The sequence below is a fragment of the Synchiropus splendidus genome, chromosome 7 (genome assembly GCF_027744825.2).
Source record: "Synchiropus splendidus isolate RoL2022-P1 chromosome 7, RoL_Sspl_1.0, whole genome shotgun sequence".
In the NCBI taxonomy this organism is placed as follows: domain Eukaryota; kingdom Metazoa; phylum Chordata; class Actinopteri; order Syngnathiformes; family Callionymidae; genus Synchiropus; species Synchiropus splendidus.
This window is the reverse complement of record NC_071340.1, coordinates 16,744,755-17,269,196: the sequence shown is the minus strand read 5'-3', so window position 1 is coordinate 17,269,196 and position 524,442 is coordinate 16,744,755. Positions and strand designations below refer to the sequence as shown.

General features: G+C 45.4%; 39 protein-coding genes and 1 non-coding gene across 58 annotated transcripts; 19 read left to right on the top strand and 21 right to left on the bottom strand.

The window, feature by feature from the left end:
• Positions 1–7,468: 7,468 nt before the first annotated feature.
• Positions 7,469–56,868, top strand: kremen1 (kringle containing transmembrane protein 1). Of its 2 annotated transcripts, none has more exons than XM_053871657.1 (9): positions 7,469–7,906; positions 30,311–30,473; positions 38,189–38,280; positions 49,582–49,706; positions 50,753–50,906; positions 51,091–51,423; positions 52,703–52,906; positions 52,988–53,072; positions 54,814–56,868. In XM_053871657.1, the coding sequence occupies exons 1-9, from the start codon at positions 7,828–7,830 to the stop codon at positions 54,971–54,973; spliced, it is 1,395 nt and encodes a 464-aa protein (XP_053727632.1). In that variant the 5' UTR covers positions 7,469–7,827; the 3' UTR covers positions 54,974–56,868. The 2 variants fall into 2 exon arrangements, with proteins under 2 accessions (XP_053727632.1, XP_053727633.1); XM_053871658.1 differs by having other exon boundaries at positions 7,472–7,906; positions 52,703–52,873.
• A 2,540-nt stretch (positions 56,869–59,408) lies between these two features.
• coq5 (coenzyme Q5, methyltransferase) lies at positions 59,409–62,396 on the top strand. Its single transcript, XM_053869600.1, has 7 exons — positions 59,409–59,579; positions 59,978–60,127; positions 60,686–60,904; positions 60,969–61,075; positions 61,145–61,233; positions 61,295–61,406; positions 61,467–62,396. Exons 1-7 carry the CDS (start codon positions 59,414–59,416, stop codon positions 61,566–61,568), a joined length of 945 nt encoding a protein of 314 aa, XP_053725575.1. The 5' UTR covers positions 59,409–59,413; the 3' UTR covers positions 61,569–62,396.
• A 90-nt stretch (positions 62,397–62,486) lies between these two features.
• znrf3 (zinc and ring finger 3) lies at positions 62,487–116,882 on the bottom strand. 2 transcript variants are annotated; one of them, XM_053869599.1, is made up of 8 exons: positions 116,179–116,882; positions 83,998–84,120; positions 71,792–71,866; positions 69,603–69,734; positions 69,300–69,407; positions 67,619–67,786; positions 66,662–66,764; positions 62,487–66,592 (listed from the first exon to the last, which is right to left on the bottom strand). In XM_053869599.1, exons 1-8 carry the CDS (start codon positions 116,413–116,415, stop codon positions 64,929–64,931), a joined length of 2,610 nt encoding a protein of 869 aa, XP_053725574.1. In that variant the 5' UTR covers positions 116,416–116,882; the 3' UTR covers positions 62,487–64,928. The 2 variants fall into 2 exon arrangements, with proteins under 2 accessions (XP_053725574.1, XP_053725573.1); XM_053869598.1 differs by having other exon boundaries at positions 69,300–69,410; positions 116,179–116,880.
• A 12,543-nt stretch (positions 116,883–129,425) lies between these two features.
• xbp1 (X-box binding protein 1) lies at positions 129,426–132,583 on the top strand. Its single transcript, XM_053871780.1, is given in 6 exon segments — positions 129,426–129,756; positions 130,004–130,100; positions 130,817–130,933; positions 131,042–131,122; positions 131,125–131,208; positions 131,768–132,583. Coding segments are annotated over 6 exon segments (1,152 nt in total). The 5' UTR covers positions 129,426–129,532; the 3' UTR covers positions 132,317–132,583.
• Positions 132,584–186,309: 53,726 nt separating this feature from the next.
• ckap2l (cytoskeleton associated protein 2-like) lies at positions 186,310–197,447 on the bottom strand. Its single transcript, XM_053870966.1, has 9 exons — positions 197,300–197,447; positions 196,091–196,157; positions 195,970–196,018; positions 191,732–192,798; positions 190,377–190,572; positions 188,925–189,083; positions 187,129–187,189; positions 186,859–187,015; positions 186,310–186,741 (listed from the first exon to the last, which is right to left on the bottom strand). The coding sequence occupies exons 1-9, from the start codon at positions 197,331–197,333 to the stop codon at positions 186,426–186,428; spliced, it is 2,106 nt and encodes a 701-aa protein (XP_053726941.1). The 5' UTR covers positions 197,334–197,447; the 3' UTR covers positions 186,310–186,425.
• Positions 197,448–198,476: 1,029 nt separating this feature from the next.
• On the top strand, positions 198,477–208,841 carry top3b (DNA topoisomerase III beta). 2 transcript variants are annotated; one of them, XM_053871405.1, is made up of 18 exons: positions 198,477–198,644; positions 200,320–200,451; positions 200,773–200,879; positions 200,963–201,037; positions 201,251–201,444; positions 201,611–201,767; positions 201,834–201,947; positions 203,323–203,413; positions 203,541–203,695; positions 204,161–204,266; positions 204,337–204,483; positions 205,509–205,682; positions 205,807–205,935; positions 206,500–206,649; positions 207,140–207,240; positions 207,360–207,561; positions 208,190–208,377; positions 208,484–208,841. In XM_053871405.1, the coding sequence occupies exons 1-18, from the start codon at positions 198,575–198,577 to the stop codon at positions 208,754–208,756; spliced, it is 2,565 nt and encodes an 854-aa protein (XP_053727380.1). In that variant the 5' UTR covers positions 198,477–198,574; the 3' UTR covers positions 208,757–208,841. The 2 variants fall into 2 exon arrangements, with proteins under 2 accessions (XP_053727380.1, XP_053727381.1); XM_053871406.1 differs by lacking the exon at positions 200,320–200,451.
• Positions 208,842–209,138: 297 nt separating this feature from the next.
• On the bottom strand, positions 209,139–212,667 carry sdf2l1 (stromal cell-derived factor 2-like 1). The gene is made up of 3 exons (XM_053871407.1): positions 212,409–212,667; positions 211,968–212,164; positions 209,139–210,452 (listed from the first exon to the last, which is right to left on the bottom strand). Exons 1-3 carry the CDS (start codon positions 212,587–212,589, stop codon positions 210,174–210,176), a joined length of 657 nt encoding a protein of 218 aa, XP_053727382.1. The 5' UTR covers positions 212,590–212,667; the 3' UTR covers positions 209,139–210,173.
• A 1,068-nt stretch (positions 212,668–213,735) lies between these two features.
• On the top strand, positions 213,736–226,107 carry LOC128762396 (MARVEL domain-containing protein 2-like). The gene is made up of 16 exons (XM_053870626.1): positions 213,736–213,845; positions 214,932–216,131; positions 217,248–217,283; positions 217,353–217,525; positions 217,672–217,843; positions 217,979–218,029; positions 218,532–218,640; positions 219,555–219,583; positions 220,496–220,581; positions 221,279–221,990; positions 223,510–223,671; positions 224,394–224,509; positions 224,583–224,687; positions 224,753–224,924; positions 225,611–225,652; positions 225,720–226,107. Exons 2-16 carry the CDS (start codon positions 214,944–214,946, stop codon positions 225,816–225,818), a joined length of 3,252 nt encoding a protein of 1,083 aa, XP_053726601.1. The 5' UTR covers positions 213,736–213,845; positions 214,932–214,943; the 3' UTR covers positions 225,819–226,107.
• Positions 226,108–226,433: 326 nt separating this feature from the next.
• On the bottom strand, positions 226,434–228,517 carry LOC128763025 (uncharacterized). 2 transcript variants are annotated; one of them, XM_053871738.1, is made up of 2 exons: positions 228,238–228,517; positions 226,434–227,905 (listed from the first exon to the last, which is right to left on the bottom strand). In XM_053871738.1, the coding sequence occupies exon 2, from the start codon at positions 227,793–227,795 to the stop codon at positions 226,521–226,523; it is 1,275 nt and encodes a 424-aa protein (XP_053727713.1). In that variant the 5' UTR covers positions 227,796–227,905; positions 228,238–228,517; the 3' UTR covers positions 226,434–226,520. The 2 variants fall into 2 exon arrangements, with proteins under 2 accessions (XP_053727713.1, XP_053727714.1); XM_053871739.1 differs by having other exon boundaries at positions 228,345–228,517.
• Positions 228,518–228,655: 138 nt separating this feature from the next.
• gtf2h2 (general transcription factor IIH, polypeptide 2) lies at positions 228,656–234,237 on the bottom strand. The gene is made up of 15 exons (XM_053871740.1): positions 234,017–234,237; positions 233,883–233,947; positions 233,713–233,790; positions 232,870–232,906; positions 232,401–232,487; positions 232,114–232,164; positions 231,656–231,710; positions 231,352–231,457; positions 231,195–231,285; positions 230,596–230,791; positions 230,399–230,462; positions 229,800–229,903; positions 229,639–229,735; positions 229,522–229,561; positions 228,656–229,048 (listed from the first exon to the last, which is right to left on the bottom strand). Exons 2-15 carry the CDS (start codon positions 233,936–233,938, stop codon positions 228,938–228,940), a joined length of 1,173 nt encoding a protein of 390 aa, XP_053727715.1. The 5' UTR covers positions 233,939–233,947; positions 234,017–234,237; the 3' UTR covers positions 228,656–228,937.
• A 583-nt stretch (positions 234,238–234,820) lies between these two features.
• dhfr (dihydrofolate reductase) lies at positions 234,821–237,112 on the top strand. The gene is made up of 6 exons (XM_053871360.1): positions 234,821–235,001; positions 235,082–235,131; positions 235,546–235,651; positions 235,720–235,843; positions 236,250–236,362; positions 237,028–237,112. The coding sequence occupies exons 1-6, from the start codon at positions 234,910–234,912 to the stop codon at positions 237,110–237,112; spliced, it is 570 nt and encodes a 189-aa protein (XP_053727335.1). The 5' UTR covers positions 234,821–234,909.
• A 479-nt stretch (positions 237,113–237,591) lies between these two features.
• Positions 237,592–249,294, top strand: LOC128762915 (syntaxin-binding protein 1-like). Of its 2 annotated transcripts, XM_053871488.1 has the most exons (20): positions 237,592–237,697; positions 238,022–238,104; positions 240,263–240,312; positions 240,372–240,453; positions 240,624–240,700; positions 241,527–241,605; positions 242,085–242,188; positions 243,036–243,184; positions 243,473–243,557; positions 244,168–244,298; positions 244,948–245,055; positions 245,171–245,231; positions 245,515–245,580; positions 245,654–245,734; positions 245,814–245,952; positions 246,019–246,128; positions 247,361–247,462; positions 247,613–247,698; positions 248,547–248,701; positions 248,818–249,294. In XM_053871488.1, exons 2-20 carry the CDS (start codon positions 238,068–238,070, stop codon positions 248,916–248,918), a joined length of 1,803 nt encoding a protein of 600 aa, XP_053727463.1. In that variant the 5' UTR covers positions 237,592–237,697; positions 238,022–238,067; the 3' UTR covers positions 248,919–249,294. The 2 variants fall into 2 exon arrangements, 1 of the variants encoding a protein (XP_053727463.1); XR_008415593.1 differs by lacking the exons at positions 237,592–237,697; positions 248,818–249,294 and having other exon boundaries at positions 237,907–238,104; positions 247,361–247,506; positions 248,547–248,598.
• A 599-nt stretch (positions 249,295–249,893) lies between these two features.
• LOC128762864 (granzyme A-like) lies at positions 249,894–251,372 on the bottom strand. The gene is made up of 5 exons (XM_053871415.1): positions 251,323–251,372; positions 251,111–251,261; positions 250,894–251,029; positions 250,273–250,548; positions 249,894–250,214 (listed from the first exon to the last, which is right to left on the bottom strand). The coding sequence occupies exons 1-5, from the start codon at positions 251,369–251,371 to the stop codon at positions 250,050–250,052; spliced, it is 777 nt and encodes a 258-aa protein (XP_053727390.1). The 5' UTR covers position 251,372; the 3' UTR covers positions 249,894–250,049.
• Positions 251,373–254,800: 3,428 nt separating this feature from the next.
• On the top strand, positions 254,801–256,360 carry LOC128762395 (granzyme K-like). The gene is made up of 5 exons (XM_053870625.1): positions 254,801–254,875; positions 254,931–255,072; positions 255,177–255,318; positions 255,775–256,041; positions 256,211–256,360. Exons 1-5 carry the CDS (start codon positions 254,818–254,820, stop codon positions 256,358–256,360), a joined length of 759 nt encoding a protein of 252 aa, XP_053726600.1. The 5' UTR covers positions 254,801–254,817.
• A 5,512-nt stretch (positions 256,361–261,872) lies between these two features.
• LOC128762899 (granzyme K-like) lies at positions 261,873–263,315 on the top strand. Its single transcript, XM_053871463.1, has 5 exons — positions 261,873–261,947; positions 262,003–262,144; positions 262,249–262,390; positions 262,789–263,055; positions 263,147–263,315. The coding sequence occupies exons 1-5, from the start codon at positions 261,890–261,892 to the stop codon at positions 263,294–263,296; spliced, it is 759 nt and encodes a 252-aa protein (XP_053727438.1). The 5' UTR covers positions 261,873–261,889; the 3' UTR covers positions 263,297–263,315.
• A 1,056-nt stretch (positions 263,316–264,371) lies between these two features.
• On the top strand, positions 264,372–265,991 carry LOC128762786 (granzyme K-like). Its single transcript, XM_053871297.1, has 5 exons — positions 264,372–264,473; positions 264,529–264,670; positions 265,188–265,332; positions 265,495–265,767; positions 265,832–265,991. The coding sequence occupies exons 1-5, from the start codon at positions 264,416–264,418 to the stop codon at positions 265,979–265,981; spliced, it is 768 nt and encodes a 255-aa protein (XP_053727272.1). The 5' UTR covers positions 264,372–264,415; the 3' UTR covers positions 265,982–265,991.
• A 5,960-nt stretch (positions 265,992–271,951) lies between these two features.
• LOC128762793 (granzyme A-like) lies at positions 271,952–274,020 on the top strand. Its single transcript, XM_053871306.1, has 5 exons — positions 271,952–272,029; positions 272,098–272,239; positions 272,825–272,969; positions 273,482–273,760; positions 273,821–274,020. Exons 1-5 carry the CDS (start codon positions 271,972–271,974, stop codon positions 273,959–273,961), a joined length of 765 nt encoding a protein of 254 aa, XP_053727281.1. The 5' UTR covers positions 271,952–271,971; the 3' UTR covers positions 273,962–274,020.
• A 1,694-nt stretch (positions 274,021–275,714) lies between these two features.
• On the top strand, positions 275,715–278,080 carry LOC128762719 (granzyme A-like). The gene is made up of 5 exons (XM_053871164.1): positions 275,715–275,792; positions 275,861–276,002; positions 276,617–276,755; positions 277,266–277,544; positions 277,605–278,080. The coding sequence occupies exons 1-5, from the start codon at positions 275,735–275,737 to the stop codon at positions 277,743–277,745; spliced, it is 759 nt and encodes a 252-aa protein (XP_053727139.1). The 5' UTR covers positions 275,715–275,734; the 3' UTR covers positions 277,746–278,080.
• Positions 278,081–278,439: 359 nt separating this feature from the next.
• On the bottom strand, positions 278,440–279,795 carry LOC128762393 (mast cell protease 4-like). The gene is made up of 5 exons (XM_053870620.1): positions 279,675–279,795; positions 279,457–279,613; positions 279,206–279,350; positions 278,666–278,941; positions 278,440–278,574 (listed from the first exon to the last, which is right to left on the bottom strand). The coding sequence occupies exons 1-5, from the start codon at positions 279,793–279,795 to the stop codon at positions 278,440–278,442; spliced, it is 834 nt and encodes a 277-aa protein (XP_053726595.1).
• Positions 279,796–282,476: 2,681 nt separating this feature from the next.
• On the bottom strand, positions 282,477–284,002 carry LOC128762889 (mast cell protease 4-like). The gene is made up of 5 exons (XM_053871449.1): positions 283,897–284,002; positions 283,679–283,835; positions 283,396–283,543; positions 282,703–282,975; positions 282,477–282,611 (listed from the first exon to the last, which is right to left on the bottom strand). The coding sequence occupies exons 1-5, from the start codon at positions 283,946–283,948 to the stop codon at positions 282,477–282,479; spliced, it is 765 nt and encodes a 254-aa protein (XP_053727424.1). The 5' UTR covers positions 283,949–284,002.
• Positions 284,003–286,872: 2,870 nt separating this feature from the next.
• Positions 286,873–288,485, bottom strand: LOC128762891 (granzyme H-like). Its single transcript, XM_053871451.1, has 6 exons — positions 288,459–288,485; positions 288,196–288,379; positions 287,996–288,134; positions 287,751–287,907; positions 287,166–287,435; positions 286,873–287,085 (listed from the first exon to the last, which is right to left on the bottom strand). The coding sequence occupies exons 2-6, from the start codon at positions 288,314–288,316 to the stop codon at positions 286,951–286,953; spliced, it is 822 nt and encodes a 273-aa protein (XP_053727426.1). The 5' UTR covers positions 288,317–288,379; positions 288,459–288,485; the 3' UTR covers positions 286,873–286,950.
• A 3,660-nt stretch (positions 288,486–292,145) lies between these two features.
• Positions 292,146–296,224, bottom strand: LOC128762392 (transmembrane protease serine 9-like). The gene is made up of 10 exons (XM_053870619.1): positions 296,033–296,224; positions 295,815–295,971; positions 295,546–295,690; positions 294,967–295,251; positions 294,803–294,878; positions 294,155–294,226; positions 293,948–294,089; positions 293,153–293,297; positions 292,690–292,965; positions 292,146–292,623 (listed from the first exon to the last, which is right to left on the bottom strand). The coding sequence occupies exons 1-10, from the start codon at positions 296,082–296,084 to the stop codon at positions 292,474–292,476; spliced, it is 1,500 nt and encodes a 499-aa protein (XP_053726594.1). The 5' UTR covers positions 296,085–296,224; the 3' UTR covers positions 292,146–292,473.
• Positions 296,225–296,279: 55 nt separating this feature from the next.
• Positions 296,280–298,198, bottom strand: LOC128762280 (mast cell protease 2-like). Its single transcript, XM_053870413.1, has 6 exons — positions 298,135–298,198; positions 297,917–298,073; positions 297,623–297,770; positions 297,125–297,394; positions 296,484–297,033; positions 296,280–296,403 (listed from the first exon to the last, which is right to left on the bottom strand). The coding sequence occupies exons 1-5, from the start codon at positions 298,184–298,186 to the stop codon at positions 296,899–296,901; spliced, it is 762 nt and encodes a 253-aa protein (XP_053726388.1). The 5' UTR covers positions 298,187–298,198; the 3' UTR covers positions 296,280–296,403; positions 296,484–296,898.
• Positions 298,199–299,713: 1,515 nt separating this feature from the next.
• On the bottom strand, positions 299,714–300,884 carry LOC128762391 (mast cell protease 4-like). The gene is made up of 4 exons (XM_053870618.1): positions 300,737–300,884; positions 300,528–300,675; positions 300,299–300,431; positions 299,714–300,007 (listed from the first exon to the last, which is right to left on the bottom strand). Exons 1-4 carry the CDS (start codon positions 300,882–300,884, stop codon positions 299,714–299,716), a joined length of 723 nt encoding a protein of 240 aa, XP_053726593.1.
• An 830-nt stretch (positions 300,885–301,714) lies between these two features.
• On the bottom strand, positions 301,715–303,358 carry LOC128762388 (granzyme K-like). The gene is made up of 6 exons (XM_053870612.1): positions 303,290–303,358; positions 303,072–303,228; positions 302,847–302,850; positions 302,722–302,799; positions 302,018–302,293; positions 301,715–301,926 (listed from the first exon to the last, which is right to left on the bottom strand). Exons 1-6 carry the CDS (start codon positions 303,339–303,341, stop codon positions 301,792–301,794), a joined length of 702 nt encoding a protein of 233 aa, XP_053726587.1. The 5' UTR covers positions 303,342–303,358; the 3' UTR covers positions 301,715–301,791.
• A 1,631-nt stretch (positions 303,359–304,989) lies between these two features.
• Positions 304,990–307,177, bottom strand: LOC128762802 (granzyme G-like). Its single transcript, XM_053871315.1, has 5 exons — positions 306,449–307,177; positions 306,231–306,387; positions 305,994–306,120; positions 305,275–305,550; positions 304,990–305,183 (listed from the first exon to the last, which is right to left on the bottom strand). Exons 1-5 carry the CDS (start codon positions 306,567–306,569, stop codon positions 305,052–305,054), a joined length of 813 nt encoding a protein of 270 aa, XP_053727290.1. The 5' UTR covers positions 306,570–307,177; the 3' UTR covers positions 304,990–305,051.
• Positions 307,178–307,351: 174 nt separating this feature from the next.
• On the bottom strand, positions 307,352–325,978 carry LOC128762976 (whirlin-like). 2 transcript variants are annotated; one of them, XM_053871626.1, is made up of 11 exons: positions 325,180–325,978; positions 320,643–320,819; positions 320,378–320,503; positions 318,639–318,892; positions 317,395–317,431; positions 316,949–317,134; positions 316,594–316,782; positions 315,195–315,735; positions 314,806–314,975; positions 314,039–314,161; positions 307,352–313,390 (listed from the first exon to the last, which is right to left on the bottom strand). In XM_053871626.1, exons 1-11 carry the CDS (start codon positions 325,813–325,815, stop codon positions 313,214–313,216), a joined length of 2,616 nt encoding a protein of 871 aa, XP_053727601.1. In that variant the 5' UTR covers positions 325,816–325,978; the 3' UTR covers positions 307,352–313,213. The 2 variants fall into 2 exon arrangements, 1 of the variants encoding a protein (XP_053727601.1); XR_008415599.1 differs by lacking the exon at positions 307,352–313,390 and having other exon boundaries at positions 315,178–315,735.
• Positions 309,507–311,071, top strand: LOC128762978 (mast cell protease 4-like). The gene is made up of 5 exons (XM_053871627.1): positions 309,507–309,720; positions 309,782–309,938; positions 310,047–310,191; positions 310,486–310,770; positions 310,862–311,071. The coding sequence occupies exons 1-5, from the start codon at positions 309,549–309,551 to the stop codon at positions 310,994–310,996; spliced, it is 894 nt and encodes a 297-aa protein (XP_053727602.1). The 5' UTR covers positions 309,507–309,548; the 3' UTR covers positions 310,997–311,071.
• Positions 325,979–328,875: 2,897 nt separating the features above from the next.
• Positions 328,876–341,549, bottom strand: noxa1 (NADPH oxidase activator 1). Of its 4 annotated transcripts, none has more exons than XM_053871531.1 (16): positions 339,851–341,549; positions 338,178–338,352; positions 337,780–337,862; positions 337,122–337,230; positions 336,018–336,146; positions 335,050–335,157; positions 334,841–334,900; positions 334,736–334,773; positions 334,013–334,151; positions 333,403–333,471; positions 331,968–332,058; positions 330,780–330,856; positions 329,961–330,109; positions 329,560–329,668; positions 329,360–329,483; positions 328,876–329,300 (listed from the first exon to the last, which is right to left on the bottom strand). In XM_053871531.1, exons 2-16 carry the CDS (start codon positions 338,349–338,351, stop codon positions 329,200–329,202), a joined length of 1,560 nt encoding a protein of 519 aa, XP_053727506.1. In that variant the 5' UTR covers position 338,352; positions 339,851–341,549; the 3' UTR covers positions 328,876–329,199. The 4 variants fall into 4 exon arrangements, with proteins under 4 accessions (XP_053727506.1, XP_053727508.1, XP_053727507.1 ...); XM_053871533.1 differs by having other exon boundaries at positions 331,968–332,055; positions 339,851–341,548; XM_053871532.1 differs by lacking the exon at positions 339,851–341,549 and adding an exon at positions 339,350–339,681.
• On the top strand, positions 341,430–347,361 carry dpp7 (dipeptidyl-peptidase 7). Its single transcript, XM_053871535.1, has 13 exons — positions 341,430–341,588; positions 341,987–342,107; positions 342,187–342,326; positions 342,859–343,022; positions 343,196–343,331; positions 343,556–343,637; positions 344,840–345,006; positions 345,336–345,396; positions 345,572–345,690; positions 346,287–346,443; positions 346,511–346,575; positions 346,630–346,700; positions 346,779–347,361. The coding sequence occupies exons 1-13, from the start codon at positions 341,442–341,444 to the stop codon at positions 346,885–346,887; spliced, it is 1,539 nt and encodes a 512-aa protein (XP_053727510.1). The 5' UTR covers positions 341,430–341,441; the 3' UTR covers positions 346,888–347,361.
• A 641-nt stretch (positions 347,362–348,002) lies between these two features.
• LOC128762155 (3-hydroxy-3-methylglutaryl-coenzyme A reductase-like) lies at positions 348,003–355,401 on the top strand. Its single transcript, XM_053870130.1, has 20 exons — positions 348,003–348,342; positions 349,214–349,390; positions 349,462–349,573; positions 349,636–349,723; positions 349,795–349,879; positions 349,947–350,052; positions 350,384–350,490; positions 350,564–350,683; positions 350,755–350,915; positions 351,080–351,285; positions 352,101–352,258; positions 352,327–352,521; positions 352,585–352,743; positions 352,912–353,069; positions 353,233–353,338; positions 353,441–353,611; positions 354,113–354,253; positions 354,323–354,481; positions 354,573–354,727; positions 354,871–355,401. Exons 2-20 carry the CDS (start codon positions 349,226–349,228, stop codon positions 354,923–354,925), a joined length of 2,607 nt encoding a protein of 868 aa, XP_053726105.1. The 5' UTR covers positions 348,003–348,342; positions 349,214–349,225; the 3' UTR covers positions 354,926–355,401.
• A 1,057-nt stretch (positions 355,402–356,458) lies between these two features.
• Positions 356,459–360,418, top strand: fxn (frataxin). The gene is made up of 5 exons (XM_053870131.1): positions 356,459–356,658; positions 356,860–356,939; positions 357,079–357,199; positions 357,702–357,799; positions 358,305–360,418. Exons 1-5 carry the CDS (start codon positions 356,545–356,547, stop codon positions 358,441–358,443), a joined length of 552 nt encoding a protein of 183 aa, XP_053726106.1. The 5' UTR covers positions 356,459–356,544; the 3' UTR covers positions 358,444–360,418.
• A 932-nt stretch (positions 360,419–361,350) lies between these two features.
• On the top strand, positions 361,351–403,058 carry LOC128762024 (tight junction protein ZO-2-like). Of its 7 annotated transcripts, XR_008415516.1 has the most exons (25): positions 361,351–361,514; positions 370,245–370,347; positions 383,739–383,792; positions 384,054–384,178; positions 384,429–384,531; positions 385,856–386,366; positions 387,266–387,369; positions 387,434–387,587; positions 391,280–391,382; positions 391,468–391,586; positions 391,671–391,734; positions 392,047–392,197; positions 392,265–392,373; positions 393,268–393,487; positions 393,690–393,874; positions 393,969–394,064; positions 394,143–394,222; positions 394,312–394,522; positions 394,597–394,697; positions 396,293–396,511; positions 396,581–396,688; positions 397,251–397,706; positions 398,883–398,968; positions 400,104–400,501; positions 400,731–403,058. XR_008415516.1 is itself a non-coding variant. In XM_053869768.1 (24 exons), exons 1-24 carry the CDS (start codon positions 361,372–361,374, stop codon positions 400,240–400,242), a joined length of 3,744 nt encoding a protein of 1,247 aa, XP_053725743.1. In that variant the 5' UTR covers positions 361,351–361,371; the 3' UTR covers positions 400,243–403,056. The 7 variants fall into 7 exon arrangements, 6 of the variants coding, with proteins under 6 accessions (XP_053725743.1, XP_053725744.1, XP_053725749.1 ...); XM_053869768.1 differs by having other exon boundaries at positions 400,104–403,056; XM_053869769.1 differs by lacking the exon at positions 400,731–403,058 and having other exon boundaries at positions 398,883–398,993; positions 400,104–400,249.
• A 568-nt stretch (positions 403,059–403,626) lies between these two features.
• fam189a2 (family with sequence similarity 189 member A2) lies at positions 403,627–409,372 on the top strand. Its single transcript, XM_053869775.1, has 11 exons — positions 403,627–404,199; positions 405,157–405,213; positions 405,669–405,779; positions 406,044–406,163; positions 406,778–406,885; positions 406,966–407,099; positions 407,161–407,302; positions 407,552–407,609; positions 407,878–407,994; positions 408,563–408,882; positions 408,949–409,372. Exons 1-11 carry the CDS (start codon positions 403,939–403,941, stop codon positions 409,225–409,227), a joined length of 1,707 nt encoding a protein of 568 aa, XP_053725750.1. The 5' UTR covers positions 403,627–403,938; the 3' UTR covers positions 409,228–409,372.
• A 1,348-nt stretch (positions 409,373–410,720) lies between these two features.
• Positions 410,721–422,712, bottom strand: apba1a (amyloid beta (A4) precursor protein-binding, family A, member 1a). 2 transcript variants are annotated; one of them, XM_053871596.1, is made up of 13 exons: positions 422,584–422,712; positions 419,262–420,740; positions 416,613–416,711; positions 416,501–416,540; positions 416,275–416,420; positions 415,817–415,849; positions 415,376–415,462; positions 415,116–415,301; positions 414,842–415,021; positions 414,183–414,395; positions 413,869–413,988; positions 413,344–413,484; positions 410,721–413,270 (listed from the first exon to the last, which is right to left on the bottom strand). In XM_053871596.1, exons 2-13 carry the CDS (start codon positions 420,666–420,668, stop codon positions 413,199–413,201), a joined length of 2,724 nt encoding a protein of 907 aa, XP_053727571.1. In that variant the 5' UTR covers positions 420,669–420,740; positions 422,584–422,712; the 3' UTR covers positions 410,721–413,198. The 2 variants fall into 2 exon arrangements, with proteins under 2 accessions (XP_053727571.1, XP_053727572.1); XM_053871597.1 differs by lacking the exon at positions 422,584–422,712 and adding an exon at positions 422,201–422,350.
• Positions 422,713–425,921: 3,209 nt separating this feature from the next.
• ptar1 (protein prenyltransferase alpha subunit repeat containing 1) lies at positions 425,922–432,504 on the bottom strand. The gene is made up of 7 exons (XM_053870931.1): positions 432,399–432,504; positions 431,379–431,548; positions 431,243–431,309; positions 429,662–429,766; positions 429,331–429,571; positions 428,143–428,423; positions 425,922–427,050 (listed from the first exon to the last, which is right to left on the bottom strand). Exons 1-7 carry the CDS (start codon positions 432,482–432,484, stop codon positions 426,684–426,686), a joined length of 1,317 nt encoding a protein of 438 aa, XP_053726906.1. The 5' UTR covers positions 432,485–432,504; the 3' UTR covers positions 425,922–426,683.
• A 3,565-nt stretch (positions 432,505–436,069) lies between these two features.
• mamdc2a (MAM domain containing 2a) lies at positions 436,070–449,632 on the top strand. 2 transcript variants are annotated; one of them, XM_053871142.1, is made up of 14 exons: positions 436,070–436,209; positions 436,305–436,421; positions 442,321–442,571; positions 442,904–442,988; positions 443,056–443,190; positions 444,134–444,390; positions 445,567–445,660; positions 445,971–446,117; positions 446,281–446,546; positions 447,068–447,164; positions 447,319–447,465; positions 448,247–448,500; positions 448,562–448,646; positions 449,350–449,632. In XM_053871142.1, exons 1-14 carry the CDS (start codon positions 436,182–436,184, stop codon positions 449,409–449,411), a joined length of 2,025 nt encoding a protein of 674 aa, XP_053727117.1. In that variant the 5' UTR covers positions 436,070–436,181; the 3' UTR covers positions 449,412–449,632. The 2 variants fall into 2 exon arrangements, with proteins under 2 accessions (XP_053727117.1, XP_053727118.1); XM_053871143.1 differs by lacking the exons at positions 448,562–448,646; positions 449,350–449,632 and having other exon boundaries at positions 447,319–447,461; positions 448,247–448,403.
• trnaf-gaa (transfer RNA phenylalanine (anticodon GAA)) lies at positions 443,781–443,853 on the bottom strand. Its single transcript has one exon. It is a non-coding gene; the product is annotated as a tRNA-Phe (tRNA).
• Positions 449,633–454,244: 4,612 nt separating the features above from the next.
• On the bottom strand, positions 454,245–491,891 carry arid3c (AT rich interactive domain 3C (BRIGHT-like)). 2 transcript variants are annotated; one of them, XM_053871629.1, is made up of 8 exons: positions 491,739–491,891; positions 490,963–491,580; positions 471,528–471,600; positions 462,239–462,422; positions 461,129–461,379; positions 460,807–461,061; positions 457,435–457,524; positions 454,245–455,591 (listed from the first exon to the last, which is right to left on the bottom strand). In XM_053871629.1, exons 1-8 carry the CDS (start codon positions 491,775–491,777, stop codon positions 455,404–455,406), a joined length of 1,698 nt encoding a protein of 565 aa, XP_053727604.1. In that variant the 5' UTR covers positions 491,778–491,891; the 3' UTR covers positions 454,245–455,403. The 2 variants fall into 2 exon arrangements, with proteins under 2 accessions (XP_053727604.1, XP_053727603.1); XM_053871628.1 differs by having other exon boundaries at positions 490,963–491,849.
• Positions 491,892–498,375: 6,484 nt separating this feature from the next.
• rhobtb4 (Rho related BTB domain containing 4) lies at positions 498,376–521,989 on the bottom strand. The gene is made up of 11 exons (XM_053869853.1): positions 519,142–521,989; positions 512,391–512,592; positions 512,164–512,267; positions 508,966–509,151; positions 508,066–508,885; positions 507,775–507,994; positions 506,085–506,203; positions 503,945–504,095; positions 503,767–503,855; positions 503,587–503,692; positions 498,376–503,515 (listed from the first exon to the last, which is right to left on the bottom strand). The coding sequence occupies exons 1-11, from the start codon at positions 519,168–519,170 to the stop codon at positions 503,337–503,339; spliced, it is 2,205 nt and encodes a 734-aa protein (XP_053725828.1). The 5' UTR covers positions 519,171–521,989; the 3' UTR covers positions 498,376–503,336.
• Positions 521,990–524,442: the final 2,453 nt, after the last annotated feature.

Below are 524,442 nucleotides of genomic sequence, written 5' to 3'. Positions count from 1 at the left end.
TGTGGTAATGTTGAAGATGTGGGTCCATGTCACCTGAGTGTTCCGAGCGATGTAGTCAGTGGTAGTGAGCAGCTAGGGGGCGCTACAGAGAAGGTGCCGCTCCTCAGTGGGAGATGTTCTCCTCTCCACTTTCCAGATCAGATCAATAGGTGTTTGTCATGGAAACCGTGACAACAGTCATGGAGGTTTGTGGACGGGAGAGTCGCCAGGGTGAGTCAGAGTTGAGTCTAAATTCATCACAGACTGGGAGACTCTGAGTGTGTGTCGCTGACTGAAGACAAACAAATCCAAAGTGCGAGTGTTGGCGGGGCAGCGGAGCCCAGAATCTTCCAACCCAATTTTGGGGGCGATGAGTTCCGATCCCAGCGTAACGATGCCCTGCAGGTTCTCCTCCCAGTCTGCAGCGTCCACACAGAAACCATAAATAACAAGGCGCAGCAGGGAGCTTTCTCAAGAAATGGCTTTCTTATCGGCCTTTTCTTTGCTCTTTGAAGAACTGGAGTTTGACTCTGATGTGACTCCAGAGTCAGAGATGGCGGCCGCGATCATGGCGGCGCAAATGAGTGCTGAATAAATACACAGACGAGGAGCCACACAACAACGGATTAGTCGACCTGAATTATTCACTGACTTCTTTCCAACTGCGGCGTTGTTGAGTCGCGGCTCAGCAACTTTCTCACACACACTGACTTTGGTGATCTCTGTCCTCGGGCAGCACGATAAGACAAGCAAAGAGGGGAAACGCCAACCATGCGCGGAGGAGTGCGGCGCGTTTGAACTCCTTTTTCTTCTCCAGAGTAGCTTTAGCGAGACGCGGCCACTTACGCAGCTCATTACGAGTAATAGTCGTCCGCATCGCCGCCATTTATCTCCGATGGCGAGAACAAAGTTGTGGATGATCTCTGGGATTGTGGTGGAAATTCCCAAGACCTGCAGGAACAGTTTGGGGTTCAAGCGTCGCGGCTAACAGACAGGTGCTAGCTACGGTGACTCAGCTTCACGCAGCAGCGCTTAAGCTAGGTGAGATCACAAGGCTGTTTGATCAGATTAGCATCCGAGACTGGAGCTTCTCTTCAGGTGGAGTCTTTGAACCCCTGATGTTGGTTTTATCAGAAGTGGGGGAGCAGTAATCTCTCCTGGAGAGTTGTTGGAGTTGCCGTGAGGATTTCTGCCGTTTACGTGTTGTTTTCAAGGTCCTGTTTTTGTTGTCACTTTTGCTTCCTGGAATATTTGGTCCGTATGTGTTGGAATGTATTTTTTTATATCGCATTATCATGTGAATGTGAGAGAGAGCTGAGCCAAAAGGCAACACTCCCCATTTACCCATCAGTCTTGGTCCTCACCTACAGTCATGAGCTTGGGGTCAGAATGAACAGGATCTCGGATCCAAGTGTCTCAAAGCGGTTACCTTCGACGGGCGGCAGGCATCTCCCTTAGAGAGAGGCTCAGGGGTTCTGTCACTCGGGAGAGACTCGGCGTAGAGCACTGCGTCTACGCATTTTACGTTTTGGGTTGCTAGCCTGACTCAACACGCTCAACTGGTCCCCAAACACGATACTCGCAAACACATCAGCAACCCAAGTGACCAAACAACAAACCCAACTCAACAGTGCTGCTTGGCTCCACTTGTGTGTAACTCAGATTTATGACTCATCTGATGTTCGGCTGTGTTTTTAGAGCCGACGTCAACATGAGCAACATCGACTCCCTAAGTGCTGACTGAAAGGCTGCCAGTGCTCCTCTCCACCGCCCGCCACAGACCGCATGGCGAGGAGCCCAGCGCTTCTTCTCGACGACTCCGTGAGCTGATCAGAAGACAGATTTGTTCATGACTGGCTCTGAGATTCGCTACACATGTGACTCGAGGAGCAACTCGGCTGCCTGTTGCCATGTTTTTGCGTCGCCTCTGACTCCGATTTTCCTGCCGCTCAGCTGCGGCCAAAGATGTGTCATGGCTTCTCAACGGAACGGTTGGGATTGTGTTTCCCTCAGTTTCATAATCGGGCTCGTATGCGGTCGGAGCCGGAGGAGCAGGAAGCGGAGACTCCCAAACACAGACTCAGATTTCCCAGCTGACTTCCTCGCATGCACTCGCTCGTGAGCGCGAAGAGCACTACTGCTTTCAAATGAACAGAGCGTTCCATTTGTGCTCGGGGCTCATTTACCTGGAACACACCTGCTGGAAAGTCGCTGCCTTGGCGGAACCAAGGTCTCGTCCCTGTGTTTAACATGTCTCTTGCCACTCGTGACTGTGCAGCAGTGGCTCTGAAAACACACCTTCACACTAGCTTGGATTTGGTTTGGGGTTTTATTTATCAGCTGTTTTGCGATTGTGTGTGTATATGTTACACTGTTGTTTTGGTACAGAGTAGTTTGGTTTGTGTTTGATTTGTGTCGTCATAGTGACTACTTTGAATGCTCTGTTGGTGCTGCGTTTTCCGTGTGTAGTCTATATTAATGTTATTTGTTGGTTGTGTGGTTGAGTGTGCTTTTTTAGGGTTGTGTAGTGAACACTGTTTCTCGCAGTTTTTGCTGAGGTTTTCATGCAGAGTTTCTGTTGTGACTGAGTTGCTGTCAGGCTTTTTCTTGTAACTGTACTGTCATGTGAATGTGCACTCTGTCAAGGCTGTGTGTTCATGTTTCGTTTGTTTTTGTGTCGTGTGTTGTGCAATGGATGCATTGTGTGGTGTATCTTTTTATTGCTGAGTTACAAACTTGTGTTTGCTTTAATTTAATTTTTTTGTAGTTGAGTTTTGGCTTGTACTGTTACATGATTTGTGTGCGTGAATGCGCTCCATTTTAATCGATCGCTTCATGTTTTACATTTTCACATGCTTGTGTAGTTTCTTCCGTTGATAAGATCAGCGTCACACCGGTCACCATGGCGACCATCCAAACATCACCCTCAGTGTGGCGGCTGCAGGTCATCGTCTTGTTTGACTCCAAACATCAATGTGCAGCTCCTGAACTCGGCGGTTTGCGTCAACACAGCTCTGCGTGTTGGTGTCGAGTTTCTCTTTGACCAGAATGCATTTCCATCTGGTCTGCGTGGGACTGCATTTACACGAGGCTGCCGTCCAGAGATGAAGTCTGAGAGCATGAAAGCAAGTCGTCCGCCAGTTGTTCAGGTCGGAGCTGAAGCTCTGTGGTTTGCGTGGAGCTTCAGAAGCTTGAGATGTTTCTCCAGCAACCTTGACAACATGCACAGATGTTTCACGATCCACGACAAAGATCTTCGGGTGTTGTCTCACTCCATTTTTTTCCCTTTTTTTATGACATTCAGTGTGGCGGATGATGTCATTGGTCGACTTGGAAACCGATTTGTGTCAGTAAAATGACATAAGTAGCTTCAGCTGAAGGTCAAAGTCCTCCATGCTGTCATGGGTATCAGAGGCAGCAGATGATGGAGATCATATGGTGGATGAATGAGAGTCGTGGAAAGCCTGAGCTTCCTTCCATCCGCAGATACTTCTGGACCGTCAGATCACTCATAAGATGCAAGGAAGCAGACCTTTACATGAAGTCGTTGACTTTTATTTGTTTTGTTTTTCGCTTCAGAGTCCAAATGTAGGAGCTCTGATGTTGATGGATCAGCTCCAGAACCACCAGGCTGGAGTCTACTGCGGTTTCACATTTCTGTTTTGCAACCACAAGAGGCTGGAGAAAGTCTTCATCTTCATCTGGAGGACTGTTGGACCTTCATGCTGTGAAGCTGCGGCACTAATGAGGAGCTCAACTTTTACTACACTTGGAGCACACCATCAAAAAACATCCTCCAGATCGGAACTCCTGCTTTCAATTGCAGACGAACATGAACAAAACACACTCCTGCCCAGATGGTCCGATACAGCAGCAGATCTTACCCTTATGTGTCTCAACTTGTTTAGCTGCTCACTATGTTGAGGCTAACACTTGTGTTTTCATCATCCCAGTACGTTTCACCTCACAACCACTAGATGGTGACAAAGAGCCAGTGTTTCTACCTTCAACCTTGTTCGTGCCACTTAAGTGGCATCTCCTCGTGACCTGCCTCAGCAAAACACTCATTCATGACAGTCAAATTTTGAGGGCTACTGGAGTATTGTTCTCTAATGCAGGCTTTAGACAAGAAATCTCAAGGTCAATTGACCGGGGGACCACCATAGGCATAGTCTTGGTGAGACAAGGCCCTCCAACACTGAAGTGGATTTTAAAACCTGTTGTCACTGCAGTAGGGCGGAATGGAACGCATCCAAACAGGCTGCACCATGACAGTTCACATGCAGCGACAATGATGAACAGATCAGGAACTTTACTTCAGATGTTCAGTGTTTTCTAACAAACCCATGTTGGACAACAAGGGACTGCCATGGGGCCTCACTCCTGCTATAGTTGGACACCAAATGGCGGGCCCCGGATCTGCATCTGTGAGTTAGAGACGCCAGCTTTAGAGGTTGAGGATGCGTTTGCATCATCGCGATAGGTCGCGCGGAGTCCTGGTTTATGAGCATAAACCTGTACGCTTGTTACTTTTTGCATCGTAGGAAGGGATGGGAACTGAGCTGTTACAGAAGAGAGCACCCCATGTCTGTGGGGGTGCGAAGGTGAGGGCTTCAGTGGCTGGAGGTAAAGATGGCAGGAGGAGACTAGCATGTCCTGAAAAGCTGTGTGTGGACATTGTAACCATCTCAGTTATTATGTTTTGGTGATCACATGGTATAATGCGGTGCATCAGCAGTTCAGCAAACCTTTTCAGTTGTAGTTGAAACACAAACACGGTGATGAACTTGCCAGGCCAGAAACATCTGCTCCCACGCCGGTAATGCAGAACACAGCCAGGCACTGCTGGATTTGAGACTTCTGAGACTCGGAGTCAAAAAATACACAGAGGGAAACACACTTATCTTGATACATCAAAACAACCTGCAAACATCCGACGCTATCTCCTCGTCGACGCCTGGCAAAGCTGGCGTTTACACTCATGCTGTGACTCACCACTCGGAGGATCTGGAGAACCGCTAATGAAATATCTGGTTACTAAAGCAGATTCACCAAGTCATCCGCTGTACGACAGGACATAAGTCAGCTCACTTTCTCACCTAATGAGAGGCTGTGTGCAGAAGGGCGGCGCCCACCGCTGGATGGATGAGGAGTCGGACTTTCATGTTGACTTTGAACTGGCTCAAGGGTCGGGCAGGTGTGCCGCTGGTTTCAGGTACAGAGGAGGTGAGCAAGGCCCCCTGAGGGGGTCGTAGGTCACTCTGAGTCACTTTTTTTTCCTCAGTAGATTGCATGCTCCTTTTATTTCCCTCCCTGTTTTACTGTTTTCTTAGGTTTAGATTTCGTCTTTGCAGCTTCATGAAGTTCTATCTTGAGCTGAATCGTCATTTCTTCACTCACTGTTTCCGTCTGCTGATATTCAAGTGGCTTCTGATCTTGTCTTGTTCACGTCAGTGACGAATGCTGAGAAAACGAGTTGGACCCGATGAGTTTAGATTTCTGGGCTTGTCGTTCCAATTTCATTTTGGTATTTTCGGCGAGGCGGATCGACAGATGATCTGCCAGGAACGCCATGTAACCGGAGGAATGTTTGTCCCTGCAGAGCCGAGCCAGTGTTTCCAGCTGGGTAGGAAACAAGTCGACTGGCTGGCACATGAGGCAGAGCCGCTGCCAGCCATTGTTGGACAGGTCAGGGATGCCGGTGACCTCCAGTGGAGGATGAATCTGGAGGCGAGCAGGAAGGCCGCCCGCGTCCCTGTTTGAATTGCAGATGAATGTTTGAAGGTTTGTCGTCCTCCTGAGAGGAAGTGCAGAGGAAGACAACACACTTCAGCTCACACTCACAGCAGTCCTGCTCTCTCACAACGCCACTCCTCCTGTCTTTCTCACTTGTTTTACAACCTTTGTCAACTTTTAATCTCAAAATATCTTGTATTTTTGACATTCCAGAGAAGAAATCAGCTTTTTTACGTGGAGATTTCCTCATTATTTTTATGTTAATATGACCCTAAAGGTGTGGCTGTTTTTGTCCAACACACACTGCACCATGTTTGTGTCTCGGTTCCTGAAGCGGCCCAGAACTTGACAGTGATCTGCATCAGAGCGCCAACAGCAGGTGAACGCTTCCTCAACTCTCCTTCCCTCAGAGGCTCCTTGCGCTGACCACTTCTGTGAGCGACCAGAAACCAGCAGTTTAAGAAAAGCAAAGGTTCTGGTGGTTTGCCGACCGCAGTGGAATCTCACTCACTTTTACGGTCGCTGCGCCGCAAACGTACATTTGTGAAGGAGGGCACACGTCATGCCCGATGACTTTCCCAGTGCTCCCCGGCTCAACCCGGCGGTTTTGGACAAACCAATCCTGGTCTCATTTTCTTCAAGGGTGATGAGATCATAGTGGCTCTATTTTTAGAGCCCTGGTTCCTGTTGAAGCCCGCGCACTGCCGCAGGAGGCCGCTAGGGGGCGCTGTTTTGCTCTTCAATTTTAGCTGAGAACCGGGGCTTCTCCACACTGCAGTCGAACCAGGACGATAAATATTTGTTTGAAAAGCAGTTACGGTTTAAAGTTTGGTACACATTTTAAATGAAATCAACATTTTCTAGTAGATGATTCCACAGAATTACAAATATATTAAATGCATATGTAGAAAAATGTTTGGTTCCAATCTATTGGATCTTTAAAACTTATAATTTTTCTTTAAAGCTGCACATTTTAGCCACCAAAGCATTAGCAATGAGTCAAAACTCGTCTCTTCAGTTCACTCGTCTCTACTGCTCTGATAATCGTCTAAAAATGAGATAAACAACCAAACATGTTCGAGTGCTAGTTGACATGTCAACTGGCACAAGTTGTTTATCTCATTTTAGACTCATCTTATTGGGTCTTAAAAACTGTCTTTTGAATACCTTTTATGACATTCATTTCAGTTAACCCCATACAGCTTTGGTCATTTTGCTGCATTAGTACAGAGCTAGCTTAAGCAGTGTCGCTAGCTCTAGTTAGCCAAGACGACAAAACATCTGACAGCGCTAAAATACAATAGAGTTTGTCAAACTACGACTTTTACTATGAGCCGCAGATGCAATTTTCCCTTCCTATACCCTTTAATAATAAGTGCTAAATAACTGGCTGTTGCCAGTAACACGTCTCATGTTTTGACAGTGCTGTTTTGACTTTTATTCTATTCTGCCATTCTTCTGAGGTCAGCAAGACTTCAGTCACTCACTCAACATTATCAAGCTAATGAACTTCACTGACTCCCACTGTCCTGTTTAATGTCGTTGGAAATATATATTTGTCATAATTCAGCTTTTCAATTCATGTCCACGTCGATATTTCCCCTCCCTGTTTGAACAGTGAGTTTAAAATACTAGCACTGGCTACTGGAAAAAAAAAATATTTGGCGTGAGGGACTAAACTTCCAGCAGAAAGGTTGTTGTGTTTTGAAAGTGTTTCTCAACTGTACTGGTTTCCGTCCGTGTTGGACTGGATATGGAGTGAGAGTTGGCAGGGGAAAGGTGTTGTGAGGCAGGACGCCTCTTCTTATCTGAGCGCGTCTCGCTCGGTGATTCGGTGTCGCTGGTCCGGACTCCTCCAGCCCACCGCCAGCCTCCACCTCTTTTCTCCTCGGAGCTGCAGGTTGAAGCTGCTGCCGCTGCTCGCTTCCTGTCACATGGTTGGAAATCGGATCCCTGCCTGCTACTATCTGGTCCCATCGCTGTGTTGTTCAGAGTCCGTGCGAGCGGAGTGGCGGAGAGACGCGCCGCAGAAGTTCAGGGACTTTACCACAGCCAGACCCGGACCGACGCCTCCTCACCTGAGACTCCTCCACCGCCGCCGCCGCCGCCACCATGGACGCCCGGTCGCTCACCTCCGCGCTTCTCCTCGCTGGGTTTTTATCTTCCGCAGCCTTGAATCACTTCGACACCGGTGAGTGAACTTCCGAACCGCCCCGCTTCTCCCGCTCCTCACAACACGGCCGAGAACTTCACCTCTCTCCCTGCCAGTTATTACACATTAACCCATCACAAACGACGCGACCTTCACCTCCCAAACTCGCTCAGATGAATCCAAACAAAGTTTGTTTTCATCCTCTCGCCGTAACGACTGAACGAGTGATCCCAATGCTTTTGTTTTTGTCGTGTCATAAACAGAAGGCAGAGCGTGATTTGCCGCTCAGGTGCGGTGTTTCTACTCTGCATTTCTTCATGAAAACTTGCGGGAGAATAGCAGTCAAATCAAGCTGATGTTCATATCAGATGAAATGTCCTTTATGAAAGCGAACGCTGACGGTTACAGTCCAGGCGCAGTGAGCGGAGGACTGAAAGTTGAACCAAGCGTTGTCCACACGCTGCGTCTGCTCCCCATCACCCCCGGCAGCCCTCGTGTCCGCGGGTCTAATAACGATGACCGCACCAGCCAGGCGGCTCCTTGCTGTCATTTGCGCTGCGTTTCATGTCGCTGCAGCAAATCCCCTGCTTTCCTTTTTAATTTCTTGTCTCTTAATTATAGCCTTGCGTTTCAAATTAGAGGCTCCACCATCTGGGCTGCTGCGTAACTACTCCCATGTGTACCTATGCATTAACCAAGCATCTCAAGCCACGGTATTCCCCCTCGTAACACCGGAGGGAAGCACGTTTGGCCGCAGTCAGCTGGGCCAGATGTTACCTGCAGGGAGGCGGTGGTCCACGCTCTGAGGTGGCTCTGCTGCTGGCGTGATGGCGCTCACCTGCTCCAGCTCTGGAGTCTACTGGCAGCGTCAGGTGCAGCCAAGATAAACACTCTTATCAGAGATGTTATCCAGAAACGATTAGAGTCTGCGCACATGAAAGCACACACACTTGTGTGGTCCAGTCTTGGTGTGTGTTGTAGCACTCTAAGACAGTGAGAAAAGTGTGTTCATAAGTCACATATCCAGACCAGGGCGATGCCCCCCCCCCCCCCCCCCCCCCCCCTCCCTGTGTCGAGTGTGTTGTGCTTCTGTGAGCATGTGTGTGTTGTTAGTGTGCTTGAAAGACATCTATATAAACTGTATACTGTGTGTGAGTGAGCTGTATTACGTCTATGTTTGACTACAGTTGTTTGTGTTACTACTTATATGCGTGTTCCCGTGACATCACGTGTGCGTGTGTATGGAAATATACAACATATGTGAATGCTGGTATGTATTGTGTGTGTGTGTTGTGCTCCTTGTGTTGCTATACTTGCAGGGACTAATTCTCGGAAACACCCCTCCTTGTATGTCCTTTATGGGGAGCTTTTGGCAGTATTTTAAATTTCAATTTGTGGGTTCAAACTTCAAAATAACTGGGTCATTATAACTGGCTTTCAGTTTGGTTCAGAGTCCTGGTTAAGGTTAACCATGTGTTTTGGTAGGTTAGGTTTAGGTGAGAGGCTGCGGAAAGTGTGAAAGTCAACATGTCCCAATAAGACATAAAAACATGACTTTGTGTGTGTGTGTGTATGTGTGTGTGTGTGTAAGCAACCAAGTGTTGTGTTTCAGATGGAGTGTCAGCTGAATCGTGTTGTTGCTAAAGTTGTGTGTGTTCACGCAGTGTTGTGTGTTCAATGGGGAAAATATAGGCCAATGTGTTGAGTAGCTGATGTTGTGTAACAGTGGTCAAACAAGTCAGCTTTTGTCACCCTATTGTCTGTATTATAGTCAGGTGCGTGTTAATGTGTTAATGCTATACGTTAATAGCCTTATGTCACTCATGTTCAGCCTGTTGCTCTCGTTTGTTGTGGGGCCCCCGAGGTCAACCGTCCCTCTGCCGTACAGATGCGCATCATCTGCCTAAAGGCCCACTTATGCTCAATGATCCGGATACATTCGGAAACTTCTGTCTGTGGTCGCCATTCTTTTCCTCCGTATTTCTGCACGTTTCCACAAAGCTTATGGATACGGACCAAAACGGAGCAATACCACCAGGAACCATGGGGGCAGTGTTGCTGTTACTACCCGATACAAAGCTCAAATGAGACACAAAGGAGACGTAACAATTCTCTGTCCACCAGTCACAATATATTTAACTGCCTCCGACACCGCTGCCTCTGTTTCCTGTTTTGTGCAAGAGCTACATGATCAATACTTCTTCCACAGTCACCATGTTGGTTTTGGAGTGTGTTGTTGCCATTAACTTTTGACTCTGGGCTGCTCCCCCCGGTGGATATATTGGTAAACAGCAACATAAAGAACACACTGAAGCATGTGGTGGTAACATCATATGGAACGGAGGGTACAGCTTCGTACGTAAAGGAAGCAGAAATGGGCCTCTGATCGTGTTGATTTGTCAGATTCAGGTTTGATCTACAATCATGTGATAGTGTGTTGTTATCGTCAGCAGCAGGCCATTTAAGTCCAAAAAACAATTAGAGATGCAGAAAAGCGTGGAGTGCAAACAAAGCCGGTGTGTGACCTGCAGCATGCTAACAACTCCAGACTATTTACCCAGGAGATATGTGTGTGTGACTGCTCAGACGGTGACACACCTGAACTCTGGTGTCAGACGCTGTTTTGTCTGCCGCTTGCTGCTCACTTGGCAGGAGAGACGTTCGCTCAATAGACGCTGGAGTCTGTCAGAGCTGTCAGGAGCGAGCGTGATCCAGTTATCTCAGTAAGCCGGTAATGATGCCGCTGGTGGCGGCAGCAACAAGCCGGAGCCGGTCGACCAGGAAAGGGTTCCTTCTTTCTGGCGTCTGATGGCTCTTCTTGTTGTGTTTATGGAAATGATGCGGCGGGACTTCAAGGTCGCAGCAGATGGGAGAGTTTTCCGTATCCAAGAACTGCAGGCGGATCTGATTAAATATCTCAGGGTCGGGTTCACCAGTGTCACTCGTCTGTGGTGAAGAAAGAGCTGAGCCAGGAGACACAGGTCCCCACTGTGGTCACCACTTTTCTCTGGCTGCACGTTCTCACCGAACATGACTGATGCTGGAGTGGCGCAAATACATGGACATGCACCAATGTAGCCGTCGGAAGTGGCATCTTTCATGACGTCGTGTTTCGAGACGCACAGGATGCTCAAGTTAACCGATGCTACTGTATGTTGACCTATGTGGAGAGTAGGGAGAGGCACAATTTGTCATTGTCATCATGAGCAATTGATCCTGGAGTTCGCAGGATTCCATTTGTCCTGCGACAATAAGTGTCCCCCTCTGCCGGGACAGAGGACGAAAGCGTCCCGCCTAGTTTCCATCGGCAGTCGGTGACAATAAAATGGCTAGTTTTTATTCATGAGAAGTGAATCTCTCTCCAACCTACAGGGGTCCACATTCTCATTCATGATGTGGGGTGATCATTGTGTAGCGAAAACCCTTATAAGTTGATGTTATCCTGTTATTAGCTCTGACTGCTAACATGCTATCGCTATGAGTAAGCAATCACAAGTGAAGCAAGTGAACACTAGGGTGGGTGTGGCGCTTTGAGAGAGTGGTTCAGTACGTGACTCTGTTTGTGTAAGTGGAGCAGGCGCTGGTGTCTTATCACATTGTCCCTGTACTCGGGATGTATTCTGGGAGGAGGCCCAGGGGCATGGCCAGGTCATGCTGGAGAGATGACGCCACTGTTGAATCAGGAACACCTTGGATTTCCCTCAGGAGAGAGGACGTTTGCTGCTGCCCCTCGACATGACCTCAGACATGCAGTGGAAAATAGCCTGCACTCTGAGACTGAATAAACATCATCAGATGTCTGTTAAATGGGCCGGTGGCGCAACAAAAGTTCACAACCCGACAGGTTCCGTGGTCCGGCAAACGATTCATCGCTGTGCTTTAGTGCCAGCAGGTTGTTTTCCCCACGTTCTGTGCATAAAACGACGGAAAGGAGAACAGCGTCCATGAAGGCGTGAAACTTTTCTGCTGCTGCTTTATTCCAAACAAGCATCTGCTCTTGAACAACCCCGTGCTGAGCGCTGACACTTCCGTCACTCACAATCTGGTGCTGAAATAACAATAACCAGTCTCACAGGTCTGGGGCTCATCCTCACCTGTCACATGCTAACAACGCTGGATTACTCAGCGCACACGTTATTCCCTCCGAGTCATTTCACGCATGTCTGCGCAGCGGCTGCGAGGAAACTCGAGCCCACGAGGAGCTTCCCCGGCCTGGTGGAGCCTTTGATATGAACCGGATGCGTCTTCATCCGTCTGTGATTCTGACAGCTCTGTCTCTTTGCATTACCTGACGGAAGCGGGTCTAATGTTTTCGCAGCTTCGGGAGCTGCCGGCGCTTGACTGAACCCAAGTCAGCGTGGCGAAAGGAATCGATGGTGACCGCGCTTGTTCGAGAGCCTGCGGTTACGAGAGCTGCCTGACAAGGTTTCCAACGGCCGCTCCAGATTCACGTTTGATTTCAATTCTGTCAAAGACACACGCCCTCTCAACACATGCAGACGGTTATCTCCATGTTGACTCTTTCGTCAGCTGAGTCATCCACTGGAGACTCCGATAAGAGCTGCCTCTTTTAAGGTAGAGCAAGTGTGTGTGCTTATAGAAGTCTGTACCATGTGAGGACTCATCTTCTTTGAGTCCCTGTTAAAGGGGCCTGGCTGCCGACACTTCCCCTCAAGTCCGTCCTTGTTTTCGCACTCTGGAGAGCTGACCGACGCTTCACAGACCGACGGTATCTGCTTCACGATCTGGCCTCTCCGGGTGTCATCTGGCACATCCTCCCTCCTCCCTGTGTGATCTCCGGCCAGCGGCTCTGGGTTTGGCCCCCGCTCACTCAGATTCATCATCCTCCAGCCGCAGACGGAACTGGGCAGCGCCGCGAGGCGACTTGGCCGCAGTTTGTTTTTAAAACATGCGATGACCTCACAAACATTTCCTCGTGCAGAAGTTTGGATTGTAGTTTTTGGTCACGGAGCTTCTGTTTTCACTGGCCATGACGACGCGTGATTGATACACCAAGTTTTATTTTCAGGACTTGGGTGTTGTGTCGGGTCTCGGAGCAAGGGAGAGTTGGTCTGAATGAGAAGAGCAGGGCGACTGGGACCCAACATGGACGTGCGCAGGAGAGCTCTCGCACACGATGAGCTCACGCCTGCTGACTAGCATCAGTCACAGCTCAGAAACCAGGGACAGATGTGTCCACAATGTTTTGGCCTCACCCAATATGATTTTATTGAGGCGTCTAATACCGTTAAATCTGTTTATTTAGATGCCGGATTTATTTTATTTTGTTTTATTTTATTTAAAAAAGTAATAATTTAGTTAAAATGTTTAATAATGAATGAATGATTGTTTACATTTAGTTTGTAATTTTTTTTTATATCATGAAACAATTTGTATTTGACTCGTGTTTTGTTAAGTTTGTAAGTTTTTGTTAAGTTAAATATATGTTAAAACAGGCTTCATTATTAAATAATTACAGCAGAGAAAGTGAAATTTGTATCTGACTCAGAAGAATATTATTTTGAGACTCTGTGGTTCATATATTTAGTTTTCTGGGGCATAGAAGCAAATAAATGGAATAAAATAATTTCACTTAATTGCATCATAAAGAGAAACTGACTCTAGTAGTGAGATTACAAAGATACGAGTTTTATACCTTTCAAAATCGAAACTTGAACTGAATAAGTTGCATAAAAATACAATGAAACTGTGTGAAGTTGAAGCTCCCAAAACCAACGTTCCTCGTCTGATAGTGTAACTCCACCATAAATGTATTAATAGTTTTGTCTGTTTGCCCATAAAACTGGTTCCATCTGGAGACTCCTGAAAGCCTGGATTTTAAGAGCCACATCAAGTGTCACTGAAGTAGCCCCTCCTCCCACGGCCGCCCGCCTTTCCCCCTCCGAAGAATCCCCCCACTCTCATTCTCTCTCCCTCCGGCTGCTTGATCCACTCAGAACTTGTAAATGAAGTCTGTGCGGCGGAGTTAACAAGGAGCCAGCTCACAACACAGAAGGTTCGTTGTGAGTGTGTGAAGTATCAGGGGCGATTCTCCATCCAGGGACCCATCTGGGGTTGCTGGTAAATCCTCCCTGCTTGGTGTGGGATGAGACAGAGAGGGATGATGGTGCGCTGCTTCTGGTCCTCAGATGTGGGCGCTGTGGTGACTCCACACTCTTCCGGTTCAGTGTGGGAGATGGAAACTCCTTCTGTGCGGCGGATTCCGATAAGTTGCTGTGGTGTGTGTACGCCAGTGTGTATGTGTGTGGACTTTACGATGGCCCGTACCTATGATTAAAGACGTGGTTGTTGCTCTGCTTCACTGAAGTCTTTTTCCACTGCGGCCTCCAAGAATACAGATTAGTGATATCATTTAACGTGTGTTTTCCACCAACACGTACCTGATGTTTGCAAGTATCTTTGAAGCATTAAATGTTTCAGAGTGGTACTTTCTCACTATTTCAAATGTTAGCGACAGACTCTGGTTTTATCAGGGGCTAGTAAGGAATACGGTGCTTCATCATTGGGGATTGTCTACTAGATTTAAGGGAGGAAACTGGAGTATCCAGGTGGACAGAAACAGACAATGTAGTCAGCTATAATTGGCTACTAGATGGGTTGCTGCTGGGTTCATCAGTTGTCAGTCTCTTTTCCAGCGGACCAGGTCAGGTCCCTTTTCCCTCTAGGCCCCTTTGTGTTTCCACCAAGTTCCGCACTTTGTTGAGGGGGTAGGAATGTGGGCGGAGACCTGGGCGGTGACAACAGCCAGCACATTAAAACAAAGTCAGCAACATCAGGGTTCATGCCATCACTTCCAAGTCTTCAGCGCAACGCCGCTTCTCTTGTTGTGGCCTTTGATCCTCCGATATATTTGCTTAATACAACTCTTCTCAGCAGAACGCGGTTATTCCATCTCCATCATCTGGCAGCGACACCCTGGAATACTCGGTTGTCATGAACCATCCTCCATGACTTGGCATCGCTCATTGTTATTTTTGTGTTTTTGCTAGCACTCAGCAACCAGCAATGGCTGCCGAGACTGTGGCTCTTAACACAATCCGCAAATACTTCGTACTTAGTTTGCATCTCGGCACTCAAACATGTTGGTGTGTTCGTCAGGTCAGACTAGTTGACAGATCATACAGGTAGCAGGTGACCAGTCGACCATCAAAATAGTCTTGATTGTAGCCAAGTGATTCTTGTGTTGCACAAAAAGTCGTAAGACAGTGGCCCGTTGCGTCAGTCGTAAGCAAGTCGGTCACATGACATTGAAGAGAAAAACAAATTGTTGTTTGGACTAATCGAGACTGCGATTTCCGTCTCGCATCATGCCAACCAAGCCAACAACTATTCATTAAGTTTCATGACTTGACTTTTCCCAGCTGAAGTTTGTCTCGTTCAAGGTCACCTTGAAGGGCGGGCATCCGTCACAGTGCAGAATAATCAACTAGGCTTGTTTATTCTGTCTCTACCTCCATCCGTCATTTGAATGATGAGCACGGAAATAAATGGCCTCATCTCCTGAAACCTCGAGTGTCCTCACATTCCTTTGGGTCCGGAGGTTCAGAGCGTTTGTCTTGATTGGTTTTAAACCCAGTCAATCTCTCTCTGCTTTTGTTTTGGCCGAGCACAATCAGGTGTGAACCCACATGCTGCCCTCGTAAATCCTTCCCCCACGGCGCTAACGTGAAACAACAATCGACTTTTGCAGGAATTATGGGGCGAACCGCAACAGACGTACAAACAACCTCGGGTGGCTGAGACGGTTGTGGTTGGTAGAATTGAGTTGGGGATGAATAAAGTCTGTGTCTTGTTGTGGGAGATGAATTTCACTTTAGCAAGGTCAGTACTGAGCTACAGGTTCTAGTTCCTGAAGATGATTGTTGGATGTGTATGACATGTCTTCAGCATCCCACTGTAGGGGGTGAGAGCGACCGCCAGAGGACGGGGCTTTGGTCACTTGTCTAGCTTGAGAAAATCCTTCCATCATCTTCCACAGGACTCATTTCTCCAGCCTTTCAAAACCATCCCTCCCTCTGAACTTCTCAGACTCCACTCATGCTACAGAACTATCAGGTGCTCCACAACTAACGCTGAACTTCTAAACTAAAAACTTCTTAACTCCTTCCAAACCAGGCCTTCCAGTTGATCTGTGTCCTCGCTGCCGCTAAACCATAAAACATGTTTGTTTTTTTTACTTTAATGACCGGTTCCGCTATCCGTTCATGGTCCATCCGTCAACACTCGTGTCGCTATTTTAATTAGATGCTAATTGTAATTGAAATAACCATCTAGAAGCTGCCAGTTATGTGGAACCGCAGAGGACTGCTTTGGCACGTGAGCTGCTCTTCAGGACTTTCCCTCAGGTTCTCAGGAGGTTGTCGCTGATGAAGGACAAGAATGTTCTGCCCTGGAAAATGCAGTTTTCTGTGTCGAACCACAGCCCATTTACTTCCTGTTGACCTTTGGGTGTTTCCCCACACAGGTCAAGATGCGGCCGACATCCTCTGTCTTTAATGCCTAGAAATTGGGCGGCCCACAAAACCGCCAACCGCCGAGACGGAGAAACAGACCCGGTTATTATAAACACAATCGTGCTTATTATGGTGCTGCTGCGATTCCCGTCCTGTCGCGTTCAAAGGCTTGGATTCGTTTGATCAAAGTGTGTCGCACTGGATCTCTGTGTCTCTCTTTTGACTCGCAGCTCTGCTCGCTTCTTTCTTCCCAAGCAGCCCTGTGCAAATGGCGACCTGTCCGCGCAGTTGCTGACGACCCAGCATGCAAAGCAGCCGGTCACTGGTGGTGGAGGTGATGAGGCGGAACAAGTGTAAAGCAAGAGATCAGTGGGAGAGAGAGAGAGATGTCCCTGATCTGCGTGTCACTCGCTGGCCTCATCCTCTCCAGAGACAACATGGAATTAAGCTGTCAAGCTGCTCTCCTGCTGTACACAACTGTCAGGCGGGGAGAGAGATAAACAATGTTTTAGGGGGCAGCTCATGTGGCCTGAGTTTTGGTTTGTGAGGTTTTGTAGCTCAAAGGTCAGTCAAAAGGTTCCCCTTTCCTCTCCAAAATGAGCTCTGACAGTTTGGTTTTCTTCTTCGATTGATTCATCACCTTCTGTTTTTGAGACACACAACTATTCTAGCTGGTGGAAGCAGAAGTGCATGGTTTTGTGTAGAGCTTGTTGAAGACAACAGGAAACCAGAACTGAAGTCATGGTCTCTGACTTCACCCTCCCCCTGTGGCATGTCTCGCTGTCACCCTTCCATTTATGGGTCCACTTCGTGCTTGTACATAAATCTAACAGCGTGTGTTTACGTCACATTCCAAACATTGTCTGGATTGGAAACCAGCTAATGCTCAGTCAAACTGGTCCACCAGTTGAAAAACTTGACATCATGGAGGTTTGGTTAAATACTGAGTCCAGAGCAGGAGGATTGGTCGAAGACTTCCAGGACTGACGGTCGTATGTATGAGCGATCGTGCGCAAGTGGACATGGAAGTTACTTCTCCAGATTTGGTGGCAAAATGCAGGCATTTGTATCACTTTGTTGCTCCGTTCCTTGTCCTTCCTTTGTCTTTTGTACTCTGGATGACTGAACAGAAATGTCTTTACCTGAAGACACCAAACTTTTCTGGACCTCTTGGCTTGTTCTTATCAATGACTTGGAACTGTTGCGATCACTCTGTTTAAAATCTCTATGGCGTGCAGGCTTGAGTCACCCGGCTGCCGTGACATTTCCAAGCGAAAGCGTTCTCATCTCCGTCGAATGACATTCTCCGTCCCGCCGTCTCGTTCCCCTCAGCACTTTGAGCCCATCAACCGGAACATGGTGAAGGCCAAACAGGGTGAAACCAGCGCGTCGGCGAACAGTAATGAAAGGGCTCAGCGTCTCATGTTTCCCTATGAATCCCATTAACTCCCGCTCAAACAGTTGTTTTCATTATCAAAACTCAATTTAATTCCCATCAATTTCAACTTTTCTGCAGCTCGGGGAGGGAAGCAGAGCTGGCGGCTTCTCTTCAGCAGAGGTCGCAGAATAGAGGTGCTGATAAAGTGTTACAGGCCGGAGGCGTGCTGATAAACTGCATCTGCTGGTTTGTTGCTTCGCCTTTTAACGTAAAATAATCGTAATTACCGCTGTGTTTGTAACACACATCTTATCTGTGGCTCAAAGGCCACAGATTTTAACTTGTTCCGGGACTAGTTTGTGGAAGCTTGAATCTGGATCTTGCCAAGTTAAAATTGATTGATTGATGCTCTGGTGTTAAAGAATAAAAAAAAAAATGGTGTAAAATTCAATGCAATAGCATCCAAATAAATTGCCCTAAATTAATGTAGGTAATGACAACAGCATTTCATGTCGTTTGCGTTCCTGTTACCTGTTGCAGTGTTGTTGTTTACTACTCAGAAACCTGCTGTAAAATGTGTTCACGAACTGACGAACCAAGCGTGACCAAAGTAACAGAGGTTTCCTGGTTCATGTCTTTTGCCGAGTCCTAACAAGGACGTGGGAGGATATTGAATTGCAATGCAACATGACCTGTCCAGCAAATCTGATTTCATTTTACGCTGCCGTTGTGACTGGTCCTCTGAGGTCAGCTGGACTGCGGTGGAAGTAATGGCAGCCACTTAGAATAAATGGAGAGTCATTTCTTCGCGGAGCCCGGAGATCTGGTTTATGTCCTGCTCTTGTGGCCTGAGTCGTAAATGTGGGCCACATTCAGAGGGGGACTCATCTGCAGAACACGGCTCAAAAGGCAGGGCAAACATTGAGAGGAGTGACGACTAAGTGGATCTCAATTCAACCGAACAAAGCGAGTGGAGAGGTGCAGATAAAGCACTTACGGTGGGTTATAATGTCCATTAACCTCAGAGGATAGGTACCGAACTTTACAGGCCACATCTCTGTCACAAACAACCATTGTTCCGCAAGCCGTGGAGCCACTGATATCCCCTTCCCAAGTGAGGCCTTTCTGAACAGACATTCGCTGAAAAGGCTTGAAATTCAAGTCGACAAGACGAGAGGCCCCGATTCACTTGTCTGTCCGGCATTGAAGGTGAATACGGTTCCCCCAAGGTGAACATGAAACGGGCTCCATCCGCCTCCGTGGCACCAGAGCTCAGCCGACGTACTCGTCCGGCCGGTCACACTCGGACGGTACCATGAAACAGAATCCGCTGACCCTCACTGGATCCGTCTTAATGGATCCCAGTCTCAGTGAGGCCGCTGGGATGCCCCTCTGTCTTTATACCAGAGACATCTGGTTCCCAGGACGTGCTGCTCTCCCACAGCCACACCAACCCCAGTGAAAACGGATCGCTTTCACAGTCAAGATCAGGAACTGGAGACAAGGCCAGTTAATAGTGGTCTGAGTGTTCATCTCTGCGGTCGCGCTGTTGCAGCCTATTGTGCAGTCGCGTCCTGAGATGTGCGCTTCATTTCACTCGGTGATTCGATACAGTGGGTGTCTGGAATTTGTTTGTCCCGCCGTGAAACAAGTGACTTCGAGAGGAGGGTTTAAATGGGACAAGAGTTGAAGATGAATTTACACGTTGGTGATAGCGATCGGGGATCAAAGCGAGAGATGAAAACAGCTACACCCGTCTGTTGCCTCCAGCTATGGAGAGACTGTCAGATTTACATGTGAGTCCTGGCTGCAGAAAATCCCAGCAAGGCACAGGCTGATGCTTCAAAGTTTAGAACGCCTGGTAAAACAAACAGATCGTGGCGCTTTCTTCCCCTCGTGTTTGTGACTTGCTCGACACGAGCCTGCTGGCGACATATTGGAATCAGATGGTCGCTCCCCGCACATGTTGTTGTTGTTAATCCAGCTCCACAGGCACGCAGATGTGAGACTTCAACATGTGTCCACCGTTGACCTCCACTTCCCAAACTGTCTCTTGTGAAACTGTCTCTTGTGAAACTGCCCCGGGGGAGGTGAGCAAATCCCACACTCGGACCGCTGCAGTTATGCGTAATCGTGCCGCCTGCCCTGAAGCCGCATTCGCCCATTTGATCAAATACAGTTTCCAGGAAGCTAGTTGTTGCGCTTGTTCCCGAAAACGACCCTCGGTGTGAGGCATTGTTGAGGGGATTCCCTTCAAATGAGCTCCCCTGGTTTTCTGGGGGCGAAAGGTGGCGGACCTGGTGTGAAGGAAGTGGGAGGTGTCAGGGGGTGCTGTGCATGTCTGGGGTGCAATACCTGTGAGGCTCGCACCTGTGATGCGGAGGCCCAGTTTGAGACCTGAACTGAAGCCTGCGTGCAAATCATTGTTGGACCTTGGGATTGATTTGCATCAGACACTGCCCACGCACGTGCCTCTATAGCAGGGGTGGGCAACTGAATTTCCTGTGGGGCCACATTTTTCCTGTGAGGGGCCAAAAGAAAGGATGGATGAAGAAAGACAACCCTGATGGGAGAGGTCAGAAATATTTATTTATGTTGTAGAGAGTGGGAAAAAAATCTGTGTCATTTTAAAACATATTGTATATTTATATATTTTATAAAAAATAGATTTCCCCCATAAACTTGAGCACCAACACCAGTGGCAACATCTACTTCCCGATCTGTCAAAATAGCATTTTAACCTGATCACTTGCTTCCATGGGAGTGGCTTCTATCAAACAGAACAGTGCCATGATGTATTTCGGGAAGTTTTGAGGGGTTAAGAACGGCATCTTTAATTGCTCCATCCCCTCGACTCCAGACCTTTATTTATCCCAGTTTTGCACAGACCCTGTAATCACGCAGCGCGGTGCAGCAGTGTGTGTGTGTGTGCGGTGGTGTGTAGGTGTGTGTTGGGGTCTGTAATGGTGGAGGACAAAGCCCTGCTGCAACAGCACTGTCAGAGCTTCAAACCAAAACCACATATAATTTACATTCCTGAGATAGCAGCGAACCTGAGCACAAACAGGACGATGGAAAACAGGTGTGTTGCTCGCCCTCCTCCTCTCACCTGCGCACGGGTTCATACACATGGACCTGGCGAGAGACAGTACAGCGGACACTGGCAAAAACTTGACTCCTGCTCAGGTCGATGGAAGTTGTAAAAACTGGGAGCTAAGATCGTCGCGGCTCAGTTTTTCATCAGATTTCTTGGTGAAAACTATTGCACTGCAGTTCTGTTCTTGCTATTAAATCAAAGAACAAAGCTCAGGCATCACCTCCAGTAGGACTGGAAAATAGAGCACAGGCGGTGAGGCTCTGCGGAGCCTAGAGGACAGTTCACCTCTTGGTTGAAGGGTGGTGGTTCGCAAGTTCGCCATTTGTCGTCGTGTCAGTGCTAACGGAAAAGCCGTGGTTCGGTGGTAGAAGGCGCTAATGACGCATGGGAAGCATCCTTGTTGCATCATCAGCAAAGGCCGTGGAACGTTCACAGTCGGTGGGCGATATTTAGAGCAGCGTGACGTGTGGGTGAGAATGGCATCGCTATAATGACACTGGAAACAAAGGAGCCAGTGTCTGCGTCGTGGTGTGTGCGGGTCTGTGCCGCCACATCGAATCCATCTTAAAACATGGATGAAAATTGCTTCCTTTCATTCCGCCTTAAGTGCATCAGGACATGAGGGATGAAAGAAGGAATGATGTGGGCAGGAGCTCGGATGAGTGCGGACTAGTTCGTCCGAATGTGCCAGTTGACTCCGTCCATTTACAGGGAAAACAACGCCAGACGCCCCCATGTGAGTCCATTAGCCTCAGCTGAGCGTCATGTCTTGTTATCAAAGGCGGCATGTGATCCGACAACTATTTGGGGATTTTGATGTGTTTCAACTGAGACAACACAGCTTTATTTATCATCAAAGTTCAGCTGCTCGGGTGCACCCCACGTCTGACGTTCGAGCGTCCGATCCCAGTGAGGACTGAGAGCGGCCCGTCAGCCCGAGACAAACAGGGGCGAGGACCTTGTTATGCTACTAGCTAGCAGCTGCGCGGCAGAGCGGCGAGGAATGCCTGAGATTCCCAATTTTGTTTTTTACTGTCACTTTTATCTGCCTCATCTTCGGCGGCTCTATCTTTAACTCACCAAACGCGGCGTAAAACACTTCATTGGTGTCAAGCGGGAGAGGATTAAACTTTTACAGCCTGCAGTGTTGTAAACGCTCATCCTGGTCTTGCCTTTCATTTTGCCGTTGTCTTCACTTGTTCGGCTCTTTTTCCCATCCGTCTCTCGCTCATTATCTTCTGTGGTCATTGACTGACTCTAATTTGCTCCCTGGTTTAATTTAGCATCGATCTCCAGCTCACATGTCAGAGAGCTCAGCACAACATTGCACTCCTTAAATCCAGTCATCTCTTTGTTCCACAAGTTCATTCCTTGCAGTGGGGTATTTTGAGTGGCATCCAAATCTCACCTCAGAATATACTAAGGTGGTGCTTTCATGTCAGGCCTTTTAACTGGTGTTTCCTGAATGTAGCCATTAGCATGGTGCTATCTGAGTGAAGGTGTGTAAACACAACACCCAGCGCTGCTATTTGGGAGGCAGGATTTTAAGTTGCCACTTAGCGCCACGTCTGCTTCACTGTTCACTGTCATGTTGTGGCCGATTATCAGCGCGTACATGCAAGTGTGGGCGTTGGCCTTGTGTCAAGCGAAGCCCCTTCAGACAGTGTGAGCTCGGTGACACTGTAATGTCGACGCTTGTCCTTAAACATTACGCAACATTCATTAAAGCAGGTGTGGGCAATTAAGTTTCCTGAGGGGCCACAATAAACTATGTGACTGTTGTGCCGACAGAAGAAATAGTCTAAAATTGAACTTGAATTTTGTCAAAGTATTTTAACTGTGTTGAAACAGTTCTGTGCACAGGACTCCATGGCTTTATGCGCTATATATATGTGTAATATCATGGTACAATGCTTCATTTTATTATTAAAAGATTCTCATAAGAACTGGCAGCTTTTTATTGTTGAATATATTGGTAACAGATCTGTGGGTAAATCATATAAATTACAATATTATATGTTTTTTTCCTGATGTATCTTTTATTTATTCATTTTGAGGGACAACAAATCATAATAAAATGAGTGTTACATTTAAAATTATCATGTTTTGCTGAAGAATCCAATATAATCCAGTGATCTCACAGCTGTGGGGGAAGAAGAGCTGAATAAAAGACAATCAGATTGAACCAGTACAGTATGTGTGGTCTGACCTCATGAGGGCCACAAAGATGCAGGAAAGGGGCCACATTTACACACGTCTGCTGTGGATGAAGTGCAGCTGCTTCACAGCAAGATCGAGGGCTGAAAACCTGCTTGAGGGTGCAGCCCTGTGTCCTTTCTCTGTTGTGGCTGTGCATTTGTGGATTTCCTCTAGGTACTCTGGTTTCTTCCCACTGTGGTGTTGAGGATGGGACCACCAAACATGTCGAGACCAAAGTGAATACAGAACAAACTTCCAGTTTGCCTTCAGAGTAATGATCTGTGCTCAAGCATATTAAAATGAAGTGGATACATTGTAGCAAGCAGATGACACATGACACACCATGGAGGCGGACAAGATGGTTTTCTATGCGTTTTAAAAGAAAAATCCAGAAAGAAGTAATTATGATGTTCCAAACAACGGTTGCTCGCGGAATTAAAGTCAGGCATGTGAAGAGCTGAGGACGGAGAGAGATTCAGTTTGGTCTCGGTCTGGATGTAGTCGAAGTGGCCTCGACTGCCACACAGTCCTGACAGATACACATTCATTGATGGCTCATGTCTGAGTGGCCCATGGGGCCCCGCCTCCCCCACAGGACTTGAAGGCGAATTTATGACAAGCCTCTGTATGGTTTTGAACTGTGGGAGGAAACCAGAGTGGCGTAACAAACCCACACACGCGCTGGGTAATAGCTCTATATTCCGTGTTTGTGGTGCCGCTTCATCTTTTTTGGCAGCTAGACGACAGTCACTGCGAAATTCCCCTCATCAGAATGGAAGTTTCTTTCTTCTGAAATGAATTTTCTTATCGCTGCATCAGCTGCTTCATTCATGAATTTATGACTGTTTTGTTCAGCTCATTAAAAACCTTCACAAGAGAGAGGTGGAAGACTGGATTGTCTGAGATTTCTCTGCGCTCAGACGCTCGTGGGTCGTGGCAGCGCTCTGTTGACATCCCTCCTCACTCTGACACTGCTGGACCCAGCGACGCAGAAATCTGGATTTGTGACTGGAATAAAAGGGGCCGCGTGTAATCGTTCCAATACTGCAATTTTGGCTGCGACTCCTGCGGAGTTCCGTGAATTACAAGTCGAAGCGAGATGTGGTGGTGGGAGTTTCAGACCGGAGTGAGGCCTCTGGTTTATGCTCTGGTTATTGAGGCTTCAACTTACGGTATGAAATGAGAAGCAGGAGAGCAAAACCCCACAGAGGCGCTCGCAGAGTGAGGTCGTCGGGAGGCAGCTGCTTACTTGCACTCTCACTGACTCTTTAAAAATACTCGCTGGCGAAGGCAGGTCGGAGGGAAACCAGCAGAGGTGTGGTCAATCACTAACTTTTTTACCAGCATCCACTATAATTAATAGGATGCTCTTCTAAATCTGCGAAGCCTTGTTAATGGAGGCGGAGGCCTGCCAAGTGTCTGAAGTCTGATGTGGGCTTGATGTGGCTGAGGTGAGGACCGGGGCCAGCTGCGGCCTTCAACAACAACAGAGGAGCAGGGCTCACATCTGGCTCAGCGCTGGATGCATTTTTACAGCTTTAACAAGTCAAGATTGTGTTTTTAAGCAGCAACGCCCCCAGCGTGGGCCCACGCCTTCGGCGTTTCAACTCGTGCCAAATCCATTTCACATGAAGCTCGTGAAGCTGTTTTGTGCGGCAGGTGCGGGAGGCGTTTCAGAACCGGTCTGCTTTTACAAGGTGACTTAGACTGATGTTTTTCTGATCTCTTGAAGGCATTTTTGTCCCCATGCTAAAAACAGGCGAGCTTGGTGGCCGCAGAGCAGGAAGGTTGCTGGTTTGATAACCAGCTTTGTGCTAACTGATGTCTCTATGTTGTCCGTGAACGGTCTGGCAAGGCTTCCCGGGAGTTCCCCTCCTCTCACCCCATTAATGGAACACGTTCATGAGATTCCAGGTCTGCTTTAGATTAAGATGATGTAGCATTCCTGCATGAACAGCAATCACAGGATTATATAATCCATCACCATCGTCATTTGTTGCTTTATGTGCCAGGTGGCTCCCTATCCAGGACCACATAAGTGGCGCCCCCAGGAGGCAACATGCCTCTATTGCCTGGATGATCACAAGAGGATTTGGTGAGCCGACGAAAACAGGAAGAGTAAAGGAGGAGATGTTGAAAAGCTAGTTCAGCCTCTGTCCGTGCTCTGCATTATTTCTGCAAGTTTCCACAAGGCTTACGGACACGGATATGGAATAGTACTACCGGAAACCTTGGGGGGCAGTGTTGCTATTACTACACAAAGAAGACATAACTATGACGGAAATTCTCTGTCCTCCAGTCGCAATATATTTAACAGCTTCATCGACCACCGCCACCTACAACGCTGCCTCTGATTTCCGTGGTCTTTGGAGTTTGTTGTCGTCATAAACTTTCTACTCTGGGCAGCTCCACCTGGTGGATATTTTGGTGAACCGCAACATATAGAATGCATGGAAGTGTTTGATCATTAGCACCGACTTGGTTTGAAACAGACAAGTACATTTTTGTAACTAAGGGGGCCATGAATTCCCAGTCCAAGGATTCAACCTCCCAAGACCTCTGTTCTCAATGGGCACACGACCATTGGTGCAACTGCAACCATCTACAGACCTGGAATGAAAACGCTGATCCCTACTGAAAGGTCATTGGTGATCAGTGCACCCACCAGATCTCTAAGTGGAACCTTGCCATCCAGTAGTTGGTCTCTTCATGGCGACTAATGACTTGTCCCGTCAGGAAACAATTTCCTCTAATTTAATAAGACGGACTATTACTAGTACAGTTAGCCTCTTTTCTTGTCCGAGGAACGTATAATAAAGACTGAAAGAAGCTCTTCATGTCTGCGAGGAAGCGGTCGCCTGTAATTATCCGCATGTTTCATCCTTTGTCGCAAACACAACAAATAAAAGTGTGACCTGGCAACCTCTCATAGAAACTGTTTGTTTGCTTTCTGCTGGTGACCGAAGCCCTAACTGGCCATTCGTTCCTCCTTCTCTTCCCTCCCCCCGACCCTCTTTTCTCTCAGAGCATCAAGTGCATTTGAAGTCTCAATGTGGAAGTGATTAGCTGAAACCCCAACAAATATAATAACAGGGCGATTAGCTCCCTGATCTCTCTCTTGTCAGCGGTGGAGTAGCTTTGGTTTCAGGGCGAGTCTTCTTCTCTTTTCTATTTGTAGATCGACATACATTTTATGGTTCCCTCCGCCCAGCCTCCCTCTTGCCGCGGCGCTGGTTCTGTTTCGCATCACGGCCAGTGATGAAACCACAAGAAAGAGCCTGCCCCGGTGGCGAGAGCGACCGTTGCCTGGTGACGAGAGGCGGGATATGACTTGTCAAGGGGTTGTGCAGATGGAAATGTGCCAGAGTTGGGTTTGGTCCAACTCAGTTGGGTTGTTTTCTCTGTTCTACTGCAGCATGTTTGTCCTAACATCAGGAATCAGTGCCATTAACTCATGACGCCTTCAATGTGCGCCTTGCTAGCTACTGCTTGTTAGCATGCTGTTGTGCACCCACAATGTTTGAAATGGTCGACTTTAAAAGGCGTCTTTAAAAAACATTCTGTTCTTGCTCACCAACATATTGCTTCTTGTTCCTGTCCCCTTCTTTCCTCTGAAGCTGATCCTTTTTTGAGATATTCAAATGTTGGTTTTATATATTGGGGACTGTTTATTGTCACGCACATAACCTGGTGCAAGCGTTGCTCACATCCCACATAAATATCCACATCACTCCAGCCTCAAATTGGCCTCTCATTCCTGCTTGAGAGACGTTGGGTTGTCCACAAGCTCCTAAATGCTCCATTCATCTTTACGATGGAACCACTTATCTCCGCGTCTGTGTGGGTCTAGTGCTTCCCATTCCTGCAAACCTCGCCATGAAACCACACACAGCAGCCCACCGCCTCCCAGCCTGTGGCAAAACGCTAACATATTTACCATCTCAGGTCTGGAACACTCGCTTGGCGCACAGCGGCGGGGTGGTTGCCAACAAGCAAGTTTCTGTTGGAAGAGCACAGCCGTCATTTTGATACAGAGCATCAGGCGGTGCTGCACACGGCCAAGCTTTCGGAAAGACATCTGAAGGGCACGGCTTCATTGAGGATGCAGTGGGCCGCCTGTCCCTGGCCTGATGTTATCCTCCCTGGCTGGAGCGGTCCTCATTACTTTCAGGAAGCGGCGGCTAATAGGGCCCCTGCCAAATTCTCCCCACTGCTGTCTCCGTTCAGACAGGGACATGTCAGTCCACAAGAGGCTTAAAAAAGTCTTTTGTTGCTTTAATGAAATAGTAACTTCAGCCTGAAGAAAACATCAATATTCTCTCTGAACCTTGGTCTGCATGAAGGGTGGACCAGTGTTAGTGATCCAGTGGTAAAAAGAGAGCGAGTCATTTGAGTGTGACAGTCACTCACAGTCGGTTCATCCGGAAAATGTGGCAGGTCCTGTCCAGGGTGGAGATGATGCCCCTCACTGAGTCATATTTAGCAACGAGGGGGACAGATGGACCACTTGGTTCAGCATCTTCAGTGTCACGGTGAAGAAAGAGCTTAGCCAGAGGACATGGTTCTTCACTGACCGGTGGATTTCTACTCACCTGTGGTCGCCGTCTTTGTAGTGACCCAGAGAACGAGATCACAGATGCAAGTCTTCTGTGCACTGGGTCAAATCAGGATGCCTCCTGGACACTTCCTGAGTCTGTGCATCTATGGTGGCAAATCCAGGATGCACTGGACTTGACATGAGTAAATTGTAAAGATGAATAGAACTAGAAGGAAGCTCTGGAAGAGCCTCCACATGTCTTACATATCACTGCTTTCCAGCGGTATGACTCATGCAGCACAGCACCCTCGTCGTTCCTCCATTACGCTGCAGCTTCTCTCTGGCCTCTGGTGGATTCACCAGCCACTGGTTGGCTCTCTCACATGCCAAGGCTGCAGCAATTATCTAAACCAGAGGGGGAGATGTTTGTCGACAATAGTGTGGGGTCATCATGGCGAGAACCCTTCAGCAGCTGTTGAGCTCCTGTCAGCCAGGCAGCAGAGCTGAAAGGACCTAAATTAAAAGCAAGTTTGTCTGACCGCCACTTCTTTGTTGTTTTCTTGAGCTGTGTGGCATATCTGATGGTCCAGAAAGCAACACTGAGGAAACACTAGTCAGTAGATTTTAAAAGGCTGAGGGTGTATTTAGGAGGTGTATTTTGGTCCTGGAACACTCATTCAGAGTCATCAGTAAAGAGGACACACCAAGTCCATGCCTGCTCAGGGAGGTGCATCTCCAAGTCACATGATAGAGCAACAGTGTCTTCTGCCACGGGTTCAAGGTGTTTCTGTTGTTGCTGAAGTGATGCTGGATCTGCCTCAGAACTCGCTGGAACAGTCTCAAATGTTCCTCCAGTGTCGGAGAGGGGTCGACATTAAAAGCCCATGGACTGAAGAGCAGAAGCGCTAAAAGAAGCAGGAGGTTTGGCTGCCTCACCGAGGGGTGTAACGACTGTCATACTGCGAGGCATGAGTTCATTCCCGTCACAGATAGTTGGAGTTGAATAGCCAGGTGTTTGGTGACCGCGAACAACACCAGGTTAGAGAGGTTAGCGGAGATCCATATTCCGAGCTCTTGACGGGACTTAGAGGGTGCGTGTAGTCCGACACTACCTGTGCTGATGTGTGTGTCTGCTGAGAGAAGAGCCCTCATCTGTTTTCTGTCTGTTTGTCTGTATGTTTCTGTAAATGCTGGGAAGAACAGAGATCTGTGCCAAACACAAAGCCTGGAGGTCAAACCAGCCCTGACAAGTCATTTCATGTGGCCCACAACAGCTTCCAACGTAAGACGCAGATGGGTAGCCTAGGTCCCGCCCATCTACTTCCGCCTCATGGGACCTAAATATGAAGTTATTTTCTGATCTGGCTTGATACATGCAATAGATCTAACTTAAGATACATTTTAATGGGCACTGCTTTTCCAAAGTTACTTGTGTCATATGTAGTTGCTCACTGGTCACTGGCTCTCACTCACTAGTCGGTTGTGTGAGAGCCTGCAGGCGGGACAAGCTCGACAGGGTCACCGTAAGTGTTTCACCATGTCAGCTAATGCTATCTTCTACCTTTCGGATCTGCCTCAGCGCCAGAGCGGTCGGATTCTGCTGTGAAATCATACATGCAACGTTTAATTTGTAGTCCAAATAATTGCGCGTTTTCAGGCAAATAAGTCATAAATGACACAAAAAACATAGTGGGAGCTCCCGTCATTATTTTTCATTTAAATCGAGGTGCAGCACATGAGGGTGACTGGACTTCTTGATGAGCTTGATACAATTAAACCGAGAACTAAAGTAATTACTGAAGTTCAATAGCAAAGTTCTAGACAAGAAAGTTCCGATCGAAACAGAAAAAAACAGTGATCAACACAAACAAAATCAAAAGTGTCTCTTAAAGTATCTATCTATCTATCTATCTATCTACCTATCTACCTGTCTGTCTATCTATCTATATCTATTTGTTACTTTTTTGTTTGTTTTACAGCCTTTTAATCCTCATAATTTCATTTACATAACAGCGTGTTGAACATTGTGTAAAGAGCACAGTGACAGTAAAACTGTCTCCACACAAAGGTGTCTTAGAAATCAAAACAGTAGTCTCATAAAAGTTGACACGAGTGGTCGAGGTAAGGAACAGGATCAGACTTGTCGTGGCTTCAGTAATGAAGGCCCAGCCTGAGTCACACCATCACCCTCAAACACAACTCTCTCTTTCGTGTTGTAGGACGTGGAGAGGACTCTCAGAGGACGTTCATGACGGGACGTTCCAAAAGTGAAACCGGTCGAACGGCTCAATCAAGCGCGATTATAAACACCTGCGTTGTTACGATGATACACAAATACTTTTCTTTGTGAGACGATCAGAGGTGGAATTCCGTCACAGCCCGAACCCTGACTCGGCCCCGGGGCTCAGCGCGAAGAGCCTGTCACGCTCTCCTCAGCTTGTGTTTGTTATCACGCCTCTGTGTTGGCGTCCAGCCGCCATCGTCTGCCTGCGACCGGGCCATATGGCCGCCCAGTGTTTTGACTGCACATCTACCTCTGTGAGGAATGATTCGAACAAGACGGTGATGAGTCACCCTGGCTTCCATTAGAAAGTCATTATTCCTAATCACTCTTAATGCTCTAATGGCATGCAACAGATTCAGCAGGTCACACATGTTCCGGTCTTCACACGTCAGTGTCCAAGTGTTTGATATCTAACGTCGTCGCTCTAATCTGCTGTGTGGGCTGCAGACTTCAACCCTCTCTGTTTGCTTTCAGAGTGTTACACCGCCAACGGAGAGGACTACAGAGGCTTCCAGAACCAGACCAGTCTACACGGCGGGAAGCCCTGTCTCTTCTGGAACGAGACTTTCCAGCACCCGTACAACACGGTCAAGTACCCCAACGGAGAGGGCGGACTCGGGAGTCACAACTTCTGCAGGTCAGTGTGTCCCGCAAGGGACTTTCTCATGCAATCCAAGGATAAACAGTGAAGGTGAGGGCCACGGAGGTTTGGTGCCACTCCATGGTCTTAAGGGGATAAGGGTGATGGGTGACATGAGCCAGAGTGAATGAGAAGCTTTGTAGGAGTCAGAGATGAAGCGCCTGAGGTTGTCAATGGGAGAAAGGAGATCTCCAATGACTCTATCACAGGGACATGTGGAGAAGTTTGGAGACAAAGTTTGGGAGGACAGATGGTTATGGAGAGGAGAGACAGAGTTGGACCAAGGATGTTGGAGAATTAGAAGAGGAGGTTCACCCCTGAGGTTCATGATGATGATGATGAGGGGCATGAAGGTATGATACAGACAGGTGAAGGTGATGGAGGGTCACTTGATGGCACAAAGAGGTTTTGCATTATTGGTGATCTTCCTTAGTTAGATTGAGAACTGTTACAAAATGTGGGATTCATTTGCCATTAATCGCGAGTTAACTCAACTTTAGTGCGATTAAATGAGATTACATTTTTAACCCATTGACAGCTGTAGTTTCATGACTTAAATGATGATCTTTATTTCAAAGTGAAGTGAAAGTGAAAGATCTGAGAAATGTTGCTTCAAAAAGGCTCAGATGACACTAGTTTTCTGAATTCGACATATATGTTGAGGGCACCTCCCTGACGTTCTCTCTGTAACTTCAGTGACGCTTCACGTCTGATCAGAAGACTCATCAAGTCTTCCCTAGAGGTCGGCCAGGGGACTGTAGTCATTGAAGGAATACATCATGAGCGCATCAAGTGTGTCGGAGAAATATCTGAGCCATCAGTTCCTTGGTTGTTTTCCCTCGCTGTAAGAGGGCGAGGGAGCGAAGTCCTAACAGCACCCACATTTCAATTTTACTGCCGGTCATAAACCGTGCTGTTGAAAACAGGGGAAATTTGGGAAGAGGGGAAATGTCACATCATTTCCCTGTGGAGTGAAAAAAAAAGAACACAAAGCTCCAGGAGAGGACAAGAGCTCTCGTGTCTTCTCAATATCAGATTACTTATCATGTTTGGCTCCAGACTCGGAGTGAAAGCTCTTAATTCTGTCGCCTGGTTCTGACATTTTTAGCACGTGTCCTCCTGTCTCACGTCCCGGCTGACATTTTGTGAGTGCTTGATCACATCCATGTTGAAGAGTTGGCTGAGTACCACCGGCGCCGTAACGCTTCCCGGTCGCCGCCTCATTAACATGCAGGTCTGCGCTCGTAGGAGGGTTCAGGATGCTCTCCTGGATGAGATAATGGAGCTGCCAGACTGTGAAGTGTTGGCCGAGATGATTGCTATTGAATCAACTTGATGTGAATCGCAGACTGGAAGGCTGTTGCCAAGTCAGGCTTGTACTTCCCTGACACGTCGTTGCAGATCCTCTGACAGCCAGTCAGGGGACATGGTGTGCCAGGAGGATTTATGGTATTCCGTGTCTGCAGCTGCTACTTTTTTACTCTCAAAAAACACTTAAAAACAGAAGGTTCACTTTCACTTTCTACAGCAGCTTTCCCTCTCTGTGCACATTCCTTTTTCACTCATTTATATTTGGTCGTCCGACACTGTCTCTGCTCCTCTTCTTGTTAGCTGCTGCCAATGAAAACCTCAAACTCTTCTGTTAAAACGAAACAAAAAGCATCTCCTACAGAGGCAACAGAAGAGCAACAGAAAGTACGAAAGAAAAAGCTCATCCCTGAAGAATCTGTTTCTGCTTTTCTGATGTTTATATTTCGCGGGGACAACGGATCATTTCAACATTTATTACAACAGAACCATGGCGAGTGTTAAGCAGAGAAAATAAACAGTCAAGAGCTGTGAAATGTGACTCCAGCTGGATGTTGTTTCTGTCCCAAATCTGCCGTAATTCCTCTCCAAACGTGTCGGGAATCAAATAACAGGAACAAATCTGTCAAACGCAACAGGCAGTCGGGGAATAACGGATGAATTGGGTTGAAATGAAATGATGAAAGGCGACGCATGGAGCTGTCAGGTGTGGTGGGAAGTGGGTTTCTGCTTTCGTTGTTCGTGGAAAAACAGGGATTCGGTCGTCGCTATTTCATTTGTAAATACACAAATAAACACATAATGCAGACTTTGTTGCGACAGACCGACAACACAGGTGCATCCGCGATCGACTGACGTGAAAACAGTGCAAATGAACGACCTATTTCTCCCCATCCTCTCTCCTCTCTGGCTCCTCTCACCAGTGATTTGTTGTCTTAAAATGAACAAACAAATTGACCTCATGAAAGTGGAGAAGCAAATGCTGGCAGGGGAAATCGCCGTTCGTCCTCAGAAGAGATTCTCTGTCAGTCTAAGTGGAATGCATCTTTGGAATGCAAGTTTTGCTGAGATGTGTCAGCCAGGGCCCTCGCTGCAGAGACGGGAGTGTGAGGCGATTTTGGGGGGAAGATGTGAGCCATGTGACGTCACTGCGGTGACAGACTGGTAATGAAGCAGCGGAGCAAATATCAGGGACTTTTGAGTTTCTGATTACTTCCTGCTGGACTTTCACAACTACACAGGGAAGTTTGTGGGCTGATATCGATGATGTGTGGTAACACAGCTGTTTACGGGAGTTTACTTAGACATAGCAATGACTGATGCAACCGCATCCTTGGCGTAAATCCTGAGGAGAAAAGAAGAGAAGTGAGAGAGCAAGACAGACACCAAGTCGAAGAGGAGGTCTGCTGTTGACTGTCGGACGAGTGTGTCATGGAAATGTGTTCCCGGGAGTTCAGATGAGTTGGATCTTGTCAGCATGACTCCAACACATTCTCACTCCCCGGGTGACTTTTGCAGCCTATGATAATGTGTTTCATGAGACTGTCAGTGGTAGCAGGCTCCACATGCTGATGCCATGGGTAACTAGTCATTTAAAGACAGATGGAGGTTATGGTTAGAGTTGGCCTAACCACACTTTCTTACGTCCTATCTTACCCAACACCTTGAAATATGGTACATCCCAAAAGTCACTGGAAGCTAGTCGTGGTTTGACTCTTTGGGAGTGAGGATGGGTCATGGCGTTAAAGCCTTAGCGACTGTGGTACTGAGCAGCTAAAGCTTGGCATAGTTAGTTCTCTGGGACATGTGAATGGGTCTGTAATGTACGGCCATCGGTTGGCGTGTTTATAGTGGATTCAAAGGACATGTGGCAGTAATGCATTGCCAGATACAGCCTTTGTGTCTGGGCATTATCTGTGGCGTATAAGATTCCTGACTGACTTGAATTATTCAGAAGATCAGTGGCTCCACACAGCAGGTAGATGAATTATGCCAGCATTGTTTTGGTGCCGCTGAGGCCTCGTGTTGGACCAAGAAATACATTGTTTTGGGTTCAAGTTTTGTCAAGCACTGTCTGCTGGCGCAACTCTGAGCGATTACCAAAGCTCTGTAGTGCCCCGGGAATGGGCGCGTCTTCTCAATACATTCATTCATTCTCTCCCAGCAGCCAGTCGTTTGCATGTGAAATCATCCAAGTCAGTTAAGGAGTCTGCTTTTGGGAAGCAAATTGCTCTGATCTCCAGTTGACCTCGAACACTGGGACAGACGAACGCCAGTTTCCTCCACATCCGACAAGCTCTTCCAAGAAACTCTCTCTGAAGATGCGCTCCGCTTCATATTTTCATGTCGTGTTTTAGCATCAACGTGGTGGGTGCCAGTCAGCGTGAGGAGGACTGTAAATCATCTGCTCTGATGGATGTGGAAACTACGTTATTGAAGAGTCTTGAGCGGCAGCCAAGTCGGGAACAGCTGCGTCTCTCTGTTCAGACCTACGGAGCAGAACCAAAGAGCCTGCGAGGCAAAACCCACTGTGGCTATAATTGGCTCTGATATGAGTGTGTGTGTGTGTGTGTGTGTGTGTGTGTGTGTGTGTGTGTGTGTGTGTGTTTGCTCGCTGAGCAAAATGAGTCAATCAACGTAATTGTGCCAGTTAAGTGTCCAAACTTTGTGATCTACCTCTGGGTAAACCTCTGTGCCTGACGCACACGGATGCAACCTCCCTGCACACACACACACATATCCGTGTACACAGGAACAGGAGTTATCTGGAACTCTCTATCTGCTGCCTGGTTAAACGGCTCGATTTTAATTCATGGAGGTTCTATCTGCTGTGTGGCAACTCCACACTTGGACACACACACACACACACAAACCCCAGGGCAGGAAAGATAATGTTTCTCAGGCCCATTCAGCCGAACTCGGTGAATGATGTTCCCATGCTCTTGCTTTCAAAGTCTTTAAGTGCAGGTGTGCGGGATATTTGGGGTGAATAAAACCCAAAATGGCTCTCCATCATCGAGGTGTTTGAAACGCGGCATAGCCGCCCAGATCGGTGTGAAATGTGCTTCGGGATGGACCCACATCGACTGAATGAAGACCTGTTCCCCGATGCCTTCTTTTGAATGGCTTGATCCTCAGCTTACTGCGTATTCTCTCTCAGTAAACACGAATATGGAGGCAACAGTTTCACCCCAGACACTGTGGAGACAGGTCATGTTTTTACCGGTTACGTCCTCCAGCAACCGTACCTGTCCACATCATTCTCCGTCCTCTATTATAGAGCCTGTTAGGCTGTTGGCTGCCATCTGACTTCGTACCACAACATTCTATCCACTCCACTTTGAATGTTGAAATATTGTTCATATTTTACTTCAATTAATATTAACTCTTCACGACAATGTTTATTGATTAACTGTTTGGTGCAAACACAGACTATAAAGTGGAAACACCGAGGATGTGTACAAAACCAAAGAAGATGAGGACAGACGTAGATGTAGAAAAGACTTGACGTGAGAGACAATGACTTGACAAGACTTTACTTAATGAGACAAGACAATGATTTGGTTATGACTAGACAAGACGGGTCTTGACTAGATGGTTACCTTGATTGATGTGGAGACTTGACTTAGAGGGGCACGGCATGAGGATTACTTGACTAGACGATTCTGGACTTGACCTGACTCTTACTTAACTTGACGTAGAGACTTGACAAGAAGATGGACTTGACCATTCCGGACTCCACCTGACTGTTACTTAACTTGACATGGGTAATTGACTGGGCAAGATGCGACAATGACTTGACTGGATGAAATAGACCTCGACTTGACTTGACTTGGAGACTTGTCTTAACCTGACTGGAAGACGGCGGCTTGACGGAACGTGACACACGGATGTGACGGCAGAATAGAATAATGACTGATCACACCAAAATAAAACAGGAAATGAACAGAATGTTCAAACTAGCAGACGAACAAAACATAACTGACATGTCACAGCATGTCACAGCTTTGTGTTTGTCATCCTCAGCCATCATCCTCTTTTATCTATATCTTTAAAAATACTCAGTTTGAAACCGGTTTAAAACATTCCGCTCCAAGGCTGGAACGCCATCAACAGCTGTCCAAACAGGCTGCCCCCATCTGTTGGGTGGGTGGTCTCCACGTGACGCAAGTCCTTGATTGTTTTAATGTGTCTTCTGTAGGGATTTCTGAAAAACTGCACTCAATCATATAATGGTGGTTAAATTGGGCCCGGTGGGCACGGATTTCCAAACAGGTGCTGACAGATGTGTCATGGGAAGAGCAGTGAAAAGGAGAGCGGGTAAATAATCCAATGTTTACATCAGCAAGTGACCTGTTTCTGCTTCCTAACAGGTGACGGGGTGGAGCTCTGGACAGGTCTGTGGTGGGACGTATAGTTTCCTGTGACAGTGGGAACATGGCTGCCGATGGTGGCACATGGTCTCAAGGCAGTTGAAGCCAAAGTCTTTTCAGAAACATGTTTGTCAGCACTGCCATCTGAGCGGGAAGAGAAAGGCAGGAAACGCATGATAGTGTTTTGGAACGCCAGAAGAATAGAAGTGGAAACGCCCATCACAACTTTGCTCACAAAAGGTGAAATGGGATAGTGGAGCGCTGCGGGGCTTTTTCAAGATGCGACAATGGGGCGTGTCAGAGGAGACGGCACTCGCGGCCAGGCCCGGATAAAAATAGCATTTGAGCGACAATTGAAGCCTGTTTTGAAATCACACCACTTTTGAGTTTTCAAACTTTGATGAAAGCAGTTTCATTATTTCTCCCGAGATGTTGAGCCTGCACTTTGCTTTCAGCTGGTTCTGTCTTCCTGCTTTTGTAAGTGACACTGAAAGGCAGAAGCACCGAGGGGTCCGTTGGTGTTATTATGGAGGGTTCAAGTGCCTTGATGTGCTTCAAAAGAGGCTGCAGATTCACACAAAGGCGCAGCCCATCACCCGTCCCCCTTTTTCAGCGCTGTGTCTGGGCCAGAACAAAGACGCCGACCCCCTCTGACCTGTAAACCGTGGTGTGGCCCGGTTTGACATGTATGATGAAGCACCCCCCTCCTGTCCATGTGAAGGGTTTGATTGACACATCCTTGATATTTTACCTCTGAAACAATATTGTGAATTCAGCGCTCAGCAGGAGGGTTGCAGTCGATCCCCCCTCTGCTTCTCTTGGGTCCAGTCTTTTGTTGGTCTCTCTCTCTCATTGCATCAGAAACATTTTCATTTCACCTTAAAGCTCTTCCTAATTCAGCCATAAAACCATGTGTGTTTCTGCTGTTCTCCTCCACCATTTCATTCCAGTCACTATACTACTGTACATGTTATGTGTTAGGTGATATAGGTGATGGCACTGAACATGGTGTTCAAGTGAAGCGGTTGGCAATGTTGGATGCTCGTATGAATGGTGGGAGATTAGATTGATTCAGTCGGGTGGATGGATGGATGAGTGCGCTTGTTGGATGACAATTCTTTTGTGGTTGAAACATTGGATGCAATGGATGGATGGATTTGACGCAGGGTTCTCCCAAGTGCTTTCAAGCATATTGGTCCTAAAATGGGATCTCAGCTGTGTATTGGGAATTTTCCACTGTTTTGTCAGCGTGCAGTGACTGCGGTACCTCGCCACCAGTTGATGGAGGATGACTTTTCCAGGATGACAATTCCAATTCTGTCATTCCATAATACTCAAAATGACGCCAAACTCTTGCCATAAGCAAAGACTGAGCTGGTAGGATCTTTGTTTCAGTATTTTCTGTGTGTCTAGAACGGGCTGCGCGGTTGACGTCAAGACGTCACGCACAGTTACAAAATGGCGGCCAGCGTTATATACTTTTTTTTTTTTTCTAAAAATCGGTTTTGGTACATTTAAAATCTTTTCTGAATCGTAGTGAATGAGAATCGCGACTCTGTTCCTATGTGACTCTGGTTTTTCTCACACGCCTGGCCAATGCTGTGAGATGTGATGTTATGATCCAGTGCAGTGGTTCTCAAACCCTCTCACTCCCCTTTTCTACCAGGCTGATTTGGAAGTCACAGTTTGAGGAATGCTGATCTGAATTATGGGTGTCTGTATGTGGCTACTGCAAACACACTGTAAGTTGAGGATACGGCAGATGGATGCAGAGAATGGCTACGGTAGATTGAATACTGTACATCTGATGCATAGTTGGACGTTCTGTGACACAAGGACTGATATGATGGAAGGATTTATGGATCAGTGAAGAGTCTCCGTTGAGAAATGGAGAAATGCTGCTGTTGATTTGACAATGTGAAGGAGTGGAATGGATTGTGTAGCTGAAAGAAGGAAGGGGTGCGGGAATCGGTTCCGATTGGTTCAAGAGCCAAACCTTCCTAACCTTCCTGTCCTTTTGGTTCTCCACAGAAACCCAGATGGGGACGTTCAGCCGTGGTGCTACATTGCCGACCACGAGGACAGCATCTACTGGCGATACTGCGAAATACCCACGTGTCAGAGTGAGTACTGCTGTTTGACCGTGTCACGACACGTCGCCCCCTCATGACTCCGGGGGCAAGTGCTGGATGCTGCTTTGTCAAATCCGAAGGTTTGAATCAACTCTGTTATCATGTCAAAGATGCCTGTAATTGCCGCCGTCACCGCCTCCTGCCCAGACTTGTCCTCACTTTATTGGGACTCGTCGACCGGATTGTGTTCATTAATTTTGCCTTGTTTTGACAGGCGGTTTTTGAGTGATTATATGCTTCTGTAATGTTCTAAAGTGGTGATGTTGTCAGAGATATTTCTCTGGCATCCGTTCACGTCCTCACATTTACAGAGATATGGATCTTTTTGAGTCACAAACATGATAAGGTGGAGTTGGTGTCAGACGTATCCACTTTCCTTATTTTGCGGTTATCAAGTTCATCAGCGAGATCCAGGGCTCATGCTGCGAGTGGGTTTGTTTGTTTGTCGATCAAGCTATTGGCAGCAAAACTGAACAGACAAACCTGATCCCGGGGTGAAGTCAGGGTCATGACTGGAGTTTCATCTTGGCTGCCACAAGGCCTTACCGTCAAAGTGTTTCAGAGTTGACTACCAAGTTGTGATGTAACGCTGAACACAGACTCAGACAACTTCCTGTTTAAGTCCTGTAACAGCAGGAGGTTGTCTGGTGCATCGTGGCTACTGCATCTAGAGGGACCTTGAGGTAACTCCTGAAACTTTTTCTGTTGTGTTTCTATGTTCTGAAGGTTTACTCTGACTACCTAAAAGCTCACGCGTGATATTTTGCTTGACTTGTGTTAGGGTTAGTTCCACTCAGAACTGTCATTCACCCGATGCATAGACAGCCTTGGATTAAAGGTGAAGGGTGTCAGACATCCACCCCAGTCCTGCTCTTGCACCCAACCGTCCTGAGCTTGTACTAGTCTGATAGCAGTAGAGTGTTAAGGTCAGACATGAGCGCTCGCTTCGTTCAACCTCTTGACCCTGTCGACATGCTCGACCTGAACTTCGGGTCGCTCAAGGCGGCAAGCTCAAAACCCATGTTGTGTCCGTCCTCATGTCTCTTCTTTCGCGTCTGCTTTAGGGTTTTGTCTGACCTACTTCCAACAGAGGTCCACTTAGCCCGGCCTGACTGCTCGCTGTCGCAAACCCTTTGTTCTGGTAGGAAAATGAAAATCCCACATGATCATACCAACTCTTATCTCTAGTTGGATGAGGTCGAGCTTTTGTTGCTGCCCCAACCTTGTTCCTGTCTGGCTTCCCGTAGCCTGTGACTCGTGGCGTCTTCTCATTGTCCGAGCGTCATTTTGAATCAGGTGTCACCTGTTGTATAAGTTTTCCGTCCGGAGAACGTACCCGATGAGAGGTCTCTCCCTGCAGGGGCACCAGCTCAGACACAAACCCTCTGCCTGTTTTCAGTTTGCCACCTTTGAACACATGTTCTGCCAAGTGTTGGGGCGCATCTTCTTAGCGAGCGGCAAAACAGTGTGGCGAGCCAGAGAGACGGCAACAATGCTCTTTGTTTTGGTTTTGTCTGGCTGGTGTTTGGTCTGCACCTTTTGTTTGTGTTTGGATTCTTGCTGGTGTTTTGTTTGGCAGGGTGGGACGGGTGGTTTACCCAACTGAGATGGATGATGATGTATTCTCCGTCCGACGTCGCTGTCATCCAGGCTGTTAAGCCGAAAACCTCGGACGGCCACTTGACCTCAGGAAGACGCTCCGTGACTGTTTCAGTGGCCAAGAGTCTGACTTGTGCTTCTGTGCATGTGTGAAAGTTTTGTATTGTTTTGACTCGTCCTAGCGTATTAGTACAGGCCACGTGCATGAGCTGGATTATACAGTGGAGAACATGTTCAAGAGCAGCAGCTGTGTCCATGCTGTTAGCCAGATAGCGTCACTGCTCTGCACGTCTGAACTCAAAATCTCAGTTGTGAAACTCACTATGACTGTGGGTTCTACACGTTTGGAGACAAAGTAACTCACCTGTTCATGCCTGATGATGGTGTGTTGGTTTGGAAACTAGTAGCGTGGTTCCAAATGTTGCCTCAAAAACCCACATTTTCCATGACACAAAGCAGTTGCTTGAGTATCAGTTTCAGCTTGACACTCTGGTGCGAGCTTCTGTTGTGTTCCCTGCAGCGATGGTTGCCATGTTTGCAGCTCACTCTGCAAACACCTGCGCTCCAGTCACATGACCACAGCAGCTTGTCCGTGTTTACAGCAGGTGGCGCTAAGTGGAATGAGGCTATTCGCACTGGTGGATCGGATTGGTCCTTGAAAAACAAACCCAATAGCCGATCCAGTCATTTCGTCCTGGATCAGATCCGATACTGACCCAGCGGACCAGATCGGATCGGTCCATCTCTTTGCTCCGTTCTCTTTTCCGATTTATCTCATCACCACAACGTTCACTTCTGAACTACGTTGACTGTAATCATCTCGTCACCGGGTCGTTTACAGAGCCATTAGGCTTTAATGATTGGGAACTGCTGTTGGTGCCTGTTGCCGTCATCAGTTTCCAGGAAGGCTGAGATCACCACTGATGAATTTCCGAGTGGTCCAGCGTCAAGCCCGAACCTGCCACGCCGAGCCGCCTGACACAGAAACACGGAATCTAATGAGCTGTGAGGAATTTGCCAGCGGAGCGAAAGCATTACGTCCGTTCTGCACTTTCTGTTTGGAGGACGTTTTTTATAGGGTCATGTGGGAAGGCTGTCGTTGACAGGTGTAGGTAATGGTCCTGATGTTGCCCTGGCCACACAGTCCCTGTTCTGTGGGTCAGAGCTGGTGACGGCAAGTGTGAGTCAAAACCCATAGGTCAGTGGAGAGCTTTGCCTTTTGGCTCAGCTCTTCACCTCTGAGCTGTCCATCTCCATCCTCCCTCGCGTGTGAACAAGCCCCCAAATTACTCCCACTGTGACTCTTCCTGGCGGGTTGCACCCTGAACTGGCCACCAGCCTGCAGTGTACTCAGTCAACCTCCGGATGTTTTCGGACTGTGGGAGTAAACCAGAGCCTCGCTGGGCCACTCTCACTTTAAAAGTGGCTCCCTGGCTCTGCTGTGTTCAACTTCTCTGGTGCCACCAGTGTGAGTCTCCAGGACAGACACGTCCTGGCGAAATGATGTGGCTGCTACACTGGACTAGTAGCGCATCTCTGTGCTGGCTGGACGGCTCATGCCTCCTGCGTCTCTCTGTCAGTCAGACTGACGCTGTAACTGACTGAACACTAAGAGTGTTTGCCAAGACAAAGACTCTTTGATCATTGAGTCTGCGACCAAGAAAAACTTGTTGTACCACTGCAGGGTAATGTGGTGCAGGAGTGAGGTTCTGGGCCACTTCAGTCCTACACGAACGCTCAAGAGTTATCTAATACTTTGACACTCTGATTTCCTCTCAAAGGTGATTCAAAACGATCCGCAGGCATGTGGATGTGTTTTGTCTCAGCGTCTTCTGGTGAGCCCAGGGTTTCCCCCAGCTGTTGCCCCCCGTAGCTGCGACGTCTCCCACCAACACGACCTTGAATAGGGTGTAGATCTCACACAGCAGAGGTCGGCCTCCTTCATCTCACCTGGGACAGGACCAACCACCTGCCGGTGGTCGCTGCTCGCTCACCTCAGGATGCTTTGGCAGCGCTCCGAGAGAGTTTTGGTCTTGACAGTGCAGAAGAGTAATGATGCTTCGGAATGTCAGAAGACATAAAGGAAGACAATGGCTTTCATTCTAATGTGCGTAATTACCGCCATGCGTTAATGAGACTCATCATCCCATCAAACCGCCTTCTGTCATGACGGCTTGTTAAATCAAGCCGAACTGCTGCGCTCCTCTCTTAGCTGGTCCGGCGGCCGCACCCCGACGCGGCGGGCCCAGGCTTTGTTGTGGGGAGGAAGCGATGCCGAGGTGAGGCTGCTGGCTGCTGCACCTGTGGATGCGCCTCAGCAACTTCACTGTAGATGAACTTTCATTCGAACTGACTCAGCAGGTAAACCTCTGAAGAATGACCAGATTATCTCCCCGGAGTATCAAGTCCACGGCGGGTTTGTGAGTCGACATGCTAAACAGCGCGTCGCGTCAGTGACCCGTTCGCAGGCAAATTTACCAGCTCCGGTGCCAGACTTCCGCTGACTCGGCAAATATCTGCCAACCACCTGGAAGCTGTGTAATGAAGGAAGCGGTTCTGCTGCAGGTGTCAACAGAGATTAGAGGTGTGTTTGGACAAGACCGGGGAATACTTTCGGCTGAGGTCAAAGTGGGAGCAGCTCAGCCTGCAACGTTCTGGGCTGTCAATCATCGCCGTGGCTATTCAGATCGCGCAAGATCATTATCAGAGTAAGAGCCTGGGAAATGATGCTCGCGCCAGTTATGACTTTATAATAAGTGTTATTAAAGAAAGATTGATAAGAAAGTTCAACTGTTTCATCATGAATATTGATGACATTTGAAGAGAACTGCTGAAGAAATTCATTAAAGAAAGGCTGGGTGTGCTGTGGGTGGCTCCACGGGAGGATTTCAGAAGACTTGGCAACCTCATCTAACATGAAAAATGTTCAGTATGACACACTGCCTGAAGTCATGGAGGAGGAATTTAGATTTGTCTCTTTCTTTTTGATATTATTTCTGCTGCTGTGGTTGTTTTTCTGTTAACTTGTCGTCGTTTTTTTTTTTTTTTTCTAAATGTATCTATTTACAGGTAATATAAAATTAAAAAAGCATCATAGAAAAGAATGTTGAATCTCACAGGTTAAAAATAAATTGAAAATTTAAAAAATGTCAGTCGCAAAAGTGGTCTATCATAAAAGTTTATTCATTAACCAAATGTATTCCTTTGCAACTAGTTGAGGGTAAAGGAGAAGGCAAAGTAAAAGGAGCATCGCAAAAAGTTCACTGGTTTTCACTGTCCAGACGACCAACAGGCTGTTTAACAAAGAATATTTATTATAATAACACTAATAATAAAACATTTGAATTCTGATATGAGGGCCATGTAGGACAGCAAAAAAGAACAAACACCCTGTAACCACAGAAAAGTGTCTCCATGTGGAAATATAAATAAATAAAACACATTGAAACATTGAACATGGCCTGTAGACGGGACAATGTTTTGCATACTAAGATAAGTGACGATGGAAAGAGAGCCAGAAGATAAGAGTGAAATGTTGCTCCATCTGTCACCGTCCTGAAGCAACATATCGATCTTGAGCATCTGACAGTCGTGATGTGTCGTGGATTTCTGGTCTGGAGTGTCTCAAACTTTCATGTTGAGCTGCGAGATCATTCCAGCGGAAGCACTGAACCGAACCCGGGAGTCTCTGGGTGTTGAAGGTCACTTCACTTCACTGGATCAGAACCAAGTGAGCTGTAAACTGACATTTGGTGGCAGTGAGGAGGCTCCGAGCCGCGGGTCGGCCCTCGGGCGACTCAGCACGCTCTTTGTTGTCTGACCTCTGACCCCGGAGCTGACTCCACCCCCTCCCTCTGCCTGCGGGCTTATACCTGCTCAGAAGCCCTCCAACTGACGGCAGAGCTGAAGAAACAGAGCGAGGACATCAGGTAGATTAAACCTGCTCCCTGGACTCCTGCTCTGCCGGTGCTTCCTCAGAGCAGGGCATTAAAGGAATTAGAGTATCGATCAGGCGGGAGGGCGAGGGTCTAATAATGAGAGGGAGAACAGGCGACATGCATTTGTTTGTCTGTCATCCTCGTCTCTGGTTCAAATCTGTTATTTTTGTCACACGTTCACTCACAGTACGGCATTCATGTGTTCACATGAGGGCGCTTTTATTCATGTATTTATTTATTGTTACTGCTATTTCCCCTTATTGAAGTTTTCTCCATCATATTTATATTCAATTCAGCAAATTGAATTTATTTATTTTGTTTGATTCTTCTATTTATTTTTTATTTTTGCCTTGTTGTTTTTTCTTAGCTTAATATTTCAGTTAATTTAATATATGATTTAAAAAAAAATAAAAAAATATACATTTGGTTACATATATATTTTTGATGTATGTGTGTATGTGTATTTAACACTTTCATGTTTCCCATCCTAGTTCTACGACTAGAAATCATATTTATTTAGAGCCACAGCATTACCTCAGTAATATTAATAATTATGACATACTTTTCCAAATGCTCAAGTTTGGATGCAGGATTTTGTGGTAAAGTTATTTCTCTTCTGTGTGACTTGGATTGTGTGGTCACAAGGTTGCAGTAGGTGAACTGCAGGAATGGCGTGTAAATGTAGCTACAGCATGTTTGAGACTGAAAACTGCGGACGCGTCGGAGAGAAGCCGCCTCGGCAGTGGAAGGAGAAGCAGCTCATTGTTCTGAGCCTCTTTGAAAGCAAACAGAGATTTATGGCGGCGGCGCTCCTCCGCCACCAGAGCGGCTGCTAATCTTTTCATCTGGTACCTGATCCCTCGGGACTCGTCAGCGCGCCGGCCATTAGCCTTGTCAGGTGGAGTCAAGTCAATGATGTGGCGTCCATTTTTCATGCGCCTGCATTGTTCTGCTGCCGCTGGAAGAGGCTACTAATTATTTATCTGAAGCCAGGCTCGTCTCTCTTCCCTCTAATTAGAAGGTTAGTGGCCCTCTCAGCGCCGCGGGCCGCTCCATTGATCTTCCCCTGCTCCTCTAACGCACGCGCTCTGACTCACTCTTGTCCATCAGCTTCTCTGCCTCATGCTGTTCTTGCTAGTCGGTGAGGAGAAAACAGCAAGTGCTCACCGTGTCCAACGGTCGGGACTCTAAGATCCTCTCTGACTCCAGAGTCTCTGCACCATCATGGCAGTTTCTTGTCAAGCGTCTCTTTCATCCACCCTGCCTGCGCTCTCTTCTTCGCCTGCCTGGATCTTCATCTATTACTTACGAAGGCTGATCCCACACCTTCTAAATTAGGTACATTGTTGCACTCATTCATTCATCTTGGGAGTCAGTCCCAGCTACTCTGGGTGAGAGGCAGGGGACACCATGACACACTGGGCGCAGAGACAGACAACCCTTCACACCCTCAGACCAACAGGCACTTCAGAGTCCTCGATCAACTTCTGAATGTTTTTGGACTGTGGGATGAAACCAGAGTGCCCGGATTAAACCTATTTGTGGTATTAATACTGACAAGCTGCCACTGTAGATTGTGGCCCCTTTTGAAATTTTATTTCCCAGTCACATACGCACCATGTTTACAGTTTTCCATTCATTTCCCTTAAACTCGCATCACACTTCACTTGAATAGAACGTTTAAATCTGAACGAATAATGAAAGGTCTGAAAGCCCACAGGCAGAGGCCTGTACTGTAGGACTTCCTGTCTGTTTACCCTGGAGCACGACATGACAGCAGCACTGCTGTATCACCTTCAACATATGCAAATGAAACTGCTAGAAACTGCCTTGCCAAGCTTGGTCAACAGACTTTAATGGCTCATGCTGCTGTTGAAGGATTCCCCCTGGAGTGTTGGGGACTCAGTTGAACCTCCAGGTGCTATTCCGATGACAAGTTTGAGTTGGATCCATGGAACGTGGATCCTCATGTAGCCTCCCTGTTAGGGCTCCCTCCGGTGGTCACACACGCACAGTGCGACTGTGGGACTCGCAGCAACATTCCCGACCTGCTCCATAGTCTCAGAGTCTCACCATTCCTAAGATTCTCCTCCAGCTCCGCGGCGGCTTGGCTCCGCTGCATGTTTGCGAGATGTAAACCCCACTAACAAACGGCAAGCTTGACTCGCACATGTTCTCACTGAAGCTGTTGTCTTCCTCCCACTGCGAGTCCCTGCGTCCCACACAGGCTCTTCTCTCTTCTGCCCAATAATAACTCCCTCATTGTCTGACCATCAAGTGCTCCATTTACAGCCGGTCTAATTTACGATCGCCATAGAAAAGCCGAGCGTTCACGCCAGTGAACTCTCTCAGCGGCGAGTCGATGGCGGCCGGCTCTCCTCAGGGGACCGCGATTCTCAGGCCCAACAGAGACCGCACTAGTCAACAGCCGGATAAAATGCAGCAGCTGTATTTGTTTATGTATTGAATATACAGAAGTACAAAGGGGGTAATAAATGAGGCCGAGGCACAATGAAGGGGGGTGCGAGGGGGGGGTGGGACATTCTCATAAACAAGAGCTATGAGAAGTTTTGTTGCTGCGTTTGTGAACTCCGCCAACTGGTTTGTTCGTCAGTCCTGGAGCTTTTCCAAGTGAGGGTCAAGTGGAGAGTCATTCTGGGGGGACTCAGTCGTGGAACCTAGATGGGACATCTTTCATGGTAAAGCCACTGATCCTTGCTTCTTCAACTGGTCACGACAGTTGCAACAATGGTGAACATCTTCTCATCCTTTCACCGGCTTTGTATGATGATGAAGTTCCTGCCCTGGTGTCCCCTGCGTGTGCTCTGGAGCAGATGTTGAAGGCCGGTCCCAGAGGAGCTCCCAACATCTGGGCGAGGAGAGCATGGGTGACGTCACGCTGCCAGGAGCGAGGCAACCTCCAGCCTGAGAGCCAGTTTGTTTTCATGTTATTGATGATGTGGCTCTGACACCAAAAGTCTCAGCTTTTAGGCGTCAAGCTCTGGTGAACTTTCATCTCCAACCTAGATCCCTTTGTAGTCCTTTGTAGTCCCTAGTGTTCGATGCCGGTGAATCCAGGGAAGGCGCACCCTGCTTCTGCCTGGGTTCATTGATGAGTTCCTGACTCCCCTTTCCCCAGCCAAACCGAGGTGCTCCCCAGCCGAAGTGAAGGTGGTTTCCTTGTCCATCATCCTGGAGAAACTTCAGCTCTTCACTGAGTGTCCAGGGTTGTTTTCAGCCGCCTCCCTGTGGTTGTCAAGCGTGTAGCTCCCTGTAAACTCTCTCCTGCATCTCGGCTGATCCGCCTCTTCCTGGCGCTGCCGTCCATCTTCGGTGGCAGCCGTGATTCGACCCGGCTTCTCCTCCCGCCTCTGGGATCTCGGCGCACAAAGGCAGATGCACCGACGGTCGTGAGCAATCTTCGTGTCAAAGCAGAGGAAGAAGAACCTTTCATCTGCGGCAACGGCCCGCAGAAGCAGTTTCAAAGGCTCCATTGAAGTGGGACCTGCATACCTTGCTCGGAGGCAGGTTGCCGGTTCTCCACCTGGTGCTTAACTGACTTCATAGTCAGTGTAGGTGACGCATGAAAGCGAAACGCCAGTGACATCATCGTCGTCATCATCATAATGGGGACGATTATCTCCACTTCTTTGTGAAACTTCTTCTGGGTTTCAAAGACGTTTATGATCCATGAGCGTTTGTATGAATCTGTTTTGAAAGATAACTGGGTCCTGGCCACACGAGTCACTGCAGGTGCATCAGAGGTTGGCATTTGAACAAGGCGAATTACTGCAGCTTCACTGAAGACAAATTCTTCTTGGACCATTTAGAAAAAAAATAAACTTTCTTGTATTAATTAAATATTTTTTCTGGAATTAACTAAAGTAAGTTGTTATTCATTTGTGCTCTTTTACACTAAAATAGTAAATGAAGTTATAAAAAACCTTTATAGCAATATATCAAATATTAATGATTTGTTTATTTATTTTTATTTGTAATACAAATTCAGACAAAGCTATGTAATATTATTCAGCAATTTTAATAGATTTAATTTATTATATGTGTATTTTGAATATTTCAAACAGTGCATTTGAAAAGTATTTTATTTATTGACTTGTTTTATGTATTTCATTTATAAACTATAAATACACTTTTTGGTGTATGATGGTGTTGTATTCTCTTTATTTATTTTTTGTTTCTTATAAATGATTACCGGTAAGTGCTTTTGTATGGATTACTATGTTTTATATATTAAAACATATTATAGTAAATATCTATATATTATAGTAACATTTTAATCAAATTTCTTTTTATTTTCAACTTTTCAAAATATATTTTCTCCTTCTTGAAATTCTCTTTCAATTATAAGGTCAGATTTTTAAACAGACTCATCAATAATTGAGTTCATACATGTTTTTTCTTCCACTTTATCAAATTTAGCTACAGCGGTCCAACATTCGTGTGTGGAATGAAATCCCTCGGGGTGAATCACTGATCCAAGTCTCTTCCTTCTTCACATTGCTTTGCTTTTGTTCTCGTGGTTTGGAATTTGTTGGTGAAACATCAGTCTCTGAAGACTCAACAGGGAAGTCGGTGGTCTGTCGGGGTTACTTGAGGTCATCTTCTTCAGCCTTCCTTCCACCGCTCCTGACACGTGACGCCAGCTTTGTGGGGAAACTGCCTGCTTAGAACCAAAGTTACATATTGAACTGCTAAACATTCACTTCACTCTGAGAGTGAGGAGGCTGCAGGACAGAACCAGGATGCGCTGCTCCCCCTCCTGGCTGGAAGGTGACTGACTATCAGGAGTTGGAATCTCGATTCTTCCTCGCTCCACTGATGTCAGTTTAGATCTCTTCCCTGTTGTAAATTCGGCACAGCTCTCAGGAATCTGCAGAAGACTCGTGAGTGTCCTGATGAATTACTGTGAACCCTCTTCCACCCCATCTAGGATTTGGTTCTGTAACCCAGTTTGACTCTCCCGTTCCGGACCGTAATGACGTTCCCAAATGAAAAGCTGCTCCTTGTTAGCGAACATAACCTTGTGCCGAAACTATTTCACTTTTATTCCGACTAATTCCGTGAACTGGATGGCCCAGAACCGACACGTCAAGTTGGGTTCTCCCGGCGATCCGCGGGATGATAAGTCGGAAAGCTGACAGCTTGTTTCAATTACGACTCCGAGCGGTTTTCCCGAGCTCATTCCCGACGTCTTCGGTGTTCACTGTTTGTTCTCACATCCTCGGTAATACACTGCAGGTTTGCCTTCTGTGATGTGAGTGCTGTCCTACTTGTTTCTTCAAATGTGTCCTGAGGATATTTGAAATTGTTGTTTACGTCTGCGGGGACCAACTCTGGAGAGAGGGAAGTTCACTCCGAGAAGTTTTCGAGCTGTGAAACTAATAATCTGCATTTGAGCAGCGAGCCGTGAAGCTGTGGATGATTGAAGGCTGGGAGATTGGTTTTGGGGTCTCAGAGTTTGGGGTTGCTAATTTTGATGACGCATTCCAGGATGGACGTATATGCAAGAGATGTGTTTTCAGGGAGGAGGAGTGCACTGGAGTGATGAGGTGTGCATCTGAGATGCACTACAGAAGAGTCAGGTCGCTTCAGATTCTCTTTTTGAGACTCGCTTGTGGGTCAACCGATGTGTTTGGGTGTCAGGTGAGGGACGGAGTTTGCTCGGTTCAGAGTGAAAAGTGCAAGTGAATTGTGAGTGTCTCCACCTGTAACCTGTCCGCTCCTCCCCCGACAGTGCCAGGAAACCTGGGCTGCTTCAGGGACAGCGGCGACCCCCCCACCCTGTCGGGCAGCAGCGAGACCTCCAACAAGCTCACCATCCAGAACTGCATCAGCTTCTGCCGCCGGCAGAGATACAAGGTGAGAGCCCTACGCGTCACGCCACCCTGAATCCTTGCGAGCTCCGGCGCCGCCGTCCGGAACAGTTTGCTTTGTTTTGTGTTTCTCCAGCATGGAGGCTCAAGCTTGGCGCCGCAGATGAGAAATTATGGCGGCACTCAGGGCTGACAGCTGCGGGCGCAGCGTCATTAGCCCAGCGGGCACCTTCTCATCTCTGAGTCTGGCAGGTCTCTGTCCCGGCTGTAAACAGAAGCAGGCGTCCGGATCACGACTCCGAACATCTGCTTCTGACAGCTCCTCTGCTCGTTCTTAACTCAGCTTGACACGAGTCCCTCCACTGCAGCACTCAGGTCTCTTTGTTGTGTGATGCGCCCCATCATCTCCTTCACGTGTCTCCCACATGGCCTGGTCCAACTGTCCCCAGACAAGCTGACCTGCTCAACCACACCAGCCAAAGGTTTCAGCAGAAGCCTCAGACTCTCCCACGATGGCCTCATACTGTAATAATAATAATAATTGACATTGTTGGCCATTTGTTATTATCCAACTGGCCCTGAGTTTTGCTCAACAAGTATTAATGCATAAACTGTTTCATCAGTTAAAATAGAATCCATAAACTCCAGTCAGTGTGGACTCCTGCCGTGCTCCTCACACCGTCCCTCCTGTCAGCCCTGATTCATGACGGCTCCCGGACCTTGGTCTGACCGTGCTCAGCGCTCCGGGCCGTTGCATCATCAGCGCCATTAAACTCCGCAGCATGAGTTCCGGCTCCATGAGGTCGCAGTGGGAAATGATGCGGCACCTTTGGGTGACTTCGGCAACTGAGACCAGGACAATGGTGTCCTTCTGATGGGGGGACAAAAGCCCCTTTGAGGGACGCTGGAGACGGTGGGGTCGTCACGCCTGCTGGTTTTTTGACGCCCCACATTCCTGCTCGCCAGCGAGCGGGCGAGATGACTCAGCGTTTTGATTCTGGACCTCCATCGTCTGAGATGATTCATCACATGCATGTTATTAATCTCTGCAAATCACAAGCTCACTGTTGGGGTCATGTGTTTTCTCTGCAGCTGGCCGGCATGGAGTCGGGCTACGCTTGTTTCTGTGGCAATGAGGTGGACGTCCACGACCAGGGCGAGTCACCCAGCATGGAGTGCAACCACGTGTGCTTCGGTGATCACACGCAGCCCTGCGGAGGAGACGGGTGGATCATCATCTTCGACAGTGAGCTGCTTCATCTGCTTAGGATGGATGTAGGGATGGATGGATGGATGGATAGATGGATGGGTGGGTGAATGGGTAGATGGATGGATGGATAAATGGACAGACCGATAAATGGATGGGTGGATTTCTAGATAGAGTCGGTAGCTTTCAACTCTGAGCCCTTTGGGTCCTGTCTCTCCTCCAGCTCGAGTCGGAGCCTGCGGTGGAAACTACACGTCCCCGTCCGACGTCATCTACTCGCCAGACTACCCGGACAGATACTCGGCGGGGCGCGTGTGCTACTGGACCGTGCAGGTGCCAGGCGCTCGCGCCATCCTCTTCAACTTCACCTTCTTCGACATCTCCGACCAGACGGACATGGTGGAGCTCCTGGACGGTTACACCAACCTTGTGGTGGCACGCTTCGACTGGCGAAACCCGCCGCGCGACCTGGTCAACATCACGGGCGACTTTGTCATCCTCTACTTCTACTCGGACCGGACCAACCAGGCGCAGGGATTCGCCCTGCTGTACCAAGGTAGGAGGCTCAGTGAGGTGTCGTGAACAGGAAGTGGATCTCGGTGGCGGCATGAGTGACCCACCTGCATCACTGCACAAACTTTGATGAGTGTTTGCAGCAGAGGCCTGCAGGACTCAAACGTCTCCCTCCAGTCTGAATGCAAAACGACATTTGTTTACACTGGGATGGGTGGTGTTGGCGCTGCGTGTCGGGTCAGAAGCGCCCGGTGCTGTTTTGCATGATCAGGTGTTCAGCCCGCCGCCTCTCGCCAGCCGCGCTCGCTCACACGCCTCTTTTCTCCTCTCATTTGCCAGTCAATGTCTCACAGCTCCGGGCGAAGCCGCACATTTGAATAATGTTTTGTTTTGCCACGGAAGTCTTATCGAGCTGCAGCAGGCGGCCGCGCTCCGCCGCTCCCCGGATGAATTGCTCTGCGGATTTTCCAGCCACCTACACACTCAACGCTGCGGCGACTGGTGAAGTTGTGCTGCACCTGATGACCCCACGCGTTTGGCTCGCCGCTGCAAAATCTCATTTAGCGTCCCACTTGTTGAACCAATTATCTACCGTTTGATTCATGGCTCTGCAGTCGTTGGAAAAACGTTAGGTCGGAGAACTAAGATGACAAAGGACGAACTTTCACTCTTCAAGTCATTGTTTAGATTGAAACTGAAAAAGAAACTAAAAATAATCCTTTAAAATGTCTTTTAAAAAATCGCTTGCTCAGAGTTTAATGCAGAATGTGAGTACGTCAGTGTTTTGCTACTGAAAGTTAGGGTTCACAAGTCGACTAGTGGTCAGGTGGCTGAGGCTCCAGAACCATCGCGACCCAGCACATCACAGGACATACACCTTCCACACTACGTTTTGAGCAGTCAAAATTCTAATATTAAGTTTGAAATCAATATTTAACAGTGCTGGTGTTTGAATTACAGTACTATCTACAGCAGAGCGTGTATGCCATGTCACGGTAAAGGAGACTTTTTTTTTTATCAGCGTCTCATTTTAAATCGTTTGTTTCTTGCATTTATGTTGAGGCTAAACTCGATGTTTGTTTTTAATTTTTGGTTTTATTCCGTTTCTATTCTATTTGTTGCCTCAATTTGCTTCATCACATCTTCACATTTTGGAGCGCATTTATTTGGTTCTGCATTTAGTTTTAAGGTCAACTTTTAAACAACAAAGCGAACTGTTCGAGTCTACTGGTGTCAATAAAGTGTTGCAGTGACTCTGTGACTGTGACTGTGTTAGCCCTAGCGGTCAGAGTTTCAGTTCCGACTGCTTCTTGTCTTCGCAGCTCTGAGGAGTCAGGACTCTGGAGAGTCCAGCGAGGACGTCACCAGCACAGTCAGCCCGGCGCTGCCCGGGGCCGTCACAGAGAGGTCCAACAGCACCTCGAAAGGCCACACCTCCCAGATCCTCTACGTCATCACGTCCAGCCCCGGTAAACCGGAGCACAACATGCCAGGTCAGTGGGCTGGACCCGGCGGCCACAGCACTAGTATGTTCTCACATCCATGTTGTTTCCTGCCTGCTAATGCTGTGATTCCCTCATGACTTCTGACTCCCCTGCTCTCCACAGTGTGGACCATCTACGCTCTCGCCGCTCTGCTGGTCCTTACGGTCGTCGCCATGGTCGCCAAGCTGCTGCTGCACGTCACCATCAAGTAAGTTCCTGCTGACCGTCTCTCTAAGGTGTGGAGAGATGAACCGGATCAGAGTGGACTTCAGGTGGTCCAGCCTTCTGACTCTCAGTGGGGGTGAGGTTCTCTGGGCTCCTGACTTTGTCAAGCTGAAGGTGTGACCTTCTGTCTGCCTTTGGTCTCGGCGAGGGGAGTTGTTTTCTTGGAGGACATCAATTTGTTCTTCTCCCTCGACTAAAATATTCGGTGTGAAGCTGTAACTGGGTAATAAAAGTAGTCAGAGATTCAGCATTTTGAAATATATGATCGATATCAAACATTTTTGGGGAAACAAGATGTGTGAGGTTTAAACTGTCACAACTCGCTTCTGGAACAATGCGTAAATATGCAGCATGAAATAATCATATCTCAGTCAAATAAATCTATTTTCATCTAAAAAAGTATAAATCTAGTTCTGAGTGAATCAAAGCCAAACACGGAAAGAAAGAAGCAAGAACCAGAAACAAGCCTTTGTGACATCACTTGATGTAGATATATTGGTTACCTGGATGTAACTCCAGTTCTTTGAGTCCTCTTACAGACTTCACTATTGGTTTATCGCTTATAGGCCATCGCCTTTTCCCTGAAAGATCTTTTATATGCACTCCGCCCAACTGATGGAAGAACTAGCCTGCTGTATAAGCCTTCTGCCGCTTTTATTGTCCAATTTTGAAACTCTGCAATGGAGAGAAGGCCCAGAATGCAGGTACAAAAACTCTTCAGCTTGAGGATCAGAGGAGGAATGGCAGAGTGTTGCATGACAGCTGGATGTTTTAATGATGCCAGTGAGCATCGAAGCCCATTCTTCTAACAAAAAGACGAAGAGCATCATAGGAAATAGGTGAAGCATGTTTAAAGTAGGAGGGACGAGTGGCAACCGTCTAAGTTTGGCTTCTTAGCAGGATTATTTTGCCTTGAAAGTTTGTCTCAAACTTGTTTTGGAAGCCCAGGGTTTTCCAACGTAAACAAACTGAAAGCGTTGATAGCAACCTATCAAAACAGCAGAGAAGTTATCAAAAACATGGGTGAGGAGGTGTCGGTAGAAGACCCAGTCAGTCCCACTGTTGACCTGTTTCGTACTGCTGAAGAGAGTTTTACATTCCATTTACATTAGCATTCAGTGTTGCCGTCCATCTCTGATCTGTTCAGACACTTCATCCTCTCACAATATTCCGAGTCGTTGCTTGTTTGGAATCAAAACAAGTCCTTGGTCTACATTGACCTGCTCCTCTTCTTCAAAAACCGTGGACAAATCCCTCAGTATTGGCTGATATTGCCGCTACTTCCAAAGCTTACTGGTCCCTCCAGTGACACCGCAAGATGGCGCTGGTGTTTGACCCACTTACAGTATGAAAACCTTGGAGAATCACAGTGGATTTTATGGTAGGAGATGGAAACCAAATTCTATTCTTTTGTATAAACAGAATGAAAACCCAGTACGTTTTCTTTCTAATGATGGATTGGTTGATGCTGGTGACTCTTGAAATAAGGCCTCCAGCAACTTCCTGTTGAACAACCCAGACATTCTTAAACATAAAACTCAGCACAAACAGGCTAATCGGTGCACAGCAACATCTAAAACATGAAAATGCTCTGGCAGGCAGAGGTTAGCGCCAGATAGCATTAGCCTCCTGCTAACGCTCAGGCTTGTGGTTTGTCAGCAGTCAAAGTAGAATTTTGAGGGCTGTTTATCACCTCATGCTAAATCCTCCTCCTGTCCCCGCAGACCCCCCAACATCCCGACGGTGAGCGGCTCCGACAGCTGCAGCCAGAGCACGGCGTCCTCCGAGCCCTGGATCATCCTGTACCGGCCCTCCACCATCTCCCTCTTCAAGAAGAAACTAAAGAACCACCACGGCGACCTCAGCCCTCTGGTGGGCAACTAGCGCAATGACAACTACTTCTTCTACTACTACGACTACTGCTGCTGCTGCTGCTGCTGCTGAGCTCCGTGGACCCAGACTTGTGTGTGGCCGAGCTGACCAATCCAAGAAGACTGTGGAACTGATACAAGGTGCTAGCTAGCATGTGCGCATGACCAGCGGTGCGGGCGGGTGAGGCTCCGCCCCCCAGCCTGGGCAGTCAGAGGACACCTTGTGATGGAGACACTTGGCCTCCATCACAGACTCAAGGGAGGAGGAACTCTTTGCTGCCTCGTGTGGACGATAATCATCCAAAGAGTTTTTTCTTTTGTCTTCGAGAAAAACGGACCACAACAGGGACACTTTCGGGAGGCATCATCGCCAGGATGAGCTCGCTCGCCCACTCAGCTGTGGAGAGGAGCTCAATGTACATGTTGATAGGGGACTGTGGCGGGAAGGGGCGGGGTCAGTTGTGTTCAAGTGCCTTACGGATCCACTTTGTCCCAAATGCTCAGATGGCGTCCACAGGCGCCGTGGTTTCACTGTCCATCACTCACTGTCAAGTGACTCAGAAAAACAGACAGCGTCAGGGAGGTGGGTTGAGTCAGAGAGGAGACTCTCGAGTCAGTCTCCCGAGCAGAGATTAGATCTGACAGGAATGACTCCAAAACTTTCTGATAAAGGAAGACTAAACCATCAAATCTGCAAAAAGTTATCGTCACCTGACACTGTAAAAGTAGAGGAGGTGGAGTTTTGCTTGAGATGAATGTACATAATACAGCGTCACTGAAACCTGCTTCAGCAGTGAAACCGCGGTCATGTGGACGCGTCCCACCTGATCCTCTCACGGGCGACGCCGCCGTGACTCGCAGGCACTCGGTCTGTAAAAATAACCATGTGATCGCTCCAAGACAGGTTGTCACGTCCCGCTCGTCTTACTGAACATATTGTTCACATCGATCGTTGAGTGTGTGTCATCAAAACACAACCAACTTCCACTTGTCAAGTGACAGCCACATCACAAATGGAACGCACTTACAGAGGCCCCTACGTGGAGCACTTGAGGCACCAGAGCTGCACCACATCGACACGTGTCCTTCCACTTGGAGCCAGAAACCTCTTTATCCAGCACTTCCACTATGAAAGCACTTGAGCTACCTGAGCACTCGAAACCTTCAACTGGTGCAACTGTCAGCTACCAGCAGGGACCTGAAACTGAATCCACTCGGGATTCAAACCCACAACCCGTTCTCCGTGTGATTTCAGACAGCAGGAAACAAAGATCCAGAGTCAAAGGAAGTGAGGTCACTCCCACAGGAAGCAGCGCTACAGACTGATGTTTGGAATCACATGGTTTCAAACGCAGTCTGGTTCAAGACGTGTCTTCAATCGACCTCACTATTGCTGACTGTTTTGACTGTCACATGGAAACCAGAAAATCCCTTTGAGTTACTTTAATTCTTAATCGACTGGAATCCGATTTAAGAAATACATCTCACTCTTTTATTCGAGGTGAACTGGAGTGCTGTGAAATTTTCTTCTTCAACTGAAGAAACAACAGAGTGACTCAGTAATATCAGCCCTCGACATGGTTGAATGGACCAGTGAGGACACCAGCCACTGCAGCCAGTTTGCTGCTGAGCGGCTGGCGAACACACCTGTGGATGGATGTGCTGTGCAGCTCTGGTCGTACCTCAGAGGAACTGAGCAAACATGGCCGACGAGTCAGGAGCGCAGGGGTCCCAAGTCACGTCTGTGGTCAGCGCCAACGTCTGGAGAGCCGACCTGTCTTGATGGAACTGTACATAGCTCGTGATTTCTTTTTATTTATACAGTAAATTATTCTTCTTTTGTACGTCAGTGGGACATAATCTATCTTTTGTATCCGTGAAGTGGCCTGGTCCTTTTATTTAATGTGTCCTGGTTGTAAAATAAACACTGTATGCATGTTTCTTACGTCACGACTCTTGGATTTTCTTCATGCAACATGTCGCCCCCTCACTGGAGAACAAGACCCTGAGACACCGATGGAGTCCAGGGAACCAGTGACGTGAGCATGAATCCACCTGACATGAGTTGCTCAGGCTCCATGTCCTGAGGGGTCCCGTCGCAGCGGAGACAGAGACTTCCCTCTCTCCAGACACCGATAGTGCTTCCGTGCTAAATAATGTGGCCAATATTCTCTACAGCACTACAGTCCTGGGTCGGTCCCGGGCTCTCCTCCAGAAGACAGCACAGCAGAGAGGTGATGGAAAAAGTTGCTGAGTCATCTTCCAAAACAGCAGAGTCAACATCTGCATCCTCTTATTTCCCAGCAAGTTCCAGACTTCTCAACCTTGTGGTGCAGTAAAACATCTGATAGTATTCAATAGTTTTAATCTTGATATTCATGCTTATTTGTCTTTTTAAACAGTTGTATTTTTTCTTTTTATCTGTACTTGTTTTACTTTTATTTTTTCTTTTATTTTCCGTTTCTTTTGTATTTGAGATTGTTTTCTTGCAATTTCTTTAAATTTTTAAAAGCCAAAAAAACACCCTCAAACCTTCCAATTTCATGTACATTATATTTATATTTCAATTCGAATTTATAATTAAAAATGTATTTCTATGTTTATAATTTTATGTAGATTTAATTTGCATTTTTCTAAATAAAAAGTAATACTGCACTATATATTTTAGAACTATTTATCCAAGGTCGTTTTTTTAATTCATCCATTTTTTTCTGCTCACTTTACAGTAAAATATTTAATTGTTTATAAAATATTTGTTTTTGTGTTTCCATTTATTGTCCACTTTTTTATTTTCAATTTTCAATTGTTGGTTTTGTTTTTCATTTGATTTTTCTGTCCTTCTTACAATTTCTTTCCATTTTAAGAAACCTCAAACCTTTATATAATTTCATCATTATAAATACCATTATCAATATATTTTCCCTTCAAATTCACAATTTAAAATGTTTTTTTATTTTGATTATTTATTTTTTATTTAATTTCTAAAAAAATGTATGTATATAAAATGTATCTCTGAAATACAAGTGAATCATTAGAAAATGTAAAAAAAAAAAAAAAGTTTTTTAAGTGAATTTCTTTAAATGTGTACATAATTATTGAAGCTTCAGTTGTGATCGAGGTGATCGAAACAGTATCAGAGTCATCGTCCGAAACATCCCAGTCAACATCTGCATCCGCTTATTTCCCAACCAGGCCTGAGCCCATCAGTTACGGGAATCACTTCCAGACTCGGTCGCGCAGGCGCACTCACGGCTAAAGACCGCGCTTTCTCGCCCGAGACAAACACGTCTTCCCCGCGAAAAAGCAACATTTATTCACCTGTTTCAAAACACGGAGTCGGTCAGCGGTGGTGACCACGTGACGCACCTTTAAACATTTAGAACACACCGAGTCACTTAAACTGACTGAGACACTCGGTGTGACTCGGAGTATTTTTACAATCGTACCTTTTAAATATACGGGTGGAAAATGAGGGCGGTTTACTATATTTTGATTATTTAGAGAATTCAGTTTGAATGGTGCCGTGGCGCCCCCTGCTGGTTATCTTGCTCCTGCGCCTCAACAGGGAGTCAAACTCGGGCTCCTCATATTTTAGATTAGATTACATTAAACAACCTTTACCCCCCACTCTGCGCCTCCGCGGCCTGTGGTTGACCTCAGCCTCATCCCTCAGCAGCAGGAGACTGAGAGTCTGCGGGCGTCTCCTGCGGGTCCCCTCCCTCAGGTGCCACCTTCCCACAGGCCTGTGAAAGCAGATCCATCTGAACCAGGCTGAGCAGAGAAGACAATGGCCACCGGGCTCCAGTTACCGTCGGAACCCAGCCGGACAAAAGGCCCCACAGCCAGGGAGCCGGAGCAGGTTTCTCATGGCTGGAACCATGAGCCATGAGAAAGAGTCGCTTTATACGCTCCGCGCAGCGACTGGTTGCTGCTGAGACCCGGCGCTGGCGCGGCCATGGGGGGTGTGTGGGGACAAGCAGGAGCCTGTTGCAGCATCAGAACCTGAGCCGGGCTCTTGAAACACTGGCTGAAGTGTCCTTGTTGTTTGTGGGCTTGTTTGTTTCTTACTTACTTCTATTAATGTATTATCATGATTATCATGATTATGACAGCAATGAGGCGGGTTCTGATTCTGCCTGAGTCCACACATCCCGCTGAGGAGACTCCTGCCAGACAGTACAGATCAGATCAATAATAAAGTATTGAATATAGAAGGTTACAGCGTTAGCTCGTTGTTATTACTTTGTTATTACTGTGAATATTGCAGTGAAAGCTATTTAAACAAATGAGTATGTTATGAAGCAGATTAATTCATCACTTCATCCAGTGGATGTGTAATAAGTTAATAGTTTTATAGATAAAGTGTAGCATAGAAAAACAACTTCCAAACAAACTCTGTGGCGTCCCGTGTGTATGACGTCACGGTGACGCCTAATAGAGTGGCCCAGCCAACATGGCCGCCCCCGTCAGGCTCCTGCTCCGGAGGGCAGCGCGTCTTTCTCTCTGTGACTTTAAAGCGAGTGTAAAAACCAGCCGTCGGTGTTTCAGCGATGCGCCTGAAGACAGAACAACACATTTCGGCTTCCAAACGGTTCCGGAGGCGGAGAAGGCGAAGAAAGGCGAGTGACGGTTCCCACAGAGGCGCAGTATTGTGAAAGTCTGTCACGACTCAAGATCATAATCCTGAATGAAGTCCTGCGCTACCTAGAGCAACAGGTCGCGTTGCTATTGACACACATGTAAATGATGAATTACGGAGATAGAAAACTATTCTCACGGCACTTTTACTCCACAAGACATGGGTTTTGGTGCAAAAAAAATCCCTCCCATAATAGATATTTTAAAACATTCCCAGCTGACGTATACATTCTTGTCATTTGCTGAGTTTATTTTTCAGAATATATAAAGAGATCTTTGTGTTTTGTTCCTTTTATTCACGTGGATTATCAGCAGCTGCTCACTGATCAGTGTCAGAACTGAAGTGGATGTCAATGCTCTGCTCTGCTCTGGTCTCCAGTCTACGAGGTGTTTGAGAACGTGGCACAGAAGTACGACGTGATGAACGACGCCATGAGTCTGGGCATCCATCGCCTGTGGAAGGACGCCCTGCTGCATGTGATGCACCCCCAACCTGGAGCCCGGCTCCTGGACGTGGCCGGAGGAACGGGTCAGAACCAGCACTCGCCTTGTTTGAGTTTTCAAACACGCACTTAAGTTCAGCTGATGCTGTGGAGGGAGATTGTACCACATCTACGATTAACACAGAATATATGTTCATTTTATTTAACTTTTCAACCATGTGGTGGAGGAAAATATTTTTATTATTAGTAGTGAACATTTTTTTTAAATATATGTTTTATATAATTGCCCATTTTTCATTTTAGATTTTTACAATATTTGTATTTTTGTACTTTCATTTTTTTTCAAATGACATTCTTTCATTTGTTTTCCATTTCCCTTCCATTTAAAAAATACTCAGTTTAATGCATTTAATATACATTTTTTTATTAAATTTGCAATTTAAAATATAAATTTTTTTCTGAATAAAAAAATATTTTTTACATTTTTTTTTCAAGATGAAATTTATTACATTTTTTATGTTCATTTCTTCTTGTCATTTTTGAAGACTTTAAATCTATATTTCTTCTCTTAAATATATTTTTAGAGTATTCATTCAACCTAATGTCGCGTTGCTGCATCATCTCAGAGTGATTCTTGCGTGCAGGCGACATCTCCTTCCGCTTCCTGGACTACGTGGAGTCGCAGCTGGAGCGCCAGCGGCGGCGAGCAGCTCGCTCTGCGCAGACTCCGTCCTGGCAGGACATTTCCTCGCACTACTCTGCGGAGGATGCGGAGCCCGAGTCCCGGGCCGTGGTCTGTGACATCAACAAGGAGATGCTGAAAGTGGGGAAGCAGAGGGCGGAACAACTCGGCCTCGCGTCAGGTCTGGACTCGCCGGCGCCGGCAGGTCTGAGCGACGGCTCAAGTGTGGCCTCTCTCTCTCTCAGGTCTGTCGTGGGTCGTGGGCGACGCAGAGGAGCTTCCGTTTGACGACGAGCAGTTTGACATTTACACCGTGGCGTTTGGGATCCGCAACGTCACACACATCGAGCAGGTGAGCAGGCGGATGACATCATCGCCCTGCTGCCCCACTGATCGCAGCTGCTGCTGTTCCCTATTCCAGGCCCTGCAGGAGGCGCTGCGGGTCCTGAAGCCCGGTGGCAGGTTCATGTGTCTGGAGTTCAGTAAGGTCACCAACCCCCTGCTGGCCAGGTGAGGAGGTGCAGTTGTTGTGGTCATATGTGTGTGAGATTGTGGTCCCCGGTCCCCGCAGCCTGTACGACGCCTACAGCTTTCAGGTGATCCCGGTCCTGGGCGAGGTCATCGCGGGCGACTGGAAGTCCTACAAGTACCTGGTGGAGAGCATCCGCAAGTTCCCTGACCAGGTGAGTGCGGACGCAGCACCTGAATCTGGACGGCTGACGTGACCTCTGACCCCTCCTCAGGTGGAGTTCAAGCAGATGATCGAGGACGCTGGATTCTGCTGCGTCACATTCCACAACTTCACCGGAGGAGTGGTCTCGCTGCACTCGGGCTTCAAGCTCTGAGTGACACCTGTCGACTGACTCCACTCGACTTGGAAATTCTCTGATCGCCAATAAACCATGTGCACACGCAGCGTCTTCTTGGCTTTGTTAGGTGACCTGCTGCTGCAGACTGCACCTGCTCCACCATCAGACTGGACTCGCCGTCACTCTGGTCTCACACCACGTGCCTCATGCAGCCACATCAAGTTAGAGCGGATGTCAATGGATTTATTCCAGTAGATGGCGCCAGCTCAGTGCAGCTGCACTGGAAGCATCACGTCCAACTTGCTGTGGAATTCCCAGTGTTTGAGTTTTTGTTTTGGATCTAACTTTATTAAATCTCTTCTTTTTTTGTCCGCGTTTGTTCTGGAATTATTTGTGAATTGTTTTGTTACTTTTTACCTTTTGTCTGGTTTTAAACTCCATATTTATTTCCCCTTTTTTCTGACTCCAGACGGCTCCTAGGTGGCGGGGCTACGTGTTTGAACCCGAGACACCAGAAGCAGCCAACTACTACTACTGACTATTTTTTATTGACCTTATGACGCCATCATTTTAGGTCGGCACAGCTGCTTTTATTCTTGTTTCATTTTTGACTCTAAATATAAATGTTTATTTTATTCAAATTCTTTTTTTCATCCCTTGAACTCTATCCTTTTTAAACGTTTAATATATTTTATTTACTTCAGTATTTTTACGTATTTTTTAATCTGGTTACATTTTGAACTGTTATATTTCTTTTCTCGATTTTTACAGCTGGACATTTTATTTCTGTCAAATCACAACAAACTTTGATATGTATATCTGATTTTTTTTTAATCAAAAATGTATTTTGACTCCATTTTAAATTCAATAAAATAACTTGCAAAGATGAGAAACGCTCCAGTTAATATATGTAAAATTGCTTACATATGTAAAAGTCTGTTGCAAATGTGAAGCATTTGGATCATAAATACGCCTCAATATAGGACACTTCTGCAGCAGGAGGAGGTCATGTGACTCCTCAAGGTTTTGTTCACGAGTGAGGATGGGAGTGAGTCCGGATGAGGAATAATGAGGCTAATACACATGAGACTCTTCACTGTAACAACAGTCTGAGGCGGCGTCACCGCAACAAACAAAAGAGCCGAAGACCAGCGACTTGAATAAAACTGTATATTTTACACATCTTTGTACACTTTATTACAAAACGGTGAAGTACTAAATTTTAAAATGGATTTTTGGTCAGAGAAGATTTAATCGTGTGCAATTAACCATGTATGTACAACGTTAGTGATTCCTCCAGTCAGACATAAGACATGGCTTACAAAGATAAATATATTAGTCAATAAATATCCAGAGAACATTTCCATTCATGACGCCTGTACAGGAGCAGAAATATACACACTCGTCTCCAGCCTCTGTAAAACATAATTACTCTGAAAAATATTCATTTGTTTGTACATAGTTGAAATCTTAAGTGCTAGAAACAATTACAAAAATTAAATAGTGACTCAAGTACCCCAAAATGTTACTTGCAGTATTCAAAGTTGCTGACTGGATCATAAATAGTTGTGTCGGTTGTGAATATTTCATAGAAACAGTATGGAACAGTCTGCAGGACAAACGAAGGCGAGCGTCATCATCATGCACGGCACAATATGAAAACTGCATTGTTACATCGAAGAAAAGTCACAGTACATCGTGGAACCCGCCGGCGCGCGCTCGGGCCATCCCAGACTCGCGGACGAAATAAAGGGTTAACCCTTTGACCGCACTGTCTTTAATAGAGGAGCAACGAAATCCAGTTCGGTTAACTATTAACAGTGTCGCGATAAGAATCTTTTATTTGACGAAAACTGAATTCAAAATGTGAATTTAACAACGGAAATAATGAAACAAAGTGGCTTGGAAAGAGCAACAAATCGCTGCGCCTCACTCTTTAAAGTAGAATTAGTGAGTAAAAGTTCTTCTTCAATAAACACGTTTTTCCTCTTTGTGTTTATCGGAAGGACTAAGGTGGAAATGCCTCCACTATCATCAAAAGTCTGGCAGTACAGTTCCAGCAAGGTGAGGCATCTTTTTTCAGCTGTCCTGCTATTCCAGGCTTTAAAGTACTGGAAATAGGTTTACGACAAAATTATGTTGTTATACAGGAAACAAATAAAGTAGCTCACCGATGTGTGTTAGCTTCTATTTAATAGGATCTAAATTCAGCCTTTTATGTAAGGAAAAAAAAATCTAAAAACTGAGACTAAAACGCTGCACCGCACAGCCTGGACTGAAGGAGCACCACAGTTGCAGCCCTGGCTTTTAACTGGTTAATTTATTAATTTAAAATTATTTTTCATATAAACGATCGACTGGAAGAACAGCATAGACATCTATTTAAATATGGATCATTTTGAAAATAAATCTCTTGGTCTTTGATGGCCCGGCGCTGCCTCACTTCTGAACCTTTCCTTTGGCGAGAATCGTAAGAACCGGGGAGGCGTGGCGCCTCACGGAGGGAAAGAAAACACAGACTCGACACGACGTTGAAGAGTCAGGAACTGAGCGATGTCGGTCCAAAAAACTCTTAATTTGAGAAACAAAAAAAGAAAGACTGTTGCCAGTCATCCTCAAGAGCTAATCGTTGTGGCGACAGTTGCTACCTGCCTATTACAAATTTTTATAGCCCACCACAGTCAGTGGCAGCTAAAGTATTTGCGCTGCAAAAGGCAACTCATTAAAAGCCGCTGTTTATAGTGAGCGGAATCAGCTAGCATGCTAAAGGTGTCCAATTCCGTTTCAACGTCGTGTAGAGTGCGGGAGGTGTACGTGACCGAGACACGATGAGGGGTTCCGAACGACAGACAGAGAATCAGAGCGCTCCGTCTCTGAGGAAATCCACTGACCCTGAGACACGAGTCACTTTGGTCGGGGCGGGACCAACAGCCGTGTCTTGACGTATTGCTACAATTAGCTTAGCGACGTTAAGGCCTCTGTGTTGCTCTGGCACATTTCGTACGAGGAGGCCACAATTGTATCCAAAATAGAGACCAGTGTGAGTTTTCACATTTCCGCGTCTGATCGTAGATAAAATCTTTCTCTCCGATAGAAAAAAAAAAAAAACTAAACGCACAATCTTTTGGTTTCCAAAGACGCGAGTCGGCGACGGGATCAAACAGGCGACGGCGTTCCTGCGCGCACGTTTGCGAGTCGTGTTTGTGGCCTCACAGAAGAATGCGCCGGATTTGGTTTGAGCACCTTGGATGGTGGGAATGAACTTCGAGAAATGAAAAAGACATTTCAGTAGAAATCCACAGACGTTCTGGTAAAACATTCGGCACACGGAGAGAAGATGGAACAAGGCAACGTTTGAATGATTGATTGGACTGATCCGGTACCAGATGCATAAGTTCAGCGGAGCTCCGCCTCTTTTGTGGAGGGGCTGGCGGGGAGCTGTGGGCGGAACAAAGCCCGGGTCTCCTCGTCCTGCCCTCCTGACTGTCCTGAGGTGAAGCAACCGTCTCTGGGCTCCGACGTCTCGGTCTCCACAGTCACACAGTCGGGCAGTAAACTGCTGTGCGTCTCCGTTTCACAGTCAGTGTCCTCGGGAATTATGGGTATCCTCTGGTTGAGGTCACAGCAGCTCTGTCCCGAGCAGACGTCCGAGTCTGCGTACTGCACATTCACGGCATAGTCCTCAGCGTACAGTCCCGGCCCGGCCCGGTGGACCTTCATCTCTTTGTAGAAACAGCAAGGGAGGCCATCATAGGCCACCTGCTCCGATGAAGGACACATGTGCTCCGAGGTGAAGTAGTTCTTAGAGCTCTGAAAGTCCGCGGTCCGATGGCAGCGCCCCGACGGCGCCTCGCAGTCCGACCCTTTGCTCTCCATCTTTGGGGGAAGAACCTCGAAGCAGCAGCTACAGGCGGCAGCACTGAGGTCCCCCGAGTCCTCCTGCGAGCCCTTCATCTTGTCCGCGCTGGCGCCCTCCGAGACGGCGCCTGAGGTAGTGCTGGTGTGGCCGTTCTCCCGGGTTTCCAGTGACGAGCGACTGCTGTAGTTGGGCTCCAAACTACAACTGGAGAGGTGGTCCCCCGAACTGTAGCCTGCAGCTCCTGAAGGAAGCTGGAGGCAGTCATGTCCCGAGGGGGCAGAAGAGGAGGAGTCCTCGGCGGGCGCCGTCGCACACCCCGCACTCCCTGCTTCCCCCGCAGAGCCCCGACATGGACTTCGACTCCGGTACACATATGGGTCGTAGTCGCTGCTGAGCGAGCTCCGGAAGGTGGAGCAGCTGCCGTACACCCCCTGGTTACTGACCTCGGTGCAGTCCAACATGGAGTCACTGGAGGAGCAGTGGCACTGACCCGAACTGCTGCTGCTGCTGTCGCTCCCTGGACAGTCAGCCAGGTAGCCGCTGCAGACAGAGCGGTGGCCGTGGTAGCAGCTCAGGCCCGAAGAGCTGCCGCCGTCCCCCATTCTGGATGAGGTGGAAGGTGCCATGTGCACCACTGTGGGGTACAAGAGTCCCTGCTGGTAGGCTCTACTGTGGTGGCCCTTATGAGCCCCTGCCGCACCACCCAGATGTCCCGCTACCGTGGGTCCAGCACCACCTTCAGGCTGCTGAGGGAAAGTCAAACCCTGGAAATAGTAGTGCTGGTACATGGTCTCGTACTGGGAGAAGCAGGCTGCTCTGGAAAAGTTGCGCCCGTGAAACTTGGGCCGCTTGAAGGCAGGGTGATGCTGTGCCTGGTAGGCGGGGGGGCCACGGTGTTCCAGCCCACAGTGGTGGGGGTTCATCGAGTGGTCCAGGTGCAGGGCAGGGTGGTAGCTCCGGAGGAAGGCGGACGTCGATTGCGGCGGGTACAGCCCCTGAGGATCCGGGTGCTGGTCCACAGTGAGGACGGTGATGGGGTTGCCGTGGGGGTCCATGCTGGTCCTGGTCGGGTACGCAGTCACCTGTCCGGCGCGGTGAACTCGCCCGGGATAGTGGACTGGCAGCACCACCCTCTGCTGGCGACCGTGGAGCGGGTTTCCTGGATCCATGCAGGCCGGCCCCGGGTTCCCCTTCTTCTGTTCTGTTGACGGAAACCCGGATTAGAACCTGTGACTTTGGGACGGAGCCCCACCTCCAGCGGAGGACTCACCTATGATGTTGTGTCGACAGTGCGGGCAGGTGTGGTGCTGCAGCAGCCACGGGTCCACGCACTTCTTGTGGAACCTGTGAGCACACGGGATGACGCGCAGCTCCTGCAATACAACATCCAGGTTACACAGGTGGACACACTCCACACCTGGACAGTCTCAGACAAGAGTTTGTCCAGAGGGTCAGTTTTGTTTTGTCATCGTTAGTTTAAACGCGGTTGCTTCAGTGCACCTGTCGTGTACAAGTCAGCAGCGCTTGTGTCAGAGTGGCCAGCAGAGGGCAGCAGAGTAACACACTCTGAAGCCTGTGTGGCAACGTCTCCCCCCACAGAAGCAGACGGGAGGTGCAGTTCTTGCTCCTCTGAAGACTTCAGCGGTGGAAACGTGACTCATCTTTTGTTGCTCCACAAACGCTTTGATGCCATTCACTTCTTTTATACAGCCACTTCCTGTGTGCCGCGCCGGCGCCACGCTTTGTTGTGTTGCTGCGTACCGCAGCGCCACAAACAAACCGGTCCCCACGAGGACGAGCAACACTTCCAGTGGAGCAGCATTATTCCCACCAAGGGATTAAAGACGAAAACAGGAAGAGTAATCCAAGTGGAGCACAGCAGACACGTCACCTCCAGGTGTTCTCAAACATCAGGAAGCAACGTTGGCCCAGGACTGCGGTCCGGAGCATGGGAAGTCCCACGCCATTGTCCAGCTGACTGTGGTGGGCAAGCCCAAACAAAGCGGTCAACAGCGGGCCCAGAACCACGACTGCCTGCCCTGAAGTACTTTAGTGACCACTGCAGAAGCAGGAGTCAGCTGGTCATAATGTTCTGGTGCGGAGGCATACACCCAAGTTAATGTCGAACAACAGTGAGACCAGCTAGTCCACTCTGATGTTCCTGCACCAGAGTGTAAACTGGACTTGTTGTTGCCTTCAGACCACAGGTGGCGGCGTCACGACTCACCTCCCCGTCGATGTACTTCTCCAGGCAGATGGCGCAGTCGGACGTGGAGCTGCTGCTCAGAGAGTCCGACGTCCCGCAGCTGCTCTCCCGCAGACCTTTCCCTTTGGCCTTGAACTTCTGGGTCTCCATCTTCTCCAGCGCCTGTATGGCCATCCTGTTCATGGAGCTCTGCAGGAGGACCACAGGTTAGTTTTGACCACTGAGCTGCTCCGCCCTGAAGCTCTAATGGATGACAAAGCTCCTCCCTGAAAACAGAATCTTCTCCTGTTCATAAGAATATTTCAACTTTGATTTTTACACCTTTCTACTTCAGGCTTTCACAAGAATGTTTGTTTTTAATGAATCCATTTTACCACTAATTTATTTTTATAATATTTAAATTTTAATTTTATGTATTTTAATACCATTGTTTTAAATGATCTTAGTGTCATTTTGTTTCCACCCCACCATCAGCTTCATTTAGGAACAGAGTTCTGCCCCAGATGGCATGTTTTGCCCACTAGCTGGCGCTGCGTCGACTGCTGCTCTCACACACCTGACAAGCCTGGACACTCCTGACTGGATTACCGCCAACTTCATGACATCACCAAGCATTTGGCTGCGGCGCTAACCTCTCATCGGCGCTACTTAGACGTAAATCCGGCAACATTCACTGGCGGGAGTCGAAGCACACGAATCCATCAGCAGCGACTGTTGGACTCGCGAGTCAGTTCACGCCACGAGAGCTGTTGCACGTGACGTCACAACGGAGTAAGTGCAGGTGGTCATAATGGTATATCTTTCATTGTAATTGCTGCACCCAAGCCTTTTGGTGCCATTAGCATGTTGTGATTCACATGTTGTGAAACTAATGGCGCTAAAGCACAACACTTTGACTTTCTCTTTATCGCTACGATCAAAGGACGTCACAGAAATGTAGCATATTTATGAGAAATGTAGTTCTCACCTCACTTTAGCCACATATTGTATTCGGGCTAATCAAAATTATTTTAGTTATCCTTAGTTTCGCTCAACTAACTGGAATGACTGAATAATTGCGATGTCTAGAAGCAGCCCATTAGCATGTGAGCTATGTTAGTGATTTTGATAAAACATAAAATACCAACAGCTCATTGATGTTAGCATCTTAGCTAGGACATCTAAATCTTGATCTATCTATCTTGATCGTGATGTTAAATCAGATCTACACCATAACAATTCCTGGAGCTTAGCTCATGGCACCAATTAGCAACATTAGCACCTCAGCTCTTTTCGTCGCAGTGTAAGCAGTAGCGTAATTCTGCTACTTTTATCAAAGCTGGTCACAGTACATTCACACCAAGTTCCCCTCTAACAACGAAATCAGCACCTCCGCTAAGTTAATATATATACATTTTTAGTGCTCAGCCAATTTGATTCTAAAGTTTAGATTAAGCTAGCTCTTTTAAAATAGAGCTTGCGCCATGTGGCTATAGTCATACATTTAATTCATTAGCATTAGAGCTAGAATAGCCATAGCCAATAGCCATCAACATGTAGGTAATCCACGTTAGCATTAGCATCATCACTCATGCGGCAGTGTATCTTCGGTAGCCGTTAGCTCCATCATCACTTGTGCTTAGCTCGGCAGCTATTATCTGGAGCTCCGGTTCATGAGAGGACTGATGACAGATTTAGGCGGGTTGCGTGGCGACACACTGACCTGACTCCGCCGCTGCTTGAGTTTGATCTTGATGAGCAGGATGAGGCAAACCAGCGACACGACCACGAAGAAGGCCAGGAAGATTCCCATGTCGAAGTATTCGGTGGGCTGCTGCAGGAGAAGAGACCCTTCAAAATCCTGCTGAGTCAGCCAGTTTCAGGATGAGTCATCGACCACTGTGCGAGAGACCTAAATACCGTTCTCGCTCACGGGCCGTGAGACCAGTGACGGCGCTTGAGTCGACCCAACAAGTGTATTTTCTGGCCGTCATGAGTCACACGCGGGCAGGTCGGGGGGTCTTACCCGGGGCGGTCTGTGCTGGATCCGAGCTCGAGCCACTTTCTGCTTGTTGACAATGTTCATCAGCTTGACGGCGTCGTTCCCCTTCACGTAGACAACCGGACGCTTCAGTGGGTCCTCGCCCACCTGGTTCAGCTGCAGGTGACACAACACAGCAGCGTGAGACTCGATGTTGTGTTGAGTAATTTGGTGTTGAATTGAGTGACTGAGATTAGACTAGGCTATGCTATGCTATGCTATGCTATGCTATGCTATGCTATGCTAGTTCTCCTGCACTGTTCCCACAAAGGGCGAAATTTGGGTTGTTACGGCAGAGCAACAACACAACAGTGAAGAAACAGAAAAACTAACATCATGACAAAATGTAATATTCTTAAAACAACTACAGCACTGGACTGGCGTCACTGGCGTCAATGAGCAGAGTCTCCGGACGCTAGGACATGACTGTCCATGCTGCATAGAGCATATCCACACAAAAACAAGATAAAAAAAACAACAGCAGAAACAAAAACACTGAAACGGAAAAAGCTCAGAAAGAGCTGCTGCACTGGCTGCAACTCGCTCAGGTGCCTTTGTTCTCAGTCAGACTTGATCAAGTGTTATTTGTTTGGCAACTAGGAGGTGTGTTTATGATGGTGTGTGATCCAATGCTGCATTCATCAATGGTCTGCTACTCGGCTCAGAGACTTGATCTTGTGCACAGTTGATGCTGTGTTTAGTTACTGAAAATTGCGTTCAGCAACTTGATGTTGAGTGCTGAGCAGTTTGATGTTGTGTTCAGCGTGGTGAGGGTGCGAGTGTGCCGTCAGCCACTGAGAGCGACCTGCCGACTGCAGCTGTGGTCAGAGCGCTGACGGCAGCAGGAGGAAGTCCTGGGCTCGGGTCTCCTCCCCGTCTGCTGGTGGAATCTGTAATTTGGAGGAGCCCGAGGGAAAATACCGAGGAGCTTCATATTTCTATTTCTTCTGCTTTCAAAGCAGCGACGCCCAAACTTGTGATCTCCTCGATGACTGCGAGCGCAAGTTGACCCGAAGTTCAGCACTTCACTCTCCGGCCCCCGAAATCAGAGGAGAAAGTCAAAGAGGGTTCTCCTGCAGCTCCTCCTCGAGGGCCCGGCCGGCACCGATCGGGCTTGAAAAGCCTCGCAGGGGAATCGCAGCCGCCCGGCCCGGCTTTCATGTGGTCGCTACGCAATTCCTTTTATCTCTCGGCTCGCAGCTTTACGAGCCGGCGGCGGAGAAGAAGATGAAGAAGGGGAGAAAAAAAAACCTGCAAGTCCAGGCTGGTGCGGCGAGGAAGAAAACCACAGCAGAATTCCTGCGACAAAGACACTCAGAAAAGAAACTGAACTCCCAAAAGCAACACCAGTGTGTGTGTGTGTGTGTGTGTGTGTGTGTGTGTGTGTGTGTGTGTGTGTATATATGTGTGTGTCGTCATGGAAACCTGACTGTGAATATCACAGTGATGTTTTCACACATCACAGCTTCACACTTTACGTGTCTGTTTTCAGAATTTCTGTGTGACTCAACTGTCGACCAGAACTACTTCAGTCCCCAAACACAGGCTTGTACTCAGCCCATGAGCAGCTTGAGGGTCAAAATCCCAGTGTGCGGGTGGAGGGTCCCCCTTTTTAGTCCTAATGTAAATGATAAACATTTGCTGTGTGCTAACATGTGCTAATGCTAACCTCTTTCAATGAAATATATCAATCCAATTAGCACTTGAGCCTTAACTCTCTCAAGCTACATTAGCAGGTTTCCGCGCAAGCATTGTTATATCAGAATCATGCTAAAACTAGAAGCCATATCTGAAGCTAATTTTGCTGTGCTAGCATTTCCTTCAGCTGCATTTGTTGGTCTCAGAAAAGGGAAATCCACAGCTCCGCCCCTTAGGTGACGTCGGATTTCAGAAGGCCGAAAATTCTCACCACTTCAAGCCCTTAATCCAGATTGGTGCTGTGAGTGTAAACAATGAGTAGAGCTCCTGTAATATGGCGCATATATACCTTTTCCTTCCTCAGAATCGGTCGAATACATAGTATTGTTCGACACTATATCAATGTTCACGCTGTATCCAAACTACAATGCAGACCGTGTCAACAGAGGCTATCACTAGCTAACTGGTAACTAGGTAACATTAAAGACATCAAGCATGTGACCCACTTTCTATTTGCGAAACACATCACACCTCACCTGGTCGATAGCGTCGGGGTTCTCGGACACGTCGAAGATCACAGCTGTCGCCCCTCTCTGCACCGCTCTCTTCGCCTGTGGGGAAACAACAAGGGGACGGGTGTCAGTAGGCAAAGTGACCAGGCTCAGATGTGAACCAGCAACGTCCATAAACATGTCTACCATCTCCAGCCCAAATGTTGTAATAAAGACTGAACACGCACATGCTGTGGTTGATATCACGGCTGCAACATCATCGAGTGAGATTTCTGTGTCTTTCATGTGGGACTCTTTTGAAGCCACTGAGATAAAGACATCTGAACCAGAGTCTGCTGCTGAATCCAAGTGGAGGAGAACAGCAGGAAGGAGTCTCGCACTCCTGCGCTCCATGACGAAGTTCGAGTCCTGCTGTGATGAAACTAGCGCCTGGCGTCAGAGGTAGGATGGCGTGGTAACCTCCGGGTTTGTTGGCCATTTTGATTTCAACCTTGCACACCACAGTTCCAACTCCTGGTCCGAAGTGTAGTTAGCCATCCTAGCTTGAGGGTCGCCAGACTCCAACATGGCCTATGACCTCTTGAGCAGCCCCTGACCACTGCACACTGGTGTGACTGGATGGACTGGGAAGGCACGTGATGATCAGGTGCGACTCATGAGAGCTAGTAAACAACGTTGTGGCTGACTCCTCCAAAAAGACACCTGAGGAAACTGTCTGTCTCTGACTTCCTCTCTCAAAGTTTGGACCTGTTCAGGAGTTCAAAGGCAAATCTCTGCCGTCGCCTCTCACCCACTTCTCCCTCACTCGGCGGCGCCCCCCTCCTCTCCCCTCCCACTTTAATTCAGCACAAGTATGCCGCTTTGATGTTGCAGTTAATAATTAATAGCTCTCAGGGAGACGCTCACAGATCTGGAGGACCCGAGTCGGCGCAGTGACTTGTCTGACGACGACAAAAATGCAGCCGCGGGCGAGCCGGCGTGACACGTGACACATCAAATACCTGCGAACAAAAACTCCGACACCGCAGAGGGAAAGAGAGAAGCCAGCGTGTTTGGACTTCTGAGTCTGAAACTGAAACTTTTTTTTTTAACAAATTCAGCCATTTTTTTCCAGGAAGTTTTAAGTTTTCTTGGGAGCTATATTGTTATTTAAAAGAAATTTTTATGGATGTTTTTCTTAGTGAAAATTGTGTTCTTTTTTTTTTTTTACTGCTAACTGTGTACTTTTTCCTCTTCTAATTTTTAAGTGTTTTAAAAAACTTTTACCCCAAAACATATTTTGTTATTTATATAAAACATGTGACTGCTTCATCACTGTATACTGTCTCGGGTCAACAGCCATTTTCCCCAAGGTTTCACACCAATTTAAAAACCTTTTCATCCAGGGGTAACTAACAGTTGAGTTTTATAATCTCATAATGGATCTTGTGATCACTGTCATCTTAGTGTGTCAGTCGAACCTCGTGTGTCATCTGAAGCTCCTCCTCTGTTGTGTTTTTGACACACTGATGAGTGAAGGTGTCAGCAGGTGAAAGGTGAAGGTCTGTGGTCTCCTGCAAGCTGTGGACTGGACAAACCTCCCACAACTGGATCAGGACTCGCCTCAGATTTTGCATTCTCATTCAGCCTCTCTGAGTGCAGCGTTTTGACGTCACATGTTCCAGGATAAAGAGCGTCTTCACGCTAAACAAACGTCCCGCGGGCTCCAGAATTAGGGCTCAGGTTTTCCCTCCAGCGAACAAACAGACCGCAGATGAGAGTGTGGAGTCTAGACGCCGAGGGAGAGCAACACAGTGTTTAGTTTCGCTAAGAAGACCTGCCAGCTCACTAGATGACAGGAGAGAGTTCCCCCGCTCATCTTCTCCTCTCATCCCCTCACTCAAGCGCACACTTGCACAAACACACCTGGAACATCTGGCCGACACACAATCGCATCACTCCTCACTTTCTTCTCTCTGAACTTTCTCCACTTCACCTCCGTCACTGCTCCTCCTCATCCTCCACTCTCTCTCTGCTCTAACCAAACCATCGGAACACTTGGCTATTGTACTTGGAGCTCCACTCTGCCCCCTGGCTGCAGAGCAGGTCTGAGCAAGGTGAGGGACAAAGTCGAAAAAAAAATACTACAGAATTAAAAGTGAAATAAAAGTGAAAAAAGTAGAAAAGAAAGAAGTAGAAAGTAGAAAGAAAAGTTTAACTACAAAAAAAAGTCTCAAAAAATTAAGACATTTTCAAGAATCACATTTACGTATTTGGAAAATGAAAATGTGGTGCCTGAAAAAAAAAACTTTAAAAAGTTGTTTCCCAAAAATGATGTTTTTGTTCAATGTTCTTTAATTTGTTGGACAAATGTTTTATCTGAAGGAAAACAGTGAATCGTGAGAGTGAAGGAGATCATGGGTTAGACCCCCTCCCCTTCTCTACCTCAAGGTAAGATGACACCTGCATGTGTGTGTGCAGAACATGGCCGCCCTCGCACAGCAGTCGAGGAGGAGCTGGGCGCCGAGTTATCTGCTGTCTTCCGGGCATCATCTCTTCCTCTGAATAACCGAGTCAGCACAGAGATGAATGACTCATGGGTTAGCGCCGGTTTAATGTCAGCACCTCAAAATGATGACCCTCTCTGCAAAGGGAGTTCAGGAGACTTGAACCTTCAACCTTCAGACCAAACAGGGAGTCTCTCTGTAGGAACTTGAGTCACAAGTCTCACTTGTCCCACTGCAGTTACGAGTGAGAGCCACTTCCTTCAGATCAGTGAGTCAACATTTAGCATGGAGGATCGTGGAATGTGGCAGCATCGCCACCAAAGGACAACAGACTCGATGTTAGATTCGACTCACGGGTTAACAAGCAGATGAGAGTTGACTTGTTAACTCCAGAGAGGAGAAACTTGCTCGCTATACTCTTCCTCACCTCGTCTGTGTCTTCCAATCATCATCCACCTCCGTCTCATCGCACAATCTGGGGTGTCTATTCACCAGAGGTTGCATAACCGCCGTTATCTGTATGTGTGTGTGTGTGTGTGTGTGCCAGTGGAACTTGGCAAACAGCCCAAGCCTCGGAACAAAGAGTCCGACAAAAAGACAGATCGGACCTCTTTCATCCTCCGAAAGAAAACTTCCAGTTTGGTGCTACTTCAGTCGAACCCTTCTCATCCTTGTTAAAGTGACTTGAAACCAAGACGTGTGCGACGAGCGACAGTTAAAACCGTTAGCGTAAATTTCAGCCGTTGATTTTATTTGTTCATAAAAGAAACTTCCAGCCTCTGATGACAACGTCGACTCCACAACGCTAACTTGAGTAGCTTCACGTTTGAAACATGGATCTGAAATGAAACTCAATTGCACAAACACAACACCACATTCGCATGTTAGCGCTGACTGTTGCTAACTTATAGGTGCTTAAACTACCCATTCTTCCCGAGGCTGGGTGTTCTCTCCAGAAAGCCTGTCGCGGGTCCGCCCCAGGGCCTCCCCGAGTTGAACACCTCACTAGTTAAGGAAACATCCTGACTACCTGGAATTCTGTAAAAATACAAGAAATTTTTTCAGACAATCATAAGTAAGAAAAGCTTTTCTGGTTTTGGTTTCAGCATCAATCTCTCCCAAGCCACAAAACATAAACACACGACGTACATGTTCACTGCAACAACAAGAAGAATCGCCTTGAAAAGACTACTTTGTCGTCATGTGGTGAGCATGGAGAGTTTCCGCGCCAATGTTGCGGTTTCTTTGAACAAACAGAGCTCTTCAGGACACACAGTGCTGCCATGTTTGGATTTGTCCAGAGCAAAATCACAGGCTATTAGTTCCACCCTCTGAAGCAATAGTGAGAAATGAGCGACGGGTGAGACTCGATGGTGCCTTCGAAGCAGAAACGTACGCGTGAAACGTGCCTGCTGGTCACCGCAGTCAGAGGACACACAGACGTCCACAGCCGATCAGTCCTGGGTGCTGCCCAGTCCAGACGACGGACAACCGCTAATTAAATTTCCTCCACTCTTCTTCTCTTGTCCCTCCTCTGTTGTTTTCTTACCGGTTTTCAGATCTGGCGCTTTTGTGATTCACAGGAAAGTAAACAAACGCTCCTCAGTAGGACTGTAAGTGCCTCTTCAGCACAGAGATGCTTGAGATGAAAGAGACGCGACTTCTTGTTTGGATAGCAGCAGTTAAAAATAGACAAGCTGGCGCTCATCCCAATAAGGACCAGGAACTGGACCACACCATCGTAGCCACTTGCTCAGACTCCTCACCAGGTTTAACTTCCATGACATGTCAAAGACTTCTGCACAAGCTCTTATTCTGAAACTCAGGAGAAAAAAGTACAAGAAGACGGAGTTGGATTCTGATGGAGGCACCAATCCCACTTGATTTTCCATTTGAAAGCCAGGTTTGGCTTTGATCGTGTATCCCAGTATTTGACCTGTACGCTAGAAGGACCCACCGGAAATACCCAAGGATGACGGAAGCATGATGTAGAATGAGAGGCATAAGGGTATCGCTACGGTGACCAGGTCAGTGCGGGGGGTTTAAGGGCAGGCAACTAGAAAGCTACCATGGTCAACCGGAGTCTCTGCCAGAGGTCTCCTCAACAAGAATCTTTTCTCCCTCGATTTGCTTCAGTGCCTCTGAGCCAGAACACCCACCCACAACCGCTGCTCCTCCTCCACTGGCCTCACCCTTATCTCCCTGGCCGAGCATAAAAGAAAGTTCAGACCACAAGAGCAGGATGCCATTTCACCCCTGCTAATCCCTCGGCAGAGGAATCATCTGCAGTGATGGAGAGGCCTCAGATTAGCTGAGGGGCAGGGGTGGGGGCTTCAGTTTCCAGCTTCCGTGCCAGACCATGGAGCCGGGCCTTAAAGGCAACATGGCTCTGTAAGCGCAGCAGGATGCTAGGATTCTCACGAGCGCATTCCGCGGCGGGACGGCTCAGACAGAGACGGAGCAGGGAAAAACAGGGGCTCTGGTTGATGTGGGTGGACGTCTGCCTCACTCTTTTTCCACAGATCATCTTTTGATCCGGTGCCCGCCCCATCGTTGTGGGTGTTGGCCTTTAGCTCTGTCTGACTTTCTAATCAGTTTCAAAACAACAATCAAAGGCCCAAGTAAAAAAACTACTTATTAAAGTGATGCTACTTTCTTCTTCCATCCCCTCCTCCATTCTTCTCCTCTCTCCATCACTCTGTCCTCTTAAGTCCCTGGGGCTCCTTTCTTCTCTCTTTAAATAGAGGCCTGAGCTGTGAAGTCTAATAATGGTCATTTGGCCTCCCATTGATGGCCGGGTAATTCGGCCCAGGGACGGCTCACTTTGAGCCACATGACACAAGGAGCTTCCCAGTGACCATGGAAACCGGCGCAGTGGGATCCCGGGTGCCTCCGAGCGGCGTGAAACACGGTGAAGCAGTGATTTAGGAGCGGGACGTTCTCTTTTACATGGAAGGAAGGGAAGCGGGGAGGGTGCCGCGCTGCACACAGGGTGGGAGGGGACACTCTTATCACAGTACACAACCCCCCTCTCTCTTCCCCGACACCCCACTAGCAGAAGCATCCAAGAAAATACCAGCAAGTTGAGCAGTACACAAAGATGTGAGGAGAGGTGGACCTCTGAGTGCAGCAGGCTCCTTTTATTTCCTCCCCCCGCTGCCTCTCTTCTTCATCCTCTTTCTCTCCATCTCTGGGGGCCACGGTGTTTGAAAAGGATGTTTTGAGAGTGTTGGCAGGTGAGCGCAGGCCTCAGAAGAGTAGGAGCTACCTCTCATTCATGCCTGCTATTCTTTGGCCTCCTGGATGGGAAGTCGGCACAGACAGCCAGAAATGGAACCTGAACAGTTGCTGAAATGGTTCACAGCGATATGGAGGCCATAAAGGATTCACAGTGAGACATGGCCTGTGATGTAGATGGTGGCTGAAACAAACAAAGGTATTGAATCCCATTTTTAGGGTGCGCTTCTGTCCACTCCTGTGCAGCCAGGATGGAGGTGAGACAGCTTCCGGTGAATGCCTTCAACAGCTGGTCAATTTCAACAAAGTTGCTTCAAGCGAGGGGCAATCACCCAACATCTTTAATATCTGATAGGGCAGTGTTTTTCAATCTTTTTTAAGCCACGACACACTTTGTTCATTGAAAGAGAAACACCACCAAAAGAACCTTGGCCAAAGCGCAATTGAGCTTAGTCTCAAGTCCAGTGGAAAATCCATTTTAATTTTGTGGAAATATTTAGCTACAGACAGGCGGCTATTTTGGCATATTATTTGCAGAAACAAATAGCAATAGCAATGTATTTTTTAAATGTCTCCAGGAAGAGGAGGGCAATATGGCAAAAATATATCAGAATTTATTCATGTATTTACTTTAGATAACTGTTTCAATTTTATTACCTTGTGACTTTATGACTTGTCTTTTGCATGGTTGTATTGTATTTTGGAGCATTTGTAGTCAAATCCTGACCATTATTTGTGTCAACTTGCATCATAATAATGGTGCATTTATTTTGTTATGTGTTTAGTCTTTCACCTATGAACACCAACAAAGTTTTGAAGAGAGACGTCACATTAGCCGTGAAGGTGTGTGGTCAAGGTGGAGATGCATCAGGTTTAAAAACAACTGGGAGCTGTGCATTTGACCGGCTTCTTCACTGTGAGTGTGTGGGAAGTGGAGCACCGCGCACCAGAGCAGCGCTGCTTTGACAGACGAATTAGTGCATCAGCATAGATCTATAGTGTATAGAAAGAATGTGATCGAATCCATGTAATCTCCACACATGGGTAGATCGTCTACACGTCTTGATTGTTCATGATGTCATGTCGCCCACCTCTATCCCACGGCACACCTGACACGCTCTCATGGCACACCGGTTGAAAAACGCTGTTCTAGTGCACCAGTTGTACTAGCCTCCCCAAGTGTCAAGCACCCACATAATGAAGGGGATATCGGGTCAGTCCTTTGGAAGTGATCCATGTGCTCTTCAACCTCGGATAAAAGATCTTGCATGGGAGGGAACCAAGTGACAGAGAACCAAGTGACGGGAGGAACCAAGTCACAGAGCTTCACAGGGCGCCTCCCGAGCCTCTCACTGCTACAGTGCTGTTACAGATAAAAAATGGTGCGTGGCAATATTCATCTCATCTTTTGATGAACATAAACTGGAAACTCAAGTTCTCCGCCCTGCCACACTGATGTAGCTGGCTGCGTTCTGAAGGGCCTCAAATTGACTTTCAATTTTCTGCGATCGATGAACAGAGCCAGACCGACAAAGCTGGCATGAGTGGGGGCGCAATACCGTGCGTCAATATATCGCCCCGCTTCCACAGCGAGATGACTAACGATTTCTCTGGCAAACTTTGAGCGTGTGTGTGTGTGCGTGACAGAAGGTGGCGCCCTGAATCAATCACCATTTGTTTCTTGACTACGATTCATCAAAACAGCGCAGAGACAAGTGCTACACTTGAGCAATCTTCTGTCAGCCGTCTGTGCAAGGCAGAATTTTGAGGGATAAAAAGATGGAGGGGAGAGACGCGATGAGTCATCCCTCCGTCTGTATCTGACTGATCTGCCAGTTCTTATCCAGGGAGCGCCTACTCCAAGATCTCCCTGATCAGACCTAATCTGTCAGCGAACATCAGAGCGCTAGGTGAAAACAAGGTCGGGGTAATCTTTACAGCATGACACTCTCCTGCCACTGCCGTGGCCTTCAGACAACCTCCAGTACCCACTTCAGTGTGCGAGACAGCAAAGTAGGCCACAGTCTTGTAGCCAGTCACCCGCAATATCACACTCATCTGCCTGTTTCCATCTCATCCTCCAAGACGCAGGCAAGTCTCGTCTTCTACTCAACATCCTCAACAGCCTTTGTGATTCTGCACATACTCCACTGACACACATGCCAGCTTCTGTGGCCGCAAGAGCCAAGGAGGCCGACGTGGTTCCGTCCCAAATGGCACTCGCGAGGAGCAGCTGTTTCTGCAGATCGACTGTCTTGTAGTGCCAACTTGAAGACGAACGCATTGTTTGGCTGCAGCTGTGGTTTGAGAATTTTGTGTGGAGCAGAGCACTTCCCACACAGGATACGCATTTTATGATTGTGTGCCTCTGGCATGCACTTTAAAGCAGGAGAGCTTTCTGGGAGAACGCGTCATAAAGATCGTGGAATTGATCCGGTCGCTTTGTTGTGGTGAGTTTTGGTCATGCTGCGATGACATGTTGTCTTTGGCCGGTGTCTGAGGTGGAACTGATCAGGGTTCACAGACGAGCCGGTCAAGGGCAGCGCGACAACAAGCGCATACCAGCGAGTTGTACATGCTACACCGGCCAAGAGCTTGCTTCACACACACTGCTGGGGTGTGTGGGAGGACGGGTTGCATGGTTCTGCTCCCAAAAAAAGTTCAAAGATTCACATTGCCGCCACCCACACACCGAACCAGACACTTTTGCTTTCGTCATCTTCTCGAGAAACCAGGCCCCCACCTCTCCTCATTCCTCCACCCTCTAATTCCTGCTTCTCTCTCTATCAAATCTCTACAAGCGCTGCCCTCTTCCCTTCCATCCCCGGCTTCCAAACTTGGGAGCTGATGTCATGCTTTAAGCCCAAGATGAAAGCAGCACCGGCGGTATGCTCCGGCCAAGTGTGTCCATCGGAGCGCTACTTGAAAGAGATATTTGACTGGCACGCGGACAAGGTCCTCATCCCGGCGTGGGCCACAAATGAAAGTCGGCACGGCAGCATGATTTCATGTTCCAGAGCGCTTTCCAATAATTGCAGTGCATGTGTGAGCGAAAAGGAACTGGAGACGAGTCAGAAAGGAGAGCTGCTTGCTGAGAAGCAACACAGCCAGGAGGAAGCGACAACCAGGAATATGTCACCGAGTGAAATAAATAGTTTCATGTGGGTCAAGTGCAAGCATGATTTACATTTATCAACACCTTGACGAAAGAAAGAGACGATTTGTCTCATGAAATGAAATGAAATCATGACGGCGTGAAACTTAATCCATAAAGGACCGCCACATTGACCATGAAAATGTTCGACAGAGTGTTTCTCCAAGTCATACCTGGGCTCAAAAGAATCCTACTGTCGGTCAAACTTTGGTCGCCTTCCGTGGGTCCAGATGCACTTGAAAATAAAGGTCCCCCCATCACTCTTTGTGGGAGACTCCAGGTGGAGGAGAGAACAAGCATTGCTATGTGTTGACCGGCTCAGTGGTGCAGTTGGGGGCATTGTTTTCCCACACTTTATATTTAGAAGAGGTTTAGAGTAAACACTGTTTTCCTCCACCAATCTGTTTGGTGCTTTCACTTGGATCCGGTAATTGAATGGAATCTAAATTGACCAGACAAGACCCCAACACGGTTGGTGGCAAAGTGGCAGCAAAGTGGAGTGGGCTCCCGGGTTCAGGCAGGGGTCAGTCGGATTGGGTGAAGGCTGCCGAGCGTACGGCCAGACCAGGCGGGGTGAGCTGGGACAGCGGGCCTAAGCACGGTGGGCTCGGACGGAGTGAGCAAAGTGACAGGGGGTGGGCACGGCTCCGACTGAGCGGGCATGAGAGCGCTGCCAGCCGAGAGTGTCCAGCTGTGTAGCGACCCCGAGAGACACTCGGTTCAGATGCACCAACAACAACAACAACAGAGAGTCAGACTCAAACATGACTCCAAACATTCGCTCAAGTGCCAGACCGGCGCTACATCTTGGCATACGACAGCCGTGCCACGCCATTTCTGAGCTACTGAAAACACATTCATGAGTCTCTCCTTCTCTTCTTCTCTAAAGTTTAAAGTTCTTCACCCAGTTTCCGCCAACAAAAACAGCAGACTACACGCTCATTCTGCAACAGCTGCTGGGCTAGTTGTTAATACTGACACAGAATCTTCACTCTTTCATTAGAACCACCAACAAACGGTTGTTACCAACAACACGGACGTGCTGCGACTAGGGTTACAAAATTCCAGGAACTTTCAAAAATGGAAACTTTCCACGGGAATTTAAGGGAATAACATTTTCAAAACTGAAGGTTGGCTCTTCATGGGGAACAAGCTTTTAGCAGGAGGGGCGTCTGGGGTCGCCATAAATTGGCAAAGTCAAGCAGGACGCCCTAAAGTTTTGATCATTTGTGCATGTATAGTGCCCTAAACGTACTGGCCTCCATGAAAGGGTGTCTTCCCTGAATTAGGTTGAAATTTGTAGATTCATGGACCTGTACTTTTGCCATTATCAGCGCTATATTTGTTGGGAATGCACTGTTGAATTAGTGGGCTTGAGAGATGGGAAATATTGAACCAAACATTCCTGTTTTTGTTCATCCGTGAAACAAGTAGGAGTTCTGTTCTATTAACAGATAAACCTGCTGAAATATCTGCGGAAGACGTCCTGTATGGATGTTTGCTTTTCATTTTTTACGCGTTTTCATTCCCAGCGAGTTCCCCTAAAATCTCCATAGAAAGTATCCACTATAGAATAATCCCAAAATTCCAAAGTTCATCTTTTCGGGGAAAATTACAGGAAATCTTCCACCCCTATGCAGCCTTAGCTGCGACACAACAGTTGAGTCGCATAGTCTACAGTGACACCTGTCAAAAACTGTCAAAAAAAAAATTGTGGTTCAATGTGACCAATAAAAACTAGGGATGCGCCACTGAAAATGGGCCGAATTTTGGGCTTTCGTAAAGTCTTAACGCATGTCGTTCGATGGCCCAAATAAAACCGTGGGTATAGCACGATTACCTGGAGGTGTTTCTGCGGATAGCGGTATGCAGGATATGTAAATTACTATAGTCAGTGCATCTGTAAAGTCTTCTTCAGACCCACACCAAGAAATCCAAGAGCACTCTTTTTACAGTCTGTCACCACACGTTTCACTGAGGTCTACTCAGGTGCTTGCACGTCATCCCGACTGTGCTTGATCTGCCTTATAAAGATGATGTTTGGATGTAGAAATAAAGCTGCGGCACATTTTTCATGAAGGTACTGTTGTCTTTCTGCTTTAGTAATCCTATAAATAAACATAAAAACAACTAAAATGTACTGTGTTTTCATGTGAGAAAATGTTTAATTTATAATCTTCGGCCAGTTGGTTTGAAGCCTGTACATCATTCATGAGTGGGTTGACGTTGGACAACAAAACCGTGAGTTTTGCATTTCATACATATCCCACATTGTTGAAATATCAGTGCTGCATGAATATTTTCACACTTTTGTTATGATTTATTATTTGGATCGCCAGCTAGGCCCGTCACCGGGCACGACTTTGAATCTCAGCAACCTGAGCGGCAGCAGCCGCCAGGAAGCGGCACCATTAGCGAGTCTTTGCAGCACAAGAGCTTCTTAAATTATGAATAGCTGCTCTCCTTCTGTCACGCACGCTCAGGATAAATGAGACCATCTCCGGACCCCCTCCTCATGGTCCTCGGGGGAATGTTGGTACATTCCAATAAGAGTAACACTTAATTAAAGCATGATAAAATACCACTTGGAGTCTGCAGAAGGGTCGGTAGGGGAAGGGGAGGGGGGAGGCGCTGACACATCACAAGGGAGAGATACAAGAGTCGAGCGTAAATCGCCACAGACCGCTGAAGGTTCTTAAAAAGACTTTGAATTCAATTTATATGGAGCCAAGGAGCCTGATTAATTAAAGACGCAGTTGGAATGCTTTTATGGCTAATGTGAAACATCCTGTGGCGACATCCTTTTGTCTCCAGTCGGGTTCTGAGCGGCCGAACGGAGCCGTGGCTGGCTCCTGCAGGACGGCGGTGAAACACTTGAGAAACACAGTTTTGCCTTCCTGTTCTCGTCCAGTCTTCTAACCGGTCAAGCGCACGACCTTGAGGCGGGGTGAGTCCACGGAGACACAACATATAGCACTCAATGTCTAGAACATCAGGGTGAACCGGACAATAGTGTAGGCCTTAAGATCTCCCTGCGCTACTGTGTCCTGCATGCACTCCGGTTTCCTCCCACACTACCCCAACACACCGAGGCCAAAGAATGACTGATGAGGTGTGACAGGTTGTCCTGACAACTGAGGCCCCACCTCTCACCCAGGTAGCTGGGACAGACTCCAGCTTGTGACCCCATCAAGGAAAACAAACTCAGCGTCTGCGATTCATCCATCCTGTCTTCCAGTCAGCATGACGTTCCTAAACCATCTGCAGGAGGATAGTTTGGTTTCTAATCGAAGGTAAGCCAACCTGGATCCACTCCTGTTTCTAGCTAGCACAACAACACATCTTGCGTTTACCTTTCCCAGCACGGTCAGGCAACTGGGGTCCAGTTCGGGCTGCTCCAGCTTCACGACTCCAACCCAGCCGTATTCGTACAGGTCCTCCTCGTCGTTGTTGTTACATAATCCCAGAGGATGCATCTGGAAAAACAAGGAGAGACAATAGGTTACGCTCAGCGGGAGTAGGCTGCATTTAATTGCTATTTTTGTGTCTGACGGCGGGAGTCTTGGTTCCAGCTGGAGTTAATGCAACTGTGACATCCAAGTTCATGAGTGGGTGCTGGTTGTTCGAGGGCCTTCTCTTCATATAGCACTGAATATTCCCAACCATGTTCCAGAAAAGTATCCTGAAATGGGGACCATAACTAAGTGAGCTGGAACTGGGTGACCACCATGTATCGGGTCCTTGCAAACATTGATTGTTCAGTGGTAACCAGTAGCTCCCTCAAGACAACATACCGTAGCACTTCTATGACAGCGACCGGCTCCTGTGTTAGCATTGGCCAAACTGACCCGCAGGCCACTTATCCTATTAACCCAGAGAGCACAGCTGCCCAATCACCTAGCACTGTGGCGCCGATCTTTCTTACACAGTGGCTTCGGGGCACAACGCTGATGACCCAAGATACCCTTCTCCCCCGGGTAGCCCCCGACCTTTGAACCCCACCTCATCACGTTGAGAGCAGGTTACTTGCAAGCGTAGCCGACTTATTCATTCCCACAAGGGCGTGCGGGTCAAGCCCCTGACCTCAGGTTTTCTTCCTCTCAGCTAACCCAGGAGAAGAGCCAAAATGCAAATCAGGTGACCATTGAGGAGTGAAAAGAAAGGAACGTGTGCCATTCTAGATACATCCTCCACCTTGACAACACATCTTCCCTCACTTGAAGGACGGAGAGAAGCGCTGTGGTGGACATTTTCTCCCCTCGGCGGTCCACCCACACAAAGCGAGAAGTGCATCCTGGTATTCACTCACACTCTTCGGTCACTCACGACTCCACAGCACATGCATAAATGTTCGGAAGGTTCCGCCGCGGGCTGGCTGGAGCAGGAAGCTATACATTACATTACTATTTGGTATGATAATTTCAGAGCTTGTGCGAACCCTGTAGGTCTTTGAAGCCCTAACTTCAGGCAGAGTTTCAGTTAATTCTGCCCCATCTGCAGATCTACATTCAAGCCCAAACAAATCTACACTCAAACACTCCACTGCTTCTGACCCACAACTCGGGTGCAGAATTCCTATGGTAATGTCAAGCTACTCACACCAGTGCTAGAGTTATAGAAGCAATTGGAGCTCAAAGACCCCAGCGACATCAAAAGTGACGACCAGGTATTGAAGGTCTTACGATTATACCCTCTTTCTCAACGAGATGGCGGTGAGGAGGCTAGCCTGCGCCCCTTGTTCCCAAACACTGGGCCATTGTGTGGCGGCTCCTGCTCTCCAAAATGGGCCAGTGTTGTTGTTGTGAACCTTGTTGTTATTTTAGTGGCTGGCCATCGCACCATTATCTCCACCGCAGGGATTTTTCCCCTCACAAGCTGACGTTGGTGTTGATAGGTTGAGGGATGGGGAAGAAGGTGGTTTGGACAGTGATCTAGTGAAGTGGGTTACAGCTACCGGTCGCATACACAAAAGAGGAACAAGCAGATATGCGAACTTGCTCAGCACACACACACACACACACACACAAAGCCACAAAACGATCCTCTCTTGTGTCCCGGCTTTTATCTTTCCCTTCCAGGCCCCAGATCACACAAGCATAGACCAACTGGAAATACCCCGTTGCTCCAATTAGCTCGCAGGAGTTTTGGGCGATATAGAATTAAAATACCACCAGGGGGCGACGTCGGTTCCAGAGATACCTCCTCAGGAAGGCAGTCTTTCCCAAGAATATCACTCATATCCCGAACATATTAAGGACAACATTTAAAATCAGAATGGAGCTGCCCCACCTAGAGGCCGGCTCGAGGAGTCCCACCTGCGAAACATTGCTTCAGTTGACGGTGACAGCCGCAGGGCTGCTAATGATCAAAATAGGACCCTTCCTCCAAAAAAGTGTCCCCGCTCCCCCCAGAGGCTCTCAAAGGCCATCAAAATGCAAGTCACACCACTCTTCTGTCCATCTGTGACACAATTTGCTGAGCCTTTGATCACACAGCAAGCACTTCTCAGCTCCCCCCGCCCCCCACCTTCTCAAGCCGCACCCCCTTTTCCTCTCCGCCTCTGAATTATTGGAGGCTCTTGTCACCCCCCTCAACAAAAGAAATCCTCCACACACGTTCAAATCACTCCCGTCCTGCTGCATCACCCACTTTTCTAAAAAAAAAAAAATGAAACCTTTGATGAGGAATCACCCAAATGAAAGCCTCTCTGCAGCGTTCTTTACTCCTCTGCAGTTCCAAAAGTCCACAGCTTAGCAGGATTGCACCCAACAGTCCAGAACCTTCTGAAGCTGCTGACACATTTCGTAAATAAACTTGCCGCGCAAGCAAAAATAAGCTGTTTAACGTTCTTTACAACATTTACACGAGAGGCTTTGAAGGGACTAGGGGACAGTCTCGTAATCGCTTTCCCAATTTAAGCTTCGCCAGCAGCTCAAAGCAGAACTTTGCTCCTCAGCAACCTCAAGGTACAGATGTGAGGGCCGAGGACTTGTGGCCCTTGGATGTCAGGTTCTCGTTTTCAAAGTAAAAGTGGTACACTGAGCGTTGTACGACCCAACTACCATTTGTGTCCATGTGATGAGCCATAGTGGGCCAAAATTCAATGCGTCCAATATACAGTTGATGGTTGGCCCACGGAGCATCCCACATCCCACTCATTCACTCCCCACGGTGACCTTGAATTGGAAGCACAACTGCGCAGTAAAAATTATTATTATTTTGGCTAATCGGAGGAGTCAGCTAGAGTTTGTCGCCATGGTTCTACAGTTAAGAATGTAGCCAGTTTTGTCTAGGGTTAGATTCCGAATTTATTGACGCATGGAAAAGCCTTTGTCTGAATCGGGTGCAGGAGTGAGATGGAAGACCTAAAAAGTCTGTTTAAAATATAACTCATTTTTTGTGACCAGGACGGAAGAGTCCCACAAATGCTCTGCAGGTTGCAGATAGAACGCTCTCATTTGACATACAGTGACCTGACATCAACCTGCCCTGATCCCGTCCAAAGGCTGACTTGATCTTGTGCCCCTGTGTGTGTTGCAACATTTTGGTCAGGATGAGGACGAGTTCCTGTCACAACAATCAAAGAAGCTTTGTTGTCTGAAGCGCGCGGCGGCCAAAGACAATTTTTACAAGATGGTCTTTGTGGAGCCGGTTAAATGATTAACTGGACACATCGCTGGTTCCCGAGGTTTCTTTTTATGAATGTTGGACCAAGATCTGATTTAACACACACACACACACACACACACACACACACACACAGAAGTGGGAGACAACCCCGGGCGGGCGGCCAGTCCTCACACCCACCTGCCTCCCCTGCACATGCTAACTGGCTGTTTGTGTGTAGCCGCCTGAGACGCTTCATAAGTGACCGAGGGATGGCACCGCGAGCTGCTCGCTGTGAACTCATTCACCCCGGGGAAGACGCATCAGCACCCGCCACCCCAGGCCCTCATTCAGCTGACCCCACCGACCTTGCACAACACCCCCCCACGTCACCTCATTTCCCCTCAGACAGCAGCTCCCATCAGGTCTTCTCTAAGACACGGGCGGAAAGAAACATATAATGCGCTGCTTTGCTCACCAAACTACAGCCTCGATAGATACGAAAAACAACCTCAAAATAGAGGAAGCACAATAGAGAACATTTGAACGGCTCACCCTCCTTTTGAACGTGTAAATGCCCGTTCGGCCATGCTAGCCACGGCGATGCTAAGCAGAGCATTTGTAGTGTCGACATTAATGTTTTAAGATTTTCTGAAAGTTGATTTCCTGATATCCATTCATCCATAGTTCACTTCGTCCATAAAATTTGCAAAACATTTTCTCATTTAATCTCAAATAAATGTATGCCATTCCCAACAAAATCACGTTTTACAATGCTATTTTTAAATACAGTACGTGTCCGTTAGCACATGGAATCTTCTTTTCTATTCAGTGAGTTTACTTTTTCCCCTAAACAATCGCTTTGGTTCAACCCATTTTTGGTTGTCAAATCTTATCCTTTCCCTCCGAGTAACTTCTCTTTGTCCTGTGCATTTTTATTCTGATAAATGATATTCATTCAGCTGTCTTTTTTTATATTTTTTTTTACACTTTTTGTGACAGTAATTTCAAACCATTGTTTTTTGCGGCAGTACTTTTATGTTTTATTAAAATTGATCTTTATTGTTTCAAAACTGTATTCTTATGCCACTATTTAGAGGAAACCCACACAGACATTTCTCTGAAACTATAGGGTGTCTGGACTCTCTTAGAGAGAAGCTCAGTCATTCAGGAGAGACTCAGGGTAGATACGCTGCTCCTCTTAGGGAGGACAGCTGAGGTGGCTTCCATCAGGGTGACTCGTGGACTTGTGAGGTGTTCAGCAGGGAGGAGGCTCCGGGGCAGACCCAGAACACCCTGGAAGGATGATGCCTCAAAGTTGACCTGGAACACTGTAGTGTTCCACCAGAAGAGCTCGAAGAAGGTTCTAAAGATGGGGAAGTGGGCCTCTTTTCACAAGCTGCTGCCCCTGCGACGTAACTCCAGATGACAGAGCAAAACAAGTCTCCCCACTGGAGTCTGAATGAGCAACTGCCGTGACAACGTGTATGCAGATAATTGACTACCGGCCACCTCAGAGCTCACAAGGTTGAGCAGGAAGTGAAACCCGTCTTTCTGATCAGCACAATTAGAGAGCTCCGTAAATTACGCAGATTCCAAATCCACCCGGCAATCATCATTAGACGCCGTCAGCCATCCAAACAGAGCAGTTACACAAGATCTGGGCAGAAACCTCTTCACTCTCCCGACACGGCGACTGCACCACACTCTTCAGGAGAATCACAGCCAGGGATTACAAGTCACAGACGGGATACAGGCTGCAGCCCGGATTAAATAATCCCATTAGTGGGAGGAAGTCGCCTCGTGAAGATGAGCCCAATATTTACACAGCAGACGCCGCTAAAGCCACGCTCAAGGCATCTAAGAGGAGGGCGAACACCAGAAAGAAGAGACACACTTTGAGGCAGGTCGTTCTGGGACGGACTGGACCTGGCATCCTGATGTGGAGGACCTACCAGCCTAGGAAAAGCTGGACTGAACTCCACATGGCTGACGTGGATCTGCAGCAAGTGGTTTCACAGCTGCACAGTCCAGGACGCTACAAAGAAGGTCCTGAAGCAGCACCACCTCTGAGTCTCAGACACATGGCCTGGTCAGAAACAGGGGCATGTTCTCCACACGAAAGCATTGGTCTCATCTGCTCCCCTATATCATTGTTTGCCAATGTTTCTGTCAGAAACAGGTGGAGCAAGACTTGATACAAGGAGAAAGAACAGCACTGAAACGTGTATTTGAGCAGCAGTCACCTGAAATACTGATATATTGAGTTGAGTTCTTTTCAGGCTGTTATTTCAAGAAAAACTCTAGGAATGTGCATTTTGCTAAAACCACATATTTCAGGTGGCGAGTCGCGAGGTGATTGAAGGCGGCGAGTCAAAGTTCAATGTTTCCAAAAGCTCTGCCGCCATCTGTTCGTGCGGAATGTCACCGCGTCTCACTTTCAAGTGCTCCATTGAATCACCTCACCATTCCTGACCACAGACAGAACCAGGTGAGGACGGCGGCAGCGCGACGCTGCGGCCAGCGCTGACAGAGGCGTCGGACGAGATGATGAGCACAACAACCTAACAAGCAGGAGCGGACCTTTGGACGCATAACTGACCCCCCGACACAACCACTGAAGACACAAGGAATCGCTGAACACAACACGCTCTAAACTCAATAGGACGTGCACTGAACACAAAAGGAGGAGTCACGACAACACAGTGTGTTATTCAGGAAGCACAAAGGTGGACCCAAAGTACCAGAAAACAAAACGACACAGAAGAACATCACTGGCCACGATCGAAGACAACAACAACAAAGAAACAACACAAATCACTGATCAAGCAAGTAAGGAACAATAAGGGACAGGGACAGAAAACTGGAAACATACAATGGCACAACAACAAACGATGCACAAGAAGATCAAACACAACTGGACACACAAACAATCACAGAGCACTCAACTACTTGGTCACTAACACACAAAAATAATTACTGAGGACAATCATGAACACACAAACTAATCACAATCTCAACGCACCAACAAACTGCAGAACACTAGTATACATTCCTGAGTGCTCAGACGCACACATACTTGTATTTCTAGCCTTATGAGGACCTCTTACTGACATAACCCTGTCCCCAGCCTCTCACCCACATGGCAAACCCTAACCAGGATTCTGCCCAAAATGCCCTCACGAAGCAAAATATCCTTGTCTTGTCAAAGATTAGTCCACACAAGAATGTGAATACATACAGACACACACACTTGTTCCGCAGTGGATGAACACCTGAAGAAGGTTTTGTTCAGCTGGTCAGACAGACTAGACACGTGCAGACGTGGGCACTAAGCTGTTGCGGTCACACTTGAGTCTGACCTTCTGGACTCATGCAGCGTTTCACCACCACATCCAGATGGAACAGAAGGAAGCTGGTTCAGATAAGACGAGAGAGTTGCACAATTCAAGATCAATCCAGGTGATTTACTGATTTCATGTGACTTCAAACGGCGTTACTTTTGCTTATCTCTCTTATCTCCACACTTTCACTCATAATGTTGCTCAAGAAGGGGAGGGGTTTCGTCTTCCCGCCGTCTATGTCGCACACCATTGTGCACAAACACACTGCGCTCTCCATCAATCTCTCCTCTCCGGGTCGCGCAGGGCCGTCCGTTCCCAGCACTGGAAATAACTTCAAAGGTGGCTGTTAGCCTTGAGGAGCGAACGGGCCGGGGGTCCGGTTACAGCCGAGCAGCTGGGAGGGCCCTGCAGGTGGAGCCGGCGCTCCTCCTCCTGTAACACTATCGCTGTAAAGAGATCTCTTCTCTGCTTCTCCCAAATAATGAAGACTTCCTCTCCTTTGTGTCCTCGACTGGGACGAGGAGAACAATTAGCCTAGCTAGCATGGCGTGCCGCGGTCAAAACAACGGTCGACAAAGGCGGGAAGAATACTTTAGGTACCACCATGTTGGGGAGCTAAAACAAGCCCCTAAAATGTCTATGGGTTGGTTGGATCTGGTGGTAACTCCCCACATATCCCTGTTGAGGGGGGAAGAGCTGCTCTCCAGCGCCAGCACCTCAATGGGGCAAAGCTACTTCTGCACAAGTGCTAACTTTGGAGACTTTTTCCAAGTATAAACAACAAAAATGTGCACAAATTACATAGAAATCAACGTATTTTATTATTCTAGTTTTTTATTGTACCTCCACTCCATTGTCCCTGGACACACAAAATCTGTGTCACAGTATGTAAAATTCCTCAATATTTTGCGTTACAATAGATTTTGTTTTAACCAGCTAAATCTGCAATTGTGTGAACACGGAAGGCATAGGGCCCTATATGACTTTGAAGCGCTTGTTTCACATAGATGTGTGATTCGCTCTTGAAAGTCAAGCTTGAGTCAAAGACCAGATGCAGATCTGAGCATCATAGCTGAGGACTAATCATAGAGTTGAATGTGTCCAGCAGAGGGCAACCAGGTTTAGAAGACAACTTGAGGACTCTGACTCAACATGAAGCAGCGGTCTCCAGCGCTGGCTACAGGAAGTAAGTGGGTCTAAAGAACTAAATACATACTAGATTGGAATCCTACAGGTCAGAGTGAGTTCAACTTAACCACCGACCATGATAGAAAGATAAACAGATTTACATTAAAAATGCTTTGGAGCAACGATTTTGAAAATACCAGTATATCAGTTTGGGTTCTGAAGCCAGAGGAAAAAAACCAGACAGCTGGACAGAGTAAACATAAATGTACTGTGAGTTTCAGAGCTTGCACTCTCCACTGCGATGCTCCTTTAAAGTCAGATGTCTCCATACGGCCTTGTGCTGCTCTGTCCCACTGGTGTAGGTTGCTGCACTGCCGCCATATTCTCGACAAGTCCCCCTGCAGTCACGTGACTGGATCTCTACGAGCGCCCAGACATGAGTCCCTCAGACTGTCAACCAGGTTTAACTACATGAAAGATCATTAATTCTGTTTACTACCAGGTGCAGTAACGCTTACTTTTCAGAATGAAATGATCCAGAATTGCTACATTAATTCAAACCATCAGTTCACTCCCATTAAAATACCTGCCAGCTTCAGAAGGGGGAGCTATTTCAGGCATTTTAGGGTTTCCATTACCCTCTAATCCCCGATGGCGTGCAGTATTTTTATTCCTCCACGCATGTGTGAAAGGGAGCCTCGACATTGCTAAGAATTGTTTTTGTCATGTCAAGGTCAAGCTAGCTTTCCGACGCGAGCCCGATCCCACCTCTCCACCCCGCCGGTCATTATCCGCCGCTTAACCCTTCCTGAAAATCGCCTCCACGCCGTCTTCATAGCAACCAGCCAAGCAAACAAGTGTCATGGTTTCAGTGCGAGGCAGAGGACACCTAATATCATGTAAATGTCCTGATATGTAGCACAAGGCTGCGGGGTTGACAGCTTTAACACCGAGCGGGACGTCAACCTTGTGACTCTATTAAGGCTCTGCAAACAGTCTGAGGCGTGTGTGCATGTGCGCTCCGCGGTGTCACTTTCAGCTCTTCACTCTTTAAAAACCAACAAAGGATGCGCCGACAAAGTTCAGAGGTCACCATCGGGCTGGGTGCCACCATTTTGAAATGGAGACAGGGGACGGGGGGGGCGCGCAACTGCACCACCAAGCTCATGGTGTATTCCTCAAAACAGCTGCTGCTCTCAGCTCTCCACGCTAAAGTAGGCTAACACGTGTATCAATAATTAGCACGGCAGTGGGACTGTGAATTGATTAGCACGCTAACAAAGCAACAAGAAAATAGGGTGAAGCACCTCAACTACTCCAACATTCCGTAAACCATATTTGACCGCAATTTGTCTTTTTTAAATGTGCCACAAAAATCAGGCATTTTTGGCTGCAACAATCAAAAAAAAAGAAAACGTCTTCTTCTCTTGGAGGGAGAAAGTAGGAAAACCGGTAAGCTAATGGCAGGTAGGGACGTGAAACCACAGAGCTTCTGGGTTTATAAAACACAAAGACACTTTCTTCCTAGAAGTCAAACCTGCCTAGAGCCTGAGCGTTAGGTCACACGAAGCAACACCAGGTCGCGTAATCGTGCCATTGCGAGAAGGTATATTACACTGTCTATCTTAAATCCATCTAATAGACACTTGGAGGGGTGAATCATGTCCCTACAAGACGAGTTCAACCTCTCAGCTTTCTGTGACTGACGTGGTGCTCGGCAGCTCAGGTCCGCGCCCTCGCAGCAATTTATACAATTATCAAACAAAGCGGTCGTTACCATTAAGTCAAATCAACTTCAATTTAGCCAAATATGAAGTGCATTTAGCCCGGGTGGAGCCTCACAAGTTGCAATCCACCCCAGCGGCTTTCATCCCCAGCAGACGAAAACAGTGGCTGTCACTGTTTCAAGAGTGATGATTAATTCTGCTGCTATTAAAGAGGGAGGACACGCACATCTGCTGAATGTGTGTGGAAGGAAGCTAAAAGTAGACCGAGGGAGGATTGCAGTCATCAACACCTCAGCTCTGACTGGCCTTTGAAGTGCGGCGGCGTCTTTGAAGGATCCGGCCGTGGTGGAATGCAGCTCGCCCTCCCTCCCTTCCAAAAGCCCCTACAGTTGTGGAATGTGGCGCAAGCTGCTGCTGCTGCCCCGGAATGGGATTAGAGCGTCGGTCCAACACCGCCCCACCCCTCCCCCTCCTCCTCCTCCTCTCTCTTTCCTTTCAACCTGTTGTCTATGCTGGACAACATGGCGGTAACCTTGTCCCGCTGATTTATTCCAGAGCAGGAACCAAAAGACCATAGATATGGGTAGTTTTGCCATTATAAGACATCAAAAACTTTGTGACCTTGATGTGTTGGAATGCAGCAGAACGATGTGGTTCATTTCAGCAGTGGGTGACACATGACTTTCTCTGGTTTCTTCTCCAAATGTGCGCAGGCTTCCTTGCAGGAATTACAGTCTACTGTCAAACTGTCCAGGCATCCTTGGTCTGTTTTCGTTGCTGGTCTCATTGCATTCTAAACATGGACATGCGGTGGGTCTATACTCGGGAGTTAGAGGTGGGGGGGAACTCCGGACAGGTAATACGATATATATCACTCACACTACAGACATTACAGTTACCAGTCCACAAAGAAAAAGAGACAACCTACAGGTGCTGCAGCATGAAATACATGGTCAGAGAATTCCCTATGGAGTATGTAGTTAAGGAGAAGGAATGGGGGGGGTAAGGTGGGGACACGGCCAATATTAGCACGGGTTTCATGTTCCGAACGCCTCAGACTTGTTTTCTTTAGGAAACACTTACAGCAGCTCCGACTTCACCAAAGGAAGTGCTCACCTACATCACTTCCTGGACCGAGGGATCGGGGTCAATGCTGCACTCTTAGGAGGCGTTTAGCCACATATGGAAATGGTTTAGGCTCAATTATTTCTGTTTGACGTCCTGACCTCCAAAGAAAATTAGGAAGAATAACGGCGCTCTGATTGACTTGTGATACAGGCAAAACCTTGCCATGCCTTCTAGCGTTCATCCCATCCCCATCCTGGCTCTTGTGTCTGGAGACTGCCTGGTCACATTTCATGGCAGCCTGGAGGAAGAAACAAGAGGATGAAAATTGCCGTTGTGCTGTCACAGTAGCTAATGATATTCGCGGTAAAGGGGGAGGAAACAAAGCACAGCCAGGAATAAATCCAGAGAGTTGGATTGAAAGTTTTAAACTAAGCTCAACTTGAGATAAAATGTTGGGGAACCAAGGCCAAGGTTCTCAGGGACAGTTAAAAAGGGACCATTCCAGTACAGAGGAATCATTCTTGTGAGGCAGACTGATCGATCAGAGCAGCAGGGAGACGGGGATAATTAGCGCAATGTGAGAGGGTCTTCCACTCTTCCAGTTCCTACACTGTTACTGGGATGGACAGACCTGTCACCCGGTGGCAAGATCACAGCAACTCTGACATGGTTTGTCACTCCTTCCATTGATCAGACATTGCTAACGTTGGAACTAGAGGCTTTTCAATAGAACAAGAGGAAAGAATTGTCAGGGCGTGGAGGGGAGGCATGCTTATCTACATGCCTCAGGGTGGGAGTATCGATTGAATTGGTAGGAGATAGGGTCAGCCAAGTTCAGCTATTCAGTTCTACTCAGGACTACTGAAATTCACATGGAGGCAAAAAACAGAAGGAGACCAAAGAAGTAGAGGAGGGGAAAAATCCTATCTGAGAGATTAGCTGGCAGCACCCAGCCGAGCCGATCTGGGTTCACTGGCTCACCCTGTCCTATCTTACCGACTAGGCTCTTCTTGTTCATACGCAAGGCATGCCTTTGATACCCAACAAGATGGAATCTGGAGGCCGTTCAGGTGCTCTGCAGGAATTTCTTCACCCTCTCCCCTCTGCCTGCTTCCTTGTCCCTTCAAACATTTATCAATACCGTTTTACTGAGCTTCAAGGCAGTTTATTTGGACTAGTGAAACTGAAGTCATTATATTCAGGTGACGGCAGCATCAAAGTGTTACGGCTGGACGCGGGGGGCAAAAACGGGGGGTTGAGCGTTGACTCCCCTTGAAGATTTTCTTAAACCCATTACATCAGCTTTTTTCTGCTTCATGTGCTCCACGTCCAGAGCCTTTGTGAAGGTCCAAAATGACCTAAACTGACATTCATACTGGTGGTCGACGGTGTCAAAATAACAGTGAATTCCGTCGGCTTTCCTCGTGAGCCTCTTTCAAACAAGCTGTCCCGTCTCCAGGCCAGACTTTTAAATCGACTGCTTTCACACAAAACATTAGAACAACTACAGAAACCATCGTAGATTCCTGACACAACTGCTCCCCAACTGAGTGAACTTAATTCTGGTCTTTAAGATTCAGGAGCCGTGGTGTCAGTAGTATGATATCCACTGTTTCCCAGAGCCCTTCCCTCATGTACTCATCAAAAGGTCCCACAATGGAAGTAGAAACTTAAAAGCAGAAGAGGCCCACCACTTGCCGCTGCCGGGCAAACTGATCAGCATCACACACACTGTCAAAAGCTAGTGGGAATGTCAAAAGATCGCTCTCCGCACCCCCTTAATGTGATCAAGCAATGGTTTGTTCCCCCGAGGAGGTCAAAGAAGGAAAGGGAGAGAAAGTGAATGGAAGCTTTGGTGCACCGTAGGAAGCCCGCCACCAGCAGCAATACCCGGCACAAAACACCACGCTGTCTTCTCAAGCATTGCTCCAGTCCCACGGCAAGGGGGAAAAGCAGAGTGGGCAGAGAGGCGAAGAGTGGCTGGGCAAACAGTCAGGGGTAAGGGCTCAAAGGGCTCTGGTTACCACGGTGAAGAGGACCTGCTGCTCCAACAATGTTCGCATGAAGCGTCCAGCAATGGGGCAGGCCTCGCCATCGTGCCTGAAGGTCAGTGGCCTGGACAAAAGGGGAAGCATGGGCACAACTTGGCAAGGAACTGGGGCCAGTGTATAGACGAGTGAGTGTGTGGGGTTTGTTGGGGAGAGGTGGGGAGGGGCTTTAAAAATATGTTGGCATAGATTAACGTAGTATCAGAGGAGTGTGTAGCAGTGAAGAGCCTTGTCACCCCCTCAGTACCAAAGATTCCTCTCCATTGGTGTCATTCCAGGTTCTCACTCAAGCTTCACATATCTTCAGATCTTCACACATGAGTTCATCAGCCCTATAAGTCCTTCATGGAAACTGAACACATGGCGGTCCCACCCACACAAACATATTCAGACAACACAAAGGAAACTTGAACCCCGGACTAACATGATGGAGACCCGCCTCAAGAGTGGAACCTCCGAGTTGGCCTGGGGACAGCAGTGGGCATCTCTCACTGCAGAGTGGGCAAAGCTGGGTGAGCAAAGGGCATGCAGCTGAAACAGTCCAAGATGTTCCAGGTCAAAGGACACCAACGCATTAAAAAAAAGGCGTCTACATACACCAACAACATTTACTTCTGAGTTGAAATCAGGTCTTTCAAACTGGAGAACTACTTTTCTTTCATCAATTTTGGTCTTCTGAAAGCGATTCACAGGTTTCCCCATCAAAGACTTGGAGGAACTCCAACTGCAAGTCATCTTGCACAAGACTCCACAAGAGCACCTAATCGATGTGCGACACCACTCCGCCCACTTTCAAATTCAAAAGATAATATACAAGCCACTTCGGCAATTTAAGTTACCATAACGTTTCTGCCACACCTCCTCCTGGCCGCTTAAAGACAGTGTGTGCTCACACGCACATACACACACACTGTCCCTCAACACACACTAATAAAAGGGGGAGGGGGGCAGGGCTGGGGTGGCGATCGCACAAACACTGTTCTTGGAACTCTGCCGAGTGAGGCTATTGTGCAGGCGAGCGGTAAAGAGACAGAGAGAAAAGGATAGAAGGGGTGGGGGTGCAGTTGAGGCTCCATCAGTGGGAGGAGATAAAAGGCAGCAAGGTGCCGGGCCAAGTTGAGGCCGGGACGAGGTGGGAGAAAATGGACTGAAGGATGTTTGGTTGAGATGCGGACGAGCAGGTGTGAGCAGCTGACATTTCCTGTTTGGACTTCAGATCGTGGGTGCGAATGGGGTGCTGTCTTTCACCTGATTTAGAAAGTGATGCCTCTACTCCATCTCCTCCACCAGAGCTCATGTTGGAAACACTGGACAGGAGCACTGCAGCGCAGACCAGAGGTGGACTTTGCGATAGGGCAAGTGGACATGCTAGCGCAAGCTGTGCCGCGTTGTTTACGCTGAAGAAAACTAGACACAAGTCCAAGTCATCTTGGAAGAGCTTTAAGGAGAAAGTAGATGACAGTTTTGGGAGGCTTTGGAGGCACAACAGAGTCCTCTGTTCCAACACGTGTGCTTCTACAGTGGCCGGCAGAAGCTGTGTATTTTAGGCAGCGTTGTCAAGGTAGATAGTTAAAGAGGAGCCTGACCACGGACAACGAAAGACAATCTTTGCGCCAGTGCTTGGCCCTCATTGTCATTCTGATGGAGCCATGTCCTCACTGACCATCTCCTCGAACCGCCCCCTCCTCTTCTTCATCTCCAACAGTGCTGGTCCAACGCTGTCTCTCCTCTCCATGAGTTCAACCCCTAACTTTGTCTCCAAACTAGAGAGTCCCTCTGCAAAAAGTATTTGTCACTACAATGATTGGACTAACAGGTTGTGAAAGTTTCATGTGCTAAAAAATCCACATCAAAGTTCTTAGAAGAGGGAATTCGGCCCGCATTTCTAAATAGGTCGCTCTTGATCAAGATTTTAAGTCGATGTTTGATCTTTCCCGAGTTCAAGTCAGACTTTCAGATTATATTTTCATCTTCTACATAAAAGCTTTGGCTTGGATTAGCTTTCAGAATTCCAGCGTGGTGTCCCTGTCGCCCGCTTTCGCAAAGAAAAAACACTTTTCATGCTGGGATCGTTTTACTAGTCACCTAAGGGCCAGCGGGGTCTGCCGAAGTTCTGGGTGTGGATCAATGTCACTCAATCCCTCTCATCCCCAAATCTGAAGCTACACCGCAGCCGCGGGACACAAGCTGTGGGCTTAACACATTCCACAGAGGGAGGGGGGGGTCACTCCGGATTATCCAGCGGTAGTCTTTCAGACTTATTTCTTCTTTTTTTTTTCTAACACTGACTGCAACAAAACAAGAGAGATGATGATGAGAGAGTCACGGTTAGCACAGCTGCATCACCTACAAGTTATTTGTCTTTGTACATCACAACAGCAACACAAGACTGAACTGAAGTGTAGACCAGACAGCAGATCAAAGACTATTTGTCAAATATTATAAAGCTTTGATTTATTGTACTAGTTAGCTGACATACATCAAGACCAATCCAGAGACTCAGAGTGGACTATTGTCATTATTAAGAGCTTCTTGTATCAAAAATACGATTGTGAGAGTTATATTCTCCATGAGTGTCACACGCCGGTGTCGGGTGTCAAACGTCACACAGCTGAAGGGCACGGTGCGCCGTTACGGTCTCATCATATTTGAGGATGCAAGTCCAATGCAGCAAGTGTGCTTAGCACTCCAGCCAGTTGCACCAGCGCGACCAAGAAAAAAAATTGTCAGTTGTCACTGCCGACTAGTTGAATTTGCAGCTAGAGCGAGGGACCATGAGAGTCACAACTTAACTACTTCTTGTCTCATAACTGGAGTTAAAGAGACTCACACATAAGCGTCCAGCATCACAGCACAAGACTTCTTCAAAATCAGCAAAAGGAGACTTGTGGTGGATCAGCTAATTTCACAAGTCCATGCCCAATATTTGTAATTATCAACAGAAGAAGAGTAAAGGTTGTTGCAGGAGCTAATAAAGTTGTGTAACTCTCAAATAAATGTGATATTTGTTCCTTGGAGTCGGCTCTGTAGTTCTAGTCTTCAAAGCAAGTCACAGAGACTTTCATCTGTTTATCTATTTTACGTTAGAGCAGCTTTTGCAGAATAAGTTTTGCAGAAGTTCCAGTCTGCCTCTACACTATTCCGCGCAGGCTTTTTACGAATGCTGAAGCGAGAGGGAAAAGTAAACTTTTATTGGTATTGAAGTAATCCCTTTACCATACAGCGCCCTATAAAGGGGGATTTGTTCTTTTGATTGCCCCTGCGAGTGTTTATGAAGTCACTGTGGGATCAGTCGGAGCCCAAGGGCAAGGCCGAGCTTGAGAATTCTTCTGAACATTTGTGTAGCAGCACAAACACAGTATTGTCCCTTCTGTTCTCGCTGACTTTACTGGAGAGGGAAAGGAAAAGCAGAGTTGTTGGAGGGCTGGGAATAGGTAGACCCCTCTGGGACGGCCGCCCTTGAAGAGTTAAACATCAAACCCGCTTTACACACAAGCACTTCCTGTCAGGACATGAAAAGGTGATGGTCTACAAAATTATCAGGTTGACTTCTGTGTTGTTGGAGCAGGAACAGTGTCACTCACTTCCACAACAGAAAACCCAGAACCTCTGAGTGCGGATATTTGGAAGGGTGTTATCAGGCCAAGAGTTCATGACTCTGGTGTTCCAACCCTCCAGGGATTGGTGATATTTGATTTGTTTTTATTAGAGACGAGGAACCACTTAGCTGGCTGTAACCCTCGGGACGTTTGGCACCACATCTGAGAAGATTGCGGGTCAGTGGAGGGGACAGCCACAGTAAATATTGCTTCTGGAGAAATAAGCGGGCAAGCTTCACTAACCTATTGATGTTCAAGGATGTCTCAATGATGAGGGTTTTATACAAGCCACTTTGGTGAGGGGAAAGGCTCGGTGCCGACTCATTTCCTGAGTCAAATGTTGAAGAACCGATTAGAAACCTTTGCCACGCTGATCACCTTCTAAATGTGAAGCGTTGGCTCGACTATTTCTGCATATGAATTTCCTCAGCAAGAAAGGGTCAGGACCTTGGTATCCTTAAGGAAAGAATGCATGACTTGAAATGAAAGACAAGAGGAGGATGCTCACCTCCCATCAGCCTCCCAGCTGGGAGGACAACATTCACATCAAAGAAGTTCTTTGAATGTTTCGGGAAGGGCGGCAGACATCAACGTGTAGGGCATGTGAACAGGGCTGCAAAAGTCGCACCTCTCTGTACATCGCGTGTGGCAGTTCCATCTTCTTGTGAGGACCTTTTTTGGTTATTAATAATTCAAGAGACATGAAAAGACCACAGCTAGCCTCAGCCATCCATGTCCCTGGGGAGGCCTGTTGTGATGTTAGAAGTCAGCCACACTCCAGTGAGCAAAGCGTTTACCTCCTGCTTCCTCTGACCAGCAGAGTGGGCAGAAGGCTGCTGGACGAAACACCATGTTGAGTGCTCACACCGGTATGCCATGCACTTCAGCCCAAATGTGCGCTTCAGGAGATAGCCTAACCGGGAGAAACTCCAGCTTCTTTAAATGCAAAACAACCAGGGCTGGCTCAGCACTTACTTCACTGTGACAGACCGAATACATACATACTGTCCGCTTCATCCTACACTTCCTTTTCTGACAGGGAATCTCAGTCTGTAATCTCAATGTGGCCTTCACTCAGAAGCTTCCACGTATCAGGTATCAAATTGAGGGAGCTAGAAAGCTTGAGACCAGCAACCTGAGTCAGACATGTAGCCATTAGCAACTCCATTCTCCAGTGGTACAGTGGAGTTCACAAGTCTTTTTCTCGACACACTGGTTAGTAAGTGTTTGTGGGTTAGAGGACGTGTTGTGAGCAGGACCAGACGTGGTTTTATCTCCCACCGCAGTGTTCCCTCTTCACTTGGGAGAGATGAAAACTGATTTTATTGAACACGAGATAAACACGGAGAACGTGACACGCACCAATAACAAGTGCCGCTCATGGCCTCAGAACAGAGCGCCTATTGTAGGTAGAACCAGGATAGCCAGCATCTACCGACAGCCTCACGGCCCCCACCAGAGGTCTGAAGTCTCCCCACCTCGTCTGCCAGCCAGCCGGGGCCCGGCCTGAAGAAACCTGTCATCACCACCACAGAGGCTTCTATTCATGCCCATAAAGACAAAGTCAAAAGTGTACAGCAGCGATCTGAGGCATCCCAAGCATCCAGATATTCACCAGCGATATCATTTTGGGCTTTTTCTTTTTTGCAAGTTTTGCTTTTGGCCGCCAGCCTCTCCCTTCATCAGCTACACGTCCAGTCAGCAGCGGAGCTCACAAGCTCGACGGCTCGTTTGATCATTAGCGAAGTGAATTGGACGGGAATAAAGATTCAAGTTTCCAAAACATGTGGGGGACTGTTGATGCGTGCACGAGAAGCGATGCTTGTCCTGGAGCGGGAACAGCTGCTTCTGCGGATTAACTCACCGAGCAGCAGGGGGGCGCTACATTTTAAAACAAGCCTTTTCAGCTTTCTGAGAAAACTTGGCCATTGAAGCTGCGACAGAACTTAACAGATTAAAACAGAATTTCTCTCTGGTGAGGTCTGCGACACAAAGCGTTGCAGCCTCTGTCTCTGCTCTTGAGCAAGTGCGGCTGATAGAAGAGTCAGAGGTAGGAGCACGCTGGGTTGAGGAGTGAAGGGGACAGAGCAGAGGATATTGAAAGGAGAGAGGGTTAAAAGAAACTTCCATCGCAACCATAGACGAACGTTTCTGAACAAAAGCAGTCCCAAAAATCATCCTCCTCCTCAGTGCAGAAACAGCAGTGCAGCAGAGAAACCAGTTGGTGTGAGTGGGTGAATTACCAGTGTCAGTGTGAACACGCAACATGGTGTTTTATGAAGGTTCTCTACTATTTGTTATATTTTTTCAGAAAAATGTTTATTTGAAAACATAAAGCATAAGAAAAACTGAACGATCATCCAATGTTCAAAATAAAACAACTGCAGAGGGACGAAGCCTCAAGAAAGACACCTGAGCCGATCCTCTACTGTTCCCAGCTCAGAGCACTGGAAAACAAGAGTGAATGTAAATAAATCGGAGTTGTTGACACCAGCCAAGAGTGGAGGGGACAGGTGCCACAATGACTCCGGCGACCTCCACGGGATGTATGCATCCCATAGCGGTGTCCCCTTTCAAGTTGAAGGGGACAGACCAGTTGGTCCAAACAGGGGGTGCCAGTAAAACACACACTTTTTTGTGTGGCTGGGGAACACTTTTTGGAGAAAACCATGACAGATGTTTTCTTTACTGCTGTGACAGAGCACTGCGTTCTGGACAGAATGCTTCAATGTAACATAATATATTGGGCTTAAAACAGTCCAGCATCCCGCCTTTGACCAAGCACATTTGGCTCAGAGTCAACGCAAAGTGTCCTGCTAATCCAACAGTTGTCTCGCAACACTGAATGTCACCTCTGAGTCCGGCACTTGTGTTAGGAATCCAGAGGCTCTTTGCATACCGGCCAGCCGGATATCCTCTAGTTAAAGAGGACCCACTAAGCCGGGGGCCATGTGTTGGTGGACTGCAGAGGGGTGCGTTTGAGGACGGTGGTGGGGATGTAAATGCAAAGCTTAGAGAGTCTTTGGAGTGACATCAACATCACTTTCCAGTCTGCGCTGAAAAAGCATGTGACAGCTGACTGCTAAGGTTCTGGGGGAGCACAATCGACTTCCCTGCGGATCTGCTGGGCCGCAAGGTTTTTCCCCCCTCCGCCGATGTGTACATCTGTGAATGGCTTTTGTGTTGCTGCCGGGGCAGAACAAAGTGAGTTCAGGTTACTGCAGTCCTCCCGTTATTGGCCCACATTGTCTCTAATTATTCCAGCAAACATTGACACAGCATGTGTGGTCTCGCATTTATAGCTCCTCCCCTTCTGCCTCACAGCTTTACAGAGCGAACAGGCAGGAAAACAGAATTTAGAGACGGGAGGGCGGGGGAATCAATGTTAGGGACTTCATCATACTCTAGCTACACAAAGAAGCACATAAGAAGGTGTGAACGTGAATGGGTTTAAAGCTTACAGCATAGAAGTGCACACTTTCAGGGCTCTAAAATTTAAATTTTAAGACGGCCCCTCTCCCGGATGCCTGTCCAGTGAGAAGCTGACGATAAGTTAGACACTTGGCCTCCTAACTTCCGCTACTGTGCCCATAAACTGGATGGACTGAGGGAATTGATAATTTTATAGAACAGAGTGAACACCTGTCCAGGGTGTCCCAGTGCCTTGGTGGCGCGTTCAGTTTCTGCCAACTCAAATAGACTCGCTGTTATTTTAAAGAGCGTCTTAAGCTATTTCAGAGTTTTCAAGCAGACTGAAGCGTCCGGCGGGACACTGCAATCCAAGTCTCAATCATGTTTACTTCGGAATGCTTGCGGGATCCATGTCGCCTCTCGGGTGACACTTTGTCACATGCCTGTGGGATGCACTCGGAACAGCAAAGGGCTGCATCGGCCCGTCTTTTTCTGTTGTTCCAAAAAATCTCCCACCAGACCTCTCGTCCTCTCAAAACAGCATTCTGGGAATCCAGACTCTCTGACAGGTCTCGGGACAAGTGCTCATTAGAGAGTGTTTGAGGTGAACAAAGGGCAGCCGCTTCTCTGATTTTAAAAGTCATCTTGTGCCGTGGCAAAACGGGCGATGCATCGTCTGTTTTCACCTTTTGACAGAGTCTGACGGCTAGCTAGCTAGCATGGAGTGTCGCTGCGGACTGAGCTGGCCATGTGTCATTATGTTGCCCTTTCTGAAGCACCGTGAGCAAGTGGCAGTGTGGAGCACTATGAATGTCAGATTTGTTAACTCCATCTTCCAGATCGGGGCTCGAACGTCACAACGCCAACCGCGCTTTTGGTGCAAATAACGAATGAACAGTGATTGCAACACACTCACCTCACAATGGCGCGACAAAAACAAGCATCCCAAACAAGCTAGCAGCTAATCAAACTCACTTTCACTTAGAAGGTCGCGCTGGGGAAAAAAGATTTATTCCTGGATTAAATTACAGACTCCTAAAGAGCTGAGCAAAACCTCAGCTGGACAGTCCTCCGTGTCCTACAGGAGCCATGCTTGGCATTTTTGTTCAGAGGCTGCTTGAGGTCATAAAAGAGACCAGTCTCGATGAGGACAAAACAGTGCTACGGTGGCTCAATGGTGACACGTTTTTAAGCTCAAGAAAACTCACATTACACATTTGTTTTTGTAGAAATTGGGGCCAAAGTCTGGTCAGGTACCTCCAGAGACAAGGGGACAGAGCTAGCTACGGAGTTGCCATACCCAGTGTAGCTCCACTTTAGCGACTTATTTACTATCAATTTGTTTCTACATCAAGCTGGTATAAATACTCAATAACATTAGTGTCAGGAGCATGTTGACGATAGTATTGCAGACGATAAGCATCGCCCATCTCAATGTGAACCAACAACAACAAGTCAGAATACGCTCAAGAATTAGTCCTTGGCGATGCACTCAATCGAGAAGTCATGAAGATGTCAACAAAGCAGCCTTGAAAAACAACTTGACACCAGGGGTGTAAAGGAGTATAACGCCACCATAACCGTGAAGGGGACGATGGAACACAATTGGAGAGCAGTGGTAGATGGGCCAATGGCTTGGAGGGTGTCGCTGATGAGGGAAGACTCAAGGGAGAGCTACAGTTCTAGCTTTGCTCTGCGATAGCAAGAGCATCACCCTGCTTTACAAAAACAATACTGACAGCTGGTTCCGCCTCCTCGTCACCGTGTACAGAATAATGTTTACACATGCTCAGCCGTAAGACGATCTTGTGATCATCATCTTATCCATGCAAACAAGCAGCTCCCTTATAGAAAACAAAAGCCTTTGTGCGGCACCTCTGACTTTCCGATCCGTCGACATGGGACCTGAAAGGTGGTGAACTCTCAGTAGATCAAAGGGCTGCCATTTACTGCTTATTTATAATCAAAAGACACATGCGACAATAAAAACAAGGGCGAGGAGATGACTTCAATCAGAGGCACGCCAGCAATCTTTGGCAAAGCAACAGCGGTGAGTTGTTACAAGCTCCCGACAGCCGGGATGTGTTTTCCGCACCTCGCCTGTCACGGTCGCTGTCAATGAGTGATCAGGCTGGTGTTATTTATAAAGAAAAGACGTGCTGTCGTTCGTGCAGGAACGCCCATCACAGGGGAAACACACAGGCAACCACACTGCACGCTACGATCAGGCAAACTAACCAGCTGCGATGAGTTCGGCGTTACGATGAAAAGAGGCCAACATTGACTGTTTTGATATTTCGTGTGAAACTTTATAAGCGTGTGGTGGGTGAAGGTTGGCTTGGGTTCTACTTCGACAGGTGTCTTGCGTTTTCAGTGTGTATCGCAAAATTCAAAAGTGACTCCAGTGTGTGACTCCAAGTATGCGCTGCAGAAATAAACTTCCAAACCGCTCAGCCACCAGGACGCCACCTCATGTTCCCTCACGGCGTGTTCCTGCCGCCTGTGCGAGGAAGCACCTCCACCTTTATTTGTACGAGGCAGGAATGAGCTGCGAGGCCCACAATTACATCATCGCTCAGTTTTGCAAAGCCACATATCAGGATCGGCATTACTCAGAGAAGCCTTTGAAGAGTTTGGCCCGGCCCCTCGTCTTCTTCCCCCTCCCGCCCGCCCCCACCCTCCGGCATGGCCTTTGATGATAGCGCGTGGAGCAGCGCCGAGCGTCATGGCCTCCCAGGCCTCCCCGCCTCGCCTGATCCTATCTGCTCAGGCGGCACATTCATGTGGTTTACACCCGCAGCACGACTCCCGGCAGCTATTTGCCCGAGGCCCCTCCCTTGTTCAGGGTCCAAAGGGGCCGGAGATGGCCCGAGCTGCCAATGGGGGTCGAGGGGAAGGACGGGAGGAATTGTGGAGGCTTCATCAAAGCCTGAAGTGCTGTGACAGAGCTTTTATTGCCACTGAGACGAGCCAACACGCTATATTTGTGTGTTCCTGGAGAGGAAAGTTACACCTCCACGCCACGCTCAAGTCCCACACGGTGAAGTCTTTGTGGTAGTTATATCTTTACTGTTGTCAGGACCATTAGATTTATTAGAGTTGATACACTTGCAGCTCTGTCTGTTTCAACAACAAAGACCCATTTTTAAAAGAAAAAAATATTTAAAAAATTTGAAGGTAAATATAAGGGATGAAATATACTGTATAAAAGGCATCAAACTCGCATCCAAAATCACAGGGGCAGCAGCTGCATTAAGGAGGCCCAGACTTCCTCCTGCAGCTCTTCAGAGGGAATACTGACGTGTTCCCAGGTCTGATCCAGGGGCTCCACCAGTGGATGTCCTCACTAGTCCAGGAGACACCCAGGCAACAGCTTATCTCATGCTTCCCTCACTCGTGAACTACACCCTGAGACACTTGATCCTGCTGACCTGGATTTTGACAGTTGGGTGGACAGTTTGGATCGTCCACGGAAAGGGACGACTGATCTGGCTACAAAGAGACATCGCCCGTTTGTAGACCGTGAGCGACTTTCCTCAAGCTAAAAGAAATCCAATCACAGCATTTAGATTCAAATAAGTGTTTGCTTAACACAAACCTATTACGACTGAAGCCAGCAGCATCTTCAGATTTACATCTCTGTCATCTAGGCCAGCGAGATGAGGGAGGTTCCAGCTGCAGCTCCACCAGCGCAGTGATAAACCGGCTTGTTCTGAGCCGACCGAGCAGGCCCGATCCATCATGACGCCGACCCCATTGTGTTAGAACCTGACTTTTGCTGACTACAGGAGCGAGCGCCGAGACGGTGGAAGACGAATGGGACTCGGACTCACAGAGGAGTCACATCTGGACCAGCTGTGACAACCTCCAACACCATCGAGAGGAAATGCATCAAAAATAGGGTGGAAGTAAAATGGAGTTGATGGTCAAAGCAGAAGCTTCACTTCCTTTGATCTACTCCACCGCCCGACTCGGTGACAGTGCCTAATTTCAATGTGAGAAAGCTCCAATAACTGTGTGGTTATATCTGCAGTTTTGAGAAGTACGTCCATCACAGAATATAGGAACAGTGTTCTGGGAAATGCCTAACAGAAATTTGGAGAATTTTCCAGATTCAAACGTTGGAGACCTGGTTATGCTAAATAAAGCACTAAAATCTTTGAGAAAAGAAGGTCAAAATTCAGCACCATCGACCAGAGCCGGGCAGACGACCTTTTAGTCGTCAAGATGGAAGCAAGTGTCTTTGTCACGGATTTAAATTTCTATATCCGTTGAATGAAAACCAGTCGAGTTCTGCACTTTATGCAATAACGTGGCTGCATGCATTGAAATGGACCTTTGCTGTTGTGAAGAAATGTCCTGATTCAGTTCAGTTTTAATGTAGCCACACAAGCGTATGTGTTACACAACACGAAGAGGAAATTCTTCAAACTACTGTTCGGAGAATTGCATAGCTACCGACCGATTCATTAGGGCCTTCTATGTGACATTGTGGAGAGAGAAAGAGCAAATCTGGACTCTCTCATTCCGCCGCTCAAAATCCTGACCTACAAATAACGGCCCAGTGGCCTAAATAAAAATAGACAATGAAGAAGTTTTGCTAACGACAAGCATGGACGTTGCTCAACATGCCAAGCCTCCATGAAGTGAACCGAGGGACCTGACGGGAGGATGTTGTAGTAAACAACCGTTTGTTTACGGTTATGTAAGAAAACACAAATGGAGGACTTTAGACTCGGCAGTCTCGGCCTCGTGGCTGGATCTGTGATAACAAACCTGTAGTAGGAGGGCACGAGTGCATTGTGAGGAAGGAGACGGCCGATGGAGTGAAATGAACTCCGAGCACATCTACCTTCAGAGTCTACTGGCCCAAAAAGCACAACAAAAGAGGAGGCCGGCGTTGTGGTGTTCCACGGTTAGTCAGCACATTCCTGCACCACAACAAAGCGCGCCTCTGCTTGGATAAGCCACTGTGAGCATTGTCATTTCATAACCCTCGACCTCCCGGCCCTTGTGCCACAGACCTCTCTGGGTCAGGGGATGGAAATGTGGGCTGAGAAGACGGACGTTTGATCGAAGAACAGAGTGACACGCCAGAGCAGCCCACGCTAACCATGACTCAGTATGTACGGAACTGGAAACAAGTGGCCTTGAGCCACGCTCCAGAGTCAACACACGGCCCTGTCACTGTCCGCGGGACAATCTCACTTCTTGAAATACAGCGCCAGCCCTGGCAATTTGATTGACAGGTCATCATGCCGGTTTGGAGGGGTCACTTGAGATGCCATCACAAGGTGAGCTCACCTCAACGTTTACATTAGAGACATTGGCATTCTCAGACGACAAGAGTCAAGCCTGGAGTCGTGCAACGTCCAATCAGAGAGAACAAGTGGCAGCTGCAGCGCAAGATGACCTCAAACCATCTCATGAAGACTGAATCCCAGGTGTGCCAAGTGGCTAATGCTGAGTACACACCACAGCTGTCGATGCCTAGATACGCATCTTTCTTGAACAGTAGTCGGACACAAGGAGGGTGAAAGAAAGTCATGAAGCTAAGCTCTTCCCCTCCTCAGTAGGACATTGTTCCCCACGCTGAATAACACCACATTATAAATTCAATAAACACAGGTGTACTTGCAGCACTGGACTTGAATGTTACGTATGACAGGGCGCTGCACTCTCCAGCTCCGCGGAATGTGACAGCCGGCACCGGCATGTCGTGGGTAGTCAGGTGGACTTCAGTGTACTTTAAACATATTTTTAATACAAGAAAGTCTCAAAGATGACTTCAGTAGACACTGAGACTCAGAGTCACAGTTGGTTCTCTTTAATCGAGCGGTGCAAATAAGCTTCTGGACGCGGCTCTCCAATGTGGATCACATCCACGCATGCCGGGTCTCCTAGAGCACTGCCGCCTCGGCAAAATACACACTCCTTCCTTGACTACATTCTCCCTAAATATCATCATGTCACAACAACAAATGTTAATTGACATTTTGACACATCTCGTCGTATCACACAGCCACCACTTAACCCCAAAGTAAAACTGGCAGAACACAGAACAGTCAGGCTACAAACATAACAGGGTTCTACAAGAGACAAACAAATGATTCTGATTTTGAAACAGGGTTAGCAGAGACAAGGGTCAGAGGTTGGGCCCAGACGACTCCACCATCTCATCTGGAGTAATACAGAGGTCAGGTCATCCCACCAGTGTTTCCCCGGGTCCGTCCCAGGGCCTCCTCCCAGTCGAACCCCTTACAGAGACCTCCTGACCTGAGCCACCCCAAATATCTATTGAAGATGTGGAGGACCAGACATTAAATCATTAAATCTGTCAACAATTTATCCGCTTAATAATTTCTACAAGTTTCACTTTGCTAATTCTTAACCATTTTTGTATTATTAAAGAAACAGTCCTCCCATTTCCAAAGCATTTCTTAGTCATAATCGTGATGCTAAGTGCAAATCAAGACTTTTCAGTTGACTAGATTTCATGTGTTTCTCGCCCAGTTTTGTTCTGCCGCCTCTCGGGAAAGGGACAACTCTGAAAAGGTTTTTACAAAATAGTAGTGTTTCATCATCAAGGTGTCGAGCAACAGGAAAACAGGAGGAGAGCGGCAGGCGCAGTGAGAACCAGCATTAATCAAAGCAGGAGCGCAACTTCAAACGTCGGCATCGCTACGGGGGCCACCAGTACCGACACGCAGCGGCTCCAGGTGGAGAGAGCGAGGAGGTGAGTGGGGAGGAGCAGATCAGAGGGAGCGAAAGTGCCAGGAGGAGCCGCGCACTGTCAAATACGTTTGGACACGTAGATGAAAGCGGACGTTTGGGGGCCACAACTTTTGGGAGAAGCTGACTGACAAAAAAACGGAAACCGGCGGCTAGCTACAGCTCACGCTCCTAGCATGGTAGCATCATCGCGCTCATGGCTACGTGCACCAATCACACCAAACTTTTCTTGGGGCTCTAGCATCCACTTGAACCACTGGGGGCTCAGTTCTACCCACCGGAATCCTTCACTTAAATCCGTTCCTCCGCATTGTCAGCTGCATGACGACTTTTGGCAGCAACAAAAAGGAGCAGAGCGGCGATGGTGCGTCTGCTGGAGGGGAGGGCTCGCGAGCAAGACAGCGAGAGAAAAACAGTTTAGTCTGTTCTATTTTGAAAACGGGAGAAAAGAAGCCTCAAATTACTTTGGCTGGGACATGAAAGGCAAACAGGGTGGCGGTTCCAGAGACGATAGCACTTAAAATACATCGCCGACCGCCAGCCAATAAATGAGGAGCAGCACTTTTAACCTTTTAAACCAACGTTTGTGTGCTGCTACTGTTGCTTCTCCCTGTGCTGGGAGTGTCCCCGCTGCCAGGCACCTCCCGTCTGGGACCAGCCTGTTATGGCCTCTTGGGGTTTCCAGGCTGCGGTGAGAAACAGCGCTGGATGCCTTAAACCACTAAAGCTCTCATTATAGTCTAAAAGCAGTGCGACACAACTTCTGCCAGCTCCAAGGTAGGCGCTCCAGTATTTCAGCTCATCACTGTCTGAGCTCTGGACAAACACAGCAACGGTCACCCTCCCTTGTCTCAGGAGGGACCGTCTTCACCCTCTTCTTCTTCATATGGAGAGACTCTTTGTGTCAGGAAGTGGGCTGAAGCCACATTATTCCCTCTGGTCCTGACCCATGGCACTATGAGTTCCATCTGGTTCTCTCGCTGCCGTGGCGCTCACATGTGGACGGCACGCGCCCACGGGAAATGCGACGCAGATGTGGACGCGAGTGGCCGCCTCACGATGAGAGGTGCAACACCACCAGGAGAGCAGCAGATGACACCGGCTAACAGTTGCATCAGGAACATCTGGAAGCCATTTGGACTGTCAACTGTGAGAACGTGGAGAACCCAAGCTAGCAGGGAGGCCGACTGCTCATTGTGAACAGACACATATGTCTGGTTGATGCATGACTTAAGTTCCACGAGCAGTCATTGAGTTGTGATGTTTGTAGATCAGTTTAAGACCCATGGTTTACAAGTCGAACAACATGTCTGGCAAACAAACTCCTGGTTGCTAAATATTAGAAAGTACCATGGAATCCTTCGTTTGAAGTTCCATTCATCCATTAAACAGTTTTACAATGTCAGGTGTCGTATGTGACATCATCAGCTGGCGGCAGCCTAGAAACATTCCATAAGTGGATACATTTGGTGCCGATATTGGAGTACTGACGAGCAACGGCCCCAGAGCACCTTCATCATGGCCGTGGTTTAGGCATTTGGTGATCCTCGAAAATCCCACGTTGTTGCAAAGTTTAAATCTACAGGCCCCAATACAGGTCAAAGGTCACAAACGTCCTTATCTGCCATGATTCTGTTCCAGAACCATAAATGATCACAACTTTCACCGCTTTTATTTTTATAATCTGCCGCAAAGCCAGGCATTTTTGGCCACAACAACCAAAAAAAAGTCCACAAAATACTGAAATGGAATGAATACTGAAATTGGGTATATAATCACTCACAGGATATATATACATCGACAGTTGACCACCGCTTTAGTCCAGTTCAGGGATGCGGGGAGTGCTGGTCATTGGGCGAGAGACAGGGATACACCCTGGACAGGTCGCTGGTCCATCGCAGGGCACACACACACGTACCTAGGGGCAATTTTAGAGTGTCCAATTGGTGAGGACTGCAGAGTACCAAGAGAAAACCACACACGTAGGCATGGGGAAAATATGCAAACTCCACCCAGAAAGATCCAGAGCTGGATTCGAACCCTGAACCATCTCTCTGAGAGGCAGCAGTGCAAACCATTGCCCCACTGTGCCACTCTAACAGGATATATTTCCATGTAAAACCTCTTCGATTAAGTAGCTAAACTAACAGCTATGCTAAACTTATAGCTACCAGCAAAAAGTACCATTGCTAATAGGGTTCCACTGATAAACCAGCATGGTACATGTTCGTCGAAGACACTTGTACCCAAAGTGACGTCGGAGGCTTATGCTCACAACCTCCTCCCGATCATCTTCGCTGCTACCCAGTGGGCTAACCAGCCAGGTACTTTGCTCCTAGCTGAACTTGTCATACAAGTGTAGGTCGAGTGTGTGCAACGGTGAGAGCAATTTCTGAGACTGAGTCGACTCCTCAAGCTCACCGCACTCGCCCACGGTGACCTGAAAATGACGACATTCAAACCCCCGCCGCAAGCGTTCGTGCCGCCTGTTGCCTAAACCACAATTTCTGTTAATCCGGGGCAGGAGTGGAGCAGGAGGCATCTGGCAGCGAGGACGGCAACAAGCCACTGATCAGCAGCCGTGAAAAGCCGCTTCTGTAAATACTCTGCTCCAAGTCTCCTCAGGTAACAAGGGTTGCTGCACCAGGAGACACTCGGCTGCTTCAATTAAAATTCCAGCAATCAAGAAAGAGACTTTTAAGCTCCAGGGAGCAGAGCACTCATCAACCCCCCCCTCGCTCTCTCAAAAGAAAGAGGGCAAATGAAGTTAATTTATTATCTTTAGCCCGAGGCGTGTACCTGGTGTTCTTCAGAGGAGCAGGTGCTAGCTTTGGGGAATCAGTAAAAAGGGAGTTAGGGACATGAGGAAGCAGTGATTAGGGTCTTGTCTTTGCTCAGGAACGCCGCCAAACCGCTTGCCGGGATGTAAACCCTCTACCTGCTGAGGTCTGACCACCGCTGTGCACACAAGGTAACTCTAACCAGACACAAACAAGCGCGAACACCTCGGCTAAGTCTCTCACCAAGGTCAGCACGGGCGACCCGAAACCCAAATATTTTCACACAGCTCGGGTCCAGAGGAGTAACACTAGATCCGCCAGGACACCGCGCTGCGTTCCCGCCATGTTATTTTACAAGTGAGGAATTCAATAGCGCTTTCAAATTATACTCTTCAGGTTGTTGTTGCTTGTCAGTTTCCGCGTGCATAAATCCTGCTATAAAAGCGAGGAGACGTCGTCGAAGCTGCCGCTCATTACAGCGCGACAAAGTATAAGCTGCCTCCAAGTGGTCAGAGGCTATGTTAGCAAAGAAAGCAAACCTAAATAGATGTGGTTTTCGATGTAAAGCTGAGGTCCGGCGGCTCGGTGTGGTTAGTTGAGTGGCGCCGAGAGGCCGCACTTGTGTGTAAACAGGGCTGTTTTTGTGAGCATCCCTTTCTTTGATTCCCCCCCTCCACATGTCAGCAGCGCTTCAAACGTCTGCACTCTGAGGAACCTTTTCAGAGGCTTGCAGCAGTGTTCATATTGGCAGCAGTTGTGCAAACATCAGCACGCAAAACCAGTAAATTACTGTCGCTGTTTGTGGCGCAACATTTGGCAGGTGACAAGAAGCGCCGCTGCACACGCGTGTCGGCCCAATCCGACAGACTTGGATGATGACTGACGCAGCGAGAACTGCCGTCGTCTCGCCACTTGTGGGAACAGAACTCGTGGTCTTGCAGCAGATGAATTGACTTCCAGTCAAGCATCCACGCTAGCATTACTCTGCAAAGCAAGTTTTCCACGCCTGACTTTCTATTGCTAAGCTGCGTGAGCGTAGCTTTTTCACCAAACAACAGTGCAAACACATTTAAAGTCAGTAATATACATTTGACTTTCAGCATTTTAACAGACTGTGGATGGACAAACTAAAATGTTTTCTACAAGATGGCAGTGTATTTTCACACAGTAAACACCAGGGGACCACATGGATCACACTCTGGACATGGTGACTTTGAGTTCAGAAACTCACTAGTAGAAACTAGACCGAGTTGCTTCTCAAAGGTTTATCGAAAAGCATCGCTCACTAAACTAAATTAAGAGGGAACAACTACAGAATACCATCCACAAAACAGAGAGCCGGTGGAAGTTCTGAATAATCATATTCATAGAGGTGAATTTCATGAGTGAGATACATGAAGTGTAAACAACTCTGTATCAACTTCAGTCAGCAGCATGGCAGATGGATGAGATGCTGAATTAGCTCAGTTACACAATCATCACATGCTTATGGACTTCAACTTATATTTGAAGTCACATCAACTCCTGACACACTTCACCTCTGACCATGTTCCGGGACCAGTGCGGCACATACCGTGCACCCCTGCATGTCAGCTCCAGTATTACACTGCGAGGGAGATGGCGATGTTGCGATCGCAACTCTGGACGCAATTCCAACCGTGTTCTATGAGGCGCAGCAATGTTGTCCAATCACAGCGACTTTCCCAATAATTCCACCAATCACTTCAGTCTGCTTTCGCCCACTGCTCTACGCGGCATGTGCGCCATCATATTCCCTCCCTCCGTGTTGAGATGAAGTCATGTGTGACGCCAAACAGTGTACGGGGGGAACGTAAACAAACACGGCTGACGGCGAGATCTCTCTCCATGCTATTTCTGACACTCTACATCCCCACCCCGTCCAAACGTCCGTCAGACTCCACCCTTGTGAGGAGCTGCGTAACAACACAACAAGCGTCACTACACGCCCGGGAACCACTCACGGAACATCATCATAAAAAAGACGAACTTATTTTATTATCAATTTTCATTTAGCATGTTCAGCAAGTTAAAAAGGTAAACAAATCAGACGGTAGCCCCGCCTCAAGAGAATGTGTAGCCGAGGGAATAATGTACTTCCACTATCTTGGTATGTGTTTCTAGAGCATTAGAGCACCACTACAGTCCTACTACAGACTACAGGCATGTCTACTACATTGTGTGTGTTCGACCGCGTCACGTGTGGACATCCACAACTCGGTGTGGATGCAGCCTGAAGGTTGCTGCTTGGTTTGCATAGTTGGGGGGACGGCCTTCACAGCATTTTTTTTAAGTCTGCCGCATAACCAAGCCGCAACTATTCAAATAACAAAGGTTTGCGAGAACCTGGAGGGACCGACTAGTGTCATCAATCCTGCAGAAAGTCACTGGAAAGTGATCAATCACTCTTTCCAGGTCACTCTGGCTCGGTGAAAACGGCAGAAGACATGAAAGCTTTGGCACATGACCACACTGTCTCTGCCTCGAGGCTTTATTGGATTGAAGCAGATGAAGCAATCAGAGGAAAACTTCTAATAAACACTTGGCACCGAGGGACGGAGACGCATCGCGCTGCTCCAACCCCTCCTGCAGGGGGCGTTTCCAAAGGTTGCCAGTGGCGGGGAGGGCGGCGCCCTGGCTAGCTGGGACAGGCTAGGATGGAGGAAACGGGAACTGCGCTGTTTGGGATGCAAACTTTGGTGAGTCTACAGTGACTCATGTTTAATTCAATGCGTGAAGACGCGGGTTTGCGTCCAGAAAGTTATGCTAACTTTCCACACAGTTTGTGTTTGCTAATGAAAGCTGTTAGCCGGAGATGCTAATTTGAGATTCGGGAATTAACCTGCAGAAGATTCCCAAAAGCTCGGAGCCATCTTGTGACCACCGGACCATCCTCTCTCTCTCTCTCTCTCACACACACACACACACACACACTCGCACAGCACTTGTGACAAGAGCCAGCGGAGGAACTTTCCAGCAGGCGAGCTCGGTCCGAGTCGCAGCCGGCGCCGCTGCACGCGCCCCCGGCTGCGACTCGTGCCCGACTCCCGCTGAAATACGAAGCGAGACGTACTTGAACGATCTCCCCCTCCGCGCTGATCGTGGCTCCGGCTTTGGAGAAGCGTCCCTGCAATCCCGTCGTGTACGTGGTGTAATCTCCATTGGGACTGGACTCGAACAGAACCACTTCCACAAAGGCGGTATCCTTGGCGGTGCCGAGAGAGGCGGCCGACACCAGGATCAGCAGCACCAGCGACACACGCTCCGAGCCTCCTCCGGCACCAGCACCTCTCCGCGGTAGAACCATCATCTCGCCGGCGCCGATCGGAACATCATTCCAGGCGGGTTCGTGAATCGGGTCGGGGCTGCTGGATGCGTGGAGAGCGGCGAGAATTGTGCAACCGGAGCCGCAGCGTGTTTATTTCACCACTGCTTGTCAATTACACTGCGCTCTCTCTCTCTCTCTCTCTGTCTCCCTCTTTCTTTCTCACCCCTCCTCCCCCTCTTCCTCCTCCTCCTCTACAAAGCGGATCTCCTTTGATCTCTAAACACGTGATTTTTTTTCTCTCTCTCACCCCCAAAAGGGTTCTCTCCCCTCCCACCGATCGTTCTCACCCTCGCCTCAGTTAAGGAAGCACCGCAACTTCCGCCGAGCCGCGAAACTTTCCAGTCGCAGACAAAAGTCTGACCCGGTTCTGGCGTTCGTTGCTCTGCGCGCGCGCGCGGCCGGTTCTCCTCGGAGGAATCCGCTTCCTGGTTGTGGAGTCTCCGGCTGGCCTTGTTCACAGCGCTGTCGTACCACCTTAAAACAAACACGACCCTCCCGTGGGACCTTCCAGGAGCCCACCGGGCTCATTTCTGTAGCGGATCCACAGGTTCAGAAGTTTCTGTCGAGGCTCCCTGATTCGAATTCACTCTAATTTAAAACAACCGATGCAGTTGCAGCAGGTCCGTCCCTCCAACTAGGCAAACCAAGCAGCGACCTTCAGCATCATCCACACAGAGTCTGTCTGATCAAAACAGTGTCGTCCCCACGTGGACACGATGTAGTGCATGTGACAGGACTGTTGTGGCGCTCCAGTGCTCCACGTAGACGGTAAATTATTTTATGATGTGACATCATCAGTTCCAGAAATATCCAGATCAGCCATGCACACAGAGACATGGCATTTTCAAATTTATTCACTGGTTTTAAACATTATCAAGGGTTCTCACAGCCACTTGGGGGCCCGGATACCTAAAAGGTGCCCATCAATTTTGTCTGACAATGTCAAAGTAGCCACTAAAGGACCAAGTTCAAAGTGGGTTTGTGCCGTGCTTTGGTTTCAGCTGGGGGGCGCTATACACATTGTTTTGTGAAAGGCAACTGTTCACTCACGTGGAACCCATTGTGATGTTGTTCTTTTTTGCCCAAATACTGAAACACAATTTCACACACTCGATTGTCCGTCAGCCAGAGAAGTCCAGGCCAAAACACCCCTCTTGAGCCAGACCCATCTGGACTTCGATCTGGGAATGAGTCTGTAGTGTGAACAAATTCCAAATTGAGAAGCAAACAAATGAATTTCTCAGCAGCACATTGCCGATTTTCTGCTTATTTCTTAGTCGTGTGCAACATAAGTTCTGTCTTGCACGTGTCAAAAGGCCTCACAAACTGCGTTATGATTTACAATGTTTTTCACGTACATATTGTGTTGCTGAGGACGACAGTGTCGCTACTGCATTAGTGTTTTCACATACTAGTACGCGTTGAATCAAAATTTTGGATTGAGTGTGACGCAGGCACGGAAGTCTAGGATGGACCTACTTTGTCGGATGTATTTATTTATTTTTTTTTACTTCATACAGCCTCTTTCAGTGTCCTGGAAGCTGGCTCAACAAAGTAACAATGAGACAGAGAGAGTAGCTCAGTCATCCAGGAGAGACTGAGCGTAGAACCTTCAAGAGCGAGATATTGAACTGGGAGGAGATGCCGGGGTGGACCCAAGACGCAAGAGGATTGGCTGTTGAGTCTGGGACCTGGCAACAGATCAGAAGAGTGGAGAATATCCCGGACCAAAAGGCTAGAGTCGCTGTCTTCCCGCCTTGATGTGAAGTACTTCGCCATACTCTGAGGGGGAAAGGCTGAGCGGGTCATTGCAACAGGGAAGGACTGAGATCCACCGGTCATAATCACATCAGGTATTTCTCCAAACTCCATTAGAACACGCCTGTCTTTCCTCCCTGAAACGCTCTGACATCCTCAGAACTTAATTCGATCTTCTGCACTTCACGGCAGCTGCTGTTGATTGTTTCTGTTGATCATGTGACCACAGCGTGTAATTACTGACTCAGCAGATTATGACCAGGAAACTTTCCCACATGTCATTAAATAGAATTATATTTCAATTGACTCAATGTTCTTTCAAGATAATCTTCTCTCACATCATCCAGCGCTTTATCGAAGGCTTGTTTGGCGTTCGCGGAGTCAAACTCGTGCCAAGACTTGAACGTGGGAACCAGTCTCATCGCTCAGTGGCAGTAAATAAAGACGGAAATAAAAAAACTGTGCAAAAGTTGGAGATGGATTTGAAAATGTTAGGAATAGATTTGTTGGGATACATTAATACTCAAGTGTGAAAAGATGAATAAATACATGAGTAAATGATAATAACAATAAATGAGAAATGAAAGGCTGAATACATTACAAATGAATAAAATACAAATAGAGATGCATTTATATTTTTTAAATTCAATTAAAAACATACATGAAATATATGCAGACATGAGGATTTAGGCAGAGAAAATAAGAAAATAAATGAGAAAATCCTAACATTTGCAAGATAATGGACAGACATTTATAAACACATATGAATAAATAAATCAAATACACTGCATATTTGAATGATGGAATAAAAGTGCTTTCTGAACTTGCATGATGAATATTAAATATGACTGATGCGGAATGAAAAAAGGGGTAAAGCTTTTCGAGGACAAAAAATACGCTGAAATGGAGCTAAACTAATGATATAAATATGGAAATTTATAAACATTCAATGTATGCGAAAACAATGCGAAGAATAAAATCAGAATTTCAGCAGTGGGTGCTTGGAAATATAAATGGAAATAAATGTCAGATGTTATGATCAGATGATGTCATTTTAAAAATATATTTGTATTTGATTTATTCTGATAATATAGAATATAATAAGAAGATCTAAGTCTAAGTCTTCAGATGGAAGCCACAGTAGAGACGGCAGCGCTTGTCAGTGCCACACAGACTTTGTCTCTCCTGAACAACAGCAGCATTATCAGCCGACTCTGACATTCAGTTTGGTGGTGCAACCCTTGGTCCTCAAGTGTCAAGGCTTGCTTACATGAGGAGGCCAGGCTTCAGCTTGATACTCAGAGTAGACCCTCTCCTGAGCCTGGATGGGAGAGTGGAGACCACAGCTCATGAGATCCTCCCGTCAAACCTGCAGACTGCACCTTTAACTGTGAGCCCAGCAACAACAGAGGCCTTGTGCTGCTGTCACCGCGTCATGATTAAAACCAACTGTGACCCGCTTCTGGGTCAGCAGGAAATGGGCCGCATGTGTGTGAGCTGGGGAAAAAACAACAAAACAAATAAATAATAGGGAGGAACAGAAGAATCCCCGAATGATCCCCGCGCTTTCCTGCACGGCAAAATCATTTACAGATCACATTGGACCGGACCGGGCCTCAGTTTTCATGAAGGCTGATCGGCACCACATGTCCGCGCGGTGACACGTCGACGACTCAGTAGCAGGGAGACGGCAGAGGAGAGCAAAGCACGGCCCTGACTCTGGACCCGAGTTGGTGGATCACTTCGATCATCGGAGCAACAGGCGCTATTGATCCCGGATCAGACCTTCATGGCGAGCTCGCCCCCTTCTGGTCAATCCAGGTATCGAACATTTCAGTCGAAGAGGCGTTAGAAACAGGGGTGGTTCATGAGATATTAGCATAAGTTTAGGCATTGTTTAATTTAACATTGTCATTATTATTTTTTTTCAGTATATCAAAATAAAGAAAATAAAACATAAATAAAGAGAACATATTTATGTATAGTTTATTTGTTAAGCTTTTAAAAATAACATTCGTTTAAGTTTTAATGCGCAAGTATTTAAATAGTTTGTTAGTAGCTGATTGAAAATTCACACTTTCATTCAGAGTTCAACAGTTTTTACCCCACTGTAAATCCTTGTCAATGGGGACTTTCCAAAATATGGGTGAGAGCCACTGCTCTGGAACTTCACATGTTCAGTGAAGTAAATGTGTTCCGTGTGAAGCAGTAAGAAAGAGGTCCCAACTTACCTGGTCCCAGAAACCTCACCTCAGCAGTGGGTCTGCCCCATGGCCTCCTCCTAGGTGGACACCTCTCTAGTCCAGGAGACGCCCTAACATCGTCACACATCTCCTGTCATGTTTAGTTCATCTGTGAGTTTGAATGTTGGGTTATTTATTTCTTGTTTTATTTTGGTGGGGTTAGTTTCCCTTTTATCTGCCCCTCTGTTCCAGTCTGGTCGAGTCTCATCTAGTCAAGTCATGGTCCTGCCCTGTCGGGTCTCCACATCAAGTCATTAGCAGTCTAGACAAGTCCCATCTCACCCAATCAAGTCATCGTCTTGTCTTGCCTTGTCAAGTCAAGTCAAGTCTCCACTTCAAGTCAAGTAACTATATGGTCAAGTGCCATCACATCAAGTCCGTCTTTTTTTGAAGTTAGTCAGTTAACAGTCTGGTTGAGTCTCATCGAGTCTAGTCATTGCCTTTCCCTGTGAAGTCTCCACATCGAGTTCTGGCTCATCAAGTCAAGTCGAGTGAAGACATCTTGTCTTGTCACATCCCGTCTAGTCATTGAGTTGTCATGTCCAGTTCTGACCTCATCCTCCTCTTGTGTTGCCCTCTCAGGTTTGTGTTTGGATGAAACACCATGGTTAAACTCAGAACCTGCGTCTGGCTCCTAAACCTCCACAGACCTCACGACAGACATGAGCTATTTTAACTGGTTCCATTCTGAGTCACTCCTGGATGACTGAGCTCCTCTCTCTCAGAGAGCCCAGGCAGAGAAGGTCTGGGTCTATGAGTCACTTCTTACCACAGGGGGAGAGGAGAAATGATTCTGGTCAGTGGAGAGCTTTGTCTCCTAGCTCAGCTCTTTCTCCTCCATGTTCCTCTCACTCATGAACAAGATCCCTGGATTGAACTCGTGTAACCTGGACCACTGAGAACCATGGTCTCAGACATGGCGGTGGAGATGCTGGGACCACCAAACTGAAGTCCCTCTCAGCCCTGGAGGAAACACGTTCTCTCAGCCTCATACTTTTGTCCAGCAACGGTCAGAGTTGAAACGAGAAGTTCATCGTCACAGTGACACGTTCGGATCTGAAAGGTCCGATCATGTGAGGAAGCACTTGTCTCACAGTGACTCGGCTGGATAAATAAATAAATATGAAATGAACAATAGAGGATAATATCTGCAGGGAACATGTGAAGGTCTGTGAATCGACTCTTTGTTGTCCTGCTGTGACATTACGTTCTAATGATGGAGGGAGATGATGGGGGGAGGGGTTTACATTCATGGCGCCCATACGCGGGCATCATATTATTACATAAAGCAATTAAGGGGCCCCGGAGCCCCGGGTGGATGGGAAATGATTTTGCCCAGGATAACACAGTGATGACTATTGACTCCAGCCAAGTATGTTGCATGTGTGCGATGATGTCACCGCTCAGTGGGAAACTCTCATGGGAGGCCACGATGAAAGAGCGTTCAGTTTCAAGTGAAACACGGCTGAACTGTGCACAGGGTTAGATACACACTGCGATTCATTGACACGACATCATTAGCCTTAGCGTTTAGCAACATTAGCGATAATAGCGAGCAGCAAGCTATCGCTGCTGACACAGACCCAGTGCAGAGGAGAAACCGTTAAGAAGCTCACGCTCTACATAGAAGTCCGTCAAAAACAGCAGTTTAGTTGAAAGCAGCAGAAGTGGATACAGATTGCTCGCTAGCGGGTGTCGTGGTGGCATGTAGCGTTTGACCTGTTTAAAACACGAAGATGAAACTCATGATCAACCTGGTCACATGTCCACCCTGTGTTGTGATGTTATGATGTGGTGCTACCCACAGGCCTGGATTGAACGAAAGATCAAGATGAGTTCGGACGTGGAGAGGGCATGTGCATGGACATTTCCGGGGGCTGGTGCTCAAGCCAGAACAAATGGCAAAAACTATTGTTGTTTGGTTGGTCCGTCCCTGAAGTTATCAAGTTTAATGACAAAAATATGCTTCATGATCCTAGCACTTCCCAGGAAAAGCTGAAGGTTGCGTCCTTAGGGCGACCCTGAGGTGCAGCAGACAAAAACAAAAGACAGCAGAGACGAGCCTGCGCGAGATGGGCTCAAATATCGCTGCCTATTTCTCCCGACTGACCTGATGGTTGGGTTCTAATTCCTGTTGGTTCTATGGTGTTAGCTTAATTTGATTATTGACATCCATACGAGGCCCCACTCGATTTGCTATAAGGTTTTTCCAACATTCAAATGAGCTGCAAATGTGCATTTTGCATTGAGTCAATTTGAAATATCGAACTACATATCAAGGCCTTTTAGCGTGTTTTTTTTTTTTTTTACAAACAACAAACAATACAAAAAGATTCTAATAATCATGACCAAAACACATTTGGGTGGGATCTTGGTGGGAGTCTTTTTTGTTGGTTTGTTTATCCCAGAATTTAAAAAAAAACCACTGGGTTTTTTGATCAATAAAAAGTTTTGCGCGCAGACATGCTGTTGTCATTTTCAGTTTTGATTTTGAATGGGAAGTCTGTGCTGTTACTGTTGAAATAAAGAATTTGTTTTGGTTTTAAGAAAACCTTTTGTGACTTTTAAGCAAATATCAGCATCAGAAAACATGATTTAAAACTTTCTTTTTACCACGCGTAATGACGTTACAATTTCTATAATTTAAACCATAGCGCCCTCTAGTGGCAGAAGGTGATTTACAACGGTAATAAATAAATTCCGTGGTGTTTCAGGGACGAAATGATGTGATGGTTGACTCTCATTATGATCTCACCTCAGCAGGGTCAGTCACTCAGCAGAGACCCAAGGCAGAAACTCAGCTCCTCCAAGAGCAGACGAGTGACGAGTGTTGAGGTGGTCACGGGACACAGATCCAGGACTGGAGAAAGGGTGAGTCTCAGCGTCACCTGAAAACACCTTCGTTTCAGGAGGGTGGGGCTTGGAAGGAGACCTGATGCTTCAGGTGCCATACTCACCGGACTGTACGGCAACAATCAGCATCATTAAAACATGTTGTGGATTGAAACATCTATGAGCAGTGTGGTTGTAGCAACGCCAGGGGGCAGCAGAGGGCAGATTGTCTCGTGTCAGGGTCAACTGCGGCCACAGATGGTTCCTATCTCACTGGAGATGAAGCTTCGAATGTGCTGGCGGGTTTAAGCAGAAGCGTGTGTGGTGATGAATTGGCTAAAACCGAGAGGAAGTAAAACGAGAAGCAGCCTGCAGCGCCGATGAAGGACGTTTCGTCACGTCAGTGTTGCGCCACCGTGAGCGAGCCACACACAACCGCCGTGGCTCCAGGGAGCGTGTTGTACCGCTTCTCCACTCTTTGCCAATCCTACCCTTCCGAAGAGCTGCGCTGTGAGCTGGAACAGAGGGTCAACAAGAGAACATCGAGAACGCTCCGTCAGCTCTTTGTGGAAACACCAGCCAGCAGCTCTCACACCCACCCAGTACACTGAGGGGTGTTTGTGCTGAGGTCGGCCAGTCACGTTTGTTTAAATGTTTTTCAACTTTTATGTTTTAAAGACTATATCATTTGCTTAACTTTATATATATATATATATATATATATATATATATATATATATATATATATATATATATTTTTTTTTTTTTTTTTTATTTTCTTCAACGATGTTTATTTATTTATTTTAAACTTTTTTTAAGAAATACATTCGATTATTTTTAAAAATACAAATAAAATTAAATAATGAACTTGGATATCTGTCACTATTGGGTCACTGACATTTATATTTTTTTCTGTACTACTTTCACTGTGTCGTTACATTTTCAATGTAACGACACTTACATTGAAGTGTCAATGTAACGACACTTTTAGCCTTTTAACTTCCACTTTTCCCCACTGTTTCCTGTTTAACAGGCAGATCTCCACTGTTGAGTCTGACTGTGGAAATAAAAAAAAAGTATATTCCAAAACTTGTTTTGAGATCATGATATTATTTATCACCTTTTTTCAATGGTTACATTTAGAGGCTAACTTTCATTTTTTAGGTGTCTAAGAAGGAACCATTTCGGTTCTCTATTTTCCTCTGAACTATATTCAAAGAGCGATGTAAATGTGTGCGGTGTGGAACTGCGCTCTCTGCAGCTCACTGAGCAGAGGTTGCAGGTGCGAGCGCACTCAAGTGTTGTTGAGCAGCTCCTCTCCAAACCTCCTGAAGTCATTCACTCTCAGCAGTCTAGTGAACAGAATGTTGGGCAGCAGTGTGGAAGTGAACGCATCACGGGCTGCTGTGGGAACGCTGCAGGAGCGGCAAACACCCCGGTGCATCATGGGTAGCAAGCAGGATGTGTAACATGGGAGGAGGTGAGCAAACACCCTCCCCCAGCCCCCTGCAGCTGGCCACAATCCCAGGGTGTGACCCCCGCCCCGCCACCCGGATCGAGCAACCTCTGTCCTGTAACGACGTTGCGGTGTGCGGACGCGGGTGTGACTGTTTACCCGGCATGCACCAGGGTTTGCAGAAGGACACTTAAGCCTCATGCACGCAAATCTTGTTGTCCTGATTTCATTAGTGTAAATGGAACAAATAAGGGCGGATCAAAGGAGTACTGGGTGAGGGGGGCATTTTTAGCTCCGTGATTCGGCGTGGAAAGAAACCTGCAGCAATACAAATGTCTATTTAGGAGCCTTCCGTCGGACACTCAGAGTAGAGCTTCACTGCCAGGAAAGGAACTTCGGGGAACCTCGATCAGGACCAGATGGAAGTCGCCACTTGACCCCATGACCTTGGAGTCTAAGCTCCTTATGTCAGGTTGTCTGTCTGCGGACGATAGACCCGAAGAAGAGTGACTTTGACAGTCCTATGATGTGTGTTTGGTTCTGTGTGAGACAAAGGATCCGCCCGCTTTAATGACAGACCGCAACGAGGAGCTCCGGGATCTCGGCAGAGTTGGTCCAGTCTGGTCTAGAGTCTATTTTTGGAGCTCACCGACAAGCCCTGCCGGCGGCTCAGCAGCCATGTTTAAATCAGTTATTCTAATCTTGGTGAGACGCACGCCTCGGGTTTCAACAGTTTCTGCTTCAGATGTTCTCAAACAGAAACAGTCTTTAATGTTCCAGGAAGTCATGATAGGATTTGAATGAAGGCCAGAGCTCCCGAAACACTGCCGTCAATTGCTCCTGTATGAGTTCATTTGCCGATCAATACTGTCACTGTCAGGTGTAAATGAGTTCATATTGTCATCACAGCAGTTTCAACACTTCACCTAACTCACGATTAGTTCTCCAAACAACCCCCTTTGAAGTCGGCTGTGTGAGCGGAGGAAACAAACTGGGAGGCTACAAGACGATGCTGCCATTAGCTTTGTGAGTTAGTGTTTTATCCGTTCATTTGCTGGCAATCCTCCAAGTTCAGGACATTTCAGAAGATCAGGTTTTGCGTGTTAACTCAGCTTCAGTGCGGTTAATTGAGATTTAAAATGTTGTTCTTTTGACAGCCCTGAAAGTAAGATGTGTATCAAATCTGACATTTGAAGTCACGTCAGGGCGTGGAGGCGACCTGGAAACAGAGAACTGCTCTTCCTGGACAGATTGGTCTCCTGTATGCAAATTCCCACTTTGGATTCCAGACCTACTCAAGTTCACTTGACGACAAAGGATCTTGAAAACTGGTCGAGCGGCAACCAGCCGGTCTCACTCGTCCTGCAGACTGAACTTGACTTCTGACGCCTCTTCCTTTCACTGCTGCAGCAGCAACTGAACATTAAAAGGTGTCGCCCACAAGGCAGAATCTCGGGGGGGCGGAGGAGAGAGTGGAGCGCAGGAGTGTCTTCGTCGGATTCATTTCATTCATCCATTTCCAAAAGTGACTTTTTCCTTTCACTTTCTCCTCCATGTTTGTCATTCCCCACAGTTATTAACATTCATATCTAATGTTTAGTCAAATTAGTTTCAGCAGGCAAAATAATTCTCTTCCCGAAAATAGATTTTTAAAATGTCTTTTCAATTCCCCGCAAGTTCCTTTGGCACGATATCCGGCACTGAAATGATCGATATCTTCATATAAACTGTATATAGATTTAGCTCTGACTGGCAGTGTTCCCTCTCCTGCCAGCTTCTCTCACCTTGCTGGAGTATTTTACCTCTGCTGTTCAGGCCTTCTTTCTTTGATGGCCCCACGCAGCAGTCACACTGCATCGGTAAAGCAAAGGCCTCCTCTGGAAAAAACAGACTGGACTAGACTGAACAGAAGTCAACTGAAAGAACACTAAGGGCTGAAAGTGTGACGTGTGGAGGAGTGACAGAAACCAAAGTGAAAAATTGAGCTAGAAAATACACCAGAGAACCATACTTGTAGATCTTACTGGCTCACTCTTGCTGTGTCACGCAGGTGCACCGAGCATTCACCAGGAAATGAAAGTTTGTGGGAAGTTTCACATTCCTCGGAGAGTGAAGTTTTTCTAACTGAAAATTCCAACACTTTCGCACTACATATCTCGTCAATCATTTTCTCTTTTTATGGACAAAATATGTACTGAAATAACCCACACCCAAAAGTTTCAATGTTTATTTAAAATGAATGTCAATGAACTTCAAATGCAAATGCAAAGTACAAATGCAAGGGTTGTAGTCCAAATAAAACATATGAAGCCTGGGGTGATTCTTCTCATCCAGTGGAAAAGCTTGGTGAATCTGAGGGCCTCCTTGTGCCCCCATGCTCTTTCTGCCAGTCTGACCTCGAACAACTTCCACAATTTAACCTGCTGATTTTGGTGGTTCATCCAGTGGGTGTTTTTGAGTCATCATCGTGATGACATCATGATATCGACCAGCGAAGTTCGAAACCTGAGTTCAACCTGTGGGTGTCAGAGCTGTTGAGGAAAGTTGTTGTCTCGGTGAAACCGGACTCAAAGTAGTCTTGTGACTTCTGTTTTTGTGGTGAGCAAGTGTGAGTTCTCTGTGTGTTCACTGGGGTTTCTACCTTCTACACACACATACACACATACAATCTGAGTGGGGACCTCTCAGTGACATGACCCTTTCCCCAGCCTCTCCCCCTAAACCTAAGCATCTACAACATCCTTAACCAGGACCCTGAACCAAACTGAAACCCAGTTATAAAGACCCAGTTATTTTGAAGTCTTGATCCTCATATTGAGCCTTAACCTTGTGGGTGCCGGCAAAAATGTGTTTCCAAGAATTGGTCCTCAGAAGTATAGTTATACAAGGCACACACATACACTCACTCCTTCACAATCTTCTCACATGTTGATTCAGAGGTTCAGCAAACAAGCCCACGTTTGTTCTGGCGGCTGCAGCTTCTCCTGCAGAGGCGACAGACTGGACGACACCTATGTGAGTCGAGGACAAAACATTCTGTTCTTTCACACACAACCTTCGACACTGCAGTTCACATGGTAACAAGTCAACCCTGCTGCACTCAAGGTCGGAGGTAGAACCCAAGAACATAGCTGGCTCGTGTGAGGGCTTCATTCAGGAGCGAAGCTTGGCCCACTTGTTGTGTTGAGTCCTCCTCCCGCACATGAACTTCGACCTCACTTACTGGACTGGTTGATCGGACTTGGTTCCAGAATGACGCTCTCATTTTTGCTCTCATTTACATCACTCTGAAGCCTTGAAGAGCTTTGGGCCACTGGTTTCAGCCAGCAGAACCAGTAGTTTGGACTTCTACTGAATGACCTTCAGTGGAAGAAGAACATATCAGCCATTCAAACGATGAGTCACTCGATTCAGTGGGTCATGAAAGCTGTTGGACTCGTTTTGTTTTAGTGGGAAGGAATGTAGACAGTCAAACAATTGTTGTTCCTGAGCACAAAATAATGAGTGGATGAAATGTCACATACAGTTGAACAGGTTCCGTCAGGCTCCTGCAGTACTGAGCATCCGGTCCTAAGTCTGAGTGTGAAGGGTTCTCCCTATGCACTCTGCTTTCCTCCCGCAGCACCTCAACATGCTGTGGGTAACTGCTGACTCTGTTAATGTGAGTGGCTGTCAGTCATGGGCTGGTCCCGGATGTCTCTGCCCCTCACCCTGTGTAGCTGGGACTCAGCAGAGACCGTGTCAGGCAGAACACTAGTCAGTGAGCCATGAGACTGTACATGGTAGCTCTGAGATGACTCGCACTGAGAGACTTGAGGTGCGGGGTGGGGGGTTCACCGAGGGTCTGAGGTAGGCCACGACCCCTCCTATGTAAATACTACTACTGAAGTAGAAGAAAAGACATTGTTTTCTATTTTACGACAAATACCGCTCCAGCCTGTACGACAGTGGCTGCTACTAATACTGTTACAAATACACTATACTAGTAGTATTGTAGAAGACTGGGAAACAAGACATTGTATTCTCTATAAATACTATTACTACTGCTGCTACGACAACAGTAGTACAAAATGGAATCAAATATTTTTTCAAATATAGGACAACAAACACTAAACAGTAGTAGTAGGTTATTATTTTCCTTTCTAATCTATTCTACTGCTATAGTTGTAATTGCAGTCATAAAAATAGCTACTACTACTATTCATAGTAGCTATGATAACGTTGTTATTGTGTTTACTTGGAGGGCTATTCGATTGTTGATCTTCGGGAATCTCTACTTTTCTTTGCATCAGCTGATTTGAAATCTCGGACTTTAACCTTCGAACTCTTGCTTGCTCAAGAGCTGTTTGCATTGGAAGTTGAGGCTGTAAATTCCCTTCATGCAACTGGAAATGAGTCTCGGAATAAACGGCCGAGAAGTTGGAAAGTTCCAGGATGATGCAACGCGAGTTGTTGTCCTCAGCCAAAGCAACTACGCATCACTATTAATTACTTACAAAGAGTACTCGTTCACACGTTAAGTAAATTCATAAAAAAAAATAAAAAATAAAAATTTGGTTTTAAACATAACTGACGCAAGCGGAGTGAAACTTCTCGTTTGCTTCAACTTCTTAGCCAATGAGAGCGCAGGGCTTTACGTGCGTCACAGGCGGCAGCAGCCAATCATATGGCACCACGACGGTAGAAAACGATCGCTGCTTCCTCCTCCTCAGTCAGAGAAGATCAGCCGGGTCCGGAGTCCGACCCTCCACCAGCACGTACTCGGATACCGGTTTCCGCTCCGTTTGGGACCGCGCAGGATTATCCAGCCATGGTGGTCGTAGCAGCAGGGGGAGCCCACAAGGTGCTCCTCATCTCCGGGAAGCAGAGCTGCTCCGCCGGCGCCCAGCCCGGCTTCGGCCGGCCCATCTCCGTGGTCCTGCCGTCCTCCAGCCAGGCGTCGTCGGACTCCGAGTCCAGCACGTCGGCCGGGCCGCCGGTGCGGAAGAGGCAGCGCTTGACCCACTTGAGTCCGGAGGAGAAAGCGCTTCGAAGGTCAGTGGAGGGTTTTCAAATCGCCATATTTAAAGGCCGTCTGTGCGAGCGGCCGGTCGGGACACGCCCAGGCATCGATCCACTCGAACAAAGAGGCTGAAATGAGATTAAAGGCACAGCCGTGACCTGGTGGATTATGTACCGTCCTAATCGGTGCGACCCGCCCGGATCCACTTGCCTGCGTGGCATCAACATGGCTGACACCCCGGAGGCTGACGTTCCGCTGACCGTCTCTTTCTCCTCGCAGGAAGCTCAAGAACAGAGTCGCGGCTCAGACCGCCAGAGACAGAAAGAAGGCCAAGATGGGGGAACTGGAGCAGCAAGTTCTGGAGCTGGAACTGGAGGTGCGATGTTTCTCTTCAACCAATATATGACGCAACCCCAGCCTCGGCTTTGAAGCTGGAGAAATGAAACAGCCGCGGGCGCTTCGAGCAAATGTTGAAAGTAACAGGCGATATTTGTTCAGTCTGACTGAAATGTACGTTATAAAATATAGAAGGACACAAAATCTGTAATGTATCTCAGTTACTGTACCTAGTGATGTAATATTGATTTTGAAATGAACTTGGAAATGTTGGTATAAATATTAAGTTGTATAGATTGGGTTCAGCTGTCATTTGAAGTCTGAAGAAGAACTGTCCTCTACTCAAAAGTACTGTACTGATGGCTGTAATAACATAGTAATAAAGTGGAGCTGGAGGTTATCGCACTGGCTGTATACAGCCTAAAAGATAAATTGCTTCAGCTGAAGTGTAGTTGTATATGGCGTCGGTCAAAGTTTCTTTTCAAGGAAGCCGAGTCAGAATTTCCAGTAGGTGAGCGCTGTAAACAAGTCGAACAGGTCGCAGTGTGCTGCTGATGCACTCATGGGCTTGTTTGCCGAGCTGCAGATAAGGGAGCGGAACCACACTAGATGTTAACTTTGACCTGCTGCCAGACTGGAGATCATGTCTCACTCTGAATGTAGATTGAATCTCCATTGGTTTCCTGGGGGAAGACTGTTTCAGTTTCGGACGCCGCTTCTGCCTTTTCGGCCCAACTAACAGCTGTTCTCTTGCAGAACCAGAAACTTCACATCGAGAACATGCGACTTCGGGAACAGACGAGCGGCCTCCAGACAGAGAACGAGGAGCTGAGACAGCGGCTCGGCTTGGACGCGCTGGAGTCGAAGGAAAAGGTGAGGCTGGTGTCTGAGGAACCGATCAGTTGCTCGCAGGTCGGGAGGATCTGAGATGGGCAGTGAACCGAGTGGTGTCTCACTCTCACACTCCGCTGGTCTCTCCAGGTGCAGGTGTTGTTGTCCACTGGGAGCGAAGCAGATTTGGGGATCGGGTCTTCTGAGTCCGCAGCACTCAGGCTACGTGTGCCTCCGCAGCAGGTGCAGGCCCAGCAGTTCCTAAATCTGAAGACCTCTCAATGGATACAGATGGTCCTGACCCTGCAGACTCTGAGGTGAGTGTCTTAAGAGTCGAATTTTGTTGTAATTATTTATATTTATATTAAAATTCAAAAGCTATTTGGACATTCCAACAAAATATCACAAAATGCATTTTTCACTTTGCAAGTTCTAATAATTTTTATGTATTTTTTTCAGTATGAAAAAAAGAAAATGCTACATGTGAATTTTAATTATGGACATATTGGTATTAAAAATGTAACATGTATATAATTAAAATTAGGTTTGTACTTAAAGTAGAGATATAGGGGAAAAAAGAATAAAATATAGCATAAATGGCCATTTTTAATTTGCCCAATTATTATTGAAGACGAACAACAGAACATGCAAATATGTAGTTAAATATGGATGTATAATAACTAATATATTGTGTTTGAATAATGTACTTTAGAAAATGTAAAAATAAAAATGTATGACTATGAAATGATAGGACACAATGTCTTCCTTTCTGCAGTTGAACACAGCTGTGTTCACGCTTGGCTGTCACATGACTGTGAGGGTCATGCGATGGTGTCCCAGGAGGTTGCTCTAACTGGTCCTCTCTCTTCCCTCCAGTCTGATCTGCTCCTGGGCCTTCTGGACATCATTGGCCCAGAGCTGTTCCTCAAGTCATGTGAGCAGGAGTGCCAGGAGCCGCCGGTGCTCCTGGTCGGAGGGGGGGAACCAGTACCTCCCGCCGCACCTGCGACTGTGGGGGCCTCACCAGTTAAGCTGGAGGCCCTTAATGGACTGATCCACTTGGACCACATCTACACCAAGCCCGTGGAGGAGGTGAGCGACGGGCAGTGCAGCGACTCGGAGAGCGACGCGGAGATCGTGGCCACCTTCGCCGCCGTCGAGGAAGTGGAAATGTGCGTGAAGGACGAACCAGAGGAAGTGGTGATCCAGGGCTGCGACGCCCCGACGGACACCGACTTCCCTGCGGACTCCTCCCCGAACCTCGGCGGCCTGGACAAGGAGGCGTGCCTCGCGGACACCTTCAGTGACTCCGGGTACGAAGGGTCCCCCTCCCCGTTCAGCAACATGTCGTCCCCCCTCTGCTCCGAGAGCAGCTGGGAGGACATGTTTGCCAACGAACTCTTCCCCCAGTTAATCAGCGTCTGAACCGCTTCCTCATATACCGTGTATACCGCCGAGGCGCCCGCCCCATTGACCTGTGGGAGTCTGCGAGAAAATTTGAACTGCCACGCAATTCCTGCCATTTTTAATCTGCCACCACGCGGGGGAGGGGACCCCAACATTTAAGTATTTTATTTATTTGTGTATTCTGCTTCGGAGTCACTGTATGTATGTACGCATGTAAAAACTACCGCTTCTACTGTCGCTCTTCTTGTAGTCAAATTACTGCATTAAAAAAAGTTTTGCATCGCACCTGTGTGGCCGTTTGTGCGTGACTTGACGACTTCCTTTGGCTAGCTCCGATGAGTGCGCCCGTGCTAGCGCATCTGAGCGCCTCCTCAGGGCCGTCCGTTACTAATGTTTACTCTACAAACTCTGTCTCAGTGTACATATATTTAAAGGTCCATTAATGCGCAATGATCCAGACAGATCCTGTGTTTATGGAGCTTACAGAGATGGAGCAGTACCACCAGAAACCTGATTCGTAGCTCACAAAGAAGTGATATCAATGGTGGAAATTCTCCGTCCTCCAGGGGCGACATATTTATCGTCCTCACTGACCACAGATCCTGTGTTTATGGAGCAGTACCACCAGAAACCTGATACGTAGCTCACAAAGAAGTGATATCGGTGGTGGGAATTCTCCGTCCTCCAGGGGCGACATATTTAACGTCCTCACTGACCACCACCTCCGCGTTCCTCTTTGGTGCAAGAGGTTTGTTATCAATACTTTTTCCACTCGCACCTATGTTAGTGATAAACTTTTGAGTCTGGGTTGCACCCGCGGTGGATATACTGGTGAACAACAATATCAATGTAAAGAGTGATCAGTGACGGCAAGTCCGTCAGAAAAGGACGGGTACAAGTTTGTACCTAAAGGTAGTATGAATGGGACTTAACTCCTCAGCCTTTCAAGACTTGCTTCCCTGGGTAGATGGGACAGACATGTTCCCTGGGAAGACGTGAAGGAGATACAAGACTGGTGAAATCCATCCTCTCTTGAAACCGCTTCTCTGCAACACTTGAACTCTGCAGTCTGAAAGAGCAGTTCTGGTCTGGTGTTTGTGCGACATGCTCCACTGTTGGACACGCTTCTCCTTCACAAGTCCAAACACTGGCTGTGGCCTGGTTCAGCAGCAGGAAGGATCCTCAGCCTGACCACAGACCCGCTGATGTCGGTCTTCCTCAGTATCCACCTTATCTGGAACACCATTATCTTGTTTGTTCTGTTGAATCTGTGTGTGCGTTTGAGAGTGAGTGTGTATTTGTGAGTGTTGCATAAGTGTAGCCTCATATTTCCAGGAACCCTGTTGCATAACTCCTCTGCTGCAACTAGGGAGTTTCCTGGCACCGGAACCCGACTTCTTCTGCACCGACAGAGAAAATGGGTCAGTGGAGGACTTGTTGGTGTTTTGGGCCTGCAGGGGGAGGGGGACACACCTTTCCCCCTGCAGGCTCAGATCCACGACACAAAGAGATCACAGTTACTGCTGCGGCCTCCGACTCACAAAAGCTCTCGTTGAATGTGAACTGATTAGATCACACGCACGGACCCCGCTCCAAGTCTCTCCACCATCATGTGACACAGTTGTCGACAAGCACAACAGTGTGTTAACATGAGGACCCGAACAAGTCCTGAACCCCCCCTTCCCTGGCCCTGTGCTCTCATGAATGCCATGACATTGGGTGTTCTCTCTTTCATCCAGAGGCTTTCTCATTTGATTGATGGAAGCGCTAAACTCAGGGCTCTGGGGCCAAATCCGGGCCACTGGGCCGGTTCTGTCGGGCCGCGGCGGCTTCAACTGTGCAGTGGATTGAGCGGTTTTGCATCGTGTTCTTAACATTAGCTCTGGTGTGGTAGATTTTCTTTGGTTGTGTTTTTCCTCGAGGTCATGGGCTCTGTGTTTGCAGAGACTCTGGTTACCTCCCACTGTCAGCTACAGCGAGCTGAAGATTTCTTGGTACAATTTTGAGATTCAGAAAAACCACATCAGCACCTCACTTCAGTTTCTCAGAACAGCTCTGCGACGGACATCCTCTTCCTCGGGAAACCGCAGCTCAGGTTCTCCTCAGCTGAACTGTGAATAGTGACGCTAATAGTAATGATGATGCTGTTGTAACATTGTCTGAAAGGGAATACGTGAACAATACAATAAAAAATACATTAATGGAAACAGAATTTTTTTGTATTGTAAAGAAAGAATGAAAAAATACTAATATATTCACATATATTTTAATACAATTGAAAAATGTAAATTAACAAATGTAATTCAATAACTAACTGGAGACATAAAAGCACTGTGACACCTAAAATTAAAAGCAAAATTTTAATGAATATTAAAATGAATTTTTAGCTTTTTTTTAACATCCATGACTTTTAATTATTAATTAAAATATTTACAAAATACAAACAAGGTTAAAATATTAAAATGTAATTTTTTAGTTTACAAAAAGTGTAAATGACATACTAGTTGTGACAAAAAATGTAATTAGATCAACCTTTTTTTTATACAATAAATAATAATAATTCAATGAATGAATCCTGCTCAAGAGATATCAAATATTGTTAGATGTTTCTATCATCTGGGAAGAAGCACATTGAAATCTTCAGTCATGGACTTTCCTTTGCCTCGCTTTCAAAGACATTACACAACTGGAGCTTTCAGGGCGGAAGACTTGGCCCGGAGCGGTTCCGATGTGTTGGGTCGTGCCTGGTTATGAGCGCTAAGAGTCGTGTAACTGACACTGCCAGTGAGGGAGGAGAATAGCTCCTGAATAGTCTTCTGAACCGGGTCAGCGGCGGTCCACCCCTCCACCACGGCTTTCAGGACTCAGGTGATACACGCAGAAGAAGATCATTTCATCCATGTTGATGATGTCATCAATGTCTGGTGCCTCAATGTCTGACCCGGGTCCCACCTGGAACCAAACCCGTCTTCGCCCATCATCAGCCTCTTTCTATGGATCGAACTGAGAAGAACTCATGTGCTTTGAACAATGTTGCTGCACATCTGAGTAGAAGTCTGTAAACATTTTATCAAGAAGAAGAAGTATAGCTACGAATTTAACCAGCTCTCTTTAGTATTTAATGGGGCTGGTCAGTGGTGAAGACATCTACTTGAGAATACTAACATTTTATTTCCCATAGTGGTTCCCACCCTCCGCATCCCACAGTCTCCCGCCTGCCCCCCCGGCAGTTCCTCCAGTAGAAGTGGCTGTGTAAACCTGGCCGGGGCCCCGGGGCTTCTTCCAGGGAGGGTCTGCAGCAGAGCTCCATGGGGTCTTTTGTGCGCCGCTCTTTGTCTGTCCGCTCACCTGAGACGGCCCTTTGTGGTTCCCAGGACCATGGGGGAACACAAACCTCCCGTCCAGACTGAGGTGTTGATGGTTCCCAAGCAGAAACCACAACGATGGATTTCAGAAATCCAAGAGAGCTCAGATGAAAAACAAAGTCAGGAGAGCAGATGAAGGCACCGGGAAGCCGTCTTATCTCTGAACTCTAAATTCATCCGACTTTGTTCAAATAAAGAGTGTCAGTCTCTTCAGAGCTCGGAGGCAGTGACGTCAATCCTCAGTCATGCAAAATGCAAATTTGACATAATTTCTGCAGGATTCATTTATTGTTTTTATATATTGTTTATTCTTTGAATTATTGCATTTCATCTATTTTATTATTATAATATGCATTGTTTAGTCCTATATTTTGGATATTTTACACCTGTTAAAATTCATTGAACTTTAATTTACGTTTTTGATATTTTAAAACTTTTATGTTCTGTAAAATGAATTTTTCTTTCAAACATTATACATAAAGTTGACATGATTGCTAACATAACTGTTAGCGTACCAGTTATTAGCGTCAAGCTGAAGACTTTTTCGTGATATTTGGCATGAAAACAGGGGGAAGAGAGTAGGAAGGCAGCAACTGTTGTGTTGCTCATTGAGCAGGAAGTGGATGAGCCAGTGTAGTCCGGACCGACGTGGGAGGTGAAGCGAGCACCAACATGCACCGTTACTACAGGACTTAGTTACCTCAACCCCTGTGTTTCAAGGTCCTCCATCAGTTCATGGTCAATATCCTAGCTAACCCTCACGCTACACACTCCCGCTAACACTTGACTCTGTCCATCTCAGTCACAGATTTGTTAATCCGACACTGTCATCACCAATCTACGGATCTGGATCAACTTTCCCGGCGGTGTCTGTTTCATGCGCTCAGCAGTGTTATATAGAGATGCTGAAGCCGTGGCAGCTGGGACTTGATCGCGCTCGGGAGTCCGAAGACGTTCCGTCAAATTGAGAGGTGAGAAACCACAATGACACAGTCGACTCTTGACCCTCCCACTGCAGCGCCATGTTCGTTCTTCTTCAAACTTAAAATGGTGAAAAAAAGTGCTGTTTCTGAATCATTCGACGTGAATGTGCAGAAACCCCCTGCGTCACAGCCGCGGCCCGAACATGAGGCCGACTCATGCCGGCCAGGCCGAGTGACGCATGTGGCCACGCTCCGCAGGACAGATCCTATCATGGTTTCCATGGCGACAGAGCTGCAGGAGCGTGTTTGCTAAACCCATAAAGCGGAATAAGAGCTTCAGCTGGGAGGCAGGAACAAACGATTTTCCACCACAAACAGGGAAGAGCGTTCCGGCTGTGAGTCACTCAAGTTCATGGAGCCGCATGTTTGAAGCTAGTTGCTCGCTCACGTTTACTCTGACTGACTGACAGGCTACACACTCACTCTCTGTTTTCATCAAGCTACACATTTTTTTTGTGATTTTTAGTGTCGATACTGAAGGTGACTTGGTACGTTGGAATTGAATTGTCACGACGGAAATCTGTGTGTCAGCGCTTGATTTATGAGTCGGATACTCAAGTCAGAGGGACTCACTCAGGTGTGTGGGATTCCTTGACAGATTCACTTGGATCAATAAATAATAATAATTTCTTAACATAACATAAAACTTCATAACATTTCATGATTTACTTTTATAGCCACAGGACTCTGTGTGACTTCAGGTTAGCTCAACATAAAGGGCACGATCTCCTCTGAGCTGAGTCTCCATGTGAGTCCTGCTGAGTGAATCAGGCTGTCTCCCGTCCAGACTGTTTCCATGGTTACACTTCCTGCACATGTGGCGGGTCTGCCGGGCCGACGTGGCAGCTCCGGGCCTGCTGACTCGAGGTTCTGACACTTCTGCAGAACCATGAGTCAGCAGGTTCAGGGAAGGATTGCTTCTAATCTTCAACAACTGCGCTTCTTTCAAACTGGCTCCATCAAAGAGGAACATCTGTCTGAACATGATCACAGAGTGCACACACTCATGCACACGTTTTGCTATTTTTGCGAGGACCCCTTATTGCCATAACCCTTTCCCCAGTGTTAACCCTCTGAATGAACCTTGTGAGGACAGGCCAAAATGTCCTCACAAAGCAAAATGTCCTTACAAGAAGGAGGCTTGTCAAAACATACCCACACAGAAGCACGCACACACATGCATGATAGGTCTTTCTATCCTTGTGGGGACCTCTCATTGCTATAACCCTTTCCCCAGCCTCTCTCCATAAACCTAACCATCCAAAACACATGGCTAACCATAAACAGGACTCTGAACCAAACAGAAACCCAGTTAAAATGACCCAGTTAGTTTGAAGTCTTCGTCCTGAAATTGAGGCTTAAGATAGTGGGGTCCAGCCAAATGTCCCCATAAAGGCAGGCTTTTAACAAGAAGTAGTCCCCAGAAAAGTAGGATAAACAAGCCCCCCCACACAACACACACACACTCCACAGCCTGTGACTAATGTCCTCTCATCAGGACCACCTACAGACGTCTGAGTCAACAAACATCTCCAGAACTGTGGTCACACTTCTGTCTCAACACGCCATGTTTGTGCAAGAGTGGTTGCTGGTTCAAATCCCTGCCTAGACAAAGTTTTATCCGGTGAAAAAGACTTGCTTTGGTTTACGGGTCGACAGGCATACGTGAACAGGAAGTCCCCAGGTGGCTGTGAAGCCGGTCGTCTGAGGTTCACCAGGAGAGGACACAAAGATCCTCACAGCTGCTGCTGGATCCACTTTCTAACCAGACATGAATGGACTTTATTGGAACCAGCAGAGGGAGGGGGGGAGTGCGGGACTGGTCTTACGAAACTCAACCACTTTCCACGTAGCAAACAGTCTGATATATAATGTCCTGATTCTTATGACTGATAGGGCAAGTCTGACACTAAGAAAAACAATTGAAACACTTTTGGACATGGCATCACCGATTCACACAAATAAAAAGAAATTGATCAAAAAACAACCATTTATTAATGTCGACGGAAATGACTGGAAAATAAATAAACTTTTTTTAAACAACGAGAAAAAACTTGGCACATAAATATATTGTCATTAATCTAAGAATTAAATCAAAAATCATGAAATGATTCAAAAAATGAAAATGAAAAAAAATGACCTCATGAAACTGTGACAAAAAAAGTACAGTAACAACTGTAAAACAAATGGAAGGAAAAAATAAGATTACTTAAAAAAGGCAGAAATTTAGGACAAAAAAACAAATGTAATTTTGCTATTTAAAAAAATGTGACATTTGAGTGCAGCACAAAGCAAATGTCAAAAGGGAAATAAGAACAAAACTAGAAACCAGGAAACATTCTTCCTCCACTCCAAAAACAACGACAAGTCTAGAGATAAAAAGAGGTCAAAATGAGAAAAAAAGTCCAAAAGCATCAACCTGACTTGATGATATGAACCAGCAAAAACAGAATACATAACAAAGTACAAATGCCTTCAGCAAAGTTCTGGAAAACTATGAGCTCAAACTTATTTTCCTCAAACTAACATGACACAAAAATCTACGCGATACACAGCAAATATGTGTTACAATGAAGTCGTGTAGCAAAAGTCGAACCCTTGACTGTTGTGAAGAAAAATGCAACACAAGAACCAATGAAAGAAAGAAAGAAACTAGAAGCTCAGGGCCCGGCGCAGTTGAGCGCTGGTCATGTGGGCGGACAGTGAAATTGATCACTCAGGCAGGAAAGCCAAGCTGAAACCAGAGCAGGTGATTTCCAGTTTGGGCCTCGGTGGAGAGCAAACCGGCTCTATTTCAGTGCGAGACTGCGGCTCATCGCCGGGAAACGTGTCCCGTTGTCGAAGTGGGCGAGGACCAGGAGGAAACCCCACTGAGTGGATTTGAACCAGCAACCTTCGAGACGCACAGCTCACACCCATGTGTGTCGCCGCTGGACTCCAAAAGCTCACTCAATATTGAACTTTCTTGTTGGTGAAGTGAGCGGTGTTCGATCAAACTGTGGTTCTGGAGCCAGATCAGACAGCAGGGTTTCACAAGTGTCTTTGACCTTGTTCTCATATCAGTGCTGGTGAACGTTTGCCACTCAAACGACCCTCTCTCCAGACACCTCCTCTGGATCTTCTGGTGGAACACTGAGGTCTGTCCTGGGTCTGACCCGGGGCCTCATCTAGTCCTGGGGACAAAGCTGGTGAGGAGAAACCCAGTGGTCAGTGGTGTACTTTCTCTACCTCAGATACAGACTGAAGCGCCATGCTTCCCTCACTCATGAACAAGACCCTGAGATGCTTCCACCCCACAACCTGAGGAAGATCTTATCTCCACCCTGATCAAGAACCATGGCCTTGGACTCAGATCAAAACGGAGAACAACTCTATATGGTAACAAATAAAATCCGTTCAACACATGTTATACCAGAGTTGATCTTTCCCAGAACTGCGCTGGTGCAGTGGTCTTCACAGCTGTGGGTCGAGGGGAAGGGGGGAGAACAGAGGACGCAGTGAGCGAGCAGCAAGCCGGCACTTATCTGGAATGTTTCTCCACAGCCTGCTGAAGGATGGCAAGGTCGGGGGCGTTGAGGGGGAGAGACGGCGGTGGTGTGTCGAGAAGAGGGGGGGCACGCAAACAAGGACAGAACAAACATTCACTCATGGAAACTACAGACGAAGATCCAGACTTTCACTTCTCACATTTTCTGTGAGCTCTTCTTTGATCTGTCTAACACTTCAGTTGTTTTATTTTGGTACAGTTTCTATTTCACCAAAATAAATAAATAAAATAGAAACCAATGAAATCATCTTGTGAGTGATTTATTATTCCAAAATGTCTTTCTGTAATGTGTAATGTGAGGAATTAAAAATAAATAGATAAAAAAAAAAACCAACCATTAATTAATGTCCAGGGAAATTACTGGAAAATGAATAAACATTTTTTAAACAACAAGAAGAAACTGGACGCAATATATCTCAATAATCTAAGAAATAAAAGAAACATGAATAAAAATCATGAAATGATTCAAAAAAACAAAAAAGAAGAAAAAAATGACCTAATGAAACTGTGACGTAAAAGTAGTTGGGACCAAAAACAAACCGTAATTTTGCTATTTCAAAAAATGTCACATTTGAGAGCAGCAGAGGGCAAATGTCAAAAGGGAAACAAAAACAAAACTAGACGCCAGGAAACATTCCTCCCCCACTCCAGAAACAATGACACAGAACATAAAGTCTAGACATAAAAAGATGTTAAAATGAAAAAAAAAAGTCCAAAAGCATCAACCTGAGTCGATGATATGAACCAGCAAAAATATGTTACATAACAAAGTACAATGGCCTTTAGCAAACTAGAAAACTATGAGCTCAAAAATGTTTTCCTCACACTAACATGAAATCATGAAAAATCCACTCAATACACAGCAAATACGTGTTACAATGAAAAGCAGAACCCTTGACTGTCATGAAGAAAATTGCAACACAAGAACTCATGAAAGAAAGGAACTAGAAGGTCGGACCGAGGCGCAGTTGATGGAAAATACATGTGCAGTATAATATACTTTGAAAGTTACTCTCAGCGATTCATTTCCCAAACGGTCAATAAAAGAGTTTTCTTTTTCAAAGAAAGTGCTTCTTGGAGCAGTTCAGACAGAGATAATGTCAGGTTTCTCCTGCAGCACCGTCAGTTGAGGACCCTAAGACCCAAACCCCCAAATCAGCAGCCTGTTGTTACGCCGTCGCGTCCTGTCATTACGCCCTCACACAGGCCGGCAGGTCCTGCAGTCGTCGACCCGCAGTGACTTGTTCTGAGGGGGAGCATGGAGGACCAGCGTCTGTAATTAGCTGCAGGAAGCGTAGCAAGCGAGGGGGGTGTCCAGAGAGAAGGACCAGCGCCGCTCACAAAAAGGCTGGCTCCACTTTGTTTAGATTTGCTTTCAGGTCAGCTGCCTTCTCCTTCGTGTCTTAGATCAAGGTTGTGATTCCACCCTCGAGCCTGTCGACCTGTTAAATGAGGTGCCACCTAGTGAGTCCAGGTCGACACGGTGAAACATTCGCCTCAGTGCTGAACCCAGAGGTGCTCCGACCTTTGTGGTTCTACTGTCTCCATGGTGACAGGAGGGGGTCGAAGATATGGTGTCGGAAACTGTGCGTGGCTGCCGTCACGACTTCTTTCTCAGGGTCTGTTGTACTTGTCTTAGTAAGCTCAGCGCCTCCAGGAGATAGCTGCCCTTCAGGAAGTCCTGCACCAGTGGAGTCTGATGATATCACCAGCAGTCGATGCTAATGACCCCCCCAAACTGCAGCCTCGCCCCATAACAGCGGCCTGACCCCCTAACACACATACCACCCCCTTGTTCCGCATTCCTTTCCAGATAATGTCTTCAGCACATACCAAGCTGTTTATGTCCCCTGGGAGGGTCACATGATCATCATGTGACCCACACAGATGTCTGTGGTTTTCCTTGAGTTTCCCGATGGTTGGATGAAGCCATCACTGCTTGGCCTGCGCGATAAACTCGCTGTCTACTGGCGGCGAGAAGCCAACAGCCCTCCTTTCTCATGAGAAGAACAAGGCAATAAACAGAGACTGATAGTCCAGGACGCGGGAGGACGGCACACGTTGCTCCAGATTCCCTCTGGTTACACCACCGCGGCAGGGTCGAACTCTCCTGACCGCGACGGTCTGGACCTTTGTACCTGCCAACAAGCCTGAGCAATCCTGGGCTGAAGCACTCGCAGTGTGTTTCCCTCCCAGGAGAAAGCACTTAGAGCCCAGCACTGACCCAGACAGGACCAACAACACTGTCACAGACTCGCTGGCAACACAACCGTGCAAGCAACAAATCAATGGTTGCATTGTAGCACCAGCAACCCCTCCAAGCGTCACCTTTCCTTCACATGAATTCCAGATTCAACTCATTTATGTTTAGGTCTTTATATTTGTTTTTCTCCTCCATTTTAGTGCTTGCAGCTCACACAATGGGCAACTGTAGGTTTCTACATATCCACACCATGAGAGTTGAGATGAAGAAATAAATATGCATAAATATATGATAGATATATTGACAAGTCATTCAAAATCCATGGATGATAAATAATCAGGAGGGACTCAGTGTTTTGTATGAAAATAAATATTCATTCAAACATGCACACGTCTAAACTCATTGGTTTAGCTTGATAACTTTAGCGTGTTATAACAAAGGTATAACCCATGCTGTTAATAGATGAGCAATACAGCTACAATCACAGGGGTTTTATCACCAAGATACAAGTACAAAACCATCAAGTAAAAAATAATAAATTCTAACGTTGAAACCTTGTTTGTTGTCCAGGCAGATGCCATGACACTGCGTTCCATTTTTCCAGTTCGACCTTCTTCTTCTTTTCATTTGATGTTTTTGTGAGTAAATCTTGTTCCTCAAAATATATTGAAAGTAACTTGAAAATATATTTAGAAAAAAATATATTTTGATTTTGATTTATGTAAAAAAAAAAAAAGCAGATAAAACAAAATATAATACAGATTTCATGGTATATTTACACTTCCTAATATCCTTTCCTACAGTTCATTACATTTTTTTCAGGTCCATTTTATCAATTCTACACATAGTTGGGGTTTTTTCCCTCATGTTTGGCATGATGGCCCCCACTGTAGTTGCAGTATTTCACGAGGGCCCCATGGGTCACTGCTACCACCATCCACCCACTCCAAAACACTGCGACGCCATTTTGTGAGTTCAGCCTGCTTCCCTGTGGACCACATGACCAACCAACCAGGACATGGGAGTCCAATGAATCAACAGAGCCATCATGAATCCAGCTAGCACCCCAGCGAGTGGCCGCGCATTGAACTGACTAACGCTACACACAGTCCATGCCTCAGGCGAGTCACTACTCCCTGTCGCCATCTTGGCAACGGGGCGCTTGGCGAGAGGTACAGAGAAGGTTTATCTTCCTCAAGGTCAAATGTCGTGATAAACCGCCCGCACATCTGGAGCGGGCCGAACGCTTCCCGGGAGGCCACCTTGACTTCGATATGGTGAGCAGCCCGAGAGCAAACAGTGTGGAAGCATTTCAACATCAGTGTGAGGAGACAGAGACAGAGTCAAGTTGACTGCACCGCCCCCACCTCAAGTTACCTAACAGTTTGTGACACTGCCCTCGGCTGGACACAAGCTGCACTGCAACAAATGTTCCAGGACGCTGACCTCAGGTCAACAGTTCTAGAAGTTCAGAATTTATTTTTGATTCGCCGCCAAGTGACTTCACTTTCAAGATGATTTAATGTATTGCTTTGGACAATAGTTCCATTCACTGTTAAAATAAACCATTTAAGGTTGTGTAAAGTTTGTCCAGGCATCCAGATGGAATACAAATTTACTTGGATTCATTTTAATAGCTGACAGTAAGTGGCATTGTAATTCACAAACGAGAAAGTAAAAATAAAGAATTGGTCTTACTACTTAAGACAGAAATATTTTCTCTTCTTTGCATGTCAGTTGTCATGCTTGAAAACCTTAAAATTAAAACAATAATAATTCAATCAATTATCCGCTTGTTCTATGACATACCACTTTAGAAAAAAAGTTTATATTTAGTTAACGTGACTTAAATTCGTATTCTTAAACCCCTAAGTCCAAGTTTAAATTAACATAATTCATTTCGATTGACACGGAAATAAACGGCACCCCGCAGCGCCACCGAGTGGTCAGATAAGCCTACTACAACAGTCACATTAAAATAACAACGCTCAGCATTAACTAAGCAGGAGCACAGGTCTCCATATCTAAAATGAACACTGACTAAACCAAACCAATACCAACGTGTAGCCATATATGTGAGGTTATCTGAATGGTACGTCACTGAAAGATTTAAACTCGTGTCTTTGAGAAAATCGGGATCATTTATTTTTGCTCTATTTTCGTATCATCGGCCAATTACAAATTTTCTTTTTTTAAATCCATTTTGACATTTTTGGTTTTAGGCTTTTAAAAGGTTTAGAATTCATTTTTGCCATTTCCAAAGGACCATGGTATGGCAAACCCTTGGATTTTTAAAGAGTATCCCCAGTAGGCCTCATCTCTATTCTCATCACAGATGACTAGCCTTCTGCCACTGCAGTATTGTTGCCATGGTAACAATACTGTTCAAGTTTTGGAGGCTGTCAACAGACTCAAGATAGACACGAGAAAAGTGACTTTGAAAAGGGATTTTGGATTGCAAGAAGCCACCACCAGAGGCCACAGACCCACTGCATTTTTGCTTACCGAGAGAAGACGGAGTGGAGGATGCCATCAACTTTCTGCTCCACCGGTCCCTATCTCACCTGGACAGAGGCAGTGGTGCTGTGAGGATTACATTTTTGGACTTCTCCAGTGCGCCTTTAACACAATCCAGCCACTGCTGCTCAGAGACAAACTGACGGAGAGGGGAGTTGAAACACACTTGGTGGCATGGATCACTTATTACCTGACCAACAGACCTCAGTATGTGAGGCTGGGGGACAGCAGGTCTGACACTGTGGCCAGCAGCACAGGAGCACCACAGGGAACAGTACTCTCTCTTCACCCTGTCCACCTCCGACTTCCAGTCCAACACGGAGCTCTGCCATGTGCAGAAGTTCGCAGACGACACGGCCATCGTGGGGTGCATCAGGAGTGGACAAGAGGATGAGTACAGGAAACTGATCCAGGACTTCGTCACATGGTGCGACTCCAACCACCTGCGCCTCAACACCACCAAGACCCCAGAGATGGTGGTGGACTTTAGGAGACCCAGGCCCCATCCAGAACCGGTCACCATCAAAGGAGATTGTGAATTTCAGACCCCTGATCGATGCCTTAATGAAAATGTTGGTGGATGTTCGATCAATATTTGAAATAATAAATCCCCGACAAAATACCAGATAAACACTATCTTTTCTTAGGTAGCAAAATACATGTGACTCACAAAGAATGCATGATTCACCCTACCAAAATATGATATGTCATTCCCAAGGAAGGCGGGGAACATCTGTATCTGGACCTATGAGGTGACGCAATACACGTACGAACGAGACTGATATCATCGAGTGATTACAGGAAACAGAGAAACTCTGGGGACAAATACAGAGCAGCTGCCTAACACTCTGGTATGCTGCGATTCATGGCTTCAGAAATAGGACAATCTCCAGTTTCACATGCGCAGCCAAACCTGTTTTCGTCTCATTCACTCCCATTGCAACAGAGGAGCAGCTCTGAATGAAATCATAGCAAAGTTACCCTGTAAAAAAAGATACATTGAGATCACTTAAATTTTCATGGCAAACCTTTGCAGTAAGAGTTTTGAATCGTGTCAACGACGTATTCTTTCTTTTTGTCAAGTGACATTTCATTGTTGCACCAATTGCACTTCTGCTGCTCTGTGAATTGCTATTGCAGTAATTCTTCATTTTGCCAATATAACTATATTTATTTGCTCAATAGCATGAATCATGTAATTATCAAAAGCGAATTAACTGTATAATATATTATCAAATAAATACAAAATTCCAAATCAGCATGTCCACACTTTTATGTTGCTGTGCAAAAAAACTGTCAAGAAAAGTCATTGAATATTTAAATAAAAAAGAAGTGTGCCAGCATGACCTCAGTTTACCGTTATGGGTATGTAAGTGTCCATTAAAATAGAAAATTAAACATTTGAATGAAAATAATGTGCCAACATTAACCATCACAGGTGCAATAAAGATTAAAAAATAAAAGAAAATGATGAGCCAACATGCAAGACGATGGAACCAATAACAGTGGAATGGTTGAGAAGAACAGATACAATTTGCCAACTCCATTGCTTTAAAGAAAGAGTTTCTTCTGCAGCAACCGTACATGCTCTGTACAGTCAGAGCCGATTTCCATGAAGGCATCAGAACCAAAACACACAGGCACCAAAATACTAACACCAATTGTGGGAAGTCGGGCTGTTCTCCACTAGGACTTGAGCTGTGTCATCATATTTCATTACATTTCCTCATGGGACACATTAGAAGCAAAACATGACTGCAAAATATCCATAATATACAAGTAACATCCCACTTTCAACTTGTATCAGTTCTGACCAACCGGTCGTGAGTCAGATTGGATGTAAGTTGAATGCCAAAAAGCCGACGTGAGGGTTATAGGTGCTACTGCAGTGGTAGATGGCTGTGTGAGAGTGAGATGCTGGGAAACTGTGCTGCCCTAACTGTCGTACACGTTGGCGGGCTGCTACATGCTGCGGTGCCAGACATTGAATTAAAAAAAAAAAGAATTGCAAGTACGGGTGGACGTAAGTCAAGCAGATCGCAAGTCGGATGTTACTTGTATATTTAAGTAACAGGGAAAAAAATTACCTAACAAGATTAAATGTAAGTACGGATATTAAGAAGTTTAAATATGCCATGAGACATATTGAAATATTCCGTTTTATACGCTTTAATTTGAATATAAAACTGTGGACCAGACGTTCAAGATAAAAGAGCATTTTTTTCAAAATATATGTTCAATATTCCTTCAACGTATTTTGAGGAACAAGAAAAACACACAAAAATTTGACCATTTTTGTGTGTTTTTCTTGAAAATGCTTGAAAAGCATGTATATTTATATTTAGATATTTACTGCTGCAGTGGGGCTGACTGATAAAGAAACAACAACAACAAAAAAAAATTACAACATGTCAGAACGCTGGCCTTTCTGACGTCAGAAAGGCCACGAAAATACAGGCGGTCGGGCCGCGCATGGCCCCCGGGCCACACTTTGCCCAGGTCTGGCGTATCTGACTCGAGGGAAAGTCCTTGTGTTATTATATTTGGACAAAACTGTCAAATTGCTTAGTCATGTCGTCAGCATAACAGTGACTGTGGAGGGAAACTTTGATGTCAATGCTGGACATAGTTTTGTATATTTGTGTGTTACACCTTAGTCTATGAGGGCGATTGATTCACAGTTATGTTTTTGCTCTACTGTAATTTGTTGACAGACCGAGCCATTGACCAGGCTCATCTTTTTGGGGAAATTACATGCAGTTCTGAGGGAACCACAGTGTAGTCTTCCTGCACCTTCCAATGTTCCTGCAGATGGGGCCACAAGCATCTTCTCTTGCAATGCAGCATGGCAAAAACGTTTCGCGGTGTCTTATCCGCAGGGACCTGCAGTGTTCTCATCACATGCAGCATCCGTGGCAGCCAGCGGATCCTCTGTGCGTGTGGCTGAGGATCATGTACTGTTCATCTCCGCGCTGAGAAGGTTCCTCAAGTGTTTGATCAAATTATCTGATGCAATGCCTCATACTTTTCCTTTCAATAGAGAAAGTCAGGACTCAGCAATGAACAAATTCGGGACCGATTTATGGAAAAAAAACTTTAATGGGAATGTATAGAAATATGCTTGGCGAGTAACAACATGTTCAACCACTTTGCATGGAAACACTTAGGCGCCTAAATGTGGTGGGGGGTGAGACGATCAAAGAGAGACACATGATAATGCATTTTGGTCAACATGACATCAGCAACTGATAATGTGCAAAACAGCAGAGAATTGTGCAGAGACAGTTGCATAAATGCACTAAAGCACTGTTTAATTCCTGTTGCTGCGTCCTAATATGAAGAACATGTTAAGGTTCAGTTTCTCAGTTTGAAACTCAGAAATTCTGCTTTCAGAGAAGAGAAGAGAAGAAGTCAGTTTCCGGAGTGCCATCATGTGGGGGCCGCAATTCTGTTCTTACTATTGCATACATTGTTGAAATCATTCTCTTATGTCTCTCTGAGTAAACTTGGTGTGGTCTGCTTCTTCAAGTGAATACTTGTTCTCTATGATGACCAGACTTTTTTCCTTTTGGGTAATGGGCTTGAGGCTGAAAGTATCACCAGTAAGGTCCTCCTTCTGGAACCAGTGACAGTCGTTGGACGGGTCGGGCTTCATTCCAGACATCAGCTATAAAGGAGAGACAACAGGATCATTTATGACTCATCTTCAATGTATTGCTCACTCTTTTGATCTTTATCTTCTTAAGAAATAGCAGTGCCAGCAACTGGTACAACCACTTTCACATTCCAAACATCTCAGTGCATACAATTGAACACCAGCAACAGCAAAAAGTACTCAATCATTCTCACACAGTTTCATATTAGTCTGAATTTATTTTAGAAATCACTGTTCGGAACTGCACAGACTCCAGCTCTAAGTTAATATTTGCACTTCTGTTCTCTGTGTGTTAGAAAATAAAGTTATTTTGCCAAAATAACTAAATGTTTTTAAGTGTTAAGTGTAGTGTGTGAACATTCAGTGTGAAGGGATGAACCCCGGAGCGAGCTCACATTTAAGAGCTTCTAAAGACGCGACCCACCCACCACCAGTCAAAGTTACGCGTGAACTGCGAACTCATACTCACGTCTAGCTCCGACGTCTTCATTAACAGCAGGTATTCCTCGTTGAATCTGTACCCATAATGTATGTGGCCGTTTTGCTGATCTTCTTTTGTCCAGTATTCGATGACTGGAACTGGGGACAGAGGTAGTGGAAACATGAGCAAGAGCCTTTCATTACCAGATCACTTTGGTGAGTGAGACAGTGGCGTCCAGCAAGAACTGAGCCATCACATGCTGCATGTGAGCTGAGGACCCGGCGCCCGTCAAGAGGCTGTGCATGAAGGAGCCACAGGTTGAACACGAAGCGAAGTCACGTCTTACCGTCCTGTCCGTCATTCTGGGAGTCCACCAAGCTCAGGGATTGTCCTGATATGGTAGAGTCCATCCTCAGGTATTTACCATTGCTCAGGATCTTGCACTTTCTGCTCCTCATTTTGTATTCTGAATGAAGAAGAACAGACAGACACACTCAGCCACGTGAAACACCAGCCACTGGCGTTTCACAAACTACCACCAGTTCGGGAAAAAATAAAAAAAAAGCAGTTACGGTAAAGATGCTGTGAGATACTGGATCACTGACGGCAAAATACATTCTGTTTTTATTCAGCTTCATCTTGTACAGACATCCGAGATACTAATTGCACGTCCCAGTCAACTTTTACATGAGAATCTTGAAATGGAGTTCGTGCTTTGAAATAATCTGTCTATTAAAATATTTTTTTTTAATTACAAAAAAAGAAAAAAAAAGTTTGTGAAATGACAATGACAATCCCTGCTTTCAGTTTGGATAGTTTTTCCGTGAAATTCGGAAATATATCAACTTTATGTACTGTAATAATATAACTATTAAATAAAAATTCAGAAAACACATTGAATGAGAGGGGTATCTATCTATCTATCCCTCCGTCCGTCCATCTATCTATCTATCTATATGGATGTATGTATAACATAATAGTACGGGTTTGGATACCCCTCTCATTCAATGCCTTTTCTGAATTTCCGATTTACTATTAACATTGCAGATTCTCACTGAAGGCATCAAAACTATGAATGAGCGCACATGGAATTATGCAGTAAAGAACGAAGTGTGTAATGAATCAAAACGTGTTTTGTATTTTACATTCATCAAAACAGGACGCGAGACAAATAAATGCATTCATTATGCAATGACTTGACAATGACTCCGATGTAACTATCAAGATTCTGCTGTAAAAAGTCACCAAACCCGCAGGGATCTAAAGTATGTTTGCATGTTATGACAATGCATTTCCGTTTTTGGATACAATACAGTTTAACAATGAATTAGAGCATACGTCTCGATGAAGTTATGACAATAAACCTTTAAGTTATTATTTCAGTGTAAATAAGATGGAGCTTAAACCACTTATTATTTGCGCGTAACTAAGATGACGCTTAAATCACTTCATGTGTAGCCAGTAAAGTGAAGAGGCAAACCTTGAGAGTCGCGATTCGCTTTGGCTGCAGTCGGAGCCCGAACTCGCTCGGCTGCGGGTCGCAGGAGACAACAAGGCTGAGAAGAGCCCTCCGAGTCGTGGATGCGCTGGAGTGACGTCCGGCGAGCGTGGCCGGCTTTTATTTTGAGTAGCACACCCCGTTCCGGATACCACAAAAACGCGTTGCTGGGAAAAACGAGTGGGGCCACGTGGGACAAACTATGAGGTCAAACAGACGCCTGTCGAGGCGGAGACTCCATGATCTCACTCGGGTTGTGCGCATTCCTGGGCGGATGAGTGAATGTAGTGTGAGGATGTTTCCGCCACGAAAACGTGCTCAAACGTGTGTTATGTGATTGTGTCTGGGGTTCTGTACCTCAAAGGTGTTGTAATATCAAAGGCAGAGGACGGGGAAGATGGTCCACTGTGGTGACCCCTGAAGGGAGAAGCCGAAAGAAAAAGAGGAAAATATCTGTCAAACGTGCAGAAATTCATGGAATCGCTTCTGACCTCACTTCTGGGGAAAAAGACATATTACTGTTCTTCTAGCATCCATAAAATCTTTCTTTGGTTCACGTCAAGCCAATGTAGTTGGGTACAGATCGACAGAGGCTCTTGCCGTTCCACGTTTAACTCATCATCTTTTGCAATGCATCCTATGGTAAACAACACGCTGAAAATATCGACACCTATTCGTGATAATCACCTTTTGAAACCAGCTGGAATTGACTCTCGGTTTATCATGTAACCTCAAAGAACTCAATACAACATATTCTAGCTTCATATGAATGAACTCCAACTCCGATCCTCCTTTAACTTCAATACCCCTGGTTTAGATACTGACAATTACGAGATTTTGCCAAGAGCCACAGCAGCTCATTTCCTGATATTGGAAGCAAGACTTTTATTAAAACGCCACATCTCTTTCTTCTACAACTTAATATCTCCTCCAGATGGACAGAAATTCAGAGGAAGTGGGAACCGGAGCTCCAGATTGACCTCTCTGATCATTTTTGGGAACCACCTCTATGTGCAATAAACTCATCGTCTGGCTGTGCAAGGCTTAACTTATCTTAACTCCACTATAGCAAAGAAACACGAACAGCCCGATACGGTCTCTGTAAACTGGCCATCAATGTTCTTCAACACCACGTAACCTGACTCATACGTTCTGGTCCAAAATTACAGAATTACTGACATCTCTTCTTTGCTGAACTATCAAAAATAACTGGCCTAAAAATCAACCTCACTCCACATATAGCTATCTTTGGAACATCACTTTGAGATGACGTATTAACAAAAAGACGCAAGGATATTTTGGCTTTTACCTCATTAATTGCTCGCAGAAGAACTCTTTGATTATGGAAATCTGAGATGCCACTAAGCAATATATGACACCATGTCATTTCTAGAAACTAGAAAAAGTCAAATTTACCATGAGAGGGATCGGTTGACAAATTTTATTCACGTTTGAAACCTCTTATCACTCTTTTTGAGAATGTAGATCCAGGATGAAGGCGCCTGTATCTTATACCATGCTGCTTTTCCACGACTGAATCTGAATTTTGATTTTAGTTTCTTTACCCTCATGATGTGGACTCAACTGTTTTTTTTTTTGTGTTTTTTTTTTCGTTGAAGATGAGGAAGACATAGGAAAAGTAGGAGGGTTAATGTTTAATATAAACCTGTTCACCTTCACCTTCTTCTGCCGCTTATCCGGGGTCGGGTCGCGGAGGCAGCATTCGGAGCAGGGAAACCCAAACTTCCCGGTCCGCACAAACCTCCTCCAGCTCTTCCCAGGGGCGTTCCCAGGCCAGACCCTAGACATAATCTCTCCAGCGGGTCCTGGGTCTTCCCCGGGGTCTCCTTCCGGTAGGACATGCCCGGAACACCTCCCCAGGGAGGCGTCCAGGGGGTATCCGGATCAGATGCCCGAGCCACCTCAACTGGTTCCTCTCAATGTGGAGGAGCAGCGGCTCCACCCCGAGCTCCTCCCGGATGACCGAACTCCTCACCCTGTCTCTAAGGGTGCGCCCAGCCACCCTGTGGAGGAAACTCATCTCAGCCGCTTGTATCCGCGATCTCATCCTTTCGGTCACTACCCAAAGCTCGTGACCATAGGTGAGGGTGGGAACGTAGATCGATCGGTAAATCCAGAGCTTCGTCTTGTGACTCAGCTCCCTCTTCACCACGACGGTCCGATACAGCGACTATCAATCTCACGCTCCCCTTTTCCCTCACTCGAGAACAAGACCACGAGATACTTAAACTCCACCACTTGGGGCAAGAACTCTCCACCGACCCGGAGAGAGCAAACCACCTTATTCCGGTCGAGAACCATGGCCTCAGACTTGGAGGTGCTGATCCTCATCCCGGCCGCTTCACACTCGGCTGCAAACCGCCCCAGTGCATGCTGAAGGTCCCGGTCCGATGAGGCCAGCAGAACAACATCGTCCGCAAATAGCAGAGATGAAATTCTGTGGTTCCCGAACCAGATCCCCTCCGACCTCTGGCTGCGCCTAGAAATTCTGTCCATAAAAGTAATGAAAAGAACCGGTGACCAAGGGCAGCCCTGGCGGAAACCAACATGCACCGGGAATAGGTCTAATTTACTGCTGGCAATGCGAACCATGCTCCTGCTCCGGTCATACAAGGAGCGGACAGCCCCTAGCAGAGGGTCCCGCACCCCATATTCCCGGAGCACCCCCCACAGGACATCGCGAGGGACATGGTTGAACGCCTTCTCCAAATCCACAAAGCACATGTGGACTGGTTGGGCGAACTCCCATGAACCCTCAAGCACCCGATGCAGGGTATAGAGCTCGTCCAGTGTTCCACGACCGGTACGAAAACCACACTGTTCCTCCTGGATCCGAGGTTCAACTATTGGCCGAAGTCTCCTCTCTAGTACCCTGGAATAGACCTTTCCAGGGAGGCTGAGGAGTGTGATCCCCCTGTAGTTGGAACACACCCTCCGGTCCCCCTTCTTAAACAGGGGGACCACCACCCCGGTCTGCCAATCCAGAGGCACTGTCCTCGACTGCCACGCAATGTTGCAGAGACGTGTCAGCCACGACAGCCCTACAACATCCAGGGATTTCAGATACTCAGGACGGATCTCGTCCACCCCCGGGGCCCTACCACCGAGGAGCTTACGAACAACCTCGGTGACTTCGGCCCGGGTGATGAGAGAGTCGTCCGAGTCCTCAGCCCCCGCTTCCTCAATGGAAGACGTGGCGGCGGGATTGAGGAGACCCTCGAAGTATTCTTTCCACCGCCCGAAGTATTCTTTCCACCGCCCGACAACATCACCAGTCGTAAACAGTACTGGTGAAGTACTGCTTCCCCCCACAACTACGAGCAGCCGCACTGACAATGGAGGAGGAGAACATGGACCACTCAGACTCCATGTCACCTACCTCCCTCAGGATCTGGGAGAAACTCTCCCAGAGGTGGGAGTTAAAGACGCCACTGACAGTGGGTTCTGCCAGGCGTTCCCAGCAGACCCTCACAATACGTTTGGGCCTGCCCGGTCTGACCGGCTTCCTCCCCTGCCAGCGGATCACACTCACCACTAGGTGGTGATCGGTTAACATCTCTGCCCCTCTCTTCACCCGAGTGTCCGAGACACGTGGCCGAAGGTCAGATGACACGATCACAAAGTCAATCATAGACCTCCGGCCCAGGGTGTCGTGGTGCCATGTGCACTTATGGACACCCTTGTGCTCAAACACGGTGTTCGTTATGGACAAACTGTGGGTGGCACAGAAATCCAGTAGTAGAACACCGCTCAGGTTGGTGGTGAGTGAAAGAGAAAGAACAAAAAAAAAAAAACAGAAAAATTACAAGATGAAGGTAAAAGAGGAGAGGCGACCTGCAGGGTTGAGGGATCATTTTCTGCGAGGACCACCCCCCTGAGACTATGGAGCAGCGGACATGATGAGCCAACTTACAAACTTTACAAACTCAGACCTGTTCTCCTACATCCTGCCACCTCCATTGAGGTGCTGTTTATCTGTTTATTACTGATTCATTCTCTACTGGGCTCAGCACGGAATTGTGTCAGAAATGGAAGATGTAAAACAGCTTAAAAATGATGGAGAGATTGAAGAAGGAGTCCTATTGGGTCTTGATGGCCTGTGGGACTCCTGAGGCAGCTGACGTGTACCGGCAGGCCAAGCGTGCCGCTTCCCGTGCAGTCTTGGAGGCAAAAACTCGGGTCTGGGAGGAATGCATGAATGGAATACTCACTGGGTGTATTACTTTTTTTTTTATCTCTGAGAAAATACTATACTTAAAAAAAGATTTCTGAAACATGGATGATCTTTGTTTTTATTATACGCTTTCAAGTGTGCAATAACTGAAGTCAGCAGCATGACCAAGTCATTACCTCACACATTTTTGTTGTCTGAGTCAGAAAATTAGTTATTTCAATATTTGCATGACGTTGTTCCCTCTGAACCACTTCCAGCGAACTTATGAAGAGATTCCAGACACATCAGAGCGTAGACTAAAAGCAGCCACGGTAACCACAAACGTTGTTTATATTATCTGTGTTTTTCTACTGGATACTGGGAGTGGGCTGAAAGCGAAAAGCGAAATAAATGTACTCAAAATGTGAAGAGAGAAAGAATCATTGATATTATAAAGCTGAGGCGAAGAATTTTAAAGATTTGGAAATTCTCAAAGTAGAATAAAATCATGCAGAAGAGATTGTGATGACATCGAAAAATAAATCTAAATGTATTTATTTTTGGTCGATCACCAGCATGTTCTAGTTCTAGTAATAGTTCATGCGTTGACTCTCACAAAGGTGCGTGAGATGCAGCGCCAGATCTCCACCCTTCAGAGTCTAGATGGGAGAGTCACTCTGCTTGGCAAGCACAGTGGTGACGTGGTGTAGAAGTATCTCATCTGGTCACGCTCGGTGAGATTCGCCCACGTTTCTCACTTAGGAAGGTTATTTTTGTTTTAAGTTGAAGAATGAAGGGTGTGGAAGACTTGAAACCTGGATCATTAATTTAGTTAGTCAGTGAAACAGAAACAGATCCCAGAGTACATCCAAACCAGATACATTTTGTTGTCAGAGTAGTGTTGTTTATCAAAAGATATTCACGACAGTACAGTTCTTTCATGTTTGGCCACTTATTGGTTGGTTATTCTGACCCCCTGATTTTTGGCTTGATCCCCCCACACTCTGGCCACGGCACAGGAAACCTCATGGCCATCCTCCACTTGTCTTGGCTCCTCTTTGGGCTCCTCTTTTGTTGTGAATAAATAACAAGCGGCACATTTTATGGGAAAAAAAGGAGCTTGTGAGAACTCACAATTCTGTTCAGGAGGCTGAACCTTCGGAAGGCGGCAGGTCCGGACAGAGTTTCCCCTGCCATCCTGAATCATTGTGCTGCTGAGCTGGCTCCAGTGTTCACGGACATCTTCAATGCTTCCTTGGCGTCCTGTCATGTTCCTGCCTGCTTTAAGTCCTCCACTATCATCCCTGTTCCCAAGAAGGCCAGGATCACAGGACTGAATGACTACAGACCGGTGGCACTGACGTCTGTGGTCATGAAGTCCTTTGAGCGCCTGGTTCTCTCTCACCTGAAATCTATCACTGCTTCTCACCTGGACTCATTGCAGTTTGCCTACAGAGCCAACAGATCTGTGGACGATGCAGTGAACCAGGCCCTTCATTTCGTTCTGGAGCATCTGGACTCCCCAGGAACCTATGCCAGGATCCTGTTTGTGGACTTCAGCTCTGCCTTTAATACAATTCTTCCAACTCTGCTTGAAGACAAGCTTCGCCAGCTGGACGTGCCTGACTCCCTCTGCAGATGGATTACAGACTTCCTGACCAGCCGGAGTCAGCGTGTGCGGCTGGGGACGACTGTCTCTGACACTCGGACCCTCAACATCGGTTCTCCTCAAGGCTGTGTTCTCTCTCCATGGCTCTTCTCTCTGTACACCAACTGCTGCACCTCCAGCCACGAGTCCGTGAAGCTGATCAAGTTTGCGGACGACACCACCATCATCGGGCTCATCTCAGATGGAGATGAGTCGGCTTACAGGAGGGAGGTGGAGCGGCTGGTGTCCTGGTGCAGCAACAACAACCTGGAGCTCAACGCTCAGAAGACAGTGGAGATGATCATGGACTTCAGGAGAGTAACAGCTCCTCTGTCCCCTCTCATGTTGGCTGGTTTATCCATTCCTATTGTGGACTCCTTCTGCTTCCTGGGAACCACCATCACTGAGGACCTCAAATGGGAGTCAACCATCAGGTCCCTCATCAGGAAGGCCCAGCAGAGAATGTTCTTTCTGAGGCAGCTACGAAAACTACGACTGCCGACGAAGTTGCTGGTGGAGTTCTACACAGCCATCATCCAGTCCATCCTCACCTCCTCTATCACCGTCTGGTACAGCAGCGCCACCTCCAGGGACAAGAGCAGACTGCAGCGCATTGTACGTTCTGCTGAGAAGGTGATCGGTTGCAGCCTGCCACCGCTTCATGACCTGTATGCCTCTAGGACCCAGAGACGTGCAGGTCGGATCAGAGCCGACCCTTCTCACCCTGGACATAGACTGTTTGTTCCTCTTCCCTCTGGCAGGAGGCTACGGTCCATCCAGACCAGAACCTCCCGTCACAGGAACAGCTTCTTTCCCTCGGCCGTCAGACTGTTAAATTCATGAACAGCCTTGTTGTAATGTTAATTCTATTTATTTTATTTTATTTGTTTTTTGTTGCACTTTATTCCAAGGCACTTTCCTAATCAGTGGGCTCCCCACTGACCATGGCAATAAATTTGATTCTGATTCTGAATTTCCAATGAAGCAGACTCCAGACCTGGATGCAGCTGGAAGGCCATGTTTTTGAAGTTAAACGTGTAACATAAGTCATTGTATTATGACGATGATCAAAGCAGCAGATTTCTTAAAACAATAATGGATCATCACGATTGTTTTCGTCTGTCAGCATCTATTAAACAACTGCTGAGCTGAAGTCTGAGTGGAGCGTGGCCACAGTGGGCATCAGCAGCTACGCTCAGGTAGCTGGTCACATCTCCATTTTTGAGACAAAAAAAAAAAGCTCAAATCACGGTTTAAATAAAATTAAAACTTGATGTTAAAACTAAAATACAATTTCCGCAGTGATTTAAAAGAAAATACACTCTTAAAAAGCCGTAGAAAAAATGTATTTACATGGAACACAATACCATAGATCAATAAAAAATAAAAAGATAAATACATTAAATAAAAGGTGGAAAAATAATAATAGTAAGACAAAAGATAATTGAGTTTTCACCTTGGTTGCTTTGCATATAAATGCCAAATAAGAGAACTAGTGTCACTTTTTAGCCTAAAAAACAAGCTCCAGGCTGCGAAGATTTGAAGCAAATATGCTTTATTTGCAAAAAGCAATGAGTGAAAACGCAAAGAACAGACAAACAAACAATAACTAAATGAACATGCTAAATAAAAATTGATGATAGAATAAGTTCCGTGAGTTGTTCCCGGGCTGACTGCATGTAGTGAGCGCTCATTGGTTACACTTGGATGGGCAGAGTCTGAGAGCTAAAGGTGGGGAATGTTTGTGTGTGTGGGTGTCCACAGTAGTTCAGCGGCTCATTAATGCAGCAATTAAAACAGTCACTGCTGATATGTTCTACATTGTCAGGATGTTGAAATATGTTGAAATATCCTGGAGAGAGATGGATCTCGTGGTCAGCCATGTTTGTTCACGTCCACCCCGTGTAGTGTTCGGGTGACGCTAAGTTCCACTTTTTAGTTCTGTCTATTCTACATTTCACTCATGGGAATTTGGATATTCATGGATGAATCGTTCACGTCCGAATCGCGCCCCTTGGTGTCAATATTTGTGGGCAAATGTGAGCGTGTGGTGTTGCTCGTGACTTCGACTCAACTCGGAGGGAGGGAATATGATAGCACAGATCTACAGGAATTGATGCGTGCACGGGCGTACCATTGTGTGCCTCGTCTTGGGGAAAACAAATCAGATCCAATGTCACTTTTTGACAAGAAAGAGAGAAAAAACAACAGCCTGATGAATAGGTTCTCCTGTGAGAATGTTCTCCGGGGATGTTCGGGTCACAACCCGACTGATAACCTTTGAGGGTGGATAGAACAGAGCAGGGAGGCTCCTAGCAACACGCAGCAACATTCCCACCTGCCTCTTAAAAACACATGCCTCGTTGTTGATGCTGAACCACCAGCTCTACTTGTGACGCAGCCGTGTTTGGCCATAGTTCATCGTGGATGTTGAGATTTTCCTCCGCTCATTGTTTCAAGTGGGTGAGTTTCAGTAATACAATGATCTGACTCAGCTGTTATCGTCAGCCGGAGAAGTGTTGAGTCGTGGGGTTCTGCCAACAGGATTGATGTTGAACATGAATGAATGTTTACATTGGTCTCCTCAGCTTCACTTGACCTTTCAGTTGTCTACATTCCATGGTGCGACAGAGCGACTGGCCCATTACAAAAACTATGACCATCCTTTGTCCAGACACTTCAGAGAGACGGAAGAAAACAAGGAGCGTCATTTCTGCTCCTTTTTAATGTATTCTGTTCCACCAGGCTGATGAGTTTTCAAGTTCAAGTTTTTCTCATAGAAGTCCATTCTGTTATTATTATTATTGTTATTATTATTATTATATTGGGCACATTATTTCGCATCAGCATCTCTGCTCCCAATCTGATTCAAACCTGAATTGAAATCGAATCCGAATATGGCGTGATAAGTATGTTTAGTAAATGTTGTGTGTAACTTCATCTATTATGAAATGTCGCCATGCTTTGGATGTTTTGGGTTACTGTGTTCCCGACAATAAAACCTTCATGTTCATAGTAGGAAAAAAACCTGATGATACCAGTACCAATGCGAGATGATACTCTAGTCATTTCTCCGGTGCAAAGACAGCGATAACATCAAAACCTTTGGTGTGTGTCCTGTGTGGCTGAAGATGATCTGTGTATTTGTATCTGAGAACATTGTTGCTGTATGATGGGCCTCTGAATATTGAGATATCTATTGCACACAGTTTGATCAAGGCTTTCTCGCTCAACAAAGCACTCATTTATGGCTTATTCTGTGGAGGAATTTCCATTGAAGCAGACTCCAGACCTGGATGCAGCTGGAAGGCCATGTTTTGGAAGTTAAATGTGTAACATAAGTCATTGTATTATGACGATGATTAAAGCAGCAGATTTCTTAAAACGATAATGGATCATCACTAAACACTGAAGTTCACAGACAAACACGAGCGGGTCCGAGTGGAGCGAATTTCTGCAGTGATTTAAAAGAAAATACACTCTTAAAAAGGCGTAGAAAAAATGTATTTACGTGGAACACAATACCATAGATCAATTAGATAAATACATTCAATAAAAGGTGAAAAAATAATAGTAAAACAAGATAGTTTTCACCTTGGTTGCTTTGCATGTAAATGCCAAATAAGTAACCCAGTGACAGTATAAGTTATAGGTGCTAGATCGTCACAGACAAACATAGCCACAGCTGTGTTGATTTTCAAAGCATATTTTCACTGCTTTAGTTGGCTGCAGATCTTACCGTGGATTTAGTTAGAATTGGACTTCTCTCTGCATCTTTAATAGAAGAAAACATCTTTCAGTCGCATCAGTCAGCTCCGGCTAATGCCAACATTTGGGTAAACCACACAGACTAACATTCATGAATCAGTTTGTATCTGTTTAATAACAGTCCGGATCAAAGGAGCGGGAGCTGGCCTGTTGGAAGCCGTCATGATGACGGTGGTAATGGGAATAGTGCATTTATTCCACAGTATGAATATTATTCATTGTTTGTGCTACTAATAAAGAACTTATTTACAGATGCAGGAGTCACGACTGATGTCCACAACAGACACCGTGAAAACTGACTGAAAACAAAAAGTGATTGCAGCTTCCAACATAGTTTACATTACAAAGTAGACATCTAGACAATAGACAACGAGTTACCGTGCTCGCCTTGCGACTGGGCAGCAAGTCTTTGCGGCTCTGAAGTTTCTAGCAAATCCCGCTGATTCACTCTGTACTACTTCCGTTAATGTCGCGTATAGATACAAGCAATCTTTATCCATCGGCACCCGCAACAACGGAAACAATTCTAAATAAAATGAAGTTTCTTATTCAACATTCTTTTTTTTTTTTTTTGTAATATTTTATTTTACATTTTACATAATAGAAAACACAAATCACATTGCAGTATATAATTCACTCGAGTGTGGTCTCTAGTATACGTTTATATAACTGACAAACCACAAATTATAATACACATCTGTATATATATACCACAGGACAACAATGAAAACATGAAAAACAAAAAACAAAGACAAAAACAACCACCCAAAAAAATAAAATAAAATAAAAAAAGTTGCTGCACTTTAGATGAAGTGATCTATTTATTCTTTGACGATCATCCATGACAGACATCTAGACGAGTTACACAGATGTTTTTACTGGGATGAAAGGTAATCAAAAAAAGGTTGCCCAACTTTCTTAAACGTCCTAATTTTCCCAAGTCTTTCAAATCTTATTTCTTCTATATGCAACAGATTAGCCATGTCAATTAGCCATAAGTCAACTGATGGTGCTGCTTCCTTGTTCCACATCATCAATATATTTTTCTTCGCAATAATACTTCCGTACCAAAATGCACGGGTCTTAAGACGGCCTAGGTCTGCAAGTTGTTCTGACCAGCCTAAGATTGCAGCTTTGGGATCAGGTTCTATATTGCATCTGAAAATCTCAGAATGAATTTGAAAAATACGGGTCCAAAAATTCCTCAGTTTTGTGCAGGACCAAAACATGTGGGTCAGTGTACCATCACTCTGATGACACTTAATACATCTTGGGGAGGAATCTGGGTAAAACGAATGTAATCTAACCCGAGAGTAATGCAATCTATGAATAACTTTAAATTGGATTAATTGATGTCTGGAATTTATTGAGCATGTGTGTATAGCCTGCAGACACTTCAGCCAGGTCTCATCTGATATCTCTACGCCTATTTCAGTTGCCCATGATGTTCTTTGATGTTGTGTCGACGTATCTGGCTGTTCTGAAAATGCATTGACGAAGCGAGAGACCAGGCGTTTTGCATCCGGCTTGCTCATCATCAGTGACTCTATGCAGTGAGGGGGACCATCGGTTTCAAAATTAGTTATGTGAGTTTTAACATAATTTCTAATTTGTAAATATCTGAAGAAGTGCGATGCCGGAAGTGAGAATCTATCTTGGAGCTGGGTGAATGATGAGAATATATTATCAACATATAAGTCCCGAATGTTAACCAGTCCTTTACTTTTCCAAATCAGAAACACAGGATCTGAGAATGAGGAAGGGCATGAGAGAAATGCATGATTATAACAAATGGGGGCGGCTCGGTTGAATTGCTTTACATCCAGGGTTTTCTTTATTTGCTGCCATACCTTCAAAGAGTTTTCGATAATGAAACCATATTTTTTGGAACAGCCTGTATTCCCCTTTGGAGCATACAGTAAAGCTGGGAGGGAAGTTCCTTTAATGTTTTGTTCAATGGCCAGCCACGATGGGGTTAAATGCGTTGGAGCTTCAGGAAATGCTTTCTGCCAGTAAGTCAGCGCACGACATATTGCGGCCCAGTAGTAATGCTGAAATATTGGGAGTGCGAGGCCTCCCAAATGCCTTGCTTTGCATAGATGTTTTTTCCCAATTCTGTGGGTTTTATAGCCCCAAATGAAGGGAAGAATTATTGAGTCCATTTTTTTAAAGAATGTTTTAGGTAAAAATATAGGTATATTTTGAAATATGTATAGAAATCTTGGCAGTGAAATCATTTTTATTGCTGCAATTCTTCCGATCATTGATACTGGAAGTGTCCGCCAGTATTCAATATCATTTTTCAGTTCATCCACTAAATTAACATAATTATTTTTGAATAAAAGATTTGGATCTTTGGTAATTGAGGTGCCAAGATATTGTATTTGCGTTGATATTTTAAATGGAAGATTTTTTATAAACTCTTTGTTTAATCCACTTCCCAAAGGCATAAATTCAGATTTCTGCCAGTTGATGGTATATCCTGAAAACTTCCCAAAGTTTTTTATGAGATTTAACAGGACTGGCATTGCTTGCTCTGCCTGAGAAAGGAACAAAACAACATCATCAGCATACAGGGAGATATTATGATTTATATTGCCGAGGTGTATCGGAACAATTTCCGGTGTGTTTCTGATGCTGGCAGCTAAAGGTTCTATACATAAAGCGAACAGAAGAGGGCTGAGGGGGCACCCTTGTCTTACTCCACGCTCAAGGATAAAAGGGGGAGATTTCTGTGAGTTAGTGATGATTGATGCTACCGGGCAAAGATAGAGCATTTCTACCCATGAGGCAAAGTTGCTACCCAGGCCAAACTCCTTGATCACCATCCGCATAAACCTCCACTCTATCTGGTCGAACGCTTTTTGAGCATCGAGAGCAAGAACTGCAGCTTTTGACTGCTTATCCCATTTGTGATATACTATATTCATCAGTCTGCGCACATTAAAAAATGAGAACCGTCCAGGGATAAACCCCACTTGATCTGGATGTATAAGCGTGGAGATGTGCTCATTTAATCTATTGGCTAATATCTTTGTGAATATTTTGAAGTCGCAGTTCAGCAATGATATTGGTCGATACGATGACATGTCAGTGTTGTCTTTATCTTTTTTTAGTACGAGTGAAATATTGGCCCTATAGAGTGATTCTGGTAGTTTTTTATTCTTAATTGACTCCTTGTACATTCTAAGAAGAAGGGGTGCTAAATCATCTGCAAATGTTTTATAAAATTCTATACCAAAGCCATCTGGACCTGCTGCCTTACCATTTGGGAATTGCTTTATAGCTGTAAGAACCTCTTGTAGGGTTAGTTCAGCATTTAGTTGACATTGTCTGTGAGCATCTAATTTTGGAAGAAATTGGGACTGCAAAAAACTAAGAATGTCTTGATCAGTCCTATCATGTTGGGAGGAATATAACTGTGCATAATACTTTTTAAAACATTCATTAATCTTATGATGATCAGTGATCAGGATCCCTTTTTAAATTTTCACATGATACTGTCTCTCTGTACTGCTTTTCAGCTTGTTTTAGTTCCCGGTCTATTTCCGTGAGTCGAGCTGTTTTCACTTTCTTTTGCATGGCTTCGTATGCTATTATGACACCTCTCGTCACTGCCTTGAAGGCCTCCCATATTACTGAGTCTGAGACGCTGCCTGTGTCATTAAATTCTAAATAATCACGAATACTGCCTGAACATCTCTCCACAAATGTTTCATCATTAAGCAGATTGGGGTTAAAGCGCCAAGTGTAAGGTGTCCGTTTCCAGCCCACATCTATATTGATGATTACTGGACTATGGTCTGAGATTAATATGTTTCCATATTTGGATGAGGCAACTTCAGTCATCAATTTGCCATCAATGAGGAAGAAGTCAATTCTTGTATATGTTTTATGGACAGGAGAGAAGAATGAGTAGTCTCTCCCATCCGGGTGATGTGCCCGCCCATATATCAACTAGGTTATATGTTTTCATTATATTATTTAATACAATGGTGGAGTCCGATGGTTTGCTCTGACGAGTTGAGGATCTGTCCATGTTAGTGTCAAGTACACAGTTGAAATCCCCACCAACTATCAGATTAGTTGATGATATATCTAAAATATTATTGAACACACCTCGGAAAAATCCTGGATTATCAAAATTTGGGGCATAAATGTTGAGTAGAGTTACATGTAATGCTAGAATCCTTCCGGTTATGATTAGGTAGCGGCCATTTGGGTCATTTTGTGTTGAAATATGCTGAAAGGGAATATCCTTACCAATTAGTATTGCTACACCGCGGGATTTGGCCGAGAATGTGGATTGGAAAATATGACCGTTCCATCTATGTTGTAACTTCAAGAAATCTTTGTGTACTATATGGGTTTCTTGGAGAAAAACGATGTCACTGCGTAAGGATTGTATGTGGGAAAATACTTTGGCTCTTTTTGTTGGGTTGTTTAAACCTTTGACATTCCAGGAGCATATATTTATATTGTTCTTTGTGGCTGAAACTACATCTGGTCTCGTCATGTCAACACAAAAGTTTCCGTGTCAAAATGTTGATCTTGATCAATAAAGACATCCTATTAGTGCAACATCTCAATGAAAAAAAAAAGAAAAAAACACACAGAATTCCCCAACTTCTCCCTCCCCAGAACATATCAAACACCCATTTTAGAAGACACATTGGATTCAGCCTGACTGCAGCTCTCTAAAGTCAAGAGTAACAACTAACAAATACAGAACTCAAGCCTCTCCACTTCTATTAAATATCTATTAGCATAGTCTCCAATATTCATGTTATTTTCATGAATTATCAAGTTCTTTAGATGGTACATGAAGTTAAAAAAAAATTATAAATAAAGAACGAGAGGCCAAAGAAAAAATAAAATAAAATAAAATAAAGAAAAGGCAGCATAAATGCAGCAACGTGGCATTACTGGTTATAAACAAGGATAGAACAATGTATCTGGAACCGACCCAACGAAACAGCATTATAAAACTCAGAACAGACAATATCACGATTATTATAACTCGTCAAATAGTAATTTCGTGACACACACGTATGCGAAGAGATACTCACGCCAGTATTACCAACTTAAACTGTCCACTTTATATTCTACCGCTCTTCATTGCTGACATGTCGCAGAAGTGTTCTCCGTCGATGTCTGTCGTGGCTGAATGTGCTTATCGACATACTCCTCGGCCTCAGTGCTGGAGTTAAATATCTTGGTGTCACCGTGGTGCGTGAGAATTAAACGAGCCGGAAAAAGAAATCCGTGTCTTAGTCCAGCTTGTCTCAAAACTCGTCGGATTCCATCGAATTCCTTTCGGTCTTTGATCACTTCTGCAGGCAGGTCCGGGAAGATGCTGATCCAATGTCCCTGTCACTGCCCTATTTGCTTCTTCATCCCGTTTTGCTTCCAGGGCTCAGTTTTATGACGTCATTTCCTGTCCGCATGCGCACATTGGAATTTCAAGACGTAATTTCCTGTCCACATGCGCACATGGGTGTAGCTGCTTGACACATAAATTAGAATAAAATTAGCAACGTCATTGTTTCGTCACTACACGCTCGTATTTCATCAAGAGAAGCAGAATTTGAATTACTGAAGTACTACGCCGACGCATTAACTGTATTTTAACCTTATTTTATATATATATCACATTTGACTTGTATTCAACAATTCGGATATTTTAACAAGATTTCAGATAAAATAATTGGATCTTTCTGTGCAATTTGCACGCAGTTTTCTATCTTGCCTACGATGTGTTGTATATAAAATAAGTTTAGTCATTTATAAATAATGTTGGTGTGTTTTCATGTTTTGTTAATAAAATGTAATCCTCAGAAAGGTTGTGATTCAATGAAAAAGACGTTTGTCCTGTTGTTTATTTGGTTGCAATAAACCAAATTAACCACTGAGACCTCGTAGGCAAGATAGAAAACTGCATGCAAATTGCACAGAAAAATCCAATTATTTTATCTGAAATCTGTGACAATCAGTGATGTTTGTAAATTGACCACTAGGTGTCGATAGAGAAAAAGAAATAAACAAGAAGAAGGACTAACAGGCTATAAGATGAACAAATAAACAAGGTGACCATCACAAAAGTTTCCTTTGGACGATTCATCAAACAAAACAAAATCTTGTTGAAATATCCGAATTGTTGAATACAAGTCAAATGTAGTGATATATATAAAATAAGTATATAAGAGAAATATAAAAAACACCTGTCCATTTGTCTGGGGGTGATAGGCACTGGAAACGGCATGTTTGATGTTCAAAATCTTGAAGATGCTCGAGTTTAGCTGTGGATTGTAATTAACATTAATCATTATAAACAACAAGAGTAAATACTTAAAGACTTGTGTATACTTTATATAATTACCTCATTCACAAACTCCTTTCCTTGATCAGTGATGATTTTCCTGACCATGCCGTAGGAATACAGCTTGTTGACCACGGCAGAACACACCTCACTTGCACTCTTGCTGCACAGTGGCTGAGCAACAACCCACTTGGTGTAGAGGTCTGTCATAGTCAGGATATATTTCTGGCCTCGAGCAGTCTCAGGGAGAGGGCCAATGAGGTCCAAGCCAACCACATCCCACGCTTCGTTAACCTAGCGGAATAACAGCAATTTATATATTTAGTGATCATTTTTTTTGCATTTCATTGAGCAAAAATGTTATGCACCCCACCTTGATCGGATGCAACGTTGGTGTCTGTGTACTAATGGGATCATTGAGTTGGCATCGATGGCAGCACCTCACCTGGTACAAAGAAAAGTAAATTTTACACAACCTTATTTTAACTTACATAGTTATTGTATTTGAGTACTTACCCAGTCATACACGTCCTTCTTTAAAGTTGACCAGTAATAACCAGCAACAACCTTGTCTCTGGTGGCTCTCAAACCACGATGATTTCCTGTCCCTGGATGATCGTGGCATTCGTGGAGGACAGACCTCTTTTCCTCCTCAGTGAACACCACCAAACGGAGATATTGCCCATTAGTTCCAGTGCAGAACATCCTGCCATCTTCCAAAAGAATAAGTTTAGTTACATTTAAACAGAAACATAACATGTAACATGCATACACATACAGACACAGACACACTGGTGTCTTTGTCCCTACTTTGAGAATGTCTTTAATGTTTCTTTTGTTTGCATCTCTGCTGTTGACGTGAACATGCATCTATCTAGTTTTTACATGTGAAGTACGAAGTGTAAATTATTAATAAATATGCCAGTTTTTTTTATTAAATACAATTATTAACACGTAATTAATATAAGAATAATATGCCTCAATTTATTTTTGCAATGTATGTTATAGAACATAAAAGGTAATTAGAAATACGATTACTTACTAAAATGACTGCCAATGTTGCTATTTCCTGTCAAGTTAGTCAATTTTTCATACCTTTCAATATAAAGCTGCGAGCAGAGCGGCGCATATCTTGTTTTTCAATCTTTGACAAGCTGGAGTCAAAGACGCCGGTCAAGAGAAACTCCCTGAAACGCTTGAGGTACTCAAAATTCTTCATCTTTGGCGGACAGATGTGGAGCACAACCTGCTTCTCTCGATGATTCGATGAAGTACACGTGGGTGCAGTGACGTAAGCACGTTATGCTAATTCATAAATTAGCATAACTTCATAAATTATGCGCATGTGGACAGAAAACTACGTCTTGATACACCCATGTGCGCATGCGGACAGGAAATGACGTCATAAAACTGAGCCCTGGAAGCAAAACGGGATGAAGAAGCAAATAGGGCAGTGACAGGCGTTTTGGACCGAGCCATTTGCAGCACTCGCTCTTTCACTGGGTCGTGGTGTAGTTCCGCGATAATGATGCGAGGTTTGCTGGACAGTCGGCCCACGCGATGCGCTCGGTCAATCTTAATCCCGTGAGGAAAGTTGTCCGTTCCCAGGATCTTCAGTAATAGTTCTGTGACAAACGCCGTCGGGGAGCCGTTTTCTGCCTTTTCCGGGATTCCCATTATTTTTATGTTCTGTCTCCTCGATCGCGCCTCTAAATCACAGAGTTTCGTGTTCAAGCTCCGGTTAAGCGGCGTCAGCCGTTCACAAGTTCCCTCCAAGTCAGCAATGCGTGTCTCGTGGTCGTCCCGAGCGCCCTCCAGTCCGGTTATTCGGGCTGAGTTTTCAGATAATGCTGCTTTTACGGCATTGAGTGACAACATCAATCCATCGACTCTGTTGTCCATCTTTTTGTCCATCTGTCTAATTGCTTCCAGTATAGATGACGAAGTATTTTGCGACGTGGCCTCATGAGCCGGCGAGCCCTGTGAGCTAACGCTGGCTAGCTCGTCAGAGTGGCGCTCCTCTTCATCTCTCAAGTGCACGTCCGACTCAGCGGGCAACTTTTTCTTGCCTTTGACCATCTTGTCTGCCTCTTTTTTGTATTGTATTAAATGTTGGAGATATGTATTTTATCTAAATATGCAAAGTGGAGGAGCCGAGGAAAAACACGACTTACGCCATAGCCTGCTCAGTAGCGCCCCCCGTCATTGAATATTTAAATAAAAAAGAAGTGCGCCAGCATGACCTCAGTTTACCGTTATGGGTATGTAAGTGTCCATTTAAATAGAAAATTAAAGATTTGAATGAAAATAATGTGCCAACATTAACCATCACAGGTGCAATAAAGATGAAAAAATAAAAGAAAATGATGAGCCAACATGCAAGACGATGGAACCAATAACAGTGGAATGGTTGAGAAGAACAGATACAATTTGCCAACTCCATTGCTTTAAAGAAAGAGTTTCTTCTGCAGCAACCGTACACGCTGTGTACAGTCAGAGCCGATTTCCATGAAGCCATCAGAACCAAAACACACAGGCACCAAAATACTAACACCAATTGTGGGAAGTCGGGCTGTTCACCACTAGGACTTGAGCTGTGTCAGCATATTTCATTACATTTCCTCATGGGACACATTAGAAGCAAAACATGACTGCAAAATATCCATAATATACAAGTAACATCCCACTTTCAACTTGTATCAGTTCTGACCAACCTGTCGTGAGTCAGATTGGATGTAAGTTGAATGCCAAAAAGCCGACGTGAGGGTTATAGGTGCTACTGCAGTGGTAGATGGCTGTGTGAGAGTGAGATGCTGGGATACTGTGCTGCCCTAACTGTCGTACACGTTGGCGGGCTGCTACATGCTGCGGTGCCAGACATTGAATGAAAAAAGCATTGCAAGTACGGGTGGACGTAAGTCGAGCAGATCGCAAGTCGGATGTTACTTGTATATTTAAGTAACAGGGAAAAAATTTACCTAACAAGATTAAATGTAAGTACGGATATTAAGAAGTTTAAATATGCCATGAGACATATTGAAATATTCCGTTTTATACGCTTTAATTTGAATATGAAACTGTGGACCAGACGTTCAAGATAAAAGAGCATTTTTTTCAAAATATATGTTCAATATTCCTTCAACGTATTTTGAGGAACAAGAAAAAACACACAAAAATGGTCAATGAAAAGCATGTATATTTATATTTAGATATTTACTGCTGCAGTGGGGGTGACTGATAAAGAAACAACAACAAAAAATCTGAAAAATTACAACATGTCAGAACGCTGGCCTTTCTGACGTCAGAAAGGCCACGAAAATACAGGCGGTCGGGCCGCGCATGGCCCCCGGGCCACACTTTGCCCAGGTCTGGCGTATCTGACTCGAGGGAAAGTCCTTGTGTTATTATATTTGGACAAAACTGTCAAATTGCTTAGTCATGTCGTCAGCATAACAGTGACTGTGGAGGGAAACTTTGATCTCAATGCTGGACATAGTTTTGTATATTTGTGTGTTACACCTTAGTCTATGAGGGCGATTGATTCACAGTTAAGTTTTTGCTCTACTGTAATTTGTTGACAGACCGAGCCATTGACCAGGCTCATCTTTTTGGGGAAATTACATGCAGTTCTGAGGGAACCACAGTGTAGTCTTCCTGCACCTTCCAATGTTCCTGCAGATGGGGCCACAAATTCTCATCCACATCACAAGCATCTTCTCTTGCAATGCAGCATGGCAAAAACGTTTCGCTGTGTCTTATCCGCAGGGACCTGCAGTGTTCTCATCACATGCAGCATCCGTGGCAGCCAGCGGATCCTCTGTGCGTGTGGCTGAGGATCATGTACTGTTCATCTCCGCGCTGAGAAGGTTCCTCAATCATTTAATAGTGTTTGATCAAATTATCTGATGCAATGCCTCATACTTTTCCTTTCAATAGAGAAAGTCAGGACTCAGCAATGAACAAATTCGGGACCGATTTATGGAAAAAAAACTTTAATGGGAATGTATAGAAATATGCTTGGCGAGTGACAACATGTTCAACCACTTTGCATGGAAACACTTAGGCGCCTAAATGTGGTGGGGGGTGAGACGATCAAACAGAGACACATGATAATGCATTTTGGTCAATATGACATCAGCAACTGATAATGTGCAAAACAGCAGAGAATTGTGCAGAGACAGTTGCATAAATGCACTAAAGCACTGTTTAATTCCTGTTGCTGCGTCCTTATAAGAAGAACATGTTAAGGCTCAGTTTCTCAGTTTGAAACTCAGAAATTCTGCTTTCAGAAGTCAGAGTTTGAAGCACAAAAGTTAGAGTCATGGCTCTCACCACCATGTTTTTGAAATTATGATTTTCATTTGTTTGCATGGACCTCATACGGTGTCACAAGCCTTTTGTCCGAGAAGCCCAGTGTGAGTTTCCGGAGTGCCATCACGCCGGTAGATGGTGGCTCTGCCCGAACGCACCCATTACCATGGGAACGCTCCGACAACCGAGAGAGAGGGGAAGAACAAAAACGGAAGGAGCAAAATACTGTATAAGCGAATCAGGTCATTCTGTTTTCTTTTGTTATTAGACTGTGCTTTTTGGATAATAATATTAACAATAATAATATTAATAATAAACTCCATTTCCCACTATAAAATAGAAGGCTCTATAGTTTGGTTTACTCAATTCTGTTCTCACTATTGCATACATTGTTGAAATCATTCTCTTATGTCTCTCTGAGTGAACTTGGTGTGGTCTGCTTCTTCAAGTGAATACTTGTTCTCTATGATGACCAGACTTTTTTCCTTTTGGGTAATGGGCTTGAGGCTGAAAGTATCACCAGTAAGGTCCTCCTTCTGGAACCAGTGACAGTCGTTGGACGGGTCGGGCTTCATTCCAGACATCAGCTATAAAGGAGAGACAACAGGATCATTTATGACTCATCTTCAATGTATTGCTCACTCTTTTGATCTTTATCTTCTTAAGAAATAGCAGTGCCAGCAACTGGTACAACCACTTTCACATTCCAAACATCTCAGTGCATACAATTGAACACCAGCAACAGCAAAAAGTACTCAATCATTCTCACACAGTTTCATATTAGTCTGAATTTATTTTAGAAATCACTGTTCGGAACTGCACAGACTCCAGCTCTAAGTTAATATTTGCACTTCTGTTCTCTGTGCGTTAGAAAATGAAGTTATTTTGCCAAAATAACTAAATGTTTTTAAGTGTTAAGTGTAGTGTGTGAACATTCAGTGTGAAGGGATGAACCCCGGAGCGAGCTCACATTTAAGAGCTTCGACCCACCCACCACCAGTCAAAGTTACGCGTGAACTGCTAACTCATACTCACGTCTAGCTCCGACGTCTTCATTAACAGCAGGTATTCCTTGTTGAATCTGTACCCATAATGTATGTGGCCGTTTTGCTGATCTTCTTTTGTCCAGTATTCGATGACTGGAACTGGGGACAGAGGTAGTGGAAACATGAGCAAGAGCCTTTCATTACCAGATCACTTTGGTGAGTGAGACAGTGGCGTCCAGCAAGAACTGAGCCATCACATGCTGCATGTGAGCTGAGGACCCGGCGCCCGTCAAGAGGCTGTGCATGAAGGAGCCACAGGTTGAACACGAAGCGAAGTCACGTCTTACCGTCCTGTCCGTCATTCTGGGAGTCCACCAAGCTCAGGGATTGTCCTGATATGGTAGAGTCCATCCTCAGGTATTTACCATTGCTCAGGATCTTGCACTTTCTGCTCCTCATTTTGTATTCTGAATGAAGAAGAACAGACAGACACACTCAGCCACGTGAAACACCAGCCACCGGAGTTTCACAAACTACCACCAGTTCGGGAAAAAATAAAAAAAAAGCAGTTACGGTAAAGATGCTGTGAGATACTGGATCACTGACGGCAAAATACATTCTGTTTTTATTCAGCTTCATCTTGTACAGACATCTGAGATACTAATTGCACGTCCCAGTCAGCTTTTACATGAGAATCTTGAAATGGAGTTCGTGCTTTGAAATAATCTGTCTATTAAAATATTTTTTTTTAATTACAAAAAAAGAAAAAAAAAGTTTGTGAAATGACAATGACAATCCCTGCTTTCAGTTTGGATAGTTTTTCCGTGAAATTCGGAAATATATCAACTTTATGTACTGTAATAATATAACTATTAAATAAAAATTCAGAAAACACATTGAATGAGAGGGGTATCTATCTATCTATCCCTCCGTCCGTCCATCTATCTATCTATCTATATGGATGTATGTATAACATAATAGTACGGGTTTGGATACCCCTCTCATTCAATGCCTTTTCTGAATTTCCGATTTACTATTAACATTGCAGATTCTCACTGAAGGCATCAAAACTATGAATGAGCGCACATGGAATTATGCAGTAAAGAACGAAGTGTGTAATGAATCAAAACGTGTTTTGTATTTTACATTCATCAAAACAGGACGCGAGACAAATAAATGCATTCATTATGCAATGACTTGACAATGACTCCGATGTAACTATCAAGATTCTGCTGTAAAAAGTCACCAAACCCGCAGGGATCTAAAGTATGTTTGCATGTTATGACAATGCATTTCCGTTTTTGGATACAATACAGTTTAACAATGAATTAGAGCATACGTCTCGATGAAGTTATGACAATAAACCTTTAAGTTATTATTTCAGTGTAAATAAGATGGAGCTTAAACCACTTATTATTTGCGCGTAACTAAGATGACGCTTAAATCACTTCATGTGTAGCCAGTAAAGTGAAGAGGCAAACCTTGAGAGTCGCGATTCGCTTTGGCTGCAGTCGGAGCCCGAACTCGCTCGGCTGCGGGTCGCAGGAGACAACAAGGCTGAGAAGAGCCCTCCGAGTCGTGGATGCGCTGGAGTGACGTCCGGCGAGCGTGGCCGGCTTTTATTTTGAGTAGCACACCCCGTTCCGGATACCACAAAAACGCGTTGCTGGGAAAAACGAGTGGGGCCACGTGGGACAAACTATGAGGTCAAACAGACGCCTGTCGAGGCGGAGACTCCATGATCTCACTCGGGTTGTGCGCATTCCTGGGCGGATGAGTGAATGTAGTGTGAGGATGTTTTCACCACGAAAACGAGCTCACACGTGTGTGTAGTCGCCCACTGCCAAACAATACGGGGAAGCACAGTTTGCTGTTCAGAAGGTCATAAGGGATCAAAATGGCCTTTTATGTGATTGTGTCCGGGGTTCTGTACCACAAAGGTGTTGTAATATCAAAGGCAGAGGACGGCGAAGATGGTCCACTGTGGTGACCCCTGAAGGGAGAAGCCAAAAGAAAAAGAGGAAAATATCTGTCAAACGTGCAGAAATTCATGGAATCGCTTCTGACCTCACTTCTGGGGGAAAAGACATCAGGGGGGTATGGTCCACCGAACCTTCTTAGATATTACTGTTCTTCGAGCATCCATAAAATCTTTCTTTGGTTCACGTCAAGCCAATGTAGTTGGGTACAGATCGACAGAGGCTCTTGCCGTTCCACGTTTAACTCATCATCTTTTGCAATGCATCCTATGGTAAACAACACGCTGAAAATATCGACACCTATTCGTGATAATCAGCTTTTGAAACCAGCTGGAATTGACTCTCGGTTTATCATGTAATCTCAAAGAACTCAATACAACATATTCTAGCTTCATATGAATGAACTCCAACTCCGATCCTCCTTTAACTTCAATACCCCTGGTTTAGATACTGACAATTACGAGATTTTGCCAAGAGCCACAGCAGCTCATTTCCTGATATTGGAAGCAAGACTTTTATTAACAGCCCGATACGGTCTCTGTAAACGGGCCATCAATGTTCTTCAACACCACGTAACCTGACTGATACGTTCTGGTCCAAAATTACAGAATTACTGACATCTCTTCTTTGCTGCACTATCAAAAATAACTGGCCTAAAAATCAACCTCACTCCACATATAGCTATCTTTGGAACATCACTTTGAGATGACGTATTAACAAAAAGACGCAAGGATATTTTGGCTTTTACCTCATTAATTGCTCGCAGAAGAACTCTTTGATTATGGAAATCTGAGATGCCACTGAGCAATATATGACACCATGTCATTTCTAGAAACCAGAAAAAGTCAAATTTACCATGAGAGGGATCGGTTGACAAATTTTATTCACGTTTGAAACCTCTTATCACTCTTTTTGAGAATGTAGATCCAGGATGAAGGCGCCTGTATCTTATACCATGCTGCTTTTCCACGACTGAATCTGAATTTTGATTTTAGTTTCTTTACCCTCATGATGTGGACTCAACTGTTTTTTTTTTGTGTTTTTTTTTTTCGTTGAAGATGAGGAAGACATAGGAAAAGTAGGAGGGTTAATGTTTAATATAAACCTGTTCACCTTCACCTTCTTCTGCCGCTTATCCGGGGTTGGGCCACGGAGGCAGCATTCGGAGCAGGGAAGCCCAAACTTCCCGGTCCGCACAAACCTCCTCCAGCTCTTCCCAGGGGCGTTCCTAGGCCAGACCCTAGACATAATCTCTCCAGCGGGTCCTGGGTCTTCCCCGGGGTCTCCTTCCGGTAGGACATGCCCGGAACACCTCCCCAGGGAGGCGTCCAGGGGGCATCCGGATCAGATGCCCGAGTCACCTCAACTGGTTCCTCTCAATGTGGAGGAGCAGCGGCTCCACCCCGAGCTCCTCCCGGATGACCGAACTCCTCACCCTATCTCTAAGGGTGCGCCCAGCCACCCTGTGGAGGAAACTCATCTCAGCCGCTTGTATCCGCGATCTCATCCTTTCGGTCATTACCCAGAGCTCGTGACCATAGGTGAGGGTGGGAGCGTAGATCGATCGGTAAATCCAGAGATTCGTCTTGTGACTCAGCTCCCTCTTCACCACGACGGTCCGATACAGCGACTATCAATCTCACGCTCCCCTTTTCCCTCACTCGAGAACAAGACCACGAGATACTTAAACTCCACCACTTGGGGCAAGAACTCTCCACCGACCCGGAGAGAGCAAACCACCTTATTCCGGTCGAGAACCATGGCCTCAGACTTGGAGGTGCTGATCCTCATCCCGGCCGCTTCACACTCGGCTGCAAACCGCCCCAGTGCATGCTGAAGGTCCCGGTCCGATGAGGCCAGCAGAACAACATCGTCCGCAAATAGCAGAGATGAAATTCTGTGGTTCCCGAACCAGATCCCCTCCGACCTCTGGCTGCGCCTAGAAATTCTGTCCATAAAAGTAATGAAAAGAACCGGTGACCAAGGGCAGCCCTGGCGGAAACCAACATGCACCGGGAACAAGTCTGATTTACTGCCAGCAATGCGAACCATGCTCCTGCTCCGGTCATACAAGGAGCGGACAGCCCCTAGCAGAGGGTCCCGCACCCCATATTCCCGGAGCACCCCCCACAGGACATCGCGAGGGACATGGTCGAACGCCTTCTCCAAATCCACAAAGCACATGTGGACTGGTTGGGCGAACTCCCATGAACCCTCAAGCACCCGATGCAGGGTATAGAGCTCGTCCAGTGTTCCACGACCGGTACGAAAACCACACTGTTCTTCCTGGATCCGAGGTTCGACTATTGGCCGAAGTCTCCTCTCTAGTACCCTGGAATAGACCTTTCCAGGGAGGCTGAGGAGTGTGATCCCCCTGTAGTTGGAACACACCCTCCGGTCCCCCTTCTTAAACAGGGGGACCACCACCCCGGTCTGCCAATCCAGAGGCACTGTCCTCGACTGCCACGCGATGTTGCAGAGACGTGTCAGCCACGACAGCCCTACAACATCCAGGGATTTCAGATACTCAGGGCGGATCTTGTCCACCCCCGGGGCCCTACCACCGAGGAGCTTACGAACAACCTCGGTGACTTCGGCCCGGGTGATGAGAGAGTCGTCTGAGTCCTCAGCCCCCGCTTCCTCAATGGAAGACGTGACGGCAGGATTGAGGAGACCCTCGAAGTATTCTTTCCACCGCCCGACAACATCACCAGTCGGGGTCAGCAGTCTTCCCCCGCACTGTAAACAGTACTGGTGAAGTACTGCTTCCCCCCGCAACTACGAGCAGCCGCACTGACAATGGAGGAGAACATGGACCACTCAGACTCCATGTCACCTACCTCCCTCAGGATCTGGGAGAAACTCTCCCGGAGGTGGGAGTTAAAGACACCACTGACAGCGGGTTCTGCCAGGCGTTCCCAGCAGATGCTCACAATACGTTTGGGCCTGCCCGGTCTGACCGGCTTCCTCCCCTGCCAGCGGATCACACTCACCACCAGGTGGTGATCGGTTGACAGTTCTGCCCCTCTCTTCACCCGAGTGTCCGAGACACGTGGCCGAAGGTCAGATGACACGATCACAAAGTCAATCCTAGACCTCCGGCCCAGGGTGTCGTGGTGCCATGTGCACTTATGGACACCCTTGTGCTCAAACACGGTGTTCGTTATGGACAAACTGTGGGTGGCACAGAAATCCAGTAGTAGAACACCGCTCAGGTTGGTGGTGAGTGAAAGAGAAAGAACAAAAAAAAAAACTGAAAAATTACAAGATGAAGGTAAAAGAGGAGAGGCGACCTGCAGGGTTGAGGGATCATTTTCTGCGAGGACGACCCCCCTGAGACTATGGAGCAGCGGACATGATGAGCCAACTTGCAAACTTTACAAACTCAGACCTGTTCTCCTACATCCTGCCACCTCCATTGAGGTGCTGTTTATCTGTTTATTACTGATTCATTCACTACTGGGCTCAGCACAGAATTGTGTCAGAAATGGAAGAAGTAAAACAGCTTAAACATGAAGGAGAGATTGAAGGAGTCCTATCGGGTCTTGATGGCCTGTGGGACTCCTGAGGCAGCTGACGTGTACCGGCAGGCCAAGCGTGCCGCTTCCCGTGCAGTCTTGGAGGCAAAAACTCGGGTCTGGGAGGAATGCATGAATGGAATACTCACTGGGTGTATTACTTTTTTTTTTTATCTCTGAGAAAATACTATACTTAAAAAAAGATTTCTGAAACATGGATGATCTTTGTTTTTATTATACACTTTCAAGTGTGCAATAACTGAAGTCAGCAGCATGACCACACATTTTTGTTGTCTCAGTCAGAAAATTAGGGCCCATGCAGCACTAGGCCTCTGAACCACTTCCAGCGAACTTATGAAGAGATTCCAGACACATCAGAGCATAGACTAACAGCAGCCACGGTAACCACAAACGTTTTTGAGATTTGGAAATTCTCAAAGTAGAATAAAATCATGCAGAAGAGATTGTGATGACATCGAAAAATAAATCTAAATGTATTTATTTTTGGTCGATCACCAGCATGTTCTAGTTCTAGTAATAGTTCATGCGTTGACTCTCACAAAGGTGAGTGAGATGCAGCGCCAGATCTCCACCCTTCAGAGTCTAGATGGGAGAGTCACTCTGCTTGGCAAGCACAGTGGTCACATGGTGTAGAAGTATCTCATCTGGTCACGCTCGGTGAGATTCGCCCACGTTTCTCACTTAGGAAGGTTATTTTTGTTTTAAGTTGAAGAATGAAGGGTGTGGAAGACTTGAAACCTGGATCATTAATTTAGTTAGTCAGTGAAACACAGACAGATCCCAGAGTACATCCAAACCAGATACATTTTGTTGTCAGAGTAGTGTTGTTTATCAAAAGATATTCACGACAGTACAGTTCTTTCATGTTTGGCCACTTATTGGTTGGTTATTCTGACCCCCTGATTTTTGGCTTGATCCCCCCACACTCTGGCCACGGCACAGGAAACCTCATGGCCATCCTCCACTTGTCTTGGCTCCTCTTTGGGCTCCTCTTTTGTTGTGAAGAAATAACAGGCGGCACATTTTATGGGAAAAAAAGGAGCTTGTGAGAACTCACAATTCTGTGGGGGAATTGCCAATGAAGCAGACTCCAGACCTGGATGCAGCTGGAAGGCCATGTTTTTGAAGTTAAATGTGTAACATAAGTCATTGTATTATGACGATGATCAAAGCAGCAGATTTCTTAAAACAATAATGGATCATCACGATTGTTTTCGTCTGTCAGCATCTATTAAACAACTGCTGAGCTGAAGTCTGAGTGGAGCGTGGCCACAGTGGGCATCAGCAGCTACGCTCAGGTAGCTGGTCACATCTCCATTTTTGAGACAAAAAAAAAGCTCAAATCACGGTTTAAATAAAATTAAAACTTGATATTAAAACTAAAATACAATTTCCGCAGAAAACACACTCTTAAAAAAACGTAGAAAAAATGTATTTACATGGAACACAATACCATAGATCAATAAAAAATAAAAAGATAAATACATTAAATAAAAGGTGGAAAAATAATAATAGTAAGACAAAAGATAATTGAGTTTTCACCTTGGTTGCTTTGCATATAAATGCCAAATAAGAGAACTAGTGTCACTTTTTAGCCTAAAAAACAAGCTCCAGGCTGCGAAGATTTGAAGCTTTATATGCTTTTATATTATTTATATGCTTTATTTGCAAAAAGCAATGAGTGAAAACGCAAAGAACAGACAAACAAACAATAACTAAATGAACATGCTAAATAAAAATTGATGATAGAATAAGTTCCGCGAGTCGTTCCCGGGCTGACTGCATGTCATGAGCGCACATTGGTTACACTTGGATGGGCAGAGTCTGAGAGCTAAAGGTGGGGAATGTTTGTGTGTGTGGGTGTCCGCAGTAGTTCAGCGGCTCATTAATGCAGCAATCAAAACAGTCACTGCTGATATGTTCCACATTGTCAGGATGTTGAAATATGTTGAAATATCCTGGAGAGAGATGGATCTCGTGGTCAGCCATGTTTGTTCACGTCCACCCCGTGTAGTGTTCGGGTGACGCTGAGTTCCACTTTTTAGTTCTGTCTATTCTACATTTCACTCATGGAAATTTGGATATTCATGGATGAATCGTTCACGTCCGAATCGCGCCCCTTGGTGTCCATATTTGTGGGCAAAAGTGTCAGCGTGTGGCGTTGCTCGTGACTTCGACTCAACTAGGAGGGAGGGAATATGATAGCACAGATCTACAGGAATTGATGCGTGCACGGGCGTACCATTGTGTGTCTCGTCTTGGGGAAAACAAATCAGGTCCAATGTCACTTTTTTACAAGAAATAGAGAAAAAACAACAGCCTGATGAATAGGTTCTCCTGTGAGAATGTTCTCCGGGGATGTTCGGGTCACAACCCGACTGATAACCTTTGAGGGTGGATAAAACAGAGGAGGGAGGCTCCTAGCAACACGCAGCAACATTCCCACCTGCCTCTTAAAAACACATGCGTCGTTGTTAATGCTGAACCACCAGCTCTACTTGTGACGCAGCCGTGTTTGGCCATAGTTCATCGTGGATGTTGAGATTTTCCTCCGCTCATTGTTTCAAGTGGGTGAGTTTCAGTAATACAATGATCTGACTCAGCTGTTATCGTCAGCCGGAGAAGTGTTGAGTCGTGGGGTTCTGCCAACAGGATTGATGTTGAACATGAATGAATGTTTACATTGGTCTCCTCAGCTTCACTTGACCTTTCAGTTGTCTACATTCCATGGTACGACAGAGCGACTGGCCCATTACAAAAACTATGACCATCCTTTGTCCAGACACTTCAGAGAGACGGAAAAAAACAAGGAGCGTCATTTCTGCTCCTTTTTAATGTATTCTGTTCCACCAGACTGATGAGTTTTCAAGTTCAAGTTTTTCTCATAGAACGAGCGGGTCCGAGTGGAGCGAATTTCTGCAGTGATTTAAAAGAAAATACACTCTTAAAAAGGCGTAGAAAGATCAATTAGATAAATACATTCAATAAAAGGTGAAAAAATAATAGTAAAACAAGATAGTTTTCACCTTGGTTGCTTTGCATGTAAATGCCAAATAAGTAACCCAGTGACAGTATAAGTTATAGGTGCTAGATCAGACACAGACAAACGTAGCCACACTAACATTCATGAATCAGTTTGTATCTGTTTAATAACAGTCCGGATCAAAGGAGGGGAGCTGGCCTGTTGGAAGCCGTCACGATGACGGTGGTAATGGGAATAGTGCATTTATTCTACAGTATGAATATTATTCATTGTTTGTGCTACTAATAAAGAACTTATTTACAGATGCAGGAGTGCTGAATGCAGGAGTGTGGCTGAGTGTGTGTGTGTGTTGCAGGTGGAGTTCAAAGACAGGAGTGAACCACATTGGAGGAACAAACACTGGAACTCTTTGGAGGGTCCAAGGTCAGACGGAGGAGGCTGGTCCTGATAAGAGCCAGGACGAGGATGGTGCCCATGTAGAGAAACTTTTGTGTATAAAGGGTCAAGACCTCAGATAGTTTTTGTCGCTCTACCGGACTACTGCTCAGGCTAAGTCAGGCGTAGTTGCTGACCCAGAATTCTGCTTTTGTATTGGACTCCTCTGTCAGGGAATAAATCTTGGATAAAACCTGTTGGACTCTTGGTAGTCATTCTCACGGGTAAACAAACGCACGGAGGTACACGGGAGGTGTATTCCCAACAGTGGTGACACGACTATCGTGTCCGGATGAGACGTTTCCGTGTCGATGCTTTTCACAGCCCTGGCAGCAACGACTGCAGCCGTTAACACAGCAGAAATTGTTGCTTCATTCCCGCATCAAACAAGTCTACAACTGCCAGTCAGTAAATCCACGTCACGACTGATGTCCACAACAGACACTGTGAAAACTGACTGAAAACAAAAAGGGCGGCTCTGAAGTTTCTAGCAAATCCCGCTGATTCACTCTGTACTACTTCCGTTAATGTCGCGTATAGATACAAGCAATCTTTATCCATCGGCACTCGCAACAACGGAAACAATTCTAAATCAAATGAAGTTTCTTATTCAACATTCTAATCGCTCTCAATAAAAAAACAAATAAGAGACCATATTAAACCAGCCTGATTGTCTTGTCTTTTGTTTATGGGGACCATGAAGGTTTTCAGTGCCCTGTAAGTAAACAAAAGTCTAGACTGCTGTGCTGTAAGAATGTGAGTGGATCGTTCATCTTTTCAGTGACTCCACCGTCTACAGAAGGTTTCCGGTGGTGTCATTCCTCCTGACTGTCCTTCCTCTTCCATTGGTAACGTGCTAGTGTCCATGAGTAGCTTGTGTACCGTACCGTCCTAGGACTCAACTCTTCCCTTCATTTCCCGCACTGAAGACGTGGAATGACCTCACATGCTGCTGGAATGTCACGAGGATGGGCCGTGGTCTTGTTCCCCGACGTCAGATTCAATAACAAAAGCTCTGTATCCTACAAGCACGGCTGATCTGACTCAGCTCCTATCGTCAGCCTGCAGAGTCGAGGAGTTCAGCCAACAGTGCTGTCACACGCTCAGGAATCAGGGTGTTGGATCAGCATCTTGAATGACGTTGAACATGAATGAATCTCAGTCTCCACAGCTTCATTTGATGTTTCTGTTGCGTCCATTCCATGATAGGACACAGCTTCTGGCACATAACAGATACTACCAGCACCATATCTCCAGAGAGGCTGAAGAGCCAAGAGCATTTCTCATAATGTCATTTTCAATGTATTCTCATCTACCAGACTGATCGTCAGCTTCAAGTTTTCCCCTCATAAAAAATTGTTTTCATCAAAGACACCAGACAGGGCAGTCGCAAAAGCTTGAGCTCCGGAGAGCTAGGAGGATATTGAGACAAAAACAAAGTAGTAGTACTCGAAACTGGAAGCACTTTTTAGGGTCTCTGTCTCGTCTCAGTCTCAAATGCATTTTTACTTGGTCTAGTCTCGACCTCAGACTGTGTGGAATCAGGATTTCTATTCAAGACCAGCACACACCGACAGAGAAAGCTGTCAGAAATGGAAAAAGAAGGGTTCTGGCTTTATATATCTGCGGGTCTCAAACTGATCCACAAGCGGGCCACAATGGGTCACTGTCAAGAGTCAGGCTTGTGCCGTTTGTTTCAGCTGACACCTGAGTGGTTAACCACTGCGTGCCTGCATCCACTTTGTGGATTGGTTTGAGACCCCAGATATATACTGTCTTGTCTTGGTCTTAATCGGCAAATAACTTGCTCTTGTCTCCCCTTTTCTCGTGTGATAAACATACACCCTGATGCCTGGCTTTGCGGCGTGGCCTCTGCTCCGATTCAAATCGCAGATGGATCTATTTTTCACGGAGCTCCATTGGGAACTGCTTCCAGTTACAGAGCAGCCTGTTCCAAAGTCGAGGCTTTCTGAGGGGAAACACTCCGCCCCCAAAGTCGACTCAGAACTGCCTAAGGACTGCAAGCTGGCTCGTGACCAAGTCTGAGGTGCAGCTAGGAGCTAGACAGTAGATGAGGAGGATGGACTAACGCTTGGTCGCTTGGCAACCATGGTAAAAGGTGGCCTCGGAACTTCAGTGTGCGGCGCAAGAATAGGACCCTTTGATGTGTCGTTCATTGCAGTTCTCAAATATGTATATATCTGTTTATAAAAATCTTCTTGTCCAGGAGAAAAAAGAGTGCCAACCATTACCCATAAATATGTTCTTCTCTGGGAAAAAGACACCTGCACTACAGACTTCAGCAGAAAAAGACGCTACAGCGAAGCAGAGTGACGAAGAGGCAAAGTTGGAGGAACGGTGAAATACGCAAGTACAGGTCACAATGTGTCCAACCTCGACTGTTAAAAATATTATTTTACAGTTTTTCCAAAAACTATCATAGTTATTTGTTGAAAATGTTTATGTTTTTATTTTTTTTAAATGCTTGGGCCTGAAAACAGGTTTTGGTCTTTGGTTTCATTGTATACGTAGTTCAGCATTGTATAATAACTGTAAAAAATAAAGCTGACATCCCGAGCCAGGAGTGAAGACCGTCCATTAGAATGTTGTGGTCAAGAGTGATGAAGGCTGTCCAGGATTTAAGTTTCCCTTTATCTGTATTCCCCTCTCTCACAGGATCGGTTTGCATGTGTGAAGCAGCTGGGATGAGGATCAACACCTCTTAGTCAGAGGCCATGGTTCTCAACCCGAAAAGGATGGTTTGGTGTTTCCCAAACAGACGAGCGAAGCTGTGGACCCCATTGCTGTATATCCGCATGTATATTTAGTTTTATCTAACAATCTAAACACTTTCAGTCTCCATACTCCAACGACCACCATCAGAGCTGTTGGAAATTGGACTACTGTAGGTGGAAGTCAGAGAAGGAGAGTGGGGAGGCTTTCCAATAGACAGAGGGAGAAGAGGAAAGACAAGAGAATAGGATTGAGAGTTGGGACTCTGAATGTGGCAACTGTGACAGGGAAAGCTAGAGAGTTGGCTGACATGATGCAGAAGAGGAAGGTGGATATTCTATGTGTTCAGGAGACCAAGTGGAAAGATAGCAAGGCTAGAAGCTTTGGAGCAGGGCTTCAACTGTTTTATCATGGTGTGGATAGGAAGAGGAATGGAGTGGGAGTCATCTTGAAGGAGGAGTTTGTCAGGAAAGTTATAGAAGTGAAACGAGTATCGGACACAGTGATCGGTCTCAAGTTAGAAATTGAAGGGGTCAATGTAGTTAGTGCTTATGCCCCACAGGTGGGGTGTGACCTTGAGGAGAAGGAGACCTTCGGGGGTGAATGAGATGAACTGCAGGAGAGTATTCCCAGAGGTGAAAGAGTGGTTGTTGGGGCAGACTTCAATGGACTGTTGGTGCAGGAAACAGAGAAAGTGATGAAGTGAGGAAGTAATGGGAGGTTTTGGTATCCAGGTCAGATGGTTGTGGACATTGCAAAAAGGATGGAAATGGCTGTGGTCAATACTTTCTTTCAGAAGAGAGAGGAGCATAGGGTGACCTACAGATGTGGAGGTAGGAGCACACAGGTGGATTACATCTTGTGTAGACAACGTCACTTGAAGGAGATGAGTGATTGTAAAGTAGTAGTGGGCGAGAGTGTGGCCAGACAACATAGGATAGTGGTGTGCAGGATGACCATGGTGGTGAGGAGGGGGAAGAGGGTGAAGGCAGAGAAGAAGACAAAGTGGTGGAAGCTGAAAGAGGAAGAGTCTTGTGTTGCCTTCTGGGAGGGATTGAAGCAGGATTTGGGTTGCCAAGAAGGACTTCCAGATGACTGGGCAACTACAGCTGAGGTGATCAGGGAGACAGGTAGAAGAGTTCTTGGTGTGTCATCTGGAAGAAAAGTGGAGAAGGAGACTTGGTGGTGGATCAAAGAAGTGCAGGAGTGCTTACAAAGGAAGAGGTTAGCTAAGAACAAGTGGTACGTTGAGAGAACAGAAGAGAGTAGACAGGAGTACAGGGAGGCCCAGCAACAGACAAAGGTAGTGGTGTCCATGGCCAAACAGAGGGTCTACGAGGACTTGTATGTGAGGTTGGACAGTAAGGAGAGTGAGAGAGATTTGTACAGGATTGCAAGGCAGAGAGATAGAGATGGGAAGGACGTGCAGCAGGTTAGGGTGATCAAGGATAGAGAGGGGAATGTTTTGACTGATAACAGAAGTGCGTTGGGAAGATGGAGACGAAGAGCCGATGAATGAGGAAAATGAGAGCAGAGAACAAAGAGCAGAAGGAGTGACCATTGTAGATCAGGACGTAGCAAAGAGAAGGGCGTTGAAGAGGATGAAGAGTGGAAAGGCAGTGGGTCCTGATGATATACCTGTGGAGGTGTGGAAGTGTTTAGGAGAGGTGGCAGTAGACTTTTTGACCAGAACAGTTAACAAGGTCTTTGAGAGTGAGAGGATTCCTGAGGAATGGAGGACAAGTGTGCTGGTGCCCATCTTCAAGAACAAGGGAGATGTCCAGTGTTTGGGGGAAAAAGTTGATGAGCCATACGATGAAGTTGTTGGAAAGACTAGTGGAAAGTAGACTAAGGGCAGAAATCAGCATATGTGAGCACCGGTTTGGCTTCATTCCAAAAAAGAGCACCACAGATGCAGTGCTTGCTTTGACGATGTTCATGGAGAAGTACAGAGAAGGTCAGAAGGAGCTCCATTGTGTCTTTGTGGACCTGGAGAAAAGCGTACGACGAGTGGCAGAGAAGTACGTTGGATGTGGTATGTGGTGCAGGACATGTGTGCCATGTGTGGGACAGTGGTGAGGTGTGGTGCAGGTGTCACAGAGGAGCTCAAAGTGGAGGTGGGACTGCACCAAGGCTCAGCTCTGAGCCCCTTCTTGTTTGCCATGGTGATGGACAGGTTGACAGATGAGGTTATACAAGAAGCCCCTTGGACGATGATGTTTGCAGATGACATTGTGATCTGTGGTGAGAGCAGGGAGCAGGTGGAAGATAAAGAGGCAGGTAGAGAGGTTTTCACAGGTTGATTTCCTGTCTGTACGTTCCCCAATTTGAAGCGGTGCAGCAGGTTGAGTAGCGAGCAGTAGCGCAGGCAACATTTGGTAAACACTTTAAATAAATATCAAGTTTGCAATTTCACGGGGTCATTTTTGCATTTTACTCAAAGCATCACCTGTGTTATTCCATGGCATGGAAAGATGGTTAATACTTTGACACTGATCTCCAGCCACTTCCAACCATGCAGCCGATGTCGTAGCTGAGGTTCGTTTTTTATTGTGTTGTGTGTTTTGAATCTGCCAACTGATGTTAAACCAAACAGTCGTTGCTAAGGTGTTTGTATGGTACCATCAAGTTCGAGGCTTTTCACACTGCACACTCTGTCTCAAGACAAAGTGCGTTTGGCTCACAAGTCCGATGCGTGAACACAAGCGAACTTGGTGATGGCCACGCACTTGTTTTATTGAGAGACAGATTTAATTAAATGAATAATGCTGCGCTCTACACTAACAGGGGTTGCTGAGGCCCGACCTGATGGATGTGTCATCCTCACACAACCATGTTCAGCCTTTGATGCTGATGTCAATAAAGGGAATCGTCCAAATAATTTGATTCCCAAAGCAACGCCGCAAAAAACAAACTGTCTTTAGGTTTCTTTGAAGAACCTTTAATTAGAAAAACAAAGACATCCAAGCAGGAGAGAGGGAGGAGGCGGAATAGGTCTGAACTAACACCACCAAAGTAGAAGGTTAAATATTGTTTTACATTTGAAATACCACCGATTTCTCCTCAACAACCAGCTGGTTCCCCAACAGGTGGTGTCACAGCCTCGTGCACCAACTGAACAGTCACTTTGTCCTCCAGAGCTTCGTTCTCTCTGTAGACGTAGAGTCGTTCCGGGTGTTCAGACGAGCCCCCACTCTCCTGCTCCTCCTTGGCCATGAGGTCGTTGAAGGAGGACACGCACAGGTCGTGGTCCTGGAGGGAGGTGGGGAGTCGCGATGATGCTCGCTCGATGCGTACCGATCGCCGCACCGGAGTGAAGAAGCGGACTTCCTGACCGTTGAACCTAATTGGGTCCTTCTGCTGGCTTGGAGGACAGTGACTGGAGAGGTAAGAGGTGGGTTAAAAAGATGACCTGCCCTCCGTCACGCTCAAGCAACAACAACCCCACACCAGACCAACATGAACCCGTGCGGGAAGTGAGGAAGAATCAACGTACCCAGGAGTGGAGGTGATCTTGTACTTGACGGCAGAAGAACCGCTTGTGTCCCCATAGATGAGAGCTCCAACCGCTTTGGGAGGAGTCACCATAAGGTCACAGTGGTTCGCTGGAGTTTGTTTCTCGCTCTCCACCGCTGAAATAGTGGCTGGTGCACCTGTAGGAGTGAGACAGACTGCTGGCTTCACTTTGAAGAAACAGGGGAAAGTAGGTTTGACTTGGGGGGTTGGGCCCATTGCGAGACTGGGCCGACAGAAACGGCCTATATACCTTTTATCTTATCCCTTCTCATCAGAATCTGGAACACCACTGCCCTCAGCTCATCCACGGGCTGGAAGAAAGAGAACAAATTAAGTGTTGAGCATGTTCTTTCAGGCGTCACCCAAAAAGAAAACTGAGCGGAGAAGATCCTTATCCACCTGCAGAGCCTCCTCATACAGAAGGCTCAATTTCACCTTTCCATGGTTACATTCCTGCATTTCTTGGTATGGAAGCATAACACCTGAAATGCAGGCAGCTGGACTGAAACAGTGGATGCAGAACCAGATACGTTCAACAGCGTATTCGATTTACCACTGTTGTACCTGCCTAGCACGGTGCCAGTTTTCTGTTTATTACTGTTGAATGTGTTGCAACTTAATAACGATGGGGACACGAGTTTGCTTATAGGATGAATGTTTCCTGGGAAAAATCTGAGCTGTGGAACTAAGACAACTGGGAAAAACATTAGCTGAGCAGTAAAAAACTTGGTATGTTCTGACTACTGTCGTGACTTATCTGGGGCGCTCATTAGTCAGCAGCTTTGATTAAACATTTCTGCCACAACATTCTGAGGAAACTTATTTATCACGCAGGTTAGGTCCTGCTAACTGGGTTAGCGCTCTTGTACCAGGGTAAAATATGTACTATGGGTTACATACTGTCCACACCTACAATTCATAAAATAAACCCGAGTAAAATTCCAATATAGAATAATATAGAATTTGTGTAAGAACCTTTTAAGGGTTCACAAATAGGTCTGAAACATCAGACTCGGTCTCAGTAATGGTAAGTATATGATATGATGATCACACTCTCACTCACTAACTAAACGATTCCATAGCTGCATCCCTACTTAACAGTTTTCCAAAGGTTCATTTGAGAGGTCACATCCTGGAGTTGCTCCATCATCCTGCCTAGTCACACCAGTCTCTCCTCTCCATGTGTCCAAACATCTGTCCTCCATTACCCAGCCAACGTCACTCCTAAGCCAGTGGTTCTTAACCACGGGGCTGGGCCCCTTTGTTTGGGCCGCAAGCGCCTTCTTTAGGGCAGCTAAAAGTTCTTTTGTTTTACACCTTTGGGCCGTGAGGGCTGCGAGATGCTCAGTTTTAATACATAAGCTCATATGGTGGCGGTAGTGTGTCACTGAATTGTATCGACAGCTGCAAATCTGTGATAGTTAACAACTATGGACAAGTTCTTGGAAAGGACATTTTTTTTAAAGTGTAATTTTTATTTTATGATGTTTAAACATGGTTCTTTTATATTTGTTCTATTCAGAATTTTTGTCAGTTTTTCAAATTTTCTCAACAGTTTGCATCAAGTTTTTTTTCCCTTTTTTTTAATTTGGTAAATTTGATGAACATGACTTGCACCTGGTTCTGCTGTTGGTTGGACTTCGATGACAAATATCTTTGTGCTGATCACATGGTTTCAAGTCATTTCACAAGGTTTTGGTTTGTGAACATGCAAGTAGATGACACATGCTTCATTAGGCAGGACCACTGCTGCATCAAGTTACACACACACACGTGCGACTTCTCAAATATATATATTACGTTATTAGACCACCTTCATGTCACATCACCCGGTGCGGTCACAGTCTCGGTTGCATGCTAGCTGTCCAGCTGTTCACCTCATTATCCAGGTTGTGGAGTCTGACTAAGAGGAATTCCAATTTCCCTTCAGTAGTCGGACGAAGCTGTTTCATTCATTTTAAAAGACCAAACTTAGCCGGACTAATGCAACTGTTTGGTTTTCCTAGGCCGTCATGCGACCTTGCTATTTGTGAACAAAACTCTTACCTCTAGCACGACACGAACAGCCTCCTCAAACATGGGCAGGACGTCAAGATTGCCCTCCAGCTCCATGAGAAGAGCCCGACAGATCCAGAACTTGGTAAAGTTCTGAGAAACAGCCGGCAGCTGATCAATGATTTTCTTCACCCTGTCCGGGCAGCAGCCCTGAAGAAACACATTTTTCGCCTGTCAGTGCGTGCTCTTTTCATATCACACAACATTACCAGATCTTAGCTGCTGGGAGCCAGAGACCACATAGTTCCGGCTGACTAATACTGACTAATATTTAGGAGCTCATTTGATGTCTTCTGAAGAGGCTATAGCAGCCAGAAACACCCATTTGGGGGGATTGTTGGGTTTTTTGAGCCAAGTCGTGCCTTTGGTGCAGTATTTCCAAATGACCTCCATCATGGCTGGCTGCTTGATTGTCTTCTGCTGCAGCATCACAACAAGTGGAGAGATTTTCAGGGGAAATGCCACGGCTGATTTGTTTTGACATTGTAATATTGCAAATATTACGATACGTAATAAGAGTAACCAGCAATTGATCGCTAGCAGCCCTAGCTCACAAAACAGCAGAAATGTCAGCAGAGTTCCAAAGTAAATAAAAAATCAAGTGATGAGTGAGCGTTTTGATAAAAACACAGCCTCAAAGATCTCAATGGAGGGTTACGAGGAGAGAATTGCCCACTTTTCTACGTGTTGTGACGCTGCACACCTGGCGACCTGAGGATGTAACAGACAGTGAGCCAGCCAGCCACGATCGATTGGCCGGCTGGTTTATCTGCGACTGTTTGGGCATTTATGACATCATCACAATGCTGCTGATCAAATACCAAATATACAACCTTTTTTTAAAATATATGTTATTTACTTTAACAAGATGCCTTTTACATCACCGCCAATACGAGCGCTACCAAGAGGCTAACTGCGCGGAAGCTAAATAGAGCGAACTTCGGGCAAAATCCATGCTAATGGACTTGTTGTTGTTGCTTTGGACAAGAAGTCAAGTTCTGTTGTTGCAGACTTTTAGTAGTAATTGGTAATTATCCCCAGATACTCATTTCCTGGACATGTGGTTGATGAAAAGAGGAGCGGCCTGTCAGGTTATCAGGTCAGGTTATCTGGCAGCATTCTGGTGTTTAACAAGCGATGAGTGAAATTCGCATTATACATATACACACATATATATATATATATATATATATATATATATATATATATATATATATATATATATATATATATATATATATATATATATATAAATACTGGAATATTGCCTTATAACTTAACAGACCGCTCCTCTTATCGTCGAGACTACCTCCAGTCTTCAACAGAGCACGGCTGATCGTCCAAAACAATAAACTCGATTAGCAGCGGTTAGCCATGAAATAAAAAGGGTTAAAGTAATTTTCCACTTCCTCCACTAAACCACAACTGTAATTCAGAACAGACCTCTTCGAGCAACTTGATGCAGTCAGACAGGGATCCGTCCACAGCAGAGATGAAACCGTGGACCTCCTCCTTCTCATTCATCTTGGGCCCAGATGACTCAGGTTTGGCCACCGAGCATTTGACTTTTGGCTTGATGTGCATGAAGGGGCGCTTGTAGGAAATGCCTTTGGCTTCCCGCCACTCCTGCAGCCTGGTCCTAAAGATTGAGAGCAATGTTCAAACTGTTAGAGAGTCCGGTATTTACGTTTTCACAGGAAATTGGAAAGTTGTGTGAGGAGGACAGACACATGTAAACACTCAAAGATCAGCATTGTCTCACCAAATATGTTTATATTGGTATGTGACCAATAAAATGGCTGCCAAGGTAAGCGCACAGGTCGTGACAACGTTGAGCTAACAGAGCTAACGGCTAACATGATCTTTCACCGCAAAACTGAGGGCATCAAATGGTACTTTACTGCTTAATAGTTGACTTGAAGCTAAATGCTGTACCACATACATGGGCGCCAAAAATATAATCACAGTAAGATAACAACAAACACTGTCAGATAATGGCTGTTAGACTTCAACACTGAAGTCAAATGATGCAGATGAACAGTGAGAGAGACTCCACACTGAAAAACGGTGAAATACCACAGAGGCAATACAAGTCTTCATAAAAAGAGTGATTTAGACAACCGCAGGTTTACTGATGTTTGTGTTCTTGGTAGTGCATAGTATTCATAGTGCAACTACACATGGTGCAAAGTCATTGGTTTTATTTTTTAAGCTGCTACAAGCTGCAAACTTCTTATGAAGTTGAACAAATCATTGTCTTAATGGTCTTTGTTTTTAGTTGGCGAAAGTGAGTATACATGTGAGGAAGTGTATATATGTGTGTAACAGTGAGCGTGTGTGTGTGTGAGAGTGAGTTTATATCTGTGTGAGAGGTAAAATATGTGTGTGAGAGTGAGTTTATATCTGTGTGAGAGGTAAAATATGTGTGTGAGAGTGAGTTTATATCTGTGTGAGAGGTAAAATATGTGTGTGAGAGTGAGTTTATGTGTGTGTGAGTGAGGATATTTGAGTGTATGAGGGTGAGTTGCTCCAGAGTGCTCTCCTAGTCATGTGTGCCATTGTTATGTGAATTCCATCCACTGAGGAAAGTGGAGCATCGCAGCCTCTGCGCTTTATCTTTGTTCCAGAGTTGACTGACTGGGTGACCTATTTTTTTATTTTTTTTTTTTTGGGACACAACTTGACATCAATTTGCGGCCACACTAATAATGCATGGCTTGGTGTGCATGAGCCTCAAGAAAGACTTGAACTCTTGAAGTCAACTAAGAAATCATCACATGCACCTGTGTTCCACTTACATTCTCTCCACCTGCACAGCGCTCATTTTCTTGACTGCTGTCTGAGGAACAGCCTGAGCTGCAGGATTTGCAGTCGTCTTGGAGACATTAGACGGCTTCCTCACTGTCCTCGTCATCACTGGAGCACTTTTCTTTTCCACAGCGTTGACGGATACCGGCGGTTTCTTGCCTTCAGCCTCCGTACGTGCTCTTGGTTTGCCTCGCTGCTGGTTGACAGCAGGGTTGATGGTCGCTCTTGAATGTGGCCGGATGGCGGGTAGCAAGCCTGGTCCAGAGGGAGCACTTTTGCTCTGAGGATTTCTCTGACCCACAGTATCAGACCTGGGCTTTCTTGTGCCATCTTGGAGCAGACCGGAGGCTTTGCTGTACACCTTGTCCGAGACTAGTGTGCTCCGGGAAGAGGTGGATGTGGGCTTGAGTCTGTTTGACTGAGGTTTTTGCCAGATGGGTCGGAGTTGACCCTGATGTTCAGCTGTGGTGTCTGTGGTTTTCTTGCAAATCGGATTCTTTCTTGGAAAACTTTGAACGGTGGATGAACTCTTACTCACTGAGGCGCCATGTGGTTGTGATTTGATGGCACCTTTCCTAACAGCCAATGTTGCAACTGTCTTTCTATTCTGGGGTATAATGATAGCTGGAGTCAAGCCGGTTCTTGTTTTGACGATAGGCCCAAGATTCACTCTGGAATCAATGGTGTTCACATGGGCAATTGTTGGTCCTTTGTGTGAGTGTCTAGGGGCTACGATGTCTTTCGACTGTATTTTCCTTGAGGACGGCACTTGGACACTCAGCTTCTTCTTCTGACTGTCTCCTTGTGTCACGTTTAACTTCACAGCAGCAGTTGATGTTCTTTGGTGTGCTGGCTTATCGTAGACGTTTACCGACTCACTGACCACAGGTCTTTCTCTACGAGTTTCCTGCATCTGCTTTGGGTTGCTGTTTTCATTGTGATTACGGGTAGATAACACTTTTCCCGTGGGCCGCCGCGAGACGAGTGAGACTGCAATTTTTTTGGAATCACTTCTTGAAACTGACGGTGGAGGTTGGTTTTCTTTGCTTCTTGATGTCTGTGTGAGAAGAGGTATACATAATTATTGAATTTCAAGTCTTCCCAAGATTTCAAATATGCTGACATAAAAACATGAAGTGTAATGAATGAATCTGAGAAACAAATGATTCTTTTCCAAGTTATTTTTGCACAAATATACAAAAAAACTCAGATTAAAAACAGAAGTTTACGTGACCCTCCGTAAGTGTTGGTTTTATTTAGACGAGACATCAGACGCATGGGTTCTTCTTTGTTTGCTTTTTTTGGCGAGAGGTTGCCATAGCAAGACAGCTTCCTCCACCCGAACCCATCTTGATCGTCCTTCCTGGTCACCCACCTTTATCACATCCATGAGCCTTGACGTTCTTCTGCTGTCCCTCTGATACACTGGATTCTAATCTTCTCCTTCCTGATCACACCCATTGGCAACCTGAGCATCTTCATCTCTGACTCTTGTAACTCAGCTCCTTGTCTTTGTGTCAGAGCTACTGATTCTCAACTAAACATCAAGGGAGGTCTCACTACTCCGTTAGCATCATAGTGGAGAGACTCATTAACTTGATCACTCCACCATCTCTGCAAACAGATCTGTAAATATTAGTCTAACTGCTTCACTTCCAAATAAATGCTGAGCTAAAATCCCAAAAAAGTAAATTAAATGTTTGTGGAGCTTTCACGTCCGCTGACGTGCATGATCCGAAGAGGCAGAACAGGGCTTCACAGGCTCTGTTTATTTTATCTTTTTTTCCCGTCTTGATTTTGGAGTGGGAGCTGGAGTGTATGGCTACATCCACAGTAACATTCTGTACTGCAGAGAAGCAGATGAGGTTACACCAGACTATTAGCTCCAGAGAGTGCTAGGCGTCCTGGGGACACCTTCAACTGCGAAACAAGACACACTATATTCGCACAGGATGCCCTAAATTTCCAATCATTGGTGCCTGTACATTGCCCTACTAGTAGTGTCATCACACTGGTTTCCATGAAAAAGGCCATAACTTCGCCCCACCGAAATACCACAGCAAAGCAAGTTTGCTGTTCAGAAAACTTGGCGCAGGTTGGAGAAAGTTGGTCCGTATGTACGATAACATCAACAGTGTAATAGCAATGAGAGTTCCATCTGTTCTTTTTGAACGTCCAAAAATGCCACAGGAGGCGCTGATTCAACTAGCTCTCTTCAACTCCTGGAGCTCGGTACCACTGCTGATATGGTAGTGGATACATACAGTATAGGCAAATACAGCGCATTTAGCGATGCCAAGAGGCTTAAAAAAAAAGTTCGATTATGTGGTGATTAACCACTGTGATTGGTTGTCTGGGCTGCAAAGGATCATGGGAACTGTTCATGTTCATTTCTAGTCTCCGCAACTTTATTATTGAGAATAATGGCGGAACCAAGGCTGGACTGTTTCTGATATGATACAGTATATATTAAAGGCTCAGTTGTGGTGTCTGTGGTTTTCTTGCAAATCGGATTCTTTCTTGGAAAACTTTGAACGGTGGATGAACTCTTACTCACTGAGGCGCCATGTGGTTGTGATTTGATGGCACCTGTCAGCGGATGTTTCCTAACAGCCAATGTTGCAACTGTCTTTCTATTCTGGGGTATAATGACAGCTGGAGTCAAGCCGGTTCTTGTTTTGACGATAGGCCCAAGATTCACTCTGGAATCAATGGTGTTCACATGGGCAATTGTTGGTCCTTTGTGTGAGTGTCTAGGGGCTACGATGTCTTTCGACTGTATTTTGTGTATTTTGTATCATGTATTCAATCGATATCATGTGCTGGTGACAAAACTCTGGTACCAACTGCTTGTTTTTACGGTTAAAATGCATTTTTATTGCTTTCATTTAACAGCGAACCACTAGTTAAATGTAGGATTAGTAAAACAAAAAAATGTGCTACTTCTACAATCTGCTACAATAATAAATGCGCCTTTTTTGTGTTATAATAACTGACTTAAAATACCGTTCAAGCACAAACAGCTGTACCATCCATGTATAGCTGCCACGCTTTTTACCGTAAAAAACATTTTTTATGGTGCAGATTGCACCACTCATTGTCTGGTCTATGTCCTGACTCACATGGCCATTTAAGTGTTTTCACTCACTGACTAACACTGCAGTCACAAGACAGCAGCGGGAGCGGAGAATGAGACTCGAACTGGAATTCTGCATGCTTTAACTTTGGTCTGCCTACCTGAGCAAATCTGCCAGGTGACCCGATTCCTACAGTAAATGGACTGTTCTATTCAATCGACGTAATGTACCGGTGACAAAATTTTGGTAGCAACTGCTTGTTTTTACTGTTAAAATGCATTTTATTGCTTTCATTTAACAGCAAACCACTAGTTAAGTGTAGGATTAGTAAAAAAAAAAACGTGCTACTTCTACAATCTGCTACAATAATAAATGCGCCTTTTTTGTGTTATAATAACTGACTTAAAATACCGTTCAAGCACAAACAGCTGTACCATCCATGTATAGCTGCCACGCTTTTTACCGTAAAAAACATTTTTTATGGTGCAGATTGCACCACTCATTGTCTGGTCTATGTCCTGACTCACATGGCCATTTAAGTGTTTTCACTCACTGACTAACACTGCAGTCACAAGACAGCAGCGGGAGCGGAGAATGAGACTCGAACTGGAATTCTGCATGCTTTAACTTTGGTCTGCCTACCTGAGCAAATCTGCCAGGTGACCCGATTCCTACAGTAAATGGACTGTTCTATTCAATCGACGTAATGTACCGGTGACAAAATTTTGGTAGCAACTGCTTGTTTTTACTGTTAAAATGCATTTTATTGCTTTCATTTAACAGCAAACCACTAGTTAAGTGTAGGATTAGTAAAAAAAAAAACGTGCTACTTCTACAATCTGCTACAATAATAAATGCGCCTTTTTTGTGTTATAATAACTGACTTAAAATACCGTTCAAGTACAAACAGCTGTACCATCCATGTATAGCTGCCACGCTTTTTACCGTAAAAAACATTTTTTACGGTGCAGATTGCGCCACACATTGTCTGGTCTATGTCCTGACTCAAAAGGCCATTTAAGTGTTTTCACTCACTGACTAATAGCAAGGAGGGTTTGGAACAAATATGATCTGCCAAGAATTAGACTTTAATTTTATTTTTTGGACCAGATCTAAATAGCTGAGCTTTAAATCACAAATGCCAAACTCACCATCTGCGCATACTTGCAAGGTTCTTTGAGTTCAACACCAGCCAATGGCCTAAGGAGATTGTCAAGACAGACAAGTGTTAATTGACTATATGCTGGGAAATGGAGTGTGGCGTCATCTTACATCACACTGGAGCGTTGTCTCTTTCCCTGAGCTGCCAGGTATTTCATCATTTCACGCCGGCGCAGCTCTGTTGCACAAACAACGATAAATGTTTAACCCCTTAACAAACTCCAAGTTGACTGTTGGTTAGAACAGAACAGTAGGGACAAGCATCCTCTCACGACAGTCTAGAGCAGGGGTTCTTCATGTTTTCGACCTTGGGTCCCACCTTTTCCTGAGCAAATGGGTCCGGGACCCATTCAAGGAATAGAACTGATTCACTACTGTGATTTCATTTGTGTTCATTAACCATATATATATAAACAAACCAAAACCTTGTGAAATGACATGAAACCATGTGATCTGGGCATCAAATTTACTAAAGAAAAAAAGAAAAAAAACAATCCCTTGATGATTGAACAGTTGAGAAAATTAGAAAGACGGTCCGTCATGAATAAAAGTCTGAATAAAATTAACATAATAAAACTGTCTAAATATCATAATATATATTTTTTCATAAATAAACTCTCACCTCTTTACTTCTTCTTTGGAGTTTAAATAAATATATTATTTTCACTTTATATTTAGATATGGTTTTATGATATTTATTTTATTCAGTTTTTCCAGTTTTCTCAATAGTTTGCATCAAGGGTGTTTCTTTCCTTTTTTAGTTTTTAATATATGACTTGCACCTGGTTCTGCTGCTGGATGGACTTTTCAGTGACAAATCATCTTTGGAATGATCACATGGTTTCATGTCATTTCACAAGGTTTTGGTTTGTTTATGTGTGGTTATTGATCCCAAATGAAATCAAGAGTAATGAATCAGTTCTATAACTACAATGGACCCCGGGCCACTTGTTCTGGGAAGGTTGGGGCCTCAGATAAGAAAATGGGTTAAGAACCCCTGGTCTAGAGGAGACTGGACTACACATGCGTAAAACGTATATTTGCAGCCACCTGTTGGTGATGCACTAAAACGTTCAGATACGCGCAATAAGAAAGTCAGTGTCGCACATTCGGAAGCCGTTAAAAGTGGTTATTATTACTCGATACATTCAACGGCGAAGTATAACGTTGTAGAATGCACTGTTAAGAGGGATTCCGTGGTTTAAACATACTTGTTATCATGGACGGATATCAACTATAGCTAATATGCAAAATATGCTAACATTCGCTACACGGAAATATAGCACAGGAACTGCATAATATTGAAGGTTGTCGTCTGACCTTTTCGGGTAGGTACGGTCACTTCTGCCTCCATAGTATTGAGGTTCTATCGCTCAGAAAAGAAAATCGATAGAAACCGCGAAGCACACTGAGCAATAACAACGCTGTTCCCGCAACAACTTTTGAAATTAACGGAAGTCAAGTTTGAAAACCAACCCCGACGCGCATGCGCAAAAGTCAACCGGTGATTGGTGCGTTTTGTAAACAATGGCGCTTTGAACTTGCATTTTTTTTTGTTTGCGCTCATAACTTAGTCGTTTTTGGAACAGTTACAGCAGAAGAAAGGGGGATATATATATATATATATATATATATATATATATATATATATATATATATATATATATATATATATATATATATATATATGTGCTACGGGATAGTTCGAAACCTGATGGATTTTAATATGGTTCCATTCTCATTAGAAACCCTTCTTTTTCTTTGCAAGCCCTTCTTTGCATTTGAAATCTTTTTATTTAATGATTAAAATATTCTTGTTTTTGATTGCTACTGAACGATATTTACGTTTTCCTGTCATCCTTTGTCAATAAAACTTGCTGTAATCACATATACATGTGTGAGCAGATCAGACAATGCAAATTCATCAATATATATATATATGTAGAACACAGATGAACTTTATTGAACCTAGCAACACAGTGACTCACACACACAGGCTCGTTCCTCTTTAAAGTAATAATGCAGTCTGCATTGTAATATTTACTATATAGCTTGGCTGACCTCCGACTTCTTGGCCAGATGAAACATTACACAGGCCACATTTTTGAGTCATGTGGTGACTGCTGTGAGGGCATATATTAAAACTAATGGAAAGGTATTATACCGTGGCTACAGCATTTAAATTAATCAATCGTTAACTTGAATAAAATGAGCAAGTATGTCGAACATGTTAGTTTTAAGTCCGCCACAAGATATCACTGTTTTATCTGTCGTTGTCGTTCTGGAGATTTCCATCTACTGTATAATGACGAAATGATTCATGTTCCTTTCTCACCATAATCCATAAAATCTATGTTTCTCATTCTCGCCTATTCAAATAATTGTGTGTATTCCAAAGCGAAACAATCATTGCTTGAATATAATAGTGTGAATCGCGCAGATGCTATTTGTCCCTATTGGGCTGCCATAAGACACGGAGCGCGGAGTGCGTTAATCCGCATGCGCACGCAGCCTAACATCGGCTGAGGAGCTTGATGGTTTGTTTTTAGCTTCTCGTGTGTTTCAACCGCTAATAACTGACAAGCTTCATTCAAAATGAGGACAGTGTTCATGGTAGCTGAGAAGCCCTCTCTTGCACAGTCAATCGCCAAAATACTTTCCAAAGGTAACATTTAAATACTCATGTATTTCTTTTTCATTCATCCTTTTACGTTTTGTGCCTGAACAAAGCGCTTATTACAAGTTCACTTATGATGTAGTTTATTAATTGAATGTGAAAAGTGACGAATTAAAAAAAAACTCAGGGTATTAATGGCTGTCTTTGGCTGTTGGTGTTGCGCTGATCAAAGTCTCGCTATAGCAAAGATGAGTACACGTTCAAGGGGGTATTTCGGTTGCGTTTTATTCGTCTACAGTGGGTGGTTTTGAGAGTGTGTCCTTCTTAGCTGTGCCTGGAGATGGCACATATACATGCAATAGTGATGAACTCAAAGTCAAGAGAGTAGCTGGCAGTAGGAAAGCAGCTGGGATTCTTCTTGAGCACAGGCATCCTGAGAGCCACAGGAATTGTCTCCAGACCAAACGAGGTGTCCAGTCCCCTGCAGTTGTGACTGGTGTGGCAGCTGGCCTCGTGGATAACTTGGGGTACGCGGTTCAGGTCGATGTTCTCGCTGGTGATAAATGAGTGACACAGAGAACACGTATACTGGCTGCAGAAAAGGTCTTCATTGATCACTCCAACGGCATGTCTACCACGTGGACACCACCTTCATCATACCTTTTGGATTGTGGGAACATGTTGCACTAGATATGATTGACTGTCAGTTGGTCACACACATGCTTTTTGTGTTGTCTATTATTGGATATACCCGCTAAAATTTAGCTCTGTTATTCCATTATTTCAACAGATGCGATAGTTAAATCTCCCTATTCACTGTTGACACCTTTAGAGACCTTAAAATAAATATTTAGGTGGACAAGTTGGTAGATTCCCTTGGGGATATTGAAGCCCCATGCCACGTATAGTTCTATTAGAGACGTATGAAAGGAAAGCCAAGCCCAAAACACCTGACACATGAACATTTTTCCCTGCTCTCACGTTGGCCATACTTCTGCTGAACGGTTTAACATACTTACATGTAAGTCCAGGTAGCCAGGCTGCGCTCGTTGATGTTGTTGGGGAGGCTGACCAGTTGACTGTAGTAGTCGTGCAGGCTGTACGTACAGAAAGCCTCGTCCACACACTGGCTGCCCAGCGGCATGGCCATGCACCGCTGGATGGCCAGCACAGCCAACAGACACACACGAAGAAACTGGACACACAACAAGCTGTGGTTGTTAATGCAAGACAAGTTGATCCGGAAGGACAACCAATCCTTACCTGAATTTGTTCCATGTTTCACCTCCAGCTCTCTGACAGGGATCGAATGGAGCAGTTCTAGTTTTATACCCAAAGCATGATGACCAAGTCAGTCACTTGCTCGAGCCACAATTATCTCCGTCCTTGTTCATGTCATTAGTGTTTAACCTTGAGAAGGTAATTGTATTCAAAAGCGGACGCTGTTCCCAAAAGCACTTAAGTGACTCTGCGCAAACATTGTCTGACTACATTTTGTGTCTCGGGCTTCATGTTGTCGACTTATCTGCAACATCAGATGCTGTTTGAATGTCATGCCTCCATAAAACCTACGAGTCGCAGTGTGTTTCAAATCTTTTAATCATACTATTGAATTCTGTGGTGGTTCTTTGGTGTAAAACTGAGCTTCTTTTATAATCTTGGCAACCTCTAGAAAGTCTGCCACTCTCTCATGCCGTCTCTTCGTTCCTCCCATGATGTTTAGGGTCTTGTACTAGTCGAAAGGGACTGAATGGAGCGTGCTCCGTGCATGAATACAACGGCAGCTTCCAAGGCCAAACGGTTCACTACAAGATGACATCTGTCTGCGGGCACGTGATGAGTCTGGACTTCACTGGTGGGCAACTGAAAGCAATGTGTTCCAAAAAAATGCCAATGATAAATAACATTTTTTTGTTTAAGTGTTGTTCACTGAGGTTTGTCAGGTGACATACAGCAGTGCAATACAACAACAGCAATAGAAAACAGTTTTGACCTTCACAGGACCTGTAGACTTCAGCATTATTCAGCAGATAGATGCTGTGCCGTTGGTGGGAGAATAAATGCAAATTCTTAAGTCTGTTCTCTGAATTGCTGAATTTCCTGGGAAAAAGGCTGAAACATGTCAATTTTCAACTATATAATATGTAATATGCTTTTTACATTTTGTTTTCTCCAGGTAAATACAACAACTGGGACAAGGTGGACCCCGCAGAGCTCTTCAGCAAGGCCCCGACAGAGAAAAAAGAGGCCAACCCTAAACTCAACATGGTTAAGTTCCTGCAGGTAATGATGGCCCTACATTTTCGTTTTTCAATAGTCAATTTCACCAATCATGTTTCACCTTTTTCTTGCTGACATGGATTCAGGTTGAAGCCCGGGGCTGTGACTATGTGGTTTTATGGCTGGACTGCGACAAAGAAGGAGAAAACATTTGTTTCGAGGTAACCCAAAAAGTACACTTCTGCTGGTTTGTAAAGTTTCGATGTAGAATGAGTGTTCTGTGGATAAGGATGGTGTTTGGAAGGAACTAGGCTGACAGTGTGCTACCACTGGTTGTGTACTGATGAAGACCAGAAACACTTCTGTCCTTAGCTGCTCAGAGTTTACATGCTCTTCCATGCAGCTGTTAGAAGTGATTCTTGTGTGTCTCTAAGGTCCTTGATGCAGTCCAACCGGTCATGAACCAAGGCGGTGGTGTAACACGGGTTTACCGCGCCAAATTCAGCTCCATTACCGACACCGACATCTGGAATGCCATGAACGGCCTGGGTTGTCCCAATAAGAACGAGGCCCTCTCAGTGGACGCACGACAAGAACTAGATCTGAGAATAGGCTGCGCCTTCACACGGTACTCATGGCTCTTTCTCAGTCTGTTTTACTGCAGTTACAGTCATGGAACTCATTTATACTCCAACTGTCTTGCATTATAATGGTAACACATCAAAGTTTAGATGCTTAAATGTGTTTAGCGTGTTTTAGAAATTGGCTGTCTTTTACAACTTTATTGTTTTCAGATTCCAGACAAAATATTTCCAAGGAAAATATGGCAATCTGGACTCCTCCTTAATTTCATTTGGGCCGTGTCAAACCCCGACTCTGGGTTTCTGCGTGGAGCGTCACGATAAGATCCAGTCCTTCAAACCGGAGACATACTGGGTCCTGCAAGCCAAGGTCTTCTGAGGTCCTTCTCTGGCTCACCACGAGCTGCGTGTTGATGTCTTGCTGTTTGACGCTCAGGTTTATAAGGGAAAGGAACCGCCCTTGATGCTTCAGTGGAGCCGGGGGAGGGTGTTTGACAGGGAGGTGGGTCAGACCTTTGTCAACCTGGCAAGGTCCGGTGAAGACGCTGTGGTAAGTCCAGTCTCTGCGTGAAGATTATCACTGTTTTGGTATGAACATACATTCAATGTGTAGTGATCACACCAGTCCACTCAAATAATCATACATTTCTAATCTTTTTATCTGGTTTTGTTTTACCCAAACAAAGATGGAGGGAATATATACATCGTATTTGAAATTGCCTTTTATAGTCTTTGTTTACTATAGCTAAAACAAATCCAAATGCTAAGGCACCGAAAGTGGATCTTTAAAATAACAAATTCTGTGGAGCTAATTCCATTATTTGAGGACGGTTAGCGTCGCTATTTGCTGGAGTTGCCACAGATTCAGGAGTGCGCTGTCCAACGCAGCTCTCAAGTGGCTTCAGCCCGATCAGAGAAACTCAAGAGATATGAAGCAGTTCCCCCGAGTCTGAATCCTTCCTCCACCATGCTGGACTCATGGTGGAGGAAACCAACTCATTGGTTTCTATTACTTCATCCTCACTGAAAGGCGTTATCATGACACTGTGGAACAGCGGTTATTGCCACGCAGCGCAAGGTGGCAGTTCCACGACAGGCGGACGACTTTCTAATGTAATGCATTTACTGTGAGCTTTCAAAATGTTTTTGTGCTTTTTAATAACCAAATAATGTGTTATTATCAGGGGTGGGATTCGATTCGAAAATGTAGTTAATAGAATTTTTCAATTTAAATGAATTTGGTATCTTACTGTCTCAAATGACAGATCCATACATAGAGTTCAACAACAAAATATTGTTTATTTGGCATCAGTTTGACAAAAGCACAATAAATCACGATGGTGGCTATATTCAAGTTTTTCACCTTATTGAAACTAAAGCTCTTTAATTGTCTTGAAAATATTTGTATAACAATTTCAAATACATTCAGAGTAGTGGAAACAAAAAGCAAACAGATTGCTTTTGTTCAGGGATTCCTCCATGTTTGTTGTTGTTGTTATCATCCAGGCTGCCACGTGTCTTGTGCATCAGTGTGATCAGTGGAGCAGGAAGTCCTGCACTGACAAAGGTTCCCTGTTGTCTGGAGAACAAACTGTTCAATTGAATTAAATTAAATGAAATATTTTAACTCATTTTTATTGTAATTAATTCATCGTAATGAACTTGTTTATGTCCCACCGCTAGTTATTATTGAATGTATCAAAACACTGCAGTTACCTGTCTGGTGCTGCAGGTCCGAGGAGCGTCGGTGGGAGCCTACCTGGGTCCTGTGGGAGGTTAGAATTATATCAGTCATGATGATGGATGAAGCGATATTAATGCCTGGATGGTGACAGCAGTAGTTCCTCTGTCATCAACGATGCTTGGAGAGAAACCTACACGGAACGTTCTCTCATCTAATCATGTCGGTGTCTTGTTTCCGGCAGGTCGAGTCAGTCAGTAAGAAAGAAAAAAGCAAGCAGCGGCCGCAGGCCTTGAACACAGTGGAGCTACTGAGAGTCGCCAGCTCTGCCCTGGGTCAGTGCACTACCAACATGCTGTGGTACTTTTTAACTGGGCGATTCAATATCTGCTTTTACATTTCAAACTTATTTTGTTGAACGCTGTTGTCCTGATCTTAACTGACTTGTTGGTTCGGCCTCAGGCATCGGCCCGCAGCACGCCATGCAGATCGCGGAGCGTCTGTACACGCAAGGCTACATCAGCTACCCTCGTACGGAGACCACCCATTATCCTGAGAATTTCGACCTGAAAGGAACGCTGAAGCAGCAGAGCAGCCACCCCGTGTGGGGAGAAGAGGTCTGCTCATCCAGACGATCTAGTGACTCTCAGCCTTTTCTTGTGCTGCCACCTCATGATCGGCACTCTGATCCCAACAGTGCAGACCAGTGTGTGTTTACCTTACAGGAGCTCATGGTCATGTGGTTCAAATTTGTGCTGCCTGTAGCAACTGTTGTAACCGGCAAGTTACAGTGCTGGAAACAGTTATTAGAAAATGTTTGTGAAATGTAAAAAAAGCGCTTGCTATGTGTTATATTGCAACCATATTGATCCACTTATGACTAGCCAAACAAAGTCAGCTTTATCTGCATGTGATGTTCAGGGGTTGGCAGGGAACATCTGACTATAGTATAGTGTTTTGAAACGTATATTTTAATTGATCAAAATGTGGTTTGAATAGTTGGTTGTCCCGATGGTTTCGGACCCTCGTCTATCTAAATGGATTATAGTCTAGCCCTATCTGAAATCCATTTCCTTCACCAGGTGAAGATGCTGCTGTCAGCTGGCATGAATCACCCGAGAAAGGGCAGTGATGCCGGAGACCACCCCCCCATCACCCCCATGCGTGCAGCCTCAGAAGCAGAGTTAGGTGCGTCACTGGCTGGAGTCACTTTCATCCCTGGAAATGCATGCATTCAACAAACCTTTTCTCTCTGTAGGAAGCGATGGCTGGCAGCTCTACGAGTACATTACCAGGCACTTTATAGCCACAGTCAGTCCTGACTGCAAGTACCTGCAGACCACCATCAGCTTCACTCTTGGCTGCGAGGCTTTTACCTGTGAAGGGAAAACTCTCATCTCTGCAGGTTATGCGCTTTCCGAGTGTGTGTGTGTGTGTGTGTGTGTGTGTGTGTGTGTGTGTGTGTGTGTGTGTGTGTGTGTGTGTGTGTGTGTGTGTGTGTGTGTGTGTGTGTGTGTGTGTGTGTGTGTGTGTGTGTGTGTGTGTGTGTGTGTGTGTGTGTGTGTGTGTGTGTGTGTGTGTGTGTGTGTGTGTTATGTTTTTGAATAATTTGCCAGGATGTGTCTCCTGATGGAGGAGCGGAACTGTACGCACAGCACAAGGTCACTTGACTGAGTCACCGCTGCAGTGACGTACCTGAGCGATAGAACTCATGTGTTGTTACAGGGTTCTTCTCCACACTCCAAAATGATGGTGTAGTCAAAAAAAACTTCAGAAAAAGGTGCAATTTATTGTGATCTTATCCCATAAGTGCAGTGAACTCAGTAGCTATTTATCAAAAAATTGAAAAAATGCAGCAAAGAGGCTATTTACAAAATGTACATGGAAAAAGTTCCGCAGAAACAACCAAGTCAGCTTTCCAAAAAATAGAAAAACAAACAGCTCACAATTAGCACTCCTACTCATGGGTTTCTCCTTTCTCAGCCACCAACACACACACACACACACACACACACCAAACAATACAAAATGGCTTCCTTACACAGTAAGTTTGAAAGTGTACCATTTCAATATATTTATTTCTATGAGGTCATTTCTCCAATAAAATGCCATAAATTAAAGCAAATATAATTTTAAGATGCGTGACACAAACCGCGTGAAAGTGCGCACATAAATACCCAGCAGCAGAACTGCTCCTGTTTGGACATGCGCGTTCCATTTCATGTGTCCTAAAATCACACGAACTGAGACCCTCCCAGGTTCATCTGCTATGCTCATGTTTGGTCTGTTTGTGCTCATTCAGTGCAGCCACCGATGGCTGGAGTCTAGCCGTGGAGGCTTCTGATATGGTGACCACAGGTTGACTGTGTCTGTTTCAAAGTCAGACGTCAGAAAACTCTGATGTGAACAGAGGCTCTGCTCTCTTCTCAGGCTACACGGCTGTCATGCCGTGGCAGGGCATCCCTGTGGAAGAGGCCCTGCCCGTGTGCACACGGGGAGACACCTTTTCTGTGGACGAGATCAAGCTGGTGGAAAAGCACACCAACCCTCCGGACTACTTGACGGAGGCAGAGCTCATCACTCTCATGGAGAGACACGGGATCGGTGCTCCACTCCTCCTCTGCTTAGAAACTTGTTGATCTGTGATGCTCTCGCTCGGACGCCGAGATCAAGGCCCTCAATATAGAAGAGTGTGTTGCTGAGGTGTGACTGCGGTCTGTTGCCGCAGGTACCGACGCCAGCATCCCGGTGCACATCAACAACATCTGCCAGAGGAACTACGTGACCGTCGAGAGCGGGCGCAAGCTCAAACCCACCAACCTGGGCATCGTTCTGGTGCACGGCTACTACAAGATAGGTGATCACAGTTTGGCTCCACTTTCAAAATACTTCAAAGTACAAATGGTATTGATGTTCAACTTTAGAAAAAAATAAAAGCCTGAAAATATGTCTTCTTCTTCATCTTCTACTTTATCTTCTTTTTCCCTTCTTCTTGCTCTACTTCTCTTTGTTTTCCTTTTCTTTTGCTTTTCCTCTTCTATTTGTTCTCTTTCCACCTTTACTTCCCCTTCTTCTGACTCTTTCTCTTTATCTTCCTCTTCCTCCACTTCATCCTCCTCTTCCTCCACTTTACAATTTTTTTCTTTCACCCCTCTGCTTCTTTGTGATCTACTTCATCTTCCTCTTCTTTTGGCCTTCTTCCCCTTCTTCTTAATGTTCTTCTTATATCTTCCTCGCCTTCATCTTTCTCTTTTTTCTGTTCTTTCTGTTTTTCCTGTTCTTCCTCCACTTTATCCTCTTCTTGTTCTTATACTTCTTCATGCTCTCCCTCTTTATCTTCCTCTTCTCCTGCTTCATCATGTGCTTCTTCTTTATGTTCTTCTCCTTCTTTATGTTCTTCCTCTTCCTCTTCTTCCTGCAGATGCAGAGCTGGTGCTGCCAACCATACGCAGTGCTGTTGAGAAGCAGCTCAACCTCATAGCAGCTGGCAAGGCCAACTTCCATCAGGTCCTGCAACATGCCTTGGACATCTTCAAGCGCAAGTTCCACTATTTTGTGGATTCTATCATGGGTATGTATCTTCAAGTCTTTTTTTTAAAGCCAATGCCATTGATAACCTTCATTATGAGGATCCATCTTCATCAGGTGTTCAGCTGTAGTTTGTCTCTGGTCCTGCTGGAACCTTGTTTTTCTTTGAGCTAAATTCTGCTCACAGGAGTCTGGAGTTGTTTATTTTAATGGTGAGCCAAGGAGTGCATCAGGGTACATTAGGAATCTCCATGATGTTTGTTGGTGATATAGTGATCTGTAGTGAGAGTAGAGATGTGGAGGAGAAACAGGGAACATGCTGGACGATGGATGTATGAAATGAATGTAGTGGCAGCAGGAGCAGAGGAAGACAACCTCTAAACCTAAAGAGGAGATGTGTGTCCAGGGAGAATGATGAAGAAAGGCTCGTGGGAAATGAAAGTGGATTTAGTACCATTTTCATAATGTTGCTAAATCCTCCTGTCCAGTGGTTGCGCAAGTCACTGGTGTTTCTGTGGTTGTTGTTCACACAGGCATGGATGAGTTGATGGAGGTGTCCTTTTCACCCATCGCTGAGTCAGGGAAGCCCCTGTCGCGCTGTGGCAAGTGCCACCGCTTCATGAAGTACATCCAGGTGAGCGTCCGAGTTCCTGTCATTTCTCTATGCACTGCATGAGTCCTCCTGAATGAGGGCTTCACCTGTGGATGGACACGTCACGTCCTTCAGCGGCTTGTTCTCACCTCCGCTGGCAGGCCAAGCCCAGCCGGCTGCACTGCTCCCACTGCGATGACACGTACAGCCTTCCCTCCAACGGGGCCATCAAACTATTCAAGGAGCTCCGCTGCCCGCTCGATGACTTTGAGTTGGTGTTGTGGACGTCCGGCGCCAGGGGCAAGAGCTACCCTCTCTGTCCCTACTGCTTCAGCAACCCGCCATTCCGCGACATGAAGAAAGGTGAGCGGTCTCTTTTAGATCACGAGCTCAGATCGACTGATCAAACCCTTCAGCTGCAAAATGCAAAAATAAGACGTAGGAAAGATTTCACTGACTCCTGAGGATCCTGAACAGGAATGTTCACAGTAGGATAAAGATTGTACAGTGAGACAGAAAGTGACCACTGGGTCCCACTGTCAACCAAAATGCAAAGTGTCAAGTTCATAATCACATGTGGTGACATTAAATTGTAATCCAACAGCGCCACCCCATGGCTTAGCCCTTAAAAAACGCACCCATGAGGCGAATCCTTCCTGTGACCATAAAGAATGATAAACATACAAACAGCATGCATTGCCAAGAGGGATGGACTCAAATCCAAGGTTCGGATCATGCTCACACTCACACCTCAGTGCTCCCATGCAGCCGACTGGGAGGAAGGACACACATGCGCCCGCATTGAGGAGTACAATAAAGAGTGTGATCCGAACAGTCAGGCAAAATAAGTGGGTTGTTTTTCTCTCATGAAGCGTTCCTTTCCTCAAAGCCAGGTGTTTTCTGAAAGGCACCGAGGGGTTGTCCACCTCTCCATCTCCAGTCCTGCTTCCATCCAGCTCACCCACTGGTTAACAACTGGCTTCTGTTGCAGGCGTCGGCTGCAACGAGTGCAGCCACCCGTCCTGCCAGCACTCCCTCAACTCCCTGGGAATCGGTCAGTGTGTGGAGTGCGAAAACGGTGTTCTGGTGCTGGACCCAACATCCGGGCCCAAGTGGAAGATGGCTTGCAACAAATGCAATGTGGTGGTTCACTTCTTCGAGCAGGCGCACAAAGTTCAGGTGAGCCCGGGGGAGAACAGGAAGCAGCCGGACGTGTCGTGACACACCTGCAGTTGGAGCTTTGTATTACAACAGTTGTGAGTCTCTGCTGTGCTTCTCATGGCAGATTGCCCCGGAAAGCTGCGATACTTGCGACGCCGCTCTGGTTGCGGTCGATTTCAACAAGAGTCGCAGCCCGCTTCCTGCTGGACAAACGCAGTACACCGGGTGTGTTTTCTGCGACCAAGTCTTCAGGGATTTCGTAGAGCTCAAGCACGCCACCATGAGGCACCCCATGCATCGTGGAGGCGCACCCAGGCGGGGCCGGGGCAGAGGGCGCCACGGCAACCCCAAAAAACCCAAAGATAAAATGGCAGCATTGGCAGCGTATTTTGTGTAGTGGAGGTCGCCTGCATGTCGATGTTGTGTACATCGAATCATGTTTTCTGTTATGTTTAAACCTTGTTGGAGAATTAAAAATGTGCTGCCCCTCTACTAATACTGCGTCCCGTTTATCGCTTAGTCTTGCTCATGAATGTTGACCATCATGTTTCAGTGATCCAGGAGAGCTTCAATAGCGCCAATAGTCCACTACAGGGTAGCGCACACTCGCTATCGAAGAACAATTGTCATTTTTTTGCCAGATTTTAGCGAGGTATCTAGAGAACAGCGTGCAAAAATAAGTCGTGTAGGAAAGTTTTGACATAAAACTTCCTCTCAAAAGCTGTTTGGTTTCCGGTCAAATAGGTGGTTCCGCTGATGAAGGCGTGAAAGGTACGATCAAAACAAACGTGTCACGCTTCTTACATCCGCTTGTTCATAGTTGCGTCAGACATTGACATTTGCGAAAAAAAACATTCAACTCAATGTCACTATGGCTGAAGACTACACCCTATGTTTTTTGGGGAAAAAAGATCATTCGATCTTTAGGAGTGAAAATACAGTCAGTTGTGGCGTTGAGGAACAGACAAAAAAATATTGGATCAAAAAAAAAAAAAAGTAAAATAACGACATATTTCCTGAACAACACTGCTGATGGGAACCAAAATCGTGTCACAAATACTGGACCACTTCATGGTCTCAGCATAGCAATGGGGTTCTCAAATTTCTAGTTTTTCCATATTGACAGGACAGATAGACTCAATATTGACGTCACTCGTAAAGGACCTCCCCATAGTATTACTACAGCAATGAGCTTTTCATATTTCTGTTTCAATATTTTTCACAAATATATTAATATTTTAATACATATTTTGTAATGGCTCCATAATGACAAGGCAAATGGACACCATAGTCATGGAACTTGTAAAGGACCTCACCATGGTGTTACTACAACGATCAGTTTCTCACATTGACATTCTCAATGTTTTTTCCAGCTTCACAACGACATCAAAAACATGGGTCAATCTGCATGGGGGCGGGGCTTAAATATGTAAATCTTATGCCAACCAGTCGCTTTTATCTGTGACTTTTTGAGAACAGAACTAAAGGTGTTCTCCACATTTATGGCTGCTCTGCCCTCTGCTGGGTGGCGAGCGTCCAAGACAGACCTGGTGTTTAAAGCTCAAGCGAAGCTCCGTTGGAGGGCGTCGCACACCAGGCTGACGCAGGGATTTTTCACTCAGTTACTATACAAACAGAAGCATCATTGTTTGGGAAGAGGGACACTTTATGGGATGACAGATTAAAAAAACCCCAAAACATTTCACTTCAATGCACAGGTAGAGGTGATCGCCATTGTTTGAAACTCATCCCAGCCGCCATGTGGAAGGAACATAATTTACAAAACCATCTTCAAGAAACGTTGGCGTCAGAGATCAAAGTTCATCGTGGCGCTGTGGCTCCTGGCTGGGCTGTATAAACACTCCCTCCATGGTGCGCCACCAGTTGTGCTGATTGGCCGTGTTCATGGCGTGGACCTCCCGTTGGCCTCTGATGGGGTGGCCGTACTGCTCGCCCGTAACGCTCAAGTACACGTTAGTACCGGGGTGCTTAAACCGCACGGCCTCGTCCCGCTCCCAGTGGATGCCGTCGCACTGCACCGTCCACGTGTCAAGGTCGTCTCCCTCGCCGTTCTCTCCGAAGGCGCTTACTTCCTGTTGACAGCCAAGACATGATCATTCAGGAGTCAGCTACCATGGAAAATATCCCACAGGCTTTCTTTGTCAGCAGTAGAGCTCCCTCTGGTGTGCTCACGAGTCGTTCTTCGTTTTCAGACTATAAGTCACATTGGGGCGGAAATATATCCTACAAAATCTGTTGCATGAAGCAGTAACACCACCAAATGTTGTTACGCGCAGGTACTGCATAGTCCACCACTGCAGTTCACCTCTCAACAAACACAAAATTGTTTCGAGATGCATTAAGGTCCTTGTGACCACGTAGAGAGCGGCCGGACAAAGTCATCTGTGTCGATTTCATGTAGTTCCAGTTCGACTTCTCAGTTTGAAACAACGGATTTGGGACTATTGAACTAGTCGCCGATAGGTTTATGAGTCGACTAACCGGGACATCGTCACTCTCTTAGCCCATATAAACAGGACCATCGCCACTATTGTGGGATCATTTCACAAAGGACACATCAAAGGATACAAACCTTTCGACCCACGATTTGAGCAGTTCAAATATAAAGTTACAATTAACTTACCAAGCGCAGGTTGTAGCAAAGTTCCATAGGGTTTGGTTTTAATGTAAAATAGAGTTGTTGTACAGTTAGCGAAGGCTTGGCCAGATGATGGTCCAGCGACTTTAATGTCATCTCATTTAACCAATGAAAATAAGTGTATTATCTAAAACCAAATACCTACAAACTGATCCAGGTCATTGTGACATGTTTGTCAGGGTTTTACCCAATGCTATATTGTTAAAGACGTCTCCCCACCTTGACAACTTTCTCACGTAAAAAGCAACATCATGTGCGACTCTTTGGGCACAAAGGAACACAACTTTGCCCCAAAATAAAACTGACTTTCAAAAGGTTCTCTGAAAATCAGGTCAACACTGTGACTTTCCTTTGTTTACATTCAAAGGTTCTGTGCGAGGAAAAGAAGTCTCTTGTTTCAGCCCTGAACAATGTGCCGTGCTACAGTGTCGCCACCGCAACTGGAATCCGCTCAGACGGAGAACTGGTTCCTGCAACCTACTACAAAGACAGCAAGATCCAGTCTTCTCAGCTGAGCAAGCTAGCTCAGTATGGTCATGTTACCTCAACTTATATCCCTGTGTCGGCCAGCTGAGGGGCACAAAACTTCCATTGGGGTCACATGACATTCTGCCGAGTTTGAGAGGTGCCATGAAATACAATGAATAAGTTAAATAGAGAGAGAAGAACATTGCAATACATTGTTATTGCATATATTGAAAAAAATTGTGGTGGGACTTTGAGTTAATTACGATTAATAAATTACAACATTATTACGGTTAATTAATTACAACAAAAAATTAACTGGTGCGCAAGACACAAGGATGATAACAACAACAACAAACATGGAGGAACCGCTGAACAAAAGCAAACAAAAGCAACCTGTTTACAGTGTCTCATCTCTCATACACTTGAGGTGTTGACACGTGTGTTTACGCCCGTGGAGCGGGAGGGCTGTCACGTGACTCACCTGGTTGTTCGACAGAGGTGAGCTGAAGTGATGTGTGTGCAGGTTCCGTCCAGTCTTCATGTGAGTGATGCGGATGGACTGTCCACATTTGATGGCGGTCCCTCGCTGACACGGCCGGTCGGCCTTGCCTCGGATCTGCCAGTAGCTGTTGGCGTCATCAGCACTGTCCACTCCCGTCACAGACTGCTGACCACTGCCTGCAGGTGCGCGCGCACGCACACACACACGCCACAGGAGAATCAGAAAGACCAGAACAAGACATGATGAGCTCCTATAACAAGGAGACAGCTATTATTCAGCTCACTTTCCTCTGCCACACTTGTAAATATCGATATTCTATTTCCGCCAGAGCCTCGCTACTCAGTGCAGTACAGCCTACGAGTATTTCCGGACATGTTTCATACTCAATGAAACGATCGATACTGGAGTCGACGGTGTTACCTGATCCGTATTTGACATCGTGAGAGTGAAGTCGCACGTTGTGCTTGGTGTTGAGAAGCTTGACCAGAGACCCGCAGGTGACGTCGTTGCTTTCCGCCTCCCTCGCTCCACACGCGGTGCAGGCCAGAACCAGGAGCAGAGACTTGAGCAGAGTCACAACCGTCTCCATCTCCATCTTCATTGAGTCGCACCACTGGCGACGGTCGCCTTCCGGAGAGCTCAAATGTCTTCAGCCAATCAAAGGCTGACAACTCACGGCGACGGAAGTGCGCGTGGACGGGTGTCATCAGTACACGATCCGCAAGAACCGCACAATCCGCGCACGCATGCGCGGCGGAACATCGTTTATCCGCGTTTTTACGGCAACTCAACAAGGACAAAGTTAGCGTGCACGATTCACGCCACATTTCCAGTTTACGTCGATTAGCGATCCATTTGCGCAAGCGCACTGACTTCAAAACAACTTTATTTAAATCGGCAAATTCATTTCCCCCTTTTTTTTAAATTTAATATCAAAATAAAAATTGTTTAGTTGAGTTTGGTCGTGAAAATGCAGTTATAAAAATTATAATTATGATAATTAGAAATGAAGGCGAATAAATACAAATACATATTAACAAATGTAAATAGTGCATGCAGGGCAAGCTATGTTTCAGTTTTCATATTTGCATCTTCCATCCTATTTAGACATGAACTTAAGTCAATGAACGGAATACGGACCCCAAAGTGCCGTCTATTGGTGTTTGTGTACCACGTGTACATTCGCTGAGATGCGTCCGGAAGCGTCTTTCATCCCGAAGCACGAACTGGACACGTCTATCTGCTCTAATGAAATATTTTTCTGTGGACATTATTCATTCAAAGTAATGAGAAGAATATACCACTGATTTAATCTTTTAAATTAAATCACAATTTTTGGTACTAATGGTACTAATGTATATATTTAATGTCGGATATGTTAATGTTGTTTAAAATATATATTTTTTTTACATATTATCAGTAAAACCAATAAGAGACAGAATAAAATGAATAAAGACTAAAGATGATGCACAAGTAAACAAGTGGTGACTTATACATAAATACATGAATACACTGCTGCATGTGATTGGGATTGTTATTGTTTTTTTATTATGAAAATATGTGGCAGCATATAAAAATACTTATTATATAATTATAATTATTAGTATATAATATGCTGAATATTGTCTCAAAGGGAAATTGAAAATTACACTTTTCCCTGGCGCTGCCTTGACCGAAATGAAAAAATCCTACATGAAAACAACCCTTAAACGCATCGCGCGACGGGTTTCTTTGTTGAACGGGTTTGATGAGTTTCGACGGTCTGAGGTAAAGTACCTGCCCTACTTATCCACCTGAATGGACCGGAACAGACAACGTAAACTGCTGCCTCCAAGCCTGTTTCCACCGACTGTTTAGGTAAGGGTTTTTTTTTCAATCATTAGAAGTGTTACATTTTTGCTGTATTTATTCGCGTTAGCTTGTCTGGAGTTGCTTCTTAAATAAATGTCTTTTTTTTTTTAATTTCATTTAGTTTTTGTTTTTTCTTTTGTAGAAATGCCCCCTTCAAAATATTGCGAGTCGTCTTGAATTGTAAAGCCTAAATGTGTGTTTTTATGAGGAAGTTTGTGAAAATCCAAAACCTATTATGGATCAGTTATTTATGATGTGCTTAATCATGACACACTTTTGTTGTTGTTATGACAGACAACTCACCAAAAGGCTACAAATAACTTCCTCTCACAAAATGGCAATCACTTAATAACAATGAATTCTTGTGTAATAACCAGACTTGTGTTGACAGATTGGGAGGCTGTTTGTTTCCAGTGACTGTAAAAGTTGCTTCTCGAGCTACTTTTCTTCACCTGCTCCCATGGCAGACTGACAGTCTTCAATAATGTCCCAGAGCCAGTTAATAAAGTTGACTCCCCAGCTAGGATGTGATGCTAATAATGCCCAGTGTTTGTGTTCTTAGTGAAATGTATGAGGTGATCTGGATCACTGTCTGGATCCAGGGATGTTTATTAGGAAGGATTCTTTAACATAGGGAGATGATTTTTTAAAATGTTTTTTGATGATATTTTGTGATAGTAGTTTGGTTTAGTTTTGTGTGAAAAGAAAAAAAAGCCCAGATGCAGCAGATATGAGGGCTTTTAAATGATGAACTAGTCACTAATGGAAAGTTTTTCTTTGTGAAGAGTATTGCTCCCACTAGCTTGATTTCTAGTAGTTAGGCTTGTTGTATTAAATGACTCTATTGCGGCCATCACACAGCTTGTTTGAGCTCACATGAATGTGACCATCGTCATGGTAGCTCAAGCGCAGCGAGTGGATGTGCCGAGCGACGTGACCTGGTGGGCGGGCTGCTCGGTCAGCAGGGAGAAGGGAGCAGTCTCCGTACTTCGATCGATTGCTGTACCCCTCGATAAGTTGTTGTGTGTGTTGTTCACATCAATGTCCGGTTATACAACTAGAGTAAAACCAAAGTACTGTGTTGTTTTCCAGAAAGCAGTTCAGATGTCTGCTGGCCTGGTTGGACGTGGCTCCAGGACCGACCTGGACTGGGAGGGCCCTCACTATGACCAGGTTCCTCTGGGATCCTCATGGCAGGACCAGAGTCTCCCTCCTCCTCCGCCTCCTCCTCCTCTCTCAGCCATGCTCGGTTCCGTTCCGGCTCGCAGCTTGGACCCCCTGCCCCCTCCTCCTTTACCTGAGCAGCCTGCAGTGGGCCTGGAGGAATACTACCCGCCCAGTCTAGCTCCGTCCCACGACAAAGTGGCCGAGCTGCACTGCGACCCCATGGATATAAAACCAGTGCATCGTTTCATTCCTGACTCTGTCAAGGACTTTTTTCGTGGGAACAGTTTTCGAGTGAGCAGCAAGAGGTCGTCTAAAAAGAACCAATCGACCCTTGGGGTCCCGTGTTCACCTCCCCACTCGCCTCCTCCGTCCCCCACCCTCTATGCCTCCTCTGCTCGCAGCTACTCTTCTCAAAAGGGGAAAGATGCTGGGCTCCTGGAGGAAGGCTTCGAGTCGGCATCGATGGTGCCCACAAACGTGTCAGCCCAGACCTACCAAGAGCGGGTGGAGGAGTACCACATGCGTTATGCCTACATGAAGTCGTGGGCTGGATTGTTGCGGATCCTGGGGGTCGTGGAGCTGCTGCTGGGAGCCGCTGTGTTTGCCTGTGTGTGTGCGTACGTACACAAGGACAATGAGTGGTTCAACATGTATGGATACTCCCAACCACAAATATACGGCGGGCTGGTGGGCGGCGCTGGAGCGTATGGATCTGGCAGCTACTACACCGGCCCGAAGACTCCTTTTGTTCTGGTGGTGGTGGGTCTGGCGTGGATCGTGACCATCATCGTGCTGGTGCTGGGGATGACGCTGTACTACCGCGCCATCCTGCTCGACTCCTCGTGGTGGCCTTTGACCGAGTGTGCGATCAACGTGATCCTGGCCGCCTTGTTCTGTGCCGCCGGCGTGGTCTACGTGAGAGACACCACCCGAGGAGGTCTGTGCAACATCCCGGTTTTTAACAACGGAGTCAACGGGGCCTTCTGTCGAACCGAAGCGGGTCAGACTGCAGCCATCGTCTTCCTCTTCATCAACATGGTGCTGTACGCCATCGGAGCTGGTGTCAGTTTGAAGCTGTGGAGACACGAAGCTGCAAGGATGCGGAAGAGCGCTGCAGCTCAGGAGGTGTGGGATTCATGCAGTCGTCTGTGTTATTATCAGCTCAAAAGTGTTTTTCATTTCCTGAGTCAATAACAACATCGGGGTTGATAAACGAAGCGGGACAACCACCCAGCGTGGCATGTTTTTGGGCGCTTAAAAAAACTCCCCCAAAAATCTCTGTCATGTGTAGCAGGTTTCTCTTAATGTGTTGGGGATTGGCCCCTACTTGACAAGACATTAGGACTGGGTTAAAGGACCAGACTTGGAGTGCAAAAACTGAACTGGGCACTTGAAGCTTGTACGTTGTAAAAAGGTTTCACATTTTAGTGGACCAGAACACCCCGATCAATGCAGTTACGCCCCCAACTCTGCTTTCAACATCGAGGTTACATCCAGGGTGAGGTTTGGGTCAGGGCTGACTTGGTTAGATTATACCTCTGATCGAGGGGTCCCTTTGTTTTCCCCAGTAAACATAGCAGAAGGTAGCCATTTGCAAAAGAGCTAACAACAACAAAGAACTCTTGCTTGCGCGAGCTTTAGTGTTAGCTTAACTTGTAGTGTGGTGGCTTCTTAAATGGGGAATGAAGGTTGTTGTATTTCATCGTGGCCATTCCACAACTTATTTACAAGTAGTGACATGCTAGCTTGAGTGAGCGACGCGAGTTAGTGGTGGCCTTTCAAGGGAACAGTGGCAGGCTTTCAGACCCTGGTGGAAGTCGATAAGATCATAAAAGTTATTTAAGGAAGCCAGTGCCAACAGATCAGTGCACCCATGTACGACACATTTTGGTGAAGGGCAATACACATTGCAGTAATTCAGAACTCATGAACCTCTTACAATATCGAGTCGTCTTATTGCATGTGATCTGTAGGAGGTTATGTTTTGTCCGTTTGATTGTGTTCAGAATTACTTGAAAAGTGATGGTGGATGGATTTTAATGCAGACAAGGAACAAATTATTCAGTTTTGTGAGCTCACCGACTGGATCCAGGATGTTTTTTCCTGGTTTGCGTTCGGGGGGACTGAAGCTGCATGGTTTGCGCTCTCTTAGTGTTTTTCTAGTTTGACCTATTTCTGGAGGAGAAGGGAGGGTATATCTGTGTTTAACAGATTGATTTCTCTTCTGTTCCATGGTCACAGATGGCGACGCTGTCTTCATCAGTTCCTATTTCGGTGGTGAGTGTCGTGAACGCATCAGCTCAGTTTTCAGTGACAGTGAAACTAACCAGCAGCTCTCTGGTGCAGCTTGACGGAGGCTCCAGGGTCTCGGAGCGCACACCTCTTCCCACCTACGTCCCAGACATCATGGACATGCCCACGAATGCTCGGGAGACTCACCTGTTGGAGCCTGAGATACTCAGGGGCCACATACCGGCCGGACACATCCCAAAACCTGTTGTCATTGCTGACTACGTTGTGTAAGTATTCAGTTTTTCATTCAGCTGCACTCATTCAGACCTGTTCCATACTATCTGTGTTAGGTTGTACACCTTCAAGTGTTCAATGGGTTTGTAGTTGAAGCATAAATGGAGTCTCAGAACCAAAGAGTCTCTGATGGTTACAGGAAATACCCCCGGATCTCCTCGGAGGAGGAGAGAGACCGGTACAAGGCTGTGTTCAACGACCAGTACGCCGAGTACAAGGAGCTCCACGCTGAAGTACAGGTGATGGCCAAGAGGTTCGAGGAGATGGATGAAATGATGCAGGACCTGGCGTCTCGGCCCTCCAGCCAGATGGTGCGTTCGGTTCTCACCTTCAACTCCAGTTCAGCCTTGGCAGTTACAGCATGCCGAGAATGTCTTGGTTGTTTCTTCACTTTAAAACACTGTGGGTGACTCCCCTAACTCAGATCTGTGCTGACAATGTTCCAGGAAAAGGAGCGCATCAATAACATTTTGCTGGAGTACCAGAGGAAGAAAGCTGTGAGTATCATGAGCCACTTACTCACTTCAAACTTTCACTTTCGTGGTGTCACTGGTAAAACCTTGGAACTCAAGAAGGGCTGGGGTGTGGCTGTGCCCGCTAGAGGGCAGCTGCTGGTGGCTGTCCAAGGTACACAAAACATGACACAGAAGGGGGCAGTGCTGCTGTTATGTAGCTCTAATGAGACACGGAGACATAACAAAATACTGCCTCCATTTTCTTCTTTTGAACAATACTTCCTCCACAGTTGCCATGTTTGTTTTTGAGTTTGTTGTTTTCGTAAACATTAACATGGGCCTGCTCCCCCTGGTGGATGTATTGGTGACCAGCAACGTACAAAACAGATGGAAGTATGTGATCAGTGACGGCAACATGGTTTGAAAAGGACGGTGAAGGTGAAAGGAGCTTAAATGGGCATTAGAGTGAACATTTCAAGATGGACCCCTGCACTGCACTGTGCCGTGTGTCTCTACAGCTCAATAATAAGAACTATTCTAACAGGATCCGACATACGTGGAGAAAAGAGAGAGGTGCGAGTACCTGAAGAAGAAGCTGTCTCACATCAAGCAGAGGATTCAGGAGTACAACAGTGGGGCAAACCTGAGTGACAGTGAATGAGGAGTGGGTGTGAGGTCCGGGCGACACTGAAGGAAGAGTCCAGTGCGCAAAACACAAACACAAAACGATGAAAACTTTGCTCGTCCTCAACTCTCGAACCAGACTGCTGTCGACTGATGTTCCTTCATGTGTTGGACCTGAGCACCTGGGATGGAAGTGAAGATCCCAAGTCGTGAACTGCCACAGTCTCTGTGTGGCAGGAATTGTTTTTGCTACTATAATTTGAAAATGTCCTTTATAAGAGTGAATGGACCAGATGTTTCTATTGCTACATGATGCAGTAGTGGATCTCTCAAGGTCAAATGTGTCGAAATAAATCATTTTTAGTGAAGTGCCTCTTTGGTTCTGTCATTTCCAAATAGAACCTCCACAACGGTACACAACAGCCCAAGACTCAACCTAGAAATTACTTTCTTTCTTTCTTTTTTTACAATAAAACTGCATTGATCAGGGTCTATTGTTTTTTGTATTTAACGTAATTCCTTTGTTCTCAACTCGACAGAATATTTTAGTTTCAACACAACGGAATAAGTGAAGGCAAATGTATTATTATATTAGTTTGTCATCAATCCTCCACTGGCCTCCGCATCTTTCCTTTCATCACACATTTAAAGATGACTGGAATAAATTTTGAGCAACAAAATAAACGTGTCACGTGACTCGCCGTGACAGCTTCAGGAACAAAAGGAGGAACTCAACAGGTTTTGGAAACAGAAGTCAGTTCAGACACATAACTGCAACTCTTAAGAAAACCACCACAAATGTGGACTTCGACAGTCACTCAAAAAACATGAATCGTTGAGTTGTTCAGTGAACGCCAGTCATTAAAGATCCTCTCTGGTCTGTTGAAGAGAAGAAACTACACAGTTTTGACCGGATGTTTTTGTCTTTATTGTTTTCAAAAAGGCGCCCTAAAGGAATACAAAGGCTCGAATGTGTGCGCAGGCACAGAGGGAGTCGTATTTTGAGTCGTACAGGTTCGTCCGGTATCACCTGGGAGAGGGTGGGGCCGAGAAACGAACACCCGATCCGCAGAAAAAGAGCGTCATCGCGCGTGCGCGTACTCACTCGGTGTGTTATTTGTGGAGATCAGACCGACAATTGAGCGTCTTCCGAACAGGTGAGCTGGAATCAAAAAAATATTTGGACGGAAATCCAGAAGTCTGAGTTGCTTTAGTGTTTTGTTTGTGGTCGCAAGGTGTGATTTTAAAGACGGTTCTCTGCATGTGTTTCAATTTATCACCGTTAGGACGCGATCTTCTTCGTGACTCTCTGATCCATTTCCAGCCAGTTTGAGCGGTTGACACCGTTGAGTCTGAACCGTCTGCCATTGTTTGGACCGGTGGCGACACCATCATGATCGGATCACCGTTTTAAAACTCACTTATTGAGAAATAGCGACGTAAACAAGCCAGACAGTGCTGTTTTTTATATATAGAATTTTATTTATTTTATTTTTTGAACAAACGAAAATGTTTTTGACTTTGCGAATAGACACTGGAAAAAAAAAAAAAAGAAATATATCTTCATGAAGGACAGTGAACTATAGCATACGGTGTTCCTGGTCTCCAACCGACTTGCGGTCCATGCTTTGAAAACACTGGCTATAACTCGCGGCCGTCTCAGTCACACAAAAGTACAATTTCAGGTTGTGCGACAAAATAAATGACTCACGTTTTAATGCCTTTTTTTTAATCATCTATGTCATTGAAATGACCGAGTTGTCACGTGGCTAAAACAATATCTTACTTACTAATAGAAATTCCAAGTTGACTGGTTAGTGAGCAAGATGAAAATCTTTAAAATGATCCCTCACTTTCACTGACTTGATGAATCATGGTCCACAGGTTTCCTGGTTTCCACGCTGCTGGTTGAGGCTCAGTTTCCAGTGCAGAATGCCGAGCCATAACCGCAATGGAAGTGGAAGCAAACCGTGAGTAGAACTGCTGCCTCAGCTTTCTATTGAGTTTTGAAAGTTTATGTTCGACGCTCCTCATCCTCGGCTGCTTTAAACCCGCACGGACTGGCTTTTGTTTATGGCGACTTGCACAGATGATGGAGAACCTGGGGGTCAAATGAGGGGTCAAAATGAAAAATTGTTAAACATGTTTCCATATGTCATTCTTCCACTTCCAGTCGTGGAAGTTGCTTTCTGCATGAGTTTGCCATCGTCGCGACATGCTAAGAAAAATGCTTTCGCTCAACATTAAAAGTTTATTATTGTTATTATTATTATTACTTACTTCCAGTGACGTTAAATTCAGCCACAAACTTTTTTTTAAAATATATAACGTAGCAAGAAGACAAGGATTTTCTTATTTGTTTCCAAACATGCATGGTGGGACACAGCTTTCCAAAAAAAAAAAATCCTACACAAACTCCAGTTTTTATTATGCTGAAATTTTGGATTTGTGAAATCATATCTATCATATCTAAAGTTAAAACTGAAGTTGACAGTGCTGCCATAATTTCAGTACAATTGAAGGTTTTAAATAAGGATTTCAGTTTTTAAAGTCATTTACTTTTTGGTTTTAGACTGGGTTTTCTAGTTTGAATATCATTGAAAGTATTCGATGAGAGGTTTAAAATACGGGTGAAGACTTCTAACCTGGCCCTCCTCTCCTCCACAGCCACAGCAGCAGGCACAGACACAGTGAGATCATGTCCAACCCTGCGTTCTCCTACTACCCTGGAGATCAGATGCTCCACTTTTACCGCTGGACTTCCCCACCTGGAGTCATGAAGATTCTCTCCATTATTATCATCATAATGTGTGTAGCTATCTTTGCGTGTGTGGCCTCTACGCTGGTGTGGGACTACGACATGAGCCTGATGGGTCTTGGAGGTGGTGCTGGACTGGTGCCGGGCTATGGTTCCGGCACATATGGGTCAGGCTCCTACGGCGGGTCATACGGCGGCTCCTACGGCGGATCTTACGGCGGCGCTTACGGAGGCGGAATAGGCGGCAGTGGTGGCGGCTATTATGGATATGGAGGCACACAAATGGATCCTAAAGCAGGGAAAGGCTTCATCATCGCTATTGCTGCCATAACCTTCATCGCTGTACTCATCATTTTCATCTTGGTGGTTTCCCGACAAAAGACTGCCCGGTCGGCGAAGTTCTACCTCGCCAGCATCATCATCTGTGCCATTCTGGCCTTCTTGATGATCATCGCCACCATTGTGTACCTTGTGGCGGTGAACCCCACCGCTCAGTCATCTGGATCTATTTACTACAATCAAATTCGTCAGCTGTGTGCCCAGTACCAGAACCAGAACCAAGCCCAAGGCATCTTCCTCAACCAGTATCTCTACCATTATTGTGTGGTGGAGCCCCAGGAGGTAGGATCATCTGTTTGTGTTCCGCTGGGTGGGATATCTTAATGCAAGAGACACCTTCCTTGCGTATTCTTCATGTCTCCTGTCTTTTGACCCGCCAAGATATATGTCTTGACCGAGCATGGTATGTCTTGGGGGTGCAGCACAGAGTTTCCCACTGTCTCAGGGGTTTCCCTATCAACAGCTTTTAAAGTCTTCCATACCATGTAACATAGTTGAGGGGTCAGGCAATCTTTCACTTGAATGCCTCATTCATTTGTTGTTCTGGGTGGTTGATCAGAGACAAGGCATGCGGTGGGCTTTCTGAAGGAAGGAGGTTTGAGGTTTATTACCCTGAGGGTTTTATCAGTGCGTGGTATGGTTCGAATGATAAGCTAAAACAACTGGCTATCCTTACAAGAGGATCAGAGGGATTTGACCTACCCTCTCTGGATTTGCCCGGGGGGGGGTCAGCAGCCCACCTTGGGAATGGCTAACCATTTTTGGAATTTCAGAGTAACTGTTTTTTCGGGGGCCTCACTGGAGATGGTGGAAAGTGCCTGTCATATTGACTCACTTGTTCTGCTGGGAGACTTCAATGCACAGAATAATCTGGAAAGGCAAGATTGTTTGAGATGCCCTCTGAGGTTTTCACCCGTGAACACTGTTTTGGACTTTTGTGCTCGTGTCCATATGTGCACTGGGCAGTGGAATGTCCTTTAGCCACAGTCAAGTGATTTACTTTGTTGGTAATCTGTAGCCCTGTAGACTGATGGGTGAAGATTTGTCAACTTACTGGTGGCAAGTGTGGGACCAGGCAGGCCCGAATAATGTGCAGACCTTTAGCCGTGCACTGGGGGATACGGGAGACATTGATCCCATAAGGCAGTGTTACGCCCTGTTGCTGAGGTAGCAAACCTCAGCTGTGTCTGCAAGGTAGTTGGCCCCTGTTACAGTGAGAAAGGTCCAGCTGCAGCTTGGGCATTTCCGTCACAACTCAAGAACACCCTAACGTTGGGTGTTCTTGAGTCGTAGTGCTCAATTGACCTGATACCTGCGTATCATTTTGCCACCATTTCCCCTTCCAGTGTGTCTACTAGGGACCACAAAGTGGTCATTTGATCCGTGACTAACCGGTTAATAGGCATCATCAAACCCTGGATATAACCTGGATGTTCAAACCAGGATTGGCGTCACAGCTGGATATCCAGGTGGTCTGCGAAAGCAGAAAAAGCGGGGTCACTTTTGCAGCCAGAGTTGGATGATATTGGTTATAGTGGAAACCCTGGAACTTAGTGGTGGAACCCCCAAAGTTTTTGGTGTGTCAAATCTAAATTGGTTACGTGGGAGATGGACGGTCGCAGAGATACTTTGCAGGCCTACTCAATGCCACTTGTGTACCTTGTGATGATGAAAAAACAGACTACGATCAGAGTGCGATAGTGGTGTGGAAGGGTTTCTGGGGCGTAGGGCAGATGACTCCGGGTGTTTCATCAGACTGTCTTTATCTGCAAATGTAATGAATCTGTGTTCCCTTCTTAAGGCCATCGCCATCGTCCTAGGCTTCCTGGTGTTCGTGGGTTTGATCATCCTACTGGTGTTTGCTGTGAAGACTCGTGCCGCCATCCGTCGCTGGGGTGGAGAAAACATCCTATGGGAGGAAGTGAAGGTGATCGGTGATCAGCAGCACAGCGTCGGGGAGTGGGTGAGTACAGCGAGTGAAAAGGGGCTTCTTCTACTGGCCATTTGTCTTACACTCACTGTGTGTTTTCTTTCACATAACTGTCGCACACTGAGGTTAGCAGCGCAGACAGACAGACACTCGCGGGGAGTCAAAACTATTTGTCCTAAACCTGCATTGCTGGGTTTCAGTGAACTGTGACAGGTGTGCACGTCAGCAAGTTTCACCTGCAGTTTCTGGGCGTGGCCTAAAGGTCTGCCACTGATAGGCATACAAGTAAGGTTGATGAGGAAAAAACATCCATAAAAGTTGTCGCCTCAAACAGTCCGATCGCGTCTGCATGAGACCAACATTTGTGAAGCAGTTCAAAGACTTAGTGAGAGGGAAAACCGACATAGACTAGCATTCCTGCGCGAGTTTGTCTTTTGTTGAGCATTCCTGTGGGAGATTCACTCAGGACAGAGGGAGAGGCTGCAGAACTGGTTAAACCTGGAGAACAGAGACGCTGAATATTTACACTGGAGAAGGAAGTGGGTCACTGAATTACACGGGCCTGTTGTGTTTTTGTTCTTTAGCTGAAGAATCTCACTCGCGTAGAGTTGCATGTCAACAAAATACGAGTCTAAATCTTTGTTGTGGTTCAAGTTGACAAAATGGCCGCCGCAGGTTGCCCATACGGGTCTAGGGGTTCTGGTTTCGAGCAATCCAATCTACATTATAATGTATTTGTGTGTCTCTGGCTTCAGGTGAAGAACGTCTCCGGTGAACCTGAGGTGCTGCTTAACGACTACAACGATAAAGTCGGGGCTCCCGCGGACTATCTGGAGAGACTCGACAACAACAGACCTCTGTACCTGCCTGGGTAAGCTGACCTGCCTCACAGCATGTGGCTCAACAACAGCCTGTTTTAACGCCGAGGTGTCGCCCTCGTCCAGTGACTCGGACATCAACAGTTCCTTGGATGGAGGCAAAGCCAGAATGAAGGACTACGACGCGGGTGCAGAGTCCGGAGACGATTTAGAGGAGGAGGACTTCAGCGAGTGAGTGGCTCAGAATGGCCGGTCGCTGTGTGACACTGTGTGTAACCATGCCTGTGTTGGTGTAGCTTGTTTCCCTCCATTTTGGACGAGCAAGAACGGCTGAACTACAAACTGGAGTTTGACCGTGACCACCAGGAGTACAAGAGTCTCCAGGCCGATTTGGACCACATCAACCACCGACTGGAAGACCTGAACCACAAACTGGACCGGCACCCGGAGGGCAGCCCGCTCTTCCTGGTGGGTTTGAGGCAACACCGTCAGTTCTCCGAGCCTGAAGTGCACCCGACTCTCAGAGTGCAGCGCGTTACCTCATGATTTTTTATATATGTATATTTCCTCCTTTTTTCATTCTCACACTTGTTTACTTAATTTTCTTTCTTCTTTCTTTCTTGTTCCTTTCTCTCCAATTACATTCTGATGCTTCTTTCTCACTAATTTTTTTTGAGTTTCGTTCTTTCTCATTCTCGCTTGTCTTTTTTTCCTCTCTGTCTTTGTCACATTCTCTGTTTCTTTCTTGTTTGTTTGTTCTTTCTCTCTTTCTTTTCTTTCTTTCCATTTCCTCTCACTAGTCCCACTTTTCTTTTTCTCTTTTTTCCTCATTCTTCTTTCTTTTCCTCTCACTCTTTTTCCTTCCGTCCTTCCATCCTTACTCGCTTCTTTCCTTCCGTTCTTCCGTTCCTTCTGTGTTTCCCTCCTTCCTTTGACTGGGTGTGGTCTTCACAGTGAAGGCGAGCCACGCACCTCGCACCAACTCCAGGCCTTTATGTGTTTCACGTCGAAGGAATCCCCCACACCTGCTCACCAGTGGTTTATCCACTTCATTGAAACCGCGTGGCACGTGTGGGAGTTAGAACTCTTTGACCATGTCATCACCCTCGACACCACGTGCTCTGAACCTCATCTAACCTGCTCTTCTGTCACAGGAGATCATGGACGAGTACTCCAACTTAAGGAGCCTGAAAAAGGTAAAGGTGTGTTTTTGCCTTCAGCTCGCCAGCTAAACTCACCACCCCTGTTGTGTTGTCCCTGCAGTCGTCGGACTACCAGGTCAAGAAGAGGCGCTGTAAATACCTCAAGTCCAAACTGTCTCACATCAAGAGGAAAATCAGTGAATACGACCGACGGCCGTGAGCTTTTACTGTTGCTTTTACTGAAGTCATTGAAGAATCTTTTAGCATTGTAGTCGCATTTTATTGTTAGAACAACAGCGGTTTTTGCTTTTTTTTAAAATTTTAATTAATTTATGAATGTTCAATGTAATTACAGTGTAAATCAGAGGAACCTTTTTTCAAATTTCTTTTGGAGGCATTGTGTTGTGATTCTTGCTCACCACTCTACTCCCCGATTTTTCCTCAGCGTTTTGCATTTTTGCCTGTTTATGTTTATGATGCAGTGTCAATTAAAAACACAAATTCCTCTTATCTATGCTTCTGTTTTTCCCTTTCCCTCTGTGTGTTTGTGGGCCTGTATATACTTGTTTATCCGTCCTTGTGGGGACCGTTTTGCCAGAACCAGAATGGCTCAAGCATCAATTTTAGGATTAAAACTTCCAAATAACTGGGTCATTATAACTGGGCTTTAGTTGGGTTCAGAGTCCTGATTGAGGTGTGCCATGTCTTTTGGATGGTCAGGTTTAGGGGGAGAGGCCGGGGAAAGGGTTATGGCTATGAGAGGTCCACACATAGATGGTGTGACAAACCTGTATGTGTGTGAGTCACAAACGAAGAGTGTGTATCAGAAGCACGTTACATTTATTGAAGCCAAGCAATAGCAAACACTTTGCTCATCAGTGAGGTCAAAGGTCAGCAGTTATTCACAAGCATCACAGCGCCTTCAGCCCGCAGTATCCTCCTGCACGTCTGACTCTGGAGACAGTTGGGCGACCTCCTGCTCCTCTACAGCTGCTGGGAGCTGCTCTCTCCTCCTCCTCCTCCACCTCCACACAGTCACCCCTACAACAACACACAGCATCATCACTAAGGCAACACTGAGCAGCACGGACCTCAGCACATGGTGATCAACCTCTGGCTCTCCGAACACCACCAGGTACTCAAACTGGAACTGGCAGAACGGGCCTCTCTTAATCACACACCAGAACTCTCCAGTGTCCTCCAGAGAGATGTTCCTGATCACCAGGCCGCTGGAGGAGTGATAAATCTTGTCTGGGACTCGATACTCTTCAACGTTAAAGACTCGTCCTTTGGTTCTGTTGGACCTCATGAACCAGCGAATGTAACCGGTCCAGTTCCCACAGGGGAGAGTGAGGTCCCGCCCGGTGAAGAGCTCCACAGCAAGAGGCTCAGGCTCAGGACACACGAAGAGCTGATACTTCTCCTCAGCAGAAGCACCAGCTTTGCAAGTGTATAGACCTGTGTGGTCCAGCGTCAGTGATGGAAACATCAGGGTGTAGTTCAGACTCACTCCCTCAGACCACAGTTGATTATACATCTTCCACTCCTGCGTTGGGTTCCTGCTGTCATCAGAACAGTTGAGCTCCAGACTCTCTCCCACCGAGCGCACGATGGACTCCGATGGGACTATTAAAGCGAAACGACTGCGAAGGTCACAGCTGAGCTGCTGCCTCTGCAGACAGTAGTAGGTGTTGCCACTCGACTGTCTGTTGGCGGTGAGAAAAAGAGAAGTGTTCTTCACCAGGTGTCCGCGCTCTGAAAGCATTTTATCATCTATTAACACTAATTCAGTTGTCCTGTACTTCATATAGGCCCACTCAACACTCTGGTTTGGTCCCACACCGTCACAAGTCAGCTCTGCTGTCTGCCCAACTATCTGGTACCAAATCCCATGATCTTTCATCTTCTGTTCGTCACAGACCAGGAGAGTGGAGTTCCTCTCGTGGGTCACCTTGCCCCGAGTCCAGCACTGCACCTGGTACTGACCCGAGTGGGAAGCAGCCACAGGCTGTAGCAGATAAAAGGTATTTGAAGAGTTCCACAGGAGCTCCTTCCCCTCACTGGTCCATCTATAGATGGAGCAGAAGTCAGCGGCTTTGTCCCATCTGAAGAAGTAATGATCCCGCCCCGCTCTCAGGATGACCTCAGCGTGGATGCTGGAGAAGAGCGTCAGCAGCAGCAGCATCTCTGCAGCCATGGTGTCGTCTGTGAGGGACTCGACTCTGACAGGTGCTTCCTCGTCTCTATCTCCACAACATCAGCAGCTTCAGGGAACGGAAGAATGGATCAGGAGGAGGCTGCTACTTCCTGTTGGAGGAGAATGGAAATGATTCAGAAAAGACAAGGGTCCTGGCCGCTCTTCAGCATTTCCCTGGGTGATACAAAGTGAGACTTGTTTCCAGGAACTCGCGTGTTGGACGTGAGACGGTGATCAGGTACGAGCGCTTCGGCAGCCCGTTATCTGCATGTGTCAGAGACGCAACGTCTGAACTCAGAGTCACGAGAGCGTGGGCGGGGTCGCGCGACTTTGGCAGCTTCATCGACTCCACAGGGCGTGATCAGCTTCAAGTGTTTCATAACTTCTTGTTCGACGTGGTTTCGTGAAATAAATATTGCGCGCTAATATTAAAAACAATAACCTGAACGGTTGTTGCCGCGTGAACTACTCTGTTGTTCGCTGGTATCGTAGTGAAGTTGGCGACTTTTGGGGCGAGATCCCAGGCAGGCGGGGCCGTGACGTCATCACCTTCAAAAGTATCCGTATCCACTGTCCACACGGAGAAGCGTCTCCGTATCCGTGTGGAGTTTATCACCCTGGGAGTCGCTGTCAAAAAGTGTCCGATACGGTTGGTGGAAACCCCGGATTCGTGCAGACTGGTGCCCCATCCGACATGGACCGTGAGCGGGTCCACTCGATATCAAAACCGTCTGCCGGAAGTGACGAGTGAATCTGGAGGAGGCTGCACCCCATTTTTTTTTCATGTTATCAGGCGAGAGGTCCGGAAAATACGCGCCAGCTGACGCAGAACCGTCACGTGAATGATGCCAGACAAAGGAGGAAAACATGAAACTACATCATTTAATTGCACAGCAATTAGCAGGCAGAATCACACGGTGTTGTTCACAGAATCATAACCACATGTGAGACTGAAGATAAAACTCAGAAGCCAACACTTGAATGAAGTCAAAATAAATCCAAGTGGGTCCCAGTTCAAACGACTTTCCTCTTCAACCAGAGCCTTCGCAGAGCCCAGGTCCCATTCACTGACACCCACAGACGTGTTCTTCCTCAGAGTCCAGTGGCACAGTGCGTCCATGTCCACGTGCGTGTGACCTGGCTCAGGGGGCGCTCTGGTTGTGGATGCAGCAGGGGCAGCAGTGAAGAGAGTCGTGGATGAAGAGATCACACTCCACACAGAACACACTGTGGCAAGACGGACACCTGTAGACCTGCAGCGAGAGAGAAAGAGAAAGAGAAAGAAAGAGAGAGAGAGACAGAGAGCACAACAGGAGGAGTCAGGCACGGCTCACCGTCTCTGCTTGGATCATCCACTCTTGAGCAGAGCGATCAGACTTACAAGCCCTCAACAGCCAAGTTCTACTTCAGAAGTCAACACAAGTGACTTCACTCACCAGGTTCCTTTGGACTGCTCTGAATGATGATGATGGATATGTTTGATCAACAGAAGCCAGAACAGAATCCTGGGCAGGGAGTGGTGGCCATATTTGTAGTCCTGTTCCCTTGTTGCAAATGTGCTTTTTGTAAAGTTAACCTACTATAACTCGCACATACAACTGTTATTTTGCTCCAATCCTGGAGTTTGAGAGCTTCAATCAATTTTAAGCCCCTCTAAGGTTGGACCTGTACACTGCATGGACCTCGTTTTGTCGATTGGTGTTTTTGGACATTGACAGAAACTTACGATTTGGTCCTTGAGTTTGGCTTGACATGCCTGACAGAACCTGGAACGAGAAGGGAGCCAAACGTCAGTGAGGCTTGTGGTCCATTTCAGGGCCCTCTGAGTGTCTGAGAGACGAACCCTTCTTCTTCCACGGAGCGGCTCTCAGTGAAAGTCTTCAGGGGGAACAGGTGGTGGAAGGAGCGGGCCAGATGAGGAGCGGACACCAGAGTCAGACCTAACGCGCCACAGAAGAGTCAAGACCAGTCGTGTTTGAGCCAAGACAGAAGTCGCCAACTTACCGCAGACTTTGCACTCCACCGGCAGCACCGAGTATTTGGCCTGGCACTGGGGACACAGGTAGCCACTGACGGAGAGAGTGGGGCAGCTGCTGCTCTCCAGTTGACTGTTCAGGGCAGGGAAGGTCGGCAGTTAACAATATACAGCTGAATTTTACGGTTTAACATCTGACAGTCAACAGCAGTTTTACGCCCCCCAAACACTGGGGAATCTCTTTCTGAAGCAGAAAACTGCAGATGTTTTGCTGCTCGTCTTGATAATAACTGCAGTTTTGCATTTAATGTCCGCTTGGAGGCACCAAAGAGCAAATGACGCAATCGCTTCATCTCACCATCACTGACTAACCAGTCTTTACAGGACAAGCTACAGTCAGAGTGGTGTGTGCCAGGTGCCTGGGAGCCACAGGTTACGGTTTGGGTTAAGTTTTTGTGAGTTCAGACAATAGAATAATTTGAACTATCAAAAACATAAATACATTTTCAGTGGAAAGAGCATTTTGCCCAAGGCAGCCACAGGTCCTGAACCTGGGGGAGAAAGAGCAGCTAACGCTGACAACCACCCGTCCTGACTGGCGAAATCTTCAGAGCCCAGATGTACTCACGACATGCTGAAGGAAGGTTGGGCTTCCCTGTCATTAAAAGGACCCACAGTATGTTTGGGGAAACCTGAGGGGAAGAGAACGGTCCATCACAATCAGAATCACACATGTAGTGTAGAATTATTTTGATCACTAAATGACACATAAAATGGATGAACATCCTACACTCCAGAATGCTCTACTTCGGACGTTTTACTGACCCATGCGTATCAGGGAGCACTCGGACGTGGCGCTGACCGGCGGAGGCTTGACGTGCAGCAGCAGCAGCTCTCGGAAGTGACCTTCGTCCAGGATGATGTGATACGAGCCGCCGGTTTCTTTGGTCAGCATGGTGCACACTCGGACCTCGGCCGAAAGTCCGATCACAGACACCCGCACCTTCAGGGACTTCAGACTCTGCGGGGACAGTTCAGGTCAACACTTTAGTCAATGGGGATCAGTGTGAAGGCTCAGGGTCTGTCATACACATGCGCAGAATATCACCCTGTATTTAGTGGTGGAAGGTTGTGTTTCTGGATGAGAAATGTTTTGATGGCATTTCAGAAGAGAGCACAACTGAATCACATCAGAAATGAAGACGTTTTCATGAAATTTGAAATCCTGGCAGAGGGGGCGCTAGAGGGTCACACAAAAACAAGCATCCATCATAGTATTGAGAAGACGAACGGACAGTGCAACCCAGCATTTTGGCGATGGGGGAACATCACGGTAGAAGAACCCTGACCTTCACTTGTTTACCTTTTCAAACATGTTGGATAAACCAGACCTAATCTGAACCACGACACAGCGATGATTTCACCTTGATAATGTCATAGATGCTCGTCGGGTCACATGTGGTCAGGCTGCTGAGGATGATCAAAATCTCCCGACTGGTGTGTCCAGGCATGTGTCTTCATGGAGACAGACAAGGGCATCAGCACAAACACTGGTTCACACTCGCACAGAAACACTCGTACTTCAGAGTGCGCAACGCCAAACTCAGAGCGTTGTAGAGAGACGGCTCTCCTGCACACACCGTGCCCACCGCTTTCTTCAGAGCGGCGATGTGCGTCTGGGGGTTTCCTGCGAGACAGGGGACACCACGTCACACAACTGCACTGTATCAAGAGTCATGTAGCTGGGTTCCAAATGCTGAGCTAATACTTAAGGTTATCCTTGCTTCATGAGCAACAGCATGACAAACGGAGCCAAAATGTGCCGACTCATGCCTTCAAACGTGAGTCAGAGTCAGAGCAGGACAATCTCACATGTTGACCTCACCTGCCAGGTCAGTCAGCTTCTCCGCTCTTTTGTTCATGGTTGTGATGAATCCCACCTGAAAACAAGCGACACAAATATAGTCTGCGAGTCACAGACTTTTGCCATCTTATATTATATCTTATGTTATATTTATTTGCCATCTTCTATGCAGCCCCACCTCCAACTATGGTTTTAAGTGTTTAATGCAAGATTTGTGTTGTCCGGTTAGATAAACACATTTTCTTCTCCACTTATTCCCGCTGGAGCTGTCTATATGACCAGCATGGGCCTTGGGCGTCTTTAGAACACTCATGAATCCCAACAGACCTTCAGAACACCACCAAAATAAACCAGCTCCACCGTAACTAAGAGGGCACATGACATGAAGGAGACTTCACACAATGAACGAAGCGATGCTAACCCACAACTAAGTGGTGGGAGGGGTGGTCATAACTTGGATGATCGTGAGAAGATCTTACCTGACTGATGGGGTTTTGGTCAAAATACTCGTCGATGAAAACTTCCAACAGCTGAGGAGCGAACAAGAGGAAGTGGTTACGTTCTGAAGCACACAACTCTGCCACAACAGAGAACACTGCAGGGCCATGTTTAACACATATAACACTGTTCTACATTCCTGTTGCACTATGAAAACTATAAGTGAAGGCCTAACTGTACAGAGCAGTAAACCAGTTTTTATTCACACAACACTTCACTCTTTCTAAACAAAAGCAGCATCACGTGTCTCGTGTATGACAAAGCTGACCTTCAAAGTTGAAGTAAGGCGGTTTGGCTTTAGGTCTTGGTCGTCCATGCTTCTTGAACAGTCGACCACCACATAGAGGTGACGCATCTGCAAGGGATGGACAAAAGGAGTAGGAACAGCCAAAAGGATTTCACTGAAGAAGGCGGGCCATATTTACGGTTTTGACATCCATTAATCATTTACAGTCTCTTGAAAAGGGCATCAACAGCAAATGACTCAGAGCAAATACGGAGCCACTAAGAGAGAAAGTTCCTCCATCACAGCAGAGCTTCTAAAATTGGGTGTGATAAGCAGGTGTTGTTTTAACACCATTATTGTGTCCAAAAAAGAGGACAAAATAAGGTTATTTAAAATATTAAGGAAGCACATTTATCTCACCAGACTTTGATATTTATGAGACGGAATTTCTATCCATGAATATTTTGGCACTGAATCCATTACCACAGATGAGGGGGCCGAATGAACTCACCATCCCCAGCCTCACTTGACCATGGCTGTCTGCAACCCTGAAAGAGGTGAACACATATTTCTGTTTTTACCATTCAGCAATCCCTGGTCTGTTCCAATGAAAACAAGGACAGCATAAAGTAATGTAATGCAATGTAATAAAGGTGCAGGATTCGATTAAAAAAATAATCTAGTTCATTAAAGAATTTGAGATTAATTAATCTCAATTTATCGGAGTTTAATGGTATAAGAATATTTGCCACAAGAAGCCACATTTTTCAATTTGAATGGATTTGTAATATTAAATGATGGACCCATACAATATTTAAACAACATAAATGTTGCTTATTTTGCATCAGTTTGACAACAGCACAATAAATCAAGTTAGTGGCTATATTCAATTTTTTATATCACCTTGTTTAAACTAAAGCTCTTTTATAAGAATTTCAATTTCATAAGAATGTCAAATACAGTGGTGCCTCGGTTTCCGAACGTCTTGGAATTCGAACACAAATTGCTAGTTTTTTTTTCTGCGATACAGATTTCGAACAATTCGCTTCTCAAACGGCCTTCCGGAACGGATTGTGGTCGAGAACCGAGACACCACTGTATATTCCGAGTAGTGTCCATTGTGTAGTGAAAAACATCCCTGAACAAAAGCAGTCTGTTTGCTTTTGTTCAGGGATCCCTCCGTGTTTGTTGTTGTTGTTGTTATCATCTATGTCTCATCATACATGGCAGTGACTATCACTGAAATACTGCGAAGACAGTAAACATCCTTCACTGGCTCCAACAAAAGCGCAACGATGGGACCTGACTTGGTGAACTGCTTCAGACTCGCTGCTAAGGCACAGGCAATACTAACCGTTTTCTCTTGGACTGAAAGAGGATCTCCTCCACTGTAGCCTTGAGTGAACCAGACTCATCCTCCCTCAGAACCTCCCTGTGGAACGAAAAAATGGATCATGAATAAAGCAGAAGCAGAAGCAGACATTCTAACACAGTGAACAGGGTCCACTGAGTTGACTGTCTCACCATGTCCGTTCATAACCGCCTTCCCAGCGTTTGGCTTTTTCTGGCTCCTCGTCCATGACTAAAAACTGTCATTTAACACAGGAATTATTAATATAACTACAAGGTTAAATCAAATAAGCGGGAAAAAATGTCACCTCAAAAGCTGAGTTCCGTTGATAATTCCACCAGGCGGCGCGCGTTCTGTTCACTAGCTAGTTAACTAGTCACTTGGGGGTACTTTAACACGTCGGACCCAGTATTTTCTGTCCTCGCAAAACCAGTGAGCTTGCAAAGACATTCGAGGAGATGGTCAAACTCGACAGTTTCCAGACAACCACACCGTTCTGCGCATGTGCTAGAGCGCCGCGCACTGACGATATTCTCCTTCTTCATGTTTCATGACACTTGGTGCTCTACCGCCACCTATGGTGTGGAGTAAATACATACACAAATTATTATTCTCATATTATGAGAGCTATCACTTCTTATGTTTAACTGATGATGGAGAATTGCAAAAGGACTTCGAGTCAAACCATTTTCCTCAGCAAAATTATTTAACAAATATTGAATTATATTTATATTGTGAAAATAAAACCTGCCTGTTCACATCAGATCAGTGCTCCTTAATTTAATTCTCAATCCCGCTCTCCACATCATATAAGCTTCTTTTCTTCATTTCGGAATGTACTATATTGGGCTTTTATTAGACGTATTTATAATAATAATAATTAATAATAATAATATTTTAAGCAACAATACTGTACTAATTAAATGACTAATAATAATAACGTAATTTAAGTGGTTGCGTTTTTTGAAAGTAAAAAGCGTAACCACTTAATGTGGAATGTATTTTGCGAATGAATTTTCGTTTGTCCCTCTTGACTCGCCATAAAACATGGATTATCAGGGTAGGCCAGTGCGCATGCGTGTACAGATTTGAGGGTTCGGCGCAGCGCGAAACATATTGGTGCAGACGTCGTAACTTCCGCTCCTTTTGTAACTCATTTATTGCGGGAAACCGGCGGCTGACGCTTGGAGGTATCCGACAATGACACGGACTCTGAATGCCATCGTGGCCGTCTGTCCTGACATGGGGATCGGCCGACTGGGGGATCTGCCTTGGAGCCCGATCCGACTCAAGTGAGTGGAGAGCAGATGTTTCACGGTTGCTCATCCACCCGGGGCTTTCAATTCACAATAATGTTTGCACTCTCTCCCAGTCATGAATTCAAACATTTTCGAAAGATGACCTCAACGCCATCCGTGGAAGGTAAAGCACGTCTGACTTATTTGTTTACCTTTATATGTGACACAGTGAATTATATATTCCCGGAGGAAAATGCTCAAATAAACCCGATAATTTAATGATTACTGTCTGGTCTGTGCATTTAATTTATTCCATTTAATTTAAAATATAAATGAAGCTGCCTGTTCTGTTTTCCCAGTAGAACACTGCAGTTTGAATGTTAATGATTACTCCTGCGTTTCTGTGTGAAGAGCTTGCACTTTGGCTCTTTGTTTATGGGGGAAGCTGCATCTTTTCTGCTGCGCTGGCAAATGCTATCATCTATTTTTTTTTACTGTCATGTGATCTACTTGGGCGCATCTCACTGAATTGCCATTTTACCTGGTGCTACACAGCAAGATAGAGCCTGGATCATCTTGTTGACTTGCTGTCGTGCAGGGAAGCAGAACGTGGTCATCATGGGGAGAAAGACCTGGTTCTCTATCCCGGAGAAAAACCGGCCCCTCAACAACAGGATCAACATCATCCTCAGCAGGGAGCTCAAGTCAGTCACACACACACCCGTGACATTGACAACAGGTCACATGATCCAATGAAGTCTCCTTGTCCCAGGGCGCCTCCTGCTGGAGCTCACTTCCTGGCTGCAGACTTCACCTCCGCCCTGAAGCTGGTGGACACAGAGCTGTCGGATCGTGCGGACCAGGTTTGGGTGATCGGAGGACAGTCACTATACCAAGTAAGCATCGCATGCTTGGGTCCCACTTGGCTCCCAATACCAACTTGGGTGACTCTTCCTGATGTTTTGTAAGATCAGTTCAAGACACTTTAAGTTCAAAATGCCTTCCAAAAACAAAGCACATCAACAGTTTATATACCTATAATTGATGTAACCCTTTCCCCAGCCTCTCCCCGCCAAAACACACAACTAGCCACAACCAGGACTCTGAACCAAACTGAAACCCAGTTATAATGACCCAGTTATTTTGAAGTTCTCATCCTCAAATTGAGGCTTAACCTTGTCCGGACTGGCACAATGGCACCTATGATGGCATACGTGCCCCACAAGGAGGTGTTTTGGTCCCCACAACGACAGATACATGAGTACGCACACACAGATATGACTGTGATATTTCCCTCCCCAGGAAATGATGGAGCACCAGGGGCAGAAGCGGCTGTTTGTCACCAGGATCTTGAAGCAGTTTGAGTGTGACACATTCTTTCCTGGCATCACCCTGGAAAAATACCGCCTCCTAGAGTAAGTCAAAGGCAAAATGAATGCGCCAGTGAGACCAATTGATCAGCGATTGAAGCTAAAAGAAGCCCTTATCTCGTGTTTAAAACTTCTCTGACCCGTGTGCTGTGGTTCCTAGACCACACCCCAAAAATTCAATAATAACGGACATACATATTCCCTATATTGCGTAAAAATATACACAACCATGGACAACGGTTTCATTTCCATCATTAACGCTAGAATCAGACACTATTTTGATGTTTGTTAATGAACATTGTTCAGGAGTCTAGTGTGAGAATCATGATGAAATGATAATGTTCCTGAGATACTTCAGTTCATGTAATGTACCCATGTTTACTCAGCTTGTTCACACAACTGAGTTTACTTATGTTTATGAGTTGAAGCGACTGTTTCTCCAGAAAATGTCTAGCAGTGTCAACTGATCTGGGATTTCAGTGTAGATTAGACTGCACTGGTCCAAGTGTGATTTGAACAGCTCCGGAAGTGAGTTGGATTGGGCCCTTTAAATTTGACAGATATAGATATTGATCTGTGTCCTCTCACAAGACCTGGCAGGGAACTATGTATGTGATGATGGTCCTCATTGTTTCTGCTGCTTACGCTTCATATTGAGCGTGAGGTCTATGCAAACTCTCTAAACAGTGGACTTTGTTTTGGTTTTCCAGGAACTTTCCCGGAGTCTCCACTGAGATGCAGGAGGAAAATGGTATCATGTACCGATTTGAAGTTTATGAAAGTGTTGAACAATAAAATTCATTCTCCTGATGAAGGTTTTTTTTTCTGTTTAGAAGGTAATCATATAAACATTACTGGTCGCGTGTTAGCCCCGTTGCTAATTTGCATTAACTCACATGTCGCATACATTCAATCGTTTATCACAACTTTGGCTGCAAAATCTCAATGTAATTAATATGGCAATAAAGCACCTGAGTATGATCGCTGGGAAAACACTCAGGAGTGATCACCTTTATTTGAAACTCTATGTTCCAGGGCGGGTTATCAGGAGCGGTATTGTGTTGTTGTGCCACTCGGGGTCAGCAGAGGGCAGTGCAGGGCAGTCAGTGACGAAGCTGTGGTGTTGCGCGTTGACGCTGAGAGAAGCGCACAACACTTCAGAAAGTGAGTTGTTGTCTCCTCGTCCTTTCGTGATCAAAGGCGGTTGCATCGCGATGCGTGACCAAACGTAAACAAACAAAATGCGTGGGGCGCATGCGCTGCTCGCTGACTGGAGAAAAGAAAGTCAAGACGATTGAACGGTCAGATAAATAAATCCAGACAATGATGGAAATGATGTTTTGGAATGAGGCCTAGGCTTCTGCAGGGTGCTCCTGATCGGTATATACATACTCTTCCTCATGTCATTTCAAGTCCAGAAGTATGAAGCAATTGCAATAAAACACACCCCGATTAGAAATTAGAATAGCATGATTTTAAATGAGAAGTATTATAGGGTTTACTTTAGAAATATGTTTTATCATGCGTGCTAGTAGAAGATGAAGTGCCTCATCATAGGACATTCTTTTATTTATTCCTAAATTCCATCAAGAGAACACAATAAAACTATCTTCGAACCGTGAAAGTGCTATTGATTTGCTTCGCGTGTTTCCTCAAAAACTGCCGGGACACTGCAGGACGATCCCAGCTTTAACTTGCCCACAGATGACGGGCGGCTCAGTCGCAGCAGAGACACGCAGCAGGCAGCATCATGGCCCCGCTCGGACTAAAAGCCATCGTTGGAGAAAGTACGTTTTTTTTTTTTTTTTAACTTCCTCTTCGCCGTCTATCTATTGTTTTGATAGTTACGGTGTTGTTTCCATGCCGATAAATGCCTTCCACTCAGGTTTGGTCCGAATACTGTCCCTCGATTTAACGGTGGATTCTGGTCAAACTTCAGTTTCTAAACCTTTGAATTTGAGTTAAACTAATGTTGATTATATTGATAAAATGTAAGATCATAAATTGATAGGTCAGATTGTACAACCTAAATTTTACAAACTGAAAGTTTGAAATCGACATGAACATATTCGAGGAGGCCTAACAAAAATATGGACTCTTAAAACGTGTTAATAGGTTTTGGATGTAATTAGTTTGCATTTTTCAGCGATATTAATAGTTATTTCAGATACAAAATTTAGCCAAACCACCGTGACTGCCCTGGTTTAAATCCCGCTCTTCTAATCTCAGCACTGCCGGATTATGGATTAGACATCATACAGACCGCGGATTTCATCGGAATGAATTCTCGTTTTCTCTCAAGATCGTTTCCTGTCTTTTACTTGATTCATTATTATTCTATACTGTATACTGGCTTGTCGGTGTTTACCGTTAGTCTATTGGTATAGCACGTTCCACATTGATGGAGGAAAACTACTCACATTATTGTGGCGGTAAACAGACATATACAGTACGGTTGGCCACTTCTAAATATATATTTCATTACATTGATCAGTATGATCGTGTTGTAAACATACGGACTTTAGATGAATATATAGGAATTTAAAATACAAACCTAAAGCAATGTATTCACCTCCAGAGTGGGAAGCAGGTCACATCTGAGGAAGCCCAGGTTCAGGTAGTCTCAGGCGACTCTCTAGACTTGGTCTGAATGAGGAGGCTCCCCAGGAAACCTATCTGAACAGAACAATGTCTGAACATCAGAATACAGCGACAGTATTTAGGTTGACTGGAGCAATATGTGACACACTGATGACTCTTGCTGATCGGGAAGGTTAAATAGGTCATAGCGGCGCCGGTGACAACGCTCCCACACCTGACGTACATTGAAATGAATAGCAACAATAAGAGCAGTGAAGTGTGTAAACAATGACAGTGGTTTGAGATACCAAAGTCGAATTACGTTTTGAAAAAACATGGAGTATCTGCAAACGAAAAAATAACTTTCAGATCTGCAATAATTATTGTATTATTACTGTAATAGTAATGAATCGTTGTTGACCGTATTTAAGGTCAGAATTTCAAGTGGTCACTTTGGTTGGGCGTTGCTGTTGCTGTCCTGTTCGGTCAGCTGACACAGAAACTGAAATAGACTTTGCAGGCGGCGCATGAGATAAGAGGATTGGGACAGATTAGAGGCAGTGATTGCACAGGGGCGGTCCCTTTGTCCACTAGTGGCTTAAAACCCCCAGTGAGGGAAACAGGGACACGTTATCACTTCAGTTGGGCTGCATCCAGCCAAAAGTTTGATCCTTAAAAATCACAATTTCATTTTGTGACTCTGAAAATATGTTGGGAGGAGTTGAGATGGGTGGGGACCCCGACTTTGCAGCCTGTAAATTGAGGTCCAAACTACCACCCAAAGGGCTCTGAATATCCACCTTATCCCCATTAGAGTATTGGGATCTGATCATGGTAAATCATGCTGACTCTATTTCTGGCGGGAGGAGTGTCAGGTCTATGACTGGGACAAACTGCCTCCTCAACCTGAACCCACATGGGTGTTTTAGACTTTACCCCTAAGTGCACATGGAGCACCTTTTGTAGCAGATTGATATTTGAGTTCAAATGGTGAAGAGCTGGATCAGTGATGGGAAACTTCCCTGGCCCAGAGGAATAGCAAGGATTTGCTGGGAATGTCACCTGTGAGAAGGGTTCAGCTCCCACCTTCAGTAGACCTTCAGCGAGGGGCAAGCTGTCACCAGTGAATTTGAATGTGTGGTGTTCCAACTTCCCATCCTCCATTGCAAAAGAAACAAGTGGAAGTAACATGAGCAACTTATCAGGGTGGAGGCCTTGGGGCAGACCCAGGATGGTTGACGTGGCAGAAGGCCTCCGTGCTGGCATTAGCAAAACCTGCACAATGTAGATGAAATAAAAGTCAAATGTTGCTGTGACTTCCCTGTTAGCTTCATGGCTAACACCTATGGTCTCTTTCCTTTCCAGAGATTATGAACAATGTCATCAAGAAGGCCCGAGAGAAGGGGAAATGGAAAGTACGTGATCTGGTTTATGTTGATGATGCCAAGTTTGACTCACAAAAGTTTCCCTGCAGGTTTTGGTCGTTGACAAGCTGAGTATGAGGATGATCTCGTCCTGCTGCAAGATGACAGACATCATGTCGGAGGGAATCACCAGTAAGCACGAGGGAAAACCATCGTCATCAGTAGCAACACATCCTTGGACAACACAGTGCAATCTTCTGCTTACTCACACATCTAGTGTTGACGTTTCTGAGCCTCTATCTATAAAAGCTGTTGCCTGAATGGAAGCCAAACTATGTGGTGATTGTTTTCTCTGTCTATAGTTGTAGAAGATATAACCAAGCGACGTGAACCTCTGCCAAGCATGGAGGCCATTTACCTCATCACACCCACGGATGAGGTACTTTTTCATCATGAAACGTTTTATCGTTTATCACGATAATGGCGCTGTTTCCATCACGATTTTGCTTCTTCCCTGTCTGGTGTATGTTAAGAGTGAATTCATCCTGCTCTGAAAATAATCTGTCAGTGACTGTCAATGCTTAATATGTTGAATATGTACAACCAAAACTCTTGAAGTCTGTCGGCAGACTTTTTGTCTTCATAAGTGGGGTCTCTGACAGATTTTTAAAAAATCGTTTAAGATTTTGAAGATCCTTATGTGTATGGCACCTTAAGATACAGGACACAGAAAATGAATTTTGAAAAAAAGAGTGACTTCAACTTTAATCAATTTGAAAATGGGATGTAAAAGCTTCTTTTACAACTTTTTTTTGTTAAATTGGGGCTTAAAATGTTTTTTAACACTACTTAAAATAATGAGATTCCACATTTCCAGAAACTCTCTGTAGTGCTCTGGTTGGTCGATGGCTCCCTCTATGATTCTCTACCTGGTGTCTGCCATATTGTTTTGGATAAATAACCATTAAAACAAAACATTTCACCGGAGGATGCTGAAGGGGCATTTCTAGACCCCTGGAACAGCCCAGTGTTGATGGTTGGAAGGGCCATTTGGTCAGGCTGCCCCGGGGCAGCTGTGGGTTTGGTATTCATGATTATCCAAAACAAAACGGCGTCCGCATCAAGCAAGGGGCTAGTTTCACCCACCAAGCAGTCGTGCAACCATGCTTTCAAAACTGAGCCTCAAAACGTGCCTCTCTGCTTCTCCACACGAAACTCCTCTACTTTCCTAACTGCTGAACTGACTTGCTGACTTCTGCATCCAGTCGGTCGAAGGTCTGATTGACGACTTCAGGGACCCTCGGAATCCCAGATACAGAGGAGCACACGTCTTCTTCACTGACAGTGAGTGAACACAAAAGTACACATTCAATTTCGGACCGTTTTTCCTGTTGCGCTTGCTACACACTGGCTGAGGAGGCTTTGGTCCCAGTTGAGTTCCCCCATAGCATGTTGGAAAACAGAGTATCCCCTCTTTTGCACTGTTCCCCTGGCAGCCCACCAGACCCACCTCTATCCATCTGACTGCCAGATGGAGGCGCTCATGTGTTGCTCCAGAGAAGGAATCTCTACTGCTCTCCAGTCCAGTCCAGCTGCAGCTTCTCAGCCACAGAACCTCTTCTTCAGCAAATCTGAAGGCCACATGACATGAAGCTTGTCTCCTTCAACTCATTTTACTTTCACCACAGACCACTATATCATCAGCAAACATCACGACTCATAGAGACTCGTCCCAAACCTCGTCAGTCTGTCTGTCCATAACAATTACAGCCATCACAGATGCTCTTCTGCAGACGGTCATGTGATGTTTGTGTCTGTTGCAGCGATCCCTGACTCTTTGTTCGGCCTCTTGACCAAATCCCGTGCCGCCAAATCCATGAAGGCCTTAACAGAGATCCACCTCGCCTTTCTGCCCTATGAATCTCAAGTAAGCAGCGTCTCACCGTCCTCCTCCTGAATCTAGTTTCTACTAATGTGTCGACCAGGGGTCACATCTGTTATTTGGGTTGTACAAAGCCAGTCGACTCAGCTGTGAAGCCCATTGGAGGCAGAGTTTTCTTCCACTAGTTTATGAGGGGAGGACTAGACTCCGCTTGGTTAGCATGGAGTATCGTGTGTTGCAGCGTCCTGTCCATCTTGTAGGTCAAAGATCCATGTTGGCTGTAACGGATGTTGGTATGACATCCAGCTCCAGGTATCCGAGCAGTTCGCAAATCTCCCACTGTTCCGCTCTACTGTACTGCAGAAGAAGTAGACATGAAACACAGAGAGTCTCCAGCTGCTAAGTGCACATGGGGCTCCAACTTAGATACTTGGTTCCTCTACCATGTGCTATGATTGAGGTCCTGAGCCGTCCAAACATCTAGGCTGGTTCTGCTCCACCTCTCTTTATTGACCTCTCTGTAAGCTTGTACTCTGGGATCCATTCCGGATCTGGGTTACATGCCGTTTGAACAATGGGTCCATTTGCCTCATCTGAAACAGATGTGGGCAAGTGAATATATGGCCTGGATCTGTTACAGATATGTTTTTAGTATATGTTTAAGTATATGTATGAGGATTCCCATCACCCAGGGTTTCCCGCTGTGCCCTATTGATGAGGTGCTAGCCTTGTCACCTCCCCACCCCAACAAAACCATCACTTCACAACAACAACATCAGAAGTTGGTCCTTTTGTGTGTAGTAACACATTTTCCCTGGCACCTCTTTCCTTCTCACTCAACCACAGTTGGACCCCAAACAGTCTGTGACCTAAACCGGTGTCATCCTCACAGGTCTTCTCTCTCGATAAAGTGGATTCGTTCCAGGACTTCTACAGCCCCTTCAAGGCGGACGTGAAGAACAACATGCTGGAGTCTTGTGCGGAGCAGATCGCGACCCTCTGTGCCACCCTCAAAGAGTACCCTGGAGTCCGCTACAGAGCGTAAGGGTGTCTCCTCAGGAGCACTGCTCCCCACAGCAGTGCTTGTTTGGACAGGCTGCACATCCTCAGTGACTAAAGCAATAACATGGTGCTTATCATGCCTTGCTCACCTCAAACCTCAAGGTGTTTGCATGCTGGGATGTGCCACAAAAATATCTCATGATAAATCTCTTTGTACTTTGTTTACTGACATCGTACTTCATGCTAGCCTTCCATCCCACCGCTTGTGACGTCCGTACCTGACCCTTCATTTCCGAACTCCTTGTTTCTCAATGTTGCCCCCGGCAGGGAGTACAAGGACTGCGCCACCCTCGCCCAGATGCTGCAGGAGAAGCTGGACGGCTACAAAGCCGACGACCCCACCATGGGAGAAGTGAGGATTTTTTATCTTTCATCCGTTCATTATGAATCTTGAAAAAGACCATTTCATAACTATTATATTGCAACCAAACATAACTATGAGTTAAGATACATTTTATTGACCACATTAAGTCAACAAATGTTGACTGAACTTTGACAAGGCACTTTTCACGCCACCACTGATACCATTAGATTAATTCACACTATCCTTGTGAGGACATTTGGCTGGAACCCAGAAGGTGAAGTCTCAATTTGTTGATGAAGACTTCAAAATAACTGGGTCATTAGAATTAGGTTTAAGTGTGGTTCAGAGTCATGGTTAAGGTTAGCCATGTGTTTTGGAATGCAATGAGAAACCTCACAATGTCCCCACAAGGCGAGAAATCCAAACATGCCTGTGTGTGTTCTTGGAAACACACCTTCTTGTGGGTACCTTTGGTTCAGTCCCCAAGCGTTAGAGCTCTCTGCGTAAACCACAGTTACAAGTGAAGGTCCGCCTGACCCAGAGTTACGGAGAACACTGCTGTAACTCCTAGCATGACGAAAAGTGCCCTGGGCATCAGGATGTTGTTTTCAAGCATATGCGCTTTACTGAAAGCCTAAATATCTATGTGCATGTCCAGGGTCCAGACAAGTGTCGGTCTCAGCTGCTGATCCTGGACCGAGGATTTGACCCGGTGTCCCCGCTCCTCCATGAGCTGACTCTGCAGGCCATGGCCTACGACCTGCTGGGCATTGAGAACGACGTCTACAGGTGTGTGGCTCCATGATTTCATTTGTGTCTCATAACTTCATTCTTGCTGCCATTCGAGTTTCTTTCTTTCGAAACAGAACCCACAATGTTTCCTTGAAAATATAGCTGCATTTAGAAGTACAAACAAGCTAACCATATCCATGACAGCAGATCTAATCCGGTCTGTAGGTGGCGCTACAGCACGTGCCACCGGTAACAAGTCGTTGGCACGATGTCGCCATTTGCCTGCAGAGTTCTGCCACTTATGGTCCGGAAGTTTATTGTTATTTTGTGGGTAAAGAAAGACGCATAATTAAAATAGATTTTTCCTTGAACATTTCATGAACTTTTTTATTAAATTGCTAAAATCAGTGTTGATGAATTTGGTGCACAAACCTATATTTGGAGTAAGTAACTACATTTTTGGGACCATTCTATTTAAAAAAAAAAAAAAAAGAGTCACAGTTTAGTGTTTTATGGCATTAAAATATGGCTCTTACCTTATTCACCGACTGATGCACCATTGGCAGGAGTTAAATTTCTGGCTCAGGGACTCCACAATACAGACGTGCCGGAGCTAAAAAAAATTCCTTATTTTAAAATTTTATTTATTCAGTAACACGAGTGTCATTTTTGTTCTGTCTGCCTCACCACGAAAACCTGCGCCCAGCTTTGAAACCAGTGGGATGGGAGAGACGAGGACGAAGGAGGTGCTGCTGGACGAAGATGACGACCTCTGGCTGACCTTGAGACACAAACACATCGCCGAAGTGTCAACGTGAGTGTGTCTCCTCCCTCTGCTCTTCATATCTCACCGTGCTGAACCGTTCATCACTCACAGCACGATTCAAATCCTCACCTGATGGACTGTCTCTCTCTGTTGTCCTCTGCAGCGCTGTGACTCGCTCGCTGAAGGAGTTCTCTGCCAGTAAAAAGATGAACACTGGAGAGAAGGTGAGCGCCATGCTGATGTTGGTGATGTTGTTCTTCTCCTCCATTTACCAATTTAAAAGTCATTTCAACACTATATTTCTCAGTGGACACACACACATACTTGTATTTATATCCTTCTATCCTTCCAAACTGAAACCCAGTTATTGTGACGTCTTCATTCTCAAATTGAGGCTTCACCATGTCTGGACTAGCCAAATGGCCCCACAAACTCGTACAGTCCTCACAAGGAAGTGTTTTGTCAAGAGAAAAAAGCCTGACTCCAGCTCTCCATTGTGTCTCTCAGACCACCATGAAGGAGCTTTCCCAGATGCTGAAGAAGATGCCTCAATACCAGAAGGAGCTCAGCAAGGTAGGAGGAACATCTGCAAGTGGATCCCTGGTGCTGGGAGGCGTGTTTGAGCTTTTCTCTTCCCTGAGCTCAGTACTCCACTCATCTGCACCTGGCTGAGGACTGCATGAACCGTTACCAGGGGACTGTGGACAAGCTCTGTCGTGTTGAACAGGTAGATCCGTGAGGTCGATACCCAGCATGAATCGTGCTGCGTCCCTTCATGGATGTCGCCTGCTGTGACGGTGCTCTAGGACCTGGCCATGGGCACCGACGCTGACGGAGAGAAGATCAAGGACCCTATGAGGCTCATTGTCCCGATTCTCCTGGACACCAACGTCGGCATCACTGACAAGATCCGCATCATTCTGCTGTACATCTTCATGAAGAACGGTGAGACTCAAGTTCTGACAGGGGAAGCAGCGCTGGGCCGGGCTGACGCTGACGTGTGGTCCTCAGGTGTGACTGAAGAGAACCTGTGTAAGCTCCTTCAACATGCCAACATCCCGCCGGAGGACAGTGACATCATCTCAAACATGGCTCACATGGGAGTTCCCATCATCTCCGAGGTAATAAGGTCTAACACTCTGTGGGACTTGTTTTGTTTCCTCAGAAGAGGATTTACATTCATTTGCACTGAGCAAGGGCTGAACCTGAACCTGGAAGAAATGCTGGTCGACTCGATCAAAAGTGATTTCATCGGTTTAATATGGCTCAATATTTTTTGCAGCGTGACACTCTTTAACATGTGAAAATCCATAGTCTGGAAATTTTCTGTGTTATAGGGCTCTTATTTAACCAAAATCCTCGTGTTTTTTTTGTTATCCCCATTTCTGGGTCATGTTTCGAGAGAGAGGCCTGGGTTTATGCATTCATACAGTAATATTTTAACCCATATTCTTGGCTAATTTCTGGGTTACATGGGTGGCTCTTAACGTGGGTTAAGAGCCACCCATGCCACCCATGTTCTGGGTGACAGGGTGGTGACAACAAACATACCTAATTTTTATCATCTGTGATGTATAAAGTAGGAAGTGTTTCTGTGCTTCTGAATGGAAGCGTCACTTTACATTATTGCAGCATAATGTGAGCAGCATAGCTCAGAGGTTGCCGGTTCGAATCTAGCTCTGGCAAGTTTGTGTTGTGCAGTCCCTGAGCAAGACTCGTAACTCCTGCCAATGGTGCTTCAGTTGATGAACATGAAGTGTGATATCATTTGGTAAGAGCCATATTTAAAGGCCATAAAACACCAAACTGTTACTCATTTGTGACCAAGAATGAACCCAGAACTGTAGTTACTTAACCCAAATATAGGTTTGACTCTTCAACCCATGATTCTGGGTTCAACGAACAGCGCATTTTTCCTGTTTAATTGAACTCCAATAGAGTTTAGGTGCCTTTGAACCCTGCGGTTGGGATGAAAACAACCCACACTGTGTTGCTTTTGCACAGTTTTAGGAGAGTAAAGTTGTCCTTTTAGTTTAGTGTCACAAACGTGAATAGATGGTGACTCTGAGAGTCACGATGGGCTCGGGTCTGGTGATCCATCTGGCAAACTCCCGATGACTTTGAGCGATGCCTGATGCGGAACATGCGTGTGGACTGAAGGCTAGTTCACTGTGAAGTCAGTGTCGAAAAAACGGCACCTACTGACTGGGATTAGAAAAAAAAAACAGTTTTGGGTCGTACTTCACCTTGTGTGAACCATTGGTCTGGAATGCAAATGTCTAATAAAACAGAAGAGGACTTCATGGTCAGGTTTGGTGACAAAGCTCCACAAACGTTTGTCGATTGTTTTCAGGGAACGGTGAAAAAAGCCAAGAAGCCCGACCGTAAAGAGCGGATCAGCGAGCAGACCTACCAGCTCTCCCGGTGGACTCCTCTGGTCAAAGACCTGATCGAGGTACTTCTTCTCACCAACCCAGGGAGCTGATCCGAAAACCTGGGGTGAACCAACACAACTCAACACAACAATCATGAACTGGGTGACTCATGAACATGTACTGTCAGACAAGGCTCAACACCACTGTGATGCTGTTGTCTCTCTACTCAGGATGCTATTGAGGACAAGCTGGACCCCAAACAATACCCCTACATCTCTCAGAGACAAGCCTCGGCAAAGGCCAGCGCTCCGTCCAGGTGAGGTTGAGAAACTTCCAAGGATATGAAGGTTTCATAAATGTGAAAATGAATGTAATAATCTCAAATAAATAAATGTTATCTGATATATATATATATATATATATATATATATATATATATATATAGAGAGAGAGAGAGAGAGAGAGAGAGAGAGGAACCTCGGTTCTCAACCACAATCCAGTTCCAGACGACGGTTTGAGAAGCGAATTGTTCGAAATCTGAACCGATTTTTCCCATTACAATGAATGGAAAAAGAAATAATGCGTTCCAAGCCTTAAAATAGGCTTTTGTAGTAGTGAATGTAGAGTGTCTGCTGCTGTTCGTGTATGTGTGTGGCCGCTGCATGTGGGAGGGGTTGCCGAGTGAGTGACGTCTCTCCAGAAGTGAAGAGGTGCCCGGTGCATGTCCAGCTCTGAATGTGCGCTTCTGTGCAGTTTGGCTGTGACAAAGTCATAAACCAGTTTGAGTTCTGGATTTTTGTTCAAAATCCGAAGCAAAAAAAAAATCGAAATTTTTGTTCGAACTCCGGGATGTTCGAAAACTGAGGTACCATTGTATATATACACATTTATTTATTGTAATGTTATTTCAACATTTATTTTATGTTGCATTTATACATTTTGCTTTTTATTTATTTGGGTTTTTCTACTTTTTGTCTTTTATTTATTTCAACATTTTTCTGTCAGTATGCAATCAAATATAATAATGTATAACTTAAAAAAACACATTTCTTACATTTAATTTATTAAACGTATTCATATACAGTATATATGTAAAATATATATAATTATGACATTTATGGTTCCTCACCTGCCTGGACTCATTGGTCTTTGCTGTCATCGCAGCGCTCGTTACGGGAACTGGCACAAAAACCGAGGCCCCACAGAAATGAAGACGGGGCCCAGGATCATCGTCTTCATCATCGGAGGAATGACCCACAGTGAGATGCGCTGCGTCTACGAGGTCACTCAAACCAACGGCAAATGGGAGGCCGTCATCGGTGAGTTCATTTGCACATGCGGAGGTGCGGGGGAAGCCATGAGGTGGCGCTCTTCAACACGTCGCTCTTGGTACGCAATATAGTCAGCAGGTTCCGCTCTGCTTCCGTCCGTCCAGGTTCGACACACATTGTGACGCCACCCAAGTATTTAAAGGAGCTGCAGCACCCGGACTTCCTGGACCCCAACGCTCCCCCGGAGGTTACATCCACGGAGTAAAAGAAGCTGTTTTTTCCTGCCACATACTTGTGTTTATCTCATGTCAATGTTTGAATTAGCGTAGCACTGGACGTCTGCCTCGGTCTTCACTCTTTCAGCACGTTTTGCAGCAGCTCTCTTCTCGACCCCTGGGACCTGATGAACTAGACTAAACGTAGACTGTAGCGCAGCATTCAGTTCATGTGTTCACTGTCAATAGTGGTTTTGTACATGGTGTTTCTCATAGATGTAGCCCAGATTACGACCTGAAAAGTCTCTGCTTTTGTTGTCATCACAGAGCCGAAACGCATGGTGTGATGATGGGAGCGAATGGACGGATGTTATTTTAGCCCTCAGTCAAAAGCAAAACAAATAAAATGAATCTTATTGTCCTTGATACTGTTATTGCCTTGTCTGGTGGAACTTGTTCGTTGGCAGTAGGAGATTGGAATTATTAGTATTATTACATTAGTGAACCTTATTTATGAAGGGGAAAAAAAAAAGATAAATGCTATAATAAAAGAATGAATAAATGACTAAATAAATAACTAATTACATGACAATATTTTATGTTACAAGATATTATTTATAAATAAATAATAATAAATATATGCTCATACATGCATGTATTTAAAAATATCATTTTTTGTGTGTTTAATTAATTTCTATTTATTTACTCATTCATTTCTACTTATTATCTACTTATTTCTGTCTCCACTTGGAAAATAAATACATCAATTATATATATATCTATATATCTATATATCTATATATCTATATATATATATATATATATATATATATATACACACACTTTTAAGGAACTTGAAAGCAGCAACTCTCATATATATACATATATATATACAAAAAAAATCCTGAATTAAAAAAAAATATATATATTTCTTTTTAAATGCATAAATGAATATAGGAATCTTACTATGTCATTATTCATTCACTTAAATTATAATTTCAGTTTTTATTTCAGCCCCTCAAAAAATGAAATTGTGTGTTTCTTGTAATGTCATTTTTTTGTCTCGCATGCTGCAGATGAGTGTTTTGGGTGTTAATAAACTGCTCTACTTCAGTCACCGAGCTGATTCTGGTCTGCACAATGACATGTTATTAAAGTTAAACAAGAGGCCAGACGTTCTTTTATTGAACTTGATCTTGATTTGTAGTTGTCTTCTTGATCCACTCGAGTTGATCCTTGGAGAGGTGAATGTACACGCTGGGCCTTTTACTGGGGCAACCTTGGATGGTAAAAGAGGCGACTCCGACCTGGACCTTGTCGCACAACAGGGGCCCCCCTGAGTCGCCCTATGCAAAACACTTGTTGGTGATGTGTTCAGTGATGATGAAGACGGAGATCACTCACCGTACAAGGCTCGCCGATGTCATCCTTCATTCCGCCGGCACAGATCATGCCATCCGGGATGACCCTGTTTGGGCCATAATATCCGGGAGACATGCACGTCTGCCGGTCGATCACGGTGGCAGTGGCGTACCGCAGCACGTCAGAATGCTTCTTGATGGTGTAGTTGGTCAGTCCCCATCCGGCCACCAGACATTTGACGCCAGCCTCCGGGTATTTGCCGCTCTCCGCTAACTTCACCTCCTGCACCTTATCATTAATCTTCACCGGTTTGCTGAGCTGGGAGACGACAGGAGACTCAGCATTACTGCAGAACAGTCAGACTGCAACTGAACTGTCACTAATGATCCATATTACATTCATTGCAAGCGTCAACGACTAAACAAACTAACTTTAAAACGTGTTCATTGCTGATGGATGGACTTCTAAAAATCTGCGGATCAAAAGCTCAAATGTTAGTTCCTCGTGTGGGCTGTGTAGTAGTGTGTACTTAAACCTAATGCACAAAAGTGGTGTCGTGGGATGGATGCGGTCTGACACGCAGAGGCGGTCAGAGCAGATGGCTTCATGATAAACTGCTTCAGACGCGACACACAATGATTCAAACAAGTGTGATGTGTTCACCTCCACCAACATGAGGTCATTGTCATTGTCAGTCGCGTTGTAGTGGGGATGGACCACCAGCCGCGCCTTTTCTATTGTCTGCTTGGAAGCCTCTTCCTTGTCGATGGAGTGAAGCCCCACAATCACTCCTTGAATTCTGCCAGCAAAGACAGGAAATGAAACATCAACGCATTTACCACAGGCAAAACAGTCAAACATAAAGGTGCGCAGCACGTACTCGGCGGGCCACTTGCAGTGTGCGGCAGTCAGGACCCATGTTTCGTTGATCAGGGTTCCCCCACATATTTGTCTCGTAGACACAACAAGAGCCATGAAGGGCAGGGAGTGAGGCTGAACCTCCGTCCCTCTGACTATGTCAGCTCCATGACCTGCGACAAGAGCACCACCGTCTGTATTTTGTTGCACAAAAGAGCCGAGAGTCGTACTCACCTGACTTGGCGACGGCGGCAAACAAGACACAAAGGAGAGGGACGAGCATGCTGAGGTGACTGATGTGGAAACCCTAGCGGTCTCAAACATTTATGCATCTCATGTGGAGGGTGTGGCTTAAAGATGGAAATGCATGAGTAAGAGCCCTGTTACGCAAATCACCAAATAAAAAGATGAAACATTTCACTCTCTTTCTTCACTCCTGTTTAAATGTTTGAAGGCCTACGGAGGTTGTGAGCAGCCTGGTGGTCTTTATTGGACTGGCTCCCCCAAGGAAACTGAAAACTGAAAGCCAATTATAATGACTCTGTTAATTATAAGTCTTCATCCTCGAATTGAGGCTTAACCTTGTGGGGTCCGGCCACGTGTGCCCACAAAGTCTCATGGTCCTCACAAGGACAGTCTTTTGTGAAGAAATGGTCTCCACAAAGTAGGCTAAACAAGACCACACATACAAAGCCTGTGTTCTTATGTTTTGTGGGGACCTCTTATTGCCATAACCCTTCCCCCAGACTCTTCCCCCGAAACCTCACCATCCAAAACACGTGGCTAACCTTAACCAAGACTCTGAACCAAACCCGATCACAGTGACCGTGTTGAATAGAAATTTGAATCCTCAAATTGAGGCTTAACCTCGAAGAAACCAGTCCCCGCAAGTATATATACACACGCATGCAGACACACGCACACACTGACAGCAGCAAAAACCATTACTGTGTGCCTCATTTACGCGTCGATAATTGAGTGATTCTCTCGTGCCTCCCATGGCGGCTGCACGGACCACTTTGGTGACCACTGCAACTGTGAGTGATGATGGAGAGAATCCTTAAGAACAAAGTGAATCTAGGTAGCGGATCTTGAATCCTAAATGAATCCTGACTAAATGGTGAACATTTGATACTCCACGTTCAGTGTCCACACAGCCACTGAAGTGCCTGCAACCGCGAGAGCAATGAATCCCAGAGGGATCCTTGATCGACTGAACCAGTTGATCTCGCTCATGTTTCACCATGTCACAATTCTGAAGCCTTCATGTTCTCGTGATGAGCAGGAACCTGCTCTCAACAATCAGTGTGGAGGGGCGAAGCCGCCTCAGTCGCGGCGCAATATCGGCATCATCTCTCCTTCATCGGTGCGTGTTTGTACCCGTGCTGTTGCCGATGGTGTTAGATTAGCAAAATTCTAGTTATTTCGCAAGTTTCCTGTCTCAGGTTTTTCGATATGATCTCCACTATCGTTCGCTTTTTTTCACCTTTAAACTCAATGGAATTCACATTTCATAAAATCTTTTCTCAGCCTGAAATGGAATAAACCAGTTTAAATGGACAGTTCACGTGTCTTGCCGGGACCTGAAGGGGCAACACAAGTGCAACAGCGTTTTGTGGCAAATTGAAAGACCAGCTGGCTGCCCAGGAAGTGTCGGATAACGCATGGTATTTCTGTGACTTTGGTAAACTTTTTTAGCACCTGAAACTTAATATATTTGAAAGATCAGATGGCAAAAACATTATGACCACCATTGTTTTTGCAGGGTTCAATTACTGCGGTTACAATCCATTTCTCAAAGACACACACGTCTAAGCACTGTTAGTCAATATGAGCACAGCAGTTGTTTAATACGGAATGAACCTGGTAACGTTGGGGTGCTGTGTTCAACATGTCCAGCTGGTCGCCCAACAGAACCAATGAGGAAGTATTGTGTGATTTAACTCTCTTGGCCAGCAGGCCCCAGAGGGATCAGGAGCCGTGTACATCTGGGAAATAGGTACGCTCTACAGCTATCTCAGCAGCTAGCAATGGGCTCACCTTACTCACTTTACTTGAAGCCCACAGTCCATCTGCAGTGGTTCTATGGCTCACCAGTAGCAAGGTTGCGGCCCCAGCAGTGCACCATGTTGGGAGGGAGTGGTTTGGGGACCTGAGATGGGAACCCAAGAGCGTGTTGGGATCAGTACCAAGGAGACTCGGACAAGCGAGATTACATGGCAACCATTTCGTTTGTAACTAATCATTGAAACACAGACAGCAACTGAGGGGTCACTGGACCCTTCCTTCGTCCTCAACCTCGGTCCTCAAGCTCAGTCTTCAAAGTAGCTCCTCAATAGTGGTATGCGACGCGATCACTCAATGAAACACTGAGCTGAGCAGCATGAACGATGACCTTTGCTTCAGATCGACAGCACGATGTGATAGAATGTGTTTTTTAAATACAAAACTGTGCTGCAGACTTGAAACAAGCTCTGGTCTTCAGAGGTAACAGTGCAGACTCCCCGGCTCGCTGCCCGGTCGGCTGGAGACTGAATGCTAACAGCAATGATTTTGACTCTCCGACCCATGTCTCACACGTTTCCTCTTTATTTTATCATTTCTTTCTCTGTTTATAGTGTAAAGTATGAAGTTCAGCCGCCTCAGACCATCACCATAACGCTTAAGTGCTAAGTATGGTTGACTGCTTTTTTGCTATGCACAGTCAGGGGACGTATCTGCAGTTGAGGGGTGTCCCATTTCTAAGGAACAAAAATCTTTGTTAACCCTTGTTTTTGAGGACTGAGGGTGAGGACTGAGGTTGCGGGTTAAGGAAAGAATTTAAATTCTTTCACCAAAACTCCTGTGTAAAAACAACAATTTTTGGGGATTATTTTAAACCAATTTAAAGGTTTAAAGGGACCTGAACTCTAATAGAGTTCAACGAGCGACGAAAAATGTGCTATTCATTGAACCAAGAATGATGAGTTGAAGAGTCAAACCTTTGTTGTACTCTCTTGAAACATGACACAGAAATGAGAAATGGTGACGATTAAAACAACCCCAGGATATTGGTGAAATATATATACATATATATATATATATATATATATATATATATATATATATATATATATATATATATATATATATATATATATATATATATACCCTTCGACTGGGAAAGACCACCACGCTGCTCATCAGTTCATCCATTTTTACTACTCAGTTTTCTGCTTTGCTTTTTCCGTGACATATCAGAAATTTTTCCAAAAACATTTAGCCATAGAATGAGGCCAGTTCAAGCATTGGTGAGGAAGGTCCAGAGTTGGATCAGACTATCGGCTGTTCAGAGAAAAGTCCGTGTAGAATCTCTGTATAAGGAAGACGTGTGAAACAGTGAAAACAATGTTTTAAATGTTTTCTAATGTAACTGAAATTGTAATTCCAAGTATTGTTTTTTTAAATTCTGTAATTATTGCATGTAACTGTAATATACTCCTGGTGCTTTAGTATATTCCATGTGTCTTGTCCTAGACACTACAGACGAGGATGTTCGGGCACATGTCACTGGAACAACCAACTGTGAAGTGCCCTGAGTCTGAAGCAAGTTTGGGATCATTTCGAGCAGCACCTCCCATCCTTTCTCTCACTTAAGATCACGTTTGTCAAACCACATCCTTCACGCACATAAAAGAGTGACTGAGGCTGGCAGCCGTCAGTGCCGAGCGCAGACACCCCCAGAGGACCATGTTCTCCCTGGCTGGTGCCTTTCTCTGCTGCGTCTTCATCCTCAACTCCAAGTCCAGTGAGTATTGCATGCTGTCGTGCAGCGCCACATTCATGCTGAGGCATGGTTTCAGGTGATGGTGCTCACATCATTGATGGGACGGAGGTGAAGCCTCACTCCCTCCCCTACATGGTGAGGTTGATGATCGGGGACACATACTGTGGAGGGACTCTCATCCATCCGAAGTGGGTTCTGAGCGCCGCCCACTGTGCAGGGTAGGGAATGGATGATGAAAAGAAAAAAAAACAATCTCTGAAAGAGACTCGACCCTAGAGCTTCAGGATCGAGCTACTGACTGCATCTGTCCCTCCTCTGGCAGAGATATGAAGGTGATCCTGGGCGCTCACTCCAGCCAGCTCTGGGGGGAGCAGGGTTCCAGACAGTACCGAGGTGTGTCCCGTCAGGTGATCCACCCCTTGTACGACGATAAACGGTTCAGCTACGACCTCATGCTGCTGGAGGTGAGTGGTGCAACACAAGTGAAATATTTCAGAATGAATGAGTGAACGTAAAGTCCGTTGTGCACGACCTCTCACCCTCACTAGCTGGGACGGGCGCCTCGCAGCCCCATTAAGGAAGTAAGGCAGCTTGTGTGTTTCAGTGAATTCATTTTGTTTGACTTAAGTTCATATTAAAATCATGAAAATAAATCTTGTGCTTGTCTGATAGTTGTCATGTTTTTGTCCCATTTCAGAACCTATGAATGTTTCATTCCATCTTGTTGAACTTTTGCTCTTCATTTGTATAATGTTCCATAACTTTATAATGAGCCAGTCCTCTGAGGACCAGTTATTCCTGACTGTGGCATCAGTTCAGGTTGATGCTACAGTTATTTTCTGCGCTGTTTCTTCCTCTTCTTACGTTCATTTCTGAGCAGTCTGTGATGTGTAGCTGAAGTCCTCTCTGTGGCCCTTCAGCTGGACCAGCCCGCTCAGGTGACGGAGACGGTGAAGCCTCTGGCTCTGGGGGACGGAGAGTACCCTGAGGATGGGGTCATATGTCTGGTGGCCGGGTGGGGCGACAATGAAAATTATAAGGAACCCGACGCGCTGCTGTCAACCCAGGTGAAGGTGATCGGCCGGAAGACATGCAACTCTGCTGACTACTACGACGGACATCCCTTCATCAGCAGGGACATGATCTGTGCAGGGTCTGCTGGGGACGACAACAGCGACACGTGTGCGGTGAGTCGACTCATCCTCATCCTCATCCACATCCTCATCCTCATCCTCATCCTCATCCTCATCCTCATCCACATCCTCATCCTCATCCTCATCCTCATCCTCATCCTCATCCTCATCCTCATCCTCATCCTCATCCTCATCCTCATGCCGCTGTGTTCCTCGCCTGCAGGGCGACTCTGGGGGCCCTCTGGTGTGCGGTGGCGTTCAGGTGGGAGTCACCTCTCATGGCAGGGACTGTGGATTTGCAGACTCCCCCGGGGTGTATGCTCACGTCTCCAAGGAGGCACTCGACTGGATCCATGATACAATTGCAGATTAGAATCTTGAGATTCAACTGACATGAATAAAACCTTCAGCATTTAGTGGGGCTCTGTTTTGTTCAAGTCGCATTCATATGTATATAATAGATAATTAATAATAATAAAATGTTTACATTAATATATTAATAATTTGCTCATCGATCCAAATGATCAGAATCACTGAATCATCAGTGACCTAATCATTTGGCCTGGCCACAGGTGTATGAAACCAAGGCCTGCAGACTGTTTTGACAAACATTTGAAAGAGTGGGCCGCGCTCAGGAGCTTAGTGAATTCCAGCATGGAACTGTCATAGGACGCCACCTGTGCAACAAATGCAGTCGTGAAATTTCCTCGCTCCTAAATATTCCACAGTCAAGTCAACTGTCAGCTTGATTATGAGACAATGGAAGAGTTTGGTGACAACAGCAACTCAAGCCACCGAGTGGTCGGCCTTGTAAACTGAGCGGATGCTGAGGCGCATGGTACATATATATATATATATATATATATATATATATATATATATATATATATATATACATACACACACACTCAAAAGAAACAGTCCTTCGTAATGCCAGTAGATGGCATTGCTTGAAAGACCTTTGTATCGGACTTCATTTACACTCATGTGAGGCTGGAATAGAAACACAATTGGTGAATATAATGACAGAAAATGGAAAAAAACTGGAAAAGAAAAACTGACTAGTGAAGTGTTGCATGTGTCTTCTCCACTGGACGTGTGAATGTTCTGCTGCACAGCAGTGGAGCAGCTTGAGTCCAGACCGCAGGTGTGTGCTGTTAGCAGATCAAAACAGGAAGTGCAGTACCAAAATAAAACCCAAATAAAATGGCCTCCATATCCAGCCTTCCTGTAGGAGTCATCCTTGGACACTGACAGCTGGCCAGCTAGCAGTAGCTACTAGCTCAAATGCTAATGATGTCACCAAACATTACTACAATGACGTCAACTGGTCTGTCATGCTGGGACACCAGTGCCAGGAGCGTGTTGTTACCATGTGACACAAGATCATGACAGATTCAAGAATCACCTCAAACTCATAAACCGAGGAGCCTGACAGAGTGGAGTGGACCAAACAGGTTTGACTCTTTTGTCTCTCAATAGAGCAGCAAAAACTGAGCCTGACATTTACTCGCCTTCTGTTTCAACACTTCACCAACAAGTTCTGGTGAAGTGAAACAGTCCTTCGTAATGCCAGTAGATGGCATTGCTTGAATGCCATCTACTGGCATTCAAGCAATGCCATCTACACCAACCATGACTCAGCATGAATGTGGCACCGCACAACAGAATGCAATACTCAGTGGACTTGGAGTTGAGGATGAGGATGCAGCAGAGTCTTTGTCTTTTGTCATTTGACATCTGAATTACTTGACACACAAATCATGCTAGACTGACGAAACGGTTCAAAGCTTTTCAGCAAATGTAGTAAAATCCTTTGTGAAACAATGTAATCTTGCTGACAACGTCCCTCCTTTTGGCACATGGTCGAGCCCAGTGATTCTAAACCCCAGGGCTGAGACCCACCTCCTAGAGGGCGCTAAAAGGTTTTTGTTTTACACCTCTGGGCTGTGAGACTCTCAGTCTTAATACATTTGCTACATATGGTGGCAGTAGTGTGTCATTGACTTGACAGCTGCAATTTAGAAGTTCTTGAAAAGAAAAACATGATATATTTAGACAGCATTTTTTAAATGAATTGTATCCATGGTGTACAGTTTTTTTTCTCCAATTTTCTGAACAGTTTGTATCAAATGTATTTTTTCTTTACTGTTCAGTAAATTTGAAATAAAGAGAATTCAATTTGTGATGAGAAGAGAACACCATCCAAGAGATCACTAGTTTGAGGGGCATTGAGCATCAGTAACTCCAGTGACTCCATTGGCTTGACATGGCTACAGACTTACCAGAGTCATACAAACAAGCCTCCATGAGTGCAGTGAGTTCAGAGGTTTAAGTAGGTCAGTCTTTTGACAGAGAGCCAGTAATAACTATGTTATGACCAGCGCACACAGAAGAAAATAACTTGTCCGTGTCAGTGAAGTATCCAGAAGTAGCAATAATAAAGCCATGTTATTTAATGGAGAAGGTAGAACTAAACATTTGTGCATTCATTCATTCAAGTAAGTCAGGTCTCGGTGTCCACACTCAAGTGAGGCAGACAAAAGTGGGTGTGACGCAGCCCTTTCCTCTGACATGCACGCTGGTTGAGCTGATCTCAGGCAGTGGCAAGTACATAGTAACATGGCTTTGAAGACAGAACTTTGGGGTCTGCAGCATGAGGTAACCAGTCTGTACAAAGTAACTCACGTCCTTCCATGGTTTGTGCGAAGGCTTGGCGAGGGACACATGAGGCTCAGAGTCCACAACGGTAAACAAGTCGAGTTGTTTCCACTCATATGCATGAACGAGGTTCAGGAGAAAAACTCACAAAACTGATCACATGATCTGAAGCAACCACAAGCTCGACACTATCAGATGAAGTAACAAAGATGATATTCCACAAACTCACCAGGCCCCTCCCTGACAGATTTACTGGACACATGTCCGACGACAAAAAAACGTTTGAACTGGAAATCCTGAGGAGTCACTCATGCACTGTCTCTCCTCCTGCTGAAACTGAGTAAACAAAATTACCACTGGTTTTCACAGGTTGATGACCTAGTCCTCTACCTCGTTCTACAGTGTTATCAGAGAACATAATGGCTGCGATGGAGAGTGTGAGAGAGAGGTGAAGAAGCGGGTGCAGGCAGGATGGAATAATTGGCGAAAAGTGTCAGGTGTGATGTGTGACAAAAGGGAAGGTGTACACAACGGTGGTCAGGCCAGCAATGTTGTATGGTTTGGAAACAGTGGCATTGAGGAAAAGACAGGAGGCAGAGCTGGAGGTAGCAGAGATGAAGACGCTGAGCTTCTCTCTGGGAGTGAGCAGGATGGATAGGATCAGGAAGCAGTAGATCAGAGGGACACAGCACATGTCAGGTGTTTAGTGGACAAAGTCAGAGAGGCTAGACTGAGATGGTTTGGACATGTACAGAGGAGAGATAGCCACTACATTGGTAGGAAGATGTTGAGGTTGGAACTGACCGGCAGAAGGTGGAGAGGAAGGCCAAAGAGGAGATTTATGGAGGTGGTGAAGAAGGACATGAGGTGAGTAGGTTTGAGAGAAGAGGAAGCAGAGAGTGAGATGGAGGAGGATGATCCGCTGTGGCCACCCCTGAAGGGAGAAGCCAAAAGGAAAAGAAGATGTTGATGGCTGCGAAGTGCAATTCCTCTCTCTCTCACGCACTATCTCCTTGCCATTGAAAGTCTCAAATCGTGAGCATGTCTGGCACATTGGAGCAGGGATTGCAAGGTTCCGATGCAGACCCTTAATGGTCACGTCACAGCAGGCAACTTCTCAAACAGAGGAATCTTCCGTGTGGAAGCATGTGTCAGGTTTGCGATGACCACGGTGTACAGTCACCTCCTCACAGGCGCAGAGAGCCAAGTCATCCATAGATTCACCAGGCTCCTGTTTGCAGAGAGAGCTCTTGTTCATTGGACACATTTGACCTTTCAGCCCATATTAGGCACCCATCCTGTCCTCCCCAGTTCCTTCCTGTCGCCTTGCAGGTGCTTTCCATACTCATAGAAGGTCAAACAGTGTCAACAACAGATCACCAACAGGAACCAGAACTATGTAAGTAAGTAGTAAAATGTTCAAGTGAATCATAAAAAAAATATTTTTCCCAGAAGGTCGACTAAACCAGTTGGGTTGTTTCTGAACACTCTCTTGGTCCCTCTCACTCACCCATGTGTCACGTTTGTGAAGCCTTCATGATCTTGTGATGAGCAGGAAATCAGTGTGGAGGGGCGAAGCCGCCTCAGTCGCGGCGCAGTATCGGCATCATCTCTCCTTCATCGGTGCGTTTGTACCCGTGATGTTGCCGATGGCACTAGATTAGCAGAATTCTAGTTAATTTGCAGTTTCCTGTGGCAAGTTTTTCAATATGATCTCCACTGTCGTTTCTCCTTCAACCTCCTAAAAATCTTTTTGCAGCCTGAAGTGGAATAAACCAGATTAAACATTTCAACAAAGGTCACACGTATCAAGAAGTATTGTGTGATTTGACTCTCTTGGCCCGCAGGCCCCAGAAGGATCAGGAGCCGGAAGTAGGCATATAAATAAACGTTGTTATAAGTTGGTATACACAGCTCAGACCTTCACCATGACGCTTCAGTGCAAAGTATGGTTGACTTTACGCTGCTTTTTTTGTAATCCTGCCCCCCACAGTCAGCAGTTAAGGGGTGTCCCGTCACTACGGTTCTGGGTTCATTCTACCTCAAAAATGAGTCACACTTTTTATAGCGTTTTATAGCATTCAAATATGGCTCTTACATAATAATATAAGACTGATTAGTCAACTGAAGCACCATTGGCAGGAGGTCAGTGTCTTGCTCGGGGACTCCACAATACAAACACGCTGGTGGTAGATTCAATCCGGCAACCTCTCAGTCACCTCCACCATCTGAGCAATGCTGCTCACATTATGCCGCAATAATGTGACTCTTGTGCTCGATTATAAAAAATGAGAATATATAAGAAAAACACTTGGTTAAATATGAGTTATACAGTGCAACCCAGAAAATTACACAAAACACAGGAGTTTTCAGAGAACCTGAAGCAAAACAATAGCATGCACAAATGGTGAAGTAAAAGTACACGTGGTGGTGACATCAGAGTGAGAGACAGAGACACGTGGAGGTCAGTGGAGCAATCACGGGCGAGAACAAAACAGAATCCTGAGAATATGAATATGTGAACATAGTTAAATATTGCTCATCCATCGGTCCCTTTGACTTCCACTGGGAAAGACCACCAGGCTGCTCACCTGGCTGGTCCGCTTTAATTACTATTATGATGAAATCATATCATCCTTTTTACTTGATGATTATTGTCTGGTTTCTGCGTTCCTCTTTCAGTGACATATCAGAAATGTTTCCAAGGCCAGTTCAAGCATTGGGGAAGAAGGTCGGGAGTAGGATCAGACTTTTCTTCCTAGACCTTTCTCAGAACAGCTGAGAAAAGTCCGTGTAGAATCTCTGTATAAGGAAGACGTGTGAAACAGTGAAAACAATGTTTTAAATATTTTTCAAATGTAAGTGAAATTGGAATTCCAAGTATTTTCTTTGTTAATTTTGCAATTATTGCATCTAACTGTAATATACTCCTGGCATGTTAATTCCATGTGTCTTGTCCTAGACACTGCAGGCGAGGATGTTCAGAGACATGGCACTGGAACAACCAACTGTGAAGTGCCCTGAGTCTGAAGCAAGTTTGTGTTGTTAACTTGGGATCATGTCACCCCAAAATCTCCTGGTGTTTTTTCCTCCCAAATTCATGATGTCAGAGATTCAAGTGGCACTTCCTATCCATTCTCTCACTTAAGATCACGTTTGTCAAACCACATCCTTCACGCACATAAAAGAGTGACTGAGGCGGGCAGCTGTCAGTGCCGAGCTCCGGTGCCCCCTGAGGACCATGTTCTCCCTGGCTGGTGCCCTTCTCTGCTGCGTCTTCATCCTCAACTCCAAGCCCAGTGAGTATTGTATTCTGTCATGCAGCGCCACATTCATGCTGAGGCATGGTTTCAGGTGATGGTGCTCACATCATTGATGGGACGGAGGTGAAGCCTCACTCCCTCCCCTACATGGTGAGGTTGATGATCGGGGACACATACTGTGGAGGGACTCTCATCCATCCGAAGTGGGTTCTGAGCGCCGCCCACTGTGCAGGGTAGGGAATGGATGATGAAAAGAAAAAAAAACAATCTCTGAAAGAGACTCGACCCTAGAGCTTCAGGATCGAGCTACTGACTGCATCTGTCCCTCTTCTGGCAGAGATATGAAGGTGATCCTGGGCGCTCACTCCAGCCAGCTCTGGGGGGAGCAGGGTTCCAGACAGTACCGAGGTGTGTCCCGTCAGGTGATCCACCCCTTGTACGACGATAAACGGTTCAGCTACGACCTCATGTTGCTGGAGGTGAGTGGTGCAACACAAGTGAATTATTTCAGAATGAAGTAATTCACAGGAAATAATGCAGCAGAAAGCTTGTGTGTTTCAGTGAATTCATTTTATTTGACCTGAGTTCATGTTAAAATAATGGAAATAAATCTTGTGCTTGTCTGATAGTTGTCATGCTTTTGTCTCATTTCAGAACCTATGAATGTTTCATTCCATCTTGTTGAACTTTTGCTCTTCATTTGTATAATGTTCCATAACTTTATAATGAGCCAGTCCTCTGAGGACCAGTTATTCCTGACTGTGGCATCAGTTCAGGTTGATGCTACAGTTATTTTCTGCGCTGTTTCTTCCTCTTCTTACGTTCATTTCTGAGCAGTCTGTGATGTGTAGCTGAAGTCCTCTCTGTGGCCCTTCAGCTGGACCAGCCCGCTCAGGTGACGGAGACGGTGAAGCCTCTGGCTCTGGGGGACGGAGAGTACCCTGAGGATGGGGTCATATGTCTGGTGGCCGGGTGGGGCGACACTGAACATGATGTGGAACCCGACGCGCTGCTGTCAACCCAGGTGAAGGTGATCGGCCGGAAGACATGCAACTCTGCTGACTACTACGACGGACATCCCTTCATCAGCAGGGACATGATCTGTGCAGGGTCTGCTGGGGACGACAACAGCGACACGTGTACGGTGAGTCGACTCATCCTCATCCTCATCCTCATCCTCATCCTCATCCTCATCCTCATCCTCATCCTCATGCCGCTGTGTTCCTCCCCTGCAGGGCGACTCTGGGGGCCCTCTGGTGTGCGGTGGCGTTCAGGTGGGAGTCACCTCTCATGGCAGGGACTGTGGATTTGCAGACTCCCCCGGGGTGTATGCTCACGTCTCCAAGGAGGCACTTGACTGGATCCATGATACAATTGCAGATTAGAATCTTGAGATTCAACTGACATGAATAAAACCTTCAGCATTTAGTGGGGCTCTGTTTTGTTACGCACTTTTACTGTCCTCCATTAGATTAAATTACATTAACAAACACAGTTTTAAATGTTGTTTCTAAAGTACTGAATTACAAAATGGCAAAAATAAATAAATTGATTGATAGATTATATACTTTTTCAGTTTATACACATCTTATTCTCATAAATCCTGGAAGATCAATGGCAGTGTGAATATCTTGGCTGCAGAATTATGGGCAAAATGTGGTGGTAAAAATTTTTACTACCACATATTTTAGGTAATGAACTTTACAGACAGAAATACTGTTTTAATGAGCATTAAACATTGAAACATGCATATTAGCTCAATATAATCACTAGCACCTTTGGGGGAAGGAAAAGACAAAAATGCACTCACTATATGAGCACTGCGTTTTCAAAGACCTAAAAAGAACTACAGGGCTGTGTTTAGAATTCAGTTGGTAATGAATGATGCATTAGTAATGAATGTTTTTTGCGCTGACCTCGTGATGGACAAGTCAATAAAGGCAAAGGCCTCGCCCAGGTCTGCTTTAGAAAAACATGCTCGACCATCACCACGCATCGGCATGAAGAGAACCTTTTTCAGGGTTTAGTTTTCTTTTGCATCACCCTGGTGTCTGAGACGCTCACTCTTCACTTTGATAGTTTGAATTTCAATTGATTCTAGTCGTGACAGTTCCAGTGAAGTGCATTAACTTCAGAAACAAAGTGGCAGAAACAAACCAGCAACTTTAAACTTTAAACGCAAGTCAAAGTCTTAAAACAATATTTTGACATTTCACACTTTATCTCTGCTGGTCCCCCCAGTCAGTTGTAGACCTCCTCCCCGACCACTAAGCATGTGACCTTGAGGCTCGTGCAACCTCATGTGACCCTCAAATCACGTTTTTTTTTCCTTCTAAATTCATCGTGAGACAGAGTCAAGCAGCATCTCCCTCTGACTCTTCTCACTCGTGATCACATGTTGCTGACTTGTGCATTTCCATCGTCAAACCACATCCTTCACGCACATAAAAGAGTGACTGAGGCGGGCAGCTGTCAGTGCCGAGCTCCGGTGCCCCCTGAGGACCATGTTCTCCCTGGCTGGTGCCCTTCTCTGCTGCGTCTTCATCCTCAACTCCAAGTCCAGTGAGTATTGCATGCTGTCATGCAGCGCCACATTCATGCTGAGACATGGTTTCAGGTGATGGTGCTCACATCATTGATGGGACGGAGGTGAAGCCTCACTCCCTCCCCTACATGGCGATGCTGGTTCACGGGGGACCGTTCTGTGGGGGGACTCTCATCCATCCGAAATGGGTTCTGAGCGCCGCCCACTGTGCAGGGTAGGAAAATAAGAGAGAAGCTGCTTGTGAAATCCAAAGTTCTGAAATGAGATTTGCAATCCGAAGAAGTTAAAGTTGAGATTAAAAAGGTGAACTTGTTTCATTGTAATTCAGACTGATGTCTGACATCCAATGTGCTGTCCCCGCAACCTGTTATCAGACAAGCAGAATGGAAAAAAATATATCTATATTATATTCGGCTATAAAAAAAAAAAAGGTTATAATAATGAAGCTAAATACATATATTATTTACAGGTTATACAAATAACCCATAAGTACATATATGATTTGATGTTATGTATAAGAGTTAATGCCATAACTGTTATTATTGTTTAAAAAAAGATTCCAAATAAATTCATAATTGTGTAAATGTTTCATAACAATAATAATAATAATATACAACAAAACAAACAACAAATTGTTGTTCAAAAAAAAATTTTTTAAATAAAAATCCAGCTGCAGTTCCAAGCAAAACTCTGGTCCGAGTGACTGACTTCACCTCTCCCTGTTTTGGCAGATACATGAGTGTGATTCTGGGCGCTCACTCCATCATGAGCGCGCAAGAAGAGCGGGGTGCCAGACAGTACCGGAACGTGTCCCGCCTGGTGGTGCACCCCTGCTACAACGATGAGCTGATGCTCAACGACCTCATGCTGGTGGAGGTCAGTAGCCTCTCACCCTGAGTAGCTGGCTTGGCCTCTCATGGCCCTGTCGAGGATCAAAACGGTTGGAAATCGGCATGTGTTTTCAGGAACGTTATTTCTCTAAGCTGTCTGTGTCTGAGGCACTTTTGTCGTGTGAATGAAGTGGGTTTTTCTTGTCAGCTGAACGAGCCCGTGAAGGTGACGGAGACGGTGAAGCCGCTGGCTCTGGGGGACGGCGAGTACCCCGAAGCAGGGGTCAAATGTCTGGTGGCTGGGTGGGGGTTGACCGACTTTCACGAGTGGACCGACACCGACGTGCTGTTGTCGACCCACGTGAAGGTGATCGACCGGTCAACATGCAATTCTAAGGAATACTACGACCTCCAGCCCGTCATCACCAATGACATGGTGTGCGCTGGGTCTGCTTCAGATGACCACAGCGACACTTGTTCGGTGAGTCAACCCTCCATTATCCCTGACACCCTCCTCCTCACCCCACCGTGTTTGCTCCCTGCAGGGCGACTCTGGGGGTCCTCTGGTCTGCGGCGACGTTCTGGTTGGAGCCACCTCTTTTGGCATCGAGTGTGGCCGTCCAGACAAACCCGGGGTGTACGCCCGCATCACCAAGAAGCACCTCAAATGGATCCATGAGACAGTCGACTTTTAAAATCTTGAAATCCAACTCATGAATAAAATCTTCTGCATTTTGGGCGTCTCTGTTTTTTTGCTTTCGAATCATGCTTCGCCTTGTCTTATTAGCGCCATTTGAGTACATACACTCTACAATATTTATAACTGACAACTGAGACAAGGTCTGTTTTTTTATGGCAAAAATATGGATACAGTTTCAATTTCACAAATGAAACCTAAACATTGGTTTCAGAAGAGTCTTTCTCTTTCTGAAACAAGGTGGTTGTCATGTTCATTCGACTGAAAGCTGGAGCCAACCAGGAGCAGTGTCAGCAACGCATCCTGGTCAATGGTGTCACACACACACACAGCAGTGTTCGGTTCAGTTCAGCCTCAACCATCACTCCTGGTCTCACTTCACCTTGGTTAAAAAAAACCCTCAAACTCAACAGATATTGCATTGAGTTTGTGCACCATGTGATTGTTCTCAAAGTGCATTTGACTCACTTAGAAACCTAAACACACGCAAGCGTTATTGGCTGCTGTGGTGTGTTTGGTTAACTGTGCATCGTGTGTTGCAGACATTGCTAATCTTACTTTGAGGAGAAGTGGGCACAGCCAAAGCCTCTGTGGTATTTTGCGGTGATGCATGTGTTAGAGGTATGTCGACGGTAACGTTAGCCTGAATGCTAGCCAAGTGTTAAGAAGAAACAACAACACACCCATGTGATATGAGGAGACAGTAAACGGTCAGTAAGTGGTCCTTATTACAAAAATCCCTGTTGTCCTTTCTCCCATTGTCTTAAAGCCATGTTATTCAATTCACACTTCGATATCCTGGGAATCTATCCACACTTCATCTTCCCACTTGGTTTGAAGGGATCATTTCAAGTGATGAGCGGCAAGTCTTCCTCATCTCAGGAGTAGTGGGACACACTACACTTACATGTGAACACACAAGACTGAGTACTTTTAGACCTTATACTTTTAGATCTCTTGTAGTTTCTCCTCTACAAGGGAGACCAGTCGGCTGCTCCCTCAGCATTTCTTGACTCACCTGTTCTGTCCTCTACAGCCCTGAATATAATCTAATTTCAGACTTTTGTACCATGTTGTTCTTTTGTGGGTGAGCACCACCCAGTGTCCCATTGAACTCTCTACCATTAAAAATATATTTTCAGTGTTTAAAAATGCATCCTATTTTGAGCCAAAGTAAATGTAGGAAACTGCAATAGATAAAAGGCCGCTTAGCATAGAGTTTTCAGTTAAAGAATGACTCCTCCTCTCCAGATCTCCCGGGCAGTGGGCCTGTATTGGCAGTGCTGTAGGTGAGACCATCAAACCTGAGACCAAGTTCAAGACAAAGACTTTGAGGGCCCGTCAGTCAAGACCAGTGAGGAGCCAGCCCAAACTGAATACTGAATACATGTATCAGTTTATCAGTCATATGGTCATATTCAGTATTCAGTTTACTCTCACCCGCCTCCTACTCTTGGTCTTGGTCCCGACTCTGCCTCAGGTTTGGTGGTCTTGTCTACATCATTAGGATTCCGCCCCCCCGGAGCGTTTGATGGAAGGACATAATGAAGACAGGCGTGACAGTGAGTCACCAAAAACTGATCCCGGCAGCGGGATTGACTTGTTCTAGTCGCAGTACGTCCAGTGACCAAGATGGGTTGTGAACGTGACCAGGGAAGCCTCAAGCAGGACCACCCTCTCCTTCCTAACCCTGCCTCACCATCTCTGAGATCAGCTGTTCTCTGCGCTCCTAAAACCTAGTGTGTTTTTATTCTGATGTCTGCACACAAAATTGATTATTTTAAGGATTTTTTTTTCTCTGCATCACTTTGCATCATCACGTCTTTTGAAGGTCCAGAGTTTGACCACAGAGGCTCCGAACCACAAGAGATATTTTTGCTAGAAATTCTGCTAAGAATTTTACATATAGAAGTTTCACTAACAGAATCTGATTTTGTTTTCAGCTGGAATGCTATTGACCAAAAGATACCCTGACTGTGTGAGAGGCTCTGAGCCTACAGTCCTGTGTGCCAACTTGACACTAATCGGAATCATCTCGACACCTTGGCCAATCTCTATTGCACGAGTTTGTTATTTTCCAGTGAGAACTGCTGAGTAAGCAACTCTCCTCATGTGTCCTCATCGCTTCTAATGTATCTCACACGAATTCATCTGCCAGATACTGAGACCAGCTTTGCATGGGTGTCAAACTCAGCCACACACGAATGAACCAGAGTCACGGGCCGAAAACGCTGTGTATTTGCTGAGGAGTCGCCATGATATTCTCTCACAGAAAATAAACCAGATCTCTGTTTTAGTCAACGTAGGCTCATTTTGCTGCTGCTGTTCACCGACTCTCAATGCTAGACTCACTCCGTTCGCCTCCCTGAAGCTCATATGTATAACCACTAACTATTGCAGCAGAATTCCATCCTGATTCTGAGACAGTATTTCTGGAGGCTTCCAGATCATTTGTGACATTTAGAATCCCAGCTGGCTACAGAACAGCCAGATTACTTCACTGAGGTGTATCACAACAATGGCAATTTTGTTGCATTTAACTCAGTAGTGAACTGTATTCTGACCTGAAAAGACATATTGAAAGTTCTTCCTCGCCGTATGTCACCACTCGGCTAGTCAGATTCACACCACAGGATTTAACCTTGACGCTGTAGGAATATACACCTTCTGAGTGTTTGTTTATTCGTGAGAAGGACGACCAAAAACCCACAACTTCAAATCCAAAGGAATTGCTTCCCTGACAGAGGAATCTAATGACCCTAACAGAGCTCTGGGTCCACAACTACGCCTGACTTAGCCTTTGCTCCAGTGGTGTACAGTAGAGTGACAAAGACTATCTCTGGCCCTGACACCTTTATTACACATTTCAGTTCATCTTGGGGTGTGGTCTCCATGCATTGGTCCTGGTCTCTTGGGGTCCCGGTTGCCATGGTGCAACATTCCAGATCCCATTTTCTGGCCTTTTTTGGGTGAGAAGCTGTAAACCTATGATCCGTGATTGGCTGGCTTCTGCTGGTGGACTGGCTCATCCCGTCTCTGCCTGGCTCCATAATTCATCCTTCTGACCCATCATCGTCCCAGAGGTTCCTTATCTTTCACATTCCTTCACTTGGGGGAAGGTAGATGTTTGTCCCCACAAACTCAGGCTCGACTCAGGCTGTATGGACCTGTTCGGGGTTTGATGTCTCCTGGGTTCCTCCTTGGTCCTGGTACCAGGTGGTTCCTGCCTTTCATAACTTCTACACTCTACAAGACTCTATCACCAGAAAAGTTTATCAAACACACTTGAGACCACTCATTGCCTTAAGCCTTTTTCCCAGCCTCGCCCCCTACACCTAACCATCCAAAACACATGGCTCACCTGAACCAGGATTCTGAACCAAACTGAAACCCAATGATAATGACCCAGTAAGTTTGAAGTGTTTATTCTCAAATTCAGGGTGAAACTTGATTGACGGTTCTAACTGGGCCCAATGTCCTCACAAGGGGGTGCTTTTCTAATAATTGGGCCTCAAAAGAATTGATACTGTACAGTAACCCCCCACCAACCTCTACCACCCCTGTCATGAGGAGCACTGCTCCAGAAACCTCAAGAGGAAAAGATGGAAATCACAATGAGGACAAAGATGAAAAAATTCCTGTCAACGAACGATCCTGAGCCGCGAGAAAATAACTCATTACCGTACTGTAAATGCATGTTAATATTTCGATTAAAGGCGCAAATTGAACCATGAAGTTGCTCTTTCACAACACAGGAAGTCTTTGACATTAACACCAGCTGAAGGAGGGAAAGGCTTGAACCCAGTTTCTCTGTAAAGCACGACACCGTCACGATCTCCTGCCGAGCTACTGACCACAGCAGCGGCTGATAAGGACACGTGTCTCCGTATCAAGATGGTGGTCAGCGTTTCTGAAAGGTGTGAAGTTGTGACGCCAACTCGTGGCCACACACACACACACACACACACACACACACACACAGGCTCATGTGCCACCATTAAAATGAAATTATAAAAGTACATGATTTATGTATTTGGTGACGCCACGTTCATGAATTTATTCGTTTGAGCTTCAGCTGGAGGCCCTTCGGACTCATCGAACCAAGGGTATAATTTTTTGTAAGTTAAGTCAAGTTTTGTCTCTCAAATCGTGTTAGTTTTAATTAGCATTTTACAGTGGGTTGGCTAGTTTCAATTAGTTTTAATGCTATTAGTCCTTTGTGTTGTTGAGTTATTTGTTTTTTTTCCTTTCAATGTTGGGTATTGGGACAAGATTGAAGGTTGAAATAGGTCACAAAAACAGTCAGTCACAAAAACTCAACAAAAGACAAAAAAAGATCAATCAATCAAGTTTGGAAAACTGATGCTTTTGCCAAACTTCCACCATCATGCTAGTCAGTAGGGATGGGAGTTAAGGTCCACTGGGCGGCCATCAGGGGGGAAAATCTTAATTCCATGGGGATTAAGATTTTTAACACTTCCAATTCCATTATCGACACTGCGATTCATGGGGTTTCGCAGTGGCTGCAGCTGATCACAGTTATGGAGGAGTTCGAGCGGCGACGGACGGCGAAAGTGTTCATAAGGCTCCGTTCCGTTGGCAGAGACAATGTGGCTTTAGGAGGACCGAACCCCTCCGACATCATGGGATAATGATGATAGAGTGTTCTGTGTTGGATCAGTGACACTGGAAAACACTGAGCTAAGAGCTACCTTTATTGTTAGCATGGTGTGGTAGTTGTTGTCAGAGGAAATGGATTTGTTTTTAATAATGTCACACACACAGCAGATTTGTGCTGCTACCGAGCTTGTTTTTACAGTGATGCGGAGAAGTGACCCCAGTCTGTCTCCTCGGTAAGCAAGTGTGTTTGTCAAACCAGTGAAATCACTGGTGTTTCATTTACCGTAAAGTGCTCCAAATGCACCGGTTTCACCCTCAGCTCCTCCAACAGACATTCAGACAAAGTATATAGTATGCAATATTTAGTATAACAAACACGGTATTTCCCACGGCACACGCAGCCGTTGAAAACGCAGCCCCAGTGTATGAAGAAGATCTATTTTCCGACTGAAATTCAGTGGTGCAGTTAATATTCCAGTGCACTCTATAGTCCGGAATTTACAGTAATTCTGGGGCAGTTCTGTTGGAACAACCTGCATTGTGTAATTTTATTTATATTTTTCATAATAGCAAGTCATTTTTCACATGATGAATGAGTTTAATGAAAAATTAAGTGGCGACAATGACGTGGTCAAAGGACATTATTGATACAACCAAGTCAGTGAGTCAGCAGCACTCTACACCAATAATGTCCCCAGAACATATGACTACATGAAGAACTCACCCTCTCAGAGAGAATTAAATCAAGGCTCTTTGAGTTAAATGTGTTTTTTACATCAAAGGACACATTTAAAACAAATGTTAATGATAAATGTCATATATATAATTAATTAAAATGAATTAAAATTAAAACAGATCCAGACATAAGCGCTGTCTTAAAAAAAGTGACCTGACTATATGAATAAAAATAAAAATAAAAATAAAAATAAAAATCATTAACAACATAAACATAAACACTGTCTAAAAATGACCACTAGCTGACTATCTGAATAAAAATAAAAATAAAAATAAAAATGATAGTGATACTCTGTTGCATGTCTTTATTTTTCCAGAACTGCAAAACTACAAACACACATGTGTATTAATGCGCAGGCGAATCAGGCATGCACGGCTGCTGTATTTTCACCCAACAAAAAGTAGTGCTTCTATTTTATCAAAATAAAACAACATAGTATTTTTGCTAATACATAACAGCTGACTTTTAAAATAAAGTGGTTAAACACAGATAAAACGTAAACGTAGTCAGCTGACACAAACATTTTGCTGACATGGCATTTCCATCGTCAAGCACATGCTTCACGCGTATAAATACAAGTTCATTTGAGGGAGTCATTCGGTGGCAAGGTTGCTGACTCCTTTCCACCAACCATGTTCCTCCCCGCGGCCGCGCTTCTCTCTTGTGCGCTTGTTCTGAGCGTGGACCCAGGTGAGGAGCGCCTTTTCATCCCCGCTGCGCGGCTCTGTTTTCACGCTGAGTCGTGTCTGCTCTTCCAGGTCGCGGAGCAGAGATCATCGGAGGGGCGGAGGTGCAGCCCCACTCGCTCCCCTACATGGCCCACCTGAAGGGTGACAAGGGCTCCTGCGGCGGGACGCTGATCCACCCCAAATGGGTTCTGACCGCGGCTCATTGTGTTGGGTGAGAGACGGTTACGTAACATTCCCGCCGTCCTTTTAAAAATCCAATGATTATTATCATTAGAAAAATTAAACCTCTGCTTTTATTTATGTCCACTTTAAGCACACGAGTCGTACTGCAACATCTAATGGTAAAATGGTCGGAATCAAATTATGAGAATGTTAAATTACGGTGTAAAATGCAAAAACTACAATTTGTTACCAATTTTCTGAGAGACCTTTTTCACACTTTTTTTTCATGGTAATATTCCGTATTTATTTGTTTATCTCTACACAATATTATGCGTCGAAATGCAAGTCTAGGAAAACATCTTTAAACATCGATAAAAATACGCAATTTAAATAGACACTTTCTCGGAATAAATGACGACGTCCGCTTGAGATAATTGCGTTATATTTAACTCGAACTACATTGATGTGTTTTAATATTTTGTCTCAGCTCTTGAGGACTCTCCAGTTATAGTGAGTGTTTTATGACGTAATAAAAAAAATCCAAATGAGAAATGGTTTTGTAAGAGTCTGCATCATTTCAACCCCAATAATGCAGTGTATAATAGGCTGGGTGGTGTCACACTCTTCCCGGCAGAATGACCCATGTGGTGTTGGGGTCTCACTCCGTCACCAACCATGAGGAGGAGCAGCACGTGAGGCAGTACCGGAACGTGTCCCGCTGGGTCCCCCACCCCTGCTACTCTGAGGACGTTCACATAAATGACCTTATGCTGCTGGAGGTGAGTCTACTCATCCGATTTTGAGATCTCCCGAGTCCCGCCCTGTAGTTCAACCTCTCCTCTTATTTTCCTTGAATCAGTTTTGTTTCTTTCCCAATACGTTCATGAAATAATTCCGAAGTTTGATTTTCATTTCTCATTGAATTTCCATCAAGTTACCTTTTAGACGATAGCCATCAGTAACATTAGAACCACCATCCATCCATCATCTATACAAGGCTGGGTCGTGGGGGCAGCAGCCGCAGCAACGAGGCCCAGGCTTTCCTCTCTGCAGACCTGGAGTCTGGCCTGGGAGAGGATCACGGGAGACAATGAATCTATTTTTGAAATTTATTCCAAAATATCCCACAAAAAAGGTTTACATTTTTTTTATCATTTTAAATACCAAAACTAACACGTATGAACATATATTTATATATTTCTGGAACACAAAACCATTTCCTTCGTCTCAGGAAGCCGATTCTCATGTATGTTTGGGGTCAGAGGTGCAATGTTCCTCTGATGTCTTGCAGCTGGACCGACCCGTGTTGAAGACCAAGACGGTGAAGTGGCTGAAAGTGGCTGAAGAGGTGGAGAAGCCGGGGACCTGCACCCAGTGCATGGTTGCCGGGTGGGGAATGACCTGCTACGACGCTATGCAGGGCTCCAACGTGCTGAGGCACACCTCAGTCACCGTCTTCAACAGGAAAACCTGCAACTCTGCAGAGTTCTACAACAGCAGACCTCGGATCCCCACCGGCATGATCTGCGCCGGCTCGCTGCCGGGGGACATCCAGCAGAGTCCCTGGAAGGTGAGTCCAGCCTGCTCCTCCTTCTCTGCCGAGTGCGTCACCGGTGTCTGTTTCTGTCAGGGCGACTCCGGCGGGCCGCTGGTGTGCGATGGTGCGGTGGTGGGAGTGGTCTCGTTTGGGATGCCAGACAAACCGGTGGTGTTCAACTTCCTCTCCATAAAGCGCGTCGAGTGGATCCGGAAGACTATTAGCAACTGCTGAACCTTCAGTGTTAATAAATTCACCCGTTAGAGCATCAGTCACTCTGTTCGTCTGTCACAGTTGTGTTGGAGTCAAGATTTCACCTTGCTCTGACGCGGAGGGTGAAGGTCACAGCAGAGGGTTTCAGTTGGGGTGATGTTGAATGTTGCAAGGTTTCCGCCATGTTTTTTTTTTGCAAAAAATTGCAATTTGGTCTGCGACTTTCCCACCATTTCCATCCATTATTTATCATATCATCATTATCATATTCCCTCCCTCCCTCCCTCCTTGTTGAGATGAAGTCATGATGGCCGCCAAGGGTCACGATTCGCACGTGTACTATTCAGAATCCTTTTATCAATGTCCAAATTCCCATGATTGAAAAGTAGAATAGATGGACCTAAAAATCTCCGCCACCCGAACACGATACGGGCGGAGGTGAGCAAACATGTCTGACCGCGAGAGCCACCTCACCCCATGCTATTTCTGACCCTCTACATCCTGAGTTACAGTTTGAATTGACTGTATTAATGGCTTATCATGTGTTTAGAAATCACTTCATTGTGTTATCGATTCAATTCGCACTGGTTTTTCTTTGACCGTAAAGTGCTCCAAATGCACCGGTTTCACCCTCAGCTCCTCCAACAGACATTCAGACACAGTATATAGTATACGATATTTAGTATAACAGACACAGTATTTCCCACGGCACACGCACCGGTTGAAAGTGCAGCCCCAGTGTATGAAGATCTATTTTCCGACTGAAATTCAGTGGTGCAGTTAATATTCCAGTGCACTCTATAGTCCGGAATTTACAGTAATTCTGGGGCAGTTCTGTTGGAACAACCTGCATTGTGTAATTTTTCACCCTTCACATGATGAATGAGTTTAATGAAAAATTAAGTGGCAACAATGACGTGGTCGAAGGACATTATTGATACAACCAAGTCAGTGAGTCAGCAGCACTCTACACCAATAATGTCCCCAGAACATATGACCACATGAAGAACTCACCCTCTCAGAGAGAATTAAATCAAGGCTCTTTGAGTTAAATGTGTTTTTTACATCAAAGGACACATTTAAAATACATTTTAATTATACTTATAATTAATTAAAATGAATTAAACAGTTCCAGACATAAGCCCTGTCTTAAAAAAAAAAAGTGACTTGACTATCTGAATAAAAATAAAAATAAAAATAAAAATAAAAATAAAAATAAAAATAAAAATAAAAATAAAAATAAAAATAAAAATAATTAAACGCATCAAAACATAAACAGTCTAAAAATGACTGTTAGCTGACTATCTGAATAAAAAGCTGACCTGACGTCAGCTGACAAAAATAAAATCAACACAACCAAACAAAAACAGTCTTTAAAAAATGGCCTGCTGTTATGTTCCAGACGGACTTGCAAACAATTGGAGGAATTGAAGGATCTCAGCCAGTGATACTCTTTTGCATGTCTTTATTTTTCCAGAAGTGCAAAACTACAAACACACATATGTATTAATGCGCAGGCGAATCAGGCATGCACGGCTGCTGTATTTCCAGCCAACAAAAAGTAGTGCTTCTATTTTATCAAAATAAAACAACATAGTATTTTTGCTAATACATAACAGCTGACTATTAAAATAAATTGGTAAAACACAGATAAAACGTAAACGTCGTCAGCTGACTCAAAGATTTTGCTGACATGGCATTTCCATCGTCAAACCACATGCTTCACGCGTATAAATACAAGTTCATTTGAGGGAGTCATTCGGTGGCAAGGTTGCTGACTCCTTTCCACCAACCATGTTCCTCCCCGCGGCCGCGCTTCTCTCTTGTGCGCTTGTTCTGAGCGTGGACCCAGGTGAGGAGCGCCTTTTCAACCCCGCTGCGCGGCTCTGTTTTCACGCTGAGTCGTGTCTGCTCTTCCAGGTCGCGGAGCAGAGATCATCGGAGGGGCGGAGGTGCAGCCCCACTCGCTCCCCTACATGGCCCACCTGAAGGGTGACAAGGGCTCCTGCGGCGGGACGCTGATCCACCCCAAATGGGTTCTGACCGCGGCTCATTGTGTTGGGTGAGAGACGGTTACGCAACATTATTATTAATATCATTAGAAAAATTATACCTCTGCCCTTATTTATGTCCACTTTAAGCACACGAGTCGTACTGCAGCATTTTATGGTAAAATAGACGGAATCAAATTATGAGAATGTTAAATTACGGTGTCAAATGCAATTACTACAATTTGTCACCGATTTTCTGAGAGACCTTTTTCCACACTTTTTGTCATGGCAATATTCCATATTTAGTTATTTATCTCTACATAAAATTATGCATCGAAATTCAAGTCTGGGAAAACATCTTTAAATTGAACTCCGCAGCAATACAAAGACCCGCTGTCCGTTTGGGACAAATTTAACACCAACTACATAAATAAAAATACGCAATTTAAATAGACACTTTCTCGGAATAAATGACGACGTCCGCTTCATATAATTGCGTTATATTTAACTCGAACCACATTGATGTGTTTTAATATTTTGTCTCAGCTCTTGAGAACTCTCCAGTTATAGTGAGTGTTTTATGACGTAATAAAAAAAATCCAAATGAGAAATGGTTTTGTAAGAGTCTGCATCATTTCAACCCCAATAATGCAGTGTATAATAGGTGTCACACTCTTCCCGGCAGAATGACTCATGTGGTGTTGGGGTCTCACTCCGTCACCAACCATGAGGAGGAGCAGCATGTGAGGCAGTACCGGAACGTGTCCCGCTGGGTCCCCCACCCCAGCTACTACGTTTTCATAAATGACCTTATGCTGCTGGAGGTGAGTCTACTCATCCGATTTTGAGATCTCCCGAGTCCCGCCCTGAAGTTCTACCTCTCCTCTTATTTTCCTTGAATCAGTTTTGTTTCTTTTCCAATACGTTCATGAAATAATTCCGAAGTTTGATTTTCATTTCTCATTGAATTTCCATCAAGTTACCTTTTAGACGATAGCCATCAGTAACATTAGAACCACCATCCATCCATCATCTATACAAGGCTGGGTCGTGGGGGCAGCAGCCGCAGCAACGAGGCCCAGGCTTTCCTCTCTGCAGACCTGGAGTCTGGCCTGGGAGAGGATCACGGGAGACAATGAATCTATTTTTGAAATTTATTCCAAAATATCCCACAAAAAAGGTTTACCTTTTTCATCATTTTAAATACCAAAACTAACACGTATGAACACATATTTATATGTTTCTGGAACACAAAACCATTTCCTTCGTCTCAGGAAGCTGATTCTCATGTATGTTTGGGGTCAGAGGTGCAATGTTCCTCTGATGTCTTGCAGCTGGACCGACCCGTGTTGAAGACCAAGACGGTGAAGTGGCTGAAAGTGGCTGAAGAGGTGGAGAAGCCGGGGACCTGCACCCAGTGCATGGTTGCCGGGTGGGGAATGACCTGCGACGACGCTATGCAGGGCTCCAACGTGCTGAGGCACACCACAGTCACCGTCTTCAACAGGGAAACCTGCAACTCTGCAGAGTTCTACAACAACAGACCTCGGATCCCCACCGGCATGATCTGCGCCGGCTCGCTGCCGGGGGACATCCAGCAGAGTCCCTGGAAGGTGAGTCCAGCCTGCTCCTCCTTCTCTGCCGAGTGCGTCACCGGCGTCTGTTTCTGTCAGAGCGACTCCGGCGGGCCGCTGGTGTGCGGTGGTGCGGTGGTGGGAGTGGTCTCGTTTGGGATGCCAGACAAACCGGTGGTGTTCAACTTCCTCTCCATAAAGCGCGTCGAGTGGATCCGGAAGACTATCAGCAACAGCTGAACCTTCAGTGTTAATAAATTCACCCGTTAGAGCATCAGTCACTCTGTTCGTCTGTCACAGTTGTGTTGGAGTCAAGATTTCACCTTGCTCTGACGCGGAGGGTGAAGGTCACAGCAGAGGCATTCAGTTGGGGTGATGTTGAATGTTGCTGCCATGTTTTTTTTTTTTAACTGTGGTATCAAAACAGAACAGAACTTTTAAGATACCTAATGTCCCTCAAGGAAAAATTTGCAATTTGGTCTGCAACTTTCCCACCATTTCCATCCATTATTTATCATATCATCATTATCATATTCCCTCCCTCCCTCCCTCCTTGTTGAGATGAAGTCATGATGGCCGCCAAGGGTCGCGATTCGCACGTGTTCTATTCAGAATCCTTTTATCAATGTCCAAATTCCCATGATTGAAAAGTAGAATAGATGGACCTAAAAATCTCCGCCACCAGAACACGATACGGGCGGAGGTGAGCAAACATGTCTGACCGCGAGAGCCACCTCACCCCATGCTATTTCTGACCCTCTACATCCTGAGTTACAGTTTGAATTGACTGTATTAATGGCTTATCATGTGTTTAGAAATCACTTCATTGTGTTATTGATTCAGTTCGCCTGGGGACGTGTTTAGACTTCAGACACAAATGATGCTCAGAAGTTTTATTTTTCATTGCAACAACTGCAGTGACTTTCTTTGTGTTTTACTTAATTGTTTGTTGGATCCATTGGACTCTGTTCTGAGAAAGGTACATGAACACGCCGGGGCAGGATTCCTTTCCAAAGGAAGTGACTCCAACCAGCATGTTGTCGCACACCAGAGGACCGCCGGAGTCGCCCTGCAGGAACCAAGGGTTTGGATGGTCACAGTGATGAAGCAGTGGACCCCACAGCAACGATAGCTACTGAACATCACACTACTTTACAAACCTTCCAGACACCGATCTGGTTCCTTCCATGGGAGCCGGCACAAACCACATCCTTGTTGATCGAATAGGAATGGCCATAACAGTCTGCAGAGTTGCACGTCTCCAAGTCAATCACTTTCACGTTGGCGGCCATCAGCACATCAGATGGCTTTAATGCACCATAGCCAGTGAGACCCCACCCAGCCACCAAGCAGGTCTTGCCAGCTCCGGGGTAATTTGGTGGGGTGTTGATCCTGGAAGATTTCACATAGGCTGTTTCCTCCACAGGTGACTGCAACTGGAAGAGAACACATGTTAAGACATCACTGTCACAAGTCTGAATCCCAGCACTGACAGATGAACAGCATTGAAGCCTTCGATCGAACTGTCTTCAGTCCTACTAGGACAAAAGCCTTCTGGTCCTGTCAGAGAAAATTCTTGACATGTTTTAAAGTTTGAAACTGTTTATGAGGAAGGAAGTGTGTGGCTACATTTACCTGAAATTTACCTACCATTACAGGACCGCTTTGTATAGTATCAACAAGTCACCAAGTCAGCTCACCTCCAGCAACATCAGATCGTTGATTTGCTGAGGCAGGTAGCCAGGATGGATCACCTGCCGGCTCACTCGTCTGAACTGTCGGAACCGCATTCCCTGCCCTTCATTTTCTCTGGAGTGAACCCCCAGAGTCACAGAAATCTCTTGGCTGGTGATGAAACAAATATTTAATCACAAAAAACTCCAATCCATGCCTCCATCCCTTCATCCATTCATCCATCCTTCTACTTGGATCACTTGATGGTCTTCCTTACCCAGCACAGTGTGCAGCACTCAGGACCCATTTCGGGTGGATCAGGGTCCCGCCACAGAATATTTGATCTCCGTTTACACCTCTACCTTCGACCAGAGCCATGTAGGGCAGGGAGTGAGGGGTCACCTCTGTCCCTCCGATGATTTGGGCTCCGTCACCTGAAACAGCCGAGAAGACTCAGTGTTGACAGCAGAAATCATCATGTTGGAGCTAACTCACCTGACTTGGCGGTGAAGATGAACACCAGGAGAGCAAGGCTCGGAGACAGCATGGTCCTCTTGGTGAGAAGCTGACTGCACTTCTCAGCTTCTGCCTCTGCCTTGCTTTTATTCACCACCATGGCAGGTTGTGGTTTGGTGCAAACACAAGACGGAAATACAAGCCACACCCACAGCAGTTACCCGGCTACATAACTGGGTTAGCACAAGCATTTTATTTTGAAAAACTCGTCAGATCTACTGATATGTGAAACGTTTGATCATGTTTTTATACATCTAACCCACTGAGTCAGAAGAATCTGGGTTTTCGCATCAGGAAAATTCAAATTTATGAAGGTGAAGGTGAGGAAAGAGTCCAGGCTCAGAGGAGAAACCAGCATCAGTGAGCAGCTGCATGGTTTCACCCTGAGGAAGCGTCCCACAGATCTGCTGTTTGTTGGAAGCATGTCAATAAAGAAGTATAGAGAAGGTCAGGAGGAGTTGTAGTGTGTTCTGTTTGTCATTTAAAGCTGTAAAGCTTCAAAAATATTGGAGCCATGATTCAGTCGGTAATTCAACGGCAATATTCAGTGGGAATTCATTTTGGAGCAGAGCGGTTCCAATAAAAGGATTCTCCCTTTAACATTGGGAGCGCTGCTACCACCTGCTGTCCGTTTGAGAACATTACTCAAAAAATTTAAACACTCATCCTCTCTTTTAGACCTTCAACATGTGTGCAAGTGTATACTTTTGTTTTCTCACGTGAGCACACAATGTTGATTCTCAGCAAGAAAACAACAACATCCCAGTGCATCCCTGTTTTGTCTCTCTTGCTCTCTCTCTTTATCGAAGGTCTCAAGCTACCTGCCTGGCCACAGAGGTTTAGCTGAACTAGAAGAGGCCAGTGTGTATTATTGTCACAGGAATTTGCCATTAGGAACATTCAATAATAAAGCTTGAGTTTTTTTTTTATTCATTCAGAAGAGGGCTATTAGAGTAATGTATAAGGCAGATCACAGAGCAGATTCCATGAAGTGTTTTCCAAAACAAGAGCACTGAAGTTACCTGAACTAATAAAGAGACAAAGACCGCCAGTCATGCTTAGAGCCAGAAACTGACTGCTACAGGATCATCTGCAAAGAATGTTTAAACTAACTCCTGATGAGGAGGAGCAGAGAAGAAGAGGGAACTTGTACTAACCATATGTGAGAACCACACTGAGACAAATGTACGCTGCAACAGTGGGAGAGAAAATGTGTAACTCACTGACAAAAGAAATTATAAACCTGCACAACATGAAGGTTTTCAAGAAAATGTATCTGACAGAGAAACTGCTCGATGAAGATGATCAAGATCCAATGAAGGTTAGCAACAGACAAAGACTAAAACAAACTCTCTCTGTCTCTCTATCTCACACACAAAGCTACACACTGATCCAAAAATAAGGAACGCAGGAATAAGGGACAGACATCATGAGAACTGCTCTTCACTCTGCTCCTTTTCAATCTCTGTGTCATGTAAGAAGAAATACTGACAGAATTGGATGCAGAGAATCAATCTAGACATTAAGTGATACAATAGTTACAAAACAGTCACGTAACGTTTGAAATGTCTGCAACGTAACAGGGAATTGAAAATCTAGAACCCAGTTGCTCTGTAAAAGCCGACATCTTCAACATCCCCAGCCGAGCTACTGACCACAGCAGCAGCTGTGCGTCTCCGTATCAAGATGGTGGTGGATGTTTCTGAAAGGTGTGAAGTCGTGACCACATACACGCTCATATGCTCTTGTTATTCAAAACTGAATCAGAAAGGAACATGATACACATTTAGAACTCAGAATAAACTTGGTGACAGCTGGTAGGTCTGGCTTGTTAGTGTGGGACCAGTAGTTAGTTTGAGCTTCACCAGATGAGCTCGGTTTTGACCTGAGATGATTCAGTTCAGAGCGACTCTACTGACTCACCAAACACTTAGCTAAGTTAATGAAGTGTTGAACCGTGAGTCAGAGCCATCGATTCCTGACACGTGTCCTTGGCGGAGGTAAAAAAGTAATTCACCGGACCAGATGAAAAGCAGCTCGACTGGAGAAGGTGAAGATGTTGGGTTTTACTGGCCGGCGTTCACATCAATTGATGTGAACGCCGGCTGGTAGATTGAGCAGCACATAGATTGATGTAAATGTTCACATCTGAAAGAATGAATCATCACTCGATGATTCATTATTTCATGTTATGAAACTATGACTCCACAGTTCAGGTTACCCAGCAACACCACACATGGCTGCATCTGAAGACTCAATGGAAAATAACAAACTTGTGTGCATGCGATTCACAGCGAGATAAGTGGAAGAGTGGAGATGAGCCTGATGAGTGAGTCCGGACTGAACACGAGACTGCAGTCTGAGAGGACCACACGCCAGTCAGTGTATGGTTTGGTCATGAGCCTTTCAGCTGAAGAGCAGAGGGGAAAATGAATGAACGTTTATTTCAATTCCCTGTTACATTGAAGACACTTCAAACATTACATGGCAAATTATATGACAGTTCTGGAACTATCACTTGTATCACTTAGTGTCTCGGTTGATTCTCTGCATCCAATTCTCGCTATATTTCTTCTTACATGATACAGAGATTGGACTGCAGACTGACGCCCTTGTGTCCTTCATGCTTCCTGCTCATCATGTGTGTGGAAATCACTATATGGTGTATGAGATTGTGTTTCAGTTTCAGTTTGTGTGGAGACGTGACTTCAAAAGAAACACAACTGATGCTGAGAAGTTTTATTTTTGACAAAGCACAACTGCAGTTATTTTCTTTGTGTTTCACTCAATTGATTGTTGGATCCATTGGACTCGGTCCTTAGAAAGGTACATGAACACAGCAGGGAGGCACGGCTGTCCGAAGGAAGTGACTCCAACCAGCATGTTGTCGCACACCAGAGGACCGCCGGAGTCGCCCTGCAGGAACCAAGGGTTTGGATGGTCACAGTGATGAAGCAGTGGACCCCACAGCAACAATAGCTACTGAACATCACACTAGTTTACACACCTTCCAGACACCAATCTCCTTCTTTCGACCAGAGCCGGCACAAATCACATCCCTGTTGATCGCTAGGTCATCGTCGTAAAAGTCTGCAGAGTTGCATGTCTCCAAGTCAATCACTTTCACGTTGGCCGCCATCAATACATCAGAAAGGTTCTCATCGTATCCAGTGCGCCCCCACCCGGCCACCAAGCAGGTCTTGCCAGCTCCGGGGTAATTTGGTGGGGTCTTGATCTTGGAAGATTTCACATAGGCTGTTTCTTCCACAGTTGACTCCAACTGGAAGACAACATGAGTCAGTTAAACCAAGTCTGAATCCCAGCGCTGACAGATGAACAGGTGTCAGACTGAATCCCAAATAGGCGGCGTGGGTGCAGGTTTTCCTTCCAACCGATGATGAACTCAAGGCTGTAACCAGTTGTTTGTCAGTCTGGTGTTGTTTGGTTCAGCTGACACCTGATGGGTTAAACTATATGTAGTTGCAGGGTTGGAACAAAAGCACCACTGTGGCCCTTTTGGGATTCAGTTTGACACCCCTGCCTTAGATTGAACTGTCTTCAGTCCTACTTGAACAAAAGCCGTCTGCTCGTGTCAGAGAAAAAGTTTGAAATGCAAACAGTTTATGGGGTAGGAAGAGTGCGACTGCAGTTACCTGAAAACAGCTTGGTATAGTATCAACCAGTCAGCAAGTCAGCTCACCTCCAGCAACATCAGATCGTTGAAATTAAGACCTTTTGTGTAGTCAGGATGGATCACCAGCCGAGTCACTCGTCTGAACTGTAGGAAGCGCATTCCCTGTCCTTCATTTTCTCTGGAGTGAACCCCCAGAGTCACAGATATCTCTTGGCTGTAGAAGAAGCAAAGATATCATCATGAAGAACTCCAACCCATCCATCCATCATCCGCGCATCCATTCACCCATCCATCCATCCTACATAGTTTGAATCTAACATTACTTGGATCACTCAACAGTCTTCCTTACCGTGCACAGTGAGCAGCAGTCAGGACCCATTTCGGGTGGATGAGGGTCCCACCACAGATAAATTGGTTTCCTTTTTCATCTCTGATTTCCACCAGAGCCATAGAGGGCAGGGAGTGAGGGGTCACCTCTGTCCCTCCAATGATTTGGGCTCCGTCACCTGAAACAGCAGAGAAGACTCAGTGTTGACGGCAGAAAGCATCATGTTGGAGCTAACTCACCTGACTTGGCGGTGAAGATGAACACCAGGAGAGCAAGGCTCGGAGACAGCATGGTCCTCTTGGTGAGAAGCTGACTGCACTTCTCAGCCTCTGTCTCTGCCTTGCTTTTATTCAGCACCATGGCGGATTGTGGTTTGGCGCAAATATAAGACGGAAATACAAGCCAAACCCACCACAGCAATTGCCCGGTTAAATAACTGGGCTGTCACAAGCATTTTACATTATATTATAGATCTACTGATAGGTGAAATGTTTCTCATGTTTTTAAATATTTCACCTGAGTAAGAAAATTCTGTGTTTTAGAAAAAGTAACAATCAGGTTGACGAGTCAGGCTGAGGGAAAGAGTCCAGATTCAGAGGAGAAGTCAGCATCAGTGAGCAGCTGCATGGTTTCACCCTGAGGAAGAGTCCCACAGATCGGATGTGTAGAGAAGTCTAAATAATGTCTGTGTGTCTTTTAAAGCTACAAAACTTCAAATATATTAAAACCTTGATTCAGTCAGCAGTTCATAACAACGGCAATAGAAATGCGAAATTCATGTTGGAGCAGGAGCTGTGACTGTTGAATAAGAGTCACCAACCTTTTCGAACTCCGTGAGCTACTCTAATGTCACTGTGCGAGCCGAAGGGCTGCCTGGATGATCAATAATATTCGCTGCTACCATCTTCTGTCCGTTTGAGATCATTACACTCGGAATATTAAGCGCGGATGCCCCAGCCGCACTCATCCCCCTTCATTTCAGACATCACACAATGTGTGCAGGAATGTCTTTTTGTTTTCTCATGTGAGCACACAATGTCGATTCTCAGCAAGACAACAACAATATCCCTCTGTTTCCCTGTTTTTTCTCTCTTGCTCTCTCTATATCTAAGGTCCAGAGTTCCCAGTCTGCCCACAGAGCTTCAGTAAATAGAGGGAGTGAAAATGTGGAACTCACTGACAGGAAATGAAAAACCTGCACAACATGAAGGTTTTCAAAAACATGTATCTGACACAGGAACCACTAGAAGAAACTCAATAAAGATCTAAATGGACTGAAGGTTAACAACAGAGATTCAAACATTGTGGAGTCGTAGTTTCATGGCATGAACAATGAATCATCCATTGACGTGAACACCAGCTGGGTGAAGGAAAATCTAGAACCCAGCTACTCAGTAAAAGCCGACATCTTCACCATCTCCAGCCGAGCTACTGACCACAGCAGCAGCTGCGCGTCTCCGTATCATGATGGTGGTGGATGTTTCTGAAAGGTGTGAAGTTGTGACCACACGCACATATGCTCTTGTTATTCAAAAAGCAATTCCAAAAGTACATGATACACGTTTAAAACTGAGAATAAACTTGGTGACAGATGGTGAGCTCTGGCTAGTTAGTGTGGGACCAGTAGTTAGTCTGAGCTTCACCAGATGAGCTCGGTTTTGACCTGAGATGATTCAGTTCAGAGCGACTCTACTGACTCACCAAACACTTGTTAGTTAAGTTAATGAAGTCAACAACCATGACATACAATACATACAAATTACATTCAGTTTGGAATAAACTTGCATCACTGTAACATCAACGCAGCAGATTATAATCTGATGAGTTGTGTGACTCAGACTCTGCAGAATGACACATGGTGTTGGGCTTTCTCTCCCTCCAGAACCATGAAGCGATTCCAGTTTTATTTTCATTTCTCTTCTAATTGAACTCCAGAAAAGTTACCTTTATATTCAGCCAATATTCCTCCGTAACATCAGAACCGCCACCCATCCACAGGCCTGTCATGGTAACTTCAGTTATTACAGATATCATTAAAATGCAAATAAATAAATAAATAGTGAAATGGCTCATGTCCAGGTTGTTGCACTCCCCTCGCACATGAGGCTGGAAGCCAAAATATTCCCAGAAGATACAGTATCAACAAACATACATACAAAAGGCATTTAACCGAGGCCACCAAAGTGACCGAGTTCATTATTATTATTCATTATTATTATTATCTTGCGATTGATTTAGTTATTGATTATGGTGACAAGTCTAGCCTTTTATCTTATCTAAGGTTGGGTCGTGGGGGCAGCAGCCGCAGCAATGAGGCCCAGCCTTTCCTGTCTGCAGACCTGGCCTGGCAGAGGATCAGAGGAGGAAGATGCCACTGAAACTATTTTTGGAATTTATTCCAAAATATCCCACAAAAATGACTTTGATTACATTTTTTGTTGTTTTAAATTCCAAAACTAACACGTACGAAAATACATTGATATTTCTGAAACACTTGGTCAGTGGTGCAATGTTCCTCTGATGTCTTGCAGCTGGACCGGCCCATGTTGAAGACCAAGATGGTGAAGTGACTGAAGAGGTGGAGAAGCCCGGGACCTGCACCCAGTGCGTGGTAGCCAGGTGTGGAAAGACCTGCTACGAAGCTGTGCAGGACTCCAACGTGCTGAGGCACACCTAAGTCACCGTCTTCAACAGGAAAACCTGCAACTCTGCAGAGTTCTACAACAACAGACCTCGGATCCCCACCGGCATGATCTCCGCCGGGGGGACATCCAGTCCTTGGAGGGTGAGTCCAGTCTGCTCCTTATCACTGCTGAGAGCGTCACCAACGTTTGTTTCATTTAGGGCAACTAACAGGTGAATTTATTTATGAATCCCTCACACTCCCGTTAACCTCTCAGACTCCACCCATCCAAATATCTGCCCTTGAGAGGAGCGCCGTCACAAAGCGTCAAGCACACTAAATAAAGATGTATTTTATTTTATCACCATATTTTTATTTATATATTTTGTCTCAAAGGTCATTATCATCAATAATAATAATATATTTTTATTTTTATAGCGTAGAGTCAGGACTGCAGGCTGACGGTCTTGCGTCCTTCATGCTTCCTGGCTCATCGCGTATGGAAATCACTTTATTGTTGTTTATTGTGTTTCGTATTCAGTTTGCGTGGAGACGTGTTTAGACTTCAAAAGAAACACAGATGATGCTCAGAAGTTTTATTTTTCATGACAGAGTCTTGCATGGTGCCGGAAACTGACTCGTGCACAACTGCAGTTACTTTCTTTGTGTTTCACTGAATTGTTTTTTGGATCCATTGGACACGGTCCTGAGAGAGATACATGAACACGCCAGCATGGTTTAACCCTCCGTAGGAAGTGACTCCAACCAGCATGTTGTCGCACATCAGAGGACCGCCGGAGTCGCCCTGCAGGGACCAAGAGTTTGGATGGTCACAATGATAAAGGAGTGGACACCGCAGCAACGATAGCTTGATAGTTTACACACCTTATAAACACCGATCTGGTTCTTTCCACGAGAGCCGGCACAAATCACGTCCTTGTTGAGCCCCGGGTCTTTGCCGTAATAGTATTCAGAGCACTTCTCCAAGTCAAAAACCGTCACAGTGGTGGACATCAGCGCAGCAGAAAAATACTGGCCTTTGCCAGTGTACCCCCACCCGGCCACCAAGCAGGTCTTGCCAGCTGTGGGGTAATTTGGTGGGGTGTTGATGATGGCAGGTTTCACGTAGTCAGTTTCCTTCACAGGTGACTCCAACTGGAAGGCAACACAAGTCAGTTAAACCAGTCTGAATCCCAGTGCTGACAGATGAAAGGTATTGAAGCCTTTATCAGACAATAGTTTTATTTTCTTTTGAATCACTGCTTTCACGTCACAACTCAGAGTCACTGTCCACAAGAATCAGCTAAACCAGCATCAACCTCAGCTCTGAGTGGCTGACTGGGACACGACGACATGCTCAAATTGAATAAAGGGACCTCTTGAAGTTTGAAATGCAAACGGTTCAGGGGAGGAGAGTACAGCTCCATTTTCGTGAAAACTGCTTCATGCAGTATAACGCAGTCAACTCACCTCCAGCAACATCAGATCGTTGAAATAAATTCCCTTATTAGGTTTCTTATAGTCAGGATGGATCACCTTCCGTGTCACTGGTCTGACTTGTCGAACACTCTGTTCCTGCTGTTCTTTTTTTCTATTGTGAACCCCCAGAGTCACTTTCATCGTCTCGCTGCAGAAGAAACAGAGATATGTCATCACAGAGAACTACCATCCATTCATCCTTCCTTCTCCTTGGATCACTTGATGGTCTTCCGTACCGGGCACAGTGTGCAGCAGACAGGACCCATTTCGGGTGGATCAGGGTCCCGCCACATTTACTTCCTGATTCCACCAGAGCCATGTAGGGCAGGGAGTGAGGGGTCACCTCTGTCCCTCCGATGATTTGGGCTCCGTCACCTAAAACAGCCGAGAAGACTCAGTGTTGACAGCAGAAAGCGTCATGTTGGAGCTAACTCACCTGACTTGGCGGTGAAGATGAACACCAGGAGAGCAAGGCTCGGAGACAGCATGGTCCTCTTGGTGAGAAGCTGACTGCACTTCTCAGCTTCTGCCTCTGCCTTGCTTTTATTCAGCACCATGGCACGTTGTGGTTTGGCGGAAATACAAGCCAAACCCACCACAGCAATTACCCGGTTACACGACTGGGTTGGCACAAGCATTTTATTTTGAAAAACCCATCAGATCTCCTGATATGTGAAAAGTTTGATCATGTTTTCATACATTTCACCCACTAAGTGAGATTAAAACCATCTGCTGTCCATTTGAGACCGCTTAGTCCTGTCCTTGGAGCTTATCCCAGTGGCCATTGGGCAGCAATACCCCCTGGACAGGTTGCCGGGCCATGGCAGGCTACACACACACACATAGGGGCAATCTAGTGGGGGCAGTCAAAGTAACCCACTGAGCATGTTTGGTGTCTGTGGGAGGAAACTGGAGAAAAACCGCAGGCACACAGGCATAACATGGTCCGACCCGGAAATCGAACCCGCAACCTTCTTGGTTCCACTCTTGGAATATTTAACTCAAAATACAGTATATTCATATATTTATAATATAATCGAATATTAAATTACATTGTTAAAAATTTTTTTATTAAAAGAATCATTCCACTTGAGGCTGATCGTGATGTTCTTTCATGGTGAGTGAAGGCGTCCTGTCTAAAAGATACGACTGGTACCAAATATGAACAATGTCTGGAGACGCTCTGGCCATATTTTGGGATCAACAGTGTCACAAGCTGTGCTGCTGTTTGGTGTAACTGGTGAATCAATCCATCAGTTAGATAAGCAAGATAGTCCCACAATCGGGGATTTGGCTTTTCACAGCAGCAAAGTAAACATTCAACATTAAACATTGCACATTAAGCAAGATAACAGCCCACAGCCCAGGACTGAGCAGGCGCTCCTCGCCAGTCTGTGCAGCCTCTTCCTGTCCCTGGCTTTGATACTTCCAGCCTTACAGACTCCGGTTTCCTCCCACAGACCAAAGCGATTCAGCCAGAGGGAGAACAGAAGCATCTTGCAAACTTGCTCCACCTAAAGGGAGACCAGCAGGCCGCTCACTAAATATTTCTTGACTCACCTGTTCTGACCTGCGCAGCCCTGATTATAACCTCCAACCGGGAACTGGTGCTGAGACTGGTCGAGAACAAGACCAAAGTGAATGAAGTACAATAGCATACATCCAGACGTCATACTGACATGCACATTCATTACTTGTTGTTTCTTTTACAAAATGTTTTTTTTAAATAAATCAAGAACTGAAATGCTTTATTTGGCACAAACTCTCTCTAGTTTGGTCTCATTCTTGCCCTTGGTGTAGACAGACAGATAGCTAGCTAGATAGCTAGCTGCCGAGATACTATAGATAGATGTGTTCAGTCTGAACTCACCTCACTGATCAGGTCATCTCCACACTTCCACTTATCTCGTTGTGAATACACACAAGTTTGTTATTTTCCGTTGAGTCTCGAGATGCTCCGATGTGAGGTGTTGCGTAAGCATCTGTCCTCTATGTGTCCTCATTGATGAAACGTAAGAGATTTTTATAAAAAATGATGGTGAAAGTTGCAAAATTAAAGATGGGAATTGATAAGATTTTAACTATTCTGTTATCGATTCTGCTTAACAATTCGGTTTCTTATAGATTCTCAATGGGAAAAGAGGGAAGCGAAATAAGTCACTTAGTATCAATAGATTTGGGTATCGTGTTCGAATATAGCAATTGTAGATGTGATGCCACTCACTGAAAGTTTTTTTAATGGTTGCCAGTTTTTAAAGAGTCACATCAGGATCAAAGAGGATGTTTTTTTTTTACTTTTTGATCGGTTTACTGTGTTGGACAAATGACAAGGGAAGAGTAACTGTCATTTAGAGTTGAAAAAGCTCCGTGGATTTAGCATCAGAGAAACAGGAATGAGTTGTTCTGTCTGATCTGGAACAGAAATGAACCCCATGAAACAGTTTACAGAGTGCTGCAGTTCTTTTAAACTGAGGTCTTTTTCTGATTCTTCTTATTGGTCATTTATTGCTCATTGTTTTTAAACGGTCTCATTTAATAACAATATAAACATGACATCTAAACTTCAGTGTAGTTGCTGAGTTTGGTTCTGGTTATTATCATCAGCCTCGTGAGGAGACTTCTCCACATCACTGTAAAAAAGAAAAAAAGCTAGGTAGCAGCACAAATCTGCTGTGTGACATTATTAAAAACAAATTCATTTCCTCTGACAAGAACTACTGTTAGCGCTATGCTAGCCGTCAACATTAGCTCAGTGTTGTTCAGTGTCACTGATCAAACACAGAACACTCGTTCATCATTATCCCATGATGTCGAAGAGGTTCATTCCTCCTAAAGCCGCCAATGGAACAAAGGCAAACAAAAGCGAGTAGAGTCGGACTTCCCAGTCAGGAAGCGAACAACCATATAATTTTGAACCGGACTGAATAGGAACCGGTTTTTGACGCGCATCCCTATTCTGGAGCAACATGACGGAAAATAAGGACCTTTGCAAAGCTTTTGCCTCAAAAAGCTCTAGAAAGTTCAAGAGGAAAACTGTTTGAAGAACAAGGAAATGCTGTCAATAAACCGATGCCTTGTGGCTGACCACTGGTGTGCCTCGCTAGAATAAACTGACATTCTCACGCTAAACTGAGAAAACAAGACTGAGGGTGAAAAATCTGTGTTTCTATAAAAGATTAAACAAGTTTCAAATTCAGTTTCGTGACATGAAAAGAATGAATCATCGATTGACGTCAATGCCAGCTGGGTGAAGGAAAATCTAGAACCCAGCTACTCAGTAAAAGCCGACATCTTCACCATCTCCAGCCGAGCTACTGACCACAGCAGCAGCTGCGCGTCTCCGTATCAAGATGGTGGTGGATGTTTCTGAAAGGTGTGAAGTTGTGATCACACGCACATGCTCTTGTTATTCAAAAAGCAATTCCAAAAGTACATGATACACGTTTAAAACTGAGAATAAACTTGGTAGCAGCTAGTAGCTCTGGCTAGTTAGTGTGGGACCAGTAGCTAGTCTGAGCTTCACCAGACTCAGTTCAGTGTGACTCTTCTGACTCAAACACTTGTTAGTTAAGTTACTGAAGTGGAGAAGCTCAGAGTTTGTCAGAGCCATCAATCTGTACCACATATATAAAGTAAACTACCTCATCAGACTTGAAGAAAGTCATCAATGTGTCATCATTTATTTGACTGGGACTAAAATTGACATGCAGTTACACATGCATTTGCTTTATGAATGACGTTTTGCCCGCCAAAATAACATGTCTTTATTTTACAGTCAAGCATTTCTTCCACGCTGGAGGACTGTTGAAAGCAACATTGACACGTTAACATGCAGTGATAGCAGTTGTCCAGTGGGAGGTGTCGCAAAACAGCTTTAAACTCAGGAAACAAACAGCGACAGCAGCTGCGTGTGTTCTCCCGAAGGCACCGGTTTCTATGGTGGCACCGCATATCAGCCCACAGAGGGCGCTCTATTAGATGTCGCCATTTTTATCTGTTTTCTGTGTATCGTGTGATAATAGGAAGAGCAGCAAGAAACTTTTTCGAATCATTTAACTTTGTTCTTTGTTTAATTCTTCTTTTCAAATGAGCTGGTGCGATGATGAAGCATGATCTGAGTCACATTCCTGAGACGCTCGCCGTAAAAAAAAGAGATGAGTCAAAGCAAGACTCGTTTTTTGAGTCACGGCATAGACAGCAGGGTGTGTTGTTTCCATTCTCAGTTTAGGAAGAGTGAGGCGAAAAATAGACATCAACGTTGTGTAGATATGCTGTGAGGCCACGGAGGCGTGGGAGGGCTTTTATGATGTGTTTCCTGTTTCAGTGAAATTGACAATATGACCTTGATAGTGAAGAAACGCAATTTTGATGGTATTAGCTGTCGAGTGTTTATTATATTCAATGAGAATACAAATGTTAAAATGCGAAAGATGAAAATGAAGCATTGGAATATTAATAACAATAATTATCATCATCATTGGCACATGGGACATTTAGAAAAATACATTAAAAATGTTTTAAAAGATGGTCAAAATAATAGAGATTAATGAAGTAACCACAGACTTCCATGACCGTCGTCAAGTGGACTTGTAGAAACAAAAACGTCTTCACAAAAACAACTCCAACACACTGTCTACATGAACAAGAACAGAAGAAAAATAACAATTCAAAAAAGAGAAGGGCTCAGTTAGAGGTCAAGCTGGAGGTGGAGGTTTTATTTCTTGATGGTCTTCATGATCCATTCCAGTTGGTTCTGTGAGAGAAACCCATACACGCCGGGCTTGTCCAAGACGCCACAGTCTCGTCCGAAAGACGTGATCCCGACGAGAGCACCGTTGCACAGCAGCGGGCCGCCGGAGTCGCCCTGCGAGGGAGAAACGCTCAGTGTTGACTTAGGCGGGGACAGTCTGATGTTCCGAAGGTCACTTACTGAACACGTGTCGCGCCGGACCTTCCCCACAGAACCGGCACAGATCATGCCTTTGGTGATGACCGGGTTCAGGTCGTAGAACGCCGGAGAGTTGCACTTCTGCCTGTCGATCACGGTCACGTTGGTGGACATCAGCACGTCAGACCCTCGTGGGCTTTTGTTGTTGGTTTTTCCCCAGCCGGCCACCAGACACTCGGTGCCAGCCTTCGGGTCTGTGGTGGTTTTCCCCAGAGTGTGCCACTGGACCCACGTGGTCGGCTTCACAGCTTTGTTCAGCTGAAAAACAAGATGTTGTGAGATCATCTCTCCCATCTCAACATATTCTATGACCACAGCTTTAACAGCCAAAAGGACAAAAAAAAAAAAAAAATAGTGACATAATCATCACATGATAGTGACTGCAGTTCAGGTTTGCACCACCACGGTGAACTGTTATTTTCATTTTTGTCTGAACTGAACTCACCTTCAGTAACATGAGGTCGTTGACCTTTTCCTCCTCATTGTAGCAGGGGTGGATCTCCTTGTGGGAGACTTTTCGGACCTGCCTGTAGCCCACCTCCTGCTCCTCACTCTTGATCGAGTGAAGCCCCAAAATGACTTTTTTAATTCTGAAAAAAAAAAAGTTTGCAGAACCACATTTCTTCTTGTCATGTTTCATATGGTGCTTCTGCAGCATAAACTCAATTTTGATTTGTATTCATTCAACCCTCCTTTTGGTCACTTCCTTCTGAAGAGAGACACAAGTGGAAGCATCTCTCCGACTCATTGTCATGAGGAATTCATTGTGGGCGTGGCTTCATGTGGAACAATCTCCTGTGAGGTGAATCATCTGTCAGCAAATATAAAACAGGATTTTCATGCCATTGGAAGGGGCCACTTTCTGGTTCCGGAGCATGTTCCCCTCCCAAGTCTCCAACATTCCTGGTCCAACTCAACCTCTCCTCTCCACGTGACCAAACATCTGTCTTCTCCAACTTTGTCTCCAAACCTTCCCACATGTCCCTGATAGACTCATTTGTCATCAGGTCCTCTCTCCCAATGACAACCTCAGGAGCTTCAACAGAGAGTGAGTGACCCCTGCTGTCATCTCCACCCAGGCTACACTCTCTTCCTCACCTCCCTTTTACTAAGCCACATTCGCCTCATTATGTAGCACTTTCATTAGATCAGATTCACCATTTGAACATATGAATAAAAAAGTGGGTCTGTTTTTCACTCAAACTGCTGTGCTCTGCTTCAGGGATGTTTGGAATCTTACCGTCCACAGTGAGCAGCGGTCAGAACCCATTTTGAGTTGATGAGAATCCCGCCACACTCAGGTACCTTGATCTCCAGCAGAGCCATGAAGGGGAGAGAGTGAGGTGCGACTTCCTTCCCGCCGATGATGTCAGCGCCATGACCTGCAGCAGCACAGACGTCTTACTCTTGCTCTCTCGTCGGTGCAGAAGATATAAGTTTTACTCACTTGACCCAAATACGAGAACACAAGCGAGAAGAGCTGTGAAGAACATTGTGGCGTGCACTGACGACAGCCATCCTGATTGAAACCTTTATTTAACTGAGTAAAGGATGTGGCCTGACAATGGAAACTCATGAGTCAGCGAAGACGTGTGAGAGAATTCAGCAGAATAAGAGTGAGGTGAACGTGGCTGACATTTACCAGAGGCTTCGGAGGAAACTGACAAAGACGATTGAGGGGTGTGACAGTGATGATGGGGGACCAGGAAGTGGAACGGCCTTGACTCTTAAACAGATCAACCACAAAAATAAAATAACACAGGTTCACAACAGACCCTCAGTAACTTAAAAACTAGCCTGGCAGCAGACTTTGCTGTGGCCTAGTCAGGTGGTAGAGCCAGGGCTGCAGACTGGCGCTCTGGTGTACTTCATGCTTCTTGGCTCATTGTGAGTGTGAAAATCACTATATTGTGTTTTGGATTCAGTTTGTGTGGAGACGTGTTTGGACTTCAAAAGAAACACAAGTGATGCTTAGAAGTTTTATTTTTATGACAAAGACTCGCATGGTGCCGGAAACTAGTGCACAACTTCATGTTTTACTTAATTGTTTTTTGGATCCATTGGACTCGGTCCTTAGAAAGATACATGAATACACTGGGAATGAATTCTTTTCCGACAGAAGTGACTCCAACCAGCATGTTGTTGCACATCAGAGGACCGCCGGAGTCGCCCTGCAGGAACCAAGAGTTTGGATGGTCACAGTGATGAAGCAGTGGACACAACAACAATAGCTACTGAACATCACACTAGTTTACTCACCTTCCAGACACCAAGTTGCTTCTTTCCATCGGATCCGGCACAAACCACATCCTTGTTGATCGCTGGGTCTTGGTTGTAATAGTCTGCAGAGTTGCACGTCTTCAAGGAAATCACCTTCACATTAGCAGACCTCAGTGCATCAGACAGGTTCTCATCATAGCCAGTGCGCCCCCACCCAGCCACCAAGCAGGTCTTGCCAGCTCGGGGGATTTTGGGAGGCTTTTTGATCATAGCATTGAAGTCCACACATTTCACAGCCTTTGTTTCCTTCACAGGTGACTGCAACTGGAAGACAACACAAGTCAGTAGAACCAGGTCTGAATCCCAGCGCTGACAGATGAACAGCATTGAAGCCTTTATTGGATGATTATTATGATTCTTCTCCTCAAAGCTCTGGGTGATGGACAGGGACTCAACAACACACACGTCCCTCAAAGAAAAGCTCTGACCAATTCCATATTGATTCATAACTGCAGTCATGAACACAGGACCTCTGAAGTTGATTCCATAGCGAATGTTGTTTCTCAGATAGTAGGAGTACTTTTACAGTGTAGTATCAACAAGTCGAGTCAAACTCACCTGGAGCAACATGAGATCATTGAAAGGAACACTCTCATCGTAGCCAGGATGGATCACCTGGTGGGTCACTCGTCTGAGCTGACGGAAGGGCTCCTCCTTTTTACTTTCTCTAGAGTGAACCCCCAGAGTCACTTTCATCTCTTTGCTGGAGAGAGAACAGAGATATCTTCACAAAGAACTCTCATCCATCCATCCATCCAAACATCAGGCCACCCATCCATCTCAGTTTTATCTTCTACTTTAGAACATAACTCATCTGTCTTTCTTACCGTGCACAGTGTGCAGCAGTCAGGACCCATTTCGGGTGGATGAGGGTCCCGCCACAGATAAATTGGTTTCCCTTTTCATCTCTGGCTTCGACCAGAGCCATGGAGGGCAGGGAGTGAGGGGTCACCTCTGTCCCTCCAATGATTTGGGCTCCGTCACCTGAAACAGCACAGAAGACTCAGTGTTGACAGCAGAAAGCATCATGTTGGAGCTAACTCACCTGACTTGGCGGTGAAGATGAACACCAGGAGAGCAAGGCTCGGAGACAGCATGGTCCTCTTGGTGAGAAGCTGACTGCACTTCTCCGCCTCTGTCTCTGCCTTGCTTTTATTCAGCACCTGGCAGATTGTGGTTTGGTGCAAACAGAAAGTCAAGTGAGAAAGTTCACCACAGCAGTGAGCCCTGGTAAAGAACTGAGTTATATATGCGGTATAACAAGTATTCTTTTTTGCTAACTCTCAATCCTTCAGATCTGCTCAAAGCTGACAGGTTTGATTTTTGTTTTTACTTCCCTATAATGCACTTCAGCCATTGCGTCAGAGAATCCAAGTTGATGAGTCACATCATGACGGTGCGGCAAAGGCTTGAGTCCTGGGGAGACACAGGGAACACGCTGGTTCGACTAATGTTTGAGATGGAAGCACCAGGCAGGAGGAGGAGAGGTAGCCAACCGTGGAGGTTCATGGCTGTGATGAAGAAGGACAGGAAGGAAGATCAAGGTTGGTTGAGGTGGAGGAAGCTGACTTGCTGTGGCAACCCCCAACAGGAAATGCTGCAGGAGAAGATACAAAGTGGACAGTTTCAGGTGAAGTTGTTAAAGCCCTGCATAACTTTTCATTACAACAAAAAGATCTAATGAGTCAGGTCATTAGATCTTGAATCTCCTGAAGACCTGACACGGTCCCTCTCATCCCCATGCCTCTGTTTAACTTTGGACACTTTCTTTTCACCTTGTGTTTTAGTTTTTCAGTTTGCGTGGAGATGTGATTGGATAGCAAAAGAAGCACAAATGATGCTCAAAAGTTTTATTTTTCACGACAAAGACTTGGATGGTGCTGAAAACTAACTCGTGCAAAACTGCATGTTTTACTTAATTGTTTTTTTTATCCATTGGACTCGGTCCTGAGAAAGGAACATGAACACGGCGGGAAGGCACGGAAACACGGAGGAAGTGACTCCAACCAGCATGTTGTCGCACACCAGAGGACCACCGGAGTCGCCCTGCAGGAACCAAAGGTTTGGATGGTCACAGTGATGAAGCAGTGGACCTCACAACAACGATAGCTACTGAACACTGCATTAGTTTACCCACCTTTCCGATACCAATCTGTATCCTTCCATGGGAGCCGGCACAAATCACATCCTTGTTGATCCACCGGGCTCCGTTGTAATAGTCTGCAGAGTTGCACGTCTTCCAGTCAATCAAATTTACGTTGGCGGCCATGAGCACATCAGAAAAGTCCTCATCGTAGCCAGTGCGCCCCCACCCGGCCACCAAGCAGATGCCAGCTTTGGGGTAATTTGGTGAGGTGTTGATCCTGGCTAATTTCACATAGGCTGTTTCCTCCACAGGTGACAGCAACTGGAAGACAACACAAGTCAGTTAAACCAAGTCTGAATCTCAGCGCTGACGAAATTGAACCTATAGATTGAACTATCTTCAGCACTGCGTGGACAAAACCCATCTGCTCATATTGGAGAAAACTCTTATATGCTATAAAGCTTGAAACGCAAACTGTTTATGGGGAAGGAAGAGTGTGGCTACATTTACCTGAAATCGACTTCTTATAGTATCAACAAGTCGGCTCACCTCCAGCAACATCAGATCGTTGAAAAGAGCACTCTCAACGTAGTCAGGATGGATCACCTGGCGAGTCACTCGTCTAAACTGTCGGAAGTGGATTCTCTGCCCTTCATTTTCTCTAGAGTGAACGCCCAGAGTCACAGACATCACTTGGCTGTAGAAGAAGCAAAGATATCATCACAAAGAACTCCAACGCATCCATCCATCCATCATCCACCCATCCATCCATCTGCCTTCTTTTCCTCTTAGTTTCATCAACAAGAACACTTGTTGCTTGGATCACTCAACAGTCTTTCTTACCGGAAACAGTGTGCAGCAGTCAGGACCCATTTCAGGTGGATCAGGGTCCCACCACAAAGCATTTGTGCTCCGTTTTCATCTCTACTCTCGACCAGAGCCATGTAGGGCAGGGAGTGAGGGGTCACCTCGGTCCCTCCAATGATTTGGGCTCCGTCACCTGAAACAGCACAGAAGACTCAGTGTTGACAGCAGAAAGCATCATGTTGGAGCTAACTCACCTGACTTGGCGGTGAAGATGAACACCAGGAGAGCAAGGCTCGGAGACAGCATGGTCCTCTTGGTGAGAAGCTGACTGCACTTCTCAGCCTCTGTCTCTGCCTTGCTTTTATTCAGCACCTGGCTGATTGTGGTTTGGTGCAAAATCATGAGACGGGACGACAAGCCAGAAAATTCACCACAACCCGGTTAAATAACTAGGTTAAATACGTGTTAAAACAAGCATTTGGTTTTTTTTCGCTCCATACTTCTGATCTGCTCATAGCTGAGAAGTTTGATTTTACTTTTCTGTTCCCATCATACACTTCAGCCATCGTGTAAGAGACAAGTTGATGAGTCACATCATGACAGTGCGGCAAAGGCTTGAGTCCAGGGGAGACACAGGGAACACACTGGTTCGACTAATGTTTGAGATGGAAGCACCAGGCAGGAGGAGGAGAGGTAGCCAACCGTGGAGGTTCATGGCTGTGATGAAGAAGGACAGGAAGGAAGATCAAGGTTGGTTGAGGTGGAGGAAGCTGACTTGCTGTGGCAACCCCCAACAGGAAATGCTGCAGGAGAAGATACAAAGTGGACAGTTTCAGGGGAAGTTGTTAAAGCCCTGCATAACTTTTCATTACAACAAAAAGTTTTTGGTGGTGGAGTCAGGTCATTAGATCTTGAATCTCCTGAAGACCTGAAACAGTCCCTCTCATCCCCATGCCTCTGTTTAACTTTGGACACTCCACATCTTTTGACCACCTTCGAATGGAGCTGCAGATATGAAGGTCTTTTCTTATCATTTTCACAATGTTATAGAAACACAACAGGAAGAAAAACTAAAAGTTAAAAACTAGATGCAACGTGGACTAAGTGTGATGAAGTTGTGACAGCCTTGAACAAGACAACACTGATTTTGATTGATAAGCATTTTATCCTTCTGTATAAAAGAATTAATAAGAAAAAAGGCATTGCCCTCTTGCATGCTGCTTTTGTAGCGCAGCATCAGGAGGCTCCTCTTTTTTATATGATTCAACCATTAAAGTTCCAATATTTTATTTTGTTTTGTTTTGTTTTGTTTTGTTTTGTTTTGTTTTGCCTTGTCTTGTCTTGCCTTGTTTCGTTTTGTTTTGTTTTGCTTGTAGACTCGTAGAGTCAGGTAGAGTCAGGACTGCAGACTGACGCTGTTGTGTCCTTCATGCTTCCTGGCTCATTGTGTGAGTGGAAATCACTTGATTCTGTCTGAGACTGTGTTTTGGATTCAGTTTGTATGGAGACGTGTTTGGACTTCAAAAGAAACACTAGTGATCCTCAGAAGTTTTATTTCTCATGACAAAGACTCACATGGTGCTGGAAACTAACTCGTGCTCAACTGCAATTACTTTCTTTGTGTTTTACATAATTATTTTATGGATCCATTGGACTCGCTCCTCAGACAGATACATGAATGCGCCGGGTAGGCATTCCAGTCTGAAGGAAGTGACTCCAACCAGAACTCCGTCGCACATCAGAGGACCGCCGGAGTCGCCCTGCAGGAACCAAGAGTTTGGATGGTCACAGTGATGAAGCAGTGGACCCCACAGCAGCAATAGCTACTGAACATCACACTAGTTTACACACCTTCCAGACACCACACTGCTTCTTGCCATCACAGCCGGCATAAATCACGTCCTTCTTGATCGATGGGTCACAGTCGTAAAAGTCTTCAGAGTTGCACGTCTCCAAGTCAATCACTTTCACGTTGGCGGCCATCAGCACATCAGATGGCTTTGATGTACCATAGCCAGTGAGACCCCACCCAGCCACCAAGCAGGTCTTGCCAGCTCCGGGGTAATTTGGTGGGGTCTTGATCCTGTATGATTTCACAGCCTTTGTTTCCTTCACAGGTGACTGCAACTGGAAGACAACACAAGTCAGTAGAACCAGGTCTGAATCCCAGCGCTGACAGATGAACAGCATTGAAGCCTTTATTGGATGATTATTATGATTCTTCTCCTCAAAGCTCTGGGTGATGGACAGGGACTCAACAACACACACGTCCCTCAAAGAAAAGCTCTGACCAATTCCATATTGATTCATAACTGCAGTCATGAACACAGGACCTCTGAAGTTGATTCCGTAGCGAATGTTGTTTCTCAGGTAGTAGGAGTACTTTCACAGAGTAGTATCAACAAGTCAAAAACTCACCTGGAGCAACATGAGATTGTTGGAAAGAACACTCTCATCGTACCAAGGATGGATCTTCTTGTGGGTCACTTTGATGGGCTTCTCCTTTTTACCTTTTCGAGAGTGAACCCCCAGAGTCACATTCATCTCTTTGCTGGAGAGAAAACAGAGAAAACAAAAAACTCCAATCCATCCATCAGTCCTTCCTTCTCAGTTTCTTCTTCATTTGAGTTCTCTCTGTCTTTCTTACCGGGCACAGTGTGCAGCAGTCAGGACAAATCTCTTGTCGATCAGGGTCCCGCCACAAAGAAATTGCTTTCCGTTTTCATCTCGACCTTCGACCAGAGCCATAGACGGCATGGCCACCGGTGCCCCTCCGATGATTTGGGCTCCGTCACCTGAAACAGCCGAGAAGACTCAGTGTTGACAGCAGAAAGCGTCATGTTGGAGCTAACTCACCTGACTTGACGGTGAAGATGAACACCAGGAGAGCAAGGCTCGGAGACAGCATGGTCCTCTTGGTGAGAAGCTGACTGCACTTCTCAGCCTCTGTCTCTGCCTTGCTTTTATTCAGCACCTGGCTGATTGTGGTTTGGTGCAAACTCATGAGAGGGGACGACAAGCCAGAAAATTCACCACAACCCGGTTAAATAACTAGGTTAAATACGTGTTAAAACAAGCATTTGTTTTTTTTCGCTCCATACTTCTGATCTGCTCATTGGTGAGAAGTTTGATTTTACTTTTCTGTTCCCATCATACACTTCAGTCATTGTGTAAGAGACATTAGAACAGTGATTTGGACATTGAATAGTTTTTGGTGGTGGAGTCAGGTCATTAGATCTTGAATCTCCTGAAGACCTGAAACAGTCCCTCTCATCCCCATGCCTCTGTTTGACTTTGGACACGCCACATCTTTTCACCACCCTCGAATCGAACTGCAGATATGAAGGTTTTTTCTTATCATTTTCACAATGTTATAGAAACACAACAGGAAGAAAAACTAAAAGTTAAAAACCAGATGCAACGTGGACAAAGTGTGATGAAGTTGTGACAGCCTTGAACAAGAAATCACAACACCGATGTCGATTGATAGACATTTTATCCTTCTGTATAAAAGAATTAATAAGAAAAAAGGCATTGCCCACTTTGCATGCTGCTTTTGTAGCGCAGCATCAGGAGGCCCCGAATTTTTAAATGAGTCAACCATCTAAGTTAGAATGCTTTGTGTTATGTTAGTTTAGTTTAGCAGAAACCAGGCCTCCTTGAACTCGTAGAATCAGGTAGAGTCAGGACTGCAGACTGATGCTCTCGTGTCCTTCATGCTTCCTGGCTCAATATATGTGTGGAAATCACTTGATTCTGTTTGAGATTGTGTTTCGGATTCAGTTTGTGTGGAGACGTGTTTAGACTTCAAAAGAAACAGAAATGATGCTCAGAAGTTTTATTTTCATGACAAAAACTCGTATGGTGCTGGAAACTAACTCGTGCACAACTGCAGTTACTTTCATTGTGTTTTACTTAATTGTTTGTTGGATCCATTGGACTCGGTCCTGAGAAAGGTACATGAACACGGCAGGGAGGCACGGCTGTCCAAAGGAAGTGACTCCAACCAGCATGTTGTTGCACACCAGAGGACCGCCCGAGTCGCCCTGCAGGAACCAAGGGTTTGGATGGTCACAGTGATGAAGCAGTGGACCTCACAACAACAATAGCTACTGAACATCACACTAGTTTACTCACCTTCCAGACACCGATCTCCTTCTTTCGACCAGAGCCGGCACAAATTACATCCTTGTTGATCGTTGGGTAACGGTCGTAATAGTCTGCAGAGTTGCACGTCTTCAAGTCAATCACTTTCACGTTAGCGGCCATCAGCACATCAGATGGCTTTGATGCACCATAGCCAGTGAGACCCCACCCAGCCACCAAGCAGGTCTTGCCAGCTCCGGGGTAATTTGGTGGGGTGTTGATCCTGTATGATTTCACAGCCTTTGTTTCCTCCACAGGTGACTGCAACTGGAAGACAACACGAGTTAGTTAAACCAAGTCTGAATCTCAGCGCTGACAGATGAACAGGTGTCAGACTGAATCCCAAATAGGCGGCGTGGGTGCAGGTTTTCCTTCCAACCGATGATGAACACAAGGCTGTAACCAGTTGTTTGTCAGTCTGGTGTTGTTTGGTTCAGCTGACATGATGGGTTAAACTACATGTACTTGCAGGGTTGGAACAAAAGCACCACGGTGACCTTTTTGGGACTCAGTTTGACACCCCTGCCTTAGATCGAACTGTCTTCGGTCCTACTAGGACAAAAGCCTTCTGGTCCTGTCAGAGAAAACTCTTGACATGCTTTAAAGTTTGAAACTGTTAATGAGGAAGGAAGAGTACGGTTACATTACCTGAAAACAACTTCGTATAGTATCAACCAGTCAACAAGTCAGCTCACCTCCAGCAACATCAGATCGTTGAAATGAAAACCTTCTGTGTAGCCAGGATGGATCACCAGCCGAGTCACTCGTCTGAACTGTAGGAAGCGCATTCCCAGTGAACGCCCAGAGTCACAGAAATCACTCGACTGGAGAAGAAACAAAGATATCATCACAAAGAACCCCAACCCATCCAGCCATCCATCATCCATCCTTCCATCCATCCATCCATCCATCATCCATCCTTCCATCCATCCATCCATCCATCATCCATCCTTCCATCCATCCATCATCCATCCTTCCTTCGTTCCTTCCGACATCTAACATTTTAGAACACTTGTTGCTTGGATCACTCAACAGTCTTTCTTACCGTGCACAGTGAGCAGCAGTCAGGACCCATTTCGGGTGGATGAGGGTCCCGCCACAGATAAATTGGTTTCCCTTTTCATCTCTGGCTTCGACCAGAGCCATGGAGGGCAGGGAGTGAGGGGTCACCTCTGTCCCTCCAATGATTTGGGCTCCATCACCTGAAACAGCCGAGAAGACTCAGTGTTGACGGCAGAAATCATCATGTTGGAGCTAACTCACCTGACTTGGCGGTGAAGATGAACACCAGGAGAGCAAGGCTCGGAGACAGCATGGTCCTCTTGGTGAGAAGCTGACTGCACTTCTCCGCTTCTGCCTCTGCCTTGCTTTTATTCAGCACCATGGTGGATTGTGGTTTGGTGCAAACAGAAAGTCAAGCAAAAAAGTTCACCACAACAGTGAGCCCAGTGAAACAACTGACTCAAATATGCGGTAAAACAAGTACAAGTATTTTCTTTTTTTTTAACTCTCAATTCTTTACATCTGCTTGTAGCTGACAGGTTTGATCTTTTTTTTATGTTCCAATAATGCACTTCAGCCATTGAGTCACAATCCAGTGTTTTAGAGACAGGAAAAAACAATACAAGTTGATGAGTCACATCATGGCGGTACGGCCAAGGCTTGAGTCCAGGGGAGACACAGGGAACACCTTGGTCGACAATTGTTTTTGATGTTGACAAGTTTAAAACCACGCTCACGCATTAAGAGCAACTAACATGGTAAATCACCAGATGACACATGAACCAGGTAAAATGACTAAAATCTATAAACACACAATAATGTCACTTGTTTTGCTGAGAGCAGCTATTGCAGCGGGGATGAAGGATCTTTTGTATGTGTTTTCCTGGGCCAGTAGGGTTCTGTGGCGTCTGCCTGATGGCAACTGTATGAAGGAGTGGTGGAGTGGATGTCAAGGGTCTTCAGTGGTGAGGGTGGTTTTCCTCATCCCTGAGCGGCCGCACAGTTCAGGCCATACAGTTCAGTCAGAGGGGGCTGGGTGGTTTGAGTGATTTTGCTGCCCTTGTGTATTATTCAGGAGAGTTTTGTTTTCTGTTTGATGGTGAGGAAGTTGAACCAGGATGAGAAGTTATAGGTAAGGATGGACTCTATCAGTGACCTGTAAACACCCGTTAAAATCTCCTTGCTGATGTCGACCTCAGCTTTCGGAGCAGGTGGAGTCGCTGATGTGTCTTTTTAGAGACAGAGTCCACATGCAGTCCAGAGGATAAAGCGTCGAGCTCCATCCCCAGGTACTTACCCCCAGCCCCTGGATCCGTATGGGTTGGGTTCACTGGGTTCTTCTCTGCAGGTTCATAGCACAGGTCCTTGGTCTTAGAGATGTACAGATCTAATGACCTTGCTGCAAACGTTCGTTCCAAAGTGTGGACCTCCTGCTGGTACTCTGTCAGGGCCTGGGTGTCGGTGATGTGCGCCACCAGGGCCACATCGTCCGCACATTTAAATGATGATGAATGGGGATGAAGAAGGACAACTTCAACAAGTGTGTTGAAGTTGTGACAGCCTTGAACATGAAATCACAACACTGATTTTGATTGACAAGCATTTTATCTTTCTGTATAAAAGAATTAAGAACAAAAAAGGCATTGCCCTCTTGCATGCTGACTTTGTAGCGCAGCATCAGGAGGCCCATCCTTTTTATATGATTCAACCATTGAAGTTTGAATATTCTATTTTATTGTAACAGAAAACTGGGCTCCTTGGACTCGTAGTTTTGTAACAGACTTTGCTGTGGCCTGGTCAGGTGGCAGAGTCAGGACTGCAGACTGACGCTCTCGTGCCCTTCATGCTTCCTGGCTCATTGTATGTGTGGAAATCACTTTATTGTGTTTGAGATTGCGTTTTGGTTTCAGTTTGTATGGAGACGTGTTTAGACTTCAAAAGAAACACAAAGGATGCTCAGAAGTTTTATTTTTTTATGACAGAGACTTGCATGCACAACTGCAGTGACTTTCTTTGTGTTTTACTAAATTGTTTGTTGGATCCATTGGACTCTGTCCTGAGAAAGGTACATGAACACGCCGGGGCAGGATTCCTTTCCAAAGGAAGTGACTCCAACCAGCATGTTGTCGCACATCAGAGGACCGCCAGAGTCGCCCTGCAGGAACCAAGAGTTTGGATGGTCACAGTGATGAAGCAGTGGACCTCACAACAACAATAGCTACTGAACACTACACTAGTTTACTCACCTTCCAGACACCGATCTGGTTCCCTCCATGGGAGCCGGCACAAACCACATCAGTGTTGATTGAATTGGAATGGTCATAATAGTCTGCAGAGTTGCACGTCTCCAAGTCAATCACTTTCACGTTGGCGGCCATCAGCACATCAGATGGCTTTGATGCTCCATAGCCAGTGAGACCCCACCCAGCCACCAAGCAGGTCTTGCCAGCTCCGGGGTAATTTGGTGGGGTGTTGATCCTGGAAGATTTCACATAGGCTGTTTCCTCCACAGGTGACTGCAACTGGAAGAGAACACATGTTAAGACATCACTGTCACAAGTCTGAATCCCAGCGCTGACAGATGAACAGGTGTCAGACTGAATCCCAAATAGGCGGCGTGGGTGCAGGTTTTCCTTCCAACCGTTGATGAACACAAGGCTGTAACCAGTTGTTTGTCAGTCTGGTGTTGTTTGGTTCAGCTGACATGATGGGTTAAACTATATGTACTTGCAGGGTTGGAACAAAAGCACCACCGTGGCCCTTTTGGGATTCAGTTTGACATCCCTGCCTTAGATTGAACTGTCTTCAGTCCTACTAGGACAAAAGCCTCAGAGAAAACTCTTGATATGCTTTTAAGTCTGAAACTGTTAATGAGGAATGAAGAGTGTGGCTACATTTACCTGAAATTTACCTACTATTAGATGACAGCTCCGTATAGTATCAACAAGTCACCAAGTCAGCTCACCTCCAGCAACATCAGATCGTTGATTTGCTGAGGCAGGTAGCCAGGATGGATCACCTGCCGGCTCACTCGTCTGAACTGTCCTGCATTTTGTCGAGCATGAATCCCCAGAATCACAGACATCACTTGGCTGTAGATGAAACAAAGATATTGCCATGAAAAACTCCAGTCCATCCCTCTATCCCTGCATCTATTCATCCATCCATCCTTCTCTTTGGATCACCTGAATGTCTTTCTTACCGTGCACAGTGTGCAGCAGTCAGGACCCATTTCGGGTGGATGAGGGTCCCGCCACAGAAAAATGGTTTTCCTTCGTCATCTCTGGTTTCAACCAGAGCCATGTAGGGCAGGGAGTGAGGGGTCACCTCTGTCCCTCCAATGATTTGGGCTCCGTCACCTGAAACAGCCGCGAAGACTCAGTGTTGACAGCAGAAAGCATCATGTTGGAGCTAACTCACCTGACTTGGCGGTGAAGATGAACACCAGGAGAGCAAGGCTCGGAGACAGCATGGTCCTCTTGGTGAGAAGCTGACTGCACTTCTCAGCCTCTGTCTCTGCCTTGCTTTTACTCAGCACCATGGCAGAATGTGGTTTGGCACAATCACATGTGACCGAAAGAACATTCACCACAACCCGGTTAAATAACTATCTTAAATATGATGAACCAGTTAGATAACTTAGAACACTTCAGACTTCCTCGTAGCTGATAAGTTTGATTTTCTTTTAATGTTACTAAATTGCATTTCAGCCATTGTGTCAGTTAGGTAACAAAAAAGTAGTTGATGAGTCACATTATGATGCTGTGGGAAAGAGTCACTGAGTCCAGACTCAGAGAAAGTCAGCATCAGCGAACAGCTGCATGGCTTCACCATGGACACCTTCTCTGCTGTTTTAACTCGGGATTCGGGCAGAGGTCAGGAGGAGTTTCACTGTGTCTTTGTGGAGGTCTGAGAAAGCCTGTGACCCAGCCTGTTCCCAGAGACTTACTGTGTGAAGAAGTCAGGAGCATCAGAGAGTGTATCTGTATGAGGTGAGTGGTGAGGTGTGCTGTAGGAGCCACGGAGGGATTCAAGGTGAGCGGAGGACTACGGCAGGGCTCTGATGTACGCATAATTGTGTCATAAATACACAGCGTCAGCATTTATTCTGTGTACTTGCCGCAACAGAACCCCATCAAAACTACAGAATCTCTTTAGAAAGTGACCCCTCAATCACAAGTTAAACAAATACATATGTATAAAATGGGTGATTAACATTACATGATTATTTTTGATTTTATATATATGTAAATCTAATATACATCAATTTCTGTGGTAGTTTTGCTCTGACTTCAAGGTCCACATAAAGGGCCTCACCTCTGGGGTGGGGTCATGGGTTTGCCCTGAAAGAGCTGTATCAGGGGCCACATTTGACTATTGACTATTAGGACATCATGTGCCTGCATCTAGAACTCAAGTTTGGAATTAAAACTAGGTCTGCCCTTTAGTTTTGGTGGGGTGGCCAGAGGTCTGAAGTTTGAATTGTGTTTGTAAGTTCCAAATCATGACGTCCTCTAAACAAAGTGATGGAAGTGAATGAGTCCTGCTGGAGTCTGAACAAGGAAGCAAGCTTCAGATCAAAACAGACATGAGACATAAAAACTCCTACAGCATGATGCAAAGTTTTACTCTGCTATGAAATAAACTTATGAATATTGAGTCTCTGCACCTAACCTTGAGTCCCACGGCTGCAGGATGTGAAGAGATCATTGTGTTATCAGATCTGTGAGACAAGTCTGTGGTCATCTGCTTTGCTCTCATTGGCTCCTTGGAATTGAACAGATGCAATCTGAGGTTTCTCTCCTGACACCACTCTGCTCTGAGAAGCTGCAGCTTCTTTGCAGGTTTGGTGACTTCCTGCCGCAACTGATGAGCCAGCCACTCAGACGCATCTGCTCACCACATGTGGCTCATAACACAGGTTCAGTCCGATAAATGGTCTCATCAGTCAAACTTCAGAAATTACCTCTGAAGAGCAACACTTCTGTCAGCTTCCAGAGCAAATTAGAAATGACAAAACAGACCTACGTCAGAGCTTCTTTGACCTTTGACCAAACCTGTTCTGATCGTGGGTCGGTGAGAAAGGCTTCAACAGTTTCAGTAGGAATCTTCTTTGGCCCAACACTCACAAACCCTCATTCTCTCTCTGGTCTTCAGCTATTGGACTGTTGGTCAGTGGCGTCGCCGGCAATTTTTCATAGGGGTGGCCACTTTGGGCCTCTTAAAATCTTGGGGTGGCACACCAAAATTCAAAGCAATAAGCACGACTGGCGGGTGGGGTGACCAGTGGGGTGGCCAGGAGATTCATAGGAGTGGCCGTGGTGGCGCCACTGTCTTTGGTGACCACTAAGTGTGTCCTGCAACAGGTTAAACACGTGGTACTCACAAAACTGAAAGTCTTCATTCTCAAACTGAGGCTTAACCTTGTGGTAACAAGCCAAATGTGTCCACAAAGTCATACAGTCCTCCAGGATGGTGTTTTTTCAAGAATTGGTCCTGACAAAGTAGGAGCCCACAAGCACATGCGCACACACACAGTTGGGCATTTTACTTTGTGGGGACCAGTCAAGAGGACCTCAGAATTTCACCACAAGGATAGAAATACAAACTCTTTTGTATTCTAGTCTTGGTGAAAGCTTTTAAAAAGCAATGTAAAGATTTTGAAAAAATAACAAGACTTTTATATCAGCAGTTTGATTTGACTGAAGTGAAAAGATCAAAGATCAAAACATAAAAAGAAGCAGGTGTTTGTGGGTTAAAAAATGCCCAGAAAATTAGTAAAAAAAAACAAACAAAAAAACGTTCACCCCCTATTTTCCAAAGTAACACCATTTGTTTTCTGTTTTGTGAGAAAAAGTTGGATTATTATTTATCCAGGAGGTGGTGCACATGCGCCGTGAGGCACATGAGTGACGCATGCGCAGCTCAATAAACAATTGAGCCGAGCGAAACCGACTCGTGTCGTTCTCATGTGCTTCACAGATTTTCTGCATTGTGTATAGCGGAAGTCTATTGTTGCCGACCAGATACCCCTAGATCTGAGGCCGGTAACACAGGGAAATGAGAGGAACCATTCCAGCGGCTCAGAAGACCCAAAGTCCTTTAATTCAGTGCCTCTCCTGCTCCAAAAAGAATACTGCATGAATACTGCTGTTGTTATGAATTACTGACTGAATCAAAAGTTTAATAACTTCAGAGCTTTATAGCTTTAAATGACACACGGAACACAGTGCAATTCCTCCTGATCTTCTCTATACTTACCAACAAACAGCAGATCTGTGGGACTCTTCCTCAGGGTGAAGCCATGCAGCTGCTGACTGATGCTGACTTCTCCTCTGAGCCTGGACTCTTTCCCTCCCCTTCATGGTGTGACTCATCAACTTGGTGCTCTTTTGTTGTCACTTAAACAGTGTGAAAATGTGCAGTATATTAATCGACCGACTGTCATTTTCTCTCTGGGTAGATCTGAAGTGTGAAATGTAAAACACGCAATTAACAGGGTTAACCATTAGCCGTTGTGATGAATTTCACATGTATTTCCGTCTTATGTTTGAGCAAAACCACAATCTACCAGGTGCTGAATAAAAGCAAGGCAGAGACAGAAGCTGAGAAGTGCAGTCAGCTTCTCACCAAGAGGACCATGCTGTCTCCGAGCCTTGCTCTCCTGGTGTTCATCTTCACCGTCAAGTCAGGTGAGTTAGCTCCAACATGATGCTTTCTGCCGTCAACACTGAGTCTTCTGTGCTGTTTCAGGTGACGGAGCCCAAATCATTGGAGGGACCGAGGTGACCCCTCACTCCCTGCCCTCTATGGCTCTGGTTGAAGGTACAGATGAAAACGGAGCACAAATACTCTGTGGTGGGACCCTCATCCACCCGAAATGGGTCCTGACTGCTGCACACTGTGCACGGTAAGAAAGACAGATGAGTTATGTTCTAAAGTAGAAGATAAAACTGAGATGGATGGATGGATGGGTGGATGAGAGTTCTTTGTGAAGATATCTCTGTTCTCTCTCCAGCAAAGAGATGAATGTGACTCTGGGGGTTCACTCTAGAAAAAGTAAAAAGGAGGAGCCCTTCCATCAGCTCAGACGAGTGACCCGCCAGGTGATCCATCCTGGCTACGATGAGAGTGTTCTTTTCAATGATCTCATGTTGCTCCAGGTGAGTTTGACTCGTCTTGTTGATACTACTCTGTAAAAGTACTCCTACTACCTGAGAGACAACATTCGCTATGGAATCAACTTCAGAGGTCCTGTGTTCATGACTGCAGTTATGAATCAATATGGAATTGGTCAGAGCTTTTCTTTGAGGGACGTGTGTGTTGTTGAGTCCCTGTCCATCACCCAGAGCTTTGAGGAGAAGAATCATAATAATCATCCAATAAAGGCTTCAATGCTGTTCATCTGTCAGCGCTGGGATTCAGACCTGGTTCTACTGACTTGTGTTGTCTTCCAGTTGCAGTCACCTGTGAAGGAAACAAAGGCTGTGAAATGTGTGGACTTCAATGCCATGATCAAAAAGCCTCCCAAAGTCCCCCGAGCTGGCAAGACCTGCTTGGTGGCTGGGTGGGGGCGCACTGGCTATGATGAGAACCTGTCTGATGCGCTGAGGTCTGCTAATGTGAAGGTGATTTCCTTGAAGACGTGCAACTCTGCAGACTATTACAACCGTTACCCAGCGATCAACAAGGATGTAATTTGTGCCGGCTCTGGTCGAAAGAAGGAGATCGGTGTCTGGAAGGTGAGTAAACTAGTGTGATGTTCAGTAGCTATTGCTGCTGTGGGGTCCACTGCTTCATCACTGTGACCATCCAAACTCTTGGTTCCTGCAGGGCGACTCCGGCGGTCCTCTGGTGTGCAACAACATGCTGGTTGGAGTCACTTCCTTTGGACAGCCGTGCCTCCCTGCCGTGTTCATGTACCTTTCTAAGGACCGAGTCCAATGGATCCAAAAAACAATTCAGTAAAACACAAAGAAAGTAACTGCAGTTGTGCACAAGTTAGTTTCCAGCACCATGTGAGTCTTTGTCATGAGAAATAAAACTTCTGGGCATCACTTCTGTTTCCAGAGTCCTGGTTAAGGTGAGCCATGTGCTTTGGATGGTTAGGTTTCAGGGGGAGATGCTGGAGTTACGGCAATGAGAGGGAGTCACTATGTGACAGAGTGTTGGGCCACGAAACAGAAAACACAAAACGTCCTCTTCATTGGAATCATACCTTCCGCCTGACTTGGGGTTTCACATTCACACCTCCCTCCTCCATCACCCTCTATCAAGCCGGACTCACGCACACCAGTGTGTCTTAGGTGTTTTCAAAAGACTGAAACAAACAACGTAATGCAGTTTGGAAGAGCAACTCGACCATCAACTTTCAAAGTGAACAAACGTGGGTCCTTGGTCAGATGTTCCAGGTGTGTGTGACTAAGCGGAGCACCCAGATCCTCTGTTGAAGCCTTTCCCACCGGCCCACGATCAGAACAGGTTTGGTCAAAGGTCAAAGAAGCTCTGACGTAGGTCTGTTTTGTCATTTCTAATTTGCCCTGGACGCTGACAGAAGTGTTGCTCTTCAGATGTAATTTCGAAAGTTTGACTGATCACAAACGCTGAGACTATTTATCGGACTGAACCTGTGTTATGAGCCACATGTGGTGAGCAGATGCGTCTGGGCAGCTGGCTCATCAGTTGCGGCAGGAAGTCACCAAACCTGCAAAGAAGCTGCAGCTTCTCAGAGCAGAGTGGTGTCAGGAGAGAAACCTCAGATTGCATCTGTTCAATTCCAAGGAGCCAATGAGAGCAAAGCAGATGACCACAGACTTGTCTCACAGATCTGATAACACAATGATCTCTTCACATCCTGCAGCTGTGGGACTCAAGGTTAGGTGCAGAGACTCAATATTCATATGTTTAAAACTCACTCAAATGTCTTCATTTATTTCACAGGTCTGATTTACAAAATGAGTAGTTACACCTCTGTGGGGACCTCAGAGCTGGTCTTCCAGCAAGTGAGCATGGTGGAACAAGGCCAGAAACAAGGGCTTATTGATTTGTTTATTGTGGCTTTTGCCGATGAAAATAAAGGGGCAGCGTTTCCCTGAATGTCTTTCAGCACGACAGACACAGCTGACTGTCGTCACACTGTCAGAAAAACTCACAATCCAGGATTGAATTCCGTCCTAAATCTCTAACAGTGGCATCATAGCAGAGTAAAACTTTGCATCATGCTGTAGCAGTTTTTATGTCTCATTTGTGTTCGGATCTGAAGCTCGCTTCCTTCAGGGTGAACCCATGACCCTACCCCGCCACATGAGGCCCTTTATGTGGACCTTGAAGTCAGAGCAAAAGTACAATAGAAATTAATGTATATTGAAAAGCCATTTAAGATAGTAAAATAGTGCCTTTATATCTTTTATATTTACATGATTTTAACCATACTTATCTTACCAAGATATTCACTGCTTCCAATATTCATGATTTATATTGACAATCATTGAAAATAAAGAATTTAATATAAATAATTTAATATTAAATAACCTATTATGTCCATATAATGTCATGACACAACCAAACTTTTTCTTAGTTCCCTCTTGTTTCATGAAATGAAAGACAATTACAATTCAAGACTCTTTTTCCCATCCTGCCCATAGCCCACACTGAATGGGATGATCGCACCAGGAGGAGGAGGGACGCGAGGACCGTAGCATAGGTGACTGGCAACATCTGCATCGGGTGCACGAGAGTTGAACCTGAGGGAGTGAAGAGACGAGATGGTTCTTGGGTCTTCCACCTTCAGCCTGCAGGGGGCGGCATGCGTGACATCCCAATGGCGAGAGACGGTCGTTCTGCTTCAAGACAGCAACACAAGGCGATTCACGCAGGCATGGGAACACAAGGCGCCCTGGAGGTGATGGATATACTTGGAAGATAAATACTCATATGAGGGAGAACTTTTTGATACAGATCGGAGGCAGTCTTTGAAGAATTCAGTCGTGTCAACGGATGCTCCTCAAGTTGCACTGAAAACCACCTCCCTGCTATACGAGTGGAACTGAAGTGCGTCATGAAGGTTCATAAAAAAGCCTCCCGAACTAAACAAAGCCAATCAAATGAAACGTATCTTGGTGTACCTCAGGCTGTACCATCAACCAGAGACAACTCTCCATCTTCAGTTCATCTCTAGAGGCGACTCTAGAGTCCAGGCTCATACACAAGAAGGTCAATGTAGTCTTTGTCTTTGGTCTTGAAGGCCTCTGCAATGATCTGAGCCGCCTCCTTGTGCTGGCAGCCGCTGAGGGAAATGCCGTCCACCTCCAGAATGACTTGGCCGACTCGCAGCTGTCCACACGCGTGCGCAGAGCCACCCTTCTGTCGACAGGAACAAAACTCACTCAGTCAAATTCCAGGATGAAGAACCCCGCGACTCAAATTGCTGCAGCCCCTGACTCAAATCAGGTTCAGTCGCCATGTTTCCTTTTGCCTTAAATGGAATGAAAGCAGGTCAGAGAGCCGACACTGCCTTTCTAGAAGGATGGAGTTCTGTTTTTTCAGTTCAGTGTGATCCCTGTCACCACTGGAGTGGAGCTCCGATAACCAGCTCAATGACCATCAAAGGACACCTTCGCCTCAAGAGCAGGTTTTAAACAGTCCAGTCCTGTTGTCTTCAGTTGAAAATGATCACTGAAATCAAATCCATGCTCTCACATGTAGACTTGAAAAACTAACTCATGTGTTCATATTCTCCAACCTACTGTAACTCTCTCCCCACTGGCATCAGCTCTCTCACGCCCCCTGATGGTTCAGTACTCAGCTGCGAGGCTGCTCACAGAACATGTATGAGAGGGATCAGCTTGATGCGCTCCCATTCTCCCGTACAGACACAGAGGAGATCTGATGATGGAGATAATCCAGGGCCAAGTGGACACTGAGGGGCATGTGCATCTCAGAAGCGGACGATCTCTAAAGCCATGTTCGTTCTGATCAGAAAAAGCAGAGATAAAATCAGCCTCTTCTCACCTGGATGCTGATGATTCGCGGCAGAGGCTGTTGCATGTTTGCTCCTCCTTCAATTGCAACGCCAAGAACAGGGGCATTTTTCATGACTCGCACCAGAGTTGAGGAGGCGGGCTTGCCAACACACTGGACAAAAAGGGCACAACCGTGATAACTGACTACAGTGCATCTCATGTTTTGTCACATACAGTAACTCCTTCTCTCGGTCAGTGGGTCCAGTTCCTCCTCCAGCTAAGACTAAAGCAAACCTCGGCTTACAGTGTTGCCATGGTTACTTTGAAAAAGTAATCTGACTACCTGACTACTAATAACTCCCTTAAAAAGTAACCTCGGTTTCTTTCAGTTAAAAGAAACTAAATGAGATTACAAGTGACTTTGCAGCATACATTTAGCAGCTGACAGCCCTGTACATTGGTGTTTTATATCCTGGCCATGTATGGGCTCATTTTTTTCAGCACAATTGCACCTTAGTGAACATTGTATTTTGACATGCTGTATTAACGCATTGGACCTGAAACCACACACCTAAAATAATCAATAAGTATGAAAGCCATAAATGCGTTTTTTTTTTCACAAATTTACGAGCTGAATTTATTTTTATACTTTCGAGGGAAGGCAGAACAGAAAATCAGTACAGATTACTGAGTCAGATTACTCTTCACTGAAAAGACGTCTTAATATATTGAGTTACATGTTACTGGCATCAGTGGTTGCAGAGAACAAACTCCACTTTTCTGACATGATAGTGTTGTAAAAATAGCAGTCAATACCTGTCTGGCGGTGCCAGGAGCTGGTGCGCTAGCTTGGCCAGAGAAACATATGTGGCTCTTGTCTGGGCGAGGGCTGCCATCTTTGCTGAGGGCAACAACCTCTGCTATGTCCACCCCGCTGTCCTCACTCAGAGTTTGGCCGCTGTCTGAGAGCTGCAGCAGTGTGGCTCCTGAGGACAGCAACACAAAATGCAGTCATATTTGAGGAGCAATTCCTGAACAGGATTAGTTCCCAGGGATGTGAACAACAGACACTCCCAACAGTCCTGCAGGAGGTTCATCAAACACCACAATATCAGGCATCAATGGTGGTTTAAATGGGGAAATGATGGCCTTGCATCCACAGCTTTGTTGATGAAGGACTTCATGTACCTCTTGGCTACATGTACCTCTTGGCTGGGGTCCCACATCAGTGCAGAGCATGTTTTGAGTGTTGATGGGCGAGTTGAGCTCATCTGGAGCAGATGGTGCCACAGCCATCCGGATAATGGACGGGCAGGGAGACGTACATGGCGAGGGGTGTGGCAAGAGACGAGGTGAGGCCATTGGCGAAGTTCCCTTCGAAGAGGAAGGCGACCACTTGTAGGATTTTTCATATGAGCTGGATCTAGATGAGAGTTTGACCGACGTCCCTGGCCTGGCAAATCGGTTACAGTCCCAATGGTGGCCCGCACTTGGCTGATTCAGCTGATGGAGGGAGTGAGCGAGGTGGGGGTTGAGTCCAGTGTCAGTGACCTGCAGGGGGCTCAGGCAGCCGTGGTGTAGCGTGTTGAGGGACGTGTGGTGCGAAGAGACGGGTGGTGGCGGGTTCACAGCGCGACGTGACTTGGTGAGGCAGCCTTGGACAAACTGGTTTGGACCTTTGGCCGCCTTACTCATCTCCATCGATGACCTGCTGTGCAGGGATTCGTTCGATGCCAGCATTTGCTCCTGTCGACAGAAGGCAAATAAAAATGGCTAAGATTTATCATGAACTTTTATAGACACCCGAAGCTCCACAGTCACACCAGCAGCGGTGCACTACATCAGTAGCCATGGCCCACCTGAGGTACTGTCGCCCCAGAAATGATCGTGTCTGTTTCAGGCAACTCCCCCAATTACGTTTCTATAATAGTGACAGCTTCAAACTTATAAACCAGAGTGTGGTTAACCCTTTCTTTCCAGTGAGGTAAGCGGAGAGTCAGTTTAATGTTCCCTATCAGATGGGTTCCCGTTTGTAAGGTATTCACAAAATTCAAACAAAGGCGTCACATATTGTCGAGTGGAATGGTAACACAGTGGACTTTCAGTTGAATCAAATGTTTCCTCTCCAGCAGCATCTCCCGACACCAAAGGCAGCACCAGACTGTCCAAAAATGAGGTAGGGGAAACAGCTAAGACACACATGGTGGTGCTCCTTAAGGAGCCAATCTCATATTCCGCCGGATGTCTCTGGGTGTACCTCATTTTTCAGTCAAGGTCATGGTCGCTAAAGGTACAACTTAGACACCAAGTAACGCCAACCATCCTTTGTCCCAGGAAACATTTGATTCCATTGAAAGCCTGGTGCATCGGCGCACATCATGGAAGGCTGCGTGTCAACACTGAACTCAAAGACATGTCAACAGTGGAAATCTCTTGACATTTAAAGGGCATTTATTGTTATTCCACTCAGCGAGACTGGAGCAAAATGCGTTCCTGAGGCCTAGGGATGAACAGTAGAATGTATATAAGCTTCAATTAATTACTACATTTAATGGGTTTATTCCTTTTTTTTATTTACACTGCTGCTTATTTTCCAGGACTAACCTCCTCCTGGCTGTGTTTCGCTTCTGGATGAACAGGTTTTGGTGGAACACGGTTTCCATGGGGAAAGAGAAGCGCTTGGCCTCCATGCCAGGTCTGGTGGGTTTCCTTCTCCTGGGTCAGAACCAGACTGTCGTACACATCCAGATCCTGAGGAGCCACGAGAGCCCTGACCTCAGAAAGCATCGACAGCTGGAACATGAGAAATGAAGGAGAAATGTGCCTTTAACATTTAAAAGAAAGATCAATCAATTATTATTTATCACTAACATTTTAAAATAAATACTTTCTTATAAATGCCAAGTGATGAAAAGTGTGAATATATCATCAGACTGAAACAGAACTGTCACTGCAGCACCTTAGCATGAGTGTTGAAGAGCTCAAACAGAGCCATTGTCAGCGCCTCCACTCCGATGTGCCCCCTCTGGTACTCCTGCAGGTAGTACGCCATGGTCTGCCTCTGTGGCTCTGTCAGCAACATGTGCGCCTGCTGCTCCAGCGAAACCTGGGGGCCCGGAGGTTCAATGGTTCTTTGTCCGACTGGCTGCACGAGAGAAGAAATGAGTCAAACTCAGGATGGATGGCCTCTCTGAATCCTCTGACTTTCATGGCAAGTCTGCTTGAGTCCACCGGTCGCTCATCTATGTCCTTCCTGGTCGGGCAAGTCTGGATTTGGTAGTAACAATAATGACAAAATCCATAGCAATATATTATTTCTGCTTATACTTTAAAAAGCCGTACCTTGGTCATACAATGTTAGTGTTACTTTATATTACTATATAAAGTGCTATCCTAACCTCTTACCTTCTCCAATTCCAGTGTGATTTTGGCTGAGGTGGGTCTGCAGGGGAACAGAAAATATACAACTAAACACCGACTTTGTGGAAGAAAACAAATCTACAGCACCAAAACCCCAAAAGCACAAGCGTGTAAACAGTTTGTAAATACTTCTGCTTAACTCTCCAGAACTTCAGCCCACAGCTGGAACACTGCTGCTGACGACCCACCACACAATGACCAGACCATGACCATTTAGCCCTGGAAACGTTCTCTTCATGTCCATGCAGACCAAGAGTGGGCAATTTAATATCCTCAAGCCAACATTATATTCTGGGGCTGTTGTGAGGGGCCGTCCAACCTCAAGATAAGAAATTAGAGAGTGGAATTTAGGGGGTGAAATGACAACATTAAAAACTTTATAATAGTCAATTAAATTCAAAAGAAATGAAATGAAAATACAGACATTGAAAGCGGTGATCATGTGCTATGAAACTGGTTATATGATTACTTCATAGTTCATTTTATGCATGTTTTACTTCAGGATTTTCGATGATAAATCATGAATATGTCAAGACTATATCTTTCAGTTTTGAGAAACGCAATTGTGCTGGCAGGCCTAATGACAGCAATTTTTCTTACTATTGTATTTTATTTTGATGGACAAACTATGCTATACTACTACGACTAATAATAATAATAATGCATTATTTATATAGCACTTTTTACAACGCTGTTCACAGCGTGTGCGTGCTTATAATATACAATAATATTATGCACAGGCTTCAGGTTATCTGCTAGAAACATCTCCAGATGATCAGTTTTATATGGAAAATTTCAACGTCTGATGGGACAGGTTTGCTTCCATAGTTTTAGAGGTCAACACAAACGCCCACGATAACAGGAGCCTGACATTATATTTACGCGTCCCTCGGGCTGCACTTCAGACACGCATTTATTTTGAAGACGTTGACTGTAAATGAGACTATTGTGGTGGTGCCTGGTGGCGCCCTCTCTCGGTATAGAAGAGTATGACTGCTCATGATTCTTTCCTCAAACAGATTGGATCTTTGAGGTCATCATGACATAGTTATGTAGAAGACACGTCTGTCTGCCATTAGGTGTTCTTGTTTCATGAGCAGGGTTTGACTCATCAGGTTCCTTTGACCACCTACCATGTCTTACAGGCGGGCTGGAGCACAGAGAATACTGGAGAGTCAACCTGGCGCTTGTGGGAGGAACCATTGTTCTTTAGCTAGTTCCAGACTCACCTGCTCTTGCACGCTGGGGCGCTCCCATTATCGTGGGAGTTTGAATGGACCATGGTCTGGTTTGCTGGAGAACTGCTCTCAGTCCCGGTCTGAGCGGGCGACCAGTCAGACACCACAGTGCGTGCGTACGGGACGCGCCCCAAATCCCTTAACTTCATCTTCAGACAGTGTCCTGTCTTGAGGATGTGAACTGCTTCATCGTGGGAGATGGTGACAAAACTTTGGCCATTGACTTCCAGGATCTGGTCACCGACCTGCCAGGGAAAAAACAGAAGACTGAGTAATGGATGTATCTGACTCAGTGAAGAAAACAAGCCAAGACAGTTGCCAAACACAAAGGAACTTTATATTTTAGCTTTTATATTTAATATTTATTTCTGTATTTACTGAAGGAAAGAGATGGCAGGGAAAATTCTTATTTGCATGCTAATAAAACACTATAATAATAATAATACGGTGATAAAACACAGCTTAATTTCCAGTCTCTGGCCCAAGTTAGTCACGATGAGAAAACTGTCGCCAGATTGTTGACTGCTTCTGTTGTGTCGCCTCGGGCCGGAGTTGCGACCTGCATGCTGGAACTCTGCAGAAATGATCTAGTTTAACATCCTTGTGGGCCTGTCCGGCAAATGAACCTCATTTCCAGATGAACTTTAAGAACCGCAGCAGATGTTGGCAGCTGTAACAGACTGCACAGCTGGACACCCAGCACGTGGCGCACACAACTTTACACACTCAGAAAGTACACTAACATCAGAGAGAGCGCCTGAACGCAAATGTTTTTTCGCACTAAGAAGTAAAAACTTGCAGCATGACATACAGTACATACATCCTCAGTTAACCAGCGCTGTTCAGAGGAGCGCTGGAGCCTATCCCAGCGGTCAGTGGGCGAAAGGCAGGAATACACCCTCACCAGTCCATCGCAGAGCACACACACCATTCACAAAATAGGGGCAATGACCAACCAGAGAAAAACCTCCCAGGCACAGGGAGAACATGCAAACTCCACCAAGGGAGGTCAGACCTGGATTTGAACCCATAACTTTCTTGCTGAAAGGCTGCAGCGCTAAACATTGCTCCACTGTTGCACCCACCTGCATCACATCCTCCACATGAAAGCATCGAAGATTGTTCCGTCAATAAACATTAAATACAGCACCACAAAAATATGGTTAAACTACAATATCTGTTGAGGTCTTTTGTGTGGTGGCAAATGGTCCAAAACAGGCCAACTATAGGTCACCGGGGATGGTGCCATGTCAGTGGTCAATGGCACCAACTAGTGGCTGTGATAAATAACAACGGCCCCGGAAAATGGCTGAACGCAGATCAAGGTTCATTGAGCCAAACTAAACTCAACAAGGGAGCTTGTTTCCACAGCAGGCAGATCGTGAAGTGTCATGGCACATGGAAGTGGTTTCTGCAGCAAATACATGCACATACTACATACGTATGGGGGACGTGGGATGTGTGAGGACCGGTTTACATGTTATGGAAAACACCTCTTACACAGCGTATTAAATAATAAAGCAACTCATGCAGTCCACTGCCCTCACATCACCTGCGTGATGAAGCCGTCGCACAACTTTCTCTCACTGCGACACATGCACTGCCACAAGTCTGCTCCCTAATCCCTCCTACAGATACTGAATGGAAGAGGCCGCTAAATAGCAGCTCTGACCTTGAGGATCTTCAAGGTCAGTAGAAAATTCTGAGCTCAGTCGAGCCTTGTGTGATACCTTGAGTGCTCCAGCGTCGGAGGCTGATCCAGGATCCACTCCGGTCACATAGATCCCCAATCCAAACTCCGCCCCTCCTCTGATCATGAGACCCAGAGACTGGCCGCCTTCCATGTTCAGAGTGACCTGTTGAGCCAAACAGTTTCTTCTCTGAACACACTTATTTTCTGGACTCATACATATCAACATCTTGAAGAAAATGGAATTATTCCGATTGTGTACTGTGACAGAGAACTTCAAGCAGGCCATAGCCACACACACACACCGTCCGAGTCTCCGTGCTGGGGACGAGTCTGCTGCCCGTCTCATGGTTGTCCGGTGGTGGGGAGACGCTGCGACCCTGAGGGTCCAACCAGGAGTACATACAGTTGGAGATGTCGCCGTCAGTGTTGTGACCCAGTGAGCACACGGTCAATGTGAGCTGCTTAAATCCCTTCAGCATCTGAGGGAGAAAGAGAGAGTGGATTTTTCAAAACAGTGGAAATATTCACCTCTTTGACTACTGATTATTAATATCATAACAATGATGCACACTCTTTCTGAATTGCTTTTTTCTGCTGCGCATGAGTGCAGACACCGGTGAATACTGGTGTTGCTGATCCACTGAATGGATAGCTTTCACTAGTCACCCATTTATATGGGCCACTACCGGACCCTTAAAGTGTCGCCCAAACCAGCATCAGCCAATCCATCATTAGGAAGAAGAAGTACTGGGTTTTCATTCCATGTAAACAAAGCAATTCAATAGAACTTGGTTTCCAAATAAAAACGTTAAGTAACACTGCTGCTCATGAGTGAGTCAAACGCCGGTGCCATCTTGTGGTGTCACTGGCGGGACCAAAAACCAGTGCCTGGGCACTGAGGTGGGGGTAGTAGTGGCAGTATCAACCAATAACCTCGGATACACTGAGGAAAACGGTGGAACATGAAAAATTTAAATGCAGAAGAAAGAAACTTTTGTGTTGAAGTACAGAAATATCGATCAAAACACAGCATACAGAAACCTTTCATATAGTTTTTCAACCCAAAAATATATTTTTTTTGCGCACCGTGGTGAAAAAAAAACAGAATAGATGCTCCCAGTACCACAAATGTGTGCAAGTCTACATCTTCCATAGCAAAACACTGAGAAGACTAATGCTGCCTGGCCTCGTGGGCGTACAGCCAACATGAACTTCTTCACATTAAACATCTGCAATTCAAAACAAAATAAACAGATTCTGCCAGTCAGCTGGATTCAATTCCACGATCCGAAACAACAGAGTGAGTCCGGAACACAAACCTATCAGATCCATTTACCTGCTGAACGTCTCTGCATTCTCCACAACAATGGTGAAGATCAGAGATAAAAACAGCAAAGACCAGCCAACTCATCTTTCCAGTGGGTGGTGGAGTAGCTCTTAGCAGGTCTGTGGGTGTAATTTGGTGGGCGGTGTAAAAGCGTGTGCTTCCATCATAATTGCTGCGCGAGGGTTTATTTTTATCCAGTGAGAGGAGCCAAAGGCAAAGTACACATCCTTGGACCATGACTGCTGCTGATGTCATCATCTCTCCAGGTCACACCACTGCTTTCTATTCGAAGAACGGAGCTACCATTTGGATGGCGTCCAACCTGTGAAACAGAGTAGGAAAGAAATGGCGAGGAAAGGGGCGGAGCCACTCCAGAGGGAGTACTTCTTAGCTCCTTAATTAACAGTGCGGTACCAACCGCGTCATTAATAGAATAAATGAAAATTTTTAAAATACATACTACTACTACAAAAAAAATAAATATTGTAGTATATATATAGTAGTGCTAAAACTAATAATAATAATAACAATAATGGACATAAAAAGTACAACTCTCTCTCTCTCTCTATATATATATATATATATATAGATAGATATATATATATATAGTTTCTGTAGTAGTAGTCTTTATGTTCATTATTATTATTATTATTATTATTATTAGTTTTAGCAGTAGTAGGTGATATATTTTTTAAATTTCATTTTCAATATTCTATTAATATACATACGCATGTACATATACATATGGATCCGGATACGTCCGGAAACTTCAGCCCATGATCTATGTTAATTTCCTCTGTATTTCTGTTCGGTTCCACAAAGCTTGTGGATACGGGCCAAAGACACGAAGAAGATACTGAAAATTCTCCGTCCTCCAGTGGCGATATATTTTCCTCTTCGGTGCAAGAGCTACATGATAAATACTTCTTCCATAGTCACCATGTTTGTTTTTGGAGTTTGTTGTTGCCATAAACTTTTGACTCAGGGTTGCCCCACCGATGGATATATCGGAGACCGGCAATACTAATGTAAAGAACATATGACGGTAACTTTGTCTAAAAAGGACGGATACATTTTCGTGTGGAAAGAGCCTTTAAGGGACCTCACAAATCTGGATTTTCGGAGTTTTTTTTCCTCACCCATGAGGATGAAAAATGTGGTATTGGTTGTTGTATGTCTATGTTGCACCCCCATAATAATCATCACACAACAACACGTATGTAGATTCTGTAAGAGCAACCAGCGAAAACCTCCTGGCCACTAATCTCTCAGTTTTAGGAGCCGCTTATCGGGGCATATTCAGTCTTATAACACACCTCAGACATGAGGACTCTCTTGCAGGATTTTTTCATTTACCCAAAGATTACAATCTGTACAAACATCTCAAGTGAAACCAGCAACAGGACACTGTAAATAATGAGATCAACGGCAGTTTAAAATAAGCTGGCATGAAAGCTAAAGATCAAAAAAGGCAGGCCTGGCCAACTTTTTCCCCAGTTTCACGCTGCTCTTCACCAATATGAGCCTCCAAACTGTCTGCGATTTTAGTCGAGTTGCTCTTGAGATGATGGCTTGTACAGGAAATAAGACGAAAAAGTAAGAGTCAACACTTTGACTTGTGTTTAACTTTGAAGCATAAACTATAAACCACGCTCAATGCCGATGTGAGTCGCAGTCCTAAGACTTGGACCGTCGTCAGATCCACGATCAACACGATTTACATAGCTTAGTTCCACGTTTCACTTTGTCATTCCCTAAACTAAAAGTATGGCATGTGGCTCACCAATTATATATATATATAGTCTGTTTAATTCAGTGGAGTGAAGATGAGACGCTCCAGTCTGCAGCGTCGCTCACACACACAGACCGGGGATCAAGGCAAAATGTATGAATTGGAAAAATACATGCACAAGAGACACATGCAACAGCAGCCTTGTGACACGCTGGGATGTGCTTTAACCGCTATACTGCCGCTAAGTCACGTGACCAGCTGTTCAGGTGAGCCTTACAGCCAAACATATTTGTAGGATGTGGCTCTTTTCAGCAACACTGTAAAACAATGTGGCTCTTAGCCTCTGACTGGTTGGCCACCCCTGAAATAATCTTGAAGGCACTTCGTCTCAGATCCCAGGGGTTAACAGTGTGACGAATGGGGATGTGTGTGTGTGTGTGTGTGTGTGTGTGTGTGTGCGAATGTGACATAATGAGGAAGGGAGGAGAGACAAGAACCCTGGATACTGATCTGAACACTGAGATTAGATGAGACTACTGGAAGTATTCTGGGATTAGCTCAGATCATCTGGTTGACACACCATAAACAAGCTCAAGTTAGATGAGCGGACAAACGCTGAGCTCTTGTGTTTGCTCATCATCATTAGAGCAGTGAATTGCGGTCAGAGATAAGCGCTGCCGGTTAATTGCTAAGAGAAGTGGGGCGGCTGAAGTGGAACCTGTGAACTTCAGTCAGCACTTCCTTCGACTGTGGGCATCTGAAGGCTGTGTCTTGCCGTCCCACTGTGTCCTCTCAGCTGCTGCTACACTTCAACCAAGATCCTTATAGTTGGAGTGGAGCGACGGGTGATCAGGTGGGCGCCATGTTGGCTCACACCTTCCTGGTACTCTGTAATTGTTTTATGAAATGAAAAACTCTTATTTGAATGGATTCTATTTTCATATATATTTACGTCTGACCCTTAATTCAGTTTTGCATGTTGTCCACCAAGTTTGCATTTTCTTCTCAATTCAAGCAGCAGGTTTTCATCACGTTTTTCTGTTTTTCTTTTAATTATATTATTTTCCTCACAATATTTGTTCATCCATATTTCTTTACTTGTCTAATGTCTGTCTTTTATCAATTTATTTTGTTTATTTATTTGCTGAATTATGCTGTGTGGCGCAGCTTTGTGTACGTCTCTGTTTAATATATTTCATTCTAATTCAATATATTTATTGTTTATACAGTGACAAGTTGAATTTCCCCACTGTGATACCCATAAAGTTAATTTTATTCATTTATTCTCCCCCACTGGCAGATCTGGCAGCGAAAGACAGAGTGATGCCCTTCGATCAACATGTTGTTGTTTATGTTTGTTGTTTATGCTCAGGTATGTGTTGTCATTCAAGGACAGGATGAAGCAAAAATACAAATATCCATCTCCCTGAATTATTTAACAACGCCACAACTGTGGTCAGCGTAAAATGTAAACACAAAGCGAAAGTACATAAGATATTAATGAGTTTAAAAAATGCAGAACACACTGAGGTGCTTTTTTGTTTGCAGTATATTTTAATATACTCGTGTTACAAATTGATTTAATTCATAATAGTGGTAGTTTTTATTTCAAATTACTCCCAGTGGACTTGCTGTATACCTTTTGTTTAATGAATTGAACAACGTTTTCTTAATACCTGAATTATTTCTCAGGAAAATGCAAGGATGAACTCGAGTATAGAAATCTCCACAATAACTTGAGTTCAGCGAGCAGGTGTTTCAGATCGATCGACCGCCTCACCTGAACGGCCTGCACGTGGGTGACGTTGTCCAGGTCCAGATCGTTGACGGTCAGGATCTGGTCCCCGACCCTCAGTCCTTCTCTTGCAGCAGAGGAACCGGGCTCCACCAAGGAGACGTACACCCCCACGCCGTGCTCCGCACCCCCGCGGATGCTGAACCCGAGACCCTCGTGGTCCCTCGTTCGGGTCAACGTCACCCGGCGAATCTTCTTGGCGGAGCACTCGGAGGCGGGCTCTTCCTGCGGCGCATCTCGGCGTCCGTCCGGGCTCCGCAGAGGCTGCTGGACGCTGCGGAAGTGCCAAGCGGACTCGCGCGAGCCCTCCGCGCTCAGATAGAGTCCCTCTGACGTGTACTGGTCGAAGAGCAGCTGGTCCGAGCGCGGGATGACCACGCGCAGCATCGGCAGCAGCTGCCTCTTCCCGGGCGAGTCCAGAATCACTTGGAGGGTTTGGACCAGGTCGAAGACGTTCCGCTTGGTGTGGTAGATGTTGAGGCAGTGGGTGAAGTCCTCCCGCTCCTGCGGGCTGAGGAGCAGGTTGAGAGCGTCGTGGAGCTTGCGGACGTTACCAGACAACCTGCGTCCGGGACTGGAGTCCAGCGGCTGGAGAGACGGGCGCTCCGGATTGGCGGTCATGCTGCACCATAGCGGAGCGACTGCAAGATCAGATGAAGCCCACGGAACTTCCACAGATCCACAGATGTCCTCACGCGAGCCTGGTCGTGACGTCCCTCGCTCATGTCTGGAAGCAGGTCCCTCCGTCGCCGGTCAGATGGCGACTTCGACGCTCCGTCATGTCGCGAGGTTGGGCGCGCGCGCGACCACGTGCGCGTGCCGCCTTCTCATTGAAGGCGAGTCTTGGCGTGACGTCATGGTCAAAGTTGCGTCGGTTGGTTAATCTGACAGATGTAATCCCACTCAATCAGACTTCCAGGGAAATTTGGGGCCTTGTCGTAATTGCAGCCGGCGGCTCGCGCCCTCATACAGTGAGTTGGTCCCCGGGCAAGACACCCTGCGCCCCCCCACCCAACAACCGGATTTATTTGTCATATGTTATTATAACACAAAAAACATATCAGTCCATCCAGGATTTCACACAATGTTTTTTTTTTTAATAGCAATGGAAGTGACTATCATTTATGGTTCTGGAGCTACATGACCTTTGCATATAATCTTGTTAAAAACGGTCAGTGTTTAGCCGAAATAAACTCCAGGCTGCAATGATTTTAACAAAATATGCTTTATTTAAAGAAAGCAATGAGTATTTGAAATACGAAGAACACACACACACACACCCAAAATAAATTTAAATGTCCATGCCTAAATAAGAAGTGATGATAAAATAAGTCTGAATGGATTCGGAATTGCGCACGTCCAAATCATTTGGTGCATATACATTGAATTTTTCTGCAAGTATGTAACTAGCATATTTACTGGTTCCGCTCTTATATTTCCATTTACAGCTACCATACAAGACTTTCATCTACTCCATAGTAAGCACCTTCATTACGGACGGTGCCAAACCATGTCATGCACAAATGTGGCGGCGTAGTCACGTAGTATTGGAAGCCATCATGCTACATTCTTAATGTTGAATGCAATCTGGTGCAGCTGGTCTTTTCTAAAGGAGGGTTTTCAGTCATTGGAGTTAGAGACCCCTGTAATAGACTTGACTGCAGTGACGTCTCACCTCCCGCAGTATTTATTAGAGGAGGCAGGCAGTTTAAGCAGAGTGAATAAATGCACAGCGCTTTCGACACCCAGCACTGTAACTCCCCTCTGATGCTAATCAGCTATAGTGCATTGCTGCAGGCTGCCTAATTCTATTTCTCTCACACGAGTGCAGGTACACAAACACACTGCTGCAACACGAGCAGGAAGCATGCTTTATCTGGCATCATCCACACAGATGTATCTCCACTGTGAAAGTTATCTGTGTCACACACTGGACTTCTTCATGTATTATCTCTGAGCCTTTGAATTCTAAATCAACCACAAAAGGAAAAGAGATTACACGCTTCCTCTGTCCATTTCTCGGTGGCTTTTCCGTTGCTTCATTATCAACATTTTCTTGTTTTACTGCTGTTACGTTATGTGAAACTATCTTGATGTTCTTTTCCACTGTGCTCTAATCCTGAAGAAGTCATTTACCAACGCAGATAATCGACAAAGAACAGAGGGATGAATCATCTGGGCCGAACTGGGCTGTGGTGAAAATAATGCTGAGTGATTCATGTATTAATAGCTGGCAACACGTTTCATCCACTTTTAGATCAAGATCTTTTATTTTTAGCTCGCGTCGTCTCACATTAGCTCGGCATGCATCTGCAGGAAGCTGCTCTCTCTCTGGCCATCAATAGAGCTGCTTTTCTCAGGAGGCTGAGCAGAGGTTGCATTAGTTTAAAAATCAGTCTCCTTCACTCCATGGTTTGAGCCATAGTTTCTGACGAAAGAAATGTCTTTTCCTCAGTAGAGTTTATTTATAATGATAACAAATGACAGGTATGCCAGACAAGAGAGCATTAGAGAGTAGAACTGCCATCATGCATGTAGGAGGGACAGCAGACCGCAGGTGAAAACAAACAACAGGCTTCCGAGGGCAAAGAGAAACTTGTGATCCAATACTGTGAGTCATACCGTTGTTCCCCTCATCACTTCTGAGGTGTCCAGCGCTATATAGGAGTTTCAGCAATGACTGTTTCATACTCATAAACCGCTGACTGTCGCTACAGTCAGACTGCAGGGTTAAATGCTGTATTTGGATTTTTTTAAAGAATTACATTCACATTTAAAATGAAATGTGACTTGTCAACCCATTCTCACTCCCATGGCGTCATATATTGACGTAAGGAAAGTGGACTTCTGCGTCTTATACTGACTCCAAAGGCAGCCTTTCGCATTGCGTGTTGATGCCTAGGCATTTCAATGGCGTACAAAACATTTTGATGTTGAGGTCAGATGTTCACAAAGTTTCTTCACTGACTTGAGCTATTTATGACCCCGTATATGGGTCTCCCCCTCACTAACAGTGCCATAGTCATTATGTGAAGAATGACAGGAGCATCATCCTATGGATCACCTAACCACATCCTCCATCTTTCTTTTATGTGATGCGCTGGCCACGCCGTCAGGATATGACGCGGGAGCTGGAACATGTGCTTCAATTGAAAGACCTAAAGTGTTGACATGCAATGCTGAAGGCTAAAAAAGCTAAAAGTCCACTTTCCCAATGTCAATATATTAACCAAAGTAACTGCAACCAAAGTTCTACTTGTTCTTGGCCTGGGTCACAACGGATCTCAGTCATTCAGACAGTCACTAAAAGATCAGACAAAAGTCTCGTAGGAATGGAAAAAATCAGATTTGGCTCATGTCAGCCTGCAGTCTGATCGTAGCCTATGGCTCTGTTATTATGATGAACCTTTGTGCAGTGCAACTTTCTCTTCTCCAGGATTGGGGGGGTGTCCTCACATGTGCCCACTGAGCTGCTAAAACCAAAATTAACATTAAACAGCATTTTGACTACAATAATTTATTGCGGATTCATTGGGAGTCTGGGGTTTGACCAGAGTTGTGACAGGAGAGTGGACAGGCACAGGGTTTTCACGATGTCCTGTTGCATGCTATATACTTTATCTAGCCTAGCACCAGGATTCTTTCCACAGGTCAGCCACTAATGCTCTGTAAGCAGTCCTCAAACACGTTAGGCTAGTAAGAAACAATCATCTGAAGAGTACGCTCGGCGTTTGGCACTTGCCATATCTGTAGGAGTCAGTGGGCTCTCATGCCGCTCCACCATGGTACGGTGGGGAGTTGATGATCAAGTCGTGTGAGCTGGTTGCTCCATTTTATTTCAAAACGTTTTACAAAACAGCAATAAAAACACAGTACATTGTCAATGTTGACAAAAGCAACACACACCCCTCAACGATCTCAGAATAACTGTGATGATTTGAAACAATTTCACTAGAGAAATTAGTTACATGCCACGCAGTTGCCGAAATCAGACGTCTGTTGGCTTCACAACTGTGAGACCTGAGTGCCTTCGTCCTTGTAGGCGAAGCAGCTGGGGAAGATGCCGATCCGTCCCGCACAGTGTCCCTCCAGCCACTCGTCGTTCACTGCCAGAAGAGACCCACATGAGGTGAAAGTCACATGAGAAGGTCCTGAGTCCTCTCACCTTCTCCAAGAACGTCAATGGTGTCTCCTTCAGCGAAGTCAAGGTCCTCTGGACCCTGGGCTACGTAGTTATACTGCGCCACCATTTGGTAGAGGATTGGGCAGTTGACGGTGGGGTCCTCCTTCTGATGGGGGTGACAACACACGCCACTGAAGGTGGGACCCAAATGTAGCCTGCTCATCACAGTTTGAAAGTCCCACCTGGCACCACAGGGTTGCCCTGCCAGCCTCAGACACCTCCAGTAGTGACCTGCAGGGCTGCCCCTCCACCTCCAGAGGCTTCAGCGCCCGGTAGCCCTGCTGCCTCCACCTGCAAGGAGAGCAGAGGATCCACATCTTTCACTAGTGCAGACACATCCTCTCCTCATCCGACGTTTCAAACGTTCATGTCTGGTGTGTGTTCATCTACGGGGACCCACATTCAAATGCTCTGTTTTTTGGCCCTAATGTTTAAGGGAAGAAAAAAAGCCGTCCTCCGTGTCACAGGCTTTTTTTTCTGAGCCGGGCAGATATTTGACCTCAGGCCGGAGCACACAAAGAGAACTATATTTTTAGCGTCACCAGTTGTTAAAAAAGGAGAGCAGAATGAGCGGCAGGGTTACCTGAGGCGCAGATTAGAAGCAGGCTGGCCCAATTTCTGCGCTATTTGTTCCTTCAGTTCACGGCACGATGTGTCCGCAGGAACGGACAGCGCTACAGTGTATGTGTAGTGAACCTTCACCAGCAGTGACGACGAGCCGGGGCTGGCGTCCTGGAACCGAGCCACAGAACGAGAAGAATGAGATCACGTTTGGTAACAATGTTCAACACCACTGGCACCGAGGGCAGCTTGGTCTCATTCATGTTGAGCGACAAACAAGTCGTGGCTCGTGAACCAATCTAAAGCAAGACTTCCACCACATGATGAGTCTCTTTATGAAAAAAAGACTTTAAAACTAGTGAAGACTTCTTCTCTGAACCACCATGTTGATGCTCCACTAACTTTAGCCCCGCCCCTAGCAGACTTGTAAAATAATCCTAAATGTTTGGCGTGAACATACTGGTTTTTGACCGGAAACAAAAACAAAACAGTTGACTTGCTAACTTGTGCAGTTGTGTACTGTGTGGAGTGTTCTCCAATATGTTCTTATTCCTCAAAACAATAATAATAATAATAGTAATAATAGAGAGAGAGGGAAAACAGCATGTCTCGACAGCTGAAGACAAAGATTCTGAGTTTGACCAGAGAGATTACTGTTGAGCTGAATTTGCTTTACATAATAGTGGGGTGGGGGGGCTTTGACAAGCGCTAAAATAATTCCCTGCTTTGATCTTCCCTGTGTCTGGAGTTTCAGGGGAGTTTAATCAGATCGCATAATCGGCCTATATTTGGAGCAGATTAGTGTCTTTTTGTGAGCCACTTGGACGGAGGGGAACGGTACCTGGTTGCTGGCTGCGTTGGCTGTAAACCCCGGGAGCTGTGTGTAGGTGGCATCAGCGTAGGCTGGTGGAGACGTGTCTGAAGACATTTTCATGGCCACACACACACGCACACACACATGCACACGTTTAGATGATTCCCACTAAACTATGGAACTTCAGGAGCAACAGCAGAGTAGCACTAAAGGGTCTGAGGATTCTGGAATTGTGGGGTGAACGCTAAAAATTGGAATCCACTGTAAGCCGTTGCTTCAAGGTCTCCACCACCATAATAACAAGGAGAGTGAAATTACATTTATCAATGTCTGTCTTTACAAGCAAAAAAGTGGATTGCGTTGACATGGAAGAGGAACATAAGTGTTGTTTACTGGAAGGACTGTCTGAGCTGGAGAGGATAACGCACACACTGAAGGACACAGGGAATCTGTCTGAAAAAATACGGGGCCCTTTTTTTTGGAATATTTTACTTGTCACATCTAGAGGAGGAACCAGAACAAGGACAATGAGGGAACAGATATCTACGTTAATGGGTGTGTTAATTATAGAAGTGGTTAGTTTTGTTTTTCTAGGTTGGAGTGACTGAATGTTTTTATAGTCATTTGAAAACAGATGTATAAAAAAAGCTAAAATGGGCAAGTCAAAATGGTCAATTGTACTTCTCAAATAAAAAAAATGCATAAAAGAAAACAAGTAGTAAATGAAATGTTAAATGTTAAATAAAAAGGGAACTAGATTAGCAACAGATTTGATGATTTCACTCAGAATGGTGTTGCTACTTCTTTCATCTTAAGATCAATAGACCCGCATTCCGCGATTCACTGAGGATTTATCCAGCTATTACCCGAAGTGCTTGGGTTAGGCTCTGCCCCTGCACATGCCCAGACAAGGAATGAGCAGCAGAAGATGAATGAATGCCTTATTGATCTGCAGTTAGTCCAGCCTCTCAGAGCGATGGTTCTGAGTTAAACTTCAGGTCGTTCAGTGGCTCTCGATACAAGCTTCCCTGCCTCTCATGACCACTGATTCATCCACTGACATCTTGGGCTCCAGCCAGGCCTGTCGCTTATTTGTCTACTCTTCACAAAGTTTGAACTCATGCCCCATTGTCAGCTTCCACATGCAGTTACTCATCAACTCATCACATCACAACGGTCAGGGGTGAAAGGTCAACAACATCGCATGATATTTACTCTGAGGAGGAGCGGCTGTAGGAGGGTGAGACTTGGGTCGCGTTGGCGGCTGAAGTCCTGGCGGCAGTGGGATCCCACTCGGAACTCTCTGCTGGAGAATACAAACATTTAGGACAGAAACTTCATTCATATTCATGCAGCACATTAGCGGGTTAGCTAACAACAGCAACAATCACATCACAAACTGACTAAAAAACGGACTAACAAAGTCACAGGATCCAGACTGGACAAACTGATCAGGCGGGCCGGCTCTGTGGTCGGCATGAAGCTGGACTCCCTGGTGACTGTGGCAGAGTTGAGGACTTTCATCACCAACCAGAGGAGCTTGTTCAGTGAAAGACTGCAGCTCCCCAAGTGTCGGACCAACAGACTTAAGAACTCGTTTGTACACCATGCCATCGTACTCTACAACTCCTCACTTGGGGGGAGGAAGTAGTAGGGTACGCTATGCTACACCACATGGTAATGGACACTTGTTCAATGTGCAATACCCATCTCTATGGTGCAATAACCCATTTTAATCTAGTTTAATTTTTTTTACTTTGTTATTTTTTATTATATATATATATATATATATATATATATATATATATATATATATATATATATATATATATATATTTCATCTTATTTTATTTTCAATTTTATTTTTACTTTTAGGTTATTTGTATTAGTATTATTAGTATTATTTATTTATTTTTTATTCTCTGTGTGATGCTCTTCCTGACTGCATGCCCTTTCTTGCCTCTATTGCTGCTGGAAATGTAAATTTCCTGGAGGGAGTCTAAGTCTAAGTCTAAGGATTCTCCATACATAACAGGCACAAACAGGAAAGGAAATAAAACATGGTTATTATCAAATACTGCCTCAGTGCACCATTCATTTCACACACACGCACGCACGCACGCACGCACGCACGCACGCACGCACGCACGCACGCACACACACACACACACACACACACACACACACACACACACACACACACACCCAAGGGTCCAATTAACCTAGTGAGAATGTCTCCAGAGAAACCAGAGTACCCGAAAACGTAGACACAGGGAGAACATGCAAACTGCACCCAGAACGGTCCAGGATTCAAACCCTGAACCTTCTTGCTGAGAGGCAGCAGTGCTATTCAAAAAAGCAAAATAAGCCCTTAACCTCAAGCTGGACACAACATGCAACATGCCTTGCTTTAAGTTCTGTTCACTCTACCCCAGCTGAGGTAAAAGAGGGTGTTTAGCACATGCACAGGGAACTCTAGCTAACAATGCACTATGCTGACTCAGGTATTTCTGGTGACACTGGATTAGCAACGGCATCAACGTGTCCATCAAAATTATGATGGAAGCTTAGTAATTCATTTCTTGTCCTTTGACGTGTGCTGACATTTAAGAGCTGAGGCTGGAGAAGGAGGTTTGAAATAGAGTCTTACATTGTCCTTCTTGCCTTTTCTGGTGTGGACGTCCTCAGGCTTGAGCAGGGAGAAGGGCACTTGTCCTCTCTGGAACCACAAATCAAAGCTAAGAGGCACTCGGGCGGCATTAGGGCGAGCATCAGGGCCTTTCACCAGTGACGTGATTTAAACACCTCTGATACCTTAATACCGACTCTCCTCACACGGAACGTTTGAAATGCCAGATGTGATTATTACAGTTAATCCATAGGATGACGAGATTCACATCTTTGTTGTTGTCCAACTTGGCTGCGTGTCTTTGTCATGTGACATCGTGCTGATCCTCAATTCAGATTTGGAAACAGCTGCAACTGATCCGGCAACTTTTACTTTAAGGAATTGAACCCAGATTTTTCAGTTTTTTTCTTCTTTAAATAAACTTACCAAAAAAAAACACTGGAGAACTTGAGAATCATTTTAAAGAACTTTTGTGTGTATTAGCACACATTTGACTGTGAATAATAAAATATTCTACAATATAATATATGAATATTCATAGTTAATATGCATGTTTAAAAAGCAGGTTTTCAGTATGTGAAGAGAGTCAGAAACGAAGGGACCTCTGACCCTCGACAGTGCTCCTCCTGACCTGTCCATCATGGATGACAGTGACCATCCCATCGCTGTCCTCTTCACCAAACAGGAAGACCACAGCCCCCCCTGGCACCGTCAGCTGACCAGGTCCTCGGGCCATGTAAGGCACCCCCATCCTCATGTAGCGGGAGCCACTTAAGAAGGGAATGAAGGGGAGTGATTTAGTGAGTACAAGACAAACTTTTAAAAACATCTATTATTTTCCTGAATAATTTAAATGGAAGATTTATTCTTGTCAAATTGAATACCTGATATCATCTGGAGAATGACATTGTCATATGGTTCTGCAACGGTTTTGTCGAGTCACATATCATTCATTTCTTCTTTTTGTGTTTTTTTTTTTTTTTGCAAACGTCTTCCTGAATGGAGTTTAGTTACTTAAAGCAATACTGAAAACTCGCTTCACAGAAATCCCTTCAGTGAGGTTGATTTTGGCCGCGCACACCGGCTAGCTCCCGCTAACACACGTGTAGCAAGTTATCCAGACAAAACACGATGGCTTGCATCATTCAAAGGTCAGCAGTTTGGGGACGGTAACCGAGGATTTAGTGAGTGGAGAGGGCAGAAAGAGGTTGGTCAGAGAGCAATGTTGCAGTCGTCGGTCTTCAAACTAGAAACTAAACTAAACTAGACAGCATTTGTTTTGTGTTTAATCTTTTAAAGAGCTGAGCATCTTTCAGAGAGTGTGTGTCTTGGAACTTGAGTGATCAAAACTTACTTTCCGCCGTCTGTCTTGGGCTGATAATAACCAGGTTTCTGGGTAAAAATGAGGTCCAGTCAGCGCCGTATTTTGGTGGAGGAATTCTGTTCCTTCATGACTCACCTGCATCCTGTTTGGCTCAAATCCTGCGAAGTCATCATTAGGAATGATGGAAGAAATGACCTGCAGGGACACGAGGGGCCCAACATCAGAATCTGGAGAAGTGATTTAAACATTTATGGCAATAGAGGAAGGAATAAAGACTAACTGGATCAGTCCAAAACAATAGACGTTAATTTAACATCATAGTGAGGCTGAGCGGAAAGATTCACCTTTGATTTCCCAAGGTAGTCCTTCTCCTTCAGCTGCTCCACATCCTGTTTCCTTGGACGGAAGACCGTCCCCTGAGGCACCTGGAGGGGAGTCAGGCGCTCCTTCCTCTGCAACAGACATTTCAGGTTTGATTTAACCCTGTTGTCAGAAACAGCTATGGAGAAAAATATTTCCTTTTTCTGATGAAAATGATGTTGACATTTGCAGTAAATGACTCAGTCAAAGGAGGGACATTTGACATCCCAGTGCACTACAATTATGAATTACTAGCAGCAAAAATAAATAAGAGAAAGTAATATTAATGTGTAAATTTAAAGGCCAGTGACAGAGTCTGGTAAAACATACCCTGACAAGGTCAAAATGATTTATATAAAATAAACCTAAAGTCAATAAGAGGAAGATTATAGATGAAAGATAAGTGTTCTTCAGTCTGCTCCTTTTAAATGGCTCTATAATGTATGGCAATGACATAGCGATTATGTCAACGGAATTTTATGTCTACGGACGAGATGAGACAGAGACGAGCAGCACCCAGGAGACCTTGAGTCCAAGGCAAGGCCATGGGCTTGCTCACTTGACGAAAACTATCATCGGGCCATGATAAACAACCTTCTGATTTATGAGATCTGGAATTTCACCATGATCTGGATCAAAGTATTCCAGCTTTTATTATCTACCGCAATGCTACTTTGTATATCTCCCCATGTATTCTGTGTATTTGTTACAATCTTAATGTAAAAAATCCAAGTCTTTACAGATCCAGGATTCAGACTCTGATCCGGATCAGCCCCAAAATAATATCTCTTCAGAATGAGAATAATAAAATAAAATAAAATAAAAAAATTGTTGTTGTTTTAAAAATGTCAGTAACATTTGTCCCACCATTGAAATTTCTTCCTAGGCAGACAACATGAATATCCTTTCATTCATTCATTCATTGATGTGGAGTAGTGACAGATGGACTCACCAGAACCGATTCCAGAGTGGCCTCCAGATTCCCTACCCGCCGGATGTCCTGAGCCTGCGACAGCAGCATCTCCCTGGCCTGGTCCCACTGGCCCATGAAGCAGTACACAGCAGCTGTGTTGTGCAACACCTGAAGTGAGGAGCATCTCGGCTCAGTACCTGTCTACTGCTCACGAAACACAACTTTTATTGTTCAGTTACTCTTGGAATGGCAGTGTTCCAGAGGTTTCGCTCGGATGTACAAAGATTCCATCAGTTTTCCATGGGACAAAGGCTTATCTGGTCACATGACTGGCTGCGTTTTGACGGTTTGTTCATCAGTCAGAGCATCCTCTTTTTCACACCACTGGAGTGTGTACTACTCCGTAGCGCTACTGCCATCTGTTGTCCGCTTGAGCTCACGCATGTGTTTGTTCACAGCCATAATACTGTCGAGCAAGCAACATGCTTAACAGCCTCCGGTCGTGTGGGGTCATCGGTCTGAAGGCAGAGCTTCCAGCTACATTCTGACTGGTTCAGCAGTTCACTGACACGATGCATCACAGCAGATGTGGAAGAGCACTGAGCTACTTTCTTACCTCAAGGCCAAATCCACTCAGCAAAAGTTTCAAATCACCATGGCAACAGATTGTTGCTCAGTTTCTATGGCGTGGTCGAAATAATTAGATTAGAGACGAGTTATTCATGACCGTACCGTCTTCAAAACAAGAGGCCACTTTTTTGTGCATTGTGAAGGAAGATGCTTGGACTGGGTCGTCCAGTTCCTCTGTGTGAGGACGAGCTGGTCAGATGAAATCTATGGTGTGTGCGTTCATGGGCTTGTTTATCGCACTTTGTGTGGACCAGTCATTGACAACACACTATCCTTGTGTGGACCTTGACTTCGTGGGGCCCTCTTGCTGGACCCCACAAGGTTAAACCTCGATTTGAGGATGAAGACTTCAAAATAACTGGGTCATTATAACCGGGTTTCAGTTCAGTTCAGAGTCCTGGACAAGGTTAGCCATGTGTTTTGGATGGTTAGGTTTAGGGTGAGAGGCTGGGGTAAGGGTTATGGCAATCAGAGGTCCCCACAAAGACGGTGGTACGTGTGTACTTGTGTGACCTGCCAGCTGTAGAGTTTGAACCTGAGGCCCAGCTGGTTGTAGTCGATCAGCGTGTTCCCTCTCATGTGTTTCTGAGCCCAGACACAGTCGGACAGAGCCTCCTCCAACCTGAAAGAAAGCGGTCCAGTCTGTTCGACGCCTCAGGCCAGCATGTCACCGTAATGCAAAAATAACCTGTCATCAGCACTGAGTCAGCCAGCCAACTGAATGAAGGCAATAAAAACGTACAACTCTGGTGTCATTCAGATCAGATTAGTACCTGCAGTCCGATTGAGCTTATTTCACTGGGGATATATTTAACATGAATTATATAAATGACATTCGGGACAATATTACCAAAGTCACAGTTTAAGTGCAGACCATTGGCTTGGCTGACCCTATGCCTGTCAAGTTTTAATGACTGAGTTCTAAAGTGAACCCAGTCCGGGTTGGGACACTTCAGGGAGTGTGTTGCTCCACAGGTCCAATCAAGAGCTTTCATTTTTAGGATAGCTTAAAGCACTTTTGTCTCAAAGGCTCAAGTGTGTGAGCAAATGAGATGAGAGGTATTGGGAATATCCAAGATTATTACACTGTTATTACACTATTACTCTAAACTAAAAAAAAAATTGTGAAGCGCCCTGATGCCTCATGGAGCTTCGCATCGCTGCTTCTCACCTGCCAACCTTCATCATCACCGCAGCCCTCTGAAAGAAGCCAACAGCCAGTCGCTCATCTTTGGCGATGGTCAGATCTAAAGCCTGGACAGCAAACAAAACAGAGATGCTCATCAGCATGTCAGTCACCTGCATTTTATAGATTCAGAAGAGAAAAAGCACAGCAGTTCAGTGCTTCTAAAACATATGTAATACTACTAGACAGTACTTGGTTCTTTCTGTGGCAACGTCTTTCCTTACTTCCGAGGTTATTTGCTGCAAAGGTCAACTGTGGGTCAAACCATGGAGAACCAGTGAAAGAAGAGAAGACAACCACAGAGCTTCATGGATGTGCTCATGAAGGAGGTGTGTAATGAAGACAAATAAAGAAGACGATATCAGCACAGCAGAAGGTCAAACCTTTAGCGCCTGAACTGGCTGTTCCAGACAGAGGTGCACTGATGCCATGCCGAACAGGGTTCGAGACGTGGGTTCACTGATCTGCTGGAACTTTTTCAAGGCCGTCTGCCAGTCGCGAGCGTCCACCGCCTGGACCGCCTCATCCCAGAGACGCAGGAGCTCAGTGTACAGCATCCTGGAGAGAAGACAGCTTTTACTGTCTTTCTGAGGACTCTCTGGTGAACTGATGTCCACTTGTACATGTGGGGCAGTGTGTAAAGCAGAGCTCCCCGTGGAGGTGAGAGTTGTGTGTTTGGACATGTGCTGTTGCTGCGTGTCTGCATTTTATTTTTACCATGCTATATAGGTAGATTTATGGCTATCAGAGAGTAGTTGAATTGGACAGATCATTATTATTATTTTTATTTTATTATTTATATTGACTAATTCAATAAATATATTCTGCTGTGGAGAAATGTGGCGCCAAAGTTCTGGTAATAACCAGGAGGTGTGGTGAAGGAAAAGTTCACTCAAAAAAATTCACTAAATACTAGTGTTGTAGTCGAGACCACCTAACCCTGGACAGAGTCAAGACCAGAGCATACAGTCCAATACCAAGAGTTTGAGGGCCAGAGACCAAGCTGAGACCAATTTGGTCTCTGTCTTGGACTTGGCCTGGTCTCGGGTGAGGTGGTCTCGACGCCAATACTGCTTAACACGGCTTGATCACTTCCTGCTGCTTTTATTTTGTGCACCACTTCCTGTATTGTGTGCCTGACGTCAGGTTCTGGCAGGCTGCTAGCTGAGCAGGTGTTCCCAAATCACAAATCATGACCACCTGGCTGCATTCTTCCACAGCATCTGCTCCTGAACACAGGAACTCTTTGGAGCTTTGAGGATTTCTCTCTGGGCTGTTTTTTTTTTTTTTTCTCGCACCTGTCTTTGTTATTGATCTCAGAGAATGTTAGCATTTTGATCATGTTTTATATTGAGCTTAGAACTCTCCAACTTCCTCTCCAGTTGATACTTAAGAAGCAAGGTATTTTGATTCTGCCTCGAATGCTACAAGGTCTGTTTCAACAGAAGCAACAGAGCAACAACACTTCCTGCACCGGCATAACTCTCTTGCTCAAAAGGAGATCACTATGTCTACTGGCAACTCAAGCGGCTGTAGAGGCAGCAGGTAAACTTACCCCTGTCTTTTCAGACTCCCCTTTAATGAATGAATATGTGATCAGCGCTCCCTCAGAATCCACGTTGACCTCGGTGTTGTTGTGAAATCAGGGAAGTCAAACACCTGCCGAGAGTGACTCTCCACCTCACAAGGAAGTGAACTGTCTTCCACATTCCTCAGCCGTGACTCACACCTGCTGAGGAATCCTCCTGCTTTTCAGCCCCTGAGCCTCTGATCAGCCATTTAAATGGTGTCCAACATAATTATTTACTAACTAACCATTGTGCTCTTTAAGTAACGGAACTCGGCAGAGAAGTACAATGCACCGAAGGTACAAGCATTCATATCACCCATAAAATAACTGACATGACAGACTAGGTAAACTGCTTTATAAGATGTGTTGGACCTGAGTCTCACCATCGCAGGGTCTGTTTCATCAGAGTCCACAAAGACACACTTCCCTACTCAGACAAAGGTCTTTTGTGTAACCCCCACACAAGCATTGTGACGTTGCACTCACCCTGGTATTGCTCTTCAAATGCGCCTGAAGACCACACTGACCACTGTCTGAGCTGCTGTGAGGGAGCAGGCAACAGGGAAGTGAAGCACCTGCCGGCAGTCTCCTCCTCACAAGGAAGTTTGCCTCTTCCACACTCCTCATGACTCACCTGCTGCTTTTCAACAGATAAGAGAATTAAAATGATTTTTTTTTTAAACAGGAACACTGCACAGGCTCATATGAGAGTCGGTTTGAATCTGTAGTCCCTGAGCGGCAGCAGAAAACATGTATTGTAGAGACAGGAATTTGAACACTGGAGTAGAAAATAAACAACCAGTGATGACAAAAATGTCTAGCGACAGTAGAGTTTCAAGCTAAAAGCAACAATATAATCACAAAGATACAAGATTACAGAGCAATTTAACAAGATGATTTTATTTCATTATGATCATGATTAGATGATTCCTGTTTTTGTCTCATTTGTTATGTTATTAATATGCAGTCATCTTCAAGTGTTTCAGATTGTAATGATCAGTACATACTGTTTTAACCAAAGGAACCAACTTAAATGTATCAAAGGTTTTCATCTGACAGCAAGTGAAACACACGTCATTGCTGTCGTCAATGCAGTCTAGCCTGAGGTATTGTTCATTCATTGTTTCCCACACCTTTCACAGGACTTTTCCCAGACAGTCTTCCCAGTGTTAAAGCCCTCCCAATTGTATAACTCCTTTCATCAGTGTCCCACCTGATGAACCTGTTTTAGCCGGTCTGGTGGGGTTTTGTAGGGACTTTAAAGATGAGATCCTCCTCTGAGACGACGCTGGACATGACCCGGGTCACCGGACTCAAACAACAACAACCGTATTTCTCATTCAATAGCTGTCCGTTATTGAACATGTCAGATCAAAAGGCACCAGGCGGTTATGTCATTACATAAGTCTGCCACATGTATTACAAAAGAAAGATAGTTTAATAGTGTATAGCAGAGCAGTCATCTTAGTTTTAGTGCTCAGAATGAAAATGCTCACTAGGTTTAGTCACATTCAGTCTGTACATGGTGGTTTAAGTCCAATAAAAAGGTTTTAGTTCTAGTGTTTAAAAAGTAGATCTGTCTGAACAAAGGAAATGAGGTTGACAAATAATGGAAATAAGACTTTGATGGAGTTGTTAGTGATTCATCAGAAGCGGCTGGACATTTTTTTCTTCTTTTATCTATTTTCTTCCTGGACTGACTGTCCAACTTCCTCTTACAGGAGTTTCACATAAAAACTTGTGATAGAAGCAGACCAAAGTTCAGCACATTGCGGTTCTATTTTTAGCTCTTCCTGTTTCCAAAACCACGCTGGTCAATCAAAAGAGTTGAGACATAAATTCAAAAATGTCAAGAGTATTTATTTAATTGTATTTAAGTTGTTTTATTTTTATTTTTTTACAATGAGTTGTGATGACTTGTGACATGAAGAACTCTATGCACCCGAGCTCCTCCTCTGCAGGGGACCCTCGGCTTCGGCATGAATCCTGAGCACCAATCGGCTGCGGGTCCGCCTGGCTCCCCTCCAACCGCTCCGAAGAAACGGCAATAGAGTCACATGACTCGCGCGTGTGACGCATGCGCAGAGACGTGTTTAAAGAACGAGCGCCCCAGAAGTTCCCTGTTTTGCCGAGAGTCATGGCTAAGATTAAACTTCTACTCGCTCTAACGTCCCTGGCGGTGTGTACAGACTTACTAGACGGTCTTCCATATACATATCTGCAGGTAAGCCTTTTATTGTTCATATTGTAACTGCATTTTGGCTCATGTTCCACGGTGTGACTTAAAAGCGTAACAATGTTTCAGCAGGGAAGCTCTTCGTCATACACGAAAACAAGCTTTAACGAACCTTAATGTTTATCTTTGACTTGTGACTGCCTTGAAAGTGATACAGCTGCACCCCAATTCTGTTATGGCATGCTCGCAATTCAACCCTGTGTTAAGATATTTTCGTGAAATGTATCTGCATCTTCACTGCATCCTACTTGTGCAGATGGAACCATTTACGTTTGGCTTGATCAAGAAAGATCCCCTGCATTTTAGAAGTGCTGGGATTCATTTTAGGTTACTCAGCACCTGAATGTGTTCTGTGCTGACCTGAATTCTTTGGCGTGTTTCTTCAGTCAGGGAAATTCACGCGACACAAAGAGGAGTTCACAGAGAAGTACTTCACCCAGACCCTGGATCACTTTAACTTCAATGACGCGAGGAATGGAACCTTCAGTCAGCGATACCTGATCAGTGGTAGGTGGTCCAGGCCAGTCCAGCTGCGTAATTCTGCCGCCTCAATAACGCTCCTGTTTGTGTCTCCTTATCTCCCCAGATAAAAGTTGGAAGAAGGGGTCCGGCCCGATCTTCTTCTACACGGGAAACGAGGGAAACATTTGGGACTTTGCTCTGAACTCTGGATTTATCACAGAGTTGGCCGTGCAGCTGGAGGCTCTGGTGATTTTTGCTGAACATGTAAGAAAGAAATGGGACCTTCAGTTTCAGCTGGCTGCTGTGGTGAAATCTGGACAGCAGAGCGTGTCATGCTTCATTGCATAGCTAACCTAAAAGACACATTAGTGGTGGACTGGCCACAAGTTTGTGAAGAATCTGACTTCACTACAAACTACCACTACCTTTAAAAATTGTTTGCTCGCAAACGTCAGGATGCAATAGGTGCGAGAAGATGCTAGCTGGAGCAAATCTCCATCATTTTTAGTGTCTGCTTTATTTCTATTGGGAAAGTTGCATCAGTCGTGAACATTGTTTTTGTTTGATTCAAATCAACATTGCGATATAATACTGCGATTTCGAAAAACAAAAGTGCAGAAGCAAGCTCTATTATTTCCATGCACTCCCAACAGGAGGTGAACTCCTCCTACCCAAGACTCATGAACTCACTTGTGCTCACAGCTTTTTGCACAGTAGAATCCCGAAGATAAACAAAAGAGAAAATCACATGTGCAGCGTTGTTGAAAATTACTGATTGTTTTCTTCCCTTAAACAGCGGTACTATGGCAGCTCTCTGCCGTTTGGCAAGGACTCCTTCCAGGTGCCTCAGATCGGCCTGCTCACGGTGGAGCAAGCCCTGGCTGACTACGCCGTGATGATCAGCGAGCTGAGGCCGCAGCTGGGGGCGACTCGATGCCCAGTCATCGTGTTTGGTGGCAGGTATTTCCTGATCCTTTCTGCATCAGTTCAAGAATGAAGCTAAATCTGTTCCAGAATGTACTTGGCTCCATTTTCATCTGCAGAATATTCTTTTGTCAACTCATCAGAGCCAGGAGCTGCCGGTCCAACTGTTCTTCCTTCCCTGAACCTCGGCTGTTTTGTTTCTTCTGTAGTTACGGAGGGATGCTCTCTGCCTACATGAGACTGAAGTATCCAAACCTGGTGGCCGGAGCGCTGGCTGCTAGCGCCCCCATCCTGTCTACAGCTGGAATGGGTGACTCCAGGCAGTTCTTCAGAGATGTCACAACGGTGAGTAGCTGTTTTATGATCAGGGAATCTGGTGACTGGCTTCATTATGTGGGCTGGCTTAGCATCTATTAGCACCATTCACAAAAGCTTTTCCTCGAACGGTAGTTGTCCGAATGTGAACGTATAGTAACTAAATGGCAGAATGTTGTTTGTCTTAAAATCGGCTCCTGTGTCGTATTGGATCTGTGTCTGTATAGTTTTTTTATCCTTGTTTCTTTCTAAAGGATTTTGAGGGGATTTCTCCAGAATGTGGCGACGCTGTCCGAGAAGCCTTCCGTCAGCTCAGCGAGTTGGCTGGGAGACAAGGTCAGTGCAGGGCGACTCAAGGGCATTGTGGCAGCACAGTGAGCGATGTGGCGCTCCGATAATGCCGTTAGCCGTTATCAGATTTTATTTGAAGCTTGGAGAAGAGCAGGGAAGGACATTAGCGTGATGATATATAGGTGTGTTTGGACATCAATGGTCTGGTCACAAATCCTGGTTTTCCCTTATTGTGGCTGGCTATGCAGTCATCCATTGAAGTGACTAGGTGTGCTTCTGACATGTACCCACGCGGGTCATGTGACCCAGAAAGAAGGGATCCACTTTGCTGTGTTTTGATCCAGTATCGGCCTCCAACACCAATGTCTTTGACACATTGGAAATTGACAAAATAGCCAACTTTGGAGTGGATTGACTGAATGTGGTGGTCAGGAACACTATTCCACACCTGAGCATTTAGCAGTCTCTTATGAGTCTTTAGGGGGAACTGGTCCTCTGAAGGGCTGCGGTGGGTGCCATTTTTTGTTGCAACTGTGGACAATTGATGGTTGTTTCAGCTGACTTGGTTAAGCTATATGTGTCTGCAGGGTTGGAACAGAAACCTGCACTCACTGCGCCCCATTGAGGACCAGTATGAGACCCCTGAGTTAGCAGAACCCGGCGCTAAAATTTGCCTTACAGACATGGTTGCTCCATAGAATCTCTTCAGTCCTGGGATGTGCGGTATATAGTTGCAAACCTAAATACTCATGAATGCAGCGACCACACGGGGCGTCCCGTTCGCTGAGACAGGAAGCGAGGCTCCCCCACCTGTAAAGGGCTCAGCTAGCCGTCAAGTCTCAAACCCAGCGTTATGTCATGAAATCAGACAAACAACTGTAGTTGGACTTCAGACGTCTGCTCACCTCACTCATTTACCCTTGTCAGTCGGAAAATCTATTTATGTGACACAAGTGAGTGTATCGTGTCTGTCCTGGATTTAATAAATATTCACTGTCAATGTGAAACATTTGAGTTGCGAACTTGTTTTCAGGATAATGTTTTGACTGTTGACTAGATTCTTCTAACTTTATTTTCTGGCCTTATACTGACCTCTAGTGGTCTTTCCTAATACACATTCTGGTATCGAGATCGGATTGGAGGTGAAACGGTGTGGATCCCTAGTTTGATTGCAAAGTCTATTATTGCCGTGGAAATGAAATTAATCCTCCAGTAAACACAATGCATTCCTCTCTTTCTTGTTTTAGATTACAGCCAGATCCAGGCAAAGATGTCTCTATGCAAAGCACCATCTTCTGCTCAGGACGTCCACCAGCTCTATGGCCTGCTGAGGAACGCCTTCACCATGATGGCCATGCTGGACTACCCTTACAGTACCCACTTCATGGGCAACATGCCGGCCAACCCTGTCAAGGTACCGACCCGCTGACACACCTCCCAAAATGCACATCTCCACCCCCGCAGGTCACCTTCTTTTTTTAAATTTCAAAGAAAGCATTCATCCTGTGACACCCCACAGCTACCACCAGAGTGGGTCAGTCTAGGCTCACCGGAGCTCACTGTTGGTGAGCAGCTGTATGGTCTCACCCACCTCAGATCTGTTGTTTGCTATGAGGAGGAGCTCTTGCTAGCCTGTGACATCTGTGGCCATGTGAACAGAGACACCTTAGCTATGTCTGTGACATCCTATCCTCACATGCTCCACTGCTCTGGTACCAACATGACCAAGTATTTTCTCTGTAGGTCGCTTGTGATATAATGCTGAGTGGACCGGACCTGCTGGTCAATCTCCGGAACACAGCAGGTACTCGTTTCTGACGGAAACAATCCATGATTTAATTTCCTGAAGCTTGACTTGAAGTACTTTTTGTAGAACTCATGTTGTGGTACCAAGCTAGTGGAAGTAGATATGAGGAAGATTCGATTATCTGGTGTCCATTAGTGAGACTCTCATAGTTAAATGGCTTTCCTCCTCACAGCTGTGTTCTACAACGCCACTGGAGTCCTGGAGTGTTTGGACTTGTACAGTCTGTATGTGGAGTGTGCTGATCCCACCGGGTGTGGACTGGGTTCCAACAGCTTGGCCTGGGACTACCAGGTATTGTTGTGACTCACTAGACCTCATGAAACCTAGTACCTGATGCGAGGTAGGAACATGGTCTCCTACTGTGTGTGGGTGGTCCTACCAGTATGTAGCACCTGGGGCTTCAGGGGGAACCTCCAGGACTTGATCAATCTTTGTCAAGCTTCACTCGCTAGCTTTCATCTGAATGAAAGTCCTTCTTTCAAGTGATTCTCTGTCCCTGTCAGAATAGAATATGGATTGTCTTTTATATGTGCATTCTACACAGTTTCTGTCTGGTACCAAGACTGCTGTTGTCTGGACATGTTCCCATGCTGCGTGTTTCATTCTACTAGACTAATAATCAAAAATATGACGTAGTTCTGCTTTTAAAATTGAGGTGGGGGGAGGGGCAAAATCTGCCCTGTTTCTGATGTTAGAATGTGTCCTTCACCTCCCCTCACCAAGTGTTTTAGTCGACTCAGACATGATATTGAATGTAATGGTCACTGTAAGTCGGGGGATACAAATACTGACGGGGATGCAAAACAAAGCATAACACTGAAGGAAATTGAGAGGAGGTGGATGTGTTGTTGGCTCTTCAATAGAAGTCATGTGTTGTTGGTGTCCAGGCCTGCACAGAGATCAACCTTTGCTTCGAGAGCAACAACCTCACTGACATGTTTCCAGCCATGACCTTCACCGAGAAGGAGCGTGAGCGCTACTGCTCCAAACGCTGGGGGGTGCACCCCAGACCCGAATGGCTCGGCATTCAGTTCTGGGGAGACGGTGAGTATTCGACCCAGGCGTGTCCCAGAAACATCAGTGATCTCAGACTGTGAATTCTTCTCTGCAGCTCTCTCCACGACCAGCAACATCATCTTCTCTAATGGGGATTTGGACCCGTGGGCCAATGGAGGGGTGAGTCCCAGCACTGAATTGCACTATGGATGTCACCGGCTGGCTGCTCTTTAGGTGCGGAAGTCTCTGAGTTCATCTCTGGTTGCCATCAACATTCCTGATGGAGCCCACCACCTGGACTTGAGGTGAAGCCTGGTTCCAGTGAGCCGGTCTGGGTCGGTACCGAGCTGCTTTGACTCCCTCCTCCCTCTCCCTCTCTGCAGGGGCTCCAATGATGCTGACCCGGTGTCTGTGATCACAGCCAGGAGGATGGAGTCAAAGCTGATCGCCCGCTGGGTGGAGGCGGAGAAGACTCGGCTGCAGCACGCCTGAGAGTTCTGGTTTTGGATTCACCCTGGTGGTGATGTCGGAGATGGTCGAGATTGGATTCCTCCAATGTTCTTGCTGTGTGATTGTCAGCAGACATGACTTTGGGACTGCTGAGGCTCTGAAACGGAAGCTGGTCTTGACGAAAGAGTCGATCAGAGTTTATCGCGAATCATTCATCCTTGGAGCATGTTGGTGATGCGACTAATGTTTCACTTGGGCAGATCAAGCTCCTTTTTTGGTCTTTCTCCTCCACCCATTTTCCCCTTCAGAAGATCTGCTTTACTCCTGGACTTAACAGACGTGATTAGGTTTCACTTCACAATTAAAAAAAAAAAACTCTTCCAATCGAACTGCGAATTTTTTTGATCAGATAACACATCTTTTGAGAGGCGGAAAACTGCATTTTTTCCTACCCAGAAAAATGTATATTGGACTCTTGAACAGGTCTGACTGAAATAAATTTCAATAAAGATTTGATTTCCTCAAATCAAGTATTGACTTGAAACAAGTCATTGTTTGTGGTAAATTGCTAAAGAAATATTTTACATATTTTTAAAAATCTTATTTTTTTTTTAAATATCTAAGGAATATAATATATGAGATGTTTTAGCTATTTGTTTTAAACATATATAATCATTTTAATTTTTCTAAATGTTCTTTTCTAAATATTTAGAACGATCTCGAGTACGAGCTAAATCGTCTTTAAATATATTTGCATGCACTGAATTTTTTTGGGTGTCAACTTAAAATATTTTGTTCCAACTTAATTTCATTGCAAGTGATCATGACTCAAAAGTTGTTTTTTTTTTTTTTTTTTTTTTTTTACAGTACCTCACCGTTATCTCTGTCCTACTGGTGAATGTCCACAGGGTGGCAGTTTAAGACGTGTCGGGACACTAGTTGGTAAACAATCTGCTGCGCCGTGAAACTGTGCCCGCGCTTTTAAGTGGCGCGTGTGTGACGACAGTCATCAAAGGACTGCAGTCGGTTTATTAAATAACCTGGATACAGCGCGTGCGCGCGCCTTTATAAATCTGTTCCTGCGTGTTATTGGGTGGTCTGAGAATGATGAATGCACCTTTCATTTCGCGGACTTTCCCGGTGATAAACGTGTGTAAGTTGCGTGCGTTGTCCAGGGCAGCTCCAGTCCAGCACGCGCCTCAGCGGATCAGAGGAGGCCGCCCCGCGTGTCAGGCCAGTGGGGAGATCAGGCGTCCTCGCCCTCGCCCCGCCCCCTTCATCGCTGTCGCCACGAAAATGGGGCGTGGTGCAAAACGCCGGTGAAGCAGGTGGACACTATCATTGGCTGATGAGTCGCGTGACGCAATAGCGTGCCATCGTTCTATCCCGTCTGAGAGAGTCAAGCCGCGGATCCGCTGCCGCGAAGCCCGTCGTTGGCGCTGCTCCTGGAGGCTGCAGGTCCTCTTCCCCTCAGGTCCCCCCCGGTCCTTCATCACGGTAGGTCCCGCTTCTGCAGGGAGAGGAGGGTTTTAAAGAGGATTTAAGTTGGGAAATAATGGTTGAATCTTCGTGAAAAGTTGTTAACGGAGCTGTAAACAAATGTCTCTCGATTTCTCTTCCACTGAAACTCCGGTTCCTCCTCGGTGATCTATGAAAATCATCACCGTAATAATGGTATTTTCATTTCACCTTTGATGCCGCTATCATCCTGTGTTTAGATTTTTTTTTTCCATGTGGTGATTCCATTTCAGTTTTTCCCCCCCTTTTTATCCGTTGATTTAAAAAATAGATATGTGATATTAATGCGACAGAAACGTACCCTGGAATATAGAATTGCTGAGTAACTCTTGAAGAAGGCTTTTGTCGGAATATGTAACTGAATCTCATCAGGAAGGGCAGAGCAGTTCAATTTCCTTCATATCCTGAGAGGGACACGGAGAAAATGGATCTGAAATGTGATTTAAATTTTGTTGCTACATATGTAACTACGCCGCGAAATTATATTCCTAAAATTCGCTGTGTAGTTATATATTATTTAATTTTAGTTTACTTTTTTCATGTAAAAACAATGTGAAACATGTGATTTTAAGCCCATGTTTTTTGTACATTTTATTTATTTACTGTATGTTGTTTAAAATGAGCATTATCCTGTAAAATAACTTAAAATTTAAAGGGGGCAGGGGATGGAGAAAAGGTCTTCTAAATAAGCGAGTTATATTTAGAATTCAAATAGTAATAAATGATTTTTTTTTTAAGTTTAAAAAAATGCTGACCCCCGCTATGCCGCGGGTGCCAGTCAAGCTCCCCTGACCTGAGATCCACGCACTGTCGCACACTTGTCTCACGTTCTTCTGCTGTTCTCTGACAGCTGCCCTCCAGGATGCTGTCTGGCTTGTTCCGCGTGCACGGCCACTGGGTGGCGTCCCACCCGTGGGAGGTGATAGTTGGCACCATCACACTCACCATCTGCATGTTGTCCATGAACATGTTCACTGGCAACGATCGGATCTGCGGCTGGAACTTCGACTGCCCTACGACGGAGGAGGTGAGTGCTCCAGTCGCCCTGCCACTGAAATCAAACAGGTTTTTCATCTTTCATTTCTTCACATTTGGCAGCAAGTCCTCAGCAGCGACATCATCATTCTGACCATCACACGCTGCATCGCCATCATCTACATCTACCTGCAGTTTCAGAACCTAAGACAGCTGGGATCCAAGTATATTTTGGGTACAACATGAGTGTAATAAATGAATTAAATCTGCAAATCGCTGAGGTCAGATTTGTTGCAGGCATCGCCGGCCTCTTCACCATATTTTCCAGCTTCGTGTTCAGCACGGTGGTGATCCATTTCCTGGACCGAGAGCTGACCGGTCTGAAGTAGGTTCATTTTGTGCCTTGTGATGTGACACAACATGGTTTCAGCTCAAGGACTCCTCCTTCTCTCCCAGCGAGGCGCTGCCTTTCTTCCTTCTTCTCATCGACCTGTCAAAAGCTTGTGCTTTGGCCAAGTTCGCCCTGAGCTCCAACTCTCAGGTACAAAAACGACTCTCTGTGAAACCTTTAGATGGAAAACATGGTGTTGTAATGAGACCTGTCACAGGATGAAGTGAGGGACAACATTGCACGTGGCATGGCGGTACTGGGCCCGACCTTCACCCTGGACGCCTTGGTGGAGTGCCTGGTCATTGGAGTGGGGACCATGTCAGGTATGCATTAGTCACCATAGCTGGATTCTTCTTTGGCGCTGCGCCATCAATCTATCTATCTATCTATCTATCTATCTATCTATCTATCTATCTATCTATCTATCTATCTATCTATCTATCTATCTATCTGTCTGTCTGTCTGTCTGTCTGTCTGTCTGTCTGTCTGTCTGTCTGTCTGTCTGTCTGTCTGTCTGTCTGTCTGTCTGTCTGTCTGTCTGTCTGTCTGTCTGTCTGGCCACACAACACAACCCATTTTCTCTCCCCCCAATATTGCCATCGACTCCACACTGCCCCCTGTATTCTCGCTGCAGTGACCTGTCATATGTTGCAGGGGTGCGGCAGCTGGAGATCATGTGCTGCTTTGGCTGCATGTCGGTTTTGGCCAACTACTTTGTGTTCCTGACCTTCTTCCCTGCTTGTGTGTCGCTGGTGCTGGAGGTATGGTAATGTTTGGATTCCTGTGGCGGCGGTGGCGTCACGTCTTCACAACTGACTGTGTGTTTTCCGGTAGCTGTCGCGGGAGAGCCAGGAGGGCCACCCCATCTGGCAGCTGAGCAACTTCTCCCAGGTGATTGAGGAAGAAGAAGATAACAAGCCCAACCCAGTCACACAGAGAGTGAAAATGATCATGGTAAGTGGTGGTTTGCTCTTGATCTCACTTTCTTCTCCCATCATGAATGATGTCTCTGGTCCACTCTGCAGTCTCTGGGCCTGGTCATGGTTCACGCCCACAGCCGATGGATCGCTGAGCCCTCCTCTATCAACCTGAAGGTGGGGATCCCAGACGTGGGACTGACTCTCGAACGGCTGTCTCCGCGGAGGATTGAGCCTCAGGCACCACTGTGGCACTTCTACCTCACCAGGTGAGAGGCCTACACCCATCTTCACTCATCCCTTTCTCCAACTTGCCCCTAATAGACCGTGATGACGCAGCCCTCTGTCTGCGATCATCGGCTTAGACAGTGAGGCACCAGAACTCTGACCAGGTGGTTTTCCTGGGTCCCACATTAGCCTGGTCTTCTTTCAGGATGGTCACCATGGACGTGGAGCAGGTGATCTGCCTGACCTTGGCCCTGCTCTTGGCTATCAAATACATCTTCTTCGAGCAAGCAGAGATGGAGTCGACACTTTCATTAAAGAACCCCATGACCATGTCCTCCACGCCCCTCATCCAGCCCCGGGCCACAGAGTCCTGCTGCAGGACGGAGCCGCCTGTCGTGACCAAAGACAAAGGTGAGCCGGAAATGTACAAGAGTTCCACTTCTTCTCTGTGATGTCAGCAGAGTTTCGGACTCCAACTGACTCATAATGACAATAGGACCTAGGGAACCCCTTGGTTTGCGCCCCAGTAAGATCCATTCTGGAGTACTGGTGGATCTGTCTGCTACTAGAACCTCATGTTCAGGAGCAGCTGTGTGACTTCCATCCAGGTGGTGGAGCAGCTCCTCATGAAGGTTTGGAGAAGGCATTGGCCTGGGTTTTCCAGGGTTTCCTGAAGGAAGGGTCTCCATGAGTTGGTGTTGGAGTCTGGCCTGCCTTGCTGGTGATAAATCAAATACATCTGGAGTCAGTCACTGGCACTAGTTCTGTTGCCATATTTGGCAGAACCTTGGCTGGGAGTGACGAGGATCTGGTTTTTGTCGATGATGTTATTGCTTTTGGCTCCCAGACTTAAGATACTCTGCCATGATGAGAATCTCAGTTGGCATTCCTACATGCTGAGTGACACAGCTTGAAGATGGAGACAGAGAGAGTGTGGTCCGACGACTAGGGTGCGAGTCACACTTGACTTCTGTGGACACAGACCAAGGGAAGTGGATAAGGGTGGCTTTGTGAGCAGAACGGTGGTCTCCTGCTACCAAGAGACGGTGTCTGGGGAGAGGGAGGGAGCCGCTTTTGCACGGGCAGCTGCCCCCTTGATCTGACCTGATAAACGGTGGATAATGAATGAGTACTTTAGATAGCTAGTCACTAACTGTGTGCTCTTTGCTCTGTAGCCTGAGCCAGTCTTCAAGGCTGTGGTTTAATTGTGCAATGGTGAATTACAGCAAATGTGTCTCCCACACCCATCGAACCTGAGGCTCAGCCCAAGGGTGGTTTCGTCCTCGGTGGTGAAGAAGAGATGATCCCCAGTGTGGTTCAGACTAACATCCCCCTGCAACCCCGAGGACTAGACGAGTGTGTGGCCATCTTTAAAGACCCAGAGGTTGGTTCCCCCAGGAAGGTCCCCTTCTCTGGACAGCCAAGCAAAGGCCCTGCCTCTGTGTCCCACAGATGGGCCCGAGTTTCCTCAGTGATGCGGAAATTCTGCTGCTGGTGGAATCCAAAGTCATTCCTGCCTACAAGCTGGAGGCCCTGATGGAGACCCCCGAGAGAGGAGTGGCCATTCGAAGAATGTTCATCTCAAGAAAGCTTCCGTTCCCCTCCGCCTTGTCCTCACTGCCCTTCACTAACTACGACTACTCCAAGGTGAACCTCTACAATCACCCAGTGGAGAGACCCAACCTTGACTGTCCTTGAATCTTTCTCCAGGTGATGGGCACCTGCTGTGAGAATGTCATCGGCTTCATGCCCGTTCCTGTCGGTGTCGCCGGACCGCTGCATCTGGATGGAAAGCAGTTCCAAGTTCCAATGGCAACCACCGAGGGCTGCTTGGTAGCCAGTACCAACCGGGGCTGCCGCGCCATCGCTGTAGGTGTTGTCCAAATATTATGATAGAAAGCCTGGCGATGCTGCCGTTTTCTGCTCATGCATTTATGCCATTTATACCAGAGGTTTCTTAATGCTTATGCTAATGCGAGATGTTTTAGATATGATTTGAAAGAGCCTTTCAAACATTCTAATCTGTGTCTGACTCAGTTGGCAGGCGGTGCCGACAGTCGTATCCTGGCCGACAGCATGACCCGTGGGCCCGTGGTCAAGCTCCCGTCAGCCTGCATGGCTGCGGAGGTCAAAGCCTGGCTGGAGAGCTCTGAGGGGTTTCAGGCAGTTAAGGAGGCTTTCGACAGCACGAGCAGGTGAGCCATGAGTCACGTACAAACGTCATCAGGTTAGCTCGGGATAAAGATGTCCTGAGGCAGACATCAGTTTCTCATGTTGATGAACGTGTTCTCGAATCTGTGATGATGAGAAGAAGGAGGAGGAGGAAAGACGAAGACTAACCTTAGCTTCTCTTCGTAGGTTTGCTCAGCTCCAGAGGTTACTTGTCGGTCAAGCAGGAAGAAATCTCTACATCCGCTTCCACTCTAAAACAGGCGATGCTATGGGGATGAACATGATCTCCAAGGTAGCTCTCTCTCAAACTGACTGATGTAGTGAGTCATCTCCGATCCTGAACCACTTGTTTGTAACTTTTGTGTGTGTGTGTGTGTGTGTGTGTGGTCTACAGGGTACAGAGCAGGCCCTGCAGCTCCTGCAGCAGCACTTCCCTGACCTCCAGCTGCTGGCCGTCAGTGGGAACTTCTGCACCGATAAAAAGCCTGCTGCCATCAATTGGATTGAAGGCAGAGGGAAGTCAGCAGTTTGTGAGGCAGTCATTCCTGCTAAAGTGGTCCAACAGGTGAGATGTTCATTCCTCTGGTCCGTGTGTCCCCTCAATGCCATTGAGGGGACACACCCAACACTTAATTAACAAGTCAATGAGTCATAATTCATTTTATTTTTAAGAGAAGGCAGCACTGATGCATGAGACTCAAAGGCACAGAGGTAGTGACACGCGTCTTTGAGCAGCTGAATGGTTTCTCTCCAGATGTTCCATTTGTTTAAAGCAGATGGAGGGTAGCAGAAAGGCCTTGGTCAGATTGACCCAGTAGAGGAGAGCTATGGTAGTGTCACGCTCTGTTCACACTAGCATAACGCAGGTCCAAACTCTGGAACCAAACTAGCAAAAGGTTGTGATGGGTCAGAAAAAGAGCTGTGAAAAATCGTTGCTCGTATTACTGCAGTGGGGAAACCCTGCGTGGTGCCTCCTGACTCACGGGTTCTTGAGGATAAATTTAGTGCCCAAAACTGGATCGCTTTGATACCACTGTGCAGTATTTGATACGGTCCTCGTTTGTAGGTTTTAAAGACGACGACGGCAGCGCTGGTGGAGGTCAACATCAATAAGAACTTGGTGGGCTCCGCCATGGCCGGCAGCATCGGAGGCTTCAATGCTCATGCTGCTAACTTGGTGGCTGCCATCTACATTGCCTGTGGTCAGGTAACCTTCGCTCTCAGAGAAGAATCTGGAGGGCTTTTCTGCAGCTCACGACGAGGGTTTGTCCTGCAGGATCCAGCCCAGTCGGTCGGCAGCAGTAATTGCATCACTCTGATGGAGGCGTCCGGACCTACAGGAGAGGACCTCTATATCAGCTGCACCATGCCCTCCATAGAGCTGGGCACCGTGGGAGGGGGCACCAATCTGCCCCCCCAACAAGCCTGTCTTCAGGTGAGACACCCCCCCCTGTCGGTGTCATCATTCCTGAGGTTTGCTGGTGAAACTCAGAACTAAGGGTTTGTTTTTGCATGTCTGTGTGAAGATGCTGGGCGTGCAGGGAGCCAGCAAGGAATGTCCCGGAGATAACGCCCGTCAGTTTGCCAGGGTGGTGTGTGCCACTGTGCTGGCCGGAGAACTCTCGCTGATGTCAGCTTTGGCAGCCGGGCACCTGGTCAAGAGTCACATGATACACAACAGGTGACTATAATAACCAGTTCATCTTTCTTTGTGGCTTCAGTGGCTTCATTTTTCAAGAGTGCGGAACCTGTTCTTACACTCATGCGTGGAGTTCATGTCCCGCTCTCGTTTATATTTACAGCTACGATGTCTGTGCTCTGCAGGTCAAAGGTCAACCTGCAGGAGACACCAGGAACATGCTCAGGGAAGGCCTCCTGAGAGGATCTGCAGAACAGAGGGACGCACAGCAGTGACTCTATAGCACACCTGAGGACACCACCCGTGCTGATGTTGTTGTTTTGTAATCTTCCTTGATGCCAGGAATGAATACAAACCAATCTCTCTCACTGCGTGAGGACCTTTATTTATTTGTCCTGTTTGCTGTTGTGAGAGGAAGAAATGAGTCAGTGGAGGTGTAATATGGGGGGGGGGACAAATGTAAATGATGTAATATAGAAAACACAACATTTATTTTTAGACTCTTCATAAATCTATTCAAATGATGATCTGTTGACCTGTGCAAAAGTTACATGTACAACGATTGCGAGGAGCATTATTGCAAAATAATCTCACTATTTTTCCAACTTATTTTGTGAAGAAACATTTTCATGAAAAGGTTCACTGATGAAAAACTATTGTGATGTAATTCACCCATGAAATGGAAGAGAAAATCAAGCCAAATCACAATAAATGTTTCATTGTTTCACTCTGACCTCGTGAGGGCCTCAGAAATACAGGCCAAGGGCCTCGCAGGGTCACGTTGGGTCCTGGTCTTTGGGGAGTTTTTGCAATTTTCCCGACTGATTTCCTCTCAACTCTTGAAGCAATGATGGACTTTTATATGTCTTTGGTCACGGCTCATGTCACAGCTCGAGTGCAGTTGGAATGTCAGCTGTGAAGTTGCTGCACCTTATGACTGACCCTCACTAACCAGGTGAGAAGGAACCCTGCCAGTTGTGAGGGGGACTGCAGAAACCTGACGTCTAAAACACTGCAGGTGCTCTCTCCAGTAAACTGATACCCTACCTGTGATTTCTGACGACCATGTCAAACCATTTTTTTCCTGTGTCGTCACGTTTTGACCTTCCACGTTCCAACTCTATCAAAGATACTTGTACTTTGCTTCTTGTTGGATTGTTACCATCACATTAGTTTTCCCCCACCAGTACTCCATGTGCTCTGCAACCACTGAGCTTTAGCATGATATTATAGGGTCAGACTTGCTTTAATATCTCTGAAGACACTATAGGGTTGTTTCTGTTGTCATTTGGTGATAAAACCTCTTCCATTAAACTCAATGATGCCACAACGTCCTGGTCCAGAAGCCAGAATGTTTTCACTTGATGGTTGTTCAATGTTTTCCTTTGGGTTTTGGGGTGATACTGGATTGGAACTGCGCAGTCACCTCATTCCTTTGACCCAGGACATTTGACTACGGTGCCATTTGAATAAATATGGATGTGTGTAGCCCAGATTATAATTTCGGATTCATGACGCAGACTCTACTGGTACGGAGTAAATATGAAGGATAAACTCATGCAGGCCTGTTTTCCAGTTCCATCAGTGGTGATGTTTTATTTTAGTTTAGTTTATTTTATTTTAGTTTAGTTTATGTTACCACACTCCAATACATTAGATGACAGTGATGCGCTTGTTGGTTGGAAGCGGTCAGAATCTCTACACGAAGAAGAAACTGCAGTACAGCCTCCGAAACAGCGGGTGGCAGTAAAACGCTCTTTACGGCGACGACGAGCGACCGGAGCTGGGTGTAAGAGGAAGCGCAGTCGAAGTCAGTCCGTGGTTTCGGTTCACGGCAGTCCAGTACGTTGAGAAACATCATGTTCTTATGTCGAGGAGCGAGTCATCTTTGTTCACACATCAGGAGCACGCAGCGGGTTGTGCTGGCGGCTGACGTCACCTGGTCCCGGAGGGTCTGCGGTGCCTCCTCGCAGGTAACTAACTTCACTTTTGACTTGTGTGAAAACTAAAGGCACCGTCTGTTTATATGCCTCAGTTGGTTCCACATACTCGTGTTCTTGTTCTTAATATGTTTCTTAGCGCCGATCAAATATCTATCTTTGTCTCAGTCGTGTGAGTTTTTGTTTTGGCTTGTCTTCATGTGTGTGTCACCACCATGCTCTGGTCCTGTTCAGAGGCGGTTTGATGCAAACGTTCAGAGGAGGAATCTCCACATGACAAGAGCAGTGCAGGCAAGCGGCTTGGAGCAGAAAATGTGAGGACACTAGTCAAGAAGTTGAACTGCAGTTTACGGCTAAAAACTTGTATTTCTATTGTGTGTGTGTGTGTGTGTGTGTGTGTGTGTGTGTGTGTGTGTGTGTGTGTGTGTGTGTGTGTGTGTGTGTGTGTGTCAGTGAGCTGTCGGAGGCAGCTTATGAGAAGCTGGCTGACCAGACTCTGGACGCACTGGCCGACTATTTCGAAGACTTGATGGACGAGAACTTCACAGGAGGCGACTATGACGTTGTCTTCTCTGTAAGTCACGCGCTCATCTCCTTAAATGTTGAATGTCATTCAACATTTTGGACATTCCTTTGAAAGCTACATGACCTTTGCACCAGTAAAGTGTTGGAGGCGGAGCCAGCAAGCACGGGACCATTTTAATGTCACCTCATATGAATGAAAGATCTTATCTGAAGCTGCTGTTGCAGTGACTGGATCATCTCCTGCTTGATGCTCTCAGGAGCTGCTCAGCCAGTTCTACAGGAAGAGCAAAGCTGTGACCCCACTACACTATAATCTGAACTATAATCTGCTGATAGTTGCTGCTAGTTACGGTGGCATCACATCAAGCACGACTACTTGGTGCAGATGTGTAGTTCAAACTACTGCATGCTGAGAAACTTGTAGTTTTCCAAACTATGCTGCCGACTCCCTTCGAGGCTGGAGTGGTCCGTCAGCCCAATAAAGGAACAGAATCATTGGGCAAATGCTTGTGTTTAACGTCCAGTTTGTGTCCTGTGTTGTTGCTTTGCAGAGCGGTGTGTTGACGGTGAAGGTGGGTGGAAACCACGGCACCTATGTCATCAACAAACAGACACCGAACAGACAGATCTGGCTGTCGTCCCCCTCCAGGTGAGAGCTGGAAGTGCTCCCTCTGTATTTGGCCTCTCATCCGCATGCTTGTGTGTCAGCCAGTGAGGGCGGCGTCATTGATTCCTGCTGGATATTAATGGCTTCACAGCCTCGAACACTGCAGCTAGCACTCCGTTTATAATGTGATCTAGCAGCTCCTAAAGAGAAATCCCCAACAAAACACGCTTGTTCAGCCATCCTGCCTATAGGTTTCACTTTTTTTTATAGCAAAAGAAATATAGAAACGCTTCTGTTTGATGAGCTACTGAACGTTTACACAGGCTGCTTTATCACTCGTGGGTTATTTGTGGGCTCCACAGAGAGAAGAAGGTTTTAACAACAGCATTGAGGAGTGTGCCGATTTATTTTGGGGCCCGGAATGGGCCACCAAACAGTTCAGTCGTTTGTGTCCAGTTCTGCCAGCCCTATTTTGTGGTGAACTTGTACAAGAGACGGAGCATCTCACCAGCCACACGGTCTATACTGATCGATGTTGTGTTTGCAGCGGGCCCAAGCGCTACGACTGGACCGGTAAACGCTGGGTTTACTCCCATGACGGCGTCAGCCTCCACCAGCTCCTGTCCAGGGAGTTTTCTCTCATCTTCAACAACAGCATGGACCTGGACTCGCTCCCTCACTCCTGATGGGCCTCCACCGTGAGCGGGACCTGCCAGTCATGGACATCACAGTGAAGAGAGTTGTGTGAAATGATAACCTGACTTTTATTGTAACTTATTATCAAATAATGAAACACTGAGCTCCCTGACTCTGAGGTGGAGTTCTGCTCCGTGTGGCTCCCAGAAAACGATCTCTCGGTGGTCATAATGTTCTGGAGGAACTTTTGTTTATAATATGCTCGATTCTCTTTGACCACTAGGTGGCAGTGCAATATAAATTGTTTGATAAGCCACTGATTCCCAAGTCTTCAGTCCTGGGTTCCATCACATATATGAGGGACAGAACCAGAAAACCTCCTTACACAAACCCATAAATCTGTCACTGAAGTCAAAGGCCATCTCATCTAATCCTTACTGTAAATCACACAAACAAGATGAAGGTCTCAACATCAGGAACATTGTTCAGGCTCTCAGGGTTTTTGAGTGTGAGTTGCCGCCACGAAAATGGGTGGTGCTTTGACCCGTGAAGGAAAAAAACTTTCCAAAAAGTCGACCGTCAGTAGAAAACAGTTGAATTTACAGCTCCAGCTCTGATCCAGTACCAACCGAGGGTGCAGAACTTCACGCTCACTCATCTGTTTTCAGCATTTCCGGACTCTAGTTCCATTAAAACGAGTGGCGACTATCAAAATGACCGAATCCCGGAAAGTTGCCAGGCTCCATGAGGATAGAGCCTGATCCCAGATTAGGACGCAGACTTTATTCTCTTCTCTCCTGGATTAGCGTCAGAAGATTATTCGGTTCTAATTTACTGGATTATACGTCAGAAACTATACTCACATTACATAAAACATGAATTAGTTGCAGCTTTTATCATTAAATTTGAGTCAGACGTAAACTTGGCAGGAATCGACCCACGGTGGCGGAAGTGTGGGAAAAATTTTCTGCGTGGCTTGAATGATTTGCAGGCAAGGGAGGAGCCAGATTTAGGAACATCTGCAGGCACAAAACAGGTTCAGGTATAATCCGAAGACAGTAGAGGACTGAAAACTATTTAAAAGTTTCTCACAGATGAGAGTTTTCTCTGGTGGAGCAGTACAAAATGGTGCCCAAAGAGAGGACGATGGTAGCAACACGTGTATCCCGGCTTGAGGCTGTCTGCAGTCCCACTGGTGCAAGAGAACCTGTTCCAGTCTGAGAGAGTGAGAGTGGTGAGTCAGCGACTGTTGTGACTGTTGCGATAACATTTTGGAATCATGGCTGAAACTTTCCTGTAGCTGACATTGACTCCAGTTTTCCAAAGTGAGAGTGAAAGAGAGATGCTTCAGTATCACTGCATTGATTCCCACACAGAGACCAGAGGAGGTTTCTACTCTTCTCTTTCAACACCATGTATCACCGTTTGAGGGGCAAGATGAAGTTAGTTTCAGCAAAATAGAGTGTCGTATATAAAGCAATCCCTCCAGGAGTTGGCGATGTTGCGATGCCAACTATAAAAGCAAATCTGCAAGGCGCAGCAATTGTCCAATCACTACGACCTCTATGTGGCCTATGTGCGGCATCGTATTCCCTCCCTCCTTGGAGACATGAACTCACGAGCGATGCCAAACACATTGGCCAACAAATATTGGGTTGCAACTCGGACGTGAACGATCATAAATCCGTTCATGAAAGTCCATTTTCCCATGATTGGAAAGTAGAATTGACAGAATAAAGAAGTGAAACTCACTGGTGCAGCGTCAACCGAACACTATATGGGGCAGACGTAATCAAACATGGCTGACAGCAAGAGCCACCGCTCTCCAGACTGTTTCTGATACTACAGGGGTTGGACAAAATAATGGAAACACCTTAAAGCTTAAAGCTCCATCCAAATGCCCCTCAGTCTCCGCCCTTGGGAGGAGCTCCGTAACAAAACAACAAGCGTCACGACACGCTGTCAACCCGGAAACAACTCACAGAAGATTAGAATTTAAAAAGACTCATGTTATCATCAGTTTTTTTTACATGGCATTTTTATTTTGTGTGTGTGTGTGTGTGTATCCATTGCACTTGAAATACTCACTGCTTTTTGCAAATCTAGCACATTTTGCTAAAATCGTTGCAGCCTACAAACTGGGCTGTAGGCTACAAACTGACACAAGCTCATTTGCAAAGGTCCTTATTTCCCCTCATGTTGTTCCAGAACCATGAATGATTGCAACTTTCATTGCATTAAAAAAATGCTCCAAAATTAGACATTTTTGGACAATTAATTATGAATAACTAAGATGAAAAAGAGGCAACACACTTGAGCACCTGGACAGCGATACATTTCGGGACCTCCAAACAGGTGAACCTCTTCCTCAGTACTTTGCCCAGCTTCCATTTAGGAGGCTTCAAATAGTGACGGGTCCGTTTAGTCACGTCTTCTCCTGCAGTCATAATGTGAGAGAGCTACATCAGGTCATCATCACTGTGTGGTTGAGCTTTCCCGAACTGTGGAGCAACCAAGCCTTTAGCAGCATCAACATGGAGGTGGACGGAGGATGATGAAGTCTTTGACAGCTCATTTGCTTATTCTTGTTTGCATTTGCCTTTGTAATAACTGTGATATTACAAAGACTCACAGCTGTGAAGCGCAGACTCAGTCAGCTCCACCTCCCTTTGCATCATCATCATTTTGCAACACAGGAAGCATGTCCTCTGACCTTAGCGGGCCTCAGTGACCTTGACGTCAGGTGGTGCCTCACACGCAGTGAAAGCTAAAAAGCAAAGACATAGACGATGGTGGCGGGAGATTACCACTTTGAGCAGCTGGAGGCTTAGTGCCCCTATTTTCTTTCTGTGGTGGGATTTTCTCTCTCGATTATGTAACATTAATGCTTGCGCTCAAATCGGCGTGCAGCTGTTTGCCACTGCGGCTCCTGGGCTTGGTCATGACGCGCGGGGACCCTGATCCCCACAGCCTCTGTGATGCTTCTGACTGACGGCTGCTTTGGGAGCATCGCCATGAAGTACAAGAAGTTCATCACCATCATGCAGGCGGCCCTGGGCGTCGCCCCGCTCAACAAGAGGGAGCTGATCCCTCCCCCTCGCAAGCTCTGGAAGCCCAGCAGGTACAGTGTCTGCACGAGTGTGTGTGAGCCAGTGTGAGGTGACAATGAATGTTTTCAGGATTAAAACAGTAACAAATACGAGACAAAATGTTATAATCACCTTTACAGTGAGGCTGAAATGTTGAAATGTCACTTGGTTCAAAGATATTTGCTATTACAGGAAGTGAAGCTTCTTTGGTCAGAATTGTTTTTTGTGCTCCACCATCAATTGGGCAGAAGAGCGAGAGGGCAGAGCCTTGACTGGCTCTAACATTGGTCAGCGAGTGCGCACGTCTTCTTGTTTGTCTCTCCAACTTGAGGCACTGACCTTGACACTCCATGTGACAGGGTTGCAGCGTCACTCTTGAATCATTCTCCTTAAAAAACACCAATCTTAAGCGCAGAGGTCAAAGTTGGGCCCGAGGTTAAGTTGCAGGGGCGCATTAAAAACTTCAACACAAGGATATTTGTACAATAAAACTTTAATTTTACAAACATTTAAGTGAGCAATGTGACATCAATACTATGCAGTGAAAAGTGTCCAAACTCAGTCCTGTGATGTTCAGGTGCTAGTTTTGATAGATACATGTGAAATGTTGGAAGTCACACACTCACTATTTCTCTCTCTTGGATCCTACTCTTAGTTACATGAGCGTCACCGGTAAATCTTGCCTCCTTGCTCAGCTCTCTCTTCACTACACCAGACAAGGACAATGCCATCGCAATCTCTCACTCACTTCTCCACTCACTCATGAACAAGACCCCTAAGACTCCCTCCTGACCTGCAGGGCCTTTCAGAGCGGAGAACCACAGCCTCAGACTTATTATACATGTATCATTATAAAATCTATTATTATTTATCTCTATTATTTACATAAGACTATTGAAGCGTTATCTCAATCCTATTCAGCAATGTTCAGCCAGGACAGGTGTTTTTTTTACTTTCTTTTTAACATCACAGGTCACATGACACGAAGGCGCCAAAGGAACGCTACGTTGGCAACTTTTCTCTGTTTCTCCAGCTGAGAAAATTACACAAATAATAATAGCAAACGTGGTTCATATTTATTATGAAATATTTTATTTTATTTTTATTTTATTTTTTATTTTTTCTTATTTTGAACAATTTTCTCTGCATTATGAAATACGCAAGACACTTGGACGAAATGAGCAAGCTCCCTCCACCACTTGCGATCAGTGGACGAAACTCCATTGGGAATTTAACTTATTTTATACGAAGAATATCGTAACTCTGTCACAAGACAAACCCAAACCCAAACAATTTAAAACAATAATAACAACACGTTATTATGGTGTGCAATTACAAATATACAAAGCAAACTTTCCATATTAATCTATTCACCTATCATGTCGTCTCTGATCCAGTGACATAACATTTCTCTCCTCTGTGCACATGCGCCTTCTCTTTCTGTCAATCATCCCTGACAGCCACCACCCGCATCTCTACTGAGGCCTCAGCTGAAGCCGGTCCGGTCCTTCGGTGGCTGATCCAACACCCTCAAACACATCATCCTTTAGCGCTAGCGTCATGACTGAGCTGGCGCTTTACTGCCTCGCCTCTGGTGGGGCTTGGCTTTGGGCCAGACGAGAGGTTGGCTTGTAATTCCTCCTGGTTCTTCATGATATTTTCTCTGACTACCAGGGGAAGTATGGAGGTGACCATCAACTTCAATTCTCCCCAGACTCAAGCTTCTCTCACCCGCCTTGAAACTAGAATACTCCATACTCCTTTTTCCTGTGTGTTTTTCCACTTCTACCTCCACCTGCTCTCGTTCTATTGTCCCCCTGTCGTTCTTTATTTCTGCTGAAAATTTGTTAGAATCCACCCCCACCTCTCCACCTGAACGTCTTATATCCTTTCTCCGTCCTGCTCCATATCTATAACCCTACTTACCCCTACTGTCCTGCTACTCATCCCTCACACACTCCTCTCCCCTCCTCCTCCTCCCCCGTCTCTGTCCCACTCTCGTCGACTCTCTCGCTCCTCAGTCCTGCTCGGTCTCTGTCCTAACAGCATCTCTCTCTCTCTACCTCTCTCTCTCTCGTACATGCCTTTACGTCTCTCCTCCTGTATCGCTTGACATCATGCGTCTTGGCATTTCTTCCTTCATTTCGGATATCCTGAGCACCTCCAGTAACATTTGTTTCTGCTGGACTGAGGCCAAGGTAGAGTGAAGCTATCCTGCTGCTGTGCTGTGGGGCAATGCAGGACACACACACACTCACACACACACTCACACAGCGGCATGTAGTCACACTTCCAGTGGTTTGTGTTTGGTCATCGCTAACCTCGACTCTGCCTCTATGTTCTGCTGCTGCTGCTGCTGCTGCTGCTGAAACTAAAGCTCAAGCTCAAGCTTGTTGATTTATCCAAGACAGCGATGAAAGTGTCCAGGAGCTAAGTGTGTGTGTGTGTGCGTGTGCCGGCGGGCGGTGTGTGTGTCACTTAATGTACGGCTTTCTTGTGCAATTTCACATGATGAATCCACCGGTACAAAAATTGTTTCTCAGTTTGTTGGAAACCCTGCGAGTCAAACTGTAACGCAGAGGTGAACGTACAAGTCCCTTCATAAGAAGGTAAAACCTCTGAATCACATTATATCTGATGCCTTTATCTCCGAATGACCAATGATTTGGGACCACGTCTCGTCACCCAAGATGAATTCCCAGCCTCCTTCCCCAGTCATGAGGCTCAACCAGCCTTAAAGGGGGTCCAACACTTGCGTAACAAATGACTCCACTCAGACTCGCACATCCCTGCTCTAAGTTCCGTTGTGCTGCTTTGACTGAACCAGAAGCTTTTTTTGCAGAGCGATTGTGGTACAAAACAGAGAGTGATGTCTTGTGTCTCATGGTTTCGCTGTCGCTTTGGGGCACCTGCAAGTCAAAAGTAGCTACTTGGAGCTGGTGACTTGGTTCAACAGTCATATTCTCAAACTATCAATTCTCCTTCAAAACTTTTGTATCAAACACAACACACGTTTGGAGCCCTCACACTACTTTCACACACACTAACTCCAGTCTCAAAGGAGTGGAATTCTGCTCTCAGTTCTTGAATAGTCAGAGGCCCAGCATGTTATATTTAAGAACGATTTTGAGTTAAGAATGGTTGTGTGTGTGCCTGGTTTAGCTATACTTGTGAGAACATTTTTCTTTCTAGGGAACTTTAACCCAGAATTTGAAGATAAAAACTTCAAAATAACTGGGACATTCTAGTTGGGTTTCAGTTTGGGTCAGAGTCCTGGTTAAGGTGAGCCATGGATGGTTAGGTTTAGGGGGAGAGGCTGGGGAAAGGGTTATGGCAATGAGAGGTCCCCACAGAGATAGCTCTGGGTGTGTGTTGCAGCAGCGAGAGCCCTGCAACATATACATCTCAAGTGTGTGTGTGCCCAGTGACTGGGTCGGTGGCAGATCAGGAGCAGGATCAGTGCTGCTAGCTTCTTGTCAGCCAATCACAGCACGGAGGAGACGCCAGCCTTCCTGCACTATTTATCTGAGAGTCATTATTGCACTGCAGGCCAGAGGCATCGATTCAGCGCCGGCTTGGGTGTGACAAGGTCATACGGCTACAGTCTGCCAGCAACACAACAACACTCTTTTTACAGGAGGATCCCTGTGGTGTGTGGAGGACAACACAATGATAGGTGTTTGGCGAGCTAAAGACGGTGTTAAATGTACAAGTGTGCAGAGGTATCATTGTTGTTTGGCTACATATTGGAGAGAGCAGCTGAGGAGTCAGTTCAGTGAGGAAGTATTTGTTTGTATCCAGTATCTCCTAAAAGGTGTGTTACAGATGATCACAAATGTGTGTCAAAAGCATAATGTGAAGTAAATGTAGAGGAGGTGTGCGACAAACTATAGTGCTGAAATATGGGAGCAGGTGATGTGACCAGTTTGGCGCAACAAGGTCGCTGCTTCTGTCACGTTGGCGGCACAAAACGCAAATGCAGTCTGTTACTGACCCACAAAAGACTCGGACAACAAGATTAAAGTTATAGTTATAATGAACTAAGAGAGGGGGAGGAAAGGTGGAACAGAAAACAAGCGAGAGTCAAACACAGCTGTAAAACTACAGAGAGACTCAAAGAACAAAAAGGACTTGGTGGCAGAACACACATACGCACGAGGAGAAAACCAGAACAAAAAATGTGAGTTACAAAACAATCAACTGGAAGAACATTCACATAGTGTAGAAACACATATGGAGGCAAATAAGAAAACACAGCGGAAGAACGAACACACACCTGGAATCTAAATATAAATCAAAGCACCAAGAGATAACAAGAACAGTGGAGAAGGGAGTCTTACCAATGCAGGGAACCAACAAACGCTGCAGTCTGGAACCAGGAAGGAGATAAGGAGGACGGCAGCATTGGTTCTCTTGGACCCTCTTTTTGACTGCGACTTGAGAGGAGGTAGGAAGTCGCTTTGGTCACTGGAAACCAACGATTACTTGTGTGCCTGGAGCATGTTGCTAAGTCGTGTTTGGTGTAAAGGAGGTATGCAGTTGGAGCACACTTGTGACAACGTTCAATAGAGATAGAACCAAGACCAAGTGAGCTTGAGCAAAAGTTTGGGATTCCATGAGACTCCATGGAGTTTCAGTTTCGTGGCTGCACTTTTCTTTTCCAATTGTTGTGCGCCCTCCAGGGCCACCGTAGTTCACATGCCAAAGATCTGTGCTCGGTCAGTATCAGACTGAAGGATGCAAACTTCCTTCCAGCTGAATGTTGTGCGACTCAACATGAGAAGGAGTCACAACATGAAAATGTTTTCACTCACAGTTCATCAAACACGTCAACGATCCGACTGGTTCTGCCTTTAGTGAGGAACCAGAGCGAATACCATCCATTTTTAATCCCTGCTCTCTGGAGAACAAACTGACTCTAAACTAAATTCACATCGGACTGTTCGAAGTCTCCAGAAGTCGTGGAAAGAATCTATTCATGAGCAAAGTTGTCACAGTGTTGAGTAAGAAGATGTGTGTAGCAGCAGCAGCAGGGTGGTGATATGAGGTTGTGTTGGAGAGGTGGTGCAGGAGGAAGCAGGTATCTGGCAGTGTTGATGCTGCACAAGTCATGTGTCCTGGGATAGAGTTGTGTGCCGCGGCGAGGTGTTTTGTAACAACAGTTTGGGTTGAGTCATCACACCTCCTGCGGCTGAAAGTGTAGTGGACCATATTTCTCCAAGACACTCAAGGATGCCACAGTGTGTGTGTGTGTCTCAGGGTGAGCTGGCTCCATATTTCTTTTTCTAATCAGCGCTGGCCTGTCCAGATACAGTCGAGCACTTTTCCAGATTAATGTTCCAGTATTGATTGGTCCATTTGGCAGTGTGGATAAAGGGCCCCGGCACTGACCCAGATGGCTCCAGTACCAGCTCCGCATGCTGCCTCCACACCAGCGAGGACAGCAGTAACGTCGTACACACGTGAGGCTGGTGATGAAGTTCTGACGGCGTGGCGACGTCTAAATATGGAACAACGCTCCTTTTTCATTTTGAACTCTATTGATGTGGGATATTCTGAGACGCTCGCAGCGCACCAGAGACGCGGCAGATGTGGAACATGACACTGGCCGAGCATGTTACACACAGATGATAAATACTCAACGGCTCAAGTTCTGCATCATCATGAGACTTTTCTCATCGTCGGCAAAATAATATCACAATAGCAATGTCCTGAAAATTGTAATAATAATGGTGCAATAATTTAATTTGACCTTTAACTTTAAATGCCGTTTTGGTTGCACTTTATATTAAGGTCTTAACTTGCCAAAAAAATATTTTCAATCTAGATAATAAAATAATAAAGTAATTGTTCATCCGCACACTTTGTTGCATCAGAAGCAAAGAGTAAAGGCCCATTCATCCTTCCTTTATTTAGGAGAATGTACCCTGTGTTACTGTCACTGATCACACGCTTCCATGCATTCTTTACATAGCTGTTCACCAATATATCCACCAGGGGGAGCAGCTCAGAGTCAAAAGGTTATGACAACAACAAACTCCAAAACAAACATGGCGACTGTAGAAGAAGTATTGATAATGTAATGGTAATCTAGACGCCACAGTCGATGCTAATCGACCATGAAGCTAGTCGCTTGTTGACAAGTTGTGACGTCATAGTGTAGCTGCTCTTTCTGCATGAGTGCCGGTCAGCAGAAGCGGCAGGAAGAGGAGAGGCTCCGGGTCATGTGACCTAGAGTCAGTTGGTCAGCCTGCACCCCTCACATGATGACAAGCTGACTGGTCGCTAAGATAGCCAGCGACTAGTGAGTATCAAAACGGTGCATCACTTGAGGATCAGACTTCACATCAGTGACTTCCATTTTCTGTTTTCTTCCCTGTCAAAGAGGGAAAATAGACTCAATGGCAGGACAAGGACGGAAATAGATCTTGCATCACAGGTGATTGTCACATCAAAATAAAAACACAGGCAAAGAGTAAAGAGTGGATCAGACATGGAAAATTTAATATTAATGAGTCCAAACCGTCCCAAAATAAATTAAAAAAAGCTCCCTCCCTCTGCAGACTGCAGTGGTGTCTCTCCCCTGCTCTTCTCTTCTTCTCCTGTGTTGTGCTTTCTCAGCAGATCTACCAAGATCACATCGCATAATAGGTCCCTCACACACATATGCACACACACACACCCACCTTCTTATAACTGTACACAGACCTTGAAGGACTGCGTAGATACTGAGTGGGGTCAAAGTTGAGTCTTAATCACTGATTTCAGGGTCAGAACAAGACATTCTACCGGCAGCACCACAAAGACAAGGTCACGTATCTCAGCACTGGAGGAAGAGAGCTAGCGCAGCACTTTTGCCGCGCATGTGACACGACTGTTGTGCCACTGGTTCCGGGCATTTCAGATGCAGAGGCATCATTTAGCGGGGAAGGGTGTTGAAGATTCACCCTGACACCAACACTACATTCTTCATAGCTTCTATGCTTCACAGCAGGAAGTGTATTCCAAAAACATTACTCCAAACGTCAAAGCGCTTCACAAAAAGGAGACCCACTATAGAAAATTAAGCTTAAAGAAGCATTTTCCAAGAATGGTTGTAGAAAGAAGAAACCACCTAATGACCAGAGGCAGGGTCCATGGAGTTTATGAGCTGAATAATGGAGAAAATAAAAGGTGTTCCGTGAAGGAAATGACCAGAAATGAATGAACTGCGCAAGATTTTTAAGGTTCTCTTACCACGACATGGCAAAATACACAGATAATAAAACAAGGAAGAAAGAAAATCATAGTTTCAAACGCAGAGATCGAAATTAGGTGACGACTAGAGGCGGGTAGTGGCAGGTTACACTTACACCACTACAGTACCCCAGTAACTTTTCGAATATAGCTTACTTCTGGGAGTATTTTTCCTGAAGAAGACAGTTGCTGATCTTAACTGGTAGAGAGGGTGTTTATATTTACGGTAGCGCTGTCAGCGTCCACGCTTGTGATTAAGCTAAAGGCTTGCTTGCATCTTCCTTTATGGCCCTGGTTCCCCTCATCTTTAGTTCTGGTCCAGTAGGTTGTCGGACCCTATACACTAACAAGTGGCTTCAGTGGCGCTCTCCTTCGTCCTCTGCGTCTCACGCTGCTGCTCTTTCTCTGTATCCACACGCATCCGTTCTCAGATTCACTTCCAGTGACACTTTCATGATACGCACAGCAATGAATGAATGAAACATTTACAGGCGTAAAAAGTAACCAACAGAACAAGAACTGAAGAGTGCAGTTCATCGATCGACCAGCAGAGGTGTTCTGCTACGACAATTGCAGAGAGAAAGCTACCAGGTTTTAAAATTCAAGCGTAAATGACAACTTCTTTATCTAGTAAAACATTGATGACCTCAACGTGATTTATACACTGCGTACAGTGGGTGATGTATTTATTGGAAACAACAGTATTTCCTTTAAATATAGGCAACGAGTCTCCATGGACCATGGTGTTTGCTGATGATATAGTGATCGGAAGTGAGTGTAAAGATGGAGAGAGATGATGGAGGTCAGGTGAAGAGGAGGGTGCAGTCATGGTACAAACGAAAGTCAGGGGTAACAGGTGTGTGGCAGCTGGAGTGAAACGGAAGCTCTACGGGAGAGAAGTGAGAGCCACCGTGTTTGGTTCGGAGACTGACTCTTCGAGTTAGAAGAGGGAGTGACCAGGATGGACAAGATTTGAAACGATTATCCGAGGGACGTAGAGAAGTTTAGAGGCAAAGGGAGGTTGGCGTATTAGCCATGTCTGTAGGGAATCAAACATGCATCTTGAGTTTGAAATAAAGTCGAATGCTTCAGTAGATCAAGAGCGTCTCAATCGTCACAATGCTTCAGCGGGTTCCTGCTGTACCAATAAATGCCAGGAGGGGGCAGAAGAGGGCAAGTGGTAACACCATGTCTTCTTGATCAGGTTCCAAACAAGACCCTTATACAACTTATTGAATCCTCGAATCAGAGTTCGAATCAGAGTTTGTCCGACTACTCAATATGTTTACTAGTCTGTCTACAGACTAGTAAACATATTGTTGATACTGTTCTTTGCAAGCGTCTGTCTGTCATTTGTTTTATAACCCACATTTGAGAGCAAGTGACGATAATATCTTCATAACGGTTGCAGAAGTGGTGTTGGTGTGTGTTTTTGTGTTGCCCTCATGAGTATGTGTTTGTGTGTGTAGTGTGTGTGTGGTGTGGGAAAAGAAAACGACAGTGCTGACCCCAGTGTTTCCTTGTAGGGAGAGATACAACTCCGTGCACAGACACTCGAGAGGCTTTCACACACACAGCCTGCATGCCCAACAACCTCAGAAACTGTGTGTGACCCCATGTCATCACCAGGTATTGCAACAATACACACTCTCCATCTGTTAAACATAATTTTAAAAAGTGTTCCTCAGCCATCCTAGGGCACTATTTCATGAAGTTCTATTGAAAGATACTGGAAAGATGTTAATTTACTGGTCAAAAAAAAAAAAAAAAGCCCTGCAGCTCTACCGACCCCTAGTGGTAGCACGCGGATCTTCATCATCATAAAAAATCTGAGAGGTTTCTGAAAAATACAACCAGTGATATGTTTTTTACTCAGAATGCGACTGCAATATATATATATATATATATTTATATATATATATATATATATATATATATATATATATATATATATATATATATATATATATATATATATATATATATATATATTTATATATATATATATATATATTTATATATATATATATATACATATATACATATTTTTTTACTACTAAGCTGTCGTTGTGTATGTGATGTGTAGTTTGTTAGCTGTTCATTAGGGGCAGGGGGTTTCTTTTAATTTTACTTGGAATTTCTATCTGAGATCTATGCCTGATATTAGCGTAAAATATTAAAACAAATAATGAATATTGTAAAAACTGTAGTACTCACATACAGTACGTCCACAGCTGCCGGTGTAATTGAAGCTTTCTCTCTGACTTCTGCCCATTAATATATTAATCTTATCAGATAGAGCGCCTTTTCAAAAGTCGATCTAAAAAAACACAGGTTGAGTGTTTTGTGAGTGTAAACGTCGGTCGATGTACTATCTCAATCAGATTGGGCTGAAACCAACCAACGACGGACATCAATTGCTGTTACGTAATGTTATACGAGTTTTCAGAAAGTGCTTATCAACCCATCTAAATGACGGCAGATAACGTCGACATAGATTATTATCTATCTGGGCACCTTTTTTGCATTCATTTAGCATATTTTAAACTGAATTGTGGCCACCTAATAAATGTTGTAGACCGAAGCGGAACTATCGACGGGGGGTTGTGTAGAACGTGAGAGAGAGCAGGAGCACCGGAAGTGCCACTGTCCCTGTTTGTTGTTGTTGTTCCGCAGCAGCTCAGGCGGGCCTTGCTGGCTCTGCCCGCTGCCGATGTTAGGCTGCTCACCCGCCCGCGGAGTACCAGCAGGACGGCCGTTCGGCCTGGCCTCCCTCTCGCGGTTCACCGCGCTGAGTAATTCGCTGGCCCCAGAGAAGCCCGGGGCAGGGAGCAGCCGGGACGGCCCTCCCTCCCTCTCCCGTCCGCTGCCTCTGGTAGGCTGCCGAGCCTCCTGGCAGGACGAGGGCGGAGCTTCTCCCGACTCACTCCCTGCGCTCACCCCGGCGCTATTTGCTGTCAACCACCTCCTGGTTCCCCGCGACGCCAAAGCGCTTCCGACACCGATTCGAAGAGAGCAGGATGCCGGTAAAGGGCGGAGGAAGGCTGGCCTCTTCTTCACACGACCACATCGAAGTAAGTTCCAACGTCTTTAAGCGTTTGACAACAATTTCAGCGGAGAAAGTGTTGGACTGCCGGTGTTGGCGTGAAGTTGAGAGTTGGTCCTGTCGTGAGACTCGTCTGACATTACACCTGGCGTTTCCTGGTGTCAGGACCAACGAAGACCAAGTGAAGCTCACTGATTAGCACAGGTTCACCACTTCACACTCGAGTGAGTCACGTCGAGAAGCAAGTTTTTATCCTGATATTTAAGTGGGTCATGGCGGGAAGGTCACTGTGTGTAATGTGCGTGTTTGTGTGCGAGACAGAAGGTAAATAAAAAAGAGCGCTGCCTCATACTTGCATGGTTTATATCTATATATATGGAACACATTTTTAACATGTTAAACACAAGAAATTGTCTGAAAAGTATGGACAACAGTACAGAACCCATTTAAACTAAATACACATGATATTTACATACATAGTTTACATACTGTTTATTCATTTTTTCCCCCGAGATCTCTTATTAGCTGTGTTCAAGAGACTTAAAAATGTTGTTCAACAACATAGTTTTAAATGTTTTTGCTAATCACAGTTTTGGCCCGTAACATGAAATATTTGTATGTACACCAAGACCCTACAGTGTCAATCATATAGGGTTAACATGCGCAGCCATTTTGGAGACATTTGGGGATAAACACAGGGCTGGTTGAATGTAAATACCGCAGTCTGAAACCACAGAAACACTGGCCGAAAACCCTGATTGAAATGAGTTTAAGTTGCAAATGCACACAAGGGAAGGAATTGGTCCACTGAAAAAGAGACGGTATACAGTAGGTGTACATTTCATTCGTGGGGATCCATGCAAGTTCACTCCCTCCCGTTGGATCAGTGATGACCAGAAAATACCAAAAAGCTGCCTCAGTTTCAACTGTGAGACGGAAAGAAACCTCAGAAGTAACGACACAAAATGTTTATAGTGGAGTGCTGTGACGTTCTGCACCGCAGGCATTTAATGTCAATACTGGTTTACCATGTTTAGTTGATTTAAAATGTGTACCAGTGTAGTGTACCAGAAACGGCTCACACACTTACTCTAAATGTGCAGCAGCGTATTTGGGGGAAACACAAAAATTTCACCTCAAAATGTTTTGTACGTTTTTTGGAGGCAGTTTAATATAAGGTATAATATGTTAAATTAAATAATAAAATTAATTTTTTGTTTATGTATTGCTACTGACCTGATACAAAACAAAATGCCACGATACATTTGTGTTAAATAAATAAGCCCAAAGCCTGACTACAGGGAGTCCAACAGGGAAGCAGATGGAGGAGTTTTGACATTTATTGAATTGTTGACAAAGAAAAAAAAATCGGACTCTGATTTTTCCATTAAAAACATGCTGAAAACCACCATGTTCATGTCCACTTACATTGTGTGCTATGCTTTTTCCGATGTTTCCACTTCGTTTTAATACATTTGATCACATGAGATTTCATCTTTAAAAAAGATCATTATTATGAAGACGTGGCGGCTTTCACTTAAACGGTGGCGATGCATCATGTTCGTTTACCTGTATGGAAACACTTCATAGGTTTCAGGATGAGAACAGCCAGTTGTTACAGAGCATCTTGGCCTGCAACAGATGACAATTGACTTCTAAGCCGATTTGTCTTCATCCATTTGTTCTTGGCAGCTCATTCGATTTTGTTGCTAATTTGTATTTATATAGTAAAACATCCATGTACAAGCAGAAAAATCAGTTCAGGACGCATGATATATGTTGTTAGGGCTGAAAATTTCTCATTTTCTCATTATCTTTGTTGGTGTGGATGATAACAGTATGATTACATCTTGCCATTTACTGATCTTAGTAAGCAAGACTTCATTGCTTGGAAGACAGTTGCGAATTAAAGTTGGTCACCTGACAGCATGTTTGAGGGTAGCACTCTGACCTGCCTGTTGCTTGACTGTCCAAGAAGAACGTTCCACTGGACAGAGGGCGCTGAGCCAGATGAGGTGGGGCAGCTGCCAACTGATAAACTATCTCTTGGTGTCTTTAGATCTGCCCTCAGACATTCTGTTTAGTGTTTACTGGCCCTACCCACTGACTAGGGAATAGCTTCTGAGGTTAAGGGGCGTGTAGCTCTCACGCTCAGTGTTCCACTGCGTGGGGAAGAGAGAGATTTATCAACGTGTTTCATGTAAACTGGAGCAAAATCAATATCATGGTAGTGCTATTCTTCAGTGGAATAACCAATTCTACATACGTTTCACCTCTGTTGTAAAGGGGCTGCTGTGCGTGTGTCGATGTGTGTTTGTCTGATGTCTAAATAATTGCTATCGTAGGAATCACAGGATGAGGACGTGACGGCTTGTAATGAGCCAGGAAGGGAGGTGGGTGTTGTTAGACTTCTGATTTTGTAGTTTGTGTTTTACTGAACTGGACTTTATCTAGTCATGGATCTAGCCCTGTTTTGGGGGTAAACGTACAATAACAGCCAGGTTTAAGCGATTGTGGCATCTGGTGCCAAGAATTGGCCGCCCTACTTTTTATTTTTTTTCACTGGTTTCCCATGCTAGTTTCATATAATGTGACCAATATTGGTAGATTTAGGCCAATTGTTTCGTTGCTCTAATAAGCTCACCTTTACCTGCCAGACTCATCCCCAGCTCTGTCAATCCCAACCTTATAAATCAGCAGGGTTTTCGAGGATTTTTTGAAACTGGCTGAGAACGAGGCCCCTCCACCAAAAAAAAAAAAAAAACATTTGCTGAATTAGCGGCAGTAAAAAGTAGGGATGCCGAATAGTGCCAAAAAGCAACATTCACCGAAGCTGAATAGTGACGTGATCAAACACCACGCAGAACTGCCTGTTTTTTAAATATAAAAATCCTCTGCAGAGGTGAAATGAACATGACATGCTGTGCGACCCTTTATCTTCAAAATTAAGATATTACCAGACTGTCCATGTTAAGATTGGCTTTATTTTTTTGTTTGACCAATAAACATCTCCCCTCTTCTTTGGCGATCAGAGGTTGGCATACGAATTCATCGCGAGGACTGCCATCATGTTTTTTTCCCCTGTCTGTTCTGCCTTTGAACACAGGTCAGAAAAACCCCACACTTCTCCTGATACATGGAAACATTTCAAACCAATGACTGAGTCAGGCTTTATGACCAGCGACCTTTTCAGTGTCCGAATGACCTGATCCTACAACTCGAATGGTCTGTGGGATTAGCTTGAAGTGATTGGGTTTATGTGTGAGTGCTGCTGATTTGGCTGTAGATCTGATGAATTTATGTTCCAGGCCTGAACCACTGGTGACTAATGCTCACAAGTGCGGTGGCAATGAGTGGTTGATGTAAAAATAGCAGTGCCATTCATCATCTCCCTGTGCATCTTCAGGAGACTCTAGCGTAAGGTACCACTCGTGTCCTCATGTCCGTCCTCACTGAGCTGACTTTGTTGTTGTTTTCCTGGAAGACCGATAGGTTTCATGGAACTAACGACCAATAAGATTTAAATATTTTTTAAGAAGCAAATATTGCAGAACATCATTAAGTCAAGAAAGTCCAAAATGTTTCTCTTAAAACCTCTAAATGACCAAAAAAAAAAGCTATTTAAAAAAAACGATGGTTCACGTCTGTGTGTTCGTCCGTTATGTCTGTAGTTCTACTAAGGTTTCCTTAGTTACCTGAGCCAGAGCTTTCATTCTTCATCCTTATTCCTGATGTGTCCTCATTTAACTTCCTGTTCGTTCTGAAGTGTTAGAGGCACACAGAGTGATAGACTGTAGACCTGCTCATCAGTCACTCAACCTCTGTCCTCTCACCTGCGTGCGCTGTGATCCACTCTGTTTCATGGCTGTGTTAAAACCAGGCAGATTTTTCCCTCCAAGTAATTGGTGTCCAGGCAACATAGCTAAAATGATCCCCATCCACAAGTGCCATTTTAGTATTTACAAGAAACTGACTTGTTGTAGACAGAAAAGAGATTTATTTTTGGACTTTTTTGCAAATTAATTTCACAAAAACTGTTAGTTTAATTATGATCTGGATGGTTCTGGTTATTCAAACTCTTTGCGTTATGATAAAAACCCTCACATACCTCTCTGATGCTTCCTCATGCAGTACCTCACTTCCTCTCCAAGAGCTCAGCCATAAGCTTTCTGCAAATTTACAAAACCACAGTGTAAAGCCACCTGACCTTCTCTGTACTTCTCTATCAACATCCCCAAAACAGACATCAGATCCACGCTGCTCTTTGACGCACAAATCGATACTGGTGATCTCCTCTCAGCCTTCACCAGCCTTGCTGCATCTCTCATTAAGCGTCTCCTCGGTCTCGGTGAAGAGCCTGGCCATCTCTGCAGGGATATTATCTGCCTGCCCACACCTCATCCTACGCAGCACTGCCATCACTTTCACCAGCAATGGGCAATTGAATTTCCTTAGGGGCCACGTGGAGTTCTGTGACCACAGTAGCCACGGGCAGTCGAGCCAACTGGCAGAAGGACAGGAAACGAAAATTAAATGTAGCTTGTAACTTGAACATTATGAAATCGGGGATAGTGTTATATCACACATTTTATTTTACCTGCACTTTATTTACATATTCTCTATATAAATCTTAAATATTGCAATGCTCCCACTGTATCATGCTGGGTACTCCTTTTTCGCTCAGCTCCACCTTGTAGATTCTCAAAAACACCAGTCCTGTATCTGTTCTATTTTGAGATACCAAACTACACACCGTGTGTGTTTAATTAAATCTACTCACATACCTGCCAGTGCGTCTGTCGGCTGCAAAGCGTGCTCCAATTCTCCAGTCAGGTCTTCTGGATTAGGTTGTTCATTTTCACACCATTACACCATCCGGGAAAGCCACTTACTTTGCAACAGCGTGATTCATTCTCATTCAGATAATTTTCCTCATCAAGAATATCTTTGTAGAAATCTGTCTGATAAATGCCTTGCAACTGCGAATATTTGCTATCTGACCTACAGTATACAGGCTCCTTGTAGTTATTTAAATTACTTGAATAAGAATGCAGTAAATGCTTTTAACTACTCCTTTAGATACTAAACAAAGGTTAAGGACCAACATCTTTTTTAAAGCTTTAATAAGAATGGATGGATAGTTAAGAATTTTGCAATGTATTTATACATTATGCATATATGTCCAATGAGGAAATTATGTTTTCGATGGCATTGATTTTTTTGTCCTTGTTCAAAATAAGTTAGTTATAGACTGATTTGGATTAGATTTTCAGGAAATGCCGTATGTGTATATTTGTTTAAAGAATTAGCGTTATTATGGCAGAGGTTTGCGCTCTCTGAGTTCTTTTTTTAGTGTTACAATGCTATGGTCTTTGATCGTGAACGACCTGCCCACCCTTCTTGTGTGCTTTTTAACCCACCTTTCCCCAGGAAGAGGCTCCAGAGAGAGACCACCAGACTTGGGGACCTCCTTCCCCACATGTGTCAGACTGTCCCATGTTATCATAATAACACTCAGATTATTGAGTGGTTTTTTTTTATGATGTTGGTATTGCTGAAATGGAATGAGAATATACATCCTGTGAATGTTTGAATTCATTTGTACAGACTCAGACATTGCAGTCCACTCAGCGCATCTGATGGATGAGCTCTATTCTCCTATACAAACTAGTAAGACAGTCAGCTTTGTTTTTATTAGTGGTCATTACAAAACCTCTTTTATCTAATGCCCTGCCCCCACATGGTAATACAAGTCACATGGAGCTCTCACTTGAATATACACACTCGCTGCATTGTTGATTCAGAATACAGAGCAGGCTCAATGGTGCAGACTCAGTGAAATAATGGTGGCACCGGCCAAAGTCGAGGGAGTGAGAGCTGTCTGCGTCTTCACTGGAGCACCATTGTCACAACACAAGTGTGCTCTGTGCCCAGAGAGCATCGCTGATGCACTATTTTTCTTGAGTGCACAAAACTTTTCATGTTGATCCTGGAGTTAAAGTCCTTACAGATTGCACTATTGTTTAACTGATTTTAGGGAGTGTCCTAGGAGTTCTAAGTACATCTGTAGTGTGTGCTTGTCTATAATAATAATAATAATAATAATAATAAATAATAATAAAGCAATATTAAGGAGCACCTTTTTAGAACGCTGTTCACAAAGTGCTTTACAGGCAAAACAGCGAAGAACGCATACACCTGCTCGACCATGAAGGGTGGCGAGCGAGGCCATGAATTAAGGGAATGTTACGAGGATATTACTTTAATGCAAGTCTATAAAAGTGGGATTTAAAGGTGGCGGTGCATGTTGTGTTTGGGATCTCCTCTAGGCTGTTCCACAGTGCCCAACAGAGAAGGCTCTGTCACCTCTAGATTTAAGACTGGACTCTCTCAACATATGACTCCGAACTCTGTTTGGATGCAGGCTGTCCAGTCTAAAAAGCTACTCTCTGTCTCAGAATATATTGACGTTATCAATAAACACAAAGCCCCACAGTTTACTTTGGGACTCAAGCCAGGAGTGTAGACTTAAGTCCGCTGAACCGGCCCATCACACGGAACATTGTGGGAATGGGGTCGGAAAAGAAGACTGAGGATGTCAAATATTTGGATGAAATCCAGGTTTTGTAATGTCTCAAAAGTGAGTGGGATGTTTTGACTTTAAAACACATCCAGTATACCTGCATAGTATACAGTGTAATACTGTATTATACAATACAGTATTCTTTCACACCCGCCACTGTTTGAGGTTGAATTCCTTGGAATTCAACACGTGCATAATCTCTACATTTGACACAATAATCTCTACATTGTGTAAAGTGGGCTTATACTTTGATTCATAACTGGACCACAGTGATCTACTTTATGTGGTGCAATTTTTTTTCTGTGGGGATTATGCGGGGAGGGGGGGAGTGGATCCTTTAGCCCATGTTTCATGAGTTAGCACTGACAGTCCAAATATGTTTCAGTGAAAAAAGGTTCCTTATTCTGATGTGCATTGTTGATACCCGGGTCTCCTCCATTTTTGTGGGCTTCCAACACACTCATTTCCACTGGAATGAGTCTGCTTGGACTGGAATCTGTTCATGTGTAAATAACTGAACGCAGTTGCATGGATTCTAAAAAGAGGAGTGTTTGATATTTCTTTTAAAAATTTGTGGACGCTGATGAGGAGTCATCTGAAGAATGTAGTTAGAGATCCGTGACCTCTTCATCATTGGAGCTGCTGAAATTGAGTTTGATGTTGAGTAGTAAAATCTGGTTTCTGCCAGATTGGAGAACAAAGTCTTGGAGTGATCTTCGCTGTTCTCCAGCTGTTCTATTAATAGCTGGAATTTTTAAACTTTAATGATTTGTGACACTTGGAATAAATGGGAGTTCAGTCGGCTTTAGCTGGTGTTGTGAGCATGTACGTCAAGATGGGTTGTGACTTCAGAGCCTGGAGTTGTTGGGAGCGCTTGGAGTAATTTGAACATTTTCATCGTTGCTGTTCTTTGTATGGCTGAAGTTGAAAATTTGGTACAGTGATTTTGTGTGAAGGGGCCACATACATGTTCTGATGATGTAATGTTCTCATGGTACTGGCAGATTAAATCTCACAAATAAATAAATAATTGTCTATGAACTGTATAGATTTCTTAAATATATGTTTAACTGTATAATAATGTTTGATATTCAAAATTATATGTCTAGAATCTTCACTTATAAGTAAACTGACACTCTTCCATCGAGATGTAGAAGTCACATGACACAGTTGATGACGCTGGACATCAAAGAACTTTAACCATTTTATCCTGAGTATTTATTCTTTCTCAAATTCATCGATGGACCTTGTGAATCCATCAATTGTGACACTTAAAGTTTATCCATTTGAGGCCACCGTAGCGATACCTGTCTTATACTTTTCCGATCAGATGTTTTCTTCCTCCTTTTGGAGGCTTAAAATAGTTTGAAACGAGAGAGTACCGTGAGCCTTCAGGTAGTGTTGCAGTCCATTCCATCTAAACTTAAGACCAGTGAGGGGGTCAGACCAAGACGGAGACCCAACTCAACCCAGTCCAATCGTCCAGTATTTCAGTTCTTGATTTATTTTTTAAAACATAACAAACATGTTTTGCAGTAAGAAACGTCTCTATTTGGACTGGGTATCACCAGGTCCTTCATGATACAGTGTTATCACAATATTTTGCCCTTGATAACAATAATATCACAGTAAGATACTTTGTAACTAATTGTTGCGGTTCTGGACTCTGGCAAGGTCGAATCGCACTCCTCACTCTTTGCATTATACTTTTTCTGTCAGATTTTTCTTCACAATATTTTGCCCATGATAACAATAATATCACAATATAGAGATTCTGACTCAGACGTTAGGTCACGTTAGGTCGTGATAAGAGAATTGCAATGACTGTTTAAGTACAGATAAAATGGCTGCTGTCTGGTGTGTAGTTCTACGCTTCCCTCTCCTCAGATGTGAAGCGCTTGTTTCTCACTAAGGTGCGTCACTTCTCCTTTCGTTTTATTTCCAAAGCAATTAGAGTCTATCTGAAGCACTATGCAAATTGACAGGGCAGGATGTGAGTGATGCGTTTCCATGGCAATGCTGATGTATATTTTTGGAACCAACTTGAGCTCTGTTCTGCAAATGAATATAATCCATGGCACAAGACATAATGAAGCTGAAGGGAAATGGCCCTTTTTTTAACAGATGTAAGCTTCTAACAAGCCTTTTCATATTTAATATTGTTTTCACATGCATGAGTGCACATTCGGCCCAAATTCTTCAGCGAGGACTTCAGACAGTGGCTTCATCGGTGGAATAGAGGTGTAAGAAAATATTGTTACTCTGAAACATCACGATTGTTTGATAATGTATCGATGTTTTTGTTGTAGTAAACATACAATACTTGATTGTGTGATATTGTCTTAATATTTTAAGTTGGTTATATCAGTATTTAATACATAGATGGTTGCATACAGCGACATTTGTGAAATTGTTTGATACTACTGAGTAAACCTAAGAGGAGAACCAGATAAGTAACAAATTCAACAAATTTATGAACAAGCTTCTGCTTCTGGTTGTATATTTACATGTGCAACCGTTCATGTATGATGACCATGTGTATCTGACAGCACTAGCTTTCCGTGAGTCACACACACACTCACACACAGAATTGGCAAAGAGCAGAGCAGCGGAAGTGTCTGATCACTTGTCTTACCAAGTGTGAGGACGACCGGTGATGAAGCAGCAGTGAAGTCACATGATTTTGTGGGCTTGTGTGTTTAAATGTTGGAGAGTGCGACTGTTTTTAGTGTGACTAGCAGTGTTTGTCTCTCTATTAGTTCAGGTAACTTCAGTACTCTTGCTTTAGCCAACAGTTCATTGGTATGTGCTCTGTGATCTGCCTAGGTTGGTGGTCCCCCACACTGTGACTCTGTAGATTTTCATTCTGCTGTTGGTTGTGTTGGACCCCCTGTGAACCTTCACCTTCAAAGATGCTCCAGAGCTGATGGTCTTAAACAAGCATGTTGACCTGCCTGATCTATTGCTTCCTCTATAGATGCTCAGAGTCAGAGAAATAAAATGCATTCTACGATTAAATGCACTCATGACTTCTCACAAGGATTTCGTGAGAATGTCCCTGGGATGAGTCACAGGTGCATTTGCAGGTGCATCGTTTTAATGCAGTGTTGACGTTGAATCATTCATGTGCCGTGTGTGCCAGATCTGACATTTGACTTTCAAATATGATGAATATTGCTCCACGTGTTTGACACGAGGATGTGTCTGACAATCATCCCAATCATTTGCTTTTCCTGAAAAAAAAAGCCTTTAACCTTGGATACATAGTTCTTCAGTTTTGGTACCTTTTTCATTGCATCTACTGCCTCACCATTCCAGGCTAGTCAATGGACATGAATGACTGGAATGGTTGGAGTCATTGGAAACACTGGTAGTTTACGGTGCAATGAATAAATAGACTCTAAATTCCGTCTCCACAAAGGTGATTCTCCTCCTTTCCTCGGGTAGAATTAGCGCCTGGTGTGCCGAGCTACATGGTCAGTGTGATGGAGCCGTGAAGGGGACGGGGGGGAAAGGCGGCATTATCTCTTGACTTTGCGCCTGCGACCTGACCGTTTAATCTAGCGTCTTGAGGGACGGGCGGGTGTGGCGGGAGTGCCCCGATCGCTCCATCGGATGGGGGAAGGAGGAGCGGAGGACTGAGTCTGTCGTTTATTTTTAGTCCTCTACCGCCCGAGGGCAGGCTAATCCACCATCACGTAGGCTTATCCAGATTGCAGGAAGAGCACTGAGCCAGTCAGGCTAAGCACTCACTCCTGTGGGAAACTTTTACTTACGCCTTGCTTCAGTCTTCACTCTGCTTGCTTCCTTGCTGAGGATGTGAGGCTCACAGGAAGCTCAGACATGAATCTGGGGTTTGCTGTCGTCGGGCAGGCTGCTATCGTCAAGAATCAGGTTTCGGATAATCGCGATGAAGCAGAAGAAGGTGACAACAGTTTTCCCAGGCACATTTGAATCATGCTAATTCTACTTAGCGTTATTTCTTCACTGTGACTTATGTGTGACCTCTTGTGATTTGTTTTCTGTTCAGGCTGGCTTTTATCTTGACTACAGAATAGTGATGTGTGTGGTGCGCTGCTGATGACCTTCTTCAGTATCTGACCTGACAACTGTGGCTAAAATTACAATCATTCTTTGCTTTCTCACGCCGCACTCGAAGTCACGATGCTCATTATAGGATCCAATAATTAAGATGGTTGATGAGTTTGGATAGTGCTCTTTATTCGACAGAATAAATGTGGATTTTTGTCTTTGAGGTCACATGTAAGCAGATTTCCTATTTTTATGGTCCTGATTTCATTCTTCTAATGTTACTGACAACACCGTGAGCATGACAGCGAGACATTAAACTGGAGGTGTTTGTTCGTTGAAGAACAAGATGTGTTTCATGTCTCTAATGTAACCAAAGGACAATGAAGTATTTCCATTTGGCCTTCAGTCCTGGTGATTTGGTCACTGCTAATTCCAGCTAGTTTCACCACTGTGACCTCCCTGGTGCTGGGAAGAAGATGTGCTGCGGGACTGCTTGTTCCGCTCGTGCTGTCCTGGTTTAGTGGGCATATGTGTACCCGCTGATGTGGAAAGAGATGAGGGCAGATGTCTGCTGCTCTACATGTCCAATTAAAATGACACACCAGGCAAAGCACATGCCGTGTTGAGAAGGTTGCGGAACACAGAGGTCAGTTTCCACTCAACTGTCCACCTAGTCCCCCACACAGTTCAACTTGTTTGTCCACAACAATGAGTGCTGCGGGATTGTAACCACTGGCGCCTCATGACTGTGGTAGCTGTCGGTGAGTTTTGCTTCTGTCATTAATAAAATACCTACAATTAATTGAAAAAAATACGGAAGAATTAATTTGTCTAATGAGCCTGAAGTGCTGGCTCCTACACTCACCTGAAGTGCTGCTGAGCAGCTCTGTCTCTCCCGTGGAGGGCTGCACTGACCTCCATGTGCTGGTCTGAGGAGCCATATCATCCTGTACGGTCCGAGGATGAGCTCCCCAGAACATCTGCTACTGCGGTGGACTCCTTCTGCTTTTGCTTTGCCTCATGTCAGCATTTCCTTCTTCTAATGGACCACCACAACTATTTCCTGAATTCAATCGAGCCCCTCTTGGGCATTGTGGCCTGTTCCATCCACCTTGTAGCACCACAGACTGTCCAAGAGTTTACTGAAGTTCTGACCATGAGATGGGAGCAGATCCCTCCTGAAGAACAACTGTTGTCCCATCAAAAGACAATGGAGGCCAAACAAATAATGCAATGCTTTGGGGTCACTCACTCACAGAGTTGGAAAATGAATGGAAAACAGACTGTTGAACAGCAGTGTCTCTCTGGCGGCTTGTCTTTTCTTCACTGTTGTTGATGATACATTTGTGTTTCTCACAGGGCTCAGAGATGGAAGAGACGGTGTGGGAGCAGTACACCGTCACTTTGCAGCGGGTGAGTGTCACACTGCTTCTGTTTCAGTATCTTTGCAAGCTTTTTGCATGAAAGCCAGTGTTAGCTAAATATTCCATCTTTACAATGGCACAAATATTTGTCTCACAATCTCAAATATTGTTGTGAAATTTTGTGCATTTTTATATCTTTCAAAAGGTGTGGCTGCATTATTATTATTGTTGTTGTTCATGATGATGTGAATTTCAGTGTTGATTCTTTTTAATAAAGCAGTTATTGAGCTGAAGTTCATTTGTTTGCCAGGATTCCAAAATGGGCTTCGGTATTGCTGTGTCTGGGGGGCATGACAACCCCAACGTGACCAACGGGGAGACATCAATCATCGTGTCCGACGTGCTGCAGGGAGGACCTGCCGATGGATTGCTCTTGTAAGCAACAACCGTCTGTGGAGCGTAGGGTCGACCAACATTTAAACTTGAAGGAAGAAAGTTTAGAATATTTCTGACTTGTGACTTACTTAACATTTGGACATCACAAAGACCCCCTCCGTCTTATCGAGAGCAGCTTCGCCTCTGGACTCAGAATAGCAGTCAACGTTACTTGAATGCATTATTTATTTATCGTGCTTGGAGGATCTGTGAGCTCTGAGTGATATGTGCTCTTTGTTTTTCATTGCAGCGAAAACGACCGCGTCATCAATGTCAACTCTATTGCCATGGACAACGTGCCTCACTCCTTCGCTGTGCAGTCACTGAGGAAATGTGGCAAAGTGGCCAAAATAGTAAGTGTGAAGGGTTCATGTACTACTGTAGTACAATACAAAGGTATTTTACTGATGTACTGGACATATATACAATACTGGACATATATACAATACTGGATTGTATTGTATGCATCTGTTCCCAGAATACTGGTTTCTTGCCAGTTGAACTTTCCTGTTGTGAGAGACACGACTGTCTTTGATGTCTTGAAAGATAGAGCATGATTGTGATCTGCAGCCATGACACACTCCACCCCCTGCACTGAACCCACATCATCACACACACACACATTCTGTACTGAACACATCGGATCTGAAAGATGCATCTTGTGGACGTGGGAGGACGCATCATGAGTGATGTAATCCGGGGTCATTGGGGTCACTCTCAATATTGCAGAAGCAATCAAGTGTCAGAACCAGTGTTTGCCGGCGGATCTGCTGTGGTGATCTATAGCCGCTGCCTGATCTCGCTGTGCCTCACCGCTAAGGTCCAACCAGGAACATCTCTTGAGGTTCATTGTTTTCCATCCCAATCGGAAGAGCAATCCTTCTTCTGATTTTGGTTGTATTCGGTTGGTCTTTTGAGACAGGAAGTGGTGGTCTGATATGCCAAGCTCAGGCTGCTACAGCGCTTTAGTTTTAATCCTCCTTGAGAGTGTGTCTCAGTGATCCAGCATCAAGCTGTCCGGCACCGTGCGAGTTAGAAGGTTATGAAGCCCCCGCCACTCAGAGCGCTGCTTCTGGGTGTGGTTCTTGTTGCTGGTTAATCTTCTCTTGTACTGCTGTGTCCGTGTGCGGAGAGATGTAACTAAGTGGTCACTGAGTTGAACTCGCGGACCTGATCGATGGGGCAGCACATCATTGTCCGGTGAGGAGCTGGACCAGCTCACTTCTGTTTTAAAGGTAACACCATTTGCCACGAAGCTGACCCCTGCACCTCTAAAGTAGAACTCTGCTGCCGTTAGTCCGGTACCAGCTGGGTCAGCTGTGTTTCAGTGAGACAAAGGATGTTGTAGCCTCTGATGTCACGCTGGAACTTCATTCGTGCCCTGATACCGTCTAGCTCCAGGCAGGTGCATGTTTAGCGGTGGATAATGGGCTTTGCTCAAGAGTGTTTATTGGGTCATTTCTTGCCGTGTTGCCACACCTTGCCATTTCAAAAGAATCTCAGTGCCATTTGTAAGCGCTCCAAAATAAAAAAATTAAAAAAAAGCCCAGTCGGGGCGGCACTACCCTGATGCCACGTGTTATCCACTGTGCCATGTATTCTGTTGCACCATGTTCTGAACAAGTGAACTGAACATTGTTTAACTCAACAGACTAAAGTTTGTTTTCCCTTCTTCAGACAGTGAAGAGACCTCGCAAAGTAGCAGTCCACTCATCGAGGCAGCCCCAGTCTCCAGACGGAGACAGTCAGTATGCCCCCTCCACCCACTACTACGACACTGACGTAGACAATGCTTGGTATAGAGATGGAGGACAAAAGACCAACGCAGACAGCAAGCTTTACCTGGACATCGAGGACAGGGCCGGGCATGACTATTACCAAAAGAGAGGGAACCGTGGGAAGAGCCAGGACAGGGTCTCCCCAAGTCCCGACAGGACCGCAAGGGATGGAAGTCGGGGTCGTGCCCTAGACAACAGCCCGAGCCGTCACAGGCACCACAGCCGAGGACGCAGCCCTGGACACCACTATGGCACAGAGGGAAGGTATGAGCGAGGGGAGGCTGGAGGGGGAGTCAGGCGGTACAGGAGCAGGGACCGGTTGGACGACCCCTCTCCCGAACGCTCAAAGCAGTTGGAGCCGCTGGAGAAACCTGTGAACGTCCTGCTGGTCAAGAATCGACCCAGTGAAGGTAAAACTTTTCTACTAGACATCAGATGGAAGAGTGGTCAGTCTGTGACTGAGAGGTGGCTGGTTCAGCCCCTGCTGACGTGTTTGTGTTGTTGTGTCCCTGCGCAAGACACTTAACACTGGTTTGCTCCTGACGGTCTGAATGGGTGACTTAGTGTAAAGTGCTATGGTTGCTGGATAAGCATGGAAAGTGCTATATAAGTAAGATCTTTTAAAAAATCTCACTCAACAAATTTCATGACTTCGTTGATATATTCGTTGGTATACATTCTGGTGGCATAATTCATAGGAAAAAAACAACATATTTTTAAGGCCCGTGTGAGACATGCAATTGTGGTCAGTTGCCTCAGGGGGGTTTATGCTTCCATCTCCACTGTGGAGATGTAGCAGTAGCTCTCTGTTTCTCATGTGTTGCTATGGTGATCTCTGTTCCACTCATGAGGCTTTGCTGTATTTTTTGACTCTGGGTTGATTGAACTTTAATCCTTCTGATACTGACAACTCTTGAGTTTGACAGCTCAGAGTTGGACATCTGTCAGGTCCGGTTCTGCTTCACTTGGTTCACTGTTTTTATATTTGTTCATAAAGATCCTAGTTTCTTTGAGGCTCATGAGAACTGGATTATTTTTTCGTTGCCATGTGACCATTTCTTTTCAGTGATCGAGGATGCTTTGGTCCAAAATATAAATATGTATTTTTATCGGCGATACGTCATTGTCAACCCTCTCATACCGTCTTCTCTATTGAAACATCAGATCTTTGCTTAAAAATTCTCTAGAGAAGGACTTTATAGAAAACTGAGCATTGGGTGATACTCCAGCGCCCTCTACCAGCCAGCCTCCTCAGTGACACAACAAGCCCTGTCATTTAACATTTGTCTTGTTGTCCACTGTTTCCCAGAGTATGGCCTGCGCCTGGGCAGTCAGATCTTCATCAAACAGATGACCAGCACGGGTCTGGCAGCGAAAGACGGAAACCTCCAGGAGGGAGACATCATCCTCAAGGTAGCCCTCCAGAGCAGGTTCATCTGCAGGCAGTGTACTCACAGCGGTTACGTCTCCACGCTAGATCAACGGGACCGTGACTGAAAACCTCTCCCTGCATGATGCCGGGAAGCTGATCGAGCGCTCCAGAGGGAAGCTGCAGCTGGTGGTCCAGAGGGACCGTCGGCAGATCCTCGTCCGCATCCCTCCCCTGACGGACTCGGACTCGGACAACGATGGTGAGCAGACACGCAGAGGGCACTTCCTCCTGAGTCATGTCAGTTAATCAAGGAAAGGAAGATGCGTGGTGAAGCTGAGTCTCACCTTCACATGTATTTGGGTTCAACACGAACCTTACTTGAGGGTGTGATTGAAAACATTTTAAGCTCTGATTTAATCCGCTTTTACTCTGGATATATATGCGGTAGTTTTCCCCCAGATCAGTTTGTCTCTTGCTCCTTTCATGTATGTAGAATATTTTTTGTATGTCTTACTTACAGGATTACGTTTTTTGAATTTTAAAAAATCATTTGTCCAGAAGATGAACCTGTTCTCCTCTGAAAAATGAACAAGTAGGGACGTAGAAAGGGGAAGAACTCACCCAAAGCACCCAAAGAGCCGTTGGCTCTTGCAGTGCAGCCAGCTGGTGCAGTCTCACTGTACCAGCTGTGTTTCATTTGACTGAAGGAAAGAAGGTGTTACAGAGTCTGTTGGCACTGTTTTCATCTCATTTAAAAAAAAGCCCAGCAAAGGATTGCCACAGAGGCCAGCCGCCTACACCTTAACCCATCTTTATGTCCTCGCCCATTAATGTCATTGGTTGTCTGCCACTTCCTATGAAGCCCGACACCCACGCTTTCATTTGTTACCCTGAGTTCTTCTCCAGACTTCTGCCCAACACCTCCTCGTCTCCTCTGTTCCCTTCTATCACTGTCTTCGTCTGAGGGATACTCTCGATCACCTCATCTAGTATGCTCCAGCACTCTTCTGTCTCCTCCTGTGGACAGTCCACCTGTGGGCGTAAGGGCATTTATCATGACCCCTCCCATCTCTTCTAGCTCATGATCCTGTCTGACTCACTCTTCACTCAGTTAACTCACTCTTCCTTCAAAATGGTGCCGAGTCGACTCTGTTTCTCTTCACAGTATCTTGAATCCATGTCTTGCTTCCTTTTCCCTGGGCTTCCCACACACACACACAACACTCCTTCTCTTCATCGTATCAGATAACGCCCTACCCTTCATTTTCTCATACTCAGCATTCCTACTCTCACCTCCATCTACTTCCCTGTCTTTTGTTGTGTCGGCTGACACTCCCACAGTTCCTTTCCATGTTCTGCTGGCCAGCTGCAGAATACTCCCACAATCATCAGAATCTTTGATGTGTGAGGCAACGAAATATATGTTGTGAATTTATTGTGTTGTGTCATATAAAGCTGCGAGGAGCACAGTCATGTTTTGAAATGAATCGTTCCTCATCTCTAGTGTGATCAAAATCATAATGACCTGGGGTGCGAGAGTGTGTGAGCGCTGTTTTTTTTTTTTTTTCACAGAGCTCCAGTGACATCATCATCCGCCTAAACGTGCAACCCTTGTCTGTTTTCTCTTCCAGATAATATGTCATACTTTTAGATGCAGGAGCATCCAACACTCTTATTCTAAGCTGTAAAACAGCCGTGCCACAACCCAAATAAGTTTTTAACCTCACACACCTCTCCACTTCTCTTTCTGCTGATCAAACTTAATAACACTAACATCTGATTCATTTTTTTTCTCAAATAAATAAACAAAGGTATTTAGCCGATGTGTTTTTTGTCATCATTCATGAGCACACCGATATCTGTTTGTCTCTGCTGATGGTTTGATGTTTTGGCTGTGAACTGATCATGTTGCAGATGTCAGTCCAGATTATTGCATGAGAAAGTGTGGCTCCTTTTAGGTAAGATCCGTCCTCCTTCATCCCTGCCATAACAGCTTAACTGGAGTGTGGCTGACCCTCCTACACTAGCCCAGCAATAACACACACACGTTTGTGTCTCTATCCTTGTGGGGACCTCCCCTTGCAATAACCCTATCCCCAGCCTCTCACCCTAAACCTAACCATCCAAAACACACACACATGGCTAATCTTAACCAGGACTCTGAACCATCCTTAAATCGAGGCCTTACCTTGTGTTGCGTCGAAATGGTCCTGCAAGGAGGTGTTTTGTCAAGAATTGGTACCCACAAGGAATGATATATACACACACACACTCTCTCTCTCTCAGTGAGCAGCTCTTTCCTAGCAGGCGTGATATCTGAGGTGCTGATAAAAACCTTTACTGCAACAATGAAAACAATCTTCTGTAATGGTTTCAATCAGACAATGCTGGAAACACTGATTCCTCTTTTTGTGTCCTAAACTCAGCTGTGTTGTCTACATGCTGCCTTGTTCCGCTCTAATCCAGTTGACGTTTGAAAACAAGAAGGTCCTCACCTTCATATTACAGATGAATACATCTGGGGATAATTAAATGTATTTTATTCCATCCCAGCCCATCCATCACGTATGCTGTTTCGTTTTTTGAAGTGACACACATTGTTCATACACCTCTGGTACAGAAGAAAACAGAAGGTTTTGAGAAATAATTGACACAACTGTTTATTTCTGCTGCTTTTTTCATTAATATTTGCTGAGGATGAAATCCAATATCTCTTGATTGACACTGTTGGGGCTTCTTGGTGGTGGTCTGTCTGTGGTGGTCGTTTCCTTCTGCACTCTTGGAGCCACTCCAGTTCTCGTCACCTAGACTGTAACACCAGACTCTGTCCTCCAGAAGGAAGGATCACTGTTTTTTGTCCATACTAAACCTAATGATCTTGAGAGGTACCGTCTCACATCACTAGCTACAGGTATGAACCTGAACTGTGACTCTGTTCATGCATGAACAGCCATGCAAATGTTGGTTAAGGTTTAATGATCCCTTGGACAAAGTCAGAAACCATATCACAGACCATAAGAGCAGTGTGGAAACTATTACAGTGTAGCACTGTCTGGTTAAACATGGAGGTTGATGCTAGAAATGTGTCACATGCCTGGTCCATTTGTAGCTGGATTTCCTCAAAACACATAGAGCCGTTCCCTTCTGCTTCACTCTTCCAGTTGGAAACACCATGCATGTCAGTGAAGCGGATGATAGAAGTGCAGTGTTCCGCTGGTCACCGTGGTGTGACACAGATGGTTGTTTTGAGGGCATCGTGTCTCCTCATTGTAGATTCTTTGTCTGCTTTGTTTGTGACATCTGAGGTTCTGGTTCTGTAGATCAAAGGGTCGCAGCTGTCCGACCCACAAAAATCAAACCAGCGTTGAGAGACTAGTTTACCTTTTAAAGGTTTGAACTGAAGCTCATGTTGACACATGCTGTACCAGGCACGAGTCCCACTGTCCCAGTTAGTGTTGCGAAGAGTCTTGTGTTCTCATGGGAGATAATGCACTCACTATCTGATGCATCTGGTCCACCTGGGTGTGTTTCTATTCAAGCATCAAAGGCATCAAAGGTCACCAGGGTGACTTGCAGCTAACTTTAGACCCGTTTTTAGACCCCAGTTTTTGTCTTGACATTGAATAGAAAACAAATACACCTCAGACAGTAAGACACAACTTGATGATAGAGCCGTCTTTTCGAAGCCACCTGTAACTGGGTCGTAAGCCCATCGACAGCGGCATCCTAAATATTTCTGTGGCACTGGAGTTGGTTTTCAAACACTTCTAATCCTTCTGTTCTAAAGTTCTGTAGCTGCTTCCTGCAGGTCCAGTGTTTGACTGAGGTCCTGCTGCTGCTGCTGTGGGTGATGACTAGGGTGGTGGTGGTGGTGGCATGCTCTCTCCACGGTGGCTTTGCTGGAAGACAGTGCTGCTGAGTCTCACTTGACCTCTTCTGTTTGTCTGTCAGACATCTCAGAGATGGAGTCGTACCACTCCTACTCACCTCCAGGGGAGAGGTCTCAGCACTCTGATGTATCTTCTCACTCGTCGAATGAAAGAGAAACACAGCGGTGAGACCCGGTCGTCCACTGTTCACCACTTTACACTTCAGACCAGCTGATCATGGATCCTCTCCCCTTGTCTATTGTGTGACAGCCAGGAGCAGTTAGCTGCGACCAAGATGTCCGCCATGGCTTCTCCATTTAAAGTACCTGAAGACCCCAAGGATTCTCCTCAACTGGAGAAAACCCAGACGCACAAAGAAAACCCTCCAGGTTAATGTCGTGATCCATAGTCACTGCTGAATCTTGTGTGGTCTCTGCTTAAGAGTGAAGTTTCTCTCTACTTCTCCTCTATAGTTGCTGCAATAACCACTCCAAAGATCCTCCTCCGGCCCAGTCCTGAGGATGAGAAGATATATGGGTCAGTGGTCATGTGTTTATCTTCTTTTCTTGAACACAGATGTCAACACGGAAACCTTGTCACATGTGGAGTGAGCCTGGGTTGGTGGGGCTACTGTGATGGACTCACCCAGGAGATGGAACCAATGAGTCCCTGAACAGAGGCTTGTGGTTGGATGAGCTTCTGACATCCTTGAGGACCTCCAGCAGCCCCCACCACACAGCCAGCCTTCCTCACCAGTTAATGTGTTTGACGTGTGTCTGTATTCTGGATGCTTCCTTCTGAGCACTGGATGGTTGCCACTTTGTTTACGTTAGTTTGACCCTCCTGCAGGCCAAACACAGTGATGGTCAACTTCCAGAAAGGGGACAGTGTGGGCCTGAGGTTGGCCGGAGGAAATGATGCAGGCATCTTTATTGCTGGTGTTCAGGTGGGCAGTCCTGCAGAGGAGGAGGGGCTACGCATCGGCGACCAGATCCTGAAGGTTTGATCACCATCCTCCTTTGGAGGGCTTGTTGGGAGATTCATGTCTCTGGTTTGTTTTGTTGAAGGTGAACAACGTAGACTTCCAGGGAATTGTGAGGGAGGAGGCCGTGCTCTTCCTCCTAGAGATCCCCAAAGGAGACCTGGTCAGCATACTAGCTCAAAGCAAACCTGATGGTGAGGAAGCTAGACCACAGATGTTTCAACACAACTCTATCTCTGTGAAAGTACCTCTCCCTCTGAGGTTAAATGGGTCAGGGCTTTCAAAGGTCCCCAAATGTCTCTTAAAAACTGGTCAGGGTCACCACATATTCATTGAAACATGGACTTGCCCCTTGTTTGATTGGATTCTTCATGGCTGCCATTTATTCTGTTTGCGAGGACACCTGAATACACCACTCCGCTGTCAGCTCTGTCTCTTTTTTGGAGAGCAGAACCATAGTCTGCTGGTAGAACCAGAACCAGCGACGGCTCTTCACTAAGAGAACTGCTTCCTTCCTGTCCATATGCCAATTCTGATCGGGACGTTAGTGGCGACGCTGCAAAAGATAAACTGTGTTTTTGTGGTTGACGGTTTGACACATATTGTCATTTACTTCAGTGTGTTTCTGCAAGCCATCGATGGCCATTAGATCGGAGCCATTATGATCAGTATGACGATATGCCAATCTGATTTACAAAACTGTACTGATTTCTGCGGAATCGCAATGTTTAACCTCAAAATTAGCTGCCGGTATAAAACATTTGCTCAGGGAAATCTGCAGAAATCAATTTGGGCCTGTTGGAGTCTCATTAACAGACAAGAAAACAGTGATCAGTGCTCCCCCAGTTTCCACCATGTCTGCGTTGTTAGGCAGACCCTGCAGTCTGTCTGAGCCTCCATAACATGATTCTCTATTTTCTCTTGTAAACATTGTGTTGAGCTACAAATCATACTGGAAAATCACCCCTCATTATGTTGCATTGTTAATTGTAAAATGTAAATGTAAATTAATTCTGTCTCTTAGTTATTTTCTGAACTTGGTGACGATGTGTGTGGTTCTCTCCTCGGCATGTTTCATTGGACTCCAGTCTACAACGACATCTTGGTGTCTGGTCGAGGGGACTCCTTCTTCATCAGAACACACTTTGAATATGAGAAAGAGACGCCTCAGAGCCTGGCCTTCTGCCACGGGGACATCTTCAAGGTGGTGGACACACTTTATGACGGGAAACTAGGCAACTGGCTGGCGGTTCGAGTTGGCAAAGAGAAACAGCTGCTGGAGAAAGGCATCATTCCCAACAAAAGCAGGTATGAGTTGAAGCACGAAGACTTCCTCTTCTGTATTTTGGGTTAAATTCACTCAACTAATCCATGTTAACTAACACTAATAACCTAACAGATGTTTGCACCTGACTTCTGGTTTTTAAACCAGAGACAAGTCAGATCTGAGGTGTTTGCTCAGGAGGATCATCGGCATATTGTCCTAGTGAGAGGTCTTGTCTTGGTCCAGGGCGGAGCAGATGGCCAGTGTCCAGAGCTGTCACAAAGCTGGGACGGGTGACCGAGCCGACTTCTGGAGACTGCGTGCTCAGCGATCTCTGAAGAGGAAGGAAGTGAAGAAGAGTCGGGAAAACCTGAGCAGCCAGACTCTGGCCACGCGCTTCCCAGCGTACGAGCGGGTCGTGCTGCGAGAGGGTCAGCAGAACCTCTGTCTTTCTCTGTCTACCAGCAGATGGTTTATCTCAAATTCAAACACTGTGGTACCATTGGTGACCTTGTCTTGTTGCAGCGGGTTTCCGCCGTCCTGTGGTTCTGTTTGGGGCCATTGCTGACGCTGCCAACGAGAAACTAGCGTCAGAGATGCCGGAGCTGTTTGCTATCGCCAGTAAGTCACAGTTTCTCACTGGGATCCCAACGTTCTCCTCCCTCATCCTGTCGCACTGTCTTTGTGATGTGATGCTAGAAACCGAACCGAAGGACGCCGGCTCTCAGAAGTCTTCAGGCGTGGTCCGCCTCAACACCATCAGACAAATCATCGAGCAGGTAGCGCCCGGCGTCATCATTGGTGTGATGTCGTCTCTATGTTTGATTGCTGATTGTGCGCAGACGGATAGATCTGTTTTTGGCTGCAGGATAAACACGCCCTGCTGGATATCACCCCCAAAGCAGTGGATACCTTGAACTACACTCAGTGGTATCCCATTGTCATCTTCTTTAACCCGGACAGCAAACATGGCGTCAAGGCCATGAGGCAGAGGATCATTCCCAGCTCCAACCGCAGTGCTCGGAAACTCTATGAGCAGGCGGTCAAGTTGAGGAAAACTTGCTCTCATCTCTTCACAGGTCGGTCCTGTGTCCCAGTTACGTGGTTACATGTAATAACAGTCTAACTGATGTTACTTCTCTCCTGCATCCAGCCACCATTGACCTGAACGCTGCCAACGACGCCTGGTATGGCAGCGTCAAGGAATCCATCAGAGAGCAGCAAATGCAGGCGGTTTGGGTGTCTGACGGCAAGGTAGGTGATGAAGTCTTAGCTTTTTTGTTACTGTTGCCAGGGAACTGGAAAGAGAATTCAGCTCCCTCAAAGTTCACGAGTGGTTTTAGTCCAAAGACAGTTTCAGTTTAAAGATGACATTGTCAGTTTTAATGGTCCATTATTTGGTCAGATCCATGGCACATAACAGAATTTAATGAGGTCTATTACAACTGTGATTAAATATGCAAGACTGTACAGATGATCCTGACTAGTGGAGTTCAAAGGTCAGCAGACAGGCAGAACTTTTACAGCAGCCTATTTTGAAGTTTTGGCAGACTAAATCCTGGGTCTCTTCCCTACCACCAAGGTGCAAGATCAGTGTCCTCTGGCACAAACGTTCCAGGCACATGGCCAGGATTTTGTTGTTTTTGACCACGCACACTTCAATTGGCCACACCCACCAAGCAAACATGGCACCTCTTAAACCAGTCACCATGCCTTGCTTCATCACTTCTCGCTGCTCTTTCGGTTGCTCACATGGGGGCACTATTTTGCATCATCTAAGCCAGGGGTTCGTTCTTGACCTTGATCTCAGAGCCCACCTTTCCCCCGAAACAAGAAACAAATGGGCCTGAGGCCCATTCAAGCAATAGAACTGATTCATTACTCTTGATTTCATTTGTTATGAATAACCACATTTAATCTACTTAAATGTAAACAAACCAAAACCTTAACATTCATCAAATTTACTAAGAAAAAAAGGAAAAAGTAAATTGGAAACCGATGAATAAAATGCTGAATAAAATAAATAATAAAATAAAACCATGTATAAAAATAATATATTTTATTTAAATTCCAAAGAAGATATAAGTGAAGTGTAAATAAAAGCATCACCATTTCAAAACTGCTTCAACAGGTGCTTTCATTTCTACTGTTAATAAAACGTTATCACTTTCTTAATATTTTTTTTCTTTTCATTAACTTCTCCATTGTTGTTAAGTAATGGCTAATTAAAACCGAGCGTCTCACGGCCCAAATGTGTAAAACAAAAAAGCTGATCTAAGCCATGGGTGTCAAACAGAATCCCAAAAGGGCTGTGTGGGTCCAGGTTTTTGTTTCAACCAAATGCAAGATTGCACAGCAATCTTCAGACACCTGGTGGGTTAAACTGTGTGCTCCTGATGGGTTGGACCCACAAAGCCCATTGGGACTCAGTTTGACACCTGTTATCTTAGCCAAATGTATGCCAGCTGATTCAAAAGGGGGCCAAGTAGAATTCATTTATGAAATCACGAGTCATGTGACCACTCCTGTAGATTCATTTTAGGTAGCTGTTTGTTCCCATGTGTTTGCTCTCTGCTCACTCCTGAGTCTGGAGCCTCACAAGAGGAAACTGTCTCTTTGGCTTAAGGGATTTCAGGAAAGTTTTCTTAGCAATGACAAATCTTTTGGTGTGTGACCAGTACAGCTCTCCTTCTGCTCTGAGCATGCCCAGTGTGTGTCCTACATCCTGCCAGTGGTGCTCTACAGCTCGGCTCTGTTTTTGTGTTTCCTTCTTCTCTCTCGTTGTCGTGCTCTCCGTCTGTCCATCCTTCCTTCCTTTACACCCAAGATCCATCATGTGTCTCTTCTAGCTGGAAGGAGTAGAGAGTGACCTGGACTGCCAGGATGTGGAGCGTCTCTCCTTCCTGTCGGCCATGTCTGCCGAATACCTCAGCATGGACAGCCGGCTGACGTCCGACATGGACGACACTGCTGACGAGGCTGGGGCCTACACAGACGCTGAAGTGGACGCTGAGATGATGCACATCTCTGCCATCAGTCGCTCGTCTGAGCCGGTCACGGCAGAGGAGGTGAGACGGGAGGAGAGGTTGGTGCTGTTGTGACTGGTGTGTGAGCTGGTGCCTGTGTTCTGCCTGCAGATCTTACGCAGATACAGTCCTGATATCCGCAACCGTGCCAGGTTGATGAGCGGCCATGATGTCCTGAGCCGGTCCAGCCCTCAACATGGGCATCTGCCGGAGAATGAAGTGAGGAAGGGACACTGCTGCTGGTGTGGGACAGACAGGCGGATGGATGGAAGAGAGGAGATGATTGGTTGGTTGGATGGACGAAAGATAGTGGAGAGACTAATGGATGGATAACAGACAGATGGTTGGAGGGATGGATGGTGCATGGACAGATAGGTGGACAGACAAATGGATGGTTGGTAAGTGGGATGGATGGGTGGCGATGTGGATGGACGGACAGGTGACTGTGAGACAGTGGACGGTTGGGTGGCTGTATGAACAGATGAATGGGTGGTTGGTTAAAGAGATGGATGGCTGAATGGTTGGATGGCTGACTGATTGACATGTGAAGTGACAGACAGATTGTGGGTGGATGGATGTATGGACGGACAGATAAATGAATGGTTGGTTAGAGGGATGGCTGGATGATGGGCAGACAGGTGAGCGGTTGTGTTGATGGATGGAAATGGATGGATGGATTGATGGTTGGATGACAGACATTGCCTACCCCCTCTGGTGTCACCAACCTTCACAGCTGTAATGCCATGAACAGATGCCTTGTAAAGGTCTTCTCTCTGCTCAGGTGAAGGTGTTCTCTGGGGAGGAGTCACGTCTTGTATCCAGCAGCCCTCACCATCACCACTGGCCCCACAAGCCTCTGCCCCCCAGCTCAGGTCGGATGTATGACTCGGTGTCCAGCAGCAGTCCAGCCAGCAGCACCAACGATCCTCCCCCGTCCACCTCCTCTCCTGGCCCTCCTCCTCCTCCTCCACCACTCCATCACTTCAACTGCTACGACAAATCACGAGCCGCTCCGGCTGAAGCCGCTTCACTCGGACCGCTCCGAGGGGAGCCAGTGGAGCGGGCGCTGACTAGTGGCGCTATGCTAGCTCTCCGACAGCAAGAGGTCTCCTTGGATGGTCAGAGCGAGGACCCATCCATGAAGTCCTTCATGAGCAAGCTCAAAGCCTTTGAGAAGATGGATCACTTTGCTGGAGCTCAGCAGATCCTGGAGATGCAGGACTCTCTGGGAGCCAAGGTAGGTTCCTGGTGTTTCTGTGTCCAAGTTCTGTGATTATCATATCCATTCAAGTGTAAACTTCCACAGAATATCCGACCCGACTTCACTCAAGAGCAGTAGAATAGACCTTTTCATGGCCATCTTTGGTTACAAACCAGAGCCATAAACCACTGCGGGGTTTGTTGGACTTCAATATAGAGCAAAGTGTTTCAGGATGACCTCAGGGGCTGGTTGGAGACGAGCTAGATGAAGTCAAAGTTATTTTGATTTTGGTGGTGTTTTGTAGGTCTGTTTGGATTTGCCAAGGTTTCCCCATAGATTTCATTAGGCCGGGCAGCATGTCCGGCCACATGACCAGCTCCAGTTCAGTGTGGGCAGAAAACTTAAGAAAAAGGTTTCAGGGTTTCCACCAGGATTTTTGGAAACAGTGGTGTATCGCCTCATTACCACTGCACTCCACCAAGAAAAAAAAATCCAACAGAGAAAAAATGACACATTTATTGAATTTGTGGCAGTAAAAAAACGCTAGTTTTTATCATGAGAAATCTCTCTTCAACCTGCAGCTGTCCTCATCCACTCCATCTCTTCATATATCTGGCCAGATCGTTTATATGTGGCATGTTTTAATAATTGTATTTTTTTGTTTTATAATTCACAACATACAATTGAATCCCTGTGACTTCAGTGACAGTGTATTTATTTACGTTTACAAAGGTTTTCACGTTCATCTTAACTCTGTAGCGCTACTGCCATCTGTTGTTTGTTTGAGCTCATTGCACCTGGAATATTTAACATGAAATTTTCCAGAAATATTTTGTGTGAAATGTTTCACTCAACGGAATTCAAATAAACGTCTGATTCCTGAAAGCAGGAAACGTGAGTACACGTTTTTGAGCAAAAAAAAAAAGACACATTTAATACAAACTATTGGGTGATGATATAGCAAGAGTTTGTAACTGGTGTTTCCATGTCTTTGTTTCGGAAATGATTCTCTTGAACCTCAATTCTAAAGCACTTGCTCATTTTCAATACGTGTTTTTTCATTTCTACATTTCTCCGAATCCTTTTTTTGATTTTTACATGAAAGGTCTGTGCGTGAAAGACATTCCAGTCTTCCTGAATGCGGCATCACACGGCTGCTCTCTCTGTGTCACAGTAGTCACATGTGTGTGTGTGTTGTCCTTGTCTGTCCAGCTGGACGTGTCCCAGAAGCTCCCGGAGATCTATTCTGTTCCGTTAAAGTCGTCCATGTTGGACCGCAGTCGACCTCAGCCCATCGGGTAACTGCCATTCCCCCCTTGCTCTGTGAGTCTTTGTCAGTGCGTTGATGTTTCTGCTGTGTGTGCTGACTCAGCTGGATTTTTAACCCTCTGACAGCTGCTGGAAGGATTGAAATCAGGGCTGTCAGTAGACTAGTTGTTTATTTTTCACACTATTACCATTGTTAACTTCTGATGAATCACACGTTCTGTATCTGTTCTAAATGTAACCTAAAAGATTTTCCAAACTGTGACCGATTTTATCGACACAAGACTAGCCTGTAACACTTTCTTCATTCAAACATTTGTTTACTCCAAGAACCCAACAAAGCAGCTTCTGTCAAGAACGTTCTTTAGAATAACGTCACTGGCACGGAATGCTCAAAAACATCCTGAAAATATCCCACTTCAAACACAAGAAAACAGCATGCCATATCAAATATTTGACAGAAAGTGACAAGCCTGTGACGCGTGACGACAGAGATGCCAAATTTCACACTCAGATTGTGATAAAGTCCCACCGTGTGCTAAAAAAAAAAAAAAAGATGCGTTTTACGGCGCGTCTGGCGGGCGATGCTGCCCTCTGCTGGCAAGTGTTGTGTCACTGCATATCTATATGGGATAGCCATATGGAGGCAGCGCTGGAGCAAGTCACGTGTGACCGGGCAGGAGTGCCAGCCATCAAGACTTCGTGTTTTAATCTGTTGCTGTCCTGCAAGTTCTTGAACAGTGACAATGATAGAGAGACGTCACTTCCATAGGCGCACAAACACTTTTTTGCCGGGGTTATTTTGTCCCCACCTCACACAAATGCTGTCAGCCATCATAACCCTGGTCATTTTGAGTAGTATGGAAAATTCCGACGCTCCTGAACGCACCATCAGCACGCACCGGAGATGGCGCTTCACCTGAGTGAGAGAAAGATCTGAAGTAAAGCAGCCAAAGCAAACGTCAAACTCATAAGCTAGGACCAATATTTACAGAAGTAAAAAGTAAAAGCTATATTTCATTCAAAAATGAAGAAACAGAAATGTTTACCACAATACCTTTTCCAGGAAAAACTCTTGACAAGTGAAACCGTAAAGTTGTGAGTCTCAGTCTGTGGAGCAGAAGCTGTCTCTAGTGTGAGACTTGAACTCCGCCTCTCGTCCCGCAGCTCCAGCTACCCCTCTGATGCTCAGACCCCGCCCCCCTGCGCGGAAGGCCGTCCCTGCGATCCCAGCAAGGACGGCAGCGGAGCGGCGACGGGACGCTTCACTGCCAGCTCCAGCCAGTACGAGGACACGGAGCTGTAGGCGGGACCTGCAGCCTCCCCTCGCTCGACACTCCGCTGCTTCAGGAAGACGCCGTCTTCGCTTCGCTTCCAAGAAGCCTCGTGGAGGACCCACGCTAACGTCTGGTTTTGTACCCGCGACCGCGGCCGTCACTGATTTCTGCCTATGCAACTCTTCAGTTTGTGCACAGCAACTGGGACCTGAAGCCACAAGTGTCGACCTCACCACAACCTCAGAAGCCATAAACCTAAGCTTTATCACCCCTTGTTTCTAAGCTCCTGTAAGTACCCCATACGCCACAAAGAATACCTATATATTACTACAGACCTATCTATCTCATATATAAATATATAAATGTATGACGAGTGTTTAATATATAAACTGTTTATACGCTTTGCAATTCTGTAACTTATGATGCGTATCCACCCCAGCGGGTCTGTGTATGCTGGCTATTTAACTGTCCATCTATTTATAAGTCGTGTTTTTATAAGTGCCTTTTACTTTCTTAGTCCCACGCGTTGTCCGGCTGCTGCTGCTGCTGCTGCTGCTGTCCAGTTTAAAGGGAATCCAGGGAACTAATGACACCAAAACCTTAAGGCTCCTCCCACCCTGTAGTCATGTGTCCGGGTCCATTCCGCCTGTTCTGTTCGCCCTCTAGAGAGCGCTCTGACACCTGGTCTTGTCAAGGTCATGCCAGGGGTCATCAGCAGCGGTGGGAACCTGATGCAGCACATCTGTCCCCCACAGACTTTAATGCCACACTGAGTTCCACTGTTGAATATTTTTGCACTGAGTTTTTTTTTATTTTGTATTTTGAGCATTAAACAGTTTGATGAGGGAATTTTGTGATATTTTAAACAATTTTAAAGTCTTTTTTGTGAAGTCTGTGTAAAGGAATTCATTTGCAGCATCTGGGACTTGAAGGACTTGCGATCGAAGTTCAGCCAATGAGGTTCCAGCCTGCTAGCCATGTGACCATCTAGCTAGCCATCTCAGATCAAATCTCAACCCTCATGTGTGGCATAAAAAAATAGGATCTACATTTAGCGATTTCCAAAAATGTCCTCCTCACGCAAAACATGGTGAAAAGAAAGAGCAACAAAGACTGCAGAAATAGTGTCTACTGCATCTCAGTCTGGTTTATCTTAGATTAGATTAGATGGCCTTTAGTAGGCCCACAATTAAGTGCTGACTCGGACGTATTTCTGAAACAAACACCAGTTTCTAGTGATGGGTCGGAGGTATCGTGAAACAGGGCTGATGGAACAGTGTTGTAATTGACAGAGTCCACTAGATGGCGCTCTTGGGTTAGAAATAATGAGGTTTCATTGAATAAGTTGTTCAAGTCCAAACATTTTCCAGCAGACAGCGCCATCTGGTGGCCTCTGGAAATCAGGACACTGTGTCATGAAACCTCATCGACTCGTACTTAAACATGGCGATACTGGGAACTTGTCTGTGGACTCGAGCTGAGGCGTGTTGAGATCGCCTTATTTTCTTGTTCAAGCTCAACTGTGTTTAGAATATGGAAACACAATTCATCCTGTGGATTATTTGGATTTATTCTTGTATAGATTGTATAGAGTTCACACAGACTTTCGGCCATGCTAACAAAGCTAACTTGCATTCGGATCCAGGACGGATCGCTGGGGAATTGAGCCTCAGTTCTTTGCCTAAATCATGTTCGCTGATGATGTTCTGACTCCTGAAGTGCATGGCGCTGCCCACCTGGATAAACAAGCTAAATGGATGTGGAAATCCATGGACCCATCTCCCTTAGATGTCTGGCTTGGAAGAGGAGCTTCCAGATTGGAGGTGGATCTTCATGGGCGGCGTGCACCCTGGGCATTATGGTTAAGGCCAGATTTTTTTTTCTTTTCTTGTGTGGGTCACAATTTAGCAACTGCACTAAGTATAAGAACTCATTTACTAGCCTTTGTGCAGTTCACCTCACCAAGATACCTGGTGTCAGTAGTGTAGTCCAGAGTGGAGCAGTCATCGTTCAGGTTCGATCGTTATTCCTTGAGTTCCCAGATGTTGCTGTTTTTTTTTTTCTTTTTTTTTCACATTTCGTTTCTTTACTTTGACTTTCAAAAGACGATATTTCAAGGTCTGATGGAGCAGCTTTGCTTCCATGTTGCAAATGTTTGGACTCATGCTGCTCCAGGGGGAGCATGAGCTGTGACCCTCATCACGTCTGACCCTGGTCACAGAGTGACACGTTCATCAGGCGGACGTGTGCCTCCATGCTGTGAAGGCACCGGAGGAGCAGGCTGTTCTCGCTCCACCAGACAGCAGCTGGAGCGTTCTACTCTCATTGAGCAGCACAACACTTCTGGACCCTGCTTCCTCTTCCAAGCAGGAGCGACCCCCGAGCTCTGTTCCACTGATATTCCTCATGTCGCCCATATTCTGTCTCCAGAGACACTACGCAAATGTTTGGTCGGTATTGTGTCACCGGTTCTGGTCACCTGCGCTGAGGTTTTATACTTGATTCCAGCTCCTGTTGTGTTTTGTCAGGATGAGAAAACACTGGTTACTTTCATCGAATCATTAGTGGGTCATTTATCCTTATATTTCTGCGAATGTGCCAAGTTCTTTTTTTTTTCTTGTAATAAACTACCCTATGCAAATCTGCATGTCACTTGGTCTGGGCTTGCTTCCTCCCGTGGTCCAGCTCTGGATGTTGTTGTTGACATAAACCAACATCTGGGAGGTGAGCTTGCATCGGAAGAAACGAATGAACAGAAGTACATTTATAATATTTTAAAATTACAGGTGGGACTCAATTAAAAATAAGATATATACTAAAGAGGGTTTTAACTGATTTTTCTTTTAACATTTAAGCTTAATAATGAGTAGCTATCTTCTTTAATATATTATATAACATCAAATATGCTGTTTTAAAATGAATGGCACACTGAATAAACGAGCACATAAACCACCGGGGAAAACTATGATCTCAATATACATCAAATTAAGAGTGGAATAAAAACAAAAACGAAATACAAAGTTCAAAGAAATGTTGAATGTGAAATGGCCAGAGATTTAACAGATTCGGATGAATGTGTTCGATCTTTTGCAAATAGCTACAGTTTTTTTTTCTCTTAAACTCAAAGCATCTGTAATGGCTGATAAGTAGCCTTCAACTTTTTTTTAACGGAGAAAGTTGGGAACGGTCTTCGTCGCTAACCATCGCGCTCACGTTCTTGGTTCCACCGTCGTCACATGACCTGCTAATATTATTGGCTGAATCGACGTTCAAGCTCGATTGCTATTCCTCAATGTCCCGGCTGATGCTCCGGAATCTATTAACCCTGACTCAAAATGAAAAAACAACATATCTATACTTGAGTTTTAATGTGTTTTACACTGACCTAAAAATTGCCATTTTCACAGCATAAAATTGACGTATCAAACCGTTAAATATGTGTTCTAAATATGATATAAAGTTAGTAACAGGTCGACCTCCGTAATAAATGAAGTCACGCGTAAGTACTTCCTGTGACTCATTGTTTAATTTTTAATAATCTTTGCGCACTGGGCACTTTTATTTCTGGAGGCTGTAACCAGAGCTGTTTACATTGCCCACATGGTTCTGGGGGACCGGAGGGGGATGGGCCTCCCCCAGTGCTCAGCGCCAAGATGGCGGGGCCCCAGCGCAGCAGCGACCCGGCCTCGCCTCCGCGGAGGAGCTAGAACACCGACCCGGCCCGCATGTCTCTGCCCGTGGTGCTGCCGGGCTCCTGCTGCCCCGTGGGCGGGACTTCGCAGCTCGCCGAGCCGCTGCACAGAAACCGAGCCCGGGGCCTGTCGGGCGGGGAGTCGCGGATGCTGCTCCCCGGGCGCCCGCTGCTCTCTCTGGGCCTGATGCAGCTGTTGCTCGGCGGCTCCATGGTGGCGCTGTCGCTCGGGGCTCTGTCACTCAGCAGTTCACCTCCCATTCGGAACTCGTGTCCCTTCTGGGCCGCCTCCTCGGTGAGTCTTCTCCTTCCGTCCAAATGTGAAGTCCACTTCAGATCGCTGCTGTTCACCGTGTTGTTGAAACCATTCATCGATTTATGTTCGTGATCTGTGACATACATCCAGTGGCCGCCCGCTCTGTAGTTTAGACGTGATCACAAATCCATGGCCGGAACTTTGCGTGTCTGAGGGACATTTTGGAAATTGCTTACTAAATTAAATTAGATGAAATAATATGTCATGTTACATTCGCGGGGAAATTCGGCTTGTCACAGCAGCCACAGTAAAAGACACTGAACATGAGAGATGTTCTCAACGCTGCGCCACATTGCAGAGTTAAATAAACGACATATATTAATGCTGTAAAAACAGGCATTAGACGAATAAATATAACGAATGAACATTATATTATTATTACTGTTATTCTTACTTTATTTTGTCGTAAATTTGTTCATTTATAACATATGTCTATTTGACTCATGTCTTTATTTTTACAGTATTAATTATTCTGTTGTTTGACAGCTTGTTTATTTACGCAACATGTGGCTGCCTCGAAGTGAATATTGAATGTCCCCTAATCTAAATATGGGACAAAACATGGCTGATATCTCTCAATAGATCCATCCATTTCTTTGTTGTACTGAAGTAACTAGGAGTTCCTAAATCATCTCCATGTTAGTTGTCTGACCGCACTGCACCTGGCTGAGGTCTCCTGTGATGCCAGTTGGTCCCACCATCATTTTCTGATGTGGTTCAGGAGCATCATTTAACTCCGCCCCAGTCCATGTCCCACGCAACAGATGAAGGATTCCCCCTCAAATCATCTTCAAATGCCCTGTCAGTCCTGTGGCGCATGCTGGAATTTCACACTTCAAACTTGTTAACATTTTCATCTCAACACAGCTCAGTGCAATTTTAGTGGCGACATTAAATCTTCAAGTTGAGATGACTTGTCTCTTCATGTTCTTGCAGGTCATTCTGTCCGGAATCGTGGGTCTGACCACATGGAGGAAGCCCATGCTGCTCCTGGTAAACTCACTTGTGATGAAGTCCACCTGTGTTCATGTGTGTGTGCTGTGACTCGTCTAGGAGCCAAAGGGCATCTTTTAAAAACACTAACTCTCAAGTTATTTTTGCCAACCCCCCAAAAACCGGACAGGAAGCATAGTGAGGTTGTTGTTGGGAGTGACTAGGAAGGACAAGGTCAGGAACAAGTCTATCAGAGGGACGTGTGGAGAAGCTTGGAGACCACGTTCGGGAATCCAGATGGTTTGTGGAGGAGAGAGTTGGACCAAGGACACTGGCAGGAGTGAGGTTTACGGATGGAGGACATGAAGTGTGAGCACAGAGGATGATGCAGATGGGCTGTGGAGGAGGCTTGCTGTGACTCTCAGTGCCTCTCAACGTGATTGGCCGGAGCTGGCCTCACTTGTGTGCAGTTTCTCTCCTCAGCCTCCAGGGTTTAATCTCCTGTCTCTCACCAGGTCAACATCTTCATCCTGCTCTCTGTGGTGTGTGTTCTCCTCAACCTGGCCGGGTTTGTTCTGTGCTGCCAGGGAGCCCAGCTGGTCTCCAGCATGACAAGCTGCCAACTGGTGAGACCCCCCTCCTCCCCACCACATCACCACCATCACCATAAATGAATGTAGTTTCAGTGTTTTCCCGCTGCCTCAAGAAAGGTTTGTGTTTGTGCCTTTTTTCTCCTATTGATCCCTGTTGTTGTGTTTTATCCCAACTTCTGTTGTACATCTTCAAGTGTGTTTGTGTGGTGATGTACAAAGTACATGTGATGTTCAGTCTCTCTTGCTGGGGTGTAGGAGTCTAACGTAGGAGTGTCTGACTCAGTGTTCTCTTTTCAGAGTGAGGTGGGTGATGTGTGCTACTGCTGCTCCCAGTCGCACAGCTCCAAGTGTGTGGAGGAGAAGATGCTGGAGCTCCACCCCGCGCACTCTTGCAGCACCATGAGGATTCTGCTCAAGGTGCGGCGACAATCCACCGACCGGTGATCCAACTCTAGTGAACCTGGGTGAAGGAAGGTTTGCAGGTCGAGTCCAGGCACAGAGGAGGAGTAGGCACCAGTGAGCAGCTGTATGGTTTCACCCTGGGAGAGAGCTGACGACAGCAGTGAGAAGGTTGATAGAGAAGTACAGAACAGGGCAGAGGAGAAAAGTTCCCAGACAGGAAGTGTGGTGTTGTAGGAGGAGGTCAGGAGCATCAGAGATGGATGTGAGGGTGAGTGAGACAGTGGTGAGGAGGATTGACCGGTGAGAGTAGGAGACCTTCAGGGATCAGCGTTCAGCCCACTCTTGGTTGCTATTGTTTCGTGCAGACTGACAGACGAAGTTTGAGAGGAGTCTCCACAGACCATGATGTTTGCTGATGACATAGTGAGCTGGAGAGGAAGCGGAATGGAACTCAGAATAGATGTGCATGTGTGTGAATGAGAGGGAGGCTGGAGGGTTGGTGAAGATGAGGGAGGAGAGCAAGTGTTTGGGATCAGTCATGGACTGAAGGTCAGAGATCAGAAGTGCAGGCAGGGAGAAACACGAGTAAATCTGAGTCATGTATAAACTGCTGTGTCCTGCTCCATCAGAAAGTCCTGTTTGCTCTCTGCGCTCTCAACGCTCTCACCACGGCGGTGTGTCTCATGGCCGCGGCCCTCAGGTACCTGCAGGTCTTCTCCACCAGGACCCCCTGCCTGGTGAGATGTTCTCCCCTGTTGACCCCACTGTGAGCGCCCTCTCCTCGCTGGTGATGTCATCCGCTCTCCCCCTCTGATAGGATGAGGCCAGACCTCCAGTGGAAGAAGGGGAGGAGCCAGCTCCAGTGCCAGATCCTGATGAGTTTGTGGCCCCCGCCCCGCCACCCTCTTACTTCTCCACCTTCTACTCGTACACGCCACGTCTGGCCCGGAGGTGCGAGTGTGTTGTGCCTGTCTCGGCGCTGCACTGCACTGACTGATGTTGTCTGCTGCAGGATGCTAGGCGAGAGCGTGATCCCCCTCCCTCACATTTATGGGGCTCGGATCAAAGGGGTGGAGGTCTTCTGCCCCTCGGACCCGCCTCCTCCGTATGAGGCTGTGACCGCCACTGAGAGCGCAACTGACACATCAGGACAGGTGCGTGACTTCTGTTCACTAGTAATGTAGCGTAGCATAGCTAACCGCGAGGGTCCAAACCTTCAAGGATAAAGAGATGAATTTTCTCTGTTTGCCATATTTGGTTGTGAAGAGCAAAACTGGGACAAAAGCAACCCCAATATTGTTGCGTGTGCCTTAAGTCTTACAGTGCGTGGAATGAGGGCACCTTCGTTCACGTAGCTTTGTTGCAGTCCTCACGTTCTCTGTGTTTTCTGGATTGACTCGCAGGCCAGAGAGATGGTGCCAACAGAAACCAGCTACCAGATGTGTGCTGAGGCTGCAGGAGGTAGGAGATGTTTCCTTCTTCATAAAGAGGAATAAAGATAACAGAAGTTACCAAATGTAACCATCGTTCTCAGAAGTGTACAAAGCCCTCTAGACTTGTCACCCACCATGAGTGCAGAAGGAGGGAGGGTGTGTCTGTTATATGGGGCTAGGCTGCCCCCTGCTGGTTGGCAGGTACCTGGGTTGTTGCTGGGGAGGAGGGCGGAGCTCACTGAAGGAGAACCTGAGCGTTCACTCACTCAAGTGTATGTGTGTGTAACTGTGCTCAGAGAGGAACTCGCTGGCATCAGCCGCATCCACGCTCCAGAGGTCTGCTGCCGCAGGAGCGCAGAGACGAATCCAGCGCTCCAACAGCGACCCGGTCCAGATGGATCACGGCGCCAAAGGTTCCTTTTGACTTTGATATCATTTGCTCCTAGGTTTTATTTTCGCTCCTGACAGACGGCCACAAGGTTCAGTGTGTTTTCACCGTCGGCCTCAGCCATGCTAACGGCTAACAGCAAGAAAGCTAAGCTAAGTCATAACCCTTTCCCCCCCCAGATCAGCAGAATAAGAACTCTTCACATTTAAAATGACACAAGCAAAGTGTTTATGAGCTGCTGTAAATACATTTATACAGTGGCATAAAAATAAAAAGGTTGTATCTGAAGCTTTCATCTTTGTGTTTCCAGAGGTGATGCTGCATTGTACAGACACAAATGTTGGGTTTTTGTTTATTGTTTACAAGACAGTTTCAATATCGAGTTGAATGTTAGCAGCCCTGCTGTTAGCACACAGTGCAAGGAATGAGGGCCTTTACTCTCACTGGCCAGGTTTTTTAAAAGCAAATGTTCAGTTCCATTCATCCAATTTAGTTCCATTCTCATGGGAATCTTCTAGAGAAAGGAACGTGTGAGTTCTGTGACAGATCTGCTTGAGATGAGCTCTGACACTGCTGTGTTTCCTCCGCACCAGTCTTCAGCAGTGGGCCTCCATCTGCCCCACAGACCACAGACTCGTCCACGCAGACGTCGCAGCCCACCCTGACGGCCCACGGCCAGGTGACCCTGCGGCGAGGGGACGCCCAGGGGCCCCGCAGGCCTCGGCCCTCGTCCATGGTGGATTACCAGAGCTACAGACACACGCAGCTGCTGGTCAGGAGGATCCTGGAGCAGCCCGCGGCCCAGGGTCTCACCCAGGAGGTGCAGGATCTGGTGGCCAGCATTCGGAACGTGCTGGAATCGGACCAGGAGCACATGGACGAGGCCGTGCGCAGCGCCACCTACATAGAGCGGGTAAGGCTGTTCCCAGTTCATACGTGGCCTCAGAGACTTTTTGAGACCAGTCGTTTCTTCCTGCAGGTTTTTACTAAGTCAGAGTCGGGTTCCGGACCTGAGGCGGTGGGTCAGCAGCAGGTGACGGGCCGACTCAGCCAGACGGTTCCCAGGTCGCTCGCCAAAGGCCGGGGCCTGGTGCGCCGGCATAGCTGCGGTGACCTCAATCACGCCCTGGACTCAGCCGACCCCAGAGGGGACAGATCCAGACCGGGCACCCTGGGTCGACCCGGAGGAAGGACTCGACCGGATCAACAGGAGCGGCCTCACAGTCTCATCGGAGTCTTCAGAGAGACTATGCTGTGATCGGAATCCCGACCAGAACTGTTTGAATCCAAAGGTCTGGTGGAGGAGAGAGTCGCTGAGGAGGGCTGCTCTCTCAGGACCGGAACGTATGAACAAGAATCGCTTTCTACTTTTGATCGTTCTTCTCATATTCAGCCGAGCAGAACTAAGCTTCCAAAATAAATGGATTGTTTCTCTAACAAGCTCTCATTTCATACGTGTGCAGCTTTGGACCACCGTTGCACCAGAGTGATGCAGTGAAACAAACAAGGTCAAAGGTCATGCCCAGTCTTCACACTTCTCAGACAAACCTGAGGCAACACCATGTCGTCCCTCTCCTGCTCCCCCTACAGGTCTCTGAAACAACACCATTATCGTGTGTCATGGTCCTCATGAAAGCAGGAAGTACAGTCCTCTGGGGAGTGTAAACAAGTAGGGATGACCTTTGAACTGTCACAGTTCCGATCATCTGTACTGGACTCAATTGATTTACATCATTTTACATCAGTGTGGGGGCACTTTCACATTTATTCTTAACAGAGTCCCGTATCGACTGAGCTGCATGTTGGATGTGTTGGAGCGTGATAAACGGTGTGTCACTAGACAAGAGTGTGTCCGGGCTGCTGGGGGAATTGATGTTTTAACAGCAACTCTCACTACACATGAAACCTTCCTACAAGATGAACCATCACTCAGCAGCTGCATCTGGCAACAAGCCATCAGAACCACATAGGGATCAGACGCGCTACTTGCCTCCACCCCAGATCCGGGCCGGATCCGACAGGTCTTTCTGGACCGTCATGTTTTGCCCAGATCTGTGAAGGATTGGGGCCGAATGTCAGCTTGATTTCCCTGTGCCGTTCCAGACCTGGCAAATTGATCCTGCTCAGTCCAGAACAGTTGCCAGATATCTGTGTATTTGTGAATCCCATGATCATAGGGGAAGGTCCTGCACTCCTCGCTTTTGTTTGACTCTGCCTCTTCTCCCCTTAGCAATTTCAAATTGAGTTATTTTGCTGAAGAACCGGCAACGTATCTCATAACATTTGCCTCTGCTCAGCTTCTTACCTCAGTTGTCCACCTCTGGGTGAGATGACTGCTACGCTATTTACCTTGGATGTTTAGCCTGCTCTTATAGTGAGATGACATCACTCTACAGTAGTGCAGTAACAGTAGAGTCATAGTTCCTGGACTGAGGTTGATACCAAGAACGACCAGCTAGTTGGGTCCAGTATTCTCTTCACCATGGAGACAGAAGAACCATAATAAATCCGAACCGCTGGGTTCAGGATGGAGACGGACATTACACCGCGTCAGTCTGGACTCACTATAGGCGGAGAAAGATGTAGGTGTCTTGAGCTGTTTCCATTAATGCCAACAGAACGGTTCACCCCGACTTAAAAGGTCCACAGACTCTTGACCGTATTTTTTTTTTTCGCGGTGAGTTGATCGCTGAAATCTGGCTTCCTGTTGGGCATCACACCACACAGCCACACGACCTTCTGCTGCTCATTTATTGTTGTGCATACTGTAACAAACAATCTGGCTCCGGTACAGGAATCTGGTCACAGAAAAAGCGAGCAAACAAAGAAACAGTTTCCACACAAACATGAAATATCTCGTTGTTAGCGGCGGCGCTACATTCAAGAGGAGTGCACTTACAAATACCACCCAGCGTCACGGTGTCGGCAGCCACACACTGAACACACTCCAGTGCACTTCCACGCCGGTTAGTTCGGAACACTCCCACCATCGTCACGTACACGGCAGCCATGGTGAGTACTGAGTGAATTAAGATTTATATACTGTATACACATTTGTACATAGTTCTCTAAATATATGCCATTTATATACGCATGTTTCGGCAGTTTGTCTAAACTCAGAGTACACTGAAGTGAACACACACACACAAGATGGAGACGGTGGTCATCGAGAAGCTTCCGATTCTTCAGTCCGAAAGTAAGGCCATGATGATGAGAGTGAAACATTCAGAGAGTGAGACGTGGAGTGGACGTTCAGCAGCAGACGCGCGACAGAAGAAAGGGTCGATGACGGGGAAGGTGTTCGGGACGAGGTGAGAAAGTTGGTGTCTAGAAAATGAGGGGGAGCAGCAACGTGTGGTGATGTAAACATCTGTGACTCTCTCACCGGCAGGTTCCCAGGTTAAAGCTACAACAGGTCGTTCTGAGAACTGAAGACGACGGCCGTGCGAGCGGCACAATCATGAGGGCTGTCGGGGGAGAGAGGGAGGAACCGCGACTGGAAGTGAGCGGGCGGGAGCCCAGCAGCTCCTGCTGTCAACACCATCCCTTATATCTGCAGGGTGAAGTGAAAATGACCCCACGTTTTGGTCAAGTTCGAACGCAGCATGTCAGCCATCATCACCTCATGATGTCAGTCAAGCGCAGCGGGACCTCTGCCTTCTCTAAAGGCGTCACAGGAAGTGACCCCAGGTCATGCTAACTCAAAAAACGTGTCTTGATTTGACGTCAAATTCTGTGCTTGTGAACCTCGGCGGTGCTCTGTGTCTAAAACACAGATTTAGACACCAACATTTCTTGTGCGTGGATCACAGAGTCGAGAAACTCTGCCTCAGTTTCAACCCTTTTATAATATAGATTGACTGCGATGAGCAGTGAAATATTTTGAGCAGCTTGAAATTGTGATGATTATGGCTTACAAAGAAAATACACCACGACATGAGGTCAATGGCAAACAAAATCAACCATTAATTCAGTCATTTTGCGAAGTTGAATCTTCGCTATAATGGTCCAGAGACAAATGCTCAAAACATTCCACTCTACCTGCAGGGAATCTCTGCAATATGAGTGATTAAAAATACGGAACTTTTAAAATGCTATTAACTCTAACTATTTCAGGCCCACCTGCATCACTGACGTCCCCAGGTGGAGGTCAAACTAATCCAGACAGAATGGTACGATAGATGGCGCTACACTCGTGGCATTTATATATTGGAAGTCTGACACTGTGGTTGCTCACGATGAGGCAACTTCAAAGACCAGGAGCAACGGAGGCCACTGCAGACACGAGAGGATGACAAACGTATGGACAGCCACACCAAACACGACCTGGCCACAGTGTCCTGAGGCCACCAGATGGCATTGTCTGCAGTAAAATGGCTGGACTTGAACAACTAATTCAACGAAACCTCACATCATGTTTAAACCAAGAGCGCCATCTAGTGGCCTCTGAAAGGAAGGTCACTGTTTCATGACACCTCATTGACCCATCACTAGCTGCAACCTTGTCGACCTGTCGCATCCCTCGCTCCCATACTGTAACAGTTGGTACTCGCAGCTCTGCCTTGAGTTTACGTGTGTTTGGGTTGAACATGTCTGAAGAGAAAAGTGGGATTAAGGGGCTGAAATAACTGTTCTTTGTTAGCAACTGTTGACAAGTGGCTCCTTATCAATCCCTCTATAATGTGCGCATAAGATGTAGTGATGCAAACATCAGTGATGCGAGTGAAATATATTAGGTTTGTCCAATGGAAGTCCATGAATTGGACGTAAATACTGTCTGAATGTTTATTTTGCAGCACCTCAGAGACTCTGCTGTGGTTGTGACGGACTCAAACCCCATAAGATATATGGAGCAGAGGCCGACAGCTTTGGTGCACCAGGGTCAGGACACCTGTCTAGAAGTGGAAGACCGTAGGGTTGCTCCTCATGCAGAGGAAACCAGACTCATGAGAGGCTGGTACATCTGCGGGAGAGTGAGTGAGAGCATGGAGCAGGGTTGGTCAGAGAGTCGCGGGAGGATGGAGAGTGAAGGCAGTAAAATAGCAGCGTGGCAGAAGGTACATAAAGTGTATAGGTCAGAGGTCAGCCTCAGAAGCAGTGTCCAACTCACTATAGCATCAAGTTTCAGAAGTGTTTCCTCGTCCTCTCCACCTTCCGTGAAGAGAGTGAGAAAGAAAGTGCCGCTCGTTCCGGACCATCAGTGTCGTGACGCGGATGGGGCGGGGCTTCTCAGATGTAAACGGGCTGCTCCTGGGCGGTCAGCAGGCGATACATGGCGGCCGGCATCGTCTTCATGTGGATCTGGGACACGGAAGGTGATGTCATGACAGGATGCTGAGAGGCAGTTGACCTGCCAGCAGGAACAGCAACTCACCTCCCCCACAGCGTTGGACAGGATGTGGACGATCTTCTCGTGTGGAGTGGCCACCACACTCTGACTGTTGATCTCAATGATGCGGTGTCCCACCCGGATCCCGCCCCTTTCGGCGATGCCGCCCCGCATGAGGCTGCAGATCTATGAAGAAAACCAAGACACTTTCCTTATGATTTGTTTAACTTGAACAAATTATGCTACAAATCTCTCCTGAAAGGCCCCAAACCTGGTTTAAAAATGGTGTAAGGTTTCATTGAAATGTTTCTTCAGAGCAGACAGTGCCATCTAGTGGCCTCTCAAAATTAGGACACTGTTTCATGAAACTGGCATAAAAATTATTTTGGTTTTTGGCCCAAGAATAAATAAATAAATACAATGACAGACAGACAGATAAGATAGATAGATAGATAGATAGATAGATAGATAGATAGATAGATAGATAGATAGACAGATGGATAGATAGATAGATAGACAGATAGACAGATAGATGGATAGATAGATAGATAGACAGATAGATAGACTCACAATGCCATTCTGGACGCTGAAGCCCAGCTGGTAGCGCAGGTCTGGGCGGCGGATGAGGACAGTGGTCACTGGGGGACATCGAACGATGTTGAGTTTGATCCACGACTGATTCTTCAGACCCTGAACCAGAGTTTTAGTGTTACAAGATGGATCTCTGCTGTAACAGTTGTCATGGAAACATGAAATGTTAAAACAAGCAGCAGAAAAACTGCAGGACATTTGATCAACAGAGCTGTGACGTCATGGGTCCTGATAGAGAGGAGAGCAAAAAAAATATGGCAGAAATAAAGATCTTCAGTAGATGGCCAACCAACCTTGATGATGCTCTGGCAGGTGGACAGGGGCAACCCCACCAGACTGGTCCCGTTGATGGACATGATCTGATCACCGATGTTCAGTCGCCCGGACCTCTCTGCAGGTCCAGCATGCATCATGTTGGCGATGATGACGGTGGGCAAGATGGAGCCCCAACCACTCTCCACGATGACCACGCCCAGAATCTCCCCCTTTGCTTTCTCCACCATCACCTGGTGCAACCAAAACAACATCACCATTGGCGTATGATCCGCTGTGGCCCGCTGGATGCAGTTCTGGAGCCGGCCACTGAGTGTCGCATTTTAGCTCACACTCCCACTGCCTCTTTGTCCAGAGTTTTTGTTCCAATCATAAAACACTAACTCAAACCAGAGAATCGATTCTGACTCTCCAACCAAATAATACCTGGGGGATGTACCTCATGGCCCCAAAGTTATCCCTACATTGATGGTCACCTCACCTATTACTGATCTTGGTTATGTGCCGTAGAAGGAACGAAATGACGAGTGACTCTGACCTCATGCTCCTGTGCTCTGTGGCCCTGTCTCACCAAGCCCCAAGTCTGAGGCCCCAGAGAGGTCTTCAGCACCAGCTTAAGGTCGATGTATTTGTCCAAGTTTGGCACATGATGGATTTCACTCTCAAACAAGGCACTTACATCTTTACAGTTCTCTGACTTGGAGAAGTGGATGAGGTCATCATTGTACATGTCTTGAGTGTTCAGAAGGTCGCTGTACTCCTTCTGGCTCAGGTCCTCAGGGTTGATGCCGTTGGCCCGGAGAAACTCCTGGTACGCCACGCTGAAGGCCTGACCGATGGACTGAGCGATGAGCTGGGCCTGAAGGTCAGGAGAAGGAGATGGAGGTCAGGAATCACTGGCCAAGGCAGCCAGTGCAGCAGTGAAGATCTGAGTGTTCCTATCAGGTACTCACATCCTCGGACTCGAACACATGGCATATCATCTTATACTGGCGCTTGCTGTCCTGTCCTGGCTCGGAAGCCTCCAGCTCCTCTTGAGAGTCAGAGCGCTGCATCCTGCGGCGAGCCATCAGCACCACGATGTTGCCAATGTCAGCAATGTAGGAGATGGTCCGCAGAGGATGGTCCATCATGGTGTCCTGGAGCGACAGAAGCAGGGTGTGAAGGACAGCAAAATGGGGTTTCAGTTCATGAGCGTCTGTTGCCAAGTCACCTGTGAGTCAGCGTTGAGCACTTTGATTCTCTGGGTGGAGATGAAGAGGTCGACTTCAGTCATGGGCTGCGGGTCGCTCTCGGGAACCTTGAAACGCACCATAAAAATCATTCAATATTTTATCAGGATTTCATGAGCATTAGCCAAACTCAAGTTGAGAAATCCAGTCTGTACAATCCAACAGACTTCAGTTTCAGGAAAACACAAAACAGGTGACGCCGTAATGGGTCACTAGCACCAGAACTACTTTGAATCCAAAGTCCCAACCCAGTTTCTTTTAACTCTCCCTGATGTCATGCCACCTGACCTGATTTCTCTTCTTCTGTTTGTGCGTTTGATCAATGGGTTGGACTCAGGTGTGGACAGGCAGTTAGAGTAAAAGGAGCTCCAGGAGATCATCACTAAGTGTCAGGCAAAAAGTGGTTTAAAAAATAAACTCACCTTCTTCTTGTTCTGGGCGAGTTTCTGCGCCATCTGCAGACAAGGAACAGGCAGCAGAGACGTCAGTTAGAGCTCCGAGAGATGTGTGTTGAAGAGGAGACACTGTGAATATGGAAGGGTTGCCAAGGCGACAGAACATGTGCGACCCTGTCGCCCCACACGTGTCGCATCCCTGCTCCCACAGATCGACCTGCATAATCGCACCTCGACAGTGACTTGAGAGTCACAACACTCACACCCACAAATGGCTTGAGCATCTTCAGCTTTCTCACCAAATCTCAGCTGGATCAGAACCAGCCTCCTCTCACCATGGAATACAGACGCCACAGGTTAATACACACATTATTTACAGCCCTATCCATTAACATTGATCTGTATCAGGATGATGGAGGACAGAAGAGGCTAGTCTCAGTGTGAAGAGTGAGGAGCTGAGTCACGTCTGAGTGAGTGGTGGCCACCTTGATGCGGCTGACAGCCTCCTGCGCCTGCATCATGCGAACGTTTTTGGACGGCGTCTTGTCGGACAGCAGCTGAGTGGAACCCAGGTAGTTGGCGGCAAAGATGATCCCATCAATCAGGTCCTCAGGGTCGCAGGGGCCCGGGACTGCAACATCCAGCAGACAGACACCAGCAGTGTTAAAGAGCTGTCAGAGACTAGAGAGAGTTCAGTCAGGGCAGACTCACCCTCCACGTAGGTGGGGAAGGACGCCAGGCTTCTTCTGGGCTGGTGACCAACACACAGGAGTCAGTGCAGAGGAAAACACAACACTGCAGCAGCACTGAGGCAAGTCCTCACCTCTCTGCCGGAGGGAGACGACTCTGAAGGGTCCTCCTGCAGCAAATGACTGATGGCCGACTCTGCTCCAGGAGGCGACGGAGAGCTGGAGCCGGGAGACTGTAGGGAAAGCAAAGTGTTGCAGAGGGTCTTCACTTCCTTGGTGACAAAACCAACTCTGTTTAATGGTAGTCAAAAGCTACACGTGTCTCTTAGTTCAGCTAGTTTCCAGTGAACGGAAAGTTCTCCCTAACACACAGAATTCCTGGAGAGGAGAGAGAGAACTGGGCGATCGCTGTAGTCCAGTCCACCTAACACAGGCCCGAGTCAAGAGTGAGGCCAATGATGGGTGAGACCAGGACCAGACCAAACTAGAGGTTTCTCAACTCGGCTAGATCTCAGGTTAGCCTCAGGTCAGGAACCGCGAGGGGAGTAGCCGCCAGAGAAGTCCGTTAGACAGTGAGCTTACGTCCTCTAAGAACCAGGGTTACATCCATGTAACAATCCTTGCTTCCTCTCCTTGCCAGTTCACCATGTCTTCCTTGTGAGCAGCATAAGAATACTCACGTCCTCATGTGCAGCTAATGCTTGTAGCATCAGAACAGTTTTTAAGACGTAAAAAAGGAAAGAGTATGACCAAGAGTAAGCAAGTAATTCAACATGAAGAAAACTCTGGACTAAAGTGGTTTGAACTAAAGCCTTGGCATAAACCAAATAGATTCAAATTAAGATTAACCATCAAACTGCACAACGTTTATTGAGCTTCTAAATTAAGTTGTGTATTCCTCCTTTTATTTTCACGATTAAATCAGTTAAGAGGCTTTTCACACTGCTGGAAAAAGAGCCTTCAAACCCTTTCCCCAGCCTCTCCCCCTAAACTTAACCGTCCAAAACACATGGCTAACCTCAACCAGAACTCTGACCCAAACTGAAACCCTATTATTTTTAAGTTTTCATCCTCAAATTGAGGCTTAAACTTGAGGACAAAAGGTCCCCGCAAAAGCTTTTTCTACATTCGATAATTCTCTAGAGATTTTTTTTCCATTTTCTTCAAGACTGAGGATCTTTCCTGATAAACCCCTGGGACCCAAACTTTTCCTGGAATGCGAAGCCTCAGTGAGTCACACAGAGATGAAGAGCCAAACCTCCTCTTCCTCTGCTTCCTGCTGCAGTTTAGCTTGCTGCTCCTCCAGCTTCTCCACTTGGTACATCCAATAGTTTTCCATGACTGAGGGAGAAGAACGTGGATGCGTTTCCAGCGACAGTCCCCGAATGCTCAGACGGTTAGTTCTGCTGCGGCTCCTCAGGTGACACTCAGGTATCAGGTTCGCCTCAGCAAGAGCCTCCTGCACCTCAGACCCGCTTCATATTATGTTTATTCACGAAGAGGACTCGCTTTAGCGCAAAAATATTTGGATCTAAGTTGCATTTTTTTCCTACCAAAATGTTTGTGTCAGCAGCTACTTTTGTTTTACCAGGTGGCAAAGACAAACAATTCTTCAGACACCTGATCGTCACTGAATTATTGAGCCTTCCATGGCCTTTACCTGTCTCCCCCCGCCCCCGTCCATATCAATAATTCAGGTGTGTTGGGTGATGAATCTGTGTGAGGACACCATCATGTATGCACCAACTAGTATGTTCCATCACACGCCATCAACACCACCAAGGATTCTGGCACCGTCCCCACATGAGAATCAGAACCCGCCACTAGGTGGCACCCAACAAACTTAATTGATCAAATGGATTGAAACATAATGCGAACAACATTTAATATTGCATGAAAAAAAATATATTTTACCTGAAGTAAACAAAGTCACTGAGAGCGTATTGTTGTCTGTAATTATATGATGCGTTTTTGCGCTGTTTGAAGACAAAGGCAGATCCAGCTGGAGGATAAGTGGAAGATCATCCAGCCAACATGCTTCCAGATGTAACTCTCTTGCTGTCATCCTTTAGTTTTTGTTCTCTCTTTTATAGGTCAGTCATCACTACATGATTATTTTATTAATCCCTCTGCCAGAACACTCCCCTCCCAGACTTCCTCTGAGCTTTCTGGGTCTGAGCTGGAAGATGATGCAAATGAATGCGTATGGATCAATTAAAAACAAAACATAAACCCAAGAGAAAAACTATGGCACCTGGAGCTCCAGATTTGCCTTCTGAGTAATGTATCTTTGCCGGACTATAAGTCGGTTCATGGGTGGAGGATGGAAGACAAAGAGTTATCCAGCAGTTACGTGGATGTAACTCCAGTCCTATGTTAACAGAAATGCCCTCTGACCTTGTTGCCCAGCTGTCCCTCACAACCTCAGCTTGAGCAACTGTACGGGGGAGAGACTGCCCCCTAGCTGGCTGGAGAGTGCACTGTGGCCAAGCAGAACTCCAGAAGGGGCCTTGAAGGGAGCTTCCAAAAAGCCAGGAGGTTAAAGGGGTTCAGACGCCCTGTTGGCTAACAGGGTTGTGGTGTTGTATTGTATAGTAAAATCGCTGGTGGATATCTGAATATCCAGTTATCAACCAGGATGTTACCAAAATAAAAGATTAATAGCATCATGTAATGAAGATTACCAAGCGAAACCATTGGATCTAAATATTCAGTTGTCGAACCGCCAAGTTGCTAAGTTGAAGTCAAATGTTTCTGTTTGGAAAATCAAGACCATCACTCACCTCCCCGGAAGACTGGTGCAGGGTGCACTCAGAGGTCGGGCTGAGATCTTGCCTCATCACCCAGATGGGTTCCTTGGGCTCGTCTGGCGTGTACGGAGACCTGACCGTCCGAGTCTTCACCTCCTCTATAGCCTCTTTAATGTCCTTGATGGCCAATGATATGGCATCCCGCTTCTCCTGGCTGTTTCTCGGCGTCCCCAGATCCTCTGCTGGACTCAGGGTTGGTTTCCTGGCTTTCCTCCCGTGGCCCGCAGCTTTGGAGCTCACATCCGCATCAGTCTGGGGCTCTGGCTGAGCCCCCTCCTCTTCCTGTGGTGGCTGACTTCCTCCATCCTCTGTGACCTTGTGCAGTGCACCTGCATTGCCTTTCACCTCCAGCCCAACGCTGTTGACATCCTCCTCCTGGTCGGTGGAAGGGTACGGGGCGAACTCCGCCTCCTTCTCTGGACTGTCAGACTCCCCATCGGAGCGCTCGTCATAGTGACGCAAGCGGGAGCCCACCGAATCTTCTTGGTAGTCACAACCTCCCGTTTGTCGGTCCAGCAAGTGGAAATGATCCCTTTGTTTCCGGGCAGACTCGCGGTCCTCAGCTCCCTCCACGGCCGAGGACATTGTGGTCGGGCAGATTTCTTCATAAACGTGCTCAGACAGCACGTAGATGTCGTAGGGCTCTGAGTAGACCTCGTCTGCAGACGCATCTATGCTGTCCAGGCTTGCCCCGGAGGTGAAGTCGCCCCGCCCCCCCGAGCAGGCGATGGGCTGCGAGTACACATAGTTTGAGTAGCCGTGGTTGAGCATCTCTTGAACTTCCTCCTGGCCCTCAGGATCCTGGGCTGCAGACAAGAGTTCACCTGGTACTGACTGAGGCGGATAGTTATGGAGTGGGTGGTGTTGCTGTTCAGACTCAGCCCTCTCACTGTAGCCCTCTGCTTCAGGTCGGAGCTGAACCTCGTAATTCCCCGCTTCATCTTCAGCCTCTAGTTGCCCCTCCAGGGACATCATCGCCAGGTTGTCGTCGCCCTCGGCCCGGTCCGTGTGGGTGTGAAAGCCACTCTCAGTACTGGCCGAGCGGGCCAACACCGAGTCATCTCTCTCCCGCTCATCATCCTGGCTCCTCTTCTGCTGCTTCTCCTGCTCCTGGGCCAAAAGCTGAGCCCGCTCCGCCTCCCTCTGCTGGCGCTGCCGGTGTCTCTGCTGCTGGGCTCTGATCCGGGCCTCGCTGTCCCCCTGTCTTCGGTAGCGGGTCACGGCTGGGCGGGGAATCGGGTGGACCACTTGAGGCGGTTCAGCAGCGGAACCCTCAGCCTGGGCGTCACTGAATCTGTTGCGCTTCTCTTGGCCGCCATGGTGGCGGGATCGGCTGAAGTCCTGTGGCTCCTTACCCGACTCGGCCTCCTGGGGGTCCATGGGTTCTGTGTTTGTGGGAGTCCAGTATTGTTGGAGCGAGACTTCAGGACGCCATTGTCAGCAGGAGAATGTCTGAAAAAAAGAGGTTGGAGGAGTGAGTTTTGGATAGTCATGTCTAGAACTTACGAGTTACGAGTCTTCTGTTTCTACCCCTAAAACCTTGTTAAGAATGTCCTTTATTAAAAGGTATTGTAAAATGAGGTTCAACATTGTTCCAGGAATAAAAGCTACAGCATTTTATGCACAAACCAGTGTTTTTTTTTTAATCTGACACACATCTTTACACAAGTGGAGGTGTCTATGTGGATGTGTCTCTCTTCATAGGAAGAGGAGAAATGGCCGAGGCTACATCACCAAAACCGCGACCCAAACACTGACCCAACCCACATCAAAGGACACATACTTTCCCACCACATTTTGAGCAATTAAAATTCATAAAACAAAACAACACACAGGTGTTTCCAACCATTTAGATAGTTTTTTTCGATTTTTAATTACTATTTAAAACACAACAAGGTTGGTGTGTTTGTCAGCCCGTACATGTCATATACTACGTCATATACTATCAAAACCATCTTTAGTTTCAGCTCTATATTTATATTTGACCTTTAATTGCTCAAGATGTGATGTGAAAGGTGTGTGTCCTTTGATGTCTCCATTGGGAAATGTCAACTTGTCGACGATGCAGTGGAGGCGAGAGATTTACAGAGGATTCTTCTGGAATCATACAGAAAATACACAGAATTGTTCTCTACTCAAAAGGATGCAGAACACTTTCATAATCCTCACTTGCTTCCAAACATGTATCAATATTTAAAACTTTCTAGACAGACATCTGCAGTCCTAGTTTGTGTAGTCTGGTTATCCACCTCAAATGCTGCCATCTTCACACAGAAAGCAAAAAGCCCGCTGTGTTGTCTGACATTCTCTCTCAAAACATGATTTGATGCAGCGCCAGAGACATGGTGAGAAGCGTCATCTAGAAACGTTATTCAGTACTTTATTTTAAGAACCACTCCGGGTGTGTAAATACTTCCTGAATCCATTTTATTTATGAAGCACATTTTTTTCCAAAGTGCAGTGCATTAAGGGGCAGCATTGTAGTTGTGACACACTGTTGACCAAGATATCCTGAGTGCAGGATCTAAATGTTCTCCCTCATGCTTTCTTTGACTTCTCTGGAGTAACTTGGACTGTTTTTCAACTGTAGATTAGATAAGACTAGACTGCCTTTATTCTTCCCACAGTGGGGGAGTTGGGGTTGTTATGGCAGCATGCATACATTAAAGACTACACAATTGACACAGAAAAAACTACATTTTAACAAAAAGGAAATATACTCCCAAAAAAGGACAATATATTAAGAATTTGTTGGGATGTGAAACAAGTCTGGGTCAAACAGAACTTGACAGAACATCTCGATTTCAACGAGGAATCTGTGCCGATAACTGAACGCTCAGGTTCCCTGATGGATTTGCTTGATTAAATATATATATATAAATATATTGGAGGCTAAATAAGAGGGGACACACCCTGTGTCATGGAGGCAAGAGACCATCCAACTGGGACTGGATTCTCTCCTGATGTGGTCCCCGCTCTGCTCGCTGACATGTGTCTGCTGTGGATGGAGGATGCTGCAGCATCAGCGGCAGCTATGACAACAACAAGGCCTCAGACCGGCTTCACTCTCCGGTGGTGAACCAGCCGGCTGCTACGGTGCCGGACCCGCTGACTCGAGCCTCCACGGCGGCGTCCCCCCGCATCTCCATCAGTCCTCTGTCCCGCTCGTCTGTTCCAACAACAGTGACCGCAGCACCTGCTCCGGAACCGAGAGCCGCGGCCTCGCATCGCCGCACCGGCCGCGGCCGCGGCCGTCACCGCCGCCGAGGTCGTGCGTGTGTGGAAGGGAACTCACCAGAATCCACGAAGACGTCGCAACAGACGGGAGCTCCGCGCCGCCCCGTCCTCCATCTTTGCTGTGCGCGTGGGGGGTGCGCGCGCGTCCCTCCCCCCCGCCTCCTCTCCGTCCTGCACATCACGATACTCAGGAACCGGACTTCTGAATTGGAGCTCGGGACGATGCTCAGGATCATCGCTCCGGGACTTAAAGCGAACTGCTTGATTCCGAGAATCGAACACCGTGTATATTTGCAAATGTAACCCTGAAACCCTTAAAATTCTGTCTTTTATTGAGGCCATCAATTACCATTTAAATCGCTTCCAGAGGCGGGGAGGACATTTTTAACATTTTTTCCCCCCAATATCTGGGTACTTTTCCAAAGCACGTTAATTACCGCAAAATTTATTAATCATCACTTATAACCCAATTCGAATGAAAAGGTAAAGAGACATGTCATTCACTTGATTCACGGCATTTACCGGTTAGGGATTTCAAAGTAAGTGCGGAAGTAGTTTTAATCTGAAACGCTCGTAGTCCAAACAGGAAACACGCTGTTCGCAACTCAACTGTTTAAAAAGATAATAATTATTCCGTTTTCCTGTTGTGGTGTGAGAATAAAAGTGGTTTTATCGTTTCGGTTTTTATATCTTTGTCACCATGTGTTGGTGAATAAACTGGATATTTCCAGGGTTCGGGAGTCTTAAACTACATGTGGTTAAACTACATAACTTAAGTACAATCTACATTATATTATACTATTATTTTATCTCACTGCTTTTTTGGGTGCTTTTGCCCCAAAGTATTTGCTCAGTGCGTAAAATAATGTAAATCAGGTGTTCCAATGCTTCAATGTTTTGCTTCAGCAAACCAAGTGATTTAGGACGATTCCTCACCGTGTTCACAGTAGAGAAGGACCCTCCATCTTCCCGTAGGACAGTGCACAAAGCAGGTGCATAGAAACACATGGAAGAACCAGCCTGCTCACCAGGGGGATAAGAAAATACCACTAACTTGACAATACTTGATGGCTGTATTTGCTACAGGCATATCTTTCCCATTACAATGAATGGAAAAAGAACAAATGTGTTCCAAGCCTTAAAATAGTCTTTTGTATGTACAAGATGGACATTGTACGTTAAGTAAACAAATGATTGTTATTTACTGTTTTTTTTTATTTTTTATTTTTTTCCTTATCCACGCTGAGTTTTTTTGTTAATAGGTTACATAAATAATAGTTGGGTTTTGTTGTCGCACAGCCAAGATCTTCAATGTGTATGTGCATTTATATGATTATTATTGTGGCTGATATAAATGAATAAAAATATTAAAAAAAAAATATATATATATAGTCTTTTGTAGGAGTGAATGTAGAGTGTCTGCTGCAGGTGCGCTGTTCCTCTATGTGTGTGGCCGCTGCATGTGGGAGGGGTTGCCGAGTGAGTGACGTCTCTCCAGAAGTGAAGAGGTGCCCGGTGCGTGTCCAGCTCTGAATGTGCGCTTCTGTGCAGTTTGGCTGTGACAAAGTCATAAACCAAGTAACGCTCTGTCCCAGACTCGCCTCATCCCTGTCCCAGCTCCAGCCCACAACAGGACATCAAACCCTGGAGTGTGCGCTCCAGCCTCGGAGGTGTGGAGAGCGAGCACCCCCCCTGTGACACTCTACCACGGTCCAGTGCGGAGACAGGAAAGGTTTTACACCTCAATATGAAGAAAAACCAGTCAGTAAATGTAACTATGAGACACGTCTGCATACAGAGGCTGCGTTATACACAATAACAAAGCGCGTCGTGGGTCAGCTGATCGGTCCGCGTACGTTATGTTTTTTCCGGCTTTTTACGGGGGCGTTCGAGTTCTGGATTTTCGTTCGAAATCTGAAGCAAAACAATATAGAATTTTTCGTTCTGACTCCGATTTGTTCGAAGTCCGGGACGTTCCAAAACTGAGGTACCACTGTACTTGGATGTTTGTGCTTTTGAGTTGAATTAAGACATGAAAATATTGGCTCTCGCTAACAAATATAAACAAACCATGTACCAGTGTACATACAGCATTGCAATATACTGTACAGCAATGTATCGTATTGTCAGTCCTGTATCGGGATGTGTACCGCATCTACAGGTTCCAGCCAATGCACATGTCCTACTGCACCAGACAGAAGACTTTTGGAAGCAGGTTCGAGACTGAGAGCCATGGTTTCTCCTCCATCACAAGGGTGCATTGGGAAAACAAGTTAAAAAAATTCCTATAAACACTCTTGAGCTCATGCGCTAGTCAAGGCAGCAGAGCAAATACTGACTACTCCACGAGGCCAGACCAAGAAGCATTGGGCGCTTCATCGCCTGGACTTAGAATATACCCATTTCACTTTGGGAAAGAAATTAATATTTTTTGACATGAATTGTGTGACCAACAACCAAAAGCCTTCATATTAGCGCCAAAGTCTGCAGTGCTGAAAGTGCTACCGACCGTACCTCCCGACTTTACACTGGTACTGGGTCAATTGGATTTGTTTTTGCGTTTGAATCTTTCAATGGCGATAGTGAGACCTTTAGGACTCTCCATCCCAACAACCTCCCTTTCCAATCTTTGAGTCCATTCATCTGGACGTAACCCCAGTTCTATGGTACATGTGTATCCCTTAAATAGTGCTTGCTGGCTGGCAGGCATCTTCCCAGAGGTTGAGGGAGGAGTGCCATGGGGTAGCAAATGTTTCACTGCCTCCTACTGGACAGATGTTGCAGGTGGTGAGGCAGAGCCTTTGAGGCTATAATAGTGAAGCTAGAGGGCTTTGCACACACACAACTCATAGAACTGGACTGTAAATTTCAGCGTCCAGTTTAAGAAGGATTTTTGTGTAGGCTATCTAGAACGGTAGCAGATGTCACCCTGATCTACAGCACGGTGGTGTGACTAGACCCAGAAGCACCCCTAAAAAGTGACTGGTTACATTTGATTTGATGTATTTTCAGCAAAGGTGTTCAAATGAACATTAAAAAATAAAACATTTTCTCATAGGAGTCTGTTTAGAATACACCAAGGCCCAGTAACCTTTCGAAACTGTGAGGTTGGCACTGAGAACAACTGGCTACAACCAGTTGCTGTAGCTATCCTTATGAATAATAAATGATGTTGGTCTCAGCAGCGCCATGTTGGTGACCCAGGGAGCGCACAATAAAGAGTCACCCTGGTGATATAAATGTTAGGCCGCAGAGCCAGTTGAGTAACAGCAAGTCTGTGCTGGCTGCGGCAGAGACCAAGGCCAAAGCCAGTTGTGCTGCTTCCAGTGGGACTTCAAAGTAAAATCCATGATGAAATAACATCCATTATTATAATGAGCATTTTCAAAAGGCTTTTAATTTGAAATGCTACTAAACAACTGATGTGTACATGTCGAGGAGCTGCAGTATCATCAGAGCTGTCTGATCCCAGTCCACTCCTCTTCTGCTGAGCATAAACATCCGACACGATGGTTCCACTATAAAATGAACTCAGCATTTCTTCCACAAAGTTGTGATAAAATGTAGAAAATGCGATGTCGGCGTGTTCGTGAGCCAGCGGTCTGGGAGCGCGACACCCCTCCCACTCACCCACAGTGTTCGTGGTGTGTCAGTACGTCGTCTATCAGGTCCAGTTTTCTTCTCTAACTAAAAACAGTCATAATAACATTAATAACAAAATAAAACATTTAAACACATATCAACCTCATTATTGCGTTCTTGTTCCGGTTATCACTAAAATAACATCATGAAGGACGTAACATAAGAAATGGTTTAAGTTAGACAGAGTTATTAAGAAAGAGCAACTGGTTTGTGTGACGTAACAAATATTTCCCACCGCCCTCAAACACAACACCTAAGTGGTCATCGATGCGATTCAGCAAAAGAGGTGTTAATGCATGTAAAGTAAACAGTGTCGCCAGCTCTTCGTAACTAAGGAGGAATTTGACCTGAGATACCTGAACTAAGATGCTGCGGTGTCGCAGGTCCTCCGGGTGTCCATTCAAAAGACCCCAGCCGCTCAATAAAATGATCACTTCTGATTCTGAGGCAGTGCAGTCCGACTAGTGTGACTCCAAATCTGCTGTAGCTCTGCTGGACCAGGAGGTGCTCTCTCTCTCAGGGCTCCTGACCGAGGACCATGTCCAGCCACTTGCTATACGCCAGGGCGAATCGTCTCTGCTCGGGGTTGCGACAACTGTCCAAGGTTTCGCTCACAAAGTGCTTCTCGAAGGACCGGGAGAAGGGGTCAGCCGGCAGGAGCCCCCTCTTTAGACGCTTGCTATCGTGCAGGTTAGCGGGAGTAGTGGCGTCGAGTTCCATAGCTTCGCTGATGTGCTTCATTCCGTTGACTTTCTCGACACGGTCGGCGCCGGAGGTGGAGCCGTTCTGGGCGTCCTTGAGGTGGATGCTGTCCTTGTAGCCGTTACTGCTGCTGTCCTGGTGCTCCCGCCTCCACTGGTGCCACAGGAAGAAGACATGCCGCCTGGAGGCACAATCGACATGTTTCAACCATAGGAAATCGAGAAGAAGCCTGGATATGTATCTACTTCTGTCAATGACCTCAACAGGCAACAAACTACACTTAAGGATTTGACAGAATCAGTCACTAGTGAACACACACCACTGCTATCCATCAGACAGTGTGCGTGTCCTTCTGTCAACAACCAATGGGCTGATAAGACGTCAGGACGGAGTTTCCAGCTGCTGTCATACTTGATGGTTTCTGACTCCAAATTTAAAGATGATGTGAAGCCCTCAGCTCTCCTGCACTGTTGTGTGTAAGAGAGAGCTGAGCCAAAAGACAAAGCTCTCTGTTCACCGACCAATCTTCATCCTGACCTTCACCTATGGTCATGAGTTTTGGTCAGGACTAAAACAAATATGATATATGAACATACAAGCGGATGAAATTAGTTTTCTCAGACGGATGGTGGACAATAGCATCTAAGAAACAAGTCCGGAAGGGTCCAGAGTTAAAGTAAACTGTTATGAGACATGAGATATATTGAGGACAGCAGACAGACGACTCAATTTAAGCCCTGAATAAACACGACCAGGCTCTACGAGCGAGGTGGGAAACAATGAAATGCTCATCTCTAACCCTATGTTGCAGACAAACTCCACAAAGTTACATCATAAAACAGTTTCAAGAGAGACTGCAGTGTGACCAACACATGTAATAGAATGAAAATTATTTATTGTGATAATTATGATTATCACTGAAATGACAACATTTATCATGATTTTTTTTGGCCATATCGCCCATCCCTACTCTCTGGCTGTTTTGCCAATACTCCACCGCCATGTGCATTTGTTTACAACTTAGGCTTTGATCAATCAGTATATTTCAACCTTTTGGTCACCGCACATTTCTTATGATATTTTGTCACGTAAAACTGGACTAAAACTAAAACAATTTAGATGACAAAATTGGGACTAAAACGAAATTTGCATTTTAGTCAAAAGATTGTGGCTAAAAGTAAATCAATTCTCAAAATTGACGCTGCTCCTCCCTTCCTTGTCTGAACTTGAATGCTTGGTCCCTCAACTTCTGAAGAGCCTCATCTTCACTCACCTGTGACTCCACAGAGCCTCGTGTCCCGGGTAAGACTGGATCAGGTCAGAGCACAGCTCCATCTCCTGGTGAAAGAGCTGCAGGACATGTGCACGCCCGTCCTGCCTTTCTTCCTGGCCCGCAGCCTCAGGTGCTGGCAGCTCCTCACTGGCCCAGCCGTGGTTCTGACACTGGACTGACACCAGCTCCTGGAGCAGGTACTGACGATAGTGGAAGCCACTGTGGTCAGACACGTGCATCGACACCCACAGACGAGTGGAAGAGAGCTCGTTCAGGAAAACCTGGAAGGCACAGAGACCATGGGTCCTTCACTCACACACTTTCTGGTGTGATGTGTTTTTTCCACGGGGCATCATCAGGATAACCCTGCCGTTACATCACCCAATGACAACAACATCCCATTGTACTGCAATATCTTAACTTAAAGTGTCGCAATACATCGCAATGTATCATATCACCACTCCTGTATCAGGATACATATTGCATCCAATCTAAAGGGGGAGGCTCCAGAAGCTGCTGACTGGTATCCACAGGCCCAGCAGAGAGCAGCTCTGCCTCTAGTAAAGGCAAAAGAGTCTGAAGATGGAAGAGTTTGGGGAGACCATTTGGTTGGCCTCAAGGAGACACTGCATTCCTCAAGAAGGTCAGAACTGTTTGTAGAGGAGACGGCCACTGTTGACTTTCACCAGAGACACCATTGGGAAGGAGGGAGGTAAAATGTGAGGGAGACGTAGTCATACAAAAGTGCCTTTAGATGTGATGGAATAATCCATTACTACACAAGGTTGTACAGGAACTGAAGGAAAATAACCATAAAAAGATGTTTACACATCTGAGACTAGAGGAAAACATCTGCAAGTACTGTTGTTGATCAAAGAGGGTTAGATAGACGGTAGATGGTATTTATCCCGAGGGCTCTCTGTGTGGTCACAGCCCCTGGACCCTGAGTGCAGAACTGCAATGAATTATAAGTAGTGTAACTGACATCACAGATCTTTCCTCCGAGTCTCTTCCCTAAATTGACCAATTCTCCATGTTGCTCCTCCTCTTGATGAAAGCTTGTGTGTCACAGTCATTGCCGAGCTTAACATTTCTGTTTAAGCTTAACCATAGAAAAACAAATAGGCTCCAGTGCATTGCACCTTCATCCCACATTAGAAGGTATTTCTCCTCACATCCTGACCCTACCTTGACATTGCCCTTGGCCATGTGCTGCAGCACCCAGATGCGGTGGGACCAGGCATTATAGTTGCTGGGATAGCGACATGCAGCATCACAGCAGACCTTCATCTCCTGGTGCAACGTCCTCATCATCTGCTCACTGAGTTGCATGCTGTTTTCTGCGTTTTCTGGTTCAGCTTCAGCGTGACGCTGCTTCCTGCCATCTGCAGCTGAACAGCACCTCAAGACATGCTGCAGCACCCAGCGTCTGCATGAGAGGACAGCGACCAAAAAAATGTTTTTACTTTAGACTACTTTTATTATGCACTGGAGATCCAGCACAAATGTGCAGCCAGACCTGTGTATCCACGTCTCTGGGCTCTTGGGAAACTTAGTCAGGGCCAGTTTGCCAAGGTAAAGATCCTTCTCTGGATTTAGAGCTCCACACTGCAGCAGCTCCTTCCTGAAATCCAACACAAAACATGTGTTGCAGTTCAGACCTTATCTTATCTAGAGATATAAGTCACGTTTTATGGCATGACATTTAGGTTCCATTGAAGGGATCTCAGGAGGAGAGCAAGGAATGCGTAGAAATGTTGTTCTGGCAGGAATCAAAAACACAAGCAGATTCAAGCACAAAACTGAGAATCATGTTGAGAACTCCATTCCATGATCATTAAAACAACTGTTTTTACTGTTGGTTAAAGGTGTCACCCATACTCACGACATCATCATGCCACTGATATAAATAATTTAAATTCCAACATCCATCCAGGAGTGCACAACTGATCTAAAATGTTGGATATTTATGGAACAGTCTGGTTAGATAGTCATCTAATCGACAGGAGAAATAGCCTGCTTTCCTGCTTAAGTATTTATTTGGTCAGATTAAACTAGCAGTAACTTTCCTGGCAAAGTTAAGACCACCATCCTAAGGTTTTACTTTGTGTCTAACTGAACATGGGCAGAACTACAATGCAGCAAAAGAGAAACAAACTCGACACATGGAGCGCAACAGGTTTGCTTCATATCTATACAATAATAATAGATATGGGTGACATAATAATTTTAAGCTACTGTGTTTTTGAGCTCCATCCTGTGCTTACTATGACCAAACCGGACACACATTTAGAGGGGAGTCCACTGACATAATAACTCCTCGATATAGAAAATATTTCCATGTTTTTATAGGCAAAGTGAAGCATAGGACTTTGCAAAATGTTATTCTTATTAGCAGATTAAAGTTGCATTTTTACTGCTAAAATGACCTCCAACAGCATTCCAGTATGAGATTAGCCTGGCATGACGTCAGACACTCAGACACGCAGGTGTGATGAAACTGCAAAAGATATTTGGGAAACACTGCTTAAAAGTGACTTTTTTCTATTAAAAAAAAAACTGCTAGATTGGTCTGGAGAAGATCCAAATTAACTGAAGGTTAGCAACACATGAGGATTAAAATAAACTCTCTCACACACACTAGTATAAAAAAAAAATCACACAGACACAAGTACACACACAGTTACACACAAGACCTGATCCAAAAAATAGGGCAAGTGGGAATAAGTGGCAGACATCATAAGAACTGTTCTTCACTCTGCTCCTTTTCAATCTCAGTGTCGTGTAAGAAGAAATACTGACAGAATTGTAAACATTGTATCAATGAAGAAGCCATGTGATCTAATAGTTACAAAAATAGCCATGTAAAATACAAAGTAGCATGTTTATAAAGATTGTAATGTATCAGAGGAGTGAATAAACATTAATCCACCTGTGAATTCAGTTTGGTCTTGGCCCTCACTGCTCTTGACATGGTCTTGAGAGCAACACTAGCCTTAGGTGACATTGACATTTTGGTAAATCCGTAGGGGCAAGCCAAGACTTTTGGAAATCATTGGAAGATACTGTTCATGGGAAAAACAACATGCATGAACGTTACCGGACATTCCATGCTGTGGCCAAGTCTGGGTTGAGCATCAAGGCGGTGCAGGTGATGTCCACTAAAGCTGTGGGAATAAACACACCGTGAGTGAGTGAAAGAACGGCATCTCACCAAACATGTTGAGAACAATTACCCTCTCTGTCCAGCCAGTGTTTCCTCTGACGATAGAGCAGCAGCTTGTTGTGCACGTATGGGAGCAAAAACTTGACACACCAGCTCTCAACACCCAGTTTGTTCTCCACCAAAATGATTGGGCTGCGGTTGTATCGAGCTTCTGGACAAGGGATGACACCAATCTCATCACTGAAAAAGACAACAAGACAATAGCAACAACATCCATGAAAGCACACAGACACCACATGCCTCTGGCATTTAGCTCCTTCACATGACTGCATAAAACGCAGCGTGATAAAACAACTTCCACGACTAAAGAACTTTGTTTTGGCTCACGGCAACAAAACAGTGAATATTCAAAGATCTCATGATTGTTCAAATCAGCTCTAAAACCAGCTGTCGAAAGTGCAATAACAACAACAATGACAGCACATTCTGTCGCCACAGTTGCATGACAGCTGATCTATTTTAGTGACTCGGTTCTATGCTGTATTTTAAAGTCCTCCTTGGCGGAAGTAAGGAGCATAGTTGAAATTCACATTGCAAATAAGTCAGCTAGAATACAAAATACTATAAATAGTATTGTAAAACTTCATTATGAGAAATTTAGTCCGGTAATAGTCCGGTAATAGTTCTTTAACTTCCGTAGGAACACGTATGTATTGTGACACAAGTAAGACAAGTGAATAACGTAACATTTTTTATCGAGTGAGGTAATTAAACTTATTTACACATATGAAATTTGGCCTGGAATTATACGCTCATATGCACTGTTATTATTCACGGCTGGTTGAACGAGTCACCAGTTAGTTGCTCCGAGACATTTTCCCGGAGAAAACCTTGTATAGTTGAGCAAGTAACCTCGAGCCGTGTCACCCAGCTGAGGAGGACGCAGAGCTGACAAGCGCCGGTGTGGTGGGATGTGTTCACGGACATGACCACTTCGATGTTTGCCTTCAGGTTTAGGTCGTTTGACAAACGTTTAGTACGAGCGCAGTGACGCTGTGCGCCTGATTTCGACGTGGAAAGGCTCACTTACATGTTCGGATTCTTCTTGAGGGCGTTAGTGATGTCTTTAACAACTCTCTGGACCAAGACGTCCATTTCTTCCACCGACTCCGCCATTTCTGCTGCAAGCCGATGACGTCATGCAAAACCATTTCCGGGTAAAATGATAATACTACGGCAAGTCAGAAGCGTCAATTCTCCCCTTGTTGTTGAAGTTGGCCGAGTTGTGAAGACGATTAAATCCTAGAAACTACATTGATTCTGGATGTTACCTTGTAGAACTGTTTTCTGTTTTCGGAAAGATCAGTCTATTAAGTCGAACATGCTAGAAAGCTAGTAATAGAGATACTTATGCTTTCAAATATTAATCTTAAACAAACACAAATACACATTTGTGATGGGGTTATTCTGATTTATCAGATACTTGTTAAAAAGGTATGTGATTTAACAACATTTTTGTTTGTTTTAACTGTTTAAATTATTTTATCCACAAATTTAAATTGTTCACTGTAAAAAAAAACACTCCATCCATGAAACGTTAAGAAAATAAGTTATTCAACAGTATGTTTCATTCCACTGTACCAAAATGGAAATATTTGGACCAAACGTTTTAATACATTTCAGAATTCCAAACAAGGCAGAAGCAGAAGATTCTGGAACTGAGGACAAAAAAGCAGGTTCACTAAGACCTCCTTCAACTGTTAGTTTTACTTTAATAATTTCTTCAGTTGTATTATTTTCTGAACTTATTTCTAAGTCCAATGAGCATCACAATAGGTGTCTGAAAAACACATTTCAATCCAAAGCCTAAATGGTCTTTTGAATCAGGACTATTACAACTGGTTGTAGCTAAACAGTAGAAAACATGCATTGAAGTATGTCACACAGGGGTAATATATACTTTACATCTTCAGCTGGATTAAATTTCATGAAGTGTTGTGAGCTTTGGACTCTGAACAGTCTCCTGACTGAAGCCAACATCTGTAGCTGACTGATCTTGGTCATCAGGTGGAGTCAGATGCAGAGAGAGGCTGGCGGGCTGCTTTTGTTTTTGTCCTGCGTCACCGCTCCGAATTGGCCCCTCCCCCGTATTAGCTCCACCCGACTGCCCGATCACGTCCAAACAATGTTATGTAATGAGATGGACATCATCTGTGGAAAGAAAGAGGACCACTGCTGTTCATTCAGACTCAATCCGTCTCTTACATAACACAAACACATCACCAAGATTCACTTTATACTACAAGGTGGCCTCTGTGTGTGTGTACATGAGAGTGTGTGATGTTCAGATGACCTCACAGATGAACCTCATCTTGGACCGGATGTCAGCTGCAAGCCTTTGATCATGAATCCAGTCTGTTCTCCCTTTCTGTTTCTGTTTACACGGACATTTAGCGGCCAAACCTTCAGATCATGTCCAACACGTTGGATGTGACTTGTGTCCCTCAGTGTCTGTTGATGATAGTGACATCACTCACAATGATCTTGCTAGACCATGAGGTTTTGCAAATATGTCACAGCATGTCTAGGTGGGCTCATTTTCCCTGCAGTTCTGGAGCCTTTCACGGGGCAGTTCAGCTATATATTGAATTATAATAACTGTAAAGCATATCCAAGTAAAGTATTAAAGGGGACCTACTGTGCTTTTTTTTCCCTTCATTAGCTGACTCTCACATAGAAGCTTCACATCAAAATAAAATCTAAAATGTTTAGCTGTTGTATTCAGTTAGTTTCCAACGCTCCTTTAAACCAAGGTATAAAGAAAAGTATCTGTGAGAAATGCCTGTTGATCTTTCATCTTATGTCGAGAGGAGGCTCGTGATTCCACGGTTATTCCCTCCATATGAACTGTATGATGTGAATCCTGGTCCAACTCTTGCAGACGATGGCCAACATGAAGGTGGGAGTGTAGCTCTGAAGACCACCTCCCCCTCCCGATGGCTGCAGGCGCAGGATTAAGGCTCTCTGTGATTTCCTGTGGGGAGAAGTTCAAAGTATCTGCCATGAGTCGGCAGGTTTCTGGGAAGCATCTGAATCACTCGCTGGGAAGTTGAGAGTTCTTGTGCTTGTGCTGACCGTCACATTCATGTGCTTGATGAAGTGGTCGAGACTCTCAGTGCCTCACCCTTTTTTGGGAAACTGCAGTGCTGACACAGCGATTTAATCAGATCAATGGACAATATTACATTAATGATGGATAATAAAAAAAAACATGAGACACTGCAGGGTGGGAATTTACACAGCAAAAACGACCACACTGTAATGTGGGAAAAAGTGTAGAGACAATACTAGTACTTGTACTGAGAAATAGTATTTATGTACTACATTTATTTTAAAGTCGAATTAACATGATCTTAAATATAGGTATTTATAGAGCTTTATTAATTGACTATCACTAGTTCAAAATGAAACACAATTGAAGGGAAAAGAGACCAATTGTTTCATTGTTTTAGTTCAAAGAAATGTCTGTTCAGTCAAGAGTACTGAGACTGAAGCCACAAGAAAACATGACTTACTGAGGCAGAGGACACCTGGTGATGAGCAACATGGAGAATAATGGGAGTGAAAACTTGAAAAACATCAGTGTGAGAGTTCCACAGCAACACTGTAGGTTTGACAGGAAGCCACTCCATCATGGACCTTCTCCAGTTACTGGTCCTGGATCTGAACTTTGACGTCTTTCCCTGGAGCTGCTGTCACTCAAGTGACGACATGAAACACCAAAAATGTGAACCTTGTGTTGTGTCCAGGGCAAGAATGAGGACCAACAAGAAAACCACAAGGAAATGTCCTAGTCAGGAATGTGACCCTATTAGCCCGAGTCACTTTGGTTCCATTAATGTGGTTAGTTTAAGCTTCTCTAAATGATGGTTGATATTTCTGATCATTTCACCCGGATCGGAGAGTCAGCCATTGTTTCGAGCTGCCATTTGTATTTTCTGACTTGGCAAATAAAACCTAGAAATTTAATTTTGATGTGACAGGAAAAGTAACATTCCACAACAAAGTTGTACTAGGGGGAGCCATACCTGTGGACAGGTTGGTGCTAGTGCCATTGAGCAGCAGCACCCAGCACGCACAGTCTCTTCTAACATCTTACATGCTCACTGCTCACAACAGCGCCACCTCCAGGGACAATAGCCTACTGCTGAGAAGGTGATCGGTTTCAGCCTTCCACCTCTCCAGGTCCCGCATGTCTCCAGGACCCAGAGACGTGCAGGTTGGATCAGAGCCGACCCTTCTCACCCTGGTCATGGACTGTTTGTTTCTCTTCCCTCGATCCAGACCAGAACCTCCCTCTTCTTCCCCTTGGCCGTCAGACTGTTGAATTCGTGAACAGCCTTTGTTTATTTTATTTTATTTTATTTTTTGTCAGCACTTTATTCAAAAACACGTTCCTAGTTGGTGGGATCCCCACTGACCAAGGCAATAAATTTGATTCTGATTCTGATCCTGCAGTTACAGGAGCATCTAGAAAATGTATTTATTAGATCTAAAAAAGCATAAATATTATAAATAATATATTATCATACATATTATATATAAATAATGATAATAAATATGTGTTGATTGATTTATTTCGTGCCCCTTGATCACCAACATCCAGCTCCATGGGCACCACCAGTCCAGGAATAGCTCAGTGGTGAGAGGAGGAGCGCAGCTCTCCTCCCTCCTGCCGGGACATCCACACATGAATGGAGTTCTCAGCGAGCTGCAGCTCAACGACTCCAGTGGGCAGTGTTACAACATGTGAGGTGAACAGAGGGCTGATTCTCGACCAGTGCTTCTTGGACTACACTGCAGTCGGGGCACGATGAGCAGAGTCAGGCTCCCTCTCCTTGGTGAGTCCATTTCAATCCCACCAGTTTTTCCATGTCTCTCTGCCGTGTGTCATTCCATTCAGCCCCACACTTCCTTCTTTATTGTCTCTGTGCAGCGCTGTGCCTCTGTGGGGTTTTGCGGGCTCAGCAGCAGCTGCTCCCCGGCTCCTGCAACTTTGAGTCCGGAACCTGTGGATACACCCACGATGGCCGCTGGAGCATGAATGAGGAAGGTACTGTCTTCACCCTGTCATCACACTCACAGACAAAACTCACACCTCCGCTCTAAGAAAAAAGGCGTAGATGAAAGCTGCATCAGGGATGTGCGACTGTCGATGATGAATTGTCCTTAAACTCAGTAGTTGGAGGCTGAGGCTCAGATGTGGTGGAATTGCCCTTCAATTTGTCCTAGTTAATTTCAGTGAAACAGGTTGAAATATAACTTCCTTCTTTGGTTTCTGGTACATTTTAAGTCTATATTTTGATTTTTGCAAGTGGAAGAAACACAAAATAAGAGGAACTTGGTATATTACATGCATGTGACATTTCATGGCACCATATTCTCCTTTTCTTGGGATCCACTCCACTTCTTCCAGTGTTTTTCTGGTTGCAACCCCTCCTCACTCCCATGGTGTTAGACACCATGTGAAGGAAAGACGGAGGTTGGGGTTAGGTAAGCCATGGGATGGCGCTCCTTTTGTTCTGCACACAACATGTCAATTGCTATTGATAGCTCCTCACGGTGACTTCCTGTAAGGAGAAGAGCAAAGGTTTTTACTCCACTGAAATATCAACGCGCCAACAAGCAATACAAAAGGCTGCCTGCGGCGTCAGTATAGGATGCAGTAGCCCACTTCCCAACATCAACGCAACATGCCATGGGAGTGAGGATGGTTGCTTTGTTGTGTCTCCCTGCCTTCCTCCTCTGCAGGGACTGAACAAGAGTCCTCTAAAATGCTCCCTCCTGTAATGGGTCTGTGGTCCCAAACAGTCTGAGAGATGCTGCCACAGATCACTCCAGGAAGAGTTGTTGTGAAGTTTCAAGCTTGAAACTCCAAGTCAGAAATGCAAAATTCTTTTCATTTTCTGCTGTCTGAAGTGGCAAGTTTATTTCTCTTTGCAAAATGTCTCTGCTTGGATGGGCAGTTGTTTCTAAATGTCTTCCTAAAGAAAGCAACCGTTTCTTTGAATGGTTTTTGTTGCGTGAGCAACAGCTACTTAAATGTCGAACCACCATTACAGATGAAAATGTTGATCAAGCACCGATCCCCGGTCCAGTTCTGCGCCTCATGTCTGGGTTTATCGCTTCAAAATTGAGCGCCAGGCTGCGCTCCGTATCAAACGACCAGACTAGTTCTTGGAAGGACATGAGCTCAGTGTGCAGGATTGAGTGTGATTCATGTAATACTTTCCCTGAGAGCCAATAAAAATCAAGCTTTTCCACCGACCAAACAGCTGTTACAGATTTTCCCTCCGTCTACCTCTAGGTTTCTGTGTTTGTTTGTTTTCGTGTTGCTGTTTTTGTCAGTTTGTCCTTGAGTTGAAGCAAGATTCTAGTTTAATTCATGAGGTCCTGATCTTGTTCCCATGTCTTACAGGGTTAATCTGAAATGGTTCATTATAATGTTAAAACAAAATGTACTGAAAAAAATCTTCAGTAATAATGTGATGTCTTTAGAGGAGCCACCATCAACTGTGTTTCATGTCATAAAGCAGACTCCACTTGAACCTCAGGTACAGTTGAAACCAAAAATGTAACAACATATATCATTTTTTTCTGCTTGGATTTCCAAAATAATTTCTGTTTACTGAATGGCTGAGGTGCAGGTCGATTTTGTCAGTGGAATTTGGAACAATTGCCTTTAACTGGGTCAAACGTTTGGGATTTCTTCTGCGAGTTTTCAGGAAATTTGGTCGATTCCTCGAGGCACCATGATCTAACTGAGCCAAGGCTGTAGGTCGCCTTGGAAGCACATGCTTCTCTGCTCTGAGCACTTGTGATCCTCAAAGGGGCTGATCTTATCCCATATCCCAGCTGAGCATCGCAGTGACGTTCCTTTTATGAAACAAAGCTCTGTTATCTGCGGTAGAAGTGTCTTCTTTTCCTTTGGGAACGCCTTGCAGTAGGGCTCCCCTGGTCAGGCTGACTTTGGTGTGAGGGGTCAGGGGTCAGGGGTCGAACCCTGCACCATGGCTCAGAGCAGCCCTGTCACCTGATTCAAAAGAAGCTTTTTTGTTATGAAGTGGGTCCAAATCTTTCACTTTGAGTGTCTCATTTGTCTTTAACACATATGTGGTTCTGGGTCCTGTTGCCCAAAAGAGAGCACCAGGTAGTGTACATTTTTTCAGACTAAGCTTTCCAAATTTGGCAAAGACGAGACGATGACAAGATGCCATCAATGTTATAATTACACTGAAACAAATAACACATCATGGAGATGGGCTTGATGATGGTGGTTTTCGACACATTTTTAACAGAAAAATCCCGATAGAAACATAATGGCTGATGTTTATTGCTCGTGAGTGTGACTAAGATTTAGGATTAACTTTGGCACAAGACCAAGGGGTCCTCAAAGGGACCAGGTTTTGCTTCCAACCGGTCAAGCACACATAGCTGAACCAATCTGTTGCTGCTTGTTTCAGCTGCGTCCTGATCCGTTCACTTATCTGTGGTTGACTGGTTGGAACAAAAACCTGCCCCACCACAGCAGACACTTGGAGAACCCTGCAGAAGACCCCTGTTGCTGACTCACCATGGAAGAGCTGTGGTTAGCGTCTCTGTTGGATTATAATGTGGAAGAAATGTGGGTGTAAAAGTGAAAGTGAAATATTCTCAGAATACTTTTACATTGATCGACAAAAAGACAAAATATGGCACAGGAGAGTCCAAAATAATCTGTTCTCTTTTGGCTCAGGCCATGGGTCCATCTTCAAGACAAGAAGATGGACCTTGCTCTGCTGAGGTTGTGCGTGGCGGTGATGTCTTCCAGAGGTGCCATCTGATGGTCTTTTCAGCCGACCCTGAGCACGGCCCTAGTCCAAAAAACGTGCTCCATGCTGGTCCTCAGAGGAAGCTTCTGACATGCTCTTTCCACTGTGTCATGGTGCTCACCGACCTGGAGAGGTCCTCAGACTCCCAGGAGCTCAGGCTCAAGTGATTGTCTTCTGCTAGCTCCGTCGATGTTTCGGGGCGGTGACTAGCTCTCGGAGCTGCGATGTGGATCAAAGCAAAGTCTGCTGTATTCCTCATTATCCACTTCTGTTTTGTTTTCCACTGCTGTGTTCATGGAAGCCACAGAAAGTCCCGAAGCAGCTCTTTCTTTTTACAATCATCTGTCGGCGGAGCATAAGTTCCCACTGTTAGGATAAACCATCGGATGCCAACCGACTTTCCATTCACGCAGCTTTTTTCTTCACTCAGACAGATGTTTCGGCACCAACCCTGAATTTGCTCACCGAAACGCTGGCCAGACAGAGTCCGACTGAGGAGAAGGTGATTTGCCACACCTACAGTTAGAAACATTTAAAATAAAGTGGGACCACAGTGGTGTTTTGTGTTTGGTTGCCATGGCGCTGAGGGTTTGTTCGGAGCAGACTGGACCTAAAAAAACTAAACCAAGGAAATTCTGTGGTTCTGAGAGAGGATTGGTGTCCTAGATATGTCAGTTGGTCCAGCCCAGACCTCAGAAACAGACATTGTGTAAACACAACAATCAGATCCACGTCAAGCTGTCATGGCGACCAAACACCGCAGAGTTTCGATGTCAGTAATTACCCGCGCCTCTCGCCTGAAAAAGATGTCGCTCCTCTGGTGATTGACTGCGGACGGTGGTGAAGAGAGTGCGCTGGTTTCATTTCAGTCAGAAAACTACACCGAAGTCCAAGAGTTACTCATGATAATTACAAATATGACTTCACTGTGAGTCCATCTGGTTCCTCCTGACCCCCTGGACCAGTTTACTGGAACAGCTGCTGTGGCGAGTGACTCGGGCGGCTCTGATGTGGGACATGTCTGGTCGGCTCCCCGTAGCCGCGCTCATCCCGCTGACTTCTCTTTTCTGTATGAAGTTGATTTGACCAAAAAAGGTTGACAGATCCCAGTTCTCCTCCTCCACCTGATTTAAAGCTCTTCAGCTGTAAACACTGTTTATAGGCTTAAGTGCTTCTCTGAGCTGCAGCTTGAGTGAATTGGCTGAAGTGGTCTGCTTGTAAAAACATTTTTTGTTTTTGTTAAACTCTCTTTCCTATTGTATTGAAAACACTTTGCCTACAGGGTGTCCCAGACCATTGACATCGTTCGAGAGTGTCTTCATGGGCGGGAGAAACGGGATGGATTTTGTTTTCACTCATCTTTGACTTGGACCTGAACTTGGTTTGCTGCCTCCTCTGCAACTGCCACGCCCAAATCTGCGCTTCAAATTTGTGATGTAGCAAATTCATGTTTTGAATTCAGGCTTGAGTAGAGATCTTCAATCCACACTACGCCTTATCTGGCGCCGCAAATGGCATGTCTGTTCTTGAAAACAGAAACATGAAAATTATTACTCTTTTGTGAGCAAAAACAGCCAACATGTTTTTTTTAACAGTCCTGTGCTGTCGACATGGCTTGACCATTTAAATGGCTGTAACTCCTCCAGTCTTAGTCCAATGCAGGCAAATCACACACCATCTTGGATAAGAGAACCACAGCTTTGAACTCACATACAGAAGACCTCAGCACCTGTGAGACAGAGCCGCTGACACGGAGCAGCTTCACAGATACAGCCTTGCCTCATGGTTCAGAAGTTATGCTGGAGTTTCATTGCAATAACTCCTGAACGGTCGAAGTGATTTGGAAAATTGCAAAGGTTTCTGAAGGGCAGGGACAAGAGCTTTCCAATGATGCATGACATGACATGTATATTAACAGTACAGAGATCGCTAAACTGTGTTCTGCAATGAGGTTACCGACACCATGTTGTTATCAGCCATGAGAGAGACTACCAGGCTGCTCACTCCCAACCAGACCAGCTAAAAACCTGGACACTTCTCTGAACAAATAGATGAAAACAGACCAACCAAAGTCCAGGAGTGAAAGTTTGTTACGCAGAATTGATGTTATAGAATTCTTACCAAGTTATCAAGCTGAGAATTCCAGTTCCGCTTCTTTGTCTTTATTCCATTGAAGCTGCAGTCTTGAATAATGAACATGTATATGTAAACAATCGCAGCCTTACTGAATAACCTAGCGTGTTTCAACTTTGCGGTGAAATATTAGGGGGAAGTGAAAATCGATAAAATCTATTTCAAATTGCATCCTGTTTTCTATTTTTGCTGTTGTTTTGAGTGTTGCTCTGTTGCATGATGTTGAGTGGCCTTTCAACTTGTTGGAAAATTGTTTGTGGCCCTGTCTGATGCATATTTCAGTGCCATACCAATACTTTCACTGAAAGGTGCAAATGTTCAAGGCTGTTTAGTCTATATTTGTGATACATTTATATGGAATTGTTATTGTTTTTATTGTGACACCCATGTGACTCAACAAAGTTGTCAAGTCCTCTGCTTCTCTTTCCAACATCAGTTTCCAGTCTGAAGCCCATTGGAGTCTTTGGAGTCTTTTATAACGACAACTGCTACTGTCCTCTCGTTGCATTTGGGCCCTGTCTTGCCTTCCTCTGGTGCAAAACACATCACCTTGGTTTCTCTTCACTGGCTGCCTGAGTTTCAGAATTAATGTTATAGTCCGTGTGTTTGTTATTAAAGCCAGTTCCCTTCCTAGAGACCTGTTTTGCTCCTCCCTTAGGTCAGCTGACCTGCTGCTCCTTGTGCTTCCCAAAACAAAAACAAAGCTGAGAGGAAGCTGTGTGGCCTTGAAATGAAATGACGTTTTTTTAAATGCTCTTAAAACGTACTTTTACTCTATCTTGTTATTATGTATTAAGTAGTATTTCACAGTTTCATATGTTAGTTAGTTCAACCATCAGAAAGCAAAGAACAGTGTTCTCTCCTGAGCATGTTCTCTAAAAGAAACCAATATCATTATCAAAGCCCCTGAAAGGTGTCACATGGTCACCTAGACAGGAAGAGAGTGCTGGTCCAGACTCCCGCACCAAAGATCTCCAAACATCTAACACGTTTGTCGCCTCGATCCAGGGCATCTGATCAGTGTGGAGTCGTCGCCCTCAGCCCACCAAAATAAGGCAGTCCTGGTCAGTCCGGTTCTGGAGCATCAGGAATGGAGCTGTGTGCGGCTGGTGTACCAGATCAGTGGCCAAGGCTCCCTGCAGTTGCACCTCAGACCTCTTCTGGACAACTTTGACTACACGCTTTGGACGTCAGTCAAAGCCTCTGACAGCTGGCTGATCGGGAGCGCAGACCTGCCCAACACCACCGAGCCCTATCAGGTAGGACTCCAGCCGAACGCTGGCTGTCCTCCTGTCCTCTCCACTGTGCAACCATCTGACTTCATATCCAAACTTCTGCACATGTCTTCTTGATATGCTGGTTTCTAAATTCAAGATCCTGAACTCTTCACTGCCTCCACTCCCTGCATCACCCCTCGTCCTCCTGCCGCTCTCATCCAGATGTGAACTCAGATGTCATTTTGGACATCCCACATTTGCTCCCTCTAATCCCATTCCAGATGTTGCTTCCCTCTTAACAGCACACTCATTCACTCTCTGCTCTGTTTGTGTGACATCTAGACATCAATGAAAGACGATTGTTTTCCGTTCAGATTTTGCTGGAAGGTCGGCCGGACACGAACAACAAGAGCAGCGTTTCCATCTTTGAGGTCCACATCGTCCCCGGATACTGTGTCGGTCGGTGACGTGAGACTGACTTGCTTCCCTCCTGCAGCTTGTGACTGTGACTCTCTGTGACAACTAGAGTGTAACTTTGAGGAACATCACCTATGTGGCTACAGCAACAGCTGGAACCCCAACGTCAACTGGTACGTCGGCGGGATGAGGGAGCCCGAGTCCAACCTGCTGGACAACCACATTCACAGCAGCGACCACAGAGGTAACTGACTCCCAGGCTGTGCCGAGGATTTTGCAAAAGAATAAATTGTTTTCAATATATTGATGCGTTTCCTCTCCCACTGTACCTGGTGGAAATTTGGGGCGATGGTCCTGACCTGCAGCAGCTGCTCCGGCCTTTGTTACCTTGTCACTGTACCTTACCTGACTATGAGAGAAGGGGGTCTGACACATACACACCGCATAGTACTGAGGTTCTGTCAACACACTGTTTCAAAGACAAGGATTTAATTCTCATATACGACACTAAAACACACACATGATGTTCAAACATCAATCACCACTCTCCAAAACAGTTTCGACCCTTTTAAATGCATTGCATTTTTTCCTTAACTGACCTTTGGAAACATCTGCTTTTCCAGCTGTAAACGAAGGTTCTCAAGTTGGTGTAGTCAAGGCCATGTCGAGAGGAGAGCAAGCAGAGTCGATACTAAGACCAGTGAGGAGGGCGAGACCATGACTGAGACTTGTTTGTTCCACTGACAGTCAGTTCATCGAAATGCTTATTTTGCTGAGAGTGCAACGCTCCAACCTCTAAATAATCAACTTGTATGTGAAAAGATCCAGTGCAACGGCCGAAACCCGGGCTTGAACCAGGGACCTTTAGATCTTCAGTCTGACGCTCTCCCAACTGAGCTATTTCGGCACATGCATCAACGATGAAGTGAATGACAGTGATCCGGATCACTCCAAAAATGGAGTCCTTAATTTCTTATCCCGTCTCACATACATCCTGCAAACCCATCCACAACTTTTCAGGTGATTTTGACAAACCAGTGCCATTGAAAACAGAACCTCCTAGGCAGAGGTAATAGATGTGTGTGTCCATACGACTGATGGACTGGTCTCGACTGCCACACTAGGTTCCAGGGTAGATTAGGGGGACGCCAGACACTTGAAACTCACCTAAATCTTTCATTCCTCAGGACACTTCATGTACGTGGACTCTTTATACGTCAAACACTTCCAAGAGGTGGCGAAGCTAACGTTACCCATGACCACTGTTCCACTGGCTGGGTGTCTGTCCTTCTACTACCACCGGGACCAAGAGCTCGGGAACATCTTCACCGTCTTCACCAGAGATCAGCTGGGCCACTACGAGGAGGTCTGGAGGCCAGAGGAGTACAGCACTAAGGGCTGGACTCTAGCCGGCATCGACCTCAAGGCCCCGCACCCCCTGGAGGTCAGTCTCTGGTACCTGCTCTGCATGTTCTGCGCCGCGTGTTTGGGACATCACTAGTGACTGGTGCCTGTCCTGGATTAATATGGCGAGGGAGGTCGCTCCGGTTTCCTTCTACAGTCCACAGTCATTGAGAGGATTTGCCGTAGGTGTGAGTGTGTGTCGCCGCTCTAGAAACTGAAAGGTTTTTTTTACATTTTTGATGAAACATTTTACAGTTAATATTGAGACAAGAACAAAGACATGGAATTTGTTATATATAATCAATCAAGTACCAACAAGTTGAACAACTGAGTAGATGTGAGTGATCTCATGTAACATGGAGACTTGATGGAACTTGACAAGATGACTTGATGAGACGGGACTCGTCAAAACAGTTTCTTGATTTGACTAAACTTGACAAGAAGACGATGACTTGACAAGACAAAGACTGGACGATCACTAGACAAGATGTGAAGAGACAAGACATGGCTTAACTTGGTGTGACGATGACTTGACTAGAATGGACCAGACTGCTTGACTTGATGCTGAGACTTGACGTGACAAGGAAAGACAAGACGGTCACTTGACTCAATGAGACTTGATCAAACTGTTAGTTAACTTGAGGACTTCATGAGACGGGAGTCGACTATACCGTTTCTTGACTTGTCACAGAGATTTGACTTGACAGGACAAGAGAAGACGATGACTCGACTAGACAAGACGATGACTTGACTTGATGAGACCTGATCAAACTGTTTGTTAACTTGGGGACTTGACAAGAAGACGGACTTCATGAGACGGGACTCGACCATACAGTTCTTGACTTGATGCAGAGATTTGACTTGACAGGGCAAGAGAAGACGATGACTTGAATAGACGAGACAAGGCTCGACCAAACAGAGACAGTGTCTTAGCTTGTGCTGTAAAACTTTCCGCAGAACAAGTCCAGTCTCTCCCAGTCCTTGTTTGTGTGTGAAAGCCGTCGGAACAAACACTCGTGTGGACGCACGCTCCCGCTGGTCCTCCAGGGCTTCCACTTCCTCTCACTCTGAGGTTTTCAGTCCAAGTGCTTCCAGCTAGTAGCTGTCGCTGGAAAGAGTGTTATGCAACCTCAGTGTTTTGCCAAAACATTGCTCGACTTAGACCTGGCTGCCAGGTCCAGCTGGATGAATGCTGCTGTTGCATGTGTGTCACCAGGTGGTGTTTGAGGTGGCCTTCAACAGCGCCAGAGGAGGATATGTGGCCATCGATGACGTCACCTTCTCGCCCCAGTTCTGTCACACAGCCACAGGTGTGTGGAATTATGCCGCTGGTGTTGGCGTGAGTCTGTTAATCTGGTGTTATGAGGACAGTTTACATGACTTTTGGGAGCTGGCGGTGTGACCTCACAGTCAGCAGATATTGTCGGAGCAACAACATACAATGTGTGTGTGTGTTTTCCTTGGAAGCACACCTACTTGCGGGGACACTTTGTGGGGGTGTCCATGACCTGCTGTTGCCGGTGGTCTGTAGATGGAGGAGATCGTGATTGGGATTCTGTCCCTGCTCATGTCATCCTGGTAGCGTGGTGTGCGTTGCAGTACTCTTCCTGTTCTCCACAGAACCAACAGTTGACCCGTCTGTAGCCAGCTGTGACTTTGAGAATGGACTGTGTCTGTACTACCAGGAGAAAGTGGAGAACAAAGTGTGGGGCAGATACTCAGTCAAGCCAAACGCCTACAAAATCGGGGACCACACAACAGGAACAGGTGAGTCTGTCTGACTGCACCGGAGTCTTAGTAGACTCAGCAGCAGATCCTGAACTTGGAACATCACCTTGCTTCCATCCGGATTCCGGTCCCACATTTTGTTGTGATTCTATGAGGTCTGAAAAATGAGTTTCCCATTGCATATTGTTTTGTCTTCTGGAAGGCTGCTTCCTGTTGGCCAACACACACTTTGCCTCCATGCCCGGGTATGTGGGTCGCCTGCACAGTCCGTATCTGCCGGGGAACCACAAGTACTGCCTGAGGTTCTACTACATGCTCCATGGATTCAGGAAAGCGGATAATGCCCTGGTGGTCTACATCTACGATGAGAACAATGTTGCTCAGGGGAAAGTGTGGAGTCTGACCGAAACCTCCAGAGCTGTCTGGACACAAGTGGACATCACTTACATGAAACCAATGGTGTCCAAGGTAGAGGACGGATGGATGGATGAATAAATATGGATGAGTGAATCTAGATGAATGGGTTGAGTATTGGATGATAGATGGATGGATGATGGACAGATGATTAATAGATGGATGAGCAAATGATAGATGGATGAATAAAGATGAGTGGATGGATTAATTGATGGATTATGGACAAGTGGGTTGATGGACAAATAGATTAATGGATGGATGGATGAATAAACTGGCGAATTGATAGATGGATGGATGGATAGTTGAATAGATGGATGGGTGAGGGACAGATGAACAGACAGATGGATTAATGGATGGACGGACGGACAAACAGAATAATGGATGGATGGATGGTGGACGGAGGGACAGACCAAAGGATGGACTAGTCGATGGTTGGATGAATGGTACATGGGCAAAGAAAAAGAAAGATGGATGGATGAATAGAGAGACTGATGAAGGCACAGATGGCTGGATGGACTGATGGATGAATAGCCAATCTCTCTTCATCCTCCTTCTGACTGTCTTCTCCGTCTCAGATTGTCTTTGCCAGCATCTGTAACCGCTTCTGGGACTGTGGCCTGGTGGCGATTGATGACATCACCGTGAGCCTGGGGGACTGTCGAGTCACTGCAGGTGAGCTGGTTAAAGGAAACAACTCCCATTAAACAAGGCAGTTGGAAGCACTGCGAATCAGTGGGTGTCAGACATAGAAGGCATCGATCGGGCAAACATAAACGTCTTGGTTCCATGGTCTTGGAATGAATGAAACATCCCCATGATTCCTCAGGCTCCGCCCCAGGTCAGTGTGATTTCGAGTCCGGCACCTGCGGCTACATCCAGGAGTCAACACAGGACCAGGGGGACTGGCTGCGCGTCCGAGGCCACACCCCGACGTCATACACTGGACCCATGGGTGACCACACCACTGGGGTGGGTGAGTCCAGCTGCGCCCTGTTGTCAAGTCACCCGCTTCAGCTGTACCGTCACACCAAACACCATTTGAGTCACAGAAGTGACTGATCCTCCCGTAGAGTCAATGTAGATCATGTATGGGGGCGATAGTGTTGGTCAACTTTGTGTGGGACAGGCCTTTCCTCTGCATGTTTTCAGTCCTATACTTTTTGAAACCTGTATTTTTTAAACCTGAGTTATAGTCTTAGTTTGTTGTGAGAGCATTACAGCGCTGACTACAGCATGGAAAAGTACTACTGATGGTTATCTTGAGAGGTGGCCTGTCATCGACTCCCTTGTCAACCTTGTTGGCGTGAAAACATTTACGGGCAGCATGATTGTAGTGTTGTAAATAGAATTGAGAAAATAATTCCTAGCACTCGAGTAATATTGAATGTTGATATGAAACTTCATATTTTAATTGTAGTTGCTCAAAATATGGTGTGAGTCCTTTAATGTGGCCTTTGACGTGGCCTTTGTGAAATGACATTTTGAGTCACGATGGTCACGTAGCCTCAGCCATTCCTCCGAACCGTTGTTTTGCTAAATACTAAACTGCGCAGTGTGAGCCTGGAAATACTCAAATTTGTCATTCTGGCATTGACAAAATTTCCCTCGGGATTAATAAAGTTTGCCTGATTCTGATTTGCTGCAATGTGACTGAAAAAGAAGCCACATTTGTCTCAAACAAAAACATGTAGCCCCACCCACTTCCGTTGGCTCTTATCTCTCACTGTCCTGGTGATGTCTCTGCCGTCTCGCAGGACACTTCATGTACATCGAGGCTTCCCTGATGCGCCCAGGCCACAGAGCCCGACTGTTGACCTCAGACATGAGAGGCTCCTCCAGCTCCCAGTGTTTGACCTTCTACTTTCACATGCACGGGTCCGGAACCGGCATCATGAGCGTTCTACTGCGCAGCCAAGGCTCCGACAAACTGCTGTGGCGGCGGCGCGGCGAGCAGAGCGTGAGCTGGACCAGAGCCATGCTGGACTACCACTGTGAGACCCAACACCAGGTACTGACGGACACGGCAGCACCAGAACTGTTCGCCGGTGATCACAATGTGTTTCTCATAGATCATATTCGAAGCTATCAGAGGTCCGTCTCTGCGGAGTGACATCGCTCTGGATGACATCAGCTTCAGGAGGGGTCCCTGTGAAGGTCTGTAGATTCAATCCCGCTCACCAAACTCAAACTTGACATGAAGAGAGTCATGACTTTATTGACGCTGCTTTACTCTCCTCCTTCAAACTGACCTAGCTTTGATTATTGGACTGTCCTGCCTGCATCATGGCAGCTCAGATGGATGGATGAATAGAAATAAATACATGGATGGATGGATAAATCTATCATAAAGAGATGGATGATGACAGACAAATGAACAGATAGATGAAAGGCTGGATGATGAGCAGATGAATGGATGGATCATAAATGACAAGATGGATGGATGACAGCCAGATGAACAGACGGATGGATGGATGGATGACAGATGGTGGATGGATGACAAACAGATGAATGGATGGATTGATAGATGATGGATGATCATAAATGAAGAGATGATGGATGACAAAATGATGAACAGATGGATGAATAGATGGACGGATGGATGACGAACAGGTGAATGATGGATTAATAGACGGATGGATGAATATATATCATGGCAGCTCAGATAGTTTCCAAGGTAGATGATGGATGGATGAATAGATGGAAGAAGTCTCACCACTTCTGAGTAGACAATCCAAGATGGCTTCCCTGAGTGTGAACAGGAGGTAAAGATTTGGTTTGAAAGCCATGTGCTACAGCAGCTTCCTGTGTTTTTGGTGCGTTGCACTGGTACACAGCTCTTTGTTCTGGTCCTCCACAGACCCCGGGGACAGCGTGCCATACTCGGGGTCCTCAGAGTACTTCAATGAAGTCGATAACTGACACTGAAGAAAGCGACGGAGGAAACCAGACAAGTCACTCTTGGAGAGGCACCATTGCAGGGGACGGGACTGTCCTGCGCTGCCCTGGGTCTCGCCATGATGTCACGCTTCCATCAGCTCTCTCTCTCTCTCTCTCTCCGGAGGAGGAGAAGCTCCTTCCAGATCTTTGAACCAGGGAGTCCGGCAGAGGCGTCTGCCCGACACTTTCACCACTTTATTTAACAAACCAATAAAAGTCTATTTTTGATGATGTCATCAACACCATGCTGCTGTTCTCTCTGTTTCTGCGGGTGAAATGAAAAGAAACTGAGGAGCTTGTAAACTCAACAGAGTCTGTTTTGCATTACAAAGTCACATTTCTAATATGCCCCATGTAATCCTCTAGTTTTTTTTCTGTTTTTAATCCACTTTTTTAGCTTTGTAAAACGATTAACGTGGACCATTTAAGTTATGAGATTTTTTTTTTTTGATGAAGTTGTTTTTCCCCAATTATAAAGGAAATCATCCTTTATAATCCCGTGTTTTACGTCAGTTACAGGGCTGGATCGCAGGCTACAAACTGCTTGAAGACCATGCAGACATTTCTCTTCTGAAGACGAAGTAACCTGAGTCACTGAGTTCGGTAACGACCACTTTGTTAGAGCAGTGTTCGACACGGGCGACATCATCGGCTGCGCTGTGTCCTGTCACCACAAGATGGCGCTGTCTCACCAGAACCAAACGGTCCATCACTGATACTCGTACGTTTCACCAACACAGCAGCCTGTGATGTGCGTTAACATCTAAAAAAAAGTTTTAATGCGGGATTGGGACGCTCTAAACAACGTACGTGAATTGCATTCCCCTGAAGAGAGTTTTTTTGCGGCAGTTACATCTGTTTTTCTTTGCAATTTATTTGGTGTTTTCCCACTTTTTGTGCATTTTATTTGAAATGTTTTTTCTGACTACTAGAAATATCGGGATATTTTGGAATCCCGCGAGAATATCCTGCCCCACATTTCATTTACACAAACAAATATTATTCTGGCCAAAGGTTCAAAAAAAACATCAGAAAAATACTTACAGACATTAAGAATTTACCCATAAAAACAGGTTAGATACTCCAAACACCAACAACAAAATGAGCAATAAATACCACAAAAAACAGAGCAAAGAAATTAATAAATATAATAAATATGTCATATAATATTATATATATATATTATATAATAATAAATTACAGTTATTTTTGTTGTTTGTCACAGAATGTAAATAGGTAAATTGCTGTAGTTAGTGTGGTAACCAAACTGAAGTAATGCACCGGTTCATTCAGACAAGAATGCACAAGTGTTGTGAGGAAGCATGAATTAAAGTAATGTATAGATATGTAAAGAAACTGATTGAGAAAACGAGTGGAGAAAAATCAGTGTATCAGTAGCAGGTCAATCCACAATGCATCATAATAACATGGAAAAACGCAGTGTGAACAACGTTCCTTCATGGTGACTGAGACCTGGATGCTGACCAGCAGGTGAGGTCAGGTACGGGAAGTTCATGACGCTAATAGTGTGTGGAATCTAGAAGTAATAAATAATGGTTGTGCAATGGAGAGATACAAACTCATCTCAGAATCCACACATGAATAAACATGTAAACAAAAATAATAACAGCACTGAATTGCCAACAAAAACACACACTTACATGAGAATCAAGTCGCCTAGATGATAAATCATAATTCAGTGACGCAAATAACAAGAAAAAACTATAAAAAATATTTATTTTACTTTAAAAACATGTAGAACAAACGTCATCATATATTTGTGTTTCTGATGATTTCCTCAAAATACTCGAAAAACACCTCCCTTCAACACCCTGGGCATGAAACTCACGAGTCAGATCTCATGTACAGGTGTTTCTCAGCCCCCAGGAGTCTAGAGTTGTGGAATTTGGGCACGGCGGTGCCATGAATGTGAGCCTTTGGTGTCCAGTGTCGTTTCATCATACCCTGAAGGGAGCAGGATAGTCTACACCCATCTGAGTCCGGTGTCGCGGGCGAGGCCGGGTCTGCTGGGTCCCTGGTTTCCTGCCCTCTCACTTCATCACGTATCGAACCGGGAGAATTCTGTCCGTGAAGCTTGCTGACATCTGTTTCTCCAGCTGCTCCGTCCAGCAGCTTCCTTCAGATTGATGCTCCCTCTTGTTTTATAGAGCACTTATTGATCCGTGCCACGCTTGTCAGTGGTGCATAAAATTAACACCCTGTTATAGGGCCATGGATTTCTGTCAGGCCCTGACAAGATCAGCCATTATTGGACCGCTGGCCCTAATTTGTTTTTGTTTATTCAGGAGTATAAAGTAACATTCAGCCAGCCACGATAATAAGACTATTACCTCGGAATCCTTGTCGCGCCATCGACGTCCACTAATCTTTGCTGCTTCTAATTACATCAGGATTCTCTGCCTTAATTAACCAATCTTTACCCCATTTTACCTGCTTAATGCTGCACACAGGACTAGCACATTAGTTCAGCTGGCTGTGCCGCTCCACCACCGCAGCTGACTGTTGTCTCTTCCTCAATGAAGTCAGGGAAAAAACTTTCAATTCTGCTGAAGTACTGTATTCATCGCTGGTGGGGCCCGATCGGCTCCTGTGTGACGGGCCTCACTAAGATAGCAAGAAAAACGCGTGTGTGTGTGCACCTTGTATAGCTATACTTGTGGGAACCATTTCTTGGAAACGCACCTCCTTGTGGGGACCTTCTGCGTTTCAGTTTGGTCCAGAGTACTGGTTAAGTTTAGCCATGTGTTTTGGGTGTCTAGGTTTAGGGTGAGAGGCTGGGGAAAGGGTTATGGCAATGAGAGGTCCCCACAAAGGCAGAGATACAATTGAATTTAAAATTTTCATTTCATGCAAGTGGATTTTAGCATGAACGTGACTATCATGACACCCTACACGGACTGCCCTGCAGGAAGAGGGCATGAGAAGTCCCAGGTACCAAACACGTGTCTGCTCCTGGAACATATCTCACCCCGGTAAGTCCAGCTTCCATGGAAAAGCGGATCAAGAGGAGCAGAGAGGGAGGAAACAGCTAAACGCAAGATTTATTTCTCATATGCCACAAGTCAAACGGCAAAACAACAAAATCAATTCACTTGTTTTCAATTGTCCAATACAAGTCGAACCCGTGAGTCCCACAAACCTGTGCCGAGACTCCAGGGAGGATAAAGGAACATTGAAGCTTCATACACAGCTAGTCTAAACTACCATCATCGCGTCACGAAAAATACAAAGTAAACATCTTGTGATGGGTTTTATACACGACTCCTTTTGTTCGTGGCGCGACAAAATTGATTCAGTCTTTGGTGGAGATGTCAGCGACTGCACTGAGCTGCGACGAGTCCAGGTCACCCACAGGACCTGGTCATGCACTGTCTGGGTTCCTGAGCTCTGTCAGGTTGCTTGTCAGTCAGCACGATGATGCCACGGCTCCGGGGCTGGAGTGTGATGAATGGAACCTGCAACTGTTCACACCGCTGCGAATGTTCACCCTCTTAATGGGTCCAGCTCCTCTGGATGTTTATCTGAGAAGCACTCACCGTCTCAGCGTGGATGATGGAGCCTGAACAAACATCCTGGCTTCTCGCAACTCCTGCATCACAGCTTGAACCAGCTACACTGACCTTTGCGATGAAGCCCTGGCTGCTAGTGCTGCCATTGAAGCGGGAATCTGACCTGGATCTGAGGCAGATCTGGTCTAGCCAAATCTGTTTCAGACCCAACAAATGGATCCATACCAGAGGGCCCATTGTTCAAACACCATGCGGCCTCTATCCAGCACGGATCCCAGAGTACATCCGGGCCAGATGGAATTTGCGGGTTGTCTTTTAGTTAAAATAACTTGATGAATTTCTCATTATTTCAGGAGAAAAATGAAAATATTTTCATGTCTTCCTTTTGGTTGTCAACAATAATTTACATTAACATGTCAGGTTTCATTTGCCTGACATTGAAAAAGGTCCCAGGTCTGTGCCAGTCTGAACTGTCGGTACTGCGCCCGGTTCTCATGCCGAGAGCCGGACACCGTCAATGGAAAGCTAAATGGAACACCAGCGGCACGATTGTTGGCACGGTCCGTGACAAAAGAGGTAGATGTGTCGATAAAAATCTTTGGTATAATCACACTCAGTACGACGAACAAATCCAGTGATCCACAAGAACATTGATTCTCAAGTGGCTGTACATTGATCAAAGAAATTCATGAGGTATATTTGGTACTCTTCTATGAATATATATATACATCCGTGAGGTATTTCTTTCAGGGTAGAAACAGAAATTGCATGGTTGAACATGACACAATAAATAGGATCTGAGGGGAGCAGAGGAAAACGCTGCCTGGCTTTTCGACAGAGCAGAAAGTGAAGATGGCACCAAACCTGACTTGTAGCAAAACACTCTGAACATGTTTAAGACTGGAGTTCTCTCTGATGGTACACAATTACTGACCAAAGTGTTTCAATTTCAACATAAAAACTTGAAAAAATTTGAAGGTTGATAATCGACACAACGTAGCGAAACAGATATGTGAAGGCTAGCACTCACCCCGCCCCCCAGAGGGCGTGGCCTCAGCTCAGGGTCACTGGCTCAACACTCCAGTGCTTCTGAGTGATGACAACAATGGTGGTGACACAATATTTATGATCAACATTGAATGTTTATAGAAGTGTCTGTGGATGGGAGGAGCTGGCGTTCGATTGGATGTTTGTTTCACCAGCAGAACATTCATAGAAGATGTTATGAATGTAACAATTGTAACAATGTTTCTGAAGTATCATAAGGGTCCGGGATGGTTGAGTCTTTATAAAGTCCACAATTTATGATGCTTTATCAACCATATTATGATTATACAACATGTTCTACAGAGCCTTATGAGTGCATTATGATATTGCAATTTAGATTAGGGAACAATTATTACTCTAAATAAACTACATACTCAAATGTGTATTAGCAGCATATTAGCAAATAATTATGAAGTATTGATTTGTGTCTTGTTAAAACAGACTAGATTTTACAGGGAATAGTCAATAAGTTCACTGTAAACATTAAGTATTAACTGTAAATAAGCAAGTAATATGTTTATTAATGGCAAATAAGTCTTCCCTAATCTAAAGTGATATTTGTGTGTGTCATAGATGAGACCAGCTTCATATTTCCGTGCATATACAAAAGTTATGATCAAGGAACTGATGACTGAAGAGGGGGAGGAGGAGGAGTGAAGGAGACATGGAGGTAGGCTGGTTGATCAGGTAGTTTGGGGGGCGGGAGAGCTGAGCGTGATGGCAGCTCTGAGGAGGGGGAGGAGCAGCTAGCCAGAAGACCAACACCGAGGGAGAGCCTGCCTGAGACGCACAGCAGAACTGGCAGGGCTTCTTTGGCTGTTAAACACGTCACCTGTAAATATTGCAGAAGACAAACGGCACTGTTGTTTATTCATCTGCTGATTTGTGTTACCGCTGCTAAAGCTCTTTAAGAGGAACCATCTCATGTCCATCTGTCCTTCTCCGCGCACTAGACTACATGAGAGTGACACAGGAAACGTGACTCCAGCGCCTGTGGTGTGATCAGGTAAGTGTTTCTCAGAACATGGAAGGACGCGAAGCTTGGTGGAGTCAGGAGCACACTGGTGAGGTGGGGTGGACATGCAGGTGGGTCTCGTGGTGCTGGTGTCAGGTGAGGATGTGCAGTGACGCTGCAGTTGCGTCAGGAGAAATGTTTCCCTGTCCAGACGACAGTTGGTTTGATAGTGCTGACCTTCTGTAGTTTGGCTGGAGGAGCCAGCTTCTTTGGTGTCAGACAGAAGGCTCCTGTCAGATTCAGTGGAGGATCTGCTTCTTCAGAAATCAGTCTCGCACCACGGCGATCAAAACCTTCCACGCTGCATTGATGAAGTCTAAAAGGAGGAGGGGCGCGACTTGGACACAATGATGGGTTTAAATGAGTGGAGCGAGGAGGACGCTCAGGGCAGGGCGCTTTTGTGTCCAAGCAAAGAGGAGGTAGAAGATGATGAAGAGGAGGAGGAGGAGGAGGAGGAGCACGAGGGCTGCAACTGCGGAGGACTGCTCTTTCCCTGAGACGGACCGTTGCTGTGCTTGCTGTGGTGGCCCCCGAGTCCTGCGAGGGCCAGCTGCCGAGCAAAGAGGACGCCTGAGGACAAAGGCCAGAGTCAGGTCCACACCTTCAGATCTGGGCGTTTAAAGATCATAAAAAACTTATTGTTTTGGATTCCATTGGAGCACCTAAGAATTTTGGTTACAGAACAATAATGTATGTTACCAAAAATAAACCACTTATTACAATGTGAATTAGCACATTGTAGGACTGAACCTATAATGGCAGTTGACTGACCACAGTCATGTTGACATTAAAAAAATGATTTAATATTTTGTGGTTCTGAAACACCTCTGCCAAGGAGTTAAACTTAAGCACACGTGAGCTAAGTCAACAGGAAATAATTTGAGAGGACAACATCACTATTTCATCATCATGATGCCCAAATCGCTGCAGAGGGAAGACCAATAAACCATTGATCATTGCACAAATAGATGTTTCTTTTGACTGCGTGTGTGAAGGACACATGAGTTCCCATATTGTGCGCACACTGATGTGTTTTCATCAGGAGCTTCTGAGCAGAACCTGGGGGCTCGGTATGACAGTCTGTGCTGTGCTGCATGGTGTATCCCATCAGAACTGGTATCCTCCTCACGTAACACGCTGATAGTCGTCACCAATATTGCACAGCTACACTCATATAGATGGTATCACTCGTGACCTTTTCGAAGCTTGCAGACTCACCACAGGCTGAAAACACCAGGAAAATTGAGCTTGAGGACCTGTGAAATCTAACTTAACAAGTTGCTTATGTTGTCATCACAGTTGTGGACAGCATTGCATTATTTCAATATTAACCGTGTGACCTTTTCATTCAGACATTTGATCTAAAACATTTCCTCACTTACAGTCTCTCAGAACATGTTTTAAATACAGTATTAAAATTGTGAAACGTTTAGAGATAAACCTCTTAAAGTAACACGCATAGCAAGGTCATGTGAATTTACAAATACAATTCAAAGAGAAAATTGTGGTAAACTGTAGGACACACACACTTGTATCTCTATCCTTGTGGGGACATCTCATTGAAATGTTTAGAGATAAACCTCTTAAAGCAACACCCATAACAAGGTCACATGAATTTACTAATACACTTTGAAGCGAAAACTGTAGGTCACACACACATGCACACACTTGTATCTCTATCCATGTGGGGACATGTCATTGCTATAACCCTTTCCCCAGCCTCTCCCCAAAACCTAACCATCCAAAACCAATGGCTCACTATAACCAGGACTTAGAACCTACTGTAAGTGAAACCCAATTAAAATGACCCAGTTATTTTTAAGTCTTCATCTTCAGATTGAGGCTTGGATGTGTGGGGTCCAGCCAATTGTTCCCCACGTCGGTATAAGGTCCTCACAAGGACAGGATCAACTAGACACACATGCACGTGTGTTTTGACATTTTTGTGAAGGCCTCTCATTGCCATAACCCTTTCCCCAGCCTCTCACCCTTAACTTAACCATTAAAAACACATGACCTTAACCTTAACCAGGACTCTGAAATCCAATAATAATAAACTACTATGACTGAGGTTTTAACCCCCTATAACTTGTGAGGACGGGTCAAAATGTCCTCACAAAGCAAAATGTCCACACTAGAAGGAGGCTTGTCAAGACCTGGTATGGCAAAACATACCCACACGTACACACACTCGCACACACACACACACCACACAATAAGCCTCATCGACCTGGAAACCACAGGCTCAATTTTGAGATATTTAACTTTTTTAACTCTATTGGACTGCCACTTCATTACGATGGATTTTATAGCAAAGACATCAAATTGCGTGGAGGACTAAGCACCGGGGTGCAGGTATAACATATTGAATTTCCTGCCTGCAATTACATCAGCAAACGGCTGTTCTATTTACCTGTGTAGACAACTCCATTTATTTCTATTGACATGTTGATGCTGCTAATGCCGCTGGTAGACAGGTTCAATGCGCTCTCTTGTCTATCATCTGTCAAGAGAAGCAGAGAGAGAAAAACTCAATATGAGCATTTAGAAAGGGAACAGAAGGAGGCAGCACAGAGGATCAGTTGTAGCTGAGTGACAGAAGCGCCGGGCGGCTTTCCTTCCACACGTGTGCCCAAGATGACTGGTATCTGGACACATCATAAAGTCCAGAGTGACGCACGCGCGCAGACAGGGATCAAACTGCTATCAAACCTCCAGTAAACACGCACTTATCTGAGGGCATCTGGGTGGAGACAAAAACAGTAATCTTTAAATGACAGTGGGAGTTAGTCAGGGCCGCAGCCACAGACTTAACACGCCATCATTTTCCATCGGCATTAAGTGCATAGCCTGCTATTATGACTAATAGGAAAGAGGCAGCGATGCAGACAGAAATTATATCACACTTGAGCAGAGCCAGCTCTCCGTCTTCCTTTAGCCGCCATCATTAACTCATGGGGGACTGATGACTTGTCAGCCGCGCCAAGCTCAGCTCCATTTTTACTCATCAAACTGTTTCTTCATCACGTGTGAGAGTGTCTGCCGCGCGGTGTGGAGAGCCGGACCACAGTCTCCCAGGCAGGACTCAGACGCCACTGGCACTGTCGGGATTCTCAAGTATTTTTTATTTTTCACAAATACACTGTGAGTTTGGCCCTTCACTCTGAGCTTGTGAAGATCTCACTGACTGCAGTTCCATACAGAGTATAGCCCAACTAAGGCAATAACTCGATTAAGCATCCAAGTCAGATTGCGTCAGGTTCTCCCTGTTTACATGCAGTGGATATAAGTCCAATTACTGAATATTGCACCTCCATGATGAGGGGTGGCGCTGTGAGCGCTTCAGTCCTTCCACTTCCTCTGACTGTAGAGGAAGAGCAGTTGAAACTGACAGGTAACAAGAAGCCGTTTCAAACTGTTATACTGAACTGTGTTGACAGCGATGCTGCTGACGGATGAACTAGTTTAACTTCAGAGGTCCAGAATCAGCGTGTCGGCGCGATGGTTCAACGCCGTCACCGTCATGGAGCTGTCATCATTGTCAACACGCTTCCTTCAGCAGGTTCTGGAATTAAACTTGCAAGTTTCTGAATAAAAGGAGACTGTGTTGTCTATGTATGACTTTAATGATAGATGTCGAATAAATATACGGTCGCGCTTAAGGTAACAGTTGCTCACGTGCTGGTAATGTCGTCTGTTTAAAACAACAAATAACGTCTCTTTATGAGAACTAGTGATCAAAACAACCCGAGTGAAGGAAGCAGACGCCAAAGTTACATGTCTGCAGGTCAAAGTCGGTGTCGTGAGTTCCAAAACACAGCTGATATCAGGTTTGTCACATGTTCACCGCAGACATCGGCTGAGACAGAGGAAGACACATACTGCACATCTGGTTACACATGACTTCTGAATTGTAAACAAGCTTATAAGACATCATTAGACCGACGACCGTCTACGAGTTTGTTTACTTCCGCTGTGTCGCTGAAGCTCGTGCAGCCGCACATCACCCAGTCCGATCCTAGTCGAGCTACTCCGCTACGTGCTAGCTTATTATCCGCACTGTCCAGGCCATGTAGCCCGACTAATGGAAATGAACATTTCTCTCCAGTATTGGGTTGTTTACATGCATTTTAAAATTCCAAACTTTGCTAGACTAACACAGTAATTCGGTTTTCTGGCCCGTCATGTAATCACAGTCATTCATAAACCACGGTGTTTGTGGTTTGGTGAAGCGTCAGTGAATTTAATGATGAGCTACAGAGAAGTTGTTAGTTACACTGTAATAAAGTGACAGACCAGACTCACTTAATCATGGGTTCATCACCTGTGATCCACATTTCAAGTCTAAAAACGATCTCGAGAATGAGTACAACTCTAGTTCAGAAGCACTGACCCACTTTCACATCCTAAATTCAAATGTGTTTGATGAAATTCATGGTTCTCCATCTCACATTAGCAGAAGAGGGGCAGAGTTTACAGCTGTGTTTGTCAACATGTAGTGACACATCAGCGACACGTCCCCCTCAGCGGCTGTCAAACTTTTACCATTCTTAATCTCAATTAATCTCACTAAGGATGAGTTAGTATATATATATATATATATATATATATATATATATATATATATATATATATATATATATATATATATATATTCTTTAGAATAACTTCAGAGGCTCTGAAGAGATGCAACAACATGCAGAACATTGGACAATGCAACAGCAGAACATTGGAAACACCATTGGCCACTCGGCTGTTGAGAACATCCTCCTTTAAGTTACAATTAAAACAGATGTTAGATGTGTGATTCATTTGCCATTAATCGTGAGTTAATTCAGCTTTAGTGCGATTAATCGAGATTACATTTTTACTCTGTCAACAGAACTACCGCAGGACTGAACAGTTCATCGCCAAAACACATGGCCAGAATTGATGAGAAGTTACGAGTCTAACACTCTGTTTTGTCACTTTTTCGATAACGGATTTAAAAAGGCTTCGAGCAAAAAGGGCACTTGTCTCGTGCAAAGCTTGGGCTCCACTAGGGGGCTCTCTGTGCACGTGCCTGGTGCCAGCCATCACTTGAACTATAGCAACAGTCTCATCAATAAGTGTCTCACACACCCACTGTGGTTGGCTGATCAATAGTGACGTTCGTACATTTTTATATTTCATTATACACCTTTACTTGACGAAAACTGTGACCCTGATAGACTATATTTAATAACTTAAATCATCTTTTGATAATTGATCCACAGGATGAAAATCAGATGGAATGTGTTCCTCTGTTATTTGAAAAGTAAATGTTTTAAACCAATAAATTGATAAATAAATAAGAGTCAAAATCATTTTGTTGCGTTGCTAGAATGCTGTTCCTCCCTCCCACAGCACTGTTTGTTGTGAAGGTGGGAGTCGTTGGGTGCCATGGGTGAAAATCGTGTTCTTCCTCAACACATGCTTCTCTCTGTAACAGCAGGTCTTATAAATTGCCCTGTGTGTTGTGCGGATGGTGTCTGCAATTGATGTGACAGTGGAGGTGTGGAGAAGTTCTCTTCTGCAGTGCACTAGAGAGAACTACGCCCCTGGAGAGATGCCCTCCCATGCGACTTCAGGATATACAGCTTAGCCCGACCAAGTGGAAAACCAATGGTGGGGTATGGATAAAGACGATAAAGACTCTGATGTTACAACACAACTTGATGTCACTTGGTTCGTCCAGTACCTTGCGTGATCATGAGCTTGACTTGCAGTGCCACATCTTCAAAACGACAAGGCCTGATCTCCTCACCTCTGTTGTTGAGCTTGATGGTCAGCGGCAGCTGAGTGGCCATGGCCAGCAGGTTCTGCTGCAGGGCGTGCTGCATCAACCGCTGCTGCTCCTCCGTCACCATCATCACCTTCTTCTCTGGCGGCTCTCCAATCTCCAGCTTTTCCCGTAGCTGCTCCAAAGCCGCGGCCTGCACCACAGCAGCTGTGTGGTGACCACCGGGGGTCATGGGGAGTGTCACACGAGGGGCCGCGTACCCCGCCATCACAGACTCCTCTGAGAAGAGCATCAGTCAATGTCAGCAAAGTTCTCGGGCCCCAACTGACGGCACTATCAGCCTCACCTTTCTTGATGACAGGCACCTGCGAGATGTGGCCACTGTGGGCACTGTGGGACGGCATCTGTAAACAGGGCATCTCCATATTTGGTGAGGACAGGAGAGTCGGGGTCCCCACTGGGGAGTAGCTGAAGATGGCCGAGCCATAACTCTGTCGTCGGCCTTCTCTTCGATTGCTGTCGATGGCTGCCTGCAGCTCACCAGGCGAGCTCAGTCCTCGCTTTTCACATTCATAAGGGTAAAGGTACTTCATATACCTGCAGGGAGGAGGAATTATATTACACCCACAAGACAACCGTCTGTGTGTGAACGTCACCGCTGACTGACACAACTGACATGACCCCACCAGGCAGCTATTGTATCAACTCCACTCACTAATTCAGCACACCAACTCCAGTCGCCTTGTTTTTCAGCAGTCTCATACACAACAGGGTGGATTTAGGATGCGCTTCTCTCAACTCAAGTGAAAGCAAAATCGATCTATCAGGAATTCATGCACGGGTTTGCACCTGGTTAAAGTGCATAATAATGTGAATGGCCTGTTGGTACAATCAATAACTTGACAGGACCAACACAGCAGATGTCCACCACCTCACTCCATTTCATCGTCCCAATAACTCAACTCATGTGAGAGAAATGGCTTTCACTGAAGCTCTTAAAGGCTTATGTTGATTATTTCTCGTACGGACAGAACCTTCTGTCTGTGCACTTCCTTTGCTTCCCCCATATTTCTGAACGTTGCCAAGAAGCTTACAGATGCAGGCCAAAGAGAGCAATAGCACCAGAAACCGTGGGGGGCAGTGTTACTGTTACTACTGAGCAATTCATAGTCAGAAAATGTTTGCGTTCAAAACCATCGACTCTGATTTAGCACCTTCTACGTGCAAGCTAAAGACAAGCAACCAGGTGATCGCAGTTGACATAATGAGGACTACTGTTATGATAGTGGAAAAAATTAAAAAAGTATTTCGATGAAACAGTGTGTTCCTGTCTTGGGTCAGTTACGTTCCAGAGTCACAACTTGTGGGCCACATACTGAACTTCAAATGTGACACAACCATTCACCGAGGTTTGGAGTTGCTTGTCTTTCTTGTTATTGTCTCCACATGTACTCACTGTGTTCGGAGCGTGAAAGCTGCACTGGTTATGGAGGTAGGGAGGTTAAGGCCTTTGGTGATCTCACGCCATATCTTCTTATTGATGACTTCCACTAAGCCACCTTTTTCGGTGACAAGCTTGTAGAGCATGTAGAGATCCAACACCTGCTTGGCCATGATAGGAATCCGATTCACAGGAGTCCCTGCAGAAAGCAAACACAATATCCACAATCAATCCCATTAACTTGGGTCCCTTCCATCAATAGGCCTCAGCTCCTTCTTATATGAGCAATTTATCTGGATGCGCTCACTGGTCTGAGAGATGGCCAGCAGCCGGAAATGGAACTTCAGGAAAGTTTTCTGTGAAAATAGCTGTTAAATTATGGTCACAGACATGCAGAGTCTTCCCTGTTTGTGTTTGAATTTAGCTCCGTCACAAACAGCTAGAGATTAACATCTGATGGTGTCACACACACCCAAAAACACGCACCCCAAAAATGCATATTATACCATAAACAAATTGAACAAATGACATAAGCGTCTCCTAGAAGATGCTAGGATGCTTTATACGTGGTATCATTGCATGTGGGAATAAAAATTCTATCCACTTTCACTGACAATGCAACTAAAGGGAGCAAATTATTCCTGCTTTTCGCAAACTGCCACAGTCTGTGGGAAAATACCAGAATTACCTGTCCTAATGCTGCAATCTGTCTTGAAGCACCCCAATTATTGTCTGACACACTGGATATGTCTTAATCTCGTCAACCAACAGAAGCTCTTTGTGGTTGGTCTGTGGACAGGCATGGCAAGAAAAATGGTCTCTTATTGAAGATGAACTCTCACGAGATCAAATGCACTAAAACGAAGTGGAAACATAAAAAACAATGGGAGCATGGAGGTGGACATGGCTATGGTGGTTTTCTTTGGTATGTTTTTCACTGAAAATCAATATGACTGAAGCCCGTTGCTTGCGGATATGACATTGCGCATTCCGGCCAGACATATGAAGAGACACACCGCATGAGGATGATTCTCAATTCAGTAACTGACAAAAATTTCTCCTCTGCTTCCTTGTTTCTCCATTGCTTCTTGACTGGTTGTGTTCCGTTCCGTTCTGTTGTTTTTTTGTTTGTTTGTTTTTTGGGTGGGGGCTTCCGCCGCAGCTTCAAGTAACCGGGTGTAGGCAGCAGCCGATGAGATTTACGTTCTTCAGGATTCAAATTTTTACTGTCATCAAGTTAACAAATATCAAATACCCCCCTTTGTTTCCATGTTTCTCTGACTGGTTCCATTCCGTTCCAGGTTACAAGTCAGGTGGTGTCAGATTCCACTGCTCACATACAGGTCGTAAACACTGAAAACGTCCTTTTCCGTGCCAAATATCAGAACAAATTCACCGCTAACACACCCCAGGATTATCTCACAGGATGACCTTATAAGAGATAAGATACTTGGACACCTGTCACTTTTGATCGGGAAGGGGCAAAATATGGACAAAAACAGCCCAATAATCCTTTCAAGTGTACGCTGCTTACATCAAAGCCACTCACTGAGGACCTTAGGTTGCTGCAGTGTAAAGTATCATTAAAAAATACATAATGTCTTGGAGAGATGGAGACAGTGGAAAAGTGCAAACAATCATAGCATAATTTGGCTCGCCCACGTCAGCTATACAGGACAGAAACCTTGGCAAATCTGCTCTTCAAACCGGCCTCCACTTCATTTAGCGCGGGCTTGAAAGCAAAACCACAGTTGCCTATAAATTCAGGCGTCGATCTGTCCTTTGAATTACACGCTGCCTATATAATCTGTAAATAATTGCAGTGCATCTGCTTAAAGAATGGACTCCAGCCTGGATGCTTATTAGCAAAGTTAAGGGCTTCAGATAATAATTTGTACCAACAATTAAATGTTGGGCCATAAAGAGAAGTAGCCGCTCTTTGTGAAAACTTCAAAGTGGTTGACCCTGAGATAATTAACCTGCATTTTGCTGATAGAGTTCCATTGTGCCCATTGGATTTACCATAATAGGGATCAATAGCTGCAGAAATATAGCGAAAACAACAGCAGTGGGGCCTTTATAGCTCCGGGTGAGGGGGGCGGTGAAGTATCGTCTGAGGTGGTAAAACCACATCAATTAAGGTTAGTAATTACTTCGTATTGCCGTGCTGGCATTTGAACGAATGAGACACTATTAAAAGTAAAGATTGATGTTGCTGAGGCCTTTGAAAACAATGGCAGGACAGCTGACAGCAGCTCGGCCGGACAAAGACACTCAGGCTGATGCGCTCAGCCCAAACTGAGAGGGAAATAAAGCTGAACAAGATAATGTACATGAATAAGAGTCAAGGTTCAGAGCTGCAAGGTTTTAACCTCTAAATAGAGTTACAGTACATGTTGTGTAGTTTAAAACTACCTTTGGAACAGGTTCACTAACAAGTGATGCTGATGCTGACATAGCCCACCACTACAGTGGACACTAGTGAGGACCAGGAAAAAATCCCAAACCAACTCCCACTCTAGACAGATTACCCAAAACAAAAGCCCGATGAAGACCACCAGAGCAGGATGTTGATTTAAGATTCAGCTATTTGAGCTCTTGGATAACGATAAATATACGGTCACTATACATACAAAGTAGCAGGTACGTGACAATAAGAACTCAATGCAGAAGGAAAGGCTCATGCGTCAACAACATGGAAGGCTGACTTGAAGTTCACTTGACAACTGTCACAGGATTCACTGTATTTCTGTTTCGAACAAACGGTCCGCCCATTCATTATTACAAACTGTTTTTTGAACTTGGCACATGGGACCCATTCAGTGTCGTGGCTGATAGGGACATAACTCCATTTAGGTGACACAATTTGAGACAGCTGAAGATGGTGCAGATGTTGTTGATGATGCTGTTGTTAATCCCTTATGAAATCTCACCATCATTTTCCCCATACAGAGGTTAACTCCAATACAGTGGAAAAGAAGATTATAACTGCCTCCTGCTGTACCCACTGCAGTTTACCTACCGACCTAACGCCAACAGGTCTGGAGGCGACGCAGACAACCCGGCCCTTCAATTCGGTACCATCCTCCCTGACCTGCTACAAGACAAACTCTACCAGCTCAAAGTGCCTGCCACCTTCTGCAAGTGGATCATCGACTTCCTGATGAACTGGAGCCAGCACGCATGGCTGGGGACAACAGTCTCTCTCTGCTGTGTACTTCCCCCCTGGATCTTCTCCCTGTACACCCGCTACTTTACCTACAGCCATCTGCATGTCAAACTGAACAAGTTTGCTGACGACAGCACCCTCGGCGGACTCAACTTGGATGGGGGTGTGTTCGCCTTCAGGAGGGAGGTGGACCAGGTGGTGTCTTGGTACAGCCAGAACAACCAGGTGCTAAACGCCCAAAAGTCAGTGGAGATGACTTCATGGAAGTCTCAGGCCCACCACCAAGACCCGGGGACCTGTTGGTTGGATCACAGCTGACCCTTCCCACCCTGCTCACAGACTGCTTGTGTCGCTACCCTCAGGCATTTGCTTGCCGTTTTCCAGAGGTCCCAGTTGTCTATGGACTCAGAGAGACGGGAAACATTGGTCCTTCGTCCCGGTGTTTCTCTAGATACTGTTCAAAATCTACCTCTAGATTTTTAGCTACTTCTTGGCTGGCCTAAGCCAGTTTCAGCAAACAGAGACGAGCCACCAGCAACTTATCGGAATAAATATGGGCTATGGGTGTTCCGCATAGAGGGATTCTGCTGCTCTCAGGTAGTGCTTCACACACCGTAGTCCCAGTAAATATTATGACGTGAGTGCACCAGTGCGGAGGTTCGGCACAATAAATAATACCCAGGGCCATTGTCGACACCATCTGAGGAGGACAAGGCTCTAAAAAGAAGAGTTATGTGTTTCCAATAGTGAGTGTGATGTATTTGTCCAACTGATTCCCTGAAAGAGATACGCGGAATAAAAGAGTGAGGACAGAGGACCATTGTCAGCGCCACTATCTCATCAGCTAATGTATCACCTTGACAATAAGCACAAGAGTGGAAGAAGTCCACTTCCATGCTCCGACGGAAGGAAGAAGTAGGCCGACGCTGAGCATCAGTGGCGGCAGCAATCATCTTCATGCTTGGTTTCATCACTTATGCACAGCCAATACTGGGATGAGAATTTCTCCTTCTCATTGACTTTCCTCTTTGAAAGGCAGAAATGCACAATTAATGCAGCGTCACAGGGGAAACCATTTGTTTACCCACTGCAGTTCGATACCCTAAATGAAGACACAGAGGGAGGAAAAAGGGGGGAGACTGACGGACTCCCAGCAGGTTAAACATGTATTCTGAGGCTGTAACTGGACCTGCTGCACCGGATCTGCTTCTGGAACAGAGCGCCACCATGAGTGTAATTTCTTTAATGGATAACAGCTAAACTCGCTAAAACAGACTGTAGGCATTTGCTTATAGGATGCACAGAAAGTAAAAAGGATTCATACAGTTTGATTATTGGAGTCGGACAGGTGTTTTATTTTGATGATGATTGGACTTTCACCGGTTGATGTTAAACCTGTTTTTCTTCACAAGACACTTCTCTTCTCCATCAGGTCATATGTTACTTGAAAAATATGTGAGCAAACAAGCGAAATTGGGTAACAAAAAAGAGGAAGAGATCAATTCAGGGTGAGGAAAAGAACCCCTCTCTGAACAGACAAAACCAGGAGTCACACTTAAAATATGTGTTTATAGCAACAGGTGATTCTCAATCTGCCACCCCTGACAGCAGCCGGATCAGATGTGCCACACCACATCCAGACCGGATCTGCCAGATGGATATCCTGAGTGGAGTTGTCTATCTGAAATATTATATAATATCATACTTCTGGCAGATCTGGGTCAGATCGTGGCACGGATCTGGGCCCTATATTAATTTGAATTTGCTGGTCCTCATCTGTTTCAGATCCAACAAATGGATCCATACCAATGTCCACAGCATCCAGCCCACATCTGGGCCAGACACATTTGGTACACCTAGGAAGCCAGTCAATCCAAAATCACTGACATTGAACCAGTCCACTGCAGTACATTCCTGTGCGCTGATGAATTAGTGATGAATGTATTTTCAACAGTACCATCTAACACGGGTCAGATACAGCCATGTTCAGGGTTGACTTTTCACACTGCGGGTTCTGTCTCGGGTGGCCTGAGTTCGATTCGCCCCCTGCTGTGCAGCCTTGCACCTCTGCGCCTGAGGCGATGTCCCTTTTTTACTCCTCAGCTGGCGGCGCTCTGCGCAAAATAGCTGGTTTGTGACCCATGATGAAGCACGTCATGAGCCGTGCAACAACCTATTTACCAACATCAGGTTGACCTCCTTATTTCTGTGAATTCATAGTACTACGAGTCGTCCTCACCTCAGATATTAACTGATGACGGACCTCCACCACGGCTGTAACAGAATGTGGAGTTTCACAGCCAAAACTTGAAAGAGTGTTGTCAAGTTTACTTTACAAGGAAATAGAGAAAACAAGTTGCATAATATGGAGCGTCTTCATTAATCCAGGCTGCTCTTACAAAACGTTGAACACAGCAAGAGAGATTACGATCGAGAAGGTTTTAATCATACAGATCCAGACATCGGAAATGATCAATAAATAGTCTGGTGATCTTCAGTAACTTGGGGAAAATCAAGCCGCGTCTTTTCCTCACAGTCCTCCTCATGCAGACAGCTGTGCTGCAGCAAGTGAAAACAGAGCACAGCATTATTCATTGAAGCAAATCTGTCTGTCAATAAAATCAGGTGTAATAAAGGCGAAAACGTGAGTTATCAAACATCCGCACACATCGCAAGTCACGGACCGCTGCGCTCCCGTTCCCAAGCACAATGTTCCTGCACCTTCCAGCTGCACGCCTGTGTTCTGGGAGTTTGAGAAGTTGCTTTTGAACAATGTTTTCCGGCCAGACAGCGATTAGACCCTTTACTGCCCGGCATCTATCATGTTTGTGTGGAGTTGATCTGTACACGTAGTTTCCGGCATCTAGCGCCAAGTCGTCTGAGGCGAGAAACTCACCACCCACTGAGAGTTTCCCAAGACAAAGTGCAGGTCTCCAGCAGGGATCAAGTTTGTGGCCAAATCCCGACTTGCTTGTGTTCACATCTCTGACTTCTGAGCCAAAAGAGCTTTGTCTCGAGACAGAACCTGCAGTGTGAAGGCGGCCATATAGTGTCCAATTAAGCTAGAGAGCATGTCTTTGGGCTGTGGGAGAAAACTCCATCCGGAAAGGTCCAGAGCTGAATTCGAACCCGGAACCCTACTAACTGAACTAACCATGTGTTGTGAATGAATTCAATGTGTCTATCGATACATCAATCAAAACAGAGAAAAGCTGGTTTCTTAGTGATTTAGCCATTCAACACCTGAGGTTTGTCTGGGAAGAAGATGTAAATGTAGCTGCTGTAACTCGCTGGATGTGAAGTCGTGATATCATGCTGCAGAAAGGCAAAAATGTCCATCTATGAGGACACAGAGTCTCAGGAGGTATGTCTGATTATGGTGTTGAATATAAAGAGAAATATTGGAATTTCTGACCCAGCTGAAGGTCTTGCCGGGGTGCAGTCTCTGAGGGAAAAGGCTGTGAAGCCTAAACATATGCAGGGTAACTTTTAATTAGCCGTTTCTTGTCTCACATATTGTGGTAATTAGGTGGCAGAAAAACGTGGAGTGAAGTGCTGATGCTGTCCCTAGAGCTAATTGTGGATTAATAAGAAGAGCCAGGGGGCAACAGTAAATCACTCGGGGTATTTATCAGCACACAATGGAGTCCATCCCACCTTTGTCTGCTCAGCTTTTGATGGCAGCTCCCAGAGTATTGCCTGTCTCTGCGACAAGCACAAAGAAGTTCTGATCATCACTTTAACACGTGAGACAGTTGAGGGGGAACAAGAGCCGCTGCAGTGTAGTTGTGAAGACAGAGATAACGCCACATTTTTTTGTTGCCACCAATGTTGCAGTCTTCAGAGACCTGACGGGTGACACTGAGTGAGCTAGTTGGGTTGGAACAAAAAGCTGCACCACAATCAGCCCTTTGCGGATGCAGTTTGCCCACCCATGATCGAGAAAAAGAAAGGGCCATTTATTCATTTCCCTATAGTGCAGTGTATTTCAACCGGTGTTCTGCGGTGCGCTAGTGTGCCGTGAGAGACTGTCAGGTGTGCCATGGGAAATGATCCAGTTTCACCTCATCCTGAGATAGAGGTGGGCGATTTCACGACTTTAAAACATGAACCAGTAGAAAGTGCTGATCTACCAATGTGAGGATATAATGTGGATTCGGTCATATTCTTTCCATACACTATAGATATATGCTGATGCGTAGATTCGTCCATCGGTCGCAGCACTGCAGTCAGATGAGCACTTAAACCTGATGTGCCTCTAACTTGACCACACACCTTCACGACAGAACAAATTATTCCTTGTCCGGCTGTCAGCAACGCAATGCCAACGTACATCTTACTTTAAACTTCAAAACTTTATTGACACTTGTAGACTATAAAAGTTTGCTCAGTGATTTAATAGTTGGCTAAAGATTAAATGCAGAACCAAAGAAATGAACTCCAAAATGCGAAGAGAGAAAGATGTTAAAGATTAGTCTAGAAATTTGCCAAGCCAGAGTAAAATCTGGGAACTTTATGGCAACCTTAACACAGTAGACACTAGATAAAGAAGACCACATTGCTTTCTAATGTCTGCTGTCGAGAAGGAGTAGAAGAAGCAGAAGAAGATACCCAAACAGCAATTGCTGACAACTTACATGCCAAAATATCTATGTGCCAGTAGGTACAATTTTTTTTTCTACAGGACTTTTGACGACACACAAGTGCGCTTTGGCTGAGGTTCCTTTGGTGGTGAGCCTCAGGATTTTTCCAATGAAGTGTGCTGTGGTTTCAAAAAGGTTGAAAAACACTTCTATCATGATTGCAGTGTTCATTCTCAGCCCTGGCTTATCTCATGGTGACACTAGATAAAGAATCTCAACTCCTAATTCAGATCAACCGATGTGTTCCTGCACACACGGGCACCTCTGTCGTGGGTTAGGCTCACGACTCACTGGAACGTTTGGGTCTCGACCCACCAGTGGAGAACCAGCGGCAGCGCAGCACATGACTAGTTCTGGTCAAACAAAGATCCAGAACCCAGAGGTCCTGGTGAGACGGCTGCAGGGAAGTACACGATAATGAAGTAATGATGGAGTTGGGTGGTCACTTGGGTTTGGAGACAGTATAGATTGTTGTTGGAGCGTTCAATTAGAGATTGATTTTGGGCTTAGTGTAGAGAGACATTGTCAGTGCAGAGCAGATCAGCCCATTTCCACTGCTGCCCTCTGACAAGTGAGATCAGAGAGGACTGCTGCATATATCCCAATCAATGCTGCTAAAGACATTGCTGTCACTCTCACCCAAGCACACACACCGCACACACACACACACACACCTGCTCCACAAGTCACCGACGAGTGTGAGAGCACTAACCTAGCCAAAATGTTGTGCTTCCTTTAACAAGGTAGAGAACCTCTCTGTAGTATTCAGCTTTCTCTTAATGCAGGGCTTCTCAACTGGTCTGGCATGAGGACCCACCGTCGCCCCTAAATGATGAGCTCCAACCCAAATATATTAAGGCAATTAAATGCATATTAAAGAAGAAAACGCAGCCTAAATGAACACAGTCTAGTTTTACAAAACAAAAGCTGATAATTTGCACCCAGGAACACACTGGAAGACCACTTCCGGGGTCCAACTTACCAGTTGAGAACCTCTGTTTAAATATATGAACAGTGTATGAACAATGAACTATCATGCTCTGAGACAGTTTGTCTCCTTTATTGCTGTAGTGTGAGACTCACAACACCACATTAGATCATGGCATCATCAACAAAAACATTCGCCGTCTTGTAATTTTCTCCACTGTTGTTATAGATTAATGCAGTGGTTTTCAAACTGGCATTATGACAGCGGGGCGCATGGCTACCCCAAACACTTTTCACTATTGAGTTACACCCAGCAGATGGAGCTAATTTTACTACTGAGAATCTTAAAAACACCACCACATGAGAGCTTTTAAAAATGTAAACAATAAACAAATTTTTAGCCCACCAGCACGGATGAGTTTGTGAGCAGGCTAACCATTACACAAAATTATTTTCCAGGGATGGAAATTTTTTCATGTAAAAAATCCTCAGTGAAACAGCATAGTCACTGCCTCAGTAATATGTCATCATTTATTCACACCCAGACAACATGCGTGTCACTCACCACGTTTCTGCATGAAGCTGAAGAGATCGTCGAGAAACTCTTTGCGCTTTTCATCATCGTCTAATTCATAGAGCTGCAAGAGAAGAGGACAGTGTGAACCAGGGAGTTCGTCAGCACTTAGCACATGCATTAGGTTCCACAACCATCACAGTAAAACACATCAGCTCAAAGTACATGTATTAAGGTAATTTATTTATCTGGTTGACTAAATCACAGACCCCGAACCATAAATAAAATTAAATAAAAAAACAGAATGGAACAGAACGTAATGCTTATGATGAGATTAAAGGTTGAGGAAACACAAAATAATTGCAGCCCTTTTTCTACTGGGGAAAGATTTGGACTTTGCCCATTTAAACTGAATGTTACATAGGGACACGGACTTTGAATTTCCTCCGTATTTCTGTACGTTTCCACATAGCTTACGGATACCAAACAGAGCAATATCACCAGAAACCGTGGGGGGTAGTGTTACTATTACTACCCGATATGCAGCTCTGAGACACGAAGAAGACATAACAATGGCCATATTCTCCGTCCTTCAACAGCGATATATACAACAGCCTCACCAACCACAGCCTTGTTTTCCTCTTTTACATGATCCATACTGCTTCCACAGTGGCCATGTTGGTTTTGGAGTTTGTCATTATAGAAACTTTTCATTCTGGGCTGCTCCCCCTGGTGGGTATTTTGGTGGGTAGCAATACCAACGTAATGAACACATAGAAGCATGTGATCAGTGACGGTGACATGATTTGGAACGGGTACATTTTTTGTTCCACATAATTGCACCTACATAGTATGAACTACTGACTTTACTCACGGTTTTGAGTGAGTACCTTCAGATGAAGATGAAGAGTAACGGCATTTCAGCCGAAGACTTGAAGCTTAGAAAAGTGTGGCTCATCACAGATCATCTCATGTCAAGCGTTGCTACGTACATTCCCTCATGGACAACCCCCCTCTCACGCACTGGACCAGACAGAGGGGGCTCTGACTTGCACCCTCAGCAGCAGGCTGCTGCAACCAGAGGCCAAACAAAACTGACATTTTTTTGTTATCTTTAATCTGCATTTTGCATCTAATCCAATAGTAACACAATGCCTTTGATTTATCTGAGCTCTATTTCCTAACTTTAATGTTGGAACAACTTCTTCGGGTCATGACAGATTTCCTGAGCCATCAATTATTGAGTTACTTTTATTCATTGTGCTTCACTAAATCATTTATATTTTCCGGTGTTGTCAGTCACCCTCTTCCGCACTTGCTACTGCTGCTTCAGCAGTGACTCACGTTCTTTTGCTTGCCAGGATTTTGGCCGCTGAGTTCAGCACGCTTGTGTGGGAACATTTTTTTTGTTTTTAATTCTGAGGTGACAAGTTTGATCACTTTTTATTCCACGGGATTTGAACGCTGACAGGTTTCAGCTTCTCTGCTCCTCTCCATATATTTTGTGGGAGTGCTTCTATTATTGGCAAATTCATTATTCTCCATTCACCCAGGCAGCCGGCGAGTCAAAGAGGCTTTTAAATGGGCCTCGGCGCTTGATGGAAATACGTTGAGGGCAACGTTCACTTTCACCGAGGACCAGAGTCACGTTAACAGGCCAATTTAATCAATAGTGGAAGACATAGGGATGACCTTTGGAATCAGTGGGGCCCTGCGGACGAGGCCCCTGAGATAATAACTGATCATTTAGAAGTGTATTAGCTGTCAACAGTATTAAAGGACCAGCGCAGGTCAGCACTCAGGAGGAAGCCACGGGGGGTTTGAGGTTCGTTAAGAGGACGGTTCCGGAGATGGCGCGGCGACTGTGTGTGTGTGTTCCGCGTCTCTGCTTGTGTTGGAGGCGATTTCAGGAGCGCATTGTGAGTGCTGCTCGGCAGGCAGCCTGCGCTCTCGGGAATATCGAAAGGTAAAGAGACAGCAAGTGATCGCAAAAATGTTAAGTGCACAAATAGACTGGATGATAATGCAGCCAAATCAATGGTGAGGCTTGCAGCGCAGACTGACAGCTCGGCTGACATGATTCAGTCAAACAAATGCGCTTCATCGCTGTGATACCTGGAATATACCAGCAGACACACACTTGTTTTGTCAGGCCTCATTGTACTCGCAAGAAACACACTTCCACAGGCTCACACATGCAGCAAAAAAAAAAAACCCTCTACTTTGTGTAGCATTATTTACACTTGTGACATGGTGTGTGTGCTCGTGTCTACATGTGTTTGAGTCATTAAACAGACAGGCAGGCTGGGGCAGGCACGCGGACACTGGGTTCAGCTTAACCCACAGGCACATGTCGGTGAGCAGGTCAGCTGAAGCAAGTCAGCACTGAACTTGACAGACATTCTGGACTGCAGAATATCTACCAGTCTTCAGCTGCAGAGGCCGGCTGGTGCAAGCCCGCCTTCAGAGTGCCATCAGTTGGACACATAAGAGGACGGCTCCATGGAGACCCAGTAAGTAAGGACGGTTGATTCCATTCCTAAGATGCACTACATGACATGAACATAAAGATCTCAGGACGGGTCAACGTCCCAGACTCCCCAGCTTGATCACGGTTCTACAGCCAGTCTTCAGTTCAGACTGACTGCTGAAACGGACCCTATTGTTCTAGTTTTGATATCAACCCGTTCAGCTCAGTCCTCGAAGGTGCACACTGTTACTACACAAGCGTCAAGTCTACTGAGTTGAATTGTACTGAACCATCAAGTGACATCATTGATAAGCCACAAATTTTCCAGGCCAGAGTCATTCACAAGGTTCATCTTTTAGTGGATAGAAATGACAAATAATATCTGAAATTTAACAATAATCCATGTGAAACTGCAAATTAATATCATCAGAAGGAGGCAGCCCAGAAACACACTGTGTATTGTGCATGTGCTTAATTTAAAGTGGGTGCAGCTCAATACACAAATATGTGAACAAAGTAAAATACAATGTGGACCGCACTTTTGTTTATACCAAATGTCCAACTTCCAAAATTCTAAAATGTAGAACAGACGGAACAAAAAAGCGGAACTCAGTAGTGCAGCGTCACCCGATCACTACAGAGAGCTCTCAGACTCCGCCCATCCAAACGTCCATCAGTCTCCTCCCTTGTGAGGAGCTCCGTAACAAAACAACAAGCATCACTTCATGCTGTCAGCCTGGAAACTACTCACGGAAGATCATCATAAAAAATGATTTATTTTATTATGAGTTCTTATTTAGCACACGCTAATTCATTTATTTATTTAGTGTGTGTCTGTGTTGTTTGCACTTGAACTACTCATTGCTCATTTGCAAATAAACATATTTTGTTAAAATCACTGAGGCCTAGAGCTTTTTTAAGACTCAAAACTGACATTAGTTTTTAACAAGCTCATTTGCAAAGGTCCTTATTTTGACTCATCTTGTTCCAGAACCATAAATGAACGAAACTTTCACCACAATTTTTAAAAGTGTAATTTTGGCCACAACTGTGCAGTTGGTTAGCAGCAATTCTAATGCTGCAATTGTTGTCTTGTGTCCGCATCGACAGCGCTGCCTCGGGACACCCTGACATTCAACAACGTTACTTAACAGCGATTGACCCTCGATGGTTCACAAAGTCTGTCGTGGTTTTAGACAAAATGTCACTCGTTATTTCTCGCGGAGACCTGAGATCACTGCGGCGTTAATGAGTGGCTGAGCAGCTGCAGTTTAATATGTAACAAGATTTCATTTGGGCCACTCTCATACAGCATGTCAGCTGCTTAATGTTCCTTTATAGGCATGTTTATCATTCTCCAGTAATTGATTCCTCTGCAGCCTGAGCAAGAAAGGTTAAAGCTTAACTGGAGACGTGAGATTCTGGAGGTCAGTCAAACCTGCGGCAATGTTTTTACTGCTCCCGCGGAAACAAGAATGCAAGACGGTTACTCCAGTCCGATTGAAATACAAATCATTGTTCAAAGAATGAAAAGAACATCAGTATACAGTTGGACAGTCGCCTGGTGGTTCCACCCTGGAAGGTGTCACTAAGTCAAGGCGACCTCCGCTTACTCCACATCCTGTCCCTGGACTCATGGACTTACATTTTGGTTCTGCCAATTGAGTGTACAACAGGGCAGATCATTTAGTCGATTAATTATTGTGGAAAATTTTCTGGTCCCTGCCGATTATCGGCCATCGCCCTCTTTAAAAAACAAACAAGACAACAAAAATAAAAGGTTTCCCTGTTCTGAATCCAGCAGATGACAATGACGACTATATCCCGCCTCGGGGGGACCCGGATTAGATGGGTTGTTTGTTGGTGAGGATCGATAGCATTAGCCACCAAGCTATCAGTTCCGACACGACACATGACGTCAGTTTCTGCGAGTCCACTCAGGAGAAGAAGTAGAAATAATAACCAGAATGGTGGATCCGAGAGCAGGACGGATGATGCCAGACGGTCAAAAAAGCATCTCAGCATCGGTAGAGTAGCGATCTGCCTGCTCTCGCCTTGTCATTGTTTTATGTCAATATAATATTAAAACAATTCTGCTTTCATTAGCTTTCCTTAGCGATGCTAGCGAAAAAAAAATGCCTTTTTAAAAACAATGTATAAAAAGAAAAAAAATCAAGAATAATCTAACCAAGAAACTGCTACAATTTCTCATGGTATAAGAGCGCCAGAGGAAGTAAACCATGGAGTGTCACCTTTATCAGAAAGCATATTGACAATAATCAATATTGAACAATATGAAAAAACAAAATCCTGATATTCTGTTTATGCCATATAGCCAAACTGTAGCTTACAATGTAAGAATTCACAGTGTCATTCAAGGCATAAATTAGACCATTGGAGAGAACATTTGTTGCACTCCTATAAAAGCCCCGTAATAATATATAAAGAAGAGAATAAAAAGAATAATAATAATATATAAAGAAAATAGGAATTCGCTGTCGAACAATAAACACATCACATGTAATCCTAAATAAATCCAAATAAATCCAATTCAACTTAAAGTTTAGTTGTTTTTTTCTCATTTTTCGCTGAGCCTTGAGGAGCTCGGAGGTCACTCGACAGACCAAACCTTTCCATATTTGTCTAATGTTTAACTGCTCAGAAAGACTCAGGCAAATGAGGCTGGATAAACCTTTATTAACTTCCCATGGACCGAGGTTGAGCTTCCTAACTAGGCCAACACTGCCCACCAGGGCTAATAGCCATGTCTATTAAACATTAACTCCAGTTCAACTGAGCCAGGTGTGACTGCAGTTCTGTAGGTCCAGTATTTCAGGCTACTTTTGCACCTCAGGCTCAACATAAATCTGTATCCTAGAACTCGAAGATTAAAATGTGCAAATACCAGCAAGTTAAGCAAACAATTGGAAATCAATCATCTAGGCCCCGGTCCCTGTGCCTGCGTGGGTTTTCTCCGGGTACTCCGGTTTCTTCCTAAAGCCCAAAGACATGGTCAATGGGTTCATTGAACACTCTAAAATTGCCCCTTGATGTGAATGTGTGTGTGGCCAGCGATGGCGACCTGTCCAAGGTGCACCCCTGCCTCTTGCCCGGTGACCACTGGGATGGACTCCAGCACTCCGCAACCCTGAACAGGACTAAGCGCTGGTTCACTGAAGATGCATCTATGTATTATAATTAATCATTACACTGTCAAGTGAGGCTGTTGTTGAACCAAGGAAACACTCAGCAGGGTAATGGCTTTATTTATTACTTACACACTGGTGCTTCCGAGATGATCAGCATCTCTGGAGGCTTTTGTCACCTGGACCTCATGCCACACTTGTGAGTGCCAACTCTTGATAAACCACCTTCTTGAGAGGACATTTAGGCTCATCATCTCTAGGTTTAAAGGGTTAGTTCATTATAAAAAGGTAAAAACAAAGCAAGATTTTTTGTGTTTCCTCAGAACTACAAATAAAGATGATCACATTTGTGAAATAAAATGTGTCACAAGTACAATGAAAGGGTGTCTCGATCACGGTGTTCCTCCCCCGATGTCATGTGACCAGATGAACATTGATCCTGATGTCATGTTGCTTCCACCAGGTTTCTTGCGTCGATAAAATCATGCCCTGTTGTATTGTGAAATGTGTGTAGCGTTGATGGCTTCAATCACTATGAAGTGGTCGTGGAGAAAATATATTTTTTCTTTAGTAAGCTGAGCTCACACACTGTATTTACCCACCTGATACCTAACAACTTAACAAAATGCCGCTGTTTTGCATTAAAGGAGCAACGTGGTTCACAAAAAATGGTGGCTGTGCCACATGGTCAGTGGCTCAGCGTAAGTGTGTTTTAATACAGTTTTTTATACAGTTTACATTTTTAACGAAAAGCAATGTAATAGCAATGACAAACGGACAATTTTTGGTTATTTTCTGAAATTAATTTTCAATATGGGGCATTTAACCAGAAGTCCATTAAGCAGCAAGTTAACAAGTTTATTGTAAAATTAAATTAAAATATAAATAAGCAACAAGGACTGAGCTATTGAATTTTAAATTAAAGTTTGTGCACCTCAGTCCAATAAATACACGTAATACACATACATTAATGAAGAATAAGAACTATTTATTTTTTTATTTTTATTTCTATTTTAGATTCCACAAACTCAGAGCCTGAGTTCAAAGACGTTCCACCAGCAACGTTACCCAGGCAGCGGTGTGTTTACAGACATTTCAAACCAGTACGATCCTGGTTGCTTATTTAAGTCCTCACTGCTTCTTCCCCTCAGAACACTTTGATCACTTTTCACCAGTATGATTTTGCAACTGCGATTGAAAGAACAACAAGCCTCACATGACGCGTCTGTGTATGAGGAACACCGGATTACACAACCCTGGTCCAAGCTGCCTGGGGTCACGGCAGGAAATACCAGCTCAACATGATGATGTGGCAACAACAGCAACATATGTACCACCCACACCCTCGCTACGATGAGCCATCCACTCCGTCACACCTCCACAATCACGGCGTCCACCTACAGCCGCCCATCACGACTGTCTCTCTGGGACGTAGGGAAAGTCTGTCAACAATAATAGCTCTGCCACTTCCTGCTTTTAGCTCTCATTGCAGCTGAGCTCTTATTTGCATCCATCTGTCGCTCTAATAAGATAATACCAATTGAATTAAAATGTCAGCAGAGGAACGTTCCGAGGCTCAGGAATGGAACATGAATACGCTCTGAGATGTTCTCCACAACTGCTTCAGGTAAACATATTTTCACAGCACCAGGCTTGAAAGCAAACTGTGACTGAAGACAGTGATCACCGTTCTAATTTACCATCTTAAAAAGCCCCACTGCTCCCAAGAGTCCGTTTCTTTTAATAAAGTACTCTAAAAAATTGAGTAAGACGAGCAGCGGTGTTGCTCTGTTGGGTCAGTCAGGGTCACGTGTCGGTCAAGCATGTCTGTGCGTGTCAGCAAGTGGGACCAGATTAATTAATGTGGACGGATCAACGATCGTCTGCCGAACTCTCATAAGATCGTCTTCGCCGACTCACCAAAATCCATCAACACTGTTCAGTGGATCAGCAACTAGGACCCACCATCAAGCCATGTGACTTAAAAATGCAGCTTGAACCTCACATACAGCTCCTTGCAATAGATTTACTATAGTTAAATCAAACACAAAGCAGATTATTTTGGACCCAGGAAAAGACACACGAGCCACGGAAAATAGCTGGGTTGAGAACCACTGACTTTGAGGATAAAGGCTTCAAATTAGCTGGGTCTTTCTAACTGGGTTTGGTTCAGAGTCTTGGAAAAAACAAGTTTTGTTGTGGTTCCTCACAACTACAAATAAAGATGCTCACATTTGTGTAGTAAAGAAACTAAAATAAAACAAGTATAATGAATGGGTGTCTCGATCATGCTGCTCCTCCCGCTGACGTCATGTGACCAGATGAACATTGATTCCAATGTTGTCAAGTTGTTTCCACCAGGTTTCTCACGTCGATAATATCATGCCCTGTTGGAGTGAAATTTGTACGGGATTGATGGCTTCAATAATTATGAGGCGACAGTGGAGAAAATATTGTTTTTTTTTTCTTCGGTAAGATGAGCTCACACACCGTATTAACCCGCTTAATACCAAGATGAACTAAACCAAATGGTCGCCTTGCTTCAAAAACTTACATTGAAAGAGCAACATGGACCACAAAACATGTGCCACGCCCCTTTTACAGTAAATACTTTTGTAGGTACCCGAGGAGAATGTGTTCAGTTTTTAATGTTTCATTGTGTCAGTTATTAATGTGCAGTGTATACTTGCATTTATGTATCTAAAATAGTGAAGTTTACTAAATTATTGAAATTTATTTCAATTACCAAGAGGGAAACAGACGCCACAAACTAGTCCATCCTAGAAAACAAGCTCAAACTCAGGCAGGTTTTATGGCCAATATTCCTTTAATGTACGCACTCCAATATTTTTTTCTGAGTCCACCAGTTCACCCAATTTCTAAAATGCATTTTGACTCCTGGAACATACGGTTAGACAAAATGCCGAGAGTCAGAGCCTCGTAAGCATGAGCTCAGAGAACACTGAATTGTTGTCTCCATTCTGATGGGGAACTTCTCATCATCCCTCTGAGGCAGAACAACAATAGATATGAACCACATTCCATTCTGCAACTGAAATAAACTGTTCAATATTATAACCACTTCTGGCATGGTTTTTGATTGAGTGAGTGAAGACGGAGTGTCAAACACTGTGCTCCACTAAACTATCCTTCCTCGGCACTTATCTCCGAGTTGCTCACAAATTATATTAGTCTCCTCTGAGCCTGTTCCAACAAGGTCACTATTGACTGCCGGTCCCCAATGGGAAGCACTGACTAATCTTTGTGTTTCTTTGCTGGCCGGAACATTTGTCACAAGACAAAACTTAATTTATGTCATCAGTTGAAAGAGACACTTCCGTGTGAGGATGTGTTATTGCCCTCACAGCTCTCACCGATCGTCACCTATTGTTGGTTTCTGAATAACTTGTTTTTCAAGTCTGAACTTACACTTCCCAGTGCACTTGACTGAATCTTTATCTGCTCCTCCATCGCTCTGGTACATACATCCAGATAGGGCAGTGCGATAAATCGCTTCTGGTCGATCTCGATGATCGACCGTCACCCCGTTTATCGAGTGGACAGGCTCCCAATCCCACCACATGGGACCTAAGTTAACAAAAAATATGAATGGGGGTCAATGGAGAGACAAAAGTAATTTTCTGACCTGGCTTGAAGTATGTCATAGAGCTGTGAATTTGAAAGATACATTCTAATGCTGTGAGAGCACTGCTTTTCCACCGACATCAAAAGGTTTTGTGTGATACTCTATGTGTCAGCAGACTACAATGCCGGTCGCACGCTCGAGTCAGCAGGCGGCACAAGCTCTACAGAGTCACGGTGAGTCTTAAGGCAGGTCAGCTAATGTTCGCTAGCTTTAGTTAGTTTATCACCATTAGCATCTGCCTTAGCGTTGGACTCTGCTGTGACGTCACACATATTCATGACCCCTTCCACCAGTCTTTCATTTTGTGCAGTCTTTTCCTGCTTGTTTCTCTCTCTCTTGATGGTATCAGACCTGATTGGCAGCTGCACCTCATCCCCTCAATTGGATCTCCACAAACTTAAGGAGTGGCTGAAGGGTGTTGCAGCGGCAGATCGTGTTCATCCCAAGCTAAGCGTTTACGGTTCGTTCTCTCGCTACTTGTGGATTATTTCTTTTGTGTGTTTTTCCTGGTTTGTGACTGAGTAGTTTGATCAGTACATTTTGTAGCTTTTGTTCTCTTGTTCAGATCCTGTTCCTCATCCCTGACCTGTCGAGTGAATTTCTGTTTGGACTTCCACAGTTATCACCACATTTTCTACGTTGCAGACTCCCTTGGTTCTCGTTTTCGGACATTGGGCCGCGTCCAAATTTGTGTTGACTTTGCCTTGTTTGATTAAATTGTGCATTTTTGGACTTTGGTCGTCTGGTCTCCACCCTCCTTACATGCAACGTTTGATTTGTAGTCCAAATGATTACGTGTTTTCACAAGCAAATAAATCATAAATTACACAACAAACATAGTGGAAACTCATTTTTCATTATTTAAATTGAGGTACAGCATATCTAGGACACGAAGAAAAGTGAACTATAAAGTAAGTTTAATTTCCCCATAGACTTCCATTTTTTTCCAATCTTAGGTCCCATAGACCGACCAGAAAGGGCGGAGACTGTGCCTTCAGAATTATGTTTTTTTCCCCCTCACTCTGATCCATGGAAAACCCAACATGCGGACATGATTATTGTGGATTTCCAGGTGTTTTTACAAAGTGTCCAAATCACTTGAAACTTAAGTCGTGCATCCTGGTTGTACATGTGAAGAGACGGACCATGTGAGGACAGCTGCAGGCTGGAGAGAGATTTACTTCTCATTATTTTATTGTCATCCATTCAATGAATGTCAAAACGTTTCGATTTGCTTGCTTTGTGGTGCTGGGTAATCGGGTGCGTCCCTGTTTCAAAAATCCTTCCAGAAACCCTGGTTAAACTTGTTGTTTGTTGTCTTTTAGGCAACTTTCCTGAGGAGTCTGTTTGCAGCATCACACACCTAGCTACCTGTTCCAGTATACATTTTACTCAACTTCAGTGTAGTAACCAGCAAAGATGGTGCCATTCTTTGGACAGTGATTTAGGACCACCAGATGTGGTACTTTGATCGTTGATGGCTCCCCAAACTCTCGAGTACATTTCCAGAGTACTCAGAAGACTTTCTAACCACCAGACTGCAAACTTTAGAAAGCAATGAGGTGCGGTTGAGATTTTCAAACCACAATCCAACAATGATTTTACAATCATTTTACAGCTTAACTGACCATATTTAATAACATCATGAGTTCACTTTGCGTCATCCTTAAACAGCACTGGATGGAATGAACACGTAGAGACTGGTTGTCTTGAGTCAACATTCTCCCTATGTCGGTTTAAAGCATGAGCCGTAATAACACCTCCACCATGTTATCAGTCCACACCAATGTCTCAGAAAAGGGCTATCATTTGGCTCACCGTGTTTCTGTCACCGTTGTTCCGCAGGGGTTAAACACAGACCAGCTTTTATAAGCATGTGCCACGCCTTTCTCAGGAGGCCTAGGGGCCCATCCACCCTCGGTGGGTGTCGGTCAACCAAGTGCCATTAACCCATCGTGTCATTGTCCTTCCTCGCTTGTTCAGGAGGGCGTTGTTCATTCAATCGAATGGCGTCACACCCTCGCTCACTCTCAGGTGGAGATTAAATTGCAATTTGTAATGGAAACCAAACCAGTCAACCCAAGTCCAGTTGTGCTGAAACAGAAAAGCACTGTTTCAATCCGGAACAGCTGGGAGCATTCCTGCGCCGGAAGAAGAAGAAGGTGAGGGCTGTAAACTCAGCCAGCTCAAGGGTGGCGATATGGCGGCTGTAGCAAGGCTCGATCGGGTCCACAGAGAAAACAGTGTGTCCACGGAAACACGGGTAACAGTGACAACATGAACCACATTTACCTGACTAGAGTTTATTGCTTTTATCCAACCAACAGTGGACTATTAAAATGCATGTAAAAAGAGCGCGATTCACAGCACTCAGCTGTGCAATTTCTGGTTGATGCCGATTATCGGCCGTCACCTGTTATCAATTGGACACACAAAGAAATAAAATAGAAAAAGAGAGTTTCCTGTCCTCAGATGATGAAGACTAAGTGTGGCATTTCAAAAAAATTCTCTGTGAATATTGTGGCCAAAGTAGTGAGATCACATTTAGTTGAGTCAGTTTCTTCAACTATGCAACAACAACTCTCAACACTCGGCTGCCTGCGGAACTCGAGTCCTAGCCAGACGTCTGAAGGAGTGAACAGAGTCAGGATGGCTGCAACCCCTTTGCCTCTGTGTTTCTCAGTTGGGTGGCTACTGGATTGGCAATAAAACATTCTGGATTGGGTCAGAGGGTAATTGGTGGGGTTCCACCACGGGCGATAGGGGAACCCTGATTAGATGAGTTGTTTCTAGGTGTTTTTGGCAACTTCCTCTGAGAATCGCAGCGCACTGGAAGACAGGAGAAGAAGAGAGAAACAATACCCGGAACGGTGGTGGACCCAAGAGCAGGACACATGATGCCAGATAGTCAGACATTTGTGGGAAAATAAGGCAGTCAGTAGTGTGGTTCGGGTGTTTCTGGAGCAGTGGTGGCAACAAAAACGGGCTGCGCTACAAACCATTTTAGCCACATGAAGACGCATCAGTCGATTACGGCAGTGGTCCCCAACCTTTTTATCACCGCGGACCGGTCTACACTTGACCATTTGAATGTGGCCCAAGGGTATGAATTTGGTACTTTGGAACCGTCAGATAAGGCCTCTTCATGTTTCACGCAGGTGTGAATTACCAACCACGATGAAGCCACATTTCAAGTATGACTCCTGCTATTGTCTGTTAAAGACTTTCTTCTTCTTGGAAGTCGTGGGCTCTTCTCCTGTCTCCTCACTGAGCATTGTGGTTTAGATTTTGGCTCTCAAGTGACTGAAGCTTAACCAACAGAATCTGGCCATTTTTCAAAATATATTTTTTTTCAAAATAGAAGATCATTCAAACTCAGATAATACATAAGACAGAAATGATTATTTCTTGAGTGGCCCAGTACCAACTGATCCACGGACCGGTACCAGTCCGTGGGGTTGGGGACCACTGGATTTTCATAGAGATTCGTGAGGACTCTGCTCAGCCTGCTCGTTTTTTTTTACTGTCAATAAAATAACTGAAAGTATAGTTAAAATAATTATACTTTCATTACCTTTCTTACAGATGCTTCAAAAAACTGGCATTTTAAAAATGTTTAAAAACATTAAGGATAATTGCAATGGAACAATATGAGAAAATATATTGTGCGTGTGCAAACTGCGCAATAATTTCTCATGTTATGAGAGTGCCAGAGGAAGGAAACTCTGGAGTGTCACCTGACACCTCTATCAGAAAGCCTATATTGTCTCTCTGTGGCTGCCCCACATAGGAAACATGACCAGGGCTATTGTTAGGCTGCAGACAGGGGAGGGGGCTGTGTAAGTGGGTAGGTGGAGGCAGATAAACATAAGTGAAGAGGGGGGTTATTGACCTCCTGAATCAGAGGCTGTGAACCGCCACTTGAATTTCCTGGTCTAGCACGAGCCCCACTGCGGCTGCCTGATGGTGGAGACACTTCAACTACCAAGCAAGCATACACCTGCACGAGAGTGGGACTCCGTAGACAGGTTCATTGAGGGCACAGTCGTGTGAACAAACCTGTTTACTGTCAGGATTGCTACATTCAAAACAAGAGTCTCAAACTCAACGACGATAGACTGAGGGTGAGGCAGGAGACGGAAGGTCTTAGTGATCGTGTGGCCAGATCAGAGCCTTGTAGATTAGAGTCTGGACAGCGCGGACACAGCGCAAGCCTGCCACTATTTCACCTGCGTTATGGATGTGCACTGATAGATGCGACCACAGGTTTCAATAGGAATGTAATGGCAGGCATTGTGTGAGAACACAGACCTGCACAAACACATTAATCTAGGACAGTCATGGTTGGACCCAGGCGACTCGACGGAAGGGCAGGTCATAGTGTAGCCCAGGTCTTGAATGATATCTCCAGGTCCAGCTCGGGCAAGAGTGCAGCAGCGTGCTCCAGACATTCATTAACCAGCTCCCTCCTCACACAGCAGCCCCGGCCTCAGGTTGCCAGGATGCAGTCGGAATTGGAGGGTAAAGTCAGGAGGCTGGTTGGCTGGGACACCTGGGTTCAGGCTGTCTTGGAACAGAGAACTTTGCAAGCAGGACTCGTGATCGATGTAACTGAACATTATAGATTCTCTGACTCTGGTTGGACAGTAGAAGTCGTGGTCAATCAAAGATTACACAATTTCATCACAGCGGAGTGGCCACCTGGCGGCATGTGCAAATCTCCTGCTCTCTATAAATGCTCCTGAATTGATGTGTTGGATCACAGATGCTGATGCAGCACTGGACCCAGCTGAGTCTGGAGGGCATGTTTATTGAAGAATCAGTGAATTTTACACAGCTACCTACACGTAGCAACCAGTGACACACCAATCAGTGTCGATGAAAATTCAGAATAAATCAGCATCGTGGAATCTACGCTCAAGAGGAACGACAGCATGAGAATCTTCAGGGTGACAAAGAAGGTTGAGATTTATGAGGCCAATCTACGATGCTACAAATGATGAAGGACGTAGGAGTTGCTGCGGAGCAGGTCTTTCAGCCCTGCATGTAATGGATGTTGTTTACTTAAGTACGTGTTTAGAGTACAATGGAAAACATTCTGCTCCAGATATCATGGAGTCAACAACTCTGTTGTTATGGATGGTGACGTATGACGAAAACCTTCATGTGATCCACGATTACAACCACACCCCCAAACACGCAGACATTTTAGAGAACTGTTGGAACAAAGTAGGACAGGCTTATGAAAAGAAGACTATTATTGTATCTACTGGGTGTGACATACGGAGATTGGTTTTCTTAAAACAACTGTTTTTATTACATGCATTGTTATTCATCGCAGAAAAAATACCACAATCAACTGGATGGAAACATACAGGGCCTTTAAATAATGATATTATCAAACTGTATACTAAATACAAGGGCTTGATTGTTGCTGGTATATGTTTGTATACATTTCTACCTTTGTTTCTTTGTTATATTGTTACTTTTTTTATGTATGTACTTACTAATGAGTGATGCACTAGAAGTACACTTGTACTGTATTATGGACATGACATCCGTGGACGTTATACGTATTTAAAAAAAAACAAAAAAAAAAACAGACAATTTAGGAGAAAGCACTGATCTTTGTTATGTCTATAATAAACAAAAGTAAACAACAACACTACTAAAGATTAAGACATGTAACTTAATAAAATATCAGTGAAGACACCGACATGCCATTTTGACAGGATTTCAGTCCACCAAAAGGGTCAAATGAAAACTAACTCATTTGAACAGAAAGGACCACACTGCAAGGTCCAATAGGTCAACTTTATCTGACTTGTACTGCGTAAAGCTTTGCATACAGTTGCTTCCTTAACACCTTTTGCAACTTTTTAACTCTAGTTTTGTAGAATTTACAGCAAAATCTTTAACATCACTCAGATTGCTGAATTGCAGTAATAACTCTTTTGATTGTCTTCAACGTGTCAATAAACCATTAAAAATTATGACAAAAACATCTGCAATTTGTTATCAGTTGCTTTACTATCAAACATGTTCACTGGCGAGCACCAGCCAACTGGCTCAAGATAAAACCTAAACCGCTCCTAAAAAAAACATCCGCGCACATTCTCCAACAAGCGGCAAAGACAATGTGAAAAGTGATGTCTGAGCTGATATGCACACGGGCCTTATCAAAAGATAACTTGTTTCCAGGATACTTAGTAGCCCCCCACCCAACAATGGCAGGATGGAAAAAGTGAGTCAAAGAGAGAGCGGTGAGGCAATGTTTGCCCAACAGTCCGATCTCGTAAACGGAGAGAGGGGCTTTTGCAAGCAGCTGCAGAAATTCCAGGCCAATGCAATTAAAAGTAACACCCACATTGAGAGCAGGGGGCTGTTTGAACAAGCTGGCTTTAAGGAAAAGAGAGGAAGAGTGTAAAACGCGCCGCACCTGAATGGCACATTGTTCACTCACATTTAACTGATCACAGGCTCGAAACTGTCAGAGCAGTGAGAAAGAGAAGCGGATCTTTAATCACTTGGCTGACAGGATGAAGGTGATCAGGTATGTGTGTGTGTGTGTGTGTGTGTGTGTGTGTATTCCAACAGAATCCACGATGTCGGCAGTGAAAAATCCACGTCTTGAGCCGATCAATGTTGTGGCCACAATAAAATTTTTGAATGCATATTTAAATACATACGTTGGAGTCATTTTGTGAAGATTAAAAATAAAGGCTACCCATGAAACTCAGCGTTTTCAATTGAAAGTACGGATTTCTCAAATCATTTTTGTCTGACACAAAAATCCTGAGCCACCAGCGCATCTATGGAACAAGTCGCTACTGGGGTTCAACTATGACCCCAACTCAATTTAAATGGGTTTACACACGCAAACACAACGCCAGTGGCAGAGCAAGTACATAATCATTGAGGAAACACACAAGTAAATACATCAATTGTGGGTCATGTGGAATCTAAAATACATATGGAGCAAATGTTTTCACCAAATCTATTTCATCAGCCACATCAGCTGTTTTGACTGCATTGAAGGAATATGTTTTTTAAAAGGTTGCATCCGACAGAACCCCTTCCCCCCTCCATTCCCTGTTGGAGCACGGAGGCTTCAGGAATGCCATTAAAACAAATCCAGTGACGGAGAATTTTACAATCGGCCACAGCTGCTCGAATATGTGACGGACGAAGTGTAAAACAAATGTAGGCATCATATTCCCTCTTTATTGAGATGAAGTCATGTGTGACACCACATGCTCACATTTGCTCATAAATATTGGGTCGTGACTCGGACATGAACGATTCTGAATCCATTCATAAATGTCCAAATTCCCATCAATGAAATGTAGAATAGACGCAACTACAGAGCGGAACTCACTGGTGCGGCGTCACCCGAACACTATATGGGGCGGACGTAAACAAACATAGCTGACCGCGAGATCCACCTCTCTCCACTCTATTTCCGTCCCTCAACATCCCAACCCTGAGGAACATGTCAGCAGTTACTGTTTTAATTGGCTGCATCAATGAGCCGCTGAACAACACACAAACATTCCCCACCTTTACCTCTCAGACTCCGCCCATCCAAACGTCCCTCAAGCTCCGCCCTTGTGAGGAGCTCCGTAACAAAACGAGTGGCCATTACATGCTATAAAAAAATTATTTTATTGTCAGTTTTTAGTTAGCATGGACATTTAGTTATCCAGTGTGTGTGTTGCACTCGAAATAACTTTGCAAATAAAGCATATTTGGTTCAAATCACTGCAGCCTGGAGCTTTTTTTTTAGGCATAAAACTGACAGTAGTTTTTTTCAAGCTCATTTTCAAAGGTCTTTATTTCCCCTTGTGTTGTTCCAGAACCAAACCAATCACAACTTTCGTCCCATCACCTTTTTTAAAATCTGCCAAAAATAATTTTCATCTCTGCAGTGTCATAGCTCTAATCTATCTTTAATATATCTATGTCTCAACTGTATGAGTTGATGGAGACCACAGCTGAGATTGAAAAGTGAACTTTGGTGCTCTTGTTCTGCTGTATACATGTGTTTTCCCAAGCCTGACAGAAGGCACAGCTGAGCGGGGACATGGTTTGGTTTCCCTTCTGCAACAGTTTGGCAGCAGGCCGGCTCCACACACCCACTCACTCTCACACATGCTCCAGGAAAGGGATATCCCAGCATTTCTGGACAAGCGCCAGGCTGGAATGCAAGTCGTTCCCAAGAATTTCCTGACCTGCTGCCAGTGCTGCACGCCTTGTTGTGATGACGCTGCCTGGAAGGCTACTGACGCAAAAATAATCCATGTTTGGAAGCCATCTCAGTGTGTAACATGCCGTTCCTCTCGTGTCACCCACAATGTTAGATGCCATTGTCAAGCTATATGTAAAGGAAAAAGCAAACACCTTTGTAGTTTTATGGATAATATTGTTATTACTTCTTTACTGCAGCCATTTCGTCCAACAAACAGTGGTGAGCTGAAATGGAGGATTGACTGTTGTTATTTACGATGACTCACAGTGAGACAGCCTGTTCTTATATCACATTTTTAAGTGGTGACATCACTCCACTGAGCCCTGAGCTACTATTTGTCAGAGGTGCATTCTCAACATGTTTCCTCTGAGATCCAAGTTTTCGTTGTCTGGATCTATCAGATCAACTTCAGCAACTCAGAGGGAGTTTCTACCTTCAGATCACATCTTGATCCTATTTACCACAAAATATTTATGACCCTTAAATGTGGTTCTCTACGGCAGCTTGCAGCATGGTTTCTTGGCTGGCTCCACTCTGTCTGGCCAGCAGTCATCAGCATCCTTTTATTGTCCCGTCACCATAACACTTAAAGACTCCAAACAAAAGACAACCACAAATACTGCACATCCTGAGGAATCCCGCTCGCCTGACACCACAATAAAAAAAAACAAAAACAAGATGACTTTATTATGGCCAGATAACAATTTGCCTGTTTGTGGAGACCAGGACTGAGACGATTTAACCATCCAGGTTCTCTTTTAAACGCATGAATCATAGATGTGAAGAGGAGTTTCCCTCCACACATCAATCTTTTCAGAACGAGGCGGTTGGTTTCAGGCACTATTTTAATTGCAATTCCAATCGTTCAATGGCGATTATGCGCAGCGCTAATGCACGCGCTAATGTACACCTCACGTTTGAGGAGGGCTGTAAATGATCTGTCGTATAAATAAAAGATGACAAGGCATATCCGCAATCACTCGGAGACTATAGATCAGCCTGCTGAGAAAACGCAGAGAACGCCAATCAAACAATTGACTTCCAGGGCGGCAAGACAAGACAAGAAAACTGCAGCCAAAATCATAAATCTTGGCAGCCCTCACCAGTGTTGGAGAGGCTTAAACTACCTGTTGAACTACATAGCTTAACTACAATTTCATACAACTTAAAGTTTAAATAATTTCCGGTTTATTGTTGAATCACGTATACTATATATATATATATATATATATATATATATATATATATATATATATATATATATATATATATATATATATATATATATATATATATATACAGAGAGTATGTGTGTACTGATGGGAAACTTGTAGCTCATGTACTACAAAAAACAACAGCTTGCAGAAAAACAACCGCACTAACACAGTGTATGTTATATCAGAGTTAACATTTTTAACATTTGAGGGTTAAAGCACAGCAATGCTGTGGAGAATGTGCCGACATAAATGCAACGTTTTCTCATATATTTTTGTCCTTTATTAAAGTGTCTTCTGACCTCTCTCAGAAGGATGAAAGCTGGAACATGTTAAAAAAAATGGACCAAATGGAACAATTAATGGCAACAAATCTAACTTCAGAGACATGGTTTTCATTGTATTATCCCCAATGTTTGTTTTCTGTGTGTTCATTCACTATTTTCATTGATCATCAATTTCTTTTTTGTAGCTGTTTCTTGCTGACAGGTGATCTATTTGGTTGTACACAGGCCATTCAGCTGTGTGGATATAGCATGGAAAACAAGATGAGCAGGCAGAGTTTTAAAGTGGTTTAACAGATGTGTCATATTTCAGTCTTCACCCAAACATCAGCTGGGATTTTACAAGGTCGGGGATGCACGATTGAAATGAGTCTTTGTCAGGTAACAATTTGATCAGTAGTACTTGCGTTTTCTTTATTGATTTATTCCAAAAGTTCCCAAATTGAACTTAAAGAGCTGAAGAAATTCAGCGTCTTACCTGCTTGAACTGCTCCTCATAGGTCCACTCGTGGTGCTGGGCGTGCGGCTGCAGAGGAGGCGACTCGGGGCAGCGGCCCGGAGCCAGGAGCAGGGGCCCGGGGACTCGGGATAAGTGGTTCACCGGGGCGCTCTTAGGGGACGCTTCCTGGAGCGAGGGTTGCCGTTGCTGGCAGAGGCTCAAGCCGACGTCATCTTCTTCTTCTTCTTCTTCATCATCATCATCCTCCAGGACGCCCGGCACTTCCGCGTCGTCCTCGTCTTTACCGGAGGAGTTCATGTCATCGTCCGCTCTCCGGACCTCCATGTACGGCAGCGACATCCCGGGAGGGGAGCCTCCGACTCCGGCCGCGAATGCGCCTCGCACTGCCGCCTGGTAGTGTCGGAAAGCCAGGGCTTGCTGGTTCATCTGGGACTCGACCATCGAGCGGAGGTGCTTCCCCTTCTCCGCCTGCCGAAGCTTCTCCTCCAGCGCGAGGCGGGCCGCCTGCTGCCGCTGGAGGTTCTCCATGACCGCCTCCAGCTTCATGCCGCCGCTGTGTTGGACCGAACCGCTGCCGGGGTAGGAGGTGTGTGAGGAGGCGGAGGGAGCCTGGAGGCTGCTGGACGAGAAGCTTTGCTGCCAGAACATAGAAAATACATTCACAAAAACGCATGAAGGCGGCGTTAAAAACAGTTTAGAGTTTGACCGTGGGAAAACCGGAAAAAGTTTGACAGCAACTATCATCGAAAAAGAAACCGTTCCAAAACCAAACTTCTCCAAAAGCAGAAACTCACCAAAGCCGAGTTCGTTGCCAAACTCGCGTTGTCAACCATGCTGCTCCGTGTCTGAGTCCAGGTGAGAGGAGTTCTTCAGTTCAGCCGGGTCCACGATCGGCATCGACAACTGGCGTGTGTCAGCGGCGAAGCCCCGAGCTGCTGGTGGCAACAAGTGTCAGCCGCGGCGAGAATGACCTCTGGAGGCAGAGATCAGCCCTCCAGCTCCAGCGGGAGCTCCACGTCAACCCTGCGCCCCCACCTCCCCCCTCCTCTCCTGCCCTCCCCTGCCACGGACCCGCGCCGCTCAAAATCCAATTACGACGATGATTTATACCTTACCTTACCTTATACCAAGTTAAAGCAACACAAACCTGGAAAATAAACGATATTGCTGTTAGTTTGCAATAATATAGTGTCACGACATGGGTTATAAGTCATTAGATCATAAGTGAGCCTCAGAGACTACAAAGAAAAAGAACATTTTATTGCACTAAACACGTTTAAAAGGTTTGATTTTGAAGTTATAATAACAAATAATGATAGCAATTTTCATCACCAGTTTTTTGAAAGTCAGACCAGCTGTTTCTGATATACAGCAACAAAAGAGCAAAACAAAATGTTTTTTTTTTGCTTGTTTACAACTACTCTCTACATTGTAGATACATACTGACATCATATATATGATGCATATAGAATTATGTAGCAAAAAAAAAATATGATTCAAATTTTGATGCCTTCAGTGAGAATCTACAATGAATTATCATTTATTTTTCTGGCAGTAAACACCTTCACTGCTTGCTTTGCTAAAAACAACTCAGCATTTTTTTTTTTCTTTTTAAAAATCCAGTGTTTCTGTGATCATCTGTGAAATATGTACCAAAAATTTAGGGATGGCTTGATACCACCTGATACCGCAGCCTTGTTCGTGATCTGATACCGGTCTGATACATTTCACTTGTCACTCAGCTTTATGAAAACATAAAGTTTTAATGACATAAATAAAAATGCCGCATGAAAAAAATGCAATAATTAAACGGACAAAACCAAAACACCTTGTTTGACTCATCATTGTTACACCCAAAATACAATATGGATCAGATAACCATCTCTGCGAAGAAGCAGCTCACAGGAGAAAAGCTCCTCAGAGTAAAACATTCAAAAGAAGTGTCGGCTTTTCCCCGTGTACAAAAGTGTTTCTATCTTTTCATTCATCGTCGGCCAAGCTAAGCAGGCACTAGCTTCCCGTGCTAATAACAGCTAGCAGCAGCCCGCTAGCTGGCTCTTTTAGCTAGACTGCTATCTTCCCAGTGGAGCTTCCTCAGATGCTGAATGAGGTTTGTGGTGTTGAAAGATTTGATTGTGACCCTTCCATGACATGATATTTTGGGCGTGTATGAATCACAAATGGCTCTGGATAGAGGTTTGAGAAAATATTGATACACTCAAATATTGCGATACTTGTTTGCACTATTTTTTGTAACAATATCTTTGCTAAAGTAGTTTATTGTTTGATACTGTGCTGATATTTAAGTCAGTTATATCAATATTTAATACATAGATACTTGGATATGCAGCGACATTAGTGACATGTTTAATCCTAACATTTTCTTTTTGTACGCTGGAGGTATTTTTCTCAGTATTTATTCCTCTGTTGGACTGCGAAATTTAACTGAAACTGAAAACATGTTTTCATGCTCATTGTATAGTGTTTTTTTCCCCTGACATGATGGCTCCAATTACAATATATTGTTGAAACAGTATCACAATGGATCAAACCACCACTCCTGTATCAGGATACGTTATCGGGATCGTATGTCAAGATGTCTTCCAGTACGTAGCCCTAGTTCTGGGCGCCGGTTGTGGTACGTCCCGAGTCTTGAGTAAATTGGCCCCAGTCAATGGATCGTTGCACTCTCAGTGATTCAAAATACAAAAGTTGAGACTCTGTACAGATGCATTAGGAGCCAACCATAATAAAACCCAGACCTCAGGAAAGACCTGGAACTGGACTCCAGACAACAGGAAGGGAATTCAAGGATGCACAGTCGATCGATGAGCAGGCAGCGGATTGATGGTCGGACAGAACAGATGAACCTGCAGCAGATTGATGGTTCAATGAGCGAGTGGATTGTGGATGGATGAGTGATCGCCCTGGCAATACCACTTCACTGGTGTTTCAAAATACCACCCCAAGCATAATATCTGTGTCAGTGCAATTATCTCTGGGCCTCTGTCAGAGCAGGGACGCTCCTGTTCACTTCATCTCAGCCTCTCACGCCGGTTCGATTCCGCGCTCAGATGTTGAGCAGGCGAGGACAGAAGCTGGCATGTGTGTGCTCCCCGAGGGCTGGTATTCCAGCAGCTGACCACCTAACAAGCCTCCACTCGGCCCGCTGCTTCAGCTTACCAATAATTGGGTTCTAACTTCTGTATGATAGCAGACTGTTCCGACTTTAACAAAGCCGGGGCCTCACTCTGGCCTGAGGTTGCTGTGTGTGTCCAGCCCTGAGCCTCGGCTGCATTACAGCGACGCAGCTGCAGTACTTTCTTTAAATAGTATTATGGAATACAGGAATAACTGCCCCTGGACTGATTCATATTTATCCTCAAATTATGCTGATGGTTATCCACATTTTTTAAATAAATCTAATCTGACTGTTTTGTCATTTTCTATTGCAGTTTATTTTTGAAATTTGGTTTTGCATTTTTGTGAGAACATAGTGCTAAGTGGTGCAGCCTCACAGCAAGTTGCTACCAAGTCAAAGAACAAGTCAAGTAATGGAGCTAAATTTTTGTCATCATTTTGCTTGTTTCAACCATTCTGATTTGTTCACCTTAGTAAGGTTTAGATTCCCTCAGACTCAGTTAAAGTGAGTGGGATACTTGACCAACCCCTGATAGCAAAAGTATACGGATACACTTCCTGGATCCGGTCCAGATCCGGCCCAGATCCGTGCGCTCGTGCAGGGATTATTATCCGATCTGATCCCCATAGGAATCCGTGTGGGATCGGTAGCGGATCTGGGCTTTATATTATACAAACATGATTTTATTGCTGGAGGCCAGATCTGGCACCACTTCCAATTCAGATCTGGCCAATAGGTCCATACTGGATGTGGATCTGTTACGCAATGAAAAATTGTGTACGATAGGATTAGTGTCTTCAATAAAAAAAAAAAACAATCAAAAACCAGACACTGGGGTCAAATATGGGGCTGAGGACCCCACTTTGTCTTTGTGAGCTACAGCCATTCAAAAGTAGTGTCCAGCAGCGGCATCGCAGAACTGTGTTTGCTGTGCCGCTGTTACAGAGCCAGAAGTGGGCGGGGCCTCAGGTGTGTATCTGGAAAATGTCAGGATAAAAATATGACTACTATTTCAGATCATTCATACAAGTTAACAAAATGCGAGTTATCTTTTCACGGCTTTGTTTTCATTGTAATATGTAAAAAGTGAACACAACTTTAGACTTTAGGTTCAGGGTTAGCCCAGCGCCTCCGTCTTAGTGTGTGCTTTCACCCTCATATTCACCTCCATAGCGCCACCCACCTGTAACTGCTGTGGATCTGAAAAGGCGGTGAGGCAGCTGGATCCAATCACAGCTGATCTCCTGCTGCTTGGTTAAAGGACAGCAGAACCCCAGAGAAGACCCATCGATCAATGGTCTTGCTATTTGGGTGACCTTTGCTCAGGTCATTTTATTGACTCTGACTCCTGACAATTCCCTATTTTTAAGGAGTCAAATCAGGTCCCATGTCACAGCTGAAACTTCATGAAAACATCTGAATGAAAGAGATGCCATGGAGATGGAAAATGAGATGGGCCTAAACTAGGACCATGGGGAACGCCACTGTTAGCACGAGAGACGTTACCTGGTGACTGAAGATGCTCTGAAGATTATCTAAAATATATGAATGAAATTGTGTGGTTTTCAGTGAGAGCACCCAAGCGTGAAAAATGTTCAGCAAAATTCCATGATGAACAGTGTCTGGGTGCCAGCGCTGTCACTGTCTGAGTGAGATAGATTTGAATCTGACGTGGATGTTCTCGATGTTTTTAGACACTTTTGAGTTGATGCTGGGGATTGTGGGTTTGTGTCCCATCTGGGTCGCCTTTTTGACTGTTGAATTTGTGATCAGTCTTTGTTGTTTGTGGGTTATTTTATTTTATTTTTTATTTATTTTTTATATTTTTGTTTTTTTGTTTTTTTTTTATTGACAGCACTTTATTGCAAAGCACTTTCCTAGTTGGTGGGATCCCCACTGACCATGGCAATACATTTGATTCTGATTCTGATGCATTTTAAGATAACATGCCAATCAAATCAGCTAGATATATGGACGTTTTTTCACGAATATTCATCGCTACTTTAATATTGAAGTGTTGCATCATCCATTGATTTCTGGAAGTGCGTGGTGAAAAGCTCTGCTCCAGTGTTGAACTGAGCAGCATCTCGGACCGCGCATGAAGCCGTAAGACTCTGGCAGCATTTTAGTGAATTGCTAAATTACTAATTCTGCAAATAACATCTGTGCCTGGAAAACTATCTGGGAGGATCTTCCCACCTGTTGAAGAGCCGTTATGACCTCTATATTCGATTTGATTCGCGTTGAAAAATGGCATCTCGCGCTCGGCCGTTGAGGTTATAGTGCCATCTAGTGAAAGAAGGAGGATAGTGACCACACCATACCTCATTTTAATCGAATGATTTTAATATTATTTTTAAATTAAAAACGGAAACGTTCGGGTGCACACTCACTGCTATACTGCAAAGCGTTGTCAGGACAGTAAATGAAATCTTTTTTTAATTTTTAAAGCTTCAGAAAATCATTAAACTAGATGTATAAAAAAATATACCAAAGTCTTTTTTAATTTTTACAAATATGGCCAATAGTCATGTCTGTTGTACTCCAGGTTAAATTGACCTTGTCGGAATGCCTCTTTCTCCTTGCCTTAGTTTTTAATAAAAGAAAACTACTTCGCTAAACTAAAAAAAAAAAAAAAAAAAAAAAAAAAAATATATATATATATATATATATATATATATATATATATATATATATAGTAAACAAGCATTTGGGAACTAGATGGGCAATACGTGCTTGATAGTTTTTAGATTTTGTGCCTTGTATTAAAAGAATGCCAAATTAGACTATTTAAAATTGTTACTATTTGCAGGCTAAACCTGAGTGCAACGTAAATATATTTTTTCCCAAATAATGTTTGTTTGTGACAGAGGTGAAGCCTGTCTTCCACGTCCATCAATGAGTCCCATGGAAAGTCCTTCATCAGGGCGAAGTCGACCAGAGCTCTAAAGTTTCAAGTGACATTGTGGTGCAACTCAGATTCAGCCAGGTAAGAGTAACACAGTGAGAGCACCACATGCACATGACGGAAGCACTGCAGATGAGCTACATGTTAGAATTTGGAGGGCAAATGAAGGTCAGCAGTGTATGGTCTTCAAGGCCTTGACCACATGCCGCTGGAAAAATGTATGAAGTAAACCTTGTGTTAAGAGCAAGGAAAATGGGTCAATAGAAATTCTTCCATGTGAGACTGTGCTGGCTGAGTGGAGAGACAGTTCCATTACTCACTCACAACTCTTTCACTTTTCCATTGGTGGCGTTTGTTTCATCCACGTCCTCCTCACCTACACACTCATTTTTTGGACCTATTAAAACTAAAAATCGCCAAAATCCGACTTTTGCATTGTAATAAATGTCTTTGCTTTTCTTGCTTCTTTGCTTCTCATTTTTTTACTCTTGAAAAAATTTATTTTTTGGCATTTATATGCAAACTAAACTTTGGCCTTATGTACGAATCACAAAAAACAAGCCATGAAGCCATGAAGCCTAGACTGTGTGTGTGTGTGTATATATATATATATATATATATATATATATATATATATATATATATATATATATATATATATATATGGCCCTGTATTGAATTCAATTGCCCACCTCTGGTTTATTTGGTTTTCAGCTTCAAAACATTTCTGATATTAACAGATCTGCTTCATGTGTTACATATATTCTCATTGCGATAGCTGAAGAACGGATTCCACAGTGCACTCAATAATCACCAGACTTCTTTATTGAGTGACCAACTAATACAATACTGGAAATCAATATTCTGTAGAAAAACACTTTAAAGGTGTCTGGAGATCTGAAAAAAGTCAATGGAATTTGTCCAAAGGTCATTAAAAATACAAGTTATATCATAAAATATTGAAATAAATCTGCAGGTTTCATATGAAGCTGTTTTCAGCAGCAAAACTACCACAGTCACTGAGACAAGGACAAGGCGTAGTGTCTTTAGCCTGAGAGTTAGTGGTGAGCGGATGTTCGATTTATCATAGTGAGTACCTCCGTTGTTGTGTGTGTTGTGTTGTGTTAAAAGTAAAATACACAGTGTACTTTAATTGTTGCCACAGGAATATGTTTGCTTGGTTAAAATTTCAGCAACAAAATGTTCAAATTCTCAAATTCTGAGTTCAAATTCAACTTTAATACAGTACATATCGGTAGAACAGTCTCTGTTGTGCGTGGCTCTTGGTCATTTTTTCCAACCCACTTTTGTCGTTCTTTTCACACGATGTTATTATGAAGAAGACGGTTCGTTCAAGAACAACACAATGAGAACACTGTGGTAAAAGATTAACCAGTTTAATAAAAATCCATGTCAAACATCAAAATACTGAAATGGCAAGAAAAAAAGAAACATTTTTTTCTTTTCATTTTGTACAAATCACAGTGGTTTAAAAAATCTTACAAATACTTGTATCTCAAAACATGTATTGTCTCTTTTGCAAAAGCAGCAAAACATTCTGATTGTGTTTTATCTTTATTTTTTAAAAAGCCCTTAATAGTCATGTGACAAAGTGTGCTCTTTAGCTTTGCATGGCGACTAACACCATTGGGCGGCAAATGTTAACAAGTCCAAAAACAAAAGTGCATAACAATAACATAGTATGTATATTTATATATATATATATATACTGTATATCAGAGGTTTACCCCATCATGTACTGTATGTCTATATGACCACTACTTATAGTACAATACAATGATTCTGCAGTTAAAGACTAAAGTGAGATCCTTTTCAAATTGAAAACACATTCAGGTTACAATTCTCTCAATGAAAGCGTAGTACACTATATAGTTGCATCAGCTCTTGCTTCCCCAAATTCTCGCAGCAGTTGAGAGGTTTTGACGCCGGATATAGAAGTTTCATCGGTGAAGAGAAACTGGTTTGCTGATGTAACAGCTGAGTATAAAAAAACTCCTTGGCATTCTTTCCAGAACATCATTCAGGCTACATAATAGCAAGTGCAGGCACCTGAACATTGGAACTGCTGGTTCGCTGGGTTTTGTTGTTTTGTTATTGACGCAAGCACTTAAGAATGCAGCTCTACAGTAGTATCAACAGATTGAAATCATTGTACAGCAACTCTATACACTCGCAATAGTATAATGTACACGAATGAAATGCTGCCGTTTCCACGCCCGTGTGAGTGTTACTCGGCCAAGTCTGAGCTCAGAAGGCTGTGTGTTCAGTGGCAGCATAGACAGAGAAGTGAAGTGAAGTTTCACCGAAAGGCACGAGGAGACACCAAAAACAACGTGTTCTCTCAGTCGAAAAACACAAGGCCTAGTAGAAAGCAACACTAGCGTAACATAGGAGGGTGACTAGGCTGAATTGGGGTGGAGCTTTGGCCTCTAGTGTCCGCTTTGGGACAAACAAATACTTCAGTTTCTAACTACGGGTATAGTCCTTTGGGTTTAAATGAATACCTCCATGTCATCATTATTGTGTTTTAAATGCAGGTTTCCATGGAAAGTCATGCATACATTCCAGAATTAAAGTCCAAAATATAGTTGAGGGAAAGTCATCAATTGTCGTTTCATGCAGGAGCAAACATTTTAGTTTCATCCAACATCGCTCAGGAGGTGACAATGACCTTGTCTATTTCAAAATCCATCAATCACTTCATGATGTTAGAAATTCAATAAATTCATTGACAAACATTCAAAGTTATGTGGTACATTCTGTTTGGATTAAAACATCTTTGTGGTTATGAACAGAATGCACTTTCCCCACTTATTTAAGCAGGCAGATATGAATATTTAAGTAAAGTTTAGACAGTATTCAACTGTTGAAAGGTAGTGGTTCACTAGTGGTTAGGACCAGGAGGACATGCACCTCATCCTCTAGGCGCATTTGATTGTTTTATTTTTAACTTCCCAAGAGCATGCGCTTTAATCCGTCCCTTCAAATGGGCTTTTGAAATACTCCTTAAATATCCTAAATGCATGTTCCAGCAGTAATCCTGATCAGGGTGGCAGAGGAGCCCGCGGTGTGACCATGAAGTTTTTTAGCAGCACAGGAAACGCATGCTAGCAGGCGCAGGTGAAGTGTGCGAAGACAACTATGTGCTAATTCTGGGGCGTCAACACCCGATATATCTGCATTGATTGTATCGACTGCACTGACACGAATAGCATGCAGCAGCAGCAGCAGCAACAGATTTGCATATTTCAGCAAATGCCTCGACATTGCATCATTAAATTTTGCATATTAAGTGATGCTACTTTTAAAAGGTTTTTTTTTTGGGGGGGGGGGAGTAGGGGTAAGAAAAACAGATGTTCAGTGCCAACTTGGCCGCACTGGGCTCGAGGGTCGTTTTTCAAGCGTGAAAGAATCATGCTCACAGATTAGAAACACACATGCTGAGTACAAAAAGTGCAAAGACAAAAGAAGTGCATTCTTAAACATCGCCGGATTTTCAGGAATAACAAACAGAAGCCGCCACGTAAAGTGAAACACGATCAAGGAAAAAGAAAGAGCAGCTGGTCACTCGGAAATTTCTCGACGTCTGTGGCTTCAAAGTATCTCACGCTAAGACAATGTGATTCGACAAACGTTCACAACCACAAACCTTTATAGATCTAAAAAAAAGAAAAATACTTATTTACGCCCCATGGAAGGTTGGCACAACACCACCACTATATAACAACAAAGTTACTTTTCTGAAGTCAGTTCCAGTGCTGCAGAACCAGTCTGCAGATTTCAGCAACAACTTCCAAATTCCTAAATAAGCCAATTTTGACGATCCATTTCTAAGGCACATTCGGTCAGAGAGGGAGGGGATCTGCGCCGGAACCAACCGCAGTCGCAAGAAAAACCATTCAGCTGGATTATTGAAAACAAAGCTTATTTTGGAAAGAGTTTTTCAGCCGAAATATCATCTAAATATGTCATTAAAATAATATGTATACTAAAATGAAGATGAAAAAATCTTTTTAACTCAGGATATTGTTTTGTAAAATATAAAAAAAGTTCATTATTTCTCACGTGGTCTAGGTTATTGGTTACGAATCAGATTGTTTGGACTGTGGTTGGGACCAGAGGGACTTATAAAATAGGAAATAAAGTTCTATACAATTTAAAAATGCAACTATAATAGGTAAAACGAAAAATACAGAGAAATGAAGCTGAACTAAACTCTCAGGTGACTAGAATAAGCTTCTGCTAATTAACAATGAGACTCCGTCTCTGTGAAATCAACTTCCACAGTCTCCTGCGAAAAGATTCTGACACCCACACATGACATTCCAAATGGCCCAGCTTAAAGCAATAATGTTTGGTTCACTTTGAAACCTCTCCCGAGTGAGGAACCAGCTCGAGTCACACTTTGGTCTGGTGAGATTTTCGTCTATTTCCGTTGCTGACAATGACTTGAACTCGCACAATCGGTCCCCCGCTGTTACCACAGTAAAGCTGCTGCCCGCAAATAGAACTCTCTGCTGAGAAGCAAGCGCCCTCAATGAGAAAATCCAATCAGCACTTGTTAATACAAAACTAGACCAAGATTTAAGACAACACTTTTAGCAAATCACCTCCCAACAACCTGTATATAAATGCAGCAAAACTTTACATTTAAAAAAAAAAAATCAGTGACCTATTTCGACCTTGCTGACATATGGAGGGAAAAAAGATTCTCTGCTCTGCAGGTAAACAAATACATACTGCCTGTGTGACGGGTCAGAGCCAGCACCATTTGAATGAGTGGAGGGATCCATATATACTTCACAGGTTGTCAATGACCTCCAAGATCTTACACAGGGAAGCAGGGATTTATGAGGAAGAAAGCTCAAAAAGAATCACAGCTTTGGTTTCCAGAGGAGAACAAAACTATTATCATGACACGGTGTGTGCCGCTGCACTACTTTAAAACTCCACATGGATTGTTTTATTTAAAAAAAAAAAAAAATTGGAAGTCACACACGTCTTAAGTCCTGTAATAGTGCCAGGGCCCTGAGCAGTGCTGCCCCTTGTGGTGAAGGGGTGTAAAGGCAGGCTGGCTGAGGTGTTTGCATGCAACTGAGCAGTGGTCACGGACGTCATGTGATCTATTTTTTACCTCCAAAATACTGAGAATGTATTTCCTCTGAAGAGGAGGTGTGAGGTGAAGCCGACAATTTTCATCCCCACGTTTGCGATAGTGGTCACTTTCCTTAAGGTGCATTAAGAAGGTGCCGGAGTAATGTTTGTCTTAAGCCCCAGATACACGGTGAACCTTTAGGGATCCTGGCAGCCATGATGGACGATTTACTCTTCTCTCTAAATCTGTTTTGTTATCGATAGAAAGCAAAGCCAGGGATGCAGCTAAAATAAGCTCAGCTCATATTTGGTTGCTAAATAGTGAAAAGCAGACATTTGCACCCATTCAAATATTGTGACTTTTTTTGGGGAAAAGTATTTAACTTAAATGTTGATTTAATTTTCTTATTGTTTCATCCAGTAATATTTCCACTTCACAATTCTGGATCTGTGTTTTCTAGCACTTTTTTTTTATTTATAAAAGGTTTAAGATGGTTATTTTCCAAAGTAATCTGTTGTGAGAGAATAACAGGGGCCAAGTGAAAATACGGTCTTTTAACTCAGACCCGTTCGTCTAGATGTAGAGGGACTGAGAGCTAATGTTTTGGGCAAGTCTTTGATCATAAATTGAAAAAAAATGTCGTCTATCTAGGGCTTAATGTTTTGGGTAAAATTGGGAAACTTGGGATTTGACACACTCAAAAGTCACCGGTCCAAAAGTGACTCATCCAACCCATGAACACAAGCATTGGGAGATTTTTCTCACATTTGTGAAGGATCGAAAAAGAGAGTCCTGGAAGGTGCAAAATATATCAAAATGGAGATCATAAATAATTAAAAAAAAAAAGTTACATCAGTTTTTAGAATCCAGTGCTGGTTTTTAGACGGACGGGTCTTAACAGTCAGTGTAAACGTGAAGGCAGAGGTGTTGTTAAGAAAAAGACTGAGAGAGAAAGAGCCCTTGCTCCCAGTCCGATCACTGGGACACTGGAAGTGCTGGTGGAGGGACCAGGCTGGGGGTGGGGGGAAGGTCTGGGGTAACACCGCAGGCCCTCATAGATCACTGGGAAGCACTCAACTCAAAAGCTTCACTCAACTTCACACTGGCACAAAAGGGGGATCAAATCGCTGTCATGGCCGCCCGCAGGTGAGAAGAGGCTCGTACACCCCCCCCCCTTGAGAAACACCAAGACTCAGTCCTGGGTGCGCTGAACTTATCCAAGGAGATTAAGAGACGTGAGGAGCGGAGGACGGGTGTCTCCAGAAACACCAGCCCCGCTTGGTGTGCTGCTTCCGCAAGAGCTCCTCCTCGCGCTCGCGCTCCTTCTGCGAGCGCAGGTAGCGGTCCTCTTCCTTAAGGAACCACACCGGGGGCCACCGCTGCTTCTCAAAGTGCCTCTGGTTTTCTGCCGAGAAAATGGTTTGGTCAACATGACGGGTAATAGCGTCACCATAACCTTTAAAAACGTGTCACTACCTGGAGACATGACCTTCATATCTTTGGGAAACTTTCGGCAGATGCTGTTGTAGTTAGTGCAAATGTGATGAAGACACCATGCTGAGAGCTGTTTGGCGTTGTGGAACTATGCACCGACAAGAAAAGAATGGTGAGGACAAGTGGATCTGTGATTTAAAAAAGCAACCAAACGCGACTTACCTGGGCCAGCTCCAGGTAGGCCAACACCTGCCCATCAATGTCCACTCCTTTGACGGCCAAGTGCAACAGCTCGTCCACGGCCTGTTGTTCTACAGGCACAACAAATAAACATCCACGTGTAAGACATGAAAACATCGATTTCAGATGACAGGGGAGGACTTGAAGGTTCGGCATGTACCTGTCATGGCGACCAGTCGTGGCAAGCAGAGTCGGTTGGCCAGAACAATCAGCTCGATGGATTCCATATCGGGACAAGGGGTCAGCAGGCCACAGTAGAGGAACTCCAAAACCCCTTGCATGCAAGCTGTCGTGGTGTTAGGAATGGAAACCTGCATACAGAAACAAAAGGAAACTGGTCAAATTGAGATGCATGGAGCAGTTTACAAAACTGAACCAGTGAAATATGAGTCATAATTTCATGGTGTTTTGCTATTGACTTAAAAATGTGACCCTATTCCCACCGACATTATTAATATATCCATTATATATAACAATAACATAAACATTTTGTAGAAACGACCATTTTGAAGGACAGCAAGTTAAGGTTCCAAAGACCAGGGACATGCACATTTACGCCACTAGAGGCCGCCAAGCCACCAGTACCGTTCACTGTCACCGCTCACAGCGAACAGCCAACAGAAACGGTGAACACACAACACAGAGAGTCTAAGAGCGATGACCTTGACCCCTGCTGGAGCCCTGCTGGTAGCTCCACCTCTATTGAGCAATTAACTGAATGTCAGCGTGGCAAGACTCCCTGTTATGACTGGAAGTCACAACACTGACAGGAGGGTGGTCTGCTCACTTAAATGTCTCCCAGAGGGATCGACAATCCTGGCCACCCCTTATGAGCTGTGTGCTCAATAGCTGGAGGGGGAAAGAATGGCCTATGCAATGGTGCTTTCAGTCAAGGTAAAATAGGTTTTTAGTTGCATATTTAAGTACACAAAATTGCAGTTTGAATGACTATAAATGCTTTATAACATGAGGCAAATTCTGAAATAGATCACACGGACGATCACGGAAGAAAAGATGTAACATACGACGCGCTGCTCACAGGTTTTCCCGTATTAGAAACTGAACCCAACTGCCATCTGCTGTGCTGAGCCCACACAATCCCGCTCTCAACAAAAGACACTTCATTCATGCTGTACTTAATCCCTCGGTGAAATCCAAATTTACGATGAATTATGAATCTTTCCTTTGTTAACAACCCCCCTGCAGATTTACAGATGTTCAGTCAAAACATGCCTGCTACACCTCAACTCATCTCATCTCTGGTCAAAACCCACCAGCAGCAAGAACTGGATCCTGTGCTTCTTTATTCCATCCTCCACACAATCTTGCCTTTCTGAACACCCACTTGCGTATTCTGGCAATTATTGTCAGATTTTTTAAAACATGATGTAATCCTTGTGTTTTCAGTAACTTAATCTTCTCTCTGTCATGCAGGGAGCTTGATCTGGGTAACCTGTCCCAGCTGACCCGCCACTGTAACCAAATCCCCGGGGATCTAGTTCAGCAGAGAACTTCCTGTTGCTTAACTTAGATCTTGTCTGAAACAGACTCTGGCAGAGATGAAGCACAGAACATACTTAAGCGGGTCAGTGGGACTTGGGCCTGTTTATAGAAAGGGCCAGACTACAGCAGGCACATAAGCACATCCTTCCTGCGTAAACAAAACCCTTCTTCCCTTTAAGTCCTGTATTAGTGCATTGGTTTCAGACATTTTTTCCGCTTCCTTGCCTTGTTATAGACTTAGAATAGACTTCATATTTTTCATAACAATCTCTTTAAAACAATTGTATTACTGCTCATTTTGACATGACATTTTTGAAATGAATAAATGAAAACGAAATAAAGAGCCTGCGCATTTCTAGACGGGAGCTGGGTTAGCCCTGTTTTCAAAGATCAATTTACATGACAGAGCTGCTTCTTAATTCCTTGAATTGAAAACCTTAAAATTGTGTTCTGACCTGTGTGATTCTTTTTGGTTTGTATTCAATTTCATATCATAAAGTCAAATAACATTAATCAGAATGCAAATTTATTTAACATGTCATACTTTCTAAATGTCTTTGGGCAAACTGAATGAAATGTTTAACAGTTTTTCCAATTTTCATGTTTAAAACTACATCTACTTTTAAACATGTAATGTAGCCTCCATTGTTACGGTAATTGTAAATATTCCAACATATGAATTACTAGTATTCATTGTGTTTTTTCTAGATGGATCGATCTTAATACACAGTAACACAGCCACATGCTAAAGTGGTCTTGACACTAACTACATCAAGCCTGAGTCATCGTAAACGCACCTCCTCCATGTAGCTCTCCATGAAGGATCCACGAAACATGGCGGCCATCCAGTCGCAGCTAGAGATGAGCAGGGGCTTGTGGGCCGGCAGACAGCCGTCGTCCAGGAAGAACACCACATCTAAAACCGGGGTGGGAAAAGAGCGTTCATCTCGGGGAATGCCACAGAAGCCCAAGCTACAGAGGGGGAAAGACAGACAAGGCAGACATCCAGACAGAGGCAGAGAGAACAGACACACACAAGTAGACATACAGAGAGATAAATTGACAGAGGGACAAAACAGTGTCCGACAGTGTGAGGGGTGGAGACACAAGGTAGTGGAGTAAAGTAAGATTTGGGGTACTTTTTATTTTATAAAAATGGATTTAACACAATTTGCCGTTTTTATATCAGTGGATGCCAGAGCTGAAACCAATAAACAAGTGCATTTGCTTTTTATCACGGCAGCAATAAGTTGAATTCTAATTTCCTTTATCCTCTAGAACAGGCAAAGAAGTATAATCATAAGAAAGCCAACGCAGCTAATAAGAAAAACTATGAGATCCTTTTGGGAGTGAAAATACTCTAAGCAAGTTTAACTCCGCTGAAGACAGTAAAGCAGAAGAAATTATTCTGAAAACACAACATATAAGACTGATTATGGGGTGTAATATTTTTATATTCATTTGGATAAAATGGTATTTTATTCATATTTAATTAAATCATTTTCTACACACAAAATTCAGCTGGAAGTCAAGGAAGGAAGGCATAAATATGAAGTGAAATATTATGACGCGTGAGCAGAAATGTGCTCCACGTGGCAAATACAATAAGACATTCATAGAAGGTACGAATACAATATTGAACATTGGGCTTTACACTAACAGGTCGAGTGTTTAGATTTAGACTAATGTGATTGGTAGGAATTAACAAAAGCAAATATGAGGACTTGCAGAAAGTGGTGTGACAGCATGCAGATGGAGGACAGGAGGGATCAGGGAAGACAGGCAACAGGCACAAGGGATGCACAAGGCACCCGAGCAGAGTCAAGACGTCAGAAGACCATCGCGCCCTCCGATGACTCCACAGAAAACAACACTGACAATGTGCATTCTTGCAGCTACGCAATGACTGGTAATGCAAATGTACAGCCAGTGCACATTTACTGGAACCAAAAATGCTGAGTCATCGGAATGACAAGCTTTACTTACACTCTCATCCACCCTCAAACATTTACAGATGCAAACATGGAAAACATCTGAAAGGTCAACTATGCTAGTGAGAGCAAACAGGCAGATCTTGAGTGTGTGGTCTCCAACACCACCACCAAAAAAAATAAAAAATATGGACCACATTCCAGGTATGGTTAAAAGACAAAACCAGACTTTTGTCTTTTGCGCTGCATTCAAGAAAGCAGAAGACTCAAGGCTGTTTTCAGATGTTCTTTCAGATTCACACATATGTTGAAAGAGGAAAAAACAGGCAGATGAAATTAGCAGGTTGTTGGCGTGTGGTCGGTCCCTCTTCAGATACCTAATATTTATGCAGAATAAGGTTGGTGGACCTTCTTGGTTAAACTCTTGATACAGCCAAATCCATTCATGTCAACTTTTTGAGTGAGTCATTCGACATTCCTGGTGAAGTGTTTACATTGAATTTTGAAAATGTTTCCAAAGCACTTGTCCTTTAAAGAGCAGATGTGAGGGTTTTACCAGCAAAGGTTCCTTTGATGAGACACTCCTTGATGCGGTTGGCTCTGCGCACATGGAATGCCTTGGTTATCTCCTGGTTCATGAAACTCTCTCGGTTCAGGACGTTGGCCACCATCATCCTCAGGTCGAACACTTCCAGTAGCTCAGCAATGGTGGCCACCTGCATCAGATCCCCCCGCCCCTCATCGAGGCTGCCTGTGTACAGGTACTGCAGCACAGCCTACAAGAAAAGCAACACCTTCTCAACACGTTTCACAAGACATGACAGTTCCTCCACCAGTATCCTATTACCTTGAAGGGCTCCTCCTGTATGAGGGCGTCCATGACAACCACGGTCATGAGCCTGGGCCGCCCCGTCATTGGGTCGTCCACATGCTCCAGACAGACACTCAAGAAACCTCTTCCCCATCCTGAAAGAGCCCTGCCTGTCCCAAGTCCCCCCAGGGAGTAAAGAGCTCGAGAAGGAAGTGCATTATCACTCTGGGAAGTCCTCAAAGAGCCGTGGTGGAGAAGCTGAGGTCGATTCAGGCCGTGAACCCCTCCATCAACACCATCCTTGTCGATATCCAAGCTCTTAGTGCGCCCCGCCTGTTCTTTGGCTCCTCTCCTGCTCTGCTCATCTTCCTCAGCACTCTCCAGGCTATCCTTGCTCTCCGGCTCATCCTCTTTTGGACTCTGGGGCGACCCACTGATATCGAGGGTGAACAGGTCGTAGAACTTGGAGCATGACGTGGCTAGATATACTTTGTGCGCGAAGACTCGAGAGAGACCGTCCTGCAGGAGGAACAAGACATCTGCGCACAGTGGATGGCAGAAAAGAGAATCTGGGCCTTCCCCGTCCGAGGGAGGTGGGTCGGGGATGCCCACGATGGGACGCGGGGGGCGAGGCGGAAGAAACGGGGCCTGGAGAAGAGGCCTCTGGACTTTTTTCAGGTGAGACTTCCAGAACTGGAGATGTCGGCGGGAAATGAGAGCCGCTCTGATGGCGTTGTCAAAAACATCTTTGACACCAAACTGGGCCACTATACTCGTCTCATAGTAGGGAATCCCGAGTTCCTTTGCCACCTCATGGCCCCGCTCTGGAGGGAGGATATCCGTGGGTTTGATGGGTCTGCAGGAAGTGGATAAAGGTATCACATGCTTGGGCCACACGGAGACATAAAGGAGAACAGTAACTTCAGGTTCTCTCACTTGGCAAGAGGACGCCTCGCACGATTAACTGCATCCAGGTCAGCATAGCGCAGATCCAGCTGGCAGCCAACCAAGATGATGGGTGTCCGGGGACAAAAGTGCTTGATCTCAGGGAACCACATGGTGCGTACATGGCGCAGGGAATTGGGGTTTGCCAGGGAGAAGCATAGAACCACGACATCAGACCTAGAGAGAGAGAAGACAGTGCCTTAGTGTCACGGCGAGTCAGAGAGAAGCCTCGCGACATCCGAGGATGTTGGTGACGTGTTCTTGGACAAAGGAAGGGGATAGAAAACAGAAGAAAAGAAGGGGTCAACCATGAGTCACTGAGCATCTTGTCAGATTATGTTAAAACACGTGTGATGTCTGTATGGAAGAGGCTTGTTCATCTGCTGCCAGCAACAGTGGGGGGTGGGACGGTGGCCACGGGGAGAAGTCACAAGGTGGGGTCACTGGGATTTGTGTGTGTGGGCGGGAGACTTTATGTCACTGTTGCAGTCTGGCCTGCCAGGCTCTCTCGCCCTCTCTACCCATTTCGTAAATCTCCTTAAGCCTCCAAGGCTACACCATAAAAAGAAGGCTAAGAATAGCTCGGCATACACACACGCACACACTGACACACACACCCAAATTAATTTCCTTAACCCATCGGTCCGAGCAGACAGACAGTTGCGCTGAGGATTCTCTGCGGCTCATGTCTGAACTCATGCACCCGGCTCATATTTGATTTGCCTCCTTCTCGTCAGATGGCTCATGGAAAACAACGCTGACAGTGCAGGAATCCCAGACTGATTTACCTTCAGAAGTAGCCTCGAACTAGGCAGCACTAACACGAGATCACAGCCTCACTTATGCAACAGGCACGTACAACTTATAATGAGCAAAAACACTGCGTGACTAAGGAGTTCAGGAATCTGGGATCAAGGGAGGAACGGATCGCGCGTGAACATCAGGGATCTGAGATATACTTTCTGAGCGTCAGAGATTTTAAACTGAATATATCAGAATCAGAAGAATCAGAATCAGCTTTATTGCCAATGTCAGTGAGGATCCCTCTGACTAGGAAAGTGCTTCAGTACATTGTGCAAAAATGAACAAATAAAAATATATAAATAAATACAATGAAATAAAATAAATAGAGACAATAAAATATAATAAAATAAAATACAATAATAATAGAATTCCTTAACAAATAAACAAACAACAACAAAGGGCGGTTCACGAATCGATGATATGATATGGTGTTGTCACCTCGCTGAGTTCTTTTCTGGTAATGTGACGTTACACTGTCGTATATACACATGGATTTCTTCCTACCAAGTAATTTGTTGGTCCTTCAGTAAAGCTAAAGCTGTCGACAGTGTCAGTGAAATGTGCTTATTTACCTTGTTAATATTGCCACTATAGTGTTTTAAGTGTTTGACTGGTCTGCGGTGGAACCCAGTGTTAGTCCAAAGTGAACTGGGTTTAAGTGACTCATACCCATAACCCCATTTTTCATCGCTGCACACACACGACTCTTGCATTCAGGATTAGGATTTTCTTTCCCACTCACATGCAGCACTGCAACTTGAAAGTAGGCAAAGGCCTGGCTAACAAGGCAGAGGAAGGGTTCAAAGGTGTTTCCGGCCCAAAGTTAGAACACTCACGTAGCTTTGTGCTTTGAATGGAGACTCATTTCTGCCTGGAAACACAGGATCGTGGCTCATTTCTACTCTCCCTAATGCGAGGTCACCTAAGCTCTCCCCTCCTTTTACAGCTCAGGCTAACTATTACATCACGTCACACACACATACACATTCATTAGTACGTTCTCAAAGGATTATTAGCATGGCTTAGTCTGATGATGTTATGAGTACATGGTCGTTTTCAAGTAAGCATTTCGGACCACAGTTTGGATTAGATCGCTGGGCTGCAAACTATGGCAACAATGATGAATAGTTAATGTCTATGCAAGCGCTTTCCGAGCATGTTTGCATGCTGGATTGTGAATTCTAACCACAAAGGTCATCAGTTGCCAGATTATGTAACTGTAGACACAGGCGCACACACACACACACACACACACACACAAACAAAGCAGAGATGTCCCAAATAATCTGATTTCCCATCATGTAATCTTTATCACACCACTATACACTTCAAACACACAACTTGGCATCGCTAATCCGCCGACGCAATCTGCGACTCCGCTTCACTCGCTCCTGACTGAAATATCCAAATGAGCGCAGTTCCTTTGAGGCGGAGACTGATATTGTGATGTCAACAGAAGGCAAACGTGCAAGGTGGCACGTAACGGTGGAAGCTAAGTAACAAGGCGGTGTGGGAAATGGGGGCGAAGCGCAGTTGAAGCCAGGGCAAGGTAGAGGATAAGGTACCAGGGAGTCATTGGAGAAGCTGGAGGAAGAGAAGTGGAAAACTGATGCCTGGAGGTGCAGACACCAGGGAGCAGGGCAAAGCTGCAAACAGCTGAGCTGGCAGTGCTTCTCGATCAGCTGACTGCAGGCTGACCAAGCACACAGGACATGTGGACGGAATGAACATGAAAACAGGATGTGCAACTATTGTGAACGACACCGTACACACGATGTAAAATGAACTGCTTTACAGGAAGATATCTATGTTGCGAAATATGAGCGCTGTGCTCTGCTGTCATAACCCTATGGGGAATAAAATGTGGGAGCAGTCCTTTTATTAGGACTACTAGGTTATTAGAATGTGTATTTGCTTCCCACCAATAAAGCGGCTTTGATCTCTGAGTTGGGACATAAGAGGACAGAGGGATGATCCAATCATATCGAGTGTAGATGAAGAAGAGAGACACTCATTGCAAAGACAGGGACGGCAATCAGTAGTAATAGTTGAGTTAAAAAAAAAAAAAAACGTAAAAATACTGCAATATTGATTTGAGGTCTGCAGCAGCGCCGGAACAGAAAGTGCTGGCAAAATTTCAGTCAAATAAAACCGGGAAAATCGAGAGTTTAAAAGCATATTAAATCAATTGTAAGTGCATTTTTATAGAAAATAAACAACCTATTGCACAGATATAATACTGCGTCCAAGATAAGCTTACACATTTTTACAGAAACCAAAATTGTAGATGAATTATTTTAAAGTGCAGGTATATTCTCAACGTATTGAATCACGAGTCCAGGTGAATTATCAGAGCGATGACTTCTGATCCTGCATGTCGCCTACCTGCCGTAGGCAAATCTCCTGTCTTTGTGGTGATCTCCAAAAGTGTCCCACAGTCTGAGGGACACGCTGACTTCGTCCACCACATCACGGGACCTCTCTAGCACCTGCAAAACACAATCATGGAGGTGAACTTTAAATTGAAGGGCTCAGTCGGCAGGATCATGGAAGGCAATAAATGCAGTCCTGGAATGATATTTTTGCCTGGGTGTGTGCGTGTGCGTGCCCACCTCCTGGCAAACGCGGTACTGGTCGATGGCCCAAACGGTTGGCACGTGGGTGGCAAGCAGCTGATACTGTGTGAGGGTGGCATTACAGGCCCGGGCGCAGATAAGCCTGGTCTTGCCCACTGCGTTGTCCCCGACCACCACACATTTAATGGTTTCCACATTGGGCCGCTCATAGTCTGTGTCTATATCCATGGAGAGGGCCCTGCCAGAGGGTGAGGAAGAAGGAGAGACAAAGAGACCGGGTGAGTTCATGGAAATTTAAAGAGCACGTGTGAAGCATCGCTGCGTTCGGAGGGGGGGTTTGTCTCAGCTCCCCGTCGCTGCACTGGCCAGTGTGCCAAACTCCTCTAGAGAACACATGGTCTGCAGGCTGAGGAATAGAGGGACCGCAGAGCTATTTCTGTACCAGTACAGAGCCAGAGAAGACAAAAACAGAGACGCCCTGCACGTCCTCGCTCTCTCCATGTGCCCTGCCAGTACCCACCAGCTTCATTTCAATCATGAGGAACAAATTAGACAGCATTTAAAAAGTGGATGACATTATGCTTTTCACTTCAAATAACAGCAGGAGCAACTTTTGCCGACAATAATATCAGGGCTTATTGGCTGATTATGAACTAATAATCCTGCTCTGGCGTCAGGAGGCCTGTAAAGGTGTGCTCTCTTCTTTGTCGTCGGATAATTTGAATTACAACCAGACATTGAAGAGGGATTATCTGATCGGAAGTGGCTATCGCTGCATTGATTTTCCTCATATTTCTAATTCTGTTTGCTTCATCGTGCAGATGTTTTCAGCTGCAATTCACTTTTTATTCCATGAAAACAATGAACAAAGGCCTTCTCTGTGTTCAACACTCCATATGCGAAAGATGGACGAGACTGTGCAGTACTTTCAGAAACTAAAGACCATAGTGAACAGCTTATGAAAATCCTACCCTTGTAAACTGCTTAAAGCTTTTTAGCATGTCACCACACATGCATTTCTTTTTAAATATCCTTTATTGCATAACAAGCGAACCACATCACAGAGGTGGACCTGCAATCATCTAATCCTTGAAAGTTTATTTTTCCCCCTCAACAGAACCAGCCCAGAGGCCTCATAAACGTAGCATCTGAAACATTCATAAAGACCTCTGCTTGGTATTCCATTGACGTGAGCATCTCCAGTCCAGCACTGACTCAGACAATCAGCTAAAAATGGCATCCATTCAGAGGACACATGAGCCAAGTGTACACACCCTTATTCATCCGTGACCTTGCCTGAGTGTCCTCCCATAAGCTCAGATCGCCTTGGATGACAAACTTTCAATGCACTTATTAAACCCAACAATGACCTTAAATGAGTTTTGTATGTTCCTTTTGAACCGTATACTGCACTGTGGTAACAGCACTAGCATCTGCCCCAGGGGCAGAAGGGGAATGCTGCCCCACGTTTTCTGCTCCGAAGCAAGCGTGATGCCTACCTTACTAAAGGCTGAACCAATGAAGGCAGCAAATCTGAAAATCTCAATGTCAGTCGATCACAGTAAGAAAGCGATGAGCACAGTTATTGCGATACTTGATTGTCCGATATTGCTTATAAAATATAGATAAGGTTTTATGTTCTCTCTCTATATATATCTATATTTATCAATAAACACTTGGATATCCTGCTGCGACACAACAAAACTGGGTGCAGGACCATGTTTATTACTACTAACAAGGTCTGTGTATTGGCAGGTATCATGCAATACGACACGTATCCCGATACAGGAGTGGTGATACGATATATTGTGTTATATAGCAACACAGTAAGTTCAGCAATATACTGTTAACAACAGCCAGCACTTCACTGGGGAAAAGATCAGATAATGCAGTACGATATGATGTACATGAAAACACTCTGTCCTGTTCGACTTTCAGTTTCACAGTACAACAGAGGAATGAACTGCTCCCTTACTGCACAAAATAACTCCACTGTACAGTAAGAAAATTTGTATGAAACACGTGTTACTAAAACAGCGGCCTGTACAAGTATTAAATATTGATGAAGCTGACTTTATTAAGACAATATCACACAATCAAGTATCGCAATATTTCAGTGGAAATATTGACACAATATCGCAGAATCAAGTATCGCAATATTTGAGAGTACCGATATTTTTATACACGCCTACCACGGACACTGTCCTTCTGTGCACCAGAGTTGTGTGACTTTTCATCTCTATGTTCAGCTCCTTTCCAATAATGGCTCTTCTTATTCATGTTACACATATTATTTTTTTCAGAATCTTTCAGCACTGACAGTATCGCAATACATCATTATATATCGCATCACTCCCATATCGATTGTATCAGCAGATTAGTGTCAATATGCAGCCCTGCTGAGCCTCTTGTTCCTCTTTCTTTAACACTCTAGACTCAAAGTTAAGTTTTAAAAAAGATAGATAAATAAACAAAAACATTGTCAAAACTTTTTAAATGAAAACACAGCTTTTAAAACCAACAATGCTCAATTTAAACTGGTCAAAATCCAAAAGACATGCTCCACATTGCCAAAGGAGATAACGGCAGTATTGCAAGTACCAATGATAAAACAGATGAAGTCTCCTAGCATTTGAAAAAAATAGGGTACTGTGCAAAGTCAGGCGTGTTACATAAGAGAGGATATCAGGAGACGCATTGCAAAGGGTTCTAAATGTTGAACACTTCCCATGAAACAGGAAAAGGGATTTGAAGGCAGATGAGGCAAGATTATCAGAGGGCAAAAGGAAATGTCAATAATTAGAATCACTTTGGAATTAATATTAAAAAAAAAGAAAAAATAGATTTGATCCTTCTGGTTTTATAACATGTTACATAAATGATGCAGAGAAAGTGCTAGCTGGAGCTAGGGTCTGCAGTAGATCTATGGTTTGTAGTTGAAAAGTATCAATTCATGAGGTAAATTGTAAGTTTCAAGTTGCTTTTTGAGTTGTTTTTTTTTGCTTCACTCTCTAGAGACTCAAAAGAATGAACACACCTGATAGAGGTCGCGTCACTGTTTGGTGAGGCGTGTTGTTCTTGAGGTTGCTGCTCAGACTAAGAAGTGTGAGAATGCTTTTGCAAAGACGAAAAAAAAAGCTCTTGGTTCCTGTGAAGACCTCAAGACTGCATGTAGAGTACTTCCCAATTGTGTGTGCTGCAGTGTTGTGCTCTTCAAATGATGTGACTGTGTGTAAAGTTATTATTTTTACTAAGTTGCACTTTTACTTCTATGTTCAAATATTTCTCTGTTAAAGGAATGTTTCCCTTGAACCTCAACGTATGTTTTGTGTAGACATTTAAAGGTCCCATCAAGATGTGTAGTAACCCGAAGCTCTGTGACGCTCAACATGAGAAGTGAGTCTTAAATTGTGATGCGATAACATCCGGTGTCACTTTAAAGAGCAAGACCACTGATGTTCAGGTTAGAATGGAAAAAAAAAAGATGCCACTGAGGTTACTAACTGAGTGGGGAGGTGTGAGGTTGCACAACGAGGGAGACAAAGAATCTCATGCATAATTTGTGCGGCGCGTCACGTCTCCATAAGACTTCAGGTTATGGCGCTAATAATATGATCCTGCTCAGTCATGGATATCGTCGTCCATGCGCAACCTCAACTTGTTTATTTGCCCTGCTGTGGGAAAAAAAAGGCTCAAATCCAACAACCAGCACCAAACTGTCATTTCTCTTCTGCACTCAAGGAGCATTATTCAGCAGACAGCTCCCGCAGACCCAGTTTGCTTGCCCCTCCGTCACACTCCTTCAGTTATGTAACACCTTTTACAATCCACTGGAAGCAACCACTCGTCCCAAAACTCTTCATAGCCAATTTCCGGCTTTTATGTCGTCCACCGTCTGCGGGCCATAGTTCACCCCCCCACCACAACCCCCGCCCCGCCACTTGGAACTAACCCTTCGCCGAACTCTGCGCTCGCCTGGTCCAGCAGAAGCATGACCCCAATAGCCACTACAATGTACCACAAGAGTGACACAGCAGAGCGGCAGGGTTCCTCTCAGTCTGACCTCACAGGCTGAAAACTGCTTTTTTGATGTCGCTCTGCCGCACTGAAATTTTGCCCTGTTTCCTTCCAAGTGTGTATTTTGGTGTGTGCGTGCTGGAGACAGTTGCCTGCCACAGGCACAGCTGGCACAGACTGGTTACATAACCGAGTCTGTAGCCTCGGCTTGGCTCCCTGGACGGCTGACAGTAGACCTCAAACACACGCACATGTATGGTGACATGTACCGGCCTCCCGCTCCACAGATGGTGTTAATGCACAGTCCGGCTGTGAGACGCATGAAGCCGCACCAACGCTTGAAAGAGTCCGCTCTCATCTTTGCTCATCACAGCGATAATGCTTTGTAATGCCCTCATTTCCTTTATCCTCCCTATCGCCCTTCTCATCCTCCCCCATTCCATATTTTCCACCTACTAGTTCACTCATCTCTTTTTTTTTTCCATCTCAGCTTGTTTTCCATCATGTTCTTCTATCCAGCATTGGCTTCAGACTACTGTATATTTGTCCTCAATGTTTAGACATTGGCTAAAATATAAAAACTAATATTAAAAATGTAAAAAAAAAAAAAAATCCCTGAAACTTCAATTGCTACTATTTACATTTGGGGCCTTAGCACACCTGGATGAACACATCTACATTATTATTTATTTTTCGATAGTTCATTTTTGTTTGTTCAGTTTTAGGTGGCAAACTGAGATCATCACTGCAACTCTGTCGAGCTTTAAATATTAGAGTATGTCAAGAAACCATTTAAAAATCATTTATTTCTCAATTCTTTCAATAGAGCATTCTATAGTGTATATTTCCAGATAAAATATTTGGAACACAATTACATTATTATTATTTTACATTACATTTTACACTTTTTTAAATTAAAAAATGTGAATGAAAAATTCTGGCTTTTTTATCAACAGAACAATTATTTTACTCCATAGTTAGACACTCATTCAGGATCAGCAACATTTGACAGCCGTAATAAGCTACTACAAGTCATGCTTGACACTTAGGTATTTTCTAGGAAGAATTCAGAAGAAATGGAGGTAAATGTTTGAAAAGGGAAGGCTGTGAACTGAATGGGATGAACTCACACTGACATCAAATGTAAGGCCACCAGTGAGCTGAGTGGAGCGGAAGTGGAACTGGTGTGTTTCTTGTGTGGCGTGTGGTACATATTGACCTCAGTGGACTTTATCTAAAGGCTGTGCTACAAGATGGTGTCTAGATGAAGGGAGGGTGTGTGAGTTTTCATGACCCCTGACCTCTGGAGGCTCAGCAGGCAGGTAGCAAAGCACAGTAATATTATATAATCCCATGAACTGATGCCCTCAACCACACCAGCATCGTCCGTGTTTGGCACACTGTCTGTAAACACAAATGGGGCAGAATGTGCAGAGAAAATTCCATGGTGTTCAACTGTCACCTTGCAGAGCGGACGTTCAAGATCAAGAGGTCGGGATGTTTGCAAGAGCAAGGAAGCCAGCCAGGTAGAACACACTTGCATGATTCTTTTCTTCTTATCAGGTCATGAGACGGCATCAAAAATACTATCAACAAAAGCCAAAAGCAAACTGAACCCAACACCACGCGCTAACTTATGAGGTGATGTTTGCAGAGCGTTGAGATGCCTCAACATCAACAGGTCTAAACAAAGAGAAGAGGCGGTGATGACCTCACCAACACGTCCTGCCAGGTCACCAGTGAGGCTGAGAGGCTCAGACCTGTCCTACATCCACAACTGCGTGGTGCTCCTGCATCATAACGTGACACAGATCCTGCTCCGGTGAGAAGGCGGCTCCAGACAGGGGGATGAAGGCTGCTGAGAGGAAGACTGGGGTCACCCTTCACACCACCACAACACCACATATCAGAGTACTGCACAGCAATACTACCATCCACCCTGGAGTACGCCATGCACAACACTAACTTGGGTGGATATTTTAATCGGATCACGTACCATCCAGCAGGATGAAGATCATCACAAAGAAATGGGGTCAAACTGCGACACACTAGAAAGGCAGCAAAAAAAATCCGAATTACAGTGATATAAACTATAAGTGGCAACAAAAATAGCCCTCACTCAACTTCTTCCTGCCTGAGCAACGCCAACATCGTTGTGACGTCACAGACCCAGGATGAGCGTCAACGGCGTGTTTGTGGATGTCTACGTGCGTCCATGTGTCTGCAACTCAAGACTTCCCCTCGGAGTCGTCAGTTTTATTTGAGGCACGATCGTCGAAAACCATCAGCGCAGCTGGCATCCGGCGCGTTTATCAATGAAGCCCTTCAAGCGGCGCCGCTCCATTCATAAGCACCTGACCCATTCATTTTTTTTTTTTTTTTGGAAAGTACACAGGATAATTGTGTGATATCTCACAGCACATGTGACCGGGAATCGGACCAACGTGATGTAAGCTGCAGCATAAACGCGGGCGAAATTGAACCTCCATCCTAAATGATGCGCTGATAAAATGTTGCGTAATGTGCCAAGCCCATCCGCTGCACAACACTGCGCGTCACAACACAACAAGTTTGCACTATAAATACGTGCAGTGCAAACATGTTTATGATACAGTCAATGGAGCATATGGTATAGATCACGTTATTGTGAACATAAACGGCCGTAGATCGCTTCAAAGCGCTGGGTTTCGCTCTGCATTATGAGTTCGTCGGCGGCTTTGTGAGGGTCGCATGGGGAGCATGTGAGTATGTGAGCAGGAGGGCTCCCTACCTTCCGACGGTTCCGGAATTGACCCACATGCCACACTGCTGGCTGATCAGCCGGTCTCCCGAACCGGACGAAGGCGTGCTGAAGAATGAGTTCGTGATCTAGTAGTAGCCTCTTAGGTTTAAAAGCAAAAGAAAAAGCAAAACAATAACGGTATAGATGTATAGGTGCAGGCGCCGTGAGGACTTCTGCCCTCTCACATCCTCTTTTTCCTACACTTGCTCTGAACGTCTCCTCCACGCAGCGGATCGCAAAAACTCGCGCCTCTTCCACGCGCCTGTGCTGTTTTGATCATAGACGGACCCTTCTGCAAATGAAATGCAGACATAACTGGCTCGCAGGTTTGAGTTGGAGTCTGAGCCGCCCCCCGTTTTCTGTTGTTGTTTCCCCAGCTGATTTCTTCAAGGACACGCCCACAAGGCACCGCGTCACGATCCACAGACCGCGATGCGTTCACGGGACACCGTAAGAAAAGAGAAAAGAGTGAAGGATTACGGTCATGTATGTTGTATGGTTGCGTTGAGTTGACAATTCAACACAAAGGGCTTCTTCCGGGTTCCCCCCACATAGCTGTGTGACTAATACCACAGTGAGGAAATAAATGGAAATAAATAAACACGTTTTAATGGTCAAAATAAATACGTACGAAAATGTGGACACACTTCCTCAACCTTCATTAACCTCTTTTACTCACCGCCATCTTATTTTTTTTATTATGAAGTATCACCAGCTTCATATATGAACTCCTTCTTCGATATACAGTATTTCCATCCATAGTCATGTCAAAACACGGCACTTCATCGTTTTCACAGAGGCATTTAAAGGTCTCACCAAAGACTGCAGCACACTGTCCAATCACGTGGCGCATAGCTGACAACCTCCCGCCCCTGAAACCTCGCTCCCTTCATCCTGTTAACTCAGAAGTTCCCGCAAAGCACGCTGCCTTTTGTTTGTTGCCAGACACACGCCAGACGATCGATGCACACTTGTCATGCAAGAAACCCCAAAACGAACATCCACCCCTTTTCATCCTCACACTACGCCTGAGGCGTCGCCACAGGAACGTTAAAAGCTGTCCCGCTGCCATTTAACATCACTTCCGTTTTTCAAGGAATTTCATATTCTCACGGCGATTTAATTTTTAATCTCACGGAACGTCCTTCTTTCAGAGGCACATTCAACACATATATTTTTTTCAGAAGGAACCCAGACAAAAGCGCCTCCTGTCCCCTAACATCCCAAACTGAGGAAGACTGACATCTACTGGTAGACGTTGGTACAACGTTCCCGGAGACAAAGGAGACAAACAAGAAACCTCACCCCTGTGCTTCATTGCTTAGTCAGCGGGTTGCTCACCATAAAAACTGAGCAAAATTTGTCGATTAACTCCAAAGACTGTCTACTTTATTTTGCAAACTAAAATTGCACTTCAAGGCTCATGTCTTTTGTTTGCCCTTCTTCTGAGGGGAATCCAGCGCAACTTTTGTAATCCAGTTCAGATTTCATATCTTCATTTAAGCACTGCAATGGTCATTTTTTATACATCCATCTGAAGTTTACATCCATCTTGAGCACAGCAATATCATCCCACAAACGGCAAAAACAATCTCTCTAGGATTCCTTAATAAAACTGAAAAAAGTAGCTTGAATTTAAACTCAAACTGTCTCCACACAGAGCAGCTTTGCATTGTGAATACTCGAAACGTGTTGATTTGTGTCTTAATTTTAACCAACTTCTCTACAGAGCCCTGAGAAAAGGGCGGCCCCTGACCCGCCTGGCACGGACAGAAAGAAACAGCATGAACGGTGGGATGTAGAAAGTCTGGGTTCAACAGCGTGGCCTCTGAGGGGGTTTAGAAATGTGGAGAGCCAGTCACTTTGTTGGCAAAGTGGACTTGTGAAGCAACTCTCAAGCAAGCACAGCTCGATGTGATGTCTGGCCTTTTCAGCAAAACAGTAAAACTAAAGGGCCTTTTTGTTTCTCACTTTTATTGTTCTTTGTGGGAAGTTCATTTCATTGGTGTGGTCACAGTGGGAACAACAAGCTGAGATCAGTATGTGGCATGTTTGCATTGAATTGCAACAGAGGAATGGGCTGTTTTGAACGCTGTTTTGTGTATGAAAGCGTCTAATTTTGAGTAATGCCTTTCTCCATTGCTTCCACCAAAGGTATCCCTGAGGGAGAACCAAACACATGACCCAGACTTGTATTTGCCATCATGTTCCCTGGGTGGTTGAAGAAAATGGTGGCAAACAAAGTGGTTTTTGCATGCAAACTAAGATATGAAGAGGAAAGGTAGGACAAGGAAGCTGTCTTGCCATGGCGACCCCACTCCATGACCTCTGTCAAGCCCCTAGTTTACACCCATATTAAGATTTTATCAAATGATGTATTTGAAATATTGTTGATAGCAGTAAGCTCAATGAACAGCAGGTGGCGTAAGACCTGACTTGCGCAACACAAGAGCTCATGCTACAGGACACACAGTGACAAGTTATGAAATGACTCGGAGAATGAAGTTGATGGAATCTTCTCTGCAACATATAGTGTGACCTGGGTTGGTGGCTCTGGCCTGGAGGAGACAAGCTAAGCTCTCGTCCATGCTACACACTGCTCATTAGCATCTCCAGCAACATTCCGTCGGTCATTTCTTCCTGCAGCCGAGGCAGCCCACCGTTCCTTGCACAGAGCAGAACAAACATGACAGGTCACGGTGCAAACCATTGGCATCAACAGTTTATGTAACGCTGACGATCAGGTATCGTTTTAATGTGTTCGGGGCGATTTCAAATGAAACTCATCCTGCCATCCCATGGCTTTCCGTCCGCAGCTCCGTGACCTCATTTTCACCTCTGTGGTTCATCGGAATATCCAACTGTCCCGCACCCCCCGTCCCTCCTGCCACAGCACTATGTTCTAAAGCTGTCTAAACAGCCAGCTTCTCACACTCCCCGCATCCACTGAGGCACTTGTCTGCAACACACACCCTCCTGAGCACTAACAAACGCAAACACACACACAGCAGATGAAAAACATGCATCCTTGTACACTGACACAAGTAGGTCAGAGCTCCAGTGGGTCTTCCAAACAGTTCTCCAGCACCACAGGACTGATAACGGTATCAAAGATTAAATTCTACCTTCAGCAATTACACACATGCAGACACACGGGCTTGAGAACCGTTACGATGGCAGCCAGCCGTTTGATTTCGGCTTACTTTTCTGTTCAGCGCAGGGATGTCAGTGTGTTCCCATGAGAAGAACATTCACAGGTCAGGGGTCGAGGGCGAGTGAGGATTCTGAAGGACGAAGAAGGACCACTTACTGGGAACGCTGGCACTGACATTCCAGACGTTGAAACTGATATATGAACGTGGCACTTCTTCCGACTCCAACTGGCTTTTTCCAAAGACAAACATGATGCCATGGTGGAACAGCCAGCCTTTTACACACATTAGCGGAGTGAAAAACACTAGATAAGGAGGGAGAAGTGTGTGTGGGAGAAGCTTTGGGGTGGTGTATGAGGGGGTGTCTAGTCTCCTTAAGTAGTTCTCATTGTTATCTAGGACAACTACATGTGTCTAACCAGCGGTTCTTCACCTCATTACGACCTTTTGAAGACTTTTTCTTGTAGATAAGGTCGAACTGAACCAGGCACTTTTTCATGTGGTTTTCTTTTAAAAATGCTGATGCGGCTGATTTTGTTTTGTGTGTTTTTTGACGTGCACTACAAAGTGTGCTTGGGATTTACTGTCTGATTAGAGGGAATTTGTTATTGTAAAATACCTGTGCTCCCGGAATGACAATGTGGAGTGTTACACAATACAAAGGGATTTTTTTGGTTGCAGAAACTGCAATGATCAATGATCAAGTCAAGTCAGTACTGGTGATGATGGGGTCTTGAAGGCAGAGTATGTTGGGAATGTAAAGTGGCTTCTGGGACAGAGGCTGCATAGAGAGAGAGTATTTTTCGGGGAGAGATGCAGGCTGAGTGGAATACTGAGCTGTAGATGTGATGAGAAGTTGAACTATCTCCAGTCTCCAGGAGACGAAACAGACCTCCGATTATGATATTAGGGGAAATTTAAACATCTCCCAGCGAGTGGTCCAGGGTAAACAAGTAGACAGTGTTGTTCATTCATCATGGTCAAGCCTTCACACGCTGTAGCTGCCCATTTAGAGTCATGTGGGAGCCACCAGCAGTGGTCCGGAGACTGGTCTGAACTCCTGCTGCAACTTTGAGTCCAGTTTCTCATGAGAACATTGAAGTACATCACATATCTGAACTGTTGTGTGGGACACAGTGTTGTTGGTATTCCGGCACAAATTGTGGCACACAGAGTGAGGTGTGGTCTACTTTTCCACGAGCTCTGCAACATGTGAAGGACACCTTAGCTGTGAAGCCCTGTGAAGCAGCTGCTGGAGAAGAGACTTAGAGACTTAGACTTAGACTAGACTTTATGTAAAGTCTAGTCTAAGTCAAGAGGCGAGAGTTAAGAGGCCAGCTGCGAGCGACTTGTGCCTGGGCAAAGTGAAACGTTACATTCATCACACTGTGAAGTGCGCGTTAAGGATAATAGGCGGATCTCATTGGCTCCTGCCGATCCGTGGACATTACAGGCCAGACGATGAAAGGTGAAAAGGTCAAGGACCAGGAAGGAATGGAAATCAAGATAGAGATATAGGATATGGAGACGGAAGTGCGGAATGTGACACGCATGCATGTAAGAAAGCCTGTGGAATAGAAGCCGTTCCAAACAAATCCATTCGGCCAACTAAATATAGTGTGGAAGATAACAGACCACACACCTTGGGTGGTCATACTTCAAATCAGAACTCAGCACCAATATGCAACTCTCGAAATATATGGAGGTAAAAATGATGCTGGATTGCATCATCCAGCATTTTCACCAACAAGTATCAAATATTCCATGAGAAGTTGCGCAAAGAGAGAAACATTTGTCCTCCAAAATTCCTGAAACAGCCTGATCAAACATAAAGCAAGGCCAAATAAAACACCACTGGACTTGAGTCTGGCACGGACACTCGGAGCCGCAGTCCCGTCGGGATCACTCCGTCCACAGACAGGACATCGACTTCGCTATGTACGTGGAACGAAGGTCACCCACATTGACTCCAAACTTAAACTTAGTGACCCACGCAGCACTATTTAGCTTTTTCTATTTTTGTGAGTGCTTGTTTTGTGAACTGCTCCAGACGCTCCACAGCGCAGATAGCTGTAATAGTTTCTCCATACAAGGGGAGTGACGCCCAGGCAACTCTAAACAAGTTATGAAATGTTCA

Excerpts from the sequence above, each read along its gene's own strand:
- rhobtb4 (XM_053869853.1), bottom strand. The coding sequence starts at position 519,170 with ATGTGGGTCAATTCCGGAACCGTCGGAAG. Across the intron at positions 506,204-507,774 it reads CATCAAAGGAACCTTTGCTG|ATGTGGTGTTCTTCCTGGAC; the intron begins GTAAAACCCTCA and ends CCCCGGTTTTAG. Across the intron at positions 503,856-503,944 it reads ACGACTGGTCGCCATGACAG|AACAACAGGCCGTGGACGAG; the intron begins GTACATGCCGAA and ends TTGTGCCTGTAG.
- LOC128762864 (XM_053871415.1), bottom strand. The coding sequence starts at position 251,371 with ATGCTCGTCCCTCTCCTTTGTGTCTTGTTTGCCGCCGTCGCCAAGTCA. Across the intron at positions 251,262-251,322 it reads TGCCGCCGTCGCCAAGTCAG|GTCATGGAGCTGACATAGTC; the intron begins GTGAGTACGACT and ends CTCTTGTCGCAG. Across the intron at positions 250,215-250,272 it reads ACATCGGCGAGCCTTGTACG|GGCGACTCAGGGGGGCCCCT; the intron begins GTGAGTGATCTC and ends TGTTTTGCATAG.
- top3b (XM_053871405.1), top strand. The coding sequence starts at position 198,575 with ATGAGGACAGTGTTCATGGTAGCTGAGAAGCCCTCTCTTGCACAGTCA. Across the intron at positions 203,696-204,160 it reads ACCCCGTGTGGGGAGAAGAG|GTGAAGATGCTGCTGTCAGC; the intron begins GTCTGCTCATCC and ends TTCCTTCACCAG. Across the intron at positions 207,241-207,359 it reads GCTTCATGAAGTACATCCAG|GCCAAGCCCAGCCGGCTGCA; the intron begins GTGAGCGTCCGA and ends CTCCGCTGGCAG.
- LOC128762395 (XM_053870625.1), top strand. The coding sequence starts at position 254,818 with ATGTTCTCCCTGGCTGGTGCCTTTCTCTGCTGCGTCTTCATCCTCAAC. Across the intron at positions 255,073-255,176 it reads AGCGCCGCCCACTGTGCAGG|AGATATGAAGGTGATCCTGG; the intron begins GTAGGGAATGGA and ends CTCCTCTGGCAG. Across the intron at positions 256,042-256,210 it reads ACAACAGCGACACGTGTGCG|GGCGACTCTGGGGGCCCTCT; the intron begins GTGAGTCGACTC and ends CCTCGCCTGCAG.
- sdf2l1 (XM_053871407.1), bottom strand. The coding sequence starts at position 212,589 with ATGAAGATGGAGATGGAGACGGTTGTGACTCTGCTCAAGTCTCTGCTC. Across the intron at positions 212,165-212,408 it reads CGATGTCAAATACGGATCAG|GCAGTGGTCAGCAGTCTGTG; the intron begins GTAACACCGTCG and ends GCGCACCTGCAG. Across the intron at positions 210,453-211,967 it reads CACCTCTGTCGAACAACCAG|GAAGTAAGCGCCTTCGGAGA; the intron begins GTGAGTCACGTG and ends GGCTGTCAACAG.
- LOC128762388 (XM_053870612.1), bottom strand. The coding sequence starts at position 303,341 with ATGCTGTCTCCGAGCCTTGCTCTCCTGGTGTTCATCTTCACCGCCAAG. Across the intron at positions 302,294-302,721 it reads ACGATCTGATGTTGCTGGAG|TTGCAGTCACCTGTGGAGGA; the intron begins GTGAGCTGACTT and ends GTTGTCTTCCAG. Across the intron at positions 301,927-302,017 it reads AGGAGATCGGTGTCTGGAAG|GGCGACTCGGGCGGTCCTCT; the intron begins GTGAGTAAACTA and ends TGGTTCCTGCAG.
- LOC128762396 (XM_053870626.1), top strand. The coding sequence starts at position 214,944 with ATGTCTGCTGGCCTGGTTGGACGTGGCTCCAGGACCGACCTGGACTGG. Across the intron at positions 223,672-224,393 it reads AGCACAGCGTCGGGGAGTGG|GTGAAGAACGTCTCCGGTGA; the intron begins GTGAGTACAGCG and ends CTCTGGCTTCAG. Across the intron at positions 225,653-225,719 it reads ACTTAAGGAGCCTGAAAAAG|TCGTCGGACTACCAGGTCAA; the intron begins GTAAAGGTGTGT and ends TTGTCCCTGCAG.
- LOC128762915 (XM_053871488.1), top strand. The coding sequence starts at position 238,068 with ATGGCCCCGCTCGGACTAAAAGCCATCGTTGGAGAAA. Across the intron at positions 242,189-243,035 it reads TTCTGCCCTATGAATCTCAA|GTCTTCTCTCTCGATAAAGT; the intron begins GTAAGCAGCGTC and ends TCATCCTCACAG. Across the intron at positions 245,735-245,813 it reads AGCTCTGTCGTGTTGAACAG|GACCTGGCCATGGGCACCGA; the intron begins GTAGATCCGTGA and ends ACGGTGCTCTAG.
- noxa1 (XM_053871531.1), bottom strand. The coding sequence starts at position 338,351 with ATGCTGTACACTGAGCTCCTGCGTCTCTGGGATGAGGCGGTCCAGGCG. Across the intron at positions 334,901-335,049 it reads ACTACCTTGGGAAATCAAAG|GTCATTTCTTCCATCATTCC; the intron begins GTGAATCTTTCC and ends GTGTCCCTGCAG. Across the intron at positions 332,059-333,402 it reads GAAAAGGCAAGAAGGACAAT|CAGAGAGTTCCGAGTGGGAT; the intron begins GTAAGACTCTAT and ends TGTATTCTCCAG.
- LOC128762793 (XM_053871306.1), top strand. The coding sequence starts at position 271,972 with ATGTTCCTCCCCGCGGCCGCGCTTCTCTCTTGTGCGCTTGTTCTGAGC. Across the intron at positions 272,030-272,097 it reads TGTTCTGAGCGTGGACCCAG|GTCGCGGAGCAGAGATCATC; the intron begins GTGAGGAGCGCC and ends CTGCTCTTCCAG. Across the intron at positions 272,240-272,824 it reads ACCGCGGCTCATTGTGTTGG|AATGACCCATGTGGTGTTGG; the intron begins GTGAGAGACGGT and ends TCTTCCCGGCAG.
- LOC128762719 (XM_053871164.1), top strand. The coding sequence starts at position 275,735 with ATGTTCCTCCCCGCGGCCGCGCTTCTCTCTTGTGCGCTTGTTCTGAGC. Across the intron at positions 275,793-275,860 it reads TGTTCTGAGCGTGGACCCAG|GTCGCGGAGCAGAGATCATC; the intron begins GTGAGGAGCGCC and ends CTGCTCTTCCAG. Across the intron at positions 276,003-276,616 it reads ACCGCGGCTCATTGTGTTGG|AATGACTCATGTGGTGTTGG; the intron begins GTGAGAGACGGT and ends TCTTCCCGGCAG.
- LOC128762891 (XM_053871451.1), bottom strand. The coding sequence starts at position 288,316 with ATGGTGCTGAATAAAAGCAAGGCAGAGGCAGAAGCTGAGAAGTGCAGT. Across the intron at positions 287,908-287,995 it reads TCTGCTGCACACTGTGCCCG|CGAGACGATGAAAGTGACTC; the intron begins GTACGGAAGACC and ends TTTCTTCTGCAG. Across the intron at positions 287,086-287,165 it reads ACCAGATCGGTGTTTATAAG|GGCGACTCCGGCGGTCCTCT; the intron begins GTGTGTAAACTA and ends TGGTCCCTGCAG.
- fam189a2 (XM_053869775.1), top strand. The coding sequence starts at position 403,939 with ATGTCTCTGCCCGTGGTGCTGCCGGGCTCCTGCTGCCCCGTGGGCGGG. Across the intron at positions 406,164-406,777 it reads CCATGAGGATTCTGCTCAAG|AAAGTCCTGTTTGCTCTCTG; the intron begins GTGCGGCGACAA and ends CTGCTCCATCAG. Across the intron at positions 407,610-407,877 it reads GTGTGCTGAGGCTGCAGGAG|AGAGGAACTCGCTGGCATCA; the intron begins GTAGGAGATGTT and ends AACTGTGCTCAG.
- znrf3 (XM_053869598.1), bottom strand. The coding sequence starts at position 116,415 with ATGATGGTTCTACCGCGGAGAGGTGCTGGTGCCGGAGGAGGCTCGGAG. Across the intron at positions 84,121-116,178 it reads CGGAGGGGGAGATCGTTCAA|ATGCATCCTCTGGGATTATG; the intron begins GTACGTCTCGCT and ends TTGTTTTTCCAG. Across the intron at positions 66,593-66,661 it reads CTGTCGACACAACATCATAG|AACAGAAGAAGGGGAACCCG; the intron begins GTGAGTCCTCCG and ends TTCCGTCAACAG.
- ptar1 (XM_053870931.1), bottom strand. The coding sequence starts at position 432,484 with ATGGCGGAGTCGGTGGAAGAAATGGACGTCTTGGTCCAGAGAGTTGTT. Across the intron at positions 429,767-431,242 it reads GCCACAGCATGGAATGTCCG|GAAGGAGCTGCTGCAGTGTG; the intron begins GTAACGTTCATG and ends GTTGGATTTCAG. Across the intron at positions 428,424-429,330 it reads TGGCCAAGGGCAATGTCAAG|GTTTTCCTGAACGAGCTCTC; the intron begins GTAGGGTCAGGA and ends TGTGCCTTCCAG.
- dhfr (XM_053871360.1), top strand. The coding sequence starts at position 234,910 with ATGACACGGACTCTGAATGCCATCGTGGCCGTCTGTCCTGACATGGGG. Across the intron at positions 235,002-235,081 it reads TGGAGCCCGATCCGACTCAA|TCATGAATTCAAACATTTTC; the intron begins GTGAGTGGAGAG and ends ACTCTCTCCCAG. Across the intron at positions 235,844-236,249 it reads GAGGACAGTCACTATACCAA|GAAATGATGGAGCACCAGGG; the intron begins GTAAGCATCGCA and ends TTCCCTCCCCAG.
- LOC128762393 (XM_053870620.1), bottom strand. The coding sequence starts at position 279,795 with ATGGTGGTGAATAAAAGCAAGGCAGAGGCAGAAGCTGAGAAGTGCAGT. Across the intron at positions 279,351-279,456 it reads AGTGCTGCACACTGTGCTGG|CCAAGAGATTTCTGTGACTC; the intron begins GTAAGGAAGACC and ends TTTCATCACCAG. Across the intron at positions 278,942-279,205 it reads ACGATCTGATGTTGCTGGAG|TTGCAGTCACCTGTGGAGGA; the intron begins GTGAGCTGACTT and ends GTTCTCTTCCAG.
- coq5 (XM_053869600.1), top strand. The coding sequence starts at position 59,414 with ATGGCCGCCCCCGTCAGGCTCCTGCTCCGGAGGGCAGCGCGTCTTTCT. Across the intron at positions 61,076-61,144 it reads ACGTCACACACATCGAGCAG|GCCCTGCAGGAGGCGCTGCG; the intron begins GTGAGCAGGCGG and ends TCCCTATTCCAG. Across the intron at positions 61,234-61,294 it reads ACCAACCCCCTGCTGGCCAG|CCTGTACGACGCCTACAGCT; the intron begins GTGAGGAGGTGC and ends CGGTCCCCGCAG.
- mamdc2a (XM_053871142.1), top strand. The coding sequence starts at position 436,182 with ATGAGCAGAGTCAGGCTCCCTCTCCTTG. Across the intron at positions 442,572-442,903 it reads ACACCACCGAGCCCTATCAG|ATTTTGCTGGAAGGTCGGCC; the intron begins GTAGGACTCCAG and ends TTTTCCGTTCAG. Across the intron at positions 448,501-448,561 it reads ACTGTGAGACCCAACACCAG|ATCATATTCGAAGCTATCAG; the intron begins GTACTGACGGAC and ends TGTTTCTCATAG.
- LOC128762155 (XM_053870130.1), top strand. The coding sequence starts at position 349,226 with ATGCTGTCTGGCTTGTTCCGCGTGCACGGCCACTGGGTGGCGTCCCAC. Across the intron at positions 352,522-352,584 it reads CTAACTACGACTACTCCAAG|GTGATGGGCACCTGCTGTGA; the intron begins GTGAACCTCTAC and ends ATCTTTCTCCAG. Across the intron at positions 353,070-353,232 it reads GCTTTCGACAGCACGAGCAG|GTTTGCTCAGCTCCAGAGGT; the intron begins GTGAGCCATGAG and ends TTCTCTTCGTAG.
- LOC128762786 (XM_053871297.1), top strand. The coding sequence starts at position 264,416 with ATGTTCTCCCTGGCTGGTGCCCTTCTCTGCTGCGTCTTCATCCTCAAC. Across the intron at positions 264,474-264,528 it reads CATCCTCAACTCCAAGTCCA|GTGATGGTGCTCACATCATT; the intron begins GTGAGTATTGCA and ends ACATGGTTTCAG. Across the intron at positions 264,671-265,187 it reads AGCGCCGCCCACTGTGCAGG|ATACATGAGTGTGATTCTGG; the intron begins GTAGGAAAATAA and ends CTGTTTTGGCAG.
- LOC128762889 (XM_053871449.1), bottom strand. The coding sequence starts at position 283,948 with ATGCTGTCTCCGAGCCTTGCTCTCCTGGTGTTCATCTTCACCGCCAAG. Across the intron at positions 283,836-283,896 it reads CATCTTCACCGCCAAGTCAG|GTGACGGAGCCCAAATCATT; the intron begins GTGAGTTAGCTC and ends CTGCTGTTTCAG. Across the intron at positions 282,612-282,702 it reads AGGAGATTGGTGTCTGGAAG|GGCGACTCCGGCGGTCCTCT; the intron begins GTGTGTAAACTA and ends TGGTTCCTGCAG.
- gtf2h2 (XM_053871740.1), bottom strand. The coding sequence starts at position 233,938 with ATGGACGAGGAGCCAGAAAAAGCCAAACGCTGGGAAGGCGGTTATGAA. Across the intron at positions 230,792-231,194 it reads GCATCTATGACATTATCAAG|AGTCTGAAGTCCCTGAAGGT; the intron begins GTGAAATCATCG and ends CTGTCCCCGCAG. Across the intron at positions 230,463-230,595 it reads GTGCTCCCTGATACGCATGG|GTTTCCCCAAACATACTGTG; the intron begins GTCAGTAAAACG and ends TCTTCCCCTCAG.
- LOC128762978 (XM_053871627.1), top strand. The coding sequence starts at position 309,549 with ATGAATTTCACATGTATTTCCGTCTTATGTTTGAGCAAAACCACAATC. Across the intron at positions 309,721-309,781 it reads CATCTTCACCGTCAAGTCAG|GTGACGGAGCCCAAATCATT; the intron begins GTGAGTTAGCTC and ends GTGCTGTTTCAG. Across the intron at positions 310,771-310,861 it reads AGGAGATCGGTGTCTGGAAG|GGCGACTCCGGCGGTCCTCT; the intron begins GTGAGTAAACTA and ends TGGTTCCTGCAG.
- LOC128762392 (XM_053870619.1), bottom strand. The coding sequence starts at position 296,084 with ATGCTGTCTCCGAGCCTTGCTCTCCTGGTGTTCATCTTCACCGCCAAG. Across the intron at positions 295,972-296,032 it reads CATCTTCACCGCCAAGTCAG|GTGACGGAGCCCAAATCATT; the intron begins GTGAGTTAGCTC and ends GTGCTGTTTCAG. Across the intron at positions 292,966-293,152 it reads ACGACCTCATGTTACTGAAG|CTGAACAAAGCTGTGAAGCC; the intron begins GTGAGTTCAGTT and ends CTTGTTTTTCAG.
- LOC128762391 (XM_053870618.1), bottom strand. The coding sequence starts at position 300,884 with ATGAGTTTGCACCAAACCACAATCAGCCAGGTGCTGAATAAAAGCAAG. Across the intron at positions 300,676-300,736 it reads CATCTTCACCGTCAAGTCAG|GTGACGGAGCCCAAATCATC; the intron begins GTGAGTTAGCTC and ends CGGCTGTTTCAG. Across the intron at positions 300,008-300,298 it reads ACAATCTCATGTTGCTCCAG|TTGCAGTCACCTGTGAAGGA; the intron begins GTGAGTTTTTGA and ends GTTGTCTTCCAG.
- LOC128762899 (XM_053871463.1), top strand. The coding sequence starts at position 261,890 with ATGTTCTCCCTGGCTGGTGCCCTTCTCTGCTGCGTCTTCATCCTCAAC. Across the intron at positions 262,145-262,248 it reads AGCGCCGCCCACTGTGCAGG|AGATATGAAGGTGATCCTGG; the intron begins GTAGGGAATGGA and ends CTCTTCTGGCAG. Across the intron at positions 262,391-262,788 it reads ACGACCTCATGTTGCTGGAG|CTGGACCAGCCCGCTCAGGT; the intron begins GTGAGTGGTGCA and ends GTGGCCCTTCAG.
- kremen1 (XM_053871657.1), top strand. The coding sequence starts at position 7,828 with ATGGACGCCCGGTCGCTCACCTCCGCGCTTCTCCTCGCTGGGTTTTTA. Across the intron at positions 7,907-30,310 it reads CTTGAATCACTTCGACACCG|AGTGTTACACCGCCAACGGA; the intron begins GTGAGTGAACTT and ends GTTTGCTTTCAG. Across the intron at positions 52,907-52,987 it reads ACCCGGCGGCCACAGCACTA|TGTGGACCATCTACGCTCTC; the intron begins GTATGTTCTCAC and ends TGCTCTCCACAG.
- LOC128762802 (XM_053871315.1), bottom strand. The coding sequence starts at position 306,569 with ATGGTGCTGAGTAAAAGCAAGGCAGAGACAGAGGCTGAGAAGTGCAGT. Across the intron at positions 306,121-306,230 it reads ACTGCTGCACACTGTGCACG|CCAAGTGATGTCTGTGATTC; the intron begins GTAAGAAAGACA and ends TTTCATCTACAG. Across the intron at positions 305,551-305,993 it reads ACGATCTGATGTTGCTGGAG|TTGCAGTCACCTGTGGAGGA; the intron begins GTGAGCTGACTT and ends GTTCTCTTCCAG.
- ckap2l (XM_053870966.1), bottom strand. The coding sequence starts at position 197,333 with ATGGAGGCAGAAGTGACCGTACCTACCCGAAAAG. Across the intron at positions 196,158-197,299 it reads GACCGTACCTACCCGAAAAG|AGCTGCGCCGGCGTGAAATG; the intron begins GTCAGACGACAA and ends TTTGTGCAACAG. Across the intron at positions 196,019-196,090 it reads AGACAACGCTCCAGTGTGAT|GCCATTGGCTGGTGTTGAAC; the intron begins GTAAGATGACGC and ends CAATCTCCTTAG.
- fxn (XM_053870131.1), top strand. The coding sequence starts at position 356,545 with ATGTTCTTATGTCGAGGAGCGAGTCATCTTTGTTCACACATCAGGAGC. Across the intron at positions 356,659-356,859 it reads TCTGCGGTGCCTCCTCGCAG|AGGCGGTTTGATGCAAACGT; the intron begins GTAACTAACTTC and ends GGTCCTGTTCAG. Across the intron at positions 357,200-357,701 it reads ACTATGACGTTGTCTTCTCT|AGCGGTGTGTTGACGGTGAA; the intron begins GTAAGTCACGCG and ends GTTGCTTTGCAG.
- arid3c (XM_053871628.1), bottom strand. The coding sequence starts at position 491,688 with ATGATAGTTGCTGTCAAACTTTTTCCGGTTTTCCCACGGTCAAACTCT. Across the intron at positions 461,380-462,238 it reads GCTTTCACGCTCCGAACACA|GTATATGAAGTACCTTTACC; the intron begins GTGAGTACATGT and ends TCCTCCCTGCAG. Across the intron at positions 455,592-457,434 it reads AAATGGAGTTGTCTACACAG|GCGTCCTCTTTGCTCGGCAG; the intron begins GTAAATAGAACA and ends CTTTGTCCTCAG.
- dpp7 (XM_053871535.1), top strand. The coding sequence starts at position 341,442 with ATGCGCAGAGACGTGTTTAAAGAACGAGCGCCCCAGAAGTTCCCTGTT. Across the intron at positions 346,444-346,510 it reads CATTCAGTTCTGGGGAGACG|CTCTCTCCACGACCAGCAAC; the intron begins GTGAGTATTCGA and ends TCTTCTCTGCAG. Across the intron at positions 346,576-346,629 it reads ACCCGTGGGCCAATGGAGGG|GTGCGGAAGTCTCTGAGTTC; the intron begins GTGAGTCCCAGC and ends GCTGCTCTTTAG.
- LOC128762024 (XM_053869768.1), top strand. The coding sequence starts at position 361,372 with ATGCTTCTGACTGACGGCTGCTTTGGGAGCATCGCCATGAAGTACAAG. Across the intron at positions 361,515-370,244 it reads AAGCTCTGGAAGCCCAGCAG|GGAGAGATACAACTCCGTGC; the intron begins GTACAGTGTCTG and ends GTTTCCTTGTAG. Across the intron at positions 396,689-397,250 it reads GGCATCTGCCGGAGAATGAA|GTGAAGGTGTTCTCTGGGGA; the intron begins GTGAGGAAGGGA and ends CTCTCTGCTCAG.
- apba1a (XM_053871596.1), bottom strand. The coding sequence starts at position 420,668 with ATGGACCCCCAGGAGGCCGAGTCGGGTAAGGAGCCACAGGACTTCAGC. Across the intron at positions 415,463-415,816 it reads TCGCCCAGAACAAGAAGAAG|GTTCCCGAGAGCGACCCGCA; the intron begins GTGAGTTTATTT and ends GTGCGTTTCAAG. Across the intron at positions 415,022-415,115 it reads ATGTGTTCGAGTCCGAGGAT|GCCCAGCTCATCGCTCAGTC; the intron begins GTGAGTACCTGA and ends CCTGACCTTCAG.
- LOC128763025 (XM_053871738.1), bottom strand. The coding sequence starts at position 227,795 with ATGGCTGCAGAGATGCTGCTGCTGCTGACGCTCTTCTCCAGCATCCAC.
- LOC128762280 (XM_053870413.1), bottom strand. The coding sequence starts at position 298,186 with ATGCTGTCTCCGAGCCTTGCTCTCCTGGTGTTCATCTTCACCGCCAAG. Across the intron at positions 297,771-297,916 it reads ACTGCTGCACACTGTTTCCG|CCAAGTGATGTCTGTGACTC; the intron begins GTAAGAAAGACT and ends CTTCTTCTACAG. Across the intron at positions 297,395-297,622 it reads ACGATCTGATGTTGCTGGAG|TTGCTGTCACCTGTGGAGGA; the intron begins GTGAGCCGACTT and ends GTTGTCTTCCAG.
- LOC128762976 (XM_053871626.1), bottom strand. The coding sequence starts at position 325,815 with ATGACCGCCAATCCGGAGCGCCCGTCTCTCCAGCCGCTGGACTCCAGT. Across the intron at positions 320,504-320,642 it reads CCAGCACGGAGACTCGGACG|GTCACTCTGAACATGGAAGG; the intron begins GTGTGTGTGTGT and ends TTGGCTCAACAG. Across the intron at positions 318,893-320,377 it reads CCGACGCTGGAGCACTCAAG|GTCGGTGACCAGATCCTGGA; the intron begins GTATCACACAAG and ends TTTCCCTGGCAG.